Genomic DNA, 495,510 nt, shown 5'->3' on the forward strand with positions numbered 1-495,510 from the left:
GAAAAAAATTAAAAGAAAAAAAAATCAATAAAACCTTTTTTTTTTATTCATAAATTCAACATCTTATAACAACCTCCATAAGGCCTTATTATAACATCCAATGCAAATGATAGTTTCCTTAGCGAAGCTATAGTTTCCCTAAAATGTTTCATTGTTTTGTAAAAAGGCCTGCATAAGGTCGTTTTACGCTGTTCGTCACAAGCTATTAGCTTGTGGATTGCCTGTGGAGGAAGGTCTTGGGGAAATTCGGTAATGTGCAAGTCAAAAAATAGCTTGCATTGACCCTTATGAATGCTATATTGTTACTTGGGGAGGTCTGTTTAACTTTATAAATCCAGGGGTCGAACTACGGCATACGTTCGTTAACGTATTAACGCTTTATGTCTATCATTTTCTTCTGATTAAATAGAGAGAGCAATAGTCAAAACGTTAACGAACGTATGCCGTAGTGAAGGAAAAATAAAGATAAATGCAAATTATACAAAATTTATTGAATAATCAAATAATTTTTTTTGAGTTAATAATATGAACAAAAAATTAAATCCTTCGGTTTATGAAATTCAGTGGGATCGAATTACGGCATACGTTCGTTATCGAATGGTTGCTATGTGTCCTTATCGTTTTCTAATAATTAAATAGAGACAGAAATAGTCAAAACGTTAACGTATGATCGTAATCGTGTGCCGTAATTCGACACATGGATTGGATTTCAAATTAACTTTAATCCAAATTAAATCCAGAATCAATATGGCCGTAACTATCGGTTTTGAAATTTTTCAAGTACCAGTAGCTGGTACTTAATGTAATTGTCTAATGCAAGTTAATAAACACGTCCAATAATACCTCGAATCTTGAAAAAACGAACCCACTGCAAATAAACACACCTAAACTCTACTGTCATTCCCATTCCTCTTTACACCCTCATTCGTATTTTGACAAAATGTCACCTGCTAACCTCTTTAACACACCTGCTTTTTTTTCAATTTTTTGTCTTTCTTCGATAAATATTGTACAAAAATTCCCCACTACAATTTTATCCACCACTCAAAAAAAAAAAATTATACTCCGTGTAATAAAAAACGTGAATCTCACAAAGTGAACAACCCAAAACTCAATTAAATAAAATATTTTCCATAATAAATTCCCAGTTATTGTGAAATTCTACAAGTTAATGCGAAACAAAATAATCGTTTGCGAGGTCAATTGAATACAAAAAAAAAATTTGGCATACAAATTTTTCTCATTTTGCATTGAACAAGCAAAAACGAAAAAAAAAAAAATAAGTTCGTTTGAAAAGGACAAACATATATATCCAACCATCAACGAATGAAGATGACAGATATATAAATTTCTAAATACGTGTTTTCCTTTTTTAACTCCTCCGTCACCGTGTCCAATTCACAATCATCATCAGTTCATCTCACTTCTTCCCAAGAGAAACGAAATTGTGCTACAGTCAAAGCTACAGCTAGTCTGTCGTCATTTTTCACCATCGTTGGTTGTCTTGTCGGTTCGGTGTTATTTCGTTTTTATTCAACACTTTTTTTTTTTTATTCTTCTCTCGTAGCTCTCGTTGTTGTTGTTAAAACTTAATTAATTTTTTTAATAAATAAAAAAATTATTTTCAACAACAAATTTATAATAATGTGAATCCCAGTGCTGTGACCAAGAAGTCAAAAAGTGCATAGGAATTTCTTACAAAAAAAAAGAAACAGCAGCACAAGAAAAAGAAGCAAGCAAAAAAACGACGAAGAAATGTGTTGCCAGTGTTACCATCAATTTCTCACCACAATTATCTGTCAAAACGAAGAAGAAAAGTCAGAAAATATAAATAAAATTTGTTATTTTGTTAAATAATTATTTTTTGTGAAAATTGTAGTAAATTAATAAAATTAAAGAAAAACAAGTGTTTTATTTTGTTAAGGTAATCAAACAGATCGCAGTTTACACCTGCAACTGTTTATTAGAAAGAGAGGAACGCGTGAACCTCTGGAAAATACAAGAAAATCGAAAAAGATCAATTTTTTCCGTGAATTTGTAAGAAAAAAAAAAATTAAATAATGGAATCTAATGATTCAACAAATGAAGGAGGAGGTGGATCAGGAAATCAAGAAGACAATTCAATGGCAAGATCAATGCCATCATCATCCGCATCCTCCTCTTTTTCAACAATTGCTGCAACACCTGTTCCGAGTACAAGTCGTGGCGAATCGGACAGAATTGCAAACATGATTCGTTCGGCTTCGCTTTATAAGCGTCAACACGAAATCGGAGCACTGGTCAATGTGGAATGTTGTCGCAACGGACCTACGCCCGATTTGGATGCTATTATGTATCATTTGTTTAGTCCAAAGGAACCAATTGATAATACAGATAAAATGGATTGGATACGTTGGTTGATAGCCGGTGGTAGAACGCTGGAGGAATTTGTTAAATTTGGTGAGTAATCTTGTGGAACTATGTTCATATTCATAGATATACTTTTGTTTTTAATCGATGTTTTTTTTTATTGTTGTTGTTTTTGTTTGATGAATTTTTGTTATGAAATCATTTTTTTCTGTTTTGTGTGTGGTTTTTTTTTTAGATTTGGGTAAACCACAGACAACAAACACAAGTTCAAAGTTAAAAACCTTTCAGTCTTTGTTGTCATGTTGGGATTGGAAAGGGAATTTGTAGGTGGCATTTCTATTAAATTGAAAGACTGGAGATATGGCATTTGAGTTTGAGGGAATACGAAAAAATTGGGGAGGATAGAGGAGTTATTTTCTTATTTATACAAAAGGTTGTGTGTCCTTGAAGCGATTTTTTTTAATTGCTAAGGTCACCACCAGTGGCCAAGCCTTCAAGATCATGTTATTATTTAACTAATTTCATCATAATGTACATACATGATTACCAGAAACTTATTCGTAAATTTTATAGATTTAGAGGCAGCACAGATGCTCGAGCCCCCTCAAAATTCTGAAACAGCTGTTTGTGTTTGTTTGAGTAAGAGCCTTAGCTGACGTTGAGGGTTGGGGTAATTTTTTTTTGGGATTTTAGTCCAATTCCGAATCCTTCAGATTATTTTTTTTTAGTATTTTGACCGTTAAATTTTGCAAAATTTCTTATGCAATCTCAAAACGTCGTGTTTGATCGTCTTAAGTACATATATTTACTTTTTTTTTTAAATATTATTTTTCTCAAAGATATTGGAAATAGAAATTTTAAATATCTCAAAATCATTATGCAAATTCCAGTTTGCGTTTCTGATTTTGATTAAAAAAGCAATATATTACAAAAAAAAATCATAGGTATATGTACATAGTAGGTATATTTTGGATTAAACATGAAAAAGAATTTCATTCAAAGTTAGCTTTTGAGACTTTCACGTTCTGCATTTTACTTTTTGCGTATTCACTTGCCGAAAGTGAAATTAGGTGTTCTGCATTTTTTCACTCGTTTAGATTTTTTTCTGATCGAATTCAATTCACTATGTTTCTGTAATTTAGGGCCTTTTTCAATGAATCTGCAATTGAAAAAGCAGCAGTTAAACAATATAGTGATATTTCATTTCTCGTGAAATTGTAAAGTAAATTGAATTCACTTTCGGTCGAATTGCGGAACATGGGCGTATATATCGAAAATAGTGATGAGTATAGCTCAGGCACTTTCAGTACCGCAGCACAGCGATTCCCTCTCGATCAAAGATGAATAAAAAATAACAGAAACATTTTTCGTACATTAAGGTACCCTCTAAAAAAAATTTTGAAAAATAATCCAGCTCCCTCCAAATTATTTTCTGAATGCGCCACTGGTCACCACTTTCAGTTAAATGGAAACTGGGTCCCAAATTTTATTAATCTTGAACATTTGCACTATTTAGACTATAACAAGTATTTCTCAACTATTGATTTTTGAGGTTAATGTATGTATGTAGTTGATGTAGTTAGCTTTAAAACAGACCCTAGGAGCACAAGATGACGAAATAAAAAAATTTAAAAACTAAGTATTTATTAAAAAAAAAATTAAGGTCGTGCTTTTAAAATCGTTTTTTCAACAAAGTCTGCCTGTTTTTTCCTTAATGCTTGGTACGTAGATCGAGCTAAATTTAAGCCGAGATAAAATTCCCATACAAGTTATAGTTAATTTGTATGGAATCCATTTTAGCTCGCCTAAAAATTTTCGATAATTTGTATGGGAGCTAAAATTTAGCTCGAACTGCGTACCAGGCTTAAATATCTAATATTTTTATTGTAATTATAACAGTTGTTTGGTTTTATTTATTCCCTGGCACATACATTATGTAAGAAAGGTTGTAACGTTAGCAAATAAAAAGTGTGCGTTTTGGATTTGCTTCATATTGAAAAAAAAACGCTGTGTTTTCGTTTTCAAAATAAATAATTATGAAAGTAAATAAAACTTTCCAAATCTTGAAATAGCAGTTTAATCTACCTATCGATTAACTATGCAGGGCAAAACAACTCCTCGTTGCTACTTTTTGAAAAGTCGGTTTTGTGTTTAAAAAGGAAACAAAAAATTTGTTGAGTTTTGCAAAAACGCTCCGCAATTATCCTCCAACTTTTCAACAAAATTTCTCATGAATACTAATTTAAGCAATAAAATTACACGCTTTTATATTATGGACTGAATCCTTCCTTTCTTAAAAAAAAAACTAAAGGCGATTTTTTTTACGCTCTGAGTGGACCACCGAGCAGAGCCCGAGTTCATCAAGGTCGCTCTGAGCAGAGTATGCTCAGTGCTCTCCGATTTAAAAAAAAAACCTGAGCACGGAACTGTCACACAAAGAAAAAAGTTGACAAGCTGAAAAAAATTGTCAAAAGAAAGTGCCCAAAAAATATGGAGAATAAAACCCAGCACCAATACAAATGAAGCATATATGGCTAAAAAAGGCTATGACGATTTTTAATTTCAAACTATAGTGTTTCTCAGGAAAAACAGATTTACTTGGGATGTAGCATCGAAAAAATGCTCTAAGCTAAGATTGTTTTTTAAATGATGCTGTAAGCTTGCTTTTGGTCAAAATACACATTATATTCAAAGGACCCATCGTAAAATAATTGGTTTAAAATGTGAAATTCCTGCAGACCCAAGTGGAGGTAATTCAAAAATAATATGAATTTCCAATGAAGTTTTTTAAAACATAGACGACACCTAGAAAAAATTGTTGCCACAAAATAGATCTTCTTCGGCTTAAAACAAATTGTCTGGCTTTTTAAAGTTTTTTATGGGTCTGCACTCTGCATTATGCATTTTTTTATTCAGAAGGCAACAATTAAACCATCTTAGACAAACCTTTTTCGTTTTGTGGTACAAAAATCAATGATGGGGTAACGTTTTTTTTTTATGTATAATCCTTATTTAAGAAGCTGCATTTTTGATGCACTTCAGTTACCCCATCAAATCCAAATTTCACCTTTGTCTAAACTGGAGAAAGCACTCTTCTGCAAACTCACAGGCTGGCCTAACATTTGCCATTGCTTGCATTTGTATACAAAATACTTAACGTAATTAAGGATCATGAAAAATTAAAGGCTATTGTCTCACATGTTAGTTACATTACATTACATGTTATATAAGGCTTATAGTCCAAAAAAAAAGTGCAACGCCTGAGATGGCTAGGTCACGTGGAGCGCATGGATAACAATGGTCCGACCCGGAAAGTTTTCGACTCCAACCCAGAGGGACGGCGCAGTAGAGCAATAATACCTCGTTTGAGGTGGCGCAACCAAGTGGAAGGGGACCTCAATCAACTTAGCGTGCGAAACTGGAAGCAGCGAGCTAAGTATAGAGCTGGTTGGCGAAACTTATTGGTTGAGGCCCAAATCCACACCGGATTGTAGCTGCCTTACGGCGCTGAATCGGTCGTGTTCTACTGAGAGATGGTTATTTTTTTAGCATGTAGGCTTTTTCGGATCTTTGCACTTCAAAGTCGATCAGCTTTCTTACTTCTGATGACATACGAAGTATTTTCATCTCAGCTGCCGTTAAAATACTTTCATAATTTCTGTGCATTATCCACGATCGAAGACCGTATGCGAAACACTCTTCTTTCTTTGAGCAACTATATTTAAAATGCTGCGCTTTTATTCGTGTTTAATCGTAGTTATTGAATAGAGTCCGCATTCGGAGAAGAAATTTCTACCAGCTCACGGTACAGAGCCTCCGTATTATTTGCATTCTTCTTGCAGTTTCTGTATTCTCTGGTGCATTTCATATGTACATATGTATGAGTTCTTTAAAAATTCTAACAACTTCCGATGATCAATTTTGTCAGGGTTAAAATACTGAGTTCATAAATGAGTAATAAATTTTTTCCTCTTGAATGATTGTTCCGGAATCCTAATTTAATTAATTTTGAATGTTGTTGGACAATCCTCCAGCTAAGATAGTTAAGACCCTGTTTATATTAGACCTTTATCCTATATCAGACCTTTATATTTTTCAGCTTTTATTTACTATTGATAAGTAATATTCATATATTCTGCCCTGATTCTTAAAAGAATATTTGACTCCAGGGGAGAATGAGGTAATGAAGTAAGGCATATTGTTCTTGGTTATTTCTTACGGTGGTCATACCAAAGAGTTTTCCTGTGAAGGAATCCGATGATGACATCAACAATTGGCGTTGTCATTGAAGAAACCGTGTTACTCATGCGATTCTTTCATAGAAAACCTCTGTGATATGATAGTTGTACGACTATCGACCCGACTTCCTTTTCCGAAGTTTCTATGAAGTTGACCAAAACAATTATCTTGAGTAAAACATGTACTACTTTAAGAATTAATCTCGGCCAATCTTACATTTCTGGATGCAAACATTATGTAATTGATAAGAGTCTACCCTGAACTATTTCTGACTTAAATCATCTCTATCTAATTTGGGATTACAACATTATTCCCAGAACTTAACCTTTGAATCCCTACATACTAAAGTTTCTCGGGAAAAATATTAAAATAGCTGTGGGTAAGAAAGTTTTTGAAGTTAACTATTTATTAGACATGTACCAAAGAAGGTACATTCAAAAACACCATCAATAACAACGACGAAGGCTTATCCATCATATCTACCCAATTGTTTTTCTTCTGCCAGATATGTATAAACAAAATAAATTTTACCAAATGTGTTATTGTCAGTAAAAGAGGAAGTCTATGTAACTTTATCGACAAAAACAAACCCTCTTTTGAACTTCTGTCCGAAAAAATTCTCAAACAACAAATCTCTTGTTACAAGAAAAAAAAAAATTATTAAACTTGTTTGGTTCTGATAGATACCTGCGACGAAGACCGTGGTCGCCGTCACTAACAGAGGTCGTTTCAGTTGCCAAAAAAAATTGTAAATTGCACGTGTTTTGATACCCATACGCATTTTACAAAAGAGGAACAACCTATACATACGAGTATGGAGCTCAAAAGATGTAAAAACCTGTGTGCCCATCATCATCATCAGAGAACTAACAACAACAACAACAATAACAAGAAAAAATGAATTCATAACAAAAATAAGGAAAGAGAAAAGATTTCAACCTTCTTTATACACGTACCTACATTGTATAGGAAACCTGCTGTTGGCTTTAAACAAACAGGGTTGCCTGCATTTTTTTTAAGTAGCTTACTATAGGATTTATAGTTATGGTAACCTGATCTAAAAAAAAAGATAATGCAATTTCTATCGAAATTTGTCAAAAAAACGCTTAAAAAACAGATTGTTGAGTTACTTTTCTGTTGGTGTTCCTTAGGCATCGCCCTTGTTCGAATTAAATTTTGAAAGGAAAAGTTATGAGATTTTAAATCATCTTAATAATAAAAAGAACAAGTCAATGAACGACCAGCACTACTAGTAGGATGGCTAAGCGTTAACAAAAAAAAATTCCAATTCTGAACTTTGTTTTACAAGAGTTTTTCATACAGTGACTAGCAAAGGTGGTCAAATGTTTTAGGTACATTTAAAAAAATAAATATAAATTTCGAAAGTAATGAATTGCTTTTTGGCGATGCTGTTCAACCCCAACCTAAAAAAATTCCTGAGACCAGAGATCGTTGATATAAAAAGTAGAAGAAAATCCTTTTACGCTATCCAGAGACTTGAAAAAACGATATTCCATTTGAACTGAGAACGAAAAAAAAGGTTGTTTTGCTACACAATTGCCTACAGACTAAAATATGTATTTCCTAGCGACCCGACTGTTATGTCGGCTGCCTGTGCGCACACTAGGAGCCCAAACCGACTAAACTATCGGCCGATAGAAAATTTGTAGTGTGCGGGAGCACTAAAAAAATCAAAAAAATCAATGTCCCGTTTTCGAAAATTTGATATTTCAAAAAAATTTTCAAAATTTTTTTTTTAAATCCAAAAATTATTTTTTTCAAAATTTTATTTATGATTTTATATTAAAATTATATAAAAAAAAATTTTGAAATTGAATGAGTAGTTTGGCAGAAAGCAGATTTGAAAAAAAAACCGTTCTATAGCAAATACCGTTAATAAATGATTTTCGAAAAAAAATTGTTCCATGACAAGAAAGACCTTCGTTGGAGCTGTTTTCGAGAAAATTAAACTTTTCAGAAAAAATCCGGTGTTTTTTGTTTGTGGTATTAAAAGAAAAAATCTGTCCCACACTCCACATTCAAGACAGTAAAAAATTGTGGGAAAAAAGAGCTTGACATGTAGGATGTAGCAGATAAGCTTTTTGTCTGCAACGAATCTCACTGAAAAATGGAAGCTTAAATAAATTCGTTAAATTCGTTAAAATTCGCTGCTTTTTTTTACCAATCGGTATGAATTTGAGAAAATCCGTTTAGCCGTTTAGCCTGTGGAAATAGACGTAGAGACCGACGGACGGCATGACGAAACCCACTTTTTTAGATACGTCCATAATCGTAATGTTGGTTTTGATAAAATTTTTTTTGACACAATATTTGACAGTTTTAAGGCTTTTTTTGGGTCTTCATCTTATCAAAAGATTATAACAGAGTCAATGAGTGCATTCAATTTTTTAACTGATGATTTTAAGGCAAGCAAAAACTGCCTGAAAAAGGGTTTGCAATGAAATTGGTTATTTTCTTCCAACATTTCTAATATCCAAGTCATGATATCAAATGGGATCACAACTATCTAGAATCTAAACATTGTTTTTTTTTTTTTTATTTGAATAACTCTAATAATATTTAACGATTGGCAACCCTTCTTTTGTAATACAGAGGCTGGTTTTGGTTCCTCATGGTTTTCTTCATCTTTGACATGGTTAATGGCAGAATTTTCATTTATATGTGTGCTGGAGTGGAGAGTTCTCTAGAGCATTGAACCTTCTGGTAGCTGATTTTCTTTACTCGATTTCTTCTTTTCTTGTTTTTTCTTATCCATATTTGAGTTGAGATTGAGATAGCACCCGAGTATTCTTTTTTTTTTGGGGTCTTCCCATACATAACCAATACACCTTGCTTTAGAAAAATCTCTTTCTCTGTTCCTCTGCACCCGGATTGTATCTGTATTTTATTCTTTATCGTTGTGCCATTCTTGTTTTATCAGTTTACCTATCTGTCCATCCATCATCCAACTAACCAACCATCCGTTCCGTCGTCGTCGTCGTCTACCTGCTGATTGTTTCAAATTTTTTCTAAGCCTTCTTTCGCATGTTGGTATATGCCTATAGTTGGCATAGAACCAACAGAAACCACCTCTCCTCTCCTTTTAATGTTTTGACGAGAAGCGAACAAGAGGGAAGGTGGATTTTCTTTAGTTTCTCTAGTTTCTATGGTTTTTGCGCTTAGATTTTCCAGAAAACTGCAATTGAATTGCCCCGAGTGTTAAGCCTAGGTATGCCATAGAGCCGTGTAAGAGGCAGAGTCGGAGGCAAAGAAGAAGAATCAGGCATACCTATTGATTTCCTTTTGACGACAGTAAGTAGGGTAGTAGTTGATTGTATGTTTTTTTTTAACATTTAAATGGGACCTGTCATTGTCAGTATATTTGAGCTGTTGATGACCTCTTATCCATGTACTTGTATTCCGGTCCGACATGGACAGCTGCTTCTGGGTGATGGTGCTGCTGCTGTTGGTGCTGCTGCTCTGGGAAAGATTAAAAATATATATGAGTGTTTTTGTGAACAGCTGACTTGTGTATGCTTGGGAGTCAAACAATGGGCCATGGTATGAAGAAGTTTTGTATTTGTAATTGTGTTGTCCATTAAAATTCGTAGAGACTTTGGAAGAAAAAGTCAAGGTCATTGATTTTGGCAAACGTTAGTTTAATATAAGGAGGAAAATACCAACGTTTAGAATAGGTATACATACCTACATATATAAATTGGAGAAACAATTTTAAATGCTTGCACAAAAAATTTCAGATAGTTTAGCAGAGTAATTTCTTAAATTTGGCTAAAAGTAAATATTCCGAGAGGTATTACATTTTTGTCAGTCGCAAAGCCATTTTTTAAATTTTGATGTGATTGATTAAATTTTGCTACGATAAGATAAGAGATACAATGAAAAGGGAAAACTAGAAAGATACAACAGTATTCAAAGAAAGATCAATATCTGGAAAATAAATCCTTTGAGAATTTTTGTTTCCCTCAGAAATTCGATAATTTTCCAATACATTGCAATTCAATACTTGTAATGAAAGGAGAAACACGAAGAAAAAATCTTTTATCCGTATTCGAGATAATCGTTCAAAGTGTTAAATTTCATTTTATTTTATTCTGAAATGACGACTTTATTGAATTTTTTTTATATGCAATGCCATCTTTTAAAGAACAATTGGATTTGTGATTCTATAAACGACGTCAGTTAAGAGTGTCTCACTTTGTCGGTAAGAATTAAGAATCTTATAACAAAATATTGTTAGTTAACATAAAAAGAAAAATAGACAACGGAACTTTGGCTTCTTTAATTTGTATTGTTCTAATCCTTAATATTTTCTGCCATCGATGATTTTCTTTGGGGATGCAAATATTTTAATAATCTGTTTTTTTCAACCAAATTTGTATCTTGAGAGAAAATTAAGAAATAAAAAAAAGCAACTTTTTCTTTTAAAATTTATAGGCATTTTTGAATTTCATGTCATGTTATTTTCGTGAAGAGGTGGTAAATTTGCAAAAAAAATCGGAATCTACAAAGTTTATTTTAAGATAAAAAAGATAAATCAATTTGGTACAGTATCTTATTTGCTACCAAAACGAAAAAAAATTCTTTGTTCAGTTATGAGGCATAAAACAGATTAACGAAGAAATAAGCAAAGAGGTGTCAAAGAAAAATAAAACAGAAAAAAATGTGAAATTAAATGGAAAAGTAAACTAAACAGAAGGCATTTATAAGGGGAGTTTTATGAAAACTTCTTGTTAAACTTAAATCTCAAGTAATATAACTTGTTATGCCGGTAGTTCTTCAACAGAATTTACAGTAAACAGACATTATTAAAAAGCTGCTATTTAAACATCTTCTTGTTTGATTGAAACCAATAAAAACAATATTTATTCAATTTTATTGCAATTGACAAATTTCTTAAACATTTCTTAGAGAAATCATTTTGCAAAGCAATAATATAAAAATTATTGAATTAAGTAAAAATGCAACTGTGAAAAAAACGCATCATTGCAAAGACACTGATTCGTTTTGCAACCAGATGATGGATGAGACTGGTCACTACTCGTCTATCTATTGGAGAGAGAGAATTTGTGGTTTGTTCATTGCCAAGACGAGTCATACCTACACTGGTTTTTTTTTTTTGAACAAACTTAATCGCTGCACCAACAAAACATGAAATATGCGCGAGGCCATGAGTGTTTAACGAGTGAAACTTTGTACGTTATGTAGGTTGATTGACCGCAGTAGCATTTCTTTTTATAATCAAGAATCTCTTGTCAGTTTTGATTCAACAGATGTTAATAGTCGGGGTTAGAAGAGTTACATTTTTAAAATTGTGATATTTATTTACACGTTAAAAAATTATATTAAGGGCATAAGTTCTCTTATTCCAGATACAAATCTTAAATTGCAAAAAAATTAATTTAAGTTATCGTCAATGACCTAATACAACAACAAAAAATGCATCAATTTTCACCAAAAAATACTGAACCATAGGAGGAAATTATACCTCTTGGACTATATTAAAAAGAGAAAAAAAAAATAATTTTCTGTGGTATTCAAAAGAAGGAACATTATGCATTATGGCAAATTAATTTTTAAAGATAACGTTAATTTGGTAACTTTGTATGTACCTACTTTTTTAAGTTTTAAAAATTACATAGTAAAAAAAAACTAATTCCACTGGTCTTCAATAAAAATATCTTGTTTGAAATTAGTTTTGTGTGCTAATTCCGAATCCTAGGTTTTTGAAATACTTGAATATTAAAGAGTCAAAAATTCGCTTTTTGGACTTTTACTCTTTAACTGGTATTTTTTTTTTTGCAAATTACGTATAAAATCTGGAAAAGCTCAATTTTCATTGTCTAAAATAATATTTTGGTTAATTTTATTTTTTTTCTTAAGGAAAAAAAAAACAAAATGCTACGGAAACATATCGTCGGTTCAAAGGAAAAACTCACTAACTGCTATTGAAATCCTATGTAGTTAGTGAGTTTTTTCTTTGGACCGACGATATATGTAGTTCTAGACCAAATAAAGTAGGTACGCACTAATCGTATTTGCAAATTTATGCCATTCTCGCTTCCTAAGTCATAAATTATTCTTATGAAGTGACAAAAAAGTCTATTACTATCCTTTATACGTTCTGTCAAAATAATGTAAAAAAAGCTTAAAACGAGAAAGAAAATAGTTAAAGTTCTTAACAAATTGCAATAGGCTGGACAAAAAAAGAGTTCGCACTACAACATTTACAAATTTATTTCACTTCAATTCTCATTTAACGTAGCTTAAAAGTTACCCATAACTCTAATTAAAGCTTCAGATGTCAATACAGAAAAGTTAGTAAAAAAGCAGGCATTTTGTGGAACGAAATATAGGAAGGTCGGATTTTTTCAAATCTGAAAGAAGAGTTTTAGAAAAGCTTTAATCCTGGGTTTTCGAGACCCCACCCCCTAACGTAATCCTCTATTTTGGAAAATGCGAATTGATCTTTACTACCCAAAACTATTGGTTTGACCGAAAAAGTTATTTAATCAAAGTTGTGGGCAATAAAAATATATTTTTCTGTGCATACACCGTTTTTCTGCAAGGACAATAATTTTGAGGTTATAACATTTTATTTTATTTTGTCGTTTTTTTTTTTAAGTTTTTCTTCGTCCCTATAATAGTTACAAAATTTTGTCATATCATCAAGATTGTAGAACATCCAATTTCCAATAATTTGGTATACCTTTGAAGATTATTCGAATTGTCAAACCAAAGCTATGGAATTTAAAAAAGCAATCCAGCTCAATATGCGGTTAAACTATATGAATATGGGTTTTAGTTGCTTCAGTTAAGGGGGTGTGGTTCCTTATGTAAGGACGCGACAAAGTTTTTTTTTTTGGTAAATTTGATAGAAGCCTTCGAGTGGCAATTGTTTAGCAAAAAGCCAAATAAAAAATTTCATATGGTAGTGCTTATTATTTTTGTTTGCACAATTTTTTAAAGTCGGCGAGCACCAATACAAATTGATTATAGGAAAATTTATAGCTAATAGTATAAAAAACTCTTTGGTGAAGGTAATAATAATATAGGAAATTCATTTTAGAGGTCGTTGTTTTGTTTTTGTTTTTCCTACGCCATCTTTCTACGGTTTCGGTTTTAAGTTCGTATTAACATTTTCGAGGAATGGTAGTACCTACTTACTTGACTGTCAAGTTAGTACTGCCAAGGGTTATTAAAAAAAAAACAAGTACAACAATTTTTTCTTCTTTCACGACAAGTTTACGACAGTTAATTCCATATTTTTGAAATTCGAAACTGTTAATGCTAACTAAACGGACAAAAAACATATCGTCCCGTTTCTGCTTGAACCTCGTAAGTACATTTTTGTTTAAGATTTTTTTTTCTGTTAAAATTTGCTCTAGAACTTAAAAAAAGAATAGATACAAAGGTTTTAGTTTAGAAACAACTCAATCAATATGTCATAAACATAACTTGATTTCCTTTTGTTCAATTCATAATTTTAATTTTTAGAAAAATGTATATTTCTTTTAAGAACAGAACAAAATCTGCTATGTAGATACGTGGTTCACGCAGAAACGGGACGATATGTAGTGATACACTGATGAAACTTTAAGTGGGACAAAGGATTCATATTTTTGGTGAAAGGGTGTTTTTTTTTAAGAGCTGAATTATGCGTCAGAAAGGTGTCATAACAGCTGACATTAATTCTGTTTATTTTTTAAACGTAGTAATAAAAGTTTCGTTTGGAACTAAAGATCTAAAGAGCTTACAACATTTTCTTGTTTGAAAGGGTGTTTTTTTAACAAGACATAAAACTCAGAATTAGTACCATTAAAACTTTGATAAAAATGATACCCCAATGGAAATTGATAAACATGTTCCATTTACAACAGAAACCAAGCATCTAAGCAGTTAACAATAATATTTTAGGTTAACATGGTATTTTTTTTTTTTTTCTTAAAAATATTGTTGTTTCCATGAGAATTACGAATAAAATAAGTCTATACATTTTTTTTTTGTGTGAAAGGGTGTTTTTTTTTAGGTGTAGAAGAAGTGTTACGTCAAAATAATGGTATCCTATGTAAATTCTGCAATTTGAGATTGGGAGCAAGAATCTAAAGTCTTTATAAGAATATCATGGTTAAAATGGTGTTTTTTTTTTTTTTTTGAAAAAACAAAAAAAAAATATTGATGGGCCACTATAGTGAAATTTTATTCTGAGGTATTTTTGTTTTCTTCACCCAAAAAAAATCCTTACAACCAAAAATCCATTTTATTTTCAAAACATACGATTTTTTAAATAAAATAAAAAATAATTGAAAATAAACATTTCGTACAAACATTTTGTCTATATAATTTCACATCTATCCATTGCCTATTTGTTAGGTAGTATATTTTTCTAATAGTTTCAAGTCACCCTGCACCACGCAGACACAAGTAGTGTTGTAATCCCCAATGCTTCAAACAAAATTATTAAATAAAAACCAATGCAGGCAGTGACAAAATATAAATAACCTCTCACAAGGGCACTTACCTTTGTAAAAATAATTTGTCTGTAAATTATTGCTAAATGACAGTAGACCATAAAAATATTCCGTAAAACAAAATGAAAGATTACACAAAAACACACACAAACACAAACAAACACAGAGTTTGTGCAGTAGGTACATATGTCCTTAAGTCTGAGCTATATGGCTATAACGTTGGAACAAAAAAAAAAAAACCCAACGTGCTAATTCTCTATCAACCATACAGACCATAAACATTCACTTAATTGTTGTAAACTATTATTTATCTTTTGGTCTCGCACACAGTGGTTACTTGTGGTAAGGTAAGGTGCAGCGTTATAGAAAACGTCACGCGATTTTAGCTGCAAGCCAAGTTGCACTACACAATTCCCTATTATACCTATGTAATGCTCTTATTTTGAAGTGTTTTCTTATGCACTTATCGTCAAACAATATGTACGAGTAGGTACATGAAGTGCACATTGTACAGACCTTAACAAAGCGTGCTCTCAAAACAATAATTATCAGTTTTCAAGAATAACAATTCTTAAGAAGAAAAAAAAAGCAAGCAAAAAACAAATAAATTTTATACACAACATCAAGGTCTAAATTAAAAATAAAAACTCAAAATGTTTACATAAAATTGCAGAGACTATTGAACTTTTGACTGCGTTGTATGCGGGTTTATTTGCTCATCGATGAGACTATATTTGACTTCAGTTATTTTATCCTCAAATTCGTGGACCAAGCTTTGTTAAAATTTCTTGTTGTGGCTTTTGATACGATAAAATAAATAAAACCAAATACCAAGCTCAAAATAAATTCAAGTACAATTCAAGTACCTACAATTTTTGTAAAACTTATTTTAAACTTGAAGTCAATAATAAAAATTGTATTTTACTTGTCATTAAACTAATTTTGGAATAAAACTTGTATATAAATTTGCCAATAATTTGGCTATATAGACCAGTGCCGATGCCTTCAAAAACATTAAAAAGTACAAAAAAATCATAGTAGGATGAAACCCATTGGAAAAGGAGGGGAATATGATAAGAATGAAAGGAAAAATAAATTACGGGCGAGCCGAGTTCGGGAAGTGGGTGGGTTGAGTTTTTAGTGGTAAAAAATGGTATATCTCGATTTCCGGCAAAACTACAAATCCTATAGAAAAAAGTTGTATGGCAAAGTTGTAGGTAATAAAAAGATCTACAACTTTTGTATCAACAATTTTTTCACATAACCTCAAAATTTATGTGAAAAATTCAAAAAACCGAGTTTTTGGTTTTTTATTTTTATCTTTTTCAAAAACAAAAATTTTTCTACGAAATTTGGTGAAAACTTACCTTATTATGTCCCAAATACACTGTAATTTATTTGATTTAAAATATTAATTTGTTCACCTTATTTTGACTTAATACCAAAAAAACACCCTAATTTTCAATCGAAAATTCACGTGTCAAAATATCAGCTTTTTTCAAAAAGTCGGTGGGCATTTCGTTCGTTATAATGTCTATTTTCTGATGGTGTAAAAAAAATTGTACATTAGTATACTATAGAACATGTTCTAGTAAAATTCAAAAAATGAAAAAAGCTTGAATTCGAAAAAAATTTTTTATCATTGTTTACAATTTTGGCCTATTTATTCAAATTTACACTTTAATTACTCAAAAAACGTAAGATTAATCAATGTTACATGAAATCTTACGTTTTTTGAGTAATTAAAGTGTAAATTTGAATAAATAGGCCAAAATTGTAAACAATGATAAAAAATTTTTTTCGAATTCAAGCTTTTTTCATTTTTTGAATTTTACTAGAACATGTTCTATAGTATACTAATGTACAATTTTTTTTACACCATCAGAAAATAGACATTTTAACGAACGAAATGCCCACCGACTTTTTGAAAAAAGCTGATATTTTGACACGTGAATTTTCGATTGAAAATTAGGGTGTTTTTTTGGTATTAAGTCAAAATAAGGTGAACAAATTAATATTTTAAATCAAATAAATTACAGTGTATTTGGGACATAATAAGGTAAGTTTTCACCAAATTTCGTAGAAAAATTTTTGTTTTTGAAAAAGATAAAAATAAAAAACCAAAAACTCGGTTTTTTGAATTTTTCACATAAATTTTGAGGTTATGTGAAAAAATTGTTGATAAAAAAGTTGTAGATCTTTTTATTATCTACAACTTTGCCATACAACTTTTTTCTATAGGATTTGTAGTTTTGCTGGAAATCGAGATATACCATTTTTTACCATTAAAAACTCAACCCACCCACTTCCCGAACTCGGCTCGCCCGTAATTTATTTTTCCTTTAATTTTCATCATATTCACCTCCTTTTCCAATGGGTTTCATTCTACTATGATTTTTTTTGGTTTCAAAAATTATCGACCCTGGTCTAATAACCGTTTTCGAAAAAAATAATTTTTAATTCCAAAAAAGTTATCTTTAAAAACTTGTGCAAACAAACTTGCTTCAAATCGTTGCCAAGAAACTCAACTTAATTTACTAAATAACAAATTGAAAATTTATTAAAAACGGTTTTTCCCATTTTGAATGCAATAGGTATTTTAAAAAAATGTGGTAGAACATTTCGTATTTCAGATTGTAACTCTTCGTAATATCATTAAATATCTAACATTATAGTTGTCACTTTGTCAGTGTCCTTGTAACAGTTTATGTATCTTTCCAAGTGCTGCATCCGTATTACAGTACGGTACAATAGTAATTTGGTCTTTATGCTCAAAGAGTTATTCCTACAAATATTGCACTACATCCTGAACGCAACCTTTTCCTTCCCAATTCGGTTGTTTTGTTATATTACACCTTTGGTATACCCCCAAGGTATTGAAAATTCTCTACTTTCTCTACCGGCTGTTGACAACTATTTATTTGAGAAGATGATTGGGTTCCAAGGCTGAACATCTTTGTTTTTTCCCGAAATGATTTTTAGCTCCACCATTTCTGATTCCCTCTCCAACCCTTATATCATTTGATTGAGTTCCATAATCATGTGCGATAGTAAGCATACGTCGTTTGCGTAATCTAGACGTAAATAAGATGTGAGATTCCATCGAATTCCTCCGTTTCCTGTCCAGGCTGCGCAAAGTAAATCTCTTATCAACAATAAAAACAATAATGGCGTTTGAATCCATCGTATTTTTCTTAATAGCAATGAGCTTATCTGGAATACTCTTCTTCCGTAAAACAAGTCCTGTTGAAGCTGTCAAAAGCATTCTCAAAGTCGATGAACTGCAAATGAAGGGGTGATCGATATTCAAAGCGTTACGTTACAATTATGATCCTCAGGTGTTGGTGTAATCAACACAGAAGGATGCAGTGTGAAATCCTGCTTGTTCGACATCAAGAAGTTCTAAAAACTTTTTCCAAATGTTCTAAAAACTTGAATTTCAGAAACCAAATCTTCGCAATTGAAATATCCCTTATTTTGGTTCACATAACATAAAAATTATCTTGTACACCGTTAAATTTCATGTAAAAAACAACTTAAGTTAGAGCTCCTTTCGGTTTCAATCATTCTGTTAGTTCGCTTAAAAAAAGGAGCTGTATTAATTGAACTTTTTCGACTTTGATCGCCAAGTATTAAGTTTACTCCCACAGTGCGTTGCTTTAAAAACAAGATGAACTAATTTAAAATACTTCTCATATTTTCATCTAATCTTTGGAATCGGTTTTTTCTATTATATTCCTATTTTAAAACTCAAAATTTGTACTTGCTGGGCAAGTATTGGTTTCGTGTCAAAAAAAAATTTCGATGAGTCTGTGCGTCTATGCGTCCATCTCTACACATTTCCACAGCCTAAAATAATATACGAATTTTCTTCAAATTTGGTACAGATGATTTTTATAGAATTTTGAAAGTTGTTTATATCTCGCTTAGAAATTGTACCCATACAAAGTTTTTTTTAAGTTATTATAAAATCATAATCTTAATTGAGAATACAAAATAGTTTTGTTTCTTTTTTTTACCTTTAGACCAAAAACTTAATTTAATTTAAATCAACTTATAAACAAAACAATTAAATTATGTATTTAATAATAAAGGAACAGGTACATTTTTACTGCCATATGAGCATGTGTAAATAAATGTTTCTTTTGTTCATATCAAAGTATTTTTTTTTTTCTTATCGTAAGATTGGAATTTTTTAAATCAAATGTGATTGCAATTTTTATCTTATTTGCAATCTTTAACGGCAATCATTTGGTCATTGAACCTTTGTAACATGGTGCTTTAAAATTGTTAACTGCGCTAAACACTTCTGTAAAAATATTTGTAAAAATGTTGTCTTATTTCATTGTATTACCACAAACAAATAATATTTGATTTATTTATTATTTATTAACAAGCACTTAAAAGTAACTAGCAAATACATAGTGTTAAGAGCCTAGCTGCGAGAACTATTGGCTCTGAGTGTTTTTCAATAACTCTCATGGTTTGTATTCTTTCCGTTCTTTTGTAAGTCGTAAAAATAAACCTTCTGATGTTTTTAATTTTGTTCCCACAATCTGTACGATTAGATTTTTAATATAATAAAACCCTCCCACTTATATAGGGTTCCCCGATAAATTTATTTATTTATTTATTTTTAAGAGTCCTTTTCCTTGAACTCTAACTGTGTAATGTTTCGAAAAGTTAGTTTTTCCACAATACGGGAATTCACATTATATGCTATATTTCCAAAACAAATTCCCATTTGTATTTATTTATTTTCATGTTAACTACCACCCACCTTAAAATATCTATTGATTTTCTAACAAATATCTTTCTTTGTTTTTTTTCTATTTTCAGTTCGAAGCTATGACAATCATGCAAAATGCGGTTTAGTCTGGGTGCCACACGTTGTTGCCTATCGATGTCGTACGTGTGGCATATCACCCTGTATGTCAATATGTCGTGATTGTTTCAAAAAAGGAGATCATACCAATCATGATTTCAATATGTTTCTATCTCAAGCTGGCGGTGCGTGTGATTGCGGTGATACATCGGTAATGAAAGCCGAAGGATTTTGCACCGATCATGGCATTAACAAAGGTGCCAACAAAGATCCAGTTCCTAACAATCTATTGGCAGTGGCCGAAGCCATAATGCCAAAATTACTCTTTCGATTGTTACAACATTTCCGTCAATATAGTGATAATGTTGGTACATATAATATGGCCGCACATGCATGTGAAGAATTTACCAATATGCTCATTGAACTGAATAATATGGGCGAAATAATGCGTAAGGTCATGACGAGAGCTCTTATCAATCCTGAGGTAAAGAATATAAAATAAACTCCCTACCTTGAAAAAGTTTATAATTAAATTATTCTCTTTTGTAGGTATATAAATTTTACAACGAACAACCCTGTCCAGATACTGAACATGGAAATTTCCTTAAAGCCAATAAGAAGAAGTATGAGGATGCGGTTAATCGATTTCCCAGGTTAGAAGAAGAGGAAGCTTATATCAATTGGAATGAGTTCTTTAGTATTTTTTTTATTCCTCTTATCAATAGACCGGAACCTCCTGATGATTATAAACATTTACCAGCATTAGGAGAAAAACTTAATCACACAACATTGTTGGAAGAGTTTATATTTTGGACGTTTAAATTAGAATTTCCACAAAATTTAGTGTGCTTCCTGCTAAATATGCTGCCAGACCAAGACTATAAGGTAATTTTATTTGTGAAGCTATTTGAGGAGATTATTATGGGTTTTATTATTATTCCTGTGTGCGCTATGAATCTTTTGACCCACTTAAGGGATTTATTTTCTCTTCTTTTATGTAAGTCATTAAAAGGAAAAGATAAAATAAGTAAGAAGATAAAAGTAAATTATCTTGTACTGGTATATTTAAGATTTCTACTATATGAAACCTCAAAAGACTTTTTAGATAAAAATTACCCCTGGCTGTTTTAAGTTTAAATTTAATATGAGAGTGGCAATATACGTACGTGATATCTTAAATATTTTGATATTCACATTGGTATAGCAATTTGCAAATTTTAAGAATTAACTGTTTGAATTTCTTCAATTTAACCAGGAATTTGGTTTCTTTTATGTTTTTTTTGGAATTAAGAAAAAAAAGTACATGCGAAGGTCTGACAAAAAACCTCAAACATTAATATCAAGCAAGTACCAAAAAAACATCGACCAATCATGTGCAGGTGAATTGAACGATTTCAACATTTTCATAGATTTACAGAAAAAATCTTAAAAATTAAAAAAAAAAAATCAAAATTACCCCCAAAAAATAGGTGTTTTACAAAAATTTATATTTCAAAACGCAACGCCTTATAAAAATCCGTAATAGATGCTTAATTTTTTTTCATTAACTTTCCAATGGCATCTTTTAAATTGTCAAAAATAAAAATTTCTCCTGCCTAATATCTACTTTGTCAAAGGTCTACCGCATGTTATCATTAATAAAACCCTTCATTACTTCGTTTTGAAATGTTTTAGAATTTTTTCAATACCCTTGTTAACCTAACAAGGGTATCCAATTTTAAAGTTCAAGTGTCCTCAACTCCAAAGCGTTTCGCCCAGGTACGACAGTGGAGTTGAAGTCACTTGAACTTTAAAATTGAAATATATTTAATCGCTCCAGTTAAAATAAAAATAAATTTTATTATTTCTTCGTTAAAATTATTTATCGATTAAAAAGAAATTCAACTATCTACGACTTAACGTTGAGAAAATAGCCATGTTGTTACTATGTCATTTTACCCCTATTTACTCTATTAAATTCTTAAATTTCGAAAAATCCCTTTTTAGTGCTCATTTTCGAGCTTATACCCAACAAATAAGTTATCAACGATTTTTATATCTATAATAGTTTAAGCTGTTGATAATAAATCACCAATAAATTTTTACTGTCGTTTTTTCTTTCATCGTGTTTGAAATCATTACCATATTAAAGAAGTGTTCACTTCAAAAAAAGACTACTTACATATATGTACGTGAAATATAAGTTTTTTTTTAATTCAATTTATATAAAAAGTTTTGTACATATAAAAAATAAAACAAGAAATTAAAATCCTTTTAGAATTACTTAAGGAACCCCTTCAAAGAGAATTTCAGCTAAAATATATAACCTGAATAAAAAAAAAATATATATTAAGGGGCACGGTAATACCCAGCCAAGTTCTCTAGCAACTTTGGCACTACATCTACACAACTCAGGCCATTTTTGACCCCCTTTCATTTATCATTTATGGCCGTACTGACAAGCTGGTAATTAAAATTGCTAAACTTTAAAAACATTTTGAACTGTTCAGAAATGATAATTGAATTTTCCATCCAACTGGTATATTAATATTTCTGTCTGGGTTAAAATAGTTTAATATTTTTTTTTTTTGTGCAAAAAAAAAAAAAATAACTCTTCTAAGCTAAAAAGATCAAAAAGAAAAAAAACAAATCCAATTTAAAATCTAAAAAGTAAAAAATAAAAAAACAATTTTCTTTTGCTGTTAAATTAAACTGGAAGAAAGCTTAATATTTTATTTAAAAAAACTGAAAACCTGTAAATATAAAGAAAACAATTTAATTAATCAATTAAATTAAAAACTATAAAATTGGAGATAATATTATTCCCCTAATCTGAAAATATCAAAAAGAAAAACAAAAAAAGAAAAAAAGTATCCAAGTCTTAAAACTAAGAAACAAAAGACAATTTTGCTGTTGAATAAAACTGGAAAAAATCTTATTTTATTTGAAGAAATGAAACCTATAAATATAAAGAAAAAATTAAATTAATCAATTAAATTAAAAATTATAAAATTATTTAACCCATTAACGTTAATAAAATAATAATAAAATACGGTCTTCTCAAAATCCTCCAACATTTATACTTTAGCCACTCTAAATTATATTCCTGAAAAGAAAAAAAAATCAAAGCAATCATTATCATTGTATAGGTCGTTTCAAATCAAAAGTCCTGATTCTGAGTTTACTTTCTCCCTTCCAATAAAATTGAGAACAAATAAACAAAAAACACAATTTTATTGGCTCATTGCGACAAATCAACTCAAAAATAACAACAAATCATGCTTGTTTGAATGAAAGAAATGCTATAGGTCGTTTAAAATCAAAAGTCCCATGGAAAATTGAACAAAAATAAAAAAAACTCATTCGCTTACTGGAAGGAAGCATTTATGACGCAGCTGAACTTTTATTTTTCAATTATTTTGGAGTCGTCACCATAGAAATCATTAATAAACAAATTCAGATTTTTCGTTTGTTTATTTTTTTCTCTAGCATTTCTTTCATTCAAACAAGCATGATTTGTTGTTTTTTTTAGTTGATTTGTCGCAATGAGCCAATAAAATTGAGTTTTTTGTTTATTTGTTCTCAATTTTATTGGAAGGAAGTAGAGAGAAAATAAACTCTGAGTCAGGACTTTTGATTTGTAACGACCTATAGAGAAAAAAATAAACAAACGAAAAATCTGAATTTGTTTATCAAGCAAAATAGATGTTTATTTTTAACGACACTACAATCATCATAAAAAAAAAATATTAAATAAATGTCAATAAAAAAAAAATACATACATTAAATCGAATTCTTCTTGTTCTTGGCCTTTCTCTTCGAAATAACCGGAAGAACCTTCTGCTGGTAATATTTTGTTCAGCGTCATAAACCAAACCAAGATTTGGCTGAAGAAAAAAAAATTGAAATTATAAGAAATTTCAATCTTTTCAAATATGTACATATCATATATATTATTACGGTTGTCGAACACCCTTTACCGGGACTTACACCGAACAGATTTTAATAAATTATATCTTAAAAAAAGGCGAATTTCTGCCGCCAGAATCTGGCAAAATATAAATATTTAAATGTTTATAATTTTTAAGAAATCTTAATTTGTTTAAAAAATAATATTCCAGCCAAAATGAATTTTAAAATGACTTTTTACCACTTTCCAATGAATTTGGAAATGTTTGACATGGCGTGTTCCTGTTCACATTAGGGGTGTTCGTATATCATTAGTTCGTATCATCAGGGGCGTTCATTAGGCGAGTAAATTCTCCGATTTGCTTAAAAATTCTGATGGTTAACATTTTAAGCATTATTATACAAACAAATTGCAGATAAGTTTGGACAAAAATATGAAACCTGTCAAATTTTAGAAGTGGGGATGAAATCCTCTCAGAGAAAGAAAAAATTGTGCAAAAGTACGCAAACTCTTTTAGGACAAAATTATCATTTATTAAAAGAAAAAAAGAAGGCACTAGCTTTTGAAAGATTTCAGACTTTTGTCCGAAGAAATTTTTGGGCAGAAATTTGCAAGAGGGGCTCTCTTTTTTGTAAAAAAAAAACTACACAGTTTCAGTCTAATCAAACAGGAATTGGGTTAAAAAAGTTGAAAAAAGGAGAATTATTTCTGTTTTAGGCAGTACCTAAACAGCCCTGTTACATGTAACATTAGTTATACATTTTTCTTTCATTTTTGGCACACAAATTGAAAATGCCAACTTTTGAGGTTCTGGGTAGTCAAATCCGTAAAAAAAATATCACTCAAAAGTTTTATTTTGTATTTAAGTGCCTTATATCATGTTTTCACTAAAATCCAAATAAGATATTTTCGTAAACTATTTCATTTTGAATGTCAAATGGTTAATGGTAAATTGCTAATCCTCATCGAGGTAAAATGGATCGAAAGATTAATTTGAAATTAAAGGCCCCAACCCATAGAATCCGTTCCACCCGTTGTGTCAATTAATCCGTTGAAATTGAAGGATGGGACAGAAAGGGGTGACCCAAAGAAAACGTTGCATGACGGATTGCTTTTTGACAGCTCACTTTAAATTCCAAGGTGTGTTCGATATTTTCTCGATGAATGTGCACTAAGGAAGTTCTGATGCAAGAAATTGTTAACTATTATCGTTGTTCTTTTTTTTTAATAAAATACGCTACTAGACTTTATGTATGTACTTGCTCTTCAGTTAAAAACAATTTTTAATAACACATTATCATTTGTAGATATGACTTTGGCATAGTAAAATTGAACTCTACAACAGAATTTTAGTATTTAATTGATATCGTCGGTGAAACCAGAAAAGTGTGTAACTCCAAATTTTCTGAAAATTAGATTTGAATGCCATCTGTTAGACAAACCTAATATCTACCGTTCCTTAAACTCAGAATCCCCTTAAAGTTCATAGTTTTTATTTTATTAGCAAATTAGAAAATAAAAACTCATACAAATGCCTTCAAAACGATTTTGTTTTTTAGCTCTCCTATAAAATTTGCTAAAATGGAGTTACACACTTTTCTGGTTTCACCGACGATATAATTTATTAGATATATCATTAAATGTTACTTTTATTACATTTTCTTCACAAATAAACAACTAAAGTTCACAATTCATAAAATCAGAAAAGAAAAGAACACAGTTCTTAGTTCTGAAATTCCCCGGTGTGCACTCCGAAACAGAAAATCGAACTGATCTATTGTTGACAACCAATGTCAAAGGATACGACAGATGAAAAAGTAGAAAGTTGGGCTATTTCTTCCGTCGAATTCGTCAAATACAAATAATTGATTTATTTTATTCATTTATCACATAATACGATATTTTGATAGGAATAATTATATTCCACATAGTGTAGTTCCGATAACCAATGAAAGATACAAAATATTTTGCTTATTTTTTACTTTGGTGTACTTAGCGTAGTTCCTTCAACATCAAGTGCGGTCCTACCTTTATTTTAATTATTCTTTCAGATCATTGAACACTTCTACATAAGATGTTTCCAAAATGATTGGAAAGTGGAAGTGTTCATCGCTTTTGACAGGATCTTTGGAATAAGTTCAGTGGGGAACTTCCAACGATTGTCAGTATAAGAAAATAGTCAAAAGAAAACAGAAAAAAAAGAAAAAAAAAATGTACAGCTATAGCTGGGATGGTGAAGACATAAACAAACAAAAGGAGGCGCGAATTGTGATAGAGTTTTGTGAATTTAGTTCGTGTTTTCCAAAATAAATATGTAAAATTAATTAATTTTTTTTAATTAATCGGAAATAAAAACTTTAAATTTGAAAACAATCGCGAAATATAAAAGTTTTTGTGGTTAAATGATTTCGAACACACAGTGTTTGTTGTAAGTGTGTGTGACAATATGTTTTTTGTTTACATTTTCCCTGCCGAGATATGTCAAATTAGAAAAGGAAAAGACAAAGATAGTTTTTGGAATTTCCCTTTATGAAAAAAAAACACCGCCAGAAACAAAACAATAACAAACGTTTAATGGCGTTTTTAATTGGCAATCCGGAATTGTTCTTCGATTCAGAATCCCAATTGAACAGTTTTTTTTTATTCCGAAGAATCTGAAGTTTAACATGTGCCACATATATGTGTAATCGCACCAAACTTCATTTGTTTTTGTGCTGCAAACATTTTGTACTGCTAACATTTAAATCTATGAATGTGTGAGTGATTCTGCTTCTGATTCTGTTTTTAAAACCAGAAGAGAAATTCTGTTTTTTTCAGAATCAGAACTGTCAGTTTTGATTTTTGGTTTTTTGTGAAATTTTTTGAATCCAAAATGGATGCCATGCTATGGTTTTTGTTTTTTTTTTTGTGAAAAAATTTGTTTGCATCCATCATGGATGTAATGGCCTTCCACTGCGGAGTTAATATTAAAAAAACAAAAGCAACTTTTCTGACAGACAGCTGCCAAAGTTTATGTACAGTCGTGCCAAATATTTGCATGGATTTCAAAAATCAACATAGATAAACAAAAAAACACACCTATGGTTTTTTTTCAAGATTTTTTGTAAGTAGGTACATATATGTATGAACATATTCCGTAGGAACATTTCATCTTCCATTTGCCAGGAAAAGTCTGGGAAGTGTACCTTTGTATGTACATATATAGTATATACATAATGTACATAAGAAAAAGGCCGTAATATTTGAAGGCTCCAGGGGAAAAACAGCACAAGTCCGTTCCAACTCATTTCGAGAAAAATGCATTTTTAAATTTTGTTCTCCATACAACTTAGTACTTAAAGCACACAATTTATTTATTTTTTCAGCAAGGCTTAAATTTGTTTTATAAAAGTAAGGATGCCATCAGATAGTGGTCAGTAAATACTACAAAGACCTCATCATTCGTTTATTTTTGACAAAAAGTGGACATGTGCCGTTTTTTCCCTGGACCCTTCATTTGCTCTTTGCGTGCTATAGGGGCGTAAGTGTTGCACCCCTATTACGATTGTCAACTATCAATTCTTTGCCCCTGGGTAAAAAGGACTTACATAAATGATAGTTTACCAGAAAATCCGATTGAAGTTGAAAATCGATGAATTTTTGAGCATTGATCCTCTTATTTTTATAAGAAAGAGTTACTCTAAATTTATGTTTTTGATTCTCTTTTCATCAAAACCCGAAAGTGCAATTTTGTGACTTAACCTCTTTGTAGCCGAAAGCAAAGAATTTATAGTTGTTAAAAAAAAATTCGATCTCTTATTTGCTTTGAAAAAAATTTGAAAACGAAGAATGATGCTAACCGTGAAATGTAACTGAAAAGATCCATTAAAAAAATGACCAGTTTTCCCCCATTTCGATTTTAAAACATCAAATTTCAGTATTTATCAACTATCAATTGATAGTTGACAATCGTAATAGGGGTGTTAGGTCCGTTAAGGTACTTCCTAGGCTAAAATATGATAAGTGGCTATTAGAAATGAAAAACAATTAAATCACGTAGGTAGATACGAATTTTAAAATTTCCACTTTTGAATAGCGATAAAAATTTAATGGAGTGTGAATTAAATGGGTCTAAGATAATTTTTGGAAAAGCCCAATACAACAGCAAAGAAAAATCGTCAAAGGAAAAATTGTCGGATGTAAGAATCAGACAGAAACCTTACGTTCAACAATTTTTTTATTGACGATTTAAGGTGGTGAATGCATGATTCAACATCGGTTCAAGTTCTTCAAATTGACCAAGTTTGAGATATTAGTTGCGGCAACCTGTTTGAAATAGAGTTAATTATAAAATGTATGTACAACTTAGGGAACCTAGAAGCCGTGTTTTATTGGTAACTCAGTACTTAGCTCAGTAAAATTTAAGACGGTAAACAACAAAAAATGATTGCTAAGGATAAAAAAAAGTTTTTTATTTGTTGGTTTATTTTTTTCTTAACATATACATTTTTTACCCTTCAACAATAAAGGATTATAAAAAATAACTAAAAGTAATCGTTTTTTGTTATTTAGAGCATAAAATGTTTACTCAGTAAAATACTGAGTACCAATAAAACACGGCTAGAATTGCTAAATTTAATGTGCCATATTCATAGCTGTTTAACTTAAACTGGGGCTAATCCAATGTATTTTAAATGGGATAAACACGAGTTTTTTAGTAATTCTCGACTTTTTAAAAAACACACTCTGCATTTACATTTGTACCTACCTACCTATACTTTCTTTTTATTTAAGCATGCGAGAAGTCTCGCACGGGTAAGCTAGTATGTATGTATTTCGCTTACGAAGACAAAAGTTCCTGGCACATTTGGTAGCCTGTCTTCACCTTCAACAGGAAGCAATGTTGGCATACAAAATTCATACAAAATTGTTCTATATTCTCATCCAAAATCTTGGATTTGTCCATTGTCCACTATCAAACTAAAATAACGGTTTAGTTAATTAATGGTTTAACATTAAAATTTTTCAAAAACTCACATTTCTACAAAAGGCTGGGTCCATTAAATAAGTCATTTTCCAAATTCTTCTTATTTCTTTGCTTCAAATATTTTGATATTTTTTAATTTTTGAAGTTATACTTCTTATGGGAGGGTGAGTATGAAAATTTACTTTTTGACAAGAATGTCAAAGGGATTATGACGCGATCACCCTGGGTAGCAGGGCTGTCGTTTCACCTTTAGAGTAGGCAGTACTTTAGTATTTAAAAATGCAGTACGCCGCAGTACGGCAAACATAAAACACACAACAAGTTGCAAGTTACATGTTTTATGTGGCAAGTTGCATGTAGCAAGTTGTATGTGGCAAGTTGCATGTGGCAAGTTGTATGTGGCAAGTTGCGTATGGCAAGTTGCATGTGGCAAGTTGCGTGTGGTAAGTTGCATGTGGCAAGTTGCGTGTGGCAAGTTGCATGTGACAAGTTGCATGTGGTAATTCCCATGTGGCAAGTTGCCAGGGTTGCAAAAAGCTCACATTTCAGCTCAGCTCACAGCTCAGCTCAAATTTGATCTAGCTCACTTTTGAGCTAATTACCATAGCTCAGCTCATTTGAGCTGAGCTGAAAGTGAGCGCCCAAATTCCGACGCCTATATCTCGGAATTTTGAAGAAAATGAAAAAAAATTTTTTTATGCCAAAATGTAGCGGAGACTCTAACCTACATTTGGGTACAACTCTCATCCCTGTAGGTCCACGCGTTCTCAAAAAGGGAGAACTTAAAAGTAAAAAAAAAAAAATAGGCACGATTCTGAAAAAATAGGCATGATGTGGCGGTTTAACATGGAAGGTGATTTTTGAAAAATCTGACAATGTGCAAAGCGTAGGCCCATGACACAAGCTATCATTTGGCATCACTCCCAAAAATTGCTCTCAAGCGGTTTAGCTTCTAGGAGCCTTCAAAGATTCGGGGATTTTTTGAAAAATAAATTTACCCCAACTTTCAAACGCGATTTTCTCGGAATTTTGAAAAAAGTCGAAAAATCGGATTGTACCGGAATTTTTTTTATGATAAAAAAAAGAAATATTTTACTAAAAAAATAGAAATATATTTACTATTAAAAAAACCAAGAAAAAAGATCACGAAAAATTAACTGTTTTATTTATAAAAATATCCATGTGTTAAAATAATTCCACTAATAACAAGAACCAAACATCTGTGAACTGAGCTCAGCTAACTTTTGAGCTTTGTAGCAACCCTGCAAGTTCCATATTGCTACTACTAGTGCTGAAGCACACACAATTCTCATAAAATTACCATATCGCACATTTTATGCGCAATTCATTTACTTTCGTTAACCATATACCGTAAGTTCTGAACCGCACAATATGAGTAAATTTCACAGAATAAATTGAAAACTACATGGACGCAAGGAGGATGAAAGAATTAATTTATTGTTCACTTGATAAAAATGTAAAAAAACTAAGTGTTAATTAATTACTTCATAATAGAAATTAAAAATATCAAATGAAATTCATTTACATATACTGAATGAGAAGTATAACTTCAGTCGCGTGTACATGTGTACACACACTCTTTTTTTTTTTTTTTTTGTATGGCTTTTTGTATTTTTGATACGTCGCTCGACTTGAAAATAGTCATTATTTCATTGCTTAAGTAAACTTTTCAGCAGCAGCTGGATGTGAATCACAGTACACATAATAAGGTGGATGTGAATTATATGCTTTTAATGTAAATTATTTTTTAGGCATTGTTTAGACTAGTGTGTAAATAATTTCTTAGGCCCGGTTTAGACTAAGATTTTAAAAAGAGTCTTATGAGAGGTTTTGATTCAACGATTGCGGATCTGTTCCACGATTTTAGTGCGCCAAAAATATTGGCAAACATTTAAAAAACCATCCAATATATTTTATACTTTAGGTGTTGCATCTAAAATGGTAAAAGTGCATCCGATGCATTTTTTTCCAAAAATGTTTAAAACAGTACAACACCTTTGTGGTTGTGTCAAAAGTGCATTGGCGTTGCATCAAAACTGGTAAAAATGCATCCAATGCAGTTTTTTTCAAAAATATTCAAAAGAGTTCAACACCATTACTTTTGGGTCAAAAGTGCATTGGCATTGGTAAAAGTGCATCCGATGCAGTTTTTTCAAAAAATATTCAAAACAGTTCAACACCATTGTGGTTGTGTTAAAAGTGCATTGGCGTTGCATCTAAAGTGGTAAAAATGCTCAAAAAGGTTCAAGATAATCACTTTTGGGTCCAGAAAGTGCATTGGCGTTACATCAAATGTATTAAAAATGCTTTTTTTTAATGTTCAAAACAGTTGAACACCACCATTTTTAGGCCAAAAAGTGCATTGGCGTTGCATCACATGTGTTAAAAATGCACTTTTTTGAAAAATTCTCAAAACAGTTCAAGATCATCATTTTTGGGTCCAAAAGTCCATTTGCGGTGCATCAAAAGTGTTAGAAATGAACTTTTCAAGATCATCACGTTTAATTTAGTTAGCCCTATTGTGAGTTTAACCTGAACAAGATTCCACCCAAAAATATTGAATTTCACCTTACCCACTTTTCCGTTACGGTGGAAAAGTGGTTCACGTTTCGAAAACTTCCCGTATTTTTAACTTTTTTTTCAGGAAATGAAAAAGGTCTTTTGGCTGGGAACAAAAAACTAGTTTAGTGGAAAATGTTACTTCCTTGCGGGTGCGACGCGCAATAGCTTTTAAAATATTTCAAGTGGAAGACCGATAATATATGTTCTAATTCAAGTATATTCTTAAAATTGATGTTAAAGTGGAGAAAAAAACTAATTCTTTAATCGATTGTCATCTTAAAATGATTTTATGTTTTTAAAATTTTGCATCATTATCTTAAACTTTATCAATAAAAAATTCCTTTAAAAATTATATACTTAACATAACTTAAAATACATTTTCAATTTCTAGGAACATCTAACCCGTACATTTGTGATGCACTACAGCCGAATACCATGTGTTCTAGAAATGTCTAGAGATCCCGATACGCTTAGCAATCGCGTAGTTCACATGAGTGTTCAACTCTTCTCGAACGAAAGTTTAGCTCTCAAAATGGTCAATGAACTTTCTCTCTTGCACGTAATGATAATCAGTTTAAAACTGATGATGTCCAAAATACTCATTCAAAACACACTTCATGGTAAATTAAACAATGAATTCATTCATTCATCAAAATCAATTTCTAATGAGTTTTATTTGTGTGGCCCCTTTTTCAAGTAGATCCCGTCAAGAACTTCCACTTTGTGATCGACTGCACTCGCAGTGTTATGAAAGAACATTGCTATTGGCCTCTAGTGTCGGACTTTAACAATGTGCTCTCGCATGAATCGGTTGCATTGGTTTTCCTACGTGATGACAATCTAATTGATATGTGGTTTCAATTTCTGTCAATGCTTCAGGGTATGAATGTCAATGTGCGAGAGACAACAAGTCACGTGGAATTTGAACCAAGTTCATATTATGCTGCGTTTTCTTGTGAACTTGAAGCTAGCGCTTATCCAATGTGGTCGATTATATCTCACCTCAAGGATGGCAAACACGCCCCATTGGCAAAGAAGATTTTAACTTATTGTGTAAATACTCTACATGAATGGCTAGATGCAATATATTTCTTGGAACCCAGGTTAAGTAAGGTAAGTTTCAGATTAGTTTTATATAATAATCATCAATGATGAACAAAAATATTGAAAAGAAATTGTTTTTTTTTTATTTCTAGGAGGAAATGATGCAAGCATCATTTCACTTTCCACTTCATCGCTATCTAGCTGCATTCCTGTGCCAAGCTGTCACAAAGATGGGAATGTCTTTGAGTGATATATTACCATCTTCATCATATATATTGCCACTGTTGATGATACATCCATTGAGAGTTCAGGTGAGCAATTATTTTTGTTACGTTTTTAATTGTAAGTTAAACAGAAAATAGGAATGCAAGAGAGCTATTATGTTTCAAAAAATTTAATTGTTAGGAGGTAGAGTCTTAACGCAGCTTGTTATTTTATATGTTTTGTCATTTTGTCTTTGACATATCATAATATTTTCAATCTCAGATCTTATTTTATTTCTTAGTTGTTATTTTTATTTGAAAAGTCTCGAAAAAAGATTCGAATTTTTTTGGTTTAAAAACTTATATCGTTAGTTAGGTATGTTATTAATCAGAGGTTTTCAAACTCACTCAATGACACAGCATTATTTCTCATATGTATTTAAAATTTAGATACAGTTCAATTATTTCTTTACAAACATTTTGGAATAATCACTTTTTTAACATCTTTTAATCGAATCCGGCGCTAAAACAAATCTGACAGACTTTGAATTCGGTATCAGAAGACATGGACATATAAATATGCCTTATCAGATATCGGTTATACCTCCAAAGCAAACATTTTGAAATCGCATTATTTGTTGAGCTAGTCAAACCCAACTTTTTTTTCAGCTTCTTACATGATAAGTCTCTGAAATTCAGAGTTCCAAAAATAACACCAAAATGCACATCCCTTTCTGTTAGGCCAGCTGCCCTTTTGTGGAATTCTTTCAAAGATTACTTTTAAACTAGAATGGTAGAACTGATAATACTCGTATATACAAAAGAACAGAATTGAAGTTCGGGATTTTAAATTCAGGGGGCGAGGCAGACTGGTTGATGGTTTATACAAGAGAACAAATTTTGAGTTTGAAATTTTATACTAAGGGCCGGTTTGTTCACACTCGATTATCTTTTAATCAAGGATTTTTCTATGGAATAATCCCTGATTAAAAGAACAAACTGGCGTATTGGCTATGGCAACCTTTTGCCCCTAAGCAAGGTAGAATCATTTCATTTTCATTTCATTTATTTATTTGACAAGTACAGTAAGACCTAGTCTTTTATAGTACTAACATTGAGTAATTATTTTGAAGTGCTCGTTGTCGTAGTTGAAACTCAGTAGTTTCTGCCCGAGTCTGCCTTCAAGAAAACTTTTAAGGGTTATCAGGCCGATAACTTTTCACCTTGCCTTCGTATTTTGCGATTATTTGGATTCTAAGATTAGCATGGCTTAAAAACAGACGATTCTGATGTCAATTTTTGAACGCATTTTTACTATATTTGCCTTATTTATATGGCAGTATAGTATCGCCTTAATATACGAAAAGATAAGCTAACCTTGGCAATTACAAACAAATATCTGTATCAAATTTCAATGAAATCCGTTTGCCTGTTTGGTCTGGTTCTCATTCATTTTATTGTGGGTTATGAGTTAAATTTCAAATACTAGAGCTATGGAACTTATAGAAGACAAATTGTTATTTTTCTTGACACACTTTGTATTCTCTTACCTAGTTCTTCAATATAGCCCCTAATTTTTTGCTTAAATTCTAAGAATTGTCTTTCTTGCAAACACTTTATTGCACTTCAAGTGGAAATTTCTATGTCATCAAAAAGAATATGAAACCATTTTTCATTCTCTTTTTGCTTTAGTCTTTTACTCAAGACAATAGTTTAAATTTTTGTATTGTCTCACTTCCTCAATGATCTAATTTTATTCTTTTTTGAAAACAAATATTCAAAACAAAAAAGTCTTTAATTTAATTTCTTTATTTATTTCAAGTCAGTTTTTTTCTACATAATCTTCAGTTGTTTTCGTTTATTATTTATTTAAATAAATCAAAAATGAATTCATAGTAATTTATTGTTTGACTGTTTTTAAATTATTATAATTTCTTCACATACATACGTAAGTGTGTTTTTTTTTATTTCATTATTGTAGGTAATTAAAAGTACTACTAAGCGTAATAAAAAAAATAAAAATAATAATAAAAATTAAAGTAACATTTCGATTTTTTTCGTTTTCTGTTTTTTTTTGTTTACTTGGTGTCATTATTTGGCAACCGAACATATGGTGTGAAATCATACGTTATTAATTTTGGTGCTATAAAACCACCATAATTATTTCTTCCTTTATGATATAATCCAACACCAGCCAATGGCACTGGTGGATTTGATGTTACTTCTTGAATATCAATAAAAGGCACTGTTGTTTGTGCCGCATCTCTATCCATACTGGTGTGAGTAAATTCAACATATTGATTATGCCTAGAAGTAGGCAGTGATTGAACTAGAGTTCTTGTTGGTACATCGGGATCTTTTAAACTTATTTGTTCTCTAAAATAACAATAAAAGATTAATTTAAGTTCATGGTTGAAATATGGCATCATACCTTCTTTCACCACTGACATCAGTATTATCATTCGACTTCCAAAAACTGCTAGTCTTTGGATTAACCAATTTTCCATTTTCGAAATTATATTCACTGAGACGTGCTTCAAGATTCAAATGGGCTCCGACTACTCGGAATCGTATACCAGTCACTACATGAGAAACATCATCTCCTTCAATATCATCCAAATCAATAGCTCGCTTATCCCATCCAAGAGTATGATAATCGTATCCATTTGATACACCACGATCAAAAATCTGATAATCCTCAACTGGTTTCCAGCTCAAAGTTGATTGATTAACATTGCCACGTGGCAGGAGTTGACCTTCTTGAATTTGAATATGGAACACACGTTTGTGTTTTACAAATCGAAGACCGGTTACAACTCTGTAAAAATTTATAATTAATTAATTAGTGGGAGATTTTTGAACTGGGTATATTTTATAGAAACTCACTTGTTATCATCGATATTTGAGACAGTTTCACGTAGATTAAAATAACGATCAGATTTAATTCCTTGTTCATCGCAAATACAGAAGCAGTAACTGCAATGCCAGAAAATATAACGCCACCAAGAATCAACTTTTGTGGAACCTCGTGAACAGTAATTTTTCAAACCTAATGTTCGACCACTTTCGTATTCGATGTACTCATATCGTCGAGTACTATTTGAAGGCTGTAAAAAAACATACATTTTTATAAAAGCTTTTAAGTAGTAGATACAGAACACTTACAGATGGACAAATCCACATATCCGAATCAACATATCCACAATTCAATAATCTTCCAGAACATCTCTGCTGTTTGGCACAATATAAATTCTTAAAACAACCATAACTCTTTGTTGCTTCATAGAATTGACAATTTTCTCTGCAAGTCTCTTCAGGATTCAAATCGACTTCATTTTCAATATATCCTTGCAGCAGACGTGTGACTTCATCATATGTTTTACCTTTAACATGTTTAATTGGATCATTTTGCCAGACAATACGATCAGCTCGACGCATAACTTCGCGAAGTTTTAGTAATGTACGTTCAGTACGTTTTGCATAATCTTCACGCATTAAATCGGATTCTTGAGTAAAGTTACCTTAAAACAAAATAGATTTTTTATTTTAGATTAAGTTTATGCTAAAGCGATAGGTACATTTACCTTTGCCATAAATTCTTAGTATCATCCATGAGAATTGCATCATTGTGTAACCTTTGAGTTCGGTTAAAGCGATATCAGCATACAAAGAATAAAGGAATTGTTGACAAGATTGTCTAGTTCCACTAAGATGGTTATTGGCATCCTGAAAATAAATTTAAATATTGAGTTATTAATTCGACAGCCCAAAAGAAAAGATAAGAAGAAAACTGAAAACAAGATTCTTAAATGGGTACACATTAGGAGTCTATGATCATCTTGAGTATTTGGATTCGAGTTTGCATTTAAACAATTCCACCAAAACAGTTTCGTACTATTAAGTGTTTTTGGTGCAAAATGAATAGGAATTGATAAAGCAAACCCAGCGCGTAAAATTTTCAAAAAAAAAAGTTAAGCTTCATGTTTGTATAGACATCATTTGAATTTAAAGCAAAGCCATTATGGCTTTGTTCTGCTCAATATTAATACATTCATTCTACGTGACATTCCGTAATGGGAATTATTTTTTTTATCAGATATACATTTTTGTGGATTGACTGAATTGAATAATTTCAGTGAAATATTTACTTAAAAATTGATTTTGTGTTTAGAGTCAATTTTCACATTGCATTTTGCAATTAAATCAATAAGTTAGGAAAATAAATTGAAAATTAAATTTTTCTATATGATAGACGACAACCATTGAATCATTCTTTGATATGAGTTCTTTGACTTCTTTGAATTTGATTTTTATTTAAATCCGTTTTAATCATTCGGATAGTAAAATTTTAAGCCTATAGACTGACAAAACGCTTTAATGAAAAAATTAACATATTGTAGATGTGACTGGCAACTCCAGCTTATATCGTTTTGACGGTTCTAAATTTCATGAATGCTTTCATTATTTATTTAAACACATGGTTTTGTTAATTCAGTTCATGTGTTTGTTTCCAATCTTTAAAATCGAAGAAAAAAAAGTACTTTGTTTGTTATTAATGACGGCATTTCTTTTTCAATGAAAAGAGTTAGCTTTTTATGTTTTCTGTCTTTTCATACACTTTGCATGACTCTTTCCTTCTTTTCATTCGACAACAGCGTGGTTATTTCGTAAAATATAAAAAAAAACTAAGTCAGAAATCGTCTGAATTTTATTTTATTTTCTTGTTTGTCTGCATTTAATTTATTATTATAAAGAAATATGAATGAGAATGAGAACTATCAAATATCGACTTGAGATCTGCGTTACCTATTTAACACCTGTTGTCTTGATGACTAATGAGTTGAAACCAATTGGCTTTGGTATTGTTTTGCTACATACCTTTGTGCTAAGTAATTAATTTTGTTGGTAATTGAGCTAGAAAATTATGCATGTAGTCAATTTTAGATCTTGATAATTTCATGTATGTATAATTAAATTTGTCAATGGAGGAATGTGTCGTAAAAAACTGTTTTGGAACTGAATGAAATTGTAAACAAATTGAATTTTGTGAAAATAAAGTATATATTGCAACAAAAAGAATTCATTCGCAGTGAAAACCTATTACGCAATTCATGGATTGAAGTATTACTGAATCCGAAAGTAAAATAGAAATATATCATGATTTTCTACGATATCTTTGTTTCCATTTCAAGCATTTAGTAAACACTTTAAATTCCAACAAAGTTTAATCAGACGAAAATAACAATTAGACTTTTGCTAAGCTATTATTGAATCTTTTTAAAGCATAATTTGGAAAACAATTGGGAATAGAAAAAATTATTCAGTTGAAAAAAAAATCGAAAAAAAGAACACAATCAGTTTTAAAACAAGTCAAAGTTTAAGTGACCTCAAATTCATTAAAGTAGTACTGCAGCAATACTGCAAAATTAAATTCGACTTTTTAGAACAAGCAAGAATAAACTCTTAATTTAGCCAATAATAACATTGTTTAATTTATGAAGAAAATTAATTAAGATACACCAATGTTATCGATTACTAAATTATTTTTGAGGTAATATAAACATGCCAACAACGTGGCTATTCTCACTATAACATAATTATAAAAAAAACATTCTGACTTAGATTCTTTTTGCTTTAAGTGGTTAACACTTAGAACCCCAGAGCAAAGAATTGAACAATATTTCCTTCTGAGCTCAGTCATTTGAATGCATATAAGCAAGCTTCTAGGTGCATATTCTGGTACTTCCAGGTTCCTATTCACACCGGTTAAAATTTTTTCATCATCTTCCTTCTAATTCTTAAGAGATTATTTAAAAAGTATAAATAAATTCTTGACTTTAATATTGCATATTCATTTTAACTCACAAATTTATTCCCCCCTTAAGAAGTCACAAAATTTTGGGACTTTTACTTAAAAAGGATAATTATTGGATGAATCTTTTACAATAAGATGCGCCATAACTATTTTCACTTCCTATTTAAATTGTGACCTCTAAAGGAAATCACACGTAGGAAAAAAGTAATGACCCGGAAAACGACTTCCTTGATGTTAATAAACTCTAGATATCAGAGATAGTTAGTCTTCAAAATGACCGAAGTTAGCCGATATGCTTCTTTTGTTTATTAAAAAATGCATGGAGAAAGTTCTTCTAATATTAAAAAAACAAAAAGTAAAACTTAGTAAGCATCTATTCTAAATTAAACTTATCAAATTTGATGATTTAACTCGGGTTTAATTATAATCCTACACTGAAAAAACTGGATCTAAGTTATTTTTTTTTTATCTACCATTATTTAAGTTGACAATCTCAATAATTTCATGTTAAAAAAAATATCAACAACTTTAATCTTTGAAGTTCAATCTTTTGTAATACTCATTTCAATACAACTTAATAATTGCGTTGAATTTCAAAATATAAATGTTTCACATTACTGATAAGCAGCTTCCACCATGCCATGTCTACTCTCGTGTGACATTCAACAAAGCAGAATATCAAAGTAGCATGATATAATACCAAACTTTATCGCAATTTAAAACCTCACTCTTAAACACAGTTGAATAAGTTTGTTATAAAAACAAATCTATTCCGTGCAATAGATACAAAAAACTGCAATCATATGAAAAAATAATTGTTCATTTGTGCAACAAAATTATAGACCCCTGTAAATTACAAAAAAAAAATACAACAACAAAATAAAAACAAAAAAACTAACCAATAAAGCTCGATAGTACGTCGCTTGTTTAACCATAATCAATTCAATTTGTTTAAATATCTTTTCCATTGAGAAAGTACTATCATTCCTCAGTACATTATCACACAAATCCAAGGCCGCCTGTTCATTATATTCCCCATCAATTGGATTCGTATTTAAAAACACCCGGAATGCCTCAAATATACTATTCACATACATTAAATCCGACTTCAACATTATCCATTCAGAATGTTGAACAATTTCATACCGACTCTCATCGAATAGTCGTTGCAAATTGTCTCGAGCAAAACTTCGATGTGTATCGTAGACTTTTTTCAGCTGTGCCTCCCGGGTTATCCGAGGCTTTGTAATGTATTTCCAGAGAGCCTTCTCTATCGAAACATATTCCGCATGTGACGTATCTACTTCTAGAGCCGCCACATTTCGTTTAGCTTCAACACCAACAAAGGTGGTTATTGAGAGTAATACAATGGGAACGACGAAGAGGAAGAGGTACAATGACGACATCACCTCTACTGACATCGATATTGTGCTTCGTTGTAGAAGCATTTTTTATTTTTATTTATTTTTTTGTCAATGGATTTGCTGCTGTCGGGGCATTAATTCAATTTAAGCAAAAACACTGATATCGTTTGTTTTGTTGTTGTTGTTTGTTATTTTTTTTAAATTTATTTCAAAAGTGGTCGTTTTGACGACGACCTTTGTTGGAAATGCGATAATTTTCGTAAAATTTTTTTATTCTTGTGTTACACTTCACAAAGGCTTCAAATATAATTCTTATTTTACATAATCTTTTTAAATTATATAAAATTAATTCAATATAATCTTTTTTAAACAAAGCACGATTATTCTATGTTTTTTATTTGCACAACAGCAAAAAGAGCAATATGCTGCTACACTTTGGTAGTTTATTTATTTTTTTCTTTCTTTCTTTAAATGAATATTAATTTTTGCACAGATTGCTTGCTACCGTCCCGTTCGGTTCGACCACTGCCATTCGATTCATTAGTTAGTATGTACAGCAATATAATGGGGTTGTGTGGTTTTTGGTATTCAGAATATAAGAAGCACAGAAGCCAGTCAGAAAACTCGAAAGAGTGTACATGTTCACCTCTAATTTGTGTGTTGAGTTTTCGCTCTCCTCTTTCTATTTTTTTTTTTTTTTTATACTTTTGTATTGAGTTTAGTTTGTTGACGAACGAATAAGAGATGGAATAAAAAATTTAATAAATAAATAAAAAAACAACAACTATACAAAAGATTTCGCAAAATAAAGAAGAGTATTGAATGCTTTTTTAGAACTACAGAGAGAGAACTTGTTAGTTTAATACTCTTTAAACTGTGTTTTATAGGAACAGGGTGTTTGTGATGGGATACTTTTTTTGATGGCTTTTTTTTATTATCTGTAGATTATGGGAAACCTAAACCGAGGGTAAATGTGTTTGCATGCTCATCTGTTCCATCATAACTTCTAAACTATCATATATATTATTACGGTTGTCGAACACCCTTTACCGGGACTTACACCGAACAGATTTTAATAAATTATATCTTAAAAAAAGGCGAATTTCTGCCGCCAGAATCTGGCAAAATATAAATATTTAAATGTTTATAATTTTTAAGAAATCTTAATTTGTTTAAAAAATAATATTCCAGCCAAAATGAATTTTAAAATGACTTTTTACCACTTTCCAATGAATTTGGAAATGTTTGACATGGCGTGTTCCTGTTCACATTAGGGGTGTTCGTATATCATTAGTTCGTATCATCAGGGGCGTTCATTAGGCGAGTAAATTCTCCGATTTGCTTAAAAATTCTGATGGTTAACATTTTAAGCATTATTATACAAACAAATTGCAGATAAGTTTGGACAAAAATATGAAACCTGTCAAATTTTAGAAGTGGGGATGAAATCCTCTCAGAGAAAGAAAAAATTGTGCAAAAGTACGCAAACTCTTTTAGGACAAAATTATCATTTATTAAAAGAAAAAAAGAAGGCACTAGCTTTTGAAAGATTTCAGACTTTTGTCCGAAGAAATTTTTGGGCAGAAATTTGCAAGAGGGGCTCTCTTTTTTGTAAAAAAAAAACTACACAGTTTCAGTCTAATCAAACAGGAATTGGGTTAAAAAAGTTGAAAAAAGGAGAATTATTTCTGTTTTAGGCAGTACCTAAACAGCCCTGTTACATGTAACATTAGTTATACATTTTTCTTTCATTTTTGGCACACAAATTGAAAATGCCAACTTTTGAGGTTCTGGGTAGTCAAATCCGTAAAAAAAATATCACTCAAAAGTTTTATTTTGTATTTAAGTGCCTTATATCATGTTTTCACTAAAATCCAAATAAGATATTTTCGTAAACTATTTCATTTTGAATGTCAAATGGTTAATGGTAAATTGCTAATCCTCATCGAGGTAAAATGGATCGAAAGATTAATTTGAAATTAAAGGCCCCAACCCATAGAATCCGTTCCACCCGTTGTGTCAATTAATCCGTTGAAATTGAAGGATGGGACAGAAAGGGGTGACCCAAAGAAAACGTTGCATGACGGATTGCTTTTTGACAGCTCACTTTAAATTCCAAGGTGTGTTCGATATTTTCTCGATGAATGTGCACTAAGGAAGTTCTGATGCAAGAAATTGTTAACTATTATCGTTGTTCTTTTTTTTTAATAAAATACGCTACTAGACTTTATGTATGTACTTGCTCTTCAGTTAAAAACAATTTTTAATAACACATTATCATTTGTAGATATGACTTTGGCATAGTAAAATTGAACTCTACAACAGAATTTTAGTATTTAATTGATATCGTCGGTGAAACCAGAAAAGTGTGTAACTCCAAATTTTCTGAAAATTAGATTTGAATGCCATCTGTTAGACAAACCTAATATCTACCGTTCCTTAAACTCAGAATCCCCTTAAAGTTCATAGTTTTTATTTTATTAGCAAATTAGAAAATAAAAACTCATACAAATGCCTTCAAAACGATTTTGTTTTTTAGCTCTCCTATAAAATTTGCTAAAATGGAGTTACACACTTTTCTGGTTTCACCGACGATATAATTTATTAGATATATCATTAAATGTTACTTTTATTACATTTTCTTCACAAATAAACAACTAAAGTTCACAATTCATAAAATCAGAAAAGAAAAGAACACAGTTCTTAGTTCTGAAATTCCCCGGTGTGCACTCCGAAACAGAAAATCGAACTGATCTATTGTTGACAACCAATGTCAAAGGATACGACAGATGAAAAAGTAGAAAGTTGGGCTATTTCTTCCGTCGAATTCGTCAAATACAAATAATTGATTTATTTTATTCATTTATCACATAATACGATATTTTGATAGGAATAATTATATTCCACATAGTGTAGTTCCGATAACCAATGAAAGATACAAAATATTTTGCTTATTTTTTACTTTGGTGTACTTAGCGTAGTTCCTTCAACATCAAGTGCGGTCCTACCTTTATTTTAATTATTCTTTCAGATCATTGAACACTTCTACATAAGATGTTTCCAAAATGATTGGAAAGTGGAAGTGTTCATCGCTTTTGACAGGATCTTTGGAATAAGTTCAGTGGGGAACTTCCAACGATTGTCAGTATAAGAAAATAGTCAAAAGAAAACAGAAAAAAAAGAAAAAAAAAATGTACAGCTATAGCTGGGATGGTGAAGACATAAACAAACAAAAGGAGGCGCGAATTGTGATAGAGTTTTGTGAATTTAGTTCGTGTTTTCCAAAATAAATATGTAAAATTAATTAATTTTTTTTAATTAATCGGAAATAAAAACTTTAAATTTGAAAACAATCGCGAAATATAAAAGTTTTTGTGGTTAAATGATTTCGAACACACAGTGTTTGTTGTAAGTGTGTGTGACAATATGTTTTTTGTTTACATTTTCCCTGCCGAGATATGTCAAATTAGAAAAGGAAAAGACAAAGATAGTTTTTGGAATTTCCCTTTATGAAAAAAAAACACCGCCAGAAACAAAACAATAACAAACGTTTAATGGCGTTTTTAATTGGCAATCCGGAATTGTTCTTCGATTCAGAATCCCAATTGAACAGTTTTTTTTTATTCCGAAGAATCTGAAGTTTAACATGTGCCACATATATGTGTAATCGCACCAAACTTCATTTGTTTTTGTGCTGCAAACATTTTGTACTGCTAACATTTAAATCTATGAATGTGTGAGTGATTCTGCTTCTGATTCTGTTTTTAAAACCAGAAGAGAAATTCTGTTTTTTTCAGAATCAGAACTGTCAGTTTTGATTTTTGGTTTTTTGTGAAATTTTTTGAATCCAAAATGGATGCCATGCTATGGTTTTTGTTTTTTTTTTTGTGAAAAAATTTGTTTGCATCCATCATGGATGTAATGGCCTTCCACTGCGGAGTTAATATTAAAAAAACAAAAGCAACTTTTCTGACAGACAGCTGCCAAAGTTTATGTACAGTCGTGCCAAATATTTGCATGGATTTCAAAAATCAACATAGATAAACAAAAAAACACACCTATGGTTTTTTTTCAAGATTTTTTGTAAGTAGGTACATATATGTATGAACATATTCCGTAGGAACATTTCATCTTCCATTTGCCAGGAAAAGTCTGGGAAGTGTACCTTTGTATGTACATATATAGTATATACATAATGTACATAAGAAAAAGGCCGTAATATTTGAAGGCTCCAGGGGAAAAACAGCACAAGTCCGTTCCAACTCATTTCGAGAAAAATGCATTTTTAAATTTTGTTCTCCATACAACTTAGTACTTAAAGCACACAATTTATTTATTTTTTCAGCAAGGCTTAAATTTGTTTTATAAAAGTAAGGATGCCATCAGATAGTGGTCAGTAAATACTACAAAGACCTCATCATTCGTTTATTTTTGACAAAAAGTGGACATGTGCCGTTTTTTCCCTGGACCCTTCATTTGCTCTTTGCGTGCTATAGGGGCGTAAGTGTTGCACCCCTATTACGATTGTCAACTATCAATTCTTTGCCCCTGGGTAAAAAGGACTTACATAAATGATAGTTTACCAGAAAATCCGATTGAAGTTGAAAATCGATGAATTTTTGAGCATTGATCCTCTTATTTTTATAAGAAAGAGTTACTCTAAATTTATGTTTTTGATTCTCTTTTCATCAAAACCCGAAAGTGCAATTTTGTGACTTAACCTCTTTGTAGCCGAAAGCAAAGAATTTATAGTTGTTAAAAAAAAATTCGATCTCTTATTTGCTTTGAAAAAAATTTGAAAACGAAGAATGATGCTAACCGTGAAATGTAACTGAAAAGATCCATTAAAAAAATGACCAGTTTTCCCCCATTTCGATTTTAAAACATCAAATTTCAGTATTTATCAACTATCAATTGATAGTTGACAATCGTAATAGGGGTGTTAGGTCCGTTAAGGTACTTCCTAGGCTAAAATATGATAAGTGGCTATTAGAAATGAAAAACAATTAAATCACGTAGGTAGATACGAATTTTAAAATTTCCACTTTTGAATAGCGATAAAAATTTAATGGAGTGTGAATTAAATGGGTCTAAGATAATTTTTGGAAAAGCCCAATACAACAGCAAAGAAAAATCGTCAAAGGAAAAATTGTCGGATGTAAGAATCAGACAGAAACCTTACGTTCAACAATTTTTTTATTGACGATTTAAGGTGGTGAATGCATGATTCAACATCGGTTCAAGTTCTTCAAATTGACCAAGTTTGAGATATTAGTTGCGGCAACCTGTTTGAAATAGAGTTAATTATAAAATGTATGTACAACTTAGGGAACCTAGAAGCCGTGTTTTATTGGTAACTCAGTACTTAGCTCAGTAAAATTTAAGACGGTAAACAACAAAAAATGATTGCTAAGGATAAAAAAAAGTTTTTTATTTGTTGGTTTATTTTTTTCTTAACATATACATTTTTTACCCTTCAACAATAAAGGATTATAAAAAATAACTAAAAGTAATCGTTTTTTGTTATTTAGAGCATAAAATGTTTACTCAGTAAAATACTGAGTACCAATAAAACACGGCTAGAATTGCTAAATTTAATGTGCCATATTCATAGCTGTTTAACTTAAACTGGGGCTAATCCAATGTATTTTAAATGGGATAAACACGAGTTTTTTAGTAATTCTCGACTTTTTAAAAAACACACTCTGCATTTACATTTGTACCTACCTACCTATACTTTCTTTTTATTTAAGCATGCGAGAAGTCTCGCACGGGTAAGCTAGTTTATCGTAATTCAACAAATGAGGTATCGTTAGAAGTGTCTTACACGCCCCCAAGTTATAGGATATGAAACGTTTCATTAAATTGAATATTGTTTCATATATAGATACAAAAACCATGTTCTTGGTTTTTTTTTTTAAATGTAAAGCAGACCTGCAAATAGTTTATCGCGACCAAGCTACTTTTAAATCTAAAAATGCTTTAAAAATTGTAAAGAAGAAAGTATTTTCATCTGCAATTGTTATGCGATGTTTTTTTTTTTATGTTTTGGTAAGTCGTACAGCAAATTTACCATATTTTTTCGATTATCTTGTTTTTAATTGGATTTAATTCAAATCTCAAGCTGCTTCATTGGAAGTATTGATTTTTATGTTTTTCAATTAACCATGGTCCCTATAAGAAGAAAACTCAGAATCAGTAATGTGAATGACCTCTTAATTATCAATTTGAGGGAACACACAAATGGCATCTAATCAAAGGTCACGCATGTACTCGTATGTACATCTTATTATATGCTTCTAGCTACATCATTCAAATCTAATGAGGGCACACTCGTGTCTGCAGTAATTTTATCTTCCCAATTTCCTTGACCGCAATTAAACAAACAAAAAAAAAAGAATGAAGCAAAAACAAAATAAATAAAAGCAGTCTCTTATTTGAGAATATTTTTCTTTTCACCATGTGTATGCCATGTGGCAACTCTAAACTATTGTATATCCTCTCTACTTATGTTTTTGTTTCTGACTTTTGAAGTGCATCAACATTGCATGCGCATTGCATGCTTCCATTGTTGTTTTTTTTTTGTTGGTTCGTTTGTTTGAACATATGAAAAAAAAGGTGAAGTAGGAAAAACCTTTCTCAATTTTATTCCCACCTGCTGATTCTTATCGATGAACAATGAACCATGTATTTTTTATTTTGTCTTTCAAAAAAAGGTTAAAAAAAAACATATGATTTTGTTGTTCTAGTAGACGTTCATAGATTCATTTATTTCAGAGAGCAATGACGTTTTAATAGGTTTTATATCGAATGAAAATAAAATTGTTACACATGTTCAAGAGCGTTGCAGCTAGAGATGATGTTGAAAAAGTTTACATAAAAAAAAGAGAGTTTACTAAACGCAATAAAAAAGGGGAAATCAGAATTCAGAGAGTGGGATTCTGTGTACGCAATAAAAAGAAAATCTCATCATTTTTTTTATGAGTTTCGACCAATTATTCTTATTCCATCTCTTTTCAACTTTTAGAAAAGTTGTCACATCTCTTTTGCTTTTTGATTCAAGAATCATGTGTGCTTCAGCCTTCAGGCATGTGTTGCCAGGGTGAAATACAATGAACCTAGGCCCTAATTTTTGCAAGTGGGTTTGATTTGAAAAGGGTAGAGAAAAAATATAGTTTCAAGAACCTTCAAAATAAAAAAATTACATGAAATTGAACGTTTCATTTAAGATTATAGTTTCTGAGAAGTAAATCGTACTATCTTTTATATTTGGCTTGAAACTCTGGAATTTACTAATACAAATTTGTATATTGTATAAATTCCACCTACTGTTTGAAACTACATGACAAGAAATTCTTTCTGAAAAGAAAACAAAAATGAACCTTTCTTGGACATAAACAGATTAAATACGCAAACGTCATTACCTATCGTGCCACAATACCTACAGAAGTTAAAAAAAAAAAACAATTTGAATAGACTTATTCTTTAGATTGCAATATACGTATGATATTAACAATGGTTCAAAATTTCAAGTTTCGAAATCGATTTAGTGCATCTGGCATAAATCCAAAATTATCATTCTCATGCCTTCCGTGGCACTTATAAAAGTAAAAAAATGCTTAGCAGAAGTTAAATACAAATTTTTCGTTAATTTATTTCTATTTTAGTGAGTATTACTAACGTTTACCTGATTACCGAAGATTACATTGAAATCATAGCAAGTGTTACTCAAATTATCTGGAATTGCTAGAGAGCAAAAACAAATTTTTGTGAATTTAACCTTCGATTTACGAATGTTTTTTATTATATAGCTTTAGCGTGACTACTTCCTTTACAAATAATTTGGTACGAGTCAGAAATTTTGTGGTACTTAGGGCGTAAATTAACTTAAATACTTTATTTTTATAATAATTTTTAATTTCCCAATAGTTAAGTTGATCCTAGGGAGTCAAGTGAAAAGGGAGACTAAATAAAAATAGCCATTTTTGTAATTAACACATTGATATTTATAAATTTCCTTAATAAATGTCATAAATGCAAAAAAAATTTTTTTTAACTCAGTCCTTAGAATCAAGTTAAGTAAACAATAACGTCAAGTACAACGTAAAAATATGTTGCTCTGTACTCGTATTTCGTTCTGATTCTATTCGATTCTATCCAAAAGTGTTTCCTGTAAAATTTCGAAATGCAAAAATAGTACTTTATACTTCCTTCAAATGCGACTTCCTTTTTTTCGAGATAAGATTTGTCAAATTCAAAAACAATTTATATAGATTGACAGAAAACAGATGTGCGAGAATCGCTTTTCTTCCACTCTCCATTGTTATCTCCAGTTCGATTTTTTTTACGAATCTTAAACTTCCACTTTAGTATTTATATCGAGAGTAAAAATGAAACACTGTCAGCAGCATTGGCGAGATAAAGTTTATCAGCGATAAGAGCTTAAGCAAATATACGGGCAAGAATGTTAATATGAATTATGATGACAGTATATATAAGTTACCACAGATCGCTTTCAATTTGAATTGCTATGAATTTGCACTCGAAGCAATTTAGCTGAATGGCTTGCAAAAAGAACAGCAACTTCTTGAGCATTATGAGCATATAGCCTTAACCAGCATTAGTTGATACATATGAAGCGTAATCTGAGTATCAAAAACAAACAAACAAACTATTAAAATGAGTATCTTTTTCATTGATGGTTTTTTATTAGCTCTGTTTTTGGATGTTACAAATAATAGGTTATGTTTCTTTCAGTAGAAGCAGTCGTTGTTTTATTTTTCTAGGGAGTTTTTTTTGTAGCAAGTGAAAATCTTTAAATCTGACCATCAAGTGTAACGAAAACAGATCCACATTAAAAAATCGCACCTCACTTAACTCCATTTAAGTGGTGAGTTCAACATTTTGTTTATAATTTTTTCTCAAGAAGATAAAATTCTTAATCAAGAAAGCTATGACGAATACTCGTCTTCTCTGCCAGGTCATTGTTTATATTATGTAAAGTTTATTGCTATTTGAAAAAAAAAACAACTACTTCTTCCGTTCATTGTCATTGTCACCCATTATCGTTTGTTATTATTCATTGTTTGCCCGACTAACGGTATTTTAATTTATAATAATATGCGCTTATTTGATATTTTCCACTTAAGATTTGAATATCCAACAAGAGTCATATTAAAACCTTTATCATTATATCTATACAACGTTTTTGTTTTTAGTAGAAGTCGACAAGTGGTAAATGATCATAAAAAAAAGTGACTCATTCAATTTAAAAATGAATTCGCCAAACGATTCTTAACTTTCCCTCCACCAAAACAAACTTTGAACAGAACACAGACTTTCTGTGGAAGGTATAAAACGCAAACTCTTCTTTAAATATTGACCACTCATGCGTGGAATAAATAAATAAGTAAATAACAAAAAAAAAAAAAAAGAGTCATAACAAAGAAAACCGGAAAACCAGTAACTAACAAGTTGTAATGTTGTCAGTCTGTCGTTAATTTCTGACTTTTTTTAAATGACGTCATTTAAAAAGAGAGATATAATCATTAACTTGAGACCAGACTTGATTAAAATAACAATGAGAACTATACTTAAAAAAAAAAAAACTGGAAAAAAAGTATACTAGTTTAACTCGCTATTATTTATACCTCCAATATCTCAGCAAACATTTCCAACACACTTTTCGATGGGGTTCTACTCTCGGCCTCGTTTCCAATGAATATCAAATGCAATTGCTCCAACAAATTATTTACAGCATAAGCATTTGGCGAAACAGACCATTCAGCAAATGTCACCAGTGTAGTCTGTTCCAATTTATCCTGATTGGCTTCATAGCGTTGCATTTGATTGTAGCGTGTTGCAATTCGATTCATAATGTCGTCGATTTCGTGCATTTGCAACTCCAAGCGTGTGTTCACTTTAGTGAAACTATTTATAGATTCAATCGCCCATTCTATGTTGTTAGCGTACTATTATGGGATATATAAAAAGATTAATTTCAGTTTTACATTATTTGTGTTTCAAAAAAAAAAAAAACATTCTTCCCACCCTGCTTTCAGATAGATCGATTTTTCTAGCCAGTTCCTTCATTCGGCGAAGGACTTTCTTTTGTTTCTCCCGAATAATTGGCAATTCAACACTTTCACCAAAACTTGTCTGTTGAACGAAATCCCATGTTTTGAGAATGCCCGTTGCTACTTCTTTGGTCACATGAATGACATCGATTACGTCTTCGATTAAGGCATTAGCATGTGGAATGTGACCGGCACAAATGAAAAGTAACAAAGTTACTATTGTGAAAAACTTATTTAATTTCATTTTTGTTGATAATTTGTTGGATAATTTAAATTTAATGGCAATGGCACTGGGGTCTGATGATCCCGTTGTGTTTTATTTTTAAAACTATATTTTTTGTTATTTCACTTCATTCTTTTTCGTGCACAGCAGACAACTTAACTGAACAAAGTAGAGATTGGAAGAGATTTTTGTTGTCTGTCGAGTGAGAGTTAATACACAAATGTGGATGGCAAAGCAGACAGACAAAGTAGGCAGCTGGTTTTCTTTGGCTGACTATGATTGCATTTTATTCAGGAGCGCATTCAAAAAATATTGTCGCCCAATGAGCTTTGGCTTATTATTATTATATTTTACTTACTCTATAGCATAGGGCAAGTATTGGTTTCGTGTCGAAAAAAAATTTGAGGTTAATCAAAATGACCATTACGATGATGGAAGAGTACGAAAAAGTGGGTCCCTCGGTGCGTCTATGCGTCCATCTATACACATTTCCACAGACTAAACGGGTGGACGGATTTTTTTCAAATTTGGTACAGATGATTTTTATAGAATTCTGAAAGTTGTTTTTTTTTTTTATATCTCGCTTAGAAAATGTACCTCCCATACAAATTTTTCAAGTTATAGGTAATTACTCGAAAACGGCTCTAACGATTTTGATTACCTAAACTTTGCAGCCGTAACATTCATAGCAATTGCAATAAAACTGTTTTTTTTTTTTTTTTAATTTTTCTCAAAAAAGTCATTTAACAAAATTTTGTCACTTCCTCAACATCAAAATTTCTTTAAAATGTATATAGAGCCAGCTCTTAAAATATACAAGTAAACCAACATAAAAGTCCTTTGAACTGGTAGAGCAAGTACGTGTGACCCAGTCGTGTATTTTATATTAAATAGAATGAATATTTTACTGCTATGATATAAAAAAATATCAAATAGATCGACTACTTTCAATCGACCCTTCCAATAAATGTGGTACTGCAATATTTCCGAATCGAAGCATAGCAAAACCTTCGAAAGTTGGAATATTTTGTTTACCTGCCTAAGGTCTCTTTTTTAAAACGGCCACAATATGTTCCGTAGAAGCAATGTGTGTACCTATTTGATTGCACATTAGGGTGTGTCAAAATGCAAAAGTATGGAATTTTCAAATGTAATAGCTTTTAAAAGTTGCATTGCTTATCTAAATTAAATCCTGCGTTTACAATTTTCGTTTTAATCAATATCTTTGGCTCGCTCAAAATATAGGAAGAAATTTGGATTTTTAGAGGTTTTTGAAACATAGGTTTGGATACAAAAAAAAATATATTAAATATTTTTAGGCTTTCACGTGAAAGATAATTGCAAGAAAAAACTTTTAAGCTTATATTTGTTGGAATTGGAAAACACTTAATAAAGAAGCTGCGAAATAATAAGTGAATAAAAAAAATCATTTTTTCATATAAAATCGTTTTTTTCTTAACAACTTCAACCGATTTGAGCGAGCCAAAGACGAACGATATTATAAATTTTTTTTACACATTATTAAATCTCAGACCCTTATACAACTTTTGACCACTATTACATTTGAAAATTAGAGTACTTTTTTTTTCCATATAAAAGTGACACACCCTATTGCACATGCACATCTTGGATGCTGGTAGGTAATAAAAGTTTCTAAAAATGTTTAGTTGACCTCAGATGATAGTCACCAAGAGGTAAAATTTAAATTAAAACATATTGAGTTTTTTTTTTTTAGAATAATGTGTAATTGTCCAAATTATAGTTCGTCATCATAGAGTTTTTGATAAAAAAAAAATCACTTTGTCAGCGTTCCGCTAATTTTGATGGCCTGTATATCCAATGTAATCCATTCAGTAACGCTAGTCCGCTCCTGATCTGAATTTTATAAATACACAAAACACAAGCAAAACTATTATTACTCTGCTTCAATACAATAACAATTTTGTTACTTTTCTGATTCTCTGTTCGATTACTACCATTACTAGTTGTTCTTTTGTGTTTCAGTTGGCAGAGTTTTTAATACGTTATAAGCGCATATGTGTTCAATCTTCAATATAAAGGCACTTCAAAGAGAAGTGTTAAAATGCGAATAATCTAGTTATGTTGGCATGAGAATGAGAATAAAGTTTAAAATAAAATGATGAATTGAGTTAAAAATTAAGAGACTGATCGTTAAAGCATTTCTTGAATTAAGAAATCAGAAATCAGAAATCAGATGTCAGAGTCAGTTTTATATAGTCAGAACAGAGAGCACTTATGTATGTAGAAATCTCAGCATATAAAGAAGAAACAAAATGAGAATATATTATTATTTAATAAACAATACATTGGTTATTGTATGAACGAGAAACGATAAGAGGGCAAACTCTAGAGTTAAATAAAAAAAATATTATACTGAGTATTATTCGAATCGAAGAGATTTAAAATGATAATGGTTTATATATGTTTGCAGACAAAATATGTTTGGGGGAATTCCCGAATAAAGACACTGATAGTATTGCCAACGTTTCGCAATTATTCTTTTTCTTTTGATATGCTTAGAAAAAAAAAGAAATGATCAATTTATTATCATTAACACTAATATAATTCAAATTCGGGCCAATTGTTAAAAAACTCGAAGAGGCCAATTTTCGTTGAACAAAATCTTCAAGGGCATTCTATCATCAGGGGTAGGACACTTGTACAATTTATTGTTGCCCTTTCAAATTCTAAAAATAATTAGACAAAATTTTCAGACTTTCATACTTCCAAGAGTACAATTTTTTAATTAATTAAAATGTGCAAGGAAAAATATACCTACGTAACATAAAAAAGATTATCTTTATATTCAAAAAAGTGATTTATTAATATCACGGGTCGGACAAATTTTTGTCACGGGTGGAATAGTGAACATTGTTCTTAAAGAAGAGAGTTTTTATGGTTTTAACCTAAAAATATAACAAAGTTTTACTAGTTGGCGTTCTTGAATGGGTTGAAAATATTGAGTGTTAAATTCTTAATCCAAAATAAATTTTTGTCTACAATTTTTTCAAGGATCACTTTCTCATGGAATGCTCCTTCTAAAAAATGTAACTGGGCAGATATTTAAGTGATATTTCAAAAAAATTATAGAACTTTATTACAATATGGCGTAAATGCAGTGGTTAATTTCTGCAAAAAATGTATCTCAACGGTACGCCGCCGCAAACTCAAGCACTTTTGTATATTTTCCTTTGAAATTTGGTACAAATTTTGAAAACATTTTTCCGCACGGGATTTTGAAAATATTAAAATATTTATATTTGGCACGCATTTCAAGTTAATAGTCGATTTTTTACTCAAAATTAGGAAACTTAATTCCTTATAAATAATCCGTATGTATTTCTAGCAGAATAATGTTTTAAAGATTTGTAGGTACCAAATTGCAAGTGAAAAAAAAATTTTTTAATAAATAATTTTCTAAGTGCACTAAATACCTGCCTTCCCAACAAACAATTTTGGTTCTATAAAGCTTTACAGATGCAATTGTTGCTTCTGTAAAGCATTATAGAAGCAAAATTGTTAGTAGGGTTAGAACATATTTAAGAAGGAATTCTGAAATTACAAAAATGGTTCTATGAGAGGTACCATTAATAACGGTTATTGAAAAAAAAATATTTTCGAAAATATGAACCAAGATGCATGATTTTTTATTGAAGATTCCTTTGACTTTGAAAACATGTTAAATGCTTTTTATCTCCTAGATTTTGTTCAAATCGTTCGATTTTATTTTATTATTTTCATTTACCTGATTCTTACATATGTTTGCCATTCTTTTCTCTTCTTACAGAGTTTCTTCTACGAAATCTTAGCTGGCAAATGGGTTCGCAATGGCCTTCAAATAAAAGGACAAGCAATGACATACATCCAAGCGAATTTCTGCAATTCAATGGCCGATATGGATTTGTTTTTCCTTCAAATATGCGCCACAAATTTACCCGATTACTTCTTTCTAACCAATGCTATCGATCTATTTAGCGTTGGTCAATGGCTAGAAATGGCTCCACTTAAATCACCACAAAAAATGGAACAAGCCTCAATGTTGGAAGGATTTTTAACTTTCCTAGCCACCTTAGTAACATCACGTACAAATCTGGGCAACGATGAAGCCACTCAATGTATCATAGAAATCAGTGCATTATTGGCCACTGAAAACAAAACGCACAGTCAGTTACTCGAACTTATGCCAGAACGTTCCGGCAACGTTCATACAAAGAATTTTGAAACTTTCCTCAAACAGTTATCTGTTTATAAGGCACCTTCTTCGGGCTCCGATAACTTGGAACAAGGATTGTTTACACCCATTGACGAAGTTTGGGAAAACTACTATGATCCATTGCATGTACTGTTGCGTGCTGTACATCGACGAGATTTCCAAAGCTCACTTGATCGATTCACGAATTTTGTAAAGTCTAAAGATAAGATGCCTGCAAGTGGGAATCTCTGGCCACCATTTAGACTTCCGAGGCCAGTGGGAAAGGCTTTCGGTGATCCATGCCGAATTTTGAATTCGAGAGTCTTTCATTCGACAATTCTTTCGATATTCTTCCGAGCGGTACATTCAAGAGATGTATCTGAGCACTTACTAGCATTGGCTGTTTTCCTTTTGGAAATTGCCGTTGAAGTAAGTGACGAACCAAGCAATGGAGCCATGGTAGAATGCGAATCAGCATACCAACAACAGTTTTATACATTTTCACGTAGAGATCCACCAAAGCTATTACAATGCTTTCCCACAGATAATCTCTGTGAGAACCTACGACATGTTGTTGATAAGTTATCACTTAAGTCACAAGAGCCACAAGTATCGCCAGCCAACTATCGTTCGAATCCATTTTACAATGATATTGACTTTGATGTTTCCGACAGCGAAACGTTGCCTATGATTGTCGGAGGAGAAAACGAAAGAGGAGCATCAGCATCGAACACTAATAACTCATTGGCTGTTCTTTCTATGGAAGTGGCATTGCCTCAGGACCTTTCTGTAGTTCCTGAAACTTCTCTTGTCATCCGCAGCATTGATGACGATAGCGATAGTCAAATCGAAGACAACCACTCCATGGCCCTACAGACAATAAACAATATGCCACCAAGGTATACATTACAACCAATAGCTCCACCCGAATCAGGAATGGAAGTGGTCATTCGTCGGGATCTGGGTTTAGCTACAACAAGTGATGGAGCTCAAGTGACTTCTACGACTGTAGCAAATCGTCAGCCAAATGAAATGTTTTCCCCAACTTCGCACATTGCTGGTGGTATGTTGTTGCCTTTCCAACGGGTCCAACCCGTTGCAGTGCCAAGTAGCAATTTGGACATTGTTCCGTCGAATTCTCTTGGCGCTGGCAGTGGAAGTAGTGGTTCCCGTCGAACCTTCGATTCCAGCAGCCGTATGAGAAATGTAGAGCACGCAATCGGACTAAATAAAGATGAAGTTGTCATCGAGGAGAGTATCCTGTCGCTGCTGTTGAAGTTGCATTCGCAACTTAGCGGTACGCTGGATAGTTTCTCGTTGAAAGACGTCGATGATGACAAGGCTTCTTCATCATCAACAATGGATGTTGATTGTGATGAAGCAGGTCCATCGCCGTCATCTTCATCATCGTCCTGCTCATCATCGTCATTTAGTCATCATCGACAAGGGAATACACGAAATATTCGAATATCTGATTCCCGAATCGGTGACGGACCATTCTTCATTGGCAATCTTCTCCGTAAAGTCGCCAAGCGAGATGAAAAATGTGCCCAAAACATCGAAGAAATTCGAAGTCGATTGTGGCCGAACCAAAGAGAAAAACAGGCCGAACAAAAGGCCCGCGAAACTAGAGAAAAAGAAGAACGTTCCCGCAGAGCCAAGGAGAGGCAACGCAAACTAATGCAAGACTTTGCCAATAAACAAAAAGAATTTATGCAAACAGCAGGCCAAAGTATGGAATGTGGCGATGACGAAGATGACGAGGAGTACGAACAACCTCGTGAAAAAGAATACGATTGTATTATATGCAATTGTACAAGTGCCAGTACAGATGCAAATCCCATAGGTTTAGTAGTTTTGGTCGAATCAAGTGGCATTGTTGGTCATCGTCGAAAAGTCGCCGAACGACTACCACTTCCATTAAATCTTGAAGACGAAAAGAGGCTTAAAACCAGCAGTATCTTAGCAACTGACTTCAATCGACGCAATCGAATTTTAAGTGAGAAATTCGGTGAGGAGTCATGGTATTTGTCCAATAATTTAGGTTACGAAAACGGAGTATATGTACAGTCGTGTGGTCATCATGTTCATTTGAGCTGTCTCGACGCTTATCTCAAAACCCTCTATGCCACCCAACGACAACATCTTCACGATCGCGGCGAATTCTATTGTCCCGTTTGTAGACAACTCTCGAATTCTGTTCTGCCACTGAATCCACAGTTGGATAGACCAGCGCCAGTTGTGCGATCCGGCACACAATCATTTGGACAATTGGTATTTGAGCTAATGAACTTAATCAAAGAAAATGAAAGACCACCACTGAGAGTAAGTTCTGACCGAATATGAAACAAAATTCATTCATTTAAATTTGATTTCAGTCTTTAAACACGTTCCACTCTTTTTCACAGACGACAACAAAGCTCTCGGAAGCGATGGGTCGTGCCATGGAAGACATGACGAATATAACACATCGCAAGATTAATCGTTTCCCCCCAACGTTCCGTAGTTTGTTTCTATTTGTGACGTCGATAGCTCGAACAAATTTAGAATCGGAAATAATTCAACGTGGTGGGACTCTGTGTTCGAATCAAGCGACACGTTACAAGCCCAAGCGGGAGTGTATAGTTCCATTGCTGCACGTCCTTTCTGTCCATGTACGAGTACTGGTGGAATGGCCATTGTGGCGATCCTGGGCATCGCTGGCCGGTATGCCAGTAATTGACTCAGCACCCGTGCCTTCCCATTGCAAAGAGTTCATCCCTAGTCTTTTCGCTGACCCTATAGCGTTGCTCTTGAAATTCATCCTCTTGGCACCGTTACACTTAGACCAAGGTAAGCAACAAAATAAGTAAAATACTAACTCTTACTTAATACTTGTCTTCTTTTGCAGTTTATTTCAATTGTATAGTGAAAGTTATGTACAATCTTTTGTACTATCAAATCGTTGTTAAACTATGCGTTGCTCTGACTGACATCGAATGTGACTTCATTATGGAAAAATACAAAGCCACCAGGAGTACAAATACTCCGCACTTGGGCAGAGCAATGGCTCTTGTTCTCAGCCACACCGATAGACTACAAAGACTGCGTCGTGATTGTCTACCGGCTTCACTTGATCAATCCGGACCCATTGAAGTGAACCTTAAATCGATGGAAACACAACTGCAGACTTTGTGTTTACCATTTCTACGCATTGCTGCTCTGTTAAGACATCATTTATATCGCCATGAAATGCCAGAGATCTCAGCTCCGCCATTGGAATTCGTACGATTGGTTTACTACTTGGAGTTGGTTACCGATAGTATGGATTGGGAATGTTTTAATGCATCAAAAGGATTATCGTTTATTCCCGGTACCGAGGAATCGTTGCCACAGTTCTGGTGTGAACAATTAGTAGATGTCCATCCACCATTAGAAGCCATTCGTGATCTTGTGATAGTTAATCAAAATATTGCGTGGCAACAGCCAAAGTTGCTTGGTCTACCTAGAGAATATGAGCGACTTTTTACGGTAATTGATAGAATTTTATGAAATTTTAATTGTTTATAATAAAAAATCCAAATTTTTAGTATTACCATGAAAGACCATGTGAAAATTGCAATAAAGTGCCAAAGGAGAGCTCCATTTGCCTGCTGTGCGGAGCAATTGTTTGCCTCAAACAAAATTGCTGCGCTGAAAATGATTGTTGTGAAGCAGTTAGAGTAAGTTTTATTTGAATTTTTTATTTATTTTTATGATTATTTTTATTAATAATCTTCTTAATTTTTAGCATACAATTTCATGCGGCGGTGGTATTGGCATCTTTCTAGTTGTCACATCGACATACATCATTGTTATACGAGGTCGTAGAGCGTGTTTGTGGGGTTCGCTGTATTTAGATGATTTTGATGAAGAAGATCGCGATTTAAAGTAAGTTTAAATTTGAAAATTAATATATTCACATAATAAGCACTTAAGAGCTATCGTTTCGGAGCAATTTCCGATCGATACGTTGTCTTTATTTTCGTTTAAAAAACCGAAGTTTTTCTTGTCGGAGAACACACGAAGAAATATAACGTCTAGCTATCCAAAATTCATATTTTATCAAAAGATTTTCATCAAATTCGAAAAGAACTTCTTTGTAATGGATACCTTCTTTCTATCCTAATAAATCGAAAGCCGTAGCATATTTTGGAGTAAGTGATAGCGAAAAATGCTCCTAGTCGAAAAATGCGCCTAAGTGGATAAATCCATCTTCTACGATACAAGAATTGACGTCCATATAGAACGTTAAATGAATTGTTTCTACTATACTATTGAATATAATCAAAAGCCTTTCTTCGCCGGTGCTAAGTTGCTTTATAATCGTTTCTATTGAAGACAATTTATCCCAATTTTCAATTGAACAATACAACCCAGTGTTTGCGTTCTACTCACCACATTGTACAGGTCTAATGGTTTATGAATTGCATTGAACCGTTTGTCATTTTTGCTAGATAATCAGACTTATCGTGAGTTTCACGTGAACAAGATTCCACCCGGAAAAATTGAATTTCACTTTTCCCCTATTGTGAATTCCGGGCAAAAAGTTGTTCACGTTCGGACATCTCCCTTTACTTTCAACTTTTTTTCAGGTAATTTGCGATATATTCGACAGCTTTTCTCTCACTTAAATTTTGGTGCCGAACAAGAAACTAGTTTAGCGGAAAATGTAAATTCCCTTCGGGTGAAACTCATGATAGCTTTTAAAATTCCGGGCAAACAAAAATATTCCGAGCCGAAAACATTCCACGTGAAACTCACAATAGGGCTGAATACCAGTTTGTTATTTCTTGGTTGTTCGAATTTCCAATTCAATTTATTTGCTGAACTCGAATACGAGGTCAAAAAAATGTATCAATGCGTGTTTTGGTTAAAACGCGTTTTGAAGTTATTCAGCCCTATCACACACAGCAACGTAATAAATTCGTTTTGGAGTTTGTGAAAGTGATATCAAAAGCTCCAAATTTTATATTTTAATTATGACGAATGAAAACGATCATGAAAAGTTTCCCTCAGAATTTATTGGTATCGGCATTTTCCAGGGAAATAAAACTATTGGGCCCTATCGTGAATCTCCAGAGGAATTGAAACACAATTTATTTCCAGGAAAAAAAATCATAATAAATGAAAACTTAAACAAAAAATCCAAGAAAAAGATCTAAAAGTGTGTTTTTGGTCTTTGTTTTAAATATATTTTTTTTTTTTCATTGAATATGAGCAATTATACAGTATAAATCCAAGAACGAACATCTTTTTGACATCAATTTAACTAAATTTCTAGCTTATTATAAAGATTTTTACGTATTTTTACTAATACGCTTCAGTTTCCTAAATTTGATGACTTTTCATCAAGAAATGGGCGTGCAACTGATTTTTGGCGCCATAAAACACAAAATGCACCACTGTGCGGCAAGGAGAATGATTAGTCAAAGCCATTTTGAACGACATAGTTTAAAGTCTTCAGCGAGTTCATGACTTTCACTGATTGTGTCAACTTCATTTTACTACTAATTTGGTAAAAATAATAATCTACCAAATAGTCTATAAAAATTAAAAAAATATCGTAAAAATAGGAATTTTGCTTACCCAATTTGAACAATTTTTTTTCCTACTTAATATTGAGCTCATAAAAGAGTTGTCTAAATCTATTATATTAAAAAAAAATAAGATGTTAGGGTGGTCAAATTTGTTTTCTAAAAATACAATTTAAACAAGTTTTTTTCAAGCTTTAACGCTGAAGATATTAACCGATTTTGAATATTTCTTAAACTCTTTTAAGTCTTTACCATTTGCAACTTTTCCGCGCTATTAGGATTTGAAATTAAAAAAAAAAAAACAGTTTTTTTACCCACCCCAAACTCAGTCTAAGACTGCCGAATTTAGTCATAATGTATTTGGTTATTTTTATTGAATAAAAAGTTTGTTACCTATTATTTGACTATCTATCTTTTTTATCTGTAATTAATTTCGTTTTGTCATGTTTAAATCTAATTAAATATTTTTGTTTTGTTTTTTTTTTTCAGACGTGGTAAACCATTATACCTCAGCCAAGATCGATTCAATCTTCTAGAATCTCAGTGGCTCTCACATAAATTCGCTCACACAAAACACACTTGGGTGTTCCATCGTGATCTATTGTAAATAATAAACAAACACTACAACAACAATCACATGTAATATAGTGATTGAGTTTTTAAATCAAAACGTGGATTTTATTTTTAAATTATAATTACAAAATAAACTGAAATTTAAAAAGAAAATATAAATATATAAATATTGAGACATTGGGTTTTACCTATACAGACAAAAATATATATGTATTTACTTCTTATCTCACTATTAAAAGTTACTTATTCCTCAAAATACATCGTTATAATAAACACTAAACAACAAAACCTACCCCGCCACTTGTTCGAAATGAACTGTAAATTTAACAACAAAACCAATCAAATTGACAAGAGTGTAATGAAAACTTGAATCAAAAGGTCATACGCAATAATGTAACTCTACCAAAATGTCAAAAAATATTCCTCCCTTCACACAATGTAGTTTATTAAAAATCCATTATTGATGTCACAAAATCTAATCTCTAAAGCAAATAATAAAAATAGATAGAAAACGAAAATGAAAAAAAAAATCATAAAATTATATAAATAAAATCAGGGATTAATTCCCATTTATTTATTTATTAATTTATCAAAAAAAGATTTACCTTAAAAGGTTAAATCTAATATAAAAAAAGATGAATAATTGCTTATGGCTCTTAATTAATTAAGTCGAGTTGTATTTTAATTGTGTTTATGTTTGCGCGAAATTACTATATTCTGGCTATTCGTTGTTTTTTAATTAACTGGCAGCTTATTTAAATTATTCTCAACGCAATCGAAATGTTGGACTCGCTCGCCAATCATATTATTAATTTAATAAGGGCCCATAATAAATAATAACAAGCATAATAATAAAAGTAATAATTGTTATTCCTCTGTGTGATATTCGATTTAATATTAAACAAAATACAAAGACTTTTATTAAACATTTATTTCCAAAAAAAAAAAAAAAAAAAATAACAAAAAAAGGAAGATAAAATATAAAAGAAAACAAAAAATAATATCCCTCTATATCACCGATTATTTAATTTAAAAAAAAATATTAAGTTTCATTTGTTTAAAAAAAATCTAATATCAAAGTTTTGTTCGTTTCTTTCTATTTTTGTAAATTAGTTGAATTTTAATTTACTTAAATTTAATACAAAATCAAAATAATTTCGCATGATTTTTATTTTTCAAAAATGTGAATTTAAAAAAAAACGTTATATAAAATTTTTTAAAAATCCAAACAAGAAATACAGATTTTTTTTTGTTTTATTTACATTTTAAAAGAAAAGAATTAAAAAAAAAAAAACTGAAAAATAATTTTCCGTTACGTTAATTTAAAATAAAATAAAAATGATGTAGCAAAAATATAAATATATATATTTACATTATATAAAAATAGAAGTTAATGCAAAAAAAGAGAAATATGTATACAAAACACACATTACAAAATAATAATAATAATATTATTATATTTGATGTATCTACGAGAATTATGCCTAAGTATATAATAATAATAACTAATAATAAAAAAAATGAAATAAAGTCAACAAAACAATAATATTGTTACTCGCTTTAAATCGTGTTTTTGTTTTTGTGATATGTTTTATTTTTTTTTTTTTTCAGATTAAGATTAGTTTTTTATTGTACTATTATTGTATTCTGCCGTAGCTTACAGACAAATCTGCAGTCACGTATAGCTTAGGCAACTGCCATATTATTGCTCATATTTTCAAATTGTCTCAATTGAACAGTTGCTACATTCAGTCTTTTACGACATTTACAAGACTGGCAACTTTCCAGTATTTTTGCCATTTTGTTACCATTTTTATTTTCGTTGTATAAACGTTCAGCCATTTTTTTTTTTGTAATAGGGTCGCAAGACCATATAAATGAATGAACCTGCTCATTCTTTGTTAATATTATCGGGTAATGGAGAGCATATAGTTATTTATTTGTATGTTTTTCGCTCTTATTAAATAAAGTATTTTAATACATACTTACTCTCGTATTTATAAACGTTGTATAACTTTATACAACTGTTAAATTTGGAAAATGTAATCAAAAACCTTCTTAATTGTTGTCTTATAGCTGTCAAACTTATACACAAAGGTAGATTGTCTTAGCCGCAAACAATGTGATTATTATTTTTATGAAATAAAGCGTAATTTCCTACAATTTGAAAAAAGTTCTGCAGTGTATAAGTGGACAACAATCTAATAAATACGACTGTAAAAGTATATTATTTCTAATATCAAAAGTATTCAAACTATTTTGCTGTCTGAGAGTATCTTCAAATAAGATGTAACGGGTGTGACTTTCGTCTGTCACACTTGCATCTGACAGTTGCGAGACAAAATTACTAGCAAGTTGCCAGTCGTCGTTTAGCCAGGAGGGCAATTTTCCAAAAAATTGACTTTATTTGGAAACAAAATTATGTATTAAAAAATCAACCGCTACACTTACAATAACGTGCTATAATTTTTTGTAAAGTCGTATTTAAATACATTTTTTTTATAACATTATATTTCTGAAATATCAATTTTCAAAATCAAAATTTTTAAAAATTTTATGTAATAATTTAGTGTTCAAAATTCAAAATTTGTTTTTAAACAAAAACAGAAAATAGTATGCAAAAATGTTTTTTCCGTTTTCTAGATATTTCAGAAAAATCTTTAAAAAAAACACCTGTATTTTTTTTGTTTAACGTTTTTTGTTTTAACGTTTAACCCAACCTACACGCTCTATTTTGGTAGATCTCTCCCTGATATGAAAAAGTCAGATAAAGAAATTTGAAAACACTGCATAATTTCAGAAATTCAGCCCTATCGAGGTATCCGTTTGGAGATTTTTTTTTTTCGATTTGTTCGAAATTGGAGAATTTTCTGTCGTGGTATCCGTTCCGATTGACAAAGCCTCAGCAAGAGATTGAAGACTTTTGAGCATCACAAGGATTTTGATAAATAACGTGTGAAATGAATGCGATTGTATACTTTATTTTTTTGTTCAGAAGTGGATACAATGAATGAAATGTGAGTTCCGATCGGAACGGGCTATCGTTTCGGAACTTCCTCCGAACGGATACTTTGTTAGGGCTGATTAACTCATTTGGTTCCTAGTCGTTAATTACTCTGAAGTTTGTTTGAAACCACTAACAAAAATCTATTTTGTAAATGTGTTGCTTTATTAACCAACAACTTTCTCTTCGAAAAATAAATGAAAGAAAGAGAACCGTGTTATTTGATGCAGAAAATACCTTCTCTTTTTTCTTGTTTAAAAACTAACAACATCAAAATTCAAATAAATAGTTGACAGAAAATATATGCCCAATATTATTACAATAAAAAACATGTATAATATTTGTATCAAAGCTCATGTCTTTAAACATGCGATACGGAGTGTATTTACTCTGTGACAAACATAATTTAAATTTAAAAAAAAAGTTAGTTTCCGGTGGCCATTTATTCTTAATCTTCTTTTTCTCTTAATCGACACTACCGTACCTTTGAGTTTTTGTAAGAGCGCATATTATCTCAGTAGATGGCACTAGCATCACATGAGAGCGTTTAGATTTAAAAAGAAAGCTCTTTAATTTCGCTAGATGTCGCTAACAACATATGAGTGAGCTTCACTAAAAAGCTTTTTAAATTTTAAACTTCCGAAACGTAACGTAACAGTATCTACTTCATTTTTTTTTAATCACAAATCAAATTGCAAATCATTTGGTCTCGAATTTTTATAGAAAACAGTCATGAATCCCACAAATAATGAAAATATCTCATCAATTTCTCGTCAATACATTTATAATTTTCCATTTCCATACAAACTCTGGATAGCTGTGAATTCAATTTCATGCAAATTCATTAAATGGAACATTGATGGGACACAAATAGAAGTCCAATTAGTTGCATTGGACAGCTATCTCAATAGTCCAATGTCTATTTTTACAATCAAAAGTCGATCTACTTTTGTCAATCATTTGCGTGGCTATGCATTTCAATTGATTAAAACTGAAGTAAAAGATATTCAAAGAGACCAACAAGGCTCACCTACTGGTTCATTGTTATCTCCAATTTACAGTGAAATTGTAATGCATTTTAATCATATGCATTTCCTTCGTCATCGAATCCATTTGTTGGCTAACATTAGATTGGTTAACAGTATTCCATGTCCTTCGGTTTATGAAGGAGACCATCAAACCACTTTCATGGACAACAATCGATTGGAAAATGATTTGTGCTTCAAACGAATGGGATCAGGTTCCCAATTGTCCAAAGCACAATTAAAACATCAATTGGTTTTGAATTTTCTATCGGAAGTTAAAACTTTGGAGTCCAAATTGAAAGCATCCGAATCAAGATCTAAAGCCATGGAACAAGAAGGCAATGAAGAGGATTCTATGATTGAATTGTCAGCTGAATTATTTGAGAATCCACATGATAGTGTACTTTATATGGGTGATGAACATCGTACTGCTTATGCTGGATTTTATGGCAACTGTACCAATGAACAGGTTTTAAAATTCTTTGGACCTTATTTACCAATGTATGAGAATGATAATAATGATGAAGGAGAGAAGCGAATTGCAAATTTGAAGTAAGTTCTTGGGTGCTTTCATAAATGCATGGTCGCGCAAGTCTGACCAATGCAAAGCTTTCATTAATGCAAATGACAAATGTCAGGTGTTCATAAATGTAAAACGCAAATATTTGCAGCGCAAATGTGCAAATGAAAAAATTCCCATGCGCAATGAATTTAAACTCAAAGAAAGAAGGAAAATGCGGTAAAAATGATACAGCTTTTCTTTATTTCTCAATTTTGTCAAAATATTGATTGGAAATTCAAAGTTCAATTAAAAATAACAAAAATAGCCGCGAATTTCTTGGATATAATAAAATTGTAAATATTTAGAGAAATGTTAAAAAAAGTTGTTTTTTCTTCTTAAAGAAGATATGATTGTTTTGGAGAAGAGGCTGAATTGAAACTTAAAAATTTTGCCAAATGACGCAAATCAGAAAAAGTGTTCATAAATTCAAAGTAAAATACATGCGCAAATAGTTTTTCTGACATTAGTCTGATCGCAAATGACCGCATGTAAACAAAGCAACCATGCAATTATGAAAGCACCCCTTGTTTTTAATAATTAAATTGGTATTTATGTTATGTTATGTTCTGATGGTGCTCCCAGGACTACTTTTGCGGTCATTATAGTTCTTATGCTAAAAGTTTTCAAAAATAAAAATGGTAGATAGAACAACGCTCGTCAAAAACCGAAGGAAGGTAGGTATAGGTACCTAGTCTGAAAATTCAATGAAAAATTTCAACCCTTTTAAATGATAAAATAAGTTTGTTAATTGTTTTGAATCTTTTTTTCTGTTTTATCTTCTGCTAACCTCATGTTTTAACAAGTGGATCCCACTTTGAAGCCAGGTCCTCACAAAAACAAAAAGCAGATTTTGTTAGGTAGGTACTTTGGTCTTATGTATTTCTTTCCTTGAATCTAATAGCAATTCTTGATTTTATTTTTCAATGTAGAAGAAGCTTCAAGGAATAGAGTACCCACATTCCAGGGGCCATACTCTGTATTTTGTTGGGAAAGTACATCCTTTTCGACAGTGCTTTCCGTTCCGTTTTCGAATTGGTACCTAATTAAATTACTCTTTAAAATTTTCGGTTCTTTGGATTTAGATTCTAATGCAAATTTCTTTCATTAATTGTTGAGTTTTATTGGCGTTAGGAATATTCAATTTTCTCTTTGCCACATCAGTTTGCGAACACTTGAGTTCTATCAATATATATTTTTGTTGTTGTGTTTTATCTTTCCTCGAATTTTTACCATCACTAAGATTTTCTTTCAAAAACTAAAATGTTAAGAGATTCCGCTATCACATTTTTTGTAAAATTTTGTAAAAACAATTTTTTTATATTCGAATGGTTTTGCCATTCGGAAACGAGGAACGAGGTACAAAAATTCTATTTTCGAAATTATTATTTCGAAAGAACATTGTTGGTTTGCTATGCAGCATATTAGTGAAACGATAACATTAATTTTATTTAATAAAAAAGTCTTACGGCCGATTTCTTCACAGAGTCCTAGCTGTAATACCGGTTCTAGTCCTAATGTTAGTACTCAAATCGGTATCAAAACTCATTTCTTTACTAAGGTTCTAAGGCTTAGAACTGTTCATTTACAACCGAGTACTAGTTAGGACTCGGTATTAGCTAGTTCCTCAAAATCAGCTAGGACCTGGTTATTATTCCAATCGTTAGTACTCAAATCGATACCAAGTGATTTCTTTACAAGAGTATTGAGCTATAGAACTTACAAATTGGTACCGAGTATTAGTTATGACTCGTATAGTTAGGACCTAAAGTCCTAACTATACGATGAATGAATTTGAAATTTTTGTCTAGATATGTTCTTTTAATAGAAAATATGTACATATTTTCCCGTAATATTATGTTATGTATTCAGTAAATGACAAGTCACATATTGGCAGTTCCTTAAATCCCATGGCACTTATTGTCGTTCAACTATCTATGCGATACAAGTCGATCGAATCAATAAAATGTCTGTTTTGGTATTGTGTATCTCTTTCGACAAAAATATGTATTTGCTATTGTGAACTATGAACTTGATTTAAGTCGATAGCAAAATTTTAAACGAAAAAGATCGAACGATAAACAACGTTCACAACAAAATTTCATAACACCAAAATTTATTTTCGAAAAACATCAATAAAAGTCGTTTTCGATCATTGACTTTCGAAAAAAGTCGTTTATCGATAGACAAACGACACTCGCAATAAAGGCCCATATGTTATGTTGACCATTATGAAATATCTTAAATCTCTATTTCCAATAAGATTTTTGAGAAAATTCCAATTTTTTCTCATCGTTTCATAAAAAAATGAGAAAAAACTGGAATTATCTCAAACACCTTTAATTAAGTACCTAAATACTTGTCCAAATAACTACACACATATTTCCAATATACATAGGTACATATTTGAAAAAAAAACTAATTTTGAAAAAATAAAAAATTTTATACGATAAAAAAATGCTTTTGGAGTGTGGTTTTGTCCAAAAAAATGTTCGTTGCAGTTCTCTTATTACTCAAAATTTAAATCGTAAAATAATTTTTTTCAAAAAAAAATTATTTATCTTTTTTTATAATTCAAAAATTTATTTTTTTTTTAATTTTACGTTTGATTTTAAAATATTTGGCCTACATAGGTATCCGTCTGAGCCCAAAATTTATCCGATTTCATACGAATGGGGAAGTTTTTACCTGTCGTAAGCTCACTTGGAAGCATAGTTCGTATGAAATCGGAGAATTTTCCGATCGAATAAAGCTATACAAATGTTTTTGTATTAAAAGTGAAAATTTAATTAGTTGTTTGACAAAAATTCTAAAATTTAAAAAAATCGGTACCGTCAATAATAATTTTCGAAAAAAACTTTTTTCATTAAAAATACGACATACATTATTTAAACTAACATTTCAATTTTTTCATCAAAATTCTTTTGAGTCGTTTTTGATCAAATTAAACTTGTATGGGAGATACCGTTAAATGTAGTCCTAAAAAATGTATTCCAAGAACGCTTCATATATGATGTTAATAGGTCTATCTATTTAGTAAAGGCTGTAGCTCGTTATACAGACAAATGGACAGACAGGCAGACGGACTTGCGGTACCCACTTTTTTTGCATTCTCTATCATAAGCTGTGTTTTTTTTGACATTGCTATCTATATCCGCAGTTTGAGTTTACATGCATTACGAAAACATAATACATACATGTGTGGATCAAAATCAAAACCCATTATATCCACTTTTCAAAAAAAATGACTTAGGTATGAGGTTTTGTTCTTATTATTCAAATGCATACGTGGGCCAAATTTGAATCCCAAATTGTATTTTAAGATATCAGACCACAAAATATGTAGAAAATAGCAAAATCCATACATTTTTTGATTTTCTAATTTTGTTTTTCTCGATTTACTCGAAATCTCTGAAAGTGGATAAAATGGGTTTTGATTCTAATCCACACACATGCCCTATAGAGAAAATAAAAATGAGGAAAGTGCAAAAAGGTCCCACTGCAAATCAACTCAATGAATAACTAGAACACGCGCCTCATGTCCTTTTGGCTTGAACGAAATGAATCCCTATTAAAATTAACTCAAATAAGTCGTATCATTTTTATTTTCTTTATAGTTTACCGGGAAAACCCACCTCACAGTCAAACGGTTTTGAAATAAATTATTCGGTAAATGAAGAAACCACAATTATTCCATCTGAAAATGTAGCCCAACAAAATGGTCCCTTGCCTTGTACACCATTGCAACCACCACTGCAATTTCCACAACCAAATATTTCACTACCAAGTGTATCATCTTCACTTGAACCAATTTTCATAACAGAAAATGAACAAAATGATGATGAAAAAGATGAAGACATCTTGATGGATGAATTTATCAAATTCAAAGAACAAACTGAAAATCAGGAATCCACAACTGAGCCTATTGAAAAACCAGATATAAAAATGGAACAAGTCCATAACGAACATGAGAACGAAGAAAATGAAACTAATTTTAAAAATTTCTTTAACCAATATCGTGAATCTTTAAGTTTACTTTATGAAAAACAGTAAACTATTTATTTGTTTTTGATTTTTTTTTATCTTTTTCGTTTGTTTTTAATTTTATTTATTGAAGAAGTAATTGTATCAACATTGTTCCTGTTTTTTATTATTTTTTGTTTTCTTTTTTAATGTACAAACATAAACATCAGTCATAAAGCGCTGTGTGGAAGTTTGCTGATGTTGCCTCGTTATTAACGCCTCGTGTGATATAATATATTTAAATATAATAATAATTCATTGATGTTATAATATTGAGTTGTGTTTTGTTGTTTTTTTGTTGTAATAGTTTTATTTTTTTTTAATTTATTTAATTTGTTTAAAGAGTAGCCATTTGCTATTCACCGCTTACTGAGCCATTGCTGCTTTAGACTGTTGCTTCTTTACGGCGGTAATACACTTGGCCATTGTTGGAGATGCCCTTGAAATTGCATCTGTCATAAAGTAGTCCTGTAGAACCTTCTTTTTGATGTCAACTTTTGTGTTGTCTACTGTTTTTGCCTAGAAAAAAAAACGAGTTTCATTAGAAATTGAGAATTAAATTAAAAATGTTTGTCTATAATACCGCAGCCAATTGTTCGGCAAGAGCACCGAATGCTGAGCCTTGTAGTTTTCCATGTCGGTTAAGATGTGGAGCAATGTCTTCAATGCGATTCCTTAGTTCGTCGAGAGTGTCATAGGGGAGGGGAGTTCCTAAAAGAATATTAAATATTTATAAGCTAAGCTTCAAAAAGTCTTTATGACCCATTTTCTAGTCAGCAAACTTACCAACAACTTCAGACAAAGCCCTAAGAATTTTCCAATCTTCACGAGCATAACCAGGAGGTGAAACAGCAACCAGAGTCTGTTGGGCACGTCCTTCAGTATTCACATATGTTCCTTGCTTTTCTGTGTATGCGGCTCCAGGAAGCACAGCATCGGCAATTGTTGCACCAGCATCACCATGATGTCCAATATAAACAACAAAGCAATCCTTTGGCAATTGATCACGTTTAACAACACCAGCATCGGCACCAAGCAAGAACAATACTTTGGGTTGGGCTTTGATTGCTGCATTTACACCAGGTTGGCATCCAATATCCAAAGCCCCAGCTTGTGATGCATTTGTTTGCAAAACATTGAAGGCGTTCCAGTTCTATTTAACAAAACAAAAATGTATTCTTCTTTGGTTTTATCATTATAAAAAGGTTATTTACTGGTTTGCTCAATTTCTTGGCATAGGAATGGATAGTAGCATGAATTCCAGCGCCATCGGCACGTTCCAAGAGTTCAGCACCAACAATGATAGCTGGCTTCTTAGCGGCTTCCAAAGTCTTTGAGAATGGATGAGTTCCATTGCATACTTGTGTAATCAAACTAGCATCGTCTCCCAAATGTTCATGTTTGTAAGACAAATCAACTTTGGGTCCAATCAGAGCAATATCGAGTTCATTATGGACATAACTTTTACGTAGACGAGTATTCAAGAGTGGAGCTTCATAGCGGGGATTGGTACCAACCAACAAAACTGCATCGGCTTCCTCCAAAGCTGTTCAAAATTTTCATTTTATTTACTTTTTTTCAAACTTTTTTTTCTCGAACTCACCAGCAATTGTTGAATTCAACAAATAATTCGATCTCAAATCAGTGCTGGAACCCTTAGTGCAGAAACCTTGTTCTGTGCAGAGTGTCTCTGAGCCAATACGATTGATGAGATCCTTCAATGCAACCATTGATTCAACATCAGCCAATTGGCCAACAACAGCAGCAACTGATCCCTTGGGTGCCTTTTGTAGAGCCTTGGCCACAGAAATTAAAGCGCCTTCCCATTCAACGGCTTGTAGCTCACCATTTGGCATACGAACCATTGGGGCGACCAAACGTTGACGTTTCAAACCATCACAGGCAAATCGAGACTTATCGGCTAACCATTCTTCGTTGATGTCTTCATTTTCACGGGGTAGAATTCTTAGAACCTCATTGGTACGAGTGCTTACAACAATGTTGCTGCCAATGGCATCCAAAACATCAATGCTGCTAACCTTGCGAATTTCCCAAGGACGAGCGGTGAAACTGTGGACAAAGTTAACAAATTATATTATATAAGTTATTTATTGGCTACAAGAAACATGGCTTAACTATATGTATGTTAAGAATAATCACAATGGGCCCATCAGAGGCCGCAGTGATAAGGCGAATTATTCCCACCTCTCACCCTAATCTTAATATGTTAAGAAACTTTTTCTTAAATTGGAAAACTATAATAAGTGAATGAAGAGCTTAAAGCCAAACAAGCCCCAGAGTCAATGCTCTAGTATCTGTGCAACTGATAGCACCTTATAATATCCCAACTGAATAGGAACATTTTACTCTCTACTGACTATTTCCTCATTTAGCACGCAGAGTCATCCCAAAAATATAGGATTTCCGAATGAACAACCAAAGGACGTTAGGCGGCCATTAATGAAATTGGTATCAAATGAAAGAACTATAACGTAGGAAAACCTTTTACTATGGCCTTTTTGTTATCTTGTATTTAGATTGGAAGATATTCCAATATAAGTGTTGTTAATCCTGTGTTATATGCGAAGGACAAATTGAATTATATTTTTATTTTATATATGAAATAAGATGCTATGTAATTTTGTCTAAGTCTGAAAACCTCAATCTTGAATATACGACCAATAGAACTCAAAATATAAGCTTTTTAAGCTAATCAATTCGAGATTTTCTTTGAGAGTTTTAAAACGATTCAAACTAACAAAAAATTAAAGAAAAAACTATGAAAACAATCGAAATTGTTGTATTAAAAAACCTTTATTTTAGTTTCTATTGGTTGGGTATCCAAGATAAAGATCTTCATTCTCAGGGAAAATGACATAGCATTATATTTTGCACTTAAAATACACGTTAAAGTTATAACATTGAATTAAAAAGTTTAAGTGACCTCAACTCCATATGCGTTTCGCCCAGGTATGACAGTGGGCTCATCAGTTAGATGCTGCCATTCCCTTACAAGACGGATTCAGGTTGTGATTTGTATAAGTGTCTGTATTCATGGACCACAATTTTGCGTCTTAGTAAGGGTATGACAACATCTAACTGATGAGCCCACTGTCATACCTGGGCGAAACGCATATGTAGTTGAGGTCACTTAAACTTTTTAATTGAATTATATCCGCTTAAAAATAAAAATATTTTTCATTATTTTTTTCCTTTGTTTTGTAATAACATTGAGATAATCTACATAAAGTGTTAAATGCAAAAATGCTTTTTATCCGTTTGAGAAGTACATCAGAAGGACAAAATTTCTGCACAATGTATGTAAGACTTTATTGCCTCAAAAAATAACAAATTCATCCTTGGCCGCGGAATGTCCACATTCCATATAAATTTGCCCATTCTTCTTTGAACTTCACTACTTCAAAAGCATTTAATTGGTAGATTCAATTGGCTAGTAGTCAAATGCAGAAAGATTACACTGAAAACTCCAATAGCATCGAATTAAACGACCACTGAAAAAAAATGTGCTTAAAGAAAAAAATGTATTTGAATTTTATGTTTTCATTTTGGTTTTCAAGATAACCTTGATTGAGCTTAAACGTTTTCTAAAGAAAAACGCTAAGAAAAAGTACCAAAGAATACTTTGTTTGGATGACTACATAATTTTATTGCACTAAGTTATATGAAAATTCGTCAACGTCTAAGGGCCATTTCTTATCAAGCTACAGTCAACTACATCAGCAATATTTACTACATCAATGTCCACAAAAACCAATAGTTAAGTCCCAATGAATCTTGGTTACTCAACTAAGGAACGATGTCAAAATTAATGGTGTGAGGCATACGTCCGCACGTTGACATTGTCAACTCCAGCAGCTTTATTTGACTCAAGTTTGAATATGACGTTTTTCACTTCAGCAAGGTGAAGGGGACAAAAATATTGGCATACTTCGCTAAAGTTGGTTAAAGTTTCAGAAGCGGGATGGTGCAATCAGCCTCTGGACGGTGTTTTTCCATCATCGCCAGTTTAGGGGTTGCTGAAGTGATTTCTCTAAATTCTCATCACTAATTGCGACTCTGCTACGGTGTTTCCTTGTTCGTCTTTGTAGGCTTCAGTTCTAGGTTTATAACCTTGAGATGTTCGTTTAACCTTTTGGTAAAACTTCCGAACCTTATTCCTTTTAATACATTCCTCTATTTTCTAGACTCCTTTGTCGTGTTGCCTATATGCGTTCTTTTTTGTTTGTAGATCTCATTGGCCACTGGTCCTTCTTTGCAGTGTTGCTTTGTATGATTTCTGTTTAGCTGCATGTGTTGCCGGCATTATTATCAAACCAGTGAAACCCAGCAATTCACAGGAGGCATCTGGATTCTTGGATATCATGATTTTTTAATTTTATCAATTATATTTCATGGATGGCAGTTATAGCAGGTGAAAATTATTAGACTGCACGTGGTCTTTTACAGGACCTGAAATTCTACGTGCAGGTCCAAAATTCATTGTCCTTATTTCGTTTTCCTTCTACTTCTGGCCGAACTATTACCGCGACAACACGAACCACCAACTTGGAGTGTCAGGAATAATTTCAAGAACGTGAAGAAAGTCTAGACGTTCGTTATTGGAGTTAGCTCTGAATATGTTGAAGTAGCTTATATAAGGTGTTCACCAAGTTGTTCGTCCTAACTGTTATTGTAGACCCCCCCCCTTGATGAGATTTTTTTACTTCTCCAAAAAAAAGTGCCTAAGTGAAGGGTTCATCATCATTAAATCTGCCCTGGAAATTGTTTAACTTTTTACTGGCTATTATCTGTATTGACGTTAAATCTCAACTGACCAGAACTTTAATAAAATTTTAAGTTATTGGCCTAAGCTCCTAATTTAAAGCAGTTTATAGTTCTTGACTAATCGATCAAATAATCATAGCAAATGAAGGGTCCAGGAGAGAAACGACATATGTCCACTTTTTGTCAAAAATAAACTAATGATGAGGTCTTGTAGTATTTACTGAGCACTATGTGATGGCATTCTTACTTTTATAAAACAAATTTAAGCCTTGCTGAAAAAATAAATAAATTGTGTGCTTTTAGTACTAAGTTATATGGAGAATAAAATTTTAAAATGTGTTTTTGTCGAAATGAGTTGGAATGGACTTGTGCTGTTTTTCCCCTGGAGCCTTCAAATTCTTCAACACTTTAACTTAAAAAAGTTGCCTTCCGTCTTTGAACTTTTTTATTTTATAAAATATTAAAAAAGACATACAAATATTAATATTCACTTCTTGATAAATATTAAACATCAAGCTTATCGCAAATTTTCTGTTACTACAACAAATCATTTCAAATGGGAAGTGAAAGAGGGCTATTAGTAGTTACGAAAACCACAGGTCTTCCCGTTCGCATCCTGGCACGATTGGCGTGGTAAAGTGCAATGTGCATCTCATAGAGTTAAAAGACAATATTGGTGTCAAATTAAAGGTGATATTGTCAGCTATCAAAATTCAGAGGTCTTCCGGGCGAAAGTCTGGCAGTTTTGTCATGCAGCCCGTTTTAAGGTTAGAAGCGATGAAAGTGAGTTTTTTCATAAAGTCTTGTTTTTTGGTATTTTGGTGGATGAGTTAAGGAGTTTTTCACTATAAAATAAAAATATGAGTTATTAGCATTTAAATATAAAACGATGTTTTGGAAAATGCTTGGAAGACCTCTGGTTTTCAAAAAAAGACATTATTAGCTTTAATTTGAAATTAAATTCGCCTTTTAATTCGGTAAGTTGTAAGGGGCGCAGCGTATTATTTGAGACTTTTTCGTGAATTATTCGTAGTTTTGCATATACTTTGGGTCATTGTTAATAAACTATCAAGCATTTTCCAAAACATCGTTTTATATTTAAATGCTAATAACTCATATTTTTATTTTATAGTGAAAAAACTCCTTAACTCATCCACCAAAATACGAAAAAACAAGACTTTATGAAAAAACTCACTTTCATCGCTTCTAACCTTAAAACGGGCTGCAGGACAAAACTGCCAGACTTTCGCCCGGAAGACCTCTGAATTTTGATAGCTGACAATATCACCTTTAATTTGACACCAATATTGTCTTTTAACTCTATGAGATGCACATTGCACTTTACCACGCCAATCGTGCCAGGATGCGAACGGGAAGACCTGTGGTTTTCGTAACTACTAATAGCCCTCTTTCACTTCCCATTTGAAATTTTCTTTAGCTCGATGAGTTGAGCGTTTCTGCAGTGGCCGCCCGGACTAATTCACAAATTTATAAAACCAACATTTCAAGAATGCTTCAAATAGAATAAATTTGTTTCTTTTGTTGCACATTACGTTTGTTCTGTTTACCAAAATGCGCATAACCTTTTAAAATTACAAATCAATAGTTCAAGGCCATTTCATCAGCCACATTACAACAAAAACAACATTTTTCTTGTTTTCCTTTCTAAAATCGTATTGCACTAAAAAATTTAAATAAAAAAAAACTCACCTATATGGCTTATTAGTCAACGCCCCAACTGGACACAAATCAATAACATTCCCAGACAACTCAGTCAAGAATAACTTTTCAACATAAGTTCCAATTTGCATATCATTACCACGTCCAGTTGTACCCAAATCATCAACACCAGCAATTTCCGATGCAAATCGAATGCAACGAGTGCAATGAATGCATCGAGTCATAATTGTTTTGACCAAAGGACCAATGTCTTTATCTTCAACAGCTCTAAATAAAGAAAATAATAAAATTCATCTATAAAATGGGTATACAATTTAAAGCAAACCTCTTTCCAGTATGATTAATATCAACAAATCGTGAACGATCTGAACCAAAAGCCATTGCTTGATCTTGCAAATCACATTCACCACCCTGATCACAAATTGGACAATCCAATGGATGGTTCATTAACAAGAATTCCATAACACCTTCACGAGCTTTGCGTGTGAGGTCGGAATTGGTTTTAATACGCCATCCCTTCATAACGGGCATAGCGCAAGCTGCCACCGGCTTGGGACTCTTTTCAACTTCCACCAAGCACATGCGGCAATTGCCAGCAACAGCCAAACGCTCATGATAGCAGAATCTTGGAATTTCAACACCAACCATGGCAGCAGCCTTAAAATAAGGAACAAAATAGAAATTTTTACATAATTGTCTTTTTCTAAATTGCGTATTAACTCATTTACTTGTAAAACAGTTGTACCAGGCAACACATGCACGGGGATATCATCAACAAAGACTTCAATCTTTTCGGGAGCCTTGGCTGGTGTTTGGGTGACTGCAGCGCTAGTGCGTATCGCCGCTACGGTGGCTACCCGATGAACGGGTGAGCCAGAGCCTGCAGCTAATGCTTTGACAAGCGGCGCACGAAACATTTTACTCTATAAAAAATATTAATTGTTTATATAACAAATTTAAATGATTCAAATAAATTTAAATTAGTAAATCCACTTGGTATTATTTTTTTTTCATTACATAAGCAATAATATAATGAAGAACGAAGAAGAGGACTTGATTTTCTAACCTAAATTATAGTTGTTTTGCGTTTAAATTTTAACAAGCAATGAATTACTGGTGGTAAGTGAATAGATTGAAAATATAAATTTGTTATATTATTTGATGATGGTGTATGAATTTATAAACAAATTAAGGAATTAAAGTACCTTAAAGATGGGATATAATTTACAGATACCGATGAAATCGGATTGGAAATTTTGACAACTTGCAACGAAAAATTTTATAACTAGAATGACAGATGTCAGATTTGACGTTTTTGTAGTGATGTTATGATTTAAAGGGGGAAACATAAATAAAAAAGTTGGGATAGAATTCCGGAAATGGAATTTTAGACATCAATAGGGGGGTTCACATTGACCAACTTACCGGACAGACCAGCCGCCATTTGGTCTGATCTGATGTTGTTTTGATAATGTGAACACCCATCCGACAGCCTGTCCGGTTTGCCGGATGGTTTTCAAAAAATTTTGATTTTTTGGTGGTCGGACGGACATGTTAGTCGATTAAACGACATGTCTGTCCGGCAGACAGTGATAATCCATTTCTCTAATTTTAGAGCAGAATAGGGTAAAGATACATTAAAAATAAGCTGAAAAATGGGTTTTGATAAAAATTATCTGATGAGTGTGAACGAAAAATATAAAACGGCCATCAGGTCAAATGACAATCGGTCTGTCCGGTAAGTTGGTTAATGTGAACCCCCCTAATGGAATTCAATTAAAAAGAATTTTATGATTTTAAGCCTAGTATGCAACTTAAGCGAAACGAAATTATTCCATATAAAAATAGCATAACGAATTCTTGAACGAAAAATTTCGTTTTTCAGTACGCAGCTCTAGGGAAAAATTGGAGCGTTTTCACTCATTTCTTACTTTACTTTTTATTGTCGTGTACATTTTCCTTGATTGCAAAAGCAGCGTTGACGGTTTTTTCACCTTTAGTTCATTTATTTCTTATGTTAAAAAATATATTCCGTTGTTTTTTCTTGATTTTAAATTAATTTGATTTTTTTTTTTATTTTGACAAACAAATAAGTATTTGTATCAACTTAGCGAAACACCCATCACCGATCCAAACGGGACTAGATGCATAATTTGACGTTATTTGGTCGTTAATTAGTTGTGGTAGTTTAGATTTTGTTGTTCATTGTTTTCATATATATGTTTGATGTTTCGCTAACTTGATGTCAACTTAGAAAAACACCATCTCTTGTGCCAATTTAAATTTTGTCACTCACTGTTTTCATAAAAATTAAGCGTTGTTTCGCTAACTTGACACGAATTAACCAAGTTTCGCTTAAAAAGTGGGTTAGACTTAACGGATCAAAACGTGCCTTACAGCTGAATTTGTCATTCGGGACCCTAGAATTAGTTGTACCAATAAGCACAACGCTTTGATACGCTAAGTCTAAGTCACTTTTTCAAGCGAAACTTGGTAAATTCGTCTCAAATTAGGAAAATGTCAAAAATTTTAATGAAAACAGTGAGCGACAAAATTGAAATTGGCACAACTAGTTAACGACAAATTAGCTGCAAATTTTCTCATACTCAATTTTTCAAAAAAAATCTTTTTTTTAGTGATGTTGTTTCGCTAAGTTGATATCAGGTTAGTGGAACAACACATTTTCATGGAACGACAAATTATCACAACTGATTAACGACACATTAATGGCAAATTCCGACATACTCAAATTTTCAACATCAAAATATATATGAAAAAATGAACGACAAAATCAAAAGTACCACAACTAATTAACGACTAAGTCCACTCTTCAAATAGTAAGTGAAAAATTTTTTTGGTCTTTCAAGCGCGATTTATTTTTGGGAAATAAAATAAAAAATAGTAAAAACGGCTATTATTTTGAAGTGTCACAAAATGTTTGAAAATTTTCACTTTTTGCAAAATGTGGCCGATGTAGATATGTACATATATCTTATACCAGTAACAGCATCAACGCCGGTCGTCGATCGCCTGGGCTGCCTTGAAGTGGGGTTAAGAATTTAAAATAAGATTGTAATGATGTTAATTTATATTTTGCTTTTAAAAATCCACTAAGGCCCATTTGGTGATACGATACTTAAACTTTAAGTGGAACATAAAGTCCTAAGTTACACCTAACGGTTTACACGAAATTCGACCTGCTTCATAAATCCCTCTAAGTTGAACATAACTTTAGGGGAAGATATAGTAGATCATAAGTGTTTATGTTCCACTTATGCATTTCTTCTTTTGGACAAAAGAGAGAAACCAGCTTGAAAAATTTTGAATTGGATTTAAAATGGACATAATAGTTAACTAACATTAATTTACCATTTACAAAACAAGTCATAAATATTTATGTGAAACATAAACCCTTAAGTTATACATAGCGGTTTGCACGAAAATCAAATTGTGTATTAAATTCCTCTAAGTTTAACATAACATAGGGGGAAGAAATAGTAGAACTTAAGGATTTTATGTTCTAATTAAAGTATTTTATTTACCAAAAAAGAAAAAACGCGTCTTAAAAAATTGATGTACATATGTGGTAAAAAAGGAAATAAATTATCAATTTAATATAAATTTACTCAAATTAATTAGCATCAACCATCTACAGATGGTAAAATTTACAACACACATTTTTGAAACAATGTTCACTTTTTGCTTTTATGTATATTTATCATACCTATTATTTTTTGACAAACAAAAATATTTAGAAGACAAATTCTGTCAAATGAATATTTTTTTTTATTAAATTAAACACACTTTTATTGCCACTTTCAATATTTAACACGTTTTTTCTGCAATAAAAATTGCCAAAATAATAAATTTGTTGAATTATTCCCGGTAAATTGCTCAAAAACAATTCAAATTATATGACGTTTGTGTCGTTTGACATTTTAATTTGAAATTCTCAGCGATTTCACGCATGAAAGTAAATCGTTGCTAGGTTGAACATTAATATTTTTTAGAAACTTAGAATAAACTAAGTAAAACTCAAGAGCTTTGTTCGACCTAGCAATGATTCAAATTTATGATCCGTATGAGCAAATGGGCCTTAATTTGTTTTATTTTTAAAATCAACAAGTAACACTATTAACTAAACTACTGCTGAACTCGTTTTTACTGGAAGGAAACAATTTTTAACTCCAAGTAAGTTTTTGTTGTTAGACTTTGTAATAAATATTTACAGACTAGTATCGAAACCGCACACTGCAAATAAATAAGGATTAACAATATTACTCATATCCTAAGCACTTTATTAAATTAATAAATTAAATTTTGATCACTTTCAAGTTCTCATTAATAAACCCAAAGTTGTACCTACTTCTCAAAACCTCAATAAGTCTTCCAGTTTCATAAAGAATGAATGAATGTTTCATATAAGTAGTACTTCTTTGCATTAACAAAGGTCACAGAATGGTCATTTGAGTTGAATTAAATACTCAAGAATAGAATTAAGAAATGTCTATAAAAAAAAGTTACGCATACACCACAGTGACTCTTAAATTTAATGGCTTACCAAATTAATGAAACGAATCGCCTCTTGTTGAACATTCATCGAATGTGAAAATTATAAGCTGTAGTAATTTAAGATGTGGTGGTCTTCTAAGATTTCAGTAACTACAGTTATCAGTATCTTTGGTAAAATAAGGAAGTATAGCTAGTTTTCAACAACTTACGGAAAAAAAGTCAAAAACAAAATTGCGAAAATTTGCTGAACTGGAAACTTTAAAGCCTTAAAAATGCTCCGATTACATATTTGTATAGAAATCTGCTTGTCTCTAAGCAGAAAATCGTTGATACTTACAATTTTTGTCAGTCATTTTTTTCAACCTTTCTAACCTCCAAATTTGTAAGTAATACTTTTCCGCAACTTTAGAGCCAGTACCTTAAGCGTGATGCAGGAATATTTATTTTTTATTCCGTACTCATAATATTAAAGGTTTTGAACCCATGCTGAACCAGATTTGTCCAATGGTTTTATTATTATTATTTTTGAAATTGAAAAACTATAATAAAAAAAAAAACTATTTAAAAAAAAAATAAGAGGTAGAAATAAGGACAATTCGTTTTATTTGTTTTTATTTTTTTATTTTTGCAAATATTCTTAAGTATGTATATATAATTTTGTTTTTGTTGTTTTTGCTCTACTTTGTTGATGTTTTCTTTTTCATTTTTAATTAGGTTTATACAATGTGTGTAACTTTTACTTAATTAAACTTATACAAATAATAATTGTTTTTTTTTTTTAAGTTTTTCTAAACTAATTTAATAATTTTACTATTTCTTTAATATTCCTAAATGCAAGAGTGCATATTTATACAAAATTAAACAAATAATTTAGAATATTTATAATTAATAATAAATTTATCTACAAATAATAATTTTTGTTTTGTGTTAAAAATTTCTATTATGTAGGTAATTCATTTTTTTTTCATTTTTTGTTTTGCTTTATTGCAGCTATAATAATTTACTATTTAGTATAATATATTGCTTATAATATTTTTTTTTTATATTATTTAGGTCAGATGACATAATAGGAATGTTTTGTAAGTATACCAAAAAATGTAGGTAAACATAAAATATAAATTATGTTTTTACTGCATAAGATTTGTTAAGAATTTGACTTTTATTTTATTTTTTAATGTTTGTTGTTTTATGAATGAAAATATTTACACCTTTATTCAGTTTTAAATTATATTGCTAAGCATTGCATTGTCAAAATGATAAATTTTCCTGAATATCCAAATCTAAACCCATACAGTATAAGTTTCAAACACTTTTCCAGTTGATGCAGTAAAAAGTTCATTTCTGTTCCATTCTTATTTAACTTCTTTTTATCATTTAGAAGAATCGGTGTTGTTATTTTATCCATATTTATTTTTTCTGTCATAATTTTTAAATGATCATATTTTTAAAAATTTATTTTGAATAATTAATAAATAATATGTTATACGTTGGCTGCGTTTCCTACATTGGTTAGTAACATAACCAACTACCAACCAAAGGTACGCGGCTTTTGTAAACGATTCTCAATGGGAGATTTGAGAGCTACATGTGGCGCCGCCTGTTGAATTTAAATTAAAAGTAAAGTAGTGACTGTCGAAATTGACAGTGATAAAATATGTTTAAACGTTATTTTCATCGTTGACATTCACACCACATGACACGGAACCCTTTGTAATGGTTTCTGTCGTCGTTTTTACGTCAGAGAATCAACGTCAACGCTTTGACTATATAAACATTGACCGTCTAGTCCTGTCCTTATTAACATAACACTTTCGATATATTAACTATCCTAGTGGTGATAGATCAACTTTATTTGTCTTGTTCGAGTATCGAACGAAGTTTTGGTGTTTTGTGCTAAATGTACGACTGATCATGCTAGAATGGTGTCAGTTGTCTTAGGCGGTGGCTACAACAGTGTTGTATCCAATCACGTTCCAATTTATATTTTCTAGGAGCAAATGTCAAAAAGAGGAAAATCCTCATCCCTCTTGCCTGCAACGATTGGCGATCAGAGATGGCAAAAATTGGATTTTTTTTGATTTCCTACATTTGTTACGTCTACTACATAAATGAGGTAGTTAACGTAGTTTAATGTAGTTAACGTAATTAAATGTAGCAGACGTAGCGCTAGACGTCAAAATGTAGTTTGAAATGCCAATTTTACCACCAAATTGTCAAAGTCTTATTCAAATCGAAATACATAGCTGTGATAGTGTAAATAGTCCAGTAATTTTAGGTTTTATCTGCGGAAAAATTCCTACTGGGCTCGATTTTGGTATAGACCTTCGTTACGGCGTTGTTATGAAGATGTGAAAAATCGACATTGATATCGTGTCCGCGTTAAGAGTTATAGGGGTCAAAAGGTCACAAAAACTGGTTTTTCACGATTTTCAGCAAAACGGTAAGTCTTATCAAAAAATTTTCAATGCAAGAATTGTAGACCAGATTATTATATATAAAAAGTGTCATGACACTTTTTTTCCTAAGACCCACCGTTTCTTAGGTATAACGATTCAAAAAGTTGAAGTTTAGTTGTAATCGTCATAATCCTATTCCTGAAAAAAAAACTCCTAACTGAAAAGTTCCTGAAATTTCATTATTTTTTTAGCTTGAATTTCGTTCCTCAACTGTTAAGAATATGGGGAAACCAAAAAAAAAAAATGGAAATTTTCGCCATTTTTCCGATTGGGGCCCTTCTCCCGAAACCATTTCCCTGGGAATTTTTGTTTAGAATATGTCTAAAAATATACAGGGTGTGCAATAGAGAATGGACAACCCTAAAACGGCTTATAGCTACACTTATGATTGTTCTAAAAACAGATAGAAAAAAGTTCTATCGCAACCAGTTCATAAAATATGGACTTTTTTTCGTTCAGTGTATTTTAAATTTTATCATCTTATGTTTTCGTTCACTACAACCACGAATGAATGAATTTTATTTATTTCTTTTTTTTATAATTTTCTACAATAATTGGATGAGTACATAAACACTTTAAAAATTTCATAGCTATTGCACATTTTCGTAAAAAAAATTTTGAAATCTGTTTTTTGATGCAAAATGTAAAAAAAGTATTTTATGAAAAATTTTAAACACCTGTGGTATAAAATAAATCTATAGAAACCTAGGTGGCCAACTTTCTTAAAAATATTCTGGTATAAGGAGAATATTTTTAAGAAAGTTGGCCACCTAGGTTTCTATAGATTTATTTAATACCACAGGTGTTTAAAATTTTTCATAAAATACTTTTTTTACATTTTGCATCAAAAAACAGATTTCAAAATTTTTTTTACGAAAATGTGCAATAGCTATGAAATTTTTAAAGTGTTTATGTACTCATCCAATTATTGTAGAAAATTATAAAAAAAAGAAATAAATTAAATTCATTCATTCGTGGTTGTAGTGAACGAAAACATAAGATGATAAAATTTAAAATACACTGAACGAAAAAAAGTCCATATTTTATGAACTGGTTGCGATAGAACTTTTTTCTATCTGTTTTTAGAACAATCATAAGTGTAGCTATAAGCCGTTTTAGGGTTGTCCATTCTCTATTGCACACCCTGTGTATTTTTAGACATATTCTAAACAAAAATTCCCAGGGAAATGGTTTCGGGAGAAGGGCCCCAATCGGAAAAATGGCGAAAATTTCCATTTTTTTTTTGGTTTCCCCATATTCTTAACAGTTGAGGAACGAAATTCAAGCTAAAAAAATAATGAAATTTCAGGAACTTTTCAGTTAGGAGTTTTTTTTTCAGGAATAGGATTATGACGATTACAACTAAACTTCAACTTTTTGAATCGTTATACCTAAGAAACGGTGGGTCTTAGGAAAAAAAGTGTCATGACACTTTTTATATATAATAATCTGGTCTACAATTCTTGCATTGAAAATTTTTTGATAAGACTTACCGTTTTGCTGAAAATCGTGAAAAACCAGTTTTTGTGACCTTTTGACCCCTATAACTCTTAACGCGGACACGATATCAATGTCGATTTTTCACATCTTCATAACAACGCCGTAACGAAGGTCTATACCAAAATCGAGCCCAGTAGGAATTTTTCCGCAGATTGGGTTAAAAAATGTCTAAAATTACTGGGCTAAAATTTGAATAGAATATTTGAAACCAGATGGACTTGGGGTGGTTTCTTTGAAAAGGTTTTACTTTACGAAACCAAATTCTCACGAAAACACAGCTATTTATTTTTTAATATTTTTGAAATATAACGTTTTTTATGTAGTTATTGCACGTAGCAAATGTAGGTAGTACATGAAACAAATCAAGCGAGTAGTTTATTCGATTAACTACGCGTAGTTAACCGAGTAGATTACCTGACGTAATCTACTCTGCCATCTCTGTTGGCGATTGAAAAATGAACGTGTAGCCATCACGCATAGAATAGGCGCGTCCCACCAAGAAGAGATCTCTGAGGGCTCAATGTCATTTTGGAAGAGAGGAAAATAATTTTGTGGGACAAGTTTCTCAAATGCGTCCGATTTTTTTTCAAATCCAACACTTCAACTGCCACTTCACACAACTGCAACTTTTCTTCAAATATTAAATTGTTATAAAAAATTATTTCAAAATAAGTTATTTCGTTTAGCAAGCTCAAAATAATAACATTTTCTTTAAAAAAAAACTAAAGAAAGAGAAAGAAAACTGAGAAATTGAATCCAAAAATTTTCGTCACAGAAATCTCAGAAAAAAAAAGTGAACTCTCAGCTGAGATTTTTTGTCTTATGGGGACTTTTCACTAGTCGATTTTTGCGGCGAAGCTTTTCGACCCGTGTGAACGTAAGTCGCAGGCGACTAAAGTGACAATCCCCATAGAAAGATCCTAGTCGACCGACATATCGTGCGGCTAAAATCGACTCGTGAAAAGTCAGCATTACTTGAGCGCTTAGAGATCTCCCTTGGTGAGACGCACCTATTGAAGCTTTTATAAGGTTTCTGTTAAGCTTTCTTTTACTAAATAATTCGTTTAGAGAAGGTGTAACTTACTAAATAGTTTCTTTTAAACTTCTTTATGAAGAAATTTACTTCGTTAACAGCTTCAAAATTGTTAAAAAATAATAATTTCATTAACATTTATAATAGCTTCTGTTGAATTATCTAGTTAACCCTTTCGGACCCAGCGTTACTCTCATGTAACATATTTTTAAAAATTCGTAAAAAATATTCCATTAAATATTTTTTTTAGGTTTCGATGCCTCAATTGAAAGATAATGATGCCTAGTTACTGGATTATTACAAAAATTTAGTCAAATATCATACCATTAATTTTTTTTCATCGAAAAAGGAACTGAATTTCACATTTTTTCTTTTTTTTAGCAAAACATTTTTTTTAATTTATGGTCATAATTTTGAAAAAAAGATATAAAAAAAGTAAATCCAGAAAGTGTTTTGCTTTTTGGCTTAGAAGAAGTAGCATATATTATTGTTCCATAAAAAATTATTTTCTCAGTTGTCCGACTTTTTTTGGTGGTCATAGGCAGGGCATGTTACTTACATGCAACATGAGAGTAACATATTAGTTTTGCTATTTATTATTTTGGAAAATAACTTTTTGCTATTCATATTTCTTAGTTTTGATGTTTTTGATACGATACTAAAAAAACATTTTTACTTGCGATATAGGTACTATAGGGCAAGTTTAGGATTCGTAAAAAAAATCGAACTCGAGATAACAATTTTACATGACATTACGATGATGGAGAATGCCAAAAAAGTGGGTCCGGCAATTCTGTCTGTCTGTCTGTCTGTAAGAACCTCGAGCTACAGCCTAAACTACTGAAGCGATTTTCTTTAAACTTGGTAGTTAACAGTTTTGAGTGATTCCCTAAAGGAGAAATTGAAGTTTTTTTTTTTAGGACCAAAACTAACGGTACCTGTCATATAACGGAAACAGAAAAGTTGATTTATTACAAAAACGGCTCTAACGATTTTGATTAAAATTTTTCTGCTTACTGTTACAGATAAGAACCTCCTTTGACAATAATACCGTTATTAACGGTATCTGCCATAGAACGGTTTTTTTGATTTATGAATTTCTCATAAACGACAAAACAGATTTCGACCAAATTTTTAATACAGAAACGTTTAAACAATCATTATTTAAAAAAAATAAAAATTTTTCAAAAAACACATTTTTGGATTTTTAAAAAATATTTAAAAATTTTTTTTTGAAAAATCAATTTTTTGCAAACGAGTTGGTGAAAAAATTTGAAATTTTGTTTGTATGTGTAAATTAATTATTTATTCAAAATTGCATATCAATTTTTTTTTTGAAAAATGTTAGAAAATTTTTATATATAAAAAATTATTTTTTTAAAAAACGGCTCTAACGATTTTCGAAAATTTTTTTCTAAAAATTCCTTTTTATACTAGAAATAAAATGGCATACTTAGTTTTTTGTAAAAGATTATTTAAAACGGTACCTATTTAATTATTTATAAAAACGGATTTTTTTTTTTTTTTGTACCACTAACGAAATTCCGTGAAAATATCAAATTTTAAATTTTCCCTTATTTTGTTCAATGAAAAACTTAAACATTAGAGTAACTTTTACCATAAGAGCAAGTACGTGCGACCCCAGTCGTGCAATTTATTTAATATTGATTTTCATAGCTTGGGTTCGAAAGGGTTAAGATTAAAGATACGCGCAGGTAGCTTTACATTAGTAGGGATAGATAGACTATGTGTGTCGTGCTGATCCTTTGTATACCACAATAAAAGAACGCATAGATTGGGTTTATGACTCATATCTGCAAGCAGCATGTTGTGTTTATAAGGTATGCGGCGCGTCATACAGTCGATATCCCAATTCAAATAAAGATAAGATAGTTTAAGAAATATATGTGTTAGATATAGCCATAGATCTAATGTAGTTTAAGATTTCCTATTAATAAACAGTTCATTTTTAGACACGACGATGAGCAGTCGTTTTTATTTCATAATAAATGGTGTTAAATTCTTGAACTTCTTTAACAGCTTCTCTAAAGTTGTCTAGGGGAAATTACTTCGTTAACAGCTTCTTTAAAGTTGTTTAGAAGTATTTCAAAAAAATCTAAGCAATAAAATTAGATCGTTAAAAGCTTTCTTCACGTGACGGTGAAGTATACCACAGCTATTTGTTTTTTTTTTTTTCAAAAATCTATGTTTGTGTGTTTTGTTCTTTTGATGTACCGTATTGCCCCTAAAAGTGCCCCTTCGCTGGGTATAGCTTTAAAAACGCACGACAATTCAGAAAATGTTCTTAAAAAAATATTCAAAAAAATGTATCATATTGACAAAACGTACCATTTAAAAAAACGTTGCATAAACATCTTCTTTAAAGTTTTATCACAGAGTCCTAAAACTAAACTGCAGTAGTTGTACGAAGATTTTAAAAATGTTAAGTTTTGAAAAGTGCCAATGCGTTTTTTATTTACTTCTTTTTTTATGCATTTTTGTTGTTTTCATTTGCTTCTAAAAAATTTCTACTACATTTAATATTTATTTGATGAGTGTAAATTAGGTGTAGGTACGAATATTTTTTTTTTTTTTTAAGTTTTCTTCTTTTTGCAAATATACCGCTATAGTCGAAAAATATTTAACATGTTGTGCATAATGATTTTAATAAAAATTTTAATTTTAATAAAACATACATATACAATTATTATTACCTACTATCTGCCATTTAATAGATAGATTTAAGTTTTTTTTTTTTTTGAATTATAGTAATTATTTTTTATTAATTTTTTTTTTGTTTTTCTTTTACAATTTTTACAAAATCAGTCTCAATACAAGCCATTTAAATCTTTCTTCGCCTAAAGTTAATGCGATTTATATATAATATTTTTTTTTATATCAATTTTAAATATTTCTTTCCTCCAGTTTTTTAAATTTTTTTTTCTATTTAATTTATTTTTATTTTTTTTTAGTTTTTTTTTTCTTAATTTAATTCGATGGGGTAAGCAGTAGAAAGGTTGCCGATGATTTTCTTGTTTTTGTTATTTTGTTGTGTTAATGCTTTTGGAAGGAACTGTCCTATAATTACAATGTGATTTTGGTTTTTTTTTTTTTTTTTTAGATAAATTTAATATTTTTAGTGAATGTTAATTATTATGGTGGTAAATGGGACAGTATTTATTTTTTTTTTAATTTACATTAATATCTTTGCATTAACATTTTGTTTGAACAATTTTTGTATTTGCATTAAATTACTAATATAATATTCAAAAAGTAGTCAATGTTTTACCCGTTTTGAAATTTGATGATTTTCTTTGTACACCAAAATTATGAAAGATGACTTCTACTTGATCTGACAAGGGGATCGGGGATAGTTAAAAATAAGGCAAGAAAACTCAAAGCTAAGGCCGTTATAACAAAAAATTCTTAAAATAAAATTTAAAACATGTATGACGCCTTACCTTGCGTCGGAGCTCAATAGAAATTTGATTTAAGTATGTTAAACGATTCTGGCTGATGAATCCATTCCACCTGTAACACACGGTTTGCTTGTTTGTACGTTTATTCTGAACGATTTATGAGTTTTTTTTGTATCTTTTCCAGAGAATATACCATAAGTGTAGATTTAACACACTTCTTAAGACATCATAACAATTAGTTTACAATAACTCTTCGATTTCTATGTTTGATTGAATGTCTGTACGTGACGTTCCCAATAAAATAGCAAACGTCTGCAAAAAACTACCTCTGCCGGTTATTAAATTAATTAATAAGATTAAAGTCTCATATGTGATAGCGTCTATAATGTTTCTGTAAGGCTTTCCTTTAAGAAGCAATTTGTTGATAGAAGATATAACTTCGTAAATAGTTTATTTAAGAAGCAATTTGATTCGTTTACAGCTTATTTGCAAGTACAACTCCGAAAACAGCTTCTTTAAAGTTGCTAAGAAGCAATTTGGTGAGTAAATTTTCCGTTAAAAGCTTCTGTAAAAATGTTTAGAAGTATTTAAAGAAGTCTTGAAAAAAATAAAAAATCGCTAAGTCGTGTTTAAGAATGAAGCATTAACCCAGTTCTTTTAGGAGGTGGCAAATAGTTATTTACAAAATCAATGCAATTCACATCCCCACGGGCAGAAAAGCATGAGTAGTTCTAGTAGCAAATGTACTTAACTAAGACCTCCAAGGGACGAGGCTATTGGCCAACATTTATGCGTATGTAATAGAATGAGCAGGTTCTTGGAAGTTTTTAAAAACTGGGCATATTTTTTTTATTTACAATTATCCATCGGAGAAACCTTATCGAAGCTCTACCGAAGTTAAATGTAGTCTCACTATTACTTTATAGAAGAATAAAATGTAAGTTCGACTGCAATGTTTAGTTTGGGATCAAAGGTGAAAAAACCTCAATCTGAGCCCTGAACAACGAATTGACCAAGCTATTTTAAGCAATAATTTGTATAGAATGAATGTAGTAGATCATACTCACGCTATCCCGCACGGGATCCAGGTATGGAAAAGAAAACTTATTTCGAGACTTTGGTCTGCAAATATCTGCATCCGAATGTAAGAAAAAATATGTTTGGATGCAAATAACACAGAAGCCAAAACTCCAAAAAACTTTTTGTTTTCAGTTATGAATAGAGCTTAAATAGACCTTTCTTTTCATGTTTAATTTAATGAATTTAGAGGAAATTTTTTAAAATCCATTTTTTTTTCGGCAAGGGGTTAACCTTATGAAGTTTGACCAAATAAGTATGTATAAGTTTGCGATGTTAAAACTTAAAATAAAAGTTCTCCAATTTTCTGAACTTTTCCACTGAGTAAAGCTGTATCAATGTTTGCTTCAAATGTTGAAAATATTGAATTGTTTGAAAATAGACTTTTTCCAGAATAAAATACTTTAGCGTGACAGGTTCACGCAAATATATAATTAAATATTTAAACTTTTTTTAAAATTAAAGACAAATAAGTTTAATTTCTTGTCTAAAATACTTTTAAAAGATTTAAAGTGGCCAGTGTTATTAGTTCAATTATGACACATTATTTTTTTATTTAAATATAAACATCCATTTTGTTATGTATTTATTTTTTTTTTAATTAATTTTAATTAAAAAAACATCTAACACTGAAATACTGCAACAAAAAATTATTATGCACGCAAAAGCGAAAATATTAATACGTGACTAAACGATTGTCCTCATTTTCCCAAGGTTTATTATTATTTATCTTTTTTAAATAATTTTTTTTTTTAATTTTATGTTACGTCAAAAATGTTTTTTTATAGAAATTAAAAATAAAAGAATGAAAAAAAAAGATGTAATTTGTTTTTAATAACGTGATGATGAACACATGTTTAGTAGACCATTTTTTTTTGTATAAAGTTTTTTTTATTTATTTTTATTTTGACAAAACTCAAGAAAAAAAACAATTTTTTTATTTAACTTTAGTTCAAAAATAATATAATATATTTTTTTTTTTGTAAAGTGTCACGAATTTTATGCTATTCAAGCGCAGAGATTCTTATCACATATCACGTTTAAGTTTTTTTTTTATATTGCTTATTCTATACTTTTTTATTTACAAGTTTATTTTTAATGTATGTTTCGAAGAATTTATATAAAATAATGTTTTAAGTTTTCGTGCGATGTGCTTTATTAGTTTTTAAGGTCTATGTTTTTTTTTTTCCAAAAAAAAGTGTCTATTTACACTTATGATGATTTAAAAAGTGCTCAATGATTTTTCTAGTTTATAATATTCCTACGTATACTGATAAAAAAAATCTAACACTGAGTTTTTTTTTAGGTGCACTTGTATAGAGTTTTATCGCAGATGGTTTAATACATCTGATATAGTGCAGTAAACTTATTTTTTTATTTTAGCGTTGGGCGCCATTTTTTTTTTTTTAGAATAGCTTTGTTTTCTTTGTTTTTGACTATTGAACTATTGCCAAAATTTAATGCTCACAAATTAGCTGGTAGTTAATTTATTCTTCTTTTTTTTTTTTGACAGTACTGTTATATTTTTTCGTTTATTTATGTTTTTTTTTTTTTGTTTATAGCATTAAATCAGTTTGAGTGTTTTATTATTTTATTTGCCTATGCTACATTACATACATCGTTTATATTCGCTTCAAAAAATTCAACTATCGATTGAAAAATATTGGAGAATGTGTGTGTTTTAGTTTTCTATTGGGCGCCATTTAGAATAAAATACATATAACAATTACCTATTTTTTTTGTTTTTGTTTTATAAAACAATATATTAATCACTATTAACATCATCTGCAGTAATAATACCACGATCTCTTGTTTTCCAATTACTTGGATTGAGAACATTCGAATTTGATAAACTATACGATCCGGGAGGAATTCGATTTTGACGACATAATGCCACTTTAGTTCGATTTGGTGATGTTGGTTGTAATAGAGGTGACGTAGCTTGGGGTGAATCCAAGTCGTCTGTGTTTTCCTCCGCACAACTATCCGATGGTGATACAAGACGTTCACGTGTTTTGATTGATTTTTCAAGGCGTCTTAAAAATCTATGAATAAACAGAATCATTCAAGACTCGTTGATTGATAAAAAAATAAATATAAACTTTACCTAATTTGATTTCCTATTGCCCGAAGGCGATTTATTTTACAACGTGGTTGTGATTGATTATTATCAGCGACAACAATACTTGGTGATATTCGTCTTAGCAGTGCCTAAAAAATAACCTCTTATATGACATTAAGTCATTCAAAAAACTATTACAATCTTACGTCAGCGGCATCATCCTCACTATTGCTATCGTGTTTTCTGAGTCTTTTCTCCCTGTTTGGTGAATTCAGTCCTTATAAAAAGAAAAAGTACAAAATGACGTTTTGAAATGACAAAATGAGGGATTGACAGAGTTGAAATGCGCTAAAGGTGGTCAGAATTTGAACTAAACGTCAAATAGTGACGCCATTTTTTGTGCATTAGAAACGTTATCACATTGGTCTTATTCCGCCCACTCATTTTGACATTTCTGTTGCGTTCTCACTTGCACATCATGGAAAAAAAGAGATAGCCAAAAGAGGCACATAGTTTTAAAATCTTTAGACTCATACAAATGTCAAAATTAATCGGCGGCAAAGTGAGGCCAATGTGAACACTGTCTTGGACTGACCCCTCCGATTTATTTTCACATCTCTCTGTTGATTTCTCATTTACACTTTATTGTTAGAAAGAGATGCCTCACTTCGCTATTTCTTTCTCATCATTAGCTCCAAGTTATAAAGTAAAGAAATGCACAGAACGCTGAGCCCTCAGCGACTAGCATGACAGCTGTCAAAATTGTGAAATTTGTATAGAAGTCGCCCATCGGCAACAGAATGCAGTCGCTAAGCGATTCGCTCAAAAGTTGAACATTTTTCAACTTCGTCGCGTGACGAGTTTGACGTTTTTGTTTTTTTTTTCACGAGCTGCTTTTTGTTTACTGTTTCTTATTTTTTTGTATTCTTCTCAAGTTTTTTGACAGCTGTCATTTTAGTTGATGAACGCAGAGTGACGCATTCTGTTCAACTCTTAACTTAGAGAAATCCAAGTGAACCGGAGGACTGAGTACAATGTAAACACAGTCAAAAATAATAAAAAATTTTTTCTTCCAATTCTGATCACTAGATGGCGTTAATGTCACTATTTGACGTATAATTTTAGTCTTGATCACCAGCAGCAACTAATTTATTTTAAATCAACTTACGTCTAGGCATCGATCGGACTGTCAAGTCCTTGGTAGATGTCAAACTTTCCGAAGAACTACTACTACTTGCCACCGTATGCCTATTCACCGGTCGTCTCTTCGGACTTTTTCTCGCTGTCACTGCATTAACGGGACATGAATGATGATAAGAACGACAGTGTTTCGAGCAGACATGACTACTTGTAGTCGGTGTACTAGAATCTTTCACCGACACATCATTTTGTTGATTTTTCGTTGGTGACTGAGTGCAGCTTGATTTGGAAAGTTTACGTTCCCGCTTTTTACTACTACTTCTACGTTGGTGTGTGTATGTACCAGCTTTTCCATCAGACGATGGAAAGTCATACAAACCATCTGAATCAGTAAATGGCAGTTGGTCTTTGCGACCATAGAAATGTGGAGAAAATCGACCCATTCCAGCACGTTCACTCAGTGGGCTTTCGGAACGTGACGAAACCGGTGACAGTCCCTTGTCAGTACCATCTATCTGAATGACAATCGATGGAAGTTGTAGTTGTGCCATTTGAACAGCTGGAACTGGAGCCGGACTAGGCTCATCTACCTCAATCAATATTTGTTCTTCGACAAATACTCCCAATTGTTGGCCATTACGATTGCCAATATTTCGGTTATCATCGATTTTCTCATCAACATGATCCGTTCCAATTCCTTCGTCATTCGATTCGAGTAAAATATCGTCTGACATAGTTTCGGAATCAGATCGAGCTCGTAATCTTTCTTGGTGATCCTCATTTGCCGCTGAGTGTTTTCCATTTGTAATGTTCTCTTTACAGCTTGCTAAAGCTGCATTTTTTCTTCGACTCAGAAGACTGGCATGAAGTGACAAACTCGGTCCCGAATGCCCACTTCCCGGTTCATCCATTTCGTTCGGACATAAGGGATTACTCGATCCACAGCGACTTGGCCCTGGGCTAGCCATGCTTGAATACCCCGACGAGCTTAGATTACTTTCCGATATAGTACGATCGGCTCGACTGCACATGGTAAACGGGCTTAGATAGCACATACCGACAGGGTTGCCAGGTGCCAGTAGTGACCCTGGCCCACCTGCCTTTGGAGCTGGTGAAAGCGGTTCCGTATCAGACTCAAGCTCGCTCATATTTGAGGTAATTGTAATTGTCGGTGGCACAAACTGCAGGTCAAGAGATGTAGGCTTCTCGAATTGTTTCAACAATCTGTAATAAAATTCAAGGCTTGTGATGTTGATCTAAAGCTACATTACTAAATTTAAAGTATCAATATAAAGGTTCCAAATAAGGCTACCAGTAATAATAAAGCTTTACATAGATAAACGACGAAAAACAAACTACGATATAATCAAGAGGCTCTAAAAGACTTAATGCCACATCAAAAGCATAAATAGAAAACTAAAGATAGAGAAGGATAATATAGTTTTTGTTTTGACAGATAAGAACAAACTAACACTTTACAAGATACAAGGAGGGTATAGGTTTTTCTTTTTTTTTTTTTAGATTGGAAAATGGAGGAGGGATATGTCAAAAAAAGTCGTGGAAGCTATTATAGTTTTGCTGTGAATTTTGATACCTTTTTTGTTGCTGTTTGTTGGGAAACATGAAGCTAGTCTCGCCGATGCTTGCTCGTTGGGGAGGTGGTGACCCTGGAAAGATTATCATTGGAAAACGATTTTTCGTTGGACTTGGTTGTTCCACTGTCAATGTTGGTATAACTAAATCTCTTGGTCTAGGTTGTTTCTCTTCGGGTGTTGGTGGTTCTATATCAATTGTGATGCTAGGCATTAGGAATGTTGATGATTTTTGTTGCTGTTGTTGTTGTTGTTGCTCTTGTTGCTTAAGCGTTGGCATAGATGACTGTGGCAATCGACATTTATATGACATTTGATTATGCACGTCCGCCTTGAAAGTAGTGTTGTACATTTCAGTTGGTGTGTTATTCTCTGATTCACGTAAATGGCTCATGAAGTTTTCGTTCTGGCCAAGGTCCAAGAATATACTTGCCTTTAGGGAAAGAATATTTTTTTTATAGAAAAAAATAAAAATAAAATGCAATAATTTTGGAATGAGCCCGATTTTCTTGTGAATGTGTGTTATTTTTGTGTTCATTTGGGTCAATATTTATGTGCTATCTAATATGATAAAGTTACACTCTTCTTGTAGTTACAAAAAAATTTCATTGTCAAAGCCTGAGGGGATATTTCAAATGCACATGAAATTGATATATCTCGATTGCATATATTCATATGGGAATTTTGACGGTGAAAAGGACTTAATATCTAGCCTAAAGGAGTTGTTTTTGATTTTATTGCATACTTATATGATTTGCAGGTAGGAAGGACCTCAAAGCTATAATATAGATATATTTTTTCTAAACATTCAATGAGAAAATTGTTACATCATGATATACATGAAACATAAACAATTTCACTGACCATAATACAAGTGCATCGAGTAGTCAATCAGTGCAATATCCTTGAATCATCGTATCCAGTCTGACCTAAATTATTGGTATATATTATATAAATTTATTTCAATATTGAGCGCCTGTTGTTTTTTTTTGTTTTTGTTTTTGAAAATGGAATTGATTTAGACAAAATACATTTTTTGATGGAAATCAAATGCTGGAATCTGTATTATTAATATCGATTTCGCTACAAAACAACTAATATTCTAAAACTATGAATTCTTTTAATTGATATTTTGTCCTAAATGTCCTATAAAATCGCAAAAAAAAAAAAAAATGGATTTACAATTTTTTTTTAAATTGATTAAACACACAGTCTTTCAATTAAAATAATAACAAAATAAAAGGATTAATCGTATCAAACTTATAATGACCACACTCAGAAATTTTTGACATACCAACACTATTTAGACTTGATTTACCTACTTCAGACCGTTGGAGAAGAATACGCATGCAGCATTGCATGCATTTGAATTGATTTCATATATGTTGTACCTACACACAAAGTTTACCAAAAATTGATTATTGTAATAGTGTACAAAAAAAAAAAACCTTACTAAGAAGACTTTAAACCTGTATTTTAATTAGATATGCGGGTATTAAGGCCTGTAAGCTAATAAGGCCTAAGTAACAGGAATGCAACTTAAAACGTTCGCATTAGCTAAAGGTCATAGTGGAATGTAGTTAAAAATAATAAATTAAAATTATTATTTAAATTAATACTAGAAGGTTCGTATAATAAGGCCTGTCTGACGGTGTCGACTTCTAAGGCATACAGATCAAGAAAAAACTTTAAGAAATGCGATTTCTAGGGATCCATTTTGAGACCGAATTACGGCATTCGACTACGATCATACGCCAATATTTACCTCTATCGTTTTTGCTGATATTAATCAAGTCAGAATAGACGAAAAATTGTCAAAGAAAGGAAAAAATGTGTAACAGGCTGATTTTTGGTATAAAGCTTGGTGTAAGGATGGTTTACAATTTTTAAAAAGTCCTGAAGTTTCCTCTCTCCGCTTGCCCCATTATAAGAGGTCAAAGGTCACAAATATTTTTCGTTTAGAAAAATACATTGAAATACATAAAAAAATATTTTTAAAAACTCTTTTTTTTTTCAATCCACATTTCGTTTATCAATCTTTTTAGTGAAAAATTTAATTCACCATTCAGGTGTATACCTTTTTATACAAAAACGCTGTGGGCAGTGTTTTTGTCGTCGATTTTTCTTAGTTTAGGAGATGCTTAACATTTATCAAAATTGCGAATAATTGCTGCAGGAGATCCACGGAAGAATCGAAATTCTGAGACTCTTTTTTGACGTTTCTTTTTCCAGTTTTCCTTTTTTCAACATTCCCTTTCATTTTTTTTTCGCTTCTTGGTGCGATACAACAACAAGAATCAAAAGAGAAATGTTGAGTCACTGACTCAAGAGGCATCGTGTAATAATTCGCGCCTCACAGAATGATTATTATTAAAAGAAAAGTCAAAAAAAGAGTCAAGCCTCTTGAGGCTTCGTGTAATAGCTGACTTCACAACAAAGAATATTAGGAATGGGAAAAACCGGTTTCGGTTTTTTTGCTTCGGTTAACTGGTTTTTTTTTCGGTTTTTTTGTCCTCGCGGTTTGAACCGGTTTTTACAAAAAAACCGAAAAAAAACGGCTGAAAAAAACGTCCAACAAAATGAGGTTCGACGAGACAAAAAACTCAAAAACCCTCGAAACATTCATTCCCTCTCCCAACTTACCATACAATTATAAATTTTCATTCATATTCAGCTTGAAAAATTCCTCAAAACTCCTACTTAGAGTGAGTTAAGAACTCTTATAACAAAATCAAACTAAAAAAAGCTTTGCTCAGGGATTTTCTTCGAAAAGTTTTTTTTTTTTGGTTGCCAAATAAGGCTACATTTTTTTTTTACTGTCAAATCAAGCAAAAAAAAAAACGAAAACCGGTTTTTAAAAAAACTGGTTTATTGGCCCGGTTTAAAACCGGCCGGTTTAACCGAAAGGAAAAAAAAAAAAACGGAAAAACCGAAAACCGCCATCCCTAAAGAATATCACAAAAAGAAATGAGCCAATGCAATTCCGAATTTACTGTAGAAAATCGATTTCAGTGAATGTTGGAATTTGGAAATTTTCCAAAATTTGGTTTCATTATCGTGAGATTTGTGGTGTATAGTAGGGCTCTTGATACCCGCATGCCCGGGTAACTACCCGGGTACCCGGGTACCTGCATTTCCGGGTATTACCCGGGGGCCATAAATTGGGGTACCCGTTATAATACGGGTACCCGGTCATATTCGGGTAGCCGCAATATTTTCGTATCTAGGCATAAATAATGTGATTGAAACAGATTTAAGAACATTTCTCGGTCTTTGCTGTTTACCACACTGTAAAATCAATAAATGTATAGTTGGATTCCATCGATTCGACTATAGTCGAGGTTAAAAAAAAACATAAACAATATTATAAATTTAACATAACTTTATTTCTTTTTGACTTTAAGACTTTTATATAAAACAGTAGTATAGTACAGTATTTATATAAACAACTAGCTGACCCGGCGGACTTCGTTACGCCTCTTCTGCTATTTACTTCCAATGTTGGAGTCAATCTTTTCTTAAAAAAATGAAATCGGGTCACAACATCAAACATGTGTTTTTTTAGTTCTATTGACTGCATTATCAAGATTGATGTCTTCGGACTTAAAGTTCCTGTATTTAGAATATGATATATTACGAATTTAGGCTATTCATATCAGCTGGAAAACTAACTTTTTTGAACTCCTTGAAAACAATATAAAGCCACGACTTGATGTTGCCAGGCATTTTAATTCGTTATTATAACGCATAAGGCTATAAAACTTCATAGTTCTCCCATTCGGGTTAAACATCCACTCCTAAAATATACTATCAACTTCTTAAAAGGTGGACGTTCTAAATTCGACTGTATTTCTTTTTAATGTTTATTACCTCATGACTTTCGACTGGGCGAACCGATTTTGATAATTCAAAGCATCAGTGCAGTCCCATTTCAATTAAGTCCATTTCTGATTAATATATATGTATTTATGTCTTGAAAATGTTATTTCCACAAATAATAAAACTTTCCAATAGAACTGATGAAATGCTCAGTCAAAATTCAAATTACTAAGACTAAAATTTGTAATTTAAATATGTACTGTCACGCACCATTTAGTTTTATGAAAATAAATCTTGGTAGATTCTCAGACTTAGCCGATAGTACAAAAAAATTCATAAAAAAATCGTTGGAAAAAAATTTAAAAATTAAATTTTGAGTGGACAACCCTAACCATGTAGTGGTATGAAAGTAGATGTTGGCCGATTCTTAGACTTGCCCGATGTACCCACAAAATTTCATAAAAATCGTTCCAAAAATATATTAAAAAAATGTTAGGTTGGACCACCCTAGCCATTTTATGATATGAAAATTCATATTGGCAGAATGGCCGATTCTCAGACTTCCCGACAAAAATTGTTACACTCGTGAAACTTGGCAAAAAGTTTGCTTTTGGGATAAGAACCAAGGATCAAAGAAATAAAAAAATAAAATCCACGACTGGGGTCGCACGTACTTGCTCTTATGTTAAAAGTAGATCTTATCTTAAAGCTTTTTATCAAAAAATGAGGTTTTAAATCATGAATTATATCTTTTGATCTGATATTATATACAATATTCCATTAATTTTTAGTTAATCTATTAAGAATAATTTTAAAAGCATATAATTTTTTACCACACCCGGGAATCGAACTTCGTATCTGCTTGGTGGTAGTCCACCACTCTACCCACTCGGCCATCCTAGTATATTCATTAATGAAATCAAAAACTTAATCAGTTCAAATAGCAAAAAAATTCAAACATTATTCAATGTCAAAACCCAAAAGAGTCCGAGCTATATTATTTAATATCAAAACCAAAAAACAAATACAAAACTTGGTAATTTCTGTAAAGCTCCTATAAATTCATTAAACAGACTTATCCGAAAAACAAGCTTTCTTCGTGTAAGTTTCTTTAACAGTATTTAAACAACTTATTAGAAGTTGTTAAACAAGTCCGAACTTCTATAAGCAGTTAAATTCTGAAGCAAGCTCAATACAAGCTGTATACAAAGTAGAACCTGGAAGATTTCATTTTACAGAAGCTGTTGTGCTAGTTGGGATGTGTACATTTGTTAGCATTGATGAGATTATGTAACATTCGCGTATCAGAAATCAGAATACAATGCTGGATGCTTATAAGAAACATCAAAGTGTAATATGTATTCTTATGAAGGAAAGAAACAACTTTCTTCAAAATAAACTTTTTTTTGTTAAAACCTTACCAACGCATATATGGTTCTTTTGAGAAATAGAAAATTAATTTTATAAAAACGTTACAATTATTATTGTTTAAACCGTGTTTGTTATGGGTAATTTTTTAAAGGCTCATAACGAATTTTTCTTATGAACGACTAATTACTTATAAATAAATTTAACTAGATTTCTCTAATATTTTCTCTCATTTTATGCTATTAAGAACACGTTACCTGGTTTGTCGGGTACCCGCCACTTAAAATACCCGGGTACCCGCACATTTGGGTAATACCCGCATATTCGGGTACCCGGGTATTTATTGAAACGGGTATTACCCGGGTAATATCAAGAGCCCTAGTGTATAGCACAAAACCTTAAATTAAATTTCGGTTAAATTACCAAATTAGTAGAGATATTTCAACTTTAAAGCCAAGTATGCAGATCGAGCTAAATTTTATCTGACATATTTTATTTCTGGTTTTCTTCACTTTTTTTTTTTGTGACAGATACAAAATGTGCAATTGAAAAGGCAAATGTAAATTTTGAGCTAGAGCTGCGCACAACTTGGATGAAATATGATGAAAAATATTAGGTCAGCTAAATTTTGAAGAGAATAGAGTTAAAAAATTTCGTTTTTTTTTTAAACATATTTGCTTCCCTTTAGGTTTCAGTAAAATATTAAAAATATTCATATTGATTTATGTTGATGGATTAATAATTTTTTAACGATGCCTAACACCTGGCTGAGACCTTAAATTTTTACTATTATTATTTTATCGATAATTTTGTATATTTTGTTTAAATTAAGCCAATTAAAGCAAATAAAAAATGTTAAGACAACAAAAACAAGACTTCTTTTAGATATTATTATAAATTAGACAAAAACTTTAATAGCGGGCTTACACAAAAAACGATTAGTTATACCATATACATAAAGTTACATTAAAAAAAAATGGATATTAATAAAAACCAATATTGTTCAAGCTTACTTCATATAGTAAAATATTTATGTATAATATTTAAAAAAAAAAAACACCCAATAAGTCATGATAGTTACCGAAATTTGGTTGTCACTGCTTCGATCGTCATCATCGCTACAACTTTCTGACATTTGATCGTCCTGGAATATTGGACTGATCGAACGTTGTGGCCTCGGCATGATTGGTGTCAATGCTGGTGACGGTATCGGCGTTGGCATCTCACGAATTGGCGATAGGCACTTATTGATTCCATTGCTAGGGATTTCCAATAGAATTGTCGGTGGGTGTAGAAGATTCGAATTAGTCGGACTGCTCTTGTGGGCGCTTAGGGCATCGAGGACAGGTACTTCGATAGTTGTTTGTCTATAGAATACTGGCGAATCGGGTGCACCGCTCGAGAAGCTAACGGGTGTGTGCATTGAGGATGTAGTTGTAGAAGACTCATCGTCACCGGGTACATCATCCTGGGGACTAGAGGCAGTCGGTGTAGTTGATGGTGATGCAAACATTGATGAATTGGATGGTATTGTTGCAGTGTTTGAGGCAGTTGTTGTTGTTGAGGCAAAATTTCGAAACATCGCAAGTATTGAATCCGCACTCGAGACTTTTGGCCGTGTTCGATTGCGACTATTTTGGAATTGCATTATATTTCGCATTCCGATATCGGTTAGTGCTAGATCGGAACTGGATAATGAATCGCTTCCCTGATTTGATGAGGTGCTGTGCGGTGAGCGCATGTCATTTGTGCATGGTGATGGGGGCATTGAACTAGCTCGGAATTGGATGTCTGTTGGTAGACTTAGGGCGCTTGAGTTCCGTGTAAACTTTTGTATATATGAGGGATTTTTTTGGATTTTGTTTGTTGAATAATGCAGACGCAAGACACACATGAGCAAGTGCAGCAAAGATGAAAGAAAAAATAGAAGCAGAAATATTTTTGTATATAGAAAACATATACATAGAAACTATTGGTAAAATCAAGATAAAATTATGGGTATATTATAATATGTTAAAGGAGTTTTGGATAACATTTACAAGGGGTTTCTATAAATGTTGTTGTTAAGCTAATAGCAAAATTGTTTTTTATTTTTTTTTTTTCAAAGTTCTACGCACAAAAAAAGTAAAAGTCAGTTTTAAAAGATCAAATTATAAAATTGTTTTTCTAATAAAAAAGGTACGACTTTAAAAATTAAATAATCTAATTGTCTGGTTAAGAATTGTATACCCAAGGATTTGCTTTGTCATCTTTGTAAAAAAAAAAAGTATTGTAAATTTGAAGAGATAATTTTAAGAAAAATCGGAGTCATATACTTTTCAATTTTCATGGATGATTTTAAATTTTATCCGTTAGATACGTAAGGCTTATCACTTGACTATATTTCAGAGTTGTGCAAATATTAAAAAAGTGATTCAACAGTCTTTCTTTAACTCTCTTCTGATAAAATACCCTGCCTGATCCCGAGTTAAAACACAACTACTGATCCTCCAAAATTGGTGAGTTAAAAACTTGAACCAAGACTTAAAACGTTTGTAAAATTGGCCCTTAACCCAATTAAATAGACTTAGAATTAAATTTAAGCCAGCTAAAACGTACGTCACTTACAATAATGAACGTTCTACTCAGTTTCGTAAACTTTCGTGAGCCATTTAAACGGCTAAATATTACGTTAATGTAAATTTTTCTTTTGATGATAGCCTTAAGCAAAAAATAGAAATAGTGGAGTAACTAAAGCTCAAAAGTAGCTAAAGCAGTATTAGGGATCACGGCCGAACACGAACAGCTCCGATTTTGATGATCTCTTTTTCAAACGTAAGTAATTTAAAAAACTTTAACCTCTAAAAGGTAAAAATTGCCGATGTTGCCGTATTGATTTTTTACTTGCTCTATAGGGCAAGTATTGGTTTCGTGTCGAAATAAAACTGCATTTTAATTTTTTATCAAAAAGTCAAATAACAGAACAAAATTTTTTCATTTAACAAAATTTTACCCTAAATGGCGGCTCTTCCCCAATATCAATTTTTTTTAAATTTAGAGTCAGCTTTTAAAATCTATAAGTAGACTAACATAAAAGTACTTTGAACTGCAAGAGCAAGTACGTGCGACCCCAGTCGTGCATTTTATTAAATTTGACTGAACAACAAAATTTTTGAACAAAAAAAAATTGTTTTCGAAAATTTTGTTTAAATTTCATAAATAAATTGATTCCAAAAGATTGTCAGGGGCATTAAAGGAAAAAAAAAATTTATGTTGGAGTGAAGGACAATCTTGCATCGTTTAAGCGGTAGATGCATTTTTCTAACAAATTGACTTCAAAAACAAACAAGTATTTGAATTTTGAAATAAACAGAATTTTGAAAAAAATTTTAACATGTCATTTTTAAAACTTTTTCGTAATATTTTTTCATATAATTTTTCAAAATTGTTTGGCCATATTTATGGTTATTTGAATCCATAAAATTAAATGTTAATATGAATTACAGTTTATGGAAAAAATTAAGAAATATTTCATTTTCAAAGAACTTTTTTTAATACATAGTTTTTATAAAGTTCAACATTTAAATATGAAGTTATTTTTTCTTCATTCAACAGCCCTTATTGTTTAAGGTTAAATAGCGAAAATTTAAAGGTATTGTTTTTCAAAGTTCAATTTAATTATTTTAATACAAAAATTCAGTTTTTATCAAAAAAATTCAATTAAATTAAAGTAGGTAATTTCTAGTTTTTTTTTTCAAAACTGTTATATATATTACCTTTTCCTCTTCGGAATTTAACTAAAAATATTTATGGCCAACAAAATGTTAAAAATAAAAATATTTTACTACGAAAAAGTTTGAAAATAAGTCATTTAAATTTTTTTTAATAATTTTTTTTTTCAAAATTCTGAGTTAGAGGAAGATTGTTTCCACTCCCATATATTTTGTTTCCCTAAAATTACCAATAGAATCTTTTGGTATCATTTAATTTATTAAATTAAAGCAAAAAAATTGGTTTTGTTCAAAAAAAATTAGTTTTATTTAAAAAAAAAAAAAAAAAACAATGCCGCAACATCGGCAATTTTTAACCCATAAAGTATTAAAGTATTTTTGATTACTGACGCCGACGTTTGGAAACAAAAGATCATCAAAATCGGAGCTGTTCCGTCGACTCCCTTATAATTTACTTTAGTTACTCCACTAGTAAAGTGATCTAGTTTTTGTTTCATTTTGATAGGGTTGCCATACAATCTTTTTTGAAAGTAGAAATTTTATGGTTTGAATTTTCAATTTCAACTGATTTTCAACTTGACACCTACCATTTATGTTTTAGGTGTAGTTTGGGATAGAGACATATTGGAACGTTGGAAAAAAAAGAAGACAAAAATACTTACATGTCCAACATCCATTTCCGAACCGGAACTCATTTCAGCTGAAACTTTATTCAGCAATCTAGCAAATGTCACTTTTTTCTCCAACTTTGGATCACTAATAGCACTTGTAACAGCTACCGCTGCCGATGACGATGCAGCTGATCCAGAATTTTCCGAAAAAGTCGTTTCTTTATCACCACTCTCTGAGTCCTGAGTGCTGGCAGCACGCAATCGATTTTCTGACATTTGTATCAATTCGCCAAGGCTAACTTTTGGTTTTGGTGGATTTGCTGCTGGCGAGACTAGCTGCTGAAGAATTTGTTTCTTTTCGGCGGCATTCTTTTTCACTGGTGTTGAATTGTTGCGTTTCTTTCGGGGTGACGGTGAACCTATGCACACATAAAAAAATTGAGAAAAAAAAAGAACAAAACAATTAAATATTAGAAAGAGTTGCCAAATGTCAACAATTCATACAAATAATTTAACATTGAACTAAACTATTTAAAACTACTAATAAATAAGGAAGCGATTTTTTGTGATTTTATTTTTTTAAGGAAAATACATTTTTTTTTTATATAATAATAATTGAACTATAGGTTATGAAACAATTATTTACTGTGAACTACTAATAGAAGAAAACACTATATAACAAAATGCTTAAAGAAATACAAAAACAAAAAAATGATGTACATAATGAAGAAATTTTGACGTGGAAATGAAACGATAATGTTTTTTTTTGTTTATATTATTTTTATTTATGCAACAAAATATTCTACAAAGTAAAAACAAACAAAAATAAAAAAATAATAAATATAACACAACAATTTTATCAGTATAAATATATATATAGTTAAAAAACATTTATTAAAAAACATTTATAGTGAAATTGCCCACCAGCAGCCACAAAGAAATTCATTTTTCAAGTCCTTAAAAATTTGATAACATAAAAAAAATATTTATTAATTGTATAAGGTACACGTGATTTATTAAATTTTAAAATTAAAAAAAAAAAAAAGAAAATTTTAAATTTTTTATTTCATTTTTTTTATTCTTTTTTTCTTTAAGGAGGGACGGGATATTTTTTTTTTGAATTGTGACTTAATTTTACTTGGATTTTGGTGCTAACATTGACACAGTGCTATATAATATTGAGCTTGTGGAAAAATATATAGCATACGTATTTACAGACACATAATTAATATTTATTTGCAAAGGATGGTGCTTTAGGAGATTATGTCCTTTATTGATATTTTTTTTAAATGACGTTATAGTTTTATACAGCTTTTTTGTCAGACAACATAATTTTAAGTCAAGATTGTTGATCTCCGAATTTTCTAAATTTTATTTTGAAGGTTATAACAAACACTCTACCCCAGGGTTGGTCTTTATTTCAAAGCTTCTTATTTAAAAAATACATATACCTACAATAATTAAAATAAAATAAAGAAAAAAACTATCTCGGTATGAAGCTTGGTAGAATGTCAACTTCAAGAGGGTCTGGCTTTATTTCCTGCTTGAACAAATCGATATCGAGTAACACAAAGTGGGTAGCTTGAGTTTTAAAAAATAAACTCACAGTTTCATTAAAGCTCCTTCCATCCTTCGTTTAGGATTTATATAGACCATACCAGAAAGACATTGTTTTATATACTGAGACTTTAATAAGACTTAACGTTAACAATGTGAATTCTAAAGTTCTAAAATTTACCGCATATCAACACGCATTTTCTTTTTTAATGTTGCAGCAATTTTTGTTTAACGTTATTGACTTTTTTGATTTAAAAAGCTGTTATTAGTTAGCACTCTATTTTATCAGATCAATAACGGATTTAACAAGATAAAAGATAAAACTATAGTATGAACTAATTGGTATTGTTTTGAGTATAATTTTGTCATTACTTTTTGAAATTATTTTGTTGAAAAATATTTCATAGTTTTCTTTTTAAACCAAAATTCTTTACTGCAACATTTTTAAAAGCTCAACCATTTATAAATTTTGAAAAAAAAAAAACAATTGTAAAAAAACTATTTATTTGTGTTTTTGAAAATATAAATTTGTTTTATTGTAATAGAATATAGTATCTTTTTAACAAATAACTTTTTTTGTATATTTATTTTGTACATTTGAAATAACAAGTTTGAACACTGACAATAAAAATAACAATAAGTTTTTTTCCAATAACTCTTTATAGCAAAAAACTGATTGAATGTTGAACTTAACACATGTTTAAATCATAAAATAATACAAAATTATAAACTGTGGAAAGATTTGAAAATAATTTTTGAAGAGCAGAGTTGGACCTATCGTTTATGATAATCATTTTACACACTTTCTTTTTATTTAACTTTTAGAATTGGCTAGGTGCACCTAAACTATAGTCGGAAGCTCGGAGCTTGAAGAACGTAGAGATGTTTATCGAAGAAACAAATGTAGGTACGAGTACAAGTCACCCATAATATACAGAATTAAAACCACTATTTTTGTTGACATTTTTTTTTTGCATGAGATTTACTTATTTCTATACAATTTTGAAAGTTGTATTCCTTACGTTAAAAATCACGAGTAGCTGAAGTAAATCTTAGGCAAAAAACGTATGAGGTAATATTTTCATTTTTGCATCGTTCATGAGTTGTAACGGTTTATATTCATTTTGATGTCGTTTTTCTTAAATAGCTCTGTTTTGGAAAAACCACGGACGCTCTCAATGTGTCAACTATTACGATGCTTTTTCCCGAGTGGGGTACTGTCAGTAATTTACATAGGGTTTCGACTTTCGAATGCTTTAGAATTACAAATGACATTCAAACCTGCTTAATCTATAAACTTTACATCTCTTCCATCTCTAGAATCCTTTGTTACCGAATGATTGGACATGGAAATTCATTTTGTGTAATTTTTTTTTTAGTTTTTTAGGAAAAAAATTGTAAGAGTTCTGCATTTCGAAAAAATTACTTAATAGTAGTTATTAGCATAAGAAATAACGTCAAAACTGAAATTTAAGAGGAAGCAATTACCCAACTTTTTCTTATATTGAATTTTAAGAAACCGAGTTACACTCTAGGTAATACGTAAAGATTCTCGAAGCTCAATGGTCAATTCAATAAAAGTGCTCATTCTCCTATGTTAAATATTCGTAAGACTTAAGCTATGATTACACGGTCAACGAAATCGGTCAACGCGTTGACTCTCTGACGTAAAAATGACGTCACAATCTGTCCCAATAGTGTCACGTCGTGTGATCGTCAACGAAAACTCCTGTCATTGCGTTGACGGGTACGATGACTCTCGCGTTGACACACATTTTTGGGTCATCGCATTGACTATTTTCGATGACCGTGTAATCCCTCTGTCAATGCTATTGAGACGCGTTGACAGGATTTTAGGACTGGGTGTCATCGCAATGACCCTGTCCGAGCGCTGACGGGGCAGAATTTAATACCGTGTCATCGTTTCAGAATGACATTGTTTTTTTGTATATAAATGTGATGAAAGTTGGATTGGGAACATTTTTTGTAGGTCGATTTTTTGAATGATGTACCGTTTTTGAGGGAGGGGGTTCTCATGTCATCATTTCATCATTTCACCTTTTTGTTTTTTTTTTACAAAAAAAAACTTTTCGGTGTGGCCATGGCATCCATGTTGGATGCAAAAAAATTTTTTTTTACAAAAAACCAAAAACCATTTGTATATTCTAAGCTACATTTTAAGACCATAACCATTAACATTGGGTGCCGCGTTCCTATGCTATAAGCGTTTGAAGGTGGCCATATTGATTTTTATTCGATTTTTTTTAAATCAAATGTCGAAACTTTTTTATTTTTTTTTCTAATTTTTAGACAAAACTTTAGTAATTTTACATTTATATTTGTTCAACAATCTTATTAGAACTCATTTAAGATTTTTATCTTAAAAATGCATTGCGTATATCTCGAAATATTTCAATTTCAATGCGACCATGTCAAACCAATTTTCGTTTAATTTTTCTATGAGAGCTTTTTTCAAATCTCATTTTCTCCGCTTTTTTTGTTTACAAAATATTTTTAGAAAATTTAAATTTTTGCTTTGTGTCAAACCGTGTGATCAACAAAGTTTTGTGAGCCAACGCGTTGACACTGCTAAGTAAACGTCACGTTGACACACCTGGGGATCAACGTAATTTAGGACAACATTGACGCAATAGTGTCAATCGTGTGATAGTCAATGTTTTATGCATTGACACTGTGAACGTTGACGGTGAGATGACAGAGAGAATATGGATTTTTTCTTGACGTCAGAGAGTCAACGCGTTGACCGATTTCGTTGACCGTGTAATCATAGCTTTAAGGCGTTCGCGTTTTTCTTTTTTAGTTCAGAAAAGAGCCTGAACTGTCAAACGAAAAATTGTATTTCTTTTTTACCTCTGAGCATTTCGAGCTTCAAATTTGTGTTTCTTTTTTTTTGTTCTAAAAGTGTTCAAAGCGCGATTGATGGACTCAGAACAAAATAACTGAGCAAACAGAGTTAAGTTCTGAACACAACCATTTGACAAGTGAAATTGAAAAAAATTGCAAACTATTGAAATAATGGCGCAAGAGTGCAGTAGGCAGTCTAATTTTTTTTATTTTAATTTAAGTTTTAAATCTTATTTCTTGTTTCTGTAGAAGAAAATGGCAAGTAAATAGACAAATGTTGAGGTGTGTTTTAAAAATAATTCTGAGCGCTGAGAACAAGCTTTGTTCAGAGGCTGTTCAGAGCGTGCTCATAATGTTCAGACTCTGTTCAGAGTTTTCTTCTAAGCTAAAAAATAAAAACGACTTTAGTAATTTTCGATTGATCCTTTTAGTACTTTATTTTTTTGTGAGTTAAGCCTAGGATTACAGTTCTTTTTGATAAAAAAAAATAAGTGGTGAAAAACTTATTTTTTCTTGAAAAAAAGATGACAATAATTGTAAGTTTTTTTTCGCAAAAGCAATGCGATGTACATTGTTTTGCTAGAAACAAAATTTGTGGTAAGTATATGTAAATCTTTTCGATTTTGGTTTACAGCTGTGGTCGATAAAAAAATATTTTTTTTTCGGAAAAAATCTAAAAATCTCTCCCATAAGAAATGCATTGGTTTTTTTTTAGAAGAACTGTATATACTTAGCTTTAACCAGATCTTTTGTAAAAGATTTTTACAAGACGTGTTAATGAAACGAGTGATGTAAACTTTATTATTGAACAAACAAAATTTACGACGTGAATATTTGCATTATCCAATGACGAAAAAAAAATTTAATAACCGTCAAGGCAGGCATATTTTAAAATTAAAAATTTTTAATTTGCCACTTCAAATGTTTTTTTGATAAAAGGTGGTCAACCGACATCTATTTCTTTAAAGAAAAAGGTAAATATTTGAGTATCGTTAATAATCGAACTAAAGTACAGAAAGTGGCATTATTCATTAATCATTAGCATGCTCCCGAAAACGATTGCCAATTGAAATTTAAAATGACAAATTAAACATTTTCAGACAGTTTCGACCTGATTGTTGGTGCGATTGTATAAATTATACTATGGGTATTCGATAATAAATCCCTAACATAAAAACACCTTAAAAATTCTTATACCAAAAAAAGTTCTAAAAATAACATTTTTTTTTGCTTTCAAAAAAAATTTACTCAAAATAAATTAAAACGTTTTACTATAGATACGTAAAATTACAAATTATAAGAGCCTAAAGAAATATTTTTTTTTTCTTTTGAATGACACTTTTTTTTGGTGTTTTTACTTCGTATAACATTCGTCTACTTTATTACAAAACTGCAAGCTTTAACAATAAATTCCACTGTTTTTACGACAAGCCTCAAAGCAAAGCGGAAAATAATGAAAAAACGACAGGAAAAAGCTCAGTGAAATTTTCATCTATAAATGAATATTATTAGCTACGTCTAAGGGAAGAGAATAGTTTTTTTTTTTTTTTTTTTTTTTTTTGTTAAAATGTAGATACTTATTGGCGAAAGTTCCAAGGTAGCCGTTGCAAGTTTTTCTATTGGATGAATTTTTTGAAGAATTTATTGTTTTGTTTTTTTATATTTACACTTTAGTAGATGTATCTACAGATAGTTATTGAGGGGAAAATAAAAAAAATATAAAACAAAAAATTATGTATCTACATTTTTTTTTTAGCATTTTTGTATAAAAACAATAAAAAACAAATCGAAATAATAAAATTAAATATATGTAGAGGGAAGAGTTTGTGGTGTGTGTTGAAAGGGGGGTGGGACCTTTGCCAAAGCAACAAACTACATGTGCTGACCATCGAAAGAATCAAAATAAAATGTTGCAAAAAAAGGGATATTATTTTATTTTTTAATTAAAAAAGGAAACCGCTTAATATAGTTGATTATTATTTGAGGAAGTGTACTTTTTTATGAGATTTGTATATAGTTTGTGTGTGGGTTAAGATAGGAAGGATATAGATTGCAATAAAATATTCAAAAGTATCTACAAAATTTGTCTGTATGTTTATCGAGAATAAAAATTGGATCAAGGAAATGCCACAACGTATAGCGTATAAGGAGAGATAGTGAAACACACTTAGAGGTAGAGAAAAAGAGAGATAGAGATTGATTAGGGAATAATGTTTACTAGTAGAGTCAATGGAAATTTAAACTGATGATTTCTAGATTGTTTTTTTTTTTTTTTTTTTTTTGGTCATTGTGGAAATCAAAGAGTCAACTTGAAACCGAAGAAAGAATTTTGAGATGGTCTAAACTAGATTTTCGATTGTAATTGAGTATGTATTATATTCGTTGATTTTTACACAAAAGTTCTTATTCGTATACAGACACGCAAGCCTAGTATACTTTTGCCACAAATTTACTTCTTAGTTTACCAGTAAATTTTAAAGAAAATGATCAGACTAGTAACGTTAAAATGTTTTGAAGTGAAAACTTCTTTAGTATCGTAGTGATTTGAAACAAAATGAAACGAAAAAGCGACATGAAAAATCAATTGATTATAACTTTGTTTTGATAGATAAATAAATGAAATTTATACTGTAGATAGGTAATTAAACAATCTATAATTATACAAAATATCAATTAATTTTATATTCAAAATCCTGAGATAACGGTGAAAAGATGTTCTTTTTCTAAACACGTTATATCTTTTCATCTAGAACACATAAAAATGATTTAACTTTAATACGCATGCTGATAATATATTACCTTTCATTTGATATATCACACCGTACCGTTATGTACGTGCTCCAAAAGTTACACAATCTTAAATTGTGGAAGCAGGAAGTACCGTAATCTCAGTTTGAGATTTCTACATGGTTAGCTTTAAAAAGTTGTAACTTTTTTTTCTAAGTGTCATACAAATATGATTGAAACATCATATTAAAGCTTAAATACCTAATAAACAGATGATATAAAATTTATTATAGGGTGTCATATAAAAAAATCAACTTTAAAGTGTTGAAAGAAAATAAAGATTGATGTTTTAAAATTTTTTTTCAAGAAAAATGATTTTTTTAAGGTTTCACTTCTACCACGTGTGAATTGCACATATGATTTTTTTTTTTTTTTTTTAAATTCTTTAAGTGAAAACAAATTTTCTTTCAGCCGAATAATACCCCGGCTCTTTAAAGTAAGTAACTGCTGTTTTCTTCACTAGTTTCTTTTCGAGTGGAAAAAAGCGAATGTGCTTTATAATCTTTCCTTATTTAAGTAAAACTATTGAAATTATACAGCCGTTTTTGTATACGAAATCTAACAACGTTTTGGTGCCCAGTGGCGTATCCAGGAAATAATTTGGAGGGGGCTGGAAAATTTTTCAAAAATTTTTTAGAGGGTAAATGTACGAACAAATTTTCTCTCCTTTTTATTCATCTTTGATCGAGAGTGAAGCGCTGTGCTGCGGTACTGAAAGTGGTATGTATTATATACAGCTTCGTACTACTGTCTCCTCTTTTCACGTTCAAAGTAGTGTTTTTTCAAAGTTCTTGTATCCCAAACATTTTACACACACAGCAACATGTTGAGCCATCCTTAAAAAAAAATTTTTTTCGTTCGAACTTTGTCTGAATGTCTTTGTGCTGAATTCAAAACTGTTTAAAGATTTATTCTTATCAATTTTATAGGAATGGAAAAAAGCAGTATTTAAAAGAAAAAATAAGAAGATACATTTTGCAAATTTTTAAAGAAAAATGTTTTAGGTAAAGCGAATGAGGTTGCAAAAACATAGGCAGTGATGAATTATTATATTTCATGACTCATGCCTCATGTGTTTTATGTTTTTTGGTATTAAATTAACAACAAATAAACATTACAAACCAACAAAAATATAAGTTTTGATAATATTTTGTCCAAAAATTGCAAATTCATTGAAAAAGGAAATTCACGAACAGAAACAAAGTGAGTTGAATTCGATCAGAAAATCTGAATGGTGAAATTAAATGAGCAAAAAGTCAAATGCAGAACGTGAAAGTCTCAAAAACTAATTTTCAATAAAATTCTTCTTGATGTTTAATCCGAAATATATATTTTTTCGTAATATGTTGGTTTTTTAAATCCAAATCAGAAGCGCAATCTGGAATTTGCTTAAAGAAACCATTAGTTATGTTGACCACTAAGATTTTGAGATATACAAATTTTTTATTCCAATATCTTTGAGAAAAATATTGTTTAAAAAAAAAAGGAAATATAACTTCTTAAGACGATTGCATAAGAAGTTTTGAAAAGTTTAAGTTTGATGTAATTCGCCAACAAAATACTAAAAAATTGATCTGAAGAATTCTGAATTGGGCTAAAATCAGAAAAAAAAAAAAATACTCCAACTGTCAACGTCAGCTAAGACTCTTACTCAAACAAACACAAGTAGCCTATTCAGAATATGGAGGGTGCTCGAGCATCTGAGCTGTCTCTAAATCTCTTAGATTTTCTAATAAGTTTCAGTTAATCATGTACATTATGATGAAATCAGCTAAATAATAACATGATCTTGAAGGCTTGGGGGGGGCTTGAGCCCCCTGAGCCCCCCCCTCAATACGCCACTGTGGTGCCTGATTTCAAACATTTCATCAAAGCAAAACAATTTAAAAAAAAAAAATGTTCGGAGGTTGCAAGTTAATAAATTATTACCTTGGAAAGCCTTTTTATGATTTTTAAATAATAAAATTCACGTAAGAAGCTGTTTTTCATTTAAAAAAGTAAAGTTTATGTAGTTTTTCAAAACTGAACCATTTTCAAAATTAAATAAAAAAGCTTTCAAAAATTATTAGAAATTTTAATTAGATACAAATGCAAGTTTGTGCGATCCACTCATGCATTCTAATTTTTTTGATTTATGTGTTTAAAAGTAATTCAGGGTTTATGCGGTGAATTGTATGTGTTATGTATTTGCTTTTGAATGTTTCTGCGCTTTTGACACCAATCAATAATCTCAGAATTCACCACCCGTAAACTATATTTGGTTTGAAATTTTTCGTTTTTTTTTTGCTAAAAGATCCACTCGTAAAAAGATCTAAATGCAAACAGCATCACGTTTGTTAACCAAATATCCCGTTTCTACACTCAGAGAAAAAAAAGTCGGTGTAACTAATTTAAATACTTAAAAATGGTTATTGGTGACTATTTTATTAGTTAATCGAAGTAGTCTCCAAATAAACTATTAGCTAATCAATTTGAACTATTAAAATAGTTAGAATTGTTAAAATTTACTATTTAATCGTTAACTTGGAGAACACTTCAATTGACTATTAAAATAGTCACAAGTAACTATTTTCAACTTATTAAAATAGTTAGATATTGAGAGAGAGAGACAACTAAGCGACGTTACGTCAGTGATTCCAGATTTAATCAAAAGCAGAAAAAACATTGAATTTTTAGTGAAGTACCCTCATACATCAGAATTAAATCTTTTTGTAGCTAGCAGAGTAGTTCATTAGTTAAAAACGTAACATTGTCAAAAATGCATAATAGGTATGTTAAAAAAAAATAAATGAATTGTTCAGTTGTTTGAATATTAAAGTTTATGAAAACTAGAATTTTTCTTCATCGAGGTTGAGCTCAGAATGTTAAATTATAATTGATAATTTTAATTAGGTAATTGGATAAAACCATGTTGTGTGTTGAATAAAAGAAACGTGCTTACAAAAAGTGTAAAAAATGTAAAGTGTAAACTGTAAATAAACGCGAGTGTCAATAGGGCATTACTTTTTGGTTGTAACATGCTTATGTAGGAAAATGACGTAAGAAATAATAGGTAGGTACTTCTTCATCGTGAAGTGGTAAAAAATGTTTTCCATTTCTTATTTCTAACTTTAAAGCAAAATGTTTTGGTCGAAGAGAAAAATTAGCACTATACATCAAAGTCTATTAAAAATATTGAAACCACAATTTTTTCAGTAGAATTAAAACTGTTTCGCTACGAGTGTGTAGATGAAAAGAAATGAAAATTTGGGGGTCATCGAATTTTTGTGTGATTTCTTTTCCGACGATTGTTTTGAAATTAAACATTTTAAATTTCAAATTCAAAATTAATGCCTTTTTCTTTATCTTAAAAACTTTTCGCTCCGCTCCAATTTTTTTTTGAATTTCAGGTTTCGCTCCACTACATTTTTTTTTTATTTTAGGTTGTTATTCCAAAATTAAGGGAAGAAAAATGGACGAAAAATTTCGTAGCCTTACGAAAAAATTCGTAGGCTTACGAAAATAAAGTAAGTATAATCTACCAAAAGAATAATTAATACAATCAAAAGTTTCTTTAGCTAACGTAACTTTTTTCGTAAACTAATTAAAGTTTTCATAAAAATTACGAACAAAATCGTAAGCAAACGAATAAAATTACGTTAATTGATGAAAACATTTATAAAATTAATGAATAGTTTCGTTAGCTAGGAAATATTTTTTCCGAAATTTAATTAAAATATTCGTAAAATTTACGAAAAAATTCCTTAGCTTACGAAATTTTTTTACATAAATTAATCAAAAAATACATTAACTTACGAAAAAAAACACCTGAGTTTGATTAAGTCTTACGTTAATTGATGTAAAAATTCATAAATTATTGATCGAAAATTTTTATGAAAATTTTTATAAAAATACGACAGTTTTCGTTAACGTATGAAAGTCTTTTCGTTGGGCCAGTTACATGAATTTTTTCGTTGTATTTACGTAAGGGTCTGGTTCAGTGTGTACAATCATTTGAAAAAAAAAAAAAAATGTAGGTATATCAATCTTTGTTTGAATTTATATGTTGTTAAAGTCAGGGTCTCCTACTTGTTGATTAAGGTATCACATCGATATCGACAACCATGTTTAATGGAATTTACAAACAAACTCTCTTAGAAATCATCAGTTTTGACAATCAGTTCCTATTGACTCTACTATACGAGTATTTAATATCAAATTTTGTTGTTTTCCAATTGCAAACAAAATAGTTTTAGAAAATTAAATAAAAAAAAAAAAAATGTTCACATGTGTGTGTGTTTTTTTTTTTTGTTGCATTTTTGAAATTCAATTTAGCCTATCTTACGTCGGGGAGGCGGTCGTAATAAATCATCTAGCGAAAAAGTACGGGCTGTCGCCCCTCCGGTGGGATTGGGGCTGCTGAGGCTCAAAAGAGACGGTTTTCTTATACCCAATCTGTTGAATATGGACCGTGGCGCCCCCGGTGCGATATTTGTTGTTGTCTGAGGTATGGCTGTAGTAAATTGCAATTGCTCTCGAAGTGATGTGTGATGATGATGTCCATGTACTGAACCAGGTGCTAAAGTTTTTTTTTTTATAGATAGTAAAGTAGTTATAAGAGAGAGAAAGAAAAAAATATGATGAATAATTTTTTTGTTGTTTCGATTGTGGGAGAAAAAAAGGTTATAGAAAAAGGGAAGAAATAGAAAAAAGAAGTAGAAAAATATCATGAGCGATTATAGAAGAGTTAAAAAAAGGGGAAATATTTAAGGGGGAAACAAATGCCTGACAGAGGAGGTGTAAGAGAATTCATAAATTCATTAAAAATAAATTTGTTAAGTAAAAAAAAAAAAATTATAAAATAAAAAAAAGATTGTTTAAGAAGAAAAAAAAAAAACAAATTTTGGATGAGCATACGTCTGTTTCGGTCGGCTTCCTCAGCGAGAAGTTTTTCAATTTTCTCGGGGAAATGACGTTTGGCACACCATACTAAACCGATGGCCAGCAGGACGACAAACACTGTGATGAGTCCTAGCCAAAATGGCTCTTGGAGCATTCGTTCAGACAGCGGTTTGTAGGGGATATGCAACATGCGACGTTCGCATCGATGCCCTTCCCACCATGCATGACAGCTAAGAGATATTTTATTTTTATTGTAAAATATTTTGAGTAAATTTGACATTTTTTTGTTATTACTTACCGGCAAAAAAATCCACCATTTTTTTCGAAACACGCACCACGTCCTTCACAAGGATTGTCAGCACATGGTCGAATTTTGTGCTCACAAGTGTTTCCTTGGTAACCCGTTTGACAGTGACACTAAATTTGTATTGTAAGTTTTGTGTAAGAAACAGAATTCAATTGATAATAAATTAGTTTTGAATACCTTGAAGTTGGTAGCAGTTAATTCGCACTTTCCAAAAACACAGGGCTCTAATTCGCAAGAATTCAATCCGCAAAATCTGAAATGTAAAATTTTAAATTAACTCGAAAACATGGATCATTGAGAAAAAAATATTTAGATAAATCAATCATCATAAAAAATGGCCAAGTTATTCATTTAAACTTCATTTTCGTTAAATCCAACAAGGGGTTAAAATTGGATATTTTTTCAAAAAAACTGGAAAAAATGGATTTGTATTTTTTGGGTTCCATTTATGAATAGAACTTAAAAAGACCTTTCTTTTGATGTCTCACTCGATGGATTTGGAGAAAATTCTTCAAAACGATTTTTTTTTTGGCAAAGGGTTAACCTTGGATATTTTTTCAAAAAAGAACTGGAAAAAATGGATTTGTATTTTTTGGGTTCCATTTATGAATAGAACTTAAAAAGACCTTTCTTTTGATGTCTCACTCGATGGATTTGGAGAAAATTCTTCAAAACGTAATTTTTTTTGGCAAAGGGTTAACCTTGGATATTTTTTCAAAAAAGAACTGAAAAAATGGATTTGTATTTTTTGGGTTTCATTTATGAATAGAACTTAAAAAGACCTTTCTTTTGATGTCTCACTCGATGGATTTGGAGAAAATTCTTCAAAACGTAATTTTTTTTGGCAAAGGGTTAACCTTGGATATTTTTTCAAAAAAGAACTGAAAAAATGGATTTGTATTTTTTGGGTTCCATTTATGAATAGAACTTAAAAAGACCTTTCTTTGAATGTCTCACTCGACGGATTTGGAGAAAATTCCTCAAAACGTAATTTTTTTTGGATATTTTTTCAAAAAAAAAAAAAAAAACTGGAAAAAATTTGTTTTTTTTTTGTTCCATTTATGAATAGAACTTAAAAATACCTTTCTTTTGATGTCTCACTCGATGGATTTGGAGAAAATTCTTCAAAACGTAATTTTTTTTGGCAAAGGGTTAACCTTGGATATTTTTTCAAAAAAGAACTGAAAAAATGGATTTGTATTTTTTGGGTTCCATTTATGAATAGAACTTAAAAAGACCTTTCTTTGAATGTCTCACTCGACGGATTTGGAGAAAATTCCTCAAAACGTAATTTTTTTTGGATATTTTTTCAAAAAAAAAAAAAAAAAATGGAAAAAATGGATTTGTTTTTTTTTTGTTCCATTTATTAATAGAACTTAAAAAGACCTTTCTTTTGATGCCTCACTCAATGGATTTGAAGAAAATTTTTCAAAATTTATTTTTTTGGGCAAGGGTTTAAACTTGGATTTATTCAAAAATTCAAAAAAGAAAAAAAAAATATATATATGTTATTTTTGGCTGTCATTTTGAATAAAAAGTTTAGGAAATAAAAGCTTTTCAAAAATCATACTTTTTGGAAAGGGGTTAATGTTGCATTTTTGTTTTTTTCAAAAATCTCAAAAAATAGATTTGTAATTTTTGGGATTCATTTTGAAAACTCTCTTGATGCTTCATTTGATTCTTCTTCCGACTACAAGAAAAAAAAAAAAATATTCGGTGACAGTGACGTTGCATGCATTCATGCAACGTCACTGTCAATAACCTTTTTTAAGTATTGCATATCAAACAAATATTGATTGAAATTACGAAATGGTAACGGAGTTACGAATAACAGAGTTACGCGCGACAGAGTTACGGCCGTCAAAGTTACGCTAAACCGAAGTTACGAAAAACTAGAGTTGATGTATATAAAAATTTAATAATTGAGTTTTAAAAGACAACGAATTTCAGTATTTATCATCAATTAATACCTGGAAATTGCAATAAGGATAGGTCATCCTTCAATCAAAATTTTACAAGATTAAATAACACAATGAGAAAAATGTTAATCTCTTGTTTGTATTTCCATAATTCCATATCGTTCCTCGCAATTGTTACCAACCCAAAAATCACATGTCATAACTTAACATAACTTTAGAATTCGTAACTCTAGTTTTTCGTAACTTCGGTTCCGCGTAACTTTGACGCTCGTAACTCTGTCGCCCGTAACTCTGGTATTCGTAACTTCGTCGGTTTCCCATTTTTTAAATTTTGTGAAATACTTTTTATAATATTACAGGTACTAACTACTAAGCGTTTTATTTTCTTGATTAAAAAACTGAGAAAGTACAGTTTTGATGTTGAAGATTTCAGTTTTCAGTTTTCTGAAAAAAAATTATGCTTTCACAATGAACTCTTCTGGTTCTGCTGATTCAGTTTTTATAGAAAATGCTATTGCTTCGAAAAACGTTTATATTTGAGCAGTCCGTATTTTTTTCTGAACGTTGGTTGTGAAGAACTGAAGCCTATTGTTCAATTGTTTATTTCAATTTTTCTGGTTTGATATACCAGATGAGTTAGCCGATCAATGTACAATCGACTCATTCTAAGTCGAACTTTAACAGGACTCGATTCAAGTTAGAAGGAAATTCGAGTTAGAGGGATTAATTTTATATTTTTTTCTTCAAAATTGTTCATTCAAAATGGTGAAAAAGTTCGACTTAGAGGAAAACTCGACGTAGAGGGAGTCGACTGTATTTTGGAAGCCACTGCCTAGTTCATTTATTTTAGTGAACGTGAACACTAAGTTAAAGTCGGCAAACTGTTTTCCTTCCAAATGTCGATAGCCTCAATAAGAGCATTGACATTGTCTCTTTTATAATGTACGTTGGTATAGTTTGCAATGAATAAAAGCTTTTCCAATATAGGCAATTTTCTTTGCAGACATTTGTTGATCGTCCTCCTCAAAACGCTTGTTCTAGATCAAGTTAGGAATTTGCCAATCAAAGGTTTCACCAAACCTTTCTAATTTCTCGAAAATTGTACACTTTTTAAAAGGGGCTTTGAGTCTTTTTGTTACTCACAGCAATTCCCATTTCGAACCAAAACATTTTTTATAGAAGCCACTCTATACACTCTGATAATCCTTGATATCATCGAAAACAAAAAAAAAAAAAACAAATTGAATCAAAATAAGTTCATTAACTTACCTTCCCGTATAATGCCCTTGGCACTGGCAGTGATTTTTTCCATTTTTTGCAACGCATTTCCCATTAAATTGACAAGGATTAAGCTGACATGACTCCACTGACTTGTCGCCAGAAGCAAGCTTTAACTTGTAATTATTATCTAAAAAAGGAAACAAAAAAAAAAATGCTTTTAAAAAATTTATATCAATGAAACAAAATTTATATTTTTAGCCCAAAATAATCCTTTATACAATCCATCACAACACATTATACTCGCATATACAAACACGCATTTGAAATGACCTATATTTTACAGGACAATTATCACATTACAAGCTTTCTAAAACAAAACCAAACAGCCTGGTGATGGTGATTGTTGAATGCGGTATGTTTTAGGGCAACAACAAAAACCAAAGGATTATCCCATCTGTTAAAAAGGACATAATTAATTCATTACCTTGTTGGATCCTTACAGTTCCATTCAAATTGATATCTGATTTGGAATAAGTCCTCTGCCGGATGTGTAATGTATTCAGGTATGATGTTATGTAGACTGGAGCCAATTGTGGTTCTAAAGGATAATCAGGATTTTGCTGTTGTTGTTGTTGTTGTTGATGCTCCTGATGCTTGTTGCCAGTACTACTAACATATTGTTCATCATCTAGCTGAGTCAAATTTGGGTATTTGCATAGTTGCCACTTGGTGCCATTGTAGTCGGCATAGTTATCATATATCTATGCATAAGAACAAGAGAGAAAGAGAGAGAAAGTTATACATATTTTCAATTCAGAAAACCACTATAGCAGTGGTTTACAACGAAAATTGGAGTCCTTTACCTCAATTACATTATTGCCCGGGCAACCGTTGTCACTGAACTCAACGCCATGCAATTCGAGTAGTATATTGTCACCGAATGGGGCGACCAGGTGCTGAGTAAAATCAACGTTTTCCGGTGAATTGTGCGGATAGTTCAATTGATACAAATAGCCGGTAAAATTGTTGGTAAGGTTTATCACACGGTCCTTTTCCATTTGGGCAACTGAAATTATTTTTAATTGAAAAGGATTATTACTTTGTGTTTCAGTTTTTTTTTTTTTTGTAATTAATTAAGAATGGTTAATTGGAAATTTGTACAGTTATTCATTAAAGAACAGCATTAAATGGGATTTTTTTTGAAAATATAATTGAAGAATGCTTTGGCTGAATTGACTGCTTTATTTCATTATTCCGTTTTATTTCATAGGAAGAAATACTTTCAATTTTTCATTTAAACCTGCCTTGGCAAACGATAAAAGGGCGAGTAATTTGTGTAATAATTCTGTCAATTTCAAACAATCAGCGATTTTTTCAGAAACATTAGAGAAATATATATTTCTACCCGATAAATTTGAAAGAATTTCTTAAAATGCATTTTCTTTGACAGGAAGATTGTTTTTTTTCAAAGTTTCTAGAATTTGATTCAAAAATAACTGCTTCCGTAGGTATGTATACCTACTCGTAAAAAAAAAATTTCGATTGAAAATTAATCAGCAACCAGACATTAAAGAAACTTTTGGGTTTCTATTTTTATTATGATTTAAGCTTAAAGAGATCTTTTTTTTGTGTTTCAATCGAATTAAAAAAAAAAATTTTCGAAATAAAAAAAAAATAGATTCGCTGTTTTTCGCCTGGATGCTTACGAAAGTAAAAAACAAAATATTGCAATTGCAAATAATTCAGCAATTTATAAAACCGAAGAACAAGTAAGCGTAATGCATATGTCAAAAGCATTGAGAAACGTTTACAACCGTCTTCTTGGGAAAACTATAGGATATCCAAAAGCTGGATATACCTTTGTAAAATTGCTTTGAAAACAACCGCGGGTTTGAAGGCAGATACTCTTATCATTTTAAAGGATTATGTATTATTTAAAATTAAAGAAAATAAGATTGAAAAACAAAATTAAGATAATTTTTTTGTTTTCCCTAAAATGGCTGTCCATATTTCAAATATCCGAATATTTTAGAAGAAACAAAAATGCAGTTTTGTTAGCTATAAATATGCACTAGGTATAATAATATTTTCGTATCCTGTCGGATAGACGAGTTACTGTCAAAAGTGCTTTTTAGTACTTTGGCACTTTTTGAACTTTTCTTTAAAAATTTTTGAATTTTAAAGGTCGAAATCTTTTTCACATCAATTTAGCTAAATTTTTAGCTTATAAACAGTTTCGAAAAGAAGATTCTATAAACGCTCATTTTGGAACTACCATTTTGAGTAAAAAAAAAGTTCGATTCTTTTTCGTATTTCTTGTACTAATATGCTTCAGTGTACTTAATTTCATGATCTTTCGTCAAGAAATAGCCGTGAAAATGATTTTTTACGCCAAAAAGCACCAAAGGCACCACTGTGCGGAGAAGAGAATCATAAATAGTCAAACAGTTCTTGACCAAGAGAATTCATTTTTATCAAAAAAAAAACAAAACCGTCTTCCATGGATCGAAACTGGGTTTTACGGTTTTCTCATAGATTCTATAGCCAGAAATTAGACGAAATTGATATGGGACCACATCAAAAAAAAATTATCAAAATTGGTGCACTCATACCAAAGTTATTAGGTAAAAAAAAAATACAGACTAGGATTTTTGCCATTTTTCGACAAATTTCGAAACGCATGCGCAACCGGAAATCCCTAACCGATTTGAACCAATTTTTTTTTCTACTTCATATTGCGCTCATAGAAGAGTTTTCTGAAGCTATTATATTCAAGAAATAAGATGTTAGGGTGGTCAATTTTTTTTGTAAAAATCTACGCTTTTTTAAATTTTTTTTTTCAAACTTAAGAGCCGATGGGCGACTGGAAGATATGAACCGATTTTGATTATTTTTTAAACACTTCTAAGTCTTCACCATTCGCTTCTTTCAATTTCAAATTCCTTTACCGTTACAATTCGTGTTTTTTAATAATAAGTACAAAAGGTTCATAGCTGGACTTCTTAAGAACTTTTCTACAATTGTGTGAGACTTTTCGCCTAACCATTTCTAAAAAAAAAAAAAATGATGATTGTATCTTTTCAAACTTATTTAGAAATTTTTTTGACTTATTTTTATATCATGTCATAACTGTCTCATTTTGTTTGTTAAAAACTTATTTATGACTAAAAAGTTTGTCTCTTATTTTTCGCCAGCCACGGTTAACATTGTTTGCTTCTTTCCAGTCTTATTTGATACGTACTGTTATTATTCCTGATGGCTGCACTCGCAGATGTAATTTCCGAATAATACAATTTTGACCTGTCTTTAAGGTACAACAAATCAGCGAACTTACCAATAATTCTATATACAAATATTGTTACGACTAAAAGGTTTTGACCAATGGGAAATTTTGTCAGCACTTTTTTCCACATTTTTTTTCCGATCAATAACCGCGATTAAAAAACCAAAATAGTAACCTATTCAATTCAAAAATCCATTATTCCCTGAACCGTTAAGTCAGCCTTATGTTTTAGATACCCTCCTCCAAGACCTAACCGTCAAAAGATACCCTTACCCATTCAATTTTCCTAAATTAGAAAACTTTGGTTTTTGTAAAACTAGAATATTAATTTTGAGATTAAAAAAAAAAAATGTTTAAAAATGCAATGGTCAATTCAACACATGCAAACTAAAATAGTTTTCAATTCCTCCAAGATAGAATTTTGTTTTTTATTCAAATTTGCAATTTTTAGTCACCCTTTACCAGTGCGAATAAAATTTCCCATATTCAACTCACCTGTATGATAAACAGCCTGAAATCCCCTTCCACGTGGCCTCTGTCCCGTTCGCAACTGAACTCTTATTTGCTCCCTTATACTCACAAAAATCCCTTCATTCACATGATTTCTTGTGCGAAACGGACGAAAATACCCATTACCAATATCCACCTCCAACAGAGTATCGCTCAACAAATCATACTCAATAAATTCCAACCACACACGTCGACCCATTGGCGCCTGAATGACATACGCACAATTTAAATTGTTCAACAAAAAATGCGGATAATTTGGACTCAAAACTGTGCCTTCGCGAGAGGTCAAAGTTTGCATAGGACAACCGGACATATCGATTGCTTTCCATACAGCAGCAAACCCTAGGCCCGTCACCGAGTAGTCACTATGGAAATTCAACACAACCTGATTCGAGCTGGACACAAAATCGAATTTCGACATATTCGAGTCGTGTGATCCACACCAACGGACGTAGGGCAAAAAGGATTGTGCATTGTCAGCGGGCGGAATTGACCGCAAAATAGTGCTACGTTTACTCAAATGATGATGATGATGGCGCTGCTGTAGCTCTTCTTCTTCTGATGCTTTTGCTTTCCGTTGTTGTGGCAATTTATTTTCAATATCCTGATGATTTTTTCGACGATGTCGTTTCGGATTTAATAGCACTTTATTTGCGTGGTTTCCATTGTCGTTCAATGACGCTGGTGGAGGTTTTGATTTTTTCCAGCTATTGTCACTGTCAGCTGCTGTTGTTGCAGCCGAGTTGAAGGTTTCACTGTCATCTTGTTGCAATCTGTTGTTGCGGATATCCGCGACTGACGCCACCACCAGCGTATCTAGGACAGTTCTCATTTGCATATCGGGTTGTGTCATTAAATCCTCATCGGTGGATTTAGTAGTTACACTATGAACCTTTGCTCCTGTTGACGACAATGGTGGTAAACTTCGTGTTTGTCTGGTATAGGAGGATGAGGAAGCGATGTGATTACTTTCATAGTGAACTTCATTAAACTCTCGTTCATCAGCGAACATGGCCATCGGGATGGGATTTGTGCCCGGTTCGAGAGAGATTTTCGATACTAACTCGTAGTTTTGAATGCTAATGAAGTCGTAGAGGCACTCATCCTGTGCTTCTAGGTCGATCTTTTGGAATTGCACTATGATGCGAGTTCTTTCAGGTGCTCTGATGTGTATCCAATAGTCGATGTTGTGCGGATATGCATTTGGGTAAGCTTAAAATTCAATTAGTTAAGATTAAAATTGTTAAAAAAGAGGGTTTATTTTTTTTTTTCTATTTAGTATTTTTTTTTTTTTTTGTACCTGGTGAGATGAGTCTTCCTTCAGTACCCATTACTGTTGAGTTACTTAGTGCATACTCACTGAAGGATTCTTTGGGTTTCTTACAGACATAGCCACCCACTCTGTTGCATTTTTGTGATTGCCAGTAGAGACCAGATGGTAGCATGGGTGTTGGAGACATTTTCCATTGCAGACCCAAGCATGTGGCATCATGTGGGATTTCATCAAATTGGCCTTGTCCTGGTAACCAACCCTATAAGATGTTAAGTGAAAATTGTAAGATAAAGACATATAAACAAGGACGTTAAGTCGTCCAATTTATTTTCCACAAACTGTAATTTTCAATCAAGTGAGCTTAAATTTTCTTGTAGTAAAATGTCATCATATATGTATATTCCTCTAAACGGGATTTTGAAGACATTTATTATTTGATACTTTGGTTGTTTAGGAGGTAAGCTAGCTAAATCCATAACTTACTAACATAAAACCGTTTACTAAAAATTAAGAATTTTTTTTCAAAAATTATTATTAAACTCTTTTTTTTCATTGGTGTATCAATTTTTTCCTAGTTTTTGTGGTACTAATTCCGAATTTCATCATTTCTTAAAAAAAACACCCTTTCACTCAAGATAATTTTGTACACTTTATAGATTCTTAATTCTTGAAAAGAACCAAAGCATTTACACCAAGTTTTAAAAATTAATAAAATTTAAGTCAGCTGTTATGATACCTTCCTCACACATAATTTAACCCATCAAAAAAACACCCTTTCACCAAAAACAATTTTAAGAACTTTATGAATCCTTTGTCCCTGGTTTATCTAAAACCTTCATCCCGAATTTTATCAGTGTAGCATGTTTTTCACATGGGTTTCGGTTATATTTTACTTGTTGAAGTCAAAAAAACAAGCACCCTTGTTTTCAATCGGCAATATTGACTTTATTTTTATGTCATTACATTCAGCATCAAAAAATTCAGTATATATTTGACCTTTACCCACTCCCTCTTGTCCGCGAAAAAACACCCTTGCACCCAACTTTTTTTTATAGACTTTTTATGTACTTGATTCTTATCCCAAAAGCAAACTTTTTGCCAAGTTTCATGAGTGTAACAATTTTTTTTTTTTTAAATGCCTATTTTACCTGTACTAAAGTTAATTTTTGGAAAACAGAAACAATGAATTTTTTTTAAGCTTTTTTTTCTATGCCGCTTTTAAAATTTCTTTTAAGTGGCTTTCAGGTCTTTAAAAAAAATTTGTATTAATATGCCCGTGCATTTTGTTTATTTATTGACATTCAAATCAAATTTTGTATGACAAAGTTATGAACAATTTGAAGCTTAAATTACGTTCACTATATCGGTCATTCATAGAGTGTCTGGCACCTTACTAGGTAGCAATTTTTAATCTAACTAAATCCGGAGTAAGAGTTTTAGGTTTATTTATGTAGTATGTATGTATATCCTTAGTTTATTTCAATATTTTGATATTTAGTTTGACTTATTATGTTTTGAAGAAAGAAATCTATTTTTTGATTGATTTTCCAAATTAGTTTAAGAAAATTGATTGAGAAGTTATAAGGAAAAATGAAACAATTTTGAAAATTAACCAAGAACTAAAATGACGAAAAAACAGGTAACTGTAAGCTAGGGTGTGTCAAAATGCAAAAGTATGGAATTTTCAAATATAATAGCTTTTAAAAGTTGCACTGCTTATCAAAATTAAATCCTGTGTTTACAATTTTCATTTTAATTAATATCTTTGGCTCGCTCAAAATATAAGAAGAAATCAAAGAAATTTGGATTTTTAGAGGTTTTTGAAACATATGTTTTTTTTTTTAATTGCGCCCGTTTGGATACAAAAAAAATATATTAAATATTTTTAGGCTTTCACGTGAAAGATAATTCCAAAAACTTTTAAGCTTATATTTGTTGGAATTGAACACTTAGTAAAGAAGCTGCGAAATAATAAGTGAAAGAAAAAAAAACAAAAACTATGTGAAAAAATTATTTTTATGAAAAAAGGCTCTAACTACTCTTATTTTGATTTTTTGACAATAAGTAGGCATTTGAAAATATTTTTTTTTGGTAATATAATTTATTTAGCCCTGAATAAATGTCAAAATAAAAAAACTTTTATTCCTAGGAATTAGCTCTATCTGAGGTTTATCTGACTATTGAAAAATTGGCCCTTAATAAAATAAACAATAATAAATTTAACGAAGAAATAATAATAAAAATTATTTTATTTTAAGTGGAGCGAGGTCCACATTTTTTCTTCGTTATTATATCAGCATACATTTTCTAAGTGTCTGAATTTTTAATACTGTGAATATTAAAATTCACATTATATTCATGCTGTAAGTTTTATAAAGTGTCGGTAAACATCGACCAAAATAAGGCGTCTTAGTAAGGGTGCGACAGATCTAACTGATGAGCTTGCTTTCTTACCTGGGCGAAACGCTTTATTTGTAAATTAAATACTATACGTAGTCTTCATATTTGTTTGACTGTCTTAAAAGTCGGTGACCACCTTAATTCAAAAACTCCTCGTTTCATTTGAATGATATTTTAACATCTTCTTGAAACTAAAGGCCCAACTATGACATGCATAATAAAACATAAGCGAATGTCAAAAATCTAACAAAAATTTGCTTATGTTTGCAAAATTAGCGCGCATAGCCATAATTGACTTAAGTGAACAGAGCCATCAACCAACAATCAACCGCACGAACCACAGAATATTTTTTTTCGCTTTAACTTATGTTTGCTTAAGTCAATGAATCTGAGAAAAAATTAAGGAAACGGAGCTAGACTCGATTATGGCTATTCAATAGAGCGTGTATGTATTTGAAGGTATGCTTATGCGCGCATAAGCTAGCTTATATGTCGATTATAGTTGGGCCTTAATGAATTACATATGTTCTTGATCGAAGAGTTTAGTTTTTGTACAACAACTTCTATTTTTTACTATAAATAGGGAGTGCCTTAAATCTTTCTTTAACAATTCTCAGAAAACCGAAAAAAAATTAAGGGAAAAATTAATTAGTTGATTGTTAAGAATTTTCAAAAAAAACAACAACAAAATACGCATACGCCCCAGTGACCCTCTAATTTTGTCTCTAACCTTATCATAATTACTAACAAATGAACAAAACTAGTACGAATAATTTCTAATATCACATTTCGAAATATGCATACTCTTGGGTGGTTCTTATCAGTGACGTGAAGTTGTATAATCGCCATCCGGTTGGAAATGTTGAAAAACAATTTCAAAGATTCAACGTGAAATTTTCATGTCAAACTTTTCCTTCGATTTTTAAAGGTGATTTTATGTTATGTATTTCATTACTGGTAGACTTAGCAGTTAAAATAAAATCCGCAAAAATTAGAGTAGGTATTTTTTTTTACGTTATTTAGAACAAATCGATGATCATCACCCGTGATATTTCGTAAAATAAGGACCACCACAGTATTACACAGGACTGCTATATAACTTTATTTTATTAATTTGTTAAATTTTTAATCCCTTTGTATGAAAAAGGCCTATACCCTTTTTAGAACCATGGATTTTTATTAACTTAAAAACAAGTAGATAGTGCTTTTAGATTTTTTACTTGCGATATAGGTACTATATATCAAGTTATGCATTCGTACAAAAAAAAAGTTGAGATAACATTTTTCCATGACATTACGATGGTAGACAAAGCCAAAAAAGTGGGTCCCGGAAGTCCGTCTGTCTGTCTGTCAGTCTGTCAGTCTGTCAGTCTGTCAGTCTGTCAGTCTGTCAGTCTGTCAGTCTGTCAGTCTGTCAGTCTGTCAGTCTGTCAGTCTGTCAGTCTGTCAGTCTGTCAGTCTGTCAGTCTGTCAGTCTGTCAGTCTGTCAGTCTGTCAGTCTGTCAGTCTGTCAGTCTGTCAGTCTGTCAGTCTGTCAGTCTGTCAGTCTGTCAGTCTGTCAGTCTGTCAGTCTGTCAGTCTGTCAGTCTGTCAGTCTGTCAGTCTGTCAGTCTGTCAGTCTGTCAGTCTGTCAGTCTGTCAGTCTGTCAGTCTGTCAGTCTGTCAGTCTGTCAGTCTGTCAGTCTGTCAGTCTGTCTGTCAGTCTGTCTGTCAGTCTGTCTGTCAGTCTGTCTGTCAGTCTGTCTGTATAAGGAGCTACAGCCTAAACGGATGGACCGATTAATGTCAAACTTGGTATGTAGCGTTATTCTGCGACTCTCCAGAGGGGTTTTTGGAATTAGTTTTTTTGGACCAAAAATAACTTGTCATATACCGATTTTAGTAAAATTGAAATATCTCGAAAACGGCTCTAACGATTTTGTTTAAAAAATTCAAATGTTAGTTTTAAGCTAAAGTCTATCCTTCAATGAAAAAAATTTTTTTTGAAAATCATTATTAATGGTACCTGCCATAGAACCGTTTTTTTCAAATCCGATTATCTCCGAAACTGCTTATTTGATTTCAACGAAACTTTTTGTGGAGAAGCATTTATATAATTTAAATATAAGCCAAAAATAAAATTTTGAAAAAAATAATTTTTGGATTTTTAAAAAAAATTTGAAAATTTTTTTTGAAAAATCAAATTTTCGAAAACGGGACATTGAATTTTTTTGAAATTTTGTTTTTAGATGCTGATTAAAGATTTCTACAAAATGGCATACCAATTTTATTTTAGAACTTTTTTTCTAAAAAATTATTTATAAAAAATTAGTTTTTTAAAAAACGGCTCTAACGATTTTGAAAATTTTTTTTCTAAAAATGCATGTTAATATATCAATCAAAACTGCATACTTGTTTTGGAGGGCAATTTGATTTCAGATTTTATTTAATTTTTTTTAAAAACGATTTTTTTTTTTTTCAAATTTCTATATAAAAAGTCTTAAAAATTTAAGCAACTTTAACTCTACGACCCAGTCGTGCATTTTATTTACAACACACATAGTTTTTATTTTAGGTACCTGAAAACTCATTTTTGTATCATCGGTCCATTCAAATTGACCGCTTTTCTCCAACTCAGCTCCCAGCCAATAAACAAGTTGTGGAGAATAATCGATGTGATTTCGTATATTGGAAGTTATGAATCTGTAAATAATAAAAAAAAAATATTATTAAATATTACCAACTGGTTCTAAAGGTATTAAAAAAATTCTTCCATTTTTGTTTCTTATTTTTTTTTTAGTTTATAATTATATTCAACTTACTTATGCTCATCAGCTGATGAAACCGATGATAATTTAGCACCCATGCCGCGGCAGACTTGTTGCGCTGTCCACCAATCAGCTTCTGGATATGATACGAATAGATAACATGAACCATTATATGGTCGTAGTCTTTCATTGGCACACTCCGAAGCACCTTTAAAAAATTAATACAAAAAAAAGTTTATTAAATAAATTGCAATGAGATTTAAGAAACAACAATAAATTGTATGCAATACTATATTTCATAATTTTGTTAGCTTCTAATGGCTTTGTAACTACGTTCTAATTGCGTTCAATCTACTACTACGTTTTCATGCAGAGCAGATTCAAGAGATTGAGTTTAAATTTGGAAAGAAGGAAGGAAGCAAGATTTCGATAAAAGGTCTAAATAGATTCTATTAATGCAATTTACAAAACAAAAAAATTAACTACATAAGTGATCTATTTGGAGAGGATACTATTCTTTAACATAAAGGAAAAACACTTTTTGCTAAGGACTTTATTACTAAAACGGACAAATCAAATTGTGATTTGGATAATAAAGTGTATTACAAAAATTATAATTTATTTTTTTTGTATTTTTTGATTGATTTTTTTGTATTATAAAACACACATTTAGTTTTATTTTTATTAAACTAGTTAAGCTAAACTAAACATTTATCAAACTTTAATTCATTTCAATTGCAGCAGAAATCCTTTAAGTATTTCAAAAAATTAAATGTTAGTTTTTAAGGTCTTATTTTATATGTATTTTCATATTAAAAAATTAAATGTCCTCATTGTTTTGCACAGCCAACCTAGTTTCACAAAACAATATATTTAATTATACTTATGGGGAAATAAAATTGTCATTGTCACGATAGTAATTTGTTGATGAAATCTCGATGGTGCTTAAAAAATCAATTTAATTTAATTTGATTTTTTATTATCTCTTGTTGCTTTTAAACTGATTTGATATATTTATTATTTAAAAGAACCGAGCTTTTTAGAAAGTTGTTTTTTTTTTTTTAGAATTTCACCTTAAGCTTTTATTTTCATTCAATTTAATTAATATTCTGATTACACTGGTCTGCAAAATTTAACTTTTTTTTTCTCCTTCAAATAATTTTTTGATATTATGAAAGACTAGACTTTCCTGAATCTAAATCTGGTTTCAGAAAAATTCTATCAGGTACCATTTTTGTAAAAATGATTTTTGAAAAATGTGGGTAGTTTCTAAAAAATCAACCTTTTAGATTTATTTGAACTCGTGCAAAATTCAAACTATTTGTAGCATGGAGCTCAAATTTGGAGGACTTATTCCCCGTAATATTGCCTATCGATTGACACCAAATATGTCCTTTTACATTAATGTTTACTCATATTTTAAAATACTGATTTATAAAAAAAGCAGAAATATCGAAATCATTTACTTTTTAGTAAATCCAACATGAGCAAAAACACCTTAATTAAGGAAAATGTAAAATATCAACGCCCATTATATTTAAAAAGTCAAATATGTAAAGAAAACCATAATAAAATACATTAAACAAAATTTTTACGTGTTTTGTAATTTTATATACTATTTAGCTATTTAGAAATATCTTATTTGTTATAAACCATTCGATAAACTGCCTTGTAAAGCTTCAGATTTGTTTCTCCTAGAAACAAAAGTATACTTTTCTTATAGTTTTTGATGTGCTGAGTTAGAATCCGAAGTCAAAAAAATTCTATCACGTGAGGATTTTAAGATATTCGCATTAAAGTATCACAAAATCAAGTTTTTTCTTAGAAAATCTCAATAAAAACTACTATATCTCACAAACCAGAGCTGACCGAAATTTTTTGAGTTCGGATTCAAAATCAGCACACTAAAGTCCATTAGAAAAGTATATTTTTGTTGTAGGGAGAAAGATATATTAATTTTTAGAGATTAGGTTTTTTTAATGATAAGATATGCCAAACCTACTAAACTTACTTAAATTAAGATATCTCGGAGAAGAAATGAGATATTGAGGAGATTGAAACTGAATTTGAAAGAAAAAAATAAGTTCTTTCATAAACCGTAACAATTTTAATTGAAAAATATTACATTACGCCAAAATATTTCTTCGAAAACAGCAAAAAAATGGGTTTTTGAGATTTTCTAACGGGAATATCTAAAAAACGTGACGTGATAGATCAATTCTGACTTCGGATTCGGAATCAGCATACACAAATTATTTAGAAAAGTATAGTTTTATTTAAAGGAGGATTTCCTTGCAGACCAGTGTTATGGATTATCCTGATAATCCTCATTATATTATCCTTGTTTTATGTTTATGTAAAGCTGAATATTATTTGTTTAACAATCCCCCCTAATAACTCTATTCTAATTTTGAATGTGTCGTACTCATACCCAAGTCTCTTAGAATATATTATTCTAATAACCACAAAGTGTCATATAATATACAAATGCAGTTGAATATATGAAAATTATTGCTTTTGTTGAAAATGGCCTTAGGCCACATTCATTTTAATTAGACCATTTAGTAGATGGTGAGAATTAATCTTTTGTAAGTTAACCAGAGTTGCCGTTTTTGTATGTATTTCAAAACTAATAAAAATGCAATAAAGAACATTTATAGGAGTGGCATAAAGTCCAAAATATTAAAAAAGTAAAAAAAACACCACCCTAACTCATAGACAATAGTTTCTTTTTACCTTTTTCATATTTTTTTTTGTATAAATGGCAACCTGTTAAATAGATAGTCAAATGGTCATTGGTCACAAAATTCACATACATATTGATTTTTAATAGGTATTCATTAATTTTCACCTCCTTAAAGCTTAATAGAACGCAAACAAAACACAAATAAATAATATAAATGAACATAGACAAGATTCAAATCTTCTGCCATTATCGTAATTATTGTTTAGGTGTGGTCTCTGTGTGTGTCAGAGAGTTTGATCTTATTTGCGTGTTGGTTGTCATTTTGCAAAATAACAAAAAAAAAAGAAACACAGAAATAATTTCAACAGTTTGGCAATAAAATCTATAGTTTCGTTTTGAAAACTTCAAAGGCTTACTTTTGATAGAATTGGATTATATTAATTTGATTAATTGTGTTCACGCATCCAATGTTTTTTTTTTTGTAAGATTTTATTTTCATTTATTTGCCCTATTCAATATTAAATTGTATTTTAGTATAAATGATGCGCAGTTTTATTTCAAGAAGATTTTAAAACCTTTTCAATAATCTCAAGTTGGAGAAATCAGCGCATACATTCTAGTCTTTGATAAGAAGTTGCACTCACAGAAAAAATAAAATATAATATGGTGGTTCAAAAAAAAAAAAAATCAAAATTCTTTTTTTTATTTTGATTTGGTACTCCGAAAAATTGATTGCTGGGCACTTCTAGAATATACACACCAAATATCAGCTCTTAATATTAATGGGAAGGTCCTCCGCTTTGCAAGTTTCCATTTTTAAATCAAGCTTCTACTAAAAAAAATCAATTTTTTAAAAATCGACTTTTTAGCAAATTTTTTTACATATTCTTGTAGGAAATTGAACGCTCTACAAAAAAGGGCTTGTATACTTTTTTCGTTTATCTAACCGTTTAATAGATATTTGAGGTCCAAAAATCGAAAAAATCTTTAAAAATTCGTTTTTTATTCTTAATTTTGTAACAAATTAAAAAATTATAATAAAATCAAACGCGCAAGACATATTCTTGTAGGAGCTTAAACGTTCTATAAAAAATTCCCTAGAATCATATTGATTGCTTTAACCGTTTAGAAGATATTCGTATCCAGCGAATTCAGCGAATTCGAAAATTTTGAAAAGTAAAAAATGTTTTTATAATTTTTTTTTAAATTTGACCTCGAATATCTTTAGAATGGTTAGATTAATGAAAAAAGTTAATAAGACTTTTTTTGTGGAACATACTATTTCCTACAAGAATATGTCTTGCGCGTTTGATTATAATAATTTTTCAATTTGTTACCAAATTAAGAACAAAAAACGAATTATTAAAGATTTTCTTGATTTTTGGACCTCAAATATCTATTAAACAGTTAGATAAACGAAAAAAGTATACAAGGCCTTTTTTGTAGAGCGTTTAATTTCCTACAAGAATGTGTAAAAAAATTTGCTAAAAAGTCGATTTAAAAAAAAAATGATTTTTTTTAGTAGAAGCTTGATGTAAAAATGGAAAATTGCGAAGCGGAGGACCTTCCCATTAATATTAAGAGCTGATATTTGGTGTGTATATTCTAGAATTCATATATTTTGCACTAAATACCTATTTAATTTCGGATCAAGCGCTTAAAATTACATATTACGCAAGTATTTTATTCAAATTTATGATTTTTTTGGATAAAGTTTTTTTCCCCTGTTGTCACTTGAACTGGTTTAATTTGTTAAAAATACATAACACATATGCCAGCAAATATAAACAAACCTCTCCGCAATGTTATCCTTTTTTAAATAATTTAGTTATTTGCATTTAATTAACATCAACTATTATTTAATTAACAACACAAACATTTGCACAACATCAAAAAAAAAAAAGAAAAATTATTACACAAATTAAAAACAAATATAATTTTTATACAAACACAAAAACAAATAAAAAAAAATAAATAAGAAAAACAAACACCATAAATTCATTAACTTACCACGCAGGTGACTTCCTATCGCAATATTCATACATATAATAATATAAAGCACAACATTAAATTTTATTTTATGTCATTCCGATGACATAATCAAAATAAATAATTGCCCAGTAATTTTAGGTACAAAATTATCAAATCTATCTAATATAGATATTAAATTCCAATATGGACGAAAATAATGTGTTGAAGGCATTAAGTCACAATTAAAAGTCCGTAAAAGGACTATTATAAGAAGGCTAACTTTATTTTCCTGTTTAATTTGTTTTTGTAGTCGAAAAACACATTTTTTTTTAAATAAAAAGTGAAACCTAAAATTACTGGGTTAATAGTTAATGTGAAGTGACAACGTTAAATTGAAAACATGATGAATGTTTATGTCATCAAATTGTGCTCATTTTTTATTAATTTTATTTTGGCAAAACCAATTTTATGCGCAAAAGTCGAAATAAAAACAAAAAAAAAACCTGTTCAAAAATAATCCTTTTTTTTTATTTATACATAGAATATTAGTTTATTTTTATATATTGATGTGGTAAAAATAAAGGATAACCAATATGTGCAAAGTGAATTTGGTTGATTTTATGGAGGGAATAATGATTATATAAGCAACAAATGCGAAAATATGCTTGGGGTCATAAATCAAAATTATTTACATGGGTAATAATGTTTGCAGCTTAATGTGCTTAAGGCAAAATTATATTCACTGTGGTTTTAGGTGATAAATTGCATAAATGTTGAAAATTTGTGGTATTAAATTATAATTATATTTTTTATTGGGGTTTTAGGTTTTATTACAAGGTAATGCACGGTAACAGAGGGATTTTTGAAGTTTGGAAATAATATTTAAAATTGTTTGAAAATTTTACAACCTAAAAAATAATTGTTATCAGATTAAATATTCATTTGATTTCATATTCATACTTTAGCAAATTTGTTTAAATACAAATTTATATAGGGCGGAATTGCTCATATTTTTACATTCGGCTTCAATATTTTTTAGCAGACACTTTGTATTTTTGTAAGCAATAGGGACTTAATCTAGCAGGGCATTCATCAGAAAAATGGAAAAGATGAAATTTCAAAAGTCCCTGTGACAAGAGTTTTATTGTAGATTGACGAATGACGATGCATTTTTTGCACAAACTTATTTTATTTTCGATAGGTGGCGTTTTTCTTCTCAATTTTTTTTTTTGTTATTTTTTTTTTATTATTTTGGGAAGCCTTTCAAATGACCAACGCTTTTTTGTACAGTTACCTTGTACATCAGACCGTGCGTCAAATTTGGTAATTAAAATTTTTGGCACAGCTATTTATACTTATGGTTCACTGAAAATCCTAAATTTTTGAACACGAGTGTCGAAAGCCGCAATGTCAAAAATGCAAAAAATGTCAAAATGCACTCAAATTTTACAGCATTTGTTGAACTTAGCTCCTTAGGACTTATTTTTGGCGAACATGATATGTTACTCCATCATCTCTGTTTGACTAACGATTTTGCAAATATTTCTTTTCAAATTTCTTCGAAACCGATCAATTTTTTTCAAAACTGTTACTAGTACAGAATCCGGTCAGTCGTGAATTTTCCCATTCAAAGGTGATTTCGTTACAACTTTGATATTGACTCTTATTAAAATTGGCCTTTTTGTTAAAGAGACCTCGATCCACCGTTATGAATCAAAGATGCACAGAAGTGTATTTTATCAAATATCTTTGTTCCAATACCTTCATATTACGAAAAAAAATTGGACAAAGCTGTGCGACCATAAAATATATCTTTTGATATCAAAATTATGTTGGAAAAAAATAATAAAATTGACCATTTGGAATAAACGATAGTGTAATGAAAATAAGGGATCTAAAGGATTCATAACAAATTCTTTCAGTGTATTACTATCTTTCTACTACGCTTCTGTCAATTTGTTACTTTTTATATTTTAAATATTTTCTCAATATGGAGGTTTCACAGCTGAAACGGACCAAGTCAAATATAAAAAAAGGCCAAATCTTGTGCCAAAATCTGCGCAATTTTTGTTCCTACTAACGTCTTTCATTAGTTCGATCAAAAAAAAAAAAATATTCATCATAAGATTCAATGGAAACGTATTTACTTTAACTCGTTATATCTCCAAATTCACTTTTTACCGACTTCCAAAAAGGAGGAGGTATTCAATTCGTCTGTATTTTTTTTTTTTTTTTTTATGTTTGTTACCGCATAACTTTGGACTGAGTGAACCAATTTTGATAATTCTTTTTGTGTTGGAAGCTGGTGGCTGCAGTGTGGTCCCATTTCAATTTCGTTCACTTTTAGCCATAGGAACTATTTTAAAAACCATAAAACCCAGTTTTAATCCATGGAAGTCAGTTTTGTTTTTTTACCGACTTCCAAAAAGGAGGAGGTATTCAATTCGTCTGTATTTTTTTTTTTTTTTTTATGTTTGTTACCGCATAACTTTGGACTGAGTGAACCAATTTTGATAATTCTTTTTGTATTGGATAGCTGGTGGCTGCAGTGTGGTCCCATTTCAATTTCGTTCACTTTTTGCCATAGGAACTAGTTTAAAAACCATAAAATCCAGTTTTGATCCATGGAAGTCGGTTTTGTTTTTTTGCTAAAAATGATTATTGCTAAAAATGATTATTGTGACTTGGTTCATTTGCATTTAATTGTGTCAAGTTTAAAAGTCTTGTCTCATTAGACTTTGGTGACTTTTGGCAACTCTTTCGTACAGCCATTTTCGTTCCATCAAAGATTCGTACGAGATATTATAAATACCAATTTTAAGCTTCGTTACCTTAAGGTTTTATGTGAGCATTAATTTGAATTTTTGATTAACGTTTTTTTTAAGATTAATAACTCTGGCAACCCAAAGGTTATTATTGAACTAAATTTCAACTTATTTAAAAATATTTGTATACATTATTTTAGTTTTTAGTTCATGAGAATGCTGGCAACTCTTCACCTTCGCTTTTACTAATTCCTTATCGTTTTTGTTTTAATAAATAATTTTTGTAAGTAATCGACTTTTTCTTTTATTAATAATTTTTTTTTTCTTTTTTAGACACCTGGCAACCCTTTGTATCCACATTATTTTTTGGTAAAAAATTTTAATCTCAGTAAACAATAAGGGTATATGTATTATTTATCCATGGATTTTATGACATTGATTTTTCGAATATTGCTCTAAGACTAATCTTTTTGGCTTTTTATTCATTTCCTTATTTGAGTAAAATTATCAATGGAGAATGCAAACAAAAAACCAGCATCGATCAAAGTAAGACATATGTGGCTTCAATAATAAATAAGACATTTTTTTCTCAAATTAACATCCCCGGATGGTTAGAAATAATAAACAATCTAATAGTTCACTATGGTGTATACGTAACTTTTTATTGACTATTTTTGTGTTTTTGATTTTTTGTATTGATTTTTATTATTACTTTATCGAAAGTAAAAAAATCGTCCACATGAGTTTTCGTAAATGCATTTGAGTGCGTGAATTTTTTTATCAATACAAGTGTAAACAAAAAAAAATCATGTATGCAATTCACACGTGGTAGAAGTGAAACCTTAAAAAATCATTTTTCTTGCAAAAAAAAAAATTGAAAAAATCTTCCTATTTTTATTCTATCACCTTCCAATCCATGTTTTTTATATGACAACCTATATAAATTTTATATTATCTGAAAGTTTATTGTCTAAGCTCAAAATATACATATATATCGATCAGGTCTATGAGACATCTACAAAAAGAGCTAGAATTTTTTTAACTCGATAAATTTCCATCAAGAAAAGCGAAAAACACGTATTTTTATCTTCTCACGCTATTAAATCCATTTTCTTAACTGACAACCAATAACAGCCTACACCATCTGAAAGCTAATTGTCTTAGCTCAAAATATATATATCGATCAGGTCTATGAGACATCTACAAAAAGAGCTAGAATTTTTTGAACTCGATCAATTTCCATCAAAAAAAGAGAAAAAAAAACACGTATTTTTGTCTTCTCACGCTATTAAATGCATTTTTTCCCTAACAACCTATACAAAATTTTATACTATCTTAAAGCTTATTGTCTAGGCTCAAAATATTTATATCGATCAAGTCTATGGGACATCTACAAAAAGAGCTAGAATTATAAATCTTATTTCAAAGATGTCTACAAGAGAAGTTAGATTTTTTTAAAGTCAACCATGTCGAATTTCCAGACTGAGATTACGGTACTACACTTCCTACACTGGTAACTGGTCATCGCCAACAGATCTCCACAGGTGTTTTAAGGTATTTTTCAATTTTTTCAATTTAAGATTGTGTAACTTGTAGAGCACGTACCGTTATGTGTGATCTATCAAATAAAAGGTTATGTTATCAGCATGCTTAATCAAATTTGTATGTGATCAAAAGATATAACGTGCGTTGGAAAAGAACATCTTTTTACCGTTATCTCCGAATTTTGAATACGAAATCAATTGTACATTACATTAATTTTGTACATTTATAATTTATTTTATTACCTATCTACAGTAGAAATTTCATTCATCTATCTATTAAAACAAAAAAGTTATAACAAGTTGAAGTCGTGTCGCGTTTTCGTTTCATTTTGTTTCAAATCACCACGATACTAAAGAAGTTTTCACTTCAATAACAACATTTTGTTGAAAAAAAAAATAAAATATATTTTCAATAACGCTTTTAAATGATAAGGGTATACTAACTTTTCACTAACGTGTAGCTTTCCAAAATGATTACAAAATACATTATTCGAAGCTACTTCCCTGAAATAAGTTTCAAGATACTAGCAAAAGGCGTCTTTACACCATAATAATATTTTATTTAATATTATTTATCAGAAAAATTAAATGAAAATAATAAAATATGTACACGATTAAAAACAAAAATAAAAAATAAAAACCATGCAGTGAACATCATGAAAACAAAGTGTGCAAATAAATTTTTGGTTAAAAATTAGAACAGGAAATGGTTATATTAGTTTTGATTATAATTTTATAATAGTTTAGTTTTATAGTTTAATTGAAATTTTTAATTTCTAATAGAATTGATACACACAAAAATTGATGATTACAAGATTTTTTTTCGATAAAAGAAACAAACTAAAGAAAAAAACGAAAATTCAATTTTCTTATACAACATTCATGCAACTTACTATTTTCCATAAAAGCTTTCGCCTTATATCCCCCAAAATGATGTGAATAATCCGACACAAAATGCAATCCCAAATACGAGCCACCCGATATGTGACGTAATAATTTCAATTTAGAACTCCAATCACCACACAATCGCTTTGGCAGATCATCGTTTTTGCTATTCTTCCCCGTTGGATAGTAAGTATTGCCTTTGGGATAGTCTGGAGTTTGTATTAAAAAATTTGCATGCGGTTTGTAGAGATTCGAAAAGATATTCAACAAGTTTTGGTAGTTAGATTGAGCGATATTAAAATTGTTAAAACTATTTGCATTCATGCTACTAGAAGTAAAACTAAGGCTAGGGTTTTCATAAGAACTTCGCTTCTGAAAGTCTCGATTGCTGTTTGTGTTTAAAATACCACTGCTGGCGAATGGTGGTATTTTTAGTTTGTTGTTATTGTTGTTGTTGTTATTATGTCTGCTGGAAGATTTTGTAAATTTTTGTTCGATATTAAAATTGCCTAAATGTGGATTGCTAGTGCCGCTATTGATGGTTGGTTCGGTTACTTCCAGATAATCGTATGTACAACTGTGAAAGAGGAATTTAAAAAAAAAAAAAAAAATGGGTCACTATGGTGTATACGTTACTTTTTTTTTAATTTTTTTTTTTTTGTTATTTTGTTGTTTGAACATACCCTGGTTCATTTTCGATGACTAATTCCTCAAACTCCAGGACTATTCTATAGCCACTTGGTGCTGTTATTGTGGTGAAACAATTTGCATTGTCTGGATATTGGCGAGGAAAGGAAGGACTCCATACCGCCGCTCTGGGATGCTCTTTTGTGAGAGATACGGTTTTGTTACAGTCATTTACCCAGTTCTTCCGAAATGTTTCTAAAATGGGGACAATAATAGGAATAATTTACTTTCAGAAACACTGAAAAAAAATTAAATTAATTTCGTTTAAGGAAAAAAAAATTTTTTTTTGAGGAGTGTTGAATATTTAATTTTGATAGAACATTAAAAACTGCTCTGTTGATTTTTTAAAATTCATTAAGGTTTATAAGGAAATTAAACAAAAAAATTAAAAACTCATCAACTACATTTTTTCGATGAGTGTATTTCTCATTTTGCCAGAATATTAAGAACATCTTTTTATTTCATTTTATAATTTAAGAAGATTTTTAAGAAAATTAAAAAAAATTAAAGCTCATCCCCCACATTTTTTTGAACAGTGTATTTCATACATACCATCACTCATTGGTCTCTCGCAGATGATAAAATTATTTGCATTGCAATCTCGATCGTTCCACATAAAATTATTCGTCATAGGACTTCGAGTTGATTGAATTCCAGGGGGAGTCCGAAAATATCGTCGCAATTCAATGCAATCCTGGCTGCTTAGGCCATCATCATTTGGTTGTTTATTATAATTACCATGCTGGGACCAGCCTGGAAACCAGTCTGTCAAGTAATAATAACAAAAAGTAATGGATTTCGGTTAGCTAAATGTTTCCACAAAAACCGTTCCAATGGGTTTGTTTTAAGTGTGGTAATAGATAGAGTCTAGAGATAGTTTATAAAACAACTTACTTGTATACTGAAATGGAAGTCCATCAGTCCATCGAAAATCGCCTTCGAAATTTTTATCTGAACCTCCTACCCAGTAGGCAAAGTGGTCATGGTATCCAGGACTAAAATGAATTAAAATTCCAAATGTACTTGTTTGTAGTTGTTGACTAGAGGTAAGTTTTATAGTGAGTATGTGTGTAATAGAATCTCATTCAATTAGTTTTGCTTTCATCAATAGGAAGTTTTGTAAAGGAATTTGTAAAGTTAATGGACATTTTGATCATCAAAAGCAAATTTGCATGTTGAGTTTTGTTGCAGAAAATTAAGGAGTTTTCATACGATTTTAGAAAATGTTCGTAAACTTTAAGGTTGATTTGCCTACAGGATATTATATTGTTTTTCTCTCTCTCTCAAAGATGAAATCATGTTTTAATTTAATTAAATTGTATGAGATGAAGTTATAAAGAACATAAGATATTGGTTACGTTTTAAGGGTTTTTGATAAATAAATCTGTTATGTTGGGAAATTAGAAAATTTCAAAATAGTTATCGGCAATATGGTAAAATTAGTATTGTATGCAATTAATAAGTTTAAATTTATAGATGTTGTTCATTTTATTATCAATTATAGAGATTATCCAGTTACTTTTTATCTTTTGTAAATTTTATTGGTTAAAGTTTAAAATCTTTTTGCTAAATTTTTTGAATTTCTTAAATTTTTTTTATTTTAGCAAAACTGTAGAAGAAGAAGTCAAATGGTGTAATAGCAAAATAATTAGAACTACTAAAAACCAAAATTTTCCAATTTTTTTTTTGTTTTTATTTTTTTCTAAGAAAGTGGTAAAATTTTTTCTGATAGTAAAATTTTTGTTAAAAAAAAATGTTTTCCTACATTTGAGATCAATTTAGAAAAGCTATCAAAATAGTCCTTTTTATGGGTTTTTAGAAAATTTACAGCTATTTTATAACTATGGTTGATGAGATTAAAATGAGGCTTAATTATTGAAACTTTAGATACTTGAAATAAATCAGGCTCCCCTAAATTTTTACTTGCGATACAGGTACTATATATCAAGTTATGCATTCGTACAAAAAAAAAAGTTGAGATAACATTTTTCCATGACATTACGATGGTAGACGATGCCAAAAAATTGGGTCCCGGAAGTCCGTCTGTCTGTCTGTCAGTCTGTCTGTCTGTCTGTCTGTATAAGGAGCTACAGCCTAAACGTATGGACCGATTAATGTCAAACTTGGTATGTAGCGTTATTTGGAGACTCTCCAGAGGGGTTTTTGGAATTAATTTTCTTGGACCAAAAATAACGGTACTTGTCATATACCGATTATAGTAAAATTGAAATATCTCGAAAACGGCTCTAACGATTTTGTTTAAAAAATTCAAGTAGTAGTTTTAAGCTAAGGTCTATCTTCCAATGAAAAATTTTTTTTTTGAGAATCATTATTAACGGTACCTGCCATAGAACCGTTTTTTTCAAATCCGATTATCTCCGAAACTACTTATTCGATTTCAACGAAACTTTTTGTAAAGAAGCATTTATAATAATTTAAATATAAGCCAAAAATAAGATTTTGAAAAATATAATTTTTTGATTTTTAAAAAAATTTTGAAATTTTTTTTTTTAAAATCAAATTTTCGAAAACGGGACATTGAATTTTTTTAAAATTTTGTTTTTAAATGTTGATAAGTGATTTCTAAAGAATGGCATACCAATTTTATTTTAAAACTTTTTTTCCAAAAAATTATTTATAAAAAATTAGTTTTTTAAAAAACGGCTCTAACGATTTTGAAAATTTTTTTTCTTAAAATGCATGTTAATATATCAATCAAAACTGCATACTTGTTTTGGAGGGCAATTTAATTTTATTTTTTTTAAAAAACGAATTTTTTTTTTTTTTCAAATTTCTATATAAAAAGTCTTAAAAATTTAAGCAACTTTAACTCTAAGAGCAAGTTCGTGCGACCCAGTCGTGCATTTTATTTTTAAAAACTTTTAAGTTTAAATGTATACAATTTTAACTTATTTTTAGCATTTAGGTATGGTAACCGAGTATTTGTTCTTATTTTAGAGATGGAAACCGACATTTTAAAATAGAAGATGATCTTACCTAAAATCTTTTGAATGTTTTAGCCTTTAGATTTATAAAATATCATAAGTATTTTCTTGCAAATAAATGTTTTTGGTGTGGTTTCAGCACTTGAGTAAGGTAAGGTTACCGGGTAATTCCTCAAATTTAAGAGATTGCATTTGACAATTTTAAGATAGAAAGATTTTCAGGTAAAGTTTTTGGTGTATTGTTTACCCTTTTAGTGTATAAGAAATTATACTCGGTTGTTCAAGGAATAGTTTTTGTTAAACAGAAGTTCCCATTTTCAAAGAAGCAAAGCAACCCTATTTTTGCATATTCGGTATCATTTAATCTTAAATTTGAAACCAATTTTAACTTCTTACTTTATGAGCTAAGTAATTCGACGGTTGCTTGCACTATCACAACATTTATCATAATCGTGCCACAAGATACGAGAAACTGTCAAATATAAAAAAAATTGAAATTGGTCAAGCTGAATCGAATTATTTTAACCACAATCATTTTTATACGCAAGTGGAAAAAAAAAATACAAAAACATTTTCATTTCTGAATTGATTTTTAATAATACAGAAAATTAGAAATGGAATTCGAAAGTTCTAAAATTTTTTTTTAATTTTTTACAAAAAAAAAAAATTGAAAATCACTGTAAACACGTAGGTCTTAGAAACAGATCGGAACCATACATTTAAAAATAATTTATTCTTTTTTTTTTGGTCGAAAAGTTTCGCTACAACATTATTAAGATTTCAAATTCTGCGTTTATAACTTATAAAATTTGTATACAATTGTTTTCTAACGCATTTATTGGACATTGAATAGAAATTGTATCACCAAAGGCAGTTTTAAGAACTAGATCAATTTTTAGTAAAAAGAATTGTTACTTTGAATTCGATCAACTAGTCCTTCCGTTGTGTCACACCTTTAAACAAAAAAAATAATCATGATTCAATTAAAAGAAAATTTTTGAAAATTTTTCGAAAACCGTTCTAAGAAAAACCAGAATTTATGATCTCATTTAAAAGCAACAAATTTGTACATGGATATACAAAATAAGAAAAAAAAAAATTTTGGTCATAGGTACTTAAGAAACTTAAAAGTTTTTATATAAAAATCGTAGAACAAATTTTAAAAAATTATTTTATAAAAAAATTGTAAAAATAATATAAAATAAATAAGAAAACATAAATAAAAAATATTTAAAAAATATATAAAATGGGTTTGACATCTAAACGAAGTTTATTATGCTATTCAAAAAGAATTTTTGAAAAAAAAATATTATATTTAAAAAAAAGTTTTTTAAAATAAAATTTTTTGGTATTTTCTTAAAACAAAATAAAAATAATTTACACATTAAAATTCATACGTTTTTCAAAAAAAAAGTATAAGGAAAAACAAAATAAAAAAATTGGAAATTTGATTTAAATTAAAATTAAAGTTTTTTTTTTTTTTGGCAAAAATGATCATTGAAATCTGTTCAGTCACTTAGGTGAAAGTCAGAAATCATAAAAACGGTCTTATAGCAGGTACCGTGAATAAAGGTTCAATACACTATATTTTTTTTAATCAAAATTGTCTGAGCCATTTTTGAATAAAACATCGTTTTCCATTTTGGTTGTGTGGCAAGTACCTACCACTACTTTAGGTTAGACTGAATTGATAAAAAATTAGATTTAAAGGTAAATTTGATTTGCAAAGGGGTTAAAATTGTTTGAAATATGATGAATTCATTTCGCAAAAGTTTTAATTTAAGTTGCAAAAAAATAAACTCAATGTTAAAAATCATTGTCTACTTCAAGACTGTTGAAAATAATTCTTAAACATTAATTTAATTTTATAAAATTAAAACAAAATTTACTGAACTTACCTATTTATCAGCAAATTATCAATAATGCTTTGTTCTAATTTGCTGCGTATTGACGCCAGGTGTCCCCCTAAACTAGCGCAGTGTTTCTCCCCCTCCACCCATGGCTGAGGCTTCTCTATAGCACACACACAGAATTGTTGCAGAGCAATCCAACCGAAGGCACAGTCTGCAACAATTTCTGCAATAGGTTTTGTCGCATACGACAAATAAATCGACGGCAGTTGCGCAAGTTCATTCGTATCTTTCTCATCCTGCTGACCAGAAACACTTGCTACTTCCGGCGGCACCATACTAAAAACTTTCAGTCGAACCGGCCGAAACAAATGAACATTCAACGTATTGCCCGATGATTCAACAAAGAATCCACTCACATCACTTGTACTATTTACACAGTGCGTCCATTTGGCGGAATCGTTTTCGAATATTTTTATCACAACCCCGTGGCACTCGGCCGGTATTTTGCCCATCAACGAGCTCTCATCCGAGGCAAATCCAGTATTACTATTGTACAGATTATTTATATTTGAGTCCGAAGGACTGCGCGACAAAGACTCTGGCATCATCGTTCTATTATCAAATACTTCGTTCTGCGAACTTAAAGATAGATTAACAATATTATTTTCGATACTTAGACCTAGGCTCGTGTAAATCGTGGTGGCGTCACGGTCGTTAGCCGCCATTTGTGTTGTCGTTGTGGTGGTTGTGGAGGAAGAAGTGGTGATTGTGGTGGTGGTGGTGGCGCCCTCTGCTGATGGCGGGCTAGGATTTGAGTTCGAATTAACTACGTCACTATCATTATTCGTAACTAATTGTAATTGAATGCGGTTGCCGTACGGCAAATGAATGCGAAAATAACACTCGAATGTGTCGGGTCGCGTCGGACGAACATAAAATTGGCCGCTCTCGTTGTTCAACGAAACGTTATAACAGAAATCCACTAATTTATAATTTAAGCTAAACATAGGATTTTTATAAATCTTAACACTAGTTTTTCGTAGCACATCAAAGTGATACGTCCGTTCGGAAAGTGTGAGCTCTTCGAGCTTGCCGCACAACTGTGAACGGTTGCTGAATTTTAAGTAACCCTCATTGTTGCATGGCACATTGAGGCGTGTCAGCTCGACAAGGATACCCGGTGGTAGTTGGCCCAGGGTGGCCATCTGGAAGGACGGAAAGTGCACCGTACAATCGGTGCTGTAGAGTGGTAACGTTGTGTAGTCCAATGTACCTGACGTTTCTCGAAGTGTTAGTTGACAGTCTGACAACAAATTTTATTTAGAATATTATTCCTTAGTAAAATATGGAATTAATTAAATTACCTTTTACAATCTTTAATGAGAATACAGTCTTAAAAACGACCATATGCGATGATGGGGGAACTTGTCGTCTGTTGATATTGTGGTTGATAGTCCCTCTTTTTGCAGGGCGAAAAAATATTCTGAAATAAAGTAGAAGAAGAAACGATGAAATGATAAAGTTTTTACTGTATTTTATCTTGGAGCTTCATAATGAATCTCAGAGATATTAATAAATGTCATTATGTAGTTTAATTAAAAATATATAACAAACTAGGGTAAAAAGTTGGAAAGGAAAATTTAATTTAAATTATTTTCTTATTTTAATTAAATTAAAAAGAATGGTTTTTTAGACTCAAAGATGAATCTTTAAACAAAGGCTTTCTTTTAATGTATAGAGATAACCTTGTGACAAAGACCAAATTGAGCATAACAAAAACTAACATAAACATCAGATAACCATCAGTAATGGTTCTTCGTATGAGTAACCTATTAACCCTCTGTAGGCACACCTCTTTTTTGCGAATTTGGTTTATACTTTTTCATGTCGCTAGAACTTTTTTCGGTCTCACTATTTTATAGAGAATCATATATGAATTTGATGTAGAATATTCCGAGGAGTTCGAATATTGTATTCAAAATTCAAAAAAAATGTATTTTCACCCTTATAAAGACACTTTTTTGTGACCACTTTTAATTTTTGTCCTGCCAAATTCGCACCCGTGTGCCGACAGAGGGTTAATTGAAATGCAAATATTCACAGACAAAGAAAACAAAGCACTACAGCCCATAAAATTAGAAATAAGATAAACAAAATTTATTGAAAAGTACTCTGTACGTCTACGTGTCCCAAATGTATCTCGAATGTGTCCCGAACGTGTCCCGAAAATGCCCCAAATTTGTACCGAACGTGTCCGGAATGTGTCCCGAACGTGTCCCGAACTTGTCCTAAATGTTTCCCAAACGTGTCCTGAATAAGTCCCGAACGTTTCCCAAACGTGTCCCGAATGTGTCCCGAATGTGTCCCGAATGTGTCCCGAATGTGTCCCGAATGTGTCCCGAATGTGTCCCGAATATGTCCCGAATGTGTCCCAAATGTGTCCCTAATGTGTCCCGAATGTGTCCCGAACGTGACCCAAACGTGTCCCTAATGTATCCCGAACGTGTCTCGAATGTGTTTCGAACGTTTCCCGAACGTTTCTCGAACGTGTCCCGAATGTGTCCTGAATGTGTCCCAAACGTGTCCTGAATGTGTCCCGAACGTGTCTCGAAAATGCCCCAAATGTGTACTTGTCCCAAACGTGTCCCGAATGTGTCCCTAATGTATCCCGAACGTGTCTCGAACGTGTCCCGAACATGTCCCGAATGTTTCTCAAACGTGTCCCGAATGTGTCCCGAACTTGTCCCAAACGTCTCTGGAATGTGTCCCAAAAGTGTATGCAATAGAAAAAATGAAACGTACAAGCTTATTCTGTTATCATTATTTTCTACCAAAAAAAAAAGGAAACAGAAAGAAATGGAAGGTCCTAAACAACAAAAAAGTAATCTGACCGGTTCTTGGTACTTTGCCAATGAATTTTAATTAATTTTCTCCATGTTTCGTATTTAAACATTGTCTAACACACCTTTTAATAAAATATTCATTGTTACTTTTATAAACACCCAAATGTATTTTTAAGTAGATTGAAGGGAATATGAAACAGCCTTTTAACCACTCATAAATCCTGTCACTTACCTGAATTCAACAATATCGTCCGCCTGGTCACAAAACTCATTTAGAATCCATAAATTCTGCGACTCAGTCACTCTTTGTTTGTCTTTAGCTAGAGTTGAGTAACCACCATTCCCCACATCAGCTATTTCATTCTTCCCATGCCACGTGTTATCACCCGAACACTTTGTGTCTCCTTCCATTCCACTATCTTCGTCTAAAGAATTCCTTACATTTTCTGTCCACTGACTTGCAAATGGCTGAAAGGTATTCGTCACACCTTGGCTACCTGTGATAAATGTTGTTCTACTTCTACTGCCTTCGGCGACGGTAGCGCCTCTATAATTCTCAGAAGCCCAATTTACACCAGCAGCGCCAACGCCGCCGCTGCGGACATTTTGTTGTGGTGCTTTCAGCCATGAAATCGGCGACTTGTTGCCGCCTAAAGAATGCTCAACAAAGTGTCCTCGTTTCTTGCTATTGGCACCTTCTGAAAGGGTTTCCGCAAAAAACTCCCCAGCTAAAGGTGTGCCATCTACCAGTGATGATCTCAATCGAACTAGAATTAATTAAAAAAAAAAAAGGAAAGAAAAGCGTTAATATAATGAAAAACCACAAAAGATAACAACAAAAATGAATTTCCATTATCAAATGTTTGCGTTATAAAATTTTAAATCTCCTCCCAACCAATCGCTTTCTCTCCTTTCTAAGGAAACAAGAATAACAATATACATAAAATTTTATATATGAGTGTGTGTATGTGTGTGGGTTGTTGTTAGATCCTTTCGTTATTGGGACTTAGTTCTTTTGTTGAACCCATAAAAATGCACTCCTTTGGCGCAAACAAACCCAACCAACAAAATAAAAAAAAATATATATAAGGATAAAGTACTACAAAAGGATACAAAAATAAAATGCAGAATGCTCTTATGGTCGCTATTATGTTTTTTAAGAGTGCTCTTATCCCAGCTACAAAATAAGCTTCTAGTTTGCTGCTTATCCTTCAGACAACTTCTCTTAATCTTTTAGAATGGATAAAGGATATATATCAGAACGTGAGGACTGACTGGGACCAGGGAACTAGACTAGCCATACCGGAGTCAGAGTCGAGTCTATCAAAAGAAAAGAATGAAGCCAGAAAAAAAAGGATGTGTGTGTGTGTGTTTACGCGAAACGATTAACTCGATGGAATTTTCTTGGAAATTATTGTTCGAGATTTGCCAATATAAAGTAAGTACTATAAAGGTGAATTGAGGATTTATAGAAAAAAATTAGAAATTATCTCGAGGATTGAAAAATGGTAGAAAATCCCAAACTACTCTAAGACCGTTCAATATTGATTATAGTCTTAGAGTGACTTTGGATTTTTGTACCTACTTATTTTTTCAAAGATACTTTTGAACATTAAGTTAATTAACAAGTCCTTTTTTGCCAGGAAAATATATATTGACTTTTGAAAGTAAACTTAACGTCAATTGTTTGAGTACTTTTTATCTTTTATCCTTAAAAAAAATCTTCCTTAATGTGCAATCTTTTTTCAATGGATTTAAATTTCTGAGAATTCACATCTTTATTTCTTATAAAAAAGATCAAGTATCTACGACTTGAATGAGATTTCTATTATATTTTCTTTTCTTATGCACTAAAAAAAAAATTTACGCCACATGATTCACATTATAAAGCACAAGTAATTTGATTTCTTACAAATGGCTCTCTGAACTGAAACATTAAATGGTGCTTTGAATGGATTCAATTGTGAAATTGATAAATAATGGCTTTGGATGTGTAAATAGAAATGAAATTATTATAAAAAAAAAATGAAAAAAAGAAAATCGATGCAAATTGCGCTGAAAATGTTGTTATTTATTAAAGATAAAAATTATTGTCGATGCTGACAAATTTTCCAAAAAATTGAAAACTCAATTGGGTCTAAGGTTGAATTTGAAAAATTTTAAATCATGTCTGAGAAAAATGAAATTAATTTTTACACATTTTGGTAGAAAATTTTCAGTAATTCGGCTTAGATTAGGAGTTTAAATATCTAAAATCCTTTTTTTTTTTTTTATTTATAAACAGGGTGTCCCGGAATAAGATAAGAACATATATTAAGGGTTGATTTTTTAATATATGCCAAGAAAAAAAAAATTCTACATTAACTCTATCGCAAAGTTGATACGACTTAGAGATGATTTAGGAAAACGCTAACTTTTGTATTTTAATGTTAATTTCTCCCTTAATACTAGTGATAGAAAATTTGTTAAGATCTTGATTTTTAGGAGAAATGTTTTTCTTTGTAACTCTATTTAAAAAATATTAATATTTTTTTTTTATTGCACAGATACTGGATTTTTAAAGGCTGTTAATTTTTGTATACCCATGATTTGATTTTTGAATTTAAGACAAATTTTCTTTGATAAATGTCTGATAAACATAGACTATAATTATTAATTTATTCTAAAAAAAAAAAAAATAATGAACAAAAAAGTTCTTCACTTACTTGGAATAATTTCAACAGGTAAAATCTTAAAAAAATTATGTTTTTGCTTTATTCAGCAAGGGCAAGAATAACAAATTTATTTTTGTAGTTTAAAAATTGGGGGAAAGGGGGTGGGTGGGCGAAAAAGTGGGGTGGGCTTCAAAAATCATGTTTTTTTACGATTTCTGTCAAAATTAGACGTCCTATCAAAAAAAAGTCAAATGCAAAAGTTGTAGGTAGTATAAATGTCTATAACTTTTACTCAAACAATTTTTTTCTATAACCTCAAAAATATTGAAAAAAATGCAAAAATACGATTTTTTGATTTTTTATTTTTATCTTTTACAAAAATAGTTGGATTTTAACAAAACTTGGTTAAAAATTACTTTGTTATGTTTTCTATCCATTAAAAATGTTTTTTGAGCAAAAAATTAATTTTTGGATTTTTGACGAATTTAATTTGAAAAAATAGCTTATTTTTCAATCAAAAAAGTTACCGAAAAAATTTTTGATTTTTTAAAAGTTTGGAATGCAATTATTTAGCTTAAAACCGTTTTTTAAAGATTGTGTGGAAAAACTATACTTTTGTTTTGAAAATATTGAGAAAAATTGAAAAAAAAAAAAAAAACAAAAAAATGATTTTTAAGATTGATTTTTCCGTAAATGACAGTAATATTGGCGAGAAATAATTTTCCATAGAAACCAAAAGGAAAATAAGAAAATTGCAATACCTAAAAAATGCTACACCAGTGGTAAGGCCATTTTCCTGGGCCAAGAGTTGGAATATAATTATTAGCAGAAAAAGAGCGATGAGAAAATTGATACATGACAATAGAGGAGGGAAAAAAAGGGACGGGGTTTAAAGATGGCATTTTAACGATATCTTTTTTGAAAAAAATTATTGATAAAAGTTTTTAAATGTGTAACAAATTTACAGCTTTTATATGGATAACTTTTTTTACGTGACCTGAAAAATATTTGAAAAAAGTCAAGAACTAATTTTTTATTTTTTTTTTTTATACAACAAAAACAGTTGAATTTTAATAAAATTTTATTAAAATGTATAAGTTTTCATGTTTCATTTACTTAATTAATTTCTATTTAATTTTTTTTAAGACTTACATATTTCTAACAAAAAAGTTGGTGAACAAATATTGAGTTTTGAAAATATCAATGCAACATTTCGTTGGTTGATTTTTTTTCTTTAAGATGAGTACAAAAAAACTTTATCAACTGCAGAACAAGTAAAAACTATTTTTTACTTTAAAGCTGTTACTAAACAAGGAATAATAATAATAATTTCAAGCAATTTCCCAAATCGTTTTTGAAAACTACAACAACTTTTTTATTGCTTAAAAGTTTATTTATTTATTTAATGCGTTAAGGACTAACGTTAAACACTTATTATATGTCTTAAAACTAGTACATTTTAAATTTACATTACATTCTCGTATTAAAAAAGATTTGTTTGAATTTTATACTTTTAAAATTATCATTAACAGAAGAGATCATAAAGTAATATTTATTGAATACTGAAATCAACTGATTAAGAGGACTATATAATCCATAATTTACTCTACTGAAAGATGGGCATAAAGGTATTTGTCTTCTTATGTTAGCTTGGCTAAAACTGAAATGTAAACGATCCAAAGTTGATGGCGATGTTATAGAACCGTTTATTATTTTAATGATGTAACAAAGCTGTAAGTATTCTCTATGCTTTGAGAGTAGAGGGAGATTTAGTAGCATAACTCTTTGATTGTAGGGAGGTAGTGAGATTTCGGGGGACCATGGTAGAAAACGGAGAGAAAATCGCATAAATCTTCTCTGAATACCTTCTATTCTGTCAATATGTATTGAATAGTATGGTGACCATACAACACATCCATATTCAAGTATAGGCCGAACAAATGACACATATAATAGTTTTAAAACGTATGGATCATGAAAATCACGAGAGAACCGTTTGACGAATCCTAGAATTCGATTAGCCTTATTAATAATATAATCATAGTGATAAGTGAATGTTAGTTTTGGGTCAAGTATAATCCCCAAGTCAGAAAAAACGGATGGTCTAGTTAATGGGCAAGAGTCAAACATGTAATTATACATGACTAAATTCTTTTTGCGTGTAAAACTCATTGTTTTACACTTGTCAACATTTAAAAATAAGCGGTTTGTAATGCACCATTCCCTGAAGTTTTGTAGATCTTCTTGAAGTTGTAGACAGTCACTAACTGAAGATATTTCTTTAAATATTTTTATATCGTCTGCATATATAAGAAGAGAAGAGTTTTTAATAATTGTTGTCACATCGTTTATATATAAAGTGAACAATAAGGGACCTAAGTGGCTTCCTTGTGGAACACCAGAATTAACATAAAATTGTTTGGAACATTCACTACGAAAAATAACGGCATAACTTCTATTTTCTAAATAAGATGCAACCCACATTAAAAAATTTTCGTTGAAACCTAAGGCTCTTAGTTTTAGTAATAAAGTTTTATGACATAGTTTGTCAAAAGCCTTACTGAAATCGGTAAAGACACAGTCTACCTGCTTCCGTTGTTCAAATGAGTCAATGCAAAAAGAAGTGAAATAAAACAAGTTTGTAACGGTAGACTTATTTTGGACGAAACCATGTTGACTGTCACTAATAATAGATTTACAATTAAACGATAAGACATTACATATAAGAGACTCAAACAATTTTGGGATAACAGATAGTTTAGCGATGGGGCGGTAGTTGCTAACATCATTTTTTAGTCCTTTTTTATAAATAGGTCTAATGTAAGCACTTTTCCACAATATGGGAAAAACTGAAAATTTTATAGATGTATTAAATAACAAACATAAGGGATAAGATAGTTGGGATGCACATTTTTTTAAAACACATGACGGTACACCGTCTGGACCCGGACTATAACTATTTTCAAGGTCAAATATATTTCGAGCAATTGAATCTTCTTGAATAGTAAAATCTATGGAAGTAAGATGTGAGTAATTTAAGTGCGGAGCGTAATTATTGACAGGTTCATTAGAATTACAATCCAAATAAGCATCTTGGAAGAAGTTAGCAAACATATTTGAAATTTCGATGGAGTCATGGCTAGTTATGTCTTTGAATGACATAGAGTTAGGGTAATCGTCTGTGTTTCTTTTGGAACTCACAAAATTCCAAAAGTTTTTTGGATTATGCTTTAATTCACTCTCAACCCTCAATACATAGTTTGAATACAAGGTATTCGAATATTCAGTAAACATATTTTTAAGTTCAGAATAGATTCTATAATCTTCATCATCCTTGGAGTTACTAAAAGTAAGCCAAGCCTTATTTCTTCTATTTTTCAAGTTTTTAATGCGATGATCAAACCATGGTGGGTTGTTAGATTTAATATAGTTATTCCGTAAAGGCGTCGTTTTATAAAAGCATTCAAAAAGTAAGTTATAGAATTTTGAACACATCTCATTCACATTACAGTTAAGAAACAGTTGATTCCAGTTTACATTACACAACAAATTGACTAGAAGATTAAAATTACATTTTTTGAAATTGAACTCAAGTTTTACATTTGATTTTAAGGATTCATTAGACATGTTCATGTTCAAAGATATATCTATTGCTGGATGATGTCTATCTTCGTTTAATAATATAGTGTTAGCCGGAGTTACAGATATGTCAGAGTGTATTGAATCCGTAAAGAAAACAAGATCCAGTATTTTATTAAAAGCGTTACGAATTCCATTATATTGATTTAACCCGCATGAGGTAAGTCCGTCGATGACTGAAAATTCATTTGAAGATGATAAGTTTGATGGAGATAAGATATTGCAATCGTCTGGCCGTATCCAGTTCAAATTTGGGAAGTTGAAATCGCCTACAATCAAAAGTTCGTCGTTTGGTTCCATTAAATTGTGTATAATTTCAATGCAATCAACATATTTTTCATATACATTATTATTGGAGCTTGGTGGTATATAAGTGCAGATTATATATAGGTAGCCAGTTTCGAATTTTATTTTAATAGCTATTATTTCAGCGTCTGTAGAAGTAAAATCGTCAACGAGTGTGCAGATATAATTGTTTTTAACAGCTAGCAAAATTCCACCGCCAACTTTTTCTAGATCATTTGAGTTATGCCTATCACGTCTAAAGATTTGATATGACCCGTCAAAAAGCTCAGTGCTCAGAAAAGAGCTGTTTAACCACGTTTCAGTAAGAGCAATAATTCCATGAAGGAGGTTATTTATATTTTTATAGACCGTATTGATCTTTGTCCTTAACCCGTTTACATTCTGATAGTAGAGTTAAAATCTTTCATGTAACAAAATTGTCGAAAAAAACTGTTCCAATTTTTTGGGAACCAAAATTAATTTGTATCCTAGATTCCATGTACCCTATAGACTATCTATTGACCGACAGTTTATTCGGTTTTCTAATCTGCTTAAAAATGGAAAGGAAAGTGTACAAACCTCAAAAATGATTATCGGCCTATTAAAACGTTTGAAGGACAAACAAATGTTGTGCTAAGCAATTGCATTCAAACTAAAACATTTCGAGTATGCTTTTCTTAAAAAAATCTCAACTTTGTCACACGAATTTGCTTTTAGAATTCAAGTTATTTAAATTAAAAAAAAAATTTTATATAAAAATTTAGTAAATGGATACAAAAAAAATTATCCTTAATCAATTTGAGCTTAAAAAATAAGAATGAAGTTTCTTTAATTAAAATGCATTTTTAAGAAAAAAAAATTAAAAACGTCAATTTTCGTATGTTATCCATCGTATTTTTGTATTAATAATTTTTTGAAAAACAAATTTAAAAATAGATTTTGTATGCCATTTTGTGGTTTCTACACCGACACAAAAAAAAACAAAAAGGACCTGTACGCTTTGTATTCGAATTTAAGCCCTATTAGGTCCTGATTTTGAGTAAAGTGTTCTCGTGAGCCGGAACAAAAAGATGTCTCCGAATTTGACCAAATCCAACTTGGGTTATTTATTTCGAAGCGCAAAATAAGAATCAGAAGTCTATTTTGCCCCAGCAGGTGGTCCTTTGCAATTTATGGTATTTTGCACCATACTCAAAACCTCATGTACGGATTCAGTGCACCGAAATAAAAAAAAAAATTCAATGGTCAATTTAAAAAAAACTATTTTTACTTGCTCTATAGGGCAAGTATTGGTTTCGTGTAGAAAAAAAAATTCGAGGTTTTAATCAAAACCGACATTACGATGATGGAGAAGATCAAAAAAGTGGTTTTCGTCATGCCGTCCGTCGGTCTGTGCGTCTGTGCGTCTGTGCGTCCATCTGTACATCGAGCTAGGGCCTAAACGGATGGACGGATTTGCTTGAAACTTGGTACACATGATTTTTACGTAATTCCCTAGACCCGTTTTTTTTATTTTTCTAAAATCTCCTTTTAAACGCATATCTCCCATATAAAGTTTTCGAGGTATTGCAAATTTCTCAAAAACGGCTCTAACGATTTTGATTAAATTTGGTGTAGGTAATACTCCCATTGATTCTTACAAAACTGCGTTTTTAGTTTTTCTCAAAAAATGCGGAGAACGGATATATGGCGTTGCCGTTTTTCAAAAATTAACATATTTTTTAAGTTCATATATTTCATCAAAACATGAGTTAATTTTATTCAAAATTTACAGACATAATTTTGAAGTGTCAAAAATAAAAAAAAATAAAAAAAGTTTTTGAAAAAATTTTTTTTTAAGTTTTTGAAAAAAAAAAATTAATTTTAATTTTTTTAACTTGCAATTTTTTTTTTGATCTTTTTTTTTCTCGACACTAAACAAAATCTTAAATTTCCAATAGCTATTTAAGATAACGATACTTTGAACTACAAGAGCAAGTACGTGCGACCCCAGTCGTGCATTTTATTTTTTAAACTATTTATTTTTTTTAAATCCAAATTTTTTTTTTTTTATGGTTTTTGATTTACATTATATTGAAACTATACAAAAAGTTTTATAAAAGAAATTAAATTTAAATTAAACAAGCGGTTTGGGAGAAAGTTATATATTAAAAAAGCGGTTCTATGGGCGTACCAAATTATTTTCGAAAAAAAAGCCTTTTTTTATAAAAAGCTAGACGTTTCATCAAAATCTTTGGAGCGTTTTTTTAGATTAAAACTTTTTCAAAATTGTTATACCTACTACAATTTTTAAAATTCAAGAAAAATAAACAAAATCTACTAAACAAATCTATAGAGAAAAACCAAAAATTTCGTGATTTTTTCCACAAAAACAACTTTTTTATTAATAAGATCTCTGTCACGATGATTGGCAATTTCACAAATTTAACCTGAGAAATTTCACAAACATTCCTCCCTCAATATTTAATATTTTACTCCCCATCAAAATTTTCACGGTTTGTTTAGTTTAAAAGTTTTATAAAGTGAATGTTTTCCATCCGGTGGCTTATTGTATTATTTTCCATAGCTTCTTTTGCTGCTGCGGAAACAATTAACAATTAAAAATAAAAAAAAAAACTTTCCGTCAAAGGTGCATCATCAAAAGTAAAAAAAAAAAAGAAAATGTGCGGGAAATTGTGTTCTTTAATTTTCTGTGTATATTTCTCTTTTGTATTTACCTTTTACGGGAAAACATCTTTGTGACGTTAGATAATTTTAGAAAAACACAAAAACAAAAATAAAAACCACCACAATCTACACCAGAGGCGGTTTTATCTTCAAAGAAATAATTTTCCAAAAGGATGAAATCTGTTTTCACAGGCATTCCATCGTTTTTTTTTTTTTTTCTCAAGACAAAAACATGCCAAAGACTGCCATTTGAGGTTGAAAAAGTGTTTTTCTTCAATGAACAAGAAGTCAGTCAACGACCCATCAGCTACAACAATTTTCTATTATTTTTCAATGATCTATTGAAACAATATAAACTGTATACTTTTTCTTTTTTTATAAATTTTATAGCAAGGACAAAAAACCGAGATGGTGCCTGTGTGGGATTGAGTAGGATTTCCGAAATCGAAAATAGCCTTGGAACATTTTTTGAGAACTCATAAATAATTGAAAATTCTATCAAAGACAATTGCTAGGGGTATTATATTGTGTGTAGAAATAGAATGGAGGTTGGAAGTTGGATGGTTGATGTGGGTAAAATGCTAATACCCAGGCTTTATATTACCTTCCTCTGAATTCGATCTGCCTTCATTTGCTTAATGAAGCTTTGGCAGGATTCTTCTTTGAACAGTCCTTTTTTTTTGGTGCAGATATAAATCTTAAGTATAATGAACTTGGGTTAACCAATTTCGAGGTTGTGCAATGGCAAATATTCAGAGCCAACCCCTTTTTGTGATTTAAACGGATTTAGCTATTAGATATAATTTGGCTTATCAAAATGAGAATTTGCACAGTGATTATGAGGTGAATGATGCACGAATGGGATATTAGATTTTATTTCAAATTTAAATTGAGTTTTTATAGCGAATCAAATCAATTGTTTTCATTATTACTTTAAATGAATTTTAATATACCTATTATTTATTTGCCATTAAAGTTTTGAGAAAGATTGTATTTTATTTTATAATGACTCTAACGGCCATATTATTCACTAGTTTAAAAAAATTCATCTGGATGTAAAGAATGTCAAAGGTCAAAAATAAATCCAAATCCATAATATTCACTTTTTAAATCCAATCTTGAATCCAATTTTTTAAATCCAATCTCGTTAAATCCAAACAAATTTAAACTGCTCTCTGGAGGTTTGTTTAACTTTATAAATCCAGATGTTAAATTAATTTCCTGGTCTGCAAGGAAATCCTCCTTTAAATAAAACTATACTTTTCTAAAGGATTGTATGCTGATTCCGAATCCGAAGTCAGGTTTGACCTAGCACATCACGTTTTTTAGATATTCCCGTTAGAAAATCTCAAAAACCCATTTTTTTTTTGCTGTTTTCGAAGAAATATTTTGGCATAATGTAATCTTTTTCAATTAAAATTGTTACGGTTTATGAAAAAACTTATTTTTTTCTTTCAAATTCAGTTTCAATCTTCTCAATATCTCTTTTCTTCTCCGAGATATCTTAATTTAAGTAAGTTAAGTAGGTTTGGCATATCTTACCATAATTAAAGAAACTGATCTCTAAAAATTAATATATCTTTCTCCCTAGAACAAAAGTATACTTTTCTAAAGGACTTTAGAGTGCTGATTTTGAATCCGAACTCAAAAAATTTCGGTCAGCTCTGGTTTTTGAAATATAGTAGTTTTTTTGAGATTTTCTAAAAAAGAACTTGATTTTGTGATACTTTAATGCGAATATCTTAAAATCCTGACGTGATAGAATTTTTTTGACTTTGGATTCTAACTCAGCACATCAAAAACTATAAGAAAAGTATACTTTTGTTTCAAATCTGAAGCTTTACAAGAAAGTTTATCGAATGGTTTATTACAAATAAGATATTTCTAAATAGAAAAATAGTATATAAAATTACAAAACACGTAAAAATTTTGTTTTAATGTATTTTATTATGGTTTTCTTTACATATTTGACTTTTTAAATATAATGGGCTGGGCATTGATATTTTACATTTTCCTTAATTTAGGTACTTTTGTTCATGTAGGATTTACTAAAAAGTGAAGGATTTCGAAATGTCTGCTTTTTTGTCAATCAATATTTTAATAAATGAGTAAACATTAATGTAAAAGGACATATTGGTGTCAATCGGTGATTTTTTAGAAAGTACCCACATTTTTCAAAAATCATTTTTACAAAAGTGGTGCCTGATAGAATTTTTCTTAAACCAGATTTAGATTCAAGAAAGTCTTCTTCTTCTTCTTCCTTTTTCTCGGCGCTGCACAGTGGTACCGGTTTCTAAGAAGGGCGGCCATAGGGGATTATGGTTAGGATAGCAACAAAATATACTTGAATATGTGTGAGAATATATTTTTTTATCAATAAAAAATGAATTAATTTAAAAACAATTGTTTTATAAAGAAATCTTGTATATATTTAATAACAAAATGTAAAAAGAAGCCTTGAATCTACATACAAACAAATGATAAGTTATTTTTTCAAATTATTTATTTGGTTTTTTTTTTTCAATTTCAGTCATAATTTTTATGTTACATTTCAGATTTAAAGCTTGCTTAATATCATATATTTTTATAAAAATATGTGCAAAAACTTAAGGAAAACATAAAAACTTAAAAAAAAAAATTTTTTTTTGAAAAAGTTTTAAATATGAGAAATATGGGTAAAATTGAAACAATGAGTGTGAAAGAGTCAGTCGTAGCCCGTCGCACTTATTCGCAGACAGATTCAATTGTTTAAGAAACTACACGTGCTAGAGAAAATTTATGTATATGAATTATGTATTTATATTGATGACAACATAGTTAAAAGTTTCGGTAAAGTGAGAAGAAAAACAAAAGTATGGAATTTAAACCTGTAATTTTCTAGTCCGTTTTTTATTGAAAATTTTAAATAAAATAGAATTGTAAACTCTTTAAATACAGTACATACTTTCAACTTTAAGTTCCATAACAAAAAAAAAACTTTAAAAATAATTTTAACCGAAAAATACACTTAAAAGTTAAAGTTGATTCGGGACCAAAAATAAAGCATTGAAATCAGACTTTTTTCGACAACTTTTCATGGTCGATATGAAAAGTTCCGTTATTTTCTCAAAATGTCTGTTATGCTATCTTAAAGAATAGGCTTTTTATAACAAATATAACGAAAAATGACGTCATTTTATTGACATCGATATTTCGGCCTGTGGCCTACTACGGAACCACTGTGCGCTGTTATAATCTCGATGTCGAGGGGATCATAACTATCCCACGTTACTGCTTCACACTAGTGATCCGCTGGTGGGGTTCGCCGGGTTGACCTCAGAAATCGGCGGCAAGCCTCCCGGTTTTGTATTGTTCCATTTCTAAGGCCAACTGAATGCTGGTGTTTTTGCATTTGCTTGTACCAGGAGTTTTTAGGCCTACCTTTCTTTTTATTTCGTGTTGGAACGTTGTATGATATTGCTTTTTTGACGGGGTTCTCAGGATCTCTCCTTTGAACATGGCAATACCAACTGAGTCGGTCGTGTTCAATTTTTTGGGAGATGGTGTTTTTAACAAGAAGGCTTCCTCGGATCTTCGTACTTCTAATTCTATCAAGCTTTGTTACTCCTGCTGTCATACGAAGCATCTTCATCTCAGCTGCCGTTAACTTACTCTCATACTTTTTGTACATTGTCCAACATTGTGAACCGTATGTGAGTGCTGGACGCACAACTGCGGTGGAGAGCCTTCCTTTCAGCTTAGGGGGCATTTTTCGATCACAGAAGATAGCAGAATTTTCCCGCCACTTCATCCACCCTACGCTTACGCGATGATTGATATCGTCATCACAAGTACCTTCGTTATTTATCATAGACCCCAGATATTTAAACTTTTCACACTTGGGAGGAACTACACCATTCAAATAAATGTCAGGAATAGGCCTGTGTGGAACAGATTCAAGAAAGTCTAATCTTTCATAATATTAAAAAATTATTTGAAGGAGAAAAAAAAAGTTAAATTTTGTGGGTATAACACGCAGACTGCCTCAGTTTGAACATAGAATTTGTTTTATTCATATCACAGATTAGTTTGGTAAATTATCACGGTTTCCCTATAGGTAATTCTTATAAATATTGTTTTTAATAGAAATTTTGATATTTATCAAGGGTTACTCTGATAAATATCACAGTTTGAATTAACACCAACTTAATGGGTAAATCTGGTTACGATTTATCACAGAATACTTCAGTATCACATAATGCTCCAATGTGTGCGATGAATTTTAACTTTACGTATCACAGATTCCTCAGATCATGGATTACTCTATCGCAAGTTTCCAATGCTTCAATGCTTTATCTTGGGTTAGTTTGGTCAATAAAACGGGTTTTGTAGCTAAGTATCATGGTTAACTTTTATAATATATTGCAAGTTTTGTCGATATGGAAATGTTATTTCGGTATATATCATGAGTTAAATCTAGTAATAAATCAAGGTTTTATCCATTTTATATCACGGAATACTCCAATAAGTATCATTTTATCATTTAGTACCTATGTATGACAAAGTTTTACTTTACGTATCACAAATTAATTCTTTAAGGGCCATTTGCTGAATCGAAACTTAAGTAATATATGTTGAGCATAAACTCTTATTCCCTACTTTTTCCTCTGCGTAAACTGTCACATAAGGATTTATGTAAAACTTAAATAGGTACTTAAGTTTCGATTCAGCAAACGGGTCTAAGTCTCCTTAGTGAAAATCTTGAATTATTCCAGTAATTTGCAATACTGCAATAAAATGCAAGTACTGACATTAAAGAATATCACTGATAACTCCTCCTGCCAATGGTTGGCACTGTATGTATCACAAATTACTCCTGAACATGTCACAGAGTGCCCTGGTAAGTATCACAGGCAGAGACCAGAAATAACAGTCAACCTTTATTTTCAATCGGTTTCTCTCTGACAGTTACCACATTACTTTAAATAGTTTCGGTTAAGGTTTGAGATTTATTTTTTATTTTCTTAAATATCTCTCAATGGTTGAGATTTTTACAAAAAAATAAATGGAAAAGGTCAACCTTTAAGCGTTTTCGCTGAAAATAAATCAAAAATGGTCAATTCAAAGGAAAATGTCAAATATGTCAAGAATGTCTTTAGGTATATTGCAAAAATAAATTTGAAAAGGATGTTTTTTCTAAGTTTATGTAGGTATTAAATAATGTATGAACTAAATAGACTCTCAAAGTTCTTTAGACCCAAGATTATATCACTTTTCGTTTAAAGTAAAATCTTAAGACGAAAATGTGTTTTCCACTGTCATTTGAGTCGCTGGGACGACAAGCACAACCAATGCAATTTCGAATATTTCAGGAGACCGATGTATATCTAAATCAAAGCGTTCAGCTTCCAGAAGCGTTTTCGCCCGCCCAACTTCAAATGGCTATATCTCGGAATTTTGAAAAAAAAAAAAAATGAGAGAACTTAAAGGTAAAAAAAGTTAAGCCCGTTTCTGAAAAAATAGGCATGATGTGGCGGTTTAACATGGAAGATGATTTTTTAAAAATCTGACAATGAGCAAAGCGTAGGCCCATGACACAATCTATCATTTGACATCACTCCCAAAAATTGCTCTCAAGCGGTTTAGCTTCCAGGAGCGTTCAAAGATTCGGGGATTTTTCGAAAAAAAAAATGTACCCCAACTTTCAAACGCGATTTTCTCGGAATTTTGAAAAAAAATCCAAAACCCGATTATACCACTATCGGGTAGCTGAGAATATAAGCTTCCATATGGCACCTCTCCCATGTCTCTAGGAATTGATACATTATTTGCAGACGAGATTTATTTTTTTCTCTCAGCGATAAATCTAACTGGTTGACCGAAACATAAAAAAATACAAAATAAAGGTTTCTCTCAGACCTTGACCGAAATTTTTCTTTTTTAAAAATAAAGGTTATTTTATGACCTTTATTGAAAATGGCGACAGATAAGAGTTATTAAGGAACCTTTCAAAAGGTTAAGATTTATTTCTGATCTCTGATCACAGGATATGCTTGAATACGTATCACGGCATAGTTTTAGTTAAATGTTGTTTGAATATTTTATAAGGGCTTCAGATGCCTTTATGATCGTTTGCATAAGCTTTCCAGTCTTAATGCTTACTTACTGTGTGATATTTTTTTAACTTAAAGCCCTCAGTTTATTTATGACTTTTCACTTAATTGTAATCCACAGCATTTCCAGTTTTAATTAAACTTTTTTATAAGAAAACAACTTCATTTGGATCGTTTAAGTTTTTTTTATTCTTCAAAAACTCAGTTCTTTTCTTTAATTAGTTTTTCAAAATCTATTTTCTTCTGTTTTGTCTGTAAAGTTTTTGTTTGTATGTGATTTATGGTCCATAAATAAGCAAAACAAAAATAAAAAAACAAAAAAAAAACAAAACAACAATGCAATTCCTTCCAGCTTTAAATTGATTACCATATCTACATTCCTTCTGTTTTTGGTGGATATAGGTACTCGTACAAATATGTAAATTGGAAAAAAATTTCCCAAAACATAAATCAGTTGAACATGAAACAATCTCTGAAACAACATTAATGAAACCACATCTCATCGTCTTGTCTCTCTTGTCTTTATTTGTGTAACACACGGAATTGCAAGTTGCTTGTTCGGATAGTTAAGTACAAGACTCACCTTCTTCGTTACATTCGTTGTCATCGTGTCGTCCTTGGCTAGACCAAAGTTTATACAAAGGTGAGGTGGGAGAGAAACGAAGATTGATTGGGCCATCTATTGAGAGTGAACTTTCAAGTTGAAATGATACGTGAACGTACCTACTAGATGCTGGGTGTTTAGAGTGGTGTGACCTGGCATCAATGAAGCCCGAATGATTAATTGATTGCACGTCAACTTGGAAATTAGGTTTTTTTTTTCTTATTTTGTTGGGTTTGCCACACTTGTAAAAGGTCGATTGGTGGATAGAGGGTAATACTACATCCCTTATTTTAAGGAAAACGAACAAAGTTGTCACTATATGAATGAATACTTGAGGGTATTGTAGAGGATTTGAATGGAAAACTTGTGGTAGCTATAAATTTTGTTTTATCCTCTGATTGCATTCAATCTATCTTTTTTTTTTTGAGTTATGATTTTGTTTTTGTGTTTAACAAAAGTTGCTACAAAATTGAGATATCCACGGTCAGATGGTGGAGGTGGGTAATTGTATTCATGTATGAAGTATTTAAAAACATTAATTGCTTAATGACGACTTTTTGATGGATTTCTAATTTTATAGATTAGAATTTAATATGAGTAATGTCACATTTTTATTGGTTGAATTAAAAAGCTTATAACGATTCAAGAACAATCATAACTTTTAAACGACTTATAGTAATTTGACAAATGTGGTATTGTAAGAAGCGTCTTGCTTGTGATAGTCCTTGATTAAGAGATAATAGTGTGAACAAACTGACCCTAAATGTTCTGTTAAAATATAATGATATATACATAATAGACTGGGCCAAAAAAATAAAATTTTTTTTTTTTTGAAAGTTACTTCGAAAATCTTGTTCAGGATGATGAATTGTTAAAAACTAGTAGCCATACGGTTTCTGTTTTGGGTTTTTTGTTTTTACAACATTGCTTGTTAAAAGTTCCTCTTTGAAAATGCAAAACCAAAAATCTACTAAGTTACCTCACAAAAGCGCCAATCGCTATTTTCTAAAGAAAAATTGTTGTTTCTATTCAAGTGACGCGCAGTGTTATCCGTACGATGCGACGGTTACAAGAAATGTTAACTTTTTTACAGTTAACCAGGTAAAAAGATATAAACTGTCAAAAAACGATCTTTTGTTTACCGTTATCTCTGAATTCTGATATTCCTCCCTATTGTTTATCTACTGTATAAATTTCATTTGTCAATCTTTCAAAATAAAGAAGATATTAATAAAAGAAAAATGTTTAAAAACTGTAAGAAAATCTGGGTAAAAGAAAACGTTTTTCCCGTTTTTCATTCAAATATGATTTTAGAAAGCAAACATTTTGTGTTAGGCACACCAATTTTTTTTTAAATAAAAACTCGCTAAGAAAGTAATTAGGTGTTTTTCAAAAAATTAATTTCAGGTATCTTAAGCTTTAATTATTATTAAGCCTCATATTAATCTTATCATCCATAGTAATAAAAAAAGCGGTAAATTTTCTAAAAACCATAAAATGGCCTATTTTGATAGATTTTCTAAATTGATTTAAAATGTAAGAAAACATGTTTTTTTTTCCCAAAGTAAACTTGATTTTTTGTTCAATTTAAAAAAAATTTAAATTTTAATCGTTTACTTAACACACTATAAAATAAAATATCTTATAAGCTATTGTGAAGCTATTATAACAAATAAAGGATAATACAAAATAGTCAAAAATTTTCACAATAATAATCATTTCATCAACAAAAAAAAATTTAGCACTTTTTATTATATTTACTAGCTGACCCGGCGGACTTCGTTCCGCCATTTTTTGTATTTATTTTTAATTTTCGACTCTATAATTAGTTAACATTTTAAATGAAAAATTGAATCAAAACTTGAAAAGTTCGTAAAATGAGTTTAAAAATATTCACTTTTAAACTTTTAGCAAAAGTGGCCTATGTAAAATATGGCCTATGTTAAAAACGGCCAAAAAACTTGGGACTTGTTTTTCCCGTTATTCGGTCAAAAATCATTTTAAAATTTAAAAATTTGTAAATGCTTGCGCATGACTAAAGCCTATATTTCCTATAAGCTTGAGATTTTTTGGATTCTTATAAAAATTACAAAAAAATTAAAAACTACTCAAAAATGTCCCTAAAAATTAGTTGTTTTTCAAAAATTCAAATTTAAAAATCCAGGGCCTATGAAAAAAATCCGTATAAAACGCCTAAATTTTTTTCTTAGTATCTTTCCAATCGTGTAACTCAAGTTTCCGTAAAAAATTTTCCCTACCTTTAATAAGCCTTTTGTCAAAGTTCTACCACATGTTTTACTGCACAAAAACCTTCACAACTTAGTTTTGAAATTTTTTAGAATTTTTGCAATACCTTTTTCAACCTTACAATAAATTTATCTATCATTTTAAAAAAAATTCAGCTTTCTACAACTTACCGTTTAGAAAATAGCCTCTATTTTCAATGTCGTGTTACCCCTATTTAACCTATAAAATCATTAATTTTTTAGCCTAAAACCTTCTACTCTTATTCCCCTTTGATTTAAAAAAAAATAAGCAAAATAAGTTAGCCGGTGTGGCCGGTTAGCGAACGTACAAAAAACCAAACTTTAATATATATATAAAAAGCAAAAAAAAACATGTAAATTTATTTTGTCACGCTTAAAATGTGTTATCAAATGCTCAATAATGCTCAATAAAGATAAATCAAATTTTTATAAGCTCCAGATCAAAAGATGTAATATGTTGAAAAATAGAGTTTTATTTTACCGTTATTTCAAATTTGTCATTGCAAAATTAATTGAAACTTTGTACAAATATAGTCTTGCCCATTATCTATCTACACTGTTATTCATTTATCTATTGAAGAAAAAAAGATAAAAATAAAAAACTGATAAAAACGGACAAAAAACTTGGGACAAAAAAAATTGTTTTTCCCGTTATTCGGTCAAAAATCATTTTAAAAATTCAAAATTTTGTACATGCATGCGTATGATTGAAATATCCCTAAAAATTAGGTTGTTTTTCAAAAATTTTTATTTCCAGGGCCTATGAAAAAAATCCGTTTTAGACCATTATTTTTTTTTTAATATCTTTCTCATGGTGTAACTCAAATTTCTGTGCAAAATTTTGCGTACCTCGAAGGTCTAGGTCTATGACTGCAAAAAAACCTGCACAACTTGGTTCTGAAATTTTTTTGAATTTTTTCAATACCTTTTTTCTATTGAATAAATTTATCTATCATTTAAAAAAAAGTCAACTTCTTACGACTTACCGTTTAGAAAATACCCTCTTTTTCAATGTCGTGTTACCCCTATTTACCCTATAAAATCTTAAATTTTTTCTGCCTTAAACCTTCTCCTCTTATACCTCTTTGATTAAAAAAAAAAATTAAGAAAATAAGTCAGCCGGTGTGGCCGGTTAGCGAACGTACACAAAACCAAACTTTAATATATGTATATAATAGATTTGTGTAAATGCTTCTTCACAAAAAGTTTCGTTAAAATCGAATGAGCAGTTTCGGATATAATCGGATTTGAAAAAAAAAACCGTTCTATGGCAGGTACCGTTAATAAGGATTTTCCAACAAAATTTTTTTCATTAAAAGATAGACCTTAGCTTAACTAACATTTTAAATTTTTAAACAAAATCGTTGGAGCCGTTTTCGAGATATTTCAATTTTAATAAAATCGGTATATGACAAGTACCGTTATTTTTGTCCAAAAAAATTAATTCCAAAAACCCCTCTGAAGAGTCGTAAAATAACACTACATATAAAGTTTGACATCAATCGGTCCCTTGAAGGTTTTCCAAAACAAGAGCTCTTTTAGATTTTGAAGCATTTTTTAGTTTGAAATTCACTATGAAAAGCTTCCTTCAAACTTAAATCGATTTCGCTTTGTACAAAATTTCTGAAACTGAAATTCTTGTATAGCCAAAAGGAATAATTGCCCTAGTCTATTGCAGCAAAATTTCACATCATATCATCATTTAACTATACTGGCATTTGATTGGGAATATTGGAGCACAAATCAGTCTTTCAAATGAGTCGTTAACATGCATTTAGCATAAGCAAAGCCTATATAAAGCCTGTAGAGTATGTTACAAGTTTCAAAATGTTGATAAATTTCCTTCGAAACATGATTTCCTCTGGCTATAAAATTCTTCTCAAACATAGTTACCTAATTTATAGCTCTGGGAAGGTTTCTATCGTTTATAAGTGAATGAGATGATGAAAGCAAGGAATATGTAGGATGTAGGATAGTTTGCTAATTGGGAATCGAAAAGGAATTATATTGAATGCGAAATTGCATGAAATAAAGTATAGTCGATATCAGTACTTTTGGGAACTATAATGACAAACCCAACTTTCATATAACAACTTAAATTCCTTCCCCTTTAAGAGTTCTTAGTACGTTCTTAGGATTGTTCTTTTTCGGTTAAAATTTTTTAATTTTCTAAAGCAAACAACAGTTTTGACAATTTTCCTTCCAAAAAAAAGAGGCGGCCAAAGCTGGGACTCGAACGAAGGCTTCTTCCATTAAGGTCTTTCACAACAAATTTATTCATCTCGTTCAACCACACACTTTTCATTAACCACAAAAACAATTGCGTGCAAACACTAAAATGTTACAAATTCTAAGTTCAAGACCAATTTTATTTGTTTGACCTACAAAACAATAGCATAAAACCTACTTCTAAGAAAAAACCAAATATTCAGTAAAAAAAAAAAATCCGTCAAGGTGTCAACCAGTATGTCAAAACCCACGAACAAAGTATGCATATCGTGAACGCAAGACGTGGCTCTCATAAAAAATCACGCAAAAAAAAATATAAAAAAAAAAAAATAATAAAATCCCTTTCAACAATGTTCTGAATGTTTAATTTACTGCTTGCCCCTTAATAGCGCAACTTATTTTAAATTGCCACCTTTTTCATTATAATCGCGAACGTTATAGGCGAGAAAGCTGTATTAAATGCATTAACTTTATCGGAACTTCTCATCTAATCATTTGCATTAGTATAAATAGGCAAAACAACTATATTCCACCTCCCCTTCCAGTTAACCTCTTATAAGCTCAAGTGGCTACAGGCTACTGCTGGGTTTAGTATCTTGCATAGAAAAGATGACGTCATTCAGTCAGTATAGTTGTTGCAGTTTTTAACTGATTTTATGGAAAATCTCCACACTCCACACGAATATAAGAGTCCTTGAAGTTGCTCATTTGCCTGGCTGCACACGATGATGAAAGGACATCACTGTATAAATGCGGTCTTCAGCCAGTAGCTGTGTAGCAGCACGAGCAAGATTTCTCGGAATAATAATAATTGCTAGCACAAGTTGGTTCGTGGTATAGACTGTGTATAGGCAAAGCTCTACAGGCTTCTCCAGGTGCACCACACAGAGGCTATTGTAGTGCGCTTGTTGTGCGCCTTTGAAATTTCCTTTTTTAATGAATTCCTAGTGTATGCGATGGTGGTACCTAGAAGGTACCTTTCTGTACGTTGTGTTGTTTTTATTTAAGTTCATTTTGCATATGTGCGTTGAGTTGTGGGATTTGGTCGTTTCACAGGTCTCTTCTCTCTTTTGAAACAGCTTTTATGAATATGCTGCAGCATGTTTCTGAATTTCATTAGATTTTTTTTGTGTGTGCAAATGCAAATCATTTGATTTGAATTTTTAGTTTTTTTTTGTAAGGTTTCTTGAAGAATAATTTTGGTATATTTTTTGTATGTCGTTACCAAGGTAACGCAACTACAATAAAGTTGTCATGGCAATCAGGGTAGAATGACATAATTTTCAATCAGATCTTTGAGGCTGGGTATTGTAATTTGAACCCAAAATATTCCTTAAGATGGTTAAATAAGATGTGTGAACACAATTTGAACTTAATTGGTTGAATCTTTTGTGAGATATGCATAAGAAAAATATAATGTCAATTTAAGCAGTAAACCAAAACTGCATTTTTCATTTAAAAGACATTTTTTGAGGAACTAAAAATGCAATTTAACATTAAAACCTTTTCTGGATTTTACCATTTCGTAATGAAATGACGTATACCAACAAGTACAAATTATATCTCTTGAATGACCATCTCAAGATTTGTTGCAAAATTTAATTAATTAATAAAATATTTTTAATTTAACTAAAAACGAAATTAATCAAAACTTAAAATATAATAAAAAAAATTACAAAAAAGCAAAAAAAGCTTGCCCTTATGTTAAAAGTTGCTTAAGAATTCATAAAAGAATTATTCTAAGAAATTAAAAAATAAAATATACAATTTGGTTTTAAAGCTCCAAAAACATCCTTTTACCTCCAAACGAAGTATGCCATTTAATTTCTTGCAAAAAACTTTGAGAAAAAAAATTTTAAAATCGTTGAGTGGTTTTTTTAAATAGTGTTTTTTTTTTGTATATAAAAATTCAAACTTCCAATAAAATTCATTGGTCCGTTTACAGATTTTAACTTTTTTTTTTTAAATCCAAAAATGTTTTTTTGAAATTTTCTTTATAATTGCAAGAGCTACTTACATTTTTTTAAACACATTTTCATTGAAATGGGATGTGTCTTTTGTAAGAAAATCGAAAATTAAGAACACGGTTCTATTGAAAGTAACGGTAAAAGCGATCCAAAAAATATTTTTGTCATTTCAAATTGACAAATTACATATATGTATCTTTATCATCGCTATGTTATGTTTGATTGTTATCTCGCGTTTGATTTTTTTTGACGTGATAACGTCTTAAATCGATAAACCATGGCAGCCACCACAAAAAAGTGACCCCATTTTCTCCCGTTCCACTCTCGCACTTTCGCAGTGCGGCAAAAAAATTTCAATTAAAAATAAACTATGTATTAGAGGTAAAAAAATCTTCTATAACTTATTTGAAATGAAGGATTTTTAAAAATTCCGTCATTTAAAAGGGTAAACAGGGGTAAAACGGAAAGATGAAATTTGAGCTTAAGAGCCCCCGCACACTACAAACTTTCTATCGGCCGTCAGTTTAGTCGGTCTCTTAATCAGTATCAAAATGTATGAAAGTGCGCACACTACAACGATTAAGTATCGGCCGATCAAAAAGTTTGTTTGATCGAAAAAAAAGTTTGTTTTGCTACACAATTGCCTTCAAACTAATATGTTTCCTAGCGACCCGACTGTTTAGTCGGTTGCCTGTGCGCACACTAGGAGCCCAACCCGACTAAACTATCGGCCGATAGAAAGTCTGTAGTGTGCGGGGGCTCTAAATCTAAACGCGAAGTTGTAGAGAGTTGATTTTTGCTATAGATAGATGAAACTAATTTAAGAATAACTGCATTTAAGAAAAAATTCTAAAAAATTTTGAAACTAAGCTATAACGTTTTGTTTGAACGTTGTACACGTGTTGGGGCTATGACAAAATGATGATTTTGGGTAGTGGAAATTTTTTTGACAATTCTAAAGATGCCAGGTGAAAGATGAAGGAAAAAAAATTATGCGTCTAATGCGGATTTTTTTCCAACACTCTGCGTTTCGAAATATGAATTTTTGAAAAACACCTTGTTTTTTAGGGGTATTTTTGGATAGTTTTTGATTTTTAGCTTTTTTTTGGAGCGTTAAAACTTATAGGATATGTAGGTTTTGGCCTTATGCATACATGTGCAAAAAATTGGAATCGTTTAAAGAGTTTTGACTGAATAACGAAAGAAACAAGTTTAAAAAAAAAACACGTTTTTTGACCGTTTTTAACCAATTTTCATCTTTTTTTATTTTTATCTTTTTTTCTTTAATAGATACAGGAATAAAGTATATGAAGTAATGGTAGGCCATGACCACTTCTAAATGTGTGCGAAGTTTCAATCATTTCCGTTAACACAATTTTGAGATAACGGTAAAATAAAATTTTAGAATTTAACAGGTTATAACTTTTCACCAAGAGCAGATAGAAATTTTATTAAACTTTTATGAGCATCCTGATACAATTACCTTCATTTGGTATATCACACATAACGATAGACTAACTACAAGCTACACAATGTTAAATCAAGAAACTTGCGAAAAACCTCAAAACACCAGTGGAGATCTGTTGCCCCCCGAACAGCTACCAGTGTGGGAAGAACCGTAATCTCAGTCTGGAAATTCGACCATATGGTTGACTTTAAAAAATTCTAACTTCTCTTGTAGGTATCTTTGAAATGAGATTGATTCGTCATATGAAAATAATAAGCTTTCACATGGTATAAAATTTTTTTATAGGTTGTCAAACAAAAAAATTGATTCCATAGCGTGAGGACATATAAATAAATGTTTTTTTTTGCTTTTTTTAATGAAATTTGATCGAGTTCAAAAAATTCTAGCTCTTTTTGTAGATGTCTCATAGACTTGAACGATATATTTTGAGCTAAGACAATAAGCTTTTAGATGGTATAAAATTGTATATGTTGTTAGGGAAAAAAATGGAATTAATGACGTGAGAAGATAAAAATTCATGTTTTTTTTTTGCTTTTTTTGATGAAAATGATTGTTTTCAATAGTTTATTTCAAAATATTTATTTGAAATTCAAAAATGGTTTTATTCTTAAGAAGAAATACTTGGCTTTTAAATTGCATAATTTTTTTTGTAAGCTTTTAAAATAAAGGAATTAATATAATGAGAAAATAAAAAATGTATTTTTTTTTAGCTTTTTCTTGTAAATTATGATTGTTTGAAATAAGTAAACGCACACAACAAAAGCACATATGTAGCACACAACCTGTTTTCTGACGACGTTATCACGTAAAATTATCGTCCGTAAACCGGCTTTACAGACAACCTCTTTTTTTTTTGAATCATAATCTCGCGCTATATTACCCATATTATAAGTAAAAATGCATGTTTTTACTCTTATGTTGAAAGATGGTTGTTTGTGGAATTTTTTTTTCAATATATTAAAATTTGACGATTTTATTGCCCTTTTTCAAAATTTTTTTTTTTCGAAAAATATATTTTTTATTTTAAATAATTCTATTTCTAAAAAAAAAAACAATAAGCTATAAAATCCTTCGTACTTCACTTTAGGTGTCTACTTTGAGTTTCTCAATTTTAATTATCGATTGGGAATTGCCAACTAGATAGCCTCTAAGATATCTTATACCAAGTTGGGTCACTGTGGCGTATGCGTAACTCTTTTTTCCTTTTTTGAAATAGTTTGTTAAAAATTAAAAATTCTTTGGGTGATCAGTTGAGAAAAGTGATTGAGTTTACTTAACAATTTTGTGGCCTTTGTTTGGATTTGATAATTTTACTATAATAATTGCTTAGTTCATTCGAATATAATGTTTTAAATCATAATTATTACAAATGAAGAGATCTATTCATAGAGATAGCTAAGTAAGTGAAAATTCAATTGTGGTCCAACCCGTTACTTTTATTATTATTGAGTTACAAAATATTTTTAATTAGTTATGCTCGGTTTGTCACAACTTCACAAAATTAATTTTTAGTTTAATTATGACATTCTAGGTCAAACAATTACACGAAATAATTCAATCTTTCCACATCCACACTATCTCATCAGCACCATCGTTTGTTTTTCTATAAAAAAAAAAAAAAAAAAAAAAATACCTCAAACCAAAATAATAACTTCTTTTTTTATTTTTTTCATTCCACGTGTTCATTTGTGTTATATTTATAATTTTTTGCTTTTTTTATGTTTACTACGATGATATTGTATGGATATACCACCAGAAAAGGATGCAACAGAGTGTAATGTTTTGCAACCCACCACAACCCCATAGAGAAATTTAACGTTCCGCATTGCACATTAATTACTCTTGGGGACCGTCTGGCGAACATGTTTTTTGCAAGCTTCATGTTAAGCCATGACATACATAATTGTACTATGTTCTATGTATAGTTGTATGGATGTGTGTATTGTTACATCTGGTTTGTTGCGGTGAATTTTATGTGAGATTGTGTTATACGTATTTTGAAAAGTAACAACAACAACAAGGTAATAGTACCAAGGACATGTGTAACAGTAATAACTACATTTCTAACAACTTAATACTTCCTAATGTGTGACAAACAAGCAAAAACTTTTGGTAATGAAAATTCGTGAGCGAACATAATATGATAAAAGTTTTCTCTATATAAGCTTATTACCCACGAAGACCGCCAGAATCGGTGCCGTTCGGTCGTGCTCGTGACTTAAAACCTAGAGAAACTATTGAAATTGTCCCGGAAAACAGGATTAAATTAAAACGTTTGTGAGCAGAGAAGTTCTCATATTTCGAAATTGAGGTTTGCACACACGAGTCAGTTGGATAGTTGTTAGTCATTCTGTCCAACATACATAACATCAAACCATATTTGGCGAAAAGTTATGCTGCAAGTTTTTTTTGTTGAATCGGAACTCAACTTTTGAACACGCAGTAAATTATCAGTTCAATGTCCTGGCAAATCCGGTTGAACAAGCATATGTTGAATATGCTTTGTGTTTTGTGGGGGGTGGTTTTTTCTATCAAAAGTTACTTGAATTTTTATCCAGAAAGTTTTGTTGAACATTTTGTTTTCGTGTAAAATTTGGTTCGGGTACAGGTTTATTTTTACTTTTTGACATTTTGTTTGATGTTTTAATTAATAAAACAAAAAAAAATCTAGTTTTCGTAATTTTGATATTTTTTAGGGTCCTAACTTTTAGGTGAATATCAAATCGTAAAATTTTGAACTACATTAAAAACTCACAAGCAAAAAAAGTTTTATTATATTTTTACTATCAATGACTCCCCCGATTTCCTGAAAATTAAAATCCGCCGAACAAAATACTTTTCTTAAAGTTTTTATTTTTTTTTTTAAACAAATGAAGCGTATCCTTTCAAACTCGTCCCTCTTTTTTTTTAGTTATCTTATATTCTCTATGGCATTTCCAAAGAATATTTTATAATTCGTTTAAGTTTTTTTGGTTTGATGGGAAGTATTAAAGTTTTGTAAAAGTAAGAAACTTTCATAATGGAGAGAGAAATTACTTTTGGGGATTCTCGCTCTAGCTCCCTTTTATATTCATTTTTCACATACAACTACACTACTTAGGGGAAATAACTTTTGTGCGACAACAATGGAAAAGTTTTCTTCTCTTCTCACGAATTTCAACATGTATAGCGGATGGAAGTTGAAAAGGATTAGCGTTTGTGTGTTTTCTGATCATTATTCGTTGTCATTATTGGAATAAATGGTGTTCAAGCGAAATTTTATATTAAATTAAGTAAATAATGGAAATTGTATGAATATTGAAATTATAGTTGACATTGTTTTTAATTTTTTAATTTTAAAAGGTTATTGTATACACTTTGAAAATTTAACTTTTTTATTCATGGAACTGATTTTTGAAAAGATAAATTTAAGAAGTGGAAAAGTCTAAACATCGATGTTGATCGATGATCGTAAAAAAAAAAAACAGTAATAGAAAAGGCGATAAAGATGTTCAAACAATTCTGTGTTGAACATCTTTGTGTCAATCTGCCTTTATTTATCTTTTTTTTAATAATCATCAAAAATTAAGGGTTCTAATTTGCCTTACCTATGGCCACAACTATAATAGGTTGTTTTTTTTTTTTTTTTGGTTTTTTAATTTTAATAAAACAAAAATGTGAGTCAAACTTTTGAAATAAAAAAAGAATTTTTTAAACCGTCATCAAAGGTACCTGTCATAAAGACCGTTTTCTTGATTCAAATTGAATGATTAAATTAAGAAAATATATAAAAAAAAAACAGAATTTTTGTATTTAAAACAAAGAATATTTTTTTTTATTTGAAAAATTATTTTTCAAGCGGAACGAAAAATTTATTTATAAGTCTTTGTATAAATACTGTTATTTTCATTTCAACGGCATTTGAACGTTTTTTTTTTTTAACATTATGAAAAATTTTAACTTTTTTAATTCCTTTTTTTTAATAAACCCTGTACTGTGACATTTAAGGACTTTTACACTCAAAATTGCTCAAGTTACAAGCATTTCTTCTTTCTTTTACAATTGATTATTTTTAAATCCAAAAACGACCTTTTTTGAATTTAATTCTTAATGTTAAAATATGGGATTTTTTTCACCAAAAAAATATTCGTTGAAATCGATTAAATCTTCTGCGAGGAAGTCAGAACTTAAGAAAACGGTTTTTAAAGAATCTTTAGTATATTTATTGTAACTTATTTTCCACAGTAAGTTTTTTATTTTTCATAATCGTTAGAGCCGTTTTTGAGAAAAAAACTCATTTTAACTTTTTTGTCATATAATATCGGTCCTAAAAAAAATTAAAATTTCTACCCAAAACCGCCTTGACTACCAAGTTTTAATAAAAAAGGCCACACTGATTAGAGCTGTGGCTTAAGATAAAGGCAGACAAAAAGAATTGCAGGTCCAACTTTTTTGGCATTCTCCATCATCATTTCTTATAATTATTACCTTAAAATTGATTTTCTAAAAAAACCTGCCCTATGCTATAGTAGCTATTTGACAAATAAAAAATAATTATAACAAAAACATCAATTGATTTTAAGCCTTATCACAATCACTTAAAAACGAATCGAGGTGGTTTGATTTTTAATTTTGCAGATTTGTGGTTTTGGCGTTGTGCATACATTTATGCACTGAAAATAATAAATTTCGTAAAATTACGAAAATCGTTTCATACACTACATTTTCGTTGGCCCAACGAAACTTTCGTTGGCTCAACGAAAATATGTAATTTTTCGTAATATGAAAACCTTCATCAATTAATGAAAACGTTTCATAAACTTTTTCTCCCTTTTTAGTGCCAAAAAACCCAATTCAATGAAAACATTCATCAATTAACGAAAAATTTCATACTCATTTTAAAGAACAAAAAAATGAATTTTTTCCTTACTTTATCAAAGTTTTAATTAAGTAACGAAAAAATTCATTAACTTATGAAATTCAACATTAACTAACGAAAATCTTCATAAGCTTATGAAAATTCTTCATATACTAATGAAATATTACATTGGCTTATGAAAAAATACATCAGTTAACGAAAAAAATCGTTGCCTCACAAAAAAAACGTAGACTTGGGTGCATTTCTGTTTTATGGATTCAAAATTGTATCTTGCTGGATATAGTTCACATTAGGTTTTTGTTTAAAAATCTATGTAAGTTGAGCTGAATATAACCAATATTTGCGTATTGACAAGGTGTCTCACGGATATGTCAACTGATGAGTCCAAGTGAGCTTCACCGGGTCGAAACGCCAATTTTTTCATTTGGACTCTATTAAATTAATAATTTAACAAGTCCAATAAATATACCTACACTATAATCTACAAAAAAAAAAAAAAATAATTAATACAACGAAAAGTTTCGTTAGCTAACGAATATTTTTTCGTAATTTAATTAAAATATTCATAAAATTTACGAAAAAATTCGTTAGCTAACGAAAGTTCTTTCATAAATTAATCAAAAAATACATTGACTAACGAAAAATATCACCGTGGTTAGTTAAATTTTACGTTAAACTATGAAAAAATTTCGTAAATTGATGTAAAAATTCATTAATTCTCGATCAAAAATTTTTATGAAAAATTTCATTAAAATACTACAGTTTTCGTTGATTGATGAAGTTCTTCATTAACGTATGAAAGCCATTTCGTTGAGCCAATTAAATTTTTCATCGGCTGAAAATTAATTAAATTTTCGTTGCCTCAACGAATTTTTTCGTTGTATTTACGTAAGGATTTGGTTCAGTGTGAAAGGGTGTTTTTTTTCTATTGAAATTAATTTATATCGGATTGATGATCGGAAATATCGAAACGAAATTCCATTACTTGGGATATGGGACGGGAACCGACAACCCTTTAATTTTTTTGTCAATCTCAGTCATTTGTTGTACTGGACACCCAATAATTTCAGAATGGCACTAGAAGATGGAAGGTCGTTCATTTTGATTTAGAAATAGACTAAACTGTCTGCCAACACAAAGCTCTTATGTTTCTCCATGAAATTAAGTTTCCGAAAAATCAATGGCGCCTGTTCAAATCATTTTCAAACAAAAAAAGCATGATTTATTTAAAAATGTATTGGCCAAATAATGCATCATATTTCAGTAAAAAGTACTCGTCAATTCTGTGTGATGCAAAAAAATGAACAAAAACTATAATTTTTCAAACTGATTGTGTTTTATTTTGTATAGATTGGTAGACTTGAGCCCCAACTTTTTAAAATAGTGTTAATATCCTTTCTATTTATATCACAAATAAATTACATACATACATCTTTCAAAACTTACGTTTTTACTTGCGATATAGGTACTATATGTATATCAAGTTATGCATTCGCACAAAAAAAAAAAAAGTTGAGATAACATTTTTCCATGACATTACGATTGTAGACAATGCCAAAAAAGTGGGTCGCGGAAGTCAGTCTGTCAGTCTGTCTGTCTGTATAAGGAGCTACAGCCTAAATGGATGGACCGATTAATGTCAAACTTGGCATGTAGCGTTACTTGGCGACTCTCCAGAGGGGTTTTTGGAATTAATTTTTTTGGACAAAAAATAACGGTACTTTTCATATACGGATTTTAGTAAAGTTGAAATTGTTCAAAAAACGGCTCCAACGATTTTCTTAAAAAAATTCAAATGTTAGTTTTAAGACAAGGTCTATCTTTTAATGAAATATTTTTTTTTTGAAAATCATTATTAATATTACCTGCCATAGAACGTTTTTTTTTTTTTTTAAATCCGATTATGTCCGAAAGTGCATATTCGATTTCAACGAAACTTTTTGTGAAAAAGCATTTATACAATTTAAATATAAGCCAAAAATAAAATTTTCAAAAAAATAATTTTTGGATTTAAAAAAAATAATTTGAAAAAATTTTTTTGAAAAATCAAATTTTTGAAAATGGGACATTGAATTTTTTGAAATTTTGTTTTTAGATGCTGATGAGGGATTTCTACAAAATGGCACACCAATTTTATTTTAAAACTTTTTTTCCAAAAAAATTATTTATAAAAAATTAGTTTTTTAAAAAACGGCTCTAACGATTTTGAAAATTTTTTTTTCTAAAAATGCATCTTAATATATCAATCGAAACTGCATACTTGTTTTGGAGGGCAATTTGATTTGAGATTTTATTTTATTTTTTTTAAAAACGAATATTATTTTTTTTTATTTTTTTTGTAACTAGGTATATAGTAGGTTCATACATTTTACAAATTTCTATATAAAAAGTCTTCAAAATTTAAGCAACTTAAGCTCTAAGAGCATGTTTGTGCGACCCAGTTGTGCATTTTATTTACTCTTGTATTGTTTCGTTAAAATTTTAAACAAATTAAAGATTTTATAATTAGTCAAATTGTTTGAAAACTGATTTTCGGCTCAAGTCTTCAATTTCACCAGAATATGAAAAACATGGCTTTTATAAAAATGTATGACTCTATCCACTTTAAAGTCGTCCTTCAAAAAGTCCCGAATGGTGAACTTTATACAAGAAAACCTTAAAAAACAAAATGTATGCAAAATAGGCGCAACATGAATTTTTTGTAGAGCTTTTTTTTGTCTACCACCTCCAAACTTACTCATTAGATCTTAAAATACGAGATTTTAAGTTTCAAATTGCTTTTTCAAGAAATTCAATATTATCATTTTTTTTTTAAATATGTTGCTATTTCAAAAATCCCTCACAATAATATTCTTACCAAAATATGGTACCTATAGCACTAAAAACTAACAACGCCATAAATTTACTAAATTTTACAAAGTATTTAACAGAGCAATTAATTTATATCTAATTTGAAAATACAATATACCTACACACAAAAAAGTTTATACAGGCCAACAAGTGCTCACTCTTTATGCAATTACTTTATTCAACTTCACAATAAGTACCCTAACTCAATTCGAATGAAGGCGTTGAAACTTTCAACTCATTTTTCAACAAAAAAAAAACAAAAAATCAAAAAAAAATAAACAACATTTAAAATTTGCATCTCTCTCTCCTCGGAGAGCCCTAAATTATACCTTGTGTCTAAGCAAACTGCTTGTTTTTGCAATGCACACAGGCACACAGACTAATTTACTAAATGGCAAGGAAATCCGCTATGATGAAAGACAAAGCTTGCCAACAGCACCGCCATTTGCAAACTGATAATTTCATAGCAAAATAAAGTACGACTTACATTACAAAAAAAAAACTAAAAAAAACGACTGTTCTTTGCCTTAAATATGCTTGGGCAGTTTGAAAAGAACGAAGCAAAAAAAAAAAATGTAGGAAACCTTAACCGAAACATAGGACGACTTTACCACTACCGCCGCCACCTCAGTTTGCATTTGCAGCGAGAACTCAAGGATGTTATATAGTTGAGTTGTATAAGCTGCTGAAAGTGAAGCCTTTTCAAGAATTAGTCCAGGTTTTTCTGGTTCTACTGCTACTGCTGCTTTTTTTTTATAATAAAGCGTAGGGCAATTAAGTTGTTCGGACTTAAATGAAAGGATGTTGTGTTCCGCCCTTCCGCCGTAATTACTATGATAAAATGTGCACCACTACTATCCTTCATCATCATCTCCTTATCCTCTTCCACTCTCACTATTTTTTCCTCCTCATTTGCACACAGCTGGGTTGTACTTGTGTCTGATTATGTGTGAGATATTTAAGGAGTTGCCAGCCCCCTTGGAATAGTGAATTTGTCATTTCAAACTTTTTTTAAGGGAAAGAGAAATAAATAAATGAAAAGTCTGTGCAGTTGGAAATTAATTTCGAGAAATATGAGAGAAGGACCTAGAAAACAAAACGACCGCGTACAACAACAATGTTGCGTTGCGTCGTTATCCGTAGTCCGTAGTCAGTCATCAACGCAACGTTATACGTTACTGAAAATAATTATTCATTTGGAATTTAATGCGAAGGGAAACCAAATGAAAAATTCCATTAAAATATGTTAATGACTTTTTTTTTTGTCTTCTCTTCATAATTAATATCTTCCGCCGGTTAACCGAAGAGGATAGTATTCGTTTCCGTAATAATGACGTTGGCCAAGATGTCGTCTTACATAAATGTGGGAGATCTGAGATGATTGCAACTGATTTTTTGTTTTAAAAGTTATGCGAACTTTGGAACGGATTGTAAAAGTTATATAACTTTCTTATAAACCGCAAATGTTCTTGATGTTCTTCTTATTTTTTTTCATTAAAATTGAAGTCTTGAAAAACGGATTAAGACAGTGAGATAGCAAAATGGCTCATCTAAGATAGTAAAATTAGAATTACTGTGTTAGAATTACTAGGCGTAATAAAATATGATTTGTAAGAGGTTGATGACTTACGTGTAGTTTTTCAGGACTGTCCTAAAAGATTTTTTGCATTTCATTTTTCCTTAAAGTCTAAGATATTAAAGTCCCCTAGATATAAGTCCAGAATATTTTTTTTTCGGGACTTATGTTCCACTTTATTGGGTCATACATAAGTCGTAAATCGAATTCGGGAATTATGTCCCACCCTACTGAAACATAAGTCCTGAATTTTTTAGTCGAAAATGGGACATAAGTTCCGAATGTAACTAAAACTATTTTATATAACCATTTGTACTATTTAATAAGACCAAGTGAAACAGTTGGTTTTATTTCTCTTTCACGAAAAGTAATAAAGCAATTATTCATTTTGAAAAAAAAAATCAAACTGGGTCTTATTTCTCTATATTGAAATGAAATTTTAACACTAAAGTATTTTTATCATTCCGCCATTTAGAAGAATAAGTTTTATTTAAAAGTTGTCTTATTTCAGTTTGCAAACGCCAATGAGTAAAAAAGAGGTTGTCTGTAAAGCCGGTTTACGGACGATGATTTTACGTGATAACGTCGTAAGAAAACAGGTTGTGTGCTTTTAAAATGAGTCAATTGAAGCGTTTATTTATTTCAAACAATCATAATTTACAAGAAAAAGCTAAAAAAATTACCTTTTTTCTTTTCTCATTATATTAATTTTTTTTACTTTAAAAGCTTACAAAAAAAATTATACTATAAAAAAGCGAAATCTTTCTTCTAAATAATAAAACCATTTTCAAATTTTTACAATGCGCAAAAAGTTTAATACTTTTTGCGCATTGTAAAAATTTGAAAATGGTTAATTTATTGAAAACAATAATTTTCATCAAAGAAAACATGAATTTTTATCTTCTCACGTCATTAATTCCATTTTTTTCCCTAACAACCTATACAAAATTTTACACCATCTGAAAGCTTATTGTCTTAGCTTATATATATACATATCGATCAGGTCTATGAGACATCTACAAAAAGAGCTAGAATTTTTTGAACTCGATCAAATTTTATAAAAAAAGCAAAAAAAAACATTTATCAATTTTTTTGTTTGACAACCTATAAAAAATTTTATAAGCTTATTATTTCACCTTTCATATGACGTATCAATCTCATTTCAAAGATGCCTACAAGAGAAGTTAGAATTTTTTAAAGTCAACCATCAGGATGCTCATAAAAGTTTAATACAATTTCTATCTGCTCTTGGTCAAAAGTTATAACCTGTTGAATTCTAAAATTCTATTTTACCGTTATCTCAAAATTGTGTTTACGAAAATGATTGAAACTTCGCACACATTTAGTAGTGGTCATGGTCTATCATTACTCCATATACTTTATTCCTTTATCTATTAAAGAAAAAAAGATAAAAATAAAAAACGATGAAAATCGGTTAGAAACGGTCAAACAGCGTGTTTTTTAAAAACTTGTTTCTTCCGTTATTCATTCAAAACTCACTAAACGATTGCAAGTTTTTGCACATGTATGCATAAGGCCAAAACCTACATGTCCTATAAGTTTAAGATTTTTTTGAACGCTCCAAAAAAAAGCTAAAAATCAAAAATTACGCAAAAATACCCCTAAAAAGCAAGGTGTTTTTCAAAAATTCATATTTCGAAATGCAGAGTGTTGGAAAAAAATCCGTATTAGATGCCTAATTTTTTTCCCTCATCTTTCACCTGGAATCTTTAGAATTTTCAAAAAAAATTTCCTTCATCCAAAACAACACGTGTACAACGTTCAAACAAAACGTTGTAGCTTAGTTTCAAAATTTTTTAGATTTTTTTCTTAAATGCAGTTATTCTTAAATTAATCTCATCTATCTATAGCAAAAAAAATCAATTCTCTACGACTTCGCGTTTAGATTTTAGCCCAAATTTCATCTTTCCGTTTTATTCCTGTTTACCCTATTAAATGACGGAATTTTTAAGAATCCTTCATTTCGATTAAGCTTTAGGTTATTATCTTTCAAATAAGCTATAGGTAAAAGATTTTTGTATCTCTAATAGTTTATTTTTAATTTTGAATTGAAATTTTTTGCCGCACTGCGAAAGTGCGAGAGTGTAACGTTAGAAAATGGGGTTACTTTTTTGTGGTGGCTGCCATGGTTCATCGACTTATAAGACGTTATCACGTCAAAAAACAACTCAAACGTCAAGAAAACTATTTTTTTAGTTTAATGTTGATACACAGCAACAACGGTATGCTTGTGTTACAATTTTTCGCTCAAATTTTTATTTCCATACCGAAAAATCGATTATTCGTTTGGGCTATTAAAATTATAGAAACTCGCATTTAAACAATTTTTTTTCCGCTTCACTCTGGGATGAACTAAAAAAAATGATCACAATTTTCAAGTAAATTCTTATATAAATGTTCATTTTATGTCAACTTACCAATAAATTTGCAAACTTTGCTTTTGTTTTCCAACAGCTTGTATAACTAAACTATACATACTTTGCATTGGAATAGGTACTACCGAAAAAGAATTCAAGAGAACAATACCGGCTCTATTATTTCATCAGCTATGGTCTTTTTTAATTGTGAACAATTATACGTGGGACATAAGTCCCGAAATTAGTTTTCGGAAGTAATGCCTATTTGCTTTCAAATTATTCTCTAAATGGCAAATATCCAAGAGGAACTTCCGAAGATGTATTGTAATATTATGTACAAAATTTTAGATTGGGTCACTGTGGCGTATGTGTAACTTTTTTTTTAATTTAACATTTTGGGTAAGTAAAAAAATCCTGATAATTATTAAGGATTTTTTAAGTATAATTATTGAATTTTCAACATTTGGATAGTCCAAATTCGGGAGTGGTTGTCAATGAGCTATATCATAACAATACGGGAAGATGTATTAAAGCCTCTTTAATAATTTATTTTTAATTGCAAGTTAGATTATAATCTAGAGTTCGATTTAACTAAATAATTCAAAATCATAGAACCTCTAAGCAAATAAAAAGTATAGAAAAGTTATTGTCTAAGAATTTCGCAAAAAATTTACTCAATTAATAATTTTCAAATTTACCTATCGGAGTTTAGTTAAACTTAAATCTATAGATGAATTAGTTTTTCTTCTTAGAAAAAGGGAATAATGGATTTTCATACCCTAAATTATCTCTCAAATTATTGTACTTTAAAAAAGAAAACATTATTTCCCATTTATCTTCAAAATCTTTGTATTTTTTTATCTAAACTCAGATTCTTTTGTGCAGAAAAAAAAAATATTTAATTTATGACTTTATATCCTGCTCTTTTTGCTTGTTTAATTTTATTTTGCCATCAGTTTCTACTTACAAATTATTTCCTTTTGCAGTTAAAAAAGATAAATTGAATTTATTTTCTTGTCATTTTTTACTATTTTCTTGTTGTTGTTGCTTTTGGAATTCAGAGCGCATCCTTTTCTTGCAACGAAATGTCTTCTAGAAATTGAGTTTTCCTGGCGTCATAGAGCATTATACAATAGAAATATCAAAAAGGAAGAGCAGATTTTTCTATATTTGTTTGTTGAAGCAAATGGCAAAGAAGGAGTGCGTTTATAGAAATTAGAAATATTTTATTATTTTTTTTTTCTGTGAAAAAGAAAATAAATTATTGCCAAATGAAAAAATAAATAAATAGAAAATATTATTGCATTTATTTGGTAGAAAAGGAATTTTATTAGTTTTATTTACTTATGTTGAAAAATTTTAAACTCATTCTGCAAACATTCCACGAAAATGCTTTCTACTTCGCTGTTTCCAATGAGGTGGAAGTGGGAGTGGTATTAAGGCTGTTTTCATGGAACAAATTACATTTGTTTGCAAAGGACCATAAAACTAATATTGACGGCAATATATACCTCGTGGTTAAGTTACGTAAGGCAACCAAGCGCACGAAATTATAAACTTAATTAAAATTTATCGTCTCTTTTCGCGAGAGGGCATGTTTTTAACTTTTGCTTTTGGAAAATAAAATATTTCAACCGCAATATTAAATGGGTTAGTACATATAGATAGTTTGTTGAGCAATATTAGGTTTAAATTTTAAAATATTTCTTTTTATAGCAGAAACGACTTGTAATAAATGTTAGGAGTTATATAATACAACTTTGTTTCCACAATAAAATATTGTAAGTCATTTAAGAATCCATGAGGAAAATTGCAAACCAAGTGGTGTTCATTATAGTAATTCTTGTAAGTGGGTTTTGATTTCGCAACAACATTCTTTTTTAACAACTGCACAAAGAGTAATTTTTGAATTAAGTTCTGACGGTTTTTAAAGACCCGAAAAATGTACAACTAAACATAAATAGTAGGTACTGTTCTGAAACCTCATCTGTCCATATTTTGTACTTATAAAATTTATTCATAGTTATTAAATCTTTAGTTTAAGTATTTAATACTTTTTACTCATATATCGTTGCTATGGAGCCAAAATGCACTAAGTCAAAAAACATAGTTTTGAGTAAATCGATTTTTAAGATTATTTCTCTTGTGAAAATTCAATGTTAACTGTTATTTGTCAGATAATCACTTTAAACACAAACTCAACATTTTGACATTAGTTTCCAAAAACTTTTTTGGTTTTTGAATAACAAAAATGATAATTATGTGAACAAAAGTAGAAAAAGCCATGACTTAGTGCCTTTTACCTGTAATGATTTGCAATTATTTGTTCGTAATGAATACTTTTCTGGCATATGAAGTTAAAGGAAACAACATTATAGCACAAAAGTAAAGACAAAATCTCAATTATACCTAGTTAAATCAGAAATTTTACAACGTAGAAGAATTAAAAACAAGTAACTATTAAAAGAAGGCTTTAAAAATGGAAGCAATTTAAAATAATCTCTTTCATCTAATACATCTAGTTCTGGAAGGAAATCTTTTGTCTAACATTGTGATGGTAATGATGAAAACCAAGAATGAAAAATTTCAGGAATAACACCTTTCTTACAAATGAGGCGTTCAGAATAATAAAGGGTGAAGTCCACTTCTCTATACATAAGTCGGATTTTTAAAGGTCTTTAAAATTAAAGGTTTTGTTCTATATAAAATAATATACAAGAAAGAAATCTGTGAAACCTTTATTTCAAAAGTTCCTTTAGTTCTTGAGAAAAGGCTTTTCAAAGTTCAAAATAATGTACAAATTTCAAACACCTCATATATCAATCAGGTCTTTCTCCTAGTTGTGCTAATTTAAGAAGTTCGGTGTACCCTGTACAGTCTTAGCCATTTTTTTACCGGCAGATAATTAGGAACAGGGTTTCTCCCTCTTCGAAAATTCTTAAAAACGTTCAAGTTTCGAAAATTGTGGTCAAATTCATATTAAGTTTGAAGTATTCCCGGTTTATTTTTTTCGTATCGAAAATATTTAATTTGAAGCCAGTTAAGAACGAGAATTCTAATTCATTTTTAAAAGGTTATTAAGATTAATATAGAAAATTCAAGTCGTCTTTACTCGCTGATAAACTTACAATTTGTATTAATCTATTTACATTTGACCGCTTTTTTCTTACATTTACCTCACAAGATACTTTGTAAGTCATTTTTCAAATTTAAAAATGTTGTTTTGAAGACAGGAAAAATGCACTAAGTCTCATTAATGCTTTCTCTTGCTATAAACTGGTACTGATTTAATTTTTCTTGCGTTACAGGTAAAAAGCACTAAGTCAACTTAGTGCGTTGTGCCTGTATTAAAGTTATTTTTTCTGACTTCGTGCAAAAATATACCTCAAATAATTAATAAAGTACGCCAAATATTTCTTAGTGAGGTATTTTACCAGATCGATATCATCATTCTGAACCGTTTTGCATTTAAATCTAAAAATCCTTAAAATATGACTTAGTGCGTTTTGGCAGCATACCGACGATATGTACATTGAAAAAAAAAATAACATTTTGGCATTCGGATGACATATTTAGAATTTTCATAAAAACAAAAGCTGGTAAACACAACAAATATGAAATAAAAAAAAAAAAAAAAACAAACAAAAATCCCTGAATAATGCTATTCCCACAAACAATTTTGGTTCTATAAAGCTTTACAGATGCAATTGTTGCTTCTGTAAAGCATTATAGAAGAAAAATTGTTAGTAGGGATGACTATTCTTAATTTCAAACTATAGTTTTTGCAACCTAAACTTTTTACAGGGAAGTCAGATTATCTTGGTTAAAGTTCCATGAAATGCAGCATTGAAAAATATCCTGATAAGCTTAGATTGTTTTTTTTAATGTTATATCATTGTTATGTTTAATTTTAGAAAAACTTCAAGAAATACATTTTTGGATTCTTAAGAAAAAATAATTTTTTTTTTTGTTCAAAAATCAATTTTTAACTGTTAATCAAACATTATTCTTTAATATAGCATATACCAACTGTTTTTTTTTTTTAATAGTTAGAAAATGTTCATATGTACTTGTAAAAATTATTTTATTTTTAAAGCGACTCTAACAGTTTGAAACTTTTTTTCTGAAAATTTGTTTTTATACAAGAAATCATATGGCATACTTCGTTTTGTGATCAAAATCATAAAAAAAAACAGATTTTATGTATTTTTTACACTAAGAATTATAAAAGAAGTAGCGTAAGGGGTACAATAGCTGGCACCCCCGATTTTTGTACCAATTATTGGCACCCTTCATGCAATAAAGCATTTCACATAAACTGTATTAATTCTCTACAATTCTGCATTTTTATTTAGGTCTATTTCATTCTCAGTTAATTTTAATTAGTAAAAAAGTAAAGCCGTTCTAAGTTTATTAAAAAAATTGTACAAAATACAGTGCTCCCGCTAAGGACACTGAATTTGGTAACTGTTCGTTTTTGATTATTTTTTGAGTTTTTTTATGAAGCTTAATTTTTTTTAGCTTAACAATATAATAAATTAAATGTTTTAAATTGTTTTTTTTTTTTATATAAAAAGTATGTTCAAATTAATTAAAAAGGGGTGTCAATAATTGGTCCTATATAAAGTAGTGGTTTTATTATTGGCATGGGGGTGCCAATAATGCGTGCTTTGGGACATCAATCGTTGGCACTGCCAATAATTGTACCTTTAAGACTGCCAATTACTATACCGTGTATCCGTTATAAGTTTATGTTTGAAAAATGGGGAAAAGAAAGCTCAAAAGGTTTGATAGATTAGCCAAAACCTCGTTACAGACGATTTGTACGTGATTTCCAAGATTGGTTTTTATTTTATTTTAATATCTCGATTTTAACGGATATCTCCTATGTGCTATATAAAGTTTTCGAAATATTGCAATTTTCTCGAAAACGGCTCCAACGATTTCGATTAAATTTGGCGTACGCAATGTTCTAAAAAAAATTCAAACAAAAAAGCGTGTTTAGTATTTCTCAAAAATATTGTAGAATGTACAGCAGAAATATGACGTTTCTCTTTTTTGCGAAAATGACATAATTTTTAGTTAAATTTAATTTAAAAAAAAGATTTAACCTCCGAAAATTTTATCTAAGATAAAGGTATGTGATTTCTAATGCAAGAGCCAGTCATACATTTTATTTACTCTTTTTTTTAATTGCGTTAAATGAAGATTTTTTCGTTATATTAAACTGTTTTTAACTAAACTTTGATAAAAACTATCATGAAAAACACTTGTATTTCTTTCAATTTTGAGGGTGCCAACAATTGTACCTGGATGCCAATGATTGTACCTTTTGGGTAGCTTTTCCTATTTTAATATTTTAAAAATAGTCTTTGTTTTTTAAATACTTTTTTCTAGTAACATTCAAATCAGAAATTCTTTAAACTTTAATTTGACATATAAAACATATTCCTAACTCTTTATTTGCGAGAGTAATTCGCAACTCAAAGTGAAAAAAATGCTTAGGGGTGCCAACCATTATACCCGTTACGCTATTAAGATTCTTTAATAAAATTATAATTTTTTCTTATTATTTTTCAACAAAAAGGTTTAAGATAAGAGCTAATTTTACCATAAGAGCAAATTCGTGCGAAATAGACGTGAATTTTATTTTGTTTCTTTTGCTATCGGCAAATTTTTTTATATGAAAAAGTCTTTTTAAATACAATAACGTTCGTACCATTTTAACCCTTTAGTAAATATAATTTTAAAATTCAAAAATGTTTTTTATAGAAATTAAAAATAAATTAAATTTTTCAGCTTTCCATTCATTTTTCCATACATTTCTAAACATATAAAATTTACTATCATGCATTTTATGTCTGAAAACATATTTGTAAGATTTAAAAAAACGAGATACTTAATATAAACTTAAATGCAATATTACGACCAAAAGGTGAACATAAGTACGTTCGAAAAATTGAGTTTTTGTTTTCGATCAATTTCTGATCGAATTAGAACAAACAAAGTGGAGGTACTAAAAACTGTTATTTCAGATTACAATACACTGCACTTTTAGTCCTCATGAAAAGAGCGTTCCAAGCAGAATAAAATCCAATCATTTAATTTCATTATTGGTTCTTAAAAAATCAATGTTGATTTAAACCAAATTCATAAAAGTGAATTCTAAGAAGTTCAGATGAGATAAAAGTGTCGCTATACAACCACCTTAGATGTAAGAAAAAAAAAAAACTTTTAATGCTGATTACTCCAAACTTTTGAAAACATCCACTTAGTACTTTCATCTTTCCAAACACTTGAAATACTTCCTCGTGTGTCGTTAAGTACAAAAGTACATAAATATTGATTTTCCATAAAATCATCAAACAAATATTTCCTTTGACGAGACACGTTAATTAAAAGTTAAATTTTCTGATATCTGTACCGCCTACTGACGTACGACGAGTCTATGTGTGTATTGAAATTCATCATTATTATAGAAGCCTTATATTAAACTTCATCTGCATCACTGTGATGCAGTTGGCGCCGGAAAGTGTAAAGCAAATATTTTACAAAAGTTCTCCATGTCATTAATAGAAGTGAATTTCCGGTACCTACAGATTGCATTTCCATCTGAACGGAAGAAGGAAAATATTGGGCGGGGGCGATGCAAGAGTTAAGCCTTGCTGCCTTTACATTTTGACAGATGACATTTTAACACAGCAAAAGGATAGAGTAGTATGTTTTAAATTGAATTGCGAAGAAGAGGACACAGATGTGGTGTCGTTTCCGAGTGTCGGGTATTAAAGGAATGTGTCTTGTTTTATATGACAAAGAAGCTTAAAGAGGAGTTTTGTTGGATTTAACTTAAACAAAAGGGTCCTTTTCTATTTTCAATATTGATTAATACTATTTTTTCCACCCACGACGCATACAAAATTCTGTCTGAGATATCAAAGTAAAAAAAAACTTACCACGATAAAGCAGTCCACAATTTAACCCCTCCTTTGTGTCAAATATGTCATGCATGACTTCCAGTTGAATGTGAATTCTCTTCGCTTCGGCAAACATCTCCTCTGTGGTAGCATTCTTCCCATCCACAGACACTGCATCGACATTGTCCTTATCCACGACAATGGCGTCATTCAGAAATTCGCTTAATTCATTTACACAAGGCTTACTGCTACTACTACCATCGTTGTTATTACCGCCATGACTCCAACCATTACCATCGCCACCAGCGCCACCTGTTGGGGATTCATTGTGTACATTTATTGTACCCCCTGAATGATGTATAACCTCATCGTCGTTTTCGTCCTCAACATTTTCATCGTCGTCGTCATCGTCCTCCAGCAGCGATGGTGGCAAGTCGTCTTCGTCGGGTTTTATCTCATTCAATTTACTCAATTCGGAATCACTAGTATATTCACCAGTGGCGTCGCTATTCTCATCATCGTCATCATCAATTTCAGTCGGATCTTTGGTTAGCAACAATGTTGTACTTTTTATATTTCCACTTGAGCCATGCGCATCGTCGTCGATGGTCGTTATACCACCGGGCGGTCCCGGCGATCGACCTGGCGCTGGATCACTGGTCATTTGGCCGCCAATTTGCACCGTATATAAGCCGAAAAATAATAGATAAATAACTAATTTTGTCGCCATAGTCACTACAGCTTTTGTAGTTTCGAATTAAGCGTTTTAGATTGGTTGCCATAGACCATCGATTGGATCTATGTTTGGGGTATTGGAATTATGTTTTAATTTGTTTTCTTTTGTTTCGAAGAACTTTTTTTTGGGGGATTCTATGAGTTTGGTATTTTTTTGAAATGGATGTTGCTATTCTGGTTTTTAATTCTGTAAAGAAAAATAAAAGAAAACTTTTATAAGAAAGATTATATTAACTCAAATATTTTATAGTATGGAAAAGAATATTGGATTGACAGTTTTTACAACTTTTCAAATATACCTATACCTATGTACATACCTGCAAAATACCTTGCTAAACATATTTTGGTGCAAAATTCGATAATGACATCTGATTTTAACCTAGGTATTCATAAGGCTTAATCTAAATACCTACATAAAAATTAGTCAAATGCCCTTAGTGTCCAATTAAATTATCTTGGGTGACAGGGATTTTTTTAACAGGAAATGAACATCAGGAAAAAGAAAAAAAAATCTGTGAAAAAAAAGTCACCTTATGGTTTACCCTCTAACAGGGACAAGTTTTTTTGTCCAGTAAAAAATACGACTTATGGTAAGTCGACTGTACAAACGCCTGAAAATATAAAATTCGAACAGCTTTTTTTGCTCTAGGTATAGGGCAAGTATTGTAGGTCTCGCTATTCCGTCCCTTCGTCTCACAGTGGGGAAAACTTGGAAAAACTCCTATTATGCGAAAGTGACAATTTTAAGGTTAGACCAACAAATAATAACTGTTTGTCAATTAAAATATATTTAAACGTCGAATTAAACACTCAAAGTTGAAAATTAGTAAAAAAAAAATGATAAAAATTCTGGTACTTTTAAATGTTCCGTTCACAGTCTAATCTTAACTTTTTAGACTGATTCTTTTACTAATTATAAATAATTATAACAACTCAAGATATCTAAGGCAGTAAAAAAGATATCGAAAAGATTTAAAGAGATCTTGAAAGAAGGAAATCAGTTATTATGTATATAAACCGTTACTAAATATGTTCAGACAGTTTTGCAATATAAAAGAATAAGGTCCGAAATAGTAAAAAAAACTTTTTTTGCATTTTCTAACGGTAATATTTCATATTTAAAAACAGGAGTTGATAAATTATTTCTGACTTCGGACTTTGGTTACGGCAAGTCACGTTGTCTGTGTTAAATTTCATGTAATAGTACTAGTTTTCGAGTTTTTTCAACTTAAATAGCCATTTTTTTACTTTAATGGGCGTGGCAGTTAGATTTTAGGGAGTTTTTTCCACATTCCCATACAATTTTCCCCACTGTGCGTCTGTGCGTCCATCTGTACACATTTCCACAGTCTAAATGAGTGGGCGGATTTTCTTCAAATTTGGTACCTACAGATGAATTTTATAGAATTCTGACCGTTGTATATGTATGTATATGTATATTTTAAATCAAACGTCAAAAAAAAATTTAATTCAAGATTAGTTTTTGGGAGTTTATAGCGAAAATAGTGATGAGCATAGCTCAAAAACTAGACGTGATGGAATGAATCTGTAAACAGTTTTGAATTCAGCACACTCAAATTAATTAAAATCACCTAACAGAGTTCTTGCTCCCGACTTTTTTTTTGTTTTTGCCCACCAGTTTTTTTTATTATAAAATATTATTTTTTGGCATTGTGCTAGAAATCGCTGCAAATTTCTTTAATTTATTACTGATTAAATTTTTTTTCTGGTCCTTGATGGTTTTTTTTTTTTTTTGAGAGACTTAAATTTTGTATCCTATCTTAAGGTAACTATTAATTTTCTTAAAATTGTAAAAATGGCTTCTTTAATACTTTTTTTTTAAATAAATCTCATATTTAACTGAAAATTTTTTTTAATACTTAGCAAGAATCCGTAGTTAAACACTTGGTCTTGAGTCTTTTTAACTTAGACATTTGTTTTTAATTTTGATTGTTTTGTTTTCTAAAGATGCATCTTCACATAAAAGCAAAGTTGTGTATTTTTTTTAATTTGTTTTTTTTTTTAGCACAATTTACACGCTACTTGCTCTTATAGAAAAGTTGCTTAGAATGTTAAAATTTTATATTGCATTCACAAAAAAAAAAATTGATTTTATCATTAATTTTATAAGAAATGTAACATCTAAAAAATTGTTTTAATCCACAAAGTAATATAATATCAGATCACTAATTAAAATTGATTTTTTGAATAAAAAAGAATTTTTTAATTAAAAATAAATTATTTTGTGTTTATAAAAAATTTAAAAAAATTCATTGATCCGTTTTGGAAATGTTGTTTAAAAAAAAATATTTTTTGAGTTCAAAATTAATATAATTGAAATTTTTCTTAATTTTTAAATTAAGGGTTACTAAAAATTTTTCGTACGAAAATTTGTTAAAATCAGTTCAAGATAAACAGTTCTATGACAAATACCGCTTACAAATAATTCTATTTTTTTTTTTTTTTTTACTTTCTGACCAACAGAAATTGAAATAATTTCAAAAATGGGTAGAATGGTAAATAAGGAGGTATAAGGTATATTTATTCTTTATAAAATTGCACTTAAAGTTTGATGCTTTGATTACATTTTTAATATTAAAAATTTAAATAATAATGAATTTTAGGAACTTTTCTGCCCTATTTTTTGTGGAAATATATGTCTTTCAAAAATTTAAAAAAGAAGGAAATAACTTTAGAACAATAAATAAATAAATTATTCTTATTTTTCTCAATAGAAAATTGTATCGTGACGACATTTTGTTCTCTTTAATTAAACTTGTTCATATGTATATAAAATACTTATTTATCCCCTGTCATGTAATCAACAAATTGTGTTGAAACAATGTAACCGATCTTATTTTGATGTAGTTCCATTTGATTTATATCTAAAACATAGTCAGTTAGTTCGAAAGTGAAATATTCTTTGTTCGAAGTTATTTAACAAAAAAAAAAAAAAAAAATAACAACAGCAAGAATACAAAAAGAAAACAAAACAACAATACACATTCACTTAAGTCCATTAATACTCCTTGGCTATATGAACAACCCTATAAAAGGATATAAAAAACCAAATGGAAAATGATGCCCTTCAAAATGATAAATTATACCCATAGCGCAATTCTATACAATAAAAAAAAAATATAAAGAAAAATAGCAACAACAACAAGAAAAACTCCCTACACTTTGGACAATAAAATGAGAGTATTTTATTGCGATGAGCAGCAATAAAATATACGTACATAAATACAAAAAAAAATGCAAGAGTTTTTTCTATACGCAGCAAAGGAATTTCAAGGACTTTTTATTTTTATTTAGAGCATTTTGCAAAAGCCACTTCGCAATGCAATTGAAATATTTCCAAAAGAATTCACGGATCCTTGATGAAATTGGGATAGCAATTTATTTGTTGTACTGAAACTAATTACTTGAAGAAGGGACAAAAAAGATCAATTTTGATTTTCTTCTATTCAAAAATTTGACATTTTAGATTCAAAATTTGGAGCCTTTTTTAAACAACTTTTACATTTTTAATAATTTTCCTATAAAAGTTGTTCCCGCAATCAGTCATCTAAAGCGGAAAATTCCATCGAACTTTAGAATACAAATATTTTGTATAGTTTTTCGCTTACAACCTCATATCCAAGGACACTCATCTATACAGAAAAAAATCAGATAAAAACACCACTTTCCAAACTAAACTGAGTAAAAACTCTTCATTAAAAAGTAACAAAGGATAAACCATCCTTTTTCCAATAACTCCTGAACTACAATCCAGAATCCATCTATTCAACACAATAGAAGAATTTTTGAACAATTGCAAAAAAACGAAATACTCCCACTGACCACGAAAGTTATTTCTATACAACAGAACCACCACCAACCACCACCTGCTCTGGCAATAGTAGTTCTTGATCCTACCTACTCTTCAGGGAAGGAAATGTATCTCTTGAGTTTCATCAGCACGTTTCATTTTAGGTGGCAGGGTGCATTGAGCTGTGCGTTCCTGCTGAGCATTAGAAATTAGAATTATGTGCTGCATGATATTATACTTGTATAATGCTCCTATATAGCTTTATATATATGAAAGTTCTTTCAACCATCATTGCATCGCGCCACGATATTGATTTTTATTTCGTGCAGAAATATTTTCCTCGCATGGGCATGTATTTTAGAAAATTATATTTTTTTCGTTTTGTGAAATTTCGTGTGTGGAAATATGAAAATTGCTGACCTGCAAAGGTGCTTAAAATGTGCAATAATTGGGTTATTCTTTCAATTTCAATTAAAGCAGTTTTTTTTTTATTTTTGTTTGGAAATCTGCCCCACATTTGTTGCACACACGAAACACGGAAGGTAAATTGAATTTATAATTCAATTGCATTGAGATTTATTTGTGTTTTTTGTTTGAATAAATGAAAATACTAAAAAATATTTGATGTCTTTTTAAAATAGTGGAAACCCGAGTAAAAATAGAAATTTAATTTTTAAAGAAAAAAAAAAATAATACAAATCTTGGCACCACCGCCGTTTGACGAAAAATTTCGACGCACCACCGCCGCACCACGACTGCACCACGTCCGCACCATTTCATTTCGTATGAAAAATTCACTGCACCTTATGTAACTTATGTAACAATAATTTTGGATTATTGAAAAACGAACAAAAACTACTGACAAGATTCGAACTCGACTATCCAGAGCACTTTCAATTAGAAGTCCAACGCCTTAACCACTCGATCACCAAGTCATGTTTGTACAAACTGGCAATTTGTTGCTTAAGTCAAAATAACTTCGAGTACTAGTTAAAATTTTGTATATGTAAGTACAAGAAATGAATGTTTAATCATTGTGGTGCGGTGGTGGTGCACTAAATTTTTTATTCAAAACGAAATGGTGCGGACGTGGTGCAGTCGTGGTGCGGCTATGGTGCACCGAATATGCCATTCAAAATGAAATGGCGCAGACGTGATGCAGTCGTAGTGCGCCGGTGGTGTAGCGATTTTTTTTTTTATAATAGTGCGGACGTGGCGCAGCGGTGGTTTGGCGCAATAGAATTTTCTAATCATGGTGTAGTGGTGGTGCGGCGATCAAAAAGTGGTGCGGAGGTGGTGCAGCAGCGGTTGTGCGGCGGAATTCCATTTTTACTCAGGAAAGTGAGAAAACGAGTAAGATATGGATTTGAAGGTACCAGGCGCTCATAATTCATCAGAAACAGCAATTATCCTGGAATTAAATTTGGTAGAATTCAGAATCAGATACCATTTTGAACTACAATTTGTTTACTTAAAGTATCTTAAATTTATTTAAAGCTCATAACTTCAAAACGACATTAAAAATAAAAATAAAATGAAACTATAAAAAAAAACTTGAACAACCCTTGATTGATATGTTACCCCAGTTTTAAAGTGCTTTCCAAGCGATTACATCGAAATCACAATTTTTCACTCCATGTAACCGATTGTTGTACATTTCCGGCTTCTATCCATGGGCTTGCGTGTGCTTCCTTTTCACGTTTAAAGTAACTGTCAATATCGATTTCAGATAGATGCAAGAGAGTGAAAAAAAAGACTACCCAAAGTATTACCTCTATACACTATAGCTGCAGGCTACAACAGCTTGCATGGACAATCTGTTTTCGATTTATGTTGGAAAAATTAAATATTAAAAAAAAAAGTAAAAAAAAAAATAAAAAGGACTTTAAAACAAATATTGTTCCAACAAAAATGACGTGCTCTGGATATCGATTCTTTAATGTTTATTTTAACGTGCATAGTATTTTTTGAAAGAACTTTACCTCTACAACAATAACAACATGAACGCACCCATTATTATCATTTCCGGCTGCTATATCGATGGGCTTGTGTTTTTATTTTTTATTATCATTTTATTTTTGTTCTTTTTTATGTTAAAATAACTGTCAATATTAACTTTAGATCAATGGAAGTGAATGTGCTGATTCGGGTTTAATAGACTTTCACACACATAACTCGTGTTTTGTTGCATGTTCTTTATAGTTGGGTATATTTTATGGGATAGTGCTACAGCGTGTATAACATTTTTGAAAAAAAAAAATTTAAAAACAGTTTGTACAGATGAAAAATTCATCTATTCAATTTTAGATAAAATGCACGACTGGGTTACACTTACTTGATCTTATATCTCGGGCAAAAAAAAGATATGGAAAGAATTAAACGGATCTTGAAAGAAGGAAAACAGTTCTTTTAGAAACCGTTACTAAACATATTCAAATAAATTTTCTTTTATACAAAAATAGGGTCCGAAATAGTCAAAAAATCGTTTTTTTTTTTTTGCGTTTTCTAACGGTAATATCTCAAAAACGGGAGCTGATTCAGGATTCGAGTTCAGCACACCGAAAACTTTTAGAAAAGTATATTTTTGTTTCGGCAACAGAACCCTTGTTAACAGTGTTATTGATTTCACGAGTTTGAAATCGAGTTTTGAAGCAATATGCTCATACATATATTCTTGCACGGCGGGCTTTCTGCCATAATGCTAAGAGTATCACGTCCTTCCAAAGTAAGGAAAATTAAAGACAGGCTTGGTAATTTTACAGGGATGAATTCCGCAAATAACGCACTTGGGGGATTCTTAGGCAAAAAACTGCAGAAAACCTGAAACCAATTGGGGTAAAAGCTTAGTGCTGAGTGACTGGATCATTACAAGCACGGAACAACAACTCATTCATGTAAAAAGAGAGTCCTCAAAAGAATAAAGGCATTTTTGCAACAAAAGGAAAACACATCAAATATTGAAAAAAGGGTATTCTCCTCTATAGTCATCAATTTTTTTTTTTTACGTGATAACGTCTTATACATCGATGAACCATGGTAGCCACCACAAAAAAGTGACGTCATTTTCTCCAGTTCCACTCTCACAGTGCGGCAAAAATTTAAATTCAAAATTTAAAAAATCTACGTCACGTTTTTGAGATATAAGTAGTTTTTTTCAACTTCAGATTTGAATTTAAAACATTAAAATCTATTAGAAAAGTATATTTTTGTTCACAGAAAAAATAAATTCTCAGTTTTATTGAACATTGAAACTTTTCATTATATCATGTTTTCTAATACTTAGTTAAAAACATAGTTGGCAACCATATAACTGCAATATTTTCAATTTTCTTATGAAACATAAATAGAAGAGATCTTAAATTAAAATATGTTTTACTAATTTGGCATTTTTTGGACTTTGTTTTTAAAATTTTTGATGTTTTTTTTTAAAGAATATGAATCTATGAATCCTAAATCTAAGATCTGACACCTTTTTGTTATGAATTTAGCCCAATTTCTAGCTTATATACTGTTTTGAAAATAAAAATTCTATTTTAACGCCCATTCTTTCCGCCATTTTGGAGCCGCCATTTTGAATAAAAAAAAGTTGGCAGTTTTTTCTTATTCTCCATACTATTTTTCATTCAGTGTACCAAATTTCATAACTTTTCGTCTAGAACTGGCCGTGCTTTAATTCATTATCAAGCTAATATTTTTGAAAGTCAATTGAAAAACTGAACAAAATCTATGAACTACATACCTACCTTAGTTCAGGATAGCCTTAATTTAAGAATAAAAAAAAAAATAAGATTGAAAAATATTAAAAAAAAAAACTTTTTAATAGAGTTTGAAATCAATTTATTTGATTTTTTTTTCAAAGAATCTGATACAAATTATTGGAGTAACTAAATCTCAAAAAATGGCAATATTAGGGAACCCGGCCGAACAGCTTAGATTTTGATGATCTTTTTTTCAAACGTAGGTAATTAAAAATACTTTAAAGTTTATAGATTAAAAATTGCCGGTGTTGCCGTTTTGATTTTTTAAATTTAATTGAAGATTTTTGTGACCAAAAAACATTTTTTTTTCAATCAACTTAATTAAATTTAAGTTGATTGAATGAAGGGCTTTGGAAAGAATGGTAATTGAAAAAAATTATTGACAAAATTTTAACATGTCGTTTTTAAAATTTTTTTCATATTATAAAATGCATTTGCCATTTGTTTTCAAATTTTTTTTTGCCACATTTATTATGATTTGAAATTATAAAAGGAAATGTCAATGTATTATAGTTTATAAAAAAAATTAAAAAGTGTTTAATTTTCGAAGAAATTTTTGTTAATAGAAGTTTTGAAAAAAATTTAACTTTTTTTTTTTTTAAGTTCAACATTTAAATATAAAGTTATTTTTTATTAATTCAATACCCTTATTGTTGAAAGTTAGATAGCAAAAGTTTTAAGTTCTTATCTGCCAAAGTCATTGAGAAATTCAATTATTTCAATGCAAAAAATCAGTTTTTATAAAGAAAATCCGATGAAATTGAAGTAATTTTTATATTTTATTTCAAAACTGTAATATATATTACCTTTTCCTCTTCGGAATTCAACTGATAACATTGATGGTCACACAAATTTTTCTAAATAAATTCATATTTTACTACGAAAAAGTTAAAAAAAGCCATTTAAAATTTTTTAATAACGTTTTTTTTTTTCCAAAATTTTGAGTTGAGGACTATTCTTTCAAAAACTCTTGATTAAATTTAGTGGATTTAAATTTTACAGATAGAAATGAGATTCTGGCTTTTTAAAAACGTGTCTGTAAATATTGTAGATGTTGCCGTTGTGTTCAAAATATTGTTTTTGTGTTTGAAGTCAGTTTGTGGAAAATTGCATGTATCGCTTAAGCGATGTGAAGATTGTCCCTTACTCCCTCATATTTTTTTTGCCTTAAATTACCTAGAGAATCTTTTGCTATCATTTGTTTTAATTTAAGCAAAACAAATGGTTTTGTTAAAAAAAAATTTAATTTTAATTTTAAAAAACAATACGGCAACATCGGCAATTTTAAATCTATAGACTTTTAAGTATTTTTAATTACCTACGCTTGAAAAAAAAATCGTCAAAATCAGAGCTGTTCGGCCGGGTTTCCTAATAATTTGCTTTAGTTACTCTACTAAATACAAAGTCAGAAAAATATAGGATGATTTTCCCGCAAAGTTTTCCTTCTATAATAGAAAAGCTTAAAACTATTTTATAGCCCCAAGCCCCCAAGATATAGACAAGTATACCTAAATAGCTGCACACATATTGTAATGAATTGTTTCCACTTTGGCGAAACCATCAAAAGTTCAAGTTTGATGAGATTTCTTGTTAAAATAAATATGGTTCAATTTTTCAAAAGAAAATCTAAGAATTCATTTGAATTTGTCATAATTTCTTTTTTTTTCATCCCTCTGAAATAACTTTAGAACTTTGCACCTTCCTTAGATACGCTTTAGAAAGTATATGTATGAGTGTTTTTTTATTTATATTTAATACGAATGTTTGTGTATATATTTTTATGATAAGGTAGAATTTTTTTTTTGTAGGTCATATGTACAACATACATCTCAAGCCCAAGTTCCCCAACATGTAAGTGCAAGGCCGCAAAGAAATTAATGACGTTCCTCTTTTCTGTAGAAGGTTTGTTTGGTTTTTTGTTTGTTTTTTTTTTTTTTTTTTCTAAAGGCTAAATGGGGGTTGTCGTTCCGTTAAGAATATATAAAAATAACATTGCGTCACACAGAAAAGAGAGAGAAGAAAAATCTCTAGGTATAGGTATAATTGTGTGTGTATATTTTTTATTTTAAAACTTCAGTTAGATTACCTACTGCTGCTTTATGGGACTACACCCTTGTATAAGTGAACAACGAAGAATACGAGTATAATGGAGCAACAACCGTGACATTGAATCCCCATGGTTGGTTGTGTCATAAAGGTGTAATGAGTATAATGGCGGTGTGAATTATGGTCGTTTGGGGGTAAGTTGTTCAAAATGAGCATATACTCGTACATATGCCTTCAAGTAAAAGGTTCACAATTACAACAAAACGAACAAAAAAAAAAAAAACAGTAATATTATTAAATAATCGATATACATACGTAAGTACCTATACACAAAACGTTAATTTTTTGAGATAATGTTTGTGTTAAAGTCTTTTTAATCATTTATACCTATTTTGTTAAAGCAACAATTGTAATTTATGTCGCACATTAAATTTATTCAGCTGCAATATTAACGATTAATAACTTCTACCTACTGGTTTAATACAGACTAGCCGACCCCGCACTCGAAATTCGAGTGCCAATTGTAACTTTTATTTATGCTCAAATAAGCACACTATATAAATCACTTTATTTACTACTAAGAATATGCAACACTTAATTTTATTCGAAATTCGAGAATGTCTTCGAAGGTTCTCGTCTTTGCTTTTAGAAGTTTCCACTTCCAGAAGGGAGAGGGCGTGGTTCAGCACATTTGTTTTTGTTTTTTTCCTCAATTTTAATTTATTGTTTTTATCTATTTCGGTAAAAAAAAAAATAAACAAAGTATACATTCTGCACATCTAGATAAAATTTCCTATCGTTCGGTATATAATTTATGCCCCTTCGGTTTTTGTGGGCCGCGTATTTTGTACCACAAAATAAGTGTTTGCCGTTTTATTATATATATATTGAAACAAATAGTTATAGAAATTAGAATAGTGGATTACAATGGGAAAAAATTAAATATAAATTTCTAAGGACCAATTTTTTCAACGCATTCCATTGGACTCTGCTTCACCAAAGGCATAAGTTTTTTTGAACAACTTCCCTCATTTCAGGTATATTTGATATCAAAATTAGAAACTACAAATATTACATACTTGGGTAATATTCGAGTATTGACAAGAATACAAAATGAAACCATCCCTCGTAAAAAATGTAATCTAAAAAACCTGAATCTAAAAAATCTTATCCTCGCTACTAACCATTTGATTTTTGATAGTGTCGTGGCTTCAGAGGCGTACGTTCAGTTGACGGGGCCCCGGGGCAAGACTAAATTTTGGGGTTCCTTTGATATAGAAAATAAGAACAAATAAAAAGGACGTATTCAGCCTACTTTTTTTTATGGGACCCCTGATGTAGGTATCATTTGTTGGTCGCTAAGATTATTTACGCAACATTTTTTGTGGCAAATAATATATATATATTTTTTTTTTTTCAAAAAACTGATTTATTTTTTTGCGATCCCTGAGGTATGTGACTGGCTACCAATATAATTTGTCTCTCTTGTATCCAAAATGATTCATGTCAAATAACTTATCTTTTTGCTGCGTTAACCCTCTACTGCATGAATTAATATTAGCGGACGAAAAAATTAAAAAATGCTTTACATGGGTTCTTTGGGTTGTTTCAAAACGGTTTTCATTAAAATTTTTTTTTTTAATTAATTTGTTTAAAAAATTTGTTTATAAGCCAAATTTGGCTTCGTATGCATTAAGGGGTAAGAAATTTTACTAATTTTATTTATTCAGATTATGTAAAGAATACAATTAAAAATATCAAAAGATAAATATTTATCATTTAAAAACAAAATAATTTAAAATAAATACATTGCATTACAAAAAGTGAAGAATTAATTCAAATTTGGCTCATTTTAAGCCATGGAACCGAGAAAAGCAATTTGTTTTTTCCGTTGAATATATTTTTTTCTGGTTCACATTCTTTCCACTGTCGAAGTAGGTCTTGCTCCAACATTTTCACCCACTCCCAGATCTTACAAAAGCTAAGAAGTAATAAAATTATTGAAAAATATTATAGGTGAGCCCCCCTTTCCCTGAAATTTGTGTGGTTACGCCGCCGGAAATGGGGTTAACATGTGAAAAATGTCTCTAAAAGCGAAGGGACTCCATTTCTGAATAAAACATAGCTTCCAAGCAAAATAACAATGTAAAGGAACAAAATTTACCAAAAAAAAAGTTTTACATATTGTGTAGATTTACAACCCCTGAACGCATACGAAGCCAAATATGGCTTCCTTACTTTTTGCCCTCCCAAGACCAGGCCAATAACTTTTTTTCAATAAAAATTGGTTCATAGCATACACAATTAGACAATCGATCCTAAATAAATTTTTAATTCCACTTTACTTTCCAAAGAAACGCAGTAATTAACACTTAAAGTATGAATATATTCTGCACTTTCGATTTCAATGCACACGACTGATCGACTCACCTGTGATCATAAAATACACCTATATTTTGTGTCGGACACACAAAAAACTATCTCTATGGGTTCTCAGAAACACAAAGAAGAGGATTGTATTGAATCTTTACCATTTTTTTGTGACAGAGAAGAGAAAAGTGCTTTCAAACTGACAAAACCATATTTGGCTTCGTATGCAGTAGAGGGTTAAGTAAGTTGCCAACTCTGCATTGTCTCCAGTTAGGGCCATGGGGTCGGTTGGGGGTCCCGGGGCACCGCCCCGCTTGCCCCAAGGGAGTGTACGCCCCTGCGTGGCTTAAAAATGATTTTTGTCAAATTTGCACTAAGGTGCATTAGAAGAGGAATGTATTCCAGAAGTGGTCTTTAAATCATGCAATCATCCCTAGCTAACTGCCAAAACCAAGGTCAACTAGCGGTTTCTTTTTTTTCGGTTTAAACTTTATGCTACAACCTTTTTTAGGATAGCAAAGTTCGCTTTCTACCGTATCCGTCCATTGATAATGAGAAAGAACGCATTTAACCAGAAGACTAACCTGGTATTTTGCAAGCAACTTCTAATGCATTTTATCACTTATAACTAGACCTCGGATTTTGCATACTTTCTTATTTTACATCATATTGATACCAAACGTAAAAAAATATGCCATATGCAAAATATATGTAAAATATGCAGAATATGCAAAATATATGCAAAATTGTATCGAAAAATTCGTCTGTATTTTTTTTTTATGTTTGTTACCTCATAACTTTGGACAGAGTGAACCAATATTGATAATTCTTTTTGTATTAAAAAGCTGAAAGCTGCAGTGTGGTCCCATTTCAATTTCGTTCTAGCCATAGGAACTATTTTAAAAACCATAAAACCCATGGAAGTCGGTTTTGTTTTTTTTATAAAAATGATTATTAACAATAAATATGTAATTTCTTGTTAATAAATAATAATAATAATAATTAAGTACCCCATTTTCTGACGAATTTTCTAATAAAAAAGATTTTTCCTATTTCCTTACAGAACAAAAATGCTAAGTTGATTTTTTTATTTTCAAAAAAAAAAAAATAATAATAATAATCTTGAATAATAAAGTGCTCGAATAATTTAAATAAAGTACACCATTTCTTGAGATTTTGTAAAAAAAAAAAGATTGAGAAAAATGACCTTCTTTTTACTGGAAAATTCGTAGGTAATTAGGGTAGTTAATTAAAATTATTAAAGGATTTACTAGTTCAACATAATTTTAAAACAGTTTTTTCGAAAATAACGAAAACAATTTTTTAGGTAGAGTTTTTGGTATTTTTTTTTTAAACTGCTCTGCAAACCTTGAATCAGCACTAAAATAGCGCTAAAGGATGCACTAATAAAATTTATATTCTGCTCACTTTGCCGTGCTAACTTGATGTTTTTGGAGATAAGCGTCAGCGCCTCTTAATCAATAATTTACGAAAATTATGGTTGTGTATGTTAATGTACTTTCAGTCAAAATTTAATAAAAGGACATCGTTTGCTTAAAAGAAAAAAGAGGCAACACAAGAAAAGAAATGAAGAAATGCAATCGCAGAAAAAAGGATCGAAATGTAGTATTTAAAGAAGATTCTATAAAGTAGAATCCCCAATCTGAAAAACGAAAGAGGGAACTGCGTAGTTAGGCTGCAACTTTTATTTATTTAGAGAAATTACTTTTTCCCTTCTCTTGAATTGCGATGACGAAACCAACCAAAAAGTAGATTGCGCCTCCGACGATAAAGTCCAAATAATTTCGTCCCACCGATCTCAAGCCAACCTTATTGCCAAGCTATTAAAAGCAGCATGGCAGACAATTTAGTCGGAAAAAAGCATACAAGTTGAATTAAACCTCAGTATTGTCTGCCCGATCCTTAAAACAGTACACTTTCTGAACTGCACTAACAACACAAAATATAGACCTTCTCTGCCATATTATGTGAATGAACTATATCATTTCAACAGTTACTAAATGTATGGATTGCAAAACTCAACTTATTTCACAATTTAGTTTATAAATTAGAAGAAACAAGGAGGGTCACTGTGGTGTATGAGTAACTTTTTTTTAATGGGAAAATCTTAGTGATTTTCTTGTGGAATTTCTTAGTGTTGTTAATCATCTCTATTAATCAAAAATGTGGTGGAAAATAAAACAAATAACTTAGTGTACTCCTTGAATTTGGCATACAAAACGTAATGCATTTTGTGAGTTTCAAAAAAGTTTTATAAAAACAATCAGGCAACAAAGTTTTTCAACAACTAAACAACAAAAAAATTTGCAACATCAGCGCAATCAGTGTTAATTCTTCTCCTTTAAGAATTCTCTCTCGAGAAAAACTCGTTAAGATCTCATCATGTCGATGTTATTTTTTTTTTTCTTATTGCAAAAATTGAAACCTCAACTTAAATTTAATTACCTGGTCATCATGTTGTCATAGTCATCATCATCATCGTCGTCATCTAAATCGAAACCGAAACCGGACACCCATCACCCAAACCTATATCTATAAAAACTAATAAAAAACTCAGCGAATTTTTAATGGAAAATCTAAGTACCTAACACAAGATGCTTACACACACACATACAAACACACATTTATACCTACACCTTAGAACATATAACTTCCAAACAAACATAATCTAAAGTTGTGGGGTTTTGAAATAGTTTTGCTGCTTGTGCAGGCATGATTACCCTTGGCAATTTGCTGATGAACCTTCTTTCGAGAATACCTCCCTCCCAATATAGTACCTCAATATCAGCGCAATAAGGTTGGTAAAGACTGATGATGATGACGACGATGACGACTTACCATCCAAAAGAGTATGGAATTTCAATTCTCTACCATCTTCTCAAGCTTTCTCTCGTTCAATCTAATTGACTGATTAATGCTTGATTTTTGAGGCATTTTCCAAGTAGGCTTTGATTGGGGTTGACCTGGATTCGTTGAAATTGATTCGAAAAAATAAAGAAAAAAACAATCTTCCTCCTCGTCATCGTCATCCATCTTTAAACTGCTGAAGGTAATCCTAATTGAAAACTTTTTTTCTTCCTACCTACTCTAGCGCCCTCTTTTGGCACCCATTTGTGCTCATGGTTGCGGTGGTGGTGGTTGGTCTGCATTACAAGTGGTTTGAAGCCGGATCTTTTATTGCAGACGTCATTTCTCCAATTGGATAAAAAAAAAAGTGAGAAAGAGTGAGAAGGGTTAATTTATAACAGGGGTGAATTGAACACAGACCACTTTTGTTGTGTATTTTAGTAAGTTTTCCATTTTTGTATTTCTTTTTTTTTTCATTTTAAATAATAAAGCCTTAGTTGTTACAAAATGTATGTTATTTTTCGTTGGTATTCCTTCTCCACCATTATCGTCGTTTTCTTTTAGAGGTTTATTGCTAGCGCTGAAGTTGTGTGTGTGTGTGTGTAGTGTATAATAATTTTGAGATCAAATTTATTATTTTCAAGAGTGTATCCTTAATCCAATGGAGAACCAAGAGTATTCTCGTACCAATTCGTAGAGTGTTTAATATTTACGAGCTTTGCAATAATATTTTAAGTAAACTTTGAGGATAAAGATTAATATTATTTTTTGACAAATAGGTCCTTAATGGCTGCAAATTATCGACATTAAAACCACACCCCCGGATAGGTTTTTATTATACGTCTGGAAAATTTTAGGTAGGTACTTTAAAAAATTTTTGAGTTTTTTTATAAATTGTGTCTTTTTTATGTATTTTTTGAAGAACACTTAGTTTAAATTCGAAATCAATTCAATTTTTTCATTTCATAGTGTAACAAAGAAAATAGGCTTGAGGCAAACTAACAACTCGATTTAAATTACATTATCACCCTAGAAATTATTATAATTTTCTCCAATTAACGAGAGAAAGTTGAGTGTTCATTTCAGTTTTCTTTTTAATTAGTAATAATTGGAAACAACAACAACAAAAAATGCACAACTTTGTTTTCTAATGGATAAAAATAGCTTAAAGCGTTTTTATCAGAACTTATTAAAGGTTTCGTTAAACATTGTTCATTGGGTTGAAAATTTATTATGAATATCATTTTTTTTATTTAAGTCTTGTTCGTAAAATATTGATTTTGATGATCTTTCTGCTATTTGAATACCAATTTTTTTAGTATGGAATTGTTTACAGATTATAATTAATTGGGAGAAAAAAACCGAAAATTGACAATTTTTTTAAGAAAGGGGTTATTATGTAGAAATATCTTTCTCAACAAACACAAATAAAAAAAAAAAAAAACAGCCAATTTCTCCTGTGTTTAAATTATGTCTCACACAAAAAAAAAAAAACTGAAATATAAGGGAAAAGTAAGTTTTAAAATTCGGTTTTTAATCTGTATCTCTAAAATTTTGATTGTTTTACTTGGAAATTTTTCATTTAATGTTAAACTAAATAATATGTCTAAATTTAGAGGCAAAACCAATTTTTTGGACTTTCAGCCATTGCAAAAATTCTAGTATCGTTAATTTCTCTGTGGAAGTCGAAATCTTTGTTTTTTTGTTTATATTCCTATTTTTTCTGCTCAAACGTTATTTACTACCAGCATAAACTACTGGCTTTGTGAAAATGTATATCTTAGTAACGAATGTGTTGCCGTTGTGTTTGAATACATTTTTTTTACATTTGAAGCCGATTTGTGAGAAAATTGCGTCTACCGGCTAAACGATTTAATCTTATCCTTCACTCCTGTATAATTTTTTTATGTAAATAATCTAAATAATCCTTATACATCATTTTATTTATAAAATTAAAAAAAAAAGCTTTAAAAAAAATGTATTTTTACCAACACCGGAAATTTTTAACACATAGATTTTAAAGTATTTTTCATTGTCGACGTTTAAGAACAGAAGTTATTAAAATTGGATCTGTAATTTGCTTTAGTTACTCCACTAAAACATAATAAAACGATAAAAATGCAAAAAAATCCAAATTTTTTTGAATTTTTTCAACAAAAACTTGCTAAATTGTTAAATAAATTGCATAAAATTGTTTATTTGTTTTATTCTGGTAGTCAATAACGTTTGAGTCGAATAAATAGCAATATAAACAAGAAAAATGTCTTTAAACCGGGCAAAATGCTTAAAATTATTTATGAAACTTCCGAAAAAAATTTTGTTCGAAGTCGTACCGATAAACCGAAAAACTAATGATTTCAATCGATTTCTCAAGTCCGAAATAAACCCCCCATTTCGGACCTGAGAAATCATTTGACAGTCAACAGTCAACAGCGCACTTGTCTCAAAATTTTTTTGAAAAAAACTTGCACAGTGTTTTCATCGACTTTAATATTTTTACCTGTTAAGGTTCGACTTCATAAAACCTGTTCGACTTCATAAAACCTCAAAAATAGTGATTTTAAGTATGCATATACTTGAACATGAGTGTTAGTAAAGTGTTAATATCTTCTTTCTTAAACAGAAAAAAAAAATTTAAATTAGTTTAAAATTGACGAAACAATAATTTTTGCTTCAATTTGCCACCATTGCTAAAATATTTTCTTTAAAAATTCTGAAATGTAAAACTAAAGCAAAAATTAAAAAAAAAAACAATGACATTGTTAACCTGTTTTTGAAAAATTTAATTTTTCAATAAAAATAGGTATTTTTTGTTTTTTTTCTACATCAAAAAAATCGCTTTTTTGGAAATTTAGTTTTGCTTTGAAGTGAAATGAAAATTGTTCTTAATCTCCAAAGTCAACAGCAAAAATTCTAACGAAAAAGTATCATCGAGTATAAGCTGCGTTCCTTTGGGAACATTTATCTACTGCTTTGTACTTAAGGGGTAACAACACTTTGTAGACACGAAATCGTTTCACCATTTTTATCAGTGTATAATACAAAGGAGAAACATTAATTTCTTTTGGAGGTATATCCATAGGTAACAGATTAGGCAAATGTGAAAATTTTTAATGATGTGAAATTTTGTAAATGGCGGCGTGATCGTAAAATCATGTGGTCCCACCGGGCGAACAACTAACTCCTACAGTTTTTAACCGATTTGGCAGAAATTTTGTGTGGAGCTTAACAATACTATTCTCCAGTGAAGTACGTAGGATTTTTTTGAAATATCAAAATTTAACGATTTTATGGTATTTTTTTCACCGAATTTTGTTTTTGGAATAAAATAATTTTTTCAAACTTATGCTATTTCTTTAAAAATCAATATTTAAAAAAAACTGGAGAATAGTATTGTTAAGCTCCACACAAAATTTCAGCCCAATCGGTTAAGAACTGTAGGAGTTAGTTGGTCGCCCGATGGGAGCTCATGATTTTGCGATCATCCTGAACTACGCCGCCATTTACAAAATTTCACATCATTAAAAATTTTCACATTTTTCTATTCTGTTACCTATGGATACACTTAAACAAACTAAACAAACTTCAAAAGAAAATAATGTTTCTCCTTTGTTTTTTACGCTGATGAAAATGGCACTCGATTTCGTGCTTACTAAGGGTTATTACCCCTTAAAGCTGTCAAGTAACATTTTTCGGAGCCCTAAGATAGTATACATATTTTTTCTTTAAGAAACTGATTTATTTCTTGGGGCATCTGGGGTAATATTTTTTTGAGATGAAATATTATGTGGGTGGCTAACATTAGATATGCATTACACTGAAGAATATTATTTGTCTCTCTTGTGTGCGAAGTGACTAGAGTCTCTTTATTGACTCCAGTCGGGACTCCTTGTAAAACGCAGAGCAAATCGAAATTTTTCTTTCAAGATTTCGTTGTGCTATTTTGTTTAAGAACTATTTAAATTAGACAGGTTATTTGAACGAAAGTACACGGAGAAAATAAGACACTTTAAAATAAGATGATACCAACCTTAAATAACACCACCTTAAAATTATGAAGATTTGTCCGCTTAAACATGCAGTAATCCGCTTAATTTAATGTGAAATGTTCTAAGGTGGTCTTTTTTCTCGTCGTCGGAAACTAAAAAAAGTCACAACAATGCTGCAGTGAAAATAGTGTGCCTTTTGTCAACCGAATTGTTGGACAGAACTCCCCAAACGTCCTGAATAATCATCACCAACAGTGAATTGAAATTCGAACTTATCTTTTTTTGAAATGACGATATTTTGTTCATAAAATTTAAACCTGCCCTCAATTTAACTGTAAATTAATATTTAGGGTAATATTCAGCACAATGTACATAATTATAACTTTTTTTTTTACTTAATATCTTAAAACCAGAGAGTTCGAGCTTCAAATTTACTAACGTCTCAAATACCACAAATTCTAAGAAAGATAAGACCATTAAAAAATCCCTTATAATTTTTTTGCCACCCTCTGTAGGCACATTTCTTTTTTACGAATTTTTTGTATACTTTTTCATGTCGCTAGAACTTTTTTCTGTCTCACTATTTTATAGAGAATCATATATGAAATGTATGTAGAATTTTCCGAGGAATTCGAATATTGTACTTTCATCCTTATAAAGACACTTTTTTGTGAACACCTTTTATTTTTGTCTTGCCAGGAGAGGGTTAATTTGATGGCTTAATTTTTGAATAGACTACATATATTAATCTACATAACTTCTTGTCGTTAAGATCAATCCAATTCTGGAGTGACTTGAAATCTGGTTTTAAAAGCTGATATTATTAATTCAACAAACTGCCTCTTTAGCTCTGTTTCCCATTTACATAAAAAATAAAACCTATTACTTGGAGGTCAATAATAATATACCAATATAACAATTAAAACTAATATTTTCCTATAAAAAAAAGTTGCGCATACGCCACAGTGACCCCCTAAGTTCCCTCTTATTTAATCACTTATAAAATAGTGAAACTTCTTAATATTTTAATTTTTCAGTTGATCAGCTATTTACTCAGGAAATTAAACTAAGATAGGTTTAATAATTTCTTTTAAAAATTCAAAAATCTTTTCTTGCATGTAAAATAAATCATAATTGAATAACCTCAAAATTTAGTCAAAGTTGAAAATATTATTTTTAATTCCATTAATAAATATCTAATTTAATTTGATTTAAATGAACTTCCCATTTAGAAAATTAATATAAAAAAAAAGCAATTTTTTATGTCTGTATCATTACTCATCAATAAATGAAAAATCGTATCCGATTTTTCAAAGCAATCTCAGGCAATTTAATAAATTCCATCCCATCCTTCCTGGCTGCTGATAAAAATCCATTGAATAAGCAATCTTTCTGGCGTCTTTCAACTTAAAAAAAAAGGAGAAGGATACAAACAAAAAAAAGGACAAAACCCATTCTTTGATGGGTTTGGGTTTATTTTGAAATCAACAAAAAAATCAGATATTAAATCAATAAATCAGATCTTTCGTATAAAATAATAAAAAAAAAAAAACTCTTACCCTCAGCTGTGATGTGTCTCATAGTATTTTTATTGTTATATTGCCAAAATTAAGAAATCCTCATCACTATCAACAAAAAGCAGATAAATGATGTCTTTCTTTATATGTATTTTGAAATAAAAGATGGCGGATTTGAAAAGTCCGTTTTAGAGTGAAAATAAATTTCACTTAAGGCACACAACCAAAGAAGAAAATGTCAAAACCCATTCCATTCATGAAGATCCGCATATAGAACAAAAGATACAACACTTTGATGGTGAAAGTTAAGAGGACTTTAGAAAACCCATTAATATAGTTGCCATACATAATATACCTTCCTTTCATTTCATATTATATAGGTACTGTTGAACACAGACAAAGGACAACAGACTAACACACATATGCTCTCTGCTGAGGTAACATCAAATAAATTTTAGAAATTTATTAATGACATAGCTTTTATATTGCTTGAAAAGAGACTTTCGGCTTTGATAGGCTATATACTAAGTCAAAAGGGGTCCCCAAAAGATAGACAGGCAAGCAGGTATATGTACGAGAATATGTTGAAGGATATTGATGTCGACTCTATTTACAAGGGTCGACAGCGGTATTTACCACCAACGCCAACGCAGGGGTTTTGTGGTTGTTTCCTTGATTATAAATACGTCTTCTTGGTTATAATAGAAGTACGATGTCCAAATGAAAAAGGAAATTTTCATTTCTAAAGGTCAGTCAATTAGCTTTAGGGTTAAGGAATACTTTTCTTTTAGAACATGTTAAAGTTCGGGTTAGACATTTAAATTTTAATCATTAGATTTCAAATTTTTGGGTTCAAATTATACCAAACGATATACACAGGGATCATGAGAAGTTAAATGAAAATTAATATAAAATACATGCTTGGTCGCACGTACTTCCTTTTCATTGAAAATTATATGATTTTGGGTTAATTCTTTGTTATAAAATAATTATTGGTTTTAAATACCCAGAATGATAATTTTTCATTCAAATTTGAAGAAGCAAAATATGTAAAATATGTACGTACACCATGGAGTAATGGTAAGTGCGATGGACTATAAAGCTAGAAGTTTTGGTTCGAATCCCAGCCTCCACAAAAAAAAAGGGTGCCACACAATTTAGAGGATTATCAATTTTAGATATAAGATCGTTAATGAAAAAAGAAACACAGTTGGAGACTAAATTGAATAATTTTTTTAACAACGGATTTAAAACCATTTTAAACAACTAAATAGGAGCTGTCAGAAAGGTTTTTATTAATCCATTGTTAAAATAACTCATCGGTACCAAAAACTCAAAACTTTGATACAATGACACGTTGTCTGCTTTAGAAAAAGAAAAAGAAGAAAAAAAAAAACATTTTAAAGTTATTTGTAAGCAAAACAAATGTAAAAACAAAAGAAATGTTGGACTGTCTGGGGATTTGAACCTTTAACTTATGGCTGTCTTAAGTTGAACTTGGCTTCATCGCTTCATATGACTTGGTTTTTAAGATGAAATTGCATTTTTTGGCACTTTCTCGTGGATTCCAGTCAGTGTTCATCGATGTGGATATAAGACTTTATCACATCAAAAAGGTTGGGAAAGTGTTTTGCTTACGTGGAAAAAGATTTCGTTAAAGCAGTGAGTTAAATACCATTTAGACCAGGTTATCTGTCGAGATAGTTTTTGGATTTAAATTGTAGATAATTGTGCCCTTAATTATGAAAGTGGACTAAGTCACTCCTAAAAATGGCATCAAATCTAGCCTAAAAATAATTATTATTTAAGGGGTAAAGTTTATTTGAACGCGTAATTGCAGTAAATAAACTTCTTTATTACTCCTCTGGTGATTTCATAAAAGAAATATAATTAAATCGTTATAAGAAAATAATTATTTAAGTTTTTTCTTTAAATAATGCAAAAAGTGACTTAGTCCACTCTCATAATCAAGGACACAATTTAGCAATTATAGAAAACCGTTTTTCTTAAGCCTAGTACATACTTGTGAAGCATACAATCGATGAACCACCACAAAAAAGTGACGCCATTTTCTTCCGTTCCACTCTCGCGCTTTCGCAGTGCGGCAAAAAATTTCAATTAAAAATTAAAAATAAACTATTTTAGGTACAAAAATCTTCTATAGCTTATTTGAATGATAATAACCTAAAGCTTAATCCAAATGAAGGATTTTTAAAAATTCCTTCATCTAATAGGGTAAAGAGGGGTAAAACGGAAAGATGAAGTTTGGGCTAAAATCTAAACGCGAAGTCGTAGAGAGTTGATTTTTTTTGCTATAGATAGATAAAACTAATTTAAGAATAACTGCATTTAAGAAAGAATTCTAAAAAATTTTGAAACTAAGCTACAACGTTTTGTTTGAACGTTGTACACGTGTTGTTTTCGATAAATGAAATTTTTTTTTGAAAATTCTAAAGATTCCAGGTGAAAGATGAGGGAAAAAAAATTAGGCATCTAATACGGATTTTTTTCCAACACTCTGCGTTTCGAAGTATGAATTTTTGAAAAACACCTTGTTTTTTAGGGGTATTTTTGGATAGTTTTTTTGATTTTTAGCTTTTTTTGGAGCGTTCAAAAAATCTCAAACTTATAGGACATGATTTTTGCCTTATGCATACATGTGCAAAAAATTGGAATCGTTTAGTGAGTTTTGACTTAATAACGGAAGAAACAAGTTTTTAAAAAACACGTTTTTTTACCGTTTTTAACCAATTTTTATCGTTTTTTATTTTTATCTTCTTTACTTTAATAGACACAGAAATAAAATGTATTGAGTTATGATAGACCATGACCACGACTATATGAGTGCGAAGTTTCAATCATTTTCGTAAACACAATTTTGAGATAACGGTAAAATAATAATTTAACAGGTTATTACTTTTGACCAAGAGCAGATAGAAATTTTATTAAACTTTTATGAGCATCCTGATGCAATTATTTGGTATATCACACATAACGGCAGACTAACTACAAGCTACACAATGTTAAATCAAGAAACTTGCGAAAAACCTCAAAACACCAGTGGGAGATCTGTTGCCCCCCGAACAGCCACCAGTGTGTTAAGTACTGTAATCTCAGTCTGGAAATTCGACATGGTTGACTTTAAAAAATTCTAACTTCTCTTGTAGGCATCTTTGAAATGAGATTGATACGTCATATGAAAGGTTAAATAATAAGCTTTCACATGGTTTATATTTTTTATAGGTTGTCTAAAAAAAATTGATTCCATAGCCTGAGAACATAAAAATAAATGTTTTTTTTGTTTTTTTTTTAATGAAATTTGTTCGAATTCAAAAAATTCTAGCTCTTTTTGTAGATGTCTCATAGACCTGATCGATATATATATATATAAGCTTAGACAATAAGCTTTCAGATGGTATAAACATTTTTATAGGTTGTTACGGAAAAAATGGAATTAATGGCGTGAGAAGATAAAAATTCATGTTTTTTTTTGCTTTTTTTGATGAAAATGATTGTTTTCAATAAATTATTTTTATACTTTTTGCGCATTGTTTTATGGTTTTATTCCTAAGAAGAAATACTTGGCTTTTAAATTGCATAGTTTTTTTTGTAAGCTTTTAAAATAAAAAAAAATTAATATAATGAGAAAATAAAAAAGGTATTTTTTTTTAAACTTTTTCTTGTAAATTATGATTGTTGACTCATTTTAAACAAAAGCACACAACTTGTTTTCTGACGACGTTATCACGTAAAATCATCGTCCGTAAACCGGCTTTTGCAGACAACCTCTTTTTTTTAACCACGAAGGTTCACAAAAACGTTCACAGTTGACCATAAACAAAAAAATGTATGGATTCACTTCACGACTTGCTTCACAAGTATGTACGAGGCTTAACTTTTAATTAAGAATTGTGCTTAAACATGTCCCAACAAATAGTTAAAATTGGTGAAATTTGGCAACGGGAAGACAATATTTGATCGAATTTGTTTTTATGAGGAAATTGATTTTTATCTATTCAGCACTGCTTCAAATAGCATTCAATAAGTGATCAACAAAAGTCATCAAGTTTCACTAAATAAGTGACTAAATCAGGAACTTACGAGGCCACTGTGGTGTATGTGTAATTTTTTTTTTAATAAAAAATTGTTATATTTTTCAGTACCTAATTGAATTTCAAATAATTTTATTTGTTATGTGAGGAAATGCAATTGGTTGAAATAAAAATATCGAAATTGTCTCTGGGCTGTTTTCAGTGGTTTTCGATTATCCAGAGTTCACTTAAGATCGCACAAGTTCCAAGGATTCAATATCTTTCTAAACGTCCAAAGCATTGTAGATTCTTCAATGTATTGCGTAAACGTGTCTAGGTACATCTAAATTTCTGTATTTGATAGAGTGATTTTATTAAAAATGAATGATTGATTCTCTTTTACAAGTAGTACTCAGAAAAAAGCATAAATGGAGTTCGCCAAATAGAGGAAGGTAACAGAAGTGGCATGCTCTTCCTCTTTGCATCCAATTCTATCAAAAAGGATATTACAAGCAATCACTTTGTATTAAAGGCACCCACATCCATTAAAACGTACGAAATAATTTTAATCTTTTATAAAGTCTTCATGACTGTGACACCACTTTCCTTAAAGTCTTTGATCCGTGTCTAAAAGACAGCTTCAGAAGCAATATAAAGCAACTCATCGTCACGAAAAACATCAAAATAATGCATAAACATAAATAATAATGTCATAGAATCAAAAATAAATGAAATACAAGTTCGGTGGTTGCCATTTTGAAAAATATAGTTTGATCCCATTGATAACATTAATTAGACCTAACATTTTTTCGGGACTTCTTTACGGGTAATACACTTTTTTCGAATTCAGTTAAAAATATGTTTTCCAAGTAAAAAAAGAGCTTTTATAACATTTAAATTTGACAATTTTTTAAATTTGAAAAATCCTTTTCAAAAAGATCAAACAAAAATGTTTCCTATGAGACCTATGAGAGTTTTTTCCTAAACAATGAATTCTGTCTGTTAGCAAAGCCATTTTCATTTCGGCAAAAATAGTTGCATGGTTTCAATTTAACTAAATCAGTTTTAATAGATGAGCTCTATCATCTACAAATCAATTTTATTTTTCTAAAATACACTTTTATTTGAAAATGAGAAAAATAATGGATATTTTCAATTAAATCACCACGATAAATAAATAAATTACGCAAAATCAAAAACAATGAACCCATTTAGCAATATTACACATTCAACATAGTGCAGATTGATTTACGGACTTGACGTCATTACATGTTACATGTAGGTACTTAAAATCACTTGCATTTTATGATAGATTCATTATTATCTTCACATTCAATAGTTCTTTGATAGATTTAAGTTCTATTTATAGTGCTGATTCAGAACTGACCGTCCCGAGGCATCAACTTTCCACGGTTAATGGACGCAGTCCTTATCAACATGTTTTACAACCATCGTTTAATTAAAAACCATTGCACCATCTCATTTCCATTTTTATTATACTCGTTTACTTTCAGATGTTCCACCACAACGTTTATTGAAAGCGATTTTAATTGTCTTTGTTTTCAACAACAGACGCTCTGCTGTCAGCAACAGATTTAAATGAGCCATGCACACAAAATTGCACACACAAACAAAATAAAAGAGAATATTTTAAATTAAATCGCCAAAAAAGGGAGAGATTAATTAAATCTAACATCACCCTCATTCTTAAAGCATAGGTAAATTACGCACAATTTTTATAAAAAAAAGATGCTTTGTTCCAGAGCCACATTAATAATGATTTTAATCACAAAAACTTAGTCCAAAAGAAAAATTCTAAAAATCCAGACTAAAATAAAGAACGTCTAATCATAATCACGACTTTTTAAAATAATCCACCCCTTATTATTACAATTACCTCACTATCCTATTATACTCCTATAACAATGTCTCGAAATGAGGGATAAATGAACCTTGTGCACTGGGGTCAAATGTTTAAGGCTAAAGCTAACTAATTTGGTCATTAGGCTAAACTCTGTTTTCACTCTGAATTCGAACACCGGCCCCCATGATGAACACTTAAACAATCCAACCACACTATATTAGACACCCCAAGGCGGCTGGCATCGGCACCAGCTAAGCAGGAGCCATAGCAAATGCGATTAAGCGGAAATGTTGTTAAAATGACACATTCATTGAAGTCCATAGGAAAATGTCAGCAGAAAGAGAGGGAGAGACAGATATTTAAACGACTTAAATGTTTGTTTTATTATTTTTTTTTTCTTCTTCTTTCTTTTCACCAAATTTTGACACTAAGTCTAAAAGTGACAATTTGATTCTTAAAGTGATGTTTGAATTGGTGACAACGCACAAATCTTAGAAAAAAGGACTTTTTGTATAGAGGAATTTCTTCAGTTAGTTAAATAGTTTTTCGTTTTGATTTTTTAATCATTATTCTTTCAAAAGTTTTTTTACTAGAATAAATATTTGTTTAATTTGTAGATGCACTGGAAGCCAGGGTACTGACATTTGGATCTTATAGTCTTTTTAGTACTCACTTTGATTTTTGAAGAAGGCACATGCAATTTAATAAAACTTGTACTTAGTTTTAAGTACAATCCCAATAAAAAAAAAATGTTTCCGAAAAATTAATAAAAAAGTATTTCATTTTTGTTTTTTAATCTTAACATGTATTTGTTTTTTAATTTTTTTTCGATTCTTGGCAAGACTCGATAAAAATGTTTGTATTAAAAAATGTTTACTTTTGATCATCAAAAGATAGATCTTGTCTAAAAAATAGCTCCTTTTTCATCAAAGTGGTAAAAGCCGTTTTTAAAGAAATTGTTTAGTTTAGCAGTTTTTTTTTTTTTTGCTTATCCTTGATTGCCCTCCTAATTTTTTTTCAACTTAATACATCACAAGTAAAAAATTCAAAAAAGTGTTCGTTCTTCAAAGGAATAAAAATCGAATTTTTAAACTAAGTTGAGATCCATCAAAAGTATGCAACTTTTGTTTATAAAGGCATATTTTTAGAAAAATTAATTCAAATCGTTGCGTTGGAACCGTTTTTATGCTATTATTTTTTTTTAAATACCTACCTAATTTTTTAAAAGAATTCAAAAAATATAATTTGTATGTCGTTGTGTAGAAATATTTAAAATATGTAGTTTTAAAAACAAAATTAAAAAAAAAAAATAATATCCCATTTATGAAAATCTTAATTTTTTGAATATTGAATTATTGGTTTATATTAAGTTAAAGTTTGTTTTAAACCTTTGAAATTGGAAAAAAAAACTGTTCTATAGGATCATGGGAGGAATCGCAATATCTATATAGTTTTGGATTTTTTTTTATTACCTAGATTGGCCTTGTCTTGAAAAGATACTTTATTTTTTTTTTTTTTATTAAAATCACAAAGAAAACAAATACCGAAATCATCCAAAAATTCCAAAACAAAGTCCTTCGTGGAATAGTTAATGCACCTTGGTACATAAGAAATAGCGATCTACATCGTGACTTACAAATAGAAACGGTTACAGAAGTTGTTAAAAAATACGCTGTATCCCATAATCAGAGACTGCAATGTCATACCAATTCTGAAATGGTGTCCGTCTTGAATACTAGAAACCATGTTCGGAGATTAAGAAGAACCAAGCCTCATGAGCTTATGGTCTAAAAAAACATGGGAAAGTATTAAAAGTTTAAACTTCCCCCAAAGTGATTTTACAAAGCTAAGAAAGAAAAATCTGATGTCGATCTCTCAAGATTGGTCCTGATAAAGAGGTGGTTTTAGTGGTTAAGAGTCCCACACTACTTGGTGTCGAATACTGCCAAGTGTCTTTTGAAGATTTCCTCCCGTCAAAAAAAAAAAAAAAATTAAAATCACAAGATCCATTTTCAAGAAAATTACAACATGTATGTACTTCGACATAATGCTTTATATGAGATTTGTGAGATATCCGTTCTAAGCGAGATATATAAAAAAAAACTTTAGAATACCCAAAAGATATTCCGTCAACCCGTTTGAGCAGTGAAAATTTAAATGGACGCAGAGACAAAAAGACTGCATAACGAAAACCACTTTTTTATACTTCCAAGGCATGTAGGTAGGCAAATGTAGGTTTTGATGAAAACCTGGAATTTTTTGGACACAGAACCAACCCGTAAGTAGAGTTAAAACCAAACAAATGTTAACCCTTCTAATACATTTACATTTCCCATACCTAAACGGGAGTTAGTTATTCTTTTTTTTTAATGAGTAACATTTAGGGCTGTAAAAGTAACGACAAAATGAATACCCGCATGTATACGTTACTTTTGATACTAGTACCCGCATCAATAATATCGTTACTCGTTACTTTCGTATGTTTCGCATTTTTCGCATATTTCGTATGTTTCGTGTGTTTCGCATGTTACTTTCGCATGCTTCGTGTGTTTCGTACATTTCGTATATTTCATGTATTTGATACGTTTCGTATGTTTGGTATTTTAAGTATGTTTCGTACATTGGTATAAGGGTGTAAAAAATTTTTTTTTGAAAAAAAAAAACCAAAAACAATTGCTATAATCTAAGCAACATTTTAAGAGTTTAATAAGAGTTTAAAGGTAGCTATATTGAATTTTTTCGTTTTTTTACTTGCGATATAGGTACTATATATCAAGTTATGCATTCGTACAAAAAAAAAAGTTGAGATAGCATTTTTCCATGACATTACGATGGTAGAGAATGCCAAAAAAGTGGGTCCCGGAAGTCCGTCTGTCTGTCCGTCTGTCAGTCTGTCAGTCTGTCTGTCTGTAAACGAAGCTACAGCTTAAACGGATGAACCGATTGATGTCAAACTTGGTATGTAGCATTATTTGGCGCCTCTCCAGAGGGGTTTTTGGAATTAATTTTTTTGGACCAAAAATAACGGTACTTGTCATATACCGATTTTAGTAAAATTGAAATTTCTCAAAAACGGCTCCAACGATTTTGTTTAAAAAATTCAAATGTTAGTTTTAAGACAAGGTCTATCTTTCAATAAAAAACATTTTTTTTGAAAATCATTATTAACGGTACCTGCCATAGAACCGTTTTTTTTTCAAATCCGATTATCTCTGAAAGAGCTTATTCGATTTTAACGAAACTTTTTGTGAAGAAGCATTTATATAATTTAAATATAAAACAAAAACAAAATTTCAAAAAAAATAATTTTTGGATTTTTAAAAAAATGTTGAAAATAATTTTTTCAAAAATCAAATTTTCAAAAACGGGACATTGAATTTTTTTGAAATTTTTTTTTAGATGTTGATTAGTCATTTTTACAAAATGGCATACCAATATTATTTTAAAACTTTTTTTCCAAAAAATTATTTATAAAAAATTAGATTTTTAAAAAACGGTTCTAACGATTTTGAAAATTTTTTTTCTAAAAATGCATGTTAATATATCAATCAAAATTGCATACTTGTTTTGGAGGGCAATTTGATTTCAGATTTTATTTTATTTTCTTAAAAAACTAATTTTATTTTTTTTTTTACCTATAAAGTAGGTAGGTACCTACATTTTCCAAAATTCTATATAAAAAGTCTTAAAAATTTAAGCAACTTTAACTCTAAGAGCAAGTTCGTGCGACCCAGTCGTGCATTTTATTTTTAATCAAACGTGGAAACTTTTTTGATTTTTTTCCAAATTTTTAGACAAAACTTTGGTAATTTTTTGTTTATATTCGTTCAGTAATCTTATCACAATTCTTTAGAGACCTTTATTTCAAAAGTACAACGCGCAGATCTCGAAATATTAACACTTCAATACAACCATGTCGAACAATTTTTCATTTATTTTTTCTATTGAGAGTGATTTTTAAACCTCGTTTTCTCTGCTTTTTATTGTGTTGAAAATTTTGCACCGAAAATAAACTAATTTTTTGAAAAACCAAAAAACTTTTGTACATTCTTAAGCTAAATGTCAATACCATTAACACCAAAGCCATAAACAGATTGGTTGCGTCGTGGATATACATATTTCGGCCAAATAGAGAAAATACAAAAACGTCTCTTTTGATATTTCTGTATAAATTATCGATAACACAATGATTATTAAACCTTGGCACTACTGTTTTAATCGAGAAAAAAATAAACTCCAGATAATTATCTGCAGTTAGCATTCTGACTATGGTTACGATACCGACACGAGATGCGAAATGCGACAAATTGAGTGTATCACTTCATTTCGTATCTCTTACATCGGATTTAGTATTGAAACTGGAATCGCGTCGTTACTTGTATGTTTCGTATCTCGTACGTTTCGTATGTTTCGTTACTTCAGTACCCAGTAACGAAACATACGAGTAACGATACTGTTTACTCGTTACTCGTTACTGAAGTGAATACCCGCATTTTAGTAACGAATACATACGATTTGCTACAGCTCTAGTAACATTTAATAGGTACATCGTTTATAAAGTAAAACCATATAAAATTAAACTATTCTTAGCTAAAAACGAAATGAAAGCTAGGTATCAAAAAAGTTTTTCCGGGTCAGCTAGCTTACAAAAACTTTACTTTAATAACCCTTTTTTCATAGTTTTTACGAGCTCTAAGATTATTTGATGAACGAAATAAAATGTCTGTGAAGCTTTGATAACACCAGTTTTTTTTTTTAAGTTAACGTTGTCTGGCATATGACCAAAATGGAAAAGGTTTTTTATTCTCAAATGACAAAACTTATTTCAACGAAACTTTTTGTGCAAAAACGTTTTAGTAACCTTAATAATAAAAATAATAAAATATTAAAGAAAATTATTAAACTTAAAAACTTAAGTTTTTGAAGTTTGATCAATTTTCTGAAACTTTTTTTTTGTTTTTCTTTTTTATTGGCTACCAAAAAAACTTTTTTTTGGAAAATTTTGAAATTTCTAATCTATAAAAACATAATAAATAATTTTCTCTAACTTTTTATTGAAGGGTTTTAAAAAAGAATATTTTTGGTGGACAAACATAAGCGAACAGTGGACAAACGAATAAGAACAGTTTATCTAAAAAAAATGAGGTCGGAGCTCTGGCTTTACGAAGTTCTTATACAGATATGAAAGTGATAGACAATTTCGGCCCATTCTGTTACTTCTTAATAATTTGTGTATTACTATTTGAAAACTATAATTAGGTACCTACTGTTTTTTGTAGAAAAATTAATTTGTTATAAATACTGCTTCCATATCCTGTATTATGTTTTTTAGAAGTAAGTGAAAAATATAAAGAAAAAAAACTATTTTAAACAAAAGAAAAAAACACTTTTTGATATGTAGGAGTAGGTATTGAAAAATAGTTCTTCTAACTTCATTGAAATAAGTTATCCAAATTAAGAATATTTTAAGAGTTCAACAATTTTCGATTAAAATTTTTCAATTATATAGGTACCTACTAGCTTTTAAGATGAAATTCACCTTTCTCTAAGGATATTCGGAGCATTAGCACACCCCTACATCAGCTTTTGTTGCATAAATTCAAACCACACACAACAACAATAAAAAAAGAAATATGAAAACGATTGGCTTTGCAGCTTTGCTCTTTTCTGAAATTCAGAATCTAATCGATACAATTCTCGAGGTATAAGTAGTATTATGGTCATTTGAACTTGTCTTATTCTAACTCTCTGTCTCTTTGTTGGATTATATTTTCCAACAAACTGAATCAGAATGACAAGCAAATTACGTTCCAAAAAAAAAAATGAGAGAGAATTTCGATTAAATTGCTATGCAAATAACAGAAAGAAAAAACGAAATTGTTTATACCTACAAAAAAAAAAACATATTATACTGGGGGCGTTATTGTCAAAGCTCAAAGATGTCTTTCGGTCGGTTCAGCATGACAAAAAATAAAGCTAGCAAAGAAAAGAGAAATTCTTGACGAATAACGGTGACTATAAATTCATACAAGAATGAATTTTTGTGTGGTGTGAGTTTGCGGTAGCTTATGGGAAAACGATTTTTCTTTCTGTGAAAAAAAAAATCTTCTAAAGAAAAAAAAAAACTTAAAATGGTTCCTTTTCTTTTGTTGCTGGTTCGGTTCGCTGGCTCTGGTGACAGATTCTCGCAACACACACAAAAAAAAAACTTTTTTAATTTATTAGTGCAGAGAAAATACGTTTTTTTGCGCACAATAACCTCAAAATGATTATCCTTAGAGCGATGTGTATATGCAGGAAAGAGAATTTGCAAAAGAAAGGGAAATTAGGAGGTCAGTTTTTTTGATTTTGGAATTTTGTTTTTGAGAACACCGCATTGCATTGGTATCTACTTTATAGAAACTTTACTTAGTTAGGTTGATTAAAAAGAACGAAAAGCTATTTGTCTTTGAGTTGTTTACTCCTTGACGGTGCAGAAATGGAAAGAAAAACTTTCCCCAAACTCCCATGTTTTGAGTAAGAAGAAGGGTAACCACCCTTCAATTATTTAAATGTACTCCAACCAGAAAACGAAAATAATTTTCAAGTCGATCAATGAATGAAATTTCCTTTGAAAAATCATATCCTTTCTTTCTTTTTTTTTTTTGAGAGAAGAAAATTTTACGTTTCAGGATGATTCAGTTTTAATTAAAGTCCCAGAACACGTTTCCTTTGTTGGAGTAGAGAGTAGGTACGTACTACTCATACACAGAAGAGTGTGTGAAATTTTTTTTGTCTGAATTGTGTGTGGGATCTTGGATATGTAATTAAATATATTTCTCTGTTGAATGTCTCACGTTCTTTTAATTATAAAATACAAAAAAAAAAAAAAAACATGTGCATTTTTATTTTTCTTCTCTCACAGGTATGTTGGGGATTTTTAGTTTTGATAAAATGGAAAACTTATTTAGTGACAACCAATAATTATTTTGAACAAATTTTGAAAAGTTTGCAACTTTTAATTAAAATTTGGAAAAAAAACCACAAGTGACAGCAACAGCTTGCAAAATCACAGGTGTAAATTAGTTTTTTATTAAAAATGTATAGGTACAAAACACCAACTTTGTCAATCAGTCAGCAAAATTGTGGAAAGGAGAACACGCAGCTGTGACTTCTTTTATAATACGATCGTGAAATGCATTTCCGTAGAAAACTGTAAATCCTTAAATTTCAAATTATAGAAATTATTAAAATGTAATCCGGTAGTAGAAGCATTCTATAGAAAGTGGAATCAAAGGTATTGTTGATAGTTTTAGCAAGTTATTACTACTTGAAGCTTACTTTAAATTGGTTACTCTAATATATGCGGAACATAATCCTTTAAAGAAAAACGGTTTTAAGAATTTGCACGTTTTGAGTTGATTCAGAAACCGGTTACTTTATTTTCTTAACTCTACAACTAATTTGACAACAACGATCCTCAGATATTTATGATCTACCATTTACCAAACGAAACTAAAACAAAAAATTTCGGACCTTAAAAAATAACACAAGAAAACGGAAAGGAAAAACAGGGGATGATATACCTAATATATTTTTTAAACTTACTGAAAAAATTCAGTTTTTTATTGAACAACTTTACTTTTTTTCAATTTTTCTGACAAGGCGTTAGGTACATCAAAGCTGTCCAACTACTAATGAAACAATTTTTGGTAGTTCCCCAATTAAGATTTATAATACATTTAGGAGAGTAGGCGTCTTATATTTTTCATTTTAATTAAATAATTGAATAAAAACTATTTTTATTTTTTTTTTTTTTATTGGAATAGTATAGGTACCTACACCAAAACCAAATTTGAAATTTTATCATGAACTCTAAAATTTTCTAGGAGTTTAAACCAAACTTCGGATATTTTTGACATTTTTTGCATCAAAACTACTGGATTTTCACATCTGGGCCATTCCGAAGTAACGGAGAGGACATATTGAGACTTATTTCCAGTATATCTCGTTGCAGAAGAAATCTTCTTTCTTGAAACTTGGTGGGTTTAGAAATTTCACGAAAAACTAATAAAACGTAGCCAAATTATTCTCAGATAAAGAAGGTAACGGAGAGGACAAAATGTCTAATATTTGCTTTTGAACAGAGATCAGAAATAAATCTCAAACTTTTGAAAGGTTCCTTAATAACTCTTATCTGTCGCCATTTTCAATAAAGGTCATAAAATAACCTTTATTTTTAAAAAAGAAAAATTTCGGTCAAGCTCTGAGAGAAACCTTTATTTTGTATTTTTTTTTATGTTTCGGTCAACCAGTGAGATTTGTCGCTGAGAGAAAAAAATAAATCTCGTCTGCAAATAATGTATCAATTCCTAGAGACATGGCAGAGGTGCCATATGAAAGCTTATATTCTCAGCTACCCGATAGTGGTATAATCGGGTTTGAAAGTTGGGGTAAATTTTTTTTTCGAAAAATCCCCGAATCTTTGAACGCTCCTGGAAGCTAAACCGCTTGAGAGCAATTTATGGGAGTGATGCCAAATGATAGATTGTGTCATGGGCCTACGCTTTGCTCATTGTTAGATTTTTAAAAAATCATCTTCCATGTTAAACCGCCACATCATGCCTATTTTTTTCAGAATCGGGCTTAACTTTTTTTTACCTTTAAGTTCTCCCGGTTTGAGAACGCGTGCACCTACAGGGATGGGAGTTGTACCCAAATGTAGGTTACCGCTACCTTTTGGCATCAAAAACATTTTTTTCATTTTTTTTTTTTTTCAAAATTCCGAGATATAGCCATTTGAAGTTGGGCTGGCGAAAACGCTTCTGGAAGCTGAACGCTTTGATTTAGATATACATCGGTCTCCTGAAATATTCGAAATTCCATTGGTTGTGCTTGTCGTCCCAGCGACTCAAATCACAGTGGAAAACACATTTTCGTCTTTAGATTTTACTTCAAACAAAAAGAGATATAATCTTGGGTCTAAAGAACTTTGAGAGTCTATTTAGTTCATACATTATTTAATACATAAACTTAGAAAAAAAGAGTGTGTGTACACATGTACACGCGACTGAAGTTATACTTCTCATTCAGTATATGTAAATGAATTTCATTTGATATTTTTAATTTCTATTATTAAATTAATTAATCCACACATCGTTTTTTTACATTTTTATCAAGTGAACAATAAATTAATTCTTTCATCCTCCTTGCGTCCACGTAGTTTTCAATTTATTCTGTGAAATTTACACATATTGTGCGGTTCAGAACGTACGGTATATGGTTAACGAAACTAAATGAATTGAGCATAAAATGTGCGATATGGTTGTTTTATGAGAATTGTGTGTGCTTCAGCACTAGTAGTAGCAATATGGAACTTGCAGAGTTGCTACAAAGCTCAAAAGTGAGCTGAGCTCAGCTCACAGCTCAGCTCAAATTTTGAGCTAGCTGACTTTTGAGCTATGTACCATAGCTTAGCTCATTTGAGCTGAGCTGAAAGTCAGCTGAGCTGATGGTTGAGCTGAGCTGTTGGGTGAGCTAAAGTAAAGTGAGCTGAGCTGTGATGGGTGAGAGGATACATTGATTTTTATTTGGAAAGTATAATGAAATATGAAGATATTTTAAACTTTTATAAAACACCATAGCTCAAGATGTTTGGTTCTAGTTATTAATGGAATTATTTTAACACATGGATATTTTTATAAATAAAACAGATAATTTTTCGTGATCTTTCTCTTGGTTTTTTTAACCCTAGAAAGATAATCATAATATACGTCTCAGAGACGTATGATTCTAAAAAAGATTTTTGGTCTTATGTTAACACTTTTTGTCATATTTATTTAACTCATTACTTAGATTATTTTAAATAAGTGATATAATAAATCAAATCAATTTAACAAAAACCCAGAAATTTGAATTGAATGAGATAAAACAGTTCTTTACACGCCATACGTCTTACAGACGTAGATTATCTTTCTAGGGTTAATAGTAAATATATTTCTATTTTTTTAGTAAAATATTTCTTTTTTAATCATAAAAAAAATCAGATACAATCCGGTTTTACGACTTTTTTCAAAATTCCGAGAAAATCGCGTTTGAAAGTTGGGGTAAATTTTTTTTTCGAAAAATCCCCGAATCTTTGAACGCTCCTGGAAGCTAAACCGCTTGAGAGCAATTTTTGGGAGTGGTGCCAAATGATAGCTTGTGTCATGGGCCTACGCTTTGCACATTATCAGATTTTTAAAAAATCGCCTTCCATGTTAAACCGCCACATCATGCCTTTTTTTTCAGAATCGGGCTTAACTTTTTTTTTACCTTTAAGTTCTCCTGGTTTGAGAACGCGTGTACCTACAGGGATGGAAGTTGTACCCAAATGTAGGTTAGAGTCCCCGCTACCTTTTGGCATCAAAAATTTTTTTTTTCATTTTTTTCAAAATTCCGAGATATAGGCGTTGGAAGGCTTTGATCTAGAGACAGGGGAGTGGTGCCATATGAAAGCTTATATTCTCAGCTACCCGAAAGTGGTATAATCCGGTTTTTCGATTTTTTTCAAAATTCCGAGAAAATCGTGTTTGAAAGTTGGGGTAAATTTTTTTTTTCGAAAAATCCCCGAATCTTTGAACGCTCCTGGAAGCTAAGCCGCTTGAGAGCAATTTTTGGGAGTGATGCCAAATGATAGCTTGTGTCATGGGCCTACGCTTTGCACATTGTCAGATTTTTAAAAAATCGCTTTGCATGTTAAACCGCCACATCATGCCTATTTTTTCAGAATCGGGCTTAACTTTTTTTTTACCTTTAAGTTCTCCTGGTTTGAGAACGCGTGTACCTGCAGGGATGGAAGTTGTACCCAAATGTAGGTTAGAGTCCCCGCTACCTTTTGGCATCAAAAAATTTTTTTTCATTTTTTTCAAAATTCCGAGATATAGGCGTTGGAAGTTGGGGCGCTCACTTTCAGCTCAGCTCAAATGAGCTAAGCTATGGTACCTAGCTCAAATTTGAGCTGAGCTGTGAGCTGAGCTGAAATGTTAGCTTTTTGCAACCCTGGCAACTTGCCACATGTAATTTGCCACATGCAACTTGCCACACGCAACTTGCCACATACAACTTGCCACATGCAACTTGCCACATGCAACTTGCCACATACAACTTGCCACATGCAACTTGCCACATGCAACTTGCCACATGAAACATGTAACTTGCTACGTGTTTTGTGTTTTATGTTTGCCGTACTGTGGCGTACTGCATTTTTAAATACTAAAGTACTGCGAACTCTAAAGGTGAAACGACAGCCCTGCTACCCAGCGTGATCGCGTCATAATCCCTTTGACATTCTTGTCAAAAAGTAAATTTTCATACCCACCCTCCCATAAGAAGTATAACTTCAAAAACATCCTTTTCATATTTATTTTTGCAATATAAAGACATTCTTGACATATTCGACATTCTAATTTGAATTGACCATTTTTGATTTATTTTCAGCGAAAACGATTAAAGGTTGACCTTTTCCATTTATTTTTTTGTAAAAATCTCAACCATTGAGAGATATGTATTTAAAAAAATAAAAAATAAATCTCAACCGATAACCTTTATTTTTGATTTTTAAACTAAATAAATCTCAAACCTTAACCGAAACTATTTAAAGTAATGTGGTAACTGTCAGAGAGAAACCGATTGAAAATATAGGTTTCACTTTTCTAACAATTTTAAAATTTTTTGTTTTTGTGTTTTTGTTTTAGTTGTTAACATTCCTCATTGAATAAAAATTTTAACATTTGAAAAATTGAACTGAAAGAAAAATTGTATCAATCAGTCATTTTATTTTTTGTTCAAAAGGTGGAAGATGTAAGTAAGCTCATGTTCTTGTAAAAGCTATTTTGTCACATTAAGTTTTGAACATAAGATATTTACTTTCTCTTTAATCCTAATAAGTAATAAACTTATTTTAAGAGTTTCGAATTCCTCACACATTAAAAAAAAATGTCAAAACAAATTATCCTAAACCTTGAATCGAAGGACTTTCTTGACCCTTATTTTGGGAAATTTCTTCTTATTAGAGAGTTCGTTTTTACCTTTAATCCCCAGAAGAAGAGATATTTGGTATATGCTTAACATCGTTAAGCTTTGCAAAGATGTGTCTGTGGGTTGATAGTAATCAGTTTGCCTTCATGTCTAAATGATTATCGTTTGCGCTTAATTAACCCCATAGGTTTTGGCCTTTTGGACTTCTAGGATTTTTCCATTTTCTTTTAATAAAAATGAACTTATGTATAAACAAATAAATCCTAGTCGCTGCTTATATTTTTGATTCTTTCACAATTAATTCTCCTTACAGAGCAAATAAATAAAAATAAAAAGATTTCCACATGCAATATTACTACAAACCCGATTGTAGGTTGGGATGTTGAACTCTTGATGTTAAATTACTTTTTGAATTAAAGTACTTTGCTCATTTGTTAAAAAAAAAAAAAAAAAAAATATTAAATATAAAAATGTCATGAGAGAAAAGCAATTTATATGATTTATTGCCACCCTACAAACAATATCGCTCTCTTTTCATTTTAATTTTTCTTATCGTTCAATTCTTATTTTTCTTTTTTTTTTTCATAAAACTGTTTTTACCCTAAAACTCCTTGTCATCGTTCCCTTAAATACGTTACCTATATTATATATTATTTATTTTTTTTTTTTTTTTCATATTTTGATTATTTTCATGATATTAATTTGAATTGTGTCCCTTTTTGCGCTGCGTTCAAAAATAAAATTTACGGTCAACATAATTCATTGATTGGCCCTATCGATATCATTATTTATTAGCGTTCATTGTAAAAACAATTGATAAACATTAATTTTGTTCTGATATATCCACGAGGGCAGTTCATTTATTACAAAAGTTATTTGTAAATAATGTTGAATTCGAATTTGTGTTAATACACATAGAAAGTAGATTTTAGATTAATCTTCTATTATTTTTTTTGATCATTGACTGCAGTGAAATCAATTTCTCAAAATCATTTTCTATTCTTGGAAATAACAAATAAAGAAATAAAAGTCTGCAAAAAGTTACATAATTTGAAGCAAACATTCGGGATTTATTTTGTAAGTACCTACATTACATTTTTTCTTGGCAAACCGAAAAAAAAAATTCTTAAGCGAGTGCAAAAAAAAGAATCGAAAAAGCTTACTAATAAAACCTACTTTTCTCACAAATGCCTATAGGGTTTACCCAGTTGTATTAAGAAGTAGTGGTTCCGATAGATTGGATAAAACTATGATTTTGTGGGGAAAAGTTTTAGCAAAAATGTTTCAAGCCCACTTTTTTTTTTGTGAAATTAATTTCTCAAAAAAGGATCCAACAGTTTTAAGTATTTCTCTTTTAAGCCGTTTTTTTAAAAACTAATTTTTTATAAATAATTTTTTGGAAAAAAGTTTTAAAATAAAATTGGTATGCCATTTTGTAGAAATCACTAATCAACATCTAAACACAAAATTTCAAAAAAATTCAATGTCCCGTTTTCGAAAATTTGATTTTTCAAAAAAAAATTTCAAATTTTTTTTTTTAAATCCAAAAATTATTTTTTTTGAAATTTAATTTTTGGCTTATATTGAAATTATATAAATGCTTTTTCACAAAAAGTTTCGTTGAAATTGAATGAACACTTTCGGTGATAATCGGATTTGAAAAAAAGGTTCTATGGCAGGTACTGTTAATAATGATTTTCAAAAAAAAATTTTTGTATAAAAAAAAGACCTTGTCTTTAAACAATTTGAGTTTTACTAAAATCGGTATGTGACAAGTACCTACCATTATTTTTGGTCCAAAAAAATTAATTCCAAAAACCCCTCTGGAGAGTCGCCAAATAATGCTACATACCAAGTTTGACATCAATCGGTATATCCTTTTAGGCTGTAGCTTCGTTTACAGACAGACAGACTGACAGACGGACTTGTGGGACCCACTTTTTTGGCATTCTCTACCATCGTAATATCATGGAAAATGCTATCTCAACTTTTTTTTTGTACCAATGCATAACTTGATATATAGTACCTATATATCCCAAGTAAAAAGACTGATTTCAAAGAAGGTATGAATCATTTTCGAAATTTCAAAAATAGTTAAGAACAACAAGTTACTTGTACATGTCTTCTGAAAGGTCCTGGAGGGTAAAATATATGTAAGACTACCTATCTCGATCAAACCGAGAGAGTGGAAAAGTCTGACAAACTACAAAATATCAAGGATCTAAGAAGCTATTAGCTTAATCCCGTCCTGAAAAAAACAGGGTTAAAGCTATAATTACAGTGCACTGACCTATAGATGACTACACAACCAAATTTGGTAGATTGTAAAATGCCCATTCTTAAAGATATAAGGCTATACGGGAAAAAGAGACACTAGAACTATCGATACCCAGTCCTATCCCAATCAAGACATCAAGTTTTCGGTGCTATGTGTTAGACGACCTAAACCTACAGAAAAACTGAACCTGATTAAAGAATTTAATTACTCGTACTACACTGGCAAAAACAAAATTGCAATTTTTGTATGTCTTATTAATCGTTATAAAATGCCCAACTGGGGTCAAACGTACTTACTCAACAAAATCAGGGAAAATTTTATATGTTTGAGGAACTTCATTATGTACCTAGGTAGTGTAAAAAAATAAAATTTGGTTTTATAATTAATTAAACACCGTTTTAAATTATCGTTTATACAAAATCAAGTATAACATTTGATTTCTTGCATTAAAAGGAATTTTTAGAAAAAAATTTTCAAAAATCGTTAGAGCCGTTTTAAAAAAAAAATATTTTTTATAGGTAGATACCTAGGTATATAAAAATTTTCTAACATTTTTCAAATAAAAAAGTTGGTATTAGTCCGGTCAATTTAGACATCCGAGGTTACATTAATTCCCAGCAAGCTGAAAATTGGTAGGATTGTTGGAAATACCATCATAAATTAAATCTAAAAAGTCCTCATCGATCCGAGGCCTGGAAAAAAATTTACGGGAGGTCAAAGGTCACAAAAACTGTTTTTTTCACGATTTTCAGCAAAACGGTAAGTCTTATCAAAAAATTTTCAATGCAAGAATTGTAGACCAGATTATTATATATAAAAAGTGTCATGACACTTTTTTCCTAAGACCCACCGTTTCTTAGGTATAACGATTCAAAAAGTTGAAGTAGAGTAGTAATCGTCATAATCTGGCCTATTCTGAAAAAAGAACTCCTAACTGAAAAGTTCTTGAAATTTCATTATTTTTTTAGCTTGAATTTCGTTCTTCGATGGTTAAGAATTAGAGGAAAGCAAAAAAAATGAAAACTATCACCATTTTTCCGATTGGGGCCCTCCTCCCGAAACCATTTCGCTGGGAATTTTTGTTTAGAATATGTCTGAATATATACAGGGTGTGCAATAGAGAATGGACAACCCTAAAACGGCCGATAGCTATACTTATGACTGTTCTAAAAACAGATAGAAAAATGTTCTATCGCAACCAGTTCATAAAATATTGGCTTTTTTCGTTCAGTGTATTTTAAATTTTATCATCTTATATTTTCGTTCACTACAACCATGAATGAACGAATTTTATTTATTTCTTTTTTTTATCATTTTCTACAATCATTGTATGAGTACATAAACGCCTTAAAAACTGCATAGCTATTGCACATTTTCGTAACAAAAAATTTTAAATCGGTTTTTTGATGCAAAATGTAAAAAATGTATTTTATGAAAAATTTTAAACACCTGTGGTATAAAATAAATCTATAGAAACCTAAGTGGCCAACTTTCTTAAAAATATTCTCGTCTAAGGGGAATATTTTTAAAAACTAATGTCATTTTTAAGAAAATATTATTCAACACATAAAAACGAAATTTCGATAAAATTCATCAACCTATTTTCAAAAAAAAGAAATTTGAAATATTTTTAAAAAATCCAAAAATGTGTTTTGGAAAAATTTTAGAAATTTTTACATAATGTTTGTTTCAACGTTTCTGTATAAAAATTTTGGTTGAAATCTGCTTTGTCGTTCATAAATTCATAAATAAATATGGCAAGAAACGTTAAAAACGGTACAAAAACTATTTTTTGTTTTTATTTCCACAGGAAGATTTTATGTTTTACGTTACACTTACATTTTCATAAAAATCGTACCGTTAGTTTTGGTCCTAAAAAAAAATTTCTATTTGTCCTCTAGGGAATCAGCCAAAACTGTTAACTTCCAAGTTTGAAGAAAATCGGTCCTCTAGTTTAGGCTGCAGGCTGCAGCTATAGGTACTTACTAACGAACAGACAGAATTACTGGACTAACTTTTTTGGCATTCTCCATCATCGTAGTATTATGTAAAATTATCAATAATTTTTACATCGTACCTATGTATATCGCAAGTAAAAAAGTTCAAATACGAACGTCTACTGTACGAGATTTTTAAATTAACGGGCTCTTACAACTTCAACAGTATAGCAATAACATAAGGCTTTCGCATAAGGAACATCATGTACCTTTTAAAGCCTTTTTTTTTGTATTTTACTATTGAAAAAGTTGAAGGTTGGTTTTTGATAAATTACTTTTAAAAAGTAAATATTTACTTTCGCTAGCGAGACTGAATGGAGGGCAACATTTGTGTTATTACAAGAGTATGAAAAAGGTTATGCTCTTCTACATTTTATACAAGAAAAGTTTTTATTTTTTAAAAACACTATAAATAAATAAATTTGTAAACTATCAAAACCGGAGAGCAGCAAGTAAAATGGCTTAGATAAAAGAATCATTTTATCCCAGTATTTTTTTTTTTTTAATGTCATTATTAACAAGAAAATGATATAATTTTCAATATATTTTTGTTTTAAAACTAGCAAATTTGTTCAAGAACAATACTTAAAAAGTATCGGGATAACCTTATTTTATTTTTTTTTTAATTTAATTTTCTCAAAAAACATACCAATTTTCCGCACAGCTGAAACAATCCATATTTTCAAAACAATCACATCCTAATTAGTAAACTCAATTCTCAAACGAAAACAAAAAATAAAACTTGTTGAAAACAAACTGAATTAAGGACATTAAAATATGCTACCACTATCAAGCAGAAGGATTCTTCACTGAATGGGAGAATAACAAACTAACAAAAGTAAAAAAACACCTGAGACAAAATTATGAGAAGAAAAACAAAACAAGAAAAAACTTTCCCCAATTCTCAAACAAACACTGACCTATGACCATCATCCCTTATATTTTTTTGGCAAATTCCTTTCAATTACGTCAGCTAGAAAACGGAATTATTACATAAACGATATTTATTCTTCTCTGTGATAATTTTGACGCCTACCTAATTAAGCTCAAGGATGTATTTTCAATATGAATGTAAAAAGTATTCATTTTTTGGCAAAACAAACCAATCTAACCAACGACGACGACAACAACTGATTTCCATCTTATATTTCAGGTTGTGGCAGAACTCCAAAAAATCAAACGATTTATTGAACCCATTCCAGAATGACAATATCCTTAACTTAACCAACTCCGCAAGCATAAACCATATCCAAAGTTGTCGGAAGAGATAAAATTGCATAATAAAATGATGTTTTTGTTGTTGTACCCGTTTGTTCAACAGAAGTCAGAGCTCCTATGAGCCCACATAATAATATAATCATTGCGCAGTGAGTGGCCTTCACTTAAATACCAACCTCAACCCCAAAAATCACACACCCACACTACTAACTCTATGCATATATAAAACCTTGATAGTATGAATGACATTCAGACAAAATAAGACGGCCACAGCCAACAATGACAACAAATCCCCCCACATACTATTATTGTACAGTGGGATGTTTATTTGATAAAATAGGTTAACAAGTTAATTTTTTTTTATTTTGGTGAATACTTTGAATACCATAATAGTAATTAAGGGAATACCAATACATTGGGGGGAGGGTTCTTAGAAAAAAAAAACGAAATTGACGTCATCTCCGGTAGTTTCTGTAAGAGCTTTTGAATTTTCCTTTAGACTTAAATCCTTCAAACTGTTTTGAATTGTTAGTCTAGCTAAAAGATATTTTAAAATTGAAAGTTCGATTTTACATAGAGAACCTGAAAGATCATTTAAAAATAAAAATTAAAAAGAGTTTCAGTCAGAGACCAGAAAAACAGTCAACCTTTATTTTCAATCGGTTTCTCTCTGAGAGTTACCACATTACTTTAAATAGTTTTGGTTAAGGTTTGAGATTTATTTAGTTTAAAAATCAAAAATAAAGGTTATCGGTTGAGATTTATTTTTTATTTTCTTAAATATCTCTCAATGGTTGAGATTTTTACAAAAAAAATAAATGGAAAAGGTCAACCTTTAACCGTTTTCGCTGAAAATAAATCAAAAGTGGTCAATTCAAAGGAAAATGTCGAATTTGTCAAGAATGTCTTTATATTGCAAAAATAAATATGAAAAGGATGTTTTTTTTTAAGTTTGTATTCAGTATCTCGTTTTCATATCTCGGAATTTTGAAAAAAAAAAATTAAAAAAATTTTTGATGCCAAAAGGTAGCGGGTACAACTCCCATCGGTGTAGGTGCACGCGTTCTCAAACCGGGAGAACTTAAAGGTAAAACAAAAGTTTAGCCCGATTCTGAAAAAATAGGCATGATGTGGCGGTTTAACATGGAAGATAATTTTTAAAAATCTGACAATGTGCCAAGCGTAGGCCCATGACACAAGCTATCATTTGGCATCACTCCCAAAAATTGCTCTCAAGCGGTTTAGCTTCCAGGAGCGTTCGGATACGGAATATCATACTTTAATTCTTTTTATTTTCAGTTACAGATCTTTACAAGGACAAACAAACCCATCATCATTATATTTAGTAACTTTAAAGTCTTATGTCTGTAGCTTACGGATTGTTGATTTAGTTTTTTTTAGTCTAAAAAGAGTATTATATCTCTATTTGATGAATGAAATAAATTAATAAATAAATAAATTTGATATAAGCTGAATTTGGGATTCCGGTATACCTATGTGAAGTAAATGACATACCATTTTCAGCAACCGCTCAACTACAACAATATCGATATTATCAGTCATCCCATTGAGATGTATTTGGGTCTCTCACAGCATTTAAAGAACATTTGCTTTAAGAATCAGCTGCTATTTCGGTTCTGTAAACCCATTTGTTCAAACTTTCAAATTGGATTATACAAAATTCAGTAAACGCAAAGAGTACCTACCTAAATTGGTTTGATAGCAAAATAAAGTATGCACTTTTTTTATTATTCTGTCTCAAGAATGAATCACAAGGATCCATGCCTGTAAACACACATGCTTCCAAAAATATCATCGATTCAAAATTTTAAAATTGTCTCCACATTGAAATCATTGTGATGCATTTTTGCGATTGAATAGTCGCCCGACCAAAATGTTGTTGGGTGATATACGTACATAAACAAAACTGGTAAGTTCGACTGATATTTTATCAGTTTCAAAAGAGATTTACCTACCAGTTTCAGATGAGAATAGCTGTATTGAATAAAGTTTGGGCTGAGAACTACCAATTTTAGTTCCAATCGCAAAAATACTTTCGAAAGTTTAATCAGGTGAATCAAATTTGAAGTTAATTAAATTCTAATTTGTTAAGCCAACCAAAAATTTGTAGCTCTCATGGTTTTTGAGTTCTTGAATTTTTCGCTAAGATAAGTTTGATTCTTACTGAAAAAATCGCAAATAATTAAAAAAAAATTAAATGTGTTTAAACTGCGAGAACTTCGTTTTTATAGCTTCAACAGTTTTTTGTCATTAGACATTCCGAAAGTTGAAGTTGACGAACAAAATAAGAAAATTTAGGTCCATTTTCTTCACTCGGAGTTGAACATAACTTGAGAATTTTTAATATAAAAAATTCTCAAGTTTTGTTCAACTCCGAGTGAAGAAAATGGACCTTAGACTATTTTTTGATCGCCGAAATTGTCGCTCCTGTGGGTCATTTTTTTATTTAAATTTTAAGTTTAAAAAGCATTTTCGGTTCGCTCAAAAAACAATATGAACTATTTTGAAAATACCAACAATTAATAGTTTGAAAATCCCTTATAAAAAAAGAGAGGTTAAATGTTTTAAACTTTTTATACAGGGTGTCCCAAAAGTAATGGTTCAAACGAAGGATGCTGATAGGGGATCTTAAGGGCTCTCAGAATTTGGTAACTTGTTCATCCCAAATCCTAACGGTTTTCGATTTAATGCAATTCTTGTGAAATTTCGAAAAATCCCTACTTTGCAACAGTATTTTGCTTCCTGATGCCATTATTGATTTTTGTTTCTTACAATTCTTTTACTAAAACATTGCCAAATAATTAGGAACAATTAATTAATCAAAATATTTCTTATTCCATACGCCATTTCGCTGCAAATTAACTAACAGTTTCAAGTTTTATAAAAAATCAATTTCTAACTTTTATTTGAGAGCAACACCGCAAAAAAAATTTCTAGGGGGTGAGAATGGTTTATTATTTTAAAAAGTTGCCCTGTTATTGTAGTTTTCAAAAATGTATAAAAGTTTCCAAAGTTACAGTTAGATCGCAAAATATTACAATTTGAATTCAACAAAACAGGGTTTTTCAAAGCAAAAATACAAACAAAAATAGAGCCTTTTGTTCAAAGAAAAATAAACAAATAACAGTTCGAGAAAATGTGTTTATTTTTGGTTGTTTTTTGTTCTGAAAAACCCTGTTTTGTTGAATTCAAATTGTAATATTTTGCGATCTAACTGTAACTTTGGAAACTTTTATTCCTTTTTTGAAAACTACAATAACAGGGCAACTTTTTAAAATAATAAACCATTCTCACACCCTAGAAATTTTTTTGCGGTGTTGCTCTCAAATAAAAGTTAGAAATTGATTTTTTATAAAACTTGAAACTGTTAGTTAATTTGCAGCGAAATGGCGCATGGAATAAGAAATATTTTGATTAATTAATTGTTCCTAATTATTTGGCAATGTTTTAGTAAAAGAATTGTAAAAAACAAAAATCAATAATGGCAGCAGGAAGCAAAATACTGTTGCAAAGTAGGGGTTTTTCGAAATTTCACAAGAATTGCATTAAATCGAAAACCGTAAGGATTTGGGATGAACAAGTTACCAAATTCTGAGAGCCCTTAAGATCCTCTATCAGCATATTTCGTTTGATCCATTACTTTTGGGACACCCTGTATGTACCTACCAAATTTGGTACACATAATATCAAAAAAACTTTGAATGAATGTGATTTTTGTTTAGTTCAAATTCATTTACGGCCAGTTGTACAAATATTTAATCCGTGGGTTCAGCAATTTGTATCTTCGGAAATCGGTGTTGAAGGTGCACTTTAGCATTGGTTCAAGGTCCATGTATGTTAAAATAGCTAAAGTCATGCTTGAACCAAACTTGATCCACAGCTAATCAACCGAAACCGGAAAGTTTAATTCCTGAACCGATAGGTTGACCCACGTTTGTAGGTATAACTGGCCCTTAAAATCTAAAGTTGCGATTTGCAAAATATGCAGTTTGGAGACTCAGAAGTTTTTTTTATATTATTTTATATGAAATTTTGTAGAAATTTTTAATCAACACGTAAAAACCAAATTAAAAAAGCTGAATAGAATTGACAAACAATTTTCTGCAAAGTCTCCGAGTTCAAATCGAGTGTTATGCACATCGCAGTGACTTTAGTGGAAGCTGCCTACCTCTTAAAAAAATTAAGCTGATCTGGTATTGGATAGATTTGAAATCAGAATTAAGGTCGTGCCAGTTCATTCGATTGACCTTTACCAGATGAGATACTACAAAAAATATTCGGATTACATTATATTTTTTATCATATTCTAGCACAAGATATCTTCTGTTTCAATATACAATTCAATTACATAAATGTAACTACAAGTCAAGTACAAGTACCAACTTCCTTTTTGTAATTCAGTATTAAGATATTAAATAGTTGCTGTGCATTTACATAAACTAAATAAGCATCATCTTTTAAACATGTTCAAAAAAAACCTAGATTTTTCGTTTAAGTTCTTATTGTTTTCGAAATGGATTAATTAAGTCATTCATTTTAAATTGACTTTTGGCCAATTTTTCAATGAAAAAAAAAAACACTCATAAAGTGCATCAACAAATAAAGCGATAAGCCATATAAACGATGTCTATAGCAGAAAAATAAAAAAAAAAACAAAACAAACCAAAGAGAAAAAAAAAAGAAAAATACTGCTCCATTCTAGCCTCTTCATTCTATTGATTTACCATAAATTTAGATGCAAGACCCCTCTCTACACTATTTGACAACTACCGACTAACCAACCCTTACCCATAACCCACCCCTTCAATCGACCAACGACAACGACGTATGCTTCGCCTATGGCTCACCTTGAAGAACAGGAAAAGATAACAATAAGTCACAAGGTTAACAAATGTGGTTTGCTACCCTTTCTCTTTTTTTTTTTATTTTACTCTCTCTCTATTCTTGTCGTCTCTCTCTCTAAAATATCTGTTTGTACATTTTTAAGGTTCATATATGCTTGTCTATGCCAAATTGGAGAAGTTCCAAAACTTCCTACATTCCAAATTCCGACAAGGAAAAGCTATTGCATAATCCACTTCTGTCCTGTCCTGTCCTGACCCAAACAAAAGAAAATACTTTAAAAACGACTTTCACTTATGTGGCGAATAGAATCCATTTAAACGTTAAGGACTTTATCATATGTTTTTGGTTCTACTCTTTTTGTTTTCATTTCTCTTTTTTGTCTGTCATTTTGAAAATTTGAAAATGGTTTCGTTTCGTTCTGTTTGCTATTCTGTCGATGTGAGAGTGGTGAAAATTCTCTCTGCAATTGAATAATTTCCAAATTAACGTGATTTCAATTCAGCAGAGCGAATTCACTTTATATAGAAGACTCAAACTTAACTCAACTACCAATTCAGCCAACCCTATATTTGCTTTGCTAGTTTATTTTTTTTTTTTTTTTGGCTAAGACTGAAAATAGTATAGTTTCATATAGGTACAATGGTAAAGCCAGCTATTGTAAGGCTTTATTAGACAGAAAGAGAGAGAACTTAACATGGTTTTCTGAATTTGTTGAATGGAATACAGAAAACTATAAACTCTTACTTTGCCAAATTTTTAGCTTTGAAGTCATTATGGCAACATTCGTTTGGTTCACATAATAACTGGCTTTGCTCTATTCCAGAAGGACCATTATTCCAAAAAAGCATTTGTGTGTGGTATTATTCGACGATATACTTCAGCTGAACTGAAAGTGTACGAGTATGGCTTTAAACTTAAAAGGCATTTTTTTGAATTGATATTCAATAGAAATGGCAAAATAATGGCTTCGAAATGTTGTACATGAATGAGGAAACCATTTTTTTTTTTTTTTTTTTTTTTGACGAATGAATAAAATTCAGTTGGCGAAACATATGGATATTGGCAGTGGCAGAGTGTTTTTAAAATTACTATACACTTTGTATGGTTTCACCAAGAAGTGGATTATTGTATTTGGGATTATCCGATGTAAAGGTTTGTGAGTGGCATGACTTTAAGCATTTAACTGGTTCAAACTTTTTTTAGTATTTTGTAACAAATTGATGGTTCTATTAATACAATTTATTAAAAAGATGCAATTTAAGTATTTTTTATGAAACTGCTAAATTTTTTTTGCAAAAAAAAAAACTCATAAAATAAGAAAGATATATGTAGATGGTAACCTGCTCAGTAGGTACACGGAGAAAAAAAAACGCGATGGTTAACTTTACTACTGGTATATTAAATGTAAATGTACCAGAAATTAGTTAAATATACCAGAAAGAATGTTAAATATACCAGAAAAAAAGTTATCCCTGCGTTATTTTCACTTTGTGTAGAAGGAGCAATTTGTTTGGGTTTTAAATTGGGTTTTCGACGAAAATGGTCTCTTGCACGTGAACAAAGCACTAAATAACCAAAATGCGGTGGGATTTGACGGAAATTCTGCAGAACTATTGCAAACATCATCAACGTTTTCAAGCGAATTAATGCAGCCAATCAATTAGACAAACATAATCACCAAATAATTCACCAACGAGTGGAAAAAGAAAATGATCATTTTGAACTTCCTTAAAAAGGAAGACCTGAAGAAGTGCAAAAACTGGAAAAGAATTTGCATTTTTTTTGCAGTTGCCAGATGGCAAAAATTGTTCTGGAATGCATAAGAGAACGACTGGAAGCTGAAATTAATGCTGAAAAAAGCAAAACTCCGCTATGGAGACTTTTCTAATAGACCAACGACAGCCGAACAATTAACGAAGGCCCTCAACTGCTTAAAGGTAGATATAACAGCCATCAAAGAAGTGCGTTAACGAGCTGGGCAACAGAAAATAACAAAAATGGCGACTGCTACCCTAGACAGCTCTTATTTGGATGTATATTCGTTGTTGGAGGCAGATTCAGCGGCAAATTCTTGAACGAACGCCTCACCGCGATCCATATAAAGGCTTAAGTCTCCAGCGTAAACCTGATAAGCGCTTAGGCAATCAAGAGATGGATGATACGAGTAGTTAGGGCTTTTTGAAAAAAACCTATGAGCTAATAATTATCTACGAAATCTTAGTTGTCCTGGGTAATTTGTATGCAAAGCTAAGAAGAGAAAGCATATTTGGAAGTATTTATTGTTGGAAAGTATAGCTTGCACAACACCAAGTCCCTACAAAAAGACCTTATACACTTTTTTCAATTATCTAACCGTTTAGTAGATATTTGAGGTCCAAAGATCGAGAAAATCTTTAAAAATTCATTTTTTGTTCTTTATTTTGTAACAAATTGAAAAATTATAATAATCAAACGCGCATAACAAATTCTTGTAGGAAACAGATTGCTCCACAAAAAAGGTCTTGCTAACTTTTTTCATTAATCTAACCTATATAATCTACATCGAGGTCAAAGTTAAACAAAATTATAAAAACAATTTTTACTTTTAAAAATTTTCCAATTTTCTGAAACTTCATTATTTTCAAATTAACAAGATGTATTCTTGTAGGGGCTTAAATGTTCTACAAGAAATTCCTTGGCATCAAATTGATTTTTTTAACCGTTTAGAAGATATGAATTGGAAAATTTTTAAAAGTAAAAATTGTTTTTATAATTTTTTTTAACTTTGACCTCGAATATCTTTAGAATGGTTAGATTAATGAAAAAAGTCCGCACGACCTTTTTTGTGGAGCAATCTGTTTCCTACATGAATATGTCATGCGCGTTTGATTACACATCCACACAAAAAAAAAAATAAAAGTCCTGACCTGGGGTTGCGATTATGTTTTTCATATAGTTTTTGGGTCGCTGAAACCGAATCCGAAGTCCGTTTTTCCCCATCACGTCAGGTTTTTGAGATAACCTCAAAAAATGTCACGAAAAAAATTTTTTTTCTGATCTGGATGTGCGATATGTTAATCATATAGTTTTTGGATCGCTGAATCCAGATTCGAAGTCAATTTTGCTCTATCACGTCAGGTTTCTGAGATATTCTGAAAAAAATGTGAAAACCAAAAAAAAACAAAAGTTCTTATCTGGAGTTGCGACTAAGTTTTTCATATAGTTTTTGGGTTGCTAAAACCGAATCCGAAGTATATTTTGCCGTATCACGTAAGGTTTTTGAGATATCCTCAAATAATATCAGATAAGAACTTTTTTTTTTTGAGTTTAGACATTTTTTGAGGATATTTCAAAAACCTGACGTGATAAGGCAAAATAAACTTCGGATTCGGTTTTAGCGACCCAAAAACTTTATGAAAAACCTAGTCGCAACTCCAGATGAGAACTTTTGTTTTTTTGGTTTTGACATTTTTTGAGGATATCTCAGAAACCTAACGTGATAGGGCGAAATTGAATCTGGATTCAGAGATCCAAAAACTATTTGATTAACATATTCGCACATCCAGATCAGAGAACAAAATTTTTTGTTTTCGTGACATTTTTTGAGGTTATCTCAAAAACCTGACGTGATGGGGCAAAACGGACTTTGGATTCGGTTTCAGCGACCCAAAAACTATATGAAAAACTTAGTCGCAACCCCAGCTCAGAACTTTTATATTTTTTTGTGTGGCTGTGTTATTATAATTTTTCAATTTGTTACAAAATTAAGAACAAAAACGAATTTTTAAAGATTTTCTCGATTTTTGGACCTCAAATATCTACTAAACGGTTAGAATTCAAAATAGTGTATAAGGCCTTTTTTGTATAGAACGTTCAATTTTCTACAAGAATATTTAAAAAAATTTGCTAATAAGTCAATTAATAAAAAAATGAATTTTTTTAGTAGAAGCTTGATGTAAAAATGGAAAATTGCGAAGCGGAGGACCTTTCCATTAATATAAAGAGCTCATATTTGGTGTGTATATTCTAGTGTCTAGATTTTTCGGAGTACAAAATCGAAAAAACGAATTTCGATTTTTTTTTTTACCCACCCTAATGCCTACATATAAATTTCCTCAAAAGAAAAAACATTAACTGCTGTCGAAATTATCAGTGACAAGTTCTGTTCTTCATTTTAGAGAAGATAATTCATCGGTAATGGTCATTTGCTCATCCAAGTGATAATTTCTAATAAGAAGATTATCTTTTATATAGATTGACTTCGAATATCCTGTGTCTTCAATTTTCAAAATTGTCCAAATCCTTCAAAAGTTTAGAGTTTAATTGAAAACTTGTTAGTATTTTTACTTCAAAAGTTGTTTCTTCATCACTTGTAAATTTAAATCTTCTGCCAACTACAACAACTATAATTCAATGTTTTCTTTAAAACCACACAAATATCCCTAAAAGTCTAACTAAATATATATATTGAACATATTGTAATTGTGCATCTAATTGAGTGTTTTTGAGCAAATAACAATGTTTTAGATTTAAATTGTTTTATTTATCTTAATCCAAAGATTGTTTATATCAACTCAAGTCCAATTTATTCCTCTTTTACACACATATTGACGTAGTCCAACATGCTTTTCTATTTCATATTATACACATGTAGATACATACATTGATTGCATAAGGTCACAGCAATCATTTTCTACACAAAACAATCATACACACTACACAACACACATTCGCATGAAGTTGCAAACGAATTCAAATCGAAGGCACTTCACAGTTCAGATACACAATCAATAATGCACAACCGCACACACAAACCCTTCATTTCCATATACAAAATGTTCATATATGTTTAACATGCATACATACATATACGTGCATCTGAGCTCTTTTTCTGGTTATAGCCAATAATTGAGAAATCAATAGACAGGATACTGTCACTCTAACCGCATGTTGTACGTACACATTGTAGGTTATATGTTGGTATCCGGGGTTCAGTTGCAGTTGCAGTTGTAGACTAGATAACGGTAAATGCTTTTAAGCAGTAACACACACATATTATCTGGATGTTAGCGCCAGAAGAGCAAGAAATGTAGAAATATTCAACTCTAGCCCAGGAACAGGAAGCACAACCTGCATAATCCTGCTGGCAATTTTGATTATATCAAGGAGCTTTGTGTGGTCTTCATATACATATGCGATGATATGCGGCACAATGTACTCTGATTTACTAACGTTATTTTGCAATCCTGCCGCAGGTAAATTTGATTTTTTTAGGAGTTCCTATAGTTCAGTGGGCTTTTGTTAATGCACACATGCAAAAATTATTTCGAGAACTTTGTAACATAACAACGCATATGTTTTGTGTCCTCAAAATTAACAAAAAAAAAAAAAAAACAAAAACCTCTGAGCTATATTTTCGAAAACCAGGCTTGGAGTTGTTGCATACTTTTTCGAGTAACTTGTTAATGCATTTGATAGACATTAGACAGTTTTAAAGAAAAGTGACGAGATTTATTTCTGCGGAACTCTGAAATAGATCAATCAATTTCGGAACTTTTTCTCAATGGATAAAAGTGTGCATACTAGTTTTGTTGGAATAGCAAAAGGATCAGTGAAGGCAATTAGTATAAGAAAATTGAATTCTCAACAGTGGCGTAGCTAGCCCTTTGGGGGCCCTGTATCCAAATTTTTTTGGGGGCCCTCTCCATCTTCTTGAACACAGCCTTAAGCCTTAACATTGGCTCAAAAAGGAAAATTTTCAAACGCATTTATGTATAGTTGTCCGGGCTGTTTTGCAGAAATTTAAAGTTACCCAGACCCAAATTGTTTAAGCATTCCATTTGGGTCTCGATTTTGAAGCATGATTATTTTTCTACAAAATCTGGAATGTAAGCGATTCATTTCTGTCTAAGTTACTTCAAAATCAGCAAAAAGAATTGTAGAATTTTGCGTTTTTTGGTATTTTGAAAACTTACTTTTATTTATAAAACCTTAAATATTTCAAAAAGAGTTGAGCTACCTACAAAATGTGGATTTGCACCATGAAAGCTATTATTAACAACAACAAAATTAAAAACAGCAGGTATTTCAAAAAAATTTTCCACTGGCCGAGCAAACTGGAAGTGCATTTTTTAAACTTAAAATTGAAATATGAAACTAACCATAGGATCTACGAAATTGATTTTTGGACAAGAAATTAGCAATTAACAAGCTTCAATATCCGAGATTAGTTTTTCTTTGATCCACTCACAGGGATCCACCAAATTAAGGGACATAATAATTTAGCTAGTTCTTTTATGGAATAATTTTAAACACATTTTTAAAGCAACTTGTTCCTCGTAGAAACAACTGGAGAGTATTTATTCTACTTTTCTACCAGTTTTGTTGATCCTTGTTTTATTACATCATTTGAAAACGGAAACAGTTTATCTGGTTCTAAGGTCCATACTATTCAGACCATGAAGCATGAAGGCTCTAAAATCCTTGTTTAATTTAACTCATCGAAATTTCCCAGGCGGCAATTGTAAACGTTGACTTCAAAGCACGATTCCAGATTTGAAATTCTTATACTTAATTACTTCTGCCAACTCATCAAAAAAGCGTTTCGTTATTTTCCTGCTTTTATTTTTGAAAACCTTGAAACAGTGCTAATCCGCAACTTTACCACCGATTTCAGAAGATAAAAGTTGCTGAACCACGGAATTAATATTTGTATAACTGGCCCTAAGTGTCTAAGTCATTTTGTTGAAGGACTTTGGAAACAGGATCTATATTTTCAAACACAAAAATCGATACTAACATTTTTACATTCGTTTCGTTGATCTAGATGCAAAGGAAAAAAAACTATCCCAAAGGCACATGTACAAAAAATGGTTATCATAATCAAAAAATGTTTAATACTCAATTTTTTGGGGGCCCCTATATCTCGGTGGCCCTGTTACATGGATACAGCTGATACAGCGGTAGCTACGCCACTGATTCTCAATAATTTACGAAAACATCATCATCATAATCATTTCACCAACATAGGCACATAGGAGTATTTGCAGTAAAAACCTGGTCATAAGACGATTTTCTGAAAATCAAAATTGACACCAAAAAATCTGGCAAAGTGGGTGCAAAATAAAAAAATGTTAAAAAATGAGTTCAAAGTTAACTGTTACATCTACCTAATTTTTATTTGAATGCGAAGTATTTTGGTAAGTGTTATTCTACATGCCATATCGAAGTGTTGTGATAGAAATCTAAAAAAAAAATTAAATGGAGAATTCTTTTTCAATTATTTATTAACGATATTAATAAAGTTTTGGAAATGTTAGATGGTGTTTTCTATTTTAATTCGGGCTAAGAACTAGTATCTTAAAACTTGATATTTTTGTTAAGTTATTATTTAAACTTTAATGATTTTGTTCTGGTATGCCCCGTTATTCTGTGATGAATTGAAACTTATGAGTTAGTTTATATGTTCTTTAACACAATGCAACAAAAATTGGGTGCTCTTAGGTGCTCTTTAGAGAATTGAGGGTCAGTTAGTTTTTCACTTTCTGATAGAAAATACTCCTTACTTTATGCAACGTTTTTTATTTTTTAAATTAAATTTACTGATGTCTTTGGGTGATCTTAATTAAGGTTGGGGAAGAGAGAAAAGAAACTGAGAAATGCGTATTAGGGATGAGAAAAAAAATTTGAGAAAAATAATGTCGACAGGCGGAGTACAGGCCATTAATCAATTTTTTTAGTTTTTGATAAAAAAAAAATAAAAATAACAAAAACTAGGTTTATATTGTATTTTTTTGTAGGAATACTTATTTTAAACAGAAATAATAACAAAAACAACGAAAAATAATTATGGCCAGGTTTTTGATGACAATTATTCATGTGCACCGTATTCAACCGATTAAGCACTATGCAACTGCTTGCTATTCGACAAACTTAAAAGACCTGCCCGTGAACACGAGTGGATAGAGGTGATAAACCGAATTGAAAAAAATTAATTGAATGCCATCCAAGGATAGGAGACTTTTCGTACTGTTTTGGGAATCGAAAAAAAAAACATGGTTGACAAAGGAGGCTGAGGACTACTTTTAACAAACGAATAAACTGGTAGTTTTTTTACCTACAACACAATTAAGCAATCGATTGTTGAACATTTTTTTATTTATTTTTTGTTGCTCCAATTCAAGTATTTTTCCAAATAACAAATATCGAACTAAAATTTCAATAAATCAATATGGATATATCTTAATTTTAATAGAAATTTAATTTACAATTGGTATTTTCTTGAATAAAAACAATTTTCTTGAATTAATCTTGAATATTAAATAATTTAGAAATTAATATAGAAAATGAAAATCAAGGTTTAAATATACCTAGTATACTATATATGAATTTAACTAAATGTTACTTCTGATACGAGATCAATTTGCAAAAAGAACAAGTACAAAAAACGCGCCATTAATTTTAGTTAGGTTATGTTTAATCATATCATAGGTATACTTAAACGAAGGCGCTCTTCTTAGTAAAAAGAAACGAAAGTATTTTGCCAATTATAGCAAGTTACATGATAAAGGTTTGATGAATTGCGACTTTATTGCTAAGCTATGCTACTATGGAAGTTTTTAGGAGTCTTGATGACAATTTTAAAATTTGAAAATGTCTGTATTTGTGGGATTCATAGGTATTGCAGAAAAAAAACATAGTGACGTGCCTTATTTTGGCGGATACTTTGGGGCAAAATAAAAAAAAAATCTCAAAAATTGTAACGGATTTAATGCTCATTTGTTGTGAAATGTGAAACCAAACATTTTAAGCTTTTATGGTTTTTTAGTTATTGAATTTTCCGCTGAAATAAGTCAAGAGTTAGCGGACAAAATCTTAAATGATTTAAACAATTGGATTTGAAGGCATCTTTTTTTTAAGTTTTAATTTTTCAAAATAGCGCTGAAATAACACTGATTTTAACGGACGAAAATATGTATGAAAATTAATATTAATATTTTAAGTGTCAAAATTGTAAATTAAAAATCAACAAAAATTCCAAATAAGTTGATTTAGTGGTATTCGTCCATTTTTTGTGAGCATTTTGTATGGAATCTCAGGAACTTTTAAAATGACTTAAAAACAATTATCTATGTATTTCTATCTTCGTGACCTTAAATACACTTATAAATATAACCTCACTTTATAAAATTGTACTATTTATTGCTAAAAAATAATAAAAGCTTATAAATTTTTAATCAAATTCTTAAATACCTATTTAAAAAGTGTTTGCGCTACATAATTGGGCTGCAATTATCGGCGAAAAAATTTTAAATTGAATTGTAAAATTATTATGTTATCATTTTGTAATATGTATTTTAGGGTGGGTCAAAAATCGCAATGCATGCGGATCCAAAGAAAACTATTGAAATCAGTGGGCATTGGTTTGGATACATCTTCTTAACGGTTATAGCAATCAATTTGATGTCATGGACTTTTTTGTAGAACATTTAAGCCTCTACAAGAATTTAAATTGCTAATTTGATAATAATGACTTTTCAGTGAATTAGAAAATTTTAAAAATTAAAAAAAAATTTTATATTTTTTTTTTACTTTGACCTCGAATATCTTTCAAATGGTTAGATTAATAAAAAATGTTAATAAGACTTTTTTTGTGGAGCAATCAAAAATATGTCCTGCCCATTTGATTACTATAATTTTTCAATTTGTTACAAAATTAAGAACAAAAAACAAATTTTTAAAGATTTTCTCAATTTTTGGAACTCAAATATCTTTTAAACAGTTAGATAAATGAAAAAAGTGTTCAAGGCCTTTTTTGTAGAGCGTTCAATTTCCTACAAGAATATGTAACGAAATTTCCATAAAAGTCGATACATAAAAAAAATTTTTTTTTGTACAAGATTGATGTAAAATTGGAAAATTGCAAAGCGGAGGACCTTCCGATTAAGATAAAGAGCTCATATTTAATGAGTGTATTCTAGAGGGGTCTAGCAATCGTATTTTCTGAGTACAAAATAAAAAAAAACGAATTTTCATTTTTTTTTACCCACCCTAATGTATTTACTTTTAAACATTGTTGAAATAAAGTTACAAAAAAAAAAAAACAAAAAATTACAAAAAGGAATGTGCATTGGTAAAGCGAACCAGAAGTGCATACAAAAACTAATTTAAAAAAAAATCATTCATCCGTTTTTAATTTAATTTAAAAATCCATTTGATTGGATTCTCAATATTTTTGAAAATCCATTTTTTTTTTTTAATTTTTTTTTTAGTCTCCTTTTAGTGAAGGTGTGTATCAGTCAATTCGATCGAATTATTTAATCATAAAGTACCTAATAAAAAAAGGTCTTTTGCAAACTTGTTAATCTCAAACAGAAAACCGAAAATTTAAAAAAAGTAAAGTCTCCAAAGTTTTCACACAAATTACCACGATTCTAAATCTCAAAGTGACCTTTTGTCAAGCTCATTTACAACAATTATAAATTCTACTGGCACAAAGTGAAGTACATGTAGAACGATAGATAACTATCAGCAATTTATAACGTTTGTAAGAAGAACATGAAGCTCATTTGTCAGAAAGACAAAAAAAATCTTAACTTAAAGCTTCGCTGTTTATTCTTTTCATCTTATTTTCAAGCTAAAATCACACACAGTCAAGCGATTTATCAAGAGCTGCTATATAGATTTAACTCTCTTTCATTTTCTGTTTTTTTTTTTCTGTATTTTTTTGTTCATCCTCCTTCAAAGAGCTAAATTTAACTTGGGTTTAGGAGGACTTGGAAATGTCTTTTTCCTGCGAAGGTATTGGTAAAATACATAAATTTCTGGTATCAGGATAAGACTTTGGCTTACACAAAAAACACTTAGGAACTAGAAATGAAAAATTACTCTCTTGTTCAGGAGTGATTCGCCCATCGACCCATAACACGCATCGGACATACTTTTTTTTCCATTCCTATTTCCTGTTTGCTCCTTTTTTTTTCTCTCGTCCTTTTTTTTAGACATCTTTTTTTTTTTTTTTTGTGTTTCTTTGAAGCTCATGAAATATACACTTACTTTATGAACTAGGCGATAATTTAATTTCTTGTCGCAAGGATAACTTTATCCTAGCAAGTCTATACTTCAGGCTCTAGGCTTTTCTCTAGGGTAGAGAAGTTATTAAATTCCATGATCAGACTTTTAGCTTGTAATTAGCTGGTCCATGGGTTCATTTTTTTTTCTGCTCATCATCCTTTTAATGGTTTTTTTTTTGTGGAGAAAGGACCAAAAGAAGGAAGTTATACTCCTAAAAATATGCTTCGCATTTCTCATCCTATTTGTATATTTAATACCGAATGCTGCGCAGTAGAATTGCCAAGAATATCCTTCGTTTTATTGTTTGTTTCATATCATCACCTTAAGCTTATTTAAGATCTGAATAATTTCTACGCGAAGGGACCACCCGAGGGGAGGTGTTATAATAAACTCAAGTAATAATATGTGTTTGAAATGGAAATTTCAACACAAAGATGGCTCTTTTCATTACTCTCTGAAAATGATGAGTAATTTTAACAGGTCGGTGGAGTAGGTATTTTTGTATATATGTACCAAACAAACTGAACTTTCGGCAGCCTTGAAAGTGTATAAATTGGCTCTAAGCAGGTAATGAAATTACACTAGTAATTTATTTTTTACTTTGGAGAGGTCCCAATTCGGGACCATTTCTGTTATAACATGTATTGACATCTGAGACACTATGCTATGATGATTTAGATACGTATATGTATATACAATTTATACAAAGGCTCAAAGGCACCACGCTATTGTGTTAGAGAAGTTTTGTTGGGTAATGAAATTTTGCCTTCGGGTTATTTTAATTAAATTTCCTACAATTGCTTTTGCCGTTTATATTGAGTTTGGGAGAGAAATATGCCTTAGCCCCGTCCGAAGACGTATAGACGAAAATGATGACGATGTTTTTCGTATGACAGTCGTCGTAAAGGAGATACTTTGTCATCCCAGAAGACGCATCAGAATTGATAAAGGTTAACTTTTTGCCTTTTTAGTCGATCGATCGGAGGAAATTAAGTTAGGTCAAAGTTTATGACACTTTTAAAATTTTGCAGATTGCTAAAGGACTCTATTTTGAATTCTTCGAGTGTGGTTAATTAGGTTAGGAAAAAGGGATATTTTTTACTCCCTTCGGTAGGTTGGATTTTTTTGTTTTTGTTGGAAGTTCCTTAATTTCTTTTATTAGAGAAACGGTATAAATGCTGCAAAGCACATAGAAGAATTAGGGAGTGTACTTTATTTTTGAAATAGGGTTAAAATAACCTTTTTTTAAAATAAATTTTTAAAAGTTGTTGGAGAAAAGTTTCTTTAATCATACATTTCGTGGCGAGAATTTTTAAAAACACACTAAGGGCCAATTTATTGAGCCTCCATTAAATTTTGAAATTTGTACTGTTAGTTAAAAGCTTTGTTAATCTAATGACGTGTTTAAATTTCCATCATTAAAAATTCATTTAATTCACTCTGCTTAAGTTAAATTCTTTACTTTTTAATGGAAACTTTAAATTGAAAACTCCATTAAAAATATCCCAGGGATTTTTTTTATTTTTTGAAAAATTAAACTGTCAAAAGATACGATTTTGTCAAATAAAACAATATAAAAACACAAAAATGATGGCCCGTAAGTATTTTGCAGCTAAAACGCCAGACAAAAACCCACAGGGTGTTGCGATATTACCAGTGGAAACCAAAGGCTGAAAATATTGCAATTTCTGAGATGATTAGAATTACGCAGTATCTCAACCCTGATTAGTTTCACTGTTCGTGTAGATATTCTCTAGTAGATCTACGATATATGTGCTCTTCTGCGCTCTGCGAAGTGGATAAGAAATGCATTAATTTCTTTGAATTTTGTGTCTATTAAAAATCTCAAATAAAGTGTTGTCCATTTAACCCTCATACCAAAAATTTCTGGCAAGCCTAAATTTGGTTTTAAATTTTAAAATTCCCTTTTTTAATGGCGATTTAAGTTTAATGGAGAGTCAATAAATTTGGCCTTAAAAGTTTGAATTTGGTGTTTTAACTAAAACGACTTTTAAATTTAATGCTCAATTAGTTAATGATGCCAAACTTTAAAAAAAATCCTTAAAAGAGAATGAATTAAACGAATTTGGTTTTTAATTTTAAAATTCCCTTTTTTAATGGCGATTTAAGTTTAATGGAGAGTCAATAAATTTGGCCTTAAAAGCTTGAATTTGGTTTTTTAACTAAAACGACTTTTAAATTTAATGCCCAATTAGTTAATGATGCCAAACTTTAAAAAAAATCCTTAAAAGAGACTGAATTAAACGAATTTGGTTTTTAATTTTAAAATTCCCTTTTTTAATCGCGATTTAAGTTTAATGGAGAGTCAATTAATTTGGCCTTAGAAGGTCGAATTTGGTGTTTTAACTAAAACAACTTTAAAATTTAATGCTCAATTAGTTAATGATGCCAAACTTTAAAAAAATCCTTAAAAGAGACTGAATTAAACGAATTTGGTTTTTAATTTTAAAATTCCCTTTTTTAATGGCGATTTAAGTTTAATGGAGAGTCAATTAATTTGGCCTTAGAAGGTCGAATTTGGTGTTTTAACTAAAACAACTTTAAAATTTAATGCTCAATTAGTTAATGATGCCAAACTTTAAAAAAATCCTTAAAAGAGACTGAATTAAACGAATTTTGTTTTTAATTTTAAAATTCCCTTTTTTAATGGCGATTTAAGTTTAATGGAGAGTCAATAAATTAGGCCTACGCTATTGAATTTGGAGAAGGATGGAATTATTTACTTAAGATTTTAGGTATATTTCAATAACTGAGTCAAATTAGACTTTTTTTTAATTCTTTTGCAGGAAATAGGTACTAACAAAATTATTATTAAAACCCAAAATTAAAAAAAAAAAATGATATGCCTGCTCTACTTATTTTAAATTATCTTTTTTTTGAAGAAAAGAGAAATAAGATATATATCGAATCGATTGTTTGTGTAACTAAAATTTTTTTCACATAAATTTTCAGCTTAAAAATTAAAAACAAACTCATTTCATAACGAGTTGGTTCGGTGCCGAATTTTCGGTTTGTTGACTTTACTTTTTATTTAAAACGAGCTTCGGGCATTTTCAAGATAAGTGGACGTGCGTTTTGTGACAGTAAGTATTGCAATGCTTTGGAATTAAGTAACATTATCAATAATATAATGGTCCAAAGCTGATCAACCATTACTAACCTTAAACTTTGCTTTTATCAGTATTTTATAACAGATCTAACAAAAACAGCAATACCAATTAAAGACTGAAACCCTAGATTTTTTCTACGAAAAAATGTTACAACATTAAATTTTTACAAACGAAAGAACTTCGTCAATATTTTGTTTGCAAGTTCAAGGAATTATACCAATGCTATAGGTTATTTTTTGTTTTGAAAAAGTATGGTCCACTCATTCATTCATTCTGGGAAAAAATTGAGCATTATTTTTATTTTTCCAACCCCCAATGGAATTTCCATTTTTTTTTTTTTCAACAGAACTATGTAGTAACTTATTTGTTGTTAAAGTTAATGAAAGAAACTTTAACAAATAACATTTCCGCTAACCTCAACGTAACTTTTCACTTTGAATTCATACAGTTTTTTGTGTGTTGTTTTTTTTATTAATTTTTTCAATAAAAAAAAACTTATTTTTTCCAAACCAATAACTTTTTGCTTTTGAACACCCTCACTATAATGTACTCCTGTTGATTTCAAAAGAAATATGTATCTCCAGGAATGATGTGTCATGCAAAAATGGAATTCTCGCGCGTACAGTAAAAAAAAAAGGAAAAACTTTTTGACATTAATGGGTCAGCAGTGTTTTTGTGGTGGGTTTTTTATCCCAGGCTCAGATGGATCGATAATAATAGTATATCCTGGCGCTGCTTCGGCTAACAAATATATTATTCTCTTGGGATTATGAGTATATTCTTTTGTTCTTTTTTTTCTGCACTTTGAAAACCTAAGTTAGAGTTGGAAAATATTCTCTCATAAAATTATATGATACAAGATTTTTAGATAATAAATTAATTTATATTCTCCTGGTTTTCTGACCACACACACGACAAAACTTAAATGAGAAATAATAATTCTGCTTAGAGAAAGAGACACTATGATTATTCTGAATTAGGGATGCATAAAATTTTCTCAAAAGGCCAAACTTATTTCGTTTTTAATTTACACAGTCCTATTTAAGCTCATTTGGTATTCCTCTTTTAATGGTAGTTAAATGAATTAAAAAGAAAAAAAATAGGTTACGTATACACCCGAGTGTCTGGGTGATATGTACTTGTACATTTGTGGAAATGTGGTGAATAAAATATATTATATATGTTTGTATGAAGGAAAAAAATATATTGATTGCAATAAATATAAATAATCGTGGGAAATTCAGAGAGTAAACACATACAAAATAAACCGATACCAGAAACGGAAATTGTGTCTGCATTTATCGCTCGAAATGTCAGTGATAAATTTTGTGGTAATGTGGTGAATGAAATATTATTATTCTTCCAGAATAATAAATTGATTGTAATTAAGAGTCGCGGGAGTTTTCCAAAGTAAAAATATCAAACAAACAAATAAACAAACTCAAAAGAAAATGGCAATTCATTAATGTTGGACTATTGGCTGTCATTAATTTTTTTTTTTTTTGTGTAATGAAGATGTTACACAAATTTCAGATTCAGAAATTAATTTTTCAATTCTTCGATTGTCCCAATAAATTGAAATTTCTTGCTCGAGTAAAAAAATCATAGCTTAAAATGGTCTTCGAATTCTAAAAACGTGGAAAATACATATGCTAATCTTTCTAATCTTTTATAAAAAATTTTATTGTAGCAACGACACTTTTTTGAAAAATTGGTTTTTCAAAAAAAAAAAAATTTAAATTGTATTTTTGGCTTATATTAAAATTATATGAATGCTTTGTTACAAAAAATTTCGTTGAAACCGAATTAGTAGTTTCGGAGAAAATTGTATTAAAATAAATTGAACGACTGGGGTCGCACGTACTTGCTCTTATGCTTAAAGTAACTTTAATGTTCGAGCGTTTTATTCAAGAAATTTAATATTTGATATTTTGAAGAGATTTCATAAGTAGTGTAAAAAAATAAAATCTGTTTTTATAATTAAAAAACAATGTTTTAAGGGCGATTTTGTTCACTATTGCTCAACTTGAAGCAAACTCTCAAGTTAACAAACTTGAGAGTTGACTCAAACTCGAGAGTTAAAACAAAAGTTGAGAATCTATTTTGTTCACTATTTTTTTCTTAACTCTCGAGTTTATAAAACAAAAGTTGGCTAACTTTCAGTTTTAAAAATATCCCTAGGATATTTGTGACAGCTGAAACAAATACTGCCAATTCAATGTCATTTATATCAATGTCATTTATATTTTGTGCATTTTTTGTGTTTCAAATGTGAAATTTGTTTTAACAATCATTTAAAATCGGCATTTAACTTTATTTTGTTTTATTTTAACTCGAATTTTGAGCAAATAATTTTCTTTTTGCAAAAGTTTGAATGTGCCGTTTGACAACAAAAATTCTGAAGCTATATGTGTATGTATATGTGTGTAAATACAAAACGGCGGGAAATGTTAATGATTCATTTGATGAATTATAATTATTTAAACTAATGTTTTGATATTAAATGTAAAGTGCAACCATGAGTGATGTTCGCCTAGATTTTTATTATTTGATTGCTTAATAAATCTGTCAAGTTCGACGCAAGTTCTACGAGCCATTTCAGTTTATTATTTAACATCCATTTTGCCCATAAATAATTTTTTTTACCACGATAAATTGTTTAAAACAAAAATTTATAATAAAACATGAAATTTTTCTATGCAAAACCTCAAGTTTGCTTCATAACTTCTACTTTTTCCGGAAGTTGAGAAAACTGGAAGTTGATAAACTCTCGAGTTGAAAATCTAAAGTTATAAACGTCAACTTTTAGTGAACAAAAGCAAATTCGAAAGTTGAAGATAAAAATCCTCAAGTTATGTTCAACTTCTAGTGAACAAAATCGCCCTAAATGATCTTTTACAAAAAAAAATTTCGAAATTCGTTTGAGTCGTTTTTTAAGAAAATCATTTTTTTTATATAAAAATTTTCTAACATTTTTCCAAAAAAAGTTGGTATGCCATTTTGAAGAAATAATTAATTTACACAAAAAAACGAAATTTCAAAATTTTTCGTGAACTCGTTTTCAAAAAATTGATTTTTCGAAAAAAAAATGTTGATATATTTTTTAAAAATCAAAAAATGTGTTTTTGTTTAGGCTCCAGCTCCAGATAGAGACAGACACACAGACAGACAGATTTGCCGGACCCACTTTTTTGGCATTCTCCATCATCGTAATGTCACGTAAAATTGTTATCTCGAGTTCGATTTTTTTTACGAATCCTAAACTTGCCCTATAGTACCTATATCGCAAGTAAAAAAAACGGTTCTAGGGTACCGTTAGTAATAATAATCGAAAAAAAAAAAAATGTATTAAGAGATAGACCTGGTTTTTAAACTTACACCTAATTTTCTATAAAGAAAATCGTTGGAAACGTTTTCGAGCAAATTCGACTTTAGTAAAATCTGAATATGACAGTTTTACCGTTATTTTTGGTTAAAGAAAAATAATTCCAAGAAAAACCTCTGCAGAGTCGCCAAAAATGCTATACAGACCAAGTTTGATGTTAGTCGGTACATCCGTTGAGGCTGTAGCTTATTTGTATGCTCATTTCAAAGCTTATTTGTATGCTGAATCTAATAATATTAAAACAATGCGCAACAGGTGCATAATTAAAGAAAACCTACTTCCTTTGATGGTAAAAAGATAAATTTCGGCAGGAACGTTTTATTTGCAATGAGAACCAAGAACCAAAAGAGTACATCGAATTATTTTGCATGTAAGGGGATTTTTTTTTTTTGGAAAGAACGTTATGCAACAGGTACCAAAACATCCTGTTGAAATAATGGTAGATTTAAAAAAAATTGGTTAAAATATTTCGATGGTCGTTGACATGAAGAATAGAAATTACAATTACCATATCTTGGATGAAACGGTGATTTTTTCTATTAAACTGAATTTGTATTGAATTTAAGAGCGATAGCTATTATTATTGAAAGGTCTTTAAGGTTAATTCGTTGCCGAGATACTAATAGCTATCACCCGTACAATCCAATTTAATTTCCATTTAATAAACAAAGAGGTTGTCTGTTTACGGTTTACGGACGATGATTTTACGTGATAACGTCGTGAGAAAACAGGATGTGTGCTTTTAAAATGAGCCACTTGAAGCCTTTATTTATTTCAAACAATCATAATTTACAAAAAAAGCTAAAAAAATAACTTTTTTCTTTTCTTATTATATTAATGTTTTTATTTAAAAGCTCACAAAAAAAATTATACCATTAAAAAGCCAAATATTTCTTCTAAATAATAAAACCATTTTTAAATTTTTACAATGAGCAAAAAGTATGAAAATAATTTATTGAAAACAATCATTTCTTATGAAAAAAGTGAAAAAATCACTTCACCCAAAAACTCATTTTTTTTTGATACAACAACCTATAATAAATTTTATACCACCTGAAAGCTTATTGCTTCAGCTGTCTATTTGACATCTACAAAGAGAGCTAGAATTTTTTGAACTCGATCAAATTTCATTAAAAAAAGCAAAAAAACATGTAAATTTATCTTCTCACGCTATTAAATCCATTTTTTTTAACAATCTATTTCACCATCTGAAAGCTTATTGTCTTAGCGCGAAATATATATATAGATCAAGTCTATGAGACATCTACAAAAAGAGCTAGAATTTTTTGAACTCGATCAAATTTCATCAAAAAAGCAAAAAAAAAAAACATTTATCTTTATGTTCTCATGCTATTAAATGAATTTTTTTTCCTAACAACCTATACAAAATAGTATACCATGTGAAAGCTTATTGTTTCACCTTTCAAATGACGTATCAATCTCATTTCAAAGTTGCCTACAAGAGAAGTTAAAATTTTTTAAAGTCAACCATGTCGAATTTCCAGACTGAGATTACGGTACTTCCCACACTGGTGGCTGTTCGGGGCACAACAGATCTCCACTGGTGTTTTGAGGTTTTTCGCAAGTTTCTTGATTTAACATTGTGTGGCTTATAGTTAGTCTAGCGTTATGTGTGATATACCAAATGAAAGGTAATTGTATCAGGATGCTCATTAATGTTTAATCAAATTTCTATCTGCTCTTGGTAAAAAGTAATAACCTGTTGAATTCTAAAATTTTGTTTTACCGTTATCTCAAAATTGTGTTACGAAAATGATTGAAATTTCGCACACATATAGTCGTGGTCATGGTCTATCATTACTCTATGTATAATATTCCTCTATCTTAAAGAAAGAAAGATAAAAATAAAAAACAATGAAAATCGGTTAAAAACGGCAAAAAAAACCTGTTTTTTTAAAACTTATTTTTCTCCGTATTCAGTCAAAACTCTTTTAACAATTCCAATTGTATGCGCATTGATCAGCCCTACATATTATATATAATTTGAGATTTTTTGAATGCTCCAAAAAAAGCTAAAAATCAAAAACTACCCAAAAATACCCCTAAAAAAGAAGGTATTTTTCAAAAATTCATATTTCAAAACGCAGAGTGTTGGAAAAAAAATCCGTATCAGACCCCTAATTTTTTTCCTTCATCTTTCACCTGGCACCTTTAGAATTGTCAAAAAAAAATTCCCCTGCCCATAATCAACATTTTGTCATACCCACAACACCTGATCAACGTTCAAACAAAACGTTATAGCGGAGTTCCAAAATTGTTTAGAATTTTTTCTTGAATGCAGTTATCCTTAAATCAGTCTCCTCTATCTATAACAAAAAGAATCAACTCTCTACGACCACACGTTTAGATTTTATCCCAAATTTCATCTTTCCGTTTTACCCCTGTTTACCCTATTAAATGACGGAATTTTTAAAAATCCTTCATTTGGATTAAGCTTGAGGTTATTATCTTTCAAGTAAGCTATAGAAGATTTTTGTATCTCTAATAGTTTAAATTTAATTATGAATTTTAATTTTTTGCCGCACTGCGAAAGTGCGAGAGTGGAACGTTGGAAAATGGCGTCACTTTTTTGTGGTGGCTGCCATGGTTTATCGATTTATAAGACGTTATCACGTCAAAAAAAAAACACCCTTTCAATCATTTTAAGTTGCTCAAAATTTTTTATAGAAGCTTTAAAAAGAACTTAATAAAAATTTTATATACTCTTTGTACAGCTGGCTAGTAAAAAACACTCACTGAAAAATAACATTCAAAAACTTTCCTTTAAACTATGAAATCAAGATTTAACTGATACAAGAAAGGCATTGTTTTTTTATATATTTAATAAAAGGTACAAAAGATCAAAATTTTGTCACATTTGCTTGTTATCAACTTAAAAATAATACAAGTGACAACACAAACTGTCTTTAAAGTCATCCTTCATCACAATGATTTTCATTTTTGTACGAATTTGTTAATTCATTAAAAACGTTTGCTCATGTGAATAATAATAATAATGAAAAGAGTTAGGTAAGTTTTTTTTTTTTACTTTTTTTTTTATAAAAAAAAGAGCCACTCAATTATGCATGTCTACTCAGATGAAATAAAATGTTGCCACTTGGGGGTTATGTGTATGATGACACCACACATGTTGCTTCTACTTCAACAATTTTTTGGGTGTGTGTGTAGAATAATATAGAATATAAACTCCTCATCATATCGTAGATGAAATAATGGAGAAATGGGTTGACAGGGTAAAAAGCAAGACAAAGTTCCATGAGAGAAATATAAAATGAGAAAATATATCAAACTTTTGAGGTGTGCATTACTTAATTGGATGACTTTTAATTGTCATATTCATTTTGGTAATTGCACCTGGAGGAATAAAAAATTAAAAAAAAAAAAATTAAAAAGTTTTTCTAAGAATTTTGATTTATCATGTAAAAGCTTTTTTGTTTAATAAACTTGAAGTACATTAGTTGTAATTATTGAAAATGATAGTAGAAAGTTTTTAATTATTTGAATATTCATTTTAAGATGAAAATTTTATTTACAAATCAATCTTAATGTATCGCAGAGTCTTATACAGGGTGTCCCAAAAGTAATGGATCAAACTAAATATGCTGATAGGCCAACTTGAGGGCTCTCAGAATTTGGTAACTTGTTCATCCCAAATCCTTACGGTTTTCGATTTAACGCATTTTTTGGACATTTCGAAAAATCCCGACTTCGCAACAGTATTTTGCTTCCTCCGCTCATAATTGATTTTTGTTTTTTACAATTCTTTCACTAAAACATTGCCTAATAATAAGAAATAATTAATTAATCAAAATATTTTTTATTCCATACGCCATTTTGCTGCAAATTAATTAACAGTTCCTTATTTTATAAAAACTCAATTTCTTACTTTTATTTCAGAGCAACACGCTGAAACAAATTTGTATAGTGTGACTCTGGTTTATTATTTTGAAAACTTGCCGTGTTATTGCAGTTTTCAAAAATGTATAAAACTTTCCAAAGTTAAAGTTAGAACTAAAGATATTACAATTTAAAAGCACCAAAACAGGGCTTTTCAGAGAAAAATAACAAAGAAAAATAAACACATTTTCTGGACTGTTGTTTGTTTATTTCTTTTTGAATAAAAGCCTCGATTTTTGTTTGTTATTTTGCTCTGAAAATCTCTGTTTTTTTGCATTCAAACTGTATTATCTTTCGTTCTAATTTCAACTTTGGAAAGTTTTGTACATTTTTGAAAACTGCAATAACACGGCAAGTTTTCAAAATAATAAACCAGAGTCACACTATACAAATTTGTTTCAGCGTGTTGCTCTGAAATAAAAGTAAGAAATTGAGTTTTTATAAAATAAGGAACTGTTAATTAATTTGCAGCAAAATGGCGTATGGAATAAAAAATATTTTATTAATTAATTATTTCTTATTATTAGGCAATGTTTTAGTGAACGAATTGTAAAAAACAAAAATCAATTATGAGCGGAGGAAGCAAAATACTGTTGCGAAGTCGGGATTTTTCGAAATTTCACAAAAACTGCATTAAATCGAAAACCGCAAAGATTTGGGATGAACAAGTTACCAAATTCTGAGAGCCCTCAAGTTGGCCTATCAGCATATTTCTTTTGATCCATTACTTTTGGGACACCCTGTATAAGTCCCACGTTGGGCGCCATTTGACATTTCTATTGTCTTCATTGGAATTTCGAATTGAATTCCTATCTACATTTTGATGATTTTTTATGACTGAATTGACATAGATATCAATAGTCACTTGCTACACAAAATAAAAAGAAGAAATGTGTATTATTTTCGGTTATTTGTTGAAAACAAAAAATAATAGAAATATCTTTCAGTAAAAATTGGCAAATATTCATTTCATTGTCAAAATATCAGCACGCAGTCGAACATACCTATGTTTGTATGCTAACATACCTTCATTGTTAATACACGCTTCGTCCAGGTACATTTATCAATTTGTTATAATTGAATTGTCCGTTTTTTTTTCGTAGAATTTGCTGTTTGCCATGTTTTTATAGATTTTTTTTTTTCATTTGTTATATTTCATTTTCATTCCACGGCAGATAGCTTATTCATTTCCTGGTTTTTATTTTTTATTGAAACAAATTTTAAAAGGTTTTTCACTTTTATATAACCAAAACCATCCCATATACCTTCATACAATATATCAATTAAATAAACATAATGCATGCAAAAAAAATACCTAATAGGTAGCAGGTAGCAATATAAATAAAATGAATATTCAATCGATATAAATAGGTAACAAAAAAAAAAAACAAGCAGAGCAATATTATAATGTCAATATGCTTTTTTCATTTTAATTGAAATATTTTGCATGCAAATTGGTTGAATTAATATAAATTCATTTGTTTTGATTATATCGACATCGACATCGCAAGCTATTATAAAGTATAGAGACAGACAATGCTTTTTCACATACACGGTTACGGTTGGTGTATTTCAATTAATTTGTTTAATGGATATTTGATATTAAATTATCTTTTTTGATCTATTAAGTAGAACAATTTATAATAAATTACAAAATAAAAAACAAAGAAAAAGAGGATAAATGAAGCGTTGATGATGAGAACGAAAAAAGGGTATTAAGTGACATTTAATGGAAGTTAGTTTTTGTTGCTAATTTGTTGCGTAATGAGGAATGATCAGAGAGATTTTTGAATGAATGAAAATTGAGATTTTTAAAAGTGAATTGGAAATATATTTTCTTTCTTTATCTCAGGACAGGTTAAAGTCAATAATTTGAAATACTTCAGTGAAATGACTGAAATATCTTTTGAAGTTTTACTAAATCGCAAGAAATATGATTTCTAAATTTATGTATTTTATATTATTTTCAATTACGAGTACCTACCTACTTATTGAAAATTTTAAAATTTTTCTTTGGATTATTTTACAAAATGTCTGTATTTTAACTGGATTTTTAATGTTTGTTATGGAGTTATGATATTAACTTAAAACTTCACAAAAAATTTGAGAAGTTTCTCAAAATTAAGTTTACAAAATGATAACTTGAATTCCAGCAGAATGATTTTGTTGTTTAAAAACTATGAAAATTTGAAAAATTGTTTTACGGTCTAAGTGTTTTTGTTGTTTTCCTGACAGCCATTTCTACCTAACCTAAGTATATAATAATTTAAGTTATATTCATTGACTATATTTTTCGTTCTAAAATTATATTTTATTGACAAGAAAACATGTATTGATACGTTGGAGAGTTTTCAAAATGTAAACAAAGGCCTAATCCAAAAAACAGCACTTGAAAGTTCTTATCAAAATCTTTTGATCCATTTTTGAAAAAAAAAAATAAAATGCACGACTGGGGTCGTACGTACTTGCTCTTATGCTAAAAGTAACTCTAATGTTAAGAAACACCGTTTTAAATTATGTTTTACAAAAAACCAAGTATGCCATTTTATTACTTGCATAAAAACGTATTTTTAGAAAAAAAATGTTCCAAAATCGTTAGAGCCGTTTTTAAAAAAAAATTATTTTTTATATATACAAAATTTCTAACATTTTTTCAAAAAAAAGTTGGTATGCCATTTTAAAGAAATTACACAGAGAAAAATATGACCCGCTAAAAACTAACAGATTGCCATATTGTTTTACCGTCCATACATTTCATAAGGAAATCTTATTAAAATCAACGATTAATAAGGTTTTTTTAGGGAGATTTCTTATTATTTTTATAGAGAAAATCTTATTAAAATTTGACTGAAAAGTTGATTTTTTTTTGCAACTTAGCACTAAAACAAAAATCGCGATCAATATTTTCATGGCAGGTTGGTTCAGGTGGTAAGGTGGGCGACTAATGATTTGAAGTCTCCAGTTCGATTCCCAGCCTGGCCATCGTTTTTTTTATTTTTTTGCAGATTTTAAAACAATAAGGAAAACCCGATTGTTTTGATAAGGTTTCCTTCTTGGATGAAAACCATAGAGAAATCTTATTGTTTTTGTTCTATTTTATGTGGTCTATTTTTCTCTGTGTATTAATTTGCACATAAAAACGAAATTTCAAAATTTTTCACCAACCCGTTTTCAAAAAATTGATTTAAAAAAAAAAAAATTGAAATATTTTTTTAAAAATCCAAAAATGCACTTTTTGAAAATTTTTATTACCTTTATTACCTTTATCTAAACGCTTTTGTATAAAAAATTTCGCTGAAATCGGATTGATTTTGTACGAGATATTCAGAAACCAAAAAAACCGTTCAAAAGTTGGCTCTTATGTGTTTTTGAAAAAATTAACTTTTCTATTTCCGTTATATGGCAGGTACCGTTAGTTTTGGGCATAAAAAAAAAATTCAATTTCCCCTCTAGGGAATCACCAAAACTGCTAACTACCAAGTTTAAAGAAAATCACTTCACTCGTTTAGGCTGTAGTTCGAGGTATATACAGACAGAAAGACAGACAGAATTGCCGGACCCACTTTTTTGGCATTCTCTATCATCGTAATGTCATGTAAAATTATTATCTCGAGTTCGATTTTTTTACGAATCCTAAACTTGCCCTATAGTACCTATATCGCAAGTAAAAATGCAATACCTATTTACCTATTTAAAACGATCAGAATTGAGTAAAAATCGTTGAAACCAAATTCAAAGAATATTTAAAAAAAAAAATTAAAAAAGCAAAATTCTGCATTGAATATACGTCTTTGATAGGTTAGTATGGTTAAATTGATTTGGTCGGTTTTTTGGTCTACTTAAACTATGGAATTTTCTTAAACTGAATTTTTCAACTGTACCAAATTAATTTTTTTTCAATGACTATTAACAAAATTTGCATAAAACAAGAGGAAAAAATATATGTACATGTAGCTTCAGAATAATGTTTGAAAATAGAAACAATGCTTTTATTGTTTAATAAATTGAAAGTTTTGAGATGAATCAATACCCTCAGAAAAGTTTTTTTCTTCAATCAAAAACATAAATATATTCTTTAAGGCCTAGTTCGCAGAGCATGCTTAATTCTTACTGGCTGGAACTTCTATTCCTAATAGTGTCAATTTTTTTTTTTAAACCAAAATCTAGAGTTTCTACACCATTTTCGTAATTTTATCTACAAAAAGTTTGAAAATTTTCACTCTTGATTTTTTTGAAAAAATAGTTTGCTTAAATGTATTTAGATCAATGTGTGTATATAATGTGTGTATATAAAAACTTACCGATAACCTACCCATATTTTAAAAAATAAAAATTTTGTCGCTTTGATTTTTTTAAAATTACATAATTATGTTAACATTTTTATCATTTTAAATTCAATTAGTGCTTTGCTAGGTTTTTTGTATAATTTGATAAGATTTTTAAGGAAATTTGGTACCAATTTTTTTTTCGAGTGACACCCGTGGTTTGTAAATGCAAATGGATATAAGCCTTTTTATGAGAAGTGGTGACGGTAAATATTATTTCATTACATAAAACAACTTAAACAGCTGGAACAACATATTTGGAGAAATTTCTTCCAAACTAACAAAAACGCTAAAATTCCAAGAAGACAGTAGTTTTTTTCAAGATGGTGTTTAAATATTTGTTAGGCTTTCGAAAGTGGTATTTTTAAAACTATTGGGTTTATTGAGATGATTTAAGACGTAAATGATAGAAAATCCAAAAAATATCCTTCAGTAGGAAAAATTTACACAAACCAAAACTGAATCAACAATATCAACGGTTTTTGATTTTTTTTTAAGTACAAAAATTAAGTTTCATCATATTTTTCAGCTGCGTTAAAAATGATAAAACTCCAATTGCTGTGAAATGTGTAGCAAGAATTTTTAAAGATAACTGGCTAGGTACCTACTTGAATTAATTTAATTAAATATATCAGCAAACGCACAAAATTATTCAAATTCCATACAATTATAAATTTAACTTTTTTCTCTCCCTTATTGCAAAATTATTCAGATGGTTATTATATATTATCCTGATTATCTACGCAGCAACATCACCATACTTCACCACGTATAAATTAAAAAGTAAAATATTTAATTAAAGCCCAATTAGCATTCCTCAAATAAAACGCCTAGTCAACAAAATTCCATTCCATATTAAGTTATCTTTTTAAACTTTCAAAAAATATGTTTCTTTCAATTATCCGCAACAACTGTTTATTCTTTAATCTCAATTTTCATTTTATGTTGATGAAATGTTTAATTTTTGTAAATGCCCCAGGGACTTTGACAAAAAAAAAACACATAGATCCATCAAAACTAGAAGAAAAGATTATAACACCACAGCCACGTCCTTTTTATTTTATCCTAGCGTCAACAAGTTGCATAGAAGAAAGAAAAAAAAAAACCTTTATGGTATATTTTCAAAAAAAAAAAAAAAAAAAAAAAAAAAATATTGTTTACTCAACTGCGTAAAAGTTTTATTATTTGTCTGAAATGCCAGAAGTTTTCGTTTCAGCTTCAGCTGTTGACATTTTCATCTAAAATGTTAACGGCGGCGTTGCGATGACAAAAATGCGGGAAGGTCTTGAAAATACTTACTATTTCACCCCGACCGCACTTTATATTATTATTTACAAAAAAAAAAAAAAAAAAAAAAACACACAAAACAGTCATCCTTTTGATAAACAAAGCTTTGAGGACGCGGTTAGGTGCCAAGCGAGAATGGTGAAGGGCGAATGGTTGCGAATTTATCTCTATAAACAAACACAAAGACACACAAAAAAAAGGATTTGTCGTTTTTCTCTGTTTGCTCGCTGGTTGAAATAAATTGAGCCCCAAGAAATAAACGCTGGTTTTTGGTACTTTTTTTTATGTCGTCATGTATCAAAAACGAGAATTTTTATAACAATCTTGGGAAATGATAAGGCGAAATCTCAGTTTTTTTTCTATGAAAAGAATAACACAATATGCAATTGTATTGTTTTAATGAGCTATAATTATGGATAGTTAAATTAAGACAATTCGCTGGTTACATGGTTTAGAAAATTAAACGAAAGTTTTAGATTTTAAAAGACTAATAAAAAAGGTTGAATAAAAGGTGTATATAGGTAGTTTATAAATTATACACTTAGATAAGGTTAACAATATCTTTCCCATTTTTTTCTCCAGCTGACAATTTAAGCAATTCTGTGCAAATTATGAACTTTTGTGATAGATAAATTAAAATGATGTCAACTTTAAATCCAAACCTCTTAAAACAATAGGATTTCCGCTTAAAATAAGTGGAATCCGCTTATATTCCGTCAAATTTATTTCATTTTAATAATAATTTTCATCTTTAAAAAAAAAACGACTTAGGGTAGAGTTGCCTGATTCCGGCCGTCTCCAGTAGCCGGCCACCTTTTAGAAAAATCGTTATAACTAGTGATTTTGTAGGATTTATTCAAAATTTTTGCTCTTATGCTGTTCTTTTAAATGTCCCTCCTAATATAACAATATTCTTATTATTCTTGTTATTCAGTTTTCTTAGAAAAAATAACTTTTTGTGAAGTGATCCAATCACGTATGGTTTTTTTGTAATTTTACTGCCGAAAACCGCTATCGTAATTAGTGTTTTGTGGAAACAATTTTCGAGCTAATGCTTTAAAATGTTGTTTTTCTAATTAAATATATATTATTCTTGAAATAAAATAGGTTTTAAACAGGAAAAAGATGCTAATTTTGTTAATTTTAAGGGGGGCCAAAGATAGAACACAAAAAAAAGCTTTGAAATTCAAGAGTTTCCTGTATTCGGCCCCCTTTTATTGATAAAAGTTTAAAAAATGGGGGAAAATAGATACATTTTTTAATCATTTAATGTTAAAACTAATTAACAATCAAAATTGTTTCTAAATTCTTAAAACAAATAATTAATTTTTAAAACACAAGGATTTAACTAAAAATAGTTCAATTTATTTAAGCTTGACCTAATAAAGTCAGTGGTCGGAAATAGGACACTAGATGGCCGAAAATAGGAAGCAAAGGCCGGATTTAGGAGAATCGGACTTTTTCAGACAAAAACTTAAATAAAATACTTTTGGGAAATATTATTAACTTTTTTTTGACCATAACGAAAAATTAATATATAAAGTACATTTTATTTCAAGAATTATTCGAAAATGTTGATATTTGACGTTTCTGTGCTTTTTTTTTTGAGACAAAATCCTTAACGGGCCGGCTACTTGCAACTCTACCCTAAATGAAAATATTTCGTCTAAATTCTATGTGCATATACATCTTAGCTCATAGTAATAAAAGATTTTCTTAAAAAAAATAAAACATTTAAAATTCGTCTTAATAATTGGTAATAGTTAAAACCACTTACAAATTTTTAAATTTTTATGAGATCTTGCACTTTATCATACCTTTAGTTCAAAAATTATGACAAAAAACTTTTTGAAGTGAAAACTTCTTTAGTATCGTAGTGATTTGAAACAATATGAAACGAAAAAGCGACAGGAAAAATCAATTGATTATAACTTTTTTGTTTTAATAGATAGATAAATGAAATTTCTACTGTAAATAGGTAATTAAATAAACTATAAATGTGCAAAATTTGAATTAATTTAATTTTCAAAATCCTGAGATAACGGTAAAAAATGTTCTTTTTCAAAATACGTTATATTTTATCTAGAGCACATTAAAATTGTATTTAACTTTAATGCGCATACTGATAATATATTCATTTGATATATAACCCATAACGGTACGTGCTTTACAAAATACACAATCTTAAATTGAAAAACTTGAAAAATACCTCAGCTCAAAACACCTGTGGAGACCTGTTGCCGATTACCAGCCACCAGTGTAGGAGCTACCGTAATCTCAGTTTGAAATTCCGACATGGTTGGCTTTAAAAAACTCTTACTTTTTTGTAGGCATGGTAGAAATATGTTCGAAGCGTCACATAAAAGGCAAATAATAAGCTTTCAGATGATATAAATTTTATTATAGGTTGTCATTTTGTTTTTTTTTTTTTTTCACTTTCTCTCAATTAGTCATGTTATAATTTTGAACTAAGGGTGGACTAACGAAAAAAAGCGAAGTAATTTGTTGGAACTATCATAGTTAAAAGTTTTTTTGTCACTGAGGGTAGGCTAACTAAAAAAAGTGATGCAATTTGTTGGAAATATCATGGTTAGTTGGGAAAGGTTTAAAAAGTACTATTCATGTACTGAAAAAGAAATCACTTCCCACACCATTTTATATTTGTTGTTACTTTTGAAAAACGTTTGGATAAATTATACTAAGCATGTAGCTTTTCTAGGTCCTCATATGGCAAAACAAAAAAATTTAATGATTTTTACACTTGAAAAAATATTTGTATAGGTACTGTGGTTTTTAAGGTGAAATAAAACTAATCAAATTAAGTTTCTTAACAAAAATGGTATATGGACTACATTAAATCAAGTTAGAGTTCTTAGTCAAATAAATAACATTTGAAGCGTAGTGCCCACACCAGTGGATTTACTTTTTCTAAATTATAAATTAAAAAAAAAGTCACTGTGGTGTATGCGTACTATTTTTTTTTTAGGTGAATATAAAATATTTCTTCTATTATTTTTGAACTATGGTAAGGATAGCGAAAATAAGTTAGGCTATCGTGGGCTTACATTGGACAAACAAGCCACAGTGCAGAAGCAACAATTTTCTGAATTAAAAAAAAAAATGTTGTTTGTGATTTTTTGAGGTGAAAAAAAATCTTGGGCTAACCTTGAGCAATCGAACCAGGTGGGTTAAAAAAAAATTACCATTGCGGGGTGCCAACTTCACATAGCCCTCAAAATTGTAGGGTCAATCTCCAGTAGCTGACAGTTTTTATTTTTTTTTATAAAAATGTCTCCACATAAATATAAGAAGATTTTCCGCTTAAAATAAGTGTTTTTTTTTTTTTAAATCAGCACATTTAAAAAATTCAGAAGATTTTTCCGCTTAATTTGGGATGAAACTCATCTTGGCAAAAAATCATGCAGATATCCGCTTAATTCAATACAGATTCCGCTTGTTTTTTAGGTTGTCTTTTTTCTTCTTAAAGATTTATTTTTCTGAATTTTTTTTTATTTAATTATTTTTAAGACAGTTTAACATTTCTATGCGCAAGTAAAGCGACTCAGTAGTCCTCCGATACAATTATAATATAATTATATTTGTTTCAAATGCGTCATCCTTTTTCAGCTAAGTGAATCAAATAATTCAAATGAATTCAGAAAATTAACGAAAATAATAATCATTCTCATCTCCATAACACCAATAGTTATAAACTTCCCAAACCATAACCAAAAATACAAATAGAAAATCATCTTTCAAAACCAGACAGTGATAAATTCTTGCATTGCAACATTAAGTAAACTTTTCAAAACCAACACACAAATTGTTGAAACTCAAAATTTCTCGAAAAATCACTTAAAGTTTGAGGATAAATATCTGGGAAAATTAATTGAATTTAGCAAAAGCATCAAAGCGAAATGAAAAACAAAAAAGTTCTTAGATAAATGAAAACCGGCAACAACTGTCAGTGGCAGTGTCTGGAAAAGTTAGCCCAACAAATAAAATTATATTTCAAATTATAATACCACACCAAACACACTTACAAACATATTTGTCCATTGTCCAATACAACCTTAAAGTTGTTAAATTAATTTTAAAATTAATTCAATTCTTGGACAAAGAAGGGGGTATGTCTATCATTTATTCAACCATATAGATTGGGGATAATGGACCACGTAGATTTAATAAAATTTCAGAACATGATGGTTTTCTGTTGTGGTTTTATTATACCTTATAGTCCCTTTTGCATGGTACTGATATGGCTTAGGGGTAAGAAATTGAAAAAGCTACGTAGTAGGTACGAATATTGTGTCCAAGGAACTTAAGGTCAAATGGAATTTTGACCTTTTGCCTCCTCACACACAACAACGTGAAATAATCCTGATGCCTATAAATGGATATAGACCGAACCGCACCGAAAGCTGTTATGGTTTTTCTTTGTTCATTCATGTCATTGTCAAGAAATTGTATATATTTTGGTTGTGACAAAGCCTTTTTAGTGTCACATGCACACAAAGGTGTTGCTTTTCATTATACGATATGAGCAATATGTAATAATGTAACAGGACATTTTAATACTTGTTGCGCATTTTCCTTGGAAATCCTATATAGAAAGAGATCAGATCTGGATTGTGATTGTGTGTGTGTCACTGTCACACACCTCAACGGCATGTCTGTATGAAATTTAATTTAGGTAGTGCTTGTTTGTGGGTAATTGAACTCTAAGAAACCCTTTACAAATAGATATAAGAAATTGTTATGATTCTTATCATAGTGGACAAAAAAATTAATTCTTAGAATTGGATTTGTTAACTGAAAATAAGCTTAAGCTTATCAAAAAAGATCTTATTTCTTAACTTGATTTTGGATAAGTAGTTCTATTATTATAAGAGTTTGTTTGTGAATATTTTTTTGTAGATTTTCCCCTGTTTAGGAAACCATATCCAATTCTCGAAAAACTAGAATCTTTTAACCAAAATTCTCTGGATATCTAAAAAATCTATAAACTTTAAAGAATTTCTGAGTTCTGTAAAGGAGCATACATTAATCCAGTACTAACTAACTCACAGTGGGCCAGATTTTATTTCTCCGTTGCAAAATTTATAACTTTTCAATGATTTTAGATATTTTAATATTTTTCTGTGTGATTTGTCATATCTTGAAGATTGAATCAAGTTTCTGTTAATTTAACATGGTCTGAAATGTTGACCAATAATTTTTAAAATTTCGTTCTAGAAGAGTAAAAGCCTAGCCAAAACGCATCTTTTTCTGCTCACATCTAATTTGGGTAAAACTGGCATTGATTCATAATCCTTACTATTCACTAATTTAAGAGACATCAAACTTTCACTGGGCTCACGCTATCAAGCATTTCGTCCTCAAGAATGATATAATTTCTATTTTTACCTTGTTCTATCATGTAGTCAAAGATTTTTGGGAAATTTAAATGATTTTTGAAATGATTTGGATGCAAATTTGAAATAACATTTCCGAATTGGTTTTAATATTTTTTGTTTTTTTTTTGACATGATATAGTCTTATAAACCGATGAACAATACCAGCATCCAATAAAAAATTAAGAAAAGCCATTTTCTCCCGTTCCTCCTGAAATTTTTAACAATGTCGCATAATTTGCAATTAAAACTTAAAAATAATTTATTAGAGATACAAAAATCTTTAATAATTTATTTGAAAGGTAATAACCTAAAGAAGAATACTAATAAAGGATTTATAAAAATTCAATCATTAGGTAAATAGGGTAAATAGGGATGAAACGAAATTGCAAGAAAATGCCTATTTTCTAAACGTTTCGTCGTAGAAAGTAAAATTTTTTTTTAATGCTGACAAAATTGTAAAAATTCTAAACAAATTTAAAAACCAAATTATGGACGGTTTTTTAAAACCTAAACATGTGGTAGACATTTCGCTGGAGTTATAAGGGTGTATTTCATACAAAATACAAAAAATGAGTTTTATACACCAAAATTTTCGTAATTTCAACGTCTTTTAGGTAAAATTAAAAAAAAAATTAGAAAAAAATTAATGGCGACGGCACAGGTAAAAAAGACATACAACTTTCATGATTTCACATACATGTATTAATATAATAAGGTTCTATGTTATTCAAATTGCAACATAGAACCTTTTTACTGATTTTTTCAAACAAAAAAATACATTGATTTAAGTTAGATAAAACTTTTTTACGCAAATTTTTCAAAATAAAATCTTATGGAAATGATCTTTTTTCTAACTAAAGTAAAAATAAAAGATCTTTTGATGTTTTTGCTGGTATTGAACAACAGGGATGGAGTCGGCTAACTTGATAGTCAATAAATGACAGTCAAAAACGACGATTTTGCTCCATAATTCGTCGTTTTTGACTATCAAGTTAGCGGACGGGCTTTTGCTTAACAGCAAAGAATTTTTGTATCTCGTTCTGTACTCTTTAAACCAAAAAATTTGTACTATCCAACCTTAACTTTTGCAATAATTCATAACCTAGATATTCTTACATCATAATTAAATTAAAATAATGTTTTTTGTGTGCCAAGAATTGGAAGTGATTTTTTGAAAACTTTTTTTTCATAATCGAGGTTGGGAATTTCATAGTTCTTATTAATAAACCAAAAGTTAAAGAAACACTTAGATTCCTTAACTTTAAATAAAAGAAGTCACCTTAGAACCCAAAAAACAAAAAATTAACTAATTTTTAGTGGTATTTGGAAAATTCAGTATTTTTTTTTCAAAGGTCAATATTTTACTATACTAACCGTAGTGAACTCTTCGTTATTCATCTTTACAATTATATTAGTTTATTTCTATTAATAGTTTCATCGAATAAAACTTTTTTTTAACTTGAAGCAAATTTACTTACGTTATACATGGCGACAAATAAGCAACTTAAAATCAAGATGATACTCCTCTAAAATCCAATCCTCTTAAATTAATAAGATTTCTAATAAAAATAAGAAAAATTTGTTTAAACATTTTTAAAATCAAAGTGAACTTCATTTTAATAAAAATGTTCTTCTTAAGAAAATTTAAGTGTAGATACCTGCTTAGATTGAAATTATTTTTCATTAATTTTATGTACTTATTAAAATAAATTTGTTTGGCATAAATTTTGTACCGTAGATGATTGTTTTAAGACGACTGTAGTGTCTTTCTGGCAAAAAAGCATGCAAAAATCCGATTGATTTAATACAAATTCTAAATGTTTTTAGCATGTCTTTTTTCTGTGTACCTAATTCAACAAAAGTAGGAATTGTTGTTTTCTATAAATGCAACAACGTGATTTGTGGTATTTTTTTCTGTTATTTAAAATAGATTTTGACTGTTTTGTGCAAAACTTGAATAAAATTAAATTAAATCAAAGCCTATTTCACGATGAAGTCACTTTTTTTATATAAAATGCATTTATTACATGTAAGCTCTTTATAAGTATAAGGTTCTATGTTGAACATAGTACCTTTTTCAAAAGTTTTTACAATTTTTTTCATAAAAAGGTTCTATGTCATTTTTTAAAAATGCTAATAGAATTCTTTTTTGTGGTGAAATTAATATTTTTTTAATGGTCTTATGATTTTTTTAGGGTAAGATTGCATCAATACTTTACTGGTATGTACCTATTTTATCCAAAAGCTTTAAAAAACTTTGAGATCGATTTTCTCAAAACTAAGGTGAGTTGACATACAACCCTATAATTCTCAGCCAAATAAATTTTTGAAAAACCTCTACTTTTTTAAGGGTATTTTTAAGTGTTTTTTATTTTTAACAATTTTTTGGAAAAAGAAAATTTTTTTGGCCATTTTTTCTTTTTTTTTTTTTTTTTTTTTTTCTTTAAAAGATAAATAAATAAAAATCATAATAATAGATAATAGGCAGTACTATATATATATCTGCAAAATCAATCAATTTCATATTCACAATTTTGAGATAACGGTAAAATAAAGTTATTTTTTCTTAACACTTTATATCTGTTGATGTAGAGCAGATACAATTTTGATTTACTTTTTTGAGCATGCTGATAAAATTACCTTTCATTTGATATATAACACATAACGGTATATTCACTACAAGCAACACAATCTTAAATTGAAAAACTTCAAAAATTCCACAAAACACCTGTAGAGATGCCGATGACCAGCCACCAGTGCACTGCAGTGCAGGAAGTACCACAATCTCAGTTTGAAATTTCGACATGGTTGGGTTTAAAAAAATCTTACTTTTTTTGTAGGCATCTTACAGATATGATTGAAGCATCATATTGAAGTTGAAATAATAAGCTTTCAGATGATGTAAAATTTATTATAGGTTCTGATATAAAAAAATCTACTTTAAGATAATGGAAGAAAAAAAATTTTATTTTTTTGATTTTTTTGCTGAAAATTGATTAGGTCTTAATCTATAGCTTAATTTCTTTATTATAAGATTAATTATCTTTTACATTTTTCTGCAAGAAAGTTGGCAAAATTATAATTTTTAAATCATTTTTTTTTTTTAACAAACGTAGACAACCTGTTTTCTTATGACGTTATCATGTAAAATTATCGTCCGTGAACCGATTTTACAGACAACCACTTTTATTGTATTCGTTTATTGTCCTTTAGAGTAGACAATATAATAACCCGAAAACCAGATAATGCCGTTGATTAAATCGAAGTGATATATCAGGACTAAAAACTGTGTCACTCGTTTCTCGAATTCCAATATTGAATTGAAAATTCCCAGTTAAATCGATTATATGTATTTTTAAAGAGTATTTCAGGTCCATTTTAATATTATTAATACATGATTGTACTTAACTTAATTTTTATTTAAGTGCAAGCTCAAAAGACTTTTATAAAAAAATTCTAAAGGATATGTCATATGTTATGAAAATAATCGCCTTAATAAAACCAAAGTTTTATAAAACACTTACTTTAATTGAATAATATTTTTAAGAGTATTTTTCCTACTTTTTTATACTTACTCGTAACTTTTATAAATTAAGTAGACTTACACAGATTTCATATACCTACATATTTTGAAATTCCATTAAAAATAAGTACAAAAAAAAAACATCCTTTAAAAACTCAACATCATTTAGCGAGTTTCTGATGGATATGCCATCGGAAGTCTGCATAAATCAGTTGAATAATTTCCGTTTTTACACTGGTTTGGATATAACAATAATTTATACATCCCTTATTATTATTTTTAAACAACACCACCACCATCGTCATGTGTGTGTGCTGTTTACTATATACAATAAACTTGATACAAGTCTATTAAATATTCTCTTATAGATATATACATTATTTTGAATACATTAAATCACTGTCAGTATGCCATAGGTATAAAGATATGAATGATTTCGGGGAGTGCTGATTTATGTGCACATTAAATTTTTATTTTTATAAAATTTTATAGCTTAAATGGAACTTTTTTTTTTTTTTTTTTTTTGTTGATCTATTTTGTTTTTATGACTTTTGAACTTCGTCAAATGACCATACTTTCTTTTTGTATTTTTTAAACATTTTTCATTTTGATAATGGTCTATAACTGCTTGACTAAGGGTGCAATTAAACTTTGTAGACTGAATTAGCTCGAGTTAAAAAAACAAAGAACATAAACATAAAACAAAAAGTAAAAGACAAGAAAAATTAGCATTTTGAATATTATTTTTAAAGGGAAAGCAGGAGTGGGAAACAAAAACATAATAGCTTAATCGCTTTGTTAACATCAGGACTGATATACCTACATTATGTAAATAGAAGTCTTTTTGTTTATATTTTATAAAAGATACTGAAACTAACAGTGTTGTATTATATTTTCCTCTGTTATACTGTCTCTGCTATAGGTACTCGTATACAAAGTTTATGACAGTTATAAATAGCCTCGCAATTCCTTCTTTTGCAGGTGAAAATGCAGTTTTGACAGCAGTAAAATTGCAAAAAGGAAAGGGTTAAAGTTTAAATTGGATAAAATTACATAAAAGTTACTGGGTAACCAAAAAAAAAAAATGTTTCAAAAACAAGAACTTAATTAAAGGCAACAGCCAAAAAATTATTATTTACTTACAATCAACTTTTAAATCCATTTCAATATAATCGTTATTTTGCACCAAAAGATAAATTCAAATCTTATACGGGTAGTCAAAGATTGGTTAATTTTTAAATCCAAGAAAAATTGTTTGTGTTGAGGTCAAAATTCCGAAAACCGAAATTCTAAAAATCAAAAATCCAGGAAACTCTTAATCCAGAAAATCCAAAATCCCAAAAGCTTATAATCTCGAAAGTCAAATAATCCAAAATTCCAAATGAAAACCGAAGATCCCGAATGGGATTCCGAAATCCCGAAAAAAGATTTGCGCAATTTGCGAATTTGCGGATTTCGATTGCGGGAAAATATAACAATACCTTGTTTTTTCTTTAATTAAAGTTTCAATACGATAGTTGGAGGTGGGTCAAAATTTAGTTTCAAGATTTAATTACATTGTTAGTTAGTTAGTTACAAGTGAAGCTAATAAAAGCTATAATTAAAAAATTATAGTCAGACTTTAACTTAAGATGCAGTTTATCATACTTATTTCTAACTGTGAGATAAGCTTATCGTAAAGAACTCGACTAGTGACCCAACCCAACAGTTGCAGGTTAGATCCCCGTAGAGATTTATTTATTTTATTTTATTAAAATGTATCCACATAAAAATAAGATGATTTCCCGATAATATAAAGTAGATTTCTTTTAAATTTGAGGATTCTAAAAATCAATTAATCCGTTTCCGTCCGTTTCAAAACTTCGGAATTGTGTCTCCAAAATAATTTTTTTTTTTTCAAAGATTTGGTGTTTTGGTGTAAAAATCTTAAAACCTAGTTTTAGATCATATTATTTTTCTATTTTAGTTTGTTTAATAATGGAGTAACTTAAGCTCAAAAAATGGAAATATTAGGGAACCCTTTGAATTTGATGATTAAAAATACTTTAACCTCAATACGCTGTTGCCGTATTGATTTTTTAAAGTTAACTGAAGATTTTGATAAATAAAAACAATTGTTTTCAAAAATTTTGCTAAATTTTATAAAATAATTGATGCCAAAAGATTGTCTAGAAAATTAAAAGAAAAAATATATATATAGGTATGGTTCCTAGCTTTTTAAAAATGTATTTTTAAATATCGTTGTGATCAAAATGTTGTTTTTTTGTGTTCGAAGTCAGTTTTTAAGCAAAAGATTGTCCCTTACTCCAATATATTTTTTTTCCTTAAGAGAATCTTTTGTTATCATCTTTTGTTATAAATCAGAAATTTAAGCGAAAAAATCGGTTTCGTAAAAAAATTTAATTTTAGTCAAAAAAAAAAATTAATACGACAACATCGTCAATTTTGAACCTAGAGGTTAAAGTATTTTTAATTACCGACGCGACGAACAGTGGGGTGACCTATATGACAATGTTGGAATTTATTCAAAAAATAAAACAAAAGATATCAGTGTTATTTGCTAATTTTCCGTTTTAAAACATTCCAATGCATCAAAACCACACTTATTTTATCTTGGTGGATGACTTTTCACTCCAAAACGAGCACTTGAAGTTGCCACATTAGATGTATTTTAATTGTGTTGTAAAAAAATTAACAAAATGCTTTGATGTTCAACTAGCTGCCATTTTTCTTTAAATAACAGTACAATTATGATTAAACATGAAATCGAAAGAGTCGGTTGTATATTTTATTATTTAAATAAAAAAATATAAATCAATGAATTATTTTCCTCTATTTTGTATCAAAAGTGAAGTGTTTAAAATTGTTAGTTGGAAACTAAGCTATTTTCTAAAAACTTTAACTTAAAGTTAATTTCCACACACTTCCACATCGAGATTTCAGTATTTTCATATACCTTGATTTATTATCTGTGGAATTCTAAAAAGAACAGGTGCTCATATGTGCTCCATTTTTTGTTTTTGTTTTTTTTTTTTTAAGTACATCCTCAGTATATTTTAAAAGGCTTACTTTTTGATCCAGGTTTATTAGGAAGGTTCTTATTTTTAAAATATTTGTAATTTGTTGCCTCCATAATCTGATATGGTTGGAACAAAAATAAGAATATATTCCTTAATTAAAGTTCCTGACTTAATTCTAACCAGTATTGTAGTTTCAAGGAAATAGAAAGAAAGGTAGGCCTAAAAACTCCTGGTACAAGCAAATGCAAAACCACCAGCATTCAGTTGGCCTTAGAAATGGAACAATACAAAACCGGGAGGTTTGCCGCGCGCCGATTTCTGAGGTCCACCCGGCGAACCCCACAGGCGGATCACTAGTGTGAAGCAGTTACGTGGGATAGTTATGATCCCCTCGACATCGAGATCATAACAGCGCCGAGAAAAAGGAAGAAGAAGATTGTAGTTTCAAGGAATTGTAGTTTCTTATGAGAATAGCATGGGATTTAAGTCCTTGAATAGTAAACTTTAAAATTTAGCGAAACTTATGCATAGTACGACAAACAAAAAAATTATCTCACTTTATCATTAATTTCATCCCTCAAAAAAATAAAAATAAAAAATGTTGAAAAAACGATCAAGAACTTTGGGGCAAAATAAATATTTTTCACTTATATTCGGTGAAAAATCATTTTTGAAATAGAAATTTTTGAACACGTTCGTAAACCTATCTCTATATATGGACTATAAGTTTCAGATTTTTTGCAAGCTTTCAAGAACTCCTAGAAATAAAATACCACTCAAAAATATCCCTAAAAAATAGCAGTTTTTTCAAAAATTCATATTTAAAAAATTAGGGCCTTAAAAAAAATCCGTATGAGAAACAATTTTCTTATTATCTTTCCATTGGAATACTTAGTTCAAATTTCGGTGAAAAAAAAATCTTTCACCTATTTATAACAACCACTTTTTCAAAAATCTACTCCCTGAATTGTTTTTAAAAAACTATTCATAACTCAGAATTCAATTTTTTAAGAACTTTTTTAACACTTCAGCCATTCTTCCAACAATTTTATCCAACAGATGAACAAAAATCAAAATACTTTCTACGACTAACTGTTTAGAAATTTTTTTGTTTACCCTTTACCATGTCATTTTACCCCAATTTACCCTATTTAATGATTGAATTTTTAGAAATCCTTTCTCAGTGTTCACTTAAGGACATAAACTTTTAAATAAACTATAGTAAATTTTGTCTTAAATTGGACTTGGCGTCATATGAAATAAGATAAAATTCCAACCTATACCACATATAGCTAACGGCAAGTGGAACTTGAGGAAGAGTCATGCTTTTTTATGTTTGAAGCACGGGTTCATTGATTTATAACATATTATCACGTTACAAATACAATTCAGCCAACTAAATTTCGCAAATGAATTAATTCCAACTTTCGGGGTATCTTGCCCCATTGTGCGACGTTTGAACAAAAGATCATCGAAATCGGAGCTGTTCGGCCGGGTTCCCTTATACATAATTTACTTTAGTTACTCCACTATTTCTATTACAATTTTAATTTTTACATTTATTTCTTTTTTTTTAATATTTTAAATTTTAAGATTTTATAAAAGCTGTTTTCGACTCAAGCTTTAAAAGTCCTTTAACTCAACTAAGCGAAATTTAATTTTTGAAACTTTTCTGAAACTTTTATAGACTACTGAAGAGCCAGCATAAGACAACGAAGATAACACTGTAAAAGATATAATAAAAGTTTTAGAAATTTAGTATAAAGTTCTCAATTTTTAAGAGAATAGAGTATCAAAACAGCTTTAAAGGTTTTTAAACGCAGGTTTAACTATAGAATCTAAAACCCCTTAAAAAATAAAACATTACATTAGCTAATTAAAATTTTTCGCAAATTTCAAAGGAGGCTGCAGCTCCTCAAGACCCTTCTTTTGCTAATTGCCTTGACATGAATCAGTATTTGTTACACCGCACCGATTGCATGCAACTCATACGAAAACGCCTTTTCTCCTTTGAGAATTTTAGGTTGATTTTTCTAATCCTATCCAGTGTGCCTAAGGGATAGTAAAATATATGGAATTTCAATCGCATATTCACATTCGAGAATACATATACCTAAGTCCGATTTCGAGATTTATCCCTAAAGGGTGCTATTCGCAATAGAAAATTTCCCTGTACAATAAATTCCTAAACAGCTTCATTAAAATTGAGTGCAGATTTATACTCTTTTTGATGTTAAATTCTCCTTTTATTTTTGTACGTCATAAAAAAAGCCTGAGGCAGATAATACTCTACAAAAATAAAGTATCAAGCATATATTTTACTCTCCATTTTCCTCATATGTATATTTATGCAATAAGAAAGCATTTAATGAGTATTATATCTTCAAAATACTTGCTAAGTTAAAAGCTTTTGTTGATGCCAATGCGCTATCATTTGATGTTTTTCTTTAATGTTTAGACAATTTTAGAAGTTTTTCACAAACAAATTTTTCATATAACTTTTTTATCAAGACAGTAGATTTCAGCTATATCCAAGCACATCAAACAATTTATAGATAATTATTGATTTTTCCCCTCTCTCATATATAAAAATAAAAACACGCCTCGCCTCCTCCATCTATTTTTGCATAATTTAAAACATCCCATTTAAAGTTATTCCTTAGATTACTTTTTTTTTAAACCCAGTAAAAACTAACAACCACAAACTTCCAATAAAACCCTAATAAAAAAAAATCCAGAAAATATCTTTTACTAACGATAACTCCACAGGACTACTATACACACATTTATAGCCAAGATATATAGATAAGTAAAATCACTGAAGAAGACCACACAACATGCCACCAAAAGGATTACATTAAGCAAATCAACTCAGTTGCCTGTGAAAAATCAATTAATTGGACCCAAAATAATTTACCCAAAAGATAAAACGAAAAAAAATGAAAAAAAAAAGACTAAATGAAGTTCCTCATATGCAAATATATTCCAATCCTGGCAAAATCGATATAAATAGAGCCAGGAAATGTTTGGGTGAATTAATTTGTTTTTAAATGAAATTGGTCTTCTATACAAAAAAAAAAAGACAGAATAAAATTATATATAAAAAATAAAAGACACCTCTCTCATTTTCAGTTGAAATAAAAAAAAAAATGTATAGTCTTTTGACTTGAAAGAAAAAATCAATTCAATTTGAGTGGCTCTTCATTTAATGGAAATGAAGGACCTTATTTTGATCTGGATGCTGTTGATGAAACTGTGTTGGATAAGAAATCTCAACAAGATACTTTAGCTTCAATCGATTATTTTTTTTTTTCTGTGTTGGCTGGTAGATAATACTCACCCTAATAAATGTTCTTGTCCTGAAGAGGTCATCTATAAATATAAAGAGAAAAAAAAGTCTGTTAAATTAGATGGAAAATTTCAAATATATATTTTAAGTGTTATATGGAATAATTTTATTTAATGTTCCTTTTTTTAGTATCTTTTTTTTGTGAATTTAAAAAAAGAAGGACTGAGATATTTTTAAGTATATATTCGTTATCAACATAATGCCTTTATTGTGATTTTATATTCGATTTATTTTGTTTTTGAGTTTTAAACTTATCTACGGCCTTAAGAAAAAATAAATATTAGACAAAAAAAAAACTATTTAAATCTTTTTTCAAAGTCAATTGAAAATAGATATTCAACTTTAATATGAGGTTCTATGATACTTTCAATCATTAATAGTAAAATTGAATTCCATCAATTTTTTTTTATAACAACAACTTTGCCTAACGACAGGATAATTTGAATTTTTATTTTTGTCAAACTTATTGAAAGTTTAAATAAACAAAAATATTTGTGGCAGTGGCACAGAGCAGTGGTATATGGTGATGGGAACTATCGAATAAAAACTATCAAATTATCGATAGTTGTAAAATATTCATTCATTCGATAGTTTTAAATCATTCAATTATTCATTCATTTAGTTACTATTTTCATTCGAATAGTTTTTTTCATTCGATAGTTTTGTTACTATTTTCATTCGAATAGTTTTTTTTTATACGATAATTTTGTAATTAAAATTGTTTTTTTTTTTTTATTTGATAATATTTTCTTTTGAACATTATTCTTATTCGATAGTTTTTTCATTCGAATAGTTTTTCTATACGATAGTTTTCTCATTCGAATAGATTTTTTTTGTAGGTACGATAGTTTTTTCATTCAAATAGTTTAGTTACTATTTTCATTCGAATAGTTTTTTTTATAGTTCTTTCATTCAAATAGTTTTCTTAAACGATAGTTTTTTTCATTTGAATAGTTTTCTTAAACGATAGTTTTTTCATTCAAATAGTTTTCTTAAACGATAGTTTTTAATACGATAGTTTTTACATTCAAATAGTTTTCTTAAACGATAGTTTTTTTTTTCATTTGAATAGTTTTTTAATACGATAGTTTTTTCATTCAAATAGTTTTCTTAAACGATAGTTTTTCCATTTGAATAGTTTTTTTATACAATAGTTTTTATTCGATAGTTTATTCGATAGTTTATTCGATAGTTTGTTCGATAGTGTTTATTCGATAGTTTTATTCGATATTTTTTATTCGAATGAATAAATGAATGAATGAACTATTCGATAGTTCAAATCATTCGATAGTTCCCATCACTAGTGGTATATAGTTCCATGCCAAAAAATAAATCAACATTTTGTCAAACTATTGGTACTGATTTGTGGTATGGTCTGCATTCAATCACACTCTAATGATTGGTTTTAAGATATAAAGATAGAGCTGACAAAATTTTAATCTATGAATAATGATAGAGTATATTTGTATTGTTTTAATTTCAAGAAATCATTGATTGATAGATGAGTAAAGTTGAAAAAATTTGAGTCTTTCTTATATTATAGAATATTTCTTTCAAAACTTTTTAACAATTTTTTTTAACAAAGCAATCAATTTCACATTTGAGCACATAGGTACCAAAGTTAGGGATGTCATTCAGTAGATTAAATTTGGACGTGTTGAGTAATAGCGCTGATCAACTTTTGTTGACCAGAACACAACCCACAATAATGATGCAAATGTTCCAGCTTGTTGACAGTGATATGGTAGATGAATTCAAAAATGACTTTTCACTGACATTTAACATGAACTACCTCACACTTAACCGAAAGTGTGGACGAGTATCGTGCTCGTCAACAATTAAAAGAAAATATGTTGATCAAAATAATATGGATATTCTATGTATTCATTCTCAGCAGATCTTCAGAATTTCGCTGTCAAGCATTCTTTAAAATAGAAAAAAAGATAATTTTTAAGGTCGAAAAACCCCAAGTCTTATTAAAACCTATATACACGGCTGTTCTGATTTCCGTTCGAATTCTTATTTCTCCCGTTTTCAAATTTTAGCTGTTCCGAAATTCCGTTTTTGAACACATTTTGCGAATTCATAGTTGTTTCGTAAAACGAACGGACCATCAATCCGACAATTTTTTGCCGTTTTCAATTCGGGTAGCAATTTGCTACCGAAAAAAAAATTTTTCAACAAAAAAGTCAATAATGCAAAACAGAACAACCGCTTAAAATCCCTACGAATTCAATTTTCGTTTCCGTTTTCAAATTCGAGCGAATAAAAACAGCCGTAATATATTTATAATAATGGTCAGTTGTCAAAAGAGGGTCTTTGGGAGCAAGATAATTTTCACATACCTCAAATTTTTCTAGGTAAGACTAAAAAGTAAAAATAAAATATCGTCGGAGCAACACCAAAACCATAAATCTGCATTTTTGCACATTTTCACTTTAATGCGTCATTTTACTTGCTATCGGTCCCTCTATTCACTGTGTCTATCGCAATCCTCCATCTGTTGCCTATAAGCCTAAACTATCAATTTCCGTTGCAATAGTTTCCATAGAATTGCATAGAGTTTCCAAAATTTTGAAAGTACTACAACTAGCTCCAGCGTGAAATTTAACAAAGAAAACCAAATTGAAAAAAAGCGAAGCTCATATACACATAACATATACACGCAATTTGAGCCAAAACACAAATGCATGCAACAAAAAAAAAACACTTAGCACTATATCTTTTTCGGAATTTCTCAAGACCTGATCATTCTTTTGATTCTTTTTATCATAGTTTAAAACAAAAAAATGTCTTTGACTTAATATTACTGACTTTTCATTTGTTTCAACAAAAATAATGTGCACCAAATCGATAGAAAATGTTGTAACGATAGCTTTATTTTTTGTCGTAGGACATTCCCAAAAAAAGATATCACAACAAAAACATTACTGTTAAAAAAGAGCCAAGTTCTCCTATGTTGAAGTAATGCTGGCACAAAAAGTACTGAGATGTAAAAGTGTACCAAGTTCTAAAGTTTGGGTTCAAATTTGTATCAATAAAATTTTGATTGCTCTCTTGACAATTTTTATTTTAATTACCGATTTTTAAAGTTATTTCAAAAATTGCCAAGTAAACAATCAAAATTTTATTGATACAAATTTGAACCCAAACTTTAGAACTTGGTACACTTTTACATCTCAGTACTTTTTGTGCCAGCATAACTTCAATATAGGAGAACTTGGCTCTTTTTTTAACAGTAATGTTTTTGTTGTGATTTCACTACTTTTTGCAAGGTATTGCTGTAGAACTTAAAATCTCTACAGTTGATGAACACTCAGAGTAAATGGGCGGTTACCACGCCCCTTGTCTAAAGTTCTCAAATTTTAAATTTTTTCTTTTGTTTAAACTACTGGGTCTACCATTCTACCAAATTTTAAGGTTCTACGACAGTTACAAATGCTCTATAATATTTGATGAAAATTCAGCAGAAATGGGCGGTTGCCACGCCTTCTATCCAAAATTCTCAAATTTTAAATTTTTTCCTTGGTATAACTTACTAGCTTTACCATTCTACCAAGTTTCAAGATTCTACGATACTCAGAAGTGCTCTAAAAAATTTGATAAAATTTAGTAAAAATGGGCGGTTACCACGCCCCCTGGCCAAAATTCTCAAATTTTAAATTTTTTCCTTGGTATAACTTATTAGCTCTATCAATCTACCATGTTTCAAGATTCTACGATAGTTAGAAGTGCTCTAAAATATTTGATGACAATTCAGCGAAAATGGGCGGTTACCACGCCCCCTCAATTGAAAATCTCAGATTTCAAGTTTCTACGATATCGGGAAGTTCTCCATAATTTTGATGATCTGTCAGTGAGTGAATCAGTCAGTCAGTCAGTCAGTCAGTCAGTTACGGTTTTTGAGATTTTCGAAGCCCTATATCTCAGGAACTACTCGTCCTAGGTAGCTGAAATTTCGTAAGGAGTTTGTTTTTGACTAGTTCAACAAATAAAGAGACTTTCAAATTTCTGACATATTTGGTATAGTAGTTGGAGTAGGGTCGTAAATGGCCTGAGTTGTTTCCTGTAAATAAGGGTGTAGTGCCAAAGTTGCTAGAGAACTTGGCTGGGCACTACCGTGCCCCTTGATTTTTGGGTGGTTTCGCACCGGTTTTTCGTGCGTTCATTTATCAATTTCTCGGTCATCTTTGGTGATAAAGAGTTGATTTTTTTGTAAAATTAGGAGGGCTACAAAATAGGTTAGAAAAATGTTGACCATATAAGCTTTTTTCGAAATAAAAACGAAAATGTGTTTTTTAACAACTAGAATTTAACTTTAACTGGCTGCCATTTTGTAGTTACTCATTTTAATACAATGAAATTACATACAATGATAGAAAATATTATAAGGAAGAGAATGTATGTTCATTTTCTGGTCTACTACATACTGGAGCAAAGATATTAGCTTGGAAGTAAAATATCCCAAAAAGTGCATTTTTGTAAATAACTCCGCTAAAAAGAATGATCAGGTGGTTAGAAATTGAGTTTAAGCCTTTTAAATATACCCCCATCGATCCATGAAATAAAAACTGACAGTTTCTCTGTGCGCAAGGTTAGGCCCTTTTTTCCGACGCTTTGGCTGCTTTTTTTGGGAACCACTAGTATAACTTCTCATCCTACCTTCTAATCTTCAAATGAAGAATATGTGACGGTAGATATGGAAAATATGAGCATTTTTCTGTTTCATGCATTTCTTAATATTGAAAGAAACGCCTCTTTTTTTAGCTGTTACTTCTTATCCCTGTTACTTTTAACCCCACTCTCCCCTACATACTAATTTCAAAGTTCTCGAAAACGTTTTCTAACGTACTTGTTCTCATTTTAAAATTTGCGTGCCTTTTTTAGGAAAAAAAAGCATTAGTTCAGTTCACAGTAAACAGGTTCCAAGTATATTTGGAAGTTCGACGTGAGGAAAACTGCGGATTCAAATTTCCTTCTAAAATTCTTAGACTGTATGATTTAAGGATCCAAACATATTCACTTAAATTATTCATTAAACAATAATTTATTATTTGCAGGCATATTCTACTCATTCTTTGCCACAATGTCAAATCACTTAACCTACATACATTAAGATTTCTGTATTTAATTATGCATTGACATTGTTTAAGCCCTTCTGTTATTACCTATTTACATGTACAATGTGCATATATCAGCTTAGTATATTTTCAAAACTATCAACCAGCATAAATAATTCTCCTCTTTTATTCTCTATCTACATTTTAATCATACCTTTCTCCCACTACCTAATGAATATACTTCAGATCCTTTAAATATTTAAGCTTCTCACAACAATAAGCCATTGAAATTGTATGCATGATGCGACTTTATTTTTCAAGAGCAACACAACAGCAAAAAAAAAATAAAGGGTTCAAATACAATTCATAAGATTCCAACAATTCTTTTAATCCAAAAGTCCTTTTCTTTTCTTTCATCAAAGTTATGCAAATTTATTTCCGTATCACTCTCTTTAGAAAAGTTTTGTGTACATTTTTTTTTTCTGTTCAAAGACATTTTCTTCTTTCGATTGTGTGACGCAAGTAAAAAACGAATAGAAAAGTGAACTTCTCCATTTCATTCCTGCGTCACACAATATTCACACAGATGTGCCATAGAATAAATATATTTTTGACAAAGAAACTTTAATTTTTTTTTTTTTTTTTCAAATAAGATATTGTTGAAGACGATGATATTGACGAGGACGAAGACGGTAACATTGACAATCACGAATCATACACATTTTTTGAATTTGTCTCCATGCTTATTTGTATATATCGATGTTGTATGTACATTTTCTTCAAAGACATGGATATAAGAATCAACTAAATACAAATGTTCTTTCGATTTTCGCATAAAAATTCAAAAAAAGATGAAAATCAAATAAAAAATGTCCTTTAGATATAAAAAATGGCATACGTTAAGGATAGGTTTATAGAAATATTATCGATTCGTGTTTTTTGTCACGATGTTCATTTATGACATTTCGTTTCGTTTAAGCCTGTATGTGATAGGAATGTTGAATTTTTGAATTTATAAAAAGGATATATAACTCTAGGCATTTATATATACAAACAATCAAATATGTATCACATTTGATGTAGAAATCACACATAAAACAAAACAAATCATAAAAAAATTATTCCGGTCAACAAAAAATATTCTCACATTGCCAAGTTTACAAATTTTGTTTATTTTGGTTTATTTTTTTTTTTTAGGAAAACTTGTTATGAATAATTTACGAAAGCCTTTGAATAAAAGGCACAAAAGGATACTTTTTTTTCGACCTAAAAATAAAAATAAAAAAAAAATAATGGTATAATCCTCTCTGGGTGATATCGATAAATACTCATATCTACGAGTATATAATATTTGTTGAGGAATATAAAAAACTTTTTTATTTTATCAAAATCAAATTTTTTGCTTTCAAAGCAAATACGAGCAATACGAGGAATTAATTTGTAAGAATGCACGACTGGACCATTCGAATTTTCTTGTATAGCTAGCGTTGATTAAAAAGGTTTAGATTTTTCATATGGACAGTTTTTTAAATGTACAATTTTAGAAGGAGACATGAACAAAAATATGGTTACCATAACTCCTGATATGTTTTTTAGCTCCAAAAGAGCCCCATTTAAATCCCGAAGATTTTTTTTTTTTTTTGACGTGATGACGTCTTATAAATCAATGAACCATGGCAGCTACCACAAAAAAACTGACGCCATTTTCTAACGTTCCACTCTCGCACTTTCGCAGTGCGGCAAAAAATTTCAATTAAAAATTAAAAATAAACTATTAGAGATACAAAAATCTTCTATAGCTTATTTAAAAGATAATAACCTAAAGTTACATAAATAAATAAAAGGATTTTAAAAAATTCCATCTTTTAATAGGGTAAATAGGGGTAAAACAAAATTTAAAAAAATTGATTTTGTTGAGTTGATTTTTTTTTAATCGATAGATAAATTCATTGCAAGACTGACAATTGTATTGAAAAAATTCTAAAAAAAAATTCAAAACCAAGCTATTAATAGAGTTTTCTAAAACTAAAACATGAGGTAGACCTTTGACAAAGTAGTGATTATAGGTAGATGAATTTTTTTTTGACAATTTGAAAAACATCATTTGAAAGATAATAAAAAAAAAATTAGGGATCTGATACGGATTTTTTTTTAAGTCTCTGCGTTTCGAAATATGAATTTTTGAGAAACACCTACTTATTTTGGGGTATTTTTGGGTGTGTTTTTATTTTTTTAATTTTTTGTAGCATTCAAAAAATCTTAAGCTTATAAAACATGTAGTCTATGACTGTGACTGACTCTATTTAAAAAAAAAAAAAAAAAAAAAAAAAAAATTGGTATTTCAAAATGGTTTTTGACCGATTAACGCGAAAAACAAGTTCTTTTGAAGATAGATAAAATAGACAGGACTATATCTGTGCAAAATTTCAATCAATTTTGTAGTCACAATTTTGAGATTATTCAACAGGTTATATCTTTTGATCTAAAGCAAATACAAATTTGATTTAACTTTATTGAGCATCTTGATGATGTTACCTTTCATTTGGTATATCACACATAACTGTACATTCACTAAAGCTACACACTCTTAAATTAAAAAACTTGAGAAATACCTCAAAATACCCTGTGGAGATCTGTTGATCATGAACAGCCACCAGTTTGGAATTTCGACATGGTTGGCTTTAAAAAATTCTAACTTTTTTTCTAGGCATCGCAGAAATAAGATTGAAACGTCATATGAAAGGTGAAACTATAAGCTTTTACATGATATAAAATTTTGTATAGGTTGTCTAAAAAAAATTGATTCTATAGCGTGAGAACATAAAATTATATGTGTTTTTTTTTCCATTTTTTGATGAAAATTGATCGAGTTCAAAAAATTCTGATGTCTTATAGACATGATCGATATATATATTTTGAGCTGAAGCAATAAGCTTTCAGGTGGTATAAAATTTATTATAGGTTGTTATATCAAAAAATGAATTTTTGGGTGATGGAAATGATTGTTTCACTTTTTTCATAAGAAATGATTGTTTTTAATAAATTATTTTTGCGCATTGTAAAAATTTAAAAATGGTTTTATTATTTAGAAGAAATATTTGGCTTTTTAATTGTATAATTTTTTTTGTAAGCTTTTAAAATAAATAAATTAATATAATGAGAAAAGAAAAAAGGTAATTTTTTTTAGTTTTTTCTTGTAAATTACACTGCACAACAAAATTAAGCTTTTTGTATGATGAATTAACCAAACAATACTTTTCTAAAGGTTTTTGGTGTGCTGAACTCGAATCCGAATTCAGAAATATTCTATCAGCTCCCGTTTTTTTAAATATTACCGTTATAAAATACAAAAACACCTGTTTCTGAAGTTGTGTCGCAATGTGTGGGAATTTTTTGCAACACTTTTTGTGAAGGTTTGTATAATAATTGCCTTTCTTTTTAAAAATCTGTTTTTATCTTTGCGATATCTTTTTTATAATCCGAGATATTTTAATTTGAAGTTACTGCATTTTGAAAAAAACGTTATTAATAAAATAAGCAAAAACACACGTACTTAAACTTAAGATATCTCAGACAATAAAACAGATATCGGAAAGATTTTCAAAGAAGAAAAACAGTTCTTATGGAAACCGTTAAAAATTATGATAAAATAAGGTACCTCACATCAAAGCATAACCTCAAAAACAGCCAAAACACGTTTTTTTCGCAAATTCTAACGGCAATATTTCAAGAACTAAGACTGATAGAATATTTCTGACTCCAGATTCGAGTTCAGCACACCAAAAGCCATTGGAAAAGTATTGTATAGTTTATTCATCCAAAACCTTGTGCAGTGTTATGATTGTTTGAAATAAATAAACGCTTCAATTGACTCATTTTAAAAGCACACAACCTTTTTTCTTACGACGTTATCACGTAAAATCATCGTCCGGAAACCGGCTTTACAGACAACCTCTTTTTACAAAAAAAAAAACAAAAGATCTGAGCTCTGCGACAAGTCGTTTTCGAGAAGAAACCGCTTTTCAATGCTGCATCCAAACTAAGCTGACGTCACATTTTTTTCAGATTTTTTTCCCATTAGCTTTACTAAGAACTGATTTGGAAGCATATTTTCTGCAATTATGCAAATTGCTAATAAGATGGAATTGCAATTGGCAGTGCACACATTATCACAAAACAGAGGAACCGAGACAATTATGAAGTTGGTGCGCAAGAGTATTTTCAACCGGGTTGATTAATAATACAAAATAAATAGTTAGTTAATTTTTTGAATTTTTTTTCTGCGTTCGCTCCTGCTCCCACCAACCAATAACAAAATCCAACATAATTCTTAAAAAATTAAACGCGAAAAAATACAAGCCTACCTGAGTCCAGTTTTTGTGGGTCGGGCTATCTATTGTATTGAGTCGTGTTGTCTTGCGTCAGGGTATACTCTTCCCAAAATCAAGAACTATAATAAAAAGCAAAAGACTCAAGACACTCTCCTGGTGCACACCAACAACTTGGGACATTTGACTTATGTTTACTTAAAGAATCACGATGTTATTGCACCTAAACTTCTAAATAGCTTCCAAAGTCACTCACTAGCGTCTCTACTCAGACCTTTCACCTTTCTGAAAATTCGAATAATTTTTTGTTACCTAACACACTAAAAATCTGCTGCGGGCTCTTAGTCTACAAGGGGGTCACTGTGGTGTATGTGTATTTTTTTTTTTTCATTGCAACTCACTTGGACTAACTTATTTACTTTTATCAAAAATTAATAATTTCGTAGCCTTTCCACTACGAAAATTTTGTTTGTGTTCAATAAGTACAATTAAAATATTGCGATAATCTCAAATTAACTGATTTATTTCAATATTTCAATTTCACAAACCTTTTCAGAGTTTTTCCTATTTCTTGCACAACATATATTTATTTAACAGTCCTAATTAGATCCAGGAGAATAACTTTTCTTATCAAGCCTAATTATGTTCAAATTTTAGCTAAGTTGTCAAATGATTTAACAGAATTTTTTGATTGATGAACTCAATATGTCTAAAAACTATACGACAACCCTATACAAATTAATGTATCCTTTCTAATAGCGAAAATAGAGATGAACAAATTAAAATTAATGACATATCCTGTCTTGGAACTCAATTAAATTGAATCATTTATAATAACTTGACGCTATTTTCCATCAATTTAGTAGAATCACTTCTTCTTCTTTTTATAAGAAAACCACAATTGATAATACGATCCTCTTTAGTTGAACGCGGTTTGCTTTATTTTAAGACACGCTCAGACTATCTTAAAAGTGGATTGTGGTTTGATAGAAGAAAAGATTAAGAGAGTAAATAAAATAACCGTTAATTTGAAACCATCAAAGGATTAAAATGAAACCCTCGATACAATATTCTCCAATAAAATCCTTTAATAGGTCCTTGTGAAATCGTTAAAGCATTTTGGTGACATTTTCAAAGGAATTCAAGAGAGTATTTATTGAGCGCGTATTATCCTTGTTGAATGTAGTCGCTTGTCGTGTCGTGGGTGTTATAGTAGTACATAAATATGTATACAATAATATAGTCACTTTGTTAGCCCAGGATATTTTATTACACGTGCACTTATACCTCCTTAAACGATAATACTATACAATACATATCTATATAGATCCTTTATTTCGTCGTTCATATACATATAAAAGTCGGTAGGTATTGCGAGACAATATTGTGTGAATGTATTAGCCCATCAAGTACTTTTAACCTTTAAAATTTTATACTCAAATACAACAACAATATCAAATTCAATTATTTAGAGAAGAACACTTGAAAACGTGTAACTGTGGAAGTGTGTATTGGTAAGTGCTCCTGTATTTAGTCTTTTTTTTTTTTTTGTATTCATTGCCTTTTTTTTTGTCCAAATGCTTTGGAGTGTTAAATTACTCTTGCAAGAGTTTTTAGTTCAGATCAATGGGATTGTGGGCAACATAGTAGTCACTACAGTCAGACATTTCGTTAAGCAAAGAAACATTTAGAGGAAAGTTTTTTTACGCTACTTGCAAGACCCAATCATGTGAAAGTTTGCTCAGAGTCAGAGCTCAGAGCACCACTAAAGCTACACTTACCATTTAATTTTTAAATTCTTTTCGTAACAACAATTTGTACATACTGTCCATCTAACTTTGAGTCCTTTTTTTTTTTTGTTTTGGTGCGTTCTGTAAAAGGTCAGAGGTAACACAAAATGGCGTTTGGGAAACTTGTGTTTCGATTTTGTTTCTTTTTTTTTTTGTTTTGAAGTTGGATTTTGTAAGTTCAAGTGTCACGCCAGAACTTGGGTAAAAGGGTGTGTGGATGCACATATACATTTCAATAAAGTAAAGGTAGAAATTTTCTGTGTGGGGGAGTATGAAAAAGGTCAAAAATGCGACTGTTAGTGGCTGTGTAGAATGGAATATTTTCGTATTCCTAAGTTCAAATACTCATGAGACTAATACACGCAATATGCAATATATATTTTGTACCTGTACATATAGTTTGACAACTTTGTTGTTCGTTGGTTAAGGTATGTAACTATATTGAACTTCCTCTGTTCATAGCAATTGGTTTGTTAAGAGTTTGATTAGAGTTGCGTGTTTTTGGTGAATTTTGCCACGAGCTAAATATCAAATGGCTAATATCAATTGGAATCAATCGCATATAGTAAACTATGGATTTTTGTAGTTCTAAACCGAATTATAGTCAGCCATTTGGACAAACAAATATAATGTAAAATGTTTGTTGTAGTTATAATTGATGTTAACACAGGACTCTTGTTAATTATATGTTTTATTGTTATTACGCAGGATATTGTGTGTGTGTATGTTTTTTGCAAATTGGATTATTTCGGACTAAAACTAAAAGTGTAATTGTTAAGCAAATATCCTTTAAAATGAGAATAGGTTGTGGAAAAGTAGATAAATAATGTATGTTGCGGTAGTAGACAAAATATGCTATTTCCATTTGTAAGTTTGTTATTTTATTGTACTTGTGAATATATAAACTGATCAAATAAAAATGGTTAGAAATTAAATTTTGCTGCCAATATTTCAATTTTAGTACAATTTATTTGATTCTACTCACATATGAGGCCATTAAAGCCATAGTGGCCTAGCTGATATTGGAACATTATTTTAATGAATATTGATTTTGTTATAGGTTATCTTATTATATTCCATTCGCATACATATTTCTTTAAAAAAAAAACTTATATTAAAAACAATAAATATGATTTATGTACAGTACATCCTTTTTAATATGAAAATTTAAAAAATCAGCTAAACCTACACGGTTAAATTGTTCAATAAAAGCTAATTCTTTTTCAATAAAATCTATTTCAAGTAAGCCGAGAAAACGAAAAAAACAAAACAATTGCTTACACGTCTGTAGACTTACACGTTTTGTAAGATATGTAGCATGATTATGAAACGGCATGCAAAAATTTAAGGATAAAAAAAAACTTTTTTGGAACTTTAGACATTGTAAAAACTCATGCATCTAAAATTTTCAAGTATTCTTTTCAATTTAAGGAGAGTTTCAGACCTTTTTAATGATATATAAAATTCATATACATATGTATTTACGTACATGCATATGCATACATTATTTAAGAATTTCAAAAGGGTTCAAACTTGGTAGTTTTTAGTTTTGGTTTAGTGCAGGCTTTGTTTAAAAAAAAAATCTGTAGACATTAACATATAAGGTCCTTCTATTGAAAAAAAAAGTCATGTGTTCAATTCACACGTATTAGAAGTGAAACCTTAAAAAAAATTTTTTCTTGCAAAAAAAAAAAGAAAAAATCTACCTATTTTATATTCTATCTCCTTTAAATACATGTTTTATATAAGACAACCTATACAAAATTTTATATCATCTGAAAGCTTAATGTTTCAGCTCAAAATATTTATATCGTCCATGTCTGTACAACATCTACAAAAAGAGCTTATTTTTTTCAAACCAAATCACTTTTCATCAAAAAACCAAAAAAATCAATCTTTTTTCTCTTTTAACACCATTAAATATATTTGATTAAATAATGACAACCTATAGTTAATTTTATATCATCTGAAAGGTTATTTCACCTTTTATATGACGTACCTATGAATCATATTTCTACCATGCCTAGAAAAAAAAATTAGAATTTTTTAAAGCTAACTATGTCGAAATTTTAAGCTGAGATTATGGTTCTTTCTAAACTGGTCATCGTGAACAGATCTCCACAGATGTTTTGAGATATTTTTCAATTTTTTCAATTTAAGATTGTGTAACTTGTAGAGCTCGTAACCTGTGTAGAAAAATAACATCTTTTTACCGTTATCTCAGAATTTTTAATATGAAATTAATTGAAATTTTGTACATTTATAGTTTATTTAATTACCTATCTACAGTACAAATTTCATTCATCTATCTATTAAAACAAAAAAGTTATAACAAGTTGAATGTTCGTGTCGCGTTTTCGTTTCACCTTGTTTCCAATCACTACGATATTAAAGAAGTTTTCACTTCAAAAATTAATTCTTTTTAAACAATTATTAACGGTACGTGTCGTAAAACAGTTTTATCAAATCAACAGCACGTCAATAGTAGCAAATATAATTATCATTTTTCATATGGTGCGAATTAAAAACCCCCTCTTAGGAAACTCTTCCCCACTTAGATATAGTCACATTTCTTTTATTGAAATTATTCTCTAAAATTTTATTTATAAACGAGATGAAAAAAATAAACTTATTTGAAAAGTAAATAACTTTTTTAAGAGTTTTCTTTCTAGGCTATTTATGTCGAAAAAAACAGGGCAATAAGGAACTAAGACGTTCACGGGTTTTTATTGCAGGAATCGTTCAATGGGTTATAAGAGAAGATAAAACCACGGAGTGCTATTAAATGAGAGGGTGGAAACTGAAGATAGGGGTGTAAAAGCCCCCTTTTTGGGTTTTTCAATATATCTCGTAAACCGAGCAAAATTTTAATACACTTAGGAGCAAAAAAATGGAATCAAACTTTTGCGTTTTTTTAAAACGTTAATTGGCCAGGATGTAATTGACATACATGAATGTTAATTGCACCACACTGAACCAAATCCTTACGTAAATACAACGAAAAAATTCGTTGAGCCAACGAAAATTTAATTAATTTTCAGCCGATGAAAAATTTAATTGGCTCAACGAAATGGCTTTCATACGTTAATGAAGAACTTCATCAATCAACGAAAACTGTAGTATTTTAATGAAATTTTTCATAAAAATTTTTGATCGAGAGTTAATGAATTTTTACATCACTTTACGAAATTTTTCATCGATTACCGTAAAATTTAATTAACCACGGTGATATTTTTCGTTAGTCAACGTATTTTTTTGATTAATTTATGAAAGAACTTTCGTTAGCTAACGAATTTTTTCGTAAATTTAATGAACATTTTAATTAAATTACGAAAAAATATTTGTTAGCTAACGAAACTTTTCGTTGTATTAATTGTATTTTTTTATTGGACTTGTTAAATTATTAATTTAATATAGTCCAAAACCAAAAATTGGCGTTTCGACCCGGTGAAGCTCACTTAAGTCAACTGATGAGTCCGACTTATCGTGAGACACCTTGTCAATACGCAAATATCTTTTATATTCAGCTCAACTTACATAGATTTTTAAACAAAAACCTAATGTGAACTATATAAAGCAAGATTCAATTTTTAATGCACCCAAGTTTGCGTTTTTTTTTGTAAGGCAACGATTTTTTTCGTTAACTGATGTATTTTTTCATAAGCCAATGTAATATTTCATTAGTATATGAAGAATTTTCATAAGCTTATGAAGATTTTCGTTAGTTAATGTTGAATTTCATAAGTTAATGAATTTTTTCGTTACTTAATTAAAACTTTAATAAAGTAAGGCAAAAATTCTTATTTTTATTCTTTAAAATGAGTATGAAATTTTTCGTTAATTGATGAATCTTTTCATTGAATTGGATTTTTTGGCACTAAAAAGGGAGAAAAAGTGTATGAAACGTTTTCATTAATTGATGAAGGTTTTCATATTACGAAAAATTACATATTTTCGTTGAGCCAACGAAAGTTTCGTTGGGCCAACGAAAATGTAGTGTATGAAACGATTTTCGTAATTTTACGAAATTTATTATTTTCAGTGCATTAAAAAGCTTGAAACAAAGGCTTTAAATCAATACTAGGAACTTTAAAACCCGTTCACTTTATAAGGATCCAATCAACATAAATGAAGCATGTAAGCAAAAAAAGACTGAAACTGAAACAGAGAGTATCTGGAAAATTTAACATTTTAAAAAAATAAAGTGCAATTTATTGACAGATAACGTCAATAGTAACGGTAGGAAAAAAAAAACTGAAATTGAAGCAGAGAATATCAAGAAAATTTAACATTTAGAAAAAAATGAAGCTATGATACTATCATATGCATTTTGAAGTTTTTACCAACAATTAAAAGTAAAAAATTCAAGCTTTTAAATGAGACCATAAAACTTGGAGAAACATTATTTTATCCATTGCAATTTTTGTTTTAAATAAAAATTATCTTTTTTGATTCCGTTTTTTTGCTCTTAAGTGTATATTAGAACTTTTTGTAGAGAATTGAATTTCCTATTAGAATAATATTTTTTAAAAATTGAAAAAAAAAAATTTAAATACCAAAATAGTCGAAACAATCATAAAAAAAATATCAAAAAAATCGATTTTTTGTGTTTTTTTGCTTTTTTAGTTGTACATTTTTTTTGGGTTGAGATAGACATAAATATTGCTCCAAAGAAAAAAAGAAGATTAAATTTCCTTCAAAATGCTGTACTCACTAAATTTTTTCATTGAAAATTAACCGAAACATTTGATTGGAAAGTACGATAACTTAAGCACCAAGAACTGATAATGAGATTTTGTAGAGGGGTTTAATACAATCATTGTTTACTATGGGAGGGGGTGTCTATGTCACCCCGTTTTGGCGGGAGGGGCAATTTTCTAAAAAAAATACTTAAAATAAAAAAAAATTATTAAAAAACAACGGCAACACTTACAGTTTTGATTGATTTTTCAAAAGCTAGAATTATAAACTTAATATTAATTTTAAAATGAAGTTATTTTAATCAATTGTTTTTGAAATACCCGATTTCAAAGTCAAAACTTGTGAAAAAAAAGTTTAAAAAACACATTGAGTACAATTTTCACAAAGACTGTGGACTTCAATACGAAATTGATCGACAAAGTAAACTGCTTTAATTGTTTTCTTATCAAATCACGAAAATTATAATGTTCCTATGCCTTCTACTTTTTGAGAAAATTGAAAAATAGACAAAATACTTTCATTATCGGAATCACTCGTTTATTTCAAAAGCAATTGATTAAAATAACTTCATTTAAAAATTAATATTAAGTTAAATTTTAAATTTAAATTTTTACACCATCTGAAAGCTTATTGTCTTAGCTAAAAATATATATATAAATCAAGTCTATGAGACATCTACAAAAAGAGCTAGAATTTTTTAAACTCGATTAAATTTCATCAAAAAAAGCAAAAAAACATTTATTTTTATGTTCTCATGCTATTAAATGAATTTTTTCCCAAACAACCTATACAAAATTTTATACCATGTGAAAGCTTATTGTTTCACCTTTCAAATCTCATTTCAAAGATGCCCACAAGAGAAGTTAGAATTTTTTAAAGTCAACCATGTGGAATTTCCAAACTGAGATTACGGTACTTCCCACACTGGTGGCTGTTCATGGCGCAACAGATCTCCACTGGTGGTATGATGTTTTTCGCAAGTTTCTTGATTTAACATTGTGTGGCTTGTAGTTAGTCTAGCGTTATGTGTGATATACCAATTAAAAGGTAATTGTATCAGGATGCTCATAAATGTTTAATCAAATTTTTATCTGCTCTTGGTAAAAAGTAATAACCTGTTGAATTCTAAAATTTTATTTTACCGTTATCTCAAAATTGTGTTTACGAAAATGATTGAAATTTCGCACACATATAGTCGTAGTCATGGTCTATCATTACTTCATATATATTATTCCTCTATCTATTAAAGAAAAAAAGGTAAAAATAAAAAACGATGAAAATCGGTTAAAAACGGCCATAAAACCTGTTTTTTAAAAACTTATTTTTCTCCGTATTCTCTTTTAACGATTCCAATTTTTTGCACATGTATGCGCATTTATCAGCCCTAAATGTAGCATATAACGCTGAGATTTTTTGAAGGCTCCTAAAAAAGCTAATAATCAAAAACTACCCAAAAACACCCCTAAAAAAGTAGGTATTTTTCAAAAATTCATATTTCGAAACGCAGAGTGTTGGAAAAAAATCTGTATGAGACCCCTAATTTTTTGTTCCTTCATCTTTCACCTGGCACCTTTAGAATTGTCAAAAAAAATTTTTGTCATACCCACAATACCTGATCAACGTTCAAACAAAACGTTATAGCGGAGTTCCAAAATTGTTTCTTAAATGCAGTTATCCTCTATTTATAACAAAAAGAATCAACTCTCGTGGTTGTACCACGCGTTTAGATTTTAGCCCAAATTTCATCTTTCCGTTTTACCCCTGTTTACCCTATGAAATGACGATTTTTTTACAAATCCTTCATTTGGCTTAGGCTTTAGATTATTATCTTTCAAATAAGCTTTAGGAGATTTTTTTATCTCTAATAGTTTATTTTTAATTTTGAATTTAAATTTTTTGCCACACTGCGAAAGTGCGAGAGTGTAACGCTAGAAAATGGCGTCACTTTTTTGTGGTGGCTGCCATGGTTCATCGATTTATAAGACGTTATCACGTCAAAAGTTTCCTTAAAAAAAATTACTCATACGCCATACACTTTTTTTTATTCGGTAGTTTATTGGTTAACAGTTTAAAGTTTTAATAAAACTTAATTTACAATTTGATTTTAAAACAGCACCCTGAAAGAAAAGCTTGAGGTCCATAAACTTGAATCATAAAAGACTAGTATAACTTTTGTATTCATAGAATATAGCAGAAAATATTGCAAAATTGAATGAACTAAAAAGCACAATTTCGGTTCCAATTGGCAAATTAAGAGTTCGCTGAGTAATGATAACTTCCATTAAGAAGGCAAATAGAGCTAAAATATGAATGAACCATCAATTCGGACGGAAAAAATTGGATTTTCGTGTCACACATACATAATATATAAAACAAGTAGGTATGTGGAAAAAGGATATAATGTTTCTAAAATAGAAGAGCTTACAAGTATACTAAATATATGTATCTACCTTTATACAAAAATTATTGACTTCTAAACACTTTTAGATACAAGATTCCAAAGATAGAAAAGATAGATATAGAAATATTTTTATTCTCTTACACTTACTACACAAGAGAGTGTGCCTTTATTTAGAAGAAGAAGAATATTGAATTTATTGTAGACATAATTGCACTTGTCACACTTCGTTTGATAGAGTCTCATCGTCGTCGTCGTCATAGTCATCAGCCACACACTTGAATGAATCTTAATGTGCTGTGAAGTATGTGGTTGGGTTCTTACTTTAGCTTTGACATCAGAATATAAGGATCTCCTTAATCGATACCTACTGATGCTCTCTACATATATAATATCCTTTTTGGACAACACATTGTGTCTTGTATAATGTATGTTTATGAAGGTATGGTTTGTTTGTTGTTACTTAACTATTCAAGTGGAAGTCATGCCAAGGGAATCACTATAATGCTTCTAAAGAAAATAATCTCATGAATTATGGAATATTTTTATACTTATTCAAAGTTAAGACTTGAGTGTAGAACTGTAGAGCTTATTTTTGTCTAGAAAATCTTATTCAAGTTTTACTCTGATTGAATTCTTTCGGATGAAATTTTAAACAAATTAGTCAACTTTGGCAAAGGTATTTTTTATTCAAACACATACAAGACTGGAGAATGCATTTCTTAAAAAAGAAGATTTAAAGCACCGCATCAGTAGTGCTTTCGTCAAAGCCAATTTTTTTTTTTTGATTTTTTTTTTTTTTTTTGAAGATCCTTACTTCTTGGTAGTACCTACGCTTTTTTCCAAAAAAAAGTCAATGGAAGTAAGTTACGGTTCAGCATAGATTTGTTGGTGGGTTTTTTAGTGACGTAAAGTGGAGGTTTATTTAAACATAATTTTAAGGAAAAAAATTCAAGTTGTAGACTGAACAAAATTGAAGTATCTAATCGTAATATCGCAAAAATAGAAAAAATTCTAAACCTATAGTAAACAATTTTTTAAGAATCAATGAAAACTATGTCTTAACTATTGTTACAAAATGAAACAGCTGAAAAAAGCTGTTGTCCTTTGATTGGTGCTTGATTCTAGCGTCTATCAGCATCTTAATTAAATCTTAGTTTGGAATTATTTAAAGACTTCGAACTAAGAAGATTTATTGAATAACCACAAAACTAAATCTCACTAAAGTCTAATATAAATACCTCAAAGAAAGAAGAAAGGCTAGATTTGTTGACTCATGATTTACAATTGACCAGTTTGGGTGTTTTCCGAAGTAATTATGGTTATAAAAATTAACCAATTCGATCTGGGAAAGGACAAACTACTTTTGGACAACCACGGTCATTGAATCATTAAAAAAAAATAAGTCTTTTTTATCAATATTGCAATATTATTGTTAATTTATCGTTGTAATACACAGAAAAAATTGTGTACCACCTGAGAACTAACAGATTTCCTTATTGAACTGTTCTATGAGGAAACCTTATTAAAATCAACGATTAATAAAGGCATTTTTTTATCATTTTCAAGGAGAAAATCTTCTTAAAATTTGAGCAAAAAATTGTGACTAATATATGTATTGTGCAGGGGTTTTGGTGGCAAGTTGTGCGGCTAGAGAGTTGAAGTCTTTATATCGATCCCCGGAATGATTGTATTTTTTTTTTTTTGCTCCTTAGTGAAACTCTACAGGCAGGGCTACCTTTTGCGCCTCTAAAAAGGCGTTTTTCCTCTTTTTTTTAACCTAATCCACTTTCTCTGCACTTTTTAAAAATTTTCAAAAATCCCACTTTTTGATATTTTGGTTCCTCTTTTTCATCTTTTTTTATTTAACGTAGTATTTAACGTATTAAACAACAACAAGAGCCGACATTTAGAGCAAAATTTTGTTCAATATAAAAAAAAAAATTTTTATTTGACTTTTTTGGAAAAAATAAAAAAGCACTTTTATTGCAATCGCTTTGAATATTACGTCTGCAAAATTTAATCAAAATTTTTAGAGCCGTTTTCGAGATATTTGGTTTCAATCGAAAAATTTGTATGGGAGGTACACTTTTTTGACTTTTTTGAGAAAAACTAAAAACGCAGTTTTATTGCCATTACTTTAAATATTATGTATACAAACTTTAATCAAAATCGTTAGAGCCGTTTTCGAGAAATTCGCAATATTGTATTTTTTTTGTATGGGAGGTATACGTTCTAAACGAGATATAAAAAAAACAAAAAAACTAACTTTCGAAATTCTATAAAAATCATCAGTACCAAATTTGAAGAAAATCCAACCACCCGTTTAGGCAGTGAAAATATGTACAGATGGACGCACAGACGGACGGACTGAATTGCGAGACCCACTTTTTCCGAATTCTCCATCATCGTAATGTTGGTTTTGATTAAAACCTAAAATTTTTTTTCGACACGAAACCAATACTTGCCCTATAGAGCAAGTAAAAAATTGAAATTTTTTTGAAAATCAAGGAAAATGTGACTTATACCACTTTCTATTATAACGACTCAATTGTAAAAAAAAAAAAACATACGTTACTGTTGTTTAGTGCTGATTTGATTTCATAGCCGTATTTAGGGGGGGGGGGGTTTTGGGTGTTTAACCCCCCCCCCGAAATTTTTTTTCATAAAATCAAAAGATACCTATATTACAAACATATACAAGTCTAATATGTGCAGCACTAAATGATTTGTTTTTGTATTTTAGTGATTTGATTACCTATATGAAAATCTCCCTTAAAATCACTACCAATTTTGCATCGTTGCAGAAGCTGTCGATGAAGTTTGTATAAAGGAAAAAAAAATTGTTTGGTCCACAAAGAGTTTTTATCTCTTTGACCATTTCCTTAAGCACTATGTTAACACCTTAAAATGCTGTCTTAAGAACCCTTTAAATACCACAAGTACTTATGCAGGGTTTTTGGTGCCGAGACTAAACTATGCTTTTTCAAAGGGTTTCGGTGGCCGAACTCGAATCCAAAGACGGACTTATTTGATCACATCTCGTTTTTGACATATTACCCTTAAATCTATTTAAATCTTTCAGACATCTTTTCTACTGTCCGAGATATCTTCAGCTGCTTATTACCCACTTTTGTTCTATGTTAACCATAAATCCAGTATGTAAGCGAAAATAAATGTATCGATTTTTTCAGAGACTGTAGTACCTACCAACGCCAGGAAATAACCTCGAAAACTGGTAAAAAGCGGGATTTTCGATTTTCTAACGGGAATATCTCAAAAACGCGATGTGATAGAATTTTTCTGAGTTCGGATTTGAGCTCAGCAACAAAAACTCTGTATAACAAAAACCTTGTTGGCCATACTCACAATAAAAAAAATGCAATTATACTTTTGCAATGGAAGAAAAACTTGTTTTTATTTCTAAAAATTATAAGAGAAAGTAACGGGACATTTTGTTCTTCTCAATATTCTTGTTTTTTGATCCCCTTTAATAAAAAAATAGTAGGGTGTCGCTGCAATACTCGGTTTTATATAGCATTTTTATATGGTGCGATTATACTTTTGCAAAGCACTGTATTTACAACATTTCGTTATTATTTTGTTTCAAATTATATATAGGTGTTAAACAATTTCAGTTTATTGTTAAATTTCAAAGTGAAGTATAACAATGGTCAACAAAATTAAACTTCTTTTTTGTTACAGAAACCAGGGTATACTCTTCTATAGGTTTTTTGTGTGCTGAGCTCGAAACCGAAGTCTGAAAAATTCGATCACATCAAGTTTTTTAGATATTCCCGTTAGAAAATCGAAAATGCCGCTTTCTACCAGTTTTCAGGGTTATTTTTTAGCGTTTACTTATTTTTTTTAAATTGAATTTGTAACAGTTTCTAAAAGAATTAAGTTTTGTCTCTCTAAATCCGTTTAAATCTTTTAAATATCTATTTTTTTCCTCGAGAAATCATAACTTGAAATCAAAGTGCTTGGGGCATCTCATATTTATTTGCTTTTAATAGCAAATATCGAAAAGTTCTGTACCAATCGCTTTCAAATTTTGACATAATTCTTTTAGAAACTGTTACAAATTTAATTTAAAAAAAAATAAGTAAACGCTAAAAAATAACTTTGAAAACTGGTAAAAATCGGCATTTTCAATTTTCTAACGGGAATATCTCCAAAACGTGATATGATACAATTTTTCTGACTTCGGATTCGAGCTCAGCCTATACCCTGGTTTCTGTAACAAAAACCTTGTTGACCAGTGTAATTAGCTCATGTCAAACAACTTGGATTATTTAAAATTTTGGTTTTTAAGTATTGCTAATTTCATTTAGAACTCAATAGATAGAATGTACCTGTCAATTTTCTGCTACAAAATTTCAGTGCAAGAAAAAGTACATTTTTCAATGTTTTATATATTAAATTGTACGAAATAATTTTTTTTATAAAGCCTTAGATTGGTTAAAATTTGTTTCTTAAAAAAAATTTTCTTGCTCGCTAACGCTCGCAATTTATATCAACCAACTTATCACTCTTTGTACTATTTGATTTAGCGGGATTTAGAATCGACTGCAGTTACATATAGTTGATACAAAGTATTGTGATTTCTAAAAAAAATTTTGTTTGGTCTGAGCTAACCAATCAAAATCCTCTTTTTTGGCCTCTTTTTGAAAATCTACGAAGATAGCCCTGTTTACAAGTCCATATTTTAAAACAATACCTAAGGAATATCCGATTTTTTTTCTTATAAGTAAGTCAAAAAAAATTTCAATTCTTGAACGTGTATCAGTAAAGTGTTTTGTTTTTAGATTTTATAGGTGTAAAATTCTATTTCTTGTCGTTTATAAGGTTAACTCATTCTATTGGCCGGCATTGCAGTTCTGTTAAGACGATTAACGAATCTAACTTTAAATTGTTCTACATAATACAAATGAATATTCAAAAAAATGGCAAATTAATGATTTAAAATCAGTATGGTGGACTTTAGGTATACGTGTTTTAGTCTCTATGAGGATAGAGTCTTTTGAAGCTTTTCTTTTTGTACACCAAACTGATTTTCCTCATTTTTTTTTTTTTATAAATTACTTCGGTTCGTTTTAGATTTTTTTTACAAGACAATTAACTTTTTATTTATAATAACAATGAATTTTTTGCAGTTTTTGAAAATTTTGCTACCTTGTGCAAAAAAAAACCCTTATCTCTCACGAATTCCAAGAAGTGAGTCCGAAAGGGTAAACAAAATATCTGACCATTTTTTTTTTCGAATAGCACTATACTTTTCTTACTTAAGAGAACATACATGAAATGTACACAGATCCATTAATTTTTCAATATTATAGTCGTTCAATCGAAATATCAAAAGTAAGAATAACTTTTAGCAAACTACAGAATTTTGTACATTAAATAATAAATATAGGTTAAAGGTACCTTAGTAATTTTCAAGAAGTAAGGTTGCCCAATTTCGTATGGGTGAATGGGTGTATATCCTCTGAAAAGGTCAAAAAATCCATGTAAAATTTACAAATTTCACAATCCACTGAAAGGACTTATGGGTCAAAATCATGGAGTTGGAAAATTTGATGTCCAGGCATTTTTTTAAATCAAAATGACATTTATTTAAAATTTACCAATTAAAATAGTAGGCACGCATCTAGGAATATATTTGTTTCGGTTAGAAAAGTTTAAATTTTTTTTAATTGCATCTAATAACCCAAAAAGAGCGTTCCCGGACATGTCCATAACTCAAAAACTGATATTCAAATGACTTAAAAACACAATAAAGTCAATTATTTTTAAGTATTTCTTTTCTTAATACTACATATACACAATACTTTTTATAAATTGGTACATCTCTTACAAAAAAATTAAGTTTTGTTATTTTTTATACATTAATAAAATTTGTCCCAAGAAAAATGACGCATAAAACCAACATTTCTTAATGTATCAATATTTTAATCATCTAACGTACAAATTGTGCTGCAAGCAGTTTTTAAAGTTGAATTTATGAGAAAATTGAAAAATTATTTTATCAGATTTTTCTTTTTTCAAAATATTTTTTGTTTTTATTTGTTTTTATTTTTCAATTTTCTCGAAAACTAGAAGACATAGAAACATATAGTTTTCACTGTTCGATAAGGAATCAATTGAGGCAGTTTTGTGTGTTAAAATTTGTTTTATTAAAATTAACAGTCTGGACAAAAATAGTATTAAATGAGTTTTTAAAAATTTTTTTTCGCCTATTTTTAACTTTGAAATCGATTATTTCAAAAACTATTGGTTATATTATATTGATTTAAAAATTAGAATCAAATGTACAATTTTTCCTTTCGGAAATGGTATCATTTATTACTGTAAATGTTGCCGTTGTTTTTTAATAATTTTTTTTTATTTTGGTAATTTTTTTTTAGAAAACTGCCCCTCCCACCTAAACGGGGGGAGATAGACCCCCCTTCCAAAGAAAAAAAATGTTTGTATTGAGCTCCTCTACAAAAACTCGTTATCAAATCCTGGCGCCCAGGTTATCCTACTACGTGCCGAAACAACATTTTTGTTCTATACCTAAAAGTTCGAATTTCTGTATCTGGGTTGAAATCGAAAAAAAATTTTTTCTCAGCCAATTTTGGAGTGATTTTCATAAAAAATACCTCGATTGATTGGGAAATAGATATTGTTTATGAATATATTTTTTAAATAGCATGTTGTTTTGAAAACATATACTTTAAATTGATGCCGAAGTTGGGCAAATGACGAAAAAAATGGAATTTTTGAACTTCGACAGCTTATAAATTCTAAGTGGTTTAACCGAGTTACATGTTTTATACATTGTTGAAAAGGTATATTTATCTTCTATCAGAAACTGTAAGAAAATCGAAAATGGGTAAAAAATTGTCGAAGCTAGAATTTTTTCAATGGGTGAAGGTCCAAAAAACCAAAATTTTTTCATTGAAAATTAACCGAAACATTTGATTGGAAAGTACGATAACTTAAGCACCAAGAACTGATAATGAGATTTTGTAGAGGGGTTTAATACAATCATTGTTTACTATGGGAGGGGGTGTCTATGTCACCCCGTTTTGGCGGGAGGGGCAATTTTCTAAAAAAAATACTTAAAATAAAAAAAAATTATTAAAAAACAACGGCAACACTTACAGTTTTGATTGATTTTTCAAAAGCTAGAATTATAAACTTAATATTAATTTTAAAATGAAGTTATTTTAATCAATTGTTTTTGAAATACCCGATTTCAAAGTCAAAACTTGTGAAAAAAAAGTTTAAAAAACACATTGAGTACAATTTTCACAAAGACTGTGGACTTCAATACGAAATTGATCGACAAAGTAAACTGCTTTAATTGTTTTCTTATCAAATCACGAAAATTATAATGTTCCTATGCCTTCTACTTTTTGAGAAAATTGAAAAATAGACAAAATACTTTCATTATCGGAATCACTCGTTTATTTCAAAAGCAATTGATTAAAATAACTTCATTTAAAAATTAATATTAAGTTAAATTTTAAATTTAAATTTTTACACCATCTGAAAGCTTATTGTCTTAGCTAAAAATATATATATAAATCAAGTCTATGAGACATCTACAAAAAGAGCTAGAATTTTTTAAACTCGATTAAATTTCATCAAAAAAAGCAAAAAAACATTTATTTTTATGTTCTCATGCTATTAAATGAATTTTTTCCCAAACAACCTATACAAAATTTTATACCATGTGAAAGCTTATTGTTTCACCTTTCAAATCTCATTTCAAAGATGCCCACAAGAGAAGTTAGAATTTTTTAAAGTCAACCATGTGGAATTTCCAAACTGAGATTACGGTACTTCCCACACTGGTGGCTGTTCATGGCGCAACAGATCTCCACTGGTGGTATGATGTTTTTCGCAAGTTTCTTGATTTAACATTGTGTGGCTTGTAGTTAGTCTAGCGTTATGTGTGATATACCAATTAAAAGGTAATTGTATCAGGATGCTCATAAATGTTTAATCAAATTTTTATCTGCTCTTGGTAAAAAGTAATAACCTGTTGAATTCTAAAATTTTATTTTACCGTTATCTCAAAATTGTGTTTACGAAAATGATTGAAATTTCGCACACATATAGTCGTAGTCATGGTCTATCATTACTTCATATATATTATTCCTCTATCTATTAAAGAAAAAAAGGTAAAAATAAAAAACGATGAAAATCGGTTAAAAACGGCCATAAAACCTGTTTTTTAAAAACTTATTTTTCTCCGTATTCTCTTTTAACGATTCCAATTTTTTGCACATGTATGCGCATTTATCAGCCCTAAATGTAGCATATAACGCTGAGATTTTTTGAAGGCTCCTAAAAAAGCTAATAATCAAAAACTACCCAAAAACACCCCTAAAAAAGTAGGTATTTTTCAAAAATTCATATTTCGAAACGCAGAGTGTTGGAAAAAAATCTGTATGAGACCCCTAATTTTTTGTTCCTTCATCTTTCACCTGGCACCTTTAGAATTGTCAAAAAAAATTTTTGTCATACCCACAATACCTGATCAACGTTCAAACAAAACGTTATAGCGGAGTTCCAAAATTGTTTCTTAAATGCAGTTATCCTCTATTTATAACAAAAAGAATCAACTCTCGTGGTTGTACCACGCGTTTAGATTTTAGCCCAAATTTCATCTTTCCGTTTTACCCCTGTTTACCCTATGAAATGACGATTTTTTTACAAATCCTTCATTTGGCTTAGGCTTTAGATTATTATCTTTCAAATAAGCTTTAGGAGATTTTTTTATCTCTAATAGTTTATTTTTAATTTTGAATTTAAATTTTTTGCCACACTGCGAAAGTGCGAGAGTGTAACGCTAGAAAATGGCGTCACTTTTTTGTGGTGGCTGCCATGGTTCATCGATTTATAAGACGTTATCACGTCAAAAGTTTCCTTAAAAAAAATTACTCATACGCCATACACTTTTTTTTATTCGGTAGTTTATTGGTTAACAGTTTAAAGTTTTAATAAAACTTAATTTACAATTTGATTTTAAAACAGCACCCTGAAAGAAAAGCTTGAGGTCCATAAACTTGAATCATAAAAGACTAGTATAACTTTTGTATTCATAGAATATAGCAGAAAATATTGCAAAATTGAATGAACTAAAAAGCACAATTTCGGTTCCAATTGGCAAATTAAGAGTTCGCTGAGTAATGATAACTTCCATTAAGAAGGCAAATAGAGCTAAAATATGAATGAACCATCAATTCGGACGGAAAAAATTGGATTTTCGTGTCACACATACATAATATATAAAACAAGTAGGTATGTGGAAAAAGGATATAATGTTTCTAAAATAGAAGAGCTTACAAGTATACTAAATATATGTATCTACCTTTATACAAAAATTATTGACTTCTAAACACTTTTAGATACAAGATTCCAAAGATAGAAAAGATAGATATAGAAATATTTTTATTCTCTTACACTTACTACACAAGAGAGTGTGCCTTTATTTAGAAGAAGAAGAATATTGAATTTATTGTAGACATAATTGCACTTGTCACACTTCGTTTGATAGAGTCTCATCGTCGTCGTCGTCATAGTCATCAGCCACACACTTGAATGAATCTTAATGTGCTGTGAAGTATGTGGTTGGGTTCTTACTTTAGCTTTGACATCAGAATATAAGGATCTCCTTAATCGATACCTACTGATGCTCTCTACATATATAATATCCTTTTTGGACAACACATTGTGTCTTGTATAATGTATGTTTATGAAGGTATGGTTTGTTTGTTGTTACTTAACTATTCAAGTGGAAGTCATGCCAAGGGAATCACTATAATGCTTCTAAAGAAAATAATCTCATGAATTATGGAATATTTTTATACTTATTCAAAGTTAAGACTTGAGTGTAGAACTGTAGAGCTTATTTTTGTCTAGAAAATCTTATTCAAGTTTTACTCTGATTGAATTCTTTCGGATGAAATTTTAAACAAATTAGTCAACTTTGGCAAAGGTATTTTTTATTCAAACACATACAAGACTGGAGAATGCATTTCTTAAAAAAGAAGATTTAAAGCACCGCATCAGTAGTGCTTTCGTCAAAGCCAATTTTTTTTTTTTGATTTTTTTTTTTTTTTTGAAGATCCTTACTTCTTGGTAGTACCTACGCTTTTTTCCAAAAAAAAGTCAATGGAAGTAAGTTACGGTTCAGCATAGATTTGTTGGTGGGTTTTTTAGTGACGTAAAGTGGAGGTTTATTTAAACATAATTTTAAGGAAAAAAATTCAAGTTGTAGACTGAACAAAATTGAAGTATCTAATCGTAATATCGCAAAAATAGAAAAAATTCTAAACCTATAGTAAACAATTTTTTAAGAATCAATGAAAACTATGTCTTAACTATTGTTACAAAATGAAACAGCTGAAAAAAGCTGTTGTCCTTTGATTGGTGCTTGATTCTAGCGTCTATCAGCATCTTAATTAAATCTTAGTTTGGAATTATTTAAAGACTTCGAACTAAGAAGATTTATTGAATAACCACAAAACTAAATCTCACTAAAGTCTAATATAAATACCTCAAAGAAAGAAGAAAGGCTAGATTTGTTGACTCATGATTTACAATTGACCAGTTTGGGTGTTTTCCGAAGTAATTATGGTTATAAAAATTAACCAATTCGATCTGGGAAAGGACAAACTACTTTTGGACAACCACGGTCATTGAATCATTAAAAAAAAATAAGTCTTTTTTATCAATATTGCAATATTATTGTTAATTTATCGTTGTAATACACAGAAAAAATTGTGTACCACCTGAGAACTAACAGATTTCCTTATTGAACTGTTCTATGAGGAAACCTTATTAAAATCAACGATTAATAAAGGCATTTTTTTATCATTTTCAAGGAGAAAATCTTCTTAAAATTTGAGCAAAAAATTGTGACTAATATATGTATTGTGCAGGGGTTTTGGTGGCAAGTTGTGCGGCTAGAGAGTTGAAGTCTTTATATCGATCCCCGGAATGATTGTATTTTTTTTTTTTTGCTCCTTAGTGAAACTCTACAGGCAGGGCTACCTTTTGCGCCTCTAAAAAGGCGTTTTTCCTCTTTTTTTTAACCTAATCCACTTTCTCTGCACTTTTTAAAAATTTTCAAAAATCCCACTTTTTGATATTTTGGTTCCTCTTTTTCATCTTTTTTTATTTAACGTAGTATTTAACGTATTAAACAACAACAAGAGCCGACATTTAGAGCAAAATTTTGTTCAATATAAAAAAAAAAATTTTTATTTGACTTTTTTGGAAAAAATAAAAAAGCACTTTTATTGCAATCGCTTTGAATATTACGTCTGCAAAATTTAATCAAAATTTTTAGAGCCGTTTTCGAGATATTTGGTTTCAATCGAAAAATTTGTATGGGAGGTACACTTTTTTGACTTTTTTGAGAAAAACTAAAAACGCAGTTTTATTGCCATTACTTTAAATATTATGTATACAAACTTTAATCAAAATCGTTAGAGCCGTTTTCGAGAAATTCGCAATATTGTATTTTTTTTGTATGGGAGGTATACGTTCTAAACGAGATATAAAAAAAACAAAAAAACTAACTTTCGAAATTCTATAAAAATCATCAGTACCAAATTTGAAGAAAATCCAACCACCCGTTTAGGCAGTGAAAATATGTACAGATGGACGCACAGACGGACGGACTGAATTGCGAGACCCACTTTTTCCGAATTCTCCATCATCGTAATGTTGGTTTTGATTAAAACCTAAAATTTTTTTTCGACACGAAACCAATACTTGCCCTATAGAGCAAGTAAAAAATTGAAATTTTTTTGAAAATCAAGGAAAATGTGACTTATACCACTTTCTATTATAACGACTCAATTGTAAAAAAAAAAAAACATACGTTACTGTTGTTTAGTGCTGATTTGATTTCATAGCCGTATTTAGGGGGGGGGGGGGTTTTGGGTGTTTAACCCCCCCCCCCGAAATTTTTTTTCATAAAATCAAAAGATACCTATATTACAAACATATACAAGTCTAATATGTGCAGCACTAAATGATTTGTTTTTGTATTTTAGTGATTTGATTACCTATATGAAAATCTCCCTTAAAATCACTACCAATTTTGCATCGTTGCAGAAGCTGTCGATGAAGTTTGTATAAAGGAAAAAAAAATTGTTTGGTCCACAAAGAGTTTTTATCTCTTTGACCATTTCCTTAAGCACTATGTTAACACCTTAAAATGCTGTCTTAAGAACCCTTTAAATACCACAAGTACTTATGCAGGGTTTTTGGTGCCGAGACTAAACTATGCTTTTTCAAAGGGTTTCGGTGGCCGAACTCGAATCCAAAGACGGACTTATTTGATCACATCTCGTTTTTGACATATTACCCTTAAATCTATTTAAATCTTTCAGACATCTTTTCTACTGTCCGAGATATCTTCAGCTGCTTATTACCCACTTTTGTTCTATGTTAACCATAAATCCAGTATGTAAGCGAAAATAAATGTATCGATTTTTTCAGAGACTGTAGTACCTACCAACGCCAGGAAATAACCTCGAAAACTGGTAAAAAGCGGGATTTTCGATTTTCTAACGGGAATATCTCAAAAACGCGATGTGATAGAATTTTTCTGAGTTCGGATTTGAGCTCAGCAACAAAAACTCTGTATAACAAAAACCTTGTTGGCCATACTCACAATAAAAAAAATGCAATTATACTTTTGCAATGGAAGAAAAACTTGTTTTTATTTCTAAAAATTATAAGAGAAAGTAACGGGACATTTTGTTCTTCTCAATATTCTTGTTTTTTGATCCCCTTTAATAAAAAAATAGTAGGGTGTCGCTGCAATACTCGGTTTTATATAGCATTTTTATATGGTGCGATTATACTTTTGCAAAGCACTGTATTTACAACATTTCGTTATTATTTTGTTTCAAATTATATATAGGTGTTAAACAATTTCAGTTTATTGTTAAATTTCAAAGTGAAGTATAACAATGGTCAACAAAATTAAACTTCTTTTTTGTTACAGAAACCAGGGTATACTCTTCTATAGGTTTTTTGTGTGCTGAGCTCGAAACCGAAGTCTGAAAAATTCGATCACATCAAGTTTTTTAGATATTCCCGTTAGAAAATCGAAAATGCCGCTTTCTACCAGTTTTCAGGGTTATTTTTTAGCGTTTACTTATTTTTTTTAAATTGAATTTGTAACAGTTTCTAAAAGAATTAAGTTTTGTCTCTCTAAATCCGTTTAAATCTTTTAAATATCTATTTTTTTCCTCGAGAAATCATAACTTGAAATCAAAGTGCTTGGGGCATCTCATATTTATTTGCTTTTAATAGCAAATATCGAAAAGTTCTGTACCAATCGCTTTCAAATTTTGACATAATTCTTTTAGAAACTGTTACAAATTTAATTTAAAAAAAAATAAGTAAACGCTAAAAAATAACTTTGAAAACTGGTAAAAATCGGCATTTTCAATTTTCTAACGGGAATATCTCCAAAACGTGATATGATACAATTTTTCTGACTTCGGATTCGAGCTCAGCCTATACCCTGGTTTCTGTAACAAAAACCTTGTTGACCAGTGTAATTAGCTCATGTCAAACAACTTGGATTATTTAAAATTTTGGTTTTTAAGTATTGCTAATTTCATTTAGAACTCAATAGATAGAATGTACCTGTCAATTTTCTGCTACAAAATTTCAGTGCAAGAAAAAGTACATTTTTCAATGTTTTATATATTAAATTGTACGAAATAATTTTTTTTATAAAGCCTTAGATTGGTTAAAATTTGTTTCTTAAAAAAAATTTTCTTGCTCGCTAACGCTCGCAATTTATGTCAACCAACTTATCACTCTTTGTACTATTTGATTTAGCGGGATTTAGAATCGACTGCAGTTACATATAGTTGATACAAAGTATTGTGATTTCTAAAAAAAATTTTGTTTGGTCTGAGCTAACCAATCAAAATCCTCTTTTTTGGCCTCTTTTTGAAAATCTACGAAGATAGCCCTGTTTACAAGTCCATATTTTAAAACAATACCTAAGGAATATCCGATTTTTTTTCTTATAAGTAAGTCAAAAAAAATTTCAATTCTTGAACGTGTATCAGTAAAGTGTTTTGTTTTTAGATTTTATAGGTGTAAAATTCTATTTCTTGTCGTTTATAAGGTTAACTCATTCTATTGGCCGGCATTGCAGTTCTGTTAAGACGATTAACGAATCTAACTTTAAATTGTTCTACATAATACAAATGAATATTCAAAAAAATGGCAAATTAATGATTTAAAATCAGTATGGTGGACTTTAGGTATACGTGTTTTAGTCTCTATGAGGATAGAGTCTTTTGAAGCTTTTCTTTTTGTACACCAAACTGATTTTCCTCATTTTTTTTTTTTTATAAATTACTTCGGTTCGTTTTAGATTTTTTTTACAAGACAATTAACTTTTTATTTATAATAACAATGAATTTTTTGCAGTTTTTGAAAATTTTGCTACCTTGTGCAAAAAAAAACCCTTATCTCTCACGAATTCCAAGAAGTGAGTCCGAAAGGGTAAACAAAATATCTGACCATTTTTTTTTTCGAATAGCACTATACTTTTCTTACTTAAGAGAACATACATGAAATGTACACAGATCCATTAATTTTTCAATATTATAGTCGTTCAATCGAAATATCAAAAGTAAGAATAACTTTTAGCAAACTACAGAATTTTGTACATTAAATAATAAATATAGGTTAAAGGTACCTTAGTAATTTTCAAGAAGTAAGGTTGCCCAATTTCGTATGGGTGAATGGGTGTATATCCTCTGAAAAGGTCAAAAAATCCATGTAAAATTTACAAATTTCACAATCCACTGAAAGGACTTATGGGTCAAAATCATGGAGTTGGAAAATTTGATGTCCAGGCATTTTTTTAAATCAAAATGACATTTATTTAAAATTTACCAATTAAAATAGTAGGCACGCATCTAGGAATATATTTGTTTCGGTTAGAAAAGTTTAAATTTTTTTTAATTGCATCTAATAACCCAAAAAGAGCGTTCCCGGACATGTCCATAACTCAAAAACTGATATTCAAATGACTTAAAAACACAATAAAGTCAATTATTTTTAAGTATTTCTTTTCTTAATACTACATATACACAATACTTTTTATAAATTGGTACATCTCTTACAAAAAAATTAAGTTTTGTTATTTTTTATACATTAATAAAATTTGTCCCAAGAAAAATGACGCATAAAACCAACATTTCTTAATGTATCAATATTTTAATCATCTAACGTACAAATTGTGCTGCAAGCAGTTTTTAAAGTTGAATTTATGAGAAAATTGAAAAATTATTTTATCAGATTTTTCTTTTTTCAAAATATTTTTTGTTTTTATTTGTTTTTATTTTTCAATTTTCTCGAAAACTAGAAGACATAGAAACATATAGTTTTCACTGTTCGATAAGGAATCAATTGAGGCAGTTTTGTGTGTTAAAATTTGTTTTATTAAAATTAACAGTCTGGACAAAAATAGTATTAAATGAGTTTTTAAAAATTTTTTTTCGCCTATTTTTAACTTTGAAATCGATTATTTCAAAAACTATTGGTTATATTATATTGATTTAAAAATTAGAATCAAATGTACAATTTTTCCTTTCGGAAATGGTATCATTTATTACTGTAAATGTTGCCGTTGTTTTTTAATAATTTTTTTTTATTTTGGTAATTTTTTTTTAGAAAACTGCCCCTCCCACCTAAACGGGGGGAGATAGACCCCCCTTCCAAAGAAAAAAAATGTTTGTATTGAGCTCCTCTACAAAAACTCGTTATCAAATCCTGGCGCCCAGGTTATCCTACTACGTGCCGAAACAACATTTTTGTTCTATACCTAAAAGTTCGAATTTCTGTATCTGGGTTGAAATCGAAAAAAAATTTTTTCTCAGCCAATTTTGGAGTGATTTTCATAAAAAATACCTCGATTGATTGGGAAATAGATATTGTTTATGAATATATTTTTTAAATAGCATGTTGTTTTGAAAACATATACTTTAAATTGATGCCGAAGTTGGGCAAATGACGAAAAAAATGGAATTTTTGAACTTCGACAGCTTATAAATTCTAAGTGGTTTAACCGAGTTACATGTTTTATACATTGTTGAAAAGGTATATTTATCTTCTATCAGAAACTGTAAGAAAATCGAAAATGGGTAAAAAATTGTCGAAGCTAGAATTTTTTCAATGGGTGAAGGTCCAAAAAACCGTTTTTTGCCCGTAACTTCAGATTTTGGGGGTGTTAGGGGATTTTCAAATACCGTTTCGTATTCAGTGCGACTAGCTCTACAAAACCTGATAGGTCTCCGCCCGCGTATATTTTGAGTGTTACACCGTGTTATTATTCCACGCTTATTTTTATGGATAAATATATAAAATGTATGTAAGAAGCTAGTTTTAGTTTCATTTTTAGGTAGCGTACATCAATTAACCGTCATTCCGGGAACGCTTGTTTTGGGGTATAGTTAGATTGAAATTTAATTTTTTTTTTTTTGTGATATTATCATCAAAAGTTGAGGCCACTACAATATGATCTCAAAAATATTTCGTTTTACTTTGTGACATAAAAAATAAAAATAAATTTAGGTCAAAACGTCATATCCGGGAAAGCTCTTAGAATCTGAATAAATAATGTAGTCTCTCACTCGTTTTTTACTCAGTATCCTTTCGAATTATGGCTATAATATACACTTTTATCAAAAAAGTTACAAAAAAAAACAAAAGAAAAAATTTTACTTATGCCCTAAGTTTTTCGAACGTGCATATCAGCATTTTTTTGTAGAAATCGGTCCCTGCCACAAGAAATAAAGTTATATTTGATTTATTTAAGACCCACTACCTTAATATAATAACATATCATTCACATTGATACTATTTCTAGACCCCTAAAGTCGATTTGAAGGGATCACCACCATTTCGAGGAACGTTTTTCTAGTACTAATTTTTGGGGTTTGCGGTAAATTGAAAAATATACATTTTTGTGCTCTGCCCGTTCATGAACCGACAGATTATGGCTAAAGCGAACATTTGAGCATGAAATTTTTATCATAAGACAAAGTTGATTATTTAAGAATTCGGTCATCGAAATTTCCCACAAAGTATAATAATATGGCTTGTACTAAGAATTTTTAGATTTTCGGGTCAGAAAGTTGAGAGCACATTTGAACTTAATAGCAGAGACCCCTTTTCGCCTGGCTATCTATGAAAAAGGTTTGTGTTTTATCCACCATTTCTTCTATAACAGCTTTCGTCACGAGGAATTGCATCAATTTTTTTTTAGGCAATAAAAAATACTAATGTTGCTGAAAATTCCTATTCATGTAGATATTGAACATTTAACCCAAACAACTTGATGCGAGATTATCAAAATCATCTTATACCTACATTCAAAGTTTTTACAAAGTCCCAACAGGTAGATATCAATAAATTGTAAACAAAACAAAAAAATTGTCCAATCATGTGAAGTGAAGTTTATTTTTGTATAAAATAAAACACATCTTACGTAACAGTTACGCCATTTAGCTAACCAATTAGAAAACAAAAGTCTAAAAAACCCCACAGAATGACACCGTTATACTTCCGGTTTAATATTCAAATCTAAATAGAACAACCTACTTGTGGGTTAGGTATCTATAGTTTTGCTAGAATAGAAAATCAATAAGTGCATTTAAATTTTCATGACACGTTTAGTACATGAGCGCTCCTTTCTTTTCTCCATCATATCGCTCGTCGTCGTCGCAACTAAAACACATACAGCAAACCCTTCTTTTAAACCTCCTACTTTTTCTGCTCCTTCCATTTTAGTTTCTTGCACACAAATTTAAAGTATGCCTAATGCAATCAACTTAGCACCACCGTTGCCATCGCTAGCTGTCATCGATGACGTAGCGTCCCAACACTGTCATTTTGCAAACTAAACCATTCCTATCCATAGCGAACACAACAACGTCAAAAAAAAAAATAAATAACATTTTCTATCGTCCCCGTCCGTCGTTGATGTCGTTTTCGTTCCTCTGTGAAATACTATGTTAGTTGAAAGTGATGGGTATATAGGGTAGAATAGCGTATAGGGTAAGTGGAGCATATCATAAGCCCTCTATTTATTCCCTCGTTGACTTTGTCGTTCACTGTTGTCGTTCGGTGTTATGGTCTGGGCTTAAGAGCACCACCACACCGACTTTTATTTTTTTTTTTATTTTGGGGCCAACCCATATTCTGTGCAAAATATCAGTGATCAGATATTATTTACTCATGGTGCATTCAGAAGCTAGAGCTATACCATGAAACGTTTATTTATTTATTTATTTTTCTAGTAAAAACCTCCCTGAAACATCAATCGATTTTCCACAGCAACCAGTTATTTAATATCCGGGTGAAGGAGCAGCTCCTTGAATTTATTGGGGGCGCTCATGAAAGACGAACAGAACCAGAAACAAGGGAAATAGTACATATAGAAGCCTAATGCACTCATTCTTGGGGTAATATAGGTGTTATGCTATGAAGCATGCTTGTTCGTGTGGATCAAATTATACATCTTCAGGGATGGATTATTTTAATACAAAGGCCCCGTACGAATTGGTCTTGCAAACGAGATAATTATCCATACGAATTCCAAATTTGAAATGAGATAGGTTCCACTCTATTAGAAATGAGCTTTGATGTGAAAAAAATATTAACGAACGCACCCAATTCTTTATTGTGAATAGGTCACATCCCTACATTCACTTCAATTCTTATCTCATTTCATGCAAAATGATTCCTAAATGATCTCATTTCAAATTTGTACGGGTAACCTGTGTATCATTTGCACAAGTCATTGTTAGGATAGAGGTAGAAGCCGCGAAATTTTCGGAATTTGTTCAGTTTGGCTTGTACTTTCGTACATCAAAAAGGCTAGATTTAATCATTTTCTTGTATAAAATTGAACGCTCTACAAAATTGCATGTATAATATTTAAAAAAAAGTTTTTCAAATTTTTGGAAAAACCTAATATGTAGTTTCGTCAAAACAAATGAACAAAATTGAAGAAAAAATTACATTTTATATTTTAAAGTTGAATAACTTCGAAACGGGGCAGTTTATCAAAAAAATTAATAAGAGCTTTTTTGTAGAGGATTTTATACAAGAAAATGATTAAATCTAGCCTATTTGATTTTTTTTTTTTTTGACGGGAGGAAATCTTCAAAAGACACCAAGTGGTGTGGGACTCTTAACCACTAAACCACCTCTTTATCAGGACCAATCTTGAGAGATCGACATCAGATTTTTCTTTCTTAACTTTGTAAAATCACTTTGGGGGAAGTTTAAACTTTTAATACTTTCCCATGTTTTTTTAGACCATAAGCTCATGAGGCTTGGTTCTTCTTAATCTCCGAACATGGTTTCTGGTATTCAAGACGGACACCATTTCAGAATTGGTATGACTTTGCAGTCTCTGATTATGGGACACAGCGTATTTTTTAAGAACTTCTGTAACCGTTTCTATTTGTAAGTCACGATGTAGATCGCTATTTCTTATGTACCAAGGTGCATTAACTATTCCACGTAGGACTTTGTTTTGGATGATTTCGGTATTTGTTTTCTTTGTACAGCCTCATAATTGGATACCATAGGTCCAAACAGGCTTTAGTACTTGATTATACAGCATTATTTTGTTTTGGGTTGATAAATCAGAGTACATTTTTCTATATTTCAAGTTTAGTTCTTCTCTTTTCTTTTTGATGTGCTCTTTCCACTTTAGCTTTGCATCCAAAGTCATTCCAAGGTATTTGGCCGTATTGGCGTAAGGTTAGGTTAGGTTGAACGGGTTGATAATCCGACAAGTCGAGTTATCCCACTCGGATCTCGATGGATCCATTCTGATCCCCAGGGTTAGGATGGGCAGGAGTGAGGATGGGTAAGGGAAGGGTTTAGGGAATTAGGTGTTGGAATTAGTGTTGTGGGCCTCCCTGAACCATCCTGAAATTTGGATAAATTTCATTATGTTTTTCAGTGGCAAGGACGAGACGTCATCTAACTCATTGAAGAAGTAATCTGCGAGAGTTGTTTTCCTGCTTTTTGCTAAGCTGGGGCATTAACAAAGGAAGTGGTATGAGCCCTCCTCCGCCTCTTCGTCTTGACACCCTCTACATAAGTCTGATGAGACAATACCCATTCTACTCATGTGGGTTCCCATTGAGTTGTGACCTGTAAGGATACCAATCAATAGGGACAACTGAGGCCTGCTTAGCTTAAGTATGGTTTCAGTTTTGTTCTTAGAAATGATCGGCCACAGATTTCTTGAAACACAACAGGTTTCAAGAGCTGACCATCTATCGTTTGCAGAGTTCAAGAAGCTTTGCTTTATACTGCTTTTTTCGTGTTCCATTGGCATAAGCACCCATGAAGCGGTTTGGCACGGATCAAGTGTTGATCCTGTTTTGGCCAATTCATCTGCCCTTTCATTCCCCTGTATATCACGATGTCCTGGGACCCATCGAAGGGTAACTATGTTCGTTATGTCTAGGGACTTTAGTGCCTTACGACACTGGTCAACTAGCTTGGACTTCGTGACAATATTTGCGTAAGGTACAGCTTGATTATTAATGAATATTGGAATATTGTTTATCTTTTTATTTGTAAAGTTTATATGTGAAGATTTTGATTCATTTAGTTTGATATGCCATTTTTCGGTCCAATCTCTGATCGTGTCGACGGCATTTTGTAGTTTTACTGCTGCCTTAGAGACACATTTGTCGGGTACCAAAATTGCGGTATCATCTGCAAAAGTAGCCATTATGGTGTGATTACCAACTGGGATATCGATTGTGTATAGTAAATACAGGGTAGGACCTAGGACACTTCCTTGTGGTACACCGGCTTCTATTTTCTTCAAATCCGAATATTCTTGGTCGTACCTTACTCTAAACAATCGGTCTGAGATGTACGATTTTAATATTTCATAGTACTGTCTGGGAAGATCCCTTTGCAGTTTGTACTCAAGTCCCTCATGCCAAACATTGTCAAAGGCTTGAGCAACATCTAAGAAAATAGCTGAACATACTTGTTTTTCTTCTAATGCTTTTTCTATTACATCCGTTATTCTATGAACTTGGTCTATCGTGGAATGTTTATTTCTAAAGGCCTTTTTGATGAATCATTAAAAAGTTATAAAATTCCAAATTCAAAAAAACAATCTTTCCCATGTAAATCAAATGGGAAACAGAAATTTGCGATGCGGCGGTACTTAATGTATATATTCTTAAAAATTTCAAAGCTTATTTATAAACAGTTTTTTTTGAAACAAAATTATTTAAAAGGCCTTCGACATGGTGATTATTATGGGTAGTCTAATTTTTTTTTTTTTTGCCAATTTGGCTTATAAAAATAGAAATTTAATAAAAAAAAAAAAAAAGTTGGCCTGTAAAACGGATTTTTTTCAAAGGTTCTAGATTTCGAAACATGATTTTTTAGTGTTTTTTTTTTATTTTTAAGAATTTTTCAAAGTACATATTTTAAAAATCTTAAACTTACAATACTTATAGGTATTATTAATGCGCAAGCGGCAAGCATGTGCAAAAAAAATTTTAAAATTATATTTGACTGAATAGCGCAAAATTATATACCTAGGTATAGACCAATTTTTTTTTTTCAGTAACAGTAACAGAACGAAAAGAACGAAAATATCGATTTTTTTGAAAAAGCACTATTAGAACTTAATCAGCAAAAAAAGAAACTAAATACACATAAGAGATTATAAAACTTTACATGAAAAACAGATTTTAGGGTCTGATCAAATTTAAGAAGCTTTGTCATAAAAGTGCTTTTAGTTTTTGCTTATGAAATTGGCCATTAGTCTTTATTGCTTGGAAAAAAAAGTACCGTAAGCAATTGAACTTTTTCAAAGTTTAAATGCAAGTTGTAGATAATTTTCGCTGAAATTTCCTACTATTTAAACGCTTTTTATGGATTTCACAGAGTCACATTCGAGGGTGGATATTCATTTCAATTTCAATTTGATAAATGGTAGATTTTATTTGTATAGTCATTCTTCTGACGAAAATAAGTAGACGAGAACATGGATTTAGATTTTTGATTTTTTACTTGCGATACACAAAGGTAATGGCATGTCTCATTGCTATCTCTAGTTCGGTGTTTTTAACGAATTATTAACCCTATTGTACCTATGTACATTAAGGTGGTCCTAATATTGCTTTTTGCCAAAATTCAACGGTGGATGGACATCAAATAGCGAATAAAAAATCTTTATAATTTGTCTAGTCTAGTCTCCCGGTACATAAAATTAGAAAATTACCTGAAAAAATCAAAGGAAATGACGTTTTACATGAAAATTTCACGTTCCATCCGGGAGAAGAAGGAAGTCAAATAAAAATCTAGAAAAATTGGGAAAAAATTTTCTCAGTATTTCCAATTGGATGGAAGCTATCCAACTGCATGTCCCAAACAAGGACCACCCTAATTTACATACCTATATCGCAAGGTTTCTGGTGATTCCCTAGAGCGAACCAAAATTATCGCTATCTAATTGCAAAGGAACCGTTTACCCGATTTTTTTAAACGATTTAAAAGAAAATTTGTGTTAAAGAACGTTTAAGTAAATTTAGACCCAATTTTATTTTATTTTTTGTAACGGCTCCCACGATTTAAATTTTATATGCATGTTTCTAAAAATACTTTGTACAAAAAATTGTATGGTATGATTTGGAGGTCAAAACCATTTGAATGATTAGAAACAATTGTTTTTCTATTTTTTTTTTGATTTTTTATAAAATTAAATTAAAAAATTATTAGACAGTAAATAGATAATAAGCGAAAAAAAATATGTCAGTTTAGAAAAAGTGGCAATAACATGTTCCCGGTATTCTTTATTTTTTTTTGAAAAAAAAATACAATTTGACTAGTACAAAATAGCAAAATTTCATAAATTTTGCATGCGAGGTATACGTTCTAATCGACACATTTAAATACGAAACAGAATTGCCAGATTTCATGTTTTTTAGCTGTGTCATTTTAAATCAATTTAATGCTATTTGAAGCTCTTTTAAATTTAGATAGCAATTTGATCTTTAAATTCCTATCTTTTATTATCTTATCTCACCTAAAGGCGCTTTAACAAACAAATTCATCTCTGTTAACTGTCTCTTATTTCTTCACACATGAGAATACAAAAATAATAACACACCACACAATATTCTTACGCCCCATCTAAACATTTTGAGGCGTTTAAAGAGGCCAAAAGCATCAGAGTAATAATGTTGAATATGTACACTTTGTTGTTTTTTTGGGTTATATTCTTCTGTTTTCTATGTTTTTCGTTCCTTAATGCCTCGTTTTGCTCGTAGCCATGTCTTCTTTCTCGAGTTAAAGATAGTATTTTTGTTATTCGCAAAACGACAATCCGTGTTTGTAATATGCTAAAGTCATGTGTTTACTTGTTAGTTTATTGATATGATAAAATCCTTAGGAGTCATTTTGTATTGTTGTACTCTTTATATATAATTTTTTTTGTTGTTTTTCTTGTGTTAAGTGTCCATGTTTTAAGAAGAGCCAGTATGACTTTGTGCTACAATATATTATAATGTTTTTGTAGGACGACGATTATGGTTGTAAAAAAGGATAGATTAAAGCTGACACACCTATTCGTATAAACATTATACATTCTTACATGTCCTAGAAATACATAATGTAAAGGGATGAGAATTTATTGATGTAGAATCGTAAACAAAATTTTAGTTTATTCGAATCACAAAAGTTTCTAAGAGAGATATCCTTGAAAGTAAATTACATAAATAAACAAAATGTTTGGATATCGTAAAACTTGAAAACTTTCCTATCACACAATGTGGCATTGGCAGAATATCTAAGATAAAAGTTTTTTTGAATAAAAAAAAAATACGAGTATCTTTTATTTAATTTTTTTTTTTGTTCTTGTTTTTCTTCAAAAATAAATTAATAAGACAAAAAAAACATTAAGCCTTGAAAGTATTTTGACCTCAAAAAAAAAACAATGAAAAATAAACAGAACAACATAAAGAAACTGACATCCAGATTTTTAGGTACCTCTTTAAAGGTCAAGCTTTTGTATCGTTTCATCCTTTTATCGCCCACTGGCATCGGCATATCTAACGATCTGTAAATCGAACTTAAATGCTAATGAAACGAATGGAAGAACCGATTTGTTGGACATGGAATAGTGGTCATATTTTTAAGGAGACAAAGGACTTTAAAATGCCATTTTCAAATCAATAAGACATTTCTTAAAAGAGTTTTATTTTTCTCTTTTTAATTAAAACAAAACTTGAGGAAGAATCTTTTATAAAAATACCATGAAACTGTATTATTTCCAAAATCTTTTGTTTTTTTTTTTTTATTTTAAACATTTCTTATTTAGTTTATTTTAGATAAGCTGAATATTTGTGTAAATAAAAGAGTGTTGGTCAAATTTGTATAGGTCCTATAGGCGTAGAGTCAACAAAAAGGAAATTATGTCTTTCATTCAAATAAAAGCTAGAGCCCATATTCAATTCCCATCAAGTGGAAATTCCTCTGAAGTGGCACTACCCTTGTTCCGAGTTCTCTATTCTAAAGAAACATAAAAAACGAACAGTTTTGCCTGGTGCTCGATGTTGAAAACCAATCATTTGTTTTTATATAATTGGTATGATATCGAAGTAAAAATCTAAGAGAAATAAAATACACGACTGGGGTTGCACGTACCTGCTCAAATTCGAGCTAGCTCAAATGAGCTGAGCTATGGTACCGAGCTCAAAAGTGAGCTAGCTCAAATTTGAGCTGAGCTCACCTCACTTTTGAGCTTTGTAGCAACCCTGGAAAATCGATTGAGCCGGTTTTTTAAATAACACGGTGTAACACTCAAAATATACGCGGGCGGAGACCTATCAGGTTTTGTAGAGCTAGTCGCACTGAATATGAAACGGTATTTGAAAATCCCCTAACACCCCCAAAATCTAGAGTTACGGGCAAAAAACGGTTTTTTGGACCTTCACCCATTGAAAAAATTCTAGCTTCGACAATTTTTTACCCAGAAAGTTGAAAAATTATTTTATCAGATTTTTCTTTTTTCAAAATATTTTTTGTTTTTATTTGTTTTTATTTTCCAATTTTCTCAAAAGCTAGAAGACATAGAAACATATAGTTTTCACTGTTCTTTAAGGAATCAATTGAGGCAGTTTTCTGTGTAAGTAATTTTTTTACTAAAATTCACAGTCTGGACAAAAGTAGTATAAAATGAGTTTAAAAAATTTTTTTTTTCACCTATTTTTAACTTTGAAATCGATTATTTCAAAAACTTTTGGTTATATTATATTGATTTGAAAATTAGAATCAAATGTACAATTTTTCCTTTCAGAAATGGTATCATTTATTACTGTAAGTGTTGCCGTTGTTTTTTAATAATTTTTTTTTATTTTGATATTTTTTTTTAGAAAAATGCCCCTCCCACCTAAACGGGGGGAGATAGACCCCCCTCCCAAAGAAAAAAATGTTTTTATTGAGCTCCTCTACAAAAACCCGTTATCAAATCCTTTCGACCAAGTTATCCTACTACGTGCCGAAACAACATTTTTGTTCTATACCTAAAAGTTCGAATTTCTGTATTTGGGTTGAAATCGAAAAATTTTTTTTTCTAAGCCAATTTTGAAGTGATTTTCATAAAAAATACCTCGATTGATTGAGAAATAGATATAGTTTCAGAATATATTTTTTAAATAGCATGTTGTTTTGAAAACATATACTTTAAATTGATGCCGAAGTTGGGCAAATGACGAAAAAAATGGAATTTTTTAACTTTGACAGCTTATAAATTCTTACTGGTTTAACCGAGTTACATGTTTTATACATTGTTAAAAAGGTATATTTATCTTCTTTCAGAAACTGTAAAAAAATTGAAAATGAGTAAAAAATTGTCGAAGCTACAATTTTTTCAATGGGTTAAGGTCCAAAAAACCGTTTTTTGCCCGTAACTCCAGATTTTGGGGGTGTTAGGGGATTTTCAAATACCGTTTCGTAATCAGTGCGACTAGCTCTACAAAACCTGATAGGTCTCCGGCCGCGTATATTTTGAAACCTCATTTTTGTAACACCGTGTAATTAATTTTTTATGTAAAAAAATTTTCTAACATTGTTCAAAAAAAAATTGGTAGGCATGCCATTTTTAAGAAAATAATATTTTACACATAAAAACAAAATTTCGATAAAATTCATCAAAAAATTGATTTTTTAAACTAAAATTTTGAAATATTTTTTAAAAATCCAAAAAATGTATTTTATTAAAAATTTTAAAATTTGTATATAACACTGGTTTACAAAATTAAACTTTTTTTTGTTGCCGGAACCAAAATATACTTTTCTGAAGGTTTTCGGTGTGCTAAACTCGAATCCGAAGTCAAAAAAAATCTAGCAGCTCGCGTTTTTGAAATATTACCGTTAGAAAATGCAAAAAAACTTTTTTTTGACTACTTCGGACGTTTTTTTTTCATTTAAGAAGTTATTACATCCTCTATGATTTTTGAGCAAAACACACTTACTTCATCTTAAGATATCTCGACCTATACGAAAGATATCGGAAAGATTTAAACAGATTTTGAAAGAAGAAAAAAAGGTCAGAGAAACCGTTACAATTTTAATTTTAAAAAATTTTCTTACATGAAAAAAAAACGTCCGAAGTAGTCAAAAAAACGTTTTTTTTGCATTTTCTAACGGTAATATTTCAAAAACGCGAGCTGCTAAAATTTTTTTCACTTCGGATTCGAGTTCAGCACACCGAAAACCTTCAGAAAAGTATATTTTGGTTCCGGCAACAGAACCCTTGTTAACCAGTGTAATAATTGTTTTAAAGTTTCTATATAAAAATTTTAGTCGAAATCTGCTTTGCCGTTAACGAGAAATTTATAAATACATAAAACAGTTCTTTGACAGGTAAGGTTAATAACGGTACAAAAAATATTTTTTTTTTATTTCCAAAGGAAACTTCTATGTGTTACATTACACACAAAAAATTTAATCAAAATCGTTAGAGCGGTTTTTGAAAAAAAAATTACTTTTCCTTTTTCCATTATATAAAATAAAATTTAACCGTTAGTTAAAATTGTTATCTCGAGTTCGATTTTTTTTTCCGAATCCTAAACTTGTTCTATAGAAGCTTAATCGCAAGTAAAAAGTTGAAAAAAAACGCATTGATTCAATATGATTTTAACAATTAAATAAAAATGTTTCTGATGATTTCTGGTCAAACATTCTTAGTTTTATGACTTCTTGCCTTTTTTCTCACTTTTGACTAGTACACTGTGAAGTTAACCTCGACGTTACAATGTTCTCTTGAATTTAAATCTTAATTCTAGGTGCATACATATGTCTTAATATAAAAATAAAATTAATTAATAAATGAAAAATATTAATATGTATTATTATTAATAAAAAAAATATCTTCACCATAAAAACAATAAGATTGACTTCATAAAATAAGGAATTAAGAAGATTTGTCTGCTTAATTTGGCAAACAAACGTGAAGAGATTGGCTTAATTTAAAACATCATCCGCTTGTTTTTAAGTGGTCTTTTTTACCTTTAAGTGTACCTATATCATTTTTTTGATATTGTAAAATTATAATTTTTGTTTAATCTAGTAAAAATGGAGCTATTATATAAGAGCGATACTACCTATTTTCCAAGACGGTGGCTGCTGATGATATCTTATCATCCCAACAAATTAAAATAAGGCAAACAACTTCAATAGATTGAATTTTTGTACACCTATGACAAATTTTACAATAATTGTTGGCCCTATTTACGGACAGACAGACAGATGGTAAAAAAAATCAAACCTAGTTCATTAAAAAAAATGTTTACAAAATCGTAAAAGGTGCTACGAAGCAGTCATGTTTTTGGAGTGTCTCGGAATGGAAAAAAATTATTCGAAGCAAAAGTTTAACAAAAATTATATTTTCAAATATTAATTATTATTAATTCTTACTACACATATAGTCAGGTCAAATTAGACTAAAATAAGTAGTCCAGTAATTTTAGGTTTTATCTGCGGAAAAATTCCTACTGGGCTCGATTTTGGTATAGACCTTCGTTACGGCGTTGTTATGAAGATGTGAAAATGCATAAGGCAATATTTGTAGATAATTTTATGACGAACAGATTTTCTATAGACCCCTATTGACCTCCGAGCAACAGGTCACGAGATATATGCGAAAAACTGATTTTCGTGACCTTTTGACCTCTATAACTTCTAACGCGGACGCGATATCAATGTCGATTTTTCACATCTTCATAACAACGCCGTAACGAAGGTCTATACCAAAATCGAGCCCAGTAGGAATTTTTTTAAAATTACTGGGCTAAAGGGGGTGAGGTTACATAAATTCCTAGCAAGCTGAAAATTGGTATGATTGTTGGAAATAACATCGTAAATTAAATCTAAATCTCATCGATCCGAGGCTTTCCAATACAAAAAAAATTATCAAAATTGGTTCACTCAGTCCAAAGTTATGAGGTAACAAACACAAAAAAAAAAATACAGACAAATTGAATACCTCCTCCTTTTCGGAAGTCGGTAAAAACTGAAAAAAAAATGTGTTGCAATTGCTTTTATAACTACGTGTTCAAAGTTTAAATCGAATTTTCGCAAAAATAAAAAAACATAAAATATTTTTATAATGTAGATACGAAAATTCGGAATGTCAGTTTCTCACACTGTCTAGGTAAGGACTCATATTCCAACGGATGTATTTTTGAAGTTTTTTGAAACAAAAAATAAGAATTTGCATAATTTCTTCTAAATGAGAATGGTTGCAATTTTTCTATCGTGTAAAAAGTTAAAACGTAAAAAAAAACTGATAATTAATTAAAAATGCTCATTTTATAGATAATTAAAAGAAGTGCTAAAATTCATTCTTAAAGAAAATCCCAAACAAATCAAAAGTTCTTCAGATATTTGAAAAAATGTCATATTGTCCTAACCTTGGGAGAAGAACCCGGACTTTGACCGACTATAAAATTGAATTTAACTAACTCACGGAATTCATTTGTATATAATTTCATTGTGAATAAGTTTGTCCTTGGACATTTTTGGTTTAAATGATTAAAAATGGAGTTATGAAATAAAAACGGCACCGACCTCTTTTCCAAGATGGCGGCTTTTCCCAATATCATCATCCCGAAAAATTCACTTTTACTATAGGGAAATACACCCAAACACGTTCGATGAGAAAAATTTGTCCCACGAAAAATGCAATTTTATTTACTATTACTGAGCTATTTTGTTTAAAACTCATTTGAGTATTTTTTTCGTTTTTTTTTAAGAGAAACTTTTCGTCGGTCGCTGATTTTACAACAATTGTTTTTCAGACCATTAAAAACAGTAAAAGAGTTGGTATTAAATGTTCTTCTATGCAATATACCAAAGCTAATGGCTCTCCGTCCATCCATTCGATCCGTATTTATAAAAATGCACATACACAAAATTGCACACAAGTCCATAAGGATGCAAATAATTTTTTTTGTTTATATTAAATCAATCCCTCGAAGTCTGTTTACTTCAAAAGTCTAAAAGTTACCAATTAATACGATTTTATCGAGTTCTAAAAACTTGCTTTTAACTAAAAATGTCAAAAATTTAGAAAAAGTGCAAATTTTTCAATAGGTACATTTTAGTTGTTTCTTGACAAAAAAAAAATAAAAATTGCATATTATCAAAGGATTTTACCTCTACTTTATTTCGTTAGTACAAAGTTTGAACGTACCGGCTACATACACAAAATGCCACTTGATTTAGTAAAAAAAATAAAATTTTTTAAATTTTTTAACCATCTTAACTTGACATAAAATTTAATTTGCTATGAAAAGTGTCTTTAAACCATTTCAAAGTTAGGCTTGGTTTTCGAGTTAGGTAATTAAAAAAAAACTGAAAACCGACCAGTGTTGCCGTTTTCTCAGAAATGCACCAATGGATTTAGTAGCACTTTTGGCTGGAGTATTATTTTATGCCAAGGAATCATAATCAGCAATAAAAACTCTTGAACGAATTTGTTCTATTTTTGCTCTGGAGCTCCGGTCTATTAAATAGACTATAAGCCGTTTCACTAAGTTAAAAAAAAATAAATAAAATGTATTTCAGCTAGTACACACTTTACTCAACACCTCAAAGGAAGAGAAAATTAAAGAATATTTTTCTTTTTTATCTTTGATACTTTTATTTGAGTACATTTAAAGAAACAACAATCGAACATTAATTCCATTTTCAATTATGTATTATTTTTTTAATCTTTTATTAAAACATTAAACATCATCTGGTCAGTTTGTCAATTTAATTCTGTAACTAGCTTTGCTATATGTAATTCTTTATGTCATATATTTCTATAATTTCTTTTGTGAAATATAATAAAAATGAAACAGGTGCATGTTTGGTAGACGTATGTTATGAGATATATGAGTTATGGACGTGCTGTTATCCATATTTAATGTTCTTCGCAAATTCAATTTTACTCCAGATAAAATAGTGCTATGTGGACACTTTACCAAAAAATAAACAACACAAACTCAGTCGTATGGATTTGTTCTTATTTAAAGAAAAAAAAATACATTTTTTCATTCTTTTCGAATTGCAATATTTTTTTTTTTTTTATAATTAATTTATTTTCCACTTGAAATCTTGAATATTGAATGGTGTTGAAAAAACCGCACTTAACAAATTAAAATTGTGGTTATGAATTAGATATTTCATTTAAATCATTTAAATGTATAAAAAGAAATTCCAGGAAATTATTAAATAAGTAAATTGTTTTGCACCATTTAATAATAATTGTTTTTTAAACAAGAAAAAATATTGAAATTTATCTCACTGACCATTTTTTTTTTTTTTTTTAAATCCATAAATATTCCTTTTGAAAAAATACCAATAGATCTACATACCTACCTACACAAACACATATGCTATAGAATAAATTATAATGCTTGAATGTGTTCCGAGAACAATTTGTGGTCCTATCAAGGACTCTTTCCATACACTGTGCCATCTGTAAGGGGAATACTTCAATTGCAAAAGCTCAGCACATATTTTATGAGAGTAAAGTGCTTTTTCGTGTAATTTTTTTAATAGGTTTTTGCTTTAAGGCAGAAAATATTTCCAGAAAAACAAATACATAATAATATTTGCTATTGTACGTAGTATTTGATAATAATTAATTTTTATTAATTTATTTTGATCTAGATAACTTGCTTTTTGACTTTTAAAAATTTTTTTTTAAATATTTTAAGTTTGGGATAACAAACAAATATGTCATTTTAAGGACTATGTAAGGACCCATTTTCCAACGAATATATTTTTGAAGTTTTTTTTTTTTTTTTGAGACGAAAATGTGCAATTCACACGTGGTAGAAGTGAAACCTTAAAAAAAAATTTTTTCTTGCAAAAAAAAAAGAAAAAATCTACCTATTTTTTATTCTATCTCCTTTAAATACATGTTTTTTATATGACAACCTATATTAATTTTATATCATCTGAAAGCTTATTGTTTTAGCTTTATATTGTCAATGTCTATACAACATCTACAAAAAGAGCTTATTTCTTTCAAACCAAATCACTTTTCATCAAAAAAGCAAAAAAATCTATTTTTTTTCTCTTTTAACACCATTAAATATATTTTTTTAAATGACACCCTATAGTAAATTTTATATCATCTGAAAGGTTATTTTTTATATGACGTATGAATCATATTTCTACCATGCCTAGAAAAAAAATAAGAATTTTGTAAAGCCAACTACACTGGTCATCGTCAACAGATCTCCACAGGTGTTTTAAGGTATTTATCAAATTTTTCAATTTAAGATTGTGTAACTTGTAGAGCTCGTACAGTTAATTGTGATATATCAAATGAAAGGTTATATTATCAGCATGCGTATTAAAGTTAAATCAAATCATCTATCTATTAAAACAAAAAAGTTATAACAAGTTGAATGTTTGTGTCGCGTTTTCGTTTCATCTTGTTTCAAATCACTACGATACTAAAGAAGTTTTCACTTCAAAAAGTAATACTTTGCATAATTTCTTCTAAATTAAATATCAATTTTTCTATTGTATTAGTAGTTTAAATGTATGAAAAAAACCTGGTAAAAATAATGAATAATTAAAAACCATCAGGCACGAAATTCCAAAGTAATTCATAAAAAGTTAAAGCCTATAGCCCCATTCCCCCTAAAAAAATTCTTCAAATATTTTTGCCTATCACATCTGTGCCAAGTGACAACTCAACTTATTCCACTCAAATTTAATGAAATCCTATTTATAAATACGAATACGCATATAAGCAACCAAGGATACTTACTACCTATGTTATTTTTCTTTCATAAGCAATCAATTTCGTATGCTTAACATGTTTCGTTGACTTAAAGACAATTCATTCATTCTCTAACTTCGAAATAATCTTTTGTGAAAGAAAAGAAAAAAAAAAAACAAAAGCAAAAACAAAAATTTGAGGAAGAAAAGTCTGGATAACATAATTGAATAAATTTGCATAAATAGAATAAAACAAATACAAATAAGACTATACAAAAGCTTACGTACATGAATATGTGTGTGTCTATCTGAAAATATTCTATATTTGTATTTAAAATTCCAGATAAATTTTTTATTTACGATTTAAAAATTCAAACTGGTTGTTAGAATTTCGTTATGATATACCAAAAATTTTATAAAATGTTTTTATTGAAATTACGACTTTGTCACACGTACTTGCTTTTATGTTAAGCTGCTTGGAATATTAATATCTACTTTTAAAAAGTTCATACATATTTTTTTTCTGAAATTTAAAAATACAAAGATTTTAAAAATAATATATAATTTGGTTTAAACTTAAAAAAACCATCTACTTAAATGTTTTTGACCTCAAAACAAAATATTACATTCAATTTTAATTTGATAATTATTAGAGCCGTATTTTTAAAAAAAACCTACTTTTTTTATATGAAAATTTTCAAAATTTTTTCTAAAACAAATTTGGAATGCCATTAAAAAGAAAATATTAATTGACGAATTAAAAACTTTCAAAAAAATGATTTTTCAAAAAAAAATGTTGAAACTTTATTTAAAAATCCAAAAATATGTTTTTTAGAAATTTTTTCCTGATTTCAACATTGTGGCTACAACACCAAAAACAAGCTTACAACGTCATTTAAAAATCAACCTTATCTTATAGCACATGAACTAAGGGTATTTTTTAATGCTGCATCTCTTGGAACTAAAACCAAGACAATCGGAAAAAAGTTTATAGTTTGAAAATAAGAATCGTCATAGCAAGTTCCGGGGATGGTTTCTTTTTTTTTTTTTCAATAAATCTAAGCAACTTAAACTCCAAAAGGGAAAGAAGTTGTGACCCATTTGCGATAATGTTTGTAACAAAATTAAATTGATGATGTTTTTGACGTGATAACGTCTTATAAATCGATGAACCATGTGAAATTTTTTTGGACAATTCTAAAGGTGCCAGGTGAAAGAAAAGCGAAAAAAAATTAGGTGTCTGATACGGATTTTTTTCCAACACTCTGCGTTTCGAAATATGAATTTTTGAAAAACACCTTCTTTTTTAGGGGTATTTTTGGATAGTTTTTGATTTTTAGTTTTTTTTTGGAGCGTTCAAAAAATCTCAAAGTTTTTGGACATGTAGGTTTTTGCCTTATGCATACTTCTTCTCCATTGTCTGTGCAAAAAATTGTTTAGTGAGTTTTAACTGAATAATGGAAGAAACAAGTTTTTAAAAAAACACGTTTTTTGACCGTTTTTAACCAATTTACATCGTTTCTTATTTTTATCTTTTTTTTTCTTTAATAGATACAGGAATAAAATATGCAGTGTAATGATAGACCATGACCACAACTATATGTTTGCGATGTTTCAATCATTTTCGTAAACAAAATTTTGAGATAACGGTAAAATAAAATTTTAGAATTCAACAGCTTATAACTTTTGACCAAGAGCAGATTGAAATTTTATTAAACTTTTATTAGCATCCTGATACAATTAGCTTTCATTTGGTATATCACACATAACGATAGACTAACTGCAAGCTACACAATGTTAATTCTTAACTTGCGAAAAACCTCAAAACACCAGTGGAGATCTGTTGCCCCCCGAACAGCCACCAGTGCAGTGTGGGAAGTACCGTAATCTCAGTTTGGAAATTCGTCATGGTTGACTTTAAAAAATTCTAACTTCTCTTGTAGGCATCTTTGAAATGAGATTGATACGTCATAAAAATAAATGTTTTTTTTGCTTTATTTAATGAAATTTGATCGAGTTCAAAAAATTCTAGCTCTTTTTGTAGATGTCTCATAGACCTGATCGATATATATATTTTGAGCTAAGACAATAAGCTTTCAGATAGTATAAAATTTTTTATAGATTGTTAGGGAAAAAAATGGAATTAATGACGTGAAAAAATAAAAATTCATGTTTTTTTTTGCTTTTTTTGATGAAAATGATTGTTTTCAATAAATTATTTTTATACTTTTTGCGCATTGTTTTATTCTTAAGAAAAAATACTTGGCTTTTAGATTGCATAATTGTTATTGTAAGCTTTTAAAATAAAAAAATTAATATGATGAGAAAATAAAAAAGGTATTTTTTTAGCTTTTTCTTGTAAATTATCCCTCTGTAGGCACACCTCTTTTTTGTGACGTGATAGGCACACGGGTGCGAATTTGGTTTATACTTTTTCATGTCGCTAGAATTTTTTTCGGTCACGATATTTTATAGAGAATCAAGTATGAAATTGATTTGGAATATTCCGAGGAATTCGAGTATTGTATTCACAATTCCGAAAAAAAATATTTTCACCCCTATAAAGAGACTTTTTTGTGACCACTTTTTTGAAAAATCGTAATTTTTTTTATTTTTGTGCTGCAAAATTCGCACCCGTGTGCCGACAGAGGGTTATGATTGTTTGAAAAAAGTAAACGCTTCAATTGACTCATTTTAAACAAAAGCACACAACCTGTTTTCTGACGAGGTTATCACGTAAAATCATCGTCCTTAAAACGGCTTTACAGACAACCTCTTTTTTTATACAAAAAAAAAAACACCTATGGAATTACAACTAAAAATTTTGTTTGAAAAATTTTGTAAAGGTAGAAAAAACTATTTATTTAAAAATAAAAAAAGACTAACGATATTCAAAATTTTGTTCCTAAAAAACTTAAAGAGATGTTTTTGTTATTTAAATAAGTTAATTTAAGGTTTTATTAAAGTTTATATAAAATTAAATTAAAAATATTATAATTTTTTTTTAGTTTAAGATGAAATACGTACGTAATTTTTTAAAATATCCACTAAAACTGCGCGATACACTTTAAACAATTTTCGATTTGATATCCTACAACTTAAGAGTTTAAGTATAAATTTTGAAAAATGTTTAATAATGCAGCCTTTGAAAAATCGAAAAAATCATAAAATAATCAACTTGAATTAGGTTATGTTCAGTCGCGTCTCACTTGTAGCATTATTAATTTTCAAAAAATTAGAAATAGATTTGAAACCCAGAAGCATGCTTATTTATGTACATTGTACAGTTCCATTAATATCAAGTTAAATGATTCGTTGTTGGTATTATTCTCAGACAAGCATTGTCAGAATTTAAGTAAGGGCATGCCTACATAATCTGTTTGAAATGCATTTCTCCCAGATTAAATTTTTCATATGAATGTCCTTGCCCTTGAAGATATTATATCCCCTCCACATTGCATTGCATACCTGTCGCAAGGCCAAGGAAAATTCACATTTTTTATTTGAAATTTATAAAAAAAAAAATTAAGGAAAAACTCATAATACTCAGTTCGTTAAATAAATATGAAGACACAGAAAATATTCTCTCATCACAATAGTTTTGTGAAAAAAAAAAAAAAAAACAAAAATAGATTTTCTTATTGTTCATCTGGGTTAAGATTCGCTATGTAATTCACTCAATGCGTGGAATTTTCTTCTTCGTATTTACTTGCATTGTTCTATGGTCTTTATATTCTCTGTGTTTTATAAGAAATGACATAACAAAAGAAAAACTCACAGAACAATTACTACTCACGGCAATAGAATCCTTGCTTGTTCCTGTTTCCATGTGTCTTGTGTTCATTTCATCCATGTTGTGTTACGTTAGACTGAACAAAGGCACACAAATGGCTTTTACCAGTAGTATTTTGTAATAGAAGTAGGACAATTTTTTTTTATATTCGTTTGAAGGTTCAACTTATTTCGTCGTGTAAATGGCAAAAAATGAGAGAAGAAAAAAAAATATTTGTACTTCTTAAGAATTGATGTGGTAATGACCTTCTCTGAGAAGAGAAACAAGAAATCTGATCCAAGAAAAAGAAATGAAGGAGAAAAACAAACACGAGTTTGTATTGATTTTTTTTTTCTTGGCAAACTTTAATTTTTTTTTTGTTGGTTTAATATCAATATTTATGCCAAATAAAATAATATTTCAAAAGAACTCGTAGTAAGAAGTCACCATTTCTAAATTTGAAAAAAAAAAAATAAAACATTATGAAGGTAGCCTTGTTGTGATTTTAACAAATTGAAAATGAGATTGAAGATAATAATGTACAAATATCAAATAATGCGACCCTAACTGAAATGTTGTCCAATTAACAAAGATTCTAGGAAACGACCATTGCCTTTTTCATTAAATTTAAAAAAAAATAATAAAAAACCATCTGGGATTATCTAAAACAATCCTAAAATCAACAATATTCCAAACACCTGGAACATTTTTCACATCCTTATTTAAAGTGTCATAATCATAATATTTTTTTTTTTTTTTTTTTGTCTTTATGAAATAAAAAGAGACTGATATTTTCAAACTTAGCTATAAAGAGATAAATGAGACAAAATTTAATCAAAATCTTCGTCTTTTTTGTTTTTTTTTTTTCTGCTTTAAAATCCACCAATATTTTTCATTCTACGCGCAAGAAGAAATAATATGCTAGAGGAGTTTTGTTTTTATTTCGTGTGCTTTTTTTATTCTGAAAACCTTTTTGAAGATAATTATTCCACTCACGAAAAATTCGTCGCTATTTTTTATTTTTATTTTTATTTTTGCATATTATAATTCTTTGCAAGGATATTTTTTTGTAGACTTTTATATGTTTTCGTTGAGTTATATTTTTTCCTGGTCGCAAAAGAAATTATTCTAGGAAACATGTTTGGTTGGCTTATTTTTCTGAGTAATTATCTACCTAGGATTTCATTTTAAGCACGACTGGGGTTATAAGAACATGATTTATGTTGTTTTATATATTTTGGAAGTTCGTTATGAATACTTTAGTATATATCTTATACGAATAGTTTTCAAGAAAACCAAAAACGATATAAACTATTCTAAAAAACACACTGATATTATTACATAGGGGAAAGGTGCGAACAGTGAGACACCTTTCTTTTAAATTGGTATATCTTGGAATGTTTCCAAGCTAGCTTAACCAAACTTTGAAGTCAGTTTAAGACATATTTTATTTTTGTGTGATATTTTCCGTTGTAGGAAAATGGACAGTTTTAATTTAGTCGGGACAAAATTAAAAGACGCAAATGGGAAAATAAACGTTTTGACCCAAACTAGCGTTACTGTTCTTGCTTTCAGAAAAGAGAAAAATGGACTCACCTTTCCCGTATTTAAAACCCACAATAGGGCTGATTGACACCAAGAAGAATGTATAATACTAATGTGTAGTTCAATCTAACAAGGATTAGTGTCAAATACAAAATGCAACTGGGTACATAATACTATACTTATTCAGACGGTCTTATATTGCATTAAGGTTTTTCATTATTTCTCTCAGCCGAAATGGTAACGGAGTTACGAATACTAGAGTTATGAGCGACAGAGTTACGCGCGTCAAAGTTACGAAAAACCGAAGTTACGAAAAACCGAAGTTATGAAAGACTCTGGTTTTTTGTAACTTCGGTCTTTCATGACTTCGGTTTTTCGTAACTTTGATGCCCGTAACTCCGTCGCGCATAACTCTGGTATTCATTACTTCGTCGGTTTCCCCTCTCAGCCTCATATTAACTGGTGATTTGAAGGTCAACCATATAATCAAGAATGCAGTTGTTCTTACATGTTAAGAGAATAGGTACTCTAATTTCTTATTTATTAAAAAGATAACTGTTAAATTTATAAGTTTTAATGGAGTTAGCAGGAATTATTTGGGAATAATGGAGTTAGCTGTTTTACTCATCACGCAATTTATCTAACTTATAAGTGGAATTGAACGAAAATTTTGATGTCAGACGATGCGCCTTCCTTAGACCTTTCAAACTGCATACCTAACTCAAATCCGTCCAAAAGTGGAGTTAGCAGGTTTACACTCTAAGCCGACGATATGTTGTTATTACAGAAACCAGTATCAATAGGTTTAAATTCAAGTTTGCAGTTTGGAAAAACATAAACGAACTGAGTGGTGCACAAAAAATTGATCCTACAAAGCAGATAAGGCAAAATTATATGAGACTTGCGCCAAAGACGTACAACCATGGCACTGGTGTCAAATCAAACCGAAGACTACTGCATAAAGAATGTGAAGTTTTATGAAAATCGTATGTGTGGTTTGGTTAAGAGATATTACTGCGTGTGAAGTGAATTCGAGCATAAAATAAATCTTTTGAGATAAAAATTATGTTTGTAAACAATAGAACACTGCAAGAATTTGGAATTCAACCTTTATATTATTCCAAATTCTACCACTTTATTATTGTTTGCCAATATTACAAGTAAAATAGTACAAAAAATCAACAACAAAATTATTACCCACATGAAACTTTGGCAAAAAGTTTGCTTTTGGAATAAGAAAGATCATAAGAGTCTATAATAATAAAATTGGTTCGAAGAGTGCTTTTTGAAGAGACAGTTAAGGCTTGAAACACATATGCGATTTGGATCGCGCTATTATTCAGTCGCAAAAAATAGATCAATGACTTTAAACACATGCTTCCCGCAATTAAAAAAAAATTTAAAATTATGTCTACAGTCATTGAAATCGTTGTCATCTAATTTGCGACTGAATAATCGCGCGACTAAAATCGCATGTGTCTTCCTAGCCTTAATCTGTGATCTGTACCAAAAAGCCAATTGTTCATTTTATTTTTTGTTTCGATGACAAATTGAAAGTTTATAGTTAAGTTCTTAGACGTTATACACGAATCATTAGCTTTTTGGGATCAATTACAGATTTTACTATCTCTTTTAAAAAAAAACACCTTTTCACCCAATTTTTCTAATGAAAACTCTTTACTGTTGCTTTTTTTTCCAAATTTAAATTTTTGTTTCACTCAAAAAAAAAAAACAGCCTTTTAACCATGATATTTTTATAGACACTTTATATTTTCGTTTCCAATCTCAAAAGTAGGTATTATAACATAGTTTTTCACATGAAAAAATGTATATACTGATTTTATTCGTAGTTCCTATTGCAAAGGCAACATTTTTAATAAATTTCGGATATTTTATACCATTGATTTTATCGGACTTATCGCGTTCTTTCTTAGTTGTTATTATACCTTTCTAAAACTACATAACTCAAACTCAACCCCTCAAAAAACACCCTTTCACCAAAAATGTTTTTAAGATCTTTATGAGTTGTTTGTCCGTGTTTTATCTTAAACCGAATTTCATCAGTTTATAATGTTTTTTCACATGGATTTCGGTTATATTTTACCTGTTGAAGTCAAAAAACAAGCACCGTTGCGTTTAAATGGAAATAACTTTTTTTAGAGCAATCGTATTGGTTGTGTTTTTTCTATTGAAAAAGGAACATGCACATTTTTTTCATAATTATATTTTTTATTTAATTTTATATACAAATTAAGCTTTATTGTTAGAAATGTCATCGAAACAAAAAAATTGTTGAATGAGGGGTACCGCTTTCGTTAATATGAGAACATAATGTAAATTTTTCAAAAATATTGCTAACGGAGTCACTATGGGTACTACCGGGTATTTTAAAAAACACTGTCATTTATTAACTTAATTTGCATTTATAACTTAAAATATAAGTCATCTCAAACGCTGTTCCTGATAGATTTTCATTTTCATTTTAATTTTTTTTTTTTTTTAATTTTCCTTCCAATCCACTGAATGAGTAAATTCTACCAAAAACAACAAAATAATAAGAAATTTTTTGAAGAAAATTTTGAAAATTTACATTTTTATAAAAACATAATTTTAATACTCATACATATTTTTTTGTTTTAGCTACTTAATTTTATTTTTTGTAGCTTTATTTCTCAACTAAATAACAAACTATTGGAATTTTCAATTGAGAAAAAAATACCTGGTTCAAATGAATCCTTAATCTACTCTACACATATTTTATATCATGATCCAACAAACAAAAAACTTTTCAATCGATTTAAAGAAAACAAAAACTTCTGTTACATAATTTCAAATTCTTACTCCCCATTGTCTGACAGCAACCTGTCAGTTCTGTTCAATTAAAGATTAAAGTTTGACAGGTACCATTTCAAAACAAACCTTACTTTATACTGACGCTTTATTCTTCTTTTTTTTCAAACAAAATACATACATATTCAAAAAAAGGAACTGTTCCATTTGAAAAGACTTAGTCAGCTGACGTTAAATAACAACTACTTTTATAGAATAAAATATTCATGACTGAATTCCTTTCCAACAATTCGAACAATTGTTAAAAATAAAATTTTTATTTATAATTTTTTTTTAATTATTTAAAAAAAACAGCCATTTTACCCAAATCTTATATATAAAAATGAGTTCGTTAAGTGTGTGTGGCCGATAAACTCGCGTTTGGCTGGTCCGATTTTGGCAATTTTTTTTTTTGTTTGAAAGGTATTAATATGTAGATGGTTTGTATCAAAAAAAAATAATACCTTTTCTTCCATCTTTACATAGCTGTCAATTTGTACGAGTAAAGAAACACTCTCGCTTAAAAAAAAAAAAATACTTAGCTTAATGTGTACACAAATTTCAAAATAATTATTAATTATTATCGTTTAAAGCCTTACTTTGGCATTTTTATTAAGAAAACATTACTCAGGATAGCAAATCGAAAGCGTGTCGTGTGACATTACATTTAATGTAAGCTGATGGTGGAATACCTAAACCTAATCAGGAAAATACTTAACTTTATTTAAGTGTTTTTGTTTGGTCAGCAAAACATACTTTAAGTATCAGTGTGACCATTTCTACAAACATATTTCCATATTCAATTCTTAATTTTTTGTGGATTATAACGTAAAATCGAAAACTTTAAACGGTAAACTATATAATTTGTATGCGATTTGACAGATTTTTAACTTTTAATTGCGATTTTAAATATAATGGGGAGGAAATAAATTGAGGTTTTAAGAGATCTTAATGTTGTTTAATAAAATAATAAAAGCTGGTGAATTTCTGATCAGCAAAGGAAAATTTCTTTACACGTTGTTGCAGCTTGAAAATCTCAAGATCAGACTACATGAAATGTAAAATCAAATTCTGATCTTCGGTTTTATTTTTACGAATAAAACACGGGCACAATTTGGAATGTTTGCTCCAAATCGTGTAGAGCACGATTCTTGATCAAGTGGAAGGACGATTGATTGCATTGAATTAAAAATGTTTGCGTAAACTAATGTGCCGAAGTTAAATGATCAACAAAAGTATGTGTACGAAACAATTAAACAAGGTGTGATCATTCAGAGTTTGGGTTTGTTTTTTTCATATGTTCCTGATGGTACGGGGAAAATATTTTTGCTATTATTTATAGCAACATCTAAAAAATAAAAAAAAACTGGCTCTGACTTCTTCTGGAATTAATGCTACGTTATTAAATGGTAACAGTACAGCTCGCTCTGCTCTTAAGTTGCCTTTAAAACACCTATATGTAATAAATATTTAAATTGGCAAAGTTTTGCAGCAGTGTCAGGTTATTGTGTGGATGAGAAAACAATTGTGCACTTAAAATAAGTTGAAGCTTTAGATTTCACCTTGATAGATTTGCGATAAAGTCAAAAAATACTGGAACAATGTTCGTGTATAAATACCCCCATGTAGGGGCAAGAACTTTTTTTGTTAGATGTTTTTTCAAAACGTATTATTTTGTTCAGTATTTTAAATTTTTTTTTAACTATGTACAGTTAATTACCCGACGGAGTTATAGAATTCTTTCGATTAACCAGGAACTCCGCAATAGGATCGCCAATTATATTGCTTCGGAATATCAATCAACCTAAGCTTTGTAATGGTACCAGACTTGCCGTAAAGAAAATTCAAAGACAAAGATGTTTTGATTCATCGAATGATTCCATTAGACTTGCTTTTTGATTTTAAACATTCGCTTTAACCATTCATAAAACGCAAAGTCTATTGTTGAAAATATGAGGTACTGATCAAAAAACATTAGAATAAATTGAGAAAAATATAAATTCACTTTTTCGGTTTTAAATTATTTTCACACAGGTTCAATTTTTTTCATAAATGCACTCAGCGAAGCGGGTGGGGTTAGCTAGTAATATTCTAAAAACCTAGTCTAACAATAATTTTACTTTATTTAAAAATACAAAAAATTGGTTTTATTATTCATGAAAATGTGAAAGAAAACATTTGTTTGAATTCAAAAGGGCTAATTAGCGTTCCTAGATGATGATGTACATAAACAAATGTATTCGTACAATGAGATAAGGCTACGAAGTGAAAATTCTAAGCTCATCAACAGATCAATCCTTTCAGGTAGAAAAACAGGAGGCTAAATGCTTTGCCTTTGAGATAAATTGTCTGCTAATAATGTTGTTTTTGAGGGAAGCATTATAAAAGGTAGATATAGATGTACTCTTTATTCTAATGAATAGCCTAGATAATAGCTTAATCTTGGGCGTTCAAATGAAAATGTTTTTGTTTATTAAATTTAATGCATCAGAAGTTTATACACTTTTGGTGTGGATTTTTAACTTTAGGGAGAAAAATTCTATGAATTATTTATGTTTTTTTGTGAAAGCATTGCAAGGATATGCTAGATTAAATTGACAGGTGTCAAAATCATCAAAATATTATTTCATGTCTTCCAAAACATTTTAAATTATGAAAAACCTAGACAACATTCGAACTGAACCTTTTATTTGTAAAAAAAACTGTTCTCAAAATTGGCTGAAAAATAGCCGTCATCAACAATATTGTTGTGTGTTTCGAATTTAGCCAATTTGTTTCAACATCTGGGTCAAACAAACCATTATACGCATACCAAAAGCAAAACAATTTCCGATAAAAAAGTTCGTTAGACTTAATTTACATCCACAGAAAAGTCAACATTTTTTATTGACACTCGTGTCTCCTCAAAAAAATGCTCTACAAAAATTCCTGATGACGACAAATTTCAAAATAAAAAAAAAAACAACAACATTTTTATCTTCTACATGTGTCACAAAAAATTAAGCTTAAATTCTTTCATAGATATACAATATACATGTTTAAAGCAATATATGGGGTAGCACAAAATTGGCAATCATATAGGCTACAAAACAACAACAACAACAATAATACGCTCGAAAAAAAATCATAAATATTCTCATCAGAGAAATTTCCATAAAAAAAAAATATCCAGAGGTATGGAAATTTTCTAGGAAAATTCTTGGAAGAAAAACTACAACACGATATTAAGTCTGTTTTTTTTTTTTTTTTTTCTTTTTAATTTATTTATATTTTTTGGCAAAAAAAAAGAAATTCAACGTTCGGTTCTCGTTCAAAAGTTGGCTACATTCCAAAATGTCTGCACGAAAGTATGGCTTGTGTTTATATTGACGTTTATGGGAAAGTTTTGTGTGTACCTTCTTTTCGGTAGGATATATGGTAGATAAATCCTTCTCGTGACCTCCCCAACCGAACCCATCATCATGCATGGTATTTCTTTTTTCAGGTGACATGTTTTCCCAAGGAGCACACAACATGGCTGTGTTTTTTTTTCGGTTTCAATAATAATAATGATTATAAAAACATATCTGATATACAAGAACATACACGTGTATACTATTTGCACCGGTTTGCATATACATAAACCACAAGCTTTGAACATTGAAACATATTAGCATATATTTGTCCGGAAGCTAAATCTATTTGTTGGAAAAATTACTTACCCATGTCATGAATCAAATAAAATGGGAAATAAAAAAAAATACTTGGTTGTTTTTTGAAGTAAAGATGTGCACGAAATAGTACCTTTAAAGCTTAAGCCTTCAATTTAGGGAAGGGACACGAAATTAATTTTTTCTATTTTTGAATTAGTGGAAAAATCAGTTTGCCAATTTTTTTTCAACAATTATTTACTCTTGCTACTCGTAACCTAACTTCTAACTAAGAACCTAAGTAAAGATCAAAAGATAAAAAAAAGCATATCTTTTTTCTTCCTGTGACTCAAATTCAATGTTTTCGTTATCTCCTTAAATAATATGGATGTAAGTTCTATGATATGGAACTTGTATATCGGTTTGTTATAGTTTAATGACCAAAAATAAAAATGTCTACTTTGAAAAAAAATCATGTGTGCAATTCACACGTGGTTGAAGTGAAACCTTAAAAATCATTTTAAAAAAATCGAAAAAATATAACTTTTTTTTTATTCCATCACTTTTTTTATACGACAACCAACAATAAATTTTATACCATCTAAAAGCTTATTGTTTCAGCTCAAAATATTTATATCGACCATGTCTATACAACATCTACAAAAAGAGCTGGAATTTTTTTAACCCAATTAGTTTTCATAAAAATTAATCTCTTTTCTCTTCTAACGCCATTAAATCCATTTTTTAAAAGACAACCTATAATAAATTTTATATCATTATTATTTCACCTTTTATATGACGCTTCAATCATATTTCTACCATGCCTACAAGAAAAGTAAGAATTTTTTCAAGCCAACCATGTCGAAATTTCAACGTGAGATTACGGTACTTCCTCTAATGCTGGCTGGTCATCGGCAACAAATCTTTTTTGAGGTATTTTTCAAGTTTTTCAATTAAAGATTATATAAACTTGTAGAGCACCTCAAGTAGCACACTGGTGTATAAATTGGTGTAAATTCATTAATTTTGGTGTAAAATTGAGGAAACTGAAAAAATATGGTGTATTTCTCAAAATTATTGGTATAAAAATTATACCACTGTCTTTTCTGTAAAAAATTTAAACATTTTTTTGAGATTCAGTGCAAAAAATACACCTATTTTCAGTTGTTTTTATAATATACCATTAATGGTGCATAAAATTATTCGATTCTGAAATCAACCAAAACGGTATATTTTGTACACTCTCTTTGGTGTAGGAAGTACACCCTGTGGACATAAAATTCAGCAGAATGCATAAGTGGGAGACGCCATATTTTTCAATGGCCGCCATTTAAAAAAAGAAGACAGCGATTAATTATTTTACTATAATAGTATATTTATCGACCTAATTATCCCGCATTCTTAATTTTTCCGATTCGGTATATTATATTACAAAAGAACTCTTCTAAAAAAATGTAAGAACAGCAAAAAAGTTATAATTTTTGAAAATCTGATCTTTAAAATCGAAAAAAAAAATCATTAATTCACTGACATTTTTGAGTCGCTCGATTTTTAGAGGGGGTAGTATCTAAAATTAGTAGACAGAATGTGTTTCGTTTTAAAATTTGGCAAACAAATTCATATTTAACCATTAGTTTCTTATGGCAATATTATGAAAGTGAATACAAATTCATTTTCATTTATTTCATTACAAATGGTGTGAATTAGAATTCATCAAACTGTTTGAGGTAAAAAATAAACTTTGGCTCAAATTTTAAATCAGAATAATTTAAATGGTGTATTTTATCCATAGATTTACTGTGTATTTTTCAATTTCAAAGGGATAATTTTCACCAAAAAACCAGATCATTTAATATACCACTAGCGCCATTTATACACCAAAATCGGTATATTTTTTTAACCACCGGAGTTTATTATGTACGAGAAAATGGTGTATTTTTTATATTCAAAATGGATATCACGGAAGTGTAAAAAATACACCAAATATTTTGGTGTATTTTAGACTTTTGTGCTACTTGAGACGTACCGTTATGTGTGATATATTAAATGAAAGGTAATATTATCAGCATGCGTATTAAAGTGAAATAAATTTGTTATTTGCTCTAGATCAAAAGATATAACGTGTTTAGAAAAAGAACATCTTTTCACCTTTATCTCAGAATATTGAATATGAAATTAATTAAAATTTTGCACAATCATAATTCATTTAATTACCTATCTACTGTATAAATTTCATTTATCTATCTATTAAAACAAAAAAGTTATGATCAATTGATTTTTCGTGTCCCTTTTTCGTTTCATCTCATTTCAAATCACTACGATACTAAAGAAGTTTTCACTTCAAAAATAAATTTTTACTTACTTGGTTTTAGCAGAGCAATTACAAAAACTTTTTAAAAATAATAGCGATATAAGAAACTTCAATATTTTTAATACCAGAATTTCGTATCACCAAGCAATTCAGGTCACTGCAAACAGAAAATTTTAAATGTCAGTGCAAAAGACCAATATCAAAATTCACAACAAAGATTGTTTGCGCAAACAAGTTTTGGTTAAATTAGCTGCGCTACTTTTTGAACATTTTGCTAAGTACTTTTGCTGTGGTTTTGTGGTTCAAAGCAGCTTTAAGTAATAAGCAGTAGATAAATATTCCCAAAGGAACGCAGCTATTATAATGCTACCTAAGTCATAATTTTTTGAATAATGAACCTGATGAAACCGTTTAAAAGCCAAGTTGTTTTAACAGTTCTTAATTTTTCTATTTTGTTTTTATTTTTCAAACATTAGAAAAAACCTCTATATTGTAACTTAAAGCGTTGAGAAACAAGTGCAAATGATAAAATGTTTGCCCCATTCATTCAGCAGTTTGAAGAAACGAGTCTTACAATTTGCATTTAGAGAAATTACAGAGCGAATCGGTGTCATGTTTTGTAATTGACAGACGGGAAAACGTGGCAGTCTGATTACTTTGAAAACAATCCAGTGAAAGTTAAGCCTTTGGAATACGTGTTTTGAAAAAGATGAAGCTAAACATAATGGCTTTTGTTTACTTGCTTGATTTTTTGTGTTATTTCCACATTTAAATTTGTTTGTTTGGTTTTTCCTCCTTTAAATAATTCAAAATTTGGGAACTTCGTTGCCTTGTGAACAACCTGTATTTCGTTTAAAACATTAACACTCATTTTTCAAAAAATACATTTTTGTCATATTTTGATTTTTGATCTAGGGTTTTTCGTTATTTTTGAGAAGGATTTTTGAGCAATATACATTTTTATAAAAACAACCAAAACATCATAAATCGTAAATTAAAAATTATATCAAAAAATTCTTTCACACAAGACAAAGGCTTGTGCTTCCGGGGAAACGGATGGTAATGTTAAAAATGAACACTCTTATAACCCATTCTGTCAAATGGACAATTTTTTTTTTTTTTTTTTTTGAATAATGAACACATATAGAAAAGTTAAGAGCCCAGCTAAATTTCAAAACTTTTAAAGGCATGTTAATAGTCCAATTAAAGATTACACAACTTCAAAGTCGTTTTAAATAAAATTAAAATGTTAAAAATCAGCTGTCACGATTATGATAAAGAAGTTATTTTCAACAGTAGGTACTTATTACAAAACCGTTTTTTTTTTTCAATTTTGACTTCCTTGTAAACGACTTAAATGATTTCAACGAAAATGTTCCATTTAATCCATTTAAGAAATCTAGACCTCAAAATTAGGAATAATTATGAAAATTCATTTAATAAAATATAATTTTTTAGTCAATATTTTCAAAACGGTGCAACGAATTTTTTATCTGTCCCGGGTTTCGCTTATAGAAATATGGTCACCGTAATAATAACCTAAAATTCGTTGTTACTTCCTTTTTGGATTTTAGTACACTAAAATCTTTAAGTACTTTTCTATGTCAAATTTTATTACTTTGAGTCAAAAAATGGGACCCAGTAACCTATGTAGTCAGACAAAATCATTAATTCTTGATTAGGTCGAATAAATGTGTAGGACAATAATTGCGATTGAACGATTTACGGTCACTGTGGTGTATGCGTACCATTTTTATCTATAGATAACCCTAATCATTATCAGTACGAAATAAAAGATTTTTTCATACCAAACTGTAATTTTAGGGAAACCGACGAAGTTACGAATACCAGAGTTACGGGCGACAGAGTTACGAGGGTCAAAGTTACGCGAAACTGAAGTTACGAAAAACAAGAGTTACGAATTCTAAAGTTATGTTAAGCTATGACATGTGATTTTTGGGTTGGCAACAATTGCGACTAACGATATGGAATTATGGAAATACAAACAAGAGATTAACATTTTTCTCATTGGTTAGAACTAAATGAGTAAAGCGAAAATGGGTGTTATTTAATCTTGTAAAATTTTGATTGGATAGGTATAGATATACATATATGGTTTTGTTTTTGTGAGAAGATCGCAAAAACGTTGAAATAGAAAAAAAAACATAAGTATAGGGGAAAGTGGGGCACATTTGAACACTTTTTGTTTTCGCAGATGCTTGAACGAAATGTGTTCGTTTTCTTGATCTGTAAAATTTACTTACATTGAACAGTAACATTGAACAGTAACATTGAACTTCGATTTCAAATAAAATTTGGTTAGTTAGACGAAATATTTATATTAAATTTTGATGTTTAACCAATATAGGTTCTTATCTTCAAAAGTGCCCCATGTATTGTGTTCAAAAGTGCCCCACTCTGCCCTACTTATGTAAGTTTGGGGGACATAATTGAAATTAACTTCTTATTTGTCCAACTAATACTGCACCTACGCTACGTATCGATATTCTCTTATTTATGTTTCCATAATTCCATATCATTCCTCGCAATTGTTGCCAACCCAAAAATCACATGTCATAGCTTAACCCTTTGCTTCCTAGTGGTTTCAGCATGAAACCACCTATTAATTACTTTGATAGTTTTTTTTTACTAAAAAATGGACTTCTTCTTTTGTACTCTCAGCTCAAAACATTCCTTATACAATGTTATTACTAGTACAATAATTATTTTTTCATTTTAGTGTGTAATTAGAAAATATCAAAACTTTTTTTCAAAATATTTGTATTTTTTGCCGGGAGCAAAGGGTTAACATAACTTTAGAATTCGTAACTCTAGTTTTTCGTAACTTCGGTTTCACGTAACTTTGACGGCCGTAACTCTGTCGTGCGTAACTCTGTTATTCGTAACTCCGTTACCATTTCGTAATTTTAAAATCATGGATATGTAAGCAGATTTTTAAAAGCTTACCTTCAAATCTGAATGTACTTGTACTAGGTACTAGTAAATAAAATTCAAAAATTGTATTTTTAAAGATGACCTCCAAAAATCAAAAGCAAATTTCGATTTTTTTTCATTTTGAGGAAAAGAAATGTTCACGAAAAAAAATCACGTTAACATAAAAATATAATAATGTTCATATCGAAAGAAAACAGAAATCAACTAATATTCGGAATTTTGTACTATTTCATCAACTGTGCGCGACGATCACAATGGCGCGGTTGAATTCAAATCATTTTCGACAAGTCTTTTTATATGCAAGTACAAGAACTCACAATAAATTGAAATTTTATATGAGGTTAACGTTAAGATCTTGTATTAATTTCTAAGAAATTGGATTCAAAAAACTGGAAAAATTAAACTTTGACCAATTTTCTTTAAATACAGAATTTCACAAAAATGACTTTAAATTTAAAAAAAAAATAACATTATACTAAAAAATTTAGAAATATCAATATAATTCTTTTGTTTTTTATCTGTCATACCTAGGAACAACCAATAGAAGCCACAATAGCATCTGAAAACAGCTAGTAACTTTTTTGTAGCCAACTGTATTATATTTTGTTACGACTAAACAATTTTTTATTAAACGTTGAAAATATAATCCTGTTATATTTGATCAGTTTTCTTCAAATATCGGTTTAACATATTCTGTGAAGTGATTTTATGAATTTGTATCATATTTATGATTGTGTGCCGGCGCGTCTGTATCCTTAAAACGTACAAAAAAGCTATACATAAATACTCAAGACATTGTTATTACAAGTAGTCAGTGATAAAATGTTAAGATTTGTTATAAGCACTTTGTTCATAAGATTACATGTAATCATTTATAAGGGTAACTCTTAAACTTTATTTATAGCTTAAGTTCATAATCTTATCTAAGAAACATAAAAATCAAACTTATTTACTAAGACCAATTAAAGGAAAAAAAAACTGAAACTTTTACCTTGGAAAAAAGTTCAATCAGTCGTGTACAACTTAACAATAATACATTTGGACACCTTTTAGAAATGTCCTTTGTTTTTTCTGTACCCAAATACATCACGAATAATGATACAAGAGCATTTAATGGATTCTTGTCTTGAAACAAATTTAGCCAATAACATGACTTTTCTTCTCGACACTTGCCAATTTTGTTGTTATTGTTGTGTGTTTTTTTCCTTTTTTGTGTTTATATAAGGAATTGTGGAGACAAGAATAATTCATAGCACATCGTTCTCTAACTTCACATGTTAAATGAAGTCTTGGGTTGAATATGCGAATAGATATATGTATGTGTATATGAAAAATTTGATCTTAATAGAGGACGATTCAAAGGCAAAGGTTCCTTAATCCTTATCATCCTCCCGTCAATTTGTTTATTTTTGTCTAAAAACAAAGTAGGTAGGTTTACTCATACTTTTATGTCGTATATATTTAGGACGAGAGAGTGATTTTATCGTTTATATCTAAGAATTTAGGTTTTGGGGGGGGGGGTGTTTTATTGTTTATTTTTACTCTTTTTGTGTTTGTATCGATTTTTTTTTTATTTTCCATATATTCGGTGTGTTTTTCTACACACATTCACTTATATTTTATACACACAACTTTTATATGGAAATATTTATGTATGTATATAGAAAAGAAAATACAAAATATCAAAATTTTATGTCTCGGCTTCCGGTCTCCATAATATCGATTGCGATAAAGAATAACAATTTCACAATAAAGGTTTCGATTGGGTTTTATATTTTTGCGCTTACGTTTTGAGTATGTATGTGATCCTTCATAATAAAAAAAAAATACAACGACTTTTAAATTATAGAATTTAAATACCTTCAAATTTTAAATTGATCAGTGTTTCAATTTTGATGGAATTTAATTAAATTTTGAAGACAAATACAATATTCCTACATCCTACATATATGTATAAAATTATAATATCGAATAATCAACCATTTACAATTTTAGTGGAGTATCTAACTAAAGATCATGACATGGTATTATTTGAGACCAAACAGCTCCGATTTTACTAATTTTTTTACCGACTTCCAAAAAGGAGGAGGTATTCAATTCATCTGCATTTTTTACTTGCGATATAGGTACTATAGGGCAAGTTGAGGATTCGTAAAAAAATCGAACTCGAGATAGAAATTTTACGTGACATAACGATAATGGAGAATGCCAAAAAAGTGGGTCCGGCTATTCTGTCTGTATGTGTGACTGTCTCTTTCTGGAGCTGGAGTTTAAACGAGTGAAGTGATTTTCTTCAAACTTGGTATTTAGCAGTTTTGGGTGATTCCCTAGAGGGGAAATTGAAATTTTATTTTTATGACCAAAACTAACGGTACCTGCCATATAACGGAAATACAAAAGTTAATTTTTTTTAAAAACGGCTCTAACGATATTGATTAAAATTTTTGTGTGTAGTATTACACATAAATGCCAGCTTTTGAAATAAAAAAAATATTTTTTGTACCGTTATAAACGGTACCTGCCATAGAACGGTTTTTTGGTTTCTAAATATCTTGTACCAGACTCACCTGATTTCAACGAAATTTTTATACAGAAGCGTTTCAGTAGAAATAATATTAATAAATATAATAAATTTTCAAAAAAAACACATTTTTGGATTTTTAAAAAATATTTCAAAATTTTTTTTTTCGAAAAATCAATTTTTTGAAAACGGGTTCACGAAAAATTTTGAAATTTCGTTTTTTTTGTGTAAATTAATTATTTCTTCAAAATGGCATACCAACTTTTTTTTGGAAAATGTTAGAAAACTTTTATATATAAAAAATTATTTTTTTAAAAAACGACTCCAACGATTTTCGAAATTTTTTTTTCTAAAAATACCCTTTTATACAAGAAATAAAATGGCATGCTTCGTTTTTTGTATAAGATCATTTAAAACTTTATGATTTATTAATTATAAAAACAGATTTTATTTTTTACACTAATTATGAAATTTCTTCAAAATATCAAATTTTAAATTTCTTGAATAAAACGCTTTAACATTAGAGTTACTTTAATCATAAGAGCAAGTACGTGCGACCCCAGTCGTGCAATTTTTTTTTTTTTTTGTTTTTTGTTACCTCATAACTTTGGTTTGAGTGAACCAAATTTGTTAATTCTTTTTGTATTGGAAAACTGGGCATAGTTCTGGGCATAGTTCTGGGCATAGAAACTATTAGAAAAACCATAAAACCCAGTTTTGATCCATGGAAGTCGGTTTTGTTTTTTGATAAAAATGATTTATTTTACAGTCAGGTATTAATAAATATTTTAACCTCTATGGTTAAATTTCCGATATTGCCGTATTGTTTATTGTTTTATTTTTTAATTGTTTAATTAATAATAATTTATCTAAGCATCTGATTTACAACTTAATTCTTGTGTTAAATACTAAACTAAAATACTAAGTAGATAGACGATTTAAAATAAAATTTCGAATTTGTTGGGAAAATTTGATAACTTCAAAGAGCTGTATTTCAAGTCCTGCTTTATTTTTAAGAACTGAGGATGCACTTATATATGCTAGAGAAAATTTTGTCGTCTTAACCTGCTGTCGGGTGAATTTTCCGTTGTAAAAAAAAAGATTCTTCGGTGTACCATGATTAGCAACAAAAGTTGTATTTCATGCATAAGCTCCTTTTCCAAAAAATACTTTTTTGTAAAATGAACTCATTTTGAAAAGCAAAAGCAGATTTTATGCTTCAGTCATGAGCTTTATTGCCAAAGTAATTTTTGCATTTTTTACAATGTTGCGACACTCGTATACGAAAACTAAGGACGTTCATTGGACCATTATTATAAATAACTGTGTCAAAAAAAGTACAATTGTAGTAGATTTGGCACACGGTCTGTACAGAATTAAATATGGGAAATATTTAATTTGTGTCAAAAAATAGGGTATTTTTAATTTTGCATCTAGGTATTTTTTTTTTTTTTTATTCATAAGACGCCTATGCTAAGTAAACCGTACCTTGCTGAGACAAATGAACTAGTAAGTACGTGAAAACGTATTGAACAAAAAATAGATTTTGATAAGATTTTTATTTTTTTAGTAGGCAGGTATATCTTTTTTTGTTCAAAAATTTCAATTGATGAGCAGAGTTAATTTTAAGAATAAAAATTGGGATACAAATTTTCTTAGTATTAAAAAAAGGTACCATCTAGTTTTAATAAAAGTAGATAAAACATTACGACATTTTAAAACCTGCGGAAACCATTAATATTAATTATTATGCACAAAAAATATCTTTTCTTATAAGAAAAATTATTACTTAGTTAAGTAGCAAAACAAATTGGTTTTATATAGTCAGAAGAAAAAAATGCTGCTCAATTACGCATTTGTCTTTATAAAATGATGTCAAAGCTGCTCTTATGGTAAAAGTTGCTGTTAGTTCGAAGTTTTTTTTTATGAAAAAAGCACTTAAAAAAATATTGAAAGTTTTTTGTTTAATTTTGAAAAGTTCTAAGAAAAAATAATTTTAAGGGAATCACCCAAAACTGTTAACAACAGAACAAGTTTGAAGAAAATCACTGCAGTGCCTGGTTAAGTCTGTACTCGAAGTACAAACAAACAGAACTTTGAGATCCACTCCGGATTCCCTATAATCGTAATTTCATTGTGATTGTTGCCTCCAATTCAAGTTTTTTTTAGAAATCCTTAACTTGCCCTACTACTACTAACAACACGAATTTATCCAAGAAAAAAGTTAAAAAACCACTTAAAAATTATTAAAATCCCCTTTTATAAAAAAAATATCCTAACAAAAAGACAAAGGTTGTGTGGCAAGTTTATATGGTTTTTAATTTTTAGTTTTACTTTTTTTTTTATTTCCAGTTATACAAAGACAGAGACAAAGATCCTCTACAATGTTACGTTTTAATGAAATATTTTTTGATCAATTTCAAATCATGTAATAGGGTCAATGTGGGTAAATGTAAACAATTCCATGTCTTTTTTTTGACTTTAGATTTTAATATGTTTTCACGAAGCAACTTCCAAGGTATCTTCAAATGCAAATATGAAATGATGGCAATTCTTCTTTATAAATATTAACAAATATTTCCCAAATTGTTGAAATTACTGTCAAATATGGCATGTTTACAAATGTTTGTGTTTTTTTACAAATTCGGGGTAAATGTGAACACTGATTTAAAATTTAGAATTTCCTCTTTATCATATGGATAACAACTTGAAAAACGTGCAAGAAGGTATTTGACAAAAACTTTTTCAAATTCCAATAAAAGTTTTTGTATTCTTCCTTTGATTCTTTACATAGGCACCCAATATGCATCCTGAGCAGCTCTGAACGTCATATTTTTTTTTGTTTTTACGTCAAAGACCGATTTTGCATCATCATCCACTGAAGATGATGGATTCGGCTACTTTAAAATGTGACTCCACGGCACTTTAGCAATAGTAATTGACTAAAAATACTTTATTTTTATTAAAACAAATAATTTCAGCAAAAATATATGTTTATATTTACCCCCAGAATACGTTGTTTACATTTACCCATTATGAAAAATATTCTGGGGTAAAGGTAAACACATGCAAATCGACATTAATGTCCTGTATTTTAAAATTTGTTTGTTTCACATAGAATCTACATCAAAATTCAAAACTAAAAAGTATTTGCAAATTATACTGACTTAATTGAATCTGCAAGAATATTAATTTAATATTTCTGAAAGACTAACGACTTGTTTGGCACTTAAAAAAATTACCTTTCACGGAAAGGTACTTATGTATGCGTCAAAGAGACTTAACTGAAGCTTGTTATCAGCCATGTTCTCATTTACCCCTGTTTACATTTACCCACATTGACCCTACTGAGGGAAAAAATGCTACGTTAAATTTAATATGGTCAATGTTTATTTGAAACACATGAAATCCGTTTGAATTAAAGTTGAAAAACAAATTCTTAAGTTGTAATTAGACATCACTTTCAGTTGCAGTTTAACACACTAAACTTGTGTCATTTTTTTTTTATTTGATGCTTTTTCAAAGTGGAAATAATTTTTATTTAAGGATGTTTTATGATTGTGATTTTTAAACTAACGTCGTCGCACCGTTATGCTTTGATTTCAAAACTATCGTGATTAAGGCAAAATCCTTCAGAAAAATAGTTAAATCAAAGTGGTTTTCGTTGAATTTAAGATGTTTTCCCTTCAGTGAACATGAGTGCATCGGGTTTTTCCCCAAATTTACTTCGGTTTGTGAAAAAAAAAATAAAAACAATGCCAAAATCATCACACAGCCTGCGGAAAAAGGCTAGAACAACGTAATGCGTACTTAAGTTTGCATTTATTTTTTCAAATCGAGACTACATACATAAATTATATGTGTTTGATATTATTATTAATGGATAATCTTGTTCTATCTTTTTTTCTCGGTGTGTTAATTCAAATACGAACATTTTAAGGTGAAGAAAAGAATATTTGCAGTGACCCATAACTTTTAATATCTTTAAATTCCCAACAAAACATCAAGTTTACTCTTAAAAAACTAATATTCAATTAACACCGGAAATTAATTTTCGAAAGCAAATTGCCCCCAAAAGCTTTAATCAATGTTTTAGACCAACACAAAGCAATACATTAATAGAAATATGTACATATTTGCCAAAAATGACAAATTGTATGTTGGTCCAAGTGAATTGTGACTGCTTGTCATTCCTTTGACACGTAGACAAACTGATTTCCGAGTGATTGATGCAATATTTTTGTACACAATCCCTATATTTTGGTTTATCTATTTTATCCTGCTTACAAGAGTTGGTAGCTGCTGTCATTGCAATTAAGAGGCTTTCACACAAAACGTATTGATTTTTTTGTCATTTCAATTTAATGTTTTCGAAATATTTATGTAAATAATTTCCATATATACATAGATACAATCCATAGATACACACACACATGTGTGTTTTGTGTGTTTGCTTCGTTACATTTTATTTTAATGGCCTTGCACGGATGTACGTTAGTGTTTCTTGATTTTTTTTATTCCAGAATAACATCCAAGCATACATGTTTGTTTATATGTGTACTGACGTATGTAACATGTAGGTTACCCTTGTTTAAATATAGGTATTTTTGTGTTGGTTTAATGTAAAATGGATGTGTCTATTATAATTTGGGTGTTGTGAAAATGTGTTTTTTATTTTTTTATATAGACTTTCAAAAATACTTGAATACAAAATGTAGATAAAACATCTTGAATTAAAGAGCAAGGGACTTAAATGCAAAAAAAAACAAAATATAATGTATCATTAAGTGTGATTAAGTGCTTTACTTAAAGCTTACTTAACTTAAAGCTTATACTTTACTTTTCTCATGACTATTGAAGGACTTAAACATTTGTTTTCTCGAGACATATTGCTTTTATTTGTTCAACCACAGGAATAATTTTCTTAAAGAGGCTTTTGAGAGGGCTTTTATTTTGATAAGGCTTTTCTTTTCAGACAAAATAAAAAAAAAAAAAAAAACAAATATGACAATGGTAGAAAGAGTTTTTCGTTACTGCAAATTTTGGTTTTTCTCTTATACGGGCTCAAAGGTTCTTTTTTTTAAACCTAGGTACTACGATAAAACTTAATAAAAAAACAAAATTACTACTTCTTTGGATTCAATTTAGTGTTCTATTTGTTTTATTTGCTTTTGTATAATTTTTCATTTGATCCTTGTATCTTAGAGACTGGTTGAGAACTGTAAATTAAACAGAGCAGTAAATAAACTTTTCTGAATTGGGTCAATGTGGTGTATACGTAACATAGTTTTCTATTGAAACATAACAAAGTATTGAATACGAGTAGTTAACTACTTTTGTTTTATATTATTTTTTTCTTTCGACATTGTAGTGAAATGGTGAAAATAACAACTGCTTATCATGTCTTCGTTATTTATTTTATTATTGCCTTTTTTAAACTATAGTTAAAACCATGAACATTTCATTCATAATGATGACAACTTACTTTTTATGTAAATATAAACAAAAGTTCAAGCTGTAGTTCTCGTCCTTGAAAAGAAGAGGTCGAAACTGATTTTTTTAAATACAATTATGATATAAAGTTTTATTCAGTTTATTATGTTGAAATATTTAACACAAAATATTATCATCATCTGAAATGATAAGAAATAGTCCTAGAAATGTTTGACATAACTAGACGCCGCACAAGATGACGAAATAAAAAAAATTATAAAAGCTAACAGTTTTGATGTAAAAAATATTTTTAAGATCGTTCTTTCAAAATCAGTTTTTTTTTTCAAAACTAAGCAAAACCCATACAAAATTTATGGACGTTTTGCAAAACTCAACAAAATCGCAGATTTTTGACAAACTCAATAAAGTTAGCCTGTTAAACTGGTCTGCAAAATTTAACTTTTTTTTTGTCCTTCATATATTTTTTAATATTATGAAAGATTAGACTTTCCTGAATCTAAATCTGGTTTAAGAAAAATTCTATCAGGAACCATTTTTGTAAAAATGATTTTCGAAAAATGTTGGTAGTTTCTAAGAAATCACCCTTTTAGATTCATTTGAACTTGTATAAAATTAAAACTGTTTGTCGCATTTAGATCAAATTTGAAGGACTTATTCCTCATAATATGACAATCGATTGACACCAAATATGTCCTTTTACATTAATGTTTACTCATATTTTAAAACACTGATTGACAAAAAAAGCAGAAATATCGAATGCCTTCACTTTTAAGTAAATCCTACATGAACAAAAACGCCTTAATTAAAGAAAATGTAAAATATCAACGCCCATTATATTTTAAAATTCAAATATGTAACGAAAACCATAATAATTTTTACGTGTTTTGTAATTTTATATACTATTTTTCTATTTAGAAATATCTTATTTTTAATAAACCATTCGATAAACTGCCTTGTAAAGCTTCAGATTTGTTTTTCCTAGAAACAAAAGTATATTTTTCTTATAGTTTTTGATGTGCTGAATTAGAATTCAAAGTCAAAAAAATTCTATCACGTCAGAATTTTGAGATATTCACATTAAAGCATCACAAAATCAAGTTTTTTTTTTTAGAAAATCTCAAAAAAAAAACTACAATATCTCAAAAACCAGAGCTGACCGAAATTTGTTGAGTTCGGATTCAAAATCAGCACACTAAAGTCCATTAGAAAAGTATACTTTTGTTCTAGGCAGAAAGATATATTAATTTTAAGAGATCAGTTTTTTTGTATGGTAAGATATTGCGAAACCTACTAAACTTACTTAAATTAAGATATCTCGGAGATTAAAAGAGATATTGAGAAGATTGAAACTGAATTTGAAAGAAAAAAATTAGTTCTTTCATAAACCGTAACAATTTTAATTGAAAAAGATTCCATTATGCCAAAATATTTCTTATAAAACAGCAAAAAAAATGGGTTTTTCAGATTTTCTAACGGAAATGTCTAAAAAACGTGACGTGCTAGGTAAATTCTGACTTCGGATTCGGAAGTTTTAGTTATTCATTGGTCCATTACATTATGCATAAAGGTTCTAAAATAAGGTAGTAAAAAGTGTACGAGTACGTTTGGATTTGTTTCATTTTCAAAAAAATGTGTTTTTTCGTGTTCAAAATAATGGCAAATCGTTCCAAGTCTTAAAATAACAGTTGAGTCTATCGATTAGCTTTACAGGTGAGAACACCTCCTCGTTTCTACTTTTTGAAAAGTTGGTTTCGTATTCAAATGGGAAACCCCTGAAAAATTTGGAAAAAAAAACATTTGTTGAGTTTTTTAAAAACGCTCCTCATTTTCATAGACAAAAATGTTACTCATACACCACAAGAACCCATTTTAGTATAGTTCTTCTTATTCGCTTTGTTTTTTACAATTCTGCGCTGATTTTTAGGAAAAGTGTCTCAAATTAGGCCTAAGTTGCATAGGTACCTAAGATTCTTTTTAAATTACTTAATTTTATAAGGAACTTCTGGAACATGCTATTATTTCGGAATATTTTTTTTTTACAAAATTGTAGAACTCTGAATTGAACACATATAAAGTCAAAGTTGTAAGTAATTCACCTCTAATTAATTCAAAGGACCTTAAATTTTTCTACATCTTTCATCCTTTTAGAACCATTTGTGAAAAAAACCTATTCTTTCTGAAAAAGAATTTAAAAAAAAGCAAATAAATTAGCTATTATTAAATAGTATGAGAATTTTCAGCCTCCTATTTCATATAGAGTGGGATGCTGATCGATATTGAAAAATTGTATTGTTTTCGAAGAAAGTAAAAAACTAAATTTTTTGTTTAGTTCGTTGGTCTAGTCGCTTCGTAGATAATGCCAACAAGGATTGCTTGAAAGTTGTTGTTGTTTTCATTCTGAAAAAATATCGAAATAATAATTTCTGGCGCCACTTTCAAGTCAATTTCGTAACTCATGGCTGTTTGTTCATTTGTTGAGGCAGTAACACAAATATTTAAATTAAATAAAAACAGAAACCAGGAAGACTTAATGAAAAAATAAAAGTTTCTTAGTTGCAGGTGCTTGAGCTTCACATATCGATTTATCTATTTATTTTTATTTCAGCCTAAAGGTCTCCTCTTTTCCACCTTTTCAACAAATTATCACCTTTCCAGACAAAAGAAATAACAAATAAGTAGAAAGTACAAAATAAAAATAAATACACCAAAAGAATGATGTAACTGTAATTGGCTGTTTATATTATAAAATATGTATCTATACATATATTGTATTTGACTGATACAAAATTATTGTTTCGTTCAGACGAAAAATAAATTAAAACACAGAGGCCGCATGTGTGCCCCAAAGGTATTTGTGTTTTTTTATAAAATTGATTATTTTCGCATTGATTTTCAACTTTGAAATATTTAAACTTTGAATTTGTATGAATACGAGTGAATGTGTAGAGTGTTAACCTACACAAGTTGATAAGGATTTTCCATCTTACCATCTATACCTGAAGTGAAAAGAGTTAAGTGCACAAGAATTCTAACAAGTGAAAAAAAGATATTCAACGAGCATGCTCGATTTCTTGTGTTTACCCTCTAGCATTTAAAAAGAAGCACAAGTATTTTTTTTTTTTGTCGGGCTTTTATGCAAATACAGACATACATGTTTTCAAGCCTACGCAAGTTTTATTTTATTAAAGAATTATATGAAAAACCCCTCAAGTGTGGCTTGTTGATTTATGGAGTTGTTGTCGGTTTTTGAACCCACAAACAAGAGATTCATTGGAAATTCTTTAGTTCACACTGAGTTTTAAGAAGAAAATTATTTGCAAAAAATATTCTGAGTGCGTCCCGCAATTCTGGCAAATCTGTCTGATTTCTGTAAGGTTAACAAGCCGCAAATTAAATAATTCTTTACGTCTGGTTGTTAGCAGATACAACTTAATCAGCAGCTGGAATTAGCTTAAAAACAGTTTTTTTGGATTTTGACTTGACAACGTCTTATAAACAATAAATAATTAATAGACAGGATTATATACGAACAAAATTTCAATCATTTTGGTATTCAGAATTTTCAGATAACGGTAAAATATTTTTTTTAACACGTAATATCTTTTGATCTAAAACAGATGGTTGGCTTTAAAAAAAATTTATTTTTTCTGTAAGCATCGTAGGTACAGATATTATTAAAGCATCATATTAAAGCTGAAATAATAAGCTTTTAGATGATATAAAATTTATTATAGGTTGTCATATAAAAAAATGAATTTTTAGGTGATGAAAGAAATAAAAGTTTGATTTTTTCACATTTTTCATAAAAAATTATTGTTTTTAATAAATTATTTGTATGTCTTTTACGCATTGAAAAGTTTTAGTACGATTTCATTCTTTAGAACATATTACGCTTTTCAATGGTATAATTTTTGTGTAAGCTTTTCATATAAAAAATTGATATACCTAATGAGAAAAGAAAGAAAGGTAATTTTTTTTTAGCTTTTTCTTGTAAATATATGATTGTTTTCAAAAAGTCATTCCACTTTTCTACAAAACATACAGTAAGTAAGTACTTTACTATAAGATTTTTTATCTTGAAATTTTTATAATAAGAAAGTTGACAAATAATTATTTTTAAATCATTTTTTTTTTAACAAAAGCACACAACCTGTTTTCTTATGACGTTATCACATAAAATAATTTTTTTTTATTTTTTTAGCGAAAACTAATAGCAATTTAAATTACGTAACGATTTCACGTGAACAATTAATTTAAAACAATTACAAAGGATTTAAAACAGAAGTTTTAACTTGGCTATTGTGTAACTTTTCTATCAAGAAAAGGAAAAAACTTTTTATATCAAATCAATATGAAAAGTTTAAGCCTTTTCAATTCAAAAATGTTAAGAAAACGAAGAGATTTCTTAGGATTAAAACAAACAAATTGAACTGCCTACAATGTCCTTCCATTTGTGTCCTTTCTATTTTATTCTTTTGAAAATAAAGAAGTTAAACAAAAAATAAAATGGACTATCCTTTTATCTAAAGTAAAAATAAAAGAAAAAGAAAGAAAAACATAAAAATGGAAAAAGTATGTAGAAACATTCAATTGAAATCGATTTTCGAAAAAATCATCGATTGTGATTTTGTTGACCGTTTTTTTGGAGAGCATCCTTTAGAATTCATTGATATTGGTGGTGATGAAAAAAAATTCCACCTTTTTTTTTCTTCTAGCAATTTTCGTGCATTTTCTTTCACTCTTCAGGGGAAGGTTGTGTTTGGTTTACAAAGCAAATGGATTCCATTCTAGTTTTTATTTTTATTTTTTTTTTCATTTTTTGTTATGTCATCTGCACATTATTGCGGACGAAGGTGATTTCATTCCAAGGATCTCCTCTCTTTCCATTAAAAGTGAAGTGTTGACGTTGGCATGTGGTTTTATTGAGGAAATTTTCTACTATACACATACGTGAACCTAAGCAAATGTATTTGAAGTATATGAAAAGAGATGCCGACAAAGAAATAAAATTTGCAAGAATTTTCAAAATATATTCTCATCACATATTGTGAATGGTTAGGTTTTGAAAACATTTTTTTTTTTTTTGAAGAATAGTTATTTTTTGGCAGAAGCACATATTCGTTATGTTATGTTTTTGCGTTAATATATGAATAAGTGATTGTAAATATTGTGTGTTAAATTTAAAGACAAACAAAAATTAAAAATGTCTATACATACATTATTTCCAAAAAAACAAAAACAGGTTCCATTTTCTTTTCAAACCAATATCAGAAATTAAAAACTTCGTATTGAATCTGTAACGCTTATTGAAATAAAATTCACTTTGTTTCGAATGGAACTCTGGAAAGTATTTTAGAGTTAGCACTCAGAATAAGTACTTTGTTTAAGTGTTTTACTAATAATTCTAAAAAATGGATTTTTTTTAAGTAAATTCATTTTAATATCAATTGAAATGCTTTTCATAATAATTTCACCGACTCCTATTACACGTTGTAGTTGAATATAAATATAAGTGTATAAAACAAAACTAATTACTAGGTACAAACGACTTATCACAGAAATTTTTTCTTTTACATTGATACCATTATCTTGAAAATTGTTTGAGAATTGTTAATAATATAGCCAATTTTATACAATTGTATCAAAGTGAGTCACTCTGGCGTATACGTAACTTTTTTATTGAATGTTTTTCTGTTTTTTTTTTTCTAATGACTAACTTTATGTGTTTTGGGGTTATGAACATGAATCTGAATTGTCAAAAAAAATTTATGTAAAATATTGGAAAAAGTCTTGTGTTTTATTTTTTCTTAATGCCGTATATTTTGGTGAGCGAGTTTATTTCAGAAAAAGGACATAATTCAGAAAAAAAATACAAACAATTTATCTCTTGTCGAATTTTTCGTCCGACTTACAATGGATTTTGCTGCTCAAACGAGCAACGTTAACTGTTTTGGAGCTTTCATGTGCATTTTTATTCAATAATTTTGAATAATTAGATAAATGTTCTCTTCTACGTTGGCTATAGGTCTTGTTTTGGTTTTAATTTTGAAATTTCAATGATTAAAAAAGGTCACGGAATAATAAAAAAAAATTGAATATCTAATTAGAGTAGGGTACAAGGCATTCGATTTTTTCTGTCCTGTTCGACTTCACTAGTCAAAAAGTTTTTTTTTTATAGAAATCAAAGTATATTTTTCTAATGGTTTTTTGTCAGAAAAATTCTATCACAACACGTTTTTGACATATTACCATGCCAAAAATCAGAAAAATAGTGTTTCGGACGTTCAAAATTCAATATCTCAAAAACTTTGCACGTTAGAGCTATTCTAGCAATTGATTCAAATTAAAAAGGTCAATGACCATTAGAAAAGTATAATTTGGTTTCTATGGAAAATTATTATTTCTCGCCAATATCCGCCGTCCTTTACGGAAAAATCAATCTTAAAAATCGTTTTTTGTTTTTTTTTTTCAATTTTTCTCAATATTTTCTAAAACCAAAGTATAGTTACTCCACACAATCTTTAAAAAAACGGTTTAAAGCTAAATAATTGCATTCCAAACTTTTTAAAAATCAAAAATTTTTTCGGTAACTTTTTTGATTGAAAAATAGGCTATTTTTTCAAATTAAATTCGTCAAAAATCCAAAAATTAACTTTTTGCTCAAAAAATTTTAATAGATAGAAAACATAACAAAGTAATTTTTAACCAAGTTTTGTTAAAATCCAACTATTTTTGTAAAAGATAAAAAAAAAAATAAAAAAAATCGTATTTTAGCATTTTTTTTCAATATTTTTGAGGTTATAGAAAAAAATTGTTCGAGTAAAAGTTGTAGACATTTATACTACCTACAACTTTTGCATTTGATTTTTTTCGATAGGACGTCTAATTTTGACAGAAATCGTACAAAACCATGATTTTTGACACCCACCCCACTTTTTCCCCCACCCACCCCCTTTCCCCCAATTTTTTTGTGGGCAATTTATTTTTCCCCTTTCATATACCATTTATCCTAAATTTTCCCACCACCCATATGCTGCTAGTAATTTTTTTATTTTAAAAAATTATTGGCACTAGTCTATATAATTTTGTATGAACTGATAAATGATTGATAAAATAAGTAAACGCAACAATTCAGGTAATTTTCACTAAAAAATTGAGTTGAATTTTCATAATTTGAACATTAAAATTTCCCACCACCCTGATTTTGACCCTTTTAGCAAATCCAAATAGAAAAATATTTCAGTTGGCAAGCCACTCACAACTTTCCTCTTTTTCTCCTAATTGAAATGCACACTAATATTTTTTGCTTGCATTTACTGGAAATATGATAATTAGAACTCAAATTATTGAAATAATTTTATCGATTTGAATTTGTATTGAATCAGCAAAATATTTACAATATCATAAATGTGAAAACATAAATGTCTATCTGCGATGGTGGTGAAATCAGCTTTCAATACTTGTCTGATTTTGATAAAACTAAGCGGATAATATCTACATTAGGGTGTGTCAAAATGCTAAACTATGGAATTTTCAAATGAAATAGCTTTTAAAAGTCGCATTGCTTATCAAAACTAAATTCTGCGTTTACAATTTTCATTTTAATTAATATCTTTGGCTTGCTCAAAATATAGGAAAAAATCGAAGAAATATGGATTTTTAGAGATTTCTTAAACATCATCATATAATATCATCATCATATAATAAAACGGCGAACATGGTTTTTGTGGTACAAAATACCGGGCCCACAAAAACCGAAGGGGCATAAATTATACACTGAACGATAGAGAATGGCCTCTATCAGTGTAGAATCTATTTATATTTTTACTTTTTTAAACCGAAATAATGAAATTAAACAAATTAAAATTCAATACAAAAAAAAAAACACAAACCAAAACAAAAGCAACTGGAATATCTGTTGGAAAATTTCCAATCGACTGGAATGAAATGTCATTCATGACTGAATGAATGAAAGCATTCAGCGAAAATCATGGTTTCACATTGGTGAATTGTTTTAAGATCGCATGTTAACTATGGTTAACTTTCATTGTTTTAGTTATCTAAGTTTAGAAGTAAGATGTTTGTTTTTTTACCATGAATTTTTTTGTTAAAATCGAATTCTATTAAAATCGAGTCTATTGCCCGACAAACAATTTTGGTTCTATAAAGCTTTACAGATGCAATTGTTGTATCTATAAAGCATTATAGAAGAAAAAATTGTTAGTAGGATACTAAGGTCTGATCTTTTGTAAACACTTTTGATACAAATGAAATCTATCTTCGTCCTTTTCTCTCTTGAAATTTGAATTTAAATTTGAAAGTTCCTTTACCATTTTACCAAGTTTTCACTTTTAGACGTTTACATTTTTGCATAAAAGGCACTAATATTTTATCGCACACCAAATGCCGCATGACAAAGCGTTTTTCTTATGAGGTTCAGGGAAAACTAACAAAAACGTCTTTTTTGTTTCTTATCTACAATAACAATAAAAAAGGGAAATTTGGAATATTAATTTTTTTTATTTCTTTCTAGCGCTATTTGTTTTTGTTTATTAAAGCAAAAATTAAGCTTTCTGCATCATTATTTTTGATTTTAAGGTAAGAAAAACTGTCAAAAAATGAGTTTGAAAATTTTCTCGCTAGAGTAATTTTAAAAAAGAGTTAACAAAAAAAATAAATAAAAAATAAAATAAGTTTTTTTATACAAAAAAATAAGCGAAAAAAGCCATTTTTTGCAAAAAGTCAAAAAGTGATAGAAATTTCAAACTCATTTTGTGACAGTTTTTACGACCACAAAATTAAAAATTATGATGCAAAAAGTTTATTTTTTGGTTTCAAACAAAATTTTTGTAGTTTTTTCCAAAAACAAATAGCGCTAGAAAGAAATAAAAAAAATTAATTTTGTAAATTTCCCACTTTTTCACTTTTTAGGTCATTATAGGTGTGGGTTTAACATCAAAAAAAAAAAAGTTTTCGTGCTACGCAGTTGGTGTGGTAAAGCCTTAAGAATTGATTTGTTTGACTAAAAAATGTCGATTCTCACTTTCAAAGGGATGTTTTGCTTAAAACTTCACTGCCACACAGTACCACGGATTACCTTTTTACTACTGTATACTGTGAAGATCAACACCTGAACGCACCTTTAATAAATGTGAACCTATCTTTAATCTCTTATTAATATCTGACCGCATTCATTAAAATTTTCACAAATATCATTCCAACTTGAAGTGCGATAAATAACGCCCTCTCCTTTCCGGAAATTTAAACTTCTACAAGCTAAGCTAAGACGAGAACCTACAAAGCCATACAATGGTGTGAATGACAAATTTGAGTGAAGTTGGTGGAGGTTGAATGATTGAATGATGGAATTTGAACGAGTGCTTTGTATATAAAATCTAACAGCGCCACCCAAAAAGTAAGCTAGCGAACGAACTAAAAAATATGTCAAATTTCAAACAGAAATGTATATCTCATCTCCTTACTCCCATTATTAATTCGATCTAAGCGCCCTCGCGACCACTCAGGTAACGAACAAACTAAAAAATTGCACTTCATGATAGTACTATAGATTTTATATTCAAAGAACGAGTGGAACATGAAACAGGTTGAATTGAATCGCAAAATGCAAGGTGCAAACACAATGCATTAAGGCGATTACACTTTGCATTTTCTTTTTCGATACTTTTTTTACGTAGTTGAGCGTAGTTAAAACGTAGTTCAACAATATCTAAATCAGGTTTAAAAAATATCAAAAAGTATGTATATTATATATACCTGTGTATTTTGTCTTCAAAAAGTGTAGTTAATAGCAAGAAAACAACAACAAATACTATACAAAATAATGAAACTATTTTGGTATAATTGTGTTTAAAACTGTGCAAATAAAAAAAATAAAGAAATTGGCACTCGAATTTCGAGGGCGGGGTCGGCTAGTATGTTTTTATTTTGATTGCGCCGTTTGGATACAAAAAAAAAAAAAAACAATATTAAATATTTTTGGGCTTTCACGTGAAAGATAATTCCAGCTTATATTTGTTGGAATTGAACACTTAGTAAGGAAAGTGCGAAATGATGAGTAAAGAAAAAAAATAATTTTTTAATATAAAATCGTTTTTTTTTTTCTTAACAACTTCAACCGATTTGAGCAAGCAAAAGACGAACGATATTATAATTATTTTTTACATATTCTTAAACCTTAAAAAAAAATGGAGTACTTTTTCCGCCATACAAAAGTGACACACACTAATGTAGGTACATGTTAATATATCTGTACATTTTATTTCGTCAATGAACCAATTCTTTTTAAGGATTTAATGTTTTAACTATAACTTGCTGCATTAACATAAATGCAAGGTCAAAATACATGTTTTTTATAAAAAAAATTAAATTTTGACAGAAAAATTGAAAACAATCAATACAATTGAAAGCCATCAAAGCAAAGCCTGTTGAAAGTCAATAAGTCCAATCAAAACTTTTTGAAACGGTCTTAAAATTTTTTGATGTTGTAAAATTTGAGTAAAAAAATATCTTCGAAAAAGTGCTATGAAGCTTTTAAATAAATATACCTTTAGAACGACACATATTCCACCTGGAACCATTTACCATTTGATTGAAATTACTCTCTATTTTCAATTTACACCACGATCAAAATTACTTTCAAGTATTAAAACAAATATTTTTCACTATACTTAAAACTAAAAACAAAATAAACGTTAACCACATAAAATAAAGCAACACACAATTTTCAGCTTTTTACCCCATGAAAGTTATATGGTGTTATTTCACAACCAACATTGACATTTGGCAAATATTTGTTAATTTTTCAAATGTAAAACTACAAAGTCATTGGCGTCAAAGTATGTCACATCACAATAACATCATCGGAAAAGCAATTAAAACTTCCTAAACCTCAAATATATATAAAAAAAAAAAAAAACTTAAATTTAAATGTTATACCACTAGGATATGTTTACCATGTCATTACAAACGTTTAAATGTAAACAAAGGTTGAAAAGTTTTTCATTGGTTATTTTAAATATTACATCAACCACAATGCTTAGCACGTATAACCAAAAGCTAACAAAATTCAAAGGACATTTCAATTGTTTTGTCTATGTTGTATATGTGTGTGTGTGTTTTAGTCTATGCTGGAACTATTTTTGTGAAAACATAGGTAAATTTAAAAATTTACAGTAGATGACGGATATGAGAAGATTACACATTTTCCCCCTTAATATTCAAGTTATTTAAAAAAAAACATAAATGTACCTCATTTTCATTGTCACGGGTGGGAAACTTGTATATTTAATTTATTATTCCTTTTTCAAAATCTACTCAAAATTGAACAAAATTTACACAGACTTTCATAGTACCAACAGTTCTTCTTAATAGTTTCTGAAAATAGACAGGGTATTTTTGACTGTTACCGGCGGGACAAAAAAGTACTAATTTTTAGGTTGGGTGTGTTTTTGTTCCTTTTGCTCTAAATAAAAGATCGAATTAACATCAAAGTGACTGTCTTTATATAAAATAATAATGTATTAATGTCATGAATTGGAAATTTTTTTGGCACGGATGGGACAAGATCGTAGCTCTGTAAGGAAAGTTTTTAATGTAAATTTAAAACAAAATAAAAAATAAACAACAATTATGTCATGAATTAAAATAAATAAATAAATAAATAAATTCCTAGTCTGAGCCCAATCATTGTTATCTGTGTTTGAATATACATAAGTCACCTAAACTATAGTTAAATCTAATTATCTCATCTCAAAATTTCATTTTTTTTCTGACAATTTTGTATAAACTATTGAAGGATTTAAAGAAAGAACCATAAAAACATGAAGATGGATGAATATCCGTTTTTTACTGTATTTTAAAGAATAGTTTTGAGCTTTGATGCGTACATTTTTGTGAGTTAGATGTTACACAGTACAGAGTTGACAAACAAACAAAAAAGTAAAAAAGAACTTATTTTATGACACACATTCATATCATGGTCTGGTCTTGCTTGCTGACAGGGTATGTTGAAAAGGGGTTAACAAATGATAAAGCTAGACAATGTATCTTCCTTTATACAGGGTGTCCCAAAAGTAATGGATCAAACGAAGTATGCTGATAGGGGGTCTTAAGGGCTCTCAGAATTTGGTAACTTGTTCATCCCAAATCCTTACGGTTTTCGATTTAATGCAGTTTTTGTGAAATTTCGAAAAATCTCGACTTTGCAACAGTATTTTGCTTCCAACGCTCATAATTGATTTTTGTTTTTTACAATACTTTCACTAAAACATTGCCTAATAATAAGAAATAATTAATTAATCAAAATATTTTTTATTTCATACGCCATTTTGCTGCAAATTAATTAACAGTTCCATGTTTTATAAAAACTCGATTTCTTTCTTTTATTTCAGAGCAACACCCTGAAAAAAATTTGTATGGTGTGGTACTGGTTTATTATTTTGAAAACTTGCCGTGTTATTGCAGTTTTCAAAAATGTATAAAAATTTCCAAAGTTGAAATTAGAACGAAAGATATTAGAATTTGAATGCAAAAAAACAGACGTTTTCAGAGCAAAATAACAAACAAAAATAGAGGCTTTTGTTCAATAAGAAATAAACAAACAACAGTCGAGAAAATGTGTTTATTTTTCTTTGTTATTTTTCTCTGAAAAGACCTGTTTTGTTGCTTTTAAATTGTAATATCTTCAGTTCTAACTTCAACTTTGGAAACTTTTATACATTTTTGAAAACTGCAATAACACGGCAAGTTTTTAAAATAATGAACCAGTGCCACACCATACAAATTTTTTTCAGGGTGTTGCTCTGAAATAAAAGAAAGAAATTGAGTTTTTATAAAACATGGAACTGTTAATTAATTTGCAGCAAAATGGCGTATGAAATGAATAATATTTTGATTAATTAATTATTTCTTATTATTAGGCAATATTTTAGTGAAAAAATTGTAAAAAACAAAAATCAATTATGAGCGGAGGAAGCAAAATACTGTTGCAAAGTCGGGATTTTTCGAAATTTCACAAAAACTGCATTAAATTGAAAACCGTAAGGATTTGGGATAAACAAGTTACCAAATTCTGAGAGCCCTTAAGACCCCCTATCAGCATACTTCGTTTGATCCATTACTTTTGGGACACCCTGTATATGTATAGTTAGTACAAATAAGAATTTTGTTAGACCTGCTGATGCAATAAACAAACTTAAAGATGGCGTTCCCACATTGACATCGTATCTCAACTCCTGGGGATTAGTTTTAAACGCAGGGAAAAGTAGCGTCACATGCTTTAGAAATGTTTATGGAAGAGGGCACCGTAAAGCAGTCAAGGAGAGTAAAACGCTCTCATTAACTATTGATAATGTTTCGATTCCACTGAAAACCGAGCCAAAATATCTTGGCATACACTACAGTCACAAATGAGTTGGAAAACTTCGAGCGAAAACTGCTTAGATTTTGTTGCGGAAAATATAGAAGACCAAATAAAAAATGGTACTCAAACTCAACAATTTACAGAGAATGTAATATTGAACCTCTATTTACACTCCTGCTCAAATTTAACGCACATCATATTTATTTTACAAAAAAGTCCTACTATTACTTTATCTCACAGTATCGTGGTTATTTTCTCAAATAAGACAGGAGTTAGCTTAAATTGAAGGTATGGAATAAAATGTTTGTGGGGAAGATTTGGAGAGGTATGCTGAAGTCTATCTGTCAACCCGCGAACCTTTTAGAGATGAGTCATAAATTTTCATGGAGTAAACTCTGCCTCACAACACCTACGGAGTTAGTGAGATCTCCTAGACCTAATTTAAGTACCCAAAGATACATGGCTGATATTCTCGAACAGCATGCGGTTCCAATCACCCCTAGATTTGGTCCACAAATCAGTCTGATGGACGATAATGCATGCTAGAGTGGTTTGAGAATATATTCATGAGTAAAATGTGCCACCTTTGAATTGACCACACAGATATCCGGATGTTAATTCAATAGAACATGTCTAGGAAATGTTGAAAAAAATGCATTTGCGGCCGAAATTAACCTCCAAGCATTCTTGATTAACAGAAAACTGCAGTGAAAGAAAAGTTACAACAAAACCTTCAAAACTTAATTCGTGGAATGAATAGACGACTCCAAATTACCATATGCGCTAGAGGAGACAATGCCAAGTATTGAAAAAAATTATTGGAAAGAACTTTCACGCGTTTCCATTTTTTTAAATTTTTTTTCTTAAAAAACAAAAATTATTTTAATATCAGTTTTCAGACCTTGAATTGCTAAATTTGGTTTATCTTTTTTTTGGTTAATAATACTGTTGCAATTTAGCATTTTTCTGACATGCTAAACAATAAGCAAACACAAAAAAATACAACAAATAATTTTAAAGCCATTTCAAACAAGATGCAGGGGTATAACTAAAGAAAAAAAAAGTGTGCGTTAATTTTGAGCAGGAGTGTATATACATATATGGTAAATATACTGAAAAACAAATTACAGTCCCTCACTAATCATCCAAGCTCAATTATAAAAGATTTTTGGGACAGAAATATCAATGAAAGTGTTCTAGATAACCACTTCTACTTATCACCGGTAAATATATTGAATAGAAGATCGCAACCATTATTTGAACCTACGTCTAGCTCTAGCTTAAAAGTACCATTTTACGAAAAATCATCACTGCCTGTTCTTAGAGGATAGTAAATGATCTCAATTTAATTAATTATGCCAAAATATAACTTAATTACAACATAGACTTTTGTTTTCAATTAAAATATAATTAGATTGATAGCACAGCTAATTCTTAATAATATATTCTATTTGTTATTATATAAATTTTTGTATACATTTAACTAAGTAGAAATGTTTATTATATGCTGATGCTTATTGAATTGCCATTGTATCTTGTTTTAAATAAGATTTATTTGTGTATTTTCTATATACAATTTTAGTTTGTAAGTAGTTCTAGTCATTAATTTAATTTTGGCCACTTGAGCCATAAAGTGAACATATGTCGGGAGCAAACATATGAAATAAAAAGAGAATTAAAAGTATAATAATTAAAATAAAAACAATTATGTAATGTCTTATCATAAGCATTTATTATATTTATAAACAAAGTTTAACCAGATATAATTAGAAGTCGGTTATCATAAATGAATCGGTGATTGTTAAAACAACATAAGTGATATTTTTTTTTTGAAACCACTTTTATAACTGTTTTGCATTGCTTATGGGTAGAGCTAGCGTTGAGAGCAAAACCAACATGATTTGATATAAAATTTCGAGGTTAAAATACGCATTTAGTGCTAAAACAACATATCTCTTCTGCCAATTTTGAAATTGAGTGTTAAAACACCTTAAGTACTTCATATTAATTTGTTTTTTTTACATTCAACACTGGAAAAACTAAGTAAGTAAACTGTTGTTTCTTACAGTTTTTCGATGATTCGAATGGAATTGCATCTTTCAAAATGTTCTTGTTAATAAATTAAATTGGTACCAAATGAAAAAAACTATATCTTAGGAAAAAGTTTTACTATGAATTTTTCTCTGCATTTGGATTAAGAATGTAAGATATTGCAATATTAGTATTGGTAATGCATCTTGCTGTTATTTTGCCTGAGCCATTAACTTCGACATTTTGTTCTAGAGTTTTCAAGCTATTAATACCAGCAAAGAATTGAAAATGCAAACTAAAAAAAAAAAATTCGTAAATCTTGTCTTAAAGGCTTCTAGTTTGGGTTCTATTAGTTTGATATTCAAAATCAAGGTCTTTAAACTCAGGGAAAATTACAAACCATCATATTATTCACTTCAAATAAACATTAAAATTCAATGAGACAATCAATAAAAAGTGTTAAATGCAAAAATGCATTTTATACTATTTTGAAGTACCCACGTCACAAGGATAAAACTTTTGCACAATATTAGTAAGACTTAACTAACAAATTCATTGCTGGCCGTGGAACGTCCACTTTCGCCTATTTGTTTAATGTTCATGTTTTTTAATGTATGTATTAATAAAATTGCTGAATTATGATGGTCTTTTATTCATTTCCCTTAAATTTGCTAATACATTGGATGTAAAATGAGTGTCAAAACAACAAGTAATTAAGTGGTTTTGACTCCAAACAACATATAAAAAATATTTATTTTTTGTTAAATCTTCTTTGATAAAGATATTTTTTTAAAACTTTTAGTTAGTTTCAACTCCAAACAAGGCCTCTAAACCGAATTTAAAGCTAAAATTGTCAATGCGGCCGCATCGTCAAAAATACAGAGTTTTTTGTCTCCCCTGAAAAAAAATAAAAATGTTACTTATGTTGTTTTAACAATCACCGATTCAAATTCAAAATAATGTAATCATAAATTAACAAATGTATAAAGGTCTCAATAAAAACAAAATGAATGAATGAAAATGAATGTTAATATAATTTCAGTTTTTCGACTTCTGAAGCACAATTAAAATATTATTTCGATTAAGTTCAAGTTAAATATATGGAAAAAATAAAAACTGCAAGAAAAAATAAGTTTTTTTTTTGTACTGCTGTGTATAAAACTTATCGATGTTGAATTTATAAAGAACAACTTTCGTGTGATTATAGCAAGTCTGTTATTTAATACTGTAACCCATTCCATACGTTCGGAAATCCTGAAAAATTTTTGAATTCGTTAAAAAAAAAAAACAACCCATAAAATTTAAATTAATTCTGCATATTTGCTAGAAAAAGTCACTCCTTTGTGACAAATGTAAGCTGCACCTTTTGGAATTATTTTTTTTTTTTTTTTTTTTTTTTTGTTAAATAAAAAACACAGTGCCTGTTGTATACTACTCTTAAAAACGGTTATTTTTTCGCAAAAAGGAATTTAAGAAAATAATATTAAAATTAAAAACACAGTTTTTTTATATGAGTCGTTATAAGTGAAGGTAGTATATATAAGTCAAATTATTATTATTTTCAGAAGAAATAAGTTTAATCATGAATAAAAGAGGAGACATTCACAGAGAAAAATAAAGCACTTGGAATGATGATCTTCTTAAAGATTTCTTATAAAAATAAATGGAGTTCGTATAAATCTGTTAAAATCAAAGTGAACATCATTTTATTTTATATTTTTAAATTAGTCTGAATTCTCATTAATTTTATGTGCATTCTTATTGAAATTAAAAGATTAAACAAAAAAATAGGATGTTCATCTTAATTTAAAAAATTTCTTTTCTTTTGGCATACATTTTGCAACGTGAATGCTTTTTTTAAGGTGCAAAAAATTAAGAATATTTGTCCGCTTATTTTAAGACGGCATCAGCCTTCTTGGCAAAAAAAAATATGCAGAAATCCACTTTAATTAATACAGATTCTATTTGTTTTTATCATGTCTTTTTTCTCTCTGTAAACAAACATATTGGTTTTAATATTTTGGTAAATAATGTGATACCATCCGATTGTGGTTAATTTTAACATTAATTTTGAATTTAAACCGCTTATATACAAAAAATAAGCAAAAATAAACCAAGTATTGTAGATATGCCAGTTTGAAAAAATATTATTCAATACTTAAATAGAACTTGATACAAATTTACTATAGGTTAACTTTTTTAGAAAAATTGTTTAATTTTTCTCATTCAAAAACTTGTTATTTTATATTTTGTTATTTTCCAAAAATTGTAGAGAGTATTAAAAGTAGCATTTTGAATTAGTAATTTATTATAATACATATAATAGCGAAATTGTATTGTTTCCTACCTTAAATATTATTCATTTTGTTAACAATTTTGAAGCAAGCACCACGTACATACTAACTTAACCCTTAAACCCCTAAGACCGTCTACAGATGGTCTTCGCTTAAATCCAATTGTCTTATTACTGAATAATTTTTCCGCTCCCACCTCCAAAGAAGTTCTATGCAGATTGAATTTACCTCTACAACAGTACCAGTTTGAAGCCTATGGGTAGAATAGTTCTATAGATATAGTCAATTCTATCAAGAATTTGATGCGAAAAGGTGTAAAAATTAATTGGAAAATTTGGTCAAATTAAATTATTAAAAAAAATATTTTCCAATAGTTCAATCAACACGGGAATTTTTTGGTAAATAATGAGGTATAATATTTTCCTATATTGTTTTTTATTTGATTTGTGAAACACAAAATTTTTGTGAAAATCGAATTTTTGTGAAGACCGTCTGTAGACGGTCTTAGTGGCTAAGAAGTGAAAAATTGTCCAAAATTATCCACCAAAGTCTTATTGGTTCTTAGTTATTTTGTCAGTGTTATTTTGTTTTGTTTACCAGAATCAAAAGTTTCTATGCTTTTTTTTCAGTAAATAATAATGTCTCGTCGGAGTGATAGAAACAAGGCTTGTCATAGGTGTAAAAAAGTAAATCTATCTGCCTTCAATGATGAAGAAATTGCAGATGTGAATCCGAAGATTATAACAAGGTTTTCAAAAAACACATTGGAGATTTGGGCTATAGTTGTGATGAGCTTCCACCTGAAGACAGCAATTATTCGTGACTGCTTGCAGCTCAAAGACACTTCGTCATTTGTGTTGTTAATTTGTCTTAGAATGTGAGCAACCTCAGCTTGAATTTGATTGACGCATTACCACAAGTGTCAAGAGGAGTTGTAAAAAAAAGTTACACACGATGAAGCTCTAACTTTATCAGAGCTAACTTTATCAGAGCAACAACCAGATGTGGCAACTCTGTTTGAGCCGAAAAAGGACTCCGTCCCCGTTAACTACTGAAGAAGCTTCAGGACCTTCAACTATGCCATCAGCTGGTGGCTTCAATGGAGCTGGTTAGTATTGCACACATAAGAAAATATGCATGTGCAAGAGTAACAACAAGATGTGGCAACGCCGGTTAAGTCAAAAATATTGCTCGGTCATCGCCGAAGAAGGTTCAAGCTTTTCAATTATGATATCAGCTGGTCGCTTCAATTGAGGAATGAAGTTACGTTTAGGGGGAAAGCTGATTTTCCGTCTGAAATAAAAAAAAACTTCAAACACCTTTTAAGTTTTTCTCATATTTCTCCACCGAGACGGTCTAATAGATTTGATATCCTTCGTAACAAATCGGGATGATATAAAAAAAAAGTCTAAACAAAATTCCAGGTTGCCAAACACGGACTCCGAAGGTATATTTGAGTTTTGATTAGTATGTCGATTTTTCCTTATTGCAACATCGAAGCATTGGAGCGAATATGGGTTTCGGCTTATATCTGACTGTTTATCAAAAAACAAATTTGAGCAAATTCACAAAATATTATATCGTTCAACGACAAGTTTTAACTTGTAAAGAAAGGTGATTTGGGGTAAGATGGGGAACGAAAAAAAATTGTACATTGAATAAAATGTCCAAAACACACATTTTGGACCAAATTCAATACGCATTAGTGTTTTTTTCAAAATTAAAGAGCTTTTTATAACATTTCTTAGAAAATAATTTGTAATTTTGAAATGAATAAAACATTTATTTTGGATTTGAATCATTTGTTAATTGTCATATTTTCTTAGTAGTTAACCACTAAGACCGTCTTCCGTTTTTTCCACCTGGCGCTTCCAGGTGACATTATTTTGTAGCCTAAAATCATATAAGAATCAAAATTCCTATAAAAAAATATCTTATATTTTAATGTCAGTGGTTTAAGGGTTAAAGCAGTTCTAATGTTAAAACATTTTATGAATAAATTTAAAAAAAAACTATAGTTTTATTTTTTAAGGAGTTTCAGAAGATATGACAAAATTTTTCTTTTTTTTTTGTAATTACCTACTTAAAAAAAAAAAAATTTTAAATCGTTAGAGTCATTATTTTTAAATAATTTATTAAATAAAAACATTTTCTAACATTTTTCAAAAAAAAATCGATTTAATATATTTAGCATTTGACGGAGAAAACATTGTTTTTTGTTTTTGAACTGTTTGAAATAAACGAAAAAATTGAATGCTGAGCAATCAGACTTTGTTTATTTTTTTTTTTAATAGAATTAATTATAAAAATAATAGATAATTGCTGCAATCCACCACTCTTAAATAAAAAAAAAAAAAATTATTTAAATCTTTTTATTTCAACGCATCCCAATTCTTCAATATCGAATAACTAAAGTCACAAGAATAAAAATTGTACATAGAACCTTATTGTTCTAAATTTAACTGTCGCATCGTTGAGCAACGAAGTCCTATATGGTTTTTTAAAGTCAAATTTAAGGGTTAAAAATGTGTTTTTATTAGTGTTTTAAGCTAAAATCTTAAAGATTTCCTATAAACTCATCGAATTACAAACAAAAAATCAAACTTTTCATACAGAGTTACCGTATAAAGGTGTTTCAATATTCAGAAGCGTTTTTCTCAAAACGCAATGGGTGTACTTAGAACCTTGTTGTTCTAGGGTCGCATGCTTTCCTTTGGAAATAATTATCTAGTGCTTAGTACTAAAAACTACTTTGAACTACTTTTGCTATATTGAAAAAGTAGTTCGAATCAGTTTGTACGAAGTACGAAGGAGTAAATAAATATTCCCAAAAGAACGCAGCTAATGTGGTTTGCAGTGAGTTTTCACTGTTAATTATATATGTGTTGATAATCTCTGGGATTGTAGGTGTAGCTCACAAAAACCAACTTGAAATAAAAGAAAAAATTGTCTAAAAATAAATATTAAACAAAAAAGTACGCATACGCCACAGTGTACCAGAAAATAACGTAACCAAAAGGAAACCTAATTTGGCTTTATACCATCGCGGTCGAAAATGGTTGTATTCATAACAATGATAAGTAGTCATTCAGCTATTTTAAGACCTTTATTGCTTCTAAAGACGAATAAAATACATCCCAAACTCAGGTTAATAAAAAATAAAAGTTTTTTTTTCAAATTTTCATAGGGGTAACAATTTTTCTTTCCTTTGAATAAAAAATACTCAAAATTATTGATTGAGACCCTTGGCTTCTATTTATGTTATGCAGATGACATGTTTACCATAATTTCATAAATAAAACATATTTAAAGTAAGATGCTGTGAAACTTATTGCATTCCCCGTTCCTTAAAAAAAAACTCTTCCACCAAATACATTTGTAATATATGATAAAAAAAAGTATAAAATACAAACTGTAATAAATTTATTAATAAACAAAAACTTACTCTTTTCTCAATCCTTGGCAATAAGATAAATTTAGTCCAGTTAAATTCTCAATGCACAAAAATTCCATTTAAATCCGATTTTATTTTTCCAAAATAATTATTTAGGTAGGTATGTTACACACAAGTATTTTTTAATTGGGTTTATTTCTGCATAACTTTATGTACACATAAAAACTAATACACGAACGCACCTAATCCATTATGCAGGAAGTAGTATATCCACCCATAATAATCTTAATTGAAATTTCACTTTTTTTTTTTTATTTATTTATTAATTAAGTAGGTATTATTATTATATATATTCGTTTTTTTCTACTACTACTATAGTTACTATTATGTATATTAATATTAAAACTAACGATTTTAATAAATTGTATAATCCACTAGGTAATTAGAAACACAAACAAAAACACCAAGAATTTTTGTGTATTTATTTCATCAATCTCAATAATAATACCACACAAAAATTATAACTATGTATAGTCGCGTGCTTTGCTTACATTACTTTGTTTTTTTTTTCCTTTAATTTTGTTTTGTATTTTTTTATTACGAGTATTTTTTCCTTTCACAAAAGGACTAAGATAAAAAGTGAAAAAAAAACCACGCCAAAAAAACATCCAAATTTCCACTTGAACACAAAAACAAAAATCATACAAATAACATTTAAAATGGATCTCAGCCTTCAGCCCTTGCTTTTACAAAAGGGCGCACGAAGCACAAAGAAGACACACAGAGTAACAAAAAAAAAAGAACCGTTAAACGAAGAGAAACACACACAGAGAATTGATGAGGAACCGAAGGAGAAACAAAAACAACGAGAAACGATAATACGAACACACGAATAACGTAAAATTAGGTCACCGTCATCGTCGTTTTCGTTGTCGATAGCAAGTAGTAGAGTATAATATCATCTCACATTTTCGAATACTAAAGGACGAACGAAAAATGAAAGAGAGTACCGAACAAAAACACTTTTCGGTCGGTTTTTATAATATAGTATAGTGGTCGACTTGAAAGGATTTGGTTTTGTGTCCTTTCTTTTATAAGGTATCCTTTTTGAAGCAGTTTTTTTCTTTTCCTCTTTTATTTTTTTTTTATTTATTTTGTTTTATTATTTTTTCACCTTCCACTTTCCTATGTCCATTAAAAGTGGAGACGACTGAATGGGAGCACTGTTGAATCGCATACGATTATCCTTTCTTTTCGACTTGCCCCTTTGTGTTTTTCTGTTTTAGTTTAAAAAGTGTAGTGTATGAACAGGCGTAGTAGGATATCCTCTACTACTGCACACCCTTGGGTCTTATTCTTTTTATGGAATATTAATATTCAACAAGCGAAATGAAGGCAGCGAGATATTCATCATGCACACTACACACAAAAAAAACTGTGTAAGGTCACTAAGGTACCGAAGATAGTTCAAGTAGAGGGATAATAGGGACCCTTTGTAAGGACGAACTTACAAACAAACGAACGAATGTACAATTTACACACACACATATATACACTCACACCGGAAGAAGCTATACGTACGAAAGATAAAGCTCAGATGGATTTTATCATGACATTCATCTCATAGATAGAGAGAGCGAATTATATTGAAGTATACTTTTAGGCTTATTCAAACGACATCAAGTCAAGGCGTACCTTTTGATTAAAGCTAAGATGATTTTTATCCTTAATAATTAAGCAGATAGTATTTTTATTTGTATTCGTATAAAGGAAACACTACCATGTAATTTTTTTCATCTACGTTCTACTTTTTTTTTAATTTTTTTTATTTATTTAATTAATTTTTAATAAAAATCTTTATTTTTATATTTAACGTTTAAGTGCAAAAAACGGCGACACAATATAGTGAAATTAATTACGCACGTACACACATATACACTAACATTTATATAAAAAAATACACTACCAAGTGTAAAAAAAATTAAGGAAAAAGAATCAAAAGCCAAGACTTCTACTTTTAAATGTCTTTTTATACGAAGGATTCTAAGGATGTAAGTTTTGGGTATAGGTAGATATGAAACGTTTGCGTGAAAATAATTATGAACTAATTGTAAGTTGTATATTATCCTAATTATTTTCTTTTTTTTTTTCTTTTTTTATAGATATATTGATTAAAAAGTATTGCTTTTCAGGTGATTAATTTTTATTTTTTTTTTTTTAAGTACACTAGATAGAGTTAGAATTGTGGTTGTAATCTTAATTTTTTTTTTTCTTAAAGAGTTATTTAATCCTTTGCGGGAACAGTGTGTTGTTGTTGTTGGAATTTTGAAGAAAAAAAAAATTGTAAAAGAAAAATTCCTTTGTGTTAATCAATGGTATGATCTAATAAGAGCCAAACGAGATGTGCGGTTATAGTTGTTTACACGAATAACACCTCACGAAGACTGAAGAAATTTCTTCAAATTCTTTTAGAGAAAATGTACTGAACTTTCGTTAAGTTATTGGAAAATTTAGCTCATTTTTGTTTGTTTTTTTTTTGTTTGCATTTGTTTTGGGTAAAAGCTTCATATAATAAAAAGGGGATGTTTTTGACGAAGTTCCTTGTTTGTAATTATAGGGGTATAATATAACTTGTTGGGCCAGCAGCAGGAGCTTTTATTAGGGATAAGCTTTTTTTTTAATGGTATTTAAAGGTAAATGTAAACGGATAAATATTGCATAACATTATCGTCTTGAATATTAATAGGTTTATTAAACATTTTTTTTAAGGTGAGTAGTGCGACTGCAAATAAAATCTTATGCACTTCTTTTTTTTTTCATTTAATCAATATTTTATATATTTGAATTAACTAAAATCAGCAAATTATATAATTAATCAAGAAATCGGTAAGAATATCCTATAGAATCTGTCGCTCAGAAAAATCAAGTCGAAATCAACCAAAAGTATCGTAAAATAAATATTTTTTTAAAAATAGTACGCATACACCACAGTGACCAATGTAGTAAATTCACGAAAATAAACAGTATTTTACTGGCGATCGAAAAATTGTTTATTTTATAAAAATATTACTAAACTTAAGAGCAAAAAAACGGAATCAAATAAATTATTTATATTAAAAACAAAAATTGCAATGGATAAAATAATGTTTCTTCAAGTCTCATGGTCTCATTTAAAAGCTTGAATTTTTTACTTTGAATTGTTGGTAAAAAATAAAAATGCATACGATAGTATCATCGCTATCTGTCAATAAACTGCACTTCTTTTTTTTATAAATGTTAAATTTTCTTGATACTCGCTGGTTCAATTTCAGTCTTTTTTTCCTAACGTTACTATTGACGTTGTCTGTCAATAAATTGCACTTCATTTTTTTTTAATGTTGAATTTTACAGATACTCTCTGTTTCAATTTTAGTCTTTCTTTTCTTACATACTTCATTTATGTTCATTGGATCTTTATAAAGTGAACGGCTTTTTTAATTCTTAGCATTAATTTAAAGCTTTTGTTTCAAGCTTTTTAATGGTACAATTGACATTCATGTATGTCAATTACATCCTGACCAATTATCGTTTTTACAGAACTAAAATTTTGATTCCATTTTTTTGCTCCTAAGTGTAAATAACAATTATTAATATAAACAAACTAGCTGACCCAACAGTCGTTGTTTTACTCATGCTTGCAGATGGAGGGAGTGTTATTCCTTATTACAATTGTGAATAAAAAACAAAATTACAATTTTAAAATTACATCCTTAGCAAGGTTGTAAGAGTATCAATTAAAAAAGATGTAGGTATATGAAATTTCAAAAAAAATTGCTACAAATAAAAGTATTTTGCAATAAAAAAAATATTTTTGAAAATTATAAGAAAATATGAATTCATATACATATTTTATACAATTGAGGACCTTGCATTAAAAGGAGGCCAGGTCCATATTTTTTTATGTGGGCAGATCCAAACTTTAAAAAAAAGCAGTAATTACTAATATTTTTCATTTGACCTTAATAGCATTTAATTTTAAAATATTGATGAAATAATTAATTTTGCAAAGAGTTTTTTTTTTATTTAAACTTGTGCCCCTTTTGATGAAAGGTCCTCTATTTTGACTATTATAAGAAATTTGACAAATATTAATTTAAAAAAAATATTTAGTGTAGGTACATATCTACACATTTTACATTGATTTTTTTTTCAATGCAAAAAATTTGTATATATATGTATTTTTATGACCAAAATGGAAAAGCTATTTTGGTCTAAAAAAAAAAAACGCTTGCAACGATTTTAATTAAATAAAATGCACGACTGGGTCGCACGTATTTGATCTTATGGTAAAAGTAACTTTTATGCTAAAAGCTTTTTATAGAAAGAAGTTAGGAACAATTTATAGGTAATATAATTTTTTTAAGAAATTTCATGTAAAAAAATGTGTTTTTATAATTAAAAATATTTTTATTATTTCAGTAGTTGGCGATTATCAAAAAATTTTAGCCGAGCTAAAATGTCTCTTATAAAAATGATCGATAACTTGTATGGGAATTTTATCTCGACTAAAATTTAGCTCGATCTGCGTACCAGGCTTTAAAAAAAAATCAATTTTTCCCATAGGGAATTACCTAAAACTCTTTTTTAAAAAATTTGAAGAACTCCAGTAGTTTAGACTGTAGCTCGAGGTACATACAGACTGACAGACAGATAGACAGACAGATGAACAGACAGACAGAATTGTGGGACCCACTTTTTTTTGCATTCTCTAATCTCTATTATCGTAATGTCCTGTCATGTCATGTTATGTAGAATTCGATTTTTTTTTACTAATCATAAACTTGCCCTAGAGCTTTGTATATAAAATCTATAGTACTATCATGAAGTGAAATTTTTTAGTTTGTTCGCTACCTGAGTGGTCGCGAGGGCGTTTAGATCGAATTTAATAATGAGAGTAAGGAGATGAGATATACATTTCTGTTTGAAATTTTCGTTCGCTCGCTTACTTTTTTGGTGGCGCTGCTTTTTTTCATGATAGTACTATAGATTTTATATACAAAGCCCTAGAGTCATAGCAAGTAAAATGTATGTAGTCTTTGGTAAATACGGTCCTACTTTTTTCTTAAATATTATTTTTATGTGTTGATTTAATTTCTTCAGAATGGCAACCCATTTTTTTTGAAAATTTGTTTAATGTGTCAAAATTTTATACGAGTTGACAGTTCTATTACTTTATTTACCAGGTTTACCCAGATTTTAAATAAATTCATGAATACCCATATTATAATAACGTGTAAGAATTATTGAGAGCGTTTGTAAAAAAAATTCAAATTTTAAAACTGAATGGAAAATTGTATCACTTCGTCGCCTCAATAAAATAATGTCGTATGTTACATTCGGCTACTTTTGCGAAAACGCAATTAAAGTTCAGATTTTTTTCTCGAAAACTGTACGGTGAATTTTTTTAAAAACATTATGACATATGCAGAAAATATTTGTCTATTGAATTATGTTAGAATTATTTCAATATTCCAATTCAGAAACAAATAATAGTCAATTTTCTCCAATGTCGTATGTTACGTTTTCACAGAAACTATTTGTTAGCCAAACACATACGACAAATTGATGACACATACGACAAAAATAAGCAAAGTTTTATTCGACACTTGTTTACGACATACGACAAATAGATGTCAAATTCAATGCGAAAAACAAATAACTAACGTTAATTTATTAAGTTTTTAAAATCACATTGGCTCTTGGTAATAACCCGAGTTTAGCAAAACTCAATTTTAACAAAAACATCAATGGTAAAATAACATACCTACATCTAACTTCTAAACAATTGGTTTAGAATAGAGTTGGGCACTTTAGTTCATTTGAGTGATCGATCACTTTAGTTCAAATCACGCTACTGAACTAGTTCTGAACTAGTTCATTTTAGTTCAATTTATTTTAATCAGTCCGTTTTTGATAGAATTAAAAAACAAAATTAGTTTGTTCAAACTATATCCAAATTTATGTAAAATTAACGCATTCTACATAATAAAACAAATTCAACTTAAAAATAACAGATACATATTTTTATTTTTTATAAAAATTCTTAATTTCGTTCATATATGTTACTTGTCGAACTTTCTGATTCCTGACGAAAGTCTAGAAGAAGTTCGTTTTGCTCTCATACAATCGAAATCAAAGTAATGCAAGGACCAATATGCTACTTGTTTTTGTTCTTGCTCAGAAATAAGAGTAAGTGGTGTTTGAAGAAACACTGATACTGGCACAAGCGACCTTGTGCCTTTTACATCTAAATCTTGAGGTAGAACAAAAGAACTGATTTCGCTCCACAAAGAATTGGATGCAATTTCATACGTACTTTGGTTTCTGAACCCCTATTCTTTAAACGTCTGTCAGGTTAAAAGGACGCTGTCGGCGTATAAGACAAAAAGACAAGGACCAAATTTGAAAATTCCCTATACAGATGGGACTTACATTCACACAAAAAATATATTTAAAAAAATGATAATGTAAAGTGAGCGCAAGCTGTTTTGTAATGTCATATTACGACTGCTCTAGGTTGCTGTTAAGTTTGTTGAAAAAAATCTTCTTCGCTATTCGCGAACTAATTTGAACTAAGTAAGTGAACTAAGTTCACTAGTTCACCAAGATGAACTAGTTCATTAAACTAGTTCGTTCGCGAACTACACAAGCCTAGTTTAGAAGCAGTTCACCTATAAAATGATTGAACTTTTTTAATTTAGAAGTGAGATGTATGTTTTATTTTTTGTTAAAATCGAGGTTTCGCTAAATTCGGGTAGGTATATTACTATGGGTTATTAACTTCACAACAAAATTCTTTCCCAAAGATAAAATCACATAAATAGAAAAAAAAATAATAGGTACATTATTTTTAAAGCAATTTAAGAATTAATGAGATCACAGTTTACTAAAATTAAGTTATGGGGACTTTTCACGAGTTGATTTTTGCGTGCGGCGAAGCTTTTCGACATTACTATTCAAGTTGAAATAAAATTATTACACGATAAAAGCTTCATACAAATTTCGTAGAGCCAAGTTTTCATTGTCACTGGATTCGAAACATTGGGGGAACCTAAAGGATCGGCATCAAAGAATTCATCTTCCAATATTTCGTTACGTATGCTAAATTAATAAAATCATAAAACCACTATTTTATGCATAAATAATAAAGCTCCTCGAATAAACTTGGCGCAGGTCGACTCGTCCGACCTGCTCGACATCTTGATTGCAACTGAAATTACACTCGTCAGTGTATTTCCTTATGGGACAAACGACAAACGTTTACTGAAATTCCAGTAAAATATTGTTGTACCTATGTGTTGCAAAAACAGCACATACGACAATTATTTACCGAACGAAGAAAAACACAGATTTGTATGAAAAAATTGTAGTATGTGATAATTTTTGTCGTATGTGCACGTTTTCTGTGCACTTACGACAAAAAGCTACTGAAAATGTTTGTAAACCTACACATACGACAAAATGCATAGCGATTATCTCGGAAACGGATACAGATATCGAAAAACGGATTTCACAGAATGAAGCCTGGTACGCTGCTCGCGCTAAATTTTAGCTCCCATACAAAAAAATTTCGATAATTTGTATGGGAGCTAAAATTTAGCGCGAGCAGCGTACCAGGCTTGAAGGAGAAAAAATCAATTAGCAAAACTGCATTCAAATCTCAAAACCTCAATTTTGCACATACGACAATATTTTATTGAGGCGACGACTTGTTACTTCTAAGCTAATTTGCTAATTTCCTTGAAAATATTTCCTTTGTCCTCCTTAAGAAAAATTTCGTTTCACAACAAAATCCTTATTCGCTATTGTGTATTAAAATTTTCTTGTTTCTTGTTTGTATAAGAAACTATTTGTGTGGATCAAAATCAAAACCCATTATATCCACTTTTCAAAAAAAATGACTTAGGTATGAGGTTTTGTTTCTATTATTAAAATACATACGTTGCGCCCAAGTTTGAGTCTCTAATTACATTTTTTGGCATAGAAATCAGACCCCAAAGTTAGAGGTTAAAGCCTGGTACGCTGCTCGCGATAAATTTTAGCTCCCATACAAATTATCGAAAATTTTTAGCCGAGATAAAATGGATCCCATACAAGTTATCGATAACTTGTATGGGAATTTTATCTCAGCTAAATTTTAGCGCGAGCAGCGTACCAGGCTTAATTTCAAAACCCATTTTATCCACTTGAGTTTTTGTTTCAAAACCCATTATATCCAAACAATTTTATTCGCATCAAAATTCATTATATCCATTCAAAATATTATTTCTAAAATAAATTTGAAATTCAAAAACCATTTTATTCATGCGATGAGATTAGATGGGAATATCCGAAAATTTATACGGATTTTTGAAAAAAAAAATTTTCGGAATTTAGGATTGAATTTATTTGTTCAAGAAGCAGGCGTAGTTAAAAAAAGGAAATAAAGTCTTCTCGTTTTTAAATTTTTTTTCATGTCATATTTTCTTATTTTGGTCTGAAATTCAGAGGTGATTTTCAAAATCCATTCTATCCATATTTGTTTTGGGTATAACTCTAAAACTTAAACCCTCAGAGCACGATTTCTGGACTTAAACTGTAGGAAATCCTAATTGAATCCATCCTGCATTTGAAAAAGTACTAAAAAATGTTTCGTTTACGAGATACAAGTTTTTCTCGATTTACTCGAAATCAAAAAAAGTGGATAAAATGGGTTTTGATTCTAATCCACACATTTTATTTTGTAGAGATCCACTTTCAATTTTATTGGAGACCACACACCACATTAGTGCAACACGATCCTTAAGATAATCAAACGACACATCTATACTCTCATTAAAATGTAAACCATAACCTCAAATTTCACCGCCGATTGACAGTTCTAGTTCTAACTTGAATTTTGGTATGATAAAAGTTATTCATGTTTTTGTGTAATACCTTCAATCGAAAATTATTCAATAATAAATAAATTAAACAATGTCAAATTACGATGCATATGATTCCCCATCAAGACCTGACCCTAATTGTCGTTCGTGCACTGATTTCAAGACATGGTCACGGAAACAACGTGAAATAACCAAGACACCAAAAGTATGTACTGCAAATATATCTCGATATTAACTTGTAATCTCTAATGTGATAAGAATTTTATCAAAAAAGAATAAGGTTGTAGAAGGACATAAAGAAGAGAGTGATCATAGTCTAATAGCACCTAACAATTGTCCACTGGACAAAGACAGCTTGGGACAAAGTACTTGGGGACTTTTGCATACAATCGCAGCTGTGTACCCAACAAATCCTACAGACAGTCAAAAACAAGATGTTAAACAATTTTACGATTCGCTATCTCGAATGTATCCTTGTGAAGTTTGTGCCAAGGATTTTCAAAAGGAGTAAGAACCTTAAACTAAAAGATGTCATTTCCATCTATTAACTGAATCCTTTTATTTTTAAGCTTAAAAGACAATCCAGTTAATGCCAATTCTCAGGCGAAATTATCGCAATGGTTGTGTAATTTTCACAATCGTGTTAATGAAAAACTGGGAAAACCCCTGTTCGATTGTAGCAAAGTTAATGAACGATGGAGAGATGGATGGAAAGATGGATCTTGTGATTGAAACTTGATTCAATTTTCATATTGGTTTTTGTAGATTGTTAAAATGTTTTGTTAATTTATGATAAAAAAATATACATATATAATGCAAATGAGCTGGTGCTTTGCAAATCAATTGAATCGGTTATTTCAAAAACCACATAAGTCTAACAATTTGAATTTTTCAGGAACCAATAAAAACTGTTTCATGCTGAAACAAACGAATCTTGATGGAATTTTGTATGCTTATAGTCTGGTAAAAATAGACTAAAATAAGGGGGTGAGGTTAAATTAATCACAACAAAAACATTACTGTTAAAAAAAGAGCCAAGTTCTCCTATGTTGAAATTATGCTGGCACAAAAAGTACTGAGATGTAAAAGTGTACCAAGTTCTAAAGTTTGGGTTCAAATTCGTATCAATAAAATTTTGATTGTTCTCTTGACAATTTTTCTTAATTATCGATTTTTAAAGTTATTTCAAAAATTGCCAAGTAAACAATCAAAATTTTATTGATACGAATTTGAACCCAAACTTTAGAACTTGGTACACTTTTACATCTCAGTACTTTTTGTGCCAGCATAATTTCAACATAGGAGAACTTGGCTCTTTTTTTAACAGTAATGTTTTTGTTGTGATTTCACTACTTTTTGCAAGGTATGGCTGTAGAATATAAAATCTCTATATTTGATGAAAATTCAGTGAAAATGGGTGGTTGCCACGCCCCCTGCCTGAAATTCTCAAACTTTAAATTTTTTCCTTTGTGTAAACTACCAGCTCCACCATTCTACCAAATTTCAAGATTCTACGACAATCAGAAGTGCTCTATAATAATTTATGAAAATTCAGCGGAAATGGGCGGTTGCCACGCCCTCTGGTTGAAATTCTCAAATTTTAAATTTATTCCTTTGTATAAACTATTAGCTCTACTATTCTACCAAATTTCAAGATTCTACGACAATCAGAAGTGCTCTATAATAATTTATGAAAATTCAGCGGAAATGGGCGGTTGCCACGCCCCCTGGCTGAAATTCTCAAATTTTAAATTTTTTCCTTTGTAAAAACTACCAGCTCTACCATTCTACCAAATTTCAAGATTCTACGACAATCAGAAGTGCTCTATAATAATTTATGAAAATTCAGCGGAAATGGGCGGTTGCCACGCCCCCTGGTTGAAATTCTCAAATTTTAAATTTATTCCTTTGTATAAACTATTAGCTCTACTATTCTACCAAATTTCAAGATTCTACGACAATCAGAAGTGCTCTATAATAATTTATGAAAATTCAGCGGAAATGGGCGGTTGCCACGCCCCCTGGCTGAAATTCTCAAATTTTAAATTTTTTCCTTTGTATAAACTACCAGCTCTACCATTCCACCAAATTTCAAGATTCTACGACAATCAGAAGTGCTCTATAATAATTTATGAAAATTCAGCGGGAATGCCGGTTGCCACGCCCCCTGGCTGAAATTCTCAAATTTAAAATTTTTTCCTTTGTATAAACTACCAGCTCTACCATTCTACCAAATTTCAAGATTCTACGACAATCAGAAGTGCTCTATAATAATTTATGAAAATTCAGCGGAAATGGGCGGTTGCCACGCCCCCTGGCTGAAATTCTCAAATTTTAAATTTTTTCCTTTGTAAAAACTACCAGCTCTACCATTCTACCAAATTTCAAGATTCTACGACAATCAGAAGTGCTCTATAATAATTTATGAAAATTCAGTGGAAATGGGCGGTTGCCACGCCCCCTGGCTGAAATTCTCAAGTTTTAAATTTTATCCTTTGTATTAACTACCAGCTCTACTATTCTACCAAATTTCAAGATTCTACGATAATCAGAAGTGCTCTATGATATATGATGAAAATTCAGCGGAAATGGGCGGATGCCACGCCCCCTGAATTGAAAATCTCAAATTTTCGATTTTTTCCTTTGTATACACCACAAGTCCTATCACCGTGTAAAATTTCAAGTTTCTACGATATCGGGAAGTTCCCCATAATTTTGATGATCTGTCAGTGAGTCAGTGAGTCAGTTACGGTTTTTGCGATTTTTGAAGCCCTATATCTCAGAAACTACTCATCGTAGGAGGCTGAAATTTTGTGAGGAGTTTGGTTTTTACGAGCTCAACAAATGTAGTGAGTTTGAAATTTCTAGCATCTTTGGTGTGGAAGTTAGAGGGGGGTCGAAAATGGCCTGAGTTGTTTCCTGTAAATAAGGGTGTAGTGCCAAAGTTGCTAGAGAACTTGGCTGGGCACTACCGTGCCCCTTGATTCCCAGCAAGCTGAAAATTGGTAGGATTGTTGGAAACACCATCATGAATTAAATCTAAACTAAAAATTTGAAATCTTTTGTTCGATGCAAAATGTAAAAAAGTATTTTATGAAAAATTTTTAACACCTGTGGTATGAAATAAATCTATACCTATTTGGCCAACTTTCTTAAAAATATTCTCGTCTAAGGGGAATATTTTTAAGAAATTTGTCCACCTAGGTTTCTATAGATTTATTTCATACCACAGGTGTTTAAAATTTTTCATAAAATACTTTTTTTACATTTTGCATCGAACAAAAGATTTCAAATTTTTTTTAAAGAAAATGTGCAATAGCTATGCAATTTTTAAAGCGTTTATGTACTAATACAATTATTGTAGAAAATGATAAAAAAAGAAATAAATAAAATTCATTCATTCGTCGTTGTAGTGAACGAAAACATAAGATGATAAAATTTAAAATACACTGAACGAAAAAAAGCCAATATTTTATGAACTGGTTGCGATAGAACTTTTTTCTATCTGTTTTTAGAACAATCATAAGTGTAGCTATCAGCCGTTTTAGGGTTGTCCATTCTCTATTGGACACCCTGTATATATTCAGACATATGCTAAACAAAAATTCCCAGGGATATGGTTTCGGGAGAAGGGCCCCAATCGGGAAAATCGTGAAAATTTCCATTTTTTTTTGCTTTCACCATCTTCTTAACCATTGAAGAACAAAATTCAAGCTAAAAACATAATGAAATTTCAAGAGCTTTTCAGTTGTAAGTTTTTTTTTTAAGAATAAGCCTGATTATGACGATTACAACTCAACTTCAACTTTTTGAATCGTTATACCTAAGAAACGGTGGGTCTTAGAAAAAAAAGTGTCATGACACTTTTTGTTTTTATATATGTATAATAACCTGGTCTACAATTCGTGCATTGAAAATTTTTTGATAAGACTTATCGTTTTGCAGAAAATCGTGAAAAATACCATTTTTTGTGACCCCATGTAAAATTTTTTCCAGGTCTCGGATCGATGAGGACTTTTTAGATTTAACTTATGATGTTGTTTCTAACAATCCTACCGATTTTCAGCTTGCTGGGAATTAATGTAACCTCGGATGTCTAAATTGATCGGACTATTAATTTAGTATTTGAGTTGTAAGGAGGTGAAATGTAAAATAACCTTCAGAAATACCTAATAAGGAAAAAATCCGAAAAACTGTTTTGCAAGAAATAGGATACTTACATGGACGTATTATAATAATATATACATAATCGCATTAGTATTACAAGACTGTGGTAAATCAAAAAAATATGATTTCTCGCTGAAACAGCGAAAAACTGTTTATTTACAAACTGTTAATTATAAAAAAATTATTTTTTTATCAAGTTCCTTGATAAAAATAATGCAATTAACTATTCAGCAATTATTTAAAATATTAGATCTATAAAAAAATGTAATTGTGTAAAATATGATTTCACCTCAAGAAAAAAAAAAAAAAATTGAGTTAGGTACTACAGAAGAACGCTTTCACTTTTATTCTATCCCGATAAGTCAGAAATTCATGCAATCATTAAATTCAATATTAAAAAAAAAAAAGTTTATTTCGAACCTGCTTTGGGTACGCAGTGTTTTACGGTCGCCATTTCCGGTCAAAAGACCGAAAGGATAGGTTTCTCTACTATTTTCATTCATAAACCTATGCTTAAACATAGTCTACCAACTATTACCTTCAGAGTTTTATTGAAGATTGATTTATCTTTTAAAAAATCTACACTTTACTACTTCTAAAAATACAAATTCAGCTCTTAAAGGGTACAAAATTTAAATAATATGGAAAAATTAATTAGAGTCGGATTTATTAAGAAAAACATTTGTATTTCCGTTTTTTAATGGAATATTCTCAACAATATTATACCATTTTGAAAAGAAAATTAAACACACCAACTTTTAAGGTAGCTTGCCGAAATATCGTAGTGCATTTTTTTTACACTACGGTTCATTGAATTAGGGTCATGTAAAATTTTTGAGTTCTTAGTTTGGCAAAAAACTGATATTTGCCTTAACTGATGCAGCTGAGTTAAAATGTTTGAATGCACTTGTTAGCAGGGTTATTCAAGGTTCCATAGCAAAAGAAAAAATTGAGATAACTAAAGATTTGTAGTCACGGCATATAAAAGCACAGGGTGACCATTTTTATTGATTTTTTTTTTTCGAATGCCCATAACTGCCCAAAATATATGGCTGCGATTTTTGGGACACCTTGTATATATAGTATTATAATACGTCCATGGATACTTAGCATTAATTTTACCAATATAATAGCTCTAACGGTTTTTGTATGGCTTGTTATTGAAAATGAATCTTAAAAATGTATTTATTTGCATGTCACATGCATTTATTTTGCATGTTTCATCATTTTTAAGGTCCATAATCATCTTCTCTATCATTCTTATTTGTGTTTGGTCCCAAACCTAATTTTTCTCATTTCAACAAAAAAACAACTGTTCTATTTAATATAATTCCTCTATATTTATCGCAAATATTATCAGAAAATTTTATACTCAATTAGATATAACTACACCTGCCATCAAATAATACATGCAAAAACCTCTTAAGTCCCTGGACTTAAGTTGTTTTTGTTTTTGGAATGACCGGAATTATTTAAAGGGGAAGAATACGCATCTCACTTTGAGGGACAATATTCAGCAAAAAACCGACTGAAAAAAAAAATGTGACTTAAGTGGTTTTTGCAATGAGCGATTCAATTTTAAAACGAACTGTTTTTTTTTTTAATATTTTTCTATTTAACTTGGATGTAGTTTTCAAATCTTCACAATTTTTTTTTATTATTTCTGATTGAATTGAAAATTCCTGTTGATAGTTTGTATATTGAAAAAGAAGAATGCCCAAAAAGAAGGAACCAGTTGAAATTAAACTAGGAAGTGTTCCTAAGGACCCTCGATTTCCAAGTCAGAACCAAACACGATATTGTTATGAGAGCTATTGTGATTATTTTCGTTGCATGAAAAAGCTTGAAGTTGGTCAGGATCAAGAGTCATGTAACTATTTTAAGAAAGCTTTTACTGTGATGTGTCCTAACGATTGGATTTCAAAATGGAATGATCAACGTGAAGCTGGAACTTTTCCGGGAAGAATTTAATTATTTTTTTTTTACAATTTCTTTTGATTCAATTAAATAACAAATTATACACTATTTGAAAATAAAAAGAAAAATTACATAATTTGAAGAATTATTATTATTTTGTTTGATTGTTTTTTAACCATGGGAGAATATAATTAATCGGCCTTATCATGAATTCCATTCGTATCGGAAATTTTCTACGATTCCCGAAAAAAACAATCACAAAATCCGATCGTCGTAGTGACGATTTGTATGAAATTTTCTATTACGAAAGGATTCCGTGATTTTTTTTTCGGGAATCGTAGCAAATTTTCGATACGAATGGAATTCGTGACAAGTCCGAACAAATCAAATCTATGCTGTATCTTTTGAAAAAAAAAAATAGCTCCATTCGTCCTTTGAAAAACATTTTTTTTTTTTATTTTGGTATCTCGTTTTAAAGTCAAGTTAGCTTTGTTGCATTTTTTTAACGTTAATTTGTCTGTAAACTTTTCCTTATTATCATTCAGTCCAAATTCAGGAAAAGTTTCAGTACCGTCACTGGGAAGTGCTAACTTCCACGTATGAGGAAATTGGAAAATGGCTTTGGATTGTATTTTGGACGCTGGGAGCTATAAAAAGTACTTCAGAAGTATTCAAGAGCCTCAATCCTCCTCTGACTGATGGCGTACTTTTTTCTCCTAAAACCATCATAGTATAATCAATGCATTTTGACCTGTATGTTACGAAACCAAACGCCCTAGTATAAGAAGGACCGAGAAAATGACGTTTACTAGCGCTAATTAGGATTTTCTGAGCAGTTGCTTTAAAGGCTGTCATTTCTACCTATAAGACTAAGGACCAACAGAGTAAATAAAATAACGCCAAGAATGCTTATTGCTGTGTTTGCAACCATGTTACAGTGCACCAAATTCTTAATCATCCTAAATTTGACAGAACCCTGATCTAAAATAAAACAATTTAAATATGAACATCAAAAGGTTGTAGTTAAATTTGAAAAAAGACTAAAATTTTTCATCTTTTTATTGCGTTCTGATAATTTTGTCGAACAAAGTGTATGAATTAATTTTACTGTAAAGGTTTTCGAACTCATTAAGGTCCATTTGCTGAAACGAAACTTAAATAATTTATGTTGAACATAAACTCTTATTCTCTACTTTTTCTTTTGTGTCACATAAAGATTTATGTCACACAAAGATTTATGTTTAACTTAAATGTCTTAAAATGTCTTCAATTAAATATTAGACTGGACTGATTTCAAAGTTTAGTTCTAAATTAGGCTAAGAGCCCACATTTTTGTAGTGGAGGTATAACCAAAATGTAAGCACGTAGTTTTACTGTATAAGCGTCCTTTTAACGAATTCAAAAATTTGGCAGCTTAAATTTATGGCTTTATAGAATAATATAATTTATGAATAATGAAGGATTTGGCTAGCTTCTTTGTCTTTTGAGCCAATGTGTATTAGCAGACAAATAGATTCATGAATGGTGACTGAACTAAAATGCTCAGTTATAACAAAATGCTATTGTTGTTTCTAGACATATCTCTGTCCAATAAACAATACAAACATTTTTTAAATAAAAACAAAACAAGAACTACAATATTGAGCTGTATAAAGCAAGGTTCCCCTTAACAAAATAAAATTGACAGGAAACGTAAAATTAAAACAATTACAACAGATCATACATAAGTGCTTGTATTGCGGGCTGACATCCACCATATCCGTTCGTCGGATAATTGATAATATGCAAAGTTTCGATTCCAAGGTACTGTAACGAGAAGAGCACCAACACAAAAGAATCATAATCAAAACATTGATATCATCAATGCTGACATAATCCATTGTATTTCTTAAAGCTTTTTGGTACACTTAAATCGAGTTCAAAGACCCCGAAGATGAAAAAAAAGAGAATCATACTTGCCAATTAAACGGGTTCTATACGTAAATCTGTTCTTCAAATACTTACTTTAACCAACATCTTTAGAGCCCTGTCCAAGATTTTAGAACGAATTGTCTCCTTGTCTTGTCAAAGTGTCATCATAAAGCCCTCTTTGTAACCTAATTCTACATAATTTCCAAAACAAAAAATACAAACACTCCAAAACTGTGATACATGTTTTTTTTTTCCCTTTCAGAAAGTAATTCACTTTATTATCAAGTTAATAGCCATTTTAAGGGCATATTTATTTTGTTTTTAATACATTCATACTTTGCTAACACGGTGTTTTTTGTAGGATTATAAATCAAAAAAAGAACAATTTATTTTTGGAAATTTATTTAATTTTTTAATTTAAATCCTGCCTGGGAAGGTACCAGCTTCACGTTGGTCATTCCATTTTTCAACCCATGCATTGGGGCACAATGATGAAAAGGCTTTCTTAAAATAATTGCATGGCTCGTAGCTAGCTCCACGAATACGCTGGCAACGATGATAATCAAGATAACTCTGATAGCAGTGACGAGTTTGGTTGGTATTGGGGAAGCGTGGATCGAATGGAACAGTTTCCAATTTAATTTCGCCCTTCGACATGTTTGTGATAAAACTTTTTATCCGCTAAGAGAGACCATAATATTTTTTTTTGTATTTTTTGTTTGTTAAAGATATACAATATACAAATAGAATATTTATATAAGAATAATGATATAGTTATGAAAGAAATGAGAAAGAGAAAAATTTAAAAAAAGGAAAGAAAAACTTAAAGACTAGAAAAATATATGGAAATAATGAATATTTATTTATAAAACTAAATCAAGTTTTGTATCACTTGTAGAGAATAATAACTGCTAATATTCTACTCTGATGTAATCAATTGAAGAGAGACTCACATCTAGATAATAATCGACAGCTATTAAACTTCTTAAAGACTATACACACTGTGGTTTCTATGCATAATTGTAATTTTAATAAGAAATGGAACTGATTTTTTTTAGTTTTCTATTATTTTCAAAAAAAAAAAGATACGAGTAAAATTTGTAGGGGAATATTGTATTTTGTTGTTGTTGGGATTTTGTAATTTATCGAACAAGAGGTCTCGTTTTACTATCCGATTCACAGGCTGTACTTTTATACTTTTTCACCTCTCGTAAATAAATCGACCAAAAGTCTTTGACATCACCCGTTTCCGAGTCATTCGATGCTGATGGCTTGGCAACTACCCCAGTTTTAAGAATCTTTCCGCCACGTCTTCGACCGAAAATCGGCAATTGGGGTGGAGGATGGTGATGTTGTTGTTGAACTGAAGCAACTGGCATTACAGGAGCCACTGGAGCTGCGGGCACGGCATGAATTTGCATACTTTCGCCAACTTGCTGTTGCACAAATGTCTGTTGTTGTTGCATTTTTTTGAAAATTTCAAGAAATGAACCATCGTTTGCAAAAACCGGGTGGGAAGGCTCTGGTTTAGGGTACGGATATACCTTGCCTTCTCTGGCCAATGCCAAACGGAGTTTTTCTTCAATTTCTTTGTGAATTTTCTCTTTGTCAATTGGAGCATCTGGCTCTAGATTCGAGTACACACCAACTTGATCCACTTTCGCCCTCTTCCATGATGGCGTTTCTTCTCTCATTGGTGGCTGTGGTGGTCTTGTAACAGTCGAGGTTGACGACGACGACGACAATGTGGATGATGTTTGTGGCTCTTCTCGCACAGATGGTAGCCTGCTACTTGATTTGAGTGAATCTTTGTACGATTCTGTGGATAAAACAATCACATTTGGTTGTTTACTTGAACTTTCGGAGGCTTGCTTGCTGCGACTGCGAGTATGTCGTGATCGGTTACTTCTCGAGCCCGATCGTGAACGATTTCTACGTCGTCGAGAGTGTGATCGCGAACGGCTTCTAGATCTGTGCAAAGAAGTCTTGTGTGATTTTGAATATGAACGTGAACGACTTCTGTGAGAAGAACGTCCATGTCTTTCAGTTCGCCCTTTCGACCTCGATGGAGATCGTTCATATCGATGTCTTGATGAAGACCGTTCAACTCTATTGTGTCTCCTGCTGCCGCCGCTGCGATAGCGACTTGTATCGCGACTACGGCTTCTAGAATGTGTTCGTTGCCTATGCCTGCGTTCTCGGTCTGGACTCACCACACGACTGCTGCGACCACGTCCTCCTCGTGGACTACGCGAGCGACTTGTAGCACGATAATCACGAGCCGTTCGATGATGACTCTTGCTACTGCTGTTAGTCCTTTGCTCCTCCTCATCTCGGACATGCCGGGAGATTATGGGTGGTGATGGTGGTGTTGGTGGCGACATTTACAGCGCAGCACACAATCGCCAGAATCTGTAAATTCAGATCTGAACTTTTGAGTATTTTTTATTCAAACAATAAACAGAACAGACTTTCTCATTGAAAGTCGGTTACTTTTTTTTTTTAGAGCAATTACAACAATTATTTTTATGTTTTATGTTTTTCTCGAAATCTACGGTATATATTTGCCTTCAACTTGCAACCGACTGTCTGTTATGAGTGGAGTGCCGTAAGATTTATACCTCGGAATCAAGGAAAAGTCAATGAATCTTTATATAAACTTTGGAAATGTGAAAAAAAAATTTGTCCGCTCTTAATTTTTTTCTTTATTTTTGTATGTATATTAGTTTAAAGTTATTTTTTTTAGAAAGGAGAACTGTTACAAACTTAATCTTGGGTCTCAAAAGACTGCAGGATTTATGATGATGGGTGTTGTTAACGCAGGCCTAAGGCAGATTTATAACACTAGATTTCAAGTTTATACTTTTTTTTTCCTAGACTAAACTATACTTTCTGTTTGTTGAATCAGAAAAATCAAATCAGCTCCCGTTTTTGAAAAATTACTGCTTAATTACTACTTAAAAATAATGTTAAATTTCTTTTTATTACTTTTGAAGTTATGCTATGTGAAGAAATTTGTTCAAACACAAATCGTTTCGGTTTCTAAATTGCTCTTTGAAACAGATTATTAATAAGAAAAAGCTCATAAAAAGGTTTATTACTGCAGATTGTCAAAATTTTGTTTTTATGAATAAAAATTGATTGATATCCATGAATTCATTAAAAAGTTTTTGGTGATTTAATTTTTTTATTTTTTTGGTGATTTACCAGAAAGCTACGAACAAATAATTCACTCGAAATTAACCCTACTTTTAATTTGACATCAATTTTTGAATTACTCTCTGCGATTACTCATATGAATAAAATGTCAGGTCGCATCTCATGAATGGCACTTTAGACAAAGAAGATTTACATATGTGCACATGATTATGAAAGCGGACTAAGAATTGTTTGAAGAAAAACTCACATAATAATTTTCGTATAACGATTTAATTATATTTCTTTTATGAAATCACTAGAGGAGCAATAAAGAAGTTTATTTACTGCAATTTCGCTTTCAAATAAAATTTACCCCTTAAATAATAATTATTTTTAGGTTAGATTTGATGCCATTTTTAGGAGTGACTTAGTCCACTTTCATAATTAAGGGCACATATGTTAATAACAAAACGAAATTTTCAGAATTTATAGTTAAGAATCAGAACTAAGTATAGTGTGAATTTCTTATTTCTATGTGAAGTCTAGCATAGTAAATCATAGTTTTTGTGTTTTTTAAACAAGTGGTCTAAATAAGTTAGCATCAGCTACGTTCAATTAATAGTCTTTTAGTAATGCAGTTCTGGAGTCAGTCAAAAACCACAAAAATTCAGTAAAAGTACAAGATTTTCAAGAATTGTTTTTGAATCAGAAATAAATGATACATAAATTTTTAATATTTACTCAAATAAAATGTTCTTTCAAACGAAAAGATATCTTTAATAAAAAAGTTTTCAGAAGCAAAATTTCAATAACAGAAAAATGAAATTTTTCAAAAGTTCGAATGCGGGTAGCGGGGAAGCGACACAACAGCAATTCTCATTGGACGTTTTCATATGAAATGACTCAGCGGTACTAATTTTTCCGTAAATTGTGGTTAAAAATTGTTGTTATCGTGGTATCGAACTACTTCGAAGACAGGAACTCACGCAAGATGATTAGTATGGTGTTAAAGTCCAGGCATTTGTACGATCAGCAACCTTGATGCTACTGAAAATACCTATCACTTTGTGGGAGTGTTCCCTTGTTTGCGGCAATACAGAATACAGTTTCTTGGAAGCGAAATGCTTATTGCTTGAAAAAACTACAGTCAACTTTATCTTTTCTTGAAAAACGCTCTAAAATACCGAAACGTTATTATAAATGAATTTTCATAAAAGTAAATTTATCGCTAAGTTTTTAATGAATTTATTATAGAAAACTCTTAAACCTGAGAGGCAACTTAAAAAGTTATTGTCATTTAATTTAATTTTAAACATAATGAAAACAAAGCTAATTTTAAAAATAAATTTTTTTATCTATCTATCATCTTCTTGTAATAAAGAGCAATCAAATTGGTAGGTACATCCGATATAGATAAACAAATTATGCATTCAGTCAGTCTGTATGTATAAGCAGCTACAGCCTAAACGGATGAACCGATTGGTATCGAACTTGTTATGTATCATTGTTTGGAGACTCTCCAGAGGGGTTTTTGAAATTAATTTTTTTGGACCTAAAATAACGGTATCTGTCTTATATCAATTTCGGAAAAGTTTAATTTTCTCAAAAACGTCTCCAACGATTTTGTTTAAAAAATTCAAATGTTAGTTTTTAAGGCAAGATCTATCTTTTTATGGAATTTTTTTTTTTTTTTTTCCAAACTCATTATTAACGGTACCTGCCATAGAACCGTTTTTTCAAATTTTATTCTCTGCAAAAAAAAAATAATTTTTGGATTTTTAAAAAAATTTTCAAATTTTTTTTTAAATCAAATTTTCGAAAACCGGACATTCGATTTTGAATTTTTTTTTTTTTCTAAAAATGCATTTTAATAAAACAAATAAAATTTTTTTTATATCTACAATTATATTTACTAAATTTCTAAGTAAAAAGTCCTAACAATTCTAGCCTGAGAGCAAGTTCGTGCGACCCAGTCGTGCATTTTATTTTTTTGTTATTTGAGATTTAAGAAATGCAGACACTCATTGTACCAATTCATTGACTTTCCCTAGATTTCTAGATTTTACAAATTTTAGCTTTACGGCACTCGACTGTTATATGTTTTCCCTGTGTAGCAAGGAAAAAATATAACATTCCAAGTCGTCTTGAGTTGAATTTTTAGAAAAATTTGTTTTTGTATTTTAAAATTTTTTTTGTGGTAGAATAAAAAAGGAAAGATAAAAAATTGATAATAAATATGACATTACTTGTAGGTAGATAGTAGACGAAGTAGACGACGACGTTTAATTACACACAACGGACGTAGATTGCGTGTATGTCCTGTTTTCCTGTGATAATCGGAATCCTTAGTATTTTTGTGTGGAGTGGATCCTATTTTTGGATGGTTTTTGTCTCTTTTCGAGGAGATTTATTTATTGTATTCCTCCCTACAAAATAAGTAACTTAAACGCATGAGATTTTTTTTTGTACATGAAAATTAAATTAATTTTTTGTTGGTGGAAAATACTTAAGTAAATATATTTTTTATAGAGTACACTGTGGAAAAAGATAAAAAAATATATTTTGTTGGCTAAAAAAGAATTTGAGAGACGTAAGGGAGTAAGTAAATAAAATAAAATTAAGTAAAAAAAAATATATAAATGAGTTTTCATTCGCCACTTCTTTTTTGGGGTTTTGGTTATGTAATTTTTTTTTCTTGCTAGAATAGAATTTTTTTCTCTTGTCGGAGACGTCTCATGTGTATTTTGAACTGGGTTTTTTTTTATAGTTTTGTAATATACTCAAAAATCAATTCCATTTCTTAATATTTAACATAAAATATTTGAAAAACAATACACTTAAATGTTTAATAATGATAATTGAAAATGATTTTAGATTTTTGGTAGGAAATTACCTTGAATTTAAGTTGGAAATGGCAAAACTATCACTGTGAGACCCTTGTTCTCTGGCTCTAGCGAAAAACTTGGTAGAATTCAATATGGCTGACAATTTTTTCATATCGATATTTTTTTTTTTGAAGTTGAAATGAACGAAAGGGATAGATGGGCGGTGGATGAGTTTTTTTTTTTTGCTGAATGAGTCTTAAGGGGTGAACAAAATGAAGATGAAGACGTGAACAGAATGCGTCGCGTCGCTCAGTGACTAAAGTGACAAAAAATGTCAAAAATGAGAAATTTGTATTGTAGTTGCTAAAGCCTGGTACGCTGCTCGCGCTAAATTTTAGCTCCCATACAAATTATCGAAAAATTTTAGCCGGGATAAAATGAGTCCCATACAAATTATCGATAACTTGTATGGAAATTATATCTTGGCTAAAATTTAGCGCGAGCAGCGTACCAGGCTTAATCGGCAACAGAATGCTCGGCATTCAGGGGCAGTTCGTCACTTGGATGCTGTCTTTTTGAATGTCCATTTTTCAAAATTTTGGAAAATCGATTTTTGTTTATATCAGAAAGTTTTTGATTGGTATTAATTTTTTGCTGAAAGCCTTGATAATTTTGTTTTTGAAACATGAAACAGAACTTGAAAACTAAAAGATATAGAACAAAATGGTTTGTGCCAAACGTCCCAAAATTATAAAGTCTGCATACTTTACTCAATTTCGTAAAAAATGGTCTTTAGAACAAGGTAGCATATTCAAGCGAAGAGTTTTACAAGTTTTTCAGCCTTGGTTCAGGTATTTAAATTGCCGATCTCGGTGGATTAGCTGTGGTTCAATCATTGAAAAAGCAAAAAATTTAGGAATAGTGTTTCATAGAACCCTTACATGCAATGACCACATTAATTCTACAATTGGCAAAGTTTATAGTAGCCGTGTTTTATTGGTAACTCAGTACTTAGCTCAGTAAAATTTTACACGGTAAACAACAACAAATGATTGCTAAGGATAAAAAAAAGTTTTTTATTTGTTGGTTTAAGCCTGGTACGCTGCTCGCGCTAAATTTTAGCTGAGATAAAATTTCCATACAAGTTATCGATAACTTGTATGGGATCCATTTTATCTCGGCTAAAAATTTTCGATAATTTGTATGGGAGCTAAAATTTAGCGCGAGCAGCGTACCAGGCTTTACAGAGAAATTTTTTGTATAGAAATATAAATTTTTGACCCTTCAACAATATAGGATTATAAAAAATAAATAAAAGTAATCTTTTTTTGTTGTTTACAGCAAAAAAAGTTTACTCAGTAAAATACTGAGTACCAATAAAACACGGCTAGTGTTTTAAGGAAACTTTGGATGTCTCATAATTACACTCCACAAAAAATACGTATGTTGCTGGCAAAAACGCTCATACTTCCCATTCTTTCTTGCGGTTGTGAAATTTTTAGAAATTGCGATGCATCTAGCAAGAGCAAACTTAATGTTGCGTTCAATAATACCGTGCGTTATGTGTTTAACCTGAGGCGATTTGATCGAGTTTCAAACTATTCGAAGTTAATTTTAAATATGCCATTTGATCACCTCCTTGCCTATAGGTTTTACTTTCGAATGTGATTAAAACTCGTCAACCTAGTTATTTGTTTGATAAGCTACGCTTTGGATCCTCTAGCAGATCTCATCAACTCATTTATCCACGATTTACATGTTTAACATCTGAGCGACAATTCCTAGTTAGCTCTATTTGCCTATGGAATTCTCTACCAGGGCAAATTCGGAGGTGCGGCGGGACTGAGAGATTCAGGATCGAACTTAAAGCTCACTACTCTAATTAATATATTTTTGTTTTGCATTTAAAAAAATATTTACTGCAACTGAAAAAAATTTACAAAAAAAAAATTTAATGCAATTGAAAAATATTTGCACTAAAAAAAATATTTATTGCAAATAAAAACAATTTGCATTTGGAAAAATGTTACTGAAGAAAAATATTTTAAATGAAAATAAAATATTTTGGATCAAAAAAATGTTCTGCATTGGAATTGAAAAATCAATGCAATATTTTTTTTAGTTTTTTCAAAATTTTGGCTATTTGACCATACATTAAGAATTTCAACTATAATGTAAGGCCAAAGTAGTCAAAATTGTAAGAAATTCGAAGAGTATTAAAAAAAAAAGTATTTAATGCACACATTATTTGCATTGATTTTTATTTTCTAGAATATGTTTTTTGGAAAAACCAGAAAATAAGCTTTCTGCATCATAGCCGTTTTTTATGTGGGATAGTAAAAATCGGCTATTGTCTTAAATTATGCGTACGAAAAACCGTCTCAAAATTTTAGCCAAGATAAAATTCCCATACAGAGGTTATCGATAGTTTGTATGGGACTCATTTTAGCTCGGCTAAAATTTTTCGATAATTTGTATGGGAGCTAAAATTTAGCGCGAGCAGCGTACCAGGCTTATGCAAAATATTTTTATTTTGCAATACAAATTTTGTTTTAATGCAAAATATTTGTATTTGCAATAAATAATTTTTTTAATGCAAATATTTTTCAGTATCAATTAAATATGTTTTAAAATTTTTTTTTCAGTTGCAATAAATATTATTTTAATGCAAATTATTTTCAGTAGCAATAAACATTTTTTTTTAATTTCAAATGTTTTTTTTTTTTAATTGATAGTTTTACAACTCTGATGTGCACCAGGATTATAGCTTGTTTCGACAAGAACTCAAATAATGGCCTGGGGCACAATTCCGCAAGAGTGAGTTTTTTTGTATGAGTTTTTTTGTGCCTTAAGCCTTAACTACATTGGCTCAAAAAGTGAAAAAGTACAAAAGTGAAAGTTTTCAAACGCATTTTTGTATGGTTTTTCGGGCTAGAAAATTAAACTAAATGATGCAGAATGCTTATTTTTCCGTCCAAAAATCAATTTGTAAACTCTTTTTTACAAAAAAAATCCCGCTAGCGAGAAAAAAAATATTTTCACTTTTGTAGTTTTTCAAAAAGTGGTGAATGTAGTTAAGCCTTTATTGTTCGCCACTTTCGGTCACTTTTTGCAAAAAGTCAAAAAGTGAAAATTTTCAAACTCATTTTGTGACAGTTTTTCCAAATACAAAATTAAAAATAATGATGCAGAAAGCTTATTTTTTGGTTTAAAAAACAATTTTTGTAGTTTTTTTCAAAAACAAATAGCCCTAGAAAGAAATAAAAAATTTTTACTTTTGTAAATTTTCCACTTTTTCACTTTTTAGGTCATTGTAGTTATGGCTTAAAGATAAACAGAAAAATTCACGAATTGGGCGATTTAAATTCCTGATCCGAAGCTCAACCACGTTTGTACAGCTGGAGGTGGCAGTTTACTCGTGAGTAGAAATCTGGTACAACAACTATACATTCTTATCTCCTCTAAAAGAAGATGTGTTAATTGTGGTATTAAAGTACCACCTCCAAAGGAAGGGTTATTGTGAACGTACTAGCTGTAAATAGTAAAAAAAAAAAGATAAAATCTGGGCTCCTGTTCTGTAACTTTTTCACTGGTGATAATCGTTTTTCAACGTCTCTAATATTGTTTTCTATGGAATCAATATTTGATTAATTGTATTTAAATTGAACAAAATATTCTTTATTAAAAATGAACGACAGTATTGAAAAAGATTTGAATCGAGAATAAAAAGTTTTCTAAAACAAGTTTTGATATAAACATAAAAACATTCTCAGTTCAAACATACATAAAGTAAGTATAAATTATACATGCGTTAAAGTATAAATTAACATTAAACATAATTAATTGACGTAAACATCTAAAATCCATTTTCTTCCATAAATAAAGCAAAATTTCTTTCAAATTCAGAATTTATGAATTAAGAAATTATGATCTGGAACAAAATTTCTTTTATTTTAATGAGATTTTATGGATTTTAAAAACAAATATTTTATCGCCAGTGATAAAAGTTATGGGGACTTTTCACGACTCGATTTTAGCCGCACGATATGTCGGTCGACTAGGATTTTTCTATGGAGATTGTCACTTTAGTTGCCTGCGACTTAAGTTCAGACTAGTCGAAAAGCTTCGATGCACGGCAAAAATCGACTCGTGAAAAGTCCCCATTAGTGCCTGGCTACACAGTGATTTTTCAATCGATTGAAAAATCAATCACATGCGGTGGCTACACACTGTTGTGCCCAATCACGTTCCACTTTTACATTTTCTAGGAACAAACGTCAAAAAGAGGAAAAATTAAGCAATGGAACTGTAATGCCCTCAGAAAATTCAGTTCCCTTCGTGAGCATCTTCCCCCTTCAGTCCTCATCCCTCTTGCCTACAAACTCACTGCTTAGGCGATTGAAAAATCACCGTGTAGCCAGGCACTTACAGAACATGAGCACTGCACTCCTGTATTCATAATATGTCTCAACTGTATTCGTTACTCGTTACTTTAACAAAATCACTGAAGTCGTTCATTTCCTATTTGACATTTACCTGACATTTCACTAAAAACTCATCACTCGTTGTATTTGTAGAAAAAAAAAAATAAAAAAATACATGTTTTTGCGCTTTGAAGACCATCAAGACTAGAAAAAAAAACGAATTTGACTCTAGGACGGAAAAGAGGCAATTTAATTTTGAGTGTGCACTTGAAGTGAATAAAGATGATTGTGGTGTGTCGCTAAACTTTAACAAAAAAAAAATTAATAAATTTCCTCAATTTAATAATACATAACAATTTAAAAAGTGCTGCGCGTTTTTTGTTGTACTTTTTCCTTTGTCTTTTATTTTATTTTTTCTTTCGGACACAAATTTAATTATTATCCTTTATAAATTCAATTGAATTAAACTGAGCAAATGCGAAATATCAATTAATTGCTTATCATCCCGGAAGAAGTTATAATATCGTCATCGGGTTACACACAATAAAATACAAAAAAAAAACTGCTCCCTCTTTTTCAATTTATTTTTTTTTTTTGTCAAAACAAAGCGAGTAAGTGACTCTATTCTACACTTGAAACAACAAGGAACACACAAAAAAACGTAGAACTCATCGATAAATCAAATCGAAACGAACAAACCACAGACATGGCACCAGCATTAAGTAAATTGGCCCAACACCAAAGTGCCATAGTCGGTATAACTGGCATTTCAGCCGCTCTATGGATCATTGCTTATGGAAAAATGTCTAACAAAAAGAGGTAAGTAGTAAAGTAAGATCGTTCAAGTGCAATGTGCACACTAAAACACAAGATAACATCGACCATCAAGGTCGCTAACAATGCTCTTGAATTATTGTAAAACCAGTCGATCACCTGCTGCTTGCTGCTGCTGCAAACACTCAGCCCGCAGTGGCGTATTGAAGGGGGGCTCAGGGGGTGCAAGCTCACCCCAAGCCTCTAGGATCATGCTTTTACTTAGGTGATTTAATCATAATGTACATGATTAACAGAAACTTTTTCGTTAATCTACGAGATTTTGAGGGAGCTCAGATATTCGGAAATATTTCCAAAAAAAGCATCAGAAATACGTCTTAAACATTATTTGAATGTTCAACAAACTTTGTTCCTAAACGAACGCCATTTTATTACATTTTACGAAAAATACTTAGTTTTAGTTTTTATTTCGATCAAATGCTTACACATTAAGACTTATGTCGTTTTCGATTGGACGTCCAGAAGCGTCCGGAAGCGTTTGGAAGTCTTCTGAAACCGTTTTATTGAATTAAAAATGACAGCAAGAACGCTTCTCAGAAGAGAAATTATCTTCTCGATTTAAAATCAGAATCAAATCCAGAAGCACTAATACATGAATATTTAAAAGTCAAAATAATCACTCAATCACTAATTTTTTACTTGCTCTATAGGGCAAGTATTGGTTTCGTGTCGAAAAAAAAAAATTGAGGTTTTAATCAAAACCAACATTACGATGATGGAGAATTCCGAAAAAGTGGGTCCCGCAATTCCGTCCGTGCGTCTGTACGTCTGTGCGTCTGTGGGTCTGTGCTGTTGTGCGTCCATCTGTACACATTTCCACAGCCTAAACGGGTGGATGGATTTTCTTCAAATTTGGTACAGATGATTTTTATGGAATTCTGAAAGTTGGTTTTTTTTTGTTTTTTTATATCTCGTTTAGAACGTATACCTCCCATACAAAAAAATACGATATTACGAATTTCTCGAAAACGGCTCTAACGATTTTGATTAAACTTTGTATACGTAATATTTAAAGCAGTGGCAATAAAACTGCATTTTTATTTTTTTCTCAAAAAGTCAAATAACAAAAAAAAAATTTTTTCATTTAACAAAATGTTGCCCTAAATGTCGGCTCTTCCCCAATTTCAGTTTTTTTTTTAATTTAGATCCAGCTTTTAAAATCTACAAGTAGACTAACATAAAAATGCTTTGAGCTGCAAGAGCAAGTACGTGCGACCCCAGTCGTGCATTTTATTTGGTTTTTCATTCAAAATGTTATTTTTTTCTGTAATTAAACAAATAAACGCATTATATACTTACTTAAAATATTCTGCAAACCAACTGTCCCATTTATTAGCTGAATATTACCGTTTTTGAAAATTAATTTGTAATATTTCATTTGAAGGAAAAAAAAATTAATTTATATTTGACATTCAAAATTTCACAGAATAACTAACACAAACACAAAAAACAGAATTGAGTGGAAGTGATTCAAACTGTTTTATTGGATTTCAGAATGAGTGAATCCTTGAGTGATTCCAATCGAAAACGACATTAAATTATCTTATAGCAAGTGAAGCTTAAAAATTTGATTGAGTTGAGCTACAGAACATATATGTGTTTATGACAATATAACAGTATACAAATATAATAAATTAAAAATTACAAAAAATAAAAGCAAAATTGAAAAAAATATTAAACAATTATAACAATAATAATAATAATTTTCAAAAATGTATAAGTTTTTAAACACTCCATTTATGTTTTTTTTAATATAAGAAATAAGAGAGAAGAAAGAAAGAAAAAAAAAGATATATTAATTAGAGTAGTGAGCTTTAAGTTCGCACCTCCGTATTTGCCCTGGTAGAGAATTCCATAGGCGAATAGAGCTAACTAGGAATTGTCGCTCAGATGTTAAACATGTAAATCGTGGATAAATGAGTTGATGAGATCTGCTAGAGGATCCAAAGCGTAGCTTATCAAACAAATAACTAGGTTGACGAGTTTCAATCACATTCGAAAGTAAAACCAATGCCCCATGGGCAAGGAGGTGATCAAATGGCATATTTAAAATTAACTTCGAATAGTTTGAAACTCGATCAAATCGCCTCAGGTTAAACACATAACGCACGGTATTATTGAACGCAACATTAATGGCGTTTTTAATTGGCAATCCGGAATTGTTCTTCGATTCGGAATCCCAATTGAACAGTTTTTTTTATTCCGAAGAATCTGAAGTTTGGTGTGAATGTATTGTTTGAGTTTAAGATGTTTCACATATATGTGTATTCGCGCCAAATTTCATTTGTATTTGTTCTGCAAACATTTTGTACTGCTGACATTTAAATCTATGAATGTGTGAGTGATTCTGCTTCTGATTCTGTTTTTAAAACCAGAAGAGAAATTCCCTTTTTTTCAGAATCAGAACTGTCAGTTTTGCCCAATTGAACGCATTCAGATTGCTTTTTTTTGCTTCCAGATTGCCAATTAAAAACGCCATAAGTTTTCTCTTGCTAGATGCATCGCAATTTCTAAAAATTTCACAACCGTAAGAAAGAATGGGAAGTATGAGCGTTTTCGCCAGCAACATACGTATTTTTTGTGGATTGTAATTATGAGACATCCAAAGTTTCCTTAAAACACCATAAACTTTGAAAATTGTATAATTAATGTGGTCATTCCATGTAAGGGTTCTATTAAACTCTATTCCTAAATTTGTTGCTTTTTCAACATAGTTTATTTTTGAACCTTTAAGATTAATGTCAGGAAAGTAGGAAAGATCCAACACCTTTTCGCTAATAACCTTACCGAAAGAAATTTTGAAAATGTATTCCCAGTTTCATGAATCGCATTAAAACATTTTTTTTTTAAATAAATATAGAGGCGCAAAATTATAACGATTTAAAAAGATTCTAAAGGCATTTTAGTAAGTTACTAAGTTAAAAAGCTGTCTGTTTTTTTAACTCATTACTGCCTAAAACGGGTTTAGCTTCACACATTTTTCTCTGTGGCCCAGGGTATCAGTACAAAATTGTCATTGTGGCCCTTTCAGAAAAAAGGTTGAGTATGGCTGTGTTAGGCCCTTAGCTGACATTGAGGGTTGAACTCGGTAATTTTTTTTTTTTTATTGAGTCAAGCCACTCAATATTATAAATTTTTGGGAATTCCTTATATAAATATTATGCACCCATTCGAAATGTTCGTTACCTTAATTAATTAAGTGTCTTTAAAGAATAAGAACAAGACTTATGTAGGTATTCAATGCGTGATTTGAACAAACAAAAATAGCATAGGATGACAAAATTGGTCAAAACATAAACGTTTTAATAATCACCAATATATTTGCAGTATACTATTATATTTTTGTAAGAAAAAAATCAATTAAAAATGCAAAATATTTAATGTTAACTCAGTAGCTTCAATTTGAATTAAATGAAAACGTTAATTTTAAATATCTTCCATTTTACTTTGAATTTTTGTAATGTACAATTTTTCTCAAATAATAGAACCCTAAATTTGTTGTTATAATAAGGGAATAGAAATTTTTTAATAGTCTACCAAATGATGTTTAAATTGAAAATAATGTCACAAGATTCAAAAGTAAAATATTAACTTTTGTCAAATCTAATTATTTAAAACTTTTGAGTAATTTATATTGTATTACAATTTATAAATATTTATTTATTTTATTCAGCCAAAAAGTATCGACTTTAATAGCGATATTAGTAGTGACTGCAAGTGGTTGAAACGAATTCGACATAACTTTCCAGTCAGCTTTCCAATAAAATAACCTAAATTAGACAGATTTTTTTTTTACAGTTTACCAATCAGAGACCGAGAAATTACCTAAATATTTAGTCAGTAACGTTTCTGAACCTGTCCATTTTAACATTCAAACTTAAGTTTTCAAAACTTCTTTACATAAAAAATAAACAAACCTTTATATCAGCATTTATTTGATACTAATTTAAACGCACTGAGCCCAGCCTCCATAGAAAAATGCGATATCTCATTTTGTTCACAGTAACCGACAAAATTTACAAGTGAGCCCCCTTCAAAATTTTTTCTGGATACGCCACTGACAACCCGAATGGGAAAAGTACTCTGTTCAAGTATATTGTCAATGAAAAAGGCGCAAGATCAATGTAACGCAATTTACCTCTTCCAACGAAATAAAAATTAAAAAAAATGTTTTGATGGGGAACAAAAATGTTTATATTACTATATAGCGCCCTAAATTGTTTATTTCAAATGATTGCTTTTGTGTGCTGTTGCCGTGGTGCGATGAAAGTTGTTGTAGAGAATGAAGATTTGCATTAATTTGGTTCCAGTTCAGTTGGGGTTATGGTTTTTGTTTCTTCAATCAAAATAATTGGATTTGTATTCGACTACACACGTACATACCTACTCGTAAATTAAATAAATAATAAAAAAAAACAGCTTTGAAAAATAAGAAGATTTTTATGAATGGTTTTTGTTTGCTCTCGTGCAGGTTTATTGTCGTTTTATATAATTAATATTTAATTATAGTTGAGATATTAAAAGTCTATAAATAAAGTAGGTATTTCACAATTAAATTATTTTCAATTAGCACCTGTTGTAGGTATATAAAACTTATAAACATAAATAAAATAAACATACAATGCAAATGTATCCAAATGAAAAGTTCAAATTAAGTTTTAGTGAAGTTACGAAACTAGCTCTGGCTGGTTTTCAAAAGAATCCAATTTAGACGTTCCGATTAAACAAACTAAAATTATTTAGTAAAAGATCCCGCCATACGTGGATCTTCCATCATCAAGTTCCAAACTTAAATTTTGTTGAGTCATAAACAAACAAACTAAACAGAATAGTACATATTTTGTTAAGCTCCACACAAAATTTCAGCCCAATCGGCTAAGAACTGTAGGAGTTAGTTGGTCGCACGATGAGCGCACAGGAGTTTGCGAACATCTTGAACTACGCCGCCATTTAAAAAATTTCACATCATAAGAATTTTCACATTACCCTATTCTGTTACCTATTGATATACTTAATCAAACTAAACAAACACTAAAAGAAAGTAATGTTTCTCCTTTAATACTGAAATTACTATTTTGAAACTTAACTTACGGTGAAATTGGTGAAATGAAATTTTGTAATTCTATTTAAACTAATATAACGGTAGGGACAATTTTCTGTTTTCAAAACAGATATAAAGCCAATTTTCAACAGTTGTTTTTATTTACTCTCACGAGTTTAAATAAAAGCCCTGTTCCTTTGGGAGGTGGCAAAGTACTACTAGTAGTTTACTAGCGATTTTCAATGGAACGCACTTTCAACGAATTCAATACAAATCGTATCTACTCGGGAAGAAGAGCATGAGTAGATGATAGTACTAGATTAACCAAAACATCTACTAGTAGTAAACTACCACCTCCAATGGAACGGCTAAAGACAATTTATTTTTGAGAAAAAGGGCCAACTCGGCTTTATTTTTTTTATTATTATAGAAGTTTATATCATTACAGCTTCTGAAAGAATATAATAAGTAAGTTTTGTTTAAAATTGTCTTATACATATTCGTCGGATTTTTAAGTCTTTTTGTATAATACAGATCTTAAATAGTTAGACAATATATCTGTGGTGTTTTGTAATAACAAGATAAATCTGCGTTCAAAAAACTCTTTAAATGAATGAAAAAAAAAATTGACCACGAGAGAGTACATTTTGAGTTTTACATCTTAAAATTGATTCCCCCGTAGTCAATTTTTTTTTTGTCCGCTTCGCGTTTGGGTTGTTATCTTGTTAAAGTTGCAACTTGCAAGTTCAATACAGCGCATTCGTACCCATATGCCGCAAAATAAGGGTGGGTGGTAACATACATAAAATGATAAATTTGTTGGATGGGGTTTTGATTTAGATGCATAAGATTTAAATTTCTTGCAGACCCTAGAGGTGTAATTTCAAAATAAAGTGCATTAACAATTTTCCAATAAAATTACCCAAATAAAAAAAATTTGTTTAACAGCTTGTTTTTATTAAAAAATGTAACTTAACATACTTTTAATTACATAGCAACTAAAAAAAAAATCTTTACCTACAAAGAATGAAAAACATTGTCAGATGAACCAACACTAAACAAAAGTCCCTACTTTCAACAATTTTCCCTCTCACTCTTAGTTTCATTTGGGAAACTATAAATGATTATGAATGATTGCGAGATAAAAACCTACAAGCCGCGCCGCCGACATTATATGATTCAAGATTAAGGTGAACTTTCACAATTGAAAATTTTTAGGGAAAATTCCATAGTTATAGTGTGCAACAAATTAATTTTTAATATAAAAGCCCTACATAATGTTATTGTGTGTCGTCATTATTTCTTTTATTTTCTTTCTTGACCTCGCAGACTTAAATTTTATATACATTTATATGAGGAAAAGGTGATTGCACAATATGCGTGATCGTAAAAATTATCATATTCGTTCTCATTTGCAAGTTGCTTGTTGTCATTTTTCTTCCGCTCCGCCGTTGGTCGTCGTTTGTCGTCGTAGCTGCGCGCCGAAGCTGCCGGCTACGTCATTTGTCTTCATAAATAAAATGCATGTAGAATTTGGTGTTTGGTATTGTATTTATTTGCATATTATAACATATGATAAGGCTTTTGATACACAAGCTACTACAAAGTAAGAATATAGTGAGACGAAAAGATTTGAATTAATTTATAGAAAGAAGTTGATTATATCATTGAACGCACTTAACGTCACTCTAACTGTTTGGTGTCCGGCAAATGAAAAATACCCTTGTTAAGTATTGTAATTATATTAATTATTAGATAATAGTAGATAATTTTTACGTTGACCCAAAGGGGAACATGACTAAGAGCTTTTATATGCGCATTCTTTCGAATAGATACAATTATTGTCTGATGAATATTTTGTTTAAACAAGTCAATCTTGTTTTCTTGCCTACAATTTATTTATATGTATAATATATTTATTATATTTGGTTGTCGAACACAATGACTTGACTATTGATAAAATATCAGCTGAACGAGTAAAACAATTAAATGCCCATAAAGTGCAAGTTGTATAAGTAGAATATTGAACATTGCTATTAAAAAAAATCACACGTTATTCAGGAAGCTTGGTGTATATTAATGCGTACTTTGATTCATTCAGTTGTTTAATTTATATATAAATTCAAAACTTACTAAATTAAGTTGCTTAGAATATTCGAGCTTTTTTTAGCAATGGAAAGCCATTTGAAAAGAATGCAAAAAAGGCATAAAAACAAACAAATTCAAATTTACATTAGGTACGCGATTAGCTATTTTTTTAAATTAAAAATATAAAGACTCCAGGGTTTTCCAATTAATGTGAGTAATCTAAATTCACACTAAATCAATCCTGTTCTGTGTTGTTGTTTCCTTTATGCCATTTATTTAAAGAAAAAAATCTGCATTAATTTCAAGATACAGGGTGTCCCAAAAGTAATGGATCAAACGAAGTATGTTAATAGGGGATCTTAAGGGCTCTCAGAATTTGGTAACTTGTTCATCCCAAATCCTTACGGTTTTCGATTTAATGCATTTCTTGTGAAATTTCGAAAAATCTCGACTTTGCAACAGTATTTTGCTTCCTGTTGCCATTATTGATTTTTGTTTTTTACAATTCTTTTACTAAAACATTGACAAATAATTAGGAACAATTAATTAATCAAAATATTTTTTATTCCATAAGCCATTTCGATGCAAATTAACTAACAGTTTCAAGTTTTTTAAAAAGCAATTTTTTACTTTTTTTTGAGAGCAACACCGCAAAAAAAATTTCTATGGTGTGAGAATGGTTTATTATTTTAAAAAGTTGCCCTGTTATTGTAGTTTTCAAAAATGTATAAAAGTTTCCAAAGTTGCAGTTAGATCGCAAAATATTACAATTTGAATTCAACAAAACAGGGTTTTTCAGAGCGAAAAACAACCAAAACAAACACATTTTCTCGAACTGTTATTTGTTTATTTTTCTTTGAACAAAAGCCTCTATTTTCGTTTGTATTTTTGCTTTGAAAAACCCTGTTTTGTTGAATTCAAATTGTAATATTTTGCGATCTAACTGCAACTTTGGAAACTTTTATACATTTTTGAAAACTACAATAACAGGGCAACTTTTTAAAATAAAAAACCATTCTCACACCATAGAAATTTTTTTTGCGGTGTTGCTCTAAAAAAAAAGTAAAAAATTGATTTTTTAAAAAACTTGAAACTGTTAGTTAATTTGCATCGAAATGGCGTATGGAATAAAAAATATTTTGATTAATTAATTGTTCCTAATTATTTGTCAATGTTTTAGTAAAAGAATTGTAAAAAACAAAAATCAATAATGGCAGCAGGAAGCAAAATACTGTTGCAAAGTCGAGATTTTTCGAAATTTCACAAGAAATGCATTAAATCGAAAACCGTAAGGATTTGGGATGAACAAGTTACCAAATTCTGAGAGCCCTTAAGATCCCCTATTAGCATACTTCGTTTGATCCATTACTTTTGGGACACCCTGTATATGTATAATGGGCTAAGAATCTCCGCAAAAACCGTTTTTTGTGAGGTGTTTTTATTTGAATGGCCAGCTTGTTTTATAGTAGATAAAATCTATGTATGTAGTCTATATTGAAGAAATTGCTAACTTAAAACTTGAAAGTCCATACAATTCTAGCCGCATTCAATTTTGGTGACCGACATGTAAAAAGATGAAGTATCTTATTTTTTTCATTCATGTGTTCAATATCTATAAATGCTCAACAAATAACAATAAGCTATTTAGTAAAAATATCAAAAATGTCGTTTTTTCTCTTTTTTTTTGAATAGTTTTTCTTCAATTTTTTACAATATTTAAGTTTTTAAAAAAGCTCGAAGTTGATTGGAATTTAAATTTTCTACAAAAAGTTATAGACAAAAACTCAAAAAATAACAAAAAGAGTTGAATCGTAACTTTCCATAGATAAAAAAAAAATATCTTGATATCTTTGCTAAAAATTGTATTACACATACGAAATTCGAAAAATCTTGAATTTTTCTTTGAGCTAGAATTTTTTTGTCAATTTCCTGTAAAAATGATTTTTTTAAAAAATGTTTTGATCATTTGACTTAGATATCTGAGGTTACCTCGAAAAATTAGTTTAGTTACCGATTTTTCCGATCAGATTGGTCAATTTATTACTCAAGCTCTATTCCGAATACAATAATATGACCTAATAGCAGAGGTGTGCTAAAGAGCGATTATTTTATGAGCAGTGATAGCAGTGAAAACCATATAAAAAGAGCATCTTGCAATAACTGCTATTTAATCACTCTTCAAATAGCAGTTAACGCCGCAATTTGCTCTTTAAATTTCTTCCTGATTTGATATTTGATTGAAAATATAGAATACAAAATATATGAAAATACACACAGTGAACCTTTTTTACTGTTCTCCCTGTTCACTGCTGAGCACTAAGCAGTGTTGAGCTATGTATATTGAAGAACAATCACAACTTTTCTCTGCTCAGTGGAAAAGCAAAGTGATTGAAAGCAGCTATTGCAATAGCAGCCTCAGTTTTACCTGATAGTATTTATTTTTTGCGGTTGCATAATTATAGCCAACAAAATTTTTGCTGGCGGTGTTTAGAAGTCTTATTATTCTGTAAAATTTCACCCAAATCATAGCGTCTCCTTTCTTGTGGTAAGGTATGGGGAAAGTGAATTTTGCGTTAAATAAATAATCAAGTGTTAAAAATACATTTTGGATAAATGCACCATGCTAACCAATGGTTCTTAGACTTTAAACAGCAGTAAAAAACAAAAATGTATATTTATTTATCCACACCTTTGAAGCATTGAACAAATGCATGCAAATAATCGCTGCTATTTTGGTTGCAGTTTTAAATAGATATCTACCCCCAAGTTAAATGCATTGCAATTTTCTAGATATCAATTTACTCGTATTTACATTTTTGTGTTTACATTCATTACATACATATAGGGCGAGTTTATTATCGTCTGACTAATCGACTTCGGCATTCTCAAAACTTAAAGAAAGGTGCGTTTCTTAAATTTAAATTTATTTAAGATTTTCAACTATTATCGGTATACATAGTAAAATCCATAGCGACTCGTCTATTGATAACCTTTAAAACCTCTTTGTGATTGCAGATATCGGTTTGTCAGACGATTGCTACGAACTCGCCCCTTCTTAGGAATTTACAGTGTGCATATACATTTTGTATTGGCCTTTTAATATGTAAGATATTGAATCAATGTGCAATATTTTCACATTTTCAAGTTGCTATCGATTTACTTTACCACACAAAATAAATAATAGTCTTTCCATGTTTTTTTAAAGTATCTTCTTTGAAAGTGAGTAAAAGTTGCTAGCCTATTTTACACATGTATAATTTTAATCGTTTTCCCATGCTTTTTATAAATTAATTATCAAGTGGTTGTTTTTTTTTTTTTTCATTGGAAAATATAGTTATTCAGCAACAGCATATTGATATACGGTCACTAGGGAAGAATTTAAAAATTCTAGTTAACATATTGCTGCTTCTCTGTTATCGAAAATCGATTAATAGATAAACAACAGCTGCGTAAAAGTTGTATAATATTTTATCTGATTGCACTTTACACGATTCTAACTTTGCAAGTACCTAGTAGTTAATTATTTTAATCATACATACATCAAATTAGAAATAATTGTTTCTAATAATTTAAAACATGTAAAATGTAGATATGAACCAATATACAAATTTATACATCAATACAATTGAAGTTGGTAATTTTGTATAGTAGGTGGAACGAATCGTACTTAATTGTTCTTTTTTATTTGTATTAATTTACACTGCTCAGACAAATTAAGGGAGGAGTAGTTTTTTGAAGAGGTGGTTCTTAGTTAACAATAGCTTGAAGCAATCCTTAACAGAAAGTTTTAAGTTTTGAGACTTTTTGCACACTAAAATTTTTGCTAACGTAAATTAAAAATATGTAAAAAAAAAACAAAAATTCTAAACAAAACAATTTTTTGTATTTTTCAAAAATATCCATGAACTTCCTTAACTTCTTTTTATTAAATTAATGAAAACTTCAAGCTTTAACATTTTTTTGTACTTATTGTTAGTTACAACTCTTTTAAACCCAAAAACATATTATTTATCAAAAAATCTTCACTTATTTGTTTTGGATAGTATATTTTTTAATTTTGACACGGTTACGTAAACTTAGCTATAACATTTTATGCGAAAAGTTCTAATAATTCACACCTTTAGAAAAAAAAATCGTAAAATAAATTAAAACGATTCGTAAAAAAAAATAGCATGTAATTTTTGTCTCAATGAAAATGCTGAGAAGTGTTGATACCTTAAACATTATAAAATTCATTGAAAAACTAAACAATAACGAATAAAAGTCTCCAAACATTATCGTCACTAATTAATAACTTATAGATAATCACGTGTCATGACGCAAAAGAACTGCAAATCTATTAGACTGCACGACATTTCCCCCGCAAAATTGATAAGATTATGTCTAGAGTTTAGTTATTGAGCTGTGTACCTTTTGCAAAGTAGTTTGAATTATTTTCATTTACATACATATGGGGAAATTAGAAATATGTACTTAATATTAAGATTAGTTGAAAAATATTAAGGGCCAGTTTGTTCACAGTCGATTATCTTTTAATTAAGGATTATTCCATAGAAAAATAAAGCGGTGGTGGTTTCCTTCAAGGATTAAAACATGGTGCTGATGGATTCAATTTTGGTGGATGGATTGAAACTTGGTGGATGAGGTGGTGTTGGAAGAAAGAGCCATTGGATGACAACGCAATATTTGGGTAGTTTGGACAGAGGGGAGGGGCACTGGGGGTCCAAAATCAATTTTATCCTACTTCTAACTATCTTATCAAACTAAAACCTTGTACCACAATATTTTGGGACAGATTCGGTACATATTTTGGTTTTTCGAGATTCTCGATTTTCTGGACACTGGATTTTCGGGATTCTTAGTTTTCTGGATTAAAATTTTCGGGATTGTGTCCGTCTCCCATAGTTTTTCCAAATTGTTTCCGTGTTAAGTGTTTGTTCTCATAGCCCCTTAAAAATTAACAGACAGAAAAACTGATTGTTATTTTTTTTTTTTAAACATACATAATACACAATATAGTACAGGAAAGTTAGTAAAAAAACAGGCATATTGTGGAACGAAATACAGGACGGCTGAATTTTTCAAATCTGGAAGAGGGGTATTAGAAAAGCTTAAGTCCTGGTTTTCGGGACGGCACCCCCCTGGCGAAATCCGCCATTTTGGAAAACGCGAATCGCTCTATATCTCCAAAACTATAGGTTCTATAGAATTGGTTATCAGACCAAAGTTCTTGGAAATTTAATTATCTTTTTCTTTGTAATACATTATTTTTCTATGCGGGCAATAGTTTTGAGGTTATGTTGTTTTTATTTGTTTTTCGGCTTTTTTTTTTAAGTTTTTATCATTCCCGGTAATAGTTACATAATTTCTTAAACAATAACAGTTATAGACCATCAAATTTCCAATAATTTGGTATATTTTTTAAAATCATGCGATGTATGAGTTGAAAGTTATTGATCTGAAAACTATAGTTTTAGAACGGGAAAGTTAGTAAAAAAACAGGCATTTTGTGGAACGAAATATAGGAAGGCTGATTTTTTCAGATATGAAAGAAGGACATTAGAAAAGCTTTAGTCCTGGTTTTCGGGACGCCAACCCCCTGGCGAAATCCACCATTTCGAAAAACGCGAATTAGTCCAGTCAAGTTATACTTTTGCTGAGAAATAATTCGCAACTGCAATTTGTACTCAAAATATGAAAGTACACTAGTACAGGAACTAAACCCCCCATTTTCCGAACAAATGTCTGGACGACTTTGGCCGCCATTTTGTTTTGAACAGTTTTGCGACTATCGCTTGTAGTTCGGCTAGTTTTGGTCTTAGAGAAAAATGTTATGAGACAAAGTTGTAGCAAATTTTATTTCCCACAAAAAATGTTAAGTAAGTTTTTATTCTAAAACCTACCATTTAGGAGTTATAATGAATTTCGTAAAATGCTATGCTCACTTATTTTTTATATTCACCATAACTTTTTTTTTCAAACTTTTATTAAAAAATTGTTGTTATAAAAGTTAAAGAGCTACTAATTATCTATGTTTGTCTCATACTAAGTTTTTTTGTCCGAGTTGCCGTTTCCTCACTAAAACAAAAATTCAATAAAAAAATTAGCAAAAACAGGGTGAGGGGAGAGTACGATAATTGTGGTGCCGAGATTTTATAACAGTTTTTTGAAGAAGGGTTCAATACAAGTATTTTTTACTATCGGAAGGGGGGTCTATCTCCCCCCGTTTATGCGGAAGGGGCAGTTTTCTAAAAAAAAACAGCCTAAAATAAAAAAAAATATTAAAAAACAACGGCAACACTTACAGTTATGAATGATACATTTTTCAAAAGCCACAATTATATGCATTCTTGTAGTTTCTAAATGGAGCTATTAAAATTTATAGTTTTTGAAATAATCGATCTCAAAGTTAAATTTAGGAAAAAAAAATTTTTTTTTAATCGATTATTTCAAAAACTATAAATTTTAATAGCTCCATTTAAAAACTACAATAATGCATATAATTGTGGCTTTTGAAAAATGTATCATTCATAACTGTAAGTGTTGCCGTTGTTTTTTAATATTTTTTTTTATTTTAGGCTGTTTTTTTTTAGAAAACTGCCCCTTCCGCATAAACGGGGGGAGATAGACCCCCCTTCCGATAGTAAAAAATACTTGTATTGAACCCTTCTTCAAAAAACTGTTATAAAATCTCGGCACCACAATTATCGTACTCTCCCCTCACCCTGTTTTTGCTAATTTTTTTATTGAATTTTTGTTTTAGTGAGGAAACGGCAACTCGGACAAAAAAACTTAGTATGAGACAAACATAGATAATTAGTAGCTCTTTAACTTTTATAACAACAAGTTTTTAATAAAAGTTTGAAAAAAAAAGTTATGGTGAATATAAAAAATAAGTGAGCATAGCATTTTACGAAATTCATTATAACTCCTAAATGGTAGGTTTTAGAATAAAAACTTACTTAACATTTTTTGTGGGAAATAAAATTTGCTACAACTTTGTCTCATAACATTTTTCTCTAAGACCAAAACTAGCCGAACTACAAGCGATAGTCGCAAAACTGTTCAAAACAAAATGGCGGCCAAAGTCGTCCAGACATTTGTTCGGAAAATGGGGGGTTTAGTTCCTGTACTAGTGTACTTTCATATTTTTAGTCCGAATTGCAGTTGCGAATTATTTCTCAGACCTCCATACAACCAAATCTAAAATGACTGGACTAAATTGGTCTATATCTACTTAACTATTGGTTTGACCGAATAAGTTACTTAACCAAAGTTAAAGGTAATATAAACATCTTTTCTTGTGCATTCACTGTTTTTCAGCAAGAACAACACTTTTGAGGTTATGTCGTTTTATGTTTTTTTTTTCGGTTTTTTTAATTTTTCTCAGTCCTTATGATAGTTACATAATTGTTTAGCATCATAAAAGGTGGATGTTTGACTTAAAACAAAATATGTATACCACAATATTATAAGTTTTACCATTATTTTTTGTTTTTTTAATATTCAATTAATATTTAGTGGAAATTTTCCGACCCACCTAAATAATGGAAAAAACACCTCCTCTAATATCTATTTTTTCTTGTTTTCGCATATCGTACAAGATTTAGCGTTTTTTCATACTTTATGCAAAAAAATATTAGTATATTGTTTGAAAATTTTGAGAGGGATTGCTCTTTAAGGTTCCGTATCTTTGGTTCGAAAAGACATATAATCTTCAAAAGTATACCAAATTAATGGAAATTTGATGCTCTACAACTTTTGTGATGATAAAAAATTATGTAACTATCATAGTGACTGAGAAAAATTTAAAAAACCAAAAAATAAAAAATAAAACGACATAACCTCAAAAGTGTTGTCCTCGCTGAAAAACAGTGAATGCACAAGAAAAGTTAATTATATTACCTACAACTTTGGTCAGGTAATTTATTCGGTCAAGCCAATAGTTAAGTAGATATAGACCAATTCGCGTTTTTCAAAATGGCGGATTTCGCCAGGGGGATGGCGTCCCGAAAACCAGGACTTAAGCTTTTCTAATACCCTTCTTTCAGATTTGAAAAAATCAGCCGTCCTGTATTTCGTTCCACGAAAAAGTCTATCTTTCCTGTACTAATATGCATACATAGAAATTTCATATTATATTTTAAATTTCAAAGAGATTGAAATCATTATTTTAATAATCAATTTATATTTATCAGTATAGACTTTGTTATCTGCAATTGTTCTCAATTGGAAACAAAAAGAAATGTGACCCAGTGCAAATGCACCTTATTATCTTTTATATTTAAATTTGGTCAAAAACGAGCCTGGTTACGTACATTTTAGACTTTGTAAGATAATAAACAAATCAAGTGGCATGATGCATGAACAAAGTTCATTTTCAATTTAATCAATTCAAGTGTCACAATCAACAACAGTCGTTTTCGAAAAGTCCTTATCAAAGTTTATTGTTTATTGCTGTATTTGAAATTTATGTTGCATCAATTGGCTATTGTACTTATTTTCTTTTTTTTATTGTTTCTTATCGTTTAATAAATGTTATAAAAGAACACTATATTTTGTGAGGCTAACTGGTTTCAAATCTTCCACTAAAATTACGTTTTTAATTATTTTTAAAAATGTACAAAAGTTTCCAAAGTTGAAGTTAGAACTGAAGATATTACAATTTAAAACCAACAAAACAGGACTTTTCAGACAAAAATAACAAAGAAAAATAAACACATTTTCTCGACTGTTGTTTGTTTATTTCTTTTTGAACAAAAGCCTCGATTTTGGTTTGTTATTTTGCTCTGAAAACGTCTGTTTTTTTTTGCATTCAAATTGTAATATCTTTCGTTCTAATTTCAACTTTGGATATTTTTATACATTTTTGAAAACTACAATAACACAGCAAGTTTTCACAATAATAAACCAGTGCCACACCATAAAAATTTTTTTTCAGCGTGTTGCTCTGAAATAAAAGAAAGAAATTGAGTTTTTATCAAACATGGACCTGTTAATTAATTTTCAGCAAAATGGCGTATGAAATAAAAAATATTTTGATTAATTAATTATTTCTTATTATTAGGCAATGTTTTAGTGAAAGAATTGTAAAAAAAACAAAAATCAATTATGAGGGGAGGAAGCAAAATACTGTTGCAAAGTCGGGATTTTTCGAAATTTCACAAAAACTGCATTAAATCGAAAACGGCAAGGATTTGGGATGAACAAGTTACCAAATTCTGAGAGCCCTAAAGTTGGCCTATCACCATATTTCGTTTGATCTATTACTTTTGGGACACCCTGTATAAGGCGTAACATAATTTTTCAAAATAATTAACCTTCATTTAAAAAAAATTAACTGTGATTTATTTGTAATACAAATATATTTTTATTTGTAAACAAAAAGCCTTAATTACAAAATATAATTTATTAAATAAGACTGGATATTTTAAATTCCAATCCAGTTCCAATCGTTGAACCGTCTGTCTTACTCATTTACTTGCATTTTTTATTTCCACAAATGTTAATTTAAATTATTCAATTTGCTTACACTACGCGATACTCGTAGTTTCCTTTATTTACAGTCATTATTTTGTTCGAAACTCTTTGACCCTTTTCGTATTTAATTAAATCTGAAGGTAATTTAAAAATTCATCGCTTTTTACTTGAGGGCACAAATTGTTGATAATTTACAATATTTTAGGGATTTAAACAGTTTTCAAGGTGTTTTTTTTTTTTTTTTTATTGGAATGAAATAAATTTTATGATTTGTCATTGTTTTGTAATTTTTATTCAAGTCCCCAGAAACATTCATTCAATCATCATTTAAAGATGTTTCTTAATTTTACTACCCTAATTTTATTATGATGGTTTTTTTCTTTAAGGTAAACTTATAACTGGCCCACTTCCCACATATTTTTTGTGGGTATATTCCTTTTAAGTATATTTAACAAAAAAAAAATACTGACAAATCAAAATAAAATATCTACAGTCTACACGCTCTAGTATTCCTACAATTCAAACTTATTTTCACTCGCTAAATTATAAAGATAATTTTTGTTGTTGTTGATAGTTTCCCCTTATCATACAATTTTGCATACAAAGTTTTTCTATGTACAAGTGCAAGTATGTTTATAAAAAAAAACATGATTTTTTTCGACTTTGGCCCCCAAATACAAATTTAATTAATCTAGTCGCAGATGCTCCTTTGTTATGACTATGAGTGTTGGTTATTTAATGGTGACATTTTAGTGAAGGTACAAACATACTTGTAGAGCTAATAAATAATGTTGATTTTGTTGTCACGTTTAATCAATAAACCTTTGAATGTTTTTTTTTTTTTTTGCATGTAATGCTGACCATGAATTCACCTATGGCAAATTTTATTTATATTTTAATATAAGAAAAAAAAAATAATTTTTCTAATCACAATTATTGCTAAGAGAGGGTGATTGATAATAAATTGTAGCTTTATTTGTTTAGATACTACATAAATATTTATAAGATAACGGCTGTGGTAAATTACACTATATCTTACAATTCGAGGCATAAAAACTAATTACTATTATAGAATAGGAAATGCTAACAGTTAAGTCAATATTTTATGTATCCAAATGCTATACTGAAGATATTCATTCAAAAAATGGGGTAGCTACAAACTTTGATAAGAAATAGATATTATTTCAATAGTATCAAAATCGAATTATACATAAAATCCTTTATAAAGTGTCCCATCGCTCCTGTATTTTACAGAATACTCTTGTATTTTGAAGGTAAATCCTGTTTCTTGTCAATTAGCTTAGAAACCCGTATTTATCCTGTAATTTTGGGTAGAAAAGTTGGAGGAAACGAATAGAAAATTTTGTATTTTTTTTTTTGACATTTTTTCACATATTTGACAATGTTTCTTTCAACACTTTTATCCGAAAACTTAAAATGTTCATCAGGTCATATCTATAACCAACTGTGCCAAAAATCAGATATGACGTACCTACGGTGCTGTCTGAGAATATCGTCAAATCTTACATCTTACATCGTTACATCTTATTTGACGATATTCTCAGACAGCACAATAGTAAGAATACTTTTAATATTAAAAACAATGAAACAAATTAATATACTAAGTATAAATGCATTAAGATACTTATCTTAGTGAAAACTTAAATAAATAAAAGCGAAAACATACAAAAATATGCCAAAAACCTTCCATGGAATTACCCAGTTGTTTTACAAAAATTTAAAAAAAAGAGCAAGTTAACTTCGTAAGTGATTTGAAAAAAATGTCTGACTTTTTGAGATATACTATTTTGAAAATCGAAAATTCCGCTTTTTAACCGTTTTCTTTTGTTATATTACAAATTTACTTATTAGAAAAATACAATTTTTTTACTGTTCAAAATAATATAAAAACATACGAGAATGTAAATAGAACGCTATGTCAAAATTTGAAAGCGATCGGTAAAGAACGTGATGAACATGAAATATACCAAACACGTTGACTTCAACTTAAGATTTGTCGAAAAAGGAAAAAGATTTTGAAAAGATTTAAATGGGTTTAGAAAGAAAAAATTTGGTATGTTAGAAACCATTGCATCAATGTTTAAACAAACTACCACGCGCAAAGAAATAACCTCGAAAACGGTTAAAAAGCGACGTTTTTAATTTTCTAACTCGAACTTTCAAAAACGTGATGTGATAGAACTTTTCTGACATCGGATTCGAACAAAAACCTTGTTGGCCAGTGTTATCTATAAGTAATGTACGTATCAACAGAAATTTTCCAACAATTTTTTTTTAAGAAGTGGAAAGATCGTACAGCTTTGTTCTACTACTATTTCTTACTATTAGAGCACTGTTGTATATTTGGCGCTTAAGACAAAAATTGCGGAGTACGAATTGTATAAGATTTTTTCACCGTAGGCCTTTTCTAACTGTGTCAGTTTTTAGCTTATAACTTCCAAAAAGGCTCATCTTATGAAAACAGTCAATATTCAACAGCAAAAAAAGATAAAATTTGGCTTTATAAATGAAATCACAGCTCTATAGGTTCAAAAGACCTTGAAATAAATTATTTCGAGCAGCGATTGTGCTGAATTAAAGCAAATTTTATGTCTTATGATTATTTTAAACGATGGACCTTTTGTGGCTTATTAGCTAAAACTTTAAAATAATGGAAAACATTTTTGTGCAGCACGCAGGCAGAAAGCTCAGTTTTTTTGGAAGCTGCAAACTTAGTTATATACTATTAGCGCCTATCGATAAAAATTCCCAAAAAATATAAAAGTACAATCCAAATAAAACGAACCTGATTTCTTCTATAGTATAATTCATCAATATTATCTTTTAGTTTAAAATTTATTAATTTGATGTCATTTTCTTTATTTCAGAAAACCACTCCCAGAAGACAAAATATTATATACGATAAATGAAAAGAAAGACAAAAAAGCACCTAAGGCTCATGTTAATTCACTTTTCTTCAAACAGCTAAGACAGTTATTGCGTAAGTTTTCTTTTTTCATATCAATCTATCATCAAGAAAATTATTTCTAACTTACAAAAATCTTAATTTTATTCAAGCTATTCTTATACCGGGAGTATGGAGTGTGGAGAGTGGACTTCTTGTTCTTATTGCTGGTGCACTTGTTGCAAGATCTATAAGTGATATTTATATGATTCAAACCGCCACAGTTGTCGAGAGCACAATTATAGGAATGAATAAGACTAAATTTAAATCGGCCCTTCTTAAGTACCTCGCTGCTCTTCCAATGGTAATTTATTTTTTTAAATTATAAAAAATAATATAAACTCAACTTTTCTTTTATGTTTTCTAGATATCAGTTGTAACAAATGTTCTTAAATGGAGTTTGGGAGAATTAAAGTTAAGATTTAGATCAAACTTAACTCAACATTTGTACAAAGAGTATCTGACGTAAGTCATTAGATTTGTCTCTTAATATGAGCGCATAAATGTTAACAAACATAATTTCTTTACAGAGGTTATACATATTACAAAATGTCTAATTTAGACAATCGTATTGCAAATGCAGATCAACTACTAACAACTGATATTGATAAATTTTGTGAGAGCGCAACTGATTTATATTCAAATATCAGTAAACCAATTTTAGATATTATTATCTATGTTTATCGATTAACAATGAATCTTGGTGGACAGGTGAGTTGAACAAGAAGAAAAAATTAGTATTAATAGAAAAAGAAACGATCCAAATTAATTTATTCAATTATTCTTAGATTTATTAAATTAGAATAACTTTTTTACTCCGGAGTAATTTAGGTACTGCTGAGTACTCCAGATTTACTCCTCAGTAGAGTGAAGAAAAATGACATTAATTCGAGGAATGAAGAAACTCCAAGCTTTAATAGGTTTTACTCCGAAAGTACTTATTCGATCTCAGCGAAACTATTTGTAAAAAAGCATTTATATAATTTTAATATAAACCTACAAAAAAGGCTTAGTTTTTCATAAAAAAAACAATTTTAATGTATAGCGTTTTCGTTTGGAAGAACTTCCTGAAGCTCGAAATGAATAATTCGCAACGCTTTTGTCAAATCTGAAGTTTTTCCCATTGTATATGTTATTCCACATATACAGCCTTCTGGTTACGTAATATTAATCATCGTATTTTATCTCCAATGTTATCAAGCAAAAGAATACAATCAATTTTCTATTATTTTTTGAACAATTGATATCCAAAATCAAGTGTCTTATATTTTTTCATGAAAATCTCGCGTGTATACTTTCCCTTTACGATTGCTTTGTTGCTCCATGCTCCACCTGTCCAATCGTTGGCGAGCCTCTCGGTGATTTAAAATTGATTTCGACCATATGCCAAGACTTTTCGGAGAAATCTACTTGTTTTAGAGTAGAGCTTGAAAGTATCCGGATTCCGGACAGATATCCGAAACAAACCCTGGTCCAAGTGTCGTATAGGAAAAAAATAAACTTTTTTTTTTTGTAGTAGAGAAAAATAAAATCAACATTTTTATAAGATCACTTTATAATATAACCCATCGTATTACATATCAGTTTTTTTCGGCATTTTATATTTTTTAAATTTGATATACCTTCTAAGCTATTTCTAAGCTATACAAAAGTGCCACTATAAACTTTTTATCGGAGTTCTATATGAAAGAATTGTATTTTCAAAATTTAACCCTGAATAACTTCTTTGAACACGCCGAGTTGTTGGGAATTTTTACAAATCATCATCATTTAAACGTTTGTTACAATTTTTAGGAGTTTTCTCTAGGCACTCGGAGGTAAACATTAACATTAACACATATTATTTGTATATTTCTGAGGGATTCATTTTTCAAATACTTATGTCGTTTTCGATTGGCTCTCCGGAAGCCTCCGGAATCATTCAGAAGCCTTCTGAAAGCGTTTTATTCGCACGAATATGACAGGCAGAACGCTTCTCAGAAGAGAAATTCTCTTCTCGATTTAAAATCGGAATTCACTCGAGAAGCACTAATACACGAATATTTAAAAGTCAAATTAATCACTCAATCAATATTTTTTTTATTTTTTGAAATAAATTAATTTTTTTCCGAAATAAATTTTTTAATTAATTTTCAAACTTGCTTAAAATATTTTGGAAACCAATTTCACTATTAATTTCTTGAACATTACCAATTTTAAAAAAATTTAAAACATTTCATTTGAAAGAAAAATAAATTAATATAAATATTTGAAATTTGAAATTTAAAAGAAAATACACAAACACAGAAAAAAAACAGAATTGAGTGGAAGCGATTTGACCTGTTCCATTCGATTTCAGAATGAGTGAATCCTTGAGTGAAACCAATCGAAAACGACATTAATTTCACTTTTAAATGGTTTGGCAGTGTCCGGATACCCGAAACTATCCGGATATCCGACATATATCCGGACACTGAATGGATAGATCGGATCTAGGATCCGGATCTGTTTGGCATAAAACACTATTTCAGAAAGCGCTATCTTTTAGCATACCGTGACCTTTGTTCAAAGCCAAAGCCTACCCTAGCTCTCTGTAGATCTTTAAATTTAAAAATTGTAGTTGGCTCATTCCTTGTCGGAGTAATGTTACAACAGCTGCGTTCCTTTGGAAATATTTATCTACTGCTTAGTACTTAAAGCTGCTTTGAACTACTCTTTCATTATAGCAAAAGTAGTTCAAAGTAGTTTTAAGTACTAAGCAGTAGATAAATATTTCCAAAGGAACGCAGCTAACTTTAGCAACTACTACAGTCGTAATTGTTTCCAAAATGGTGTTGACTAATTATTTGGAATGCGTGACATGAGAAAGATACAACAAATAATAGACACTTTATTTTTATTCTCTGAAAACTAATTAAATTGCCATGTTTTTAATAATTTATTTTTTTTCCCTACAAACTAGACACCATCAATTCTAATGGTATACCTTCTCTTCGCTGGTGTTCTTCTAACACGTTTAAGACGACCAACTGGAAGGCTAACAGTCGAAGAACAAAAATTGGAAGGAGAATTCCGTTATGTTAATAGTAGACTTATTACGAACTCAGAAGAGGTTGCCTTCTATCAAGGTAACAACCGTGAGAAACTAACACTCTTGGCTAGTTTCTCTAAATTACGGTCACATCTGAGGAAATTCTTAGAATTCCGTGTTAGTATGGGAATCATCGATAATATTGTTGGCAAATGTAAAGAACACAAAATATTTTTTTTTCAACAAAAGTTTTTATTTAAATTTGTGAATTTGTAGATTTTGCATCCGTTGTTGGTTTCTATGCAGTTTCACTACCATTTTTCACAGAAAATCATCCACTTCTTTCTGGTGGAACAAGTGCAACTAGATTACAGGTATGTTATTGAAATGTATTTTCTCTTTTTCTTTGAGAAACATGAGTTAACTCTTACTTAGGCATACTACACATACGGAAGAATGTTGGTTAAGTTAGCAGAGGCTATTGGCAGACTTGTACTGGCTGGACGAGAAATGTCCCGATTGGCTGGTAAGAATATCAAACAAATTACATGTTTATTACATTTACTTATGAGAATTTTCTTGTAGGTTTCACTGCACGTGTAACTGAATTGATTAAGGTGTTGGGTGACTTGAACAAAGGTCATTACGAACGCACAATGGTCAACAATGTCAGCAATGGTGAAACTAATTTCGGTCCAAATAAGGGAAAAATTGCTTTCCAAGACAATCTTATTCGATTTGAAAAAGTTCCCTTAGTCACACCGAATGGAGATGTTTTATTGAAAGAATTAACATTTGAAGTCAAGTCAGTTAATTAAACTTAAATTTAAAATCTTATTTTAAATTAACTTTTGTTCCCTTCAGGTCAGGAATGAACGTTCTTGTTTGCGGACCAAATGGATGTGGAAAATCTAGTCTTTTCCGGATTTTAGGTGAATTGTGGCCAACGTGGGGTGGTTTGGTTACAAAACCGCCACGTGGTAAACTCTTTTACATTCCACAAAGGCCCTACATGACTCTAGGAACACTTCGTGATCAGGTTAGTTTAAGATTTATTGATTTTGTTAATTGATTTAATTCCTCTTTTGTTCTTAATTGAAGATCATCTACCCACACACAAAAGAAGAAATGATTCGACGAGGCAAGTCCGACAGTGATTTGAGAAAATTCCTTGAAATTGTCCAACTGACGAACTTGGAACTACGTGAAAATGGTTTGGATGCTATCGAAGACTGGATTGATGTACTATCTGGGGGGGAAAAGCAACGTGTTGCCATGGCAAGACTCTTCTACCATAGTCCACAGTTTGCTATTTTGGATGAATGCACAAGTGCCGTTTCTGTGGATGTAGAAGGAACAATGTATCAATATTGCAGGGAAGCTGGCATAACACTATTCACTGTGTCACATAGGAAATCACTATGGCAACACCACGACTATTATTTGCAGTTTGATGGACGTGGAACATATGAATTTGCGCCAATCGACAATTCCAAAGAACAATTTGGATCGTAGGATAAGTTAATAGAAAATCAAACATCCTTCCCCTTAGATCAATTTAATTGTATGTGTTATAGTTTAACTTACTTTATTCGTATTTTGTGCGAATCGTTGTAGTCGTCTTTTTTTTTTAATTTTATTATTTCTTTATTTTTTTTTTTTTTTGTGGATTTATAATTTGGAAGAAGAACATTTATTAGTTTGGGATTGATAAGTCAATGTTTGATATCAATGAAAATAAGGTGCTGGACTCCTTTATATTTTTATTTTGATGAAAAATCCTATTAGTTTGTAATTATTACTTTTGTATTATCTATCATAGGTTAATTGGAAAGAGTAAAGCAAATAAAAGCTTATAAAAAAACAGTTAATTCAATTAGTAGTAAAATGTTTTTGTGTTCTTTAATAATTCCACTACGCCTAAGAGTTGAAGTTTGAGGCCAACTCTATTGACAAATCTTCAGGGAAGATCAATTATCACGGAGTTACTTATTTGTAATTGGGATAAATTAAAAAAAAAGTTGTTTACGCAGTATTGTAATAAAAAAAGGCAATTTTTAATTGAATTGAGCTTACTTATTTGTTTTGTGAAGCTCTTCTTTTTTTACAAACCTCATTAAATTTCACATACCAACAAAATTAGTAGGTAACTGTGCAATGTGCACAAAAATTTCTGGGGCCCTATTTTGTAAAATGATTATCGTTGAAACTACTTCGTTTTCGTTAAAATGCGACTACGTATTACGATAATCGTTTTACTTCAACGATACTTGTTAATCTTTACGACTGCCATTTACCTATCGTTTAACATTCGTTTTCGTTTATCTGTCATAATATTATTGCTTTTGCTGGTTGAATTCATGTGAGCATAAAAAAAAACATTTTTTTCGGTTTAGTTTGGCCAAAAGACTTTCTTGTTTTACATAATCGCTCTTTATCGTGACTATCGTTTACTTCACTATCGTTGACTTGCCGCTCGTTTCGTATTACTACGTAATAGAGCCCCTGTAAACTGTGAATGCTTTAGTTTTGTTCAGTACCTACAATCCTACATACTTTATATCAAAAGGAGAAATTATTTGATTTGTTATTTATAAATAAATTGTTAAAAATGGACCACAATTGATCAATATATTTATTTGTATGTATTTAACTACTATCTGCACTTGTTCTCAACATGGAATTTTCCAATGTAATTCAAATAGAAAACTCGTTTTTCTTAAAAGCAGCAAAAAGTGTACCTATATGAATACGCTCCTATAGTTTCACGCCAGTGAAGTCTGGGTTAACCCTTTCAATAAAAGTCTCTAATAAAAGAACTGTTGAAATACGTTAAGGTTTAAAAAACCAATGGGAGACATTCTTATTAAATAAAAAATAAATGCGTTTTCAAAAAACTGAGTCGTTTACAGGAAAGGTAGACATCAAGATTCTAGACAGGTATGCATTTTTTTTTTTATCAAAATCGTTAGAGCCGTTATTGAGAAAAACAACTTTTTACATTTTGGTTATACCGTTAATTTTGGTGCTAGGGAATCTTCAAAATCTCATAATTACGTAGATCGTTTCAGTAGTTAAGGCGGCAGCTCGAAATAGAGACAAATAAACATACACACAGACAAACAGATAAAATTGAGATTTTTTTACGCAGCCTAAACCTGCTGTTAGTGTTTTAATGAGAGTTCTTGACAATACTTGATAATTTTTAAAACAGACGGAAATAACTCTGCGATAGAAAGTTAGAGGTTTTCGAAGCCAATTTGACGAGTTAATGAGGTGAAGTTTTTGATTCACAGAATTCGGATAGCGGAATAGGCTTGCAATAAGTTTTCAGCTTGCTCACTTAGGTGTTTCCCCAGCAATAAATCAACACAAGTAAAATCAGTACAACTTTGTGTTTTTATCTCGAGCTAAGAACATCGCACGGCAAAAGATTCTGTGAGTTTTGGTTTAAGAAACACAAAGTTTTCAATAACGATGGAATTCGTTATAACTTATAAGGCTCTGTAAGATTAAAGTCAGAAGTAAAATAATTTCTAAATGAAAGCATAATTTCCTAATTCTTCTTTTATTTCATTAAAATTGGTACAAAATACAATAATCGATAAAAGTATAAGGTATTTTATTTTTACTTCTTGTTTAGAAGATCGTTCTTTTCCAATGATACCCAAATATCTTTAGCAGCAGGTCTATCCTCAGAAGCTTCATTTGTACAACAATAAAATAATTCAACAACTGTATTATATTCAGTTGTAAGTTCGAATGCTTGTGGCAAAGGTGGTCGAGTTCCGTAAGCCCTTTCCACACCCGAACAATCCATCGACCCATCATTATTTTCTTTAGCAGACTCTTCTGAGTCTTCGTCGTCACGTAAGTGAATAGTATGTGGAGGACAAAGTGAAATTGTTTCATAAATAATTAATCCAAAACTAAAGATATCAGCTTTAGCATCAATTATTTCTTCTCTGTCTATTATTTCTGGAGCTGACCAAATATCCGTTCCTTTAAAAAAATAACTTGAATATAAAAAGTCTTAAGAGTTTGAGTTTTGAAATGGAATACATACCAACATATTGTAGTTCGGGATTTTCTTCAAAATTAATAAACCCATCCTCGTCCAATGGAAGACTTACACCAAAGTCACAGAGCTTGCAGATTTCAAAGTCATTTTTAACAAGAATATTGAAGGATTTGAGGTCACCATGTAGTAGCTTTGCTTCATTGTGTAGATAATCTAATGCTTTGGAGATGTCGAAGATCATCTAAAAATACAAACTCATTTATAGGCTTCCTTTTTAGTACAGTCATTTTTAACACCAATCAGAGGAAAAATTCCTAGTGGGCTGAATTTTGCCGGCTTAAAAAGTTATAAGGGTCAAAAAGTCACGAAAATCAGTTTCTCGTGACCTATTGCTCGGAAGCGATCAGAGGTCATTATAAAAATTGTTCGTCGTGAAATTATCTACAACATGAGAAGATCCAAACGACAGTTTCTATGAAATTCATGTTTGGAAAACTCCCAGACCAGTCCAACACTTTAATTTTTTTGAGGAATAACTTGCCACTCTTAACTTTTTGGCAAAGACCCCATCTTCTTGGTTTAGATTTAGAAGTACCAATGTCTGATTTCTGAGCACAAACAAGTTCCTGTTAATCTGTCTTTTCCTAAAATATGTTAAAGCAACATTACTAACTGAACTGTGAACTCCAAATAAGTAAGTTAGAATAAATACAATGGCCCTTAGTAAAAGGCCCAAATTTAGTGAAAGCTCGATTTAAACAAACAAACAAACACTTCCATATTTAGAAAGTGCGATGATTTTAAAATTGACTTATGTCCAATTTCAATGAACCAAAAATTCGATCTGCAGTCGACTTGCTAGTTTATCTTTAAATGAATTCCAATCGCCAAACCAAACAAAAATTTTGTAAAGAAATGAAGAACCAGAGCAAATCTTTGTTTATTTGTGAAATATAAATCATTTTTAGTGAACAAAGTAAACAAATTTTACGTTGTTTTGTTCTTACTATCCACTTTAGAACCGATTTTAGTAGCGACTGCAAGTGGTTGAAAGGAATTCGACATTAGTTATAGGTACGGTGACCATATTTCTAGGAGCGAAACCCGTGACAGATAAAAAAAATCGTTGCATATCGTTTTGAAAATATTGATTAAAAAAATTTTATTTTTTAAAATGACTTTGAGGTCTAGATTTCTTAAACGGTTTTAATGGAACATTTTCGTTGAAATCATTTAAGTCGTTTACAAGGAAGTCAAAAATGAAGAAAACGGTGTTGTAATAAGTACGTTTGAAAATAACTTCTTTATCAAAATCGTGAGAGCTGAAACGATTTTGAAATTGTGTCATCTTTAAATCAACTTTTAACATGCTTTTAAAAGTTTTAAAATTTTGCTAAGTTCATTATTCATTATTCAAAAAAAAAAAAAACTTTTCCTTGGGTAGCTTTTCAAGCTGGAATTAAATAATTGACTAATGCTTTTATCCGGAAAATAAGAAAAACTTTTATTTTCCAACAACTGTTTTCTTGTTTTCCTTACAAAGTAATTAAAATTTTGAATAAACAAATCAAGGAATTTGCAAATACGGGACACTTATACGTCCCGGGTTTCTTAAATACAAATACGGGACAGTCTACGAGTAGCTACATCAAAAATTAAAATTTTAGTATTTTTGAATTATTCCGATCACAAACAATTTTTACCCAATATTAAATGGAGCTTTACTATTGATTTTTAGGTAGTAGGAATAATTTAAAAAATATTAAAATTTTATCCGTGAGGCCCGAAGGGACGGAGATATTGAAGTTTAAAGCCCTTTATGTAGCTGATGTAGTTGATGTAGCACGTCGACAAATAGGCCCCTGATGTTTGGTTTATATGTAGAATGCTTCAATTTTACTTAAATTTGGTAACAGTTTGAATAAGCTATTTTTTGTTTTAATTTTAAGAGTTGATTTTAAGGTAGTGCAACGGTCTTATCATGTAGGGCATTGGTAATCGCTTACATTTTTTTTTCTCAGTCAGTTCTCAATCTATTCTCATTAAAAGTACCTCGTTGAATTTTAAAATATAGAATAATTATAGTATAAAAATTACATGTTCTTTTAATGGTGTATGGCTTAAATTGATAATTGAAATTCTTGATCTTACAAGGTAACAAGGTCAAAACCACTTGTATTATAATATGTTCCTGAAATGGAAATTGACAGCGCTAAGACTTTTGCAATTTCTCTTTTCTGAACGAAGTTAAAAAAATTTAGGGTATTCTCACGATCCGGTGCAAAAAAAAAAGTGTAAAATTGCTAAATTTTGTTTTTCTTCTTCTTCAACTACTTAGACAAATTTTAAACCATTGTATTTTTTTTTTTGCAATAGGGTTAGGGTATAACAAAAGTATAAAAGTTTTTAAAAAAGTCTGTATATTTGTTTGTTCTAGTGTGAGAAAATGTTATACTTTTGCAACGATACAAGGCCATTTGCATGAAATCGAGAATACCCCTATTGTTTTTTTTTTGCCCTAAATCCCGATTTTGGAGGTTTATTCACATTAAATTAAGAAAGTAGGCCTCTTAACTTGATAAGCGGAATTTTTCAAATGTTTTTTTTTTGTTTGATAACTGTTTAGTTTAGCATTTTCATGTAAATTATGAAAAACGAAATACCTAAGGCCCCAAATTGTTTTTAAAATAAAATGAAAGTTAGCCGCAAAATTATTAAGGCAGGGAATTTTTAAAGAGTAATTTTGAAGGAACGGCATCTTTATAAGCTGGGCATTATTAAAGCTAGAGCTCTTTTGAAGGTAGGGCATTTTCATAAGTGCAGCCTTTTTGAAGTTAGGGCCATTTTTTAAAGCTAGAACATTTTATAAAATATGACATTTTCATAAGTAGGGCATGGTGAAAGGGAGGGCATTTTTGAGACAGGGAATTTTTTAGGTTGGTGCATTTTTGAAGCAAGCCATTTTATAAGAAGGGTATTTTTGAAGGTAGGGCATTTTTCAAGGTAAGGCCTTTCTAATGGTAGGGCATTTCTTAATGTAAGGCATTTTTAAGGTAGGGCATTTTAAATTTAAGGTAGGGCATTTTAAATTTAAGGTAGGGCATTGCCCCTCAATGCCCCCCCCCCCCCCTTGGCTACGGGCCTGGACATATATTTGCAAATAACTGATTTTCGTGAACTTTTGGCCCTTATATCTTTTTTAAGTCGCTACGATGTCAATGTCGATTTTTCACATCTTCATTACAACAATACAATTCAGTCCACTAGGTACTTTTCCGCAGATAAAACCTAAAATGCCTGGGTTAATATTTAATAATCGAACCTTTAAGGTATTCTTTGCAGGTAAAGCTCCAAGTTCATCTTCTAAACGATCTTCAAGAATTGTTCCCAAACATGTTTGACAACACTCAAGAGCTAATGAGTCCATGCCATCTTCGGATTTTTGTATTCCACGGAAGCCAACTATATTTGGATGTGAAAGTTTTCTACACCAAACAAATCGTTAGACTATATTTCAAAGAATGTTTTACAAAAGAGTTGTAACTCACCTTAGAATCTCCGCCTCTTCTTGAATTCGTGTATTGTATTCAAGATTTCCTGCACCGCGTGCTCTTCGTGAGACTCGCTTTACTGCCCATGGAGAACGAATTTGTCCGCATCTTGGAGAGCGATCTAATTTATAGACATTTACACAAGTACCATAGCCGAGACTCTTCATAAATGGCGATGGCGGGATTTTCATTGGGGTGCTTTGGCAAGCAACATTTTCCAAATGCAAATTGCGAAGAACTTTTCCTGGAGTTTTGTCCATTGTTGAATATGGATTTTGATGACTTTAATTGTTTAGATTAATACTTTTTTTTTTAATTTTTAAAACCACTTTTCCCTCTTCTTTGTTCTATTTTTTCCGTTTTTTGAAAATTTTTGATTTGAAATTTGAAAAATCATAAACGTCAAAAAATGACATTTGGGTATACACATAAGTCAACGCTTACACTAAAGTTCCACTAATTAGGTAAATTTCCCTTATGGTCTGCTTAGACTAAAGTGAAACGATCTCAGGAACTCTGGTGGTAACTTAAAAAAGCAGAATTTGTATGAAATAAATACACTGAGTGCCACTTCAAAATAGTGGTGACTTGAACTAATACTAAATTCGACTTCATGATAGTACTATAGAAATATATATACAATGGTGGTAATAGCCTGTTTTCACTTAAGCCTGGTACGCTGCTCGCGCTAAATTTTAGCTGTGGTAAAACTCCCATACAAGTTATCGATAATTTGTATGGGATCCATTTTAGCTCGGCTAAAATTTTTCGATAATTTGTATGGGAGCTAAAATTTAGCGCGAGCAGCGTACCAGGCTTTAGAGTCCAAATGAAACAATTACGCAAATTATCTCATTTCGTATGTCAAATCTTATAGAAAAAAAATTTAATGCGAAAACAGGCTGTAGTGAAAACAGGCTATTAACTACATTGGCCACTTTTGGCAAAAGTACAAACTTTGATAGCGTCTATGAATATGGCCCATTGTTCTTAGACCGAAAAATAAGCTTTCTGCATCATTTGTTTTAATTTTCCAGCCCGAAAAATGTGTTTGAAAATTTTCACTTTTGTAATACCCCTGTTTTACTTCTCAACAAACAATTTTGGTTCTATAAAGCTATACAGATGCTACTGTTGCTTCTGTAAAGCATTATAGAAGCGATTGCTAGTAGGGTTCTCAGCAGCGAAAGGTCACCTTATTAACCCTTATGAATCTTATATGACTCTTTTAGGTGTGAAATTAATCATGGCGAGAAGCTCCTCAACATCGTTATAAAAGTGAAATTTATAGTTGGGAGATCATGATATTACAAAGTAAAACGATCTGGATCAATGTGGATGCAGATTTGTATATTCATCTCTTTTTTGCTCATGTTTGTTTATTATCCAAATCATACTCTATTTCTTATTTTATTTTATCAAAATAAAAACTAATTTTTGGTTCAATGAAAATGATCTTGATAAGCCCTGTTCCATTGGAGGTGATATTTTACTACTAGTAGATGTTTTGGTTAATCTAGTACTATCATCTACTCATGCTCTTCTTCCCGAGTAGATACGATTTGTATTGAATTCGTTGCAAGTGCGTTCCATTGAAAATCGCTAGTAAACTACTAGAAGTAGGGTAGAAGGGGGAGGATTTGCCACTTCATATTTTGGTTCTCAACATTAAAAAACTAACACAAGCGTCTAATTTATTTCGTGTCCAGCTAAAAGCTGTCAAACTTTGTGCAAAGTTTTCAATCATAAATGTGCAACAGAAAATGATTTTTCGGTATTTAATATTCTGTTGGTTTGGAAAAAAACCTGGACTGGCAAAGGTACCCCACTGGCAAATATGCTCCCCCTACTACCCTACCTTGCCACTTCCCAAAGGAACAGGGCTATTATCGTTTTCATAAACTTTTTTTTACTTTCATAGGAACAAGGCAAATCTTGGTACGAGTTTTGGAATTTGAACTCGTCTTTTTCCATCTACAGTTTTCACAAAAACTGAACGTGTCTAAATTTTAAACTATTCTACTACAATTAACGTCAATGTCACATTGCTGTCAAAATCTTCCGTAGCCTGCTGAAACACCATCACAGAAGTTATCTTTACGTAATTTCGGATTTTTATACCCGTTTTGTGAGCAAAAATAATAAATATTCAACTAATTTCTAAACAAAATAATCAATAATTGTAATTCAATCCTTCCTACAGGCACACACCACATAATGGGTAACGCATTCGCATTATATGCCCGACCAGAAATAACCCCAGATCCAAGGAATGCACCAGCCTTTGATCCATTAAAAGGTTTTCCAAATGGTCGCAAGGAACGTGTTATGATTGCCACCGAAGAAGAAATGCAATCGGCCAAACTAGCCCAAGAAGATCGTGACTTCTGTGCTCATAAGCTGCTCAAGTATCGTGCATGTCGATCCGATAAGTTCCCATTCGTGTTCCAGTGCCATCATGAGAAACACGAATATATGACATGTGAATATGAAGATTATGTGTTGCGAATGAAGGAATACGAACGTGAGCGACGATTGATGGAACGTGAACAACGTATTCAACATAGACAACAACAAAAAGCCTAATTAAAACACTGCTGCTTAGAAGCTTTATTATATTCTTTTTAGTTTAATTATTAAACAAAATAACTTGGTTGAAACTACACAAATTTTTTGTTGGTGTTTTTTTTGTCTTAAAAGTAAGAATTCTCTTTTTGTGTTATTCTGGGAACCAAAAATAAAACCGAAACCAAGAAATTAATATTGTAAAAAATATAATCGTCTATATTTCAAATATTCTTAACTATTTATACAATAATTAAATGAAAGTAACGTATTCCCTTGATTGTTAGACAATTGATTTCCCAGCATGCTTCTTCTTTTTACCAAATTTCATCTTCTTTTTCGATGGTTGTTGCTCTTCAGTCGTCACAATTGGTTCATCTAGCCTCTTGACTCCACTAAAAAAGAAGAAACAGAATAAATTAATCATAAATAAATTTATTTATTAGCTTAATACAAGCAAAACTTACAACTACACTTAGAACCAAAAAAACGGAATCATATAAATTATGCATATTAAAAACAGTAATTGCAATGGATAAAATATTTGTATTCAAAGTTTCAGGGTCTCATTTAAAAGCTTGTATTTTTTGCTGTGAATTGTTGGTAAAAACAAAAATGCTAATGATAGTGTTAGCTCTATCTGTCAATGATTTGCACTTCATTTTTTTTTAATGTTAAATTTTCCAGATCAGTTCTGTTTTCATTCAGTTTTTTTTTCCTTACATATTTCATTTATGTTGGTTGGATCGAACCAACTAATGAGTTTTTAAGTTCTTAGCATTGACTTAAAGCTAAGAACTTTAACCATTAACATTCATGTATGTCAATTACTTTACGATCAATTATCGTTTTTACAGAATGCAAAGCTTGATTCCATTTTTGTTTGTAATTGTTTACAAAAGCTGTGTTTTATTTTCCTCGTGATCCAGATCATTGATTTATTTGTGAAACAATAACAAAACAAAATCCTGCTTTTGTTGTTAAGCTAATAAAAACAATGATCTGATCCGGACCACGAGGAAAATAAAACACAGCTAAAATAAACTTAAAACTAGATTATAATAAATATGTAGTTTAAAAAACTAAAAATACGATTTTATCACGCACTAAAAACTATAAAATAATTTCATTGCCCTATTGGAAATGGTAAGATCAAAAAGCATCGAGCACTTTGTTCAAACTTTACAAAAGTACACGCAACAAAAATGCGCTCTACGCTTTTTGTTGTAACGATTTCCAACAAAACAATTAAATTATTTTATGTGCGTGATAAAAGCGTATTTTTAGCCTACATTTTTGCATCCATACTTGATTTGAGACGTTTCAGTTCGATACGATAATTGGAAGTATGCTAAAATTGATTTGGTGTGTTTCGACACCAAATGCCCCTCCCCAGGGTCCGGACCACTAAAATATAGTGTAGTCATCAGAGCTACATATATATACAAAGTTTCATTTCGATACGATAATACGAAGTAGGCTAAAATTTATTTGTAGTGTTTCGACCCCCCCCCCCCCCTATGCTCCTCCCCAGGGACCGGACCATCCGAACTACATACATATATGTACAAAGTTTCAGTTCGATGCGATAATTGGAAGTGAGTCAAAATTTAGTTCTAAAATTTTATTACATTATTCTTAGTTAGTTACAAGTAAAGCTATAGGTCGTTTCAAATCAAAAGTCCCATGGAAAATTGACCAAAAATAAAAAAAACTCATTCGCTTACTGGAAGGAAGCATTTATGAGGCAGCTGAACTTTTTCTAAAATTACGATAAAATAATGAAGAACAGTTCTTGATATCCCTATTTTAATTAATTGATCCGTCTGTGAGATTCACTGGGTAAGCCTCAGAAAGCTGATGCAAGTCTCCCGGGCTTGCATCACTCCATATCAGCGGGCAATACAAAAAAACATACAATTATTTAATTACACTGGTCAACAAGGTTTTTGCCACAAGAACCAAAATATACTTTTCTAGTAGTTTTTGGGGTGCTGAATCCGAATCTGAAGTCAGAAAAATTTGATTGGCCTCCGTTTTTGAAATATTACCGTTATAAAATGCTAAAAAACGTCATTTTGGCTGTTTTCGAGGTTCTGTTTTAATGTGGGGTAATTCATTACAAACAAATTTGTAAAGGTGATTATAAGAACAGATATTCTTCTTTCAAAAACTGGTTAAATCTTTCCGATATCTCTTTTAATGCCCGAGATATTTAGAATTTAAGTAGCGGTCTTTGAATCAGAAACAACACTGGCCAACCAAATCAAAATTTGTTTGCCACAAGAACCAAAATATACTTTTCTAGTAGTTTTCGGGGTGCTTAACTCGAATCCGCAATCAGAAAAATTCTGTTAGCCTTCGTTTTTGAAATATTACCGTTATAAAATGCAAAAAAAAGTTTTTTTATAACGGTTATATTTGAAGAACGAAGGCTAATAGAATTTTTCTGATTGCGGATTCGAGTTAAGCATCCCGAAAACTACTAGAAAAGTATATTTTGGTTCTTGTGGCAAAAATTCTGTGACCAGTGACTTAAACTTTAGATTAAATTTAGTTTCTCTTTAGCTTTTTAACTGAAACTTAAGATATCTCGAGCAATAAAAGAGATATCGGAAAGATTTAAACAGTTTTTGAAAGAAGAATATCTGTTCTTATAATCACCTTTACAAATTTGTTTGTAATGAATTACCCCACATTAAAACAGAACCTCGAAAACAGCCAAAATGACGTTTTTTAGCATTTTATAACGGTAATATTTCAAAAACGGAGGCCAATCAAATTTTTCTGACTTCAGATTCGGATTCAGCACCCCAAAAACTACTAGAAAAGTATATTTTGGTTCTTGTGGCAAAAAAAAAGTTAAATTTTGTTGACCAGTGTTATTTATCATTTGAAGGGAGTTGGGATAACTTTGCCGAAGATATTATTATAGGACTAGGTGAAGATGGACCAGAAATGTCCAGTTTATATGATAGCAATTCATAACCTAAAATTCTATTCACATCTTTTAATTTGTATAATTGGGCAGTAAATATCTTATTTTTATTTTTCAATTATTTTGGAGTCGTCACCATAGAAATCATAAATAAACAAATTCAGATTTTTCATTTGCTTATTTTTTTCTCTAGCATTTCTTTCATTCAAACAAGCATGATTTGTTGTTATTTTTGAGTTGATTTGTCGCAATGAGCAAATAAAATTGAGTTTTTTGTTTATTTGTTCTCAATTTTATTGGAAGGGAGAAAATAAACTCTGAGTCAGGACTTTTGATTTGAAACGACCTATAATAAAAGTGTATTAAAAATACTTAAGAACTAAGAATACTCTAGGGTTGAGAGTTTAGGTAGGCTATGGGGTTAAGAAATTATGGTAGAGAGAGGTTTTCAGATAATGTTAGGATGGGTGGAAATCAAAAGAGTTATCCACGCTATCAGTAGCACGTAGCATGCAATTCATGGGTCGTTACATCCATAATTTGTACGGTGATATTCAAGAACAAAAATAGAAACAGATCTGAGATTTCTCGGGTGAGTATACAATAGATTTTTTTGCAAAAGAGCAGGGCAATCGATATTACCAGTTAAAAGTTGATGGATGAAAACAATGTCAGCAACTTTATGGCGTATATCAAGGGGTTGTTAATCTATGAGTTTTAAGCGATCAACGTAAGATTAAATCGATCAGGCCAGGGAAGACCAAAGAGGGCAAATCGAAGAAATCTACGTTGAACGGCTTCTATACGAAAAGAGGTCTAACAAATGTGAGATAAAGGGATTTTGAGACATAGGGGTCGGGGAATTCTTTGGACCAATGTTTAACAATACCAAGTGCGGAGTTAGCTCTGTTTATAAAATTAGTGATGTGGGATTTGAAATTAAGTTCCTTCTCACATAATTACTCCGAGATTACGTATTGAATGAACTAGTGTGACCGGCTCGTTATTAATAAAGTAGGTATGAGGGAGAAATGATGAGCGTTTACGTGAATACGTTATTGCTTGACATTTTTGCTCACATTAAGCTCAAGGAAGTTTTTCGAACACGTAAAAAATCAGTATAGGTCAAGTTGAAGAAGGAGGGTATCATTAAAGGAGGAGATACATCTATATATTCGTTTATCGTCAGCGTATACAGAGATTGAAGAATCTCTTATTACACAATCAAAATCATTGATTGTTAATATGAAAATCAGAGGGCCGTGCAAGATGTTGCAAGAATTGGATTAGATTATGAACCTCTAAAAAGGATTTTATACTGACGTCCATTTAAATACGATTCGATCCATGCAATAAAGAAAGGTTGAAAACCAAGTGATTTTAGTTTGAAGAGAATTAGGGTATGTGAGATTTTATCGAAGGCTTTGCTTAGGTCAATTGCAATAACATCTTTTTCTTTGCCTTTTTTATGGATCGGGATAATATAGGAGTATTTCTAAAGTGAAGGGAAGATTCCTTTTGAAATAGAAAGCTGTAAAAGAGCAGTTAAGGGTTCCAGTAAGTTTGAAGAGCATTTTTTTTTAATTGTTGAAGGATCTCCAGTTATTTTACTTTGAGCTTTTTTATCTTTTCAACAACAACGGACGAGGAAATAACAATGTTACTAAAAATAATCATAAATAAACTAACTTAAATTTATCATAAATAAACTTACCTTTTAACTGAAATTAGCTTTGTTTTACCAGCTCCAGCTGAAGAAAGTGCCTTGGACCAGTCTTCGTCAGTACCTTTGATTACAAAATCTTGTAGACTTTCCTTTTTTAGTTTCTTAAGTTCTTCTTTTTGTTGTTTTGATAAAATCTATAAGAAAAAACATTTTACTATTGTAGCTCTAAATTTCCCGTGGTTTCATGTTACCTTTGCTGTTTCCTCCAATTCGTCATTAAGCGACACTGAAATAGGTACAAATTCTTCCCCATGATTCAGTCGCTTTTCACTAACCATTGAATTCTCAATATGACCTTCAATCACATTGGCAAAGTATTTTGTTGTCTTCTTTATAAGATCATAAAACTTTGCAAGAATCTGACTAGAAGGCATATTCAGTTCAGATGCTATTTCATCCACTGTTTTGCCTTGCACTCCCATTGCAAGAAGAATTGCCTGCAAAGTGGTAAATTGGTATAAAAAAAAAAAACAAATAAAAAGAAATCAATTTTTCTTAACCTTTTGTAAAGAATCAGTCTGGAATCCTTGAATTCGTCCTTGGAAGAATAGAGAACTTATATCGGTAACTAAATCAAGAATAAGCCTGAATTCAACTTGATTTCTTGAATATGCTTCGAGTCTTTGAATGTCGTGTGGGAGGAAATACACATCCAGTGTATCTTTATCCAACTCTAGAATGTCAGTTAGTTTTTATTTTTTCACACAAATTTGGTCATTAAATTTGTACCTTTAGTTTTGACTTTTACTGATTTATTGTCCAGCAACGAAAGCGCTAAGCTCGTTGGGAAATCCTTAAACACTCGTCCACATAGCTTGATAACTCTTCGTCGGAAATCATTGAAATATAAAGCCAACCATTCACTGGTAGCTTTTTTCATGATTCCTTCTTTGTGGAGAGTGTGTAACATTATACAAGAATGCTCTCCAGTTAAATCATTTGCTTTTTGACTGAAAATAAAAAAAATTGATCAATTAATAACTCACTTAGGTGCAACAAGGAAATGGATGCATACCTAACATAAACAGGAACAAAACCTTGATTTTTCCAAAATTTAAGTAAATCTTTCGTTAAACCATATGATGTTCCAATATAGTCGATATTTTCTGGAGAACGTTCATTAAGGCGTTTTAACAAAGTCGGAATTTTACGACGCGGAGCTATGGTTTCTTTGAGAAGACCAACGTCTTCTTCATCTACTTCTTCAATGCCTGTTGGTTAAAATAAAAGTTTAAAAAAGATGAAAATTATGGATCAGAAACTTTTTCATAAATGAAATACAAAAATTAGATAGAGTAGAGAGAAAAAAAAAATAAGAAAGCTATAAAAAAAAAACGACTGTCTGGCACTTTCATGTGGGGAGATCATAGTTAGGGCGCTTAATTTAAATCATCAAAAAAGTATGGGCGCGAGGAAATTGTTGAGTCCGAATTATATTGAACAATAAAATAAGATCATCGAATGAAATATTATAAATACGCTTTGAAAAATTTTAAATGCGACCAAATTGACGCACTCCAAATATGTAACGGGCTATATTTTTAAAGGCTACATTAAGCATGTAAGTATAAGGACCACTTATGTTTTAATCAGCAATAAACGTATTTTGAAAAGTATAATACTACGGGTTCCTGTTACATAAGCAAGCTTTCTTGCTATTTGGCTCTAAGCTATTGTCGAATCATTAAAGTTTAATTACGGAAAATAATCAAAGTCCAAAACTTTTCTTAAAATGACAATGCATTTGGACATCAGTGGATTTAAGAGAATTAATGGTTTTAATTACTTTCCGACCACCGCTTAATGTCTTTCCTCCTGTTGTGATTGGGAGGAAACGGATGGAAGCTGAAAAAACTGCTTTCTATTAGATAGATAAGACGACAGTAAGCGAACTGAAGATGGTGGTAACCCTTATAATGTAGAGAGCTTTTTACACAAGTTGGCATTATCCAGTGTCTAAAGGCTTCGAAAAATCCAGACGCATCAGGAATGATACAGGATCATTATCTAAATCAAGTCTGATATTTTCAACAACATTTTTGAAGATTTTGATTCCCTTAACCTGTTTCCCTGAAATGTTTCCATAATTGACGCCCACTCATTGAAGGACTTAACTTTTTTCTATAAAGGCGAGTCTTTCCTGGGGGGTCAGGCCATTCCGTAAATCGATTATCGAAAAACTACATCGTTTCGACGATGGTTTGATTTCCGTTACTTTACTATCGTCGCAGACGATAACGTTTATTTTGCTTTATGTTACTCGATTTATTATCATAAAAACGATTGTGCTTGCACGATTATTGGACGATAGCTGAGTAAATTTGTAAACAATATGAATCCGTTTTGTTAATCATATCAATTTGTAGAAAATGTATGTAAAAAGTATAAATAAAATTGTCTGAACGGCTTCTTCGAGAAACAGATTGTGCTTTTTTTGTCTGGTGAAAACCATTACTTACTTCAATAAACACAACTATATCCACAAAAAAGAATTGATTTCATGCCGTGGTGTCATTGAGCCGTTTTTTATTAACTATTAGATCGCTACAAACAGAAACCGGCTGAAACAGCTAGGACACATGGAGCGTAGGAAGATCGACACATCTGCCTTGTGAGTCTTTTAATCGAACCCTAAAAGGCAATGAGGAGAAAAATCCTACAGTGGAAAACACAACTAGTGCATGACCTCATTGTAACAAGACAAAAAGCTTGTTATGTGATGAATTATTCGACCAAGTGTTTACTTAAAAGCTTCTTAGTTAAGTCCGTTTCTCAACACTACTTGAAGCAATGGGAAAAAATAGCTCTAGCTTGTTGTACTGTGAAAATTTTGAAGAGCGAAAGAGAACTGAGTCAACTTGCGCTACAAGCTACAATGATAAACATTGCATTCAGCGAGGCAAAGGTCTTTCAAGAAATAATATCCCTCAAACAAAGAGATTCACAAAAGTTCAAATTATAAATTATCGTAATTGGTAAAATAGACAACAGTTTGTATAGAAACTCAATTTGAGTTTACTAAACATTCTTGTGAACTTACCATTTTCGTCTCCATTAGCATTTTCGTTCAGATCAGTAAATTTAAGATCATAGTAATCTTTTAGAAGTTTAATAGCTCTTTTACCATAACCCATCTGAAATGAATCATTAGTACCTAAATAAATCAAAACAAATTAATTAACTTACTCTCTGATAATTAGGATGAGTTGCAATTCGAACAATCCTCAATCCAGATAACTTAGGAAACTCGTGATCACCAAATTGTTCAGAAATATTCCATGGTATTAAATCACCGCTAGCCTTCTTGCCTCTTCCCAATGAACTTGTTATTGTTTGAGATGATATTTCACCTTCTAATGCTACTTGCACAACAACCAATATCTCAGGTAATTGATCTTTTCTTTGAATTGGACCCAATAAACAGAATAAATGATGTGCTGGTGCATCACTTATCATTTGCAAGTCATTTGGACTGTTTTTGTAATGCGAAGCAACATAAATCGATATCACTCGATGGAGAAAAGATTCAGCTGCTTTGTGGTAGGAGAATAATGCATCACGATCAATGTAGTATAATTCACAGACATCAGGAGTTGGACAACCTGAACTAATATTAGGAACTGTAGTTGCATCGAGACAAAGCAGATTGATGAGCCAACTTTCAATGTCATCGCCTTCACGATAACGAATAGATTCTTCCAATTTTATCTGAAAGCAAATTAGATTTGAGAATTGAAAGACATTGGAGAGAAGTTGGGTACACTTACCGGTGGCGGAGCATTGCTTTCCTTTTGAAGCTGTGAAATCAGTTTGAGACTAAGTGATCTTCCAGTTCCTTCATAGCCATTAATAGTCGAAGCCATAAATATAAGATATGGTCCAATCATTTTCTTGACAAGAGGCAGTGGGATGGCAGCCGCTTCATCAATAAGCAAAAGATCGGCAGCATTCAAGAGATGTGTATCGTTGGGCGATATGTATTGAATGGTTTGCCGATTCTGTCTGTTTATATTGATTCGAATGATTGCTTTTTTATAGTCTTCATTGGTTGATCGAATTATTGTGTAGTCAGAGTGTTCTTGATATTCGAGGGCATCAAATCCTTTGAGGACAAACTCAAACAGAGTTATTAAATTCTCTGGATGAGGAGAAGTTACATAAACATTGACATAACCAAAAGATATAGCTGCAGCAATTGAGAGACCCATTGCGGCAGATTTACCACGACCACGTGCTGCTGTCAGTGATGTTGGAGGCCTAGAGATTTATAAAACAAAAAGGGAAGAGTTAGGTTTAGGTTCTGAACTATGCCTGGAACCTATAACATGGTGTCTATCGTTTTTTAAAATAAAGTTACCTGGCGTTCCCTGGCCAATTTCAAAATTTTCCGTGACCAAAAAATTTAAAAAATATTGTTTTGAGTAGGTACGTTTATTTACTTATAGAATTTCATAAAGTGGTAAGAAATGTATATATTTGAATAGAGTTCATTAAATAATGTCAGGCAAAAAGAACAAACCATGTATTTTCAAATATCTATCTACATTATCTATGTTATTGAAATAAAAATGATAAACTTTTTTTTGTTATTTAAAAACAAAGTCTTTTTAATTAAAAATCGTAGTTGCATCATTACTTCGTTTACGTACTGTTTCCTTGCCCTCTTCCGGGTTTCATCGCTTCTACGATTAGAATCATAGAAATTATGAAGAAGGTTTTAATCTCCTTGTTTAAAAATTATTACTTTTTAAAATGTTCAAACATTAACAATTCATTTGCGGCATTCCAGTTTAAATTTTCAAATTTCTTTTTCTTATGTAGTACCTCTTATTTTTTTTAAATGAATTTATTGGCCTTAAAACCATTCTCAACGTTTTTACTTCCAATAAATTGGGCTCATTAGACAGATCAATCGGTAATAGTTAGATATTTTCGTATAATCGTCAATGATTTTTTGGGCACTATGCGTGATAGTAAGTTTTTTAACAATATAATTAAGTTTTCTTATAAGTTTTCCTAAAATTTTGATATAAAATTATAAAAGCATTGAACTACCAACAGATTTTTAAAGTTTTAAAATAAGACCTCTTTACTTGAGCAGAAACGAGTGGACCCGATTTAAAACTGTCGACGTTATTCACTTCAATGTTTTTGAAAAAATTTGAAGTCGATGGGCAGAATTCATTTATAATTTTAGTTTCTGATTTAGGTACAAAATTATTGAATTTTTTTAAAAATTCGTTTTTATAGTTATTCTTTTAAATGGTGAACACTTGCCCAAACAGTATCCCAATTTTATGTATGTTAATGTAAAGTGTGTACAAAAACAGTCACTCAAAACTATCTGATTTTTGCAAGCCTTCGAAAATGTTGATTTTAACTTCGAACAAAAATCAAAAATTTATTTAAACGTTTGAGAAGAAGGAGAATAAAATAAGAAATTTCATTTAGAAAAGAAAAACACCTACTCTATGTTCTTTCTTTCTTTTTCTAATGTGTTCAGTGCAAGCTACGGCTATAATTTTAAGCAAAATAATTTCAACTGAGGTGAAGGAAACGAAATTATACGCTATTATGGTTTGTAGAAATTTATATTCATATTTTATTCGATTTAAAAAAACATTTTAATTTTAAAAAGGCACAAAAAACAAGCAAAATAAGCAAAAAAAGACAAGACAAGACATTTTTACTGATGAGTAAAAATGGCAAAAAAGGCACTAACGGGCAAAAAAACATGTTTTTGAAATGAGGAGGACATGAATCGTGTTTATATAAAGTCTATACTTTCTTACGATACCGCAACAAAAATAGGCAAAGTTAGGAAAATCCTTTCCCTGTTTATTACAGGCCATGGCTTTCGTTTCAACGAAGTCCATTTGTCTTTTTTGAGCTACTTTATTAAGTACCTACTTCATCGAAGCAAATATATACTCTTCAGGATTTATTTACAGCTTCAAGGAGTTTATCGTGAAAATAATGTGCGATGCCCTGATTGATAACAAAGGTAACTATACATTTTGTTCCCATTTAAAAAATGATCAAAATATTTTTACCCGACTTTCCAGTTTAGCGGACACCATACTTGATTTTATTTGTATTCAAACATCTACTTACTTCAGTTGTTTTTCCGCTAAAGCTTCAATAAATTGAGCTACAGCCTTAGCTTGGTCATAAGTTTTGCAAAGATTAACCAATGGTCCAGCTGGAGGAGTGTCTCGTAGGTTTTCTTTTAAATCCTGTAACATTTCATCGTTTTCTGACTTACCAATTACAGCTGGCTAGGAAGAACAATCAATATTTATTCTATTATTTATTAAACAAATATAAAATAAGCTTTCAACTCACATTAACAGGATCAACATTGATAGTTTTAGAACTAAGTGGCAACACAGTGAGATCATCATTTACAACCAAACACCGTTTACAATCAGCCAATGATAGAATTAATCGTTCATTAAACCGACACGTTATTGTTTGATGAGCTTCTGTTCTGTATCGTTTGTGGACATCCATACTCATTGTGTAGAGTTGTTTCAAAGAAGATAGGGACTTTAAAAGTAAAATAATTAATCCACCTCCTTCGACTGTTTCCACAGTTCGAGCAAGTAAATTTGGAGTGAGTGCTTCGAAGTCTTGGAGCACACAAACTCCATAGGTACGACCGAGAACAGCATGAGTCTCGTTATAGTATCGACCATGAATTGTGGTGGAAACTCTAAACGTGTCAAATAGATCAGCATCGTTTACGTCTATTTTACCAGCAGCTATTTTCTTTGCACGTTTCTTTCCATGACTAGAATTTGATTCAAGAGGATAAGCATAAAAACTACTATAATTACTAATTCTAATAGTGGAGTAACTAAAGCTCAAAAAATGGCAATATTAGGGAACCCGGCCGAATAGATCTGATTTTGATGATCTTTTTTTCAAACGCCGATAATTAAAAATACAGTTGAAACTCGATTAACCGGGATGGTCGGGACCGAGCCCATTACGGATAATCGAAAATCCCGAATAATAGAACTTTTTTTTCTAAAAGAAAGATGTATGTGCATTTAAGTTTTTATTAAAAAAATTAAAAAAAAAAACTAAAACAAACATGAGATTCTCGTAAAAAAAACAAACAACAACACATATCCCGTAACTTCTTTTTGCATGTGCTGAATTGAAGTGAAGGAATATATTCGGTCTTATTCTCATTTTACGGATAGTAGAGTTTATAACGGGTAATAGAGTTTAAATAAATACATTGTCTTTGTTGTCGAGAAAAAATGTCAAATATTTTTATCACGGATAATAGAGCGTTCCGGTTAATCGAATCCCGGATAATCGAGTTTCAACTGTACTTTAAAGTCTATACCTAGATTTAAAAATTGAAGATTTTTGTGAACAAACAAATTTTTTTCAAAAATTTTGCTTAAATATCCTTTTACTAATGCCAAAAGATTGTCTAGGCAATTAAAGGAAAACAACTATATGGGAGTGAAGGACAATCTTCCATCGTTTAGGCGATAAATGCAATTTTATCACAAATTGACTTCAAATGCAAAAACAAAAATATTTGAACACAACGGCAGCACCTATATTTAAATATACATTTTTAAAAAGCTAGAACCTTATTCATATTTTTCATTCAAATTAAGTAAATTGAAGAAAGGGTTTTTGAAAAAATAATGGTAATTAAACTCAGATTTTGAAAAAAAAAATTATTGAAAAAGTTTTAACATGTCTTTTTTAAAACTTTTTCATAAAATGCATATATTTTTCAAATATTTTGGCCACATTTATTATGATTTGAAATAATAATAGAAAATTGCAATATGTATTACAATTTATGAAAAAAATTAAAAAGTATTTCATTTTCGAAGAACTTTTTTTTTTTATTAACTTTTTTTTTAAAGTTCAACAATTTAATATATACAGTTATTTTGTATTCATTCAATAGGCTTTATTGTTGAAAGTTAATTAGCAAAAGTTTAAAGTTCTTATTTGCCAAAGTCTATAAGAAAATCAATTATTTCAATGCAAAAATTCAGTTTTTATAAAAAAAAATCCAATGAAATTGAAGTAATTTTTAATTTTTTATATTTAAACTGTAATATATATTACCTTTTCCTCTTCGGAATTCAACTTTTAATATTTATGGCCAAAATTTTTTTTTAAATAAATTCATATTTTTGAAAAAAGGCCATTTAACATTTTTTAATAATGTTTTTTCTTTTCAAAATTTTGAGTAGAGGACCATTCTTTCAAAAACTCTTTATTAAATTTAGTGGATTTAAATTTTACAGATGGAAATGATATTCTGGCTTTTTAAAAACGTTTATGTAAATATTGTAGGTGTTGCCGTTGTGTTCAAAATATTTCTTTTTTTGTGTTTGAAGTCAGTTTGTGAGAAAATTGCATTTATCGCTTAAACGATGGAAGATTGTCTTTTACTCCTATTTTATTCCTTAAATTACCTATAGAATCTTTTTTTTATCATTTATTTTATGAAATTTAAGCAAAAAAATGGTTTTGTTAAAAAAAAACTTAATTTTAAAAAATAATACGGCAACATCGGCAAATTTTAATGTATTTTTAATTACCGACGTTTGAAAAGAAAATCATCAAAATCAGAGCTGTTCGGCCGGGTTCCCTAATTATTTGCTTGTTACTCCACTATAATAAAGAATTATGAATCTTACTTGGAGATAGCTTCATCTTTGTTTTTATAACACCAAAGGACTGTTGGTCTAGTTTTAACTGTAGATTTTGTAAGAATATCATACAAAATTGGTACCTAAATAACCAAAGGTTTATTATTCATTCATTCATTCATAAATATTTAAAAAATATTTTTATAAATTACTTGATCTCTAGCTTTGTCACCAATGATAATAAACATTGTACGATGTCCAAGTTTAACACCATTTTCAATCATGACACGAATACGATTGTCGATCTTCTTTTTCACCATTTTGTTAAGATGTATTTAACGTTCAATTTAAGTTGAATTTATTTAAGAAAAACTTAATTATTTGTGATTTATTTAATAAATTTATTAAATTGTTATTGAATAGCAAGTGCACGTGCACATTCGGTTTTTTGACAGGGTCTTTTCTCTTTCTCTTTGCTTATGACATTTGGTGTCAAATTTGTGCTTGCATGGAGTGATGCCAAATTTTTATGATAAATCTATTACAATTTAAAATTTAAGGTAGAGCTTACATCGTATTGATTCAAGGCCTCTTCCAAACTATCTCACGAAAACGGAATGACCACTCCGGAAAGGTATGCAGGACGAGTAGTTGTGTGAAAAAATTAGAAACTGGAACATCAATATTCAGGTGTGGAATATTTTTCATACAAATACCCGTACCGCTACCGCATATACCCTTCGGAGTGGCCAAGCCTTTAAGATTTCAATACATTTTTTTACTATTTTATTTTCATTAAAAAAAAAAAGTAGAAAAGTGTGGAATGTGCCCCAGCACGGGAAACCTTCGACAGCAACGCACATTGTTGGAAATTGATGTATTATGTTAGTTTTTTTTTTTTTAAATAAAAGTCATCATATACCAATTTTGTTATAAGTATTGAATTCATTTTTTTAATTATTTTTCTTAAAAACAAAACTGTTATAAGAAGGTAGATACAGGCCAGTTGAACAAATATTCAATCCGTGGTTCAGCAAATCTTATCTTCTGAAATCGGTGTTAAAGGTGAAATTTTCTGTTAAAATTGCTTTCAAAAACGTACCTATCTATTAAGACTTAACTGCTTTGAAAAAGTACAAAAGTGAAAAAAAAATTTTCACGTTAGCTCAATTTGTTTCTAAAAGATAGTATACAAATTGATTTTTAGACCAAAAAAAAAGAAAGCATCATTTGTTTTAATTTTCCAGCCCCAAAAAATACACATAAATGCGTTTGCGTTCACTTTTGTACTTTTTCACTCTTTGAACCCAATGCAGTTAAGACTTAAATCATTGGTCAAAGAGAGCAAAAGCTATCACATTTCTAGAGGGAAATCGTATTTGAAATTTATGATTTAATTGAAATTGAAGAAAATTCAGATTTTGATGCTAATTCAACTTTTGACCCAACTCAACTTTTGTATTGTCAAAAGTAATTTGTAGAGATGCCGCGAACATTGATTTGGCCGAATACCGAATATTCGGTCACGCTCCTCGGCCGAATACCGAATATTCGGCCAAGGATAATCAGAAAAAAACGTTGGTAATTTAAAAAATTTTATACTTTGTCTCAAGAATAGAAGAGGCTTAAAAAATTCCCAACAACTTCGTATTGTAACGATGAAAAACTGAACTACTTTTAAAATAAATGTCTGAACAGACTACCTACTACTGCAAAGGTAGACCTAAAATCGAATGACATATGAGATGAGGACTGTTCGCCAAGATCGAACAGCGGACCCATACAAGTGGTGGTCAACCAACACATACTACAAAATTTCCAATTTTGACAACATTTGCTAAAGTCTACCTTTCCTCTCCTGGGACAAGTGTTTACAGTAAAAGACTATTTTTCGAAGCATTTACGAAGATAAACGTAAACGTTTACTACACAACAAATGCGGAACAAATAGTTTTCATTCACCACAACTTGCCTATAGTAGATTATAAGTACTAAAATTACAATTTTTTAATAAAACACACATTTTGGTATAATAATTTATTTATGTCTTTTTTCTTCTCCATTTGGTATTCGACCGAATAGTTTAACTATTCGGCCGAGTACCGAATACCAGAAAAATAGGCCGAATACCGAATAGTTCGCGGCATATCTAGTAATTTGTATTTTATGGAAAGGACCCCGCACATTTTGTATGGGAAGTGGCCCTCGGCGAAATTGTCTGAAATTGTTGTTCTCGTGAAGCCCTTGATCAAAAGTCGATATGGGCAGAAAGTCGAAAAATGGACAGTTTTTAAAATAACGGGTTTTTTCCGATGACCATCTCAAACCTTTTAAAAGGGATAGTAACTCTCTATATTGTGTTTTACGCTATTTTTTTTTAGTGGAAACCATAGGTTTTTAGGGTCGTTGAAACCGAATCCGAAGTCCATTTTGCCCCATCACGTCAGGTTTTCAAGATAACTTCAAAAAATATTACAGCCTCAAAAAATTGCGACTATGTTTATTATTATGTTTTTCGGGTCGCTGAAACCAGTGCCTACGTTCTGTAACTTAATCGAGAACTTCTCGCATCGAAAAATTTTAAAACAAAAATTCCATACGTTTCTCTATTTGGAAAAATAACCTGTGTCTGTATCTCGATGTGAGAAGCAACCTTGTAAATTTTTTATTCCATTGGAATTATTGGAAACTGTCAAAAAAAGGGAAAATATTTGTACCTTTGGCCATCAAAGGTCATATAGACATAGTTTTACACTAAATATCTCAAGGCCCGGTAGTCCGAAGGTAGAGCAGTCGGTCAGCGAGTGGAGGGTACCAAGTTCAAGTCAAAGTTAGGGCATGTAATTTTTTCTTTTTTTTTCTTTAATATTCTTTTTTTTTTTATTTTAAAAATTTAAGTGATACAAAAATAAATTACCGTGAACACTTTTACTTTTAACACATCTCACATTTAATGCAAGATTATCAAATTTTTTTCAAATATCTTACTTTCTCGCATCCTTTTTGATTGTGAGTAATTTTGGCAGTTCAATCGAGAAATTATCTCGATAATTTTCTTACAGACACAGTTTTATTCAAAATTTTCCAGCCTGTCAAGCATTTTGATTCAGAAATGTTTCAAGGCGAGAAAAATTTGTTTATAGAAACAAACGAATGTGAGAAAATGATTTTTGTGTCGATTCACATTATTTTTGTTCCGATTTGCGTGTTTCGTGCGAGAAATTTCTCGATGCGAGAGCGACCCGAGAAACATATATTTAGCACTGTCGCACTCCCAGTTCAAACAAAAATTTTTTTTGGGGCTGTGACATTTTTTGAGGTTATCTTGAAAACCTGACGTGATGGGGCAAAATGGACTTCAGATTCGGTTTCAGCGACCCTAAAAACCTATGGATTCCACATACAAATAGCGGAAAATACAATATAGAGAGTTACTATCCCTTTTAAAAGGTTTGACATGGTCATCGGAAAAAACCCGTTATTTTAAAAACTGTCCATTTTTCGACTTTCTGCCCATATCGACTTTTGATCAACGGCTTCAAGAGAACAACATACTAAAATTTCAGGGCCACTTCCCATACAAAATGTGCGGGGTCCTTTATTTTATAAAGTAGAAACTACTTCCTTTGAAAATATTTTAGGAATCACATAAATAACAACAGTACTTTCAGAAAAACCGCGTTCTCAAGAACGCTATAAAAACTGCCTTTCTGAACAATCGGCCTTATCGTGAATCCCAGTTATAGCTGCGTTCCTTTGGGCACATTATCTACTGCTTAGTACTTAAAGCTACTTTAAACCACTTTCATTCTATTGATAGTAGTTTTAAGTACTAAGCACCTACATAAGCAGTAGATACATTTTCCAAATTGCAGATTTGTTAGAAATACAGAAAAAAAAAAACAAAAAATAAAAAGTTCGTAAAAACAACTTTCCATTACGAACGGATGCTGTAATTGTTGTTTTTTTTTTTTTTAATTGTACCAAATCTACATCAATGGAATTCAAGAAAAGTCCTAATCTTGTAAAACGACCAATTGAAAATTTAAATACAGAGCGGAACTTTCTGAACCAAACATTTTCTATTCTGAGATAATTATTTATTTTTAAATTCCAACAAAATTGAAAATTTTAATGTTATTCCAAGCCAATATACCTTCTCACTTTTTCCTTTCGTACTTAAATTTAATTACAGGTGCGGTATCTTTCGTTCCCGGTCTTATTTGTTTCGGTTTCCTTTTCCTCTTTTGTTGAAGCAAACGCTTCAGCTCTAACTTTTGCTGAACTACACTCAGTTCTTTTTCACGTTCAATTCTCTTGCTAAGTTCCATATAAGATTGTTCCTTTTTTTCATTAATTTTTTTATAATCCTGAAATTTAACTTAAACTTTTATCTTTATATTCTAGAAACTGTTATTCTTTACTTACCTCCTTACTAACATCAGGAATATTAAATTTCTGCAAATCCTCCATCCTTGGTCTATTAGTTTTGCGATCCAAAAGACTTGGATGAGTTTCTAATCTCTTGGCAATATCAAATTTCTTTAAATCCACTTCTTCTCCATCAACAAAGAAAGTATGTTTATTCTTCACTTGATTGGCAAAATCAATCATATGCAATTGCGATTGAAGTCGTTTGATTTTCTTAGTCTCCATCGTTCTTTTCATGTTGATATATTTCATGTCCTGTGTCTCCATAAGAGACAATTGATCTTTAGTGTGTTCATCGGGTTTATCAAATTCGATATGTTCGTCATCCTTAATTTTGGAATTTATCATATGATGATAGAATTCATCAGGATTTTTATTCAATGCACGTTTATGGAGGAATTTTAAGGTTTTCTCTTTGTGATGTGCATTGTTGGAACGCTTTTTGTAATCTTTTTTCTTTTCAAGTATTCCGAGGTGCTCCCTGGATTGAGGTTGATGACGTTCTCTGTGGGTTTTTTGATTGCTTTTGGATGCTTTTTTCCAAGAAGACATTTTTGAGGTATTTATATAAAATGAACTTTGATTGGTTTATTAAACTATTAATTTGTGATTAATTAAAGATTTTAATTTTAAAAACATAATAAGCAAATTTAAAAACATGTGTTACAGAAGGAATACAAAAATAAAAGAAAAACAAACACGATGACAGGAAAAATACTTGACAGATAGTATTGTAGTAGATTTCTTATGAATTTTTCTACAGGGTGATACAATCTCGATTAGGGTATAATTTGAAAAAAATATTTATGCTCATTTGAAAACAAACTAAGGTACAAAAGCGGTTCAGCCTTGGTTCATGAATTTATTTTGCCGATTTCAGCGGATAAACTTTTGTTCAAGCATGGATTTGGTTTTAACATATATGGATCATATGGATTAGGGTATAATTTGAAAAAAATATTTATGCTCATTTGAATAATCATTTTTGGATTAAAGCTAAGCTGAATTTTTGCCGATTTACAAATAACTTTGAAATATTAGTATGGAACCTTCAACTTCGGGTTTGTAGCAATGCGTAAAGCACAAACAAAACAAAAATATGGAAAATTGAGTTGAAGTTCTGTGATCAGTTTTAATATACGCGTTTTATAAGAAATTTCAAAGTCAAGTGGACTAAAAGTTATGTTCATTTAAATCTGTATGTTTTTGTATTTCTGTAAAAAAAAATCGTGCTCGTTTTCTGAACATTGTGTAATATTTCGTTTTTTGTGTGGTGCGTTTTGGTGACATTTTTACTAGCGATATAGGTACTATATATCAAGTTAAGGCCCCAGCCCATAGAATCCGTTGCGTCCGTTCCGTCGAAGTTTTTGACTGACAGCTCGATAAAATACACACGTTCTTATGGGAAGCGACCCATAAGCGACGGATCGGACGGAGACGGACGGTTTCGACGGAAGAAGTTGCCCAACTTTCTACTTTTTCATCCGTCGTATGGTTTGACATTGGTTGTCAACAATAGATCTGTTCATTTTTCTGTTTGAGAGTGCACACCGGGGAATTTCAGAACTAAATGAACTGCGTTCTTTTCTTCTCCGATTTTATGAGTTGTGAAATTTCAGTATTCATAAGTGAATTAATTGTAATAAAAGTAACATTTAACTCCCTATTTTATTTCTGAATTTAATTAGATATGTGAATTCACCATGAATACCCTTAAAATGTTAAAACAAAAATATTTAAACCTTTTGTTTTAAGGAATATATTATATGAAGAGCTTGTGCAAATTTAAACATAAAGCCTATAGTACTCAGCTGAATTTTATTTAATAAAAGAAAAATAATAACGACAACATAGAGTACAAATTGCGCTAGAAAGAATTTTTTTTTTATTTTTGTAAATTTCTCACTTTTTGCAAAAAATGACCATTGTGGTTATAACTTAACTCTTAAAAGTTGTTTACATCAGAAAATATCAGAAATTCCCTTTTATTTTACAAAAAAAGAGCAACGATAATTCTTAAAAATTGTTTCAGAACTTCGTTAGAGCACATTCAGCGAAAAAAAATCGAACACACCTAGGAATTTGAAGTGAGCTGTCAAAAAGCAATCCGTCGTACGACGTATTCTATGGGTCACCCCTTTCTGTCCAAAACTTCAACTTCAACGGATGGATTGACGGAACGGACGCAACGGATTCTATGGGCTGGGGCCTTTATGCATTCGTACAAAAAAAAAGGTTAAGATAGCATTTTTCCATGACATTACGATGGTAGAGAATGCCAAAAAAGTGGGGCCCGGAAGTCCGTCTGTCAGTCTGTCCGTTCCGTCTGTCTGTCTGTAAACGAAGCTACAGCCTAAACGGATGGACCGATTGATGTCAAACTTGGTATGGGTCGTTTCAAATCAAAAGTCCTGACTCAGAGTTAATTTTCTCCCTTAAAATAAAATTGAGAACAAATAAACAAAAACTCAATTTTATTGGCTCATTGCGACAAATAAACTCAAAAATAACAAAAAATCATGCTTGTTTGAATGAAAGAAATGCCAGAGAAAAAAATAAACAAACGAAAAATCTGAATTTGTTTATTAATGATTTCTATGGTGACGACTCCAAAATAATTGAAAAATAAAAATAAGATATTTACTGCCCAATTATACAAATGAAAAGATGTGAATACAATTTTAAGTTATGAATTGCTATCATATAAACTGGACATTTCTGGCCTATCTTCACCTAGTCCTATAACAATATCTCGGCAAAGTTGATTTTAGTAAAATTGAAATTGCTCAAAAACGGCTCCAACGATTTTGTTTAAAAAATTCAAATATAAGTTTAAAGACAAGGTCTAACTTCTAATAAAATTTTTTTTTTGAAAATCATTATTAACGGTACCTGCCATAGAACCATTTTTTTCAAATCCGATTACAACGAAACTTTTTGTGAAGAAGCATTTATATAATTTCAATATAAGCTCAAAATAAAATTAAAAAAAAAATAATTTTTGGATTTTGAAATTTTTTTTTTGAAAAGTCAAGTTTTCGAAAACGGGACATTGATTTTTTTTGAAATTTTGTGTTTAGATGTTGATTAGTGATTTCTACAAAATGGCATACCAATTTTATTTTAAAACTTTTTTTCCAAAAAAATATTCATAAGAAATTAGTTTTTTTAAAAAACGGCTCTAACGATTTTGAAATTTTTTTTTCTAAAAATGCATCTTAATATATCAATCAAAACTGCATACTTGTTTTGGAGGGCAATTTTATTTCAGATTTTATTTTATTTTTTTAAAAAACGAATTTCATTTTTTTTTTATACCTATATAGTAGGTACCTACATTTTCCAAATTTCTATATAAAAAGTCTTAAAAATTTAAGCAATTTTAACTCTAAGAGCAAGTTCGTGCGACCAAGTCGTGCATTTTATTTTTCATTATTTAAGAACTTTCTTCAAATACATTTTTTTTTTACTAGAAGTGAACTTATTTCTCGGAGTGTTATCATAGAAGAATAGTTCAGTTTCTTAAGAGAAGAACTAATTAAAAAGACGAAAAGCACTGCAAAGAGGGAAATTGAGGTTGTAATGAATAAATTTTCCCATTTCAAATCTGATTTCAAAACACGGTGGCTAAAAACTTGCAGGATCGAGGACAGATTTTTTTTATGCTAATGAAAGCTGGCTTAGCACATCTGTTGCATTCTGTAAAGCACGTGGTTGTCCAGAAATAAGTTTTGAGAATTCTTCCAAACGAACAAAAAGGGTCAAAACACAAGACTTGAGAGATTCAGTACCTGTTGATATCCTCAATTATATGCTATACAAATGAACTTACGAGCTTTTGGACAGATCCAAGTCTCAAAACTCATAAAAGAAGTTACTGTAAGCCCCCATAGGGCTGAAAAATACAGGAGTGCATATGAAAAATCGCAGTCAAGCTTTGCTTGACATAACATCAAAAAGACTAATTTCGATGTTGGAGTGTGTTCTTGAAATACTGGAAGACGAAGAACTTGAGAAGTGTTACTTAATATCGATGGTAGCTCGGGGGATAGCTCTTATAAACAAGCATTTGCGTAGGGTAGCCGAATATACTTGTCTGTATTTGCGAGGTGGCAAATTTATACATTTGTTAGTTTTGTGGCGTACCCAAATGGACCTATACATAATTATTTCTTATTTATAATTACAAAAAAGTAAACTGCTCAACAAAAATTTATGGGAAAACTTGTGTTCACACATCCAGGTTTTGGACTTATTTTTCACGAAAACCCGTTGCCGAATTACGGCATACTATTATGATCATAAGTAAAAGTATTAACACCTTATGTCACTATTTTTGTCTTCTGATTAAATAGAGACAGCAATAGTATTGACGGCGCTAGAATTTTTGCAATGGCTTAAGGGCGAAAAAATCATTTTTGTCCCAAATCCAGCTTAATTTTAGCTGATATTTTTATCAACGTTTTTTTTTCCTTTTTTTTGTGTGCTTATTTGTGATCGATATGCAAAATGTACAGTTGGGAATGAAAATGTGATTTCTTAGCTACCAAGAAAATAAATAAAAATAATGCTATACCGTTTCAAAAAAATTATTTAAAATAATATAATTTTTTTTCTTCAATTCAGTTAAAGTTAAATTGCAAACCTGTTTTGGAGCTTTTTTTTTTTGTTATATATCTACATACATTTATTTGTATATAAAAAAAATCAAGCATTTTAGCAAGTTGAATTCTTAGAGCAAGTTCGTACACCGTGCATTTTATTTTTTGGAAGTAATGGTTCAGTCATCTAAGAAAAAGTCAGAAATTAGAAAAATATTCTATGGCAGGTATTTCTAATCAGGTTATATATATTTTGTTATGGTCATTTGTATGTGTATTGCTGTAGGTCTAGGTATGCTATCAGTAATAAGGAATAGCAAAAACTCTTTTAATTCAAAATAATGGTACTGGAATAAAATATGAAATGACTTTTATTTTTTTATAGAATTATGTAATATAGGTATGTGTCAAAAACTAAATTAAATATTTTACTTGTATTTGCTATGTGTACGTTGTTGTACAGTAAATTTTGAAGATTCCTTAAAAAACGAAACGCTTTTTTAAATATCTGTGAGTATGTACATTTTAGGTAGTAGGTACTCTACATTTATGCTTCTTCTTATCCACTATATCGGAAGTCTTCTAAAGATAAGAAATACTTGTTAACAGAGATAAAACATTTCATAAAACTTTAAATTCTTAAACTCTTACTGAAAAAAAAATCTACATAGAATACCAAATCAAATGTCAAAATAAAAATCTTTCTCAATGTCATCTCTTGAAATGATAATGTCCTTTCCAATGCCATTTCATTTTCGTTCGCCCGTGTCGTTATGTTTATCTAAATTACTCGAAACAAAAATTTACCTACCTACCTTCCACCCAAAATATACAAAAAAAACGAAAATAATCTTTCGTTCACATCTTTCCTCCTAGCTGAATAAATTATCATTTAAAAAGATGCGAAAAGTACGCCGCAGGAGTATCACCTTTCAATACCAACATTCTCACACCCAACATTTTCAACACCCACCAACCCACCAGTCAGCCATCATCATCAACCCTCGTGCTCGTATAAAAGTTGGTAATAATCCGTTCAGTTGTTTGTTCCACCTTTCTTCAACATGAATTTTTGTCGGTGGTGTATGATTATATGTATATCTCTGACCCTTGGTACTGCCAACCTACCAACATACCTCTTAACTTCCAACAAAATATCACAGAGGGCACGAGGCAAAATACAACGAGAGAAAAAAAAATTAAGAAACACATTCTGGCAGAAATAAAATGACAGCCTAGAGACACATACGACAACGCACAGATAAGGACGAAAACCAAAAGTGAGCAAAAAAAATATATACAACGCCAATGGGGAATATAAAATAAAAAAAAGAAAGACAAAATAAAAAAAAGAAAAAGAGGGCGCATGTCATGCTGATGCTCCAGGACCTCCAGAGGAGCACAGTAGATACCCATCAAGCGAAAATTCTTATTTTCTGCAACAATGAACGGCACCCTCGATGTCCTCGTTGGGATTTATCCATACGAACAAGTACAACAACTACAACAAACGAAAAGCGACAGAGGAGATGTTGCCCCCACGACACGACGCGACCGACCGACCCCTCTAAATATACACTAGATCCCTTATACAATACCTATGCGCCACGTCATGAATGGAATATTACAAAATACTACCACCTTTTGGCAGAGTCTCAGGCACACTGGGGATGAATGGATGGATAGATGGATGGATGGATAGAGATTGATGCCACCCACCTAAGATTGCCATACAATGAGAGGAGGGTTGAAGAAAAACCACCCTTCTTTTGGAATTGTAATCTGGTATTAGATTACTGATCCATGTCAAATCTTTGGTTTAGGTTTTTGTTTTTTTCTTCTTCTTTGTTTCGATTGATACCTATAATAATTTCACTGTAATGTTGGTTTTCTCATGAAATGATGAAACGATTACTGGATAAAAGATTTTATGCTCTCTTTTTTTTCGAAGCAAAATGATTAAGTCTTATTTCATTGCAATAAAAAGCGCTTCGTTGAGCAGATAACGATTAGGATGATTTCATTGACTTTAGAATCCAATAGATTTGTATAGAATTAAAATACACTTTGAGTAGTAGGTAAACGTCAGGAAGTTGAAGCTATTATTTTTTTAAATGATTTTTTATTGTTTTTGTTTAGATATTCTTGACTGAAAAATTAAGTTAACTTCATTCACTTGTTGAAATCATGAAATATTTTTCACATTGCTTAGTATTCAAAAGGAAATCAAATTTAGGTTATTAACATGTTAGTGTGTATATAAACTGTTTTATCAAATTAAGCAAATCTTCATATTTTGTTCCCTTTTTTATAATTTATTTGCAACAAGAATTTAAACAAAAGAGCTGAGCAGCAAACTTTATTAATTTTTATTTTGCTTTTCTTTCACTTAGGTCCAATTTATTCACACTCCATTAAATTTAAAGTCGCCATTAAAAAAGGGAAATTTTAAAATTTGTATGCGATTTGACAGTTTTATAATTTTTAATGGAGCCTTTAAAAATAATGGAGAGTGAATAAATTGGGCCTTAAAACCGAAACAGAGCGTACTTTTCTTTAAGTAATCTTGGAAATCTTGGAAATTTTGTAAAGAGGCCTAGATATACAGATATACATGAGATAATTATGCTTCATAATCCTGTTCTGTGAGAGTAGTTCTAGTACTAAATGTTTTTTGTAAGTTATACTTCTTTTGCGGTGCACGTTAAGGCATGAAATTTTACTTTTGAAAAAGAAATGTCAAAGTGATTAACATGTAGCACAATCTAGTGCACATAATTGTAAAACAGTTTTGTTATGATACCTACTAGGTGAAGTATAACTTCAATCGCGCGTACATGTGCACACACAATTTAATTTTTTTTTCTCTGCATTATTCTGGAGAATTCTTTTTTAGTCTCAATTTGCTCATCTCCTGCTCATCCCTGAAAATTATTTTTGAGCTTAAGAAGATTTAAAGTTGCTGAACATCAAAATTTCAAATCACATCTAGCCATTTTTAATAAAATTAAAGGCATCCACATCGGGAAAAACCGACGGAATTGGCTCGTGGAATCAATTTGTTTTTAATTTGTCATTATTAAGTAAAGAAATAATTTTTGTATAAGAAATATTTGAATGGATCAAGTTTATTGAATAGAATTAAGCTGTCCAAATATTGCTAGCTACAAATTCCACATGCTACATGCCACATGTAACGTGTCACAAGTTTCATATCACATGCTACTTTCAAACACTTAAAAGTCAAAAGATTAAAAATAATTTTAAAATACATTACATATTGTCTTTCTGATCAAAAATAAACCATAGCCGTATAAAAGGCTACTCATTTAAAAAAAAGTTGGGGACCTTATTTCATTCTTTTTGGTACTGTCGAAGCGCATTTTTTCTCTGAGCAATGGGTGTAAAAATGTATTGACTAATGAGACTCCCATGTACCTACTGTTTTTCTTACTTTACTTTGTTTTAGTTTGGGTAATAAATAAAAATAAAAATCCTCACGCACTTGCTCTTGTAGATGAAATTACATATTACATAGGTATATTAATATTTACCTCTCTGTAGTAAGATAAATATTTTTGTAAAATTTTGAATCCAATTGGATCAACTTTTAAAGAGATAAAAGCGAAGAACTAAAAAAAAATATGACAATTTTTAAAGTTTTTGTATTAGGTACAAGTTTCATGTAACAGTTTCTTATTAAGGGGGGAAATCCCTCTGGAAGACAGCTTTTTCAATATTTTTTTTTGGAAAACCGAAAGCATGTGTTGAAATTTGGAAAAGTATATGATATTATTGACATTATGAAGTATTGATACAATTTTGTTGAAGTAAGAAAAAAAAACAAAATGGCGGCTCTACAGCTCTTTGAAGTTGACGCCTCGCGTTTGCGCCGTGCAATGCCCTGGTCCAGAAAACTATTTATGATCAAAAAAGAATTTTTTTTCCAATAAAATATATTTATACGCATTGCATGAACCTAAATTTATAAAAAACAAATCTAAAATAAAAATTAGAGACAAAAAAAACGAAAAAAAACACAATGTTTTTTTATAAAGAAATAGTTAAAAAAATATTTATCATAATTATTTTACTAAACTTTTAGGTTCATGCAATGGCCAGTTATTTAACGAGTAATTTGCCTTTTATTTCAAGTCGATAGCTTCATTAGTTTTTGAGTTACGTTGCACGGCGCGGAAAAAACGCTTTTCGAGAAAAATGCGTTTAAAGTTTACGTTTTCGTACTGTGGTAGGTTCGAAGCGCATGAGATTCGGGACTATCTAGGGACTTTTGAGGCTTCATTTAAGGCTAAGACTACTGAAAATAGTTTCTTCGGTTGATAAATGAATTTATTAGACAAAAAAAAAAAAATAATTCTGAAATAAAAAATTTCAGAGGGATTTCCTCCCTTAACAGAAAAATAATTTAACTCAGCTTTACAAATAGCTATTTAGACAAATAGTAAAAATAAATACATAATTTGTTTTAACTTCGAAGATAATTTTGTTAAGATTTTGTGAAAATTTACCTATTTTTTTGTATCTATGTTCGTTTCTTTTATAAGCTGACCCAAAAATGACCTTACTTCGTTTGAAATAATTCCACCTTAGTTAACCCTTATCCAACTTTCATTCATCTATTGCCATGCAATGATTTGTTTCCATTGTATATACATAAATAAATATCACTAATTTATTGCTTAAAATTATTCTGACCTCTGAAAACTGTCTTCGTTTAAACAAAAGAGCTGATCAGCGAACTCAATTTATTGCCTTTGATTCTTTTTACTCTTTACTTAAGATAAAAACAGAGCATAGCAAAGCCAATTTGTCTTCTATTTAAGTAAAGTAAGATTCTTGGCAGTATTAAAAAGAGAACTTGAAACACGATAAGCAACTTAAGGCAAAGTTCTAGCGAACTGGTATTTCATTTTATTTGAAATGAATGCCCTACTTGTACACAAGTTTTATGAACCCAAAAACTTACAATGCAAAAAAATGGATCCGTTAACCTAGTCAGTCCAGTCATATACAAGCAGTGATAGTGTGTTATTAAAATATTAGTATCAATCAAAAAAGAATATTTTTCTTGGCATAAATATCTACTCAGCTAATAATAATGTAAAACAATCGCTTAATCATAATGCTGGAGAGTTGCAAAAACTTCAATTATTTACTTATAGAAAAGGGCGTATTTTTTTAAATAAACGTAAGCATCCTTGAGGGCGGAAGTGTACAAGTTTACCTATACCTTTACTTTCATTGAAAAGGGGAATAGAGTAAAATTGTGTTACAGGCTTATCATCCTGTTATTCACAGCAATGCAACACGTGCAGAATATAGTCACGTGTCAGCACGTGGCGTACTCTATCGGTGAAAAACATAGATTACGATGTCATACACATCACTTTCTAGCTCTGATTTCACGGATGTACCATGCTTTGGGCGGAAAATGAAGCTGGTGGTTACAGAAGAAGTAGAACTATGCTGATTCTTTACCCCAGAGCCAGTGATTTGTAATTTTAAAAACAACTTAATTTTCTTTCATTAGACCCACGCGTCACTTCAATTGTGGGCTTAAGTTATGTCACACAGTGAGAACTGAATTGCCTTTTAAGGACAACAAAATGATCCCCTGATGGGAATTATTATAGAAGGTATTTAAAAATCCATTTTTCTTGAAATGTGTCAAAGGCCATGCAAAATGGAATGATTGATGAACGATTTGGTTTGTAGAATATTAATAGTTCATAAACTAATAATTCAGTAACCTTATTATCGTTTTAAGTCGTATTTTCGTCAGAATTATGCAAAGTGAAGCAAACAATTCAAACGAGGAAAACTCTAAGGTCAATGTGACTTTAAAGCACTTTATGTTTGAAAATTCCATAGTTTAAAATTGTTCCAAAGCTTCAATAAAAACATTTTAGCTAAAATCGCGACCAACATCCGATATACGGGTACAAAAACGTATATTTTTACGCTAACTGGGGGTAACCAATCCTGACGTCCTCGTCTCACTGATTTAAAAAAACCTGCAAACATTTTTTATTTGCTCTTTAAAGCAAGTAGGTATTGGTTTCTTGTCAAAAAATTTTGAGGTTTTAATAAAAACTGACATTGCGATGATGGAGAAGTCCTTTGCTTTTCTTAATGACGTGTGAAAATCAGTAAAACCAAAAATCTGATCAAAAGTCTAAAATAAAAATTGAAGCATAACATGAAAGTTTATCCGTTATGTCATTGTTAATAGGCACTGTATCATGTGACAACCATATTTACTACGCCATCGCCACGTCGCACAGTGGGCCCATATGGCCTTAGGCGTCTCAAAAATCTGTAACTTTGTTGTCTTTTGTGATAATTGCTTCAAATTTGGAATATAATGCCTTTGATATATAACGAATCATTCAACTTGCTTTTTTTTAAAATTAAAATTGGTTTTAAGCTTTTAAAAATTAGTCAAAGTTCAAAAAATACGATTTTCGCTTGATTTGGGTATTTTAAAAATATCTGTAACTTTTTTTGTCTCCTGAAATAATTAAACCAAATTTGGAACATATAATCTTTAATGTGTAAGAAATCATTGAGCGTAGTTTTTTTTAAATGCAAATTATTTTTGAGCTTTGAAAAGCTAGGCAAAGTTCAAAAAGTACAATTTTGGCTCGACTATGGCGTTCCAAAAGCTGTCATTTCTTCGAGTCTGAAAATAATTAACTCAAATTAGGAACATATTACCTGAAATGTTTAATAAATTATTTGACACACTGTTTTTTTAGCTAATATTTTTATTTAAGTATTAAACGTTTATTCAAAGCTAAAAAAATACGATTTTGACTAGGCTAGAACGTCTCAAAAATCTGTAACTTTTGTACCTTTAAAGATTATTTTCTCAAATTTTGCAAAATAAGATAAAACTGGTTTCTTAATTTTATAAAGGCCTTCCTTTCGTGTCTTAAAATTACTTAATTATTTTTATGAGTATAAAATAAAGAAAAAATACATTTCAATGTAGTTTGTTTGTGTTACGTTATTTGAAATTAAAGCTATTTTATTGAAAAATTATAAGAAAAATATTGATTATACTCATTTAAAATAAAGTCGTTTGTAAGGCAAAGTGAAATAGTCGAAAAACTACGCTTTTGAGAAAAGAGCAAAAAAAGAAATCACAACTTGTTGTCAATTTTCACCAAAATCCTTCTTAATTAAATACTTTAAACGGCCCTTTTGAAAATCTTCGAGTAAAATCAAAATCAGTAAATTAAATCTCTATGTAACTTTTTCCATAGATGAAATTTTTTTCAACAATTACAATATTAAATTCTAACATTTTTCTGCTACCTAAGACTTTTTCTAATAGTACAAATATCTTCAATTTCGGGAGCATATACTAAGTCTAAGAGCCCACAACAAATTTTGGGAGTGGAGGTATAACCAAAATGTGAGTATGCAGTTTTATAGCCTTATGCGTTTTAATAACGAATTCAAAAGTCTGGCAGCTTTAAATCGCGGCTTTATATGGTTTCCGAGTTTTTCAATTAATGTGAGTAGGCTAAAATAACACAAAATCACATTCTGAATATAAGAACTGATGCTCTGTCATTCCCCCAAAACCTGAAGACATCAATCTTGACAGTGCGATCAATAGAACTCAAGATATGTATTGAAACAGGTCAGGATGTACCAAAATACGTTTTTTTTGTACTATGTCTTTCGACAGATATATCGTTCTCTATAAAAAAAAAAAAGCAGATAAAAGCAGCCAATTCTTTTTGTATCTTTTAGTACATAAACCAAAGAACAAAATTGGGAAAAAAAGTAGACAGCGGAAACATTTAAAACTCAATTCGAAATTAAAAAACTGCAAATAAAAGCTTATTGTGTGAAAAAAATAATATTAATTAAAAATATATTTTTAAAAAATTTTATTTTTAGCAATATAAATAGCAGTTAAAATAAGCTTTCCAACGACATACAACACTTATATAATTTATTCAAATATAGTTTTGAAAACGTATCGTGAAGATTTGCTTTATTTTGTTACTCAAACAAAGTATTTTCAAGTGGAGACTTCAGATACAATTTTGTAATAGAGAAACTCATTTTAAAAATCAAATTTCAATGAAAACATATATATTGACTCTCCCTTGATTCATTTCCGTAAAGAAATTACCAAAAATTAAAATTTCATAAAAACCATTTTTGAGACGCAAATGGTCCTTTGGGCCCATTGTGCGTCGATCCGTTACTTTTCTAAGTCAAAAGTTAGTGCTTGCCGGATCGACTTTTTTTTGTGTGTTTTTGTTTAAAGGTGTGTTTTTATAAGGTGGATTTCTGTGTTTTTTTTTTTTTTATTTTGAAAAGTTTTATTTTGCGCATTTTTGTCATTTTGATCATTTAAGGTGAGAGTTCAAAGTGTTTGTTTCACGAAAGCTGGGTTCGATATCCCGCTTTTTATATTCCCGTTTTTTAAAATCCCGCTTTTCATTATCCCGCTTTTTAAAATCCCGATTTTTATAATCCCGTTTTTTATTATCCCGATTTTGCAAGCAAAACTAGTTGTTTTATTTTTATTTCTGAAAAACAGGCAAAAACGATTTACGAGGCTATGAAGTTTTACTGTCGATATGTAAAATTTTGACATTTATTAAAGTTTAACAATGATGAACTGGTATTGTTTTCATTATTTTGTTTGCTTCCTAACCACAGTGACCTCTGTGGCGTATGTGTAACTTTTTTATATTGAAATATCTTATTAGTTAATACAAATTGTAAAAATTGTAAAATATGGTAGGTACCTAAGTAATTTTCCTATTTTTTAATTACACTTTTTAAGAACCTTTTTCATTTAAAAATTACCAACAAACAATTTTGATCACCTTTTTTGGCTCAAAATTTTGATTAAATTTGGTATGTATGTAAAAAACAGCATTTTTAATTTTTCTCAAAAAACGCATACATAAGTGGAAATATGACAAATTTTTGTTTAATTTTTTTTTTTCATTCATTATTTTATTAAATTTAAATTATTTTTGTTTTCTTAATTAAGGGCCATAACATGGGAAACATGATTATGAGCTTTGTGATTAATGTATTATGTAGGTAGGTGAAACTATTTTATTATAGATGATTTTGAACACTCTTAAAAACTAGAGGTAATAGCTAATCTTCTTCTCCATTATCGACGATAGTCATGATCTCGGATGGGGTCACAACTCTCGGACTCTACTGCTTCACACTACGCATGTGGGGTTCGAGGTAATAGCTAATACCTAAGATATCTTGAAATAACGTTTATCTGATTTGACTAGAGTTTTTTCAATACTCTCAGCAGACGTCTTAAAAATGTTATAAAAAATAGATCTTGGAAATTTAACCTTAACCCTCTGTCGGCACACGGGTGCGAATTTGGCAGGACAAAAATACAAAAATTACGATTTTTAAAAAAAGTGGTTACAAAAAAGACTCTTTATAAGGGTGAAAATATTTTTTTCGGAATTGTAAATACAATATTCGAATTCCTCGGAATATTCTACATCAATTTCATACTTGATTCTCTATAAAATATTGTGACCGAAAAAAGTTCTAGCGACATGAAAAAGTATAAACCAAATTCGCACCCGTGTGCCTATCACGTCACAAAAAAGAGGTGTGCCTACAGAGGGTTAATCTAACTTGAACTTTTCTGCCTTAATACAATAATAACACGGGTCTACAAAATTTAATTTTTTTTGGTGCCGAGTCTATGATATACTTTTCTATAGGTTTTTGATGTGCTGAACTCGAATCTGAAGTCAAAAATATCCTATCAGCTAACGTTTTCGAAATATTACCGTTAGAAAATGCAAAAAATATAAATCATAACGGTTTCTATAAGAACTATTTTCCTTCTTTCAAGACCTGTTTAAATCTTTGCAATATCTTTTTTACTGCCGGAGATATCTTAAAATGAGGTAAGTGTGTTTTTATCAAGAAGGAGATGAAAACGTGATATCTGTTTGATACATTACAATAAGCCAACAAAACTGACGATATCTCGAACAGTAAAAAAGATATCGAAAAAATTGAAAAAGATCTTGAAAGAAGGAATATAGTTCTTATAGAAACCGCCTGTGTAACCGATATTAATGACTTAGTTTTAAAATTCACAAAATTGAAGAAATTTTCTGACTATTTAACACTAACCTCAAGGACGGTTTTGGTTGCATGAAGAAGAGCTAATACTTCCAACAGTGAGGTTATTTATTTCAGAAAAAAGTTTAAAAAAAGAAATTATCTAGTTACTTATACTAGCAATAAGTTTAAGTTATTTTTTCTTTTGAAATTGGATATTATATTTCTTAGTCCTATAAGAAAAGTAGTCTTTACCTAGCAACAGATCTTAAGTCTCTCTTTCACTTTTTCAAAAAAAAAAAAAAAAATAAAATATCCAATTCCAGTCATGATTGCATCATCTATATTTTTCTTCAAATCTACCAGAAAACAAATGGAATTTCTTCGATTTGCCGCATTCTCCGTAAAAGATATCTTAAAGTTTCATTTTTTTTTGTCTCAACAAAAAAAAAAAAAATACCTACCTAATCCTGTACAACAACAAAACTTTGAAAACCGACTTTCATCATCGTAGTACCATCATCTCTCCAATCTTCCTTTTTCTTTGATAGCTTAGTTTTTCTCTGTGGTATCTTCATCTGTAAGCTTACCAATCTTACCATAAAAGCGTAGAAGTATAGATTCATTTTTTTCATTTTTTCTCAGAAGGAGAGTAAAAAAAAAAATTACCCATTTGCCAAACACAATGGTACCTACCTAGGTTAGGTATACTAAAGGTAGGTATACATATATATACAAATAAAAAAAAATACAAGAAAAGTTGAAGGAAAACAATTACCTACCAGCTACCACCCTGTGGGCGTTTTTTTTTGTTTTTTGAAATCTTGTTCGTACTACTCTGCTTTTAACCCTCAAAAACAGCATCCCAAATATTTTGTTTGCATTGAGTTCCCTTAAAGCCTAGATATCTCTCTTATTTTCTCTGTGGAAAGGTACACATACACACTGTCTTCCAGTTCTATACCCCCAAACACAATGGGAAGGAATACTTTGCTTATACCTGTGTAGTATCATCTCATGTGAAATTGTCAGTTCCACCAGATAACGAAAACCAAATCGCCTGAAGGTGTTGAAACGAAAGAAAACAAAAAGTTTTCCAATTTTTTTTTTTTTTTTTGTTATTTTTTTATTGCAATCCTCCCAAATGAGGGTGGTTGTTGGGTTTATGGAAACCTTAACGGTGTTACCAGGTTCCAATGATGAATGTTTTTGTTGAGAACAGTAAGTAAAATTTAAGTGACAACTAGTTTAAAATACTTTGACCTCGGAATAAAAATCAAGAAAGTCTCTTTTATTTTTAAAAAGGTGTTTTTTAAGGAAATAGGAAAATTTAGAACATCTAGGACCGATATACTCTACAAAATTCAGTAAAAGTCTTTCTTAAAGTGTTTATTTGAATATTAGAATTTTTGGAATTTTGATTTTTCTGGATTTTAAGGATTTTCGGATTTATGAATTTTCAGCGTTCTAGGTTTTCTGAATTCAGAATTTCGGTACTGCATCTGTCTCCCTTTCCTTATAGTCGTCCCCTAACTTCAGTTTTATGTAGCTTAAAAAACTTTTTTGTTAGTAGTTTAAAAGTAGCTCAGGATTTTAATCCCTTGAATTATCTATTTGTTTTTTTTTTTTTCACCAGAGCTCTAGGGTTCAAATGCCAAGACAGTCCAATATTTTTTTTTAACTTTTTTTTACTTACTGATTCAACTAGCTACTTCATATTACAAACAAGATGAAGCTCCAGCCCACTAAGGACACGAATTTTAAAATTGGCTGATGAAGAGTTCGGTAATCATTGGATGGGAAGAAATGGACCTGTTCAATGAGTTACAAGATCCCCAAACTGCAAAATGCTGTCTTTTTTATGAATAGGAGTGAAAAACGTTACTATTTTGATATCAATAGCATTTTTTTTAACAAGAAGAATGTATTCTCTGAACCATCATTAAATAAGGGACAATAGATAGAATAAATTAATATTCGCCAATCCAAAAAACGGGCTCTATCAAACACACGAAACAAGGTTTAAACAGAAATAAACTAAAACTACAAAAATAAATTTTTAATTCTTACCCAAAGCAGAAAAACACATTTTTTAAAGATTGTACCTGGTGCAGGTTTTCCTAAATATCATCTATGAGTTTTCGGGCAGTGACTTTTTTGTTCATTATTGTTTTCTTCGTAAGAATAAATTTATAAAACAATATGTTTATTAGACTGATTCGAAAAAAAAAATTTTTTTTGTTCAAAGTAATACCGAAAATATTGTTGGAAATGACGATAAAAAATAATGTAAAAGTTTCAGCCCTTAATATTAACATTAAGTAGCGCCGCATCGCAAATTTTTATTTCCCATATGATTTACATGAGAAAGATTGTGTTTTTGAATTTGGAATTTTATAACTTTTTTATGGTTCATCAAAAAGGCTAGATTTAATCATTTTCTTGTATAAAATTGAACGCTCTACAAAATTGCATTTATAAAATGATTTTTTTGAATCAGTCTAATGTTTATAATACATTTATCGAAGAAAATTGGCCCAAAATCAAAAATTATCATGGGTAAGAAAAAATGAATACATTTAAAAACTAATTTATAATTAAAAAAGATATTAACAATGCAGTTACAAAGTTAGGTTTCTTCTAAAAATTAAGACATTAATGAAGTTTCAATACTTATAATAGTATTAACGGAGAAATTAACATTAATATGAGTAAAAGCATACCAAGGTCCAAGGTAAGCGTTTTCTTAAATCATCGCTAAAGGGTATCAACTTTGCAGATAGAGCGTTACTGTAGAACAATTTTTTTCTTAGAATATACCCAAGAATTATCCCCCAAAATGATCTTTTATTATTACGGGACACCCTGCATAAACAAGGAATTAATGAATTAATTTTGAAATAATTTGAACGTTTAAAATGTTGGTCACTGAGGTGTATACGTACTTTTTTTTAATTTTTATTTAAATTCTATTTTAATGCGTTCCAAACAAGAAAATTTACCAAAAAATATGTTTGAAACTGATTGCATTTTATAAAAGCGCCAGTAGTGCGTTTATATAGCGTCCAAATTTGCAACCACGTCTTAATTTTCAATACGTAATGTGCTGTGTCTGAAAATAAAACCCATTTCCTGTTATCAAAAATCTGTTAGGTTTTGTTTGGCATTGACAGCTTGACCCCCCCCCCCCCCCTCAAATAGCCTACGCTCTAATGTATGTACGTACATACAAGCTTGGTGATAACGCAAATATATAGCAACATCAATATACTCGTTGTCCAGTTAATGCAGTTTAATTTCTATAAAGCTATATTCGTACATTAAACATATGCAGCTAATAAAGTTAGGAAATTATCCTGGATTCAACTGGGTTATATAGCCCAATCTAGAAACGACCTAAAAGTTTTAATTACCTATAATAACTCTTTTACCTTAAAAATTATAGAAAAAATAAAAAATATGTCCTTTTCGTTCTATATTTTTAAATAAAACAAAAAGGAAAATGGCAATACCCTACATACAAAAGGAGTGGGAAGAAATTTCACCATTGCTTTTGAACGATGATGGAAAGAGGAAAATTCAGTTATGAATTCATTTCGAATCGAGGTAATATGATTACCTTTATGCTCGTTCGTAAACAAGGGGGATCGTATTGGATGAGTTTTTCCTTCTATTCTCTTATACCGACTATATAGTATAACTATATCAACATTTTATCCATCCCCACAAAAGCGATCAACGTAAACGTTATGATGGCACCGCCTCGCTAACTTTCACATCATGGTTCTTTCGGACTACATATTCCACAACTCCCACATCCCAGAGCTCAAAACGGAAATAATTTCGTTCGACAATAATACTTATACTGAAGGTAGATATGTTGTTTAAACATTATTCGTATGTATGTACACTTGTTTTTTGGATGGAGGATGGGTGTTTTTGGGCAATTACATTCGAAAATTCATAAATCGAAATGTACCTAGGTAGGTATAGTGTTTCTGTTTGTTTTGAGTAAAAAGAAAAATACTTATCTTATACACGCTATTGGGGTGTGATGACATATCGATGAATTTTTTATAATGTTAGCTTTGTAAATACTTCATTGCGATTTCGAAATTATTGTCTAGAGAGAATTGGAAAATCGATTTACGGAAAAAGCTTAAAATATAATCTATGCACGTTTTCACTGTAGAACAATAATTTAAGTAAGAAAAATTCTAATATTTAATAGGTATTTGTAAAATTGTCATTTGGAAAACTTATGCATATCTCAAAAACCTAAGTTGATAAAGTAAAAGCCCAAATTAGCGGAACTTTTGTACCAAACACAAAAAATTAGTACTACCCGAATGGTGGTAGATCTCGACTTTAGAGATCTAGAAAAAGTATCAATGTTAATGTTGCATTGTTATATTAAGCAAGTAGGTCTTAAACATACCAAATATGATTTTATTTCGATGTTCAAGGACCAATATCTTATATATAAAAATGAGTTCGTTAAGTGTGTGTGGCCGATAAACTCGCGTTTGGCTGGTCCGATTTTGGTAATTTTTTGTTTGTTTGAAAGGTATTAATATGTAGATGGTTTGTATCAAAAAAAAATAATACCTTTTCTCCCACTTTCACATAGCTGTCAATTTGTACGAGTGAAAAAACACTCTTGCTTTTTAAAAAGTTTAACTAAGCTTTATTTGTAAAAAAATATATTTAGACAGGCTTTCAAAATAATTACACTGGTTTACAAGGGTTTTGTTGCCGAAACAAAAATATACTTTTCTGAAGGTTTTCGGTGTGCTGAGCTCGAATCCGAAGTCAAAAACAACCAATCAGCTCCCGTTTTTGAGATATTACCGTTAGAAAATGCAAAAAAAACGTTTTTTTGAGTTCTCCGGATATTATTCTTTTGTATAAGAAAAATTGTTTGAGCATATATAGTAACGGTTTCTGTTTTTCATCTTTCGATACCTGTTTAAATCTTTTCAATATCTTTTGTATTGCCCGAGATATCTTAAACTGAAGTCAGTGGGTTTGGCTTCATATATCATAAAGAAGATAATGACGTTATAAAATTTATAAAAATACCAAACAACTGAGGATATCTCGGGCAAAAAAAAGATATGGGCAAGATTTAAACAGATTTAAAAAGGTGGTAAATAGTTCTTATAAAAACCGTTACTAAATATGCATAAACAATTTTCCATATATAAAAGAATAAGGTCCGAAGTGCTGTATTTTCTAACGGTAATATTTCAGAAACGGAAGCTGATTAATTTTTTTTGACTTCGGATTCGAATTCAGCACACCGAAAACCTTTAGAAAAATATATTTTTGTTTCGGCAACAAAAAAAAAGTTTAATTTTGTAAACCAGTGTTATTATTGTTTATAGTCTGTCTGTGATGCCTGTCAACGTTTGAATTTGCTTGAAGTGGACACTCATTGGGACTCAACGCTTCCTGGCGCATTTGTTTTGTCTTCGCCACATCATATTGTTCTCAGTAATATAATCACATCTAATCCTCCAAATCCACTCGAACTTTAGCATAATTTCCGTGATTAGGATTAGATACACCGAATGCGCCGTGTGACATTAAATCCACATTTGGATTACACAAATAAAAAAATGTATATGCGAACAAAGTATTGGCACAATTAGGATTGGTTGCTCCAAATCGTGAAGAGCAAGATGTTCTTGATCAAGAAATACTACGCGGAAGGCAATACAATTGCGTTGAATTAAGAATATTTGTGCAAACCAATTCCCGAAGTATGACACTATTATGCAAGGTGTCATCAATCAGAGTTGTGTTTTGTATTTTTTAGATGCACCCGATGGTACGGGAAAAACATTTTTGATATCATTACTTTTAGCATAAATACGATCTGAAAATAAAATAGCATTGGCTCTGGAAATTGCAGCCATGTTATTAGATGGTGGCCATACAGCACACTCGGTTCTTAAATTGCCTTTGAATATGCAGGTTAATGAAACACCTACAGTACCTTGCCATATTATAAGGGCCAATCGAACAAAATACAATTTTTTGGTTCATGTTGCTGAATTTTCAAAGTCTTTGTCGAAATATCTTGAATTTTATCTGTCCCATTTACTTGCACTTATCATGTAGATACGGATTGACTTAAAAAAGTCAAAGAATTCATACTTTTTGATAAAAAATAACGTACAATAGGGGATAAGCTCTAAAAGACGTTTTCTATGGAATTCACGCCCGGATAATTACCAGACCGGTCCAATACTTAATTTTTTTGTACCGAGGAATAACGTGACATGCTTAACTTTAGTGGCAAGGATCGCATTTTGCATAAACATAAAAGCTCTGATCGTCTGGATAGTACGTAATTTTCTAAGATTTGGAGTAGTTTTATTTTTTTTCGTATAAGACCAGGCAAGTACGTTAATCAAATAAAATAATCATTTTTAGCAAAAAAACAGAACCGACTTCCATGGCTCAAAACTGGGTTTTATGATTTTTAAAATAGTTCCTATGGCTAAATGAAGATGAAATTGAAATGGGACCACACTGCAGCCACCAGCTTTCCAATACAAAAAGATTTATCAAAATTTGTTCACTCAGTCCAAAGTTATGCGGTAACAAACATAAAAAAAAAAAAAAAAAAAAAAAAAAAATACAGACGAATTGAATACCTCCTCCTTTTTGGAAGTCGGTAAAAACATCCTCTGATCATTATTGGCTGTGCTGCTATTTCAGGAAAAGGATGAGGTTCTTTTTATATTGTGGAAAACGCCAGACCAAAACAAAAGGAGCTTGGGAACGTTTTGATTCTACGATTTCAGAATAGGCTCGAGACTCGAAGCATTTATATCTATGCAAGACTGGGTCCTTTCTATAAAGTTAAGAATGTCACGTTATTCCTCGATATACAAATTCAAGTATTGGACCGGTCTGATAATTCTCCCGGCATGAATTCCATAGGAAATGTCTTTTGGAGCTTATCCCTTATGTACGTTATTTTGTATCAAAAAGTATGAATTCTTTGACTTTTTTTTAAGGCAATCCATATCTACATGATAAGGGCAGGTAAATGGGATAAAAAAAATTAAAGACATTTCGACAAAAACTTTAAAAATTCAGCAGCATGAACCAAAAAATTGTATTTTTGTCGCTTGGGCCTAATAATATGGCAAGGCTTTTTGATACATTATAGTCCTGGTATATCCAATGAATTCAAAAACTCCGTTTGGTAATTTGATACATTGCTTTCATTTGTGATAAGGTCAACCGATTTGTAGGCAAAACATTGTGCATTTATATAGTTTAAAATTGTTGCATTGATTTCAGAAACATTTTTATTTGTACCAGCCATTATTGAACGTTCACTCAGCCAAGTATGATTTTTGTAATTTGTCTTTATACTTGGAAATACATTTTGAATCAATTCATTTTTTGAATTTACATTGAAAAAATTGTTTTGAAGTGTAATTCGGCCTTCCGAATCAAGTGCCGCTATTCCATCAACAATGTCCAATAACTGCATAAATTACAATAAATTGGTTAATGTTCATTACAATAAACCAGTTTTTTTTCGGTTTAAATGTATTTTCAAACAGGTTCTATTTTTTTAAAAAGTACACTCAGCGAAGCGGGTGGGGGTTAGCTAGTTTTTTATAAAAACGTTCAATGCATGTCAGAAAAAACTTAGGGCATAAGCTATTATATTTCTTTGATTATGTTTTTGAGAGTTTATACTCCATACTTTGTATTAGGATTCGGATAGTATTGCGATTTGAAAAACACAAAAGCAGGCAGAATTATGTTGGTAAAACTATAATATTTTTCTAAAGTCCTAAAGCGTTCTCGGAAATGAGGTTTTAATCATAACTGTTTTTTTTTATTTTATTTTTTTATTTTTTTCACCTTACAATATAAAACGAAAGATTTTTGAAATCATAATGAAGTGGCATCGATTTTTGATCCCTAAACAAAAACAAGCGTCAAATATGTCAAAATAAAATTAAAAAAAAAAAATATAATCATACAAAAACAATTTTTTTACTTTCTAAGTTTCATTAAACATAATCCCTTATAAAGAACGGCACTTATTGCATTCTCTATCATCTTACATGATATGTCTGATTGTTATCTCGACTGCTATTTGCTTAAGATATTTATATGTGGGGTACAGAATAATGGTTAACAAATCCACAGTTTTTTGGTTTTAAAAATACTGGTCTAAAAAATTTACCTTTTTTTTTCTTCAAATAATTTTTTGGTTATTATGAAAGATTTGACTTTCCTGAATCTTAATCTTTTCTCAGAAAAACTCTGGCAGTAGTTTGTAGAAAATATATGCTTTTTAGATTCGGTTGACCTTGTACTATTACTAAAAAAGCAAAAAAACTCAAAAAATCAATTTTTTTGATATTTTTTTTATGATTGTTTCGACTATTTTGGTATGGAAATTTTTTTTTTCAATTTTTAAAAAAACATTATTCTAATGGGAAATTCAATTCTCTCCTAAAAGTTTTGAGAGCAATTTATTAAAATTTAGCTCGGTTTACGAGATATATTGAAAAAACCAAAAAGGGGGCTTTTACACCCCTATCTTCAGTTTCCACCCTCTCATTTAATAGCACTCCGCGGTTTTATCTTCTCTTGTAACCCATTGAACGATTCCTACAATAAAAACCCGTGAACGTCTTAGTTCCTTTCTAAATGACATAATCAATAGCCTATGAAGTGCTAGAGCAATTCTGACTTTATGACATTTCGTTTTTCGTTTTATCTTAAATAAAAATAAAGAAAATACAATTTTGGAGGTATACAGCTATTAATTTATTTTGTTATAAACTTTTCTTTCAAAGAGATTTTCAAAGTTCTGCATAATGTACAAATTATTCAAAATGGACTTGACTTGTCCCATTATTGTGAACGTCTCATATATATCCTTGCATCGCAAACGGCTTATCTTTAAGTACTTTCGTTACGTTCGTGATTCGTTACGCTCTATAACTATTGGCATAGCGCATGCATTTAACGTAAGGTTAATACTCACACTGACTGTCTCTTATAGCAAGACCTTAAAATGTATTTTACCTTATGTTATATCTTGTAATTTTTTTCTTAACACCAAAAGCATCCTAATTATCATTATATTTCTAAATAGCCTCATTTTTATAGGTACTCTCTCTCAAAACTCAATGACAATCAACTGATTCAACAAAAACATAAACTATTGTCAAACCCGCAACCTGCCATCTGTGCCAGTGCACTCCCTCGGCCGTCGTCACATATCCGCCCTATGTGCGCGCTAAATATTGTTAACAATCGTGTTCTCATAATTTTCATATTTAAAGGTTTGTGAAAAATTATAATCGGTCATATGCAGTCAACACCCTTCCGTCATCGCCCTTCCAAATTTCTTCTTTTCCTCCTCAATCATTTCAAAAAAGGACGACGACGATGACGAGAACGAGGACGATCCTTCTCAGCAGTCGATAACACGAACAAAAACTTTTATATAGGTATTTTTAGTTTCCATTTTTTCGAAACAGTTGCGAATGTTCATCATCACAGGGCGGGGGTCGTGCGTGACAGATGTGTTTCTCATTCGATTTTTAATATGGCCAATAACGATAATTGGTGCTTTTGAGCATCACCACCGCGGTCTAGTAAACATTTCATCTATAGTCGTGTACCGTGTATAGCCGACAGCAATATCTTCCCATTCTTTTGCCTTTTGTTTGTTTTGTTGGGTTTTTTTTTCGCTTTTGAACCCCCATCAAAGCCGATGAAGTTTTTTTGTGACTGGTGCACCCAAAAAAGTCGACTTGTTTTTCGCCTTCCTAGAAATCGAATCATTTCTTAAATGTCTTTTTTGGCAATCTGTCAAAAATATAAATTAGATTTGAACAGTCTTTTGTCTTAATTTTTTTTAAAAACTTTTATTGCCTTTTTTTGTACAAAATTTATGCTAGACATTGTCTATTTTATACTGGAAGAAAAGCAGGTACAAGATGGAGACAGAGTTTTTTTGAGTGTCAGTGAAAAAGATTGACTTTGGTGGTTTTAAATTTTAATCCAAAGATAAACTTTATGGTGCATTATCTCTAAAAAACAAATTCGATACAGTTAAGGGTTGCTATTCAAAAAAGATTTAATCATTCATTGTTAGGAAGGTAACTCGTGAAATGTGCATATTACATGCATACATCTGTAGTTTTTTTTTTTTAACCATTGTGTGTGCTAGGGGTTGTTGTATCTTCTTGCCAAAGAACAAAACAAAAAATTAACTCGAAAAAAATATTCCCCTATATAACACACTTCGTTTATCACATTTCAATGGCCTGGAGGAAATGCGAACTTGAAACTATTTGACATGCAGAAATTGTAAAATGTCAACACAAACTATTTCACGCTTGATAGAATTTTAGAGGGGAAATTAACTTATATACACTTCAAATAATTGGTTGTTCTTGTGTTAGGTCAAGTTACGAAAAAAAATATAATGGAAACAGATTTTAATCGCTTTTGGTTTTGAATTAAACATGATTGAAGATACCTACATGAAAGATGAACTATTGTAGCATAAGTTAATATAAGAAAAAGTTATAGAATTGTATTACATATCTCTAAATCAGGATCAAAGAATTTTTTTTGTTGAGCCTTGAAATGCATGTAAAGTTGAGTCAATTTTTATACTCAAAAGGCTCTAGTTTCTAACTTTAGTTTTTGGTCAAACCTGAGGAATTATATTTTCACTTAAACACAAGTAGCACAAAATAATACAATTTTGTTATAACACTTCTTAATTCGTACTTTATATCGGTCTTAATTAAGTACATAATTTATGGCTTCTTTATTTAATTTTTATTTCTTCTTTATTGTATATTTTTTTCAATATCTTCTACTCTAAAATATTTATTTGATATTTCATAAATCGGTATTTATTTGTGTCCTAAAAAATTCTTTATTATATCTTTAAAGAGACTACAAATTGTGGAATGAATAATATTCTGCCGTCTTCATTCAGTGGTCATTGCTTGTTGTTATCTTTTTTCTACAACGTTAGGGAAATAAATCATGAAAATAATATAAAGTCAAATAACAATTAACCCTTACTTTAGCGGACACTTTGTGTCGGAATAAGAAAAACATTATCTCATTAACTGTTGCTAATTAAATACCTACTAATTTTGTTGTGCAAACCAAAAATTTGTAGATCGCATGATTTTTGAGTTTTGAATTTTCCACCAAAATATGGCGGAAAAAAATCTGAAATGATTATAATTAATAGGTTTGGCTGACCACCATATTTTTGCACTTCCGTTGTTATCAGGCCAGTGGAGACATTTTCTTTGGTCATTAATTGTAGCTTTTGAAACCAAATTTTTGATGCAAACTCCAATTCAAGATTTGGTTTTAAAAAAGTTAGCTCAAAAAAAGCTTTCAAAATGAAAAACAAAAAATGAGAAATAAAATTATTTTTTTTTTTTTGCAGAAATTTGAAGTAACCTCGATTTTGTAGCTCGATCAGCTTTCTTGTTATTTAAGATTCCGCTTAAGACTCAACTTCATATGTACATAATTATGGTAAAAATTTTCAAAAAAGTTGCATTTTTAATTTTTTTTTCTTTTCTTGAAATTATACATAGCTTTGCAAAACAAAATTTGTTGTAGATCCTCTCAGTCGTGTTCAATTTGAAGTTTAAAAAATGCACTACCGGTTCTCTGCACCAATGCACAAAATGATTGATTTTTTTTGCCACTAATTGTAGTTTTTAAAAACAAATTTTTTTTTTTCAAAAGCTTCAATTACTGTGAAAAAAATTTAAAAAAAATAATTTTTTGAACTTTTGTGCATTGATACTGCGAACCGGAAGTTCACTTCTGAAACTTTAACTTGAAATGAAAAATTACTGGGTGGAAATACAAAATCAATTTTTGAGTAACAAGTGAGCATTTAATTGCTAAAATTTTGGACATCAAAAAAATAATAATATTCAAGATATATGCCATATTTCGTCCACTAACTTCAGTCTTATTTAAGCGAACTTTTGAATAACAAAAACACTTACGTTAGTATTTCAATTCTGCCGTTCGGAACTAATTAGAACAAAAAATTTAAACATAACAGCCAGCGTTGCCAACCCATTCAGTCAAAATTATGCCTCACTTGAAAAAAAAATTATGCCTTTTCAAATAAATTATGCCTCAATTTAAATTTCTTAGTCTATGCTTAAAAAATTATTATATACAAAAAGTACACAAGTACACAAAACGAAATGTTTATTTAATCAATTTATACATTAAGGGCCAATTTTTCAATAGTCAGATAAACCTCAGATAGAGATTATTCCTAGGAATACAATTTTTTATATTGAAATTTATTCTTCTGATAATCAAACTGACGATTGAAAAATCGGAGCTAAGGCAACTTATTTGTCACGTAACGGAAACTTATTTTCTTCGAAAGGAATATTTCAAGACGTTGCTTCATATAATTGGAAGAAATTAGCGGCCAATTTTTTCACCAATAACAAATATTAGCCTATTTGCAAGCGTTTTAGACCTTTTTACAGCAACAAAATTAGATTCTTTTCTAGTAAAAGTAATTAGTGTGAAAAAAATTCTTCGAAAAATTAAACACTGTAGATAAAATTTCGAACAACCTTTATTTAAAAGATATAGAAAATATTAGTTTTTAGTCTTTTTATCAAAATATTTAAAAAATTATAAGAAACTTTTAAAAATATAAATCAAGAGTAGAATGAAAAAAACTATGCCTTTTTGGCAAAAAATAAACCTCAATGCCTTAGCTAATAAAATTATGCCTAAAAGGCATAATTATGCCTCAGTTGGCATCACTGATAAGAGCACTTATGTTGGCCGTGTTTTATTGGTACTCAGTATTTTACTGAGTAAACATTTTATGCTCTAAATAACTAAAAAAGATTACTTTTATTTATTTTTTATAATCCTTTATTGTCGAAGGGTAAAAAATGTATATGTTAAGAAAAAAATTTTCCCTGTAAACCAACAAATAAAAAACTTTTGTTTATCCTTAGCAATCATTTGTTGTTGCTTACCGTGTAAAATTTTACTAAGCTAAGTACTGAGTTACCAATAAAACACGGGCGTTATTATTCCTTAACATAAAAACATAACACATTTGTCGAAAGTTGACTCCTGTAATTTTTTCTTAATTCTTTAAAATGTGCTACAGCAAATCGGTTTTTTTTTTTTTTGCTTTAAATTTGCTTAAAATTATTTTACATCGCTTTGAATATTTATATTTTTACTTACCTAAATACCTATGTTATTTTTTTTTCCTCAGAAGTATTTAAAAAATATGAAAACTTCAAACTAAGCGAAAAATTGACTTATATGCTGTAATGGATTTTTGTCACCATTTGAAAAAATGTGATTTCATGTCCATATTTTAACTAATTTCTCTGGACTACATCATAGAAACGTCATTAAAAAAACGTTTATACTTTCTCTTTTATATGTATTTTTGTCCGAAACCTCTGTAGAACACACCATATGTTTAAGGCACACACATGACATTTCATAGATAAATTGCTCTCAAACTCATATATCCCTTAAACCTAATAGTATATCAAAAAGGACATACAACAAAAGAAGACGAGATATCCACATGCCACGAAGAAAAAAATTAAGAGACCAAAGGCAACATAAAAAATACCATTCTATCTCAAACTAAGTTATTTAGAGCTGTGAATTGACACTATTAAGCCGCACGATTCACACATATTGTGCACCCAATTCACTATGAAATCGATACACACAGGACGAACAGATAGACAGACACCAAATCTTCACCCTGAACCACCACCGACCGGACAATAAAAATCACACAGCTGTGCATGGTCACGCCAGTTTGATGTATGTTGTATATGTCTTCTTGGCAAGTCCAAGTATACAAGGATGCATCTCTCCTTGTGAGTTTCCTATCCGAAAAGGTCATTTTCGATAATGATGATGATGATGCGTCGCTGTCGCCTTCTTCCATGCGATGTCTGTTCGTTCAGTCCTTCCTTCCTTGATTGATCAACCGGGTCATATTTGGTCGTTCTGACACTCTTGATTCCAAAGAACATTATAAACGTCATTAAATTTAATGTTTTACTTTGTAGTTTGTGTATTTGACAGCAGGCGATATGTTCAATTCCAATCAAATGTCCTTGGATTGTTCAAACGAAATCAGTTTGATGAGGAATTTAACAACAAACCAAGTGATAAACAGACAAGACCAACCAAACCAACGAGCAGGATCACGCAATCCTTTCTAGGAAAATAGTAGCTCAAGCTCGTATAAGCGTAACACAATACACACCAATAATTTGGTTTATTAAATATTAATACACACTTTGTGTTCGTGGCTGTTGATGTGCGTGCCATTTTACGATTTCTGTTTTATTGGATTACGACGACGATGACGATGACGACGGACGATGTGTTGGCATGATTTGAATTGTGCTAACCACACACTGGTGCCGCCAATCAATGTTCCGTCTTCCGTGTCCAACAAAGGACACGATAATGGACAAGATGATTACATGCTATCCTCTCTAAGCTCACGAGCACGACCAAACTGAGACAATAATTTATTTATTTGTATTGGTCCTTCCTTTCAACTTACCTGGGCTGGTGATGGTTCTGGTGGCTTCGTGGGATTAACAAGTGATGATGAGTATAAAGGTTCCATTTCTTGATATAAGCTCTACGTCAACACACCAACAGACACCATCGCACCGTTATGAATCAACACCTTTCAACAATGGAATTCGTCGGAGGTTACTGTCAATTATTATATTTTTGTTGTTGTTAAGGGATTTGTTATATGCTTGGTAAATTTTGTGAAATTCAATTTTGATCTAATCACACTGAAGCTCTGGATTTAGTGCAAATGCAGAAATTAAATTCCAGCTTCCAAGTCTAAAGCAATCGATAGCAATATTAAGAGTAAAGTCCTTTACATAAACCTTGTACCCCTACCCAAACACTTAAAAACTTCAGCAGCTTATTTTTCTAGAAGGTCCAAACATAGCAAAAATGTCAAAGAAAAAGTGAGTAAATAAACTCTTTAAATCTACGTTTTATGACCATTATCCAAAAAATAAAGAATTAAGCCGAAACTGACGTTTTTCGCTCTACCTAAAAAAAAGTTTGCAGAACGATATAGACAAGTTTTGACCCGGAAGAGGTCTAAATTTTGAAAGAAGACTGCGTTAGCTTTTAATTGATACCAATATTAACTTTTAACTTGATAGTGCATTTTACCATGGAAAGGTTAGGGTTTGTGAATATCTAATAGTCATATTTCGTAATTTTTTAACTTACTTTGGGGGATTCAGTTTTATATTAAAAAAATAAATAAATAATCACTTCCAGGCACTGTTTTCTGAGTCGAAGTAAGAAACCCTTATATCGATTTCAATTGATAAATCGGAAAAGCTCTTCGATCCACAAATAATGACGTTTGTCGAATTTGACGTTTGGAAAAGTATGAATTTGTGAGTGCTTCTGATTCTGATTTCATATCCAGAATGAAAATTTCTATTCTTTTCAGAAGAAGAACTGTAATCCGAGGCCATTAAAACCGAAAACGACATTAATGAATCGGTTGTACCGCGGGGACCGCGCAGAAACCATGGACTTTGCGATATCAGACGAAAACTTGTTAGGTGACTTGATAGCTTCTTCGAACAGAGCAGTCTTTTTAGGCGTTTTTTAAGAGCTGCCTGGATTGCGATTTCTAAACAAAAAAAAAATAAAAACTATAATAGTAGAGTAACTAAAGCAAATTATTAGGGAACCTGACCGAACAGCTCTGATTTTGATGATTTTTTTTCAAACATCGGTAATTAAAAATACTTTAGCCTCTATAGGTTAAAAATTGCCGATGTTGCCGTATAATTTTTTAAAATTAAAATTAATTTTTTTTAACAACACCATTTTTTTTTTTCTTAAATTTTATAAAATAAATGCTACCAAAAGATTCAAAGATGCAAATTTCTCAAAAACTGACTTCACAAGCAAACACAATATTTTGAACATATATTCTTAGGTATTACAGTTAAAAAAAAAAAAATAAAAATTACTTCAATTTCATTAAATATTTTTTTTGATAAAAACTGAATTTTTGCATTGAAATAATTGATTATCTCAAAGGCTTTGGCAAATAAGAACTTTAAACTTTTGCTTTTTAACTTTCAACAATAAGGGCTATTGAATGAATACAAAATAACTTTATTTTTAAATGTTGAACTTAAAAACAAAATTATTTTTCTTTTTTAAACTTCTATTAAAAAAAGCTCTTAGAAAATGAAATACTTTTTATTATTTTTTCAAAACTGTAATACCTACATAATTTCAAATCATTATCAATTTGGCCAAAAAATTTGAAAAATAAATGCATTTCATAATACGAAAAAGTTTTAAAAAGACATGTTAAAATTTTTTCAATAATTTTTTTTTTTTTTCAAAAAGGAGAATGGGCAAGTTTGTATGGAATGTGGACGTTATGCGGCCAGTAATGAATTTGTTATTTTTTGATGTAAATAATTCTTAAATGTATTGTGCAGAAATTTTATCCCTGTGACGTTCTTCAAAAAAGGATAAAATGCATTTTTGCATTTAAAACTTTATATAGATTGTCTCAATGTTATAACTTAAATGTTTATTTTATGTGCAAAATATGATACTCTTTCATTTTCCCTGAGTCTGAAGACCTAAATCTTGAATATCTAACCACTAGAACCCAAACTATAAGCATTTTAAAACAACAACTTCAAGCCTATTTTGAGAGTTTTGTTGTTCAATTTTTTGCTAGTTTGAATTGTTTGAAAACTCGAACAAAATCTTGAAGTGGTTGTCTTAAAAATCTTATAATATGAGTTCTATAAGTCAGATTTTAAAGATTAATGTCTTCAAACTCAGGAAAAATTACAGAGCATCATATTTTATGGTCCAAATAAAATTATAATTTAATTTGTCCTTCATACATTGAACAATGCATCAACAATAATAATATTGCAGTATCTTACATTCTTATCGCAATACAGCAAAACGTCCATAGTAAAAGTTTTTCCTAAGTTATAGTTCTTTCATTTGATACCAATTTTATTAATGGCCGCTAAACGTCCAAAATGCCCATTCTCCTTTGAGTTTTTTAAAAAACCCTTGATTTAATTTACTTAATTTTAATTTTACAAATATGAATGAGCTTCTAGGTTTTTGAATTTATATTTAAATATTGTAGGTGTTGCCTTTGTGTACAACTGATTGAAGTCAATTTATGAGAAAATTGCATCTATCGCTTAAACGATGGAAGACTGCCCCTCATTCCAATATATATTTTAAATTTCCTAGACAATCTTTTGGCATTTATGAAATTTAAGCAGAATTCTGGAAAACAAATTCTTTTTTTTGTTCACAAGTTTTCAATTAAATTTTAAAAATCAAAACGGCAACACCGGCCGGCAATTGTTAATCGATTGAGGTTAAAGTATTTTTAATAACTGTTGTTTGAAAGAAAAAGATCATCAAAATCAGAGCTTTTCGGCCGGGTTCTCTAATATTGCCATTTTTTGAGCTTTAGTTACTCCACTATAAGATGTCCTTAAAGTTTTCGTCTCAAAATAATCTCAGAAACACATGTTTTTTTTTTGGAAACGTAACGTGATTTCTTTGTATTTAAGGAAATAGACGTGGTATTTATTACCGTCTTCTCATTGCAATACCTTTACCACCTACAGACACCCTAATGACCCGAAAGTATCACAAGTGTCACTTCATAATAAAAGGAATCAATATTTTTCTACACCTTGCTTTCCACCTTTTCTATCTCTCGAATAAAAAGATCCCCTTCTGGAATAATACCTACTATTACTTTTTCAGTCAAATAAAATAAAAGATAGATAGCTCAGTTGAAATCCCCTTTTTTTCTACTCCAAACAAGAAACAGTCATTCATTTATTTCAAATTACACTCATCGGTGTGGTGCTCTTGAACCTGCTGAGGCTGCTTTTGATGGCCTTGCGATATACCTACAACAATCGCTGTGGGAGTTTTAGCCAACAACGATAACGCTCCCCCGGGAATCATGTCAAACAAGGCGCATCTGTTATCATCTATCCTCCTGCTTTTGTTTTCTTTTTTTATATATAGTTTGTGTTCATCCTGCCTTGTTGTTATATAGTCTGTCTTCTGCATTTTGCAATTCCAATTTCAACCCATAAATCGACTTGTAATTGTATCTAGTGTGTACTCAAACTGTGCACACAAAACAGTTACAAGTTTTTTTTTTTTTTTTTTTCTAACCCCTGTGTTGTTCTTTAATGTTACCCTTTATTTTGGCTGATTTTGGGTTTTCCACTTTACCAACATACACAGACGAGTTATGTGTGTTTGCTCTGCAGCAGCAAGGACCCTCATTTATAGGCCGGGAAAATAAAAATTAAAATACAATCATCTCGTGCGAGAACATATGACCAAGCAATCCGGACAAGTGCCCTCTTGTGATGAATTTGCTATACAAAGAATTTAAACGGAAAAAAAGGATCCAGGATATCTATGAAACTGGTTCGTTTTCCTATAATACCTATGAGTCTGATGTAAATCAAATCGTCAGATAATCGCGTTACAAAGGCAACTCTTGCAATCAGATTTCGTGTCAGTCAGGCGAACGCACACTTGGAAGGAAGGATATCTCATATCTAGAAACGTTTGATATCAAAACCACCCTAAAGTTAATGACAGATTTTGGTCTCTGGTGAGCCTTGAATGAATTTTTTTTTTTTATATTTTAATGTCGTCTGTAAAGGGTACAATCATCACGACAGGAGGTTATAAATATATGAAGTGCAGAGAGAAAAACGTATGGGGTGTGAAATCCTGGTAGACTATGCTGTGTGTGCACACACGCATACCAAAAACTCGACCGACACACCCCCAAATTGGGTTAGAATGCTATTTATTGCATTAAGAAGCAAATTGCGGAAAAATTAGCGGCTGATTTTGGGATCATCTAATTATACTCAGTTGCTTTGGTCCTGCTGTCCTCGGGTTTTATTCAAAAAAACATGGTTTTGTTGTTTCTTTATTTGCTTAGAGAGAGAAATGCAATTTGTTCTGATTCAATGATATCGATAGTTTTATTTGTAATACAATATTTTCTGTAAGCCGGGTGTTTGTAAAAGGTTTTGAAGTTAACAAGATGTATTTTTCACAGCGAATTAAAAAAAGTTTTTATAGTTTTGATTTGTAAAATAATTCATTGACACTTTTAAAATAGACTGAATAAATGCAAGAAAATTATTAAAGTTTTCCTCTTTGTAGTCAAAAAATTATTAGCAAACCCAAAACACACTAGCAACATATTTCGTACTACGCATAAACTATGTATTCGGTTCATTTTAAAAACAAGAAAGTCTTATCTTTTTGAAAGAGTAAACATTTCGACTCATCAACAGCCAATAGACACTTTATTCATCAAAACAGAAACTGAATGGTTCATTTGCATAAAATAAGATAAAATTCACCATAAATGCTGGCAGATTTGCCAACAGATTTTCTTTTTTTTTTTAAGACCATATAATTCTGAGATAAAAAAAACATCTCTAATAACGAATTGGCATCGCTCAGATTCAAAACATTTAACAAATTAAATGTGGTGTGAAGGAAAATAATTTCGTTTGGCTCCTTCTAGGATCATTAAGAGGTCGAAGTGAGTCTGGATGGAGGCGCCCGCCGGCTGTCGACGGGCCCCAAAGCAAGTTACAACATCGGCCATCCGTAGATGTTTATGTTAAAGTTAAAAGGAACTTAAAGATTATAACCGAAAAAGTGGAGAAGATTAAAATCTTGTTTTCCTTTGGCTTTCCAAAGCCAAGTTGCACTTAAAGAAGCTAAACTGTGAGGTACCAGAAAGTAATCAAGATCGAAGAAGTCTCAAATATTCCAGAGTTTCATTGAAACGAGTTGTCAAAGACTCTGAAGAATTGTAGTCGCATTTCTTAGAAGAAGAGTTCTATATTTTCGATTACTGTCTTTGGGTCAGTTGCAATTAGTTTAAATAAAACTTAAAAGTCTGTATTTCTCTGTATTTTATATTAGCACAGTTGAACTAAACATTTCAAATGGAAAAGATTAGATTGTGCAATTTTTTTTTGAATAGGACTGTAGAGGGGATCACTAAGAGCTTAAAACCAGTTTTTCGGGAAAATCGAGTTTGAGCCAAAGCCGCCATCTTGGATATTTTATTTGGTTCTTTTTTGCTGTTGTTAGAATAAATTAAAGCTGAAACACAATCACGCTTTGCCAGACGCGTCATCGCATTACGTTGAGAAATCCTCAAAGCGCGCTTCTGTCACTTTGATTTCGAACAGCTGATTGAAACATAAAATCTGCTGTCAAGTAAAAAAAAACACAGTCACTTACAAAATAACTGGGCCAAGGGTTTATCTTGATTTAAATGTGGAAAAATGAAGAAGGATATTAATGTGTTTAAAAAATACATAGAAATTTGTTTATTCTTTAATCCTATAGTTGTAAAAACAAAACCAATCAAACATTGTTTTTTTAAACAGAACAAACAATAAAACTCAGTCTACAACATCATTAAATTACTGTTGTTTTTAAACGTAAATTTTTTTTATTTAAAATATCTCGATGTCGTTTTTTTGTGCAAAATCTATACAGAGAAACAAAAAAACACACCTAGTTTTCTAATAATTTATTTTTTTGTATTCACATTTGGCCCAATAATTATGTGGGTGACTGTAACTATGTCTGATAAATGTCAGAAAGCGAGCAAAAGTTCAGTCTGGTTGAACTTTTGCTCGCTTCCTTACGTTTCCTTACGTTTGTCAAAAAAAGCGTACGTAGAAAAAGCGTCATTGTGTGAGGTTACACAGAGTTCGTATGGTTGAACTTTTGGCAGTTGTCAAAATCGACGGCAAAGCGTGATTGTGTTTCTGCTTTTAAGATATCAATAGCATAAGTTCGATCTTCGAATACAAAATTGCCTTATATACAGGGTGTCCCACAGTCACCGCCCCAAACGAAAACCATGGATTCCTGAGGTCATTTAACGTCGAAAAACTTAAGAGGTAATTTTCTCGTTTTCGTCCCGCTTTCGAGTTACCATGGTTTTTATGATTTGTGTTCTCTTTTCCCTTATCTGGCTTTATCTTTGCCAAACTACGTTTGATTTGAAAGATTTTTTTTACAACCAATCAAGAATTCATTACAGTTTTAGTTTGTCTCAAAATTTTTTTTTTCTGCGGACAACCGTTTCTCCACAATTTTGCATCAAATACAATTTTCTTCGTTTTTTAAGTGGTTTTTTACAACCATTTAAGTCAAAAAAACACGTTGATGAGTATTACTTTTTTGTGCTTTTTATTAAAGCCCACTTTATTTTCATAAAAAAAATAAGTTTTATTTCATAAATTCATTTAAATTAATTTTGTATTTAAAAATTATTTTTTTTTTAAATTCACTCAGTTTGTTTATTTTTTTAAATTACTTTCAGTAGGCTTTTTAATGAAAAAAAAGTTGTTTTTTCTAGAAAATAAACTGGGCTTTAATAATAAGTGGTCAAAATTAATACTTATTTACGTGTTTTTTTGAATAAAATGATATGAAAGTGAAAAAACAACTGATAAAACAAAGAAAATTGGGTTTGATGCAAAATTGCGGAGAAACGGTTGTTCGCAGAAAAAAAAGTTTTGGAACAAACATAAACTGTAATAAATTCTTGATTGGTTGTAAAAAAAATCTTTCAAATCAGATGTAGTTTGGTTAAAGGAAAAGGGAGCAAAAATTATAAAAACCAATGTAACTCGAAAACGGGACGAAAACGAGAAAATTACCTTTTAAGTTTTTCGACTTAAAATGACCTCAGGAATCCATGGTTTTCGTTTGGGGCGGTGACTGTGGGACACCCTGTATAAGTCAATTGATTCCTTAACTATGATAACTACATATATTCCCATGACTTTTAGTTTTTGAGAAATTTGAAAAATAAAAAAATATTTTTTTATCAGGCTCAATCTTGAGCGTACTTCGCGTGTACCAAGAATTTTTCTTCTAAACTTTCGATCTGTTTCAATTTCAGTGTTGATTATTGTTGATCCAGTGGATTATAACGAGGACACTGGACTGATGACATGAAATAACGCCACAGAAAATAGCCCTTCATTTTAATTATGTTTTTTTTTCCATTGAAAATTTGAAATAACTCTGACTCAAAGTAGGTACTTTTTAATTAAAGTAGGTACTTTTTAATTAAAAGCTGTTGACAACGAAGTTGCGTAAGCCGGACAAAAAGTAAAAATCGTGAGAACTGTGTGAGAACTAAGTCCCTCAGTATGGAATTACTTCATGAGGATTTACTTCCCTTCACCACCAGGGCTCCTTTAGGGTAAGCGTACACAGTAAAAAGGATATCAAGAGTTTCTTTTTGAAGAAGCATAAAACCCCCAACTGATTGTATTTTATGCAAAAATGATGCGTTCTACGCTTTGGTCCAAAAACCTTAGGATATATTAAAAATCTTTTTTGGTGTTGGCGCTGTTAATGCCACACTTATTGAAAACAGCCAGCCAACAGTTTATAGTTATGGCCCAATGATCATCCTAAGTTTTAGGACAAAAGCGCATCATTGTCAAATATGCATAAAATACCCAAAAAAAAAAAAAAATAATTTTTCAGTAATCGGTAATCCTTGTTCTTCACTGTTCGTTGTTGACAAAAGCAATGTAACTTTAAGCTTATAAAACTCTACAATTTGAGCCCCAAAACCTCTCTGTAGTGTTAATGGTTTTCAAAATATTGCTTCTCAAATATCATCAACTTTGTCGAAATTGAATAATTTTTTCAATGTTGTTTTTAACTCAAGTTGCTTGGTCAGTGAGGAATTTCTTCCTTCATAAGGTGAAATTATTTCAATTTTATTACGTGCTGTGTATTAGACTGATTCAATATTTTGTATTAAAAATACAAAGAAGTGCATTCCAAGAGGCTTTAAGAGCATAAAAATAATTTTATGAAACCAAAATCACATTTTAAGCATTTTTGACAATGATGTATTGACACTTTGGCCACAAACTTAGCGTGTTCATTGAGCCATAACCATACATAACTCTGCCAAAAATCAGGACTTCCATATTTAACGCAAGCTGCTATAAAAACCACAGTTTCCAGTCCAACCAATATAATAAAAACACAGCTTTAATTTTGTTTTTATTTATGTTTTAATGTTTTTTTGTCATGTTCTTAATTTATTACATAATTATTTTATATTCTTTTATTTTTATTTCTTTTTCTTATAACTAAAATTATTTACACAGTACATTCACATGGATTTATATTAACTTTTTTGTTTTTAGTTTATATATAATTTACTTGCTTTTTTTCTTGTATGTACATCTTTCTATATAAAGGCTTGATTCTCAATTAGTTTCTTATTCAGTTATATATAATATTTCACGTCGTCCTTTAAAAGGCTTGAGTTTTATTTTTTTATTTTTTGAAAAATAATAAATTTTTTTGTTCACTGAAAAAGAAAAATAATAGAAATGAACTTTTTTCAC

At 30.2% G+C, this 495,510-nt stretch overlaps 13 protein-coding genes across 26 annotated transcripts; 6 read left to right on the forward strand and 7 right to left on the reverse strand.

Moving 5' to 3' along the window:
• The first annotated feature begins 1,387 nt into the window (after positions 1 to 1,387).
• LOC129912437 (E3 ubiquitin-protein ligase Ubr3) lies at positions 1,388 to 60,662 on the forward strand. 4 transcript variants are annotated; one of them, XM_055990656.1, is made up of 13 exons: positions 1,388 to 2,439; positions 19,917 to 20,386; positions 20,452 to 20,555; positions 20,628 to 20,787; positions 31,732 to 31,960; positions 32,038 to 32,453; positions 32,537 to 32,695; positions 53,874 to 56,603; positions 56,657 to 57,110; positions 57,169 to 57,788; positions 57,848 to 57,979; positions 58,048 to 58,187; positions 60,323 to 60,662. In XM_055990656.1, exons 1-13 carry the CDS (start codon positions 2,061 to 2,063, stop codon positions 60,438 to 60,440), a joined length of 6,111 nt encoding a protein of 2,036 aa, XP_055846631.1. In that variant the 5' UTR covers positions 1,388 to 2,060; the 3' UTR covers positions 60,441 to 60,662. The 4 variants fall into 4 exon arrangements, with proteins under 4 accessions (XP_055846631.1, XP_055846633.1, XP_055846632.1 ...); XM_055990658.1 differs by having other exon boundaries at positions 56,687 to 57,110; XM_055990657.1 differs by having other exon boundaries at positions 32,041 to 32,453.
• LOC129912439 (uncharacterized) lies at positions 34,381 to 50,270 on the reverse strand. Of its 2 annotated transcripts, XM_055990660.1 has the most exons (7): positions 49,817 to 50,270; positions 49,417 to 49,737; positions 36,172 to 36,313; positions 35,753 to 36,108; positions 35,474 to 35,694; positions 35,019 to 35,405; positions 34,381 to 34,963 (listed from the first exon to the last, which is right to left on the reverse strand). In XM_055990660.1, exons 1-7 carry the CDS (start codon positions 50,084 to 50,086, stop codon positions 34,666 to 34,668), a joined length of 1,995 nt encoding a protein of 664 aa, XP_055846635.1. In that variant the 5' UTR covers positions 50,087 to 50,270; the 3' UTR covers positions 34,381 to 34,665. The 2 variants fall into 2 exon arrangements, with proteins under 2 accessions (XP_055846635.1, XP_055846636.1); XM_055990661.1 differs by lacking the exons at positions 49,417 to 49,737; positions 49,817 to 50,270 and adding an exon at positions 39,302 to 40,323.
• Positions 60,663 to 64,104: 3,442 nt separating the features above from the next.
• On the forward strand, positions 64,105 to 69,287 carry LOC129909950 (uncharacterized). The gene is made up of 2 exons (XM_055987131.1): positions 64,105 to 64,987; positions 68,612 to 69,287. The coding sequence occupies exons 1-2, from the start codon at positions 64,143 to 64,145 to the stop codon at positions 69,045 to 69,047; spliced, it is 1,281 nt and encodes a 426-aa protein (XP_055843106.1). The 5' UTR covers positions 64,105 to 64,142; the 3' UTR covers positions 69,048 to 69,287.
• Positions 69,288 to 69,353: 66 nt separating this feature from the next.
• LOC129909949 (NADH-ubiquinone oxidoreductase 75 kDa subunit, mitochondrial) lies at positions 69,354 to 76,782 on the reverse strand. 2 transcript variants are annotated; one of them, XM_055987130.1, is made up of 9 exons: positions 76,688 to 76,782; positions 76,211 to 76,405; positions 75,808 to 76,139; positions 75,513 to 75,749; positions 70,621 to 71,087; positions 70,232 to 70,563; positions 69,804 to 70,170; positions 69,601 to 69,728; positions 69,354 to 69,536 (listed from the first exon to the last, which is right to left on the reverse strand). In XM_055987130.1, exons 2-9 carry the CDS (start codon positions 76,397 to 76,399, stop codon positions 69,384 to 69,386), a joined length of 2,205 nt encoding a protein of 734 aa, XP_055843105.1. In that variant the 5' UTR covers positions 76,400 to 76,405; positions 76,688 to 76,782; the 3' UTR covers positions 69,354 to 69,383. The 2 variants fall into 2 exon arrangements, with proteins under 2 accessions (XP_055843105.1, XP_055843104.1); XM_055987129.1 differs by lacking the exon at positions 76,688 to 76,782 and adding an exon at positions 76,549 to 76,664.
• A 13,657-nt stretch (positions 76,783 to 90,439) lies between these two features.
• LOC129911179 (uncharacterized) lies at positions 90,440 to 381,071 on the reverse strand. 6 transcript variants are annotated; one of them, XM_055988887.1, is made up of 29 exons: positions 378,668 to 381,071; positions 281,881 to 281,912; positions 190,198 to 191,080; positions 147,943 to 148,477; positions 146,232 to 146,350; positions 144,913 to 146,170; positions 140,964 to 141,064; positions 140,622 to 140,834; positions 140,066 to 140,264; positions 139,391 to 139,959; positions 134,228 to 134,242; positions 129,586 to 129,739; positions 129,343 to 129,466; positions 124,412 to 124,643; positions 123,097 to 124,323; positions 120,182 to 120,384; positions 119,803 to 120,079; positions 119,367 to 119,505; positions 116,356 to 116,431; positions 116,170 to 116,288; positions 115,887 to 116,101; positions 115,315 to 115,548; positions 103,833 to 104,200; positions 100,542 to 101,288; positions 94,276 to 94,706; positions 92,710 to 93,905; positions 91,748 to 91,818; positions 91,587 to 91,690; positions 90,440 to 91,524 (listed from the first exon to the last, which is right to left on the reverse strand). In XM_055988887.1, exons 3-29 carry the CDS (start codon positions 190,886 to 190,888, stop codon positions 91,245 to 91,247), a joined length of 9,897 nt encoding a protein of 3,298 aa, XP_055844862.1. In that variant the 5' UTR covers positions 190,889 to 191,080; positions 281,881 to 281,912; positions 378,668 to 381,071; the 3' UTR covers positions 90,440 to 91,244. The 6 variants fall into 6 exon arrangements, with proteins under 6 accessions (XP_055844862.1, XP_055844864.1, XP_055844861.1 ...); XM_055988889.1 differs by having other exon boundaries at positions 115,420 to 115,548; positions 134,228 to 134,257; positions 139,388 to 139,959; XM_055988886.1 differs by having other exon boundaries at positions 134,228 to 134,257; positions 139,388 to 139,959.
• Positions 381,072 to 387,486: 6,415 nt separating this feature from the next.
• LOC129911182 (FAD-linked sulfhydryl oxidase ALR) lies at positions 387,487 to 388,322 on the forward strand. The gene is made up of 3 exons (XM_055988897.1): positions 387,487 to 387,724; positions 387,794 to 388,026; positions 388,089 to 388,322. Exons 1-3 carry the CDS (start codon positions 387,611 to 387,613, stop codon positions 388,249 to 388,251), a joined length of 510 nt encoding a protein of 169 aa, XP_055844872.1. The 5' UTR covers positions 387,487 to 387,610; the 3' UTR covers positions 388,252 to 388,322.
• Positions 388,323 to 393,288: 4,966 nt separating this feature from the next.
• LOC129911183 (cytochrome c oxidase subunit 6B2-like) lies at positions 393,289 to 393,759 on the forward strand. Its single transcript, XM_055988898.1, has one exon. It carries the CDS (start codon positions 393,400 to 393,402, stop codon positions 393,655 to 393,657), a length of 258 nt encoding a protein of 85 aa, XP_055844873.1. The 5' UTR covers positions 393,289 to 393,399; the 3' UTR covers positions 393,658 to 393,759.
• A 1,987-nt stretch (positions 393,760 to 395,746) lies between these two features.
• LOC129911181 (cytochrome c oxidase subunit 6B2-like) lies at positions 395,747 to 401,675 on the reverse strand. 3 transcript variants are annotated; one of them, XM_055988894.1, is made up of 3 exons: positions 401,546 to 401,674; positions 400,899 to 401,078; positions 396,416 to 397,926 (listed from the first exon to the last, which is right to left on the reverse strand). In XM_055988894.1, exon 3 carries the CDS (start codon positions 397,896 to 397,898, stop codon positions 396,657 to 396,659), a length of 1,242 nt encoding a protein of 413 aa, XP_055844869.1. In that variant the 5' UTR covers positions 397,899 to 397,926; positions 400,899 to 401,078; positions 401,546 to 401,674; the 3' UTR covers positions 396,416 to 396,656. The 3 variants fall into 3 exon arrangements, with proteins under 3 accessions (XP_055844871.1, XP_055844869.1, XP_055844870.1); XM_055988895.1 differs by having other exon boundaries at positions 396,416 to 397,940; XM_055988896.1 differs by lacking the exons at positions 396,416 to 397,926; positions 400,899 to 401,078 and adding an exon at positions 395,747 to 396,195 and having other exon boundaries at positions 401,546 to 401,675.
• A 4,413-nt stretch (positions 401,676 to 406,088) lies between these two features.
• On the forward strand, positions 406,089 to 431,195 carry LOC129911180 (ATP-binding cassette sub-family D member 3). The gene is made up of 11 exons (XM_055988893.1): positions 406,089 to 406,720; positions 426,233 to 426,345; positions 426,423 to 426,613; positions 426,677 to 426,774; positions 426,840 to 427,020; positions 429,251 to 429,533; positions 429,596 to 429,693; positions 429,755 to 429,845; positions 429,905 to 430,124; positions 430,184 to 430,358; positions 430,421 to 431,195. Exons 1-11 carry the CDS (start codon positions 406,608 to 406,610, stop codon positions 430,832 to 430,834), a joined length of 1,977 nt encoding a protein of 658 aa, XP_055844868.1. The 5' UTR covers positions 406,089 to 406,607; the 3' UTR covers positions 430,835 to 431,195.
• A 1,673-nt stretch (positions 431,196 to 432,868) lies between these two features.
• LOC129911185 (lymphokine-activated killer T-cell-originated protein kinase) lies at positions 432,869 to 437,269 on the reverse strand. Its single transcript, XM_055988899.1, has 4 exons — positions 436,889 to 437,269; positions 436,663 to 436,825; positions 433,386 to 433,581; positions 432,869 to 433,321 (listed from the first exon to the last, which is right to left on the reverse strand). The coding sequence occupies exons 1-4, from the start codon at positions 437,149 to 437,151 to the stop codon at positions 432,948 to 432,950; spliced, it is 996 nt and encodes a 331-aa protein (XP_055844874.1). The 5' UTR covers positions 437,152 to 437,269; the 3' UTR covers positions 432,869 to 432,947.
• A 1,611-nt stretch (positions 437,270 to 438,880) lies between these two features.
• LOC129911186 (NADH dehydrogenase [ubiquinone] 1 beta subcomplex subunit 7) lies at positions 438,881 to 439,560 on the forward strand. The gene is made up of 2 exons (XM_055988900.1): positions 438,881 to 439,019; positions 439,095 to 439,560. The coding sequence occupies exon 2, from the start codon at positions 439,109 to 439,111 to the stop codon at positions 439,475 to 439,477; it is 369 nt and encodes a 122-aa protein (XP_055844875.1). The 5' UTR covers positions 438,881 to 439,019; positions 439,095 to 439,108; the 3' UTR covers positions 439,478 to 439,560.
• Positions 439,561 to 439,648: 88 nt separating this feature from the next.
• Positions 439,649 to 453,230, reverse strand: LOC129911187 (RNA cytidine acetyltransferase). The gene is made up of 13 exons (XM_055988901.1): positions 452,972 to 453,230; positions 452,808 to 452,902; positions 450,466 to 450,913; positions 450,235 to 450,398; positions 447,888 to 448,377; positions 447,307 to 447,828; positions 447,161 to 447,254; positions 445,136 to 445,331; positions 444,850 to 445,070; positions 444,621 to 444,793; positions 444,312 to 444,557; positions 444,109 to 444,254; positions 439,649 to 439,851 (listed from the first exon to the last, which is right to left on the reverse strand). The coding sequence occupies exons 1-13, from the start codon at positions 453,077 to 453,079 to the stop codon at positions 439,740 to 439,742; spliced, it is 3,015 nt and encodes a 1,004-aa protein (XP_055844876.1). The 5' UTR covers positions 453,080 to 453,230; the 3' UTR covers positions 439,649 to 439,739.
• A 3,529-nt stretch (positions 453,231 to 456,759) lies between these two features.
• On the reverse strand, positions 456,760 to 457,875 carry LOC129911188 (probable U3 small nucleolar RNA-associated protein 11). 2 transcript variants are annotated; one of them, XM_055988904.1, is made up of 3 exons: positions 457,188 to 457,875; positions 456,916 to 457,129; positions 456,760 to 456,846 (listed from the first exon to the last, which is right to left on the reverse strand). In XM_055988904.1, the coding sequence occupies exons 1-2, from the start codon at positions 457,740 to 457,742 to the stop codon at positions 456,920 to 456,922; spliced, it is 765 nt and encodes a 254-aa protein (XP_055844879.1). In that variant the 5' UTR covers positions 457,743 to 457,875; the 3' UTR covers positions 456,760 to 456,846; positions 456,916 to 456,919. The 2 variants fall into 2 exon arrangements, with proteins under 2 accessions (XP_055844879.1, XP_055844878.1); XM_055988903.1 differs by having other exon boundaries at positions 456,838 to 457,129; positions 457,188 to 457,874.
• Between the last annotated feature and the right edge of the window lie 37,635 nt (positions 457,876 to 495,510).

The sequence above is a fragment of the Episyrphus balteatus genome, chromosome 2, assembly GCF_945859705.1.
Source record: "Episyrphus balteatus chromosome 2, idEpiBalt1.1, whole genome shotgun sequence".
In the NCBI taxonomy this organism is placed as follows: domain Eukaryota; kingdom Metazoa; phylum Arthropoda; class Insecta; order Diptera; family Syrphidae; genus Episyrphus; species Episyrphus balteatus.

Excerpts from the sequence above, each read along its gene's own strand:
- LOC129912437 (XM_055990656.1), top strand. The coding sequence starts at position 2,061 with ATGGAATCTAATGATTCAACAAATGAAGGAGGAGGTGGATCAGGAAAT. Across the intron at positions 57,111-57,168 it reads ACCGTTACACTTAGACCAAG|TTTATTTCAATTGTATAGTG; the intron begins GTAAGCAACAAA and ends CTTCTTTTGCAG. Across the intron at positions 57,789-57,847 it reads AATATGAGCGACTTTTTACG|TATTACCATGAAAGACCATG; the intron begins GTAATTGATAGA and ends CCAAATTTTTAG.
- LOC129911187 (XM_055988901.1), bottom strand. The coding sequence starts at position 453,079 with ATGGTGAAAAAGAAGATCGACAATCGTATTCGTGTCATGATTGAAAAT. Across the intron at positions 450,399-450,465 it reads TCAATGTTGATCCTGTTAAT|CCAGCTGTAATTGGTAAGTC; the intron begins GTGAGTTGAAAG and ends TGTTCTTCCTAG. Across the intron at positions 439,852-444,108 it reads AAGCTAATTTCAGTTAAAAG|TGGAGTCAAGAGGCTAGATG; the intron begins GTAAGTTTATTT and ends CTTCTTTTTTAG.
- LOC129912439 (XM_055990660.1), bottom strand. The coding sequence starts at position 50,086 with ATGAAATTAAATAAGTTTTTCACAATAGTAACTTTGTTACTTTTCATT. Across the intron at positions 36,314-49,416 it reads TGTTTGCTGAGATATTGGAG|GATGCCAATAACCATCTTAG; the intron begins GTATAAATAATA and ends ATTTATTTTCAG. Across the intron at positions 35,406-35,473 it reads TCAAATATCGATGATAACAA|AGTTGTAACCGGTCTTCGAT; the intron begins GTGAGTTTCTAT and ends AAATTTTTACAG.
- LOC129911183 (XM_055988898.1), top strand. The coding sequence starts at position 393,400 with ATGCCCAAAAAGAAGGAACCAGTTGAAATTAAACTAGGAAGTGTTCCT.
- LOC129911185 (XM_055988899.1), bottom strand. The coding sequence starts at position 437,151 with ATGGACAAAACTCCAGGAAAAGTTCTTCGCAATTTGCATTTGGAAAAT. Across the intron at positions 433,582-436,662 it reads CTGCAAAGAATACCTTAAAG|ATGATCTTCGACATCTCCAA; the intron begins GTTCGATTATTA and ends TTGTATTTTTAG. Across the intron at positions 433,322-433,385 it reads TCCCGAACTACAATATGTTG|GAACGGATATTTGGTCAGCT; the intron begins GTATGTATTCCA and ends ATTTTTTTAAAG.
- LOC129909950 (XM_055987131.1), top strand. The coding sequence starts at position 64,143 with ATGAATCCCACAAATAATGAAAATATCTCATCAATTTCTCGTCAATAC. Across the intron at positions 64,988-68,611 it reads AAGCGAATTGCAAATTTGAA|TTTACCGGGAAAACCCACCT; the intron begins GTAAGTTCTTGG and ends TTTTCTTTATAG.
- LOC129911179 (XM_055988886.1), bottom strand. The coding sequence starts at position 190,888 with ATGGCGACAAAATTAGTTATTTATCTATTATTTTTCGGCTTATATACG. Across the intron at positions 124,324-124,411 it reads AGGAAGACTCATCTCACCAG|CTTACCCAAATGCATATCCG; the intron begins GTACAAAAAAAA and ends TTGAATTTTAAG. Across the intron at positions 101,289-103,832 it reads CGGAAATGGATGTTGGACAT|TTTACACGGAACTCAAGCGC; the intron begins GTAAGTATTTTT and ends TATATACAAAAG.
- LOC129911186 (XM_055988900.1), top strand. The coding sequence starts at position 439,109 with ATGGGTAACGCATTCGCATTATATGCCCGACCAGAAATAACCCCAGAT.
- LOC129911180 (XM_055988893.1), top strand. The coding sequence starts at position 406,608 with ATGGCACCAGCATTAAGTAAATTGGCCCAACACCAAAGTGCCATAGTC. Across the intron at positions 427,021-429,250 it reads CAATGAATCTTGGTGGACAG|ACACCATCAATTCTAATGGT; the intron begins GTGAGTTGAACA and ends CCTACAAACTAG. Across the intron at positions 430,359-430,420 it reads TAGGAACACTTCGTGATCAG|ATCATCTACCCACACACAAA; the intron begins GTTAGTTTAAGA and ends TCTTAATTGAAG.
- LOC129911188 (XM_055988904.1), bottom strand. The coding sequence starts at position 457,742 with ATGTCTTCTTGGAAAAAAGCATCCAAAAGCAATCAAAAAACCCACAGA. Across the intron at positions 457,130-457,187 it reads TTCCTGATGTTAGTAAGGAG|GATTATAAAAAAATTAATGA; the intron begins GTAAGTAAAGAA and ends GTTAAATTTCAG.
- LOC129911181 (XM_055988894.1), bottom strand. The coding sequence starts at position 397,898 with ATGTCGCCACCAACACCACCATCACCACCCATAATCTCCCGGCATGTC.
- LOC129911182 (XM_055988897.1), top strand. The coding sequence starts at position 387,611 with ATGTCAAATTACGATGCATATGATTCCCCATCAAGACCTGACCCTAAT. Across the intron at positions 387,725-387,793 it reads AAATAACCAAGACACCAAAA|AATAAGGTTGTAGAAGGACA; the intron begins GTATGTACTGCA and ends TTATCAAAAAAG. Across the intron at positions 388,027-388,088 it reads GCCAAGGATTTTCAAAAGGA|CTTAAAAGACAATCCAGTTA; the intron begins GTAAGAACCTTA and ends TTTATTTTTAAG.
- LOC129909949 (XM_055987130.1), bottom strand. The coding sequence starts at position 76,399 with ATGTTTCGTGCGCCGCTTGTCAAAGCATTAGCTGCAGGCTCTGGCTCA. Across the intron at positions 76,140-76,210 it reads CTGGTACAACTGTTTTACAA|GCTGCTGCCATGGTTGGTGT; the intron begins GTAAATGAGTTA and ends CCTTATTTTAAG. Across the intron at positions 70,564-70,620 it reads GTTGAATTCAACAATTGCTG|CTTTGGAGGAAGCCGATGCA; the intron begins GTGAGTTCGAGA and ends AATTTTGAACAG.